The sequence below is a fragment of the Hordeum vulgare genome, chromosome 5H (genome assembly GCF_904849725.1).
Source record: "Hordeum vulgare subsp. vulgare chromosome 5H, MorexV3_pseudomolecules_assembly, whole genome shotgun sequence".
Classification (NCBI taxonomy): Eukaryota; Viridiplantae; Streptophyta; class Magnoliopsida; order Poales; family Poaceae; genus Hordeum; species Hordeum vulgare.
This window is the reverse complement of record NC_058522.1, coordinates 86,277,619-86,854,334: the sequence shown is the minus strand read 5'-3', so window position 1 is coordinate 86,854,334 and position 576,716 is coordinate 86,277,619. Positions and strand designations below refer to the sequence as shown.

At 44.4% G+C, this 576,716-nt stretch overlaps 1 protein-coding gene and 1 pseudogene across 6 annotated transcripts; both read right to left on the bottom strand.

Moving 5' to 3' along the window:
* Positions 1-220,045: 220,045 nt before the first annotated feature.
* LOC123395796 lies at positions 220,046-223,239 on the bottom strand (annotated as a pseudogene).
* Positions 223,240-472,015: 248,776 nt separating this feature from the next.
* Positions 472,016-480,719, bottom strand: LOC123396594. Of its 6 annotated transcripts, none has more exons than XM_045091488.1 (5): positions 480,512-480,719; positions 480,427-480,478; positions 479,331-479,522; positions 473,086-473,315; positions 472,016-472,752 (listed from the first exon to the last, which is right to left on the bottom strand). In XM_045091488.1, exons 1-5 carry the CDS (start codon positions 480,638-480,640, stop codon positions 472,162-472,164), a joined length of 1,194 nt encoding a protein of 397 aa, XP_044947423.1. In that variant the 5' UTR covers positions 480,641-480,719; the 3' UTR covers positions 472,016-472,161. The 6 variants fall into 6 exon arrangements, with proteins under 6 accessions (XP_044947423.1, XP_044947424.1, XP_044947421.1 ...); XM_045091489.1 differs by having other exon boundaries at positions 479,331-479,529; positions 480,512-480,717; XM_045091486.1 differs by having other exon boundaries at positions 480,427-480,719.
* Positions 480,720-576,716: the final 95,997 nt, after the last annotated feature.

The following is a 576,716-nucleotide window of genomic DNA, read 5'->3' as shown; positions in this document are numbered from 1 at the left end:
TGAAAGGTGGCAGGTGCATTACATAAGCCAAAAGGCATGCGTCTATAAGCAAAGGTACCGAAAGGGCAGGTGAAAGTGGTTTTTGGGAGAAACCAGAATAACCGTCTAGAAAGAAAAAGTGTGTGTGTTTAGACAGTCTTTCTAGCATTTGGTCAATAAAAGGCAAAGGGTAATGATCTTTCCTAGTGCCTTTATTCAATTTCCTAAAATCGATCACCATCCTATAGCCAGTAATAATCCTCTGTGGGATCAATTCATCCTTATCATTAGGGACAACGGTAATGCCTCCCTTCTTAGGGACATAATGCACCGGATTCACCCAATCACTATGAGCAACAAGATAAATAATACATGCTTCCTGGAGCTTTAGTATTTCTTTTCTTACTACCTCTTTCATCTTAGGATTTAATCTCCTTTGATGATCAGCAACTGGTTTGGAATCAGGATCAGTTTTAATCTTGTGCTGGCATAGAGTGGGACTAATGCCCTTGAGATCATCAAGAGCATATCCAATAGCAGCACGGTGCTTCCTCGGAGTTTTTAGTAACTTCTTTTCTTCATGCTCTGAGAGGCTAGCACTAATGATAACGGGATATATCTCTTTTTCATCAAGATAAGCATACTTAAGAGTATCAGACAACTGTTTAAGCTCGAACACGGGATCACCCTTTGGTGGGTGTGGATCCCCAAGCAGTTCAATAGGCAAGTTATTCTTAAGGATATGATATTGTTCTAAGACAACTCTATCTATCTCATCCCTTTCATCCATATGCATATCATTTTCATGCTCAAGCAAGTATTGCTCTAAGGGATCAATAGGAGGCACGTCAATAGAAGCTAAGGCAATAGTTTCATCCTTACTAGGCAGCTCTTTTTCATGAGGTTGTCTACCAAACTTGGAGAAATTGAACTCATGTGACACACCTTCAAAGCCAACAGTGACAATTTGCTTCTCACAGTAAATATGAGCATCGACGGTATTGAGAAAAGGTATGCCAAATATGATGGGGCAAAAGCTATCTTGTGCGGTAGCAAGAACGAGGAAATCAGCAGGATATTTCGTTTTACCACACAAGACTTCAACATCCCTAACAATTCCCACAAGGCAGATAGTATCTCTATTGGCAAGCTGAATAGTGACATCAATAGGCTCTATCTCAACAAGTGCAATCTCGTCTTTGATTTCATCATATAAGGATTGAGGTATTGCACTAACACTAGCACCCACGTCACATAAACCATGATAACAATGATCTCCTATCTTAACAGAAACAACAGGCGTGCCAACAACATGCCTATGTTTGTCTCTAGCGTGAGGTTGGCAATTCTAGTAGCATCTTCATAGAAGTGAATATTATGTCCCTCAACATCGTCAGACAGAAGATCTTTGATAATAGCAATGCTAGGTTCAACTCTAATTTGCTCAAGGGGTGTAGGTGTTCTAATGTAGCCTCTACATATCACAGTTGAAGCTTTAGAATGATCCTTTATCCTAACAGGGAAAGGTGGTTTCTCAATGTAAGCACTGGGAACAATAGGATCATTATAGGCAATGACTTTGTCTTCAACTGGATTGGGTTTAACTACATTGACTTCTAAAGGAGGATGATATTTAAACCACTTCTCTTTGGGGAGATCAATATGAGCAGCAAAAGATTCACACAATGAAGCTATTATCTCAGAGTCAAGTCCATACTTAGCACTAAAATCACTAAAGGTATTTGTTTCAACAAAGGATTTAACGCAATCAAACTTGAAATTCATACCTGACTCCTTACCTTCTTCAAGCTCCCAACCTTCAGAGTTGCGTCTAATTCTCTCCAATAAATTCCATCTGAAGCCAATATCTCTCTTCATAAAAGAACCGGTGCAAGAAGTGTCAAGCATGGTGCGATCATCATGAGAAAGCCGAGCATAGAAGTTCTGAATGATAATTTCTCTCGAGAGCTCATGGTTGGGGCATGAATATAACATTGATTTAAGCCTCCCCCAAGCTTGATCGATGCTTTCTTTGTCACGAGGCCAAAAATTATAAATATAATTCCTATCACGATGTACTAAATGCATAGGATAAAACTTTTGATGAAATTCCAATTTCAACCGATTGTAGTTCCATGATCGAGTATCATCACATAGCCTATACCATGTCAATGCCTTATCCTTCAAAGATAAATGAAAGACCTTCTTCTTGACCTCATCCTCGGGCAAACCTGCAAGCTTAAATAAACCACAAACTTCATCTACATAGATTAGATGCAAGTCTGGATGTGATGTTCCATCTCCTGTAAAAGGATTAGCCAGCAGTTTCTCAAGCATACCCGAAGGGAATTCAAAGAAAATATTTTCAGTAGGTGCATCAGGTTGAGGAGCAAATATTTGTGCTTCCGTTCGAGGTGAAGATACCCCGAACAAGCCCCTCAAAGGATTAGTATCCATAGTGACAAGTGACAATAAATTTCAGCACACTATATGAATGTTCCCTTACCAATTTCCACTTACCAAAGGCGCTTCACTCCCCGGCAACGGCGCCAGAAAAGAGTCTTGATGACCCACAAGTATAGGGGATCAATCATAGTACTTTCAATAAGTAAGAGTGTCGAACCCAATGAGGAGCTGAAGGATCTGACAAGTGGTTTTCAGCAAGGTAAAATCTGCAAGCACTGAAATTATCGGTAACAAGTGATTGTGTGGTGCGATGATCCGTAGCAAGCAACAAGTAACAAAAGTAGCAACGGTGCTGAAAAGTGGCCCAATCCCTTTTGTAGCAAGGGACAAGCCTGGAGAAAGTCTTATAGGAGGAAAAACGCTCCCGAGGACACACGGGAATTTCTGTCATGCTAGTTTTCATCATGTTCATATGATTCGCGTTGGTTACTTTGATAGTTTGATATGTGGGTGGACCGGTGCTTGGGTACTGCCCTTACTTGGACAAGAATCCCACTTATGATTAACCCCTCTCTCAAGAATCCGCAACTACGAAAGAAGAATTAAGACAAAGTCTAACCATAGCATTAAACTAGTGGATCCAAATCAGCCCCTTACGAAGCAACGCATAAACTAGGGTTTAAGCTTGTGTCACTCAAGCAACCCATCATCTACCTACTACTTCCCAATGACTTCCTATAGGCACAAATAATGGTGAAGTGTTATGTAGTCAACGTTCACATAACACCACTAGAGGAAAAATAACATACAACACATCAAAATATCGAACGAATACCAAATTCACATGACTACTATTAGGATGACTCATCCCATGTCCTCAGGAACAAAAGTAACTACTCACAAAGCATAATCATATTCATGGCTAGAGAGGTAATCAGTAGCATCAAGGATCTGAACATAAACTCTTCCACCAAATAATCCAACTAGCATCAACTACAAAGAGTAATTAACACTACTAGCAACCTGCTACCTCAAAAGGATCCCCGGCAATGGCGCTGAAAATACTTATGATTGTTGTGTTGTGTATCCCTTGCAATGGCGCCGGGAAGTAGTTGTGTCGACGGCACCAGGAATCCTTCAGCTACGGCTACGCCTTAAGGGACTTCCTAGGCAAGTATGCAAAGGATTTCCCCCGTGGCCTTGGAGCCTTGCGTTGGTGTTCCCTCGAAGCGGAAAGGGTGATGTAGCACAGCGACGGTAAGTATTTCCCTCAGTTTGAGAACCAAGGTATCAATCCGGCGGAAGAGTATCTCAAGATCCTGCACAAACACAAAATCTTGCACCCAACACTATGAAGGGGTTGTCAATCCCTTATAGATTGTTTGCCAAGTGAGAACTGAAAGCAACAAAGTAACAAAGCAAAGTAAAAGCGGAGATGTAAATGATGGATGTGAATAAACCCAGGGGCCGTAGTGTTTACTAGTGGCTTCTCTCATGAAAGCAAGTAGACGGTGGGTGAACAAATTACTGTCGAGCAATTGATAGAACTGTGCAGAGTCGTGATGATATCTATGCAATGATTATTTCTATAGGCACCATGTCCGAAACAAGTAGACCGATACTTTCTGCATCTACTACTATTACTCCACACGTCGACCGCTATCCAGCATGCATCTAGTGTATTAAGTCCATAAGAACAGAGTAACGCCTTAAGCAAGATGACATGATGTAGAGGGATAATCTCAAACCAATGATAAAACCCCCATCTTTTTACCCTTGATGGCAACTGCTTGATGTGTCCCTTGCTGCCCCTACTGTCACTGGGAAAGGTCACCACATGGCAGAACCCAAAACCAAGCATTTCTCCCATTGCAAGAATCATAGATCTAGTTGGCCAAACAAAACCCAAGACTCGGAGAGACTTACAAGGATATCAAATCATGCATATAAGAAATCAGCAAAGACTCAAATATATATCATAGATAATCTGATCACAAGTCCACAATTCATCGGATCTCGACAAACACACCGCCAAAGAAGATTACATCGGATAGATCTCCATGAAGATCATGGAGAACTTTGTATTGAAGATCCAAGAGAGAGAAGAAGCCATCTAGCTACTAACTACGGACCCGTAGGTCTGAAGTGAACTACTCACGAGTCATTGGAGGGGCGATGATGATGATGAAGAAGCCCTCCAGCTCCAAAGTCCCCTCCGGCAGGGTGCCGTGAAGGGTATCCAGATGAGATATCGCGGAAACGGAAGCTTGCGGTGGCAGAAAAGTATTTTCGAGGCTCCCCTGATTTTTTGCAGAATATTTGGGAATATATAGGCGCAAGATCTAGGTCAGAGGGCGGCCAGGGTGGCCATAAGCTTGCCCACCGTCGCCTCCCCCCTGGTAGCGTGGTGGGAGCTTGTGGGCTCCCTAGGGCCCACCTGGCTTGGCCCAAAGGCTCCCTCGTCTTCTTTCGTTTGGAAAAAATCATTTTGGGGTTTTTATTCCGTTTGGACTCGGTTCCAAAATCAGATCCGAAAAGAGTCAAAAACACGGAAAAAACAGGAACTGGCACTTGGCACTGAATTAATAAGTTAGTCCCAAAAAGATATAAAAAGGTACATAAAACGTACAAAGAAAGCAAGATAACAGCGTGAAACCATAAAAAATTATAGATACGTTTGGGATGTATCAAGCATCCCCAAGCTTAACTCCTGCTCGTCCTCGAGTAGGGAAGTGATAAGAATGAATTTTTGATGCTTTCATGATACCTAGCATAGGTGTCCTTTGTAATTCCTCTTATGTGACGTGAATGTTCAGATCCATTAGATTCAAAACAATAGTTTGCTATTGACGTGGAAATAATAATAATTCAAGCAAACTAGCAAGGTAATCATGAACTTTCAAAATAACAAGGCCAAAAGAAAGTTATCCCTACAAAAGCATATAGTCTGGCTATGCTCTATCATAATTGCACAACGAATTTAAATCATGCGCAACCCCGGTATTGGCCAAGTAATTGTTTCACACCTTTACTTTCTCAAACATTTTCAACTCTCACGCAATACATGAGCGTGAGCCATGGTTATAGCACTATAGATGGTGTGGAATGTGGTGGAGGTTGCAAGACAAAAAGGAGAAGATAGTCACATTAACTAGGCATATCAATGAGCTGTGGAGATGCTCATCAATAAATATCGATGTGAATGAGTAGGATTGCCATACAAATGATGCACTAGAGCTACAAGTATGTGAAAGCTCTTAAAGGAAACTAGTGGGTGTGCATCCAACTTGCTCGCTCACGAAGACCTAAGGCAATTTTGAGGAAGCCTATCATTGGAATATACAAGCGAAGTTATATAATGAGAATTCCCACTAGCTATATGGTGGTGACAAAACGAGAGACTCTCAATCATGAAGATCATGGTGCTCAATATGCACAAGTGTGGAAAAAGTGGTAGCATTGTCCCTTCTCTCTTTTTCTCTCATTTTTTTAATTTTGGTGGGCTCTTTGGCCTCTTTTTTATGGGCTTCTTTGGCCTCTTTTATTTCCTCACATGGGACAATGCTCCAATAATGATGATCATCACACTTTCAACTCAAAACTTAGAGCAACTATGACTCTGTATGGAATGCCTTTGGTAGTGTACCGTGGCAATGATCTAGCATGGCATAGACATCAATGGAAACATCATGCTAGCTATCTTATGATCATGCAAAGGCAATGTAGACGTGGTGGCACATATCATGGTGGTATTTGCATGGCAATATATCTCGGAATGACTTTGCAAAAGCCATAGTAGGTAGGTATGGTGGCTGTTTTGAGGAAGGCTAATGGTGGGTTTTGTGCACCGACGAAAGTTGCACAACACTAAGAAGATAGTGATGGTGGAAGGTGAAAGTGCATCTAAACCATGGACTCAACATTAGTCATGAAGAACTCATATACTTGTTGCAAAAGTTTTATTAGTAATCGAACAAAGCATTCAACACATACTCCTAGGGGAAGGGTTGGTAGGTATAAACCGTCGCGCGATCCCGACCGCCACGCAAAGGATGACAATCAATATACTAATCATGCTTAGATTTCATCACATAGCGGTTCACCATACGTGCATGCTACGGGAATCACTAACTTCAACACAAGTATTTCTAGATCCACAACACCTTACTAGCATGACTTCAATATTACCATAACCACAACTCAAAACTTATTGAGACGAATCAAACTTCTCTAACTATTCAATGCACATGAAGGTGGAAGTTTTCGTATCCCTTTGGATAACGACCCCTTTTGAGACTACTTTCAAAGCATACGTCAACTACCAAGCCACGCACTGCTGCGCTCTAAAAGATATAAGTGAAGCACATAGAGCAAAAGTATCTAGCTCAAAAGATATAAGTGAAGCACATGTGAGCTGAATTGTCTACCAAAAGATATAAATGAAGCTCGACAAAATCACGGTGTGTGCATATCTCTCTCTATAGGTGTGCAGCAAGGATGACTGTGACACAACAAAAATAAAATACTCCTACGATACAAGACGCTCCAAGCAAAAACACATAACATGTGGTGAATAAAAATATAGCCCCTAGTAACGTTACCGATGGATTGAAGACGAGAGAGGGGATGCCTTCTCGGGGCATCCCCAACATTAGGCTTTTACGACATCCTTGAATCTCTTGGGGTGCCTTGGGCATCCCCAAGCTTGAGCCCTTGCCACTCTTTATCTTTTCGTCCATAAGAACTTCACCCAAAACTTGAAAACTTCACAACACGAAACTTAAACAGAAACTCGTGATAACATTAGTACAAGAAAGCAAATCACCACTTCCTTAGGTACTGTAGCAAACTTAAATTCTACTTGTGCTGATGTTGGGTTATTGTACTTTCAATCTTCCATGGCTAATATCCCCCGATACTATCCATAGTTTCATCAAAATAAGCAACCAACACAACAAAAATAGAATCTGTCAACAGCAGACTAGTCTGTAGCAATCTGTATGGTTCGTATACCTCTGCTACTTAAAAAATTCTAAAAAATTACGGTAGTCTGAAGAATTTGCGTAGCAATCAGAAGCAAAAAGAATCAACTCAAAAGCTCTTACAGAAAAAATGAAAATTCTTTTCGTGAGCAGAAAGTTTCTGTCTTTCCCAGCATGACCAAACGATCATCCTCAAGACTAATCATAATGGTTTTGCTTGGCACAAACGCAAAAAGAAACACAAAAAACACAATCATAATGAAAGTGTGGAAAACTCAAAACAGAAAGAAAATGGATAGATTCGTTGGGTTGCCTCCCAACAAGCGCTTTTGTTTAACGCCCTTAGCTAGGCGAAAGTGATGGAATCACGTATAGTCATCTTTGGCGCTCAAACCATAGGCAGCCCTCATCATAGATTCATAAGGCAATCTTATTTTATTTCTAGGAAAGTGCTCCATGCCCTTCTTTAAGGGAAATTGAAATCTAATATTCCCTTCCTTCATATCGATGATAGCACCAATAGTCCTTAGGAAAGGTCTACCAAGAATAATGGGACATGAAGGATTGCAATCTATCTCAAGTACAATGAAATCCACGGGTACATAGTTCTTATTTGCAACAATAAGAACATCATCGATCCTCCCCATGGGCTTCTTGATGGTAGAATCCGCAAGATGCAAATTAAGAGAACACTCTTCAATCTCATGAAAAAAGAATATCACATAAAGACTTTGGAATCGCGGAAACACTAGCACACAAATCACACAAAGCATTTCACTCATAGTTTTTGATCTGGATTTTGATAGTAGGTTCCCACTCATCATGAAGTTTTCTAGGTGTCGAGACCTCTAGTTCGAGCTTCTCTTCAAGAGATTTCATCATAGCATCTACGATATGCGCGATAAAGGCTTTGCTTTGGCTATAAGCATGTGGAGAGTTTGCAATGGATTGCATCAAAGAAATGCATTCAAACAAGGAGCAATTATCATAATTGAATTCCTTGAAATCCAAAGTGGGAGTTTCATTACTACCCAAAATTTTGACTTCTTCTACTCCACTCTCCACACCTTTATCATCAAGATAGGTGGACTCCGAATCATTGGGGCGTTTTTAAACCAAAGTGGATTCATATCTAGCCCCTCCATAAGTAGGTTTGACATGCGAAAACAAAGATTCAAGAGGAGACACACCAAGCACTTTAAGATCTTCGTGATTTGCATCACTAGAACGCACCCTTTTAAACCATTCATGTCTAGCGCGAATTTGGGCGGTTCTTTCTTTGTTCTCATTCATGGAGATACGCATAGCTTTCAAAGTTTCATCCAAGTTGATCTTGGGAGGAGCGCATCGAACTTTCAAAGCATCAATATCACAAGACATCCTATCAACGCTCTTAGCCAAATCGTCTATTTTGAGTAGTTTTTCCTCTATGGACGCATTGAAAATCTTTTGAGAGTTGATGAACTCCTTGATATTACTCTCTAGATTAGAGGGTAATTTGTTATGATTTCCATAAGTGTTGCCGTAGGAATTGCCATAATTGTTAGAGGAGTTACTAGGAAAAGGCCTAGGAACATAGTTTCCTCAGCATTATTGTTGCCAAAATTGTTCCTACCAACAAAATTCACGTCCAAACTAGCGTTGCTACTCTCAATCAAAGAAGATAATGGCATGTCATTAGGATCTACGGTAGCGTTTCTACTAGCAACCAAATTCATCAACTCGTCCATCTTAGTACTAAGCGAGTTAATTTCTTCTATAGCGTGCACCTTTTTGCTAGCAGGCGACCTTTCAGTGTGCCACTGAGAGTAGTTGGTCATGATATTGTCTAGGAGTTTTGTAGCGTCTCCTAACGTGATTTCCATGAACGTTCCACCTGAGGCGGAGTCCAAGATATTGCGAGAAGCGAAATTCAAGCCAACGTAAAAGATTTGTATAATCATCCACAAACTCAAGCCATGAGCGGGACAATTTCTAATCATAAGCTTCATCCTCTCCCAAGATTGTGCAATGTGTTCATGATCAAGTTGCTTGAAATTCATGATATCGTTACGTAAGGAGATGATCTTAGCCGGCGGAAAATACTTGGATATGTAAGCATCTTTGCACCTATCCCAAGAATCGATACTATTTTTAGGCAAAGAAGAAAACTAAATTTTTACGCGATCTCGCAACGAGAAAGGAAAAAGTTTCAACTTAATCACGTCATTATCCACATCTCTTTTCTTTTGCATATCACAAAGCTCAATGAAGGTATTGAGATGGGATGCGACATCTTCACTAGGAAGGCTAGAGAATTGCTCTTTCATAACAAGATTCAGCAAAGCTGCGTTGATTTCATACAATTCCGCACTAGTGGCGGGAGCAATCGGAGTACTAATAAAATCATTATTATTAGTGCTCGAGAAATCGCAAAGTTTGGTGTTTTCAGACATGATGTCTTCAACAAACAAACAAGCACACAAGCAAGCAAGAAACCGACAAAGGAAAACGACAAGGGCAAAAGAAAACGGCGAAGGAGAAAGGCGAATGAAAACGGCAAATGTGAAGTGGGGGAGAGGAAAACGAGAGGCAACTGGCAACAAAAGTAAATGCAAGAGAAGAGTTTGTGAGACCTACTTGGATAGATCTTGATTTCTCCTCCCCGGCAACGGCGCCAGAAATAGGCACATTGTCGGGAAATTATCTTGATGTGCTCCTCCCCGGCAACGGCGCCAGAAATACTTCTGCTACCTCAAAAGGATCCCCGGCAATGGCGCCGGAAATAATTCTGATTGTTCTTCTGTGTATCCCTTGCATCGGCGCCAGGAAGTAGTTGTGTCGACGGCACCAGGAATCCTTCAGCTACGTCTACGCCTTAAGGGACTTCCTAGGCAAGTATGCAAAGGATTTCCCCCGTTGCCTTGGAGCCTTGCGTTGGTGTTCCCTCGAAGCGGAAAGGGTGATGTAGCACAGCGACGGTAAGTATTTCCCTCAGTTTGAGAACCAAGGTATCAATCCGGCGGAAGAGTATCTCAAGATCCTGCACAAACACAAAATCTTGCACCCAACACTATGAAGGGGTTGTCAATCCCTTATAGATTGTTTGCCAAGTGAGAACTGAAAGCAACAAAGTAACAAAGCAAAGTAAAAGCGGAGATGTAAATGATGGATGTGAATAAACCCAGGGGCCGTAGTGTTTACTAGTGGCTTCTCTCATGAAAGCAAGTAGACGGTGGGTGAACAAATTACTGTCGAGCAATTGATAGAACTGTGCAGAGTCGTGATGATATCTATGCAATGATTATTTCTATAGGCACCATGTCCGAAACAAGTAGACCGATACTTTCTGCATCTACTACTATTACTCCACACGTCGACCGCTATCCAGCATGCATCTAGTGTATTAAGTCCATAAGAACAGAGTAACGCCTTAAGCAAGATGACATGATGTAGAGGGATAATCTCAAACCAATGATAAAACCCCCATCTTTTTACCCTTGATGGCAACTGCTTGATGTGTGCCTTGCTGCCCCTACTGTCACTGGGAAAGGTCACCACATGGCAGAACCCAAAACCAAGCATTTCTCCCATTGCAAGAATCATAGATCTAGTTGGCCAAACAAAACCCAAGACTCGGAGAGACTTACAAGGATATCAAATCATGCATATAAGAAATCAGCAAAGACTCAAATATATATCATAGATAATCTGATCACAAGTCCACAAGTCATCGGATCTCGACAAACACACCGCCAAAGAAGATTACATCGGATAGATCTCCATGAAGATCATGGAGAACTTTGTATTGAAGATCCAAGAGAGAGAAGAAGCCATCTAGCTACTAACTACGTTCCCGTAGGTCTGAAGTGAACTACTCACGAGTCATTGGAGGGGCGATGATGATGATGAAGAAGCCCTCCAGCTCCAAAGTCCCCTCCGGCAGGGTGCCGGGAAGGGTCTCCAGATGAGATCTCGTGGAAACGGAAGCTTGCAGCGGCGGAAAAGTATTTTCGAGGCTCCCCTGATTTTTTGCAGAATATTTGGGAATATATAGGCGCAAGATCTAGGTCAGTGGGCGGCCAGGGTGGCCACAAGCTTTCCCACCGCCGCCTCCCCCTGGTGGCGTGGTGGGAGCTTGTGGGATCCCTGGGGCCAACCTGGCTTGGCCCAAAGGCTCCGTGGTCTTCTTTCGTTCGGGAAAAAATCATTTCGGGGTTTTTATTCCGTTTGGACTCCGTTCCAAAATCAGTTCTGAAAGAGTCAAAAACACGGAAAAAACAGGAACTAGCACTTGGCACTGAATTAATAAGTTAGTCCCAAAAAGATATAAAAAGGTACATAAAACATACAAAGAAGGCAAGATAACAGCGTGAAACCATAAAAAATTATAGATACGTTTGAGACGTATCACAACCTTACAAGTACCAATCGGAGTCGCGAGACGAAGATTGGTTACAAGTGATGAACTAGCGTTTGGAGATGAGATGGTGCTGATGAAGATGTTGATGGTGATGAGTCCCCTCCGATGAGAGGAGTGTTGGTGATGACGATGGCGACAATTTCCCCCTCCAGGAGGGAAGTTTCCTCGGCAGGATCGTCCTGTCGGAGCTCTAGATTGGTTTTGCTCAAGTTCCGCCTCGTGGCGGCGGCGAATCCTCGAAAAAGCCTCCCCTTGATTTTTTCCCGGACGAAACCCTTCATATAGCAGAAGAGGGGGGTCAGAGGGTGATGACCCACAAGTATAGGGGATCAATTGTAGTCCATTCGATAAGTAAGAGTGTCGAACCCAACGAGGAGCAGAAGGATCTGACAAGTCGTTTTCAGCATGGAAATATCTGCAAGCAGTGAAATTATCGGTGACAAGTGATTGTGTGGTGAGATGATTCATAGCGAGCAACAAGTAACAAAAGTAGCAACGATGCAGCAAAGTGTCCCAATCCCTTTTGTAGCAAGGGACAAGCCTGGACAAAGTCTTATAGGAGGAAAAACGCTCCCGAGGACACATGGGAATTTCTTTCATGCTAGTTTTCATGATGTTCATATGATTCACGTTCGTTACTTTGATATGTGGGTGGACCGGCGCTTGGGTACTGCCCTTACTTGGACAAGCATCCCACTTATGATTAACCCCTCTCGCAAGCATCCGCAACTACAAAAGAAGAATTAAGACAAAGTCTAACCATAACATTAAACTAGTGGATCCAAATCAGCTCCTTACGAAGCAACGCATAAACTAGGGTTTAAGCTTCTGTCACTCTAGTAACCCATCATCTACTTACTACTTCCCAATGCCTTCCCCTAGGCCCAAATAATGGTGAAGTGTTATGTAGTCGACGTTCACATAACACCACTAGACGAAAAACAACGTACAACACATCAAAATATCGAACGAATACCAAATTCACATGATTACTATTAGCATGACTTATCCCATGTCCTCAGGAACAAAAGTAACTACTCACAAAGCATAATCATATTCATGAACAGAGAGGCAATGAGTAGCATCAAGGATCTGAACATAAATTCTTCCACCAAATAATCCAACTAGTATCAACTACAAAGAGTAATCAACACTACTAGCAACCTTACAAGTACCAATCGGAGTCGCGAGACGGAGATTGGTTACAAGTGATGAACTAGGGTTTGGAGATGAGATGGTGCTTATGAAGATGTTGATGGTGACGAGTCCCCTCCGATGAGAGGAGTGTTCGTGATGACGATGGCGACGATTCCCCCCCCCCAGAGGGAAGTTTCCCCGGCAGGATCGTCCTGCTGGAGCTCTAGATTGGTTCTTCTCAAGTTCCGCCTCGTGGCGGCGGCAAATCCACGAAAAAGCTCCTCTTTGATTTTTTTTTCCGGACGAAACCCTTCATATAGCAGAAGAGGGGGGGGGGGCAGTGGGCCAGCAGGCTGCCCACAAGCCCCCTAGGCGCGAGCAGGGGGTGGCCGCGCCTAGCAGGCTTGTGGCCACCTGCTGGCGCCCCTCTAGCGCTTCTTCGGCCCAGTATTTTTTATAAATCCAGAAAAAAATCCTCGTTGATTTTTACGGTGTTTGGAGTTGCGCAGAATAGATATCTCAAACTTGCTCCACTTTCAGGCCAGAATTCCAGCTGCCGGGATTCTCCCTCTTCATGTAAACCTTGCAATATAAGAGAGAAAAGGCATAAGTATTGTACCGTGAAGTGAAATAACAGCCCAAAAAGCGATAAATATCAACATGAAAGCATGATGCAAAATGGACGTATCAACTCCCCCAGGCTTAGACCTCGCTTGTCCTCAAGCGAAAGCCGAGCTCAATAAATGTGTCCACATATTTAGGGAGAGAGGTGTCGACAAAACAGAATACGAACATGCATGCATCATGATCATGATCAGAATAGCAATGCCAACATATAATCTCTCATGCTAAAGTGATAATTCCTTCACAAAGTAAAGCATGGATCACGAACTTTACCGAGAGTAACAACCGATAGCCTGTAATCATTGAAGCAATTGCAATTTATCACAACATCAGAAAGAGTCAAATAAGAGCTTGTAAAGGAAATCAACATACTCAATAATCTTTTCATTCTCTACAATTCCTACAACTCACGTGGTACTCATGAGATCAAAGTTTCAGCTGGACATAGAGAAAGATAGGGGCTTATAGTTTTGCCTCCCAACTGCTTACCTCAAGGGTAATGACAACAATAATAATTCATGAATACTTACCTCCAAGTTGACATATGAATATAGATCTTTCCCAAGCATATGACGGTAGCCAAGATAAAGGCGAAATAGGGAATTGGTGAAGATCACCATGACTCTTTCAAGGGAAAAAAGTAAAGGTACAAGATAGGCCCTTCGCAGAGGGAAGCGGAGGTTGTCATGCGCTTTTGCGGTTTGGATGCGTGTCCTCTTAGTGCGGAGGAACGTCACTTTATATTGCCTCCTGTGATAAAGAACTTTATTATGCAGTCGGTCGCTTTTATGTCTTCCTCATCACAGGTTCGTATAAAGCTTATTTTCCACACACTAATAGATCATACATATTAGAGAGCAATTTTTATTGCTTGCACCGATGACAACTTACTTGAGGGATCTTATTCAATCCATAGGTAGGTATGGTGGACTCTCATGGCAAAACTGGGTTGAAGGTTTGTGGATGCACAAGTAGTATCTCTACATGGTACGGGAGTTTTGGCTAATAAGAGGTGGAAGCAATCGTCACATGTTAAGGGATATCTAGTCATATAACATTGTTCGGAACCAAGCAAACACAATTCATTATGTTGTCTTCCTTGTCCAACATCTACTCCTAGGCATGCAATAGTTTAGTGAGTGTTCACAATCATAGATGGTGTTAAAGATGATATATTTATATGTGAACCTCTCCTTCTTTATCACTTCCTATTAATTGCAACAATGACCAAGGTCTACGTTTGTCTACCCTCAACAAGTTTCAATCATCATCCCTTTTATATGTGAAGCCATCGCTTCCCATAAGATCATTACATGATCTTTCATGCTTTTGTTCTTTTCTCACTCTTTTGATCATGGCAAGAGGCAAAGCCCTTCAACTAAGACACTCTTTATTATATGGCTCACGAGCTTGAATACATCGGGGGTGACACAAAGCAAAACTCAAGACTAGAACACTAAGACTTTTAAACTACTAGAGAAAAAGAAAACTGAAAAGGAACAAACTAAAAGAAAGATAAAGGAAAAAGATGTGATGGTGATACGATACCGGGGCAACTCCTCCAAGCTTGGCACAAGCCAAGGGGATTGCCCATACCCATCCTTAGTTGTCTTCCTTTGGTGGCGATGGTGGTGGAGTTGTTGCAACATGGGTTTGATCCTCTGTCTTCCAAGGCATAGGTGCTCCATCATGGAAAGATGAACGAGTCTCTGGAATCCTCAAATCTGCAGCCAACCTTATTGATTTAAATCTATACTCATACTCACAGTTTTGATTCTGCAGGTCATAGATCTGGGCTTGGAGTTGATCAATCCTGTCATAGAGCCGGCAGAGGTGCTTCCCAATGTCATTGGCATCAATCCTGTGCTTGTTGGTGAACTCTGTGATCATCATGTGGTTGGCGTTGAGTCCACGCTCCACCATCCCTTGGCACTTGAAGACTTGTTGCTCCATTGCTTCGAGCCTCGTCTCCATGCTTCCGGTCTTCTTGGCCCCCTCAACATCATGGACGTGCAACATTCCCTCACGCATCTCGATAGATTGAGGGTGTTGCAGCACTCTCGTGAGGTAGGGGTTGATGACCTTCTTGAAGATCTTGTCCTTCGGAGCTTTTGGGGAAGTCATAGCGATCTAGATCTGCAACACAAACAGGCTTGAAACGAAAAACAGAGAATATATATTGATTTTTCCAGACCAGAAGGAGTACTCCGCACAAAAACGGAGTCCGGGAGGCGCACGAGGTGGCCACAAGCCCCCCAGGCGCGGCTAGGGGGTGGGCCCGTGCCTGGCAGGCTTGTCGCCTTCTCGCGCACTTTCCGGACTACTTCCAATTTTTGTATTTTTTCAAATATTCCAAAACCGAGAAAAAATCCTACTGGAAAAGTTTTGGAATCTGTTTTCTTACCGAATCACATACCTCTTTGTTTTCGGAGTCTGAAACAGGCTGATAAAAATCCCTTAGGTATTCCTCCGGAGTTATGGTATTGATGATATTGCTTTCAACATTTATGGGAGTACCTGAGATATAATGCTTGATTCTCTGCCCATTTACAACTCTCGGACAATTACCTTCCGTGTTGTTTCTCTTGATAGCACCGAAACGATATACTTCCTTAACAATATAGGGACCTTCCACTTTAGAGAGAAGCTTGCTGATACGCCTCCGCCGTATCTACTTTTCCGAACTCTTTTGCCCTTGTTTTGGACTCTAATTTGCATGATTTGAATGGAACTAACCCGTACTAACGCTGTTTTCAGAAGAATTGCCATGATGTTGTTTTTGTGCAGAAATAGAAGTTCTCGGAATGACCTGAAAATTTACGAAGATTTTTTCTGGAATTAATGAAAAATACCTGCGCAAAGATCCACCGGAGGGGGTGAGCCAGTGGGCCACAAGCCCAGGAGGCGCGACCACACCCCTGGCCGTGCCTGGCAGGCTTGTGGGGCCCACGTGGCTCCACCGCCTCCAAACTCAGCTCTATTTATTCCGTTTCGCCCGAAAAAAATCAAGGAGAAGGATTCATCATGTTTTACGATACGGAGGCACCACCACCTCCTGTTCTTCATCTGGAGGGCAGATCTGGAGTCCCTTCTGGGCTCCGGAGAGGGGAGATCATCGCCATTGTCATCACCAACCTTCCTTCATCGCCAATTCCATGATGCTCTTCACCGTTCGTGAGTAATCTCATCGTAGGCTTGTTGGACGATGATGGGTTGGATGAGATCTATCATGTAATCGAGTTAGTTTTGACGGGGATTGATCCCTAGTATCCACTATGTTCTGAGATTGATGTTGCTACTACTTTGCCATGTTTAATGCTCGTCACTAGGGCCCGAGTGCCATGATTTCAGATCTGAACCTATTATGTTGTCACCAATATATGTGTGTTTTAGATCCTATCTTGCAAGTTGTAGTCACCTACTATGTGTTATGATCCGGCAACCCCGGAGTGACAATAGCCGGAACTACTCCCGGAGATGACCATAGTATGAGGAGTTCATGTATTCAACAAGTGTTAATGCGTTGGTCCGGTTCTTTATTAAAAGGAGAACCTTAATATCCCGTAGTTTCCATTAGGATCCCGCTGCCACGGGAGGGATGGACAATAGATGTCATGCAAGTTCTTTTCCCTAAGCACGTATGACTACATACAGAATACATGCCTACATTAGATTGATGAACGGGAGCTAGTTACATATCTCTCCGTGTTATAGCTGTTACATGATGAATCACATCCGGCATAATCATCCATCACCGATCCAATGCCTACGAGTGTTTTACTACTGTTGTTGCTGCTGCTGTTACTCTGTTGCTACTGTTGTTACTCTGTTGCTACTGGTTATTATTGCTACTGCTACTATCATACTACCTTGCTGCTGATGCTTTGCTGCAGACATTAAATCTTTCAGGTGTGGTTGAATTGACAACTCAACTGCTAATAGCTGAGAATATTCTTTCACTTCCCCTTGAGTCGAATCAATAAATTTGGGTTGAATACTCTACCCTTGAAAACTGTTGCGATCCCCTATACTTGTGGGTTATCAAGACTATTTTCTGGCGCCGTTGCCGGGGAGGCACAGCTATATTCTCTGAGTCACTTGGGATTGACGTCTGCTGGTCACTATGAGGAATCCGATAGATCCAAGAACTAAAGTCTTGCCTTCCACTACGAGGACAGGTAAGGAACTGCCATCTAGCTCTACACTTGATCCACCTTCAGTTATGAGTAAGTTTGCGACATCACTTCCTGCTAGAAATCTTGATATGTCGCGTGTGCTTGATGATGCTACTTCTGCTGCCCATGATGCTTATGATGATGCTATGCTTGATACTATGCCTGATGATGCTATGCTTGATACTATGCCTGATGATGCTATGCTTGATACTATGCCTGATGATGCTATGCTTGATACTGCTTTGCCACTAGGTGCATTCCTTGATGCACAAATTGCTAGAGTTGCTGCTAGATGTGATGATACTTCTGAAACTGCTGATACTATTGAAGTAGAACCTGCTATTATGCCTTTATTGCCTGCTATGCCTGAGCGTTATGTTATGGAGGGAGAGATAGCTGAGGATTTTCTTGCATGTAAGGAAAGCTATGATGTTGAGAAATTACTGCGCAAGTGGAAAGAAAAATCTCTGAATGCTAGGATGAAATATGACCCGAAGTTTGCTACTTCGCCTATCTTTGTGACCGATAAGGATTATGAATTCTCTATCGACCCTGAGTTAATCAGTCTGGTCGAATCTGATCCTTTTCACGGTTATGAGTCTGAAACGGTTGTAGCCCATCTTACCAAACTGCACGATATAGCCACCCTATTCACGAGTGAGGAAAAGATCCGCCACTACTATATCCTCAAGTTGTTTCCTTTCTTGATAAAGGATGATGCTAAGACCTGGTTCACTTCTCTTGCTCCTGGTTGTGTGCGTAGCCCCCAGGATATGGTCTACTACTTCTCTGAAAAATATTTCCCTGGCCATAAGAAGCAAGCTGCCTTGCAGGAAATATACAACTTTGCTCAAGCTGAAGAAGAGAGTCTCCCACAAGCTTGGGGGAGGCTTATCCAGCTGCTGAATGCTTTGCCTCATCACCCTCTTGAGAAGAATGAAATACTTGATATCTTCTATAATGGACATACTGATGCTTCCAAAGACCACCTAGATAGTTGTGTGACTCCGTAACAGCAGACCTTCCCTTGCAACGACACCAGAAGAATGCTGCTAGCACTCTCTGGCAATCCAAACTAGAAGAATGTTGTTGACGGCCCACCAGCGCGTGGGATCGTAGCAGTTTTCGAGGGTAGAGTATTCGACCCAAATTTGTTGATCGCCAAACAGGAGGTGAGAGAATACTCTCGAGTATTAGCAGCTGAATGTGTCAGATTCAACCACACCTGAAAGATTGGTATCTGCAAGCAAAGTAGTAACAACAAAGTAGTATGATAACAACGGTGTCAGAAATGATCTGTTGATGGCAGACTATTCCTAACAATTTTATCAATGGTGCCAAGTTACCTCATTGACGGAAATTGTCAGTTCCCATCAACGACCAGCGAACCAAAATTGTAGCTGGTAGCAGCAGTGTAACGAGTAATAGCAGCGGCAAGGAACAGCAGTAGTGACATCAGTAGCAAGTAGCAACAGAGCAAGCGACAGTAGTAGCAACAGTAGCAGCAGAGCAAGATAAGTAACAGCGGCAGTAGGACAAACTCGTAGGCAATGGTCGGTGATTTGTTCGGATGGTATTCATCTTGCAACGGTTATAACACGTTGAGATATGTGGCTAGCTCCCGTTCGTCAATGTGATGTAGGCATGCATTCCGTGTGTCGTCATACGTGCTTAGGGAAAAGAACTTGCATGACATCTATTGTCCATCCCTCCCGTGGCAGCGGGGTCCAAAAGGAAACTACGGGATATTAAGGTTCTCCTATTAATAAAGAACCAGACCAACGCATTAGCACTTGGTGAACACATGAACTTCTCAAACTATGGTCATCACCGGGAGTGGTTCCGGTTATTGTCACTCCGGGGTTGCCGGATCATAACACATAGTAGGTAACTACAACTTGCAAGATCGGATCTAAAACACACATATATTGGTGACAACATAATAATTTCAGATCTGAAATCATGGCACTCGGGACCTAGTGACAAGCATTAAGCAAGGCAAAGTAGTAGCAACATCAATCTCAGAACATAGTGGATACTAGGGATCAATCCCCATCAAAACTAACTCGATTACATGATAGATCTCATCCTACTCATCACCGCCCAGCGAACCTATGAATAGATTACTCACGAACGGCGAAGAGCTTCATGGAATTGGAGAGGGAAGAAGGTTGATGATGACGATGGCGACGATTTCCCATCTCCGGAGCCCAAGACGGACTCCAGATCTGCCCTCCAGATGAAGATCAGGTTGTGGCGGCGCCTCCGTATCGCAAACGCGACGAAATCTTCTTTTTTTTCTGGGACAAAAGGGAACTTATAGACGTGAGATTGGGGGTGGCAGAGCTGTGTGGGCCCCACAAGCTTGCCCACCGCCACCAGGGGGGGGGGTGGCGGAGGCAGGGCTTGTGGCCCACTGGCCCACCCCCTCAGGTGGAACTTGGTGCAAGTATTTTTCATATTTTCCAAAAATGCTCCCCGTAAGTTTTCAAGACGTTTGGAGAACTTTGATTTCTGCACAAAAATAACACCAAGGCAATTCTGCTGAAAACACCGTCAGTCCAGGTTAGTTCCATTCAAATCATGCAAATTAGAGTCCAAAACAAGGGCAAAAGAGTTTGGAAAAGTAGATACAATGGAGACGTATCAACTCCCCCAAGCTTAAAACCTTGCTTGTCCTCAAGCAACTCAGTTGACAAACTGAAAGAGAAAGAAAAACTTTGACAAACTCTGTTTGATCTTGTTGTTGCAACTATGTCTAACTCATAACCAGAATTTCAGCAGGATCACAAGTTAACCATATAAGAAAATGACACAAAGGTCTCACAGTAAACTAATATCGATGGCAAAATCAGCTAACGAGCAAATAATAATGAGTTTCAAATACCAACACTTCAATTAAAACAAGCATGAAGCAATATGAATAGGTGGTATCTCACTAGCTCTTTCTGAGACCGCAAAAATTTAAATGCAGAGCACTTTCAAAGATCAAGGGCTGACTAAACATTGTAATTCATAGCAACGAAGATCCATGCATAGTCATACTCAATATCAATCAAAAGCAAAGCATAAAAACGACAGAGGTGCTCTCTAATTGGTGCTTATATAAGAGGAGGATGACTAGACAGGAAAATAAATAGATAGGCCCTTCACAAAGGGAAGCATTGATTTGCAGAGGTGCCAGAGCTCAAGCTTTGAAAACAGAGATAATAATTTTGGGTGGCATGCTTTCATTGTCAACGCAATGACCAAGAGTTCTCAATATCTTCCATGCTACTCATGCTATAGGAGGTTCCCAAACACAAAAGTAAAGTTTTAACTCCCCCACCACCAATCAATCACACTCCACGGCTAGCCGAATCCTCGGGTACCGTCCATACTAACATCAATCCGGGGGAGTCTTGTTTTACAGTTATGTTTTCGATTTAAGCGTGGAACTGGGCATTCCAATTACCGGCCCCTTTCTCGTGAATGACAGTGAATAAACACATGTTGAGGATAACACTCCTAGCATGGAAGATACCAATAGCCCCCTGTCACCACATGAGCGGTTCGGGCATGCAAAACAGATTATTTCTTGAAGGTTTAGAGAGTGGCACATGCAAATTTACTTGGAACGGCAGGTAGATACCGCAAATAGGTAGGTATGGTGGACTCTCATGGATAAACTTTTGGGTTTATGGAAGTGGATGCACAAGCAGTATTCCGCTTAGTACAAGTGAAGGCTAGCAAAAGACTGGGAAGCGACCAACTAGAGAGCGACAACAGTCATCAAGATGCAATGAGTTTGACTAACATGGAGTGCAAGCATGAACATGATATAAATCACCATGAACACGAACATCATAGAGGCTATGTTGATTTTGTTTCAACTACATGCATGAACATGCGCAAAGTCAAGCCACTTGAAACATTCAAAGGAGAATACCATCCTATCATACTACATCATAGTCATCTAAAAATCTATGTTGGCATTGAAGACAAACCATTATAAACTCTCAGCTAAATAAGCATGGCATCAGAAATTATGATCTCTAAGTTGTCATTGCAAACATGGTTCTCTCACAACAAAGTTGAATCTGGGTCGACAAGCTAGTCATATTTACAAAAACAAAATAGATAGAGTTCATACCAGCTTTTCAGTCTCAGTCACTTCATCATATATCATCATTATTGCCTTTCACTTGCACGACCGAACGTTGTGAACAAGAATAAGAGTGCTCGTGCATTGGACTAAGCTAAATCTGCAGGCAAACACAAAGGAGAAGACAAAGTAATATGGCTCTTTAAAAGCTAAACAGGTAAGCATGCAAGAACCACTAAACATTGAAACCAACATCTTCTACCTTGACCCAAAGAAAAAGAAAACTATTTACACGGAAAAGCTCCCAACAAGCAAAAGAAGAAAGAAAAATCTTTTTGGTTTTTCTCAAAAGGACACAAAACAAGAAAACAAGAAAATGAAAATAAACTAGCATGATAATACAGTGGCAAAGTGTAAACACCGGCTAACAAAGTGAAAGCATAAGCATGAATGTAAAGTCGGTGAGAACACGTACTCCCCCAAGCTTAGGCTCTTGGCTTAGCTTGGTCTACTCCCATGGTGGAAAATCACCAGCTCCAGGATACTCCAGAGCAGACTATGGATGCCACTGCTGTGTGAGCTCCTCTGGCTCCCACTAATAAACTGGCGTCTGGTACTCGACTGGCGGCTCGGGCACGGGCGCTTGTGGTTGGGCCAATCCCCAATATGCGTAGATGTCCGAGGGCATAATAGTGTACCTGCCTGCATGAAGATCGAACAAAGAAGGAGCAGGCAAAGTAATAGTCTCTCGAGTACCCTGACTAAATACTAGGTTATAAATCATCCGTCTACTAGCATCTCTATCCAGAAAATCATGGCGAACCATGCTGTCATAATCCAGATATTTCTCAGGGAGAAGCATCTCTCCTTCCTCTCCCAGTCTAATGGGTATCTCAAAGTGTCTGGCAAGACAGGTAGCGTAGATACCTCCATAGACGACACCCTTGGAACGGTTGATGTTCAACCGCTAGGCTACTATAGCTCCTAGGTTGTAAGTCTTATCGTTATAAAGGCCTTCGTGCAAAACCGCAAGGTCTCGAGAACTAAGTGATCCAGCCTCCCCATGGCCAATCAAACATTTTCCCACAAATAGTGAGAAGTACCGAAGCACAGGAAAATTTATGCTAGCAATTCTAGCGCGAGACACTCCTCTCTCCTCTCCAACAACAATAGTACCAATGAAATCCTCCAAGTCCCGTGGACGAGGGTCACGGATATCCCCAACATAAGGTAATTTGCATACATTATAAAAATCCTGTAGTGTCATGCACTGGGGAACATCGTATATCATGAACTCAACCATGGGAGGATTCTTCCTCGGATAAAAGTTGAAGCTTTGAACGAAAATATTGGTGAGGAGGAGGTATTGTGAGCACTTATCTGCAATGAACGCAGTAAGACCCGCGTTCTCCACCAAGTAATAAAAGTCTTCATAAAGTCCGGCGACGCGCAAAAATTCATCACTTGGCCACTCGCACGCTCGAACTTCTGTGACTCGAGGGACTACGTACTTGGGGTGGTTCTTCTCATCCTCCTTGGGGTTATGGCTTGAAGAGCCTCTCAAGAACCTCCACATCTTTTCCTTTTTCTAGCTCTGAAAAATTCTGAAATTTTTAGAGACGTCGAAAGAAAAGTGAATAAAGATCAACCCAACTTGTAGCAACTACTCCTACTAGTGCCTAGAGACCGTATCACGCGCTAAAACTATTGGGACCAGCTAAAATCAACCTTTCTAGCTCAAGAACAAGGTCACCAAGGTAGCAAGAATACACGAAGGATAAAGCACTAGAGCAAAAACTAATTGGACCAATGGAGGAGTCACTTACCAAGGAGTAATTTTCCCAAAAAGGTTCGGAGAATGGTGCTTTGAGCAAGGAGATCGAAAATCCCAGCCAAATGAGAAAGAACACGGGTTTGAGCTGCGAAACAATTTTTTCTGGAGGTGGAAAAAGAGGCTGGGAGCTGGAATGAGTGGAGGGGTCCCTGTGGGCCCCTCAAGCTTGCCCTCCGCCACTAGGGGGGGTGGCGGTGGCAGGGCTTGTGGCCCACTAGTCTGGCCCCCAGGCCAGCTCTCAGGCCCAGTAATTTTCAAAAATCCAGAAAAAAATAATACTAAATTTTCAGGACCATCGGAGAACTTTTATTTTCGAGGTATTTTTCTCGAGGACGCTAAAACAGAAAACATGAAAAACTAAACTAATTCTATCATTTTTCTTCTAAGCAACAAAAAATGAAAGCTCAAAACAGAGGTATGTGACTCTTTGATTCATCCATTTCATGGTCATCGAAAGAAATCCGTCAATGGGGTTGATCAAGTCCTCATGACAAAACCTTCTCGAATCGCAAGAGAGAACGAAGAATTTTCGAATAGCCACTAAGTCACCTCAATGGGGATATGTATCTCCCCAACAAGCAAATCATACTTCATCTTGACACGAGGAATAGGGCATTCAAAGCTCCCAATAAAAATCGATGAAGTCTTTTCGATAGCATTGATGCAATGTACTTGATATTGTTTCTTCGGAAAGTGCACTGTGTGCTCATTACCGTTGACTTGGAAGGTGACATTGCCTTTGTTGCAATCTATAACAGCCCCTGCAGTGTTTAAAAAGGGTCTTCCGAGGATGACAACCATGGCATCCTCCTTGGGAATATCCAAGATAACAAAGTCTGTTAAGATAGTGGTGTTAGCAACCACAACAGGCACATCCTCGCAAATGCCGATAGGGAAAGCAGTTGATTTGTCGGCCATTTGCAGAGAAATTTCAGTGGGTGTCAACTTATCCAATTCAAGTCTACGATAAAGAGAGAGCGACATAACACTAGCACCGGCTCCAAGGTCACATAAGGCAGTTCTTACGTAGTTTCCTTTAATAGAGCAAGGTATAGTGGGCACTCCGGGATCACCAAGTTTCTTAGGAGTTCCACCTTTGAAAGTGTAGTTGGCAAGCATGGTGGAGATCTCAAGATCCGGTATCTTCCGTTTATTAGTCACGATATCTTTCATGTACTTGGCATACGGAGACATCTTGAGCATATCAGTTAACCACATCTGCAGAAAGATGGGTCTTATCATCTCAACAAAGCGCTCAAAATCCTCATCATCCTTTTTCTTGGATGGCTTAGGAGGAAAGGGCATAGATCTCTGAACCCATGGCTCCCTTTCTTTACCATGCTTCCTAGCAGTGAAGTCATTCTTATCGTATTTCTTAGGTTGTGGGTTATCAGGATTAACCATAGGTTCAATCTCCACATCCTCATCATTGCTAGGTTGAGCATTATTATGAACATCATTGTCCATATTGTCACCAGGTTCATGTTCATCACCAGATTGTGTTTCTGCATCAGACGCAGAAATATCATTAGGTTCTTCAGGTGTGACAGTATTTGGTGAACTGGCGTGTAGGTTTCTATCATCCTTCTTCTTCTCCTTAGGATGACTGGGTGTATCAGCATTGATTCCTTGAGAATCTTGATCAATTCTCTTAGGATGACCTTCAGGATACAAAGGTTCCTGAGTCATTTTGCCTCCTCTTGTAATGACTCTGACAGAGTTGTCATTTAATTCATTGAGCAGGTCATTCTGAGCTTTAAGTACTTGTTCTACCTGAGTAGTAATCATAGATGCATGTTTACTCAGAAGTTTCAGATCCTTGACATTTCTGTCTACACAAGCACTTAAATGGCTAAGCATACGAGTACTTTGTTCCAAATGTCTGCTTGCATAATCATTGAAACTCTGTTGTTTGGCAACAAAGTTGTCAAATTCATCAAAACATAGGTTAGCAGGTTTGTCAAAAGGAATATCACTCTCATCAAACCTACGCAGAGAATTCACTTCCACTACCTGTATCGGGTTATCGAGACCATGGATCTCTTCGATAGGTGGTAGATTTTTGACATCTTCAGATCTAATGCCTTTCTCTTGCATAGATTTCTTGGCTTCTTTTATATCTTCGGGACTGAGGAATAGAATACCTCTTTTCTTCGGAGTTGGCTTAGGAGGTGGTTCGGGAATAGTCCAAGCATTATCGTTGATCAGGATGTTATTCAGTAGGGTCTCAGCTTGTTCTACAATTCGATCCCTAAAAACACAACTGACACAACTATCTAGGTGGTCTCTAGAGGCATCGGTAAGTCCGTTATAGAGGATATCAAGTATCTCGTTCTTCTTAAGAGGGTGATCAGGCAAAGCATTCTGTAGCTAGACGAGCCTCCCCCAAGCTTGTGGTAGACTCTCTTGTTGGAGTTGAGAAAAGTTGTATATTTCCTGCAAGGCAGCTTGCTTCTTATGGGCAGGGAAATATTTCTCACAGAAGTAGTAGACCATATCCTGGGGACCACTCACACATCCAGGAGCAAGAGAGGTGAACCAGGCTTTAGCGTCATCCTTTAGAGAGAAAGGAAACAACTTAAGGATATAGTAGTGGTGGATCTTCTCCTCATTAGTGAAAAGGGTGGCTATATCATGTAGTTTGGCAAGATGGGCTACGACCGTCTCAGACTCATAACCGTGAAAAGGATTAGATTTGACTAGAGAGATTATCTCAAGATCGACAGAGAATTCATAATCCTTATCGGTGATAAAGATAGGTGATGTGGCAAACTTCGGGTCGTATTTCATCCTAGCTTTCAGAGATTTTTCCTTCCACTTGACAAGTAAATTCTCAGCGTCATAGGCATCCTTACACGCAAGAAAATCCTTAGCTATCTCTCCCTCCATAACGTAACGCTCAGGTATATCAGGCAATTCATATCTAGGAGATCTAGATGTAGCAGGAGCAAAAGCAGGTCCTATCTCAATAGTATCGGCAGTTTCAGAAGCATCATGAGCATTGACAGTAACTCTAGCAATATGAGCATCAAGGAATACCCCTAGTGGAACATCAAGCAAAGTAGTATCTCTAGCAGTATCAAGCATAGCATCATCGGGCAAAATGACATCTCTAGCAGTATCAAGCATAGCATCTCTAGCAATATCAGGCATAGTATCTCTAGCAGTATCAAGCATAGCATCTCTAGCAGTATCAAGCATAGCATCATCGGGAATAGTATCAAGCGTAGCATCTCTAGCAGTAGCATCATAAGCATCATCAAGCACATGCGACATATCAAGATTTCTAGCAGGAGGTGATATCGCAAACTTACTCATAACTGAAGGTGAATCAAGTGTAGAGCTAGATGGAAATTCCTTACCTCTCCTCGTAGTTGAGGGAAAGACTTTGGTTTTTGGATCCTTCAGATTCTTCATAGTGATCAGCAGATATAAATCCCAAGTGACTCAGAGAATATAGCAATACCTCCCCGGCAACGGTGCCAGAAAAATGCTGACTTCGTAACAGCAGACCTTCCCTTGCAACGACACCAGAAGAATGCTGCTAGCACTCTCCGGCAATCGAAACTAGAAGAATGTTGTTGACGGCCCACCAGCGCGTGGGATCGTAGCAGTTTTTGAGGGTAGAGTATTCGACCCAAATTTGTTGATCGCCAAACAGGAGGTGAGAGAATTCTCTCGAGTATTAGCAGCTGAATGTGTCAGATTCAACCACACCTGAAAGATTAGTATCTGCAAGCAAAGTAGTAACAACAAAGTAGTATGATAACAACGGTGTCAGAAATGATCTGTTGACGACAGACTATTCCTAACGATTGTATCAATGGCGCCAAGTTGCCTCGTTGACGGAAATTGTCAGTTCCCGTCAACGACCAGCGAACCAAAATTGTAGCAGGTAGCAGCAGCGTAATGAGTAATAGCAGCGGCAAGGAACAACAGTAGTGATAGCAGTAGCAAGTAGCAATAGAGCAAGCGACAGTAGTAGCAACAGTAGCAGCAGAGCAAGACAAGTAACAGCAGCAGTAGGACAAACTCGTAGGCAATGGGTCGGTGATTTGTTTGGATGATATTAATCATGCAACCGTTATAACACGTAGAGATATGTGGCTCGCTCCCGTTCGTCAATGTGATGTAGGCATGCATTCCGTGTGTCGTCATACATGCTTAGGGAAAAGAACTTGCATGACATCTATTGTCCATCCCTCCCGTGGCAGCAGGGTCCAAAAGGAAACTACGGGATATTAAGGTTCTCCTTTTAATAAAGAACCGGACCAACGCATTAGCACTTGGTGAACACATGAACTCCTCAAACTATGGTCATCACCGGGAGTGGTTCCGGTTATAGTCACTCCGGGGTTGCTGGATCATAACACATAGTAGGTAACTACAACTTGCAAGATCGGATCTAAAACACACATATATTGGTGACAACATAATAATTTCAGATCTGAAATCATGGCACTCGGGCCCTAGTGACAAGCATTAAGCATGGCAAAGTAGTAGCAACATCAATCTCAGAACATAGTGGATACTAGGGATCAATCCCCATCAAAACTAACTCGATTACATGATAGATCTCATCCTACTCATCACCGCCCAACGAGCCTACGAATAGATTACTCACGATCAACGAAGAGCTTCATGGAATTGGAGAGGGAAGAAGGTTGATGATGACGATGGCGATGATTTCCCCTCTCCGGAGCCCAAGACGGACTCCAGATCTGCCCTCCAGATGAAGAACAAGTTGTGGCGGTACCTCCGTATCGCAAACGCGATGAAATCTTCTCTTTTTGTTTTTTGTGGGACGAAAGGGAACTTATAGACCTGAGGTTGGGGGCGGCAGAGCTGTGTGGGCCCCACAAGCTTGCCCACCGCCAACAAGGGGGGGGGGGGTGGCGGAGGCAGGGCTTGTGGCCCACTTGCCCACCCCTCAGGTGGAACTTGGTACAGGTATTTTTCATATTTTCCAAAAATGCTCCCCGTAATTTTTCAGAACGTTTGGAGAACTATGATTTCTGCACAAAAATAACACCAAGGCAATTCTGCTGAAAACAGCGCCAGTCCAAGTTAGTTCCATTCAAATCATGCAAATTAGAGTCCAAAACAAGGGCAAAAGAGTTTGGAAAAGTAGATACGATGGAGACGTATCATTGGGTCGGTTGTGTTTTTAGGGAACGAACCGTAGAACAAGCTGAGATCCTATTGAATAACATCTTGTGCAATGAGAATGCTTGGACTATTCCCAAACCACCTCCTAAGCCAACTCCAAAGAAAAGAGGTATTCTATTCCTTGGTCCTGAAGATATGCAAGAAGCCAAGAAATCTATGCGAGAGAAAGGTATTAAATCTGAAGATGTCAAAAATCTACCACCTATCGAAGAGATCCATGGTCTTGATAACCCGATACAGGTAGTAGAAGTAAATTCTCTGCGTAGGTTTGATGAGAGTGATATTCCTTTTGATAAACCTCCTAGCTTATGCTTGGATGAATTTGATAACTTTGTTGCCAAACAACAGAGTTTCAATGATTATATTAGCAGACAATTGGAACAGAATGCTCGTATTCTTAGTCATTTAAGTGCTTGTGTGGACAGAAAAGTCAACGATCTTAAGCTTCTGAGTAAACATGCCTCTATGGTTACTACTCAGGTAGAACAAGTACTTAAAGCTCAGAATGACTTGCTCAATGAGTTGAATGACAATTCCATTAGAGTCGTCACTAGAGGCGGTAGAATGACCCAGGAACCTTTGTATCCTGAGGGTCATCCGAAGAGAATTGAACAAGATTCTCAAGGAGTTAGCACTAATGCACCTAGTCATCCTAGAAAGATGAAGAAAGATGATAGGAACCTGCACGCTAGCAACCCTGTTGCTGCTACACCTGAGAGTCCAAACGATGTCTCTGTCTCTGATGCTGAAACACAATCTGGTGATGAACATGAGCCTAATGATAATATTAATAGTGATGTTCATGATGATGCTCAACCTAGCAATGAAAAGGATGTGGAGATTGAACCTGTTGATCTGGATAACCCATAGCCTAAGGATAGAAGATAGATAAGAATGACTTCGCTGCTAGGAAGCACGGTAAAGAAAGGGAACCATGGGTTCAGAAACCCGTGCCCTTTCCTCCCAAACCATCCAAGAAAAAGGATGATGAGGATTTTGAGCGATTCGTTGAAATGATCAGACCTGTCTTTCTGCAAATGCGTTTGACGGATATGCTCAAGATGTCTCCGTACGCTAAGTACATGAAAGATATTGTGACTAATAAGAGGAGGATACCTGAGGTTGATATTTTCACCATGCTTGCTAACTATACCTTCAAGGGTGGTACTCCCAAGAAACTAGGTGATCCCGGTGTGCCCACTATACCTTGCTCCATTAAAGGCAACTACGTTAGAACTGCGTTATGCGACCTTGGAGCCGGTGTTAGTGTTATGCCTCTCTCTCTTTATCGTAGGCTTGAACTGGATAAGTTGACACCCACTAAAATCTCTCTGCAAATGGCCGACAAATCAACTGTTTCGTTATCGACATTTGTGAGGATGTGCCTGTTGTGGTTGCTAATGTCACTATCTTAACAGACTTTGTTATCTTGGATATTCCCGAGGACGATGCCATGGCTATCATCCTCGGAAGACCCTTTTTAAACACTGCAAGGGCTGTTATAGATTGCAACAAAGGCAATGTCACTTTCCATGTCAATGGTAATGAGCATACGGTGCACTTTCCGAAGAAACAATATCGAGTACATTGCATCAATGCTATCAAAAAGACGTCATCGATTCTTATTGGGAGCTTTGAATGCCCTATTCCTTCTGTTAAGATGAAGTATGATTTGCTTGTTGGGGAGATACACATCCCCATTGAGGTAACCTAGTGACTATTCAAAAATTCTTCGTCTTCTTTTGCGATTCTAAAAGGTTTGCCGAGGAGACTTGATCAACCTCATTGACGGATTTGCTTCGATGACCATGAGATGGATGAATCGAGAAGCCACAAACCTCTGTTCCAAGCTTTCACCTTCGGTTGCTTAGAAGAAAAAATGATAGACTTAGTTTAGTTTTCCCTGTTTTCTGTTTTAGCGTCCCTTGGAAAAGTACCCCGAAAATAAATGTTCTCCGAACGTCCTGGAAATCAAGTATGATTTTTTCTGGATTTTTTGAAAATACTGAGACGAAGAGCTTGTCTGGGGGCTGCACCAGTGGGCCACAAGCCCTGGAGGCGCGGGCACCCCTGGCCGCGCCACCCAGGCTTGTGGGGCCCACAGGCACCCCTCCACTCATTCTTGCTCTCATCTGGTTCTCCTACCTCCAGAAAAAATAGTTTCGCAGCTCAAAACCGTGTTCTTGCTCCTCTTGCTAGGATTTTTGATCTCTTTGCTCAAAGCACCATTCTCCGAACTGTTCTGGGGAAATTACTCCTTGGTAAGTGACTGCTCCATTGGTCCAATTAGTTTTTGCTCTAGTGCCTTATACTTCGCGTATTTTTGCTGCCTTGGTGACCATGTTCTTGAGCTTTGCATGCTAATTTTAGCTGGTCCCAAGTAGTTTTGATGCGTAATATGGCCTCTAGGCACTTGTGGGAGTAGTTGCTATCAGTTTTGTTGAGCCTTGTTCACTTTTCCTTAGAGTCACTAAAAATTTCAGAAATTTTTGGAGATAGAAAAGGGAAAAGATGAGGAGGTTCTTAAGAGGCTCTTGAAGCCGTGACCCCAAGGATGATGGAAGTGAGAAGAAGCCCAAGTATCTGGTCCCTCGAGTCGCAGAAGTTCGAGCGTGCGAGTGGCCAGTGACGTGTTCTTACGCGCGGCTGGAATTTATGAGGACTTTTATCACTTGGTGGAGAACGCAGGCCTTACCGCCTTCGTTGAAGATAAGTGTCTGCAATACCTCCTCCTCACTAATATCTTCATACAAAGCTTTAACTTCTATCCGAGGAAGAATCCTCCTACGGTTGAGCTCAAACTTTATGATATCCCCCAGCGCATGTCACTCCAAGATTTTTGCAATGTTTGCAAATTGCCTTTTGTTGGGGATATTCATGAACCTCGTCCACGGGTCTTGGAGTCTTTCATCGATACAATTGCTGTAGGAGAGGAGAGAGGAGTGTCTTGCGCTAGAGCTGCTAGCTTTCAGTTTCCCATGCTTTGGTACTTCTCATTATTTGTGGGAAAATGTTTGATTGGCCATTAGCTAGGTCACTTAGTTCCCCAGATCTTGCGGTCTTGCGCAAAGCCCTTTATAACGATAAAACTTATAGCTTGGGCGCTATAGTAGCTCAACGGTTGAACACGAACCGTTCTAAGGGCATTGTCTATGGAGGTATCTATGCTAATCTTGCTAGACACTTTGAGATACCTATGAGACTGGACGAGGAAGAAGAGATTCTTCTTCCCGAGAGATATCTATGATAGCATGGTTCACCATGACTTTCTTGATAGAGATATAAATAGAAGGATGATTTATAACCTGGTATTTAGTCAGGGTACTCGTGAGACTATTACAGGCATGTACATTATTATGCCCTCAGACATCTACGCATATTGGGGCTTGGCCCAACCACAGGTGCCCGTGCCCGAGCCACCAGTCGAGTACCAGACGCCAGTTTATCAGTGGGAGCCAGAGGAGCTCACACTACAGTGGCATCCTCAGTCCACTCCGGAGTACCCCGGAGTTGGTTATTTCCCTCCTTGGGAGTAGACCAACTTAGGCCAAAAGCCTAAGCTTGGGGGAGTACGTGTTTCTCACCGACTTTACATTCTTGCTTATGCTTTCACTTTGTTCGTCGGTGTTCGCACTTTGCCACTGTATCATCCATGCTAGTTTATTTTCTTTTTCTCATTTTCTTTTCGTGTGTCTGTCTAGTTTGAGAAAAACCAAAAAGATTTTCTTTTCTTCTTTTGCTTGTTGGGAGCTTTCCCGTGTAAATAGTTTTCTTTTTCTTTGGGTCAAGGTAGAAGCCCATGTTTACAATGTTTAGTGGCTCTTGCATGCATACCTGTTTAGCTGTCATAGAGCCATATTACTTTATCTTCTCCTTTGTGTTTGCCTGCAGATTCCAGCTTTAGTCCAATGCACGAGCACTCTTATTATTGTTCACATCGTTCGGTTGTGCAAGTGAAAGGCAATAATGACGATATATGATGAAGTGACTGAGCCTGGAAAAGCTGGTATGAACTCGATCTATTTTGTTTTTGTAAATATGACTAACTCATGTTTCCTAGTTCATCTTTATTGTGAGAGAAACATGTTTGCAATGACAACTTAGAGATCATAGTTGCTGATGCCATGCTTATTTAGCTAGGAGCTTATAATGGTTTGCCTTGGTTGCCAACATGATTGTTGAGATGACTATGATGTAGTATGATAGGATGGTATCCTCCTTTGAATGATTCAAGTGGCTTGACTTGGCGCATGTTCACACATGTACTTGAAACAAAATCAACATAGCCTCTATGATATTCATGTTCATGGTGATTTATGTCCTACTCATGCTTGCACTCAATGTTAGTTAATCTCAATGCATTTTAATGACTGTTGTCGCTCTCTAGTTGGTCGCTTCCCAGTCTTTGCTAGCCTTCACTTGTACTAAGCGGGAATACTGCTTGTGCATCCACTTCCATAAACCCAAAGTTGTTCCATATGAGTCCACTATACCTACCTATGTGCGGTATCTACGTCCCGTTCCAAGTAAATATGCATGTGCCACTCTCTAAATCTTCAAGAAATAATCTGTTTTGCATGCCCGAACCGCTCATGTGGTGAGAGGGGGCTATTAGTATCTTCCATGCTAGGCGTGTTATCCTCGATATGTGTTTATTCACTATCACTCACGAGAAAGGGGCCGGTAATTGGAATTCCCAGTTCCATGCTCAAATCGAAAAGATAGCTGCAAACAAAACTCCCCTAGGATTGATGTTGGTATGGACGGTACCCGAGGATTCGGCTAGCCGTCGAGTGTGATTGATTGGTGGTGGGGGAGTCAAAACTTTACTTTTCTATTTGGGAACCGCCTATAGCATGTGTAGCGTGGAAGATGTTGAGAACTCTTAGTCATTGCGTTGACAATGAAAGCATGCCACCCAAAATTATTATCTCTGTTTTCAAAGCTTCACCTCTGGCACCTCTGCAAATCAATGCTTCCCTCTGCGAAGGACCTGTCTATTTATGTTCCTGTTGAGTCATCGTCCTCTTACAGAAGCACCAATTAGAGAGCACATCTGTCATTTTTATGCTTTCCTTTTAACTGTGTTGAGTATGACTGTGACTGGATCTTCATTGCCATGAATTACAATGTTTAGTCAGCCCTTGGTCTTTGAAGGTGCTCTGCATTTATGTTTTGCGGTCTCAGAAAGAGCTAGCGAGATACCATCTATTCGTACTGCTTCATGATTGTTTTAATTGAAGTGTTGACGTTTGAGACTTATTATTATTTGCTCGCTAGTTGATTATGCCATTGATATGAGTTTTACCATGAGACCTAGATGTAACTTTCTTGTGTGGTTTGCTTGTGATCTTGCTGAAATTCTGGTTATGAGTTAGACATAGTTGCAACAACAAGATCAAACAGAGTTCGTCAAAGTTTTTCTTTTGTCTCTTTCAGTTTGTCAACTGAATTACTTGAGGACAAGCAAGGCTTTAAGCTTGGGGGAGTTCATACGCCTCCGTCGTATCTACTTTTCCGAACTCTTTTGCCCTTGTTTTGGACTCTAATTTGCATGATTTGAATGGAACTAACCGGACTAACGCTGTTTTCAGCAGATTTGCCATGGTGTTGTTTTTGTGAAGAAATAAAAGTTCTCGGAATGACCTGAAAATTTATGGAGAATTTTTCTGGAATTAATGAAAAATACCTGCGCAAAGATCCACCGGAGGGGGTGAGCCAGTGGGTGATATGTCTCCATCGTATCTACTTTTCCAAACTCTTTTGCCCTTGTTTTGGACTCTAATTTGCATGATTTGAATGGAACTAACCTGGACTGACGATGTCTTCAGCAGAATTGCCTTGGTGTTATTTTTGTGCAGAAATCAAAGTTCTCCAAACGTCCTGAAAATTTACGGGGAGCAGTTTTGGAAAATAAGAAAAATATCTGCGCCAAGTTCCACCTCAGGGGGTGGGCCAGTGGGCCACAAGCCCTGGCTCCGCCACCCCCGGTGGCGGTGGGCAGGCTTGTGGGGCCCACACGGCTCTGCCGCCCCCAATCTCAGGTCTATAAGATCCCTTTCGTCCCAGAAAAAATAAAAAAGAGAAGTTTTTGTCGCATTTTCGATACGGAGGCGCCGCCACCACCTGTTCTTCATCTGGAGGGCCGATCTGGAGTCCGTCTTGGGCTCCGGAGAGGGGAAATCATCGCCATCGTCATCATCAACCTTCTTTCCTCTCCAATTCCATGAAGCTCTTCGTCGTTCGTGAGTAATCTATTCGTAGGCTCGCTGGGCGGTGATGAGTAGGATGAGATCTATCATGTAATCGAGTTAGTTTTGATGGGGATTGATCCCTAGTATCCACTATGTTCTGAGATTGATGTTGCTACTACTTTGCCATGCTTAATGCTTGTCACTAGGGCCCGAGTGCCATGATTTCAGATCTGAAATTATTACGTTGTCACCAATATATGTGTGTTTAAATCCGATCTTGCAAGTTGTAGTTACCTACTATGTGTTATGATCCGGCAACCCTGGAGTGACAATAACCGGAACCACTCCCGGTGATGACCATAGTTTGAGGAGTTCATGTGTTCACCAAGTGCTAATGCGTTGGTCCGGTTCTTTATTAAAAGGAGAACCTTAATATCCCGTAGTTTCCTTTTGGACCCCGCTGCCACGGGAGGGATGGACAATAGATGTCATGCAAGTTCTTTTCCCTAAGCACGTATGACGACACACGGAATGCATGCCTACATCACATTGACGAACGGGAGCTAGCCACATATCTCTCCGTGTTATAGCTGTTGCATGATGAATATCATCCAAACAAATCACCGAACCATTGCCTACGAGTTTGTCCTACTTCTGCTGCTACTAGTGTTGCTACTGCTGTTACTTGTCTTGCTTTGTTGCTGTTACTACTGTTGCTACTGCTGTTACTTGTCTTGCTGTGCTGCTGCTGGTACTACTGTTGCTACTACTCTTACTTGTCTTGCTCTGCTGCTACTGTTGCTACTACTGTCGCTTGCTACTGTTGCTACTTGCTACTGCTGTCACTACTGCTTTTCCTTGCCGCTGCTACTGTTCGTTACACCGCCGTTACTCGTTACTTTGGTGTTACTACTTTGTTGTTACTACTGTTCTTGCACATACTAATCTTACACGTGTGGTTGAATCTGACAAATTCAGCTGCTAATACTCGAGAGTATTCTCTCACCTCCTGTCTGGCGTACCAACAAATTTGGGTTGAATACTCTACCCTCGAAAACTTCTGCGAACCCACGCGCTGGTGGGCCATCAACAACAATCTTCTAGTTTCATTGCAGGTGAGTGCTAGCAGCATTCTTCTGGTGCCGTTGCAGGTGAAGTTTTGTTGTCATCAACATTTGTCTAGCCATCGCCAGAGATTGCAATCATCATTTTTCTGGCGCCGTTGCCGGGGAGGTATTGCTATATTCTCTGAGTCACTTGGGATTTATATCTGCTGATCACTATGAAGAATCTGAAGGATCCGAAAACCAAAGTCTTGCCCTCAACTACGAGGGGAGGTAAGGAATTGCCATCTAGCTCTGCACTTGATTCACCTTCAGTTATGAGTAAGTTTGCGACATCACCTCCTGCTAGAAATCTTGATATGTCGCCTGTGCTTGATGATGCTTGTGATACTACTTCTAGAGATGCTATGCTTGATACTATGCCTGATGATACTATGCTTGATACTATGCCTGATACTGCTAGAGATGCTATGCTTGATACTGCTTTGTCTGATGATGCTAGAGATGCTATTTTGCCTGATGATGCTATGCTTGATACTGCTAGAGATACTCTTTTGCCTGATGTTCCACTAGGAGTGTTCCTTGATGCTCATATTGCTAGAGTTACCGCCAATGCTCGTGATGCTTCTGAAACTGCCGATACTATTGAGATCGAACCTGCTTTTGCTCCTGTTAGATCTAGCTGTCCTAGATATGAATTGCCTGATATACCTGAGGGTTACGTTATGGAGGGAGAAATAGCTGAGGATTTTCTTGCGTGTAAGGATGCCTATGACTTTGAGAAATTACTTCCCAAGTGGAAGGAAAAATCTCGGGAAGCTAGGATGAAAAATGACCCGAAGTTTGCCACTTTGCCTATCTTTATCACCGATAAGGATTATGAATTCTCTGCCGACCCTGAGATAATCTCTCTAGTTGAATCTGATCCTTTTCGCGGTTATGAGTCTGAGACGGTCATAGCCCATCTTGCCAAACTATCCGAAATAGCCAACCTTTTCACTAATGAGGAGAGGATCCGCCACTACTATATCCTTAAGCTGTTTCCTTTCTCTCTAAAGGATGACGCTAAAGTCTGGTTCACCTCTCTTACTCCTAGATGTGTGCGTAGTCCCCAGGAGATGGTCTATTACTTCTGTGAGAAATATTTCCCTGCCCATAAGAAGGAAGCTTGGGGGAGGCTCGTCCAGCTACAGAATGCTTTGCCTGATCACCCTCTTAAGAAGAACGAGATACTTGATATCCTCTATAACGGACTTACCGATGCCTCTAGAGACCACCTAGATAGTTGTGCCGGTTGTGTTTTTAGGGAACAAACTGTAGAACAAGCTGAGACCCTACTGAATAACCTCTTGATCAACAATAATGCTTGGACTATTACTGAACCACCTGCTAAGCCAACTCCTAAGTAAAGAGGTATTCTATTCCTCAGTCCCGAAGATATGCAAGAAGCCAAGAAATCTATGCAAGAGAAAGGCATTAGATCTGAAGATGTCAAAAATCTACCACCTATCGAAGATATCCATGATCTCGATAACCCGATACAGGTAGTGGAAGTGAATTCTCTGCGTAGGTTTGATGAGAGTGATATTACTTTTGATAAACCTGCTAGCCTATGCTTTGATGAGTTTGACAACTTTGTTGCCAAACAACAGAGTTTCAATGATCATGTTAGCAGACATTTGGAACAAAGTGCTCGTATGCTTAGCCATTTAAGTGCTTGTGTAGACAGAAATGTCAATGATATGAAGCTTCTGAGTAAACATGCCTCTATGATTACTACTCAGGTAGAAGAAGTACTTAAAGCTCAGAATGACCTGCTCAATGAATTAAATGACAACTCTGTCAGAGTCATTACTAGAGGAGGCAAAATGACTCAGGAACCTTTGTATCCTGAAGGTCATCCTAAGAGAATTGATCAAGATTCTCAAGGAATCAATGCTGATACACCCAGTCATCCTAGGGAGAAGAAGAAGGATGATAGAAACCTGCACGCCAGTTCACCAAAGACTATCACACCTGAAGAACCTAATGATATTTCTGCGTCTGATGCAGAAACACAATCAGGTGATGAACATGAACCTGGTGACAATATGGTCCGTGATGTTCATAATAATGCTCAACCTAGCAATGATGAGGATGTGGAGATTGAACCTAAGGTTAATCCTGATAATCCACAACCTAAGAGATACGACAAGAATGACTTCATTGCTAGGAAGCATGGTAAAGAAAGAGAGCCATGGGTCTAGAGACCTATGCCCTTTCCTCCTAAGCCATCCAAGAAAAAGGATGATGAGGATTTTGAGCGCTTCGTTGAGATGATAAGACCCGTCTTTCTGCAGATGCGGTTAACTGATATGCTCTAGATGTCTCCGTATGCCACGTACATGAAAGATATCGTGACTAATAAACGGAAGATACCAGATCTTGAGATCTCCACCATGCTTGCCAACTACACTTTTAAATGTGGAACTCCTAAGAAACTTTGTGATCTCGGAGTGCCCACTATACCTTGCTCCATTAAAGGAAACTACGTAAGAACTGCCTTATGTGACCTTAGAGCCGGTGTTAGTGTTATGCCGCTCTCTCTTTATCGTAGACTTGAGTTGGATAAGTTGACACCCACTAAAATTTCTCTGCAAATGGCCGACAAATCGACTGCTTTCCCTATCGGCATTTGCGAGATGTGGCTGTTGTGGTTGCTAATACCACTATCTTAACAAACTTTATTATCTTGGATATTCCCGAGGACGATGCCATGGCTATCATCCTCGGAAGACCCTTTCTAAACACTGCAGGGGCTATTATAGATTGCAACAAAGGCAATGTCACTTTCCATGTCAACGGTAATGAGCACACAGTGTACTTTCCGAAGAAACGATACCCAGTACATTGCATAAATGCTATCGAAAAGACTTCATCGATTCTCATTGGGAGCTTTGAATGCCCTATTCCTCGTGTCAAGATGAAGTATGATTTGCTTGTTGGGGAGATACATATCCCCATTGAGGTGACTTAGTGGCTATTTGAAAATTCTCCGTTCTCTCTTGCGATTCGAGAAGGTTTTGTCATAAGGACTTGATCAATCCCATTGACGGATTTCTTTCGATGACCATGAAACGGATGAATCAAGTAGTCACATACCTATGTTTTAAGTTTTCCTTTTTCTTTTTCTTAGAAGAAAAATGAGAGAATTAGTTTAGTTTTTCCTATTTTCTGTTTTAGCGTCCCGGAGAAAAATACCTCGAAAATAAAAGTTCTCCGATGGTCCTGAAAATTTAGTATGATTTTTTCTGGAATTTTTGAAAATTTCTGGGCCTGAGAGCTGGCCTGGGGGCCAGACCAGTGGGCCACAAGCCTTGCCACCGCCACCTACCCCCTGGTGCCGGGGTGCAAGCTTGTGGGGCCCACAGGCACCCCCTCCACTCATTCCAGCTCCCAGCCTCTTCTTCCACCTCCAGAAAAAATTGTTTCGCAGCTCAAACCCGTGTTCTTGCTCATTTGGCTGTGATTTTCGATCTCCTTGCTGAAAGCACCATTCTCTGTACCGTTTTGGGGAAATTACTCCTTGGTAAGTGACTCCTCCATTGGTCCAATTAGTTTTTGATCTAGTGCTTTATCCTTCGCGTATTCTTGCTACCTTGGTGACCCTGTTCTTGAGCTAGAAAGGTTGATTTTAGCCGGTCCCAAGTAGTTTTAGTGCATGATACGGTCTCTAGGCACTAGTAGGAGTAGTTGCTACAAGTTGGGTTAATCCTTATTCGCTTTTCTTTCGAAGTCTCTACTAATTTCAGAATTTTTTAGAGCTAGAAAAAGGAAAAGATGAGGAGGTTCTTGAGAGGCTCTTCAAGCTGTAACCCCAAGGAGGATGAGAAGAATCACCCCAAGTACGGAGTCCCTCGAGTCATAGAAGTTCGAGCGTGCGAGTGGCCAAGTGATGAATTTTTGCGCGTCGCCGGACTTTATGAAGACTTTTATTACTTGGTGGAGAACGCAGGTATTACTGCGTTCGTTGAAGATAAGTGCCCACAATACCTCCTCCTCACCAATATTTTCGTTCAAAGCTTCAACTTTTATCCGAGGAAGAATCCTCCCATGGTTGAGTTCATGATATACGATGTCCCCCAGTGCATGACGCTGTAGGATTTTTGCAATGTATGCAAATTACCTTATGTTGGGGATATCCGTGACCCTCGTCCACGGGACTTGGAGGATTTCATTGGTTCTATTGCTGTTGGAGAGGAGAGAGGAGTGTCTCACGCTAGAATTGGTAGCATACATTTTCCCGTGCTTCGGTACTTCTTACTATTTGTGGGAAAATGTTTGATTGGCCGTGGGGAGGCTGGATCACTTAGTTCTCCAGACCTTGCGGTTTTGCGTGAAGGCCTTTATAATGATAAGACTTATAGCTTGGGTGCTATAGTAGCTCAACGGTTGAACCTGAACCGTTCTAAAGGTGTTGTCTATGGAGGTATCTATGCTACCCGTCTTGCCAGACACTTTGAGATACCGATTAGAATGGGAGAGGAAGGAGAGATGCTTCTCCCTGAGAGATATCTGGATTATGACAACATGGTTCGCCATGACTTTCTGGATAGAGATGCTAGTAGACGGATGATTTACAACCTGGTGTTTAGTCAGGGTACTCGAGAGACTATTACTTTGCGTGCTCCTTCTTTGTTTGATCTTCATGCAGGCAGGTACATTATTATGCCCGCGGACATCTACGCATATTGGGGCTTGGCCCAACCACAGGCGCCCGTGCCCGAGCCGCCAGTCGAGTACCAGGCGCCAGTTTATCACTGGGAGCCAGAGGAGCTCACACAGTAGTGGTATCCACAGTCTGCTCCGGAGTATCCTGGAGCTGCTTATTTCCCACCATGGGAGTAGACCAAGCTAGGCCAAAAGCCTAAGCTTGGGGGAGTACGTGTTCTCACCGACTTTACATTCATGCTTATGCTTTCACTTTGTTAGCCGGTGTTTACACTTTCCACTGTATTATCCATGCTAGTTTCTTTTCATTTTCTTGTTTTCTTGTTTTGTGTCCTTTTGAGAAAACCCAAAAAGATTTTTCTTTCTTCTTTTGCTTGTTGGGAGCTTTCCAGTGTAAATAGTTTTCTTTTTCTTTGTGTCAAGGTAGAAGATATTGGTTACAACGTTTAGTGGTTCTTACAGGCTTACCTGTTTAGCTTTCAAAGAGCCATATTATTTTGTCTTCTCCTTTGTGTTTGCCTGCAGATTCAGCTTAGTCCAATGCGCTTATTGTTGTTCACATCGTTCGATCGTGCAAATGAAAGGCAACAATGACGATATATGATGAAGTGACTGAGACTGAAAAGCTGGTATGAACTCTATCTATTTTGTTTTTGTAAATATGACTAGCTTATCGACCCAGATTTAGCTTTGTTGTGAGAGAACCATGTTTGCAATGAAAACTTAGAGATCATAGTTTCTGATGCCATGCTTATTTAGCTGAGAGCTTATAATGGTTTGTGTTGATTGCCAACATAGATTCTGAGATGACTATGATGTAGTATGATAGGATGGTATTCTCCTTTGAATGTATCAAGTGGCTTGACTTGGCGCATGTTCATGCATGTAGTTGAAACAAAATCAACATAGCCTCTATGATGTTCGTGTTCATGGGGATTTATATCATGTTCATGCTTGCATTCAATGTTAGTCAAACTCATTGCATCTTGATGACCGTTGCCGCTCTCTAGTTGGTCGCTTCCCAGTCTTTTACTAGCCTTCACTTGTACTAAGCGTAATACTGCTTGTGCATCCACTTCCATAAACCCAAAAGTTTTTCCATGAGATTCCACCATACCTACCTATTTGCGGTATCTACCTGCCGTTCCAAGTAAATTTGCATGTGCCATTCTCTAAACCTTCAAGAAATAATCTGTTTTGCATGCCCGAACCGCTCATGTGGTGACAGAGGGCTATTGATATCTTCCATGCTAGGAGTGTTATCCTCGACATGTGTTTATTCACAGTCATTCACGAGAAAGGGGCCGGTCATTGGAATGCCCAGTTCCACACTTAAGTCGAAAACATAACTGTAAAACAAGACTCCCCCCTGATTGATGTTAGTATGGACGGTACCCGAGGATTCGGCTAGCCGTGGAGTGTGATTGATTGGTGGTGGGGGAGTTAAAACTTTACTTTTCTGTTTGGGAACTGCCTATAGCGTGAGTAGCATGGAAGATATTGAGAACTCTTGGTTATTGCGTTGACAATGAAAGCATGTCACCCAAAATTATTATCTCTGTTTTCAAAGCTTGAGCTCTGTCACCTCTGCAAATCAATGCTTCCCTCTCCGAAGGGCCTGTCTATTTATTTTCCTGTTGAGTCATCCTCCTCTTATATAAGCACCAATTAGAGAGCACCTCTGTCATTTTTATGCTTTGCTTTTGATTGATATTGAGTATGACTATGACTGGATGTTGGTTGCTATGAATTACAATGTTTAGTCAGCCCTTGATCTTTGAAAGTGCTCTGCATTTATGTTTTGATTGAAGTGTTGGTATTTGAAACTCATTATTATTTGCTTGTTAGCTGATTATGCCATTGATATTAGTTTACCGTGAGACCTTTGTGTCATTTGCTTATGTGGTTAAGTTGTGCTCTTGCTAAAATTCTGGTTATGAGTTAGACATAGTTGCAACAACAAGATCAAACAGAGTTTGTCAAAGTTTTTATTTCTCTCAGTTTGTCAACTGAGTTGCTTGGGGACAAGCAAGGTTTTAAGCTTGGGGGAGTTGATACGTCTCCATCGTATCTACTTTTCCAAACTATTTTGCCCTTGTTTTGGACTTTAATTTGCATGATTTGAATGGAACTAACCTGGACTGACGCTGTTTTCAGCAGAATTGCCTTGGTGTTATTTTTGTGCAGAAATCAAAGTTCTCCAAACGTCCTAAAAATTTACGGGGAGCAGTTTTGGAAAATAAGAAAAATATTTGCGCCAAGTTCCACCTCAGGGAGTGGGCCAGTGGGCCACAAGCCCTGGCTCCACCACCACCCCCGTGGTGGCGGTGGACAGGCTTGTGGGGCCCACACGGCTCTGCCGCCCCCAATCTCAGGTCTATAAGATCCCTTTCGTCCCAGAAAAAATAAAAAAGAGAAGTTTTCGTCGCGTTTTCGATACGGAGGCGCCGCCACCACCTGTTCTTCAATGGGCCACAAGCCCAGGAGGCGCGGCCACCCCCCCGACCGCGCCTGCAGGCTTGTGGGGCCCACGTGGCTCCACCGCCTCCAAACTCAGCTCTATTTATTTCGTTTCGCTCGGAAATAAATCAAGGAGAAGGATTCATCGCGTTTTACAATACGGAGGCGCCGCCACCTCCTGTTCTTCATCTGGAGGGCAGATCCGGAGTCCGTTCTGGGCTCCGGAGAGGGGAAATCGTCGCCATCGTCATGATCAACCATCCTTCATCGCCAATTCCATGATGCTCTTCACCGTTCGTGAGTAATCTCATCGTGGGCTTGCTGGACAGTGATGAGTTGGATGAGATCTATCATGTAATCGAGTTAGTTTTGACGGGGATTGATCCCTAGTATCCACTATGTTCTAAGATTGATGTTGCTACTACTTTGCCATGCTTAATGCTTGTCACTAGGGCCCGAGTGCCATGATTTCAGATCTGAAATTATTATGTTGTCACCAATATATGTGTGTTTTAGATCCGATCTTGCAAGTTGTAGTCACCTACTATGTGTTATGATCCAGCAACCCCGGAGTGACTATAACCGGAACCACTCCCGGTGATGACCATAGTTTGAGGAGTTCATGTGTTCACCAAGTGCTAATGCGTTGGTCTGGTTCTTTATTAAAAGGAGAACCTTAATATCCCGTAGTTTCCTTTTGGACCCCGCTGCCACGGGAGGGATGGACAATAGATGTCATGCAAGTTCTTTTCCCTAAGCACGTATGACGACACACGGAATGCATGCCTACATTAGATTGATGAACGGGAGCTAGTTACATATCTCTCCGTGTTATAGCTGTTACATGATGAATCACATCCGGTATAATCATCCATCACTACTATTGCTGCTGCTACTGTTTCTCTGTTGCTACTACTTTTAATCTGTTGCTACTGGTTATTGTTGCTACTACTGCTATCATACTACCTTGCTACTGATACTTTGCTGCACACATTAAATCTTTCAGGTGTGGTTGAATTGACAACTGAACTGTTAATACTTGAGAATATTCTTTCGCTTCCCCTTGAGTCGAATCAATAAATTTGGGTTGAATACTCTACCCTCAAAAACTGTTGCGATCCCCTATACTTGTGGGTTATGAAGACTATTTTCTAGCACCGTTGCCGGGGAGGCACAACTATATTCTCTGAGTCACTTGGGATTGATGTCTGCTGGTCACTATGAGGAATCCGATAGATCCAAGAACTAAAGTCTTGCCTTCCACTACCAGGACAGGTAAGGAACTGTCATCTAGCTCTGCACTTGATTCACCTTCAGTTATGAGTAAGTTTGCGACATCACCTCCTGCTAGAAATCTTGATATGTCGCCTGTGCTTGATGATGCTACTTCTGCTGCCCATGATGCTTATGATGATGCTATGCTTGATACTATGCCTGATGATGCTATGCTTGATACTATGCCTGATGATGCTATGCTTGATACTATGCCTGATGATGCTATGCTTGATACTGCTTTGCCACTAGGTGCATTCCTTGATGCACAAATTGCTAGAGTTGCTGCTAGATGTGATGATACTTCTGAAACTGCTGATACTATTGAAGTAGAACCTGCTATTATGCCTGAATTGCCTGTTATGCCTGAGCGTTATGTTATGGAGGGAGAGATAGCCGAGGATTTTCTTGCGTGTAAGGAAAGCTATCATCCATCACTGATCCAATGCCTACGAGTCTTTTACTACTGTTGCTGCTGCTTCTGTTACTCTGTTGCTACTGCTTTTACTCTGCTGCTACTGGTTACTGTTTCTACTGCTGCTATCATACTACCTTGCTACTGATACTTTGCTGCAGACATTAAATCTTTCAGGTGTGGTTGAATTGACAACTCAACTGGTAATACTTGAGAATATTCTTTCGCTTCCCCTTGAGTCGAATCAATAAATTTGGGTTGAATACTTTCTGCTGGCTACACCTATAGGGATTTCCTTGGAAAATATGCAAAGGATTCCCCCGCGGCCTTGGAGCCTTGCGTTGGTGTTCCCTTGAAGAGGAAAGGGTGATGTAGCACAACGGCGGTAAGTATTTCCCTTAGTTTGAGAACCAAGGTATCAATCCAGTAGGAGGATCGCGTCAAGTCACAAGTACCTGCACAAACACAAAGAGCTTGCACCCAACGCTATGAAGGGGTTGTCAATCCCTTATAGATTGTTTGCAAAGTGAGAACTAAAAGCAAAAAGTAAACAAAGCGAAGTAAAAGTAAAAGCGGAGATGATAGTTGTGAATAGACCCCGGGGCCGTAGTGTTCATTAGTGGCTTCTCTCATGAAAGCAAGTAGACGGTGGGTGAACGAATTACTGTCGAGCAATTGATAGAACCGCGCAAAGTCATGACGTTTTCTATGGCAATGATCATACATATAGGCATCACGTCCAAAACAAGTAGACCGATACTTTCTCCATCTACTACTATTACTCCACACGTCGACCGCTATCCAGCATGCATCTAGTGTATTGAGTTCATAAGAACAGAGTAACGCCTTAAGCAAGATGACATGATGTAGATGGACAATCTCAAATCTATGATGAAAGCCCATCTTGTTACCCTTGATGGCAACAACATGATGCGGGCCTTGCTGCCCCTTTTATCACTGGGAAAGGTCACCCCATGGTATGTACCCAAAACCAAGCACTTCTCCCATTGCAAGAATCATAGATCTAGTTGGCCAAACAAAACCAAAGACTCGGAGAGACTTACAAGGATATCAAATCATGCATATAAGAAATCAGCAAAGACTCAAATATAATTCATAGATAATCTGATCACAAATCCACAATTCATCAGATCTCGACAAACACACCACCAAAGAGGATTACATCGGATAGATTTCCATGAAGATCATGGAGAACTTTGTATTGAAGATACAAGAGAGAGAAGAAGCCATCTAGCTACTAACTACGGACCCGTAGGTCTGAAGTAGACTACTCACGAGTCATTGGAGAGGCAATGATGTTGATGTAGAAGCCCTCCAGCTCCAAAGTCCCCTCCGGCAGGGCACCGGGAAGGGTCTCCAGATGAGATCTTGCGAAAACGGAAGCTTGCGGCGGCGGAAAAGTGGTTGCCCGGACGCCCCTATTTTTTCTGGGATTTTAGGGAATATATAGGCGAAAGAGCTAGGGCAGGGGAGCTCCAGGGGGGCCACAAGCTTGGTAACCGCGGGCCCCCTAGCCGCGGCTACAGGGCTTGTGGGCCCCCTGTGGGCCTCCTGCCTTGGCCCTCAAGTCCCCCGATCTTCTTCTGTTCTGAAAAAATTCATTTCGGGGATTTTATTCCGTTTGGACTCTGTTCCAAAATCAGATCTGAAACGAGTCAAAAACACAGAAAAAATAGGAACTCACACTTGGCACTGAATTAATAAGTTAGTCCCAAAAAAGATATAAAAGGTATATAAAACATCCAAAGTTGACAAGATAACAACATGAAACCATCAAAAATTATAGATACGTTTGAGATGTATCAAGCATCCCCAAGCTTAACTCCTGCTCGTCCTCGAGTAGGGAAGTGATAAAGAATGAATTTTTGATGCTTTCATGCTACCTAGCATAGATGTCCTTTGTAACTCCTCTTATGTGACATGAATGTTCAGATCCGTTAGGTTCAAAGCAATAGTTTGCTATTGACGTGGAGACAATAATACTTCAAGCAAACTAGCAAGGTAATCATGAACTTTCAAAATAACAAGGCCAAAAGAAAGTTATCCCTACACAATCATATAGTCTGGCTATGCTCTATCATCCTTGCACAACGAATTTAAATCATGCACAACCTCGGTATTGGCCAATTAATTGTTTTCACACCTTTACTTTCTCAAACTTTTTCAACTCTCACGCAATACATGAGCGTGAGCCATGGTTTTAGCACTATAAGTGGAATGGAGTGTGGTGGAGGTTGCAAGGCAAACAAGGAGAAGATGGTCACATTGACTAGGCATATCAATGAGCTATGGAGGTGATCATCAATAGATATCAATGTGAATGAGTACGGATTGCCATACAAATGATGCACTAGAGCTAAGATATGTGAAAGCTCTTAAAGAAAACTAGTGGGTGTGCATCCAACTTGCTTGCTCACGAAGACCTAAGGCAATTTTGAGGAAGCCCATCATTGGAATATACAAGCCAAGTTATATAATGAAAATTTCCCACTAGCTATATGGTGGTGACAAAACGAGAGACTCTCAATCATGAAGATCATGGTGCTTGATATGAAGCACAAGTGTGGAAAGGAGATAGTAGCATTGTCCCTTCTCTCTTTTTCTCTCATTTTTTTGGTGGGCTCTTTGGCCTCTTATGTATATATATATATTTTAATATTTTGGTGGGCATCTTTGGCCTCTTTTTGTAAATGGGCTTCGCTGGCCTCTTTTATTTCCTCACGTGGGACAATGCTCCATCAATGATGATAATCACACTTACAACTCAAAACTTAGAGCAATGATGACTCTATATGGAATGCCTTCGGTAGTGTACCGTGACAATGATCTAGCATGGCATAGACATCAATGGGAACATCATGCTAGCGATCTTATGATCATGCAATGGCAATGAAGAAGTGGTGGCACATGTCATGGTGGTAGTTGCATGGCAATATATCTCGGAATGGCTTTGAAAAAACCATAGTAGGTAGGTATGGTGGCTGTTTTGAGGGAGGCTAATGGTGAGTTTTATGCACCGACGAAAGTTGCATGACACTAAAGAATATAGTGATGGTGGAAGGTGAAAGTGCATATAAACCATGGACTCAACATTAGTCATGAAGAACTCATATACTTGTTGCAAAAGTTTTAGTAGTAATCGAAACAAAGCATTCAACGCATACTCCTAGGGGAAGGGTTGGTAGGTATAAACCATCGCATGATCCCGACCGCTACACAAAGGATGACAATCAATAAACTAATCATGCTCAGACTTCATCACATAGCAGTTCACCATATGTGCATGCTACGGGAATCACTAACTTCAACACAAGTATTTCTAGACCCACAACACCTTACTTGTATAACTTCAATATTACCACAACCACAACTCCAAACTAATTGAGATGAATCAAACTTCTCTAACTACTCAATGCACATGAAGGTGGAATTTTTTCATATCCCTTTGGATAACTACCCCTTTTCATACTACTTTCATAGCATAGATCAACTACCACGCCACGCACTGCCATGCTCCAAAAGATAGAAGTGAAGCACATAGAGCAAAATCACCTAGCTCAAAAGATATAAGTGAAACACATGTGAGCTGAATTGCCTAACCAAAGGATATAAGTGAAGCTCGACCAAATCACGGTGAGTGCATGTCTCTCTCTCTAGGTGTGCAGCAAGGAAGATTGTGACACAAGAAAAATAAAAGACTCCTACGATACAAGACGCTCCAAGCAAAACACATAACATGTGGTGAATAAAAATATAGTCCCAAGTAACGTTATCGATGGATGGGTGACGAAAGAGGGGATGCCTTCCCGGGGCATCCCCAAGCTTAGGCTTTTTCGGCATCCTTGAATCAACTTGCGGTGCCTTGGGCATCCCCAAGCTTGAGCTCTTGCCACTCTTTATCTCTTTGTCCATAAGAACTTCACCCAAAACTTGAAAACTTCACAACACGAAACTTCAACAGAAACTCGTGATATCATTAGTATAAGAAAGCAAATTACCACTTCCTTAGGTACTGTAGCAAACTTTAATTCTGCTTATGTTGATGTTGGTTTACTATATTTTCAATCTTCTATGGATAATACCCCCCGATACTATCCATAGTTTCATCAAAATAAGCAACCAACTAAAAAAAAACAGAATCTGTTAACAACAGACCAGTCTGTAACAATCTGTATACTTCGTATACTTCTGGTACTTGAAAACTTCTGAACAATTACGATAGTCTGAAGAATTTGCGTATCAATCAGCACCAAAAAGAATCAACTCAAAATCTCTCACATAAAAAATATGAAAATTCTTTTCGTGAGAAGAAAGTTTCTGTCTTTTCCAGCATGATCAAACAATCATCCCCAAGGCTAATCATAACGGTTTCACTTGGCACAAACGTAGAAGAAACACAAAAAACACAATCATAACAGAATTATGAAATTGTGGAAAACACAAAACAGAAATAAAAAGGATAGATTCGTTGGGTTGCCTCCCAACAAGCACTATTGTTTAACGCCATTAGCTAGGCATAAGGTGATGTAATCACATATAGTCATCTTTTGTGCTAAAACCATAAGTAGCCCTCATTAGAGATTCATAAGGCAATCTTATTTTCTTTCTAGGAAAGTGCTCCATGCCCTTCTTTAGAGGAAATTGAAATCTAATATTCCCTTCCTTCATATCGATGATAGCACCAATAGTCCTTAGGAAAGGTCTACCAAGAATAATGGGACATGAAGGATTGCAATCTATGTCAAGTACAATGAAATCCACGGGTACATAGTTCTTATTTGCAACAATAAGAACATCATTGATCCTTCCCATGGGTTTCTTGACAGTAGAATCGGCAAGATGCAAATTAAGAGAACACTCTTCAATCTCATGAAAACCAAGAATATCACATAAAGACTTTGGAATCGCGGAAACACTAGCACCCAAATCACACAAAGCATTGAATTCATAGTTTTTGATTTTGATTTTGATAGTAGGTTCCCACTCAACATGAAGTTTTCTAGGTATAGAACCTTCTAATTCGAGTTTCTCTTCAAGATATTTCATCATAGCATCTACGATATGTGCGGTAAAGGCTTTGCTTTGGCTATAAGCATGTGGAGAGTTTGCAATGGATTACATCAAGGAAATGCATTCAAACAAGGAGCAACTATCATAATTGAATTCCTTGAAATCCAAAGTGGGAGTTTCATTACTACCCAATATTTTGATTTCTGCTACTCCACTCTCCACACCTTTATCATCAAGATAGGTGGACTCCGAATCATTGGGGAGTTTTTCAACCAAAGTGCATTCATATCCAGCCCCTTCATCAATAGGTTTGACACGCGAAAACAAAGATTCAAGAGGAGTCACACCAAGCACTTTAAGATCTTCGTGATTTGCATCACAAATTTCAGGTTTAGCTGCCATCTTATTGACTAAGGTAGCCTGCTTGTCAGAAATTTGGCCCACCAATTTTTCAAGGTGAGCAAGCTGAGAATTTAGTGCAAGGAATTCTTTGGCCATATAATTAACTTCTTTATTTGTAACATCCCAAATTTGGGAATGTTAATATAATTATTAGATTGATTGTTTGTTGGTTGCTTGAGTAATTGAAACTTGTGTGAAATTTGAAACTTTTCGAAACTTTTGAATGAGAGGGAATAAAATGACTTCCCCTTCTCCGGTGAATTCAAATTCAATCTTTTAAAAGCAAAGAGAGAAGATGACATGACTTCTTCAACTATAAAGATTTTGAACGGAGATATTTGCATTGAATTCTTTTGCATTTCCATTCGTTTTCTTCCTGCAAGAAATGCAGGGAAATACTTTCTGTCAAACAGAAAAGAGAGGAGGAACATGACCCTCAAACCCACGGGCATTTTGAAAGTTATTTGAACCCTCAAACTTAGAGGGTCATTTGAAAATTATTTACAAAAGAAAATAAATCTTTTAGGCAATTTTGTGAAAATAATTTTTTCTGAAGTTTTTATTTTTGCCGTGGAAAAATGCCCATCATTTATATTTTATTTTTCTGATAATTTTAGTATATAAAAACTCTTTATTCCGAATTGATTTGATTTCCTTTTTATCGTTTTAGGTTCCTAGTGTTAAAAATAGGAAAGGAATCGTTTTTATTAGGAAAAACCTGCTGGCCCATTAAGCACTTTCCTATTCTAGCCCAACAAGAGATCATCTTCTTCCTGTGTTACCTCTCACGTCACAGGAAGTTTCCTTCCATGGAGAGGAGATCCCCACCTCCGGGATTCGCGAAGCACATTCCTTCCCAGCGCCTCCCGTCGCCTCAATAAGAACCCCCTGCGCCTCCTCGTTCCATTCCCGTTGAAACCATCCCCTCTCCTCGCCTCTAGCTCGCGCACCCCTCACCGGAGTCGACACCAGAGAAACTCGCCAGGAACACCTCCACCTCGCTGCACTACTCCTCCTCGCTGCACCCTTTCCCCCTGCCGAACCCACCCCACCCTGCCACCACCCCTCCACCACTTCGGTTCCCCCCTACACCTCCACCTCGCCCCCCCCAGGAAACTCCACCAGCGACCAGGAGTTTTTTCTCCAGTAACTCCACCTCGCCACCAGCAACTCCTCCCCTCGCCTCCACCTGCAGGCCCCCCCTCCACCTCGCCACCATCCCCTCCCTGGAGCCCCTCCACCCTTCGCCCCCCCTCCACCACTCCTCCGCCGGCCCCTTCCCCACCCTCGCCGGAGCCCCACCCATCGGCCACCACTCCAGCCATGGGAGCAACTCCCCAGCCACGGTAAGGCCTTCTTCCTTTTCTTTTTTTCTTGTTTTTTTAGTTTACCCTTAGATCTATTTTTAACGGTATAGATTAGAGTGACTTACCCCTTCGGTTTTCTAAAAAGAACCGGCGGTTGTTTTATTTAGCCAAACAGTTTTCTTCTATGGTGCGGACGATTGTTAGTTTAGCACCGCAGCGCACACCCCCTAGCCAACCAGAGATCACCACGTGGCCCGTTCATTAGTTAGCTTTTATTCAGTTTTTTCTCTGTTTAGTTCAAAAAAAGCAAAGTTCCAATCTTGTTTAGCCTCTAACGTTTGATCCCGAAGTCCAATGATAGTGATTCTTTTTCCAGTAGCTCAAAAATTTCCTGTAGTTTGTAAAAACATATAATTTGTCTATGTTTGAATTTTTGAAATATAAGTTAGATCAGATTTAGTTTAAACCTTGTTTTGCCTATTCCAGGAGTTTAAAAATAGCTTTTAATTTGATTCCTTTTGGTACTGATCACTAGTGATCTTATTTATCAGTGGTAAAAATTTCAGATTTGTTTGAGTATGTTAGCTCACTGTTTCTTGTGAAACAATTTCTGTTTCACCTCTTTTTAGGATTGTGACTAATTTACTTTCTTTAGTTACTTTTAAATTATTTTCTTTATTATTTCAGAAACATTATTGTTTTGTTTCTGTTAGATAAACAGTAGTTTTGAAACAAGTTTTTATTTTATTTTTATTTGTTTTCATGAAATCAATTCTAGTTCCTTGGTAACTTGCAATTGGTTTCCTCGTGTTTCAAATCCCGTTTGGGAATACTTTCAAAAAGTTTTGTGAAAAATAATTTATTTTATCTTAGTTAGATTTATATCTTAGTTCCTTGTTATTATTTTCTGTTAGACAAAAACTATTTAGTGTTTGACGTAGTAGAAGAATCCCTAGTCTTATTTGAAGTTTTCTTTCGGTTTCTTATTCACTCTCTCTCTTTTGTTTTGATTGCTAGAATGATTGCTAGTATGAGTGCTTATGTGAATGATATGTTTGCTATATAGATTTCATCGGTGAGTGAAGAGTAGTCTATCAAGTTATTTTCTCGAGGAATTCTTCTTCGTCAACATCACAGGCAAGTCACTTTGATCATACTATCACCTATGTTTTATGCATCGTAGTTCTACCATCCTATGCCCAATTGCATGCTGAGTAGGTACTTGGAAATTTTAGTATAGATTGTAGTATCATGTGGTAGGCACACAACAACCCCGATACTTGGCCCCGGGAAGAGAAATTTCATATTGCTATGCTAGAGTAGACGGGATTTCGGTTGAGTGCTTAACACGAGTGATGCAAGGTTGATTAAATAATCAAGACCGGTTAAGACAAGATTTTCAAGACCTCGGACGCAATGCAACACTGGGTGAAGGATCGTTGATCGGCTCCCTGGAGAACCCAGTGGATGCCCGGGATGCTAGGGACGGCCATGACATCCTGCGGAAAGCTTCATCCAGGCTCAAAGAGACGGAGGGATATTTTCAAGACCCAAGGCTTACTTGCACAGCCACAAGTCATTATGGGCTCTGGCTTGGTTGGAGAACGCGGCGACTCTGGACAGGCGGTGCTAGCAGATGTAGACGAACGGTAGGAATGGATGGGCACCGACAGGGATTCAGAGGGACCCGTTGAAAGACCATGTTTTGATCATCCGGTCTTCAAACACCCTGAAGTGCGAGGACATACTCGGAGGCGATCAAATCTTGTGGGGAACGTGTGCACAACTCTGCAGAGTACTCAAACCTAATCGATTAGCCGTGTCCACGGTCATGGACAACTTGAGCCAAAGGAACTGAAGTTATCTGGATTTCTGAACACCATTAAATATATTTGATGAGGGTTATTATTGACAACATGGGTACGAGAATTGGTTGGTGGAACCATCTCGTTAACAACCAACAATGTAGTAACATTTTGCTTTTAGCCCTCTCTTGATGTAGGAGAAAACTTGCTTTTCGCTAAAAACTTATAGCCCCACCTACCATATATGCATATTGTATAGATGATTACTTTTCACCCCTCTCTTATGTGACTTGCCGGCATATTCAATATGCTGACCTACACGGCTGCAACGTCTTATGTTGCAGATATTTTTCTTCGACGAGTAAGAGTACGATTCAGGGTTACGGTCTACACTCAACTTGCCGTTGGTGTTTATTGGGACTCCACTCCCTTGACTGCTTCCGCTGAAATAATTAAGGTATATATCAGTTTTACGCTATTTACATGTGATTGCACTTTGATATATACATTGATGTACTGTGTGTGCCAGCATACTGATCCAGGGATGGCACAGAAACACAGAGGCTTGACTCGTCTTGAGTCGGGTCGCTACATTATTCAAACAGGCCATAAAAGAACTTTGCTCTTTTAATTCCCTACGGATGTAACTATTTTGGTCAAACTAAGAAGACATGAAACCTTTGACACCAGTTTCAATCTCTTCCAACCTTCTGAAATAATTTGGTTTGGCCATGAGGAAAGGTCTCTCACGAACAAGCCCAAGAGCAAGCGAGAAAAAAGGGCGGAAAAAGAAGGAAAAAGAAAAAAGAAAATGGCAAAGGAGAAAGGCAAATGAAAACGACAAATGTGAAGTGGGGGAGAGGAAAACGAGAGGCAACTCGCAAAAAAGGTAAATGCAAGAGATGAGTTTGTGACACTTACTTGGATAGATCTTGACTTGATCTCTCCCCGGCAGCGGCGCCAGAAATCCTTCTGCTGCTGGCTACACCTATAGGGATTTCCTTGGCAAATATGCAAATGATTCCCCCGCGGCCTTGGAGCCTTGTGTTGGTGTTCCCTTGAAGAGGAAAGGGTGATGTAGCACAACGGCGGTAAGTATTTCACTCAGTTTGAGAACCAAGGTATCAATCCAGTAGGAGGATCGCGTCAAGTCACAAGTACCTGCACAAACACAAAGAGCTTGCACCCAACGCTATGAAGGGGTTGTCAATCCCTTATAGATTGTTTGCAAAGTGAGAACTGAAAGCAAAAAGTAAACAAAGTGAAGTAAAAGTAAAAGCGGAGATGATAGTTGTGAATAGACCCGGGGGCCGTAGTGTTCACTAGTGGCTTCTCTCATGAAAGCAAGTAGATGGTGGGTGAACGAATTACTGTCGAGCAATTGATAGAACCGCGCAAAGTCATGACGTTATCTATGGCAATGATCATACATATAGGCATCACATCCAAAACAAGTAGACCGATACTTTCTGCATCTACTACTATTACTCCACATGTCAACCGCTATCCAGCATGCATCTAGTGTATTGAGTTCATAAGAACAGAGTAACGCCTTAAGCAAGATGACATGATGTAGATGGACAATCTCAAATGTATGATGAAAGCCCATCTTGTTACCCTTGATGGCAACAACACGATGCGTGCCTTGCTGCCCCTTCTGTCACTGGGAAAGGTCACCGCACGGTATGAACCCAAAACCTAGCACTTCTCCCATTGCAAGAATCATAGATCTAGTAGGCCAAACAAAACCCAAGACTCGGAGAGACTGTAACATCCCAAATTTTGGAATTTTCAAATAATTATTAGATTGTTTGTTTGTTTGCTTGAGTGATTGAAACTTGTGTGAAATTTGAAACTTTTCAAAAACTTTTGAATGAGAGGGAATAAAATGACTTTCCCCATCTCCGAAGAATTGAAATTCAATCTTTTAAAAGAGAAGAGAGAAGATGACATGACTTCTTCAACTATAAAGAATTTGAACGGAGTTTGCATTTGAATCCTTTCAAAATATTTGCCCTTGCTTCTATATTTTTGGTCCCCGAGAAAATGCCCCGACAAAATTCTTGCACGCAAGAAAGAGCGGAGGAAAATGACCCTCCAAAAACCAGGGCCATTCATTGAAATACTTTGAGCCAAGAAAAAACCAAAATTTAATTTGAGAAAATAATTGCAAAAAGAAATAATGCTTTTAGGGATTTTTTGGGAAAACATTTTTTTAAGTTTTTATTTTGGCTGTGGAAAAATGCCCATCATTTAGATTTTATTTTTCTGATAATTTTAGTGTATAGAAACTCTATATTACGAATTGATTTGATTTCCCTTTTATCGTTTAGTTTTCTAATTTTGAAAAAAGGAAAGAAATCGCGTTTAATAGGAAATAAAGAGCTGGCCCATTAAGGAGTTTCTAAATCTGGCCCGTTTAGTATCTTCTCCTTCCTCTAGTCATTCACGTTACCAAGAACTTCCATGGCAGGAACCAAGAGATCCTCCCCTTCCGGCATTCGCGAATCTCCTTCCCTCCCAGCACCTCCTCGCCACCTATAAAGGATCCCCTCGTCCTCCTCGTTCCATTCCCCTCGAGAAACGCCCCGTTCCCATGCTCGTAGCCACGGCGCCACCATCCTCATCTTCCTGTCAGGAATGGAGTACAGTAGGTCTCGTGGCGCTTCCCCATCACCCCTGCCGAGCCTCTCCAGCGCCCCACCCCCTGCCTTGCTACTCCTCCGCCGATTCCCCACCCCGCCGGCGACCTCCCCACCTCGCCGGAGCAGCTACCTCGCCGGAGTTCTTCCTCTCTGTCACCCATGGTGAGATTCACGAAATCCGGTATTGCAGTTTTTTCAGAAAATTGCAATCTTAGAAAATTCATATCTATTAGTGTATAACTCCGAATTAGGTGATTCTTTTTACGTTGGATCACAAATTGTATGTAGTTTATGTAGATCTATAATTTCTCTATGTTTTGATTTATAAAAATTGAGTTATATCAGAATTGAATTAAAGCTTGTTTTGCTTATTCCGGGAGTTTAAAAATAGCTTGCCGTTGGTGTAAGAGTACGATTCCGGGTTACAGTCTACACTCAACTTGCCGTTGGTGTTTATTGGGACTCCACTCCCTTGACTGCTTCCGCTGAGATACTTAAGGTATATATATCAGTTTTACGCTATTTTACATGTGATTGCACTTTGATATATACATTGATGTACTGTGTGTGCCAGCATACTGATCCTGGGATGGCACAAAAACACAGAGGCTTGACTCGTCTTGAGTCAGGTCGCTACAGAGACTTACAAGGATATCAAATCATGCATATAAGAAATCAGCAAAGACTCAAATATAATTCATAGATAATCTGATCACAAATCCACAATTCATCGGATCTCGACAAACACACCGGCAAAGAGGATTACATTGGATAGATCTCCATGAAGATCATGGAGAACTTTGTATTGAAGATCCAAGAGAGAGAAGAAGCCATCTAGCTACTAACTACGGACCCTTAGGTGTGAAGTAGACTACTCACGAGTCATTGGAGAGGCAATGATGTTGATGTGGAAGCCCTCCAGCTCCAAAGTCCCCTCCGAGAGGGCACCGGGTAGAGTCTCCAGATGAGATCTCACGGAAACGGAAGCTTGGCCCTATTTTTTCTGGGATTTTAGGGAATATATAGGCGAAAGAGCTAGGGCAGGGGAGCTCGAGGGGGGCCACAAGCTTGGTAGCCGCGGGCCCCCCTGGCCGCGGCTATAGGGCTTGTGGGCCCCTGTGGGCCTCCTGCCTTGGCCCTCAAGTCCCCCGATCTTCTTCTGTCCTGGAAAAATTCATTTCGGAGATTTTATTCCTTTTGGACTCCTTTCCAAAATCAGATCTGAAACGAGTCAAAAACACAGAAAAAACAGGAACTGGCACTTGGCACTGAATTAATAAGTTAGTCCCAAAAAATATATAACAGGTATATAAAACATCCAAAGTTGACAAGATAACAACATGAAACCATAGAAAATTATAGATACGTTTGAGACGTATCAATACTCTACCCTCGAAAACTGTTGCGATCCCCTATACTTGTGGGTTATCACTTGCGTGCAAAGAATCTTAAACGAGAGTTATATAGCAAGACATAATCACCTACATTGACTCACGCTTTTGTATCCTCTTATCATAGCACCTCTTAACCTTCTCTTTGAACAACTTGGCATTCTCATACGCCTGAGTTCTCCATTCATCAAGCGAGCTAATGTCAAATAGCCTCTTCTCACCAGCAAGTTTGAAATCAAAGTTGAGCTCTTTGATTGCCCAATAAGCTTTATGCTCTAGCTCAAGAGGTAAATGACATGCTTTACCATACACCATTTTGTACGGACACATGCCCATGGGATTCTTATAGGCAGTTCAATAAGCCAACAGTGCATCATCGAGCTTCTTAGACCAATTCTTTCTAGACCTATTGACAGTCTTTTGCAGAATTAGTTTAATCTCTCTATTGCTTAGCTCTACTTGACCAGTGGACTGAGGTTGATAAGGAGACGCAATTATATGGTTGACATCGTACTTAGCAAGAGTTTTACGGAAAGCACCATCAATGAAATGTGAACCACCGTTGGTCATAAGATATCTAGGGACTCCAAATCTAGGGAAGATAACTTCTTTAAGCATCCTGATTGAAGTGTTGTGATCAACACTACTAGTGGGGATAGCTTCTACCCACTTAGTGACGTAATCAACAACAACTAAGATGTGAGTATACCCATTGGATTTTGGAAAAGGTCCCATATAATCAAAGCCCCAAACATCAAATGGTTCAATGACAAGTGAATAGTTCATATGCATTTCCTGATGTTTACCGATATTACCTATTCTTTGACATTCGTCACAAGACAAGACAAACTTACGGGCATCCTTCAAGAGAGTGGGCCAATAGAAACCTGATTGCAATACCTTGTGTGCAGTTCTATCTCCCGCATGGTGTCCACCGTAGGCCTCGGAGTGACACTTCTATAGGATCTGTCCCTGTTCATGTTCAGGTACACAACGTCTAATAACACCATCTACTCCTTCCTTATAAAGGTGAGGATCATCCCAGAAGTAATGTCTCAACTCAAAGAAGAATTTCTTCTTTTGCTCGTATGTGAAACTAGGTGGTATATATTTGGCAACGATATAGTTTGCATGATCAGCATACCACGATGCACTACGTGAAGCATTGATGACATTCAATTTCTCATTAGGAAAGCTATCATCAATAGGTTGTGGTTCATCAAGAACGTTCTCCAACCTAGACAAGTTATCTGCTACAGGGTTATCAGCACCCTTTCTGTCGAAAACGTGCAAATCAAACTCTTGTAGCAAGAGAACCCATTTGATAAGACTAGGTTTAGCGTCCTTCTTCTCCATGAGGTACTTATTAGCAGCGTGATCAGTGTGAATAGTGACTTTGGAATCAACTATGTAAGACCTGAACTTTTCACATGCAAACACGACTGCTAAAAATTCCTTTTCCGTAGTGGCATAGTTTCTTTGGGCATTGTCTAGAGTTTTACTAGCATAGTGAATAACATTCAACTTCTTATCAACTCTTTGCCCTAGGACAACACCAACAGCATAATCGCTAGCATCACACATGATTTCAAAAGGTAAGTTCCAATCAGGTGGTTGAACAATAGGTGCAGTTATCAAAGCCCTCTTAAGTATTTCGGAGGCTTCCTCACAATCACCGTCAAAGACAAAAGGAATATCCTTTTGCAAGAGATTGGTAAGAGGCCTAGAAATCTTAGAGAAGTCTTTATTGAACCTTCTATAGAAACCAGCATGACAAAGGAAGCTTCTTATACCTTTGATATTTGTGTGGTATGGTATTTTCTCAATCACACCAACCTTAGCCTTATCGACTTCAATACCTCTTTCAGAAATTTTAAGTCCTAAGACGATGCCTTCATTAACCATAAAGTGACACTTCTCCCAATTCAAGACAAGGTTGGTGTCTTTACATCTCTACAAGACTCGATCAAGGTTGCTGAGGCAATCATCAAAGGAAGACACGTAAACGGAGAAGTCATCCATGAAAACCTCAACAATCTTTTCCCAAAAGTCAGAGAATATAGCCATCATACATCTTTGAAAGGTGGCAGGTGCATTACATAAGCCAAAAGGCATACGTCTATAAGCAATGGTACCGAAAGGGCAGGAGAAAGTGGTTTTCTCCTGATTAGATTGTGCAACTGGTATTTGGGAGAAACAAGAATAACCGTGTAGAAAGCAAAAGTGTGTGTGTTTAGACAGTCTTTCTAGCATTTGGTCGATAAAAGGCAAAGGGTAATGATCTTTCCTAGTGGCTTTATTCAATTTCCTAAAATCGATCACCATCCTATAGCCAGTAATAATCCTCTATGGGATCAATTCATCCTTATCATTAGGGACAACGGTAATGCCTCCCTTCTTAGGGACGCAATGGACCAGACTCACCCAATCACTATGAGCAACATGATAGATGATACCTGCTTCGAGGAGCTTTAGTATTTCTTTTCTTACTACTTCTTTCATCTTAGGATTTAATCTCCTTTGATGATGAGCAACTGGTCTGAAATCAGGATCATTTTTAATCTTGTGCTGGCATAGAGTAGGAATAATGCCCTTAAGATCATCAAGAGTATATCCAATAGCAGCACGGTGCTTCCTCAGAGTTTTTAGTAACTTCTTTTCTTCATGCTCTTAGAGGCTAGCACTAATAATAACAGGATATATCTCTTTTTCATCAAGATAAGAATACTTAAGAGTATCAGGCAACTGTTTAAGCTCGAACACATGATCACCCTTTGGTGGGGGTGGATCCCCAAGCAGTTCAACAGGCAAGTTATTCTTAAGGATATGATACTGTTCTAAGACAACTCTATCTATCTCATCCCTTTCATCCATATGCATATCATTTTCATGCTCAAGCAAGTATTGCTCTAAGGGTTCAGTAGGAGGCACGGCAATAGAAGCTAAGGCAATAGTTTCATCCTTACTGGGCAACTCTTTTTCATGAGGTTGTCTACCAAACTTGGAGAAATTGAACTCGTGTGACACACCTTCAAAGCCAACCGTGACAGTTTGCGTCTCACAGTCAATATGAGCATTGACGGTATTGAGAAAAGGTCTACCAAATATGATGGGACAAAAGCTATCTTGTGCGGTAGCAAGAACGAGGAAATCAACAGGATACTTCGTTTTACCACACAAGACTTCAACATCCCTAACAATTCCCACATGGCAGATAGTATCTCTATTGGCAAGCTGAACAGTGACATCAATAGGCTCTATCTCAACAGGTGCAATCTCGTCCTTAATTTCATCATATACGGATTGAGGTATTGCACTAACACTAGCACCCATGTCACATAAGCCATGATAACAATGATCTCCTATCTTAACAGAAACAACATGCATGCCAACAACAGGCCTATGTTTGTCTCTAGCGTGAGGTTTAGCAATTCTAGCAGCATCACAGAAGTGAATATTATGTCCCTCAACATCGTCGGACAAAATATCTTTGATAATAGAAATGCTAGGTTCAATTCTAATTTTCTCAGGGGGTGTAGTTGTTCTAATGTAGCCTCTACGTATCACAGTTGAAGCTTTAGAATGATCCTTTATCCTAACAGGGAAAGGTGGTTTCTCAATGTAAGCACTTGGAACAACAGGATCATTATAGGCAATGAATTTATCTTAAACTGGATTGGGTTTAACTACATTGACTTCTAAAGGAGGATGATATTTAAACCACTTCTCTTTGGGGAGATCAATATGAGCAGCAAATGATTCACACAGTGAAGCTACTATCTGAGAGTCAAGTCCATACTTAGCGCTAAAATCACTAAAGGTATTTGTTTCAACAAAGGATTTAACGCAATCAAACTTGAAATTCATACCTGACTCCTTACCTTCTTCAAGCTCCCAATCTTCAGAGTTGCGTTTAATTCTCTCCAATAAATTCCATCTGAAGTCAATATCTCTCTTCATAAAAGAACCGACACAAGAAGTGTCAAGCATGGTGCGATCATCATGAGAAAGCCGAGCATAGAAGTTCTGAATGATAATTTCTCTCGAGAGCTCATGATTGGGGCATGAATATAGCATTGATTTAAGCCTCCCCCAAGCTTGAGCGATGCTTTCTCTGTTACGAGGCCAAAAATTATAAATATAATTCCGATCACGATGTACTAAATGCATAGGATAAAACTTTTGATGAAATTCCAATTTCAACCGATTGTAGTCCCATGATCCAGTATCATCACATAGCCTATACCATGTCAACGCCTTATCCTTCAAAGATAAAGGAAAGACCTTCTTCTTGACCTCATCCTCGGGAAAACCTGCAAGCTTAAATAAACCACAAACTTCATCTACATAGATTAGATGCAAGTCTGGATGTGATGTTCCATCTCGTGTAAAAGGATTAGATAGCAGTTTCTCAAGAATACTCGAAGGAAATTCAAAGAAAATATTTTCAGTAGGTGCAGAAGGTTGAGTACCAACTATTTGTGCTTCCGTTCGAGGTGAAGATACCCCGAACAAGCCCCTCAAAGGATTAGTATCCATAGTGACAAGTGACAATAAATTTCAGCACACTATATGAATGTTTCCTTACCAAGTTCCACTGACCAATGGCGCTTCACTCCCCGGCAACGGCACCAGAAAAGAGTCTTGATGACCCACAAGTATAGGGGATCAATCGTAGTCCTTTCGATAAGTAAGAGTGTCGAATCCAACGAGGAGCAGAAGGATCTGACAAGTGGTTTTCAGCAAGGAAATATCTGCAAGCACTGAAATTATCGGTAACAAGTGATTGTGTGGTGAGATGATTCGTAGCGAGCAACAAGTAACAAAAGTAGAAACGGTGCAGCAAAGTGGCCCAATCCATTTTGTAGCAAGGGACAAGCCTGGACAAAGTCTAATAGTAGGAAAAAAGCTCCCGAGGACACACGGGAATTTCTGTCATGCTAGTTTTCATCATGTTCATATGATTCGCGTTCGTTACATTGATAGTTTGATATGTGGGTGGACCGGCACTTGGGGTACTTACCTTACTTGGACAATCATCCCACTTATGATTAACCCCTCTCGCAAGCATCCGCAACTACGAAAGAAGAATTAAGACAAAGTCTAACCATAGCATTAAACTAGTGGATCCAAATCAGCCCCTTACAAAGCAACACATAAACTAGGGTTTAAGCTTCTGTCACTCTAGCAACCCATCATCTACTTACTACTTCCCAATGCCTTCCTTTAGGCCCAAATAACGGTGAAGTGTTATTTTGTTGACGTTCACATAACACCACTAGAGGAAAAACAACATACAACACATCAAAATATTGAACGAATACCAAATTCACATGACTACTATTAGCATGACTTATCCCATGTACTCAGGAACAAAAGTAACTACTCACAAAGCATAATCATATTCATGAACAGAGAGGTAATGAGTAGCATCAAGGATCTGAACATAAACTCTTCCACAAAATAATCCAACTAGCATCAACTACAAAGAGTAATCAACACTACTAGCAACCTTACAAGTACCAATCGGAGTCGGGAGACGGAGATTGGTTACAAGTGATGAACTAGGGTTTGGAGACGAGATGGTGCTGATGAAGATGTTGATGGTGACGAGAGCCCTCTGATGAGTGGAGTGTAGGTGATGACGATGGCGACGATTTCCCCCTCCGGGAGGGAAGTTTCCCCGGTAGGATCGTCCACTTTCAAGCCAGAATCCCAGCTGCCGACATTCTCCCTCTTCGTGTAAACCTTGCAAAATAAGAGAGAAAAGGCATAAGTATTGTACCGTGAAGTGAAATAACAGCCCAAAAAGCGATAAATATCAACACGAACGCATGATGCAAAATGGACGTATCAGAGGGCCAGCTGGGTGCCCACAAGCCCCCTAGGCGCGGCCAGGGGGGTGGCCGCGCCTAGCAGGCTTGTGGCCTACTGCTGGTGCCCCTTTGGCGCTTCTTCGGCCTAGTATTTTTTATAAATCTGGAAAAAAAATCCTCGTTGATTTTTACGGTGTTTGGAGTTGCGCAGAATAGGTGTCTCAAACTTGCTCCAATTTCAGGCCAGAATTCCAGCTGCCGGCATTCTCCCTCTTCAAGTAAACCTTGCAAAATAAGAGAGAAAAGGCATAAATATTGTATCGTGAAGTGAAATAACAGCCCAAGAAGCGATAAATATCAACATGAAAGCATGATGCAAAACAGATGTATCACACCCCTCTCTCTCCTCCAGCTCCGGTCGAGTCCGTCGCGGCCGCTATGTGCACGGGGCTGCATCCGCCGTCATCTTCACCAGGGCATCATCCTCCTACGTGGCTCTGCCTTGTGCGCATCTCCTCCCCAACAGAGCCTTTTCTCCCTCTGTGCAGGCCGTGGGCGCGCCAGCGTGGTGAAGACATAACTACCTTTGATATTATCACAATCATTGCATATGCGTATTTATTTAAGGTGATTTCTGATAAAACTCATGCAATAATTTATTTATGTTATTCGGAACAAAAATACTTCACCTATTTTTATTTTATGCCTAAATGCAGAATGGCCGAACACTTGTATGAATCACGTGTGATGACAAGGGAAGAGGAAATGGTTGGATGTTATTCAAGAGTTCCTCTCATGTCAAAGGAAATAACTAGTTGTTGTTCAAAAAGTTCTCTCACATCACTTTTAGCCCAAGAGAAGATAGTGTCCAAGTCTTTCACGTTGTGGACTCAGATTCGGACTGCACAGACATACCTGTACCAAAACGCCTTCAACTTTTTCATCTAGACTCCGAATTGCGTGATTCTTTTTGGGCTGCAAAGTAGATTTTACTGGATTTCAGGCTCAATTGGAATAACCTTCAAATTAGTCCAGAGAGTGGAGATATAGACCAAACAAAATTACGTTGCACTAGAATGCGAGTCAAACAACAAGTCCAAAGGTGTTGCACCACCTCCACTTGGGCCCATAGGCCTTGTACGACCTAGGGTTAGTTTTAGGCTGCCTTGGGATGTCCTCCCTCCTCCTTGGCCGCCACCCCTTGTTCTTATATAAGTAGATCAACCTAGAAGCTTTTTGGTTGGGATTTGTTTAGTTAAAAGTTAGCCATTGCAACTTCGTGTACTTTGTTTGTGTCCAACGACCAGACTAAGACCGCTTTCGGATCCCGACCCTTATCAATACTTCATATATATTCACAATATTCAGATTGAAATATAATATTCTTGCTTGTTCTTCGATTGCTTGCAGGAATAGACCTTCGGGGTCAGATTGATCGTGCTCCGGCATGGTCAATAACCTCTTGGAGATTGGTTTAGTGATTGCTAAGGCGCAACGTCGTGCACATTTGTAGTCAGATCGTCAAAGTCGTCTCCACCAAATCGATAGTTATCATCTCATCGAAAGATCGGGACATCCTCATCTATATCACGTGGTTTGAGTCCCCCGAATCACCCGGCGTCGGTGCGAAGGATGCTGCAAAGAGGAGGACGACCGGGGGGTGGCCATGGAACGTTTGCGGATCTGGAGCATTGCGCCATGGTGGCTGACGGCGGCAATGAGCATATTGATAGATCCGTGGATCCTCTAGAGTAGATGACTCACGGTAGTATCCTTGTTTTACCTTGTCCCGAACTCGATGAGCTTCCGCCGGCGTCCATCGTGAGGTGGTGACGACGGTGGGGAAGGAGAGATGGGTGTGGCGTGGGCGGTGCCTCCCGTGAGCACCGCGCTAACTGATACGTCCATTTTGCATCATGCTTTCATGTTGATATTTATTGCTTTTTGGGCTGTTATATTACTTGTGGTACCATATTTATACATTTTCTCTCCTATTTTGCAAGGTTTATTTGAAGAGGGAGAATTCAGGCAGCTGGAATTCTGGACTGGAAAAGGAGCAAATCCTAGTCCACTATTCTGCACATCTCCAAATGCCCTGAAAAGTTACGTGGATTTTTTGGGATTATATAAAAAATACTGGGCTAAAGAACTACCAGAGGGGGGCTGCCAGTGCGCCACAAGCCCTGACACCGCCACCCCTGGTGGCGGAGTGGGGGCTTGTGGGCTCCCTGACGGCCCACTAGCCCCCTCTTTTGCTATATGAAGCGTCTTGGTCCAGAAAAAAAAAATCAGACGGGAGCTTTATCATGGTTTCGCCGCCGCCACGAGGCGAAACTTGAGCAGATCCAATCTAGAGCTCCGGCAGGACGATCCTGACGGGGAAACTTCCCTCCCGGAGGGGGAAATCGTCACCATCATCATCACCAACACTCCTCTCGTCGGAGGGGAGACATCTTCATCAACATCTTCATCAGCACCATCTCTTCTCCAATACCTAGTTCATCTCTTGGAATCAATCTCCGTCTCACGACTCCGATTGGTACTTGTAAGGTTGCTAGTAATGTTGATTACTCTTTGTAGTTGATGCTAGTTGGATTACTTGGTGGAAGAGTTTATGCTCAGATCCTTGATGCTATTCATTACTCCTCTGATCATGATTATGATTATGTTTTGTGATTAGTTACTTTTGTTCCTGAGGACATGGGATAAGTCATGTTAATAATAGTCATGTGAATTTGATATTCGTTCGGTATTTTGATATGCTGTATGTTGTCTTTTCCTCTAGTGGTGTTATGTGAACGTCGACTACATAAAACTTCACCATATTTGGGCCTAGAGGAAGGCATTGGGGAGTAGTAAGTAGATGATGGGTTGCTGGAGTGACAGAAGCTTAAACCCCAGTCTATGCGTTGCTTCGTGAGGGGCTGATTTGGATCCACTAGTTTAATGCTATGGTTAGACTTTGTCTTAATTCTTCTTTTGTAGTTGCGGATGCTTGCGAGAGAGGTTAATCATAAGTGGGATGCTTGTCCAAGTAAGGGCAGTACCCAAGCGCCGGTCCACCCACATATCAAACTATCAAAGTAACGAACGCGAATCATATGAACATGATGAAACTAGCATGACAGAAATTCCCATGTGTCCTCGGGGGCGTTTTTCCTCCTATAATACTTTGTTCAGGCTTGTCCCTTGCTACAAAAGGGATTGGGCCACTTGCTGCACCGTTGCTACTACTTGTTACTTGTAATTTTTGCTTGCTATGTTTCACCTCGCTACACAATCACTTGTTACCGGTACTTTCAGTGCTTGCAGTTATTACCTTGCTGAAATCCGTTTATCAGAGCCTTCTGCTCCTCGTTGGGTTCGACACTCTTACTTATCGAAAGGACTACGATTGATCCCCTATAATTGTTGGTCATCAAGACTCTTTTCTCGCGCCGTTGCCGGGGAGTGAAGCACCTTTGGTAAGTGGAAATTGGTATGGAAACATTTATATACTGTGCTGAAACTTATTGTCACTTGTCACTATGGAGACTGTTCCTTTGAGGAGTTTGTTCGGGGTATCTTCACCACGAACGGAAGCACGAGGAGTTGTTCCTCAACCTGAGGTACCTACTGACAATATCTTTTATGAAATTCCTTCAGGTATGCTTGAGAAACTGCTGGCTAATCCTTTCACAGGAGATGGATCTTCACATCCAGACTTGCATCTGATCTACGTAGATGAAGTTTGTGGTTTATTTAAGCTTGCAGGTTTGCCCGAGGATGAGGTAAATAAGAATGTCTTTCCTTTATCTTTGAAGGATAAGGCGTTGACATGGTATAGGCTATGTGATGATACTGGATCATGGGGCTACAACCGGTTGAAACTGGAATTTCATCAAAAGTTCTATCCTATGCATTTAGTACATCGTGATCGGAACTTTATTTATAAATTTTGGGCTCGTGACAGGGAAAGCATAGCTCAAGATTGGGGGAGGCTTAAATCAATGCTATATTCATGCCCCAATCATGAGCTCTCGAGAGAAATCATCACTCAAAACTTTTATGCTCGGCTTTCTCATGAAGATCGTACCATGCTTGACACTTCTTGTACCGGTTCTTTTATGAAGAAGGATATTGATCACAAGTGGAATTTATTGGAGAGAATCAAACGCAACTCTGAAGATTGGGAGCTGGAGAAAGGTAAGGAGTCAGGTATGAATTTCCAGTTTGATTGCGTTAAATCTTTTGTTGAGACAAACACTTCTAGAGATTTTAGCGCTAAGTATGGACTTGACTCTGAGATAGTAGCTTCTCTGTGTGAATCTTTTGCTGTTCATGTTGATCTTCCCAAAGAGAAGTGGTTTAAATATCATCCTCCTGTAGAAAGCAACATAGCCAAAACCAATCTAGTTGAGGAGAAAGTCATTGCTTTTAGTGATCCTGCCGTTCCTTGTGCTTACACTAAGAAACCACCACACCCTGCTAGGATAAGGGATTATTCTAAAGCTCCAACTGTGATACGTAGGGGTTACATTAGACCACTTGCACCCCCTGGGTAGATTAGAGTTGAACCTAATGTTGCTATTATCAAAGATCTCTTAGCCGAAGACATAGATGGGCATGTTATCAAATTCTGTGAGGACTCCGCTAGAATTGCTAAACCTCACGCGGAAGACAAACACGGACCTATAGTTGGCCTGCCCGTTGTTTCTGTTAAGATAGGAGATCACTGTTACCATGGTTTATGTGATATGGGAGCTAGTGTTACTGCAATACCCCGTTCTCTATATGATGAAATCAAAGATGAGATTGCACCTGCTGAGTTAGAACCCATTGATGTCACTATTACGCTAGCTAATAGAGAGACTATCTGCCCTCTGGGAATTGTGAGAGACGTAGAAGTCTTGTGTGGTAAGACGAAGTACCCTACTGATTTCCTTGTCCTTGGTACTTCACAAGATAGCTTTTGTCCCATCATATTTGGTAGACCCTTTCTCAACACTATCAATGCTCACATTGATTGCATTAAGTAGACTGTCATAGTAAGTTTCGAGGGTGTGTCTCATGAATTTAACTTCTCCAAGTTTGGAAGACAACCCCATGAAAGAGAGTCGTCTGGTAGAGATGAAATTATTGCTCTTGCCTCTATTGCCGTACCTCCTACGGATCCTTTAGAGCAATATGTGCTTGAGCATGAAAATGATATGCATATGGAGGAGTGAGATGAGATAGATAAAATTGTCTTAGAACAATATCCTATTCTCAAGAATAATCTGCCTGTTGAACTGCTTGGGGATCCTCCCCCACCAAAGGTGATCCTGTGTTCGAGCTTAAACAGTTGCCTGATACTCTTAAGTATGCCTATCTTGATGAGAAGGAGATATATCCTGTCATTATTAGTGCTCTCCGCTCAGAGCACGAAGAGAAGAAGTTACTAAGGACTCTGAGGAAGCACCGCGCTGCTATTGGATATACTCTTGATGATCTTAAGGGTATTAGTCCTACTCTATGTCAGCACAAGATTAAAACCGATCCTGACTTTAAACCAGTTGCTGATCATCAAAGGAGATTAAATCCTAAGATTAAAGAGGTCGTTAGAAAAGAAATATTAAAGCTTCTGGAAGCAGGAATCATTTATCCTGTTGCTCATAGTGATTGGGTAAGTCCAGTACATTGCGTACCTAAGAAGGGAGGTATCACCATCATTCCTAATGATAAGGATGAACTAATCCCACAAAGGATTATTACCCGCTATAGAATGGTGATAGATTTCCGGAAACTAAACAAGGCAACTAGGAAAGATCATTATCCTTTGCCGTTTATCGACCAAATGCTAGAAAGGCTATCAAAACACACACACTTCTACTTTCTAGACGGTTATTCAGGTTTCTCTTAAATACCTGTTGCACAATCTAATCAAGAGAAAACCACTTTCACCTGCCCTTTTGGTACCTTTGCCTATAGACGTATGCCTTTTGGCTTATGTAACGCACCTGCCACCTTTCAAAGATGTATGATGGCTATATTCTATGACTTTTGTGAAAATATTGTCGAGGTTTTCATGGATGACTTCTCCGCTTACGGGTCTTCCTTTGATGATTGCCTCAGCAACCTTGATCGAGTCTTACAGAGATGCGAAGAAACCAACCTCGTCTTGAATTGGGAGAAGTGCCACTTTATGGTTAATGAAGGTATCGTCTTAGGACACAAAATCTCTGAAAGAGGCATTGAAGTTGATAATGCTAAGGTTGATGCAATTGAGAAAATGCCTTGCCCCACAGATATCAGAGGTAATAGAAGTTTCCTAGGTCATGCTGGTTTCTATAGAAGGTTCATTAAAGACTTCTCTAAGATTTCTAGGCCTCTTACCAACCTCTTGCAGAAGGATGTTCCTTTTGTTTTTGATGAGGATTGTGAGGAAGCATTTGAAATACTAAGAAGGCTTTGATAACCGCACCTATTGTTCAACCACCTGACTGGAACTTGCCCTTTGAAATCATGTGCGACGCTAGTGATTATGCTGTTGGTGCTGTTCTAGGACAAAGAGTTGACAAGAAGTTGAATGTCATTCACTATGCTAGTAAAACTCTAGACAGTGCCCAAAGAAACTATGCCACTACGGAAAAGGAATTTTTAGCAGTCGTGTTTTCATGTGAAAAGTTCAGATCTTATATAGTTGACTCCAAAGTCACTATTCACTTTGATCATGCTGCTATTAAGTACCTTATGGAGAAGAAGGACACTAAGCCTAGGCTGATCAGATGGGTTCTCCTGCTAGAGGAATTTGATTTGCACGTCGTTGACCAAAAGGGTGCTGATAACCCTATAGCAGATAACTTGTCTAGGCTAGAGAATATCCTTGATGACCCACTACCTATTGATGACAACTTTCCTCATGAGCAATGAAATGTCATTCGCACTTCAGATAGTGCACCGTGGTATGCAGATTATGCAAACTATATCGTAGCCAAATACATACCACCCAGTTTCACCTATCAGCAAAAGAAGAAATTCTTCTTTGATTTGAGACACTACTTTTGGGATGATCCTCACCTTTATAAGGAAGGAGTAGATGGTGTTATTAGACGTTGTGTGCCTGAACATGAACAGGGACAGATCCTGCAGAAGTGTCACTCTGAGGCCTACGGAGGACACCATGCTGGAGATAGAACTGCTCATAAGGTATTGAAATCAGGTTTCTATTGGCTCACTCTCTTCAAGGATGCCCGTAAGTTTGTCTTGTCTTGTGACGAATGCCAAAGAATAGGGAACGTCAGTAAGCGTCAGGAAATGCCTATGAACTATTCACTTGTCATTGAACCATTTGATGTCCGGGGCTTTGATTATATGGGACCCTTCCCGAGTTCCAATGGGTACACTCACATCTTAGTTGCTGTGGATTACGTTACTAAGTGGGTAGATGCTATCCCCACTAAAAATGCTGATCATCACACCTCTATTAAGATGCTTAAAGAAGTCATATTCCCAAGATTTGGAGTCCCTAGATACTTGATGACTGATGGCGGTTCACACTTCATTCATGGTGTTTTCCGCAAGATGCTAGCTAAGTATGATGTCAACCATAGAGTTGCATCTCCTTATCATCCTCAGTCTAGTGGTCAAGTGGAGTTGATAATAGGGAGATCAAGTTGATCCTACAAAAGACCGTCAATAGATCTCGAAAGAACTGGTCTAGCAAACTTGACGATGCACTATGGGCTTATAGGACTGCTTATAAGAATCCCATGGGCATGTCACCGTATAAAATGGTTTACGGTAAAGCCTGTCATTTACCTCTTGAGCTGGAACACAAAGCTTATTGGGCAATCAAAGAGCTCAACTTTGATTTCAAACTTGCCGGTGAGAAGCGGTTGTTTGATATCAGCTCGTTAGATGAATGGAGAACCCAGGCATACGAGAATGCCAGGTTGTTCAAGGAAAAGGTCAAGAGATGGCACGACAAACGAATACAGAAACGAGAGTTCAACGTAGGTGATTATGTCCTGCTATTCAACTCTCATTTGAGATTCTTTGGAGGCAAGCTTCTCTCTAAATGGGAAGGTCCCTATGTTATCGAGGAAGTATATCGTTCCGGTGCCATCAAAATCAATAACACGGAAGGAAATTTTCCTAGAGTGGTAAATGGGCAAAGAATCAAGCATTACATCTCTGGTACTCCCATAAATGTTGAGACCAATATCATCAATGTCATAACTCCAGAGGAGTACATAAGGTATGTTTATCAGCCTGTTTCAGACCTTGAAAACGAAGATGTATCTGTTTCGGTAAGAAACTGGACTCCGATGCTTTTCCAATAGGAAATTTCCTCCGTTTTGGAATTTTTGGAAAATTAGAAAAATAAAAAGCAGTCCGGAGAGCGAACGAGGCGGCTACAAGCCCTGCCACCGCCCCTACCCCCTGGTGGCAGAGGGCAAGCTTGTGGGCACCTCGTGTGCCTCCCGGACTCTGTTTTCTTGCGGAGGACTCCTTCTGGCCCAGAAAAAATAATATATACTCACCCGAAGGTTTTGATCTCCGTATCGCACAGGTTTCCTTTGTTTTCGTTTCGAGCTTGTTGTCTGCCGCAGATTTAGGTCAAGATGTCTTCTCAAGATTCAGAAGAAGAGATCTATGTGGCCAATGACCGTGCTAACTCTAAGATTAATGGGGACTTGGAACCATATGGCTGTACCACTGATGAGGAAGAAGACTATGAGCCCAAGGGGAAGGAACAAACGAGTTCCGATGAAGAGGAGGCTCCTTTACCTCAACCTGCAAACACCCATGTGGAGTTCAAGAAGTCAAGCCTCCCCAACTCCAGGAAGAAGCCTAAGACCATATTTATACCCTCTCGTTTCTTGGAGGAGAGTAAGTAGGAGCTTTTCCATAGAATGTTGAAACTTGACGAGGAAAATGACGATCTAAGGGAGCATAACTTTTTGCTCAAGTGGAAATTAGACAAGCTCAAGACTGCTCCAACAACACCACCATGACCACCGAAGGAAGGCAACTAAGCATTGGTATGGGCAATCCCCTTGGCTTTTGCCAAGCTTGGGGGAGTTGCCCTGGTATCGTATCACCTTTATATGTTTTGCTTTTACCTTTGTTTTAGTTCTTTCCTTTTCAGTTTTTATTTCTTCTCTTAGAGAAATAAGTCTTTAGTTTTTAGTTTGAGTCTTTTGCTTTTGTCTCTCCCCCGATCTATTCGAGCTTACGAGCTATATAATAAAGAGTGTCTTAGTCAAGGGCTTTGCTTTGTGCCATGATCAAAAGTATGAAAAGAACGATAGCATGAAAGATCATGAGATGATCTTATGGAAAGTGATAACTTCACGTATGACACGAATGATGATTGAAACTTGTTGAGAATAAATCAACATAGACCTCAGTCATTGTTGCAATTAATAAGAAGTAATAAGGAAAGAGAGGTTCACATATAAATATATCATCTTAGACACTTTTTACAATTGTGAGCACTCACCAAACTATTACATGCCTAGGAGTAGATGTTGGACAAGGAAGGCAACATAATGAATTGTGTTTGCTTGGTTCCAAACAATGTTATATGATTAGAGATCCCTTAGCATGTGACGATTGCTTCCACCTTATATTAGCCAAAACTCCCGCACCAAGTAGAGATACTACTTGTGCATCCATAAACCTCCAACTAGTTTTGCCATGAGAGTCCACCATACCTACCTATGGATTGAATAAGATCCTTCAAGTAAGTTGTCATCGGTGCAAGCAATAAAAATTTCTCTCTAATAAGTATGATCTATTAGTGTGTGGAAAATAAACTTTGTACGAACCTGTGATGAGGAAGACATAAAAGCGACAAACTGCATAATAAAGTTCTTTATCACAAGAGGCAATATAAAGTGACGTTCCTCCACACTAAGAGGACACGCATTCAAACCTCAAAAGCGCATGACAACCTCTGCTTCCCGCTACGAAGGGCCCATCTTGTACCATTACTTTTTGCCCTTGTAAGAGTCATGGTGATCTTCACCAATTCCCTATTTTTGCCTTTGTCTTGGCGACCGTCACATGGTTGGGAAAGATCTATATTCATATATCAACTTGGAGTTGAGTACTTATGCTTTATTGTTGTTGACTTTACCTTTGATTTAAATGGTTGGGAGGCAAAACTATAAGCCCCTATCTTCCTCTGTGTCCAGCTGAAACTGTGACACCATGAGTACCACGTGAGATGTAACAATTGTGGAAAACAAAAGAGATCATTGAGTATGTGGGTTTGCCTTACAAGCTCTTATTTGACTCTTTCTGATGATGTGATAAATTGCAATTGCTTCAATGACTATGGACTATCGTTGGTTACTTCTCGGTAAGGTTTTTGCTTCATGCTTTGCTTTGTGAAGGAATTGTTACTTTCCATAAGAATCTTTATGATGTATTGCTGTCCTATGTGTGATCATGATGCCCTCATGTCCGCATTATGTTTTATCGACACCTTCGTCCCCAAACATGTGGACATGTTTGTGGAACTTGGTTTTCGCTTGAGGACAAGCGAGGTCTAAGCTTGGGGGAGTTGATACGTCCATTTTGCATCATGCTTTCGTGTTGATATTTATTGCTTTTTGGGCTGTTATATTACTTGTGGTACCATATTTATGCCTTTTCTCTCTTATTTTGCAAGGTTTATTTGAAGAGGGAGAATTCACGCAGCTGGAATTCTGGACTGGAAAAGGAGCAAATCCTAGTCCAATATTCTGCACATCTCCAAATGCCCTGAAAAGTTACGTGGATTTTTTTGGGATTATATAAAAAATACTGGGCGAAAGAACTACCATAGGGGGGCTGCTAGAGCGCCACAAGCCCTCACACCGCCACCCCCTGGTGGCGGAGTGGGGGCTTTAGGGCTCCCTGACGGCCCATTAGCCCCGCTCTTTTTCTATATGAAGCGTGTTGGTCCAGAAAAAATCAGACGAGAGCTTTTTCGTGGTTTTGCCGCCGCCACGAGGCGAAACTTGAGCAGATCCAATCTAGAGCTTCGGCAGGACGATCCTGCCGGGGAAACTCGCCATCGTCATCACCAACACTCCTCTTGTCGGAGGGGAGGCATCTTCATCAACATCTTCATCAGCACCATCTCCTCTCCAATCCCTAGTTCATCTATTGTAATCAATCTCCATCTCACGACTCCGATTGGTACCTGTATGGTTGCTAGTAGTGTTGATTACTCTTTGTAGTTGATGCTAGTTGGATTACTTGGTGGAAGAGTTTATGTTCAGATCCTTGATGCTATTCATTACACCTCTGATCATGATTATGATTATGTTTTGTGAGTAGTTACTTTTGTTCCTCAGGACATGGGATAAGTCATGTTAGTAATAGTCATGTGAATTTGATATTCGTTCGGTATTTTGATATGCTGTATGTTGTCTTTTCCTCTAGTGGTGTTATGTGAACGTCGAGTACATAACACTTCACCATATTCGGGCCTAGAGGAAGGCATTGGGGAGTAGTAAGTAGATGATGGGTTGCTGGAGTGACAGAAGCTTAAACCCCAGTCTATGCATTGCTTCGTGAGGGGCTGATTTGGATCCAATAGTTTAATGCTATGGTTAGAATTTGTCTTAATTCTTCTTTTGTAGTTGTGGATGCTTGCGAGAAAGGTTAATCATAAGTGGGATGCTTGTCCAAGTAAGGGCAGTACCCAAGCGCCGGTCCACCCACATATCAAACTATCAAAGTAACGAACGCGAATCATATGAACATGATGAAACTAGCATGACAGAAATTCCCGTGCGTCCTTGGGAGCGTTTTTCCTCCTATAAGACTTTGTTCAGGCTTGTCCCTTGCTACAAAAGGGATTCGGCCACTTGCTACACCGTTGCTACTACTTGTTACTTGTTACTTTTTGCTTGCTACGTTTCACCTAGCTACACAATCACTTGTTACCGCTACTTCCAGTGCTTGCAGTTATTACATTGCTGAAATATGTTTATCAGAGCCTTCTACTCCTCGTTGGGTTCGACACTCTTACTTATCGAAAGGACTACGATTGATCCCCTATACTTGTGGGTCATCACTAACCCTAGATCGGATGGGTTTGTAGGTGGGGAGTATGGCGGCGGCGAACCTTGTAAGTCGTGCCCCGACACCCCACCTTCCTTTATATAACACAGGTCACAGGGGCCCACCAACCATAACGGGTTGGGCGCCCCCGATCAGGGCGCATAGATCAGGGTCCGGTGGGCCGCTCGGCCCATCGGGAGGACATCAACCTAACATTATACCCCCTTGATCTCAATTTTATTTCTGACTTTATACTTTCTAGTTTATTTGTTCCATCACATATAGGCATGTAGAGCATGTCTCATCGTCATAGCTTAATTTCCGATAGAATCATACAGCTACAACACACGTTTTGTTTTCAAACACATTCATTTACCTTTGGGCCTCTTATGATCCAGGAATCATAGGCTTTCCACCAAACCCATGCCGACTAAGTGTTCCTTGAACACACTGGGTGGTAAGCCTTTCGTTAGCGGATCCGCAAGCATATTCTTCATACTTATATGCTCGAGACTTATAGTTTGATCGTGGATTTTATCTTTCACAACAAAATACTTTAGATCTATTGTCTTGGAAGCATTACTCAACTTGTTGTTGTGAGCATAAAATACTGCGGGCTGGTTGTCACAGTATATCTTTAGTGGCTTGTGAATACAATCTACCACTTTCAAGTCGGGTATAAATTTATTTAACCATATCTCCTGCCCGATGGCTTAAAAACATGCTATAAACTCTGCTTGCATCGTGGACGATGCAACTATGGTATGTTTGGAGCTTTTCCATGAAATAGCTCCTCCAGCGAGAGTGAACACGTATCCAGACGTGGATTTTCTATCATCTCTATCTCCCGCAAAAGCTGCGTCTGAATACCCTTTTATCTCTAGGGAATCAAATCTTCTTGATGTTAGCATGATTTCCTTCGTGCCTTGTGCATAACGCAATGCTTTCTTTGCCATCTTCCAGTGCTCTTGGCCTGGATTTGCTTGATATTTACCGAGTACCCCCGTGATAAAGGCTAAGTCAGGGCGTGTGCACACTTGTGCATACTGTAAACTTCCAATAGCCGAAGTATATGGCACTGTTTTCATTTCATCGAGCTCATACTGATTCTTGGGACATTGGTAATTCCCAAAACTATCACCCTTGACTGTGACAGTCCTAATGGTAATTCACTTATGCATATGCATATTATTCCTAATGGTAATAAGGTGTGGCTTTACACTTATGCATATTATAGTTTTTGAGAACTTTCTCTAAATATGCTTTCTGCGACAGTCCTAAGACTCCATTTTTCCTGCCTCGGTGAATTTCAATGCCCAAAACATATGAAGCATCACCAAGTTCTTTCATATCAAAGTTTCAGGATAAAAACTTCTTTGTTTCTTGTAGTAGACTAATATCATTGCTTGCAAGAAAGATATCATCCACATACAAGATTAGGAAAATGCATTTCCCACTATTAAACTTTGCATAAATGCAGTTATCCTCAACATTTTCTTGAAATCCAAACCTTTTAATAGTATCGTTAAACTTTAGATACCACTGTCTAGAGGCTTGCCTTAGTCCATAAATGGATTTCTTTAGGCGGCATCCCATGTCTTCCTTGCCTTCCATGATAAAACCCTTGGGTTGTTTCATGTAGACATCTTCTTCTAAATCTCCGTTTAGAAATGTTGTCTTTACATCCATTTGATGCAACTCTAAATCAAAATGAGCAACTAGTGCCATTATGATTCTGAAGAAATTCTTACAAGAGACTGGAGAAAAGTCTCATTGTAGTCTATCCCTTCTCTTTGTGTAAATCCTTTTGCCACAAGTCGGGTTTTATACTTTTCTATATTACCATTAGAGTCATACTTTGTTTTGTAGACCCATTTACAGCCTACTGTCTTTGCTCCTTTAGGAATATTTTCTAAGTCCCAAATATCGTTGGAACTCATCGATTTCATCTCATCTTCCATTGCCTCTAGCCATTTTGATGAGTTAGGGCTTTTAATGGCTTCTTCATATGTGGTGGGATCACCTTCCATATGTACCATTTCTGTGTTATAGACTTTATAATCAGTAGAAATAGCTGGTCTTTTTGTTCTATTAGACCTTCTAAGTGCCTCATTTTCTGGCACACTTTCTACTATTTCTTGCTGCACTTCCCTTTCATGATCAACAACAGGTTCAGTCGGCTCCTGAAGGACAGGTTCCGGGTCTTCTCCCATAGTTGTCATCGTTGGAGTCACAGCGGGTAGTGAGAAAAATGGTTCTTGAATCATCGGAATAGGTGCATGCACCCTCTTCTCCTCAAGATCAATTTTCCGAGCTACCAAGCTCCCCCTCATCATTTCATCCTCTAAGAAGACCGCATGTCTCGTTTCTACAAACTTTGTGTATCTTTCCGGACAGTAGAAACGAAAACCTTTTGATCTATCAGGGTAGCCAATGAAATGGCAACTCACTGTTTTTGGATCTAACTTTCCAATGTTTGGATTAAACATTTTGGCCTCAGTTGGACATCCCCACACCCTGAAGTGTTGCAGGGATGGGACTCTTCCTGTCCACAGCTCGTGCGGTGTTTTGGGCACCGACTTGCTTGGTACTCTGTTGAGAATGTGAATGGCGGTTTTAAGCGCCTCCATCCACAATCCCAATGGCAGGTCAGAGTAACTCATCATGTTGTGCACCATATCCAAAAGGGTACGATTGCGCCTTTCAGCTACCCCATTTTACTGAGGCTCACCCGACATTGAGTACTGGGCAACTATGCCAGTCTCCTGCAAGAACTTTGCAAAAGGTCCAGGGACTTGGCCATATGGAGTGTGTCGACCGTAGTACTCCCCCCACGGTCAGACCTCACTATCTTTATCTTTTTGTCAAGCTAATTTTCAACTTCAGCTTTGAATATTTTGAATTTATCCAATGCTTCATTTCTTTCTTTGATTGGATAAATGTAAGCGAAGCGGGAGTAATCATCTGTGAATGTTATGAACGAATCATAACCATCCACACTTTTCACCGGAAATGGTCCACAAATATCAGTGTGAATAATTTCCAGTGTTCCCGTGCTTCGGTTTGCACCCTTCTATATCTGTTTTACATACTTTCCTTTAATGCAATCTATGCATTGTTCTAAGACCGAGAACTCCAAGTGAGGAATAATTTCACTTTTGACTAATCTTCCTATTCTCCCCTGGAAATATGGCCCAAGCGACAGTGCCATAATTTCGAGGAGTCGTGAGTTCTCTTTCTTTTCTTTTGTTCTTTGTTCGACGAGGAACTATGCTCATTCACATTATTTGCATAATGCACTTTTTCACAAAGTGATAACATATAAAGCTCATTATGGAGGAAGACATCGCCTACATAATCATTATTATACCAAATGGCACATTTGCCATGTCCAAAAAAGCAGTCATAATTGTCTTTATCCAAGCATGAGACACTTATTAAATTTCTATTACATGAAGGCATGAATAGTACATCTCTAAGCAAAAGCTTGAATCCTTCGGCTAGCTCCAAGGAGACGTCACCTACAGCTTCAACTTCTGCTTGGACACCATTAGCGACTTCAATGTTGCTTTCTTTTCTCCGCATGGTCCTCGTCGAACTGAATCCGTGTAAAGAGTTTGCAACATGAACAGTTGCTCTTGATTCAACCCACCAAGTAGATTTCAAAAACTTTAAATACATAGATTCATTTACAAAGGAAACACTATCGTTACCTCTCTTTAGCATGAAGGCCTTTAGCCAGGCAGGGAAATCCTTCTTGTAGTGCCCTGGCTGCTTGGAGTAGAGACAAGTGTCCTTGTCCACTGGAATAGGCCTTTGCTGATAATGAGTGGGAGCTTTGCCAAGTGGCTTTGAGGGAGAACCTTTGTTGGGTTGGAAAACCTTTTTCTTTTCCTTCACATAGTTCAGGGAGCCACCATGTGAAGCTTTGATTCTCTCATCTTCCTGTGAACACATGGCTATGACCTTTTCTATGTCCCATGTTTCAGGCTGCATCTTGTAGTTCACAACAAAGGTCTCAAATTCCTTTGGCAGCGAAGCCATGACCAGGTGGACGAGGAGAGCTGGTTTGATCTCCAGATCTGCATCCATGGGCTTGAGCTTGGCTGCCGTATTGCTCATCCGAAGTATGTGCTCTCTAATGCCATGGCCACCTCCACTGTAGCTCTGTGTGACCAGTTGTTTTATCAACTGGGTGGCATATGTCTTTGAAGAGCTAGTGAACTGACTCTTTATCTTGGTTAGCATCTCCCTTGCGGAAGAGCACTCTGCAATTGAGCCCACAATGGTGGTGTCAATTGTGTTCTTTATAAATGCCGAACATTTTTTGTTGGCATTTACCCACTTTCTGTTGTTTATGGAGTATGACATCTCCACATTGGCACTATCCCACTTCTTTTTCTCCCAAGCTTCATCATCATCATTAGCATCTCTGACTGGGTCTGGAGGTGCAACCGGCTGTGGCTCCTCCAGAACCCAGTCCACGTCAGCAATGACAAGAGCCATGTCAACTTTCTTCCTCCACTCAGAGTAATTATCACCTCTTAGTGTAGGAACGTCCTTGAGGCAACTCATTAGGTGGAAACCTCCTGAAATCACAATTTAAGCGAGATCAGTACGACAATTATATGCATTAATTAACGTTGGTCAAAATAAACATACAATTGCCTATGCAAATAGCTCTACGTTGGGCAAATGATAGAAATAAATGCATCTTTTATGCCACTAATGCAACATGATTATGTTATTAACAACGTTGGTCAGAAAAATAACATAACCATATTTCGTATATCACTTAGCAGCAGAAACGTGAATTTAAAAAATGCATGTACTTTTCTACTTATAGAAAAAAAAATTCTGTTATAATTAAAAAATTCATGAACTTTATAATCCCTTTTATAAAAGGGATTTTTATTTCTGTGCCCCTCGTTCGTTAATTCTACTCATTCATCCCCACGCTCTTAACTTTTGCTCACTTTTCCCCACTCCCTTGCCCGAAACCCTCAGAACTGGTCACAGCGGACGTTGCCGTCGGGTCAATGGCTTGACCGTTAACTCTAACTAGTGGGGCCGCATAGGACGGAGTACACATTTTGACTGTTACGTGGTAACCAGTGGGGCCGCGAAACTAACACTCACCTGAATCAGATCCAGTCGCTTCCGCGCCGCCCCCTCCGTTGCCGTCGTGCCGCCTCCACCGCACTCTTTCCGCCTCCGCCATAGTCGTGCCGCCTCCGCCGCATCTACCCTCTCTCCCCATCTAGGATTAGGAAGCGATGTCGGGGGGGGGGGGGGTACCCCATCCGACCCATCGATCGTGGAGATGATTGGGTTGAATCACAGGTTGATAATTCATGGATTCCACCTGGGTAAGCATCATTTTCCTCTCAAATTGATTAGGAGATCCGTAAATTAGGTTGTATTTGACCACCGTTGGCGTGAATCGGCGCAATTTATCTGAAAATTATAGGCCTAACTGCGCAATTTATCTTATTTAAAACGAATAGGGTTGATCCTGCACTTGCTTTTCGGTTGGCGGTTAGAATTGAAACTAGCGAGCTCCGTGGAAGTAAACCATATGCGGATTCTGGATTTTTCTATCCTAAAGTGGTAGAAACCACCGTTTTGTTCAGAGATTTCCGCGAGGCACTCGATTGTGAGTATCGTGGAGCCTTGTGATACGTCTCCAACGTATCTATAATTTTTGATCGTTCCATGCTATTATATTATCAACTTTGGATGTTTTATATGCATGAATATGCTATTCTATATTATTTTTGGGACTAACCTATTGACCTAGAGCCCAGTGCCAGTTCTTGTTTTTCCTTGTTTTGACCTTTTTCACATAGGAATATCAAACGGAGTCCAAACGGAATAAAACTTTCGCCGTGATTTTTTATGGAAAATATCAAAAATACCAGAAGAAAAAGATACCGGAGAGGAGTCCCGAGGAAGCCACGAGCCAGGGAGGCGCGCCCACCCCCCTGGGCACGCCTGGGGGGCTTGTGACTCCCTCGTGGGCCCCCTGACTTGTTCTTGATGCCAGCTGCTCTTATAAATACAGAAACCTCCAGAAATAAACCTTTATCGGGAGTTCCGCCGCCTGCTACTGCAACAAAAGACCTTCCAATGGCGCCAGAAACAAGCGTGTTGACGGGAGACTGTTCTTGACTTGATACTCCTCAGCAACGGCGCGAGGAATCCTTCTGCTACGGCTACGCCTTTAGGGACTTCCTTGGAAAATATGCAAAGGATTCCCCCGTGGCCTTGAAGCCTTGCGTTGGTGTTCCCTCGAAGCGGAAAGGGTGATGTAGCACAACGGCGGCAAGTATTTCCCTCAGTTTTGAGAACCAAGGTATTGATCCAGAGAAAGGATTGCGTCAAGCCACAAGTACCTGCACAAACACAAAGAGCTTGCACCCAACGCTATGAAGGGGTTGTCAATCCCTTATAGATTGTTTGCAAAGTGAGAAATGAAAGAAACAAAGCAAAGTAAAAAGTGAAAGTGGAGACGATAGTTGTGAATAGACCCGGGGCCGTAGTGTTCACTAGTGGATTCTCTCATGAAAGCAAGTAGACGGTGGGTGAACGAATTACTGTCGAGCAATTGATAGAACCGCGCAAAGTCGTGACGTTATCTAAGGCAATGATTATATCTATAGGCATCACGTCCAAGACAAGTAGACCGATACTTTCTGCATCTACTACTATTACTCCATACGTCGACCGCTATCCAGCATGCATCTAGTGTATTAAGTCCAAAATAACAGAGTAACGCCTTAAGCAAGATGATATGATGTAGATGGACAATCTCATATCTACGATAAAAGCCCATCTTGTTACCCTTGATGGCAACAACATGATGTGTGCCTTGCCGCCGCTTCTGTCACTGGGAAAGGTCACCACATGGTATGAACCCAAAACCAAGCACTTCTCCCATTGCAAGAATCATAGATCTAGTTGGCCAAACAAAACCCAAGACTCGGAGAGACTTACAAGGATATCAAATCTTGCATATAAGAAATCAACAAAGACTCAAATATAAATCATATATAATCTGATCACAAATCCACAATTCATTGGATCTCGACAAACACACTGCCAAAGAGGATTACATCGGATAGATCTCCATGAAGATCATGGAGAACTTTGTATTGAAGATCCAAGAGAGAGAAGAAGCCATCTAGCTACTAACTACGGACCCGTAGGTATGAAGTGGACTACTCACGAGTCATTGGAGAGGCGCTGATGATGATGTAGAAGCCCTCCAACTCCGAAGTCCCCTCGGACACGGCACTGGGAAGGGTCTCCAGATGAGATCTCGCGGAAACGGAAGCTTGAGGCGGCGAAAAAGTGTTTTCGTGGATGCCCTGATTTTTTTGGATTTTAGGGAATTTATAGGCCAAAGAGCTAGGGCAGGGGAGCGCCAGGGAGGCCACAAGCCTGGTTGCCGCGGGCCCCCTGGCCGCGGCAGCACGGCTTGCGGGCTCCCAGAGAGCCCCCTGCCTTGGCCCTCAAGCCTCCCGATCTTCTTCCGTTCTGGAAAAAAATTATTTTGGGGATTTTATTCTGTTTGGACTCCGTTCCAAAATCAGATCTGAAAAGAGTCAAAAACACAGGAAAAATAGGAACTCGCACTTGGCACTGAATTAATAAGTTAGTCCCAAAAAAGGTATAAAAGGTAAACAAAACATCCAAAGTTGACAAGATAACATCGTGAAACCATCAAAGATTATAGATATGTTTGAGACGTATCACCGCCGCAAGCCTCTATAGCCACCAAAAGCTAATCGGGAGCCAGTTCTGGCACCCTGCCGGAGGGGGAATCCATCTCGGGTGGCCATCTTCATCATCCCGACGATCTCCATGACGAGGAGGGAGTAGTTCTCCCTCGGGGCTGAGGGTATGTACCAGTAGCTGTGTGTTTGATCTCTCTCTCGTGTTCTTGAGATGTCACGATCTCGATGTACCGCGGGCTTTGCTACTATAGTTGGATCCTATGATGTTCTTCCCCCTCTCCCTTCTTGTAATGAATTGAGTTTCCCCTTTGAAGTTATCTTATCGGATTGAGTCTTTAAGAACACTTGATGTATGTCTTGCATGTGTCTATCTGTTGTGACAATGGGATATTCATGTGAGTACTTGATGTATGTTTTGGTGATCAACTTGCGGGTTTCGTGACATCGGGAACATATGCATATGGGTTGGCACACGGTTTGACTCTCTAGTAGAAACTTTGAGGCACTCTTTGAAGTTTTATGTGTTGGTTGAATAGATGATTCTGAGATTGTGTGATGCATATCGTATAGTCATGCCCACGGATACTTGAGGTGACAATGGAGTATCTAGGTGACATTAGGGTCTTGGTTGATGTGTGTCTTAAGGTGTTATTCTAGTACGAACTCTAGGATAGATTGGACAGAAAGAATAACTTTGTGGTGGTTTCGTACCCGACAATAATCTCTTCGTTTGTTCTCCGCTATTAGTGACTTTGGGAGTGACTCTTTGTTGCATGTTGAGGGCTAGTTATATGATCCAAGTATGTTATCATTGTTGAGAGAACTTCACTAGTGAAAGTATGAACCCTAGGCCTTGTTTCCACGCATTGCAATACCGTTCGTGCTCACTTTTATTATTAATTACCTTGCTATTTTTATATTTCGGATTACAAAAACCTATATCTACTATCCATATTGCACTTGTATCACCATCTCTTCGCCGAACTAGTGCACCTATACAATTTACCATTGTATTGGGTGTGTTGGGGACACAAGAGACTCTTTTTTATTTGGTTGCAGGGTTGCTTGAGAGAGACCATCTTCATACTATGCCTCCCATGGATTGATAAACCTTAGGTCACCCACTTGAGGGAAAATTTCTACTGTCCTACAAACCTCTGCACTTGGAGGCCCAACAACATCTACAAGGAGAAGGTTGCGTAGTAGACATCAAGGTATTTTCTGGCGCCGTTGCCGGGGAGGTTAGCGCTTGAAGGTATATCTTTAGATCTTGCAATCGAATCTTTTAGTTTCTTCTTTTATCACTAGTTTAGTTTATTAAAAGAAAACTACAAAATAAAAAAATGGAATTAAGGTTGCCTCATATGCTTCATCTTTTTAATGTCTTTCGTGAAAATGATGGAAATGAAAATTGTGCTCAAGTGCTAAAAGAAGAATTACATAGAATGCTTGGCATAAAATATGTGAATGATGAGCATGATTGAAATGTTGTTATTATGAATTCTTTGAATACCCATGATTCTAATGATATGCAAAGCCACAAGCTTGGGGATGCTATGTTTGGTGAAGATGATCTTTTTAGTTCCCCCACTTTGAATGATCAAAATTATTATGATGAAAGCGTGCCCCCTATATATGATGATTATTGTGATGATACTTATGCTATAAAGAAGAATGATAATAAAACTTGTCACAATTATGAGTACCTTCTTACTGAACATTACTCTTTTAATGTGGAAACAAATCGTAGTGTTCAAGTCTTTTACGATACTCCCACTACTATTGATGAGAATAAATTTCCTTATGTGGAGAATAGTAAAAATTCTATGCTTGTAGATCATGAAAATAATGCTTTAGGTGCTGGTTATATTTTTGAATTCATTCATGATGCTACTGAAAATTATTATCATAGAGGATCATATGCTTCTACATATTGCAATAATATCAAGCTTCCTCTCCATGTGTTGAAACTTTTGAGGTCATGCCTGTTTTATATTCTTATGCTAGTTGATTTTTGCTCCAATAAATTGTTTGATCACAAAATCCCTATGCATAGGAAGTGGGTTAGACTTAAATGTGCTAGTCATATGCCCCATGATGCTTCCATTATGTTTCAATCCTTATCTTTTATGTGAGCATCATTGAAATCATCATGCCTAGCTTGAAAGGCATTAAAGAAAAGTGCTTGTTGGGAGACAACCCAATATGTATCCTTACTGTTTTCATGTGTTCACATGATTAATCTACTGTATTAATCATGTTTTATTTCCTTAGTTTCAATAAAGTGCCAAGTAAAGCCTTTATGATTAGTTTGGGTGATAGTTGTTTGATCATGCTGAAAAAGACAGAAACTTTGCACTCGCGAAATCATCTCTAATTTCTATCCAGAGAGCCCTTTTAGGTTTATTATTTTTTATTCTGATTTATATACAAATTCCCTTAATTTCATATATTTTTCAGAATTTTTGGAAGTGCAGAAGTATGGTTATCATTCAGATCATTACAGACTGTTCTGTTTTTAACAGATTCTGTTTTCAATGCATGGTTTGCTTGTTTTGGTGTTTCCATAGATTATATTGAGTAATATAAATTGTGGAAATAGTAAGATACAGTATTAATTGTGTGAAAATAATTATAAGTCTTGTTTTTACAGTACCCAAGTGATTGATTTGCTTGTTATCATACTAACCCATCTCACGAAGTTTTGTTAAGTTTTCTGTTGAGAAGTTTTCAAGTTTTGGGTAGAGTTTCGATGGACTATGGAACAAGGTGTTGGAATTATGCCCTAGAGGCAATAATAAATATAGTTATTATTATAATTCCTGTATCAAGATAATCGTTTATTATCCATGCTATAATTGTATTGAATGAAGACTCATTTACATGTGTGGATACATAGACAAAACACTGTCCCTTGCAAGCCTCTAGTTGGCTAGCCAGTTGATCAAAGATAGTCAGTGTCTTCTGATTATGAACAAGGTGTTGTTGCTTGATAAATGGATCACGTCATTAGGAGAATCACGTGATGGACTAGACCCAAACTAATAGACGTAGCATGTTGATCGTGTCATTTTGTTGCTACTGTTTTCTGCGTGTCAAGTATTTATTCCTATGTCCATGAGATCATATAACTCACTGACACCGGAGGAATGCTTTGTGTGTATCAAACGTCGCAACGTAACTGGGTGACTATAAAGATGCTCTACAGGTATCTCCGAAGGTGTTAGTTGAGTTAGTATGGATCAAGACTGGGATTTGTCACTCCGTGTGACGGAGAGGTATCTCGGGGCCCACTCGGTAATACAACATCACACACAAGCCTTGCAAGCAATGTAACTTAGTGTAAGTTGCGGGATCTTGTATTACAGAACGAGTAAAGAGACTTGCCGGTAAACAAGATTGAAATAGGTATACGGATACTGACGATCGAATCTCGGGCAAGTAACATACCGAAGGACAAAGGGAATGACATACGGGATTATATGAATCCTTGGCACTAAGGTTCAAACGATAATATCTTCGTAGAATATGTAGGATCCAATATGGGCATCCAGGTCCCGCTATTGGATATTGACCGAGGAGTCTCTCGGGTCATGTCTACATAGTTCTCGAACCCGCAGGGTCTGCACACTTTAGGTTCGACGTTGTTTTATGCGTATTTGAGTTATATGGTTGGTTACCGAATGTTGTTCGGAGTCTCGGATGAGATCACGGACGTCACGAGGGTTTCCGGAATAGTCCGGAAACGAAGATTGATATATAGGATGACCTCATTTGATTACCGGAAGGTTTTCGGAGTTACCGGGAATGACGAATGGGTTCCGGGAGTTCACCGGGGGGGGGGGGGGGCAACCCACCCCGGGGAAGCCCATAGGCCATAAGGGTGGCGCACCAGCCCTTAGTGGGCTGGTGGGACATCCCAAAAGGGCTCTATGCGCCATACAAAGAAAAATCAAAGAGAAAGAAAAAAAAGGGAGGTGGGAAGGAAGGGAAGGACTCCCACCCACCAAACCAAGTCCAACTCGGTTTGGGGGGGGGAGCCTTCCCCCCTTGGACTCGGCCGACCCCCTTGGGGCTCCTTGAGCCCCAAGGCAAGGTCCCCTCCCTCCCACCTATATATACGGAGGTATTGGGGCTGATTTGAGACGACTTTTCCACGGCAGCCCGACCACATACCTCCACGGTTTTTCCTCTAGATCGCGTTTCTGCGGAGCTCGGGCGGAGCCCTGCTGAGACAAAGTCATCACCAACCTCCGGAGCGTCGTCACGCTGCCAGAGAACTCTTCTACCTCTCCGTCTCTCTTGCTGGATCAAGAAGGCCGAGATCATCGTCGAGCTGTACGTGTGCTGAACGTGGAGGTGCCGTCCGTTCGGTACTAGATCGTGGGACTGATCGCGGGATTGTTCGCGGGGCGTATCGAGGGACGTGAGGACGTTCCACTACATCAACCGCGTTCACTAACGCTTCTGCTGTACGATCTACAAGGGTACGTAGATCACTCATCCCCTCTCGTAGATGGACATCACCATGATAGGTCTTCGTGCGCGTAGGACAATTTTTGTTTCCCATGCGACGTTCCCGAACAGTGGCATCATGAGCTAGGTTCATGCGTAGATGTCTTCTCGAGTAGAACACAAAAGTTTTTGTGGGCGGTGATGTGCGTTTTGCTGCCCTCCTTAGTCTTTTCTTGATTCCGCGGTATTGTTGGATTGAAGCGGCTTGGACCGACATTACTCGTACGCTTACGAGAGACTGGTTTCATCGTTACGAGTAACCCCGTTGCTCAAAGATGACTGTCAAGTGTCGGTTTCTCCAACTTTAGTTGAATCGTGATGATGGCCATATCATGTCACTTATGAATTGTATGTGATGTTAATCCTTTTATGCACCTTATTTTGCTTAGAACGACGATAGCATTATGAGGTGATCTCTCACTAAAATTTCAAGACGAAATTGTGTTCTCCCCGACTGTGCACCGTTGCTACAGTTCGTCGTTTCGAGACACCACGAGATGATCGGGTGTGATAGACTCAACGTTCACATACAACGGGTGCAAAACAGTTGCGCACGCGGAACACTCGGGTTAAGCTTGACGAGCCTAGCATGTGCACACATGGCCTCGGAACACATGAGACCGAAAGGTCGATCATGAATCATATAGATGATATGATTAGCATAGGGATGCTTACCGCTGAAACTATACTCAACTCACGTGATGATCGGACTTGAGCTAGTGTAAGTGGATCATGAACCACTCAAATGACTAGAGAGATGTACTTTTTGAGTGGGAGTTTAGCGAATAATTTGATTAAGTTAAACTCTAATTATCTTGAACATAGTCTAAGTCCACTTTGAATATATTTGTGTTGTAGATCATGGCTCACGCGACAGTCATCCTGAATTTTAATACGTTCCTAGAGAAAGCTAAGTTGAAAGATGATGGAAGCAACTTTGTAGACTGGGCTCGTAATCTTAAGCTAATCTTACAAGCTGGGAAGAAGGATTATGTCCTTAATGCTGCGTTAGGAGATGAACCACCCGCTACGGCTGATCAGGATGTTAAGAACGTTTGGTTAGCACGTAAGGAGGACTACTCAATAGTTCAATGTGCAGTCTTGTATGGCTTAGAACCGGGACTTCAACGTCGCTTTGAGCGTCATGGAGCATTTGAGATGTTCCAGGAGTTGAAGTTTATCTTTCAGAAGAACGCCCAGATCGAGAGGTATGAGACCTCCGATAAATTCTATGCTTGCAAGATGGAGGAAAACTCATGTGCCAGTGAACATGTGCTCAAAATGTCTGGGTACTCAAACCGTCTAGCGGAGCTGGGGATTGAACTCCCGCAAGAAGCTATCACTGACAGAATCCTTCAATCACTGCCGCCAAGCTATAAAGGCTTTGTGTTGAACTACAACATGCAAGGGATGAACAAGTCTCCCGGCGAGTTGTTTGCGATGCTGAAAGTCGCAGAGTCTGAACTCCGTAAAGAGCATCAAGTGTTGATGGTGAATAAGACCACTAGTTTCAAGAGAAACGGCAAAGGCAAGAAGGGCAATTCGAAGAAGAGCGGCAAGCCTGTTGCCAATCCGACGAAGAAACCCAAAGCTGGACCTAAGCCTAAAACGGAGTGTTACTATTGCAAGGGTATGGGTCACTTGAAGCGCAATTGCCCCAAGTATCTGGCAGATAAGAAGGCGGCCAAAGAAAAATCTGGTATATTTGATATACATGTTATTGATGTGTACTTAACCGGCTCTCGTAGTAGTGCCTGGGTATTCGATACCAGTTCTGTTGCTCATATTTGCAACTCGAAACAGGAACTGCGGAATAGACGAAGGCTGGCGAAAGATGAAGTGACGATGCGCGTAGGAAATGGTTCCAAGGTTGATGCAATCGCCGTCGGCACAGTGTCACTTCAGTTACCGTCAGGATTAGTGATGAACTTAAATCATTGTTATTTAGTGCCTGCGTTAGGCATGAACATTATATCTGGATCTTGTTTATTGCGAGACGGTTACTCTTTTAAGTCAGAGAATAATGGTTGTTCTATTTCTATGAGTAACATCTTTTATGGTCATGCACCGAATGTGAGAGGATTGTTCATATTGAATCTTGATAGCGATACACATATACATAACATTGAGACCAAAAGAGTTAGAGTTAACAATGATAGCGCCATATTTTTGTGGCACTGCCGCTTAGGTCATATTGGTGTAAAGCGCATGAAGAAACTCCATGCTGATGGACTTTTGGAGTCACTTGACTTTGATTCACTTGACACGTGCGAACCATGCCTCATGGGCAAGATGACTAAGACTCCGTTCTCAGGAACAATGGAGCATGCAAGTGACTTGTTGGAAATCATACATACCGATGTGTGTGGTCCGATGAGCGTGGAGGCACGCGGCGGATATCGTTATTTTCTCACCTTCACTAATGATTTAAGTAGATATGGTTATGTCTACTTGATGAAGCACAAGTCTGAATCATTTGAAAAGTTCAAGCAATTTCAGAGTGAAGTGGAAAATCATCGTAACAAGAAGATCAAGTTCCTACGGTCTGATCGTGGGGGTGAATATCTGAGTTTCGAGTTTGGTACTCACTTAAGACAATGTGGAATTGTTTCACAGTTAACACCGCCTGGAACACCACAGCGTAATGGTGTGTCCGAACGTCGTAATCGTACTCTATTAGAGATGGTGCGATCTATGATGTCTCTTACTGATTTGCCGTTATCATTTTGGGGTTATGCATTAGAAACAACTGCATTCACTTTAAATAGTGCACCATCAAAATCCGTTGAAACGACACCATACGAACTGTGGTATGGCAAAAGGCCAAAGTTGTCGTTTCTTAAAGTTTGGGGATGTGATGCTTATGTCAAAAAGCTTCAGCCTGAAAAGCTGGAACCCAAAGCGGAAAAGTGCGTCTTCATAGGTTACCCAAAAGAGACAGTTGGGTACACCTTCTATCTCAAATCCGAGGGCAAAGTGTTTGTTGCTAAAAACGGAGCTTTTCTCGAGAAGGAGTTTCTCTCGAGAGAATTGAGTGGGAGGAAGATAGAACTTGACGAGGTTGTCGAACCTCTCATCCCTCTGGATGGTGGCGCAGGGCAAGGGGAAACCTCTATCATTGCGACACCGGTTGAGGAGGAAGTTAATGATGATGATCATGAAACTCCAGTTCAAGTTTCTGTCGAACCACGCAGGTCGACGAGACCACGTGCTGCTACAGAGTGGTACGGTAATCCCGTCTTATCAATCATGTTGTTAGACAACAATGAACCTGCAAATTATGAAGAAGCAATGGTGGGCCCAGATTCCAACAAATGGCTAGAGGCCATGAAATCCGAGATAGGATCCATGTATGAGAACAAAGTGTGGACTTTGGAGGTACTACCTGAGGGCCGCAAGGCCATTCAGAACAAATGGATCTTTAAGAGGAAGACGGACGCTGACGGCAATGTGACCGTTTATAAAGCTCGACTTGTGGCAAAGGGTTTTTCACAAGTTCAAGGAGTTGTCTACGATGAGACTTTCTCACCCGTAGCAATGCTTAAGTCCGTCAGAATCATGTTAGCAATAGCTGCATTTTTCGATTATGAAATCTGGCAAATGGATGTCAAAACGGCGTTCCTTAACGGTTTCCTTAAGGAAGAGTTGTATATGATACAACCCGAAGGTTTTGTCGATCCTAAGAATGCTAACAAGGTGTGCAAGCTCCAGCGATCCATTTATGGACTGGTGCAAGCATCTCGGAGTTGGAACAAACGCTTTGATGAGGTGATCAAAGCATTTGGGTTTATACAAGTGGTTGGAGAATCTTGTATTTACAAGAAAGTGAGTGGGAGCTCTGTGGCGTTTCTAATATTATATGTGGATGACATATTACTGATTGGAAACAACGTAGAGTTTTTGGAGAGCATAAAAGGTTACTTGAATAAAAGTTTCTCTATGAAGGACCTAGGAGAAGCTGCTTACATTCTAGGCATTAAGATCTATAGGGATAGATCAAAACGCCTGATAGGACTTTCACAAAGCACATACCTTGATAAAGTTTTGAAGAGGTTCAAAATGGAACAGTCCAAGAAAGGGTTCTTGCCAGTTCTACAAGGTACGAGATTGAGTAAGACTCAGTGCCCAGCAACTGATGAAGATAGAGAGCATATGCGCTCCGTCCCCTATGCTTCAGCCATAAGGTTCTATCGTGTATGCGATGCTGTGCACTAGACCGGATGTTAGCCTGGCCATAAGTATGGCAGGTAGGTTCCAGAGTAATCCAGGAGTGGATCACTGGACAGCGGTCAAGAATATCCTGAAGTACCTGAAAAGGACTAAGGAGATGTTTCTCGTGTATGGAGGTGACGAAGAGCTCGCCGTAAAAGGTTACGTCGATGCAAGCTTTGACACAGATCCGGACGACTCTAAGTCGCAAACCGGATACGTATTTATTCTTAATGGGGGTGCGGTAAGCTGGGGCAGTTCCAAGCAAAGCGTCGTAGCAGATTCTACATGTGAAGCGGAGTACATGGCTGCCTCGGAGGCGGCTAAGGAGGGTGTCTGGATGAAACAGTTCATGACGGATCTTCGAGTGGTGCCAAGCGCACTGAATCCAATAACCTTGTTCTGTGATAACACGGGTGCCATTGCCTTAGCAAAGGAACCACGGTTTCACAAGAAGACAAAACACATCAAACGACGCTTCAACCTCATCCGCGACTACGTCGAGGGAGAGGACGTAAATATATGCAAAGTGCACACGGATCTGAATGTAGCAGACCCGCTGACTAAACCTCTTCCACGGCCAAAGCATGATCAACACCAGAACTGTATGGGTGTTAGATTTATTACAATGTAATTCACATGATGATGTGAGGGCTAGATTATTGACTCTAGTGCAAGTGGGAGACTGTTGGAATTATGCCCTAGAGGCAATAATAAATATAGTTATTATTATAATTCCTGTATCAAGATAATCGTTTATTATCCATGCTATAATTGTATTGAATGAAGACTCATTTACATGTGTGGATACATAGACAAAACACTGTCCCTAGCAAGCCTCTAGTTGGCTAGCCAGTTGATCAAAGATAGTCAGTGTCTTCTGATTATGAACAAGGTGTTGTTGCTTGATAACTGGATCACGTCATTAGGAGAATCACGTGATGGACTAGACCGAAACTAATAGACGTAGCATGTTGATCGTGTCATTTTGTTGCTACTGTTTTCTGCGTGTCAAGTATTTATTCCTATGACCATCAGATCATATAACTCACTGACACCGGAGGAATGCTTTGTGTGTATCAAACGTCGCAACGTAACTGGGTGACTATAAAGATGCTCTACAGGTATCTCCGAAGGTGTTAGTTGAGTTAGTATGGATCAAGACTGGGATTTGTCACTCCGTGTGACGGAGAGGTATCTCGGGGCCCACTCGGTAATACAACATCACACACAAGCCTTGCAAGCAATGTAACTTAGTGTAAGTTGCGGGATCTTGTATTACGGAACGAGTAAAGAGACTTGCCGGTAAACGAGATTGAAATAGGTATACGGATACTGACGATCGAATCTCGGACAAGTAACATGCCGAAGGACAAAGGGAATGACATACGGGATTATATGAATCCTTGGCACTGAGGTTCAAACGATAAGATCTTCGTAGAATATGTAGGATCCAATATGGGCATCCAGGTCCCGCTATTGGATATTGACCGAGGAGTCTCTCGGGTCATGTCTACATAGTTCTCGAACCCGCAGGGTCTGCACACTTAAGGTTCGACGTTGTTTTATGCGTATTTGAGTTATATGGTTGGTTACCGAATGTTGTTCGGAGTCTCGGATGAGATCACGGACGTCACGAGGGTTTCCGAAATAGTCCGGAAACGAAGATTGATATATAGGATGACCTCATTTGATTACCGGAAGGTTTTCGGAGTTACCGGGAATGTACCGGGAATGACGAAAGGTCGATCATGAATCATATAGATGATATGATTAGCATAAGGATGCTTACCACTGAAACTATACTCAACTCACGTGATGATCGGACTTGAGCTAGTGTAAGTGAATCATGAACCACTCAAATGACTAGAGAGATGTACTTTTTGAGTGGGAGTTTAGCGAATAATTTGATTAAGTTAAACTCTAATTATCTTGAACATAGTCTAAGTCCACTTTGAATATATTTGTGTTGTAGATCATGGCTCACGCGACAGTCATCCTGAATTTTAATACGTTCCTAGAGAAAGCTAAGTTGAAAGATGATGGAAGCAACTTTGTAGACTGGGCTCGTAATCTTAAGCTAATCTTACAAGCTGGGAAGAAGGATTATGTCCTTAATGCTACGTTAGGAGATGAACCACCCGCTACGGCTGATCAGGATGTTAAGAACGTTTGGTTAGCACGTAAGGAGGACTACTCAATAGTTCAATGTGCAGTCTTGTATGGCTTAGAACCGGGACTTCAACGTCGCTTTGAGCGTCATGGAGCATTTGAGATGTTCCAGGAGTTGAAGTTTATCTTTCAGAAGAACGCCCGGATCGAGAGGTATGAGACCTCCGATAAATTCTATGCTTGCAAGATGGAGGAAAACTCATGTGTCAGTGAACATGTGCTCAAAATGTCTGGGTACTCAAACCGTCTAGCTGAGCTGGGGATTGAACTCCCGCAAGAAGCTATCACTGACAGAATCCTTCAATCACTGCCGCCAAGCTATAAAGGCTTTGTGTTGAACTACAACATGCAAGGGATGAACAAGTCTCCCGGCGAGTTGTTTGCGATGCTGAAAGTCGCAGAGTCTGAACTCCGTAAAGAGCATCAAGTGTTGATGGTGAATAAGACCACTAGTTTCAAGAGAAACGGCAAAGGCAAGAAGGGCAATTCGAAGAAGAGTGGCAAGAGCCTAAGCTTGGGGATTCACAAGGCACCCTAAAGCCATATTCAAGGACACCAAAGCGCCTAAGCTTGGGGATGCCCCGGGAAGGCATCCCCTCTTTCGTCTTCAATCCATTAGTAACTTTACTTGGGGCTATATTTTTATTCACCACATGATATGTGTTTTGCTTGGAGCGTCATTTTCTTTTATTATTACTTGCTTGCTGTTATTTATATTAATGGTTTGCATCATTTAGTTCAATAAAAATGTCAAGGATAGCCTTTACCATGCTTAATTTGCAAGTTTAGGAGTTGCTGTTCCAAAACAGAAAGTTTGCTTGTAGTGCAAAAATTCCCTAGAATTTTATGTATGTTAGAATAACTTGAAATTTGGACACAGTATGATTTTATAAATTCTACACAGCTTGGCATTTTTTCAGATTTTGTGGAGTTAATTAAGTATGGATCTTGCTGCATTCTTCACAGACTGTTCTGTTTAGGCAGATTGCTGTTATGTTTGCATTGTTCGCATATGTTTTCTTGTTTAATGATTCCATTTGAGGATGGGAGTTTTAAATATGAAGAGGCATTTAGTTTGAAATGTCAAATAATGATTTTATTGATTTGCTACAGTAGAGGATGATAAATGTTTGCATTGATTTATACTAACCTATCTCACGAGTTCTTGATTGAGTTTTGTGTGGATGAAGTTTTTAAGATTTCGGAAACCGTCATATGAGAGGAATTAAGGAGACACAAAAATATCAAGCTTGGGGATGAACAAGTCATCCCCAATCCATATTTCAAGAAGTCTCAAGCGTCTAAGCTTTGGGATGCCCCGGTTGGCATCCCACCTTTCGTCTACAACAATTATCGGTTAGTATCGGTTGAACCTAAGTTTTTGCTTCTTCACATGTTTCGTGCTATACTTGAAGTTTTTTTATTTTGTTTGAATAAGGTACTTAGGATCTCAATTATTAGATGGGAGAGTCTTCACATAGCCAAATAATTATTCAACTACTCATTGAGCTTCACTTATATCTTGTGGAGTAGTTTGTCTTTTGCTCTAGTGCTTCACTTATATCTTTGTAGAGCATTGAAATGGTTTTATTTTATAGAAATAGTTGAACTCTCATGGTTCACTTATATTATTTTGAGAGTCTTAAACAGCATGGTAATTTTCTTAGGTTATGAATCTAGCCCTAATATGATGGGTATCCAAGAGGGATATAATAAAAACTTTCATATAGAGTGCATCGAATACTATGAGAAGTTTGATTCTTTGCATATAGTTTTGAGATATAAAGATGGTGATATTAGAGTCATGCTAGTGAGTAATTATGGATTGGTATAATTGCTTGTGTTAGAGTTTGTGATTCCTGTAGCATGAACGTATGGTGAACCACTATGCTTGGAAGTCGGAGCATGATGTTTTTATTGATTGTCATCCTTTGTGTGGCGGTCGGGATCGCGCGATGGTTAACTCCTACCAACCCTTCCCCTAGGAGCACGCGTCTAGCACTTTGTTTTGATTACTAATAAAACTTTCGCAACAAGTATGTGAGTTCTCTCTGACTAATGTGAGTCCATGGTATATACACACTCTCACCCTTCCACCATTGCTAGCCTCTCTAGTGCCGCACAATTTTTGCCGGTGCATAAACCCACCATATACGTTCCTCAAAACAGCCACCATACCTACCCATCATGGCATTTCCATAGCCATTCCGAGATATATTGCCATGCAACTTCCACCGTTCCGTTTATTATGACACGCACCATCATTGTCATATTGCTTTGCATGATCATGTAATTGACATCGTATTTGTGGCAAAGCCACCGTTACCTTTCATGCATGTCACTCATAAGTCATTGCACATCCCGGTACACTACCGGAGGCATTCATGTAGAGTCATATCTTTGTTCTAAGTATAGAGTTGTAAGTAAATAAAAGTGTGATGATCATCATTATTAGAGCATTGTCCCATGTGAGGAAAGTACGGAAGCTATGATTCCCTCACAAGTTGGGATGAGACCCCGGACTTAAAATAAAAAGAAAATAAACGAGGCCAAAGAGCCCACCAAAAAAATGAATGAAAAAAGAGGCCAAAGAGCCCAAACAAAAAAAGAGAGAAAAAGAGAGAAGGGACAATGCTACTATCCTTTACCACACTTGTGCTTCAAAGTAGCACCATGATCTTCATGATAGAGAGTCTCATATATTTTCACTTTCATATACTAGTGGGAATTTTTTTTATAGAACTTGGCTTGTATATTCCAATGATGGGCATTCTCAATTGCCCTAGGTCTTCGTGAGCAAGCGAGTTGGATGCACACCCACTTAGTTTCTTTTTGAGCTTTCATAAACTTATAGCTCTTGTTCATCTCTTGCATGGCAATCCCTACTCACTCACATTGATATCTATTGATGGGCATCTCCATAGCCCGTTGATACGCCTAGTTGATGTGACCATCTCCTCCTTTTTGCCTCACAACCACCACCATATTCTATTCCACCTATAGTGCTATGTCTATGGCTCACCCTCATGTATTGCATGAGAGTTGAAAAGGTTTGATAAAGTAAAAGTGTGAAAACAATTGCTTGACTAATACCGGGGTTGTGCATGATTTAAATACGTTGTGTGGGGAAGATGGAGCATAGCCAGACTATATGATATTGTAGGGATAACTCTCTTTGGCCATGCTATTTTGAGAAGACATGATTGCTTTGTTAGTATGCTTGAAGTATTATTGTTCTTATGTCAACATTAAACTTTTTGTCTTGAATCATATGGATCTGAATATTCATGCCACAATATATGTTAGGGAGCATTCCACATCAAAAATTCTGTTTTTATCATTTACCTACTCGAGGACGAGAAGGAATTAAACTTGGGGATGCTTGATACGTCTCCAACGTATCTATAATTTTTTATCGTTCCATGCTATTATATTATCAACTTTGGATGTTTTATATGCATGAATATGCTATTTAATATTATTTTGGGGACTAACCTATTGACCTAGAGCCCAGTGCCAGTTCATGTTTTTCCTTGTTTTTGACCTTTTTTAGATAGGAATATCAAACGGAGTCCAAACGGAATAAAACTTTTGCCGTGATTTTTTATGGAAAATATCAAAAATACCAGAAGAAAAAGATACCGGAGAGGAGTCCCGAGGAAACCACGAGCGAGGGAGGCGCGCCCACCCCCCTGGGCGCGCCTAGGGGCTCGTGACTCCCTCGTGGGTCCTCCTGACTTGTTCTAGATGCCATCTGGTCTTATAAATACAGAAACCTCCAGAAATAAACCTAGATCGGGAGTTCCACCGCCGCAAGCCTCTGTAGCCACCAAAACCAATTGGGAGCCCGTTCTGGCACCGTGCCGGAGGGGGAATCCATCTCCAGTGGCCATCTTCATCATCCCGACGATCTCCATGACGAGGAGGGAGTAGTTATCCCTCAACGCTGAGGGTATGTACCAGTAGCTATGTGTTTGATCTCTCTCTCGTGTTCTTGAGATGTTATGATCTCAATGTACCGTGGGCTTTGCTACTATAGTTGGATCCTATGATGTTCTTCCCCCTCTCCCTTCTTGTAATGAATTGAGTTTCCCCTTTGAAGTTACCTTATCGGATTGAGTCTTTAAGAACACTTGATGTATGTCTTGCACGTGTCTATCTGTGGTGACAATGGGATATTCATGTGAGTACTTGATGTATGTTTTGGTGATCAACTTGCGAGTTTCGTGACATCGGGAACCTATGCATATGGGTTGGCACACGTTTTGACTCTCCGGTAGAAACTTCGGGTCACTCTTTGAAGTTCTATGTGTTGGTTGAATAGATGATTCTGAGATCGTGTGATGCATATTGTATAATCATGCCCACGGATACTTGAGGTGACAATGGAGTATCTAGGTGACATTAGGGTCTTGGTTGATGTGTGTCTTAAGGTGTTATTCTAGTACGAACTCTAGGATAGATTGATCAGAAAGAGTAACTTTGTGGTGGTTTCGTACCCGACAATAATCTCTACGTTTGTTCTGTGCTATTAGTGTCTTTGGGAGTGACTCTTTGTTGCATGTTGAGGGCTAGTTATATGATCCAATTATGTTATCATTGTTGAGGGAACTTCACTAGTGAAAGTATGAATCCTATGCCTTGTTTCCACGCATTGCAATACCGTTCGTGCTCACTTTTATTATTAATTACCTTTCTGTTTTTATAATTTCAGATTACAAAAACCTATATCTACTAGCTGTATTGCACTTGTATCACCATCTCTTCGCCGAACTAGTGCACCTATACAATTTACCATTGTATTGGGTGTGTTGGGGACACAAGAGACTCTTTGTTATTTGGTTGCAGGGTTGCTTGAGAGAGACCATCTTCATCCTACGCCTCCCACGGATTGATAAACCTTAGGTCACCCACTTGAGGGAAAATTGCTACTGTCCTACAAACCTCTGCACTTGGAGGGCCAACAACGTCTACAAGGAGAAGGTTGTGTAGTATACATCACCCTGCCGATGCTGTTGAACTGAGATATTTTGACAGTACCGAGCAAAGATTTCTCCCATTAACTTGTGATGATCATATGTGATTGCTATTTAGGTTGAATGCTGACAGCCGTTTCGGTAAAATCCATATCGGTGTGCTTCAGGCACGCAAACAACGTATCACGAAGGGTGTTCAGATATCATGTGTCTCTGCTAATAGCGAGCGTCCTCGCACTCTTTGTAGGTCGAGACCAAGTAAACCTAGTGGTTCTGAAAGCCACAACATGTCGGCTGCCGCTAATTTTGCCACTTCTCCTCTTCCTTCTGCACCTGATGTAGAAGTAGATGCGGAGCCTGACGAGGAAGTGCCTCGACATGATGATGAGGATGAGATTCTATTCCCTAAACTGGTAGATAGAGTTAGTCAACAGGCAGTGGAAGATGAATATGCAGACGAGCCTAGCAACCATGCTAGATTTGATGACACTGATGATGAAGAGAGGGAGGTTAACATCGACTCCATAGTTTTAAAATAATATGATGGTGAGGACATGCCAACAATTGAGTGGAACAGGGAGAACCCTGACCTTACTCCAGGAACCGTATTCGAATCGATGGTGGACTATCGTAATGCAGTGACTACATATTGCATTGTCACTGAAAACTCTTATGATGTTGATAGGAGTGAGTCAGGAAGATTCACTGTTCATTGCCCTTATGATAGGTGTAGGTGGAGGTTGCATGCATCCACTATGGAAAGAGCAAATTGATTCAGGTATTACACCTGAATATTAATTGTACTGTTTCTTAATTGTATTTGACATCATTTTTCATTTTGTTTCAGATAAAAAGCAACCCACACGGGCACACTTGCCCACCTGGAGGGGGAGGGGGAAAGGACAAATCTAAGCTTGCAAAGACTAGGTGGGTGGCAGATGCAATCTTGGATTGGGTGAGGGAAACACCAACAATTGGTCCAACAACACTCCATGGGAAGCTATTCGAGAAGTACAAGATTAATGTACAATACATGAAGATTTTCTATGCTAAGGAAAGGGCTCTTGATAGGATTAATGGTCCATGGAATGAGAGTTTTCAGTTGCTTTACACCTTCAAAGCTGAAGTGGAGACAGCTAGTCCAAGTAGTGTTGTAGAGATTGACAAGCATACAGTTAAGTACAAATTAAAAACAAAGACAATCGAGAATGAGTGCTTCAGGAGGGCTTTTTTTTTGTTTCAAGGCTTGCTGGAAGGGGTTTCTGAATGGTTGTAGGCCCTATTTGGCTGTCGATGCGACTTCTTTGAATGGAAGATGGAGAGGCCAGCTAGCAACAACTTCTATAGTTGATGGACACAAATGGATGTTCCCAGTTGCATTTGGTGTGTTGGAGGTAGAGAGTGAGGAGAGTTGGCTCTGGTTTCTACATCAGTTGCACAACATTATAGGTACACCCTCAGGTTTAGTTATACACACAGATGCTTGCAAGGGTTTAGAAACTGCAATAGAAATTGTATTCCCCGGAGTGGAACATAGGGAATGTATGCGACACCTAGTGCAGAATTTTAAAAAGAAATTCAAAGGCAAAGTTTATGATGAGAATCTATGGCTAGCATTATACACATGCAGCTTGAGGAAGCATGAGCACCATTTGAGAGTGTTGTATGCTCATAATATTTTGGTGAAGGAGTACATGGATGAACATTATCGAAAGCTGTGGTCAAGAAGCAAATTCAATGAAATCTGCAAAGTAGACTATGTGACCAATAACCTTGCTGAGTGTTTCAATGCAAAGTTCAAGTCAGTGAAAGGGCTTTTGTTGTGGCAAGCATTTGATAAGATCAGGCAGATGATCATGATAAAGATGGCTCTTCATAAAAGAATTGTAGAAACACAATATGTTGGCCATCTTATGCTCCCATCTCTGATTAAGGCATTGCATGCCAAGGCAAGAGGACTAAGAATGAAATGCATTCGACCGTCGACATACGAGGCTCAGGTGACATACACTGACAGTAAAAATAGGGAATGGAGATATCCAGTGAACCTTGCAACCAATGAATGCAGCTGTAGGCAGTGGCAGATCCGAGGGAAGCCGTGCATACATGCCCTACATCTCATGACTGTTATTCGAGGTGAAGATGGTGAAGTTGATCAATATTGCTCTGAATATTTCGCTGTTGCCAAATTTAGGACTACTTATGCTGAAAATGTGCCTGCACTCTTGGGAAAAGACCAATGGAACATAGTAGACCGAGGGTTCAAACTCCATTCTCCTGTACTGAGTAGACCACCAGGAAGACCAAGGAAAAACATGATAAGAGCTGGTGAAGAGGGTCGTGTAAAAAACAGTGTAAGTGCAAAGATGTGGTATCTTAGGGCATATTGCTAGGCTTGTACCAATCCAGTTGATGCATCATTTGGAGAAGAAGAACAATGGGCAGCAGCAAATATAGAGGAGCATGCAGCAGCAGAGGAGAATGCATTAAGTTTAGAGGATAATGCAACAGAAGAGGAGAATGTAGCATGTTTAGAGAATGAAGAAACTGAAGTAGCTATAAGAGAGGAGGCAATTATTTTGTCTATAAGAGAGAAAATACCTGGAGAGGAAGAAACTTCGGTTGAACCATCATCTGATGCGGAATTTGAAACCATGGCTTATGAAGGTTTTGAAGCTATAAGAGAGGAGGAAGTTATTTTGTCTGAAGTTCCTTTAAAGATTAGTTAGCCCACAGATGACCGTCAACTGGTCATCACGTGCTCGATCAGTCAAAGCTCAACAAAACCGCCACCACCAGAAGTGAAGATCAGAAGCAACAAGACAAAGCTTTCAAAAGCACAAAATATCCCAGCCAGGGAAACCAGAAGCAAGACGGTTAACCCATCCCGGAACACAAGGAGCAAGGCAAAGATTTGAATTTGAACTTAAATGCAAGTCATAAACTTTGAATAATTTGTAATAAGTATTCTGTCGTCAATTTGAAGTACTGTGAAAACTTGTAAGGTGTAATAATTCTATATGTAAACTTTGAATTTGAACTAGTGAGGCAAACTTTGAATTTTAGGCAAACTTTGAATTTGAACCAACACTTCAATCCATTCCCCTGTGGTGTGAGTTGCATAATTTGCTAAACTATTATAAACGTTAGGTGATCAATCCGATCTCTTTTGCGTCTACAAAACTTGTAGTCATGAGAAATGTGCTCCAAATGAGCTCTCAATTTGAAATCAAGCTTTGGTGATTTTTTTGGTTTTTTTTAAAATTTTCAAAAACCGAAGGGAAACCCTACCTCCTCTCCTTGGTTTCTATGAAACGTTGTACATGATAGCTCATATGTGTGAAGGTTTTTTCATGAAAATGTCCATAGACAAAGTTTATGATTTTTGGTTGGGAACATGTCACACAAGACAACATTGTGCGTAGGTTTCATATATTTTTTATTTTTTTAAATTAATGGTGCTAATTTTACCTCGATCGTGCTAGTTAGGGTTTTTTCATGAAAATGACCATAGACCAAGTTTAGTGTTTTTCCTTGTTAGTGTGTCTTATAAAAAAACGAAGGACGAAGGTTTCATATTTTTTTGATTTTTTTGAAATTAGTTATGCTCAGATAAAACTTTCATAACCCCGTTGACAAGCTCAAAACCCCTCTAAACCCCGCGGGGTTTCGCCTAACCCTAGCTCCCAACATCAGCCGTCCGATCATACCCTAGCGCCAAGCGACATCCCTCAGATGTGGTCTTCTAGAAGTAATTCCGAGGGCAGGCTGCAAGCATGCTCCGCGCCATTGGATCACATGGACGGCTCCGCATAGTTGGATCGTGGGGCGATCCACGAGACTTGTTGGTTGTGCCTCCCCTTTCTTCGGGTACCCCCTCCTCTGCTTCTTCTTCTTCGGTGATGAGAGGAACCACTCCTCTGCTTCTTCCTCTCCGGCGACTTTGGGCGATATGTCGAGCTCCACTTCAGCCACCCACTCCTCGTGGACCCAGTATGGTCCACTTCCCTTGGAGCGATGTCCTGACTACCCACACATCACGCCACTGATACGGTTGACTCCGAAGGAGGTCAAGAATGACAACTATGGTCACGAGTTCGTGAAATGCGAGAGCAAGCCAGAGGGGCAGGTTAGATCTCATGATTTTTCTCTGATTTCTTTTGCTATTTGCTTTTAATTCTTTTTCGATCTGGGATTTAGGGTTCATATTTTTGTTTCATATCGTAAAGAAATGCACACATTTTGAATGGCTGGATGACTACGTTAAGCGGATTCAATTCAATGGGGGCCCAACCCGGGAGCTCAATCTGCCGACAGCAACAACGAATTTGGTCTCTCAAGGTGTTGCTCTCACAGTTGGGGATGCAGATCTGAAGGGGGAAATAAAGAAGATGAACAAGAACTTGAAACAAATGATTTAATTAAACAAGCAGGCGAATCTGATAGCTTTAGGATTTTATCCCTTTTATTTTTATGTAGTTGCTCTTGGATTTGCTTACTTGCTGGTCATCACTCATTAGAGATGTTATTAGTGTGGTTTCATGTGCTGTATGCTCTGTGTTGCTTAATTTGTGGATCATGTCAGTTTCGGGTACCCGTCAGTTTTTTCACTTTTGTACACTTTCAGTTTCTTCAGTTTCATTGCGTTGAGTGTCATTGCGTCTGGTTGGACCGTCTCATTGCATTCAAACTAAGCTCTGGTTGGGCCGTCCCATTTCGTTGAGTGTCGAAGGCCCACGCGTTGGCTCTGTTTTTTCCCTTGATTATTACCATGGTAAATCCATTTGTTGCCATGCCGAACAAAAATAGTGCATGATGGTAAATCAATTTATTGTTGGACTTGCACATGTCAAATTTATTTGTACTCCACATATCATGGCAATTTCCTTCTGTATATTGCCTACGGCACAACACTTTCATTTTTTGATTGCGGGTATTATAAACAAGTTTTTGTTGCAAGAAAAATATTGTATACACAATTTTTTGTTTTTGTTTTTAATTAAGAACATGTCAGACTTAATTATGTAGATCATGATATCCATCTGAAACCACATCTAAAATAAAGTCCGGTGGCACCATTAGCCAGCATATCAATCTAGAGTGCATGTCTAGGCTCGGCTATGGCACCATATCCATCTAGAGAGCTTGTCTACGGCTCGGCTACAGCACCATATCCATCGACCGATATCTCACGTACTCCATAACATAAAAAGTAGCAACCATAGCATACTTATTACATAAAACATAGGGTACCCTAAACCATACCATAGTCCACAAACTATTCAAAAATTAGCTTGTTTTTTTTCATACAATATATGGAATAGGGCCACCAACAATTCAAAAAAAAATAGCTTTTCTTCTTCTTCTTTTCAACATCAACATGGCTCATTTTTCTAGCTTTAGTTTCCTTTTTGACACTTCAACTACTCCATTATCCGCGCGTTCGAAAACTTGACCCTACTCTTAATGGGCGAAAACTTGTTAGTTTCATTGAGGAATGCACAAGGGCTCGTGTGAGGCACCATATCCATCTAGCGATTTATCTCACGTCAAATAAGATAGAAATAGCAAGTAAAAACACTGATAACCAACGACATATCAAATAGGGATAGAAATATATATCAAGCATAACCAAGTTCATGGTACAACCAACGACATAATTAAGTTAAAAATATATAAAATATAAAAAGCCCTAACACCCTAGGGCAAGACCGGGACCGGGACTTCACCACCATCTTCACTGCGCCTTCTCTTCACTGCTCCCTCACCATGCCGTCCAGGCCGATGTAATAGGGGAGGTTGTGCATACCATCGCGGGTGGGGAAGATGCAGTCGAAGTTTGTGTAGATGTTGTGGGTTGTGAATGCGATGAATTCGCATCCACACCAAAACACCTTGCCGAGGAGGTAAGACGCGTCAAAACTGTTGGTGCAGGTGACGGTGAGCCCTATCGGCGGAGTCCTGGAGTTTGGACCCACATCGTCCAGTCGAAACAATACCGGCGAGCCCGCTGGGAGGTGGGCGAAGCCCGCACGGAGGAACCACTCGACAAACCCCCTTGAACCCCTCCAGCATGAGAATGACCACACGTGGAGCGTCCTCTCCATGACGACGCCAGGCGAATACAGTCTCTCCGGCACGGTCGATGGGAGCTCGAAGGTGGGGCCGTTGTACTGTATCCTCGCCTCGCTTTGAGAGTGCTCTGGGTTTGGGGGGCGGCGCAAATGGATGTGTGGAGAATAGGTGGAGGGTTGGTGGTTTAAATAGGGAAAGGGGAAGGGAAGGGGAGTGGCACCGGCCGCGCTTTGGATTTGCTACGTTAAAACGAGCCGCGTCGATCGATATGCCACTTTAATTGCCAACAGGTTTTAATTGCCACGTTGAATAGATGCGAGTGGATCGAAAAGTGTGAAACAATGCTCTACATCGAGGAGACACGCGTGGGAGATGATATGAACCAGCGGCAGCAACCGTCCTTGCGTCCGTGGCGGCTCACGTGAAAAAGAGGCCGGTCAGCGTCCGTGGCGGCTCGCGTGAAAAAGAGGCCGGTCAGCGCATTGTGGCGTCGGGCGGCGACACATGCAGGTAGGCTAGCTACGTGCATGCATGCAGGCTAGCTAGACATGTCGTGCATGCATGCAGGCTAGCTAGACATGTCGTGCATGCATAACAAGCTTCTGTCATTGCGGCACTCGCACGACCCAATTCTAACCATGGCCCAACAGGCTAACCGCGGCACCATCCGTCGCGACCCTACTCATCAGGTCCAACGGGCGACACAGTCAGCGCGGCCCCACTCGTCAGAGTCAACGGTGAAAGCACTGACCCGACGGCATTCATCGTTTGTGACCAGTTTTGAGGGTTTCGGCCAAGGGAGTGGGGAAAAGTGAGCAAAAGTTAAGAGTGTGGGGATGAATGAGTATGGCTAAGGAACCAGGGGCAGAGAAATAAATATCTCTTTATAAAATCCATGAACTTTTCTTTTTTCTGAAAATTTGCTTTTATTTTCAGAACCTTTTATTTTTCTTTTCAGAAAAAATAACATTACTTTTCTGTCTATTTTTACACAAACTTTCAAGTTTTTCTTTTATGTTTTCTAAACAATATTTTCGTTGGAAAATATTGCATAGAAAACAGAAAAGATCAAACTTCCTTCTCTTTTTAAAGTAAAAGTGTAAATAACAGGAAAAAAACGCTGTGGCTAATCTGGCCCAATAATTTCCTCGCCTATGGCCTCGGCCTGGGCTGGCCTAGATCCTGCTGGCCTGTCGCCTCGGCATGCCAGCCGGCCTTGGCCTGGGGGCTTCTCTACTTTCGGCCCGACAGCAACTCCCGCTGGCATGGGAGCCTCGCTGCGCCTGGGCTGGTCTATACTCGGCCTGGGCCCCTGTCTGTCCTCGGCCTAGGCCGGCTATGCTCCCTGGCCCGTGGCTTGGCGCGGCGCTCCTCCCGCCAGCCTGAGGCCTCGCCTCGGCCTGCCAGCCTCTAGCCCCGGCCCGAGTGGCCCGACCGCCTCCACTTTGGCCCAAAAGCCCGTGCCACTCTAGGGTTTTGTCCGCTGCCGTCGGATGAGATCTGACGGTCAGGCGTGACTGTCGGGGCAACAAAAATGGGCCAACGCCACCCTCACCGAAAAACCCTAAGCCATTTGCCCCCATCGCGCCACTCTTCTCTCTCTTGAGCAGTGCTCTCTGGCTCCCGCAGCCCTCGCGGTAACAGCAACAACGGTGGGGAGGAGGCACGCCGGCCACCATGCCGTGCGTGTCCTTCTTCTCCCTCCCCTTCCCGTCGGCCGAGGCAGCAGTGGCTGGCCGGTTAGCACAGCCGAGCCACCACGACAGCGACGAGGGGTCCCTGTTGGGGAACGTTGCATGGGAAGCAAAAAAATTCCTACGCACACGAAGACCTATCATGGTGATGTCCATCTATGAGAGGAGATTTGGATCTGCATACCCTTGTAGATCACATAGCAGGAAGCGTTAAGAAACGCGGTTGATGTAGTGGAGCATCTTCACGTCCCTCGAACAGCCCCACGAACCATCCCACGAACCGTCCCGTGATCCGTCCCACGACCCGTTCCGATCTAGTGCCGAACGGACGACACCTCCGTGTTCAGCACACGTACAGCTCGACGATGATCTCGGCCTTCTTGGTCCAGCAAGCAAGACGGAGAAGTAGATGAGTTCTCCGACAGCGTGACGGTGCTCCGGTGGTGGTGATGATCTACTCCTGCAGGGCTCCGCCCGAGCTCTGCAGAAAGACGATCTAGAGGCAAAACTATGGTGTCTAGATCTGAGTTGCACGTGGCAAAAGTTGTCTCAAATCAGCCCTAAATCACCACTATATATAGGAGGGACGGGGAGGAGGCTTGCCTTGAGGGCCAAGCCCTCAAGGGTGCGCTGTCCAGGGAGGAGAGGAGGAATCCTACTCCTATTAGGATTGGAAAGTGGAGTCCTTCTCTTCCTTCCCACCTCCCTTTTTTTTCTTTCTCTTTGGTTTTATTTTCCTTGGCGCCAAGGCCCTCTTGGGCTGTCCCACCAGCCCACTAAGGGCTGGTGCACCACCCCTAAGGCCATTGGGCTTCCCCCGGGTGGGTTGCCCCCCTCCCGGTGAACTTCCGGAACCCATTCGTCACTCCTGGTACAACGCCGGTAATGCCCGAAAACCTTCCGGTAACCAAATGAAACCAGAATATATATCAATCCTCGTTTCCGGACCATTCCGGAAACCCTCGTGACGTCCGTGATCTCATCCTGGACTCCGAACAACATTCGGTGCCTGTTGGGGATATTACCTGGTGTAACCCGCCCTAACTAGGCCGGGTCACTAAAGGGGCGACTAATCCTTTGGTAATGAAAGCCTTGGCCCAGGGGACCAGGAGCCGGATCGCGGTTCAGGAGAGATTGTAATGCCCTAGAGTGTAACTTGCCATATTTGGAACCTTCTTGTATGTGGGTCCATTTTGTCATTGCCATGTGAGATCTATGCATGTGTTATTTCATGTGATGTTACCTTGCCTACCCTTGCAGTCATGCATCCATTCATCCATGCCTTCATTTTTTGTTGTTGTTGTTGTTGCATGGATGTGCTATGTGGTGTGAGGTGCTATGTGAAGTGATGTGGAGTGGGGTTTGCAATTAGGTTGCAAATTTGCTAGATTTCAAATAGGTTTCAAAGCCCTCCCCCTCCATTTTTCTCAGAGCTCAAGTTTCACTTGCTCCATCCCTGATTCAAAAATGTTCATATTTTAGAGTGAATTGTGGTGGATGCGATGCTAGGTTTAAAGTGTTTTGAAACTTTGTTTGAGTGGGGTAAATATTCACAAAATAGGTTATTCAAATTCTGTTTTGTAAATATTTACATGCTCTAAAAATTCCTTTTTCATTTTATTTAAATAGGTCATAATTCCCTTATGACCAGGGCATTTTTGTTTTATTTTAGATTCAACAGTGTGGCCTTTGTGTTTTACTTTATCTCTGTTTTGTTTTGAATAGAAAAAACCCCACAGGGTTTTTCTCTTTCTTTCCTGGCGCCTCAGGTGGGCTTCCTCCCCCTTGGCTGGCCCAACTAGCCCCTCCTCGCGCGCAGCCTGTTCCTTTCCCTCTCCTGTAGATGGCGTCTCCCTCCTCTCGCCTTTTCCGTCAGTTTCGTCAGAGAGTGCGAGCAGAGAGGTTGTCAGAGGCCTCCCCGCCCCTCTATTTAATCCTTGGCGTCCGTGCAGTGGCCGAGGGTTCCTCCAAGCCGCCGCCACTCCTTTCCTCTTCCCCCTCCCTCTCCCCAGATCGACAGCAGCGGAACGAGTTCCTCCTCCGCCGTGGCCGATCCATGAGGAGCTCATCGCCGTCGTTGCCGTGCGTCCCCGTCCTCTCCGAGCAGCCCAGGAGCACGCGGGACCTCAAGGGGATCTGTTCCCGCAGCTAGCCATCGACGATCACCCTTGCTTCCCCGATTTCGGCGACAACCTTCTTCCTCTCCGACGACCTCCTCCGCCATGGCTACTTCCCCTGCTTCCTCTCTGGCACGCGCGCCTTCCTAGTCCAGTGTGTGAGCACGAGCAACCTTCTCCTTCCCCCGTAGCTAGATCTCACGTATAGGCTGTATCATCGCCGCCATGCATCTCTCTGACGCCGGCGCTGCCGCGTGACGTGGAGCAGTAGATGTAGGGCTCTTCCCATCGAGCTTAGTGTAGAAATGGAACCGTGGGAGGTCCTTCTCCCTTCCAGCAACGAGCCCGTGCTCAATTCTGTGTGGATCCCCGGCGGTGTGCTTCCCCTATTCCGGCCACCGTCGAGTTGTGTTGGATCCGTAGGGGTTGCTCAAACGAGGAGAGCCCCCATCTCTCTTAACACTCGATAGCACAGCGTAGTGGTAGGTGGTGTTTTGCGCAGCGTTTGGTCGTGGGTTCGAGACCCGGTGGCGCTCCTTTTTGTTTTGTGGATTTGTGGCACAATAGCACAGGGAGGATAGCATATCCTGTATTACCCATCTGTTCTGTCGAGCCAAGGTTGCTAGCCTAGTGGTCCTAGTGCTGGTGGTGTACCAGGGGCACCTGAGTTCGATTCCCCCAGAGCCCTTTTATTTTTTGCCTATTCCTTTTGCTGTTTTTCAATTGTTTGCTAGATTAGTTGCTGTGGTATTCTTGGACAACATGTGTGGTAATTTTTGCCTCACATCCAGTAGGTTTTTCCCCTTGTTAGTTGTGTGCATGTGGGATTGGTGTGGGGTGCTTGTGAGCAGGAGCTCATGTTCCCTAGTGATGTATGGTGTATGTGTGGTTTGCATCCTTGTTTTGCTAGCATGTGTAGCTGCTATACCTCACATCCAGTAGGTATCCTTTGTTTATTTTGCTAGTAGGTTTGGGTAGTTGATCTATGTGCATGTGTGCTGTGTGGTGCAAGCACCCAAGAGCATGTGTGTATGTGTGTGTGTGTGCTTGTGCATATGTGCAGTAGTGCATGTGCATGAGATGTGCTTATGAGTGTGCAAGCACCCATGGGCTTGTGTGTGTGTAGGTGATCATGTGGTGCAACTAACATGTGGTGTGTGCATGTGTGTGTGTGTGTGCTAGTGGTAGTTGATGTGAGTGTAAGTAAGTGAGTGTGTTTTAGAATAGCATGTATAGGTGCTAGTTTATGTAAGCTTGATGTATGTGAGTGTGTGGTGGTGCTAAGGCACATGAACATGAGGTCTACCCCTCATGTGCATCATTGGAGTGATGAGTGTGTGCAAGTGCATGTGAAGGTGATGATCTAGTGAGAAACACATGTGATATGGCACTATTTGAGACTATGTGATTCCATGTAGTTTTTCCTTTCAAGTTTGTGCCTATTTGTTCTATGCAAGTGCCTAGGTATTATATATGTTTTTGGGGTAGAATCATCCCACGAATCCATTGGTGGAATCAGATTTCCCTTTGGAACACTTTCTGGGAAATTCATTTTTCTGTTTTGAACTTTGTTTAGAGCTTGGTTCCATGTGATGTGATGAGCCTAAGAGGGTGTTTTCTTGATGTGGCAGTAGAGGGTGAACCCCTCTATAGCATGGTGATTTTGCTTTATGCTTAGGAGTTTGTATGTGCAAGTTGTGCTTTGTCAAAGTAGGCATGTGGCTGAAATTGTCATTTGGTGAAAATCTGAGAAAGTGCTGTTATTTTCTTCCCTTGTAGTTGTGGTTGCATAAGTGCATGTGTTGAGAATCAGCCCTTGCAATCAACTAGAGAGTTTTATCTTTTGTGTTTGTCTAGCTCTCTGTCAATTTTCATTGCATTTCACTTCCTGTAGATATAGTTTTGGGTGCTGTCAAAATGCTTCAGAGCATAAACAGCTGGTGAGAATCTGAGATTTTCACTAAGTCCCTGAAATCTGTTGTTTTTGGCCAAGTTAGCAGCTGTAGATCTTTTTGTGTGTAACTCCTTTGTATTATCTTTTTTATGATGCTTGTAGAGATTTTGAATAGCTTTTGCCACATATCTTATTTGGCACATTTGGGTGGCTGTAGGTGCTTTGCATGTTGCTCTCAAACTGCTATGATGCTGTTTAGGACAGATTGTATAGTTTGTTGTTTTTGATGCTTGTGATAGTATTGTTGGTGGTGTGGTGAGTTTCTTTGCACCACCCCACCTATACTTGTTTGTTTGGTCATGTGGCAACCTGGAAATACCAGAAGTATGCCATTGGAGAGTGCTTGTGCTAGATTTGACCCGTAGAACTCCATATGTTGTTTCATAGTTTCCGGTTGATCCGTAGCTCCGTTATCAACGTTCTTTATATGTTTTTGCATCATTTTCACATGATGCACCTGTTCATGTCATCTTCATGCATGTCAAGATAGCTTATAGTGAAGTTCTGTCCAGAATTTTGTGTTTTCTTCTCATGCATAAGCAAGTGACTAGAATAGAGATGCATGCTACATTCTGATATCATGCATCATGTGTTTGTTGCATTATGTGGTGTTGTTGTTAATTGGATGTGCTACGGTAACAAAAGTCCTTCCTTGGTGCTAGGAATTCTTCTTGCTACTTCTCTTGTTCACGTCGGTTTTTCCCTTGAAGAGGAAAGGGTGATGCAGCACAGGAGCAGTAACTATTTCCCTCAGTTTTGAGAACCAAGGTATCGATCCAGAAGGAGGGCCTCGTCAAGTCTAGAGTACCTGCGCAAACACAAACAAGCTTGCACCCAACCGCTTCAAAGGGGTTGTCAATCCCTTCAAGATCGTTTCCAAAAGTGAGATCTGAAGGCCGAAAGTGCAACGAAGTAAAAATTGTAAGGCTGGAAATATGGTGTGGAGTAGACCCTGGGGCCCATAGTGTTCACTAGAGGCTTCTCTCAAAATAGCGAATATCACGGTGGGTGAACAAATTACTGTTGAGCAATTGATAGAAACGCGCAAAGTCATGATGATATCTAAGGCAATGATCATACATATTGGCATCACGTCCGAGGCAAGTAGACCGATACTTTCTGCATCTACTACTATTAGTCAACACATCGACCGCTATCCAGCATGCATCTAGTGTATTGAGTTCATGACGAACAGAGTAACGCCTTAAGCAAGATGACATGATGTAGAGGGATAATCTCAAACCAATGATGAAAACCCCATCTTTTTACCCTTGATGGCAACAACATGATGTGTGCCTCGCTACCCGTTCTGTCACTAGGTGAGGTCACCGCACGGTCTGAACCCAAAACCAAGCACTTCTCCCATTGCAAGAATCATAGATCTAGTTGGCCAGACAAAACCCACAACTCGAAGAGAATTACAAGGATATGAAATCATGCATAAGAGAGATTAGAAGAAACTCAAATAAGATTCATAGATAATGTGATCATAAATCCACACTTCATCGGATCTCGACAAACACACCGCAAAAGAAGATTACATCGGATAGATCTCTATGAAGATCATGGAGAACATTGTATTGAAGATCCAAGAGAGAGAAGAAGCCATCTAGTTACTAGCTATGGACCCGTAGGTCTACGGTGAACTACTCACGCATCATCGGAGAGGTCATGGTGTTGATGAAGAAGCCCTTCGTATCCGAATCTCCCCTCCGGTAGGGCACCAGAATGTGCCCCAGATGGGATCTTTCGGAGACAGAAGCTTGCAACGGCGGAAAAGTAATTTCGATGATCTCTTGATTTTTTGGGATTTTAGAGAATTTATAGGTGCAACCCCTAGGTCAGGGGGCGCTCAGGGGGCGCACAAGCCTGTGGGCCGCGACCTACCCCCCTGGCCGCGGGGTGGGGGCTTGTGGGGCCCCTGAGGCTCCCCTGCCTTGGCTCTCAAGCTTCCCAATCTTCTTCCGTTACGAAAAAAAATCTTTTCGGGATTTTCTTCCGTTTTTACTCTGTTACAAAATCTCCTGTGAAAGGGGTCAAAAACATGGAAAAAACAGGAACTGGCACTTGGCACTGAGTTAATAAGTTAGTTCCAAAAAATATATAAAAGGCATGCAAAACATCCAAAGTTTGACAAGGTAATAGCATGAAACCATCAAAAATTATAGATACGTTGGAGACGTATCAAGCATCCCCAAGCTTAACTCCTGCTCGTTCTCGAGTAGGGAAGTGATAAAGAATGAATTTTTGATGTGGAATGCTATCTAGCATAGTTGTCATTTGCAACTTCTTTCACGTGACATGAATGTTCAGATCCGTAAGATTCGAAACAATAGTTTGCTATTGACATGAAAACAGTTATACTGCAAGCAAACTAGCAAAGTAATCATGAACTTTCAAAATAACAAGGCCAATGAAAGTTATCCCTACAAAATCATATACTGTGGCTATGCTCCATCATCCTCACACAACTAATGTAAATCATGCACAACCCCGATATTGGCCAAGTAATTTTTTTCGCACTCTTACTTTCTCATACTTTTTATAACTATCATGCAATACATGAGCGTGAGCCATGGATATAGCACTATAGGTGGAATAGAGTGTGGTGGTGGTTGTGAGACAGAAAGGGAGGAGATAGTCACATTGACTCGGCGTAGCAATAGGCTATGGAGATGCCCACTAATAGATATCAATGTGAATGAGTAGGGATTGCCATACAAGAGATGCACTAGAGCTATAAGTATGTGAAAGCTCAAAAGGAGAACTAGTGGGTGTGCATCCAACTTGCTTGCTCACGAAGACCTAGGGCAATTTTGAGGAAGCCCATCATTGGATAATACAAGCCAAGTTATATAATGAAGATTCCCACTAGCATATGGTAGTGACAAAGCAAGAAGCTTCCAATCATGAAGAACATGGTGCTATTATGAAGCACAAGTGTGGAAAAAGATAGTAGCATTGTCCCTTCTCTCTTTTTCTAGGGGCTCTTAGGCCTCTCTTTTTTTTTTTTTTTTGGGCTCTTTGGCTTCTTTTTTTTATTTCCTCACATGGTACAATGCTCTAATAATGATGATCATCACACTTCTATTTACTCACAGTTCAAAGATCACAATGATGATGACTCCATAGGAAATGCCTCCGGCAGTGTACCGAGATGTGCAACGATCTAGTATGGCGTATGACGTTGAAACATCTCGCTAGCTATATTACGATCGTGGAATGGCAATATGAGAGTGACGGCACAAGTCATGAGACAGAACGATGGGAGTTAAATGTCAATATATCTCGGAATGGCTATGAAAATGCCATAGTAGGTAGGTATGGTGGCTGTTTTGATGAAAGAATTTGGTGGGTTTGTGGACCGGCGAGAATTGTGCGGCAGTAGAGAGGCTAGCAATGGTTGAAGGTGAAAGTGCATCTATACCATGGACTCACATTAGTCATGAAGAACTCACATACTTGTTGCAAAAGTTTTTATTAGTAATCGAAACAAAGTGCTAAACGCATACTCCGAGGGGAAGGGTTGGTAGGTATAAACCATCGTGGGATCCCGACCTCAACACAAAGGATGACAATCAATAGATCAATTATGCTCCGACTTCCTAACACAGCGGTTCACCATATGTGCATGCTACAGGAATCACTAACTTCAACACAAGTATTCTAGATTCACAACACCCTACTAACATAGCTCTTAATATTACCAAATCCACGTCTCAAAACTATTTGAGAGGAATCAAACTTCTCTTTCTATTTAATGCACATGAAGATGGAGGTTTTTGCATCCTCTTTGGGTATCTATCACCTTTGGGACTACTTTCATAGCATAAGCCAACTACCAAATCACGCACCGCCGTGCTCTAAAATATATAAGTGAAGCACTAGAGCAAAAGTATCTAGCTCAAAAGATATAAGTGAAACACTATGAGCATTCTAGCAAAATCATGATGAGTGCATGTCTCTCTCTCTCTCTCAAAAAGGTGTGCAGCAAGGTTGATTGTGACACAACAAAAAGAAAAGACTCCTAACATACAATACGCTCCAAGCAAAACACATATCATGTGGTGAATAAAAATATAGCTCCAAGTAATGTTACCGATGGATTGAAGAAGAAAGAGGGGATGCCTTCCCGGGGCATCCCCAAGATTAGGGTTTTTGGTGTCCTTGAATTTGGCTTGGGATGCCTTGGGCATCCCCAAGCTTGAGCTCTTTCCACTCCTTATCTCATCGTCCATGAGAACATCACCCAAAACTTGAAAACTTCACAACACAAAACTTAAACAGAAACTCGTGATAACATTAGCACAAGAAAACAAACTACCACTTCTTTTGGTACTGTAGAAAACTTGAATTCTATATATATTGATGATGGGCTACTGTATTTTCACTTTTCCATGGCTAGTACCCCCGATACTAACCATAGTTTCATTAAAACAAGCAACCAACTCAAAAAAATAGAATCTGTCAAAAAAAGACCAGTCTGTAGCAAACTGTATACTTCGTATACTTCTGGCACCTCAAATATCTGAACAATTACGACGGCCTGGGAAAAAAGCATATCTACCATCATAAAAAAGAATCAACTCAAAAGCTCTTTCTGAATAAAAATGAAAAATCATCTCGTGAGCGAAACGTTTCTGTCTTTTTCCAGCACGATCAAACAACCATTACCAAAACTAGTCATAAAGGTTTTGCTTGGATCAAACACAAAAAGAAAGACAAAAAAATACAATAACAACAGAATTGTGAAAGTGTGGACGCAACAAAACAGAAAGAAAAAGATAAATTCATTGGGTTGCCTCCCAACAAGCGCTATTGTTTAACACCCTTAGCTAGGCATAAAAGCGATAGAATCACGTATCGTCGTCTTTGGTGCTCAAACCATAAGTGTCCCTCATCATGGATTCATAAGGCAATCTTATTTTATTTCTAGGAAAGTTTTCCATGCCCTTACTTAAAGGAAATTGAAATCTAATATTCCCTTCCTTCATATCGATGATAGCACCGATAGTCCTTAGGAAAGGTCTACCAAGAATAATAGGGCATGTAGGATTGCAATCAATGTCAAGCACAATGAATTCCAGGGGTACATAGTTCCTATTTGAAATAATAAGAACATCATTGATCCTTACCATGGGTTTCTTGACAGTAGAATCAGCAAGATGCAAATTAAGAGAACACTCTTCAATCTCATTGAAACCCAGAACATCACATAAAGACTTTGGAATCGCAGAAACACTAGCACCCAAATCACACAAAGAATTGCACTCATAGTTTTTGATTTTGATTTTGATGGTAGGTTCCCACTCATCATGAAGCTTTCTAGGGATAGAGACTTCGAATTCAAGTTTCTCTTCAAGATATTTTATCATAGCTTCGACGATATGATCGGTAAAGGCCTTGTTTTGGCTATAAGCGTGTGGAGAGTTCAACATGGATTGCATCAAAGTAATGCATTCAATTAAGGAGCAACTATCATAATTTAATTCCTTGAAATCCACGGTAGTAATTTCATTACTACTCAAAGTTTTAACATCTTCTACTCCACTTTTAATGCTTTTAGCATCAAGATAGATGGACTCTGAATCGTTGGGGCACTTTTCAACCAAAGTGGATTCATATCCAGCCCCATAATCATTAGGTTTGACACAAGAAACAAAGATTCAATGGGAGTCACACCAAGCACTTTAAGATATTCTTGATTCTCATCACGAGAACACGCCTTTTTAAGCCATTCATGTCTAGCACGAATTTCGGCGGTTCTTTCTTGGCTCTCAATCATGGAAACACGCATAGCTTTCAAAGTTTCGTCCATATTGATTTTGGGAGGAGCACATCTAACTTTCAAAGCATCAACATCACTAGACATTCTATCAACGCTCTGAGCCAAATCTTCAATTTTGAGTAGCTTTTCCTCTATGGACGCATTGAAAATCTTTTGAGAGTTGATGAACTCTTTGATATTACTCTCTAGATGAGAGGGTAATCTATTGTAATTTCCATGAGTATTGTTGTAGGAGTTGCCAAAGTTATTAGAGGAGTTACTAGGAAAAGGCCTAGGAACATAGTATTCTCTAAAAGCATTGTTGTTGGCAAAGTTATTCCTACCAACAAAATTAACGTCCAAGCTAGCGTTGCTACTCTCAATCAAAGAAGACAAGGGCATATCATTAGGATCCAAAGGATCACTTCTACTAGCAACCAAGTTCATTAACTCGTCCATCTTAGCACTTACCGAGTTAATTTCTTCTATAGCGTGTACCTTTTTACTAGTAGGTGACCTTTCAGTGTGCCACTGAGAGTAGTTTGTCATGATGTTGTCTAAGAGCTTTGTGGCTTCCCCTAACGTGATTTCCATGAACGTTCCACCTGAGGCGGAGTCCAAGATATTTCTAGAAGCAAAATTCAAACCAGCGTAAAAGATTTGAATAATCATCCAAAGACTCAAGCCATGAGCGGGACAATTTCTAATCATTAATTTCATTCTCTCCCAAGATTGTGCAACATGTTCATGATCAAGTTTCTTGAAATTCATGATATCATTACGGAGAGAGATGATCTTAGCCGGCGGAAAATACTAGGATATATAAGCATCTTTGCACTGATCCCCAGAATCGATACTATGTTTGGGCAAAGAAGAAAACCAAGTTTTTGCGAGATCTCACAACGAGAAAGGAAAAAAGCTTCAATTTAATCACGTCATTATCCACATCTTTTTTCTTTTGCATATCGCAAAGCTCAATGAAGGTATTGAGATGGGATGCGGCATCTTCACTGGGAAGGCCAGGGAATTGCTCTTTCATAAAAAGATTCAGCAAAGCGGCATTGATTTCGTATGACTCTGCACTAGTGGCGGGAGCAATCGGAGTACTAATAAAATCATTATTATTAGTATTCGAGAAGTCACAAAGTTTGGTGTTTTCATTCAGGGTGACTTCAGCAAGCAAGCAAGCACACAAGCAAACAAAGAGCAGGCGAGAAAAAGGGCGAACGAAAAGGCGAACGAAAAAGGCAAACAAAAAAGGCAAATTGGTGAAGTGGGGGAGAGGAAAACGAGAGGCAACTAGCAAACAAAGTAAATGCAAGAGATGAGTTTGTGATACCTAATTGGATGAGTCCTTGACTTGATCTTCCTTCCCGGCAACGGAGCCAGAAATTCTTCTGCTACGGTAACAAAAGTCCTTCCTTGGAGCTAGGAATTCTTCTTGCTACTTCTCTTGTTCGCGTCGGTTTTTCCCTTGAAGAGGAAAGGGTGGTCCAGCATAGGAGCAGTAAGTATTTCCCTCAGTTTTAGAACCAAGGTATCAATCCAGAAGGAGGGCGTCGTCAAGTCCAGAGTACCTGCACAAACGCAAACAAGCTTGCACCCAACGCTTCAAAGGGGTTGTCAATCCCTTCAAGATTGTTTCCAAAAGTGAGATCTGAAGGCGGAAACTGCAACGAAGTAAAAAGTGTAAGGCTGAAAATATGGTGTGGAGTAGACCCTGGGGGCCATAGTGTTCACTAGAGACTTCTCCCAAAATAGCAAATATCACGGTGGGTGAACAAATTACTGTCGAGCAATTGATAGAACCACGCAAGGTCATGACGATATCTAAGGCAATGATCATACATATAGGCATCACGTTCGAGACAAGTAGACCGATACTTTCTGCATCTACTACTATTACTCCACACATCGACCGCTATCCAGCATGCATCTAGTGTATTGAGTTCATGACGAACAGAGTAACGCCTTAAGCAAGATGACATGATGTAGAGGGATAATCTCAAACCAATGATGAAAACCCCATCTTTTTACCCTTGATGAAAACAACACGATGCGTGCCTTGCTACCCTTCTGTCACTGGGTGAGGTCACCGCACGGTATGAACCCAAAACCGAGCACTTCTCCCATTGCAAGAATCATAGATCTACTTGGCCAGACAAAACCCACAACTCGAAGAGAATTGCAAGGATATGAAATCATGCATAAGAGAGATCAGAAGAAACTCAAATAAGATTCATAGATAATCTGATCATAAATCCACAATTCATCGGATCTCGACAAACACACCGCAAAAGAAGAGTACATCGGATAGATCTCCATGAAGGTCATGGAGAACTTTGTATTGAAGATCCAAGAGAGAGAAGAAGCGATCTAGTTACTAGCTATGGACCCGTAGGTCTATGGTGAACTACTCACGCATCATCGGAGAGGTCATGGTGTTGATGAAGAAGCCCTCCGTATCCGAATCTCCCCTCCAGCAGGGCACCAGAACGTGCCCCAGATGGGATCTTGCAGAGACAGAAGCTTGTGGCGGCGGAAATGTAATTTCGATGATCTCTTGATTTTTTTGGGATTTTTAGGGAATTTATAGGCGCAACCCCTAGGTCAGGGGGGGCTCAGGGGGGCCATAAGCCTGTGGGCCGCGGCCTACCCCCCTGGACGCGGGGTGGGGGCTTGTGTGGCCCCTGAGGCTCCCCTGCCTTGGCTCTCAAGCTTCCCAATCTTCTTCCATTACGAAAAAAATCTTTTCGGGGATTTTCTTCCGTTGGGACTCCGTTTCGAAATATCCTCTGAAAGGGGTCAAAAACATGGAAAAACAGGAACTGGCACTTGGCACCGAGTTAATAAGTTAGTCCCAAAAAATATATAAAAGGCATGCAAAACATCCAAAGTTTGACAAGATAATAGCATGAAACCATCAAAAATTATAGATACGTTGGAGACGTATGAGGATGCTATTTTTATGTTGGGTAGCAGCGGGATCGGAGAGCGATTACATGGATTCGGGAGAGTACGTGCAGGACAAACAAGAGCAGTTCCAAGCTGAAGACATCACAGGCAAGATGACCATGACCTTGATACCGTCTCTAGCTTTGTTATGCCTAGATTCACGTTTCCTTCGTCATTATGCTCGCTGCCTACCACTAAAATAATTGCCTCCTGATATTGCCATGAAACCCAAACACTTTCCCCTCCCAGCTAATATTGAATGGCTAAGTAGACTTGCTCAGCTTCTAATGTTAGCATTGTTAGTTGCAGGTGCAATTGTATCATGTCATAACATGAGTTTTCATATCATTATATTAAATCTGTTATTTAATTAATGCACCTATATACTTGGTAATGACGGGAGGCCTAGCCTTTTGCCGGGTGTTTTCTTCTGTTATTGCCGCCATAGTCTTCGGCTACCGGTGTTTGATTCCATAACTGATCGCTCCTAACACGTTCGGAGTTGTTATGGTGCCCCCCTTGATAAATCGTGTAATGTTAAGTCTTGTTCGGCAGGACCCAACATTGGTTTTAATCTGCTAATCACTTAATAATAATCTGCATAGGGAATAGCTACCCCAAGGAATTAATCAACAACCCGGGCCAGTGCTCCTCATGAGTGTTGGCCCAACTAGAGTCGTGTGCGGGGCCAACCCGGGGCAACTCGGGAGATGTCTATCAGGCCACTGTACGCTGTGCTCATCCGTCGTGTCCTGAGACTGAGATACGCGGCTCTTATCGGGGTCGTTGACATGATGGGAGGTCCTGCTAATCTTGTCTTACCTTAGCAATATATCTTGCGTATAGAAATCCCGGTGAAGCTTTGGTTCTCCCCAGAGTTGAGGTTTTCCTCTAAGGAATCCGACAAGATCACGAGATTCGTGATAGAGGATTACTTTGCGGCCCGTGACCGTTTGTGATGGACTAGTTGGAGCACCCCTGTAGGGTTTAATCTTTTGGAAAGCCGTGCTCGCGGTTATGTGGCAACTTGGAATATTTGTTAACATCCGATTATAGACAACTTGAACTTAATCTAATAAAACTGCCAACCGTGTGCGTAACCGTGACTGTCCCCTTCGAATACCTCTCTTCGATCGGGAACACGGTGGGGTTATGTTTGACGTAGGTAGGTGTTCAGGATCACTTAGTGATCACCTAGTCTTCGACCGCTCGCGTAGACCACCACATCTATATCTTGTTCATCGTAAGTTAGCCACCATAAATGCTTAGGATGCTGCAACCTAAACACTGAACCTTCCTCACCCAATAACTTGACTAGTTTCGGTACCGAGGTCATAGATTGCTGAGTCCATGTGGCTCACAGATTACTTCAACACCCCGAGAGGTACATGTACGCCCGACACAGGTGATCCCGATGGCACGCAGCTGGCGTGGCAGTACGATGAGGAGAACGACCGCCTGTACGTGAACTATCTAGAAGACTATGGCATGGTCGTGATCGTGGGCAAGCATGCGGGATTGCATAGCCTTTTCTCATGTTATGTAGTTCGTAGTGGAACTACCTTGTTTGAATAAATGTGTGATGTAAACTCTTATATTATCTATGGAGATGGCAAACGATTCCCAATTTGTCATTCTTATATTATGTATATGCTGTGTTTATCTTGCTTGTGAAACGCTTAGATGCGCTTCTTTCCATTTTGGGGCCTCGTTCCCTAAATCGGAAAGGACTGCATCTTAGTCGTTACAAGTTGGTAATAAGAGCCTTACGACCATAGGAGCCTTTGTGTGATCGTACTTGGCCGATTCGAGTCTAGTAAAATGTTTTGAGTCTTAGTTATATCAGAGAGTAGGATTCTTTTTTCTCCTCTTCCATGCTCTGGTGAGGTTCCCAACTTAGGAAATCTTAATTCTACTCCTCTTCTCGCTCAAATTTTTTTTAGGATCACGCGGGTATTTTGAAATCTATATGATATCGATTTGACGGAGTTCTGTCTTGGTGCCTCCTGTCTGCCTTGATTTCTTCTGGGGAGTTGAGCTCCAGGGGATTCTTGTACACATCGCCATCATTCAGATTTCTGAGTATCTCAGAACGAAGGATGTTCATAATTTCCTCAATACTAGTAGTGGCGAGATAACCCCGATGTCCCCAGTACTGGTGCAGATTGTTCGGGAGTACTGCCATACTTTGTATCGTTGTGATCACGAGGGTCTGTAGTAGATGAAGGTCCGAGATTCTGGTTATGTGTTGACGGATGTGATACAGTGGATGGGTTAGTATAGGAGTTGTGTGAATATTACTCCTTGTATCCGTGTACCAGATTGCATGACCAGATATTTCGGGAATTCATAGGTGGGATATCAAGTAGTGACTTATAGGACAATCTTCCTATAGATGCATGATATGAGGTTGGGATTCGACATTCAGTGGGTATGTTTGTTCACGGTCGTCTTACATCGGTTCTCGTTGTGTCTTAAAGAGTCCTTGTAGCATGCTACGACTCGGGGATACTTTGTAAGTCGTGTGCACTACCTTGCACAGGATGGCTACTGTAAATTCGAGCCCGTGCGATCTTATCCACAAAGATATCGGATGAAATCTCGATCATACGTTTGTTCTGGGCAGTTCTAGCTCATACTTGTTTGCAAGTGGTCTTAATCAGAATTTTGTCGACAGTCACTTTGAGGAAGCATTCTTACTTTTTGTTCGAGTGCAATTGCTAATATTCCTGTTCAGATATTCCTGCCTTTTTGATTCAGCTTTACCCTTCAATTTATTCTCTGGGCTAATGTGTTGTCCGTCTTTAGGATGGCTCCACCAACTCGTCAAAATCCAGGTCGTGAGGGTGCTGAGATGCCGCCACCACCTCCTCCTCCGGAGAATCCTCCTCCGCCGCCGCCTCCTCCAGCAGAGGCTTGGCAAGCGGTGATGGCTGCTAGAAATGCAAACACTCATATGCTGATACAGTTGTTGCAAGAGAGGACTAATCAGCAGCAAGGCAACTTCAATCATGGGGGCAATCAATTTGCTAATCTGAGTCAGTTCCGGTCAATTCAGCCAAAGACCTTCACGTTGTGTGAACAACCGTTTGATGCTGAGGATTGGATCCACGACATGAACAAGCACTTTGAATGCAGCAATGTTCGTCCAGAGGATTCTGTCAAGTTTTCAACATTCCAGTTGAAGGGGCAAGCATCTATCTGGTGGCAGTAGTTGAAGGATTCCACGGGTGCCAGAGTGATCTCTTGGGATGAGTTCTGCAGAGACTTCAGATCCCACTACATCCCATCCAGCTTTGTGGAGGAAATGTGTGAGAAGTTCAGGCGCTTGAAGCAAGGTGGTAACTCCGTGTACAAGTACAACATCGAGTTCCACGAGCTAGCCCGATATGCCTTGCAGGATATTCCGGATCAGAAGAGCAAGATTTACCAGTTCAGAGGTGGTTTGAAAGAAGATTTGCAGCTAGCTCTCGCTTTGCACGATTCTGAGGACTTCGATAAGTTCTACAACTTAGCTCTCAAGGCTGAGGCAGCTTTGCTCAAGGTGGAGAATTCTAAGAAGCGCTTCAGAGATTCCAGCTCGTCTTCCTAAACTCAGGTGGTTCAGAAGCAACAGAAATATTGGGTGTCTCCTCCTCCTCCTCGGCACACACATCAGTTCAAGCATTTAGGTGGCCGTGGTTCTTCCCACCCACCCAACCCAGCTTTCCAGCAGAGATTCCAGCAGCAGAAGCAAGGGCCTCCTCAGACACAGTACCATCAGCCGGCAGATGTTACTTGTCACAAGTGTGGGTAGAAGGGTCACTATGCCAACAAGTGCACTTCTCAGCTCCGTCTTCCGCCTCCTCCTCCAGGCAAACCTCCAAGCAATGCTATCATCAAGTTCAACCCCAGGTCTGCTTGAGTCAACATGGTGAATGCGGCGGAAGCAGAAAACTCGTCAGATGTGATTATGGGTAACCTCCTCGTTAATGATATTCCTGCTAAGGTTTTGTTTGATTCTGGTGCATCGCATTGCTTCATGTCCCGTCCATTCTTTGCAAAGCATGAGTTTGTTTGTCAAGATTTGCTTAAGACGGTCTCAGTAGTTTCTCCTGGGAGATTGATGAATTCCAATTGTTTGGTTCCGGATGTTTCTATCAAGATGGGTAGTTATTCTTTTCTCGCGTCTCCTATTGTCTTGGGAAATTCCGACATTGATTTGATCCTTGGTATGGACTGGCTGGCCATGAACAAGGCACCGATTGATTGTGAAGCTAACTCACTCTTCGGAGGACGTGATTATCTTCGCGGCGCGCGATGACACAATCCGTCTGTTCTCTTTGAATGAAAAGGGTGAGATTAATCCTATTTTGCAAGTCCGAGTGGTCTGCGAGTATGAAGATGTGTTTCCAGAAGAACTGCGAGGAATGCCTCCGCACCGAGAAGTTGAATTTGTTATTGAGCTTGAACCGGGTACTAAGCATGTGTGCAAACGGCCGTACAAATTGGGTCCAGAAGAGCTGAAGGAACTTAAGAGGCAACTTGATGAGCAGGAGCGTTTGGGTCTGATCAGACCAAGCTCGTCTCCTTGGGGCTATGGAGTGTTGTTTGTCAAGAAGAAGGATGGCACGGACCGATTGTGTGTCGATTACCGTCCATTGAACAAGAAGACAATCAGAAACAAGTATCCACTTCCTAACATAAATGAGTTGTTCGAGTAGTTGAAAGGGGCTAAGGTCTTCTCCAAGCTCGATCTCAGAATGGGCTATCATCAAATTCGCATTCGCGAAGAGGTTATTCCAAAGACTGCTTTCAGGATAAGTTTTGGCTCGTATGAGTATACGGTCATGTCTTTTGGTCTGGCAAATGCTCCACCGACATTTTGTCGAATGATGAACTACATATTCTCTTCGTTCAAGAATGAGTTCGTCTTGCTGTATCTCGATGATATTCTGGTCTTTTCGGAAACTGAGGAAGAACATGAAGAACATCTCAGGCTGGTGCTTGATAAGCTGAGAGAGCATAAATTATATGCCAAGTTTTCCAAGTGTGTGTTCTGGTTGAAAGAAGTCCTCTATCTTGGGCACATCATCTCTGCCGAGGGCATCAAAGTTGATCCGTCGAAGGTGCAGGCCATTGTTGAGTGGGAGCCTCCGCAAAATGTGAAGCAGCTTCGAAGCTTTCTCAGGCTTGCAAGCTATTGTAGAAGGTTCGTTGAGAACTTCTCCAAGATTGCTAAGCCTCTCTCAAGTCTTCTTCAGAAGGGTGTGAAGTATGCCTGGTCTCAAGTCTTGGTTCCTCCTGATGACCTTCGATACACTCAAAGAGAAGCTCACCTCTACTCCAGTCTTGGTTCCTCCTGATGACTCCAAACCTTACCAAGTGTTCTGCGACGCCTCTCTTCAAGGTCTTGGTGCAGTTCTGATGCAAGAGAAGAAAGTGGTTGCTTATACCTCGAGGCAGTTGAAGCCAAGTGAGAAGAATTATCCTGTGCATGATCTTGAGCTGGCAGTTGTGGTACATGATGATAACCCACAAGTATAGAAGATCGCAACAGTTTTTGAGGGTAGAGTATTCAACCCAAATTTATTGATTCGACTCAAGGGGAAGCGAAAGAATATTCTCAAGTATTAGCAGTTGAGTTGTCAATTCAACCACACCTCAAAGATTTAGTGTCTGCAGCAAAGTATCAGTAGCAAGGTAGTATGATAGCAGCAGTAGCAACAGAGTAACAGCAGCATCAGTGACAACAGTAGCGGCAAAGTAACGTAGCAAGGAACAGTAGGAAGAACTCGTAGGCATTGGATCGGTGATGGATGATTATGCCGGATGTGATTCATCATGTAACAACTATAACACGGAGAGATAAGTAACTAGCTCCCGTTCATCAATCTAATGTAGGCATGTATTCCGTTTGTAGTTATACGTGCTTAGGGAAAAGAACTTGCATGGCATCTATTGTCCATCCCTCCCGTGGCAGCGGAGTCCTAATGGAAACTACAGGATATTAAGGTTCTCCTTTTAATAAAGAATCGGACCAATGCATTATCACTTGGTGAATACATGAACTCCTCATACTATGGTCATCTCCGGGAGTGGTTCCGGCTATTTTTACTCCGGGGTTGCCGGGTCATAACACATATTAGGTGACTACAACTTGCAAGATAGGATCTAAAACACACATATATTGGCGACAACATAATAGGTTCAGATATGAAATCATGGCACTCGGGCCCTAGTGACAAGCATTAAGCATGGCAAAGTAGTAGCAACATCAATCTTAGAACATAGTGGATACTAGGGAGCCCCGTCAAAACTAACTCGATTACATGATAGATCTCATCCAACTCATCACCGTCCAGCAAGCCTATGATGAGATTACTCACGAACGGTGAAGAGCATCATGGAATTGGCGATGAAGGAAGGTTGATGATGACGATGGCGACGATCTCCCCTCTTAGGATCCCAGAACGGACTCCAGATCTGCCCTCCAGAGGAAGAACAGGAGGTGGCGGCGCCTCCGTATCGTAAAACGCGATGAATTCTTCTCCTTGATTTTTTTCCGTATGAAAGAGGTTATATAGAGCTGGAATTGGGGGTGGCGGAGCTCCAAGGAGCTCACAAGCCTGCCAGCCCCGGCCAGGGGGGGGGGTGGCCGGGCCTGATGGGCTTCTGGGCTCCTGGGTCCGTCCCTCGAGTTGATTCTTGTGCTAGTATGTTTTATATATTCCAGAAAAATTCCTTGTAGATTTCCAGGTCATTCCGAGAACTTTTATTTCCGCGCAAAAACAACACCATGGCAATTCTCCTAAAAACAGCGTCAGTCCGGGTTAGTTCCATTCAAATCATGCAAATTAGAGTCGAAAACAAGGGCAAAAGAGTTCGGAAAAGTAGATACGATGGAGACGTATCAACTCCCCCAAGCTTAAAGCCTTGCTTGTCCTCAAGCAATTCAGTTGACAAACTGAAAGGGACAAAAGAAAAACTTTGACGAACTCTGTTTGATCTTGTTGTTGCAACTATGTCTAACTCATATCCAGAGTATCAACAAGATCACAAGCTAAACACATACGCAAACGACATCTAGGTCTCACGGTAAACTCATATCAGTGGCCTAATCAACTAGCAAGAAAATAATAATAAGTCTCAAACGTCAACACTTCAATCAAAACAATCATGAAGCAGTAAGAACAAATGGTATCTCGCTAGCTCTTTCTAAGACCGCAAAACATAAATGCAGAGCACCTTCAAAGACCAAGGGCTGAATAAACATTGTAATTCATGGCAATGAAGATCCAGTCACAGTCATACTTGATGACCCACAAGTATAGGGGATCAATCGTAGTCCTTTCGATAAGTAAGAGTGTCGAACCCAACGAGGAGGAGAAGGCTCTGATAAACGGTTTTTAGCAAGGTAATAACTGCAAGCACTAAAATAGCGGTAACAAGTGATGGTGTAGGGAGGTGAAACGTAGCAAGCGAAAAGTAACAAGTAAAAAGTAGTAGCAACGGTGCAGCAAGTGGCCCAATCCCTTTTGTAGCAAGGGACAAGCCTGAACAAAGTCTTATAAGAGGAAACACGCTCCCGAGGACACACGGGAATTTCTATCATGCTGGTTTCATCATGTTCATATGATTCACGTTCGTTACTTTGATAGTTTGATATGTGGGTGGACCGGCGCTTGGGTACTGCCCTTACTTGGACAAGCATCCCACTTATGATTAACCCCTCTCGCAAGCATCCGGAACTACGAAAGAAGAATTAAGACAACGTCTAACCATAGCATTAAACTAGTGGATCCAAATCAGCCCCTTACGAAGCAACGCACAGACTGGGGTTTAAGCCTCTGTCACTCTAGCAACCCATCATCTACTTACTACTCCCCAATACCTTCCTCTAGGCCCAAATAACAATCCGTAAAGAGATAAATATCAACATGAAAGCATGATGCAAAATGGATGTATCAACTCCCCCAAGCTTAGACCTCGCTTGTCCTCAAGCGAAAACCAAGACCAAAAACATGTCCACATGTTTAGGGATGAAGGTGTCGATAAAACATAATACGGACATGAGGGCATCATGATCACACATAGGACAACAATACATCATAGAGATTCTTATGGGAAAGTAACAATTCCTTCACAAAGCAAAGTATGAAACAAAAACCTTACCGAGAAGTAGCCAACAACAGTCCATAGTTATTCAAGCAATTGCAATTTATCATATTATCAGAAAGAGTCAAATAAGAGCTTGCAAAGCAAATCCACATACTCAAGCATCTCTTTTGTTTTCCACAATTGTTACAACTCACGTGGTACTCATGATATCAAAGTTTCAGTTGGACACACAGAAAGACAGGGGCTTATAATTTTGCCTCTCAACCATTTACCTCAAGGGTAAAGTCAACAATAATAAAGCATAAGTACTCAGCTCCAAGTTGATATATGAATATAGATCTTTCCCAAGAATATGACGTTCACCAAGAAAAAGGCTAAATAAGGAATTGGTGAAGATCACCATGACTCTTACAAAGGTAAAAAGTAAAGGTACAAGATATGCCCTTCGCAGAGGGAAGCAGAGGTTGTCATGCGCTTTTGAGGTTTGGATGCGTGTCCTCTTAGTGCGAAGGAACGTCACTTTATATTGCCTCCTGTGATAAAGAACTTTATTATGCAGTATGTCGCTTTTATGTCTTCCTCATCACAGGTTCGTACAAAGCTTATTTTCCACACACTAATAGATCATACATATTAAAGAGCCATTTTTATTGCTTGCACCGATGACAACTTACTTGAGGGATCTTATTCAATCCGTAGGTAGGTATGGTGGACACTCATGGAAAAACTGGGTTGAAGGTTTATGGATGCACAAGTAGTATCTCTACTTGGTGCGGGAGTTTTGGCTAATATGAGGTGGAAGCAATCGTCACATGCTAAGGGATCTCTAATCATATAACATTGTTTGGAACCAAGCAAACACAATTCATTATGTTGTCTTCCTTGTCCAACATCTACTTCTAAGCATGTAATAGTTTGGTGAGTGCTCATAATTATAGAAATTGTCTAAGATGATATATTTATATGTGTACCTCTCTTTCCTTATTACTTCTTATTAATTGCAACAATGACTGAGGTCTATGTTAGTCTATTCTCAACAAGTTTCAATCATCATACTTGTTATATGTGAAGCTATCACTTTCCATAAGATCATCTCATGATCTTTCATGCTATCGTTCTTTTCATACTTTTGATCACGGCACAAAGCAAAGCCCTTGACTAAGATACTCTTTATTATATAGCTCGCAAGCTCGAATACATCGGGGGAGACACAAGGCAAAAGACTCAAACTAAAAAAAACTAAAGACTTATTACACTAAGAGAAGACAGTTAAAACTGAAAAAGAAAGAACTAAAGAAAAGGTAAAAGCAAAAGATATAAAGGTGATACGATACCAGGGCAACTCCCCCAAGCTTGGCATAAGCCAAGGGAGTTGCCCATACCAATGCTTAGTTGTCTTCCTCTGGTCGTGAAGGTGGTGGAGTTGCATCATGAGTTTGATCCTCCGTCTTCCAAGGCATAGGTGCTCCATCATGGCAGGATGAACGAGTCGCCGGAATCCTCAAATCTGCAGCCAACCGTATTGATTTAAATCTATACTCATACTCACAATTTTAGTTCTGCAGGTCATAGATCTGGCCCTGGAGTTGATCAACCCTGTCATAGAGCCTGGAGAGGTGCTTCCCAATGTCAATGTAATCCATCTTGTGATTGTTGGTGAAATCCGTGATCATCATGCGGTTCGCGTTGAGTCCACGCTCCACCATCCCTTGGCACTTGAAGACTTGTTGCTCCATTACCTCGAGCCTCGTCTCCATGCTTCCGGTCCTCTCAGGCCCCTCAACATCACGGGTGTACAACATCCCCTCGCTCATCTTGATAGATTGAGGGTGCTGCAATACCTCCGTGAGGTAGGGATTGATGACCCTCTCGAAGATCTTGTCCTTAGGAGCTTTTGGGGAAGTCATGATGATCTAGAGCTGCAACAGAAATAGGCTCGGAACGAAAACAGAGGAAAACTGCGCGATACAGAGATCAAAACCCTTGGGCGTATATATAATGATTTTTTCTGGACGAGAAGGAGTTCTCCGCAACAAAACGGAGTCCGGGAGGCACACGAGGTGCCCACAAGCGCTGTTGCCGCGGCCAGGGGGAGGCCGCGTCAACCAAGCTTGTGGCCGCCTCGTGCGCTCTCCGGACTGCTTTTTATTTTGTAATTTTCCATAAATTCCAACACGGAGAAAATTTCCTATTGGAAAAGTTTCGGAGTCCAATTACTTACCGAAACAGATAGCTCTTTGTTTTCAGGGTCTGAAACAGGCTGATAAACATCCCTTATGTACTCCTTTGGAGTTATGATATTGATGATATTGGTCTCAACGTTTATGGGAGTACCAGAGATATAATGATTGATTCTTTTCCCATTTACCACTCTAGGAAAATTACCTTCCGTGTTATTGATTTTGATGGCACCGGAACGATATACTTCCTCGACAACGTAATGACCTTCCCATTTAGAGAGAAGCTTGCTTGCGAAGAATCTTAAGCGAGAATTGTATAGAAAGACATAATCACCTACATTGAACTCTCGTTTTTGTATTCTTTTATCGTGCCATCTCTTAACCTTTTCCTTGAACAACTTGGCATTCTCATATGCCTGGGCCCTCCATTCATCTAATGAGCTGATATCAAGCAACCGCTTCTCACCGGCAAGTTTGAAATCGAAGTTGAGTTCTTTGATTGCCCAATAAGCTTTGTGTTCCAACTCAAGAGGTAAATGACAGGCTTCACCGTAAACCATTTTATACGGCGACATGCCCATGGGATTCTTATAAGCAGTCCTATAAGCCCATAGTGCATCGTCAAGTTTGGTAGACCAATTCTTTCGAGATCTATTGACGATCTTTTGTAAGATCAATTTGATCTCCCTATTACTCAACTCCACTTGACCACTAGACTGAGGATGACAAGGAGATGCAACTCTATGGTTGACATCATACTTAGCGAGCATCTTGCGGAAAACACCATGAATGAAGTGTGAACCGCCATCAATCATCAGATATCTAGGGACTCCAAATCTTGTGAAAATGACTTCTTTAAGCATCATAATAGAAGTGTGGTGATCAGCATTTTTAGTGGGGATAGCTTCTACCCACTTAGTGACGTAATCCACGGCAACTTTATGTGAGTGTACCCATTGGAACTCGGGAATGGTCCCATATAATCAAAGCCCGAGACATCAAATGGTTCAATGACAAGTGAATAGTTCATAGGCATTTCCTGACATTTGCTAATGTTCCCTATTCTTTGACATTCGTCACAAGACAAGACAAACTTACGGGCATCCTTGAAGAGAGTGAGCCAATAGAAACCTGATTTCAATACCTTATGAGCAGTTCTATCTCCAGCATGGTGTCCTCCGTAGGCCTCAGAGTGACACTTCTGCAGGATCTGTCCCTGTTCATGTTCAGGCACACAACGTCTAATAACACCATCTACTCCTTCCTTATAAAGGTGAGGATCATCCCAAAAGTAGTGTCTCAAATCAAAGAAAAAATTCTTCTTTTGTTGGTAGGTGAAACTGGGTGGTATGTATTTGGCTACGATATAGTTTGCGTAATCAGCATACCACGATGCACTATGTGAAGTGCGGATGACATTCCGTTGCTCACCAGGAAAGCTGTCATCAATAGGTCGTGGGTCATCAAGGACATTCTCTAGCCTAGACAAGTTATCTGCTACAGGGTTATCAACACCTTTCGGTCAACAACGTGCAAATAAAATTCATGTAGCAGGAGAACCCATCTGATTAGCCTAGGCTTAGCATCCTTCTTCTCCATAAGATACCTAATAGCAGCATGATCAGAGTGAATAGTGACTTTGGAGTCAACTATAAGATCTGAACTTTTCACATGCAAACACGACTCCTAAAAACTCCTTCTCTATACTGGCATAGTTTCTTTGAGCACTGTCTAGAGTTTTACTAGCGTAGTGAATGACATTCAACTTCTTGTCAACTCTTTGTCCGAGAACAGCACCAACAACATAATCACTAGCATCGCACATGACCTCAAAGGGCAAGTTCCAATCAGGTGGTTGAACAATAGGTGCGGTTATCAAGGCCTTCTTAAGTATTTCGAAAGCTTCCTCACAATCCTCATCAAAAACAAAAGGAACATCCTTCAGCAAGAGGTTGGTAAGAGGCCTAGAAATCTTAGAGAAGTCTTTAATGAACCTTCTATAGAAACCAACATGACCTAGGAAACTTCGTATACCTCTGATATCTGTGGGACAAGGAATTTTCTCAATTGCATCAACCTTAGCCTTATCAACTTCAATGCCTCTCTCAGAGATTTTGTGACCTAAGACGATGCCTTCATTAACCATGAAGTGGCACTTCTCCCAGTTCAAGACGAGGTTGGTATCTTTGCATCTCTGTAAGACTCGATCAAGGTTGCTGATGCAATCGTCAAAGGAAGAACTGTAAACGGAGAAATCATCCATGAAAACCTCAACAATCTTTTCACAAAAGTCAGAGAATATAGCCATCATACATCTTTGAAAGGTGGCAGGTGCATTGCACAAACCAAAAGGCATACGTCTATAAGCAAAGGTACCGAAGGGGCAGGTGAAAGTGGTTTTCTCCTGATCAGATTGTGCAACAGGTATTTGCGAGAAACCTGAATAACCATCTAGAAAGCAGAAGTGTGTGTGTTTAGATATCCTTTCTAGGATTTGGTCGAAAAACAACAAAGGATAATGGTCTTTCCTAGTTGCCTTGTTCAGTTTCCGGAAGTCTATCTCCATCCTATAGCCAGTAATGATCCTGTGTGGGATTAGTTCATTCTTATCATTAGGAACGACGGTGATACCTCCCTTCTTAGGTACGCAATGTACTAGACTTACCCAATCACTATGAGCAACCGGATAAATGATTCCTGCTTCCAGAAGCTTTAATATTTCTTTCCTCACGACTTCTTTCATCCTCGGATTTAATCTCCGTTGATGATCAGCAACTGGCTTAGAATCAGGATCAGTTTTAATCTTGTGCTGACATAGAGTGGGACTAATACCCTTAAGATCATCAAGAGTATATCCAATAGCAGCATAGTGCTTCCTCAAAGTTTTTAATAACTTCTTCTCTTCATGATTCAAGAGGTGAGCACTAATAATAACAGGATATATCTCCTTCTCATCAAGATAAGCATACTTAAGAGTATCTGGTAACTGTTTTAGCTCAAACACAGGATCACCCTTTGGTGGGGGAGGATCCCCAAGCAGTTCAACAGGCAGATTATTTTTGAGAATAGGATATTGTTCTAAAACTATTTTATATATCTCATCTCTTTCATCCATATGCATATCATTTTCATGCTCAAGCAGATATTGCTCTAAAGGATCCGTAGGAGGTATGGCAATAGAGGCAAGAGCAATGATTTCATCCCATACCAGACGACTCTTTTTCATGAGGTTGTTTTCCAAACTTGGAGAAGTTAAATTCATGAGACACACCCTCGAAACTAAAAGTGACAGTCTGTTTAATGCAATCAATGTGAGCATTGACAGTGTTGAGAAAGGGTCACCAAATATGATGGGAAAAAGCTATCTTGTGTAGTAGCAAGGACGAGGAAATCAGTAGGATACTTCGTCTTATCACACAGGACTTCTACGTCTCTCACAATTTCCAGGGGACAGATAGTGTCTCTATTAGCTAGCGTAATAGTGACATCAATGGGTTCTAACTTAGCAGGTGCAATCTCATCTTTGATTTCATCATATAGGGACCAGAGTATTGCACTAACACTAGCACCCATATCACATAAACCATGATAACAGTGATCTCCTATCTTGACAGAAACAACGGGCAGGCCAACTACAGGTCCGTATTTGTCTTTCGCGTGAGGTTTAGCTATTCTAGCGGAGTCCTCACAGAATTTGATAACATGCCCATCCATGTCTTCGGCTAAGAGATCTTTGATAATATCAACACTAGGTTCAACTCTAATTTCCTCAGGGGGTGCAAGTGGTCTAATGTAACCCCTATGTATCACAGTTGGAGCTTTAGAATAATCCTTTTTCCTAGCAGGGTAAGGTGGTTTCTCAGTGTACGCACAAGGAACAATAGGATCACTAAAAGCAATGACTTTCTCCTCAACTAGATTGGGTTTAACTATGTTGATTTCTACAGGGGGATGATACTTACCACTTCTCTTTGGGAAGATCAACATGAGAAGCAAAAGATTCACATAGAGAAGCTACTATCTCAAAGTCAAGTCCATACTTAGCGCTAAAATCTCTAGAAGTGTTTGTTTCAACAAAAGATTTAACGCAATCAAACTGGAAATTCATACCTGACTCCTTACCTTCTTCAAGCTCCCAATCTTCAGAGTTACGCTTGATTCTTTCCAATAAATTCCACTTGTGGTCAATATCCTTCTTCATAAAAGAACTGGTACAAGAAGTGTCAAGCATGGTACGATCTTCATGGGAAAGCCGAGCATAAAAGTTTTGAGTGATAATTTCTCTCGAGAGCTCATGATTGGGGCATGAATATAGCATTGATTTAAGCCTCCCCCAAGCTTGAGCTATGCTTTCCCTGTCACGGGGCCAAAACTTATAAATATAATTTCGATCACGATGTACTAAATGCATAGGATAGAACTTTTGATGAAATTCCAATTTCAACCGATTGTAGTCCCATGATCTAGTATCATCACATAGCCTATACCATGTCAACGCCTTATCCTTCAAAGATAAAGGAAAGACTTTCTTCTTTACCTCATCCTCGGGCAAACCTGCAAGCTTAAATATACCACAAACTTCATCTACATAGATTAGATGCAAGTCTCGATGTGAAGATCCGTCTCCTGTAAAAGGATTAGCCAGCAATTTCTCAAGCATACCCGAAGGAATTTCATAAAAGATATTTTCAGTAGGTACCTCAGGTTGAGGAACAACTCCTCGTTCTTCCGTTCGTGGTGAAGATACCCCGAACAAAGCCCTCAAAGGAATAGTTTCCATAGTGACAAGTGACAATAAATTTCAGCACAATATATAAATGTTTCCTTACCAAATTCCACTTACCAAGGTGCTTCATCCCCGGCAACGGCGCCAGAAAAGAGTCTTGATGACCCACAAGTATAGGGGATCAATCGTAGTGCTTTTGATAAGTAAGAGTGTCGAACCCAACGAGGAGGAGAAGGCTCTGATAAATGGTTTAAAGCAAGGTAATAACTGCAAGCACTAAAAGTAGCGGTAACAAGTGATGGTGTAGTGAGGTGAAACGTAACAAGCGAAAAGTAACAAGTAACAAGTAGTAGCAACGGTGCAGCAAGTGGCCCAATCCCTTTTGTAGCAAGGGACAAGCCTGAACAAAGTCTTATAAGAGGAAAAACGCTCCCGAGGACACACGGGAATTTCTGTCATGCTAGTTTCATCATGTTCATATGATTCGCGTTCGTTACTTTAATAGTTTGATATGTGGGTAGACCGGCGCTTGGGTACTGCCCTTACTTGGACAAGCATCCCACTTATGATTAACCCGTCTCGCAAGTATCCGCAACTATGAAATAAGAATTAAGACAACGTCTAACCATAACATTAAACTAGTGGATCCAAATCAGCCCCTTACGAAGCGACGCATAGACTGGGGTTTAAGCTTCTGTCACTCTAGCAACCCATGATCTACTTACTACTCCCCAATGCCTTCCTCTAGGCCCAAATATGGTGACGTTTTATGTAGTCGACGTTCACATAACAGCATTAGAGGAAAAGACAACATACAACATATCAAAATACCGAATGAATACCAAATTCACATGACTATTATTAGCATGACTTATACCATGTCCTCAGGAACAATAGTAACTCCTCACAAAGCATAATCATAATCATGATGAGAGGTGTAATGAGTAGCATCAAGGATCTGAACATAAACTCTTCCACCAAGTAATCCAACTAGCATCAACTACAAAGAGTAATCAACACTACTAGCAACCTTACAAGTGCCAATCGGAGTCGCGAGACGGAGATTGGTTACAAGAGATGAACTAGGGATTGGAGAGGAGATGGTGCTGATGAAGATGTTTATGGAGATGACTCCCCTCCGACGAGAGGAGTGTTGGTGATGACGATGGTGACGATTTCCCCCTCCGGGGGGGAGTTTCCTCGGCAGGATCGTCCTGCCGGAGCCCTAGATTGGATCTGCTCAAGTTCCGCCTCGTGGCGGCGGCGAATCCACAAAAAAGCTCCACCCTGATTTTTTTTCTCGGACGAAACCCTTCATATAGCAAAAGAGAGGGGCGAGTGGGCCACCAGGATGCCCACAAGCCCTGTTGCCGCGGCCAGGGGGGTAGGTCGCAACAACCAGGTTTGTGGGCCCCTGGCTGCTCCCCTGTGACACTTCTTTCGCCCAGTATTTTTTATATATTCCCAAAAATATCCACGTTGATTTTCAAGGCATTTGGAGTTGCGCAGAATAGAGGACTCAGACTTGCTCATTTTCCAGTCTAGAATTCCAGCTGCCGGTATTCTCCCTCTTCAAATAAACCTTGCAAAATAGGAGAGAAAAGGCATAAGTATGGTTCCACAAAGTATAATAAGAGTCCATAAAGCGTTAAATATCAACATGAAAGCATGATGCAAAATGGACGTATCAATACTCAACACAATTAAAAGCAAAGCATAAAAATGACAGAGGCGCTCTCTAATTGGTGCTTTTATAAGAGGAGGATGACTCAACAGGAAAATAAATAGACATGCCCTTCACAGAGGGAAGCACTGATTTGCAGAGGTGCCAGAGCTCAAGCTTTGAAGACAGAGATAATAATTTTGGGTGGCATGCTTTCATTGTCAACGCAATGACTAAGAGTTCTCACCATCTTCCACGCTACACATGCTATAGGCGGTTCCCAAACAGAAAAGTAAAGTTCTGACTCTCCCACAACCAATCAATCACACTCAATGACTAGCCGAATACTCGGGTGCCGTCCATACCAACATCAATCCAGGGGGAGTTTTGTTTGCAATTATCTTTTCGATTTGAGCATGGAACTGGGAATTCCAATTACCGGCCCCTTTCTCGTGAATGATAGTGAATAAACACATATCGAGGATAACACGCCTAGCATGGAAGATACTGATATCCCCCTATCACCACATGAGCGGTTCGGGCATGCAAAATAGATTATTTCTTGAAGGTTTAGAGAGTGGCACATGCAAATTTACTTGGAATGGAAGGTAGATACCGCATATTGGTAGGTATGGTGGACTCATATGGAACAACTTTGGGTTTATGGGAGTGGATGCACAAGCAGTATTCCCGCTTAGTACAAGTGAAGGCTAGCAAAAGACTGGGAAGCGACCAACTAGAGAGCGACAACAGTCATCAAAATGCATTGAGATTAACTAACATTGGGTGCAAGCATGAGTAGGACATAAATCACCATGAACATGAATATCATAGAGGCTATGTTGATTTGTTTCAACTACATGCGTGAACATGCGCCAAGTCAAGCCACTTGAATCATTCAAAGGAGGATACATCCTATCATACTACATCACAGTCATCTCAACATTCATGTGGGCATCCAAGACAAACCATTATAAGCTCCTAGCTAAGTAAGCATGGCATAAGCAACTATGATCTCTAAGTTGTCATTGCAAAAAAAATTCTCTCACAACAAAGATGAATCAGGAACGATGAGCTAGTCATATTTACAAAAATAAAATAGATCGAGTTCACACCAGCTTTTCTAGGCTCAGTCACTTCATCATATATCGTCATTATTTCCTTTCACTTGCACGACCGAATGATGTGAACAATAACAAGAGTGCTCGTGCATTGGACTAAAGCTGGAATCTGCAGGCAAACACAAAGGAGAAGACAAAGTAATAGGGCTCTTTAACAGATAAGCAGATATGCATGCGAGAGCCACTAAACATTGTAACCATGGTCTTCTACCTTGACCCAAAGAAAAAGAAAACTATTTACACGGGAAAGCTCCCAACAAGCAAAAGAAGAACAAGAAAATCTTTTTGGGTTTTCTCAATCTAGACAGACACACGAAAAGAAAACGAGAAAAAGAAATAAACTAGCATGGATGATACAGTGGCAAAGTGTGAACATCGACGAACAAAGTGAAAGCATAAGCAAGAATGTAAAAGTCGGGGAGAAACACGTACTCCCCCAAGCTTAGGCTTTTGGCCTAAGTTGGTCTACTACCATGGATGGTCTGGGCAATATCCGAAATCATAATTGGGGTTGTACGGGAGTGCTGCAACCACTTCCTGATTAGCTGCCTCTCGGAGACGAGCAGCCTTTGTCTTCCTCTCATACTCCTCTGCCTCTCCTCTGGTTATGTAATATCTCCGTTTTACCTGAAAGTCAAAAAAGGCAGGAGCAGGAAGGGTAATATGGAAAACACGCTGCCGGTTAAATATTAAACGGTATAGGAGGGATTCATCATCCCTCTCAAGGAACTGGTAGCGTGTCAAAGCGAAGCGGTCAAGGAAAGTTGTATGGAGCGGGGGATCTCCTTCGCGGATGGGTACTCCAAGGAAATTCGATATGCGAGTGGCATAGATCCCACCAAAGAAATCCCCTTCATTAGCATTATTATTCAGTCTCGTTGCTATTATAGCTCCCATGTTGAAACTTTTATCACCCGTTACTGCGCTCTTAAGAATACTAAGGTCTGATGCGCATAGATGACAATGATCAATCTTGCCACTAATGCATCTGCCTATGAAAAGGGCAAAGTAATGCAAGGCAGGAAAATGAATGCTCCCCATGGTAGCCTGCGAAATATCTCTAGTTTCTCCCACAGTTATACTAGAGAAAAAAATCTATAACCAAAGATTTAGGAGGATCATTGAGAGTACCCCAAATAGCTATCTTGCAAATTCTATTGAAATCCTCTAAATCCATGATATACGATTTGTAATAGAGATCAAACAGTACAGATGTATTACGGCCAACTAAAAATTTGAATCTACGAACAAAAGAGGCAGTGAGCGTAACATATTGTTCACATTTATCGGATATGAATTCTTCTAGTCCGACGTTGTGAACAAGTGTATCAAACTCGTCTTTGAAACCTGCCTCAATCATAAATTCATCAGAAGGCCATTCACATGGTTGTACCGGTGCGTTCCTCGGTTGGTAAGGATCGGGCTCCCGAATCGCAAGATGGGGACCTCTCTTGCTTGGTGAACCACCATGATAGTTTCTCCTGAACATCTTCCTTTTTTGAAATTTTCAGTGACCCAAAGGAAAAGTGAACAAGGCTCAACTAAACTCGTAGCAACTACTCTCACAAGTACCCAGAGGCCATATTACGCATCAAAACTACTTGGGACCAGCTAAAATTAGCATGCAAAGCTCAAGAACACGGTCACCAATGCAGCAAAAATACACGGAGTATAAGGCACTAGATCAAAACCTAATTGGACCAATGGAGGAGTCACTTACCAAGGAGTAATTTCCCCAAAACAGTTCGGAGAATGGTGCTTTAAGCAACGAGATCGAAAATCCCAGCAAGAGGAGCAAGAACACGGGTTTGAGCTGCGAAAAGATTTTTTCTGGAGGTAGGAGAAGTGTATGAGAGCTAGAATGAGTGGAGGGGGTGCCTGTGGGCCCCACAAGCCTGCTAGCCCCGGCCAGGGGGGGTGGCCGGGCCTGGTGGGCTTGTGACCCACTGGCGCATCTCCCAGACTAGCTATTCGTCTCAGTATTTTTCAAAAATTCCAGAAAAAATCAGAGTTGATTTTCAGGACGTTCGGAGAACTTTTATTTTCAGGGTACTTTTCTACGGGACGCTAAAACAGAAAACAGGGAAAACTGAACTAAATCTATCATTTTGATTCTAAGCAACCGAAAGTAAAAGCTTGGAATAGAGGTTTGTGACTCCTCGATTCATCCTTCTCATGGTCATCGAAAGAAATCCGTCAATTAGGTTGATCAAGTCTCCTCGACAAACCTTTTCGAATCGCAAAAGAGAATGGTGAATTTTCGAATAGTCACTAGGTTACCTCAATGGGGATGTGTATCTCCCCAACAAGCAAATCATACTTCACCTTAACAGGAGGTATAGGGCATTCAAAGCTCCCAATAAGAATCGATGAAGTTTTTTCGATAGCATTGATGCAATGTACTCGATATTATTTCTTCAGAAAGTGCACCGTATGCTCATTACCGTTGACATGGAAAGTGATATTGCCTTTGTTGCAATCTATAACAGCCCCTGCAGTGTTTAAAAAGGGTCTTCCGAGGATGACTGCCATGGCATCGTCCTCGGGAATATCCAAGATAACAAAGTCTGTTAAGATAGTGACATTGGCAACCATGACAGGCACATCCTCGCAAATGCCGATAGGGAAAGCAGTTGATTTGTCGGCCATTTGCAGAGAGATTTCAATGGGTGTTAACTTATCCAGTTCAAGCCTACGATAAAGAGAGAGAGGCATAACACTAACACCGGCTCCAAGGTTGCATAAAGCAGTTCTAACGTAGTTGCCTTTAATGGAGCAAGGTATAGTGGGCACACCGGGATCACCTAGTTTCTTAGGAGTTCCACCCTTGAAGGTATAGTTAGCAAGCATGGTAGAAATCTCAACCTCAGGTATCCTCCTCTTATTAGTCACAATATCCTTCATGTACTTAGCATACAGAGACATTTTGAGCATATCTATCAAACACATTTGCAGAAAGACAGGTCTAATCATTTCAACAAATCGCTCAAAATCCTCATCATCCTTTTTCTTGGATGGTTTGGGAGGAAAGGGCATAGGTTTCTAAACCCATGGTTCCCTTTCTTTACCATGCTTCCTAGTAGCAAAGTCATTCTTATCGTATCTTCTATTCTTAGGCTGTGGGTTATCAAGATCAACACGTTCAATCTCCACGTCCTTATCACTGCTAGGTTGAGCATCAACATGAACATCACTATTGATATCATCATTAGGGTCATGTTGATCACCAGATTGTGTCTCAGCATCAGAAATAGAGACATCGTTTGGCTTCTCAGGTGTAGTAGCAACAGGGTTGCTAGCATGCAGGTTCCTATCATCTTTCTTCTTCTTTCTAGGATGACTAGGTGCATCAGTGCTAACTCCTTGAGAATCTTGTTCAATTCTCTTTGGATGACCCTCAGGATACAAAGGTTCCTGGGTCATTCTACCGCCTCTAGTAACGACTCTGACAGAATTGTCATTCAACTCATTGAGCAAGTCATTCTGAGCTTTAAGTACTTGTTCTACTTGAGTAGTAACCGTAGAGGCATGTTTACTCAGAAGCTTAAGATCATTGACATTTGTGTCTACACAAGCAATTAAATGACTAAGCATACGAGCATTCTGTTCCAATTGTCTACTAACATAATCATTGAAACTCTGTTGTTTGGCAACAAAGTTATCAAATTCATCGAGGCATATGCTAGCAGGTTTATCAAAAGGAATATCACTCTCATCAAACCTACGCAGAGAATTTACTTCTACTACCTGTATCGGGTTATCGAGACCATGGATCTCTTCGATAGGTGGTAGATTTTTGACATCTTCAGACTTAATGCCTTTCTCTTTCATAGACTTCTTAGCTTCTTGCATATCTTCGGGACTGAGGAATAGAATACCTCTTTTCTTCGGAGTTGGCTTAGGAGGTGGTTCGGGAATAGTCCAAGCATTCTCATTGCACAAGATGTTATTCAACAGGATCTCAGCTTGTTCTACAGTTCGTTCCCTAAAAACACAACCAACACAACTATCTAGGTGGTCTTTAGAAGCATCGGTAAGTCCATTATAGAAGATATTAAGTATTTCATTCTTCTCAAGAGGGTGATCAGGCAAAGCATTCAGTAGCTGGATGAGCATCCCCAAGCTTGTGGGAGTCTCTCTTCTTCAGCTTGAGCAAAGTTGTATATTTCCTGCAAGGCAGCTTGCTTCTTATGGGCAGGGAAATATTTTTCAGAGAAGTAGTAGACCATGTCCTAGGGGCTACGCACACAACCAGGAGCAAGATAAGTGAACCAAGTCTTAGCATCATCCTTTAGCGAGAAAGGAAATAGCTTGAGGATATAGTAGTGGCGGATCTTTTCCTCACTAGTGAATAGGGTGGCTATATCGTGCAGTTTGGTAAGATGGGCTACAACCGTTTCAGACTCATAACCGTGAAAAGGATCAGATTCGACCAGAGTGATTAACTCAGGGTCGACAAAGAATTCATAATCCTTATCGGTCACAAAGATAGGCGAAGTAGAAAACTTCGGGTCATATTTCATCCTAGCATTCAGAGATTTTTCTTTCCACTTGAGCAATAGTTTCTCAACATCATAGCTATCCTTACACACAAGAAAGTCCTCAGCTATCTCTCCCTCCATAACATAATGTTCAGGCATATCAGGCAATTCAGGCATAGGAGAGCTAGTTCTAGCACGCAAATAGTAGGTTCTACTTCAATAGTACCAGCAGTTTCAGAAGTATCATCACATCTAGCAGAACCTCTAGCAATTTGTGCATCAAGGAATGCACCTAGTGGCAAAGCAGTATCAGGCATAGCATCATCAGGCAAAGCAGTATTAGGCATAGCATCATCAGGCAAAGCAGTATATGGCATAGCATCATCATAAGCATCATGGGCACCAGAAGTAGCATCATCAAGCATATGCGACATATCAAGATTTCTAGCAGGAGGTGATGTCGCAAACTTACTCATAACTGAAGGTGAATCAAGTGCAGAGCTAGATGGCAGTTCCTTACCTGTCCTCGTAGTGGAGGGCAAGACTTAAGTTTTTGGATCTATCGTATTCCTCATAGTGACCAGCACACGTAAATCCCAAGTGACTCAGAGAATATAGCTGTGCTTCCCCGGCAACGGCGCCAGAAAAAGGTCTTGATAACCCACAAATATAGGGGATCGCAACAGTTTTCGAGGGAGAGTATTCAACCCAAATTTATTGATTCGACTCAAGGGGAAGCGAAAGAATATTCTCAAGTATTAGCAGTTGAGTTGTCAATTCAACCACACCTGAAAGATTTAGTGTCTGCAGCAAAGTATCAGTAGCAAGGTAGTATGATAGCAGCAATAGCAACAGAGTAACAGCAGCAGGAGTGACAACAGTAGTGGCAAAGTAACGTAGCAAGGACCAGTAGGAAAAAACTCGTAGGCATTGGATCGGTGATGGATGATTATGCTGGATGTGATTCGTCATGTAACAGCTATAACACGGAGAGATAAGTAACTAGCTCCCGTTCGTCAATCTAATGTGGGCATGTATTCCGTATGTAGTCATACGTGCTTAGGGAAAAGAACTTGCATGACATCTATTGTCCATCCCTCCCGTGGCAGCAGGGTCCTAATGGAAACTACGGGATATTAAGGTTCTCCTTTTAATAAAGAATCGGACCAACACATTAACACTTGGTGAATACATGAACTCCTCATACTTGGTTCCGGCTATTGTCACTCCGGGGTTGCCGGGTCATAACACATAGTAGGTGACTACAACTTGCAAGATAGGATCTAAAACACACATATATTGGCGACAACATAATAGGTTCAGATCTGAAATCATGGCACTCGGGCCCTAGTGACAAGCATTAAGCATGGCAAACTAGTAGCAACATCAATCTCAGAACATAGTGGATACTAGGGATCAATCCCCGTCAAGCCTAACTCGATTACATGATAGATCTCATCCAACTCATCACCGTCCAGCAAGCCTACGATGAGATTACTCACAAACGGTGAAGAGCATCATGGAATTGGCGATGAAGGAAGGTTGATGATGACGATGACGACGATCTCCCCTCTCAGGAGCCCAGAACAGACTCCGGATCTGCCCTCCAGAGGAAGAACAGGAGGTGGCGGCGCCTCCGTATCGTAAAACGCGATGAACTCTTCTCCTTGATTTTTTTCCGGACGAAAGAGGTTATATAGAGGTGGAATTGGGGGCGGCGTTGCTCCGAGGAGCTCACAAACCTGCCAGCCCCGGCTAGGGGGGGTGGTTGGGCCTGGTGGGCTTGTGGGCTCCTGGCTCCGTCCCTCCAGTTGATTCTTGCGCCAGTATTTTTTATATATTCCAGAAAAATTCCTTGTAGATTTCCACGTCATTTGAAGAACTTCTATTTCTGTGCAAAAACAACACCATGGCAATTCTGCTGAAAACAACGTCAGTCCGGGTTAGTTCCATTCAAATCATGCAAATTAGAGTCCAAAACAAGGGCAAAAGAGTTCGGAAAAGTAGGTACGATGGAGACGTATCACATGCTCTGATGACTTGGAGACACCTCTTGTTGGAACGAAAGGTTGAAGTGTTCACCGATCACAAGAGTCTCAAGTACATCTTCACCCAGCCTAACCTGAATCTTCGTCAAACTCATTGGGTGGAAATGCTCCAAGATTTTAATCCGAGCGTTGAGTATACTCTAGGCAAAGCTAATGTCGTGGCAGATGCTTTGAGCAGGAAGGCTTACTGCAACAGTCTCATTCTGAAGCCTCTCCAGCCTGACCTTTGTGAATCTTTCAGAAAGCTCAACCTTCAGTTAGTACCTCGGGGATTTCTTGCAAATCTTCAGATCTCTCCTACCTTGGAAGATCAGGTCCGAGCAGCACAACTTCTTGATGCAATGGTGAAGAAAGTTAAGATTGGCTTGGCAAAGGGAGTTCCCAAATATAAGTGCTTCAGTGTTGATGCTAGAGACACATTGTTGTTTGAGAATCGTCTTGTCGTTCCGAAAGGTGATCTCGAAAAGGTAATGATGGAAGAAGCTCATAACTTTCTGCTCTCAATACATCCACGAAGCTCCAAGATGTACCAGGACTTGAAACAGACCTTCTGGTGGACTCGCATGAAGCGTGAGATTGCTCAGTTCGTAAACGAATGTGATGTATGTCGAAGGGTGAAAGCAGAGCATTAACGTCCAGCGGGTCTTTTGCATCCATTGCCCATTCCCAAGTGGAAGTTCGACCATATTGAGATGGATTTCGTCACCGGGTTTCCGAAGTCCAAGAAGGGTAACGATGCCATCTTCGTCGTCATCGACAAGTTGAGTAAAATGGCTCATTTTCTTCCAGTCAATGAATCCATTTCGGCAGCTCAGCTTGCAAAGCTGTACACTTCGATGATAATATCTTTGCACAACGTGCCTATGTTGATTTCTTCGGATCACGGAAGTATCTTCACTTCCAAGTTCTGGGACTCTTTTCAGTCTGCGATGGGTACGAAGATACAATTCAACACAACTTTTCATCCTCAGACTAGTGGGCAAGTGGAGAGAGTTAATCAGGTCCTTGAGGATATGCAGAGAGCCTCTGTTATCTCTTTTGGCATGAAGTGGGAAGATTGCCTGCCTTTCACTGAGTTCTCGTACAACAACAGTTATCAAGCTAGTTCAGACAAACCTCCGTTTGAGATTCTCTATGGCCGGAAGTGTCGTACCCCGCTCAACAGGTCCGAGACCGGCGAGCGTCAGATTCTTGGGAATGACTTGATAGAAGAAGCTGAAGATATGTGTCGGGTCATTCAGGATAATCTCAGAGCAGCGCAGTCCCATTATAAGAGCTATTATGATAGAAAGCATCATGACATGTCTTATGAGCTCGATGACTTCGTCTATCTCAAGGTGTCTCCTATGAAGGGTACAGAGTGTTTTGGCATCAAATGCAAGATTGCGCCTCGTTTAGTTGGTCCTTTCAGAGTTGTTGGGAAGAGAGGCGACCTTGCGTACCAGCTTGAGCTCCCTTCAAACTTTGCAAATGTGCATCACGTGTTCCATGTCTCTCAGCTCCGGAGATGCTTCAAGACTCCCGAGCGCACAGTTCATCTTCAAGACATCGACCTTCAACCCGACCTATCCTATCGTGAGCATCCAGTTGCGGTTCTCGAGGCGATTGAGCGCAAGACCTGCAACAAGTCTATCAAATTTCTCAAGGTGCAGTGGTCACATCATTCCGATAAAGAGGCCACTTGCGAACGTGAGGATCACCTCCATTCTGAATTCTGAGAGTTCTTTCAGTCCTAGATCTCGGGGCGAGATCTTTTTGTAGTGTGGGAGAGTTTGTAATGCCCCAGAGTGTAACTTGCCATATTTGGAACCTTCTTGTATGTGGGTCCATTTTGTCATTGCCATGTGAGATCTATGCATGTGTTATTTCATGTGATGTTATCTTGCCTACCCTTGCAGTCATGCATCCATTCATCCATGCCTTCATTATTTTGTTGTTGTTGTTGTTCCATGGATGTGCTATGTGGTGTGAGGTGCTATGTGAAGTAATGTGGAGTGGGGTTTGTAATTGGGTTGCAAATTTGCTAGGTTTCAAATAGGTTTTAAAACCCCCCCTCTCCATTTTTCTCAGAGCCCAAGTTTCACTTGCTCCATCCCTGATTCAAAAATGTTCAAATTTTAGAGTGAATTGTGGTGGATGTGATGCTAGGTTTAAAGTGTTTTGAAACTTTTTTGAGTGGGGTAAATATTCACAAAACCAGTTATTCAAATTCTGTTTTGTAAATATTTACATGCTCCCAAAATTCCTTTTTCATTTTATTTAAATAGGTCATAATTCCCTTATGACCAGGGGCATTGTTGTTTTATTTTAGATTCAACAGTGTGGCCTGTGTGTTTTATTTTATCTCTGTTTTGTTTTAAATAGAAAAAACCCTAGAGGGTTTTTCTTTTGCTTTCCTTGCGCCTTAGGTGGGCTTCCTCCCCCTGGCTGGCCCAACTAGCCCCTCCTCGCGCGCAGCCCGTTCCTTTCCCTCTCCTTTAGACGGCGTCTCCCTCCTCTCGCCATTTCCGTCAGTTTCGTCACAGAGCGCGAGCAGAGAGGTCGACGCCGTTGCTCACGGACGTCGAGGTGGCCTCCCCGCCCCTCTATTTAATCCTTGGCGTCCGTGCAGTGGCCTAGGGTTCCTCCAAGCCGCCGCCACTCCTTTCCTCTTCCTCCTCCCTCTCCCCAGATCGACAGCAGCGGGACGAGTTCCTCCACCGCCATGGCCGATCCATGAGGAGCTCGTCGCCGTCGTTGATGTGCGTCCCCGTCCTCTCCGAGCAGCCGAGGAGCACGCAGGACCTCAAGGGGATCCGTTCCCGCAGCTAGCCGTCGACGATCGCCCCTGCTTCCCCGACTTCGACGACGGCCTTCTTCCTCTCCGACGACCTCCTCCGCCACGGCTACTTCCTAGTCCAGTGGGTGAGCACGAGCGACCTTCCCCTTCCCCCGTAGCTAGATCTTGCGTATAGGCCATATCATTGCAGCTGTGCATCTCTCTGTCGTCGGTGCCGCCGCGTGACATGGAGCTGTAGATGTAGGGCTCCTCTCGTCGAGCTTAGTGTAGAAATGGAACCATGGGAGGTCCTTCTCCCTTCCAGAAACGAGCCCGTGCTCAATTCGGTGTGGATCGCCGGCGGTGTGCTTCCCCTGTTTTGGCCACCGTCGGGTTGTGTTGGATCTAGAGGGGTTTCTCAAAAGAGCAGATCCCCCCTCTTTGTTAACACTCGATAACACATCGTAGTGGTAGTGGTGTTTTGCGCAGCGTTTGGTCGTGGGTTCGAGACCCAGTGGTGCTCCTTTTTGTTTTGTGGATTTGTGGCACAGTAGCACAGGGAGGATAGCATATCCTGTATTACCCCTGTGTTCTGTCAAGCCAAGGCTGCTAGCCCAGTGGTGCTAGTGCTGGTGGTGTACCAGGTGCGCCTGAGTTCGATTGCCCCCAAGCCCTTTTCTTTTTTTGCCTATTCCTTTTGCTTATTTTCAATTGTTTGCTAGACTAGTTGTTGTGGTATGCTTGGACAGCATGTGTGGTAATTTTTGCCTCACATCCAGTAGGTTTTTCCCCTTGTTAGTTGTGTGCATGTGGGAATGGTGTGGGGTGCTTGTGAGCATAAGCTCATGTGCCCTAGTGATTTATGGTGTATGTGTGGTTTGCATCCTTGTTTTGCTAGCATGTGTAGCTGCTATACTTCACATCCAGTAGGTCTCCTTTGTTTATTTTGCTAGTAGGTTTGGGTAGTTGATCTATGTGCATGTGTGCTTGTGTGGTGCAAGCACCCAAGAGCATGTGTGTTTGTGTGTGTGTGTGTGCTTGTGCATATGTGCACTAGTGCATGTGCATGAGGTGTGCTTATGAGTGTGCAAGCACCCATGGGCTTGTGTGTGTGTGTAGGTGATCATGTGGTGCAACTAACATGTGGTGTGTGTGCTAGTGGTAGTTGATGTGAGTGTAAGTAAGTGAGTGTGTTTTAGAATAGCATGTATAGGTGCAAGTTTATGTAAGCTTGATGTATGTGAGTGTGTGGTGGTGCTAAGGCACATGAACATGAGGTATACCCCTCATGTGCATCATTGGAGTGATGAGTGTGTGCAAGTGCATGTGAAGCTGATGACCTAGTGAGAAACACATGTGATATTACACTATTTGAGACTATGTGATTCCATGTAGTTTTTCCTTTCAAGTTTGTGCCTATTTGTTATATGCAAGTGCCTAGGTATTATATATGTTTTTGGGGTAGAATCATCCCAGGACTACATTGGTGGAATCAGATTTCCATTTGGAACACTTTCTGGGAAAGTCATTTTTCTGTTTTGAACTTTGTTTAGAGCTTGGTTCCATGTGATGTGATGAGCCTAAGAGGGTGTTTCTTTGATGTGGTAGTAGAGGGTGAACCCCTCTATAGCATGGTGGTTTTATTTTATGCTTAGGAGTTTGTATGTGCAAGTTGTGCTTTGTCAAAGTAGGCATGTGGCTGAAATTGTCAGTTTGGTGAAAATCTGAGATTTTCACTAAGTTTGAGAAAGTGTTGTTATTTTCTTCCCTTGTAGTTGTGGTTGCATAAGTGCATGTGTTGAGAATCAGTCCTTGCAATGAACTAGAGAGTTTTAGCTTTTGTGTTTGTCTAGCTCTCTGTCAATTTTCATTCCATTTCACTTCCTATAGATATAGTTTTCGGTGCTGTCAAAATGCTTGAGAGCATAAACAGCTGGTGAGAATCTGAGATTTTCACTAAGTCCCTGAAATCTGTTATTTTTGGCCAAGTTAGCAGTTGTAGATCTTTCTGTGTGTAACTCCTTTGTATTATCTTTTTGCTGATGCTTGTAGAGCTTTTGAATAGCTTTTGCCACATATCTTATTTGGTACATTTGGGTGGTTGTAGGTGCTTTGCATGTTGCTCTCAAACTGCTATGATGTTGTTTAGGACAGATTGTATAGTTTTGTTGTTTTGATGCTTGTGATAGTATTGTTGGTGGTGTGGTGAGTTTCTTTGCACCACCCCACCTATACTTGTTTGTTTGGTCATCTTGCAACCAGGGAATACCAGAAGTATGCCATTGGAGAGTGCTTGTGGTAGATTTGACCCGTAGAACTCCATATGTTGTTTCGTAGTTTCCGGTTGATCTGTAGCTCCGTTATCAACGTTCTTTATATGTTTTTTGCATCGTTTTTGCGTGATGCACCTGTTCATGTCATCTTCATGCATATCACGGTAGCTTAGAGTGAAGTTCTGTCCAGAAGTTTGTCTTTTCTTTTCATGCATAAGCAAGTGACTAGAATAGAGATGCATGCTACATTCTCATCTCATGCATCATGTGTTTGTTGCATCATGTGGTGTTGTTGTTCATTGGATGCTATTTTTATGTTGGGTAGCACCAGGATCGGAGAGTGATTACATGGATTTGGGAGAGTACGTGCAGGACGAACAAGAGCAGTTCCAAGCTGAAGACATCACAGGCAAGATGACCATGACCTTGATACCGTCCCTACCTTTGTTATGCCTAGATTCACGTTTCCTTCGTCATTATGCTCGCTGCCTACCACTGAAATAATTGCCTCCTAATATTGCCATGAAACCCAAACACTTTCCCCTCCCAGCTAATGTTGAATGGCTAAGTAGGCTTGCTCAGCTTTAATGTTAGCGTTGCTAGTTGCAGGTGCAATTGTCTCATGTTATAACATGAGTTTTGATATCATTATGTTAAATCTGTTATTTAATTAATGCACCTATATACTTGGTAACGACGGGAGGCCTAGCCTTTTGCCGGGTGTTTTGTTTCTTATTGCCGCCATAGTTTCCGGCTACCGATGTTTGATTCCATAACTGATCGCTCCTAACACGTTCGGGGTTGTTATGGGGACCCCCTTGATAAATCGTGTAATGTTAAGACTTGCCCGGCAGGACCCAACATTGGTTTTAATCTGCTAATCACTTAATAATAATATGCATAGGGAATAGCTACCCCGAAGAATTAATCAACAACCCGGGCCAGTGCTCCTCATGAGTGTTGGCCCAAACTAGAGTCGTGTGTGGGTCCAACCCGGGGCAACTCGGGAGATGTCTATCAGGCCACTGTACGCTGTGCTCATCCGTCTTGTCCTGAGACTGAGATAAGCGGCTCTTATTGGGGTCGTCGACACGACGAGAGGTCCTGCTAGTCTTGTCTTACCTTTGAGATATATCTTGCGTATAGGAATCCCGTTGAAGCTTTGGTTCTCCCCAGAGTTGAGGTTTTCCTCCAAGGAATCCTACGAGATCACGAGGTTCGTGATAGAGGATTACTTTGCGGCCGTGACCATTTGTGATGGACTAGTTGGAGCACCCTTGCAGGGTTTAATCTTTCAGAAAGCCATGCCCGCGGTTATGTGGCAACTTGGAATATTTGTTAATATCCGGTTCTAGATAACTTGAACTTAATCTAATAAAACTACCAACCGTGTGCGTAACCGTGACAGTCCCCTTCAAAGACCTCTCTTTGATCGGGAACATGGTGGGGTTATGTTTGAGGTAGGTCGGTGTTCAGGATCACTTAGTGATCACCTAGTCTTCGACTGCTCGCGTAGACCACCACATCTATATCTTGTTCATCGTAAGTTAGCCACCATAAATGCTTAGGATGCTGCAACCTAAACACTGAACCTTCCTCACCCAATAACTTGAGTAGTTTCGGTACCGAGGTCATAGATTGTTGAGTCCCTGTGGCTCACAGATTACTTCAACACCCCAACAGGTACAGGTACGCCCGACACAGGTGATCCTGATGGCATGCAGCTGGCGTGGCAGTACGATGAGGAGAACGACCGCCTGTACATGAACTATCCAGAAGACTGAGGCATGGTCGTGATCGTGGGCAAGCATGCGGGATAGCATAGACTTTTCTCATGTCATGTAGTCCATAGCAGAACTACTTGTTTGAATAAATGTGTGATGTAAACTCTGATATTATCTATGGAGATGGAAACGATTCCCTATTTGTCATTCTGATATTATGTATGTGCTATGTTTATCTTTCTTGCGAAACGCTTAGATGCGCTTCTTTCCATTTTGGGGCCTCGTTCCTTAAATCGGAAAGGACCGCATCTTAGTCGTTACAGAGATGCAGAGGATAGACCGCCAAGGAGGTTTCCAGTCTTGGAAAGCACGACGACTTAGAGATAAGGGAAACCACGATCTGTAGCGTGGCTATGACTCTTGTAAATCCTAGGGCCTCGACCTCTATATAAAGGCGAGTCCCTAGGGAAGATAGGGCAGGTTAGAAATCATTGAGAGCTAGGTCAGGCGAGTTTCGCCTTCCTTGTAACCAAAACCATCATCAATCTACATAAAGTAGGACGTAGGATTTTACCTCCACATGAGGGGCCGAATCTGGGTATATCTGAGTCTCGCTCTCGCTCACCCCCTTTGAGTCGCCACCAAGGTGCGATGGCTCCTTCATTAAGTCCTTTCACGAGGACATCTGCCATGACAAAACCATGACATGTGGCGCCCACCGTGGGGCTAGCGCACGGTGGAGTTAAGTTCTCAAAGGGAGCCCTACCTGGGTCAGAAAGCTATGCGGTCGGCATCATGACGAAGAGCCGCCGCGGAAGGTACTAATCGATAACTCGCTGTGTGGGCCTGAAGCCGATTCAATCGAATCTAGTTACAGGGTCCCCTTTGGCAAGGTCAACATCTTCATCGACATGATTGGAACTCCTGTGCCTGAGCCGGACACCTCCACCGACATCGTCGAGCCAGCCAGGTAGGCCCTCCCCATCAGACGTCAGGACAGGAGACGCCATGTTTTCATCAGTTTTATGCAGGGAGCCAGTGTACAGGACGAACCGGCAGTCCAGGAGATCACCCCCATCAACTCTGATGACGTATCATCCATGGGGGACACAGATTCAATTTGCCCTCTTTACGAAGGACAACTCGGAGAGTTGCCACTGGCGATGGACCCCGAGGTCTTCGAAAGATCCCATCGACAAATCGCCATCTACAAGGTGGGGGCGACACAACCTCAGCCAAACCCGGCCGACAACAACGAAATTGGCGAGTCGTCGAATACTCTGGCTCAAGCCATGGCAGACTTGACGGCGGAGATCACCAGACTCATGACAACCGTTGTGACGGCAGCGAACGAGGAAGCGATCAATGCCGAACTGGCGAAGCTGCGGGAGGAGATGGCCAAAACCCAGCGGGACGTGGAAGCGGAAGCCGCCAGGATGGCGGCATAGCAGGCCCGGATCACTGCGGAGACGGAACAGCAGAACACCGAAGGCTGGCGGCTCAAGAGACAACAGTGCGCTTCCGATGCTATTCATTAGAGGAGGCATCACTAGCGCCTCCCGACCGATCTATATCCAACTTGCCTCTTCGACACCCCACGCACTCCTGGGATGGGACCCGATCGGCCTTTGCAGGCCGCTCCAGGGGAAGGTCCGGTTCAACCGCCTAACCCGCCACCACCTCAACCAACGGATGCCCACACACCTCGCTTCCTGAGGCCACGAGGCCACATCTCAAATCCCATGGATAACGTGCTGGCGGCAACCCACCACTTGGAGTCCCTCCTGATCTACGGAAACTCCCCGGCCGAGGTGGAGGCGAGAAATGCCATCGAGATGCTAAAGACAGCAGTGGTCCAACATGCGCAATACTCACACAGCCTTGACCGGTTACACTCCACACCCCAGGAGAGTCACACCAGGAGTCGCCATGAGGACCAACCCGCGGTGACCACTGGGCAACGGCGTTTGCCTTAGACCAACCCGCCCGAGGTGCATGATACTCGAGCCCAAGACAATTTAGATGCAGTGTGTGCCGCGCGCCTGATGGAGACAGCGGCCGCGGCGGGTCAGGGCTATCCGGCTTATACCCAGACACCTCCCGCACCGCTCGAAGCCAGCGGCAGGCACGTTGGGGTGCCATGTCTCATGCCCACTTTGCAAATGTTGAAGGATTTCACAGGACCGAGGAAGGTACCCAATTACACACCAGATCTCGAGCCAGGTCATGGATCTAGAGTTACGAACTTGCGATGAACATGCTCGACGTGAACGAGGCGGTTTGGGCCAAGTATTTCACTATGATGCTTGAAGGAACGATGCATACGTGGTTGCAAAACCTGCCACCTAATTCCATCAACACTTGGGCAGAGTTAAAGGAGCGCTTCATCAAAAATTTCCGAGGGACTTGCAAACGCTCGATGACCATCGTCGACTTACAACACTACGTTCAGCGACCGGATGAGTTGGCCCATCATTGGACACGGCGAGTTGCAGAGGTCATTCATTCGTTGGATGGCATCTCGGCGGCTCAGGCAGTGCTGATTATGGAGAAAAATTGACATTACGATCCTTAGGTGCTGAAGCTTGGGCGACTCAAGCGTAAGGTGCAGGACATGGGCGGGTTGATGGACACCCTGACCAGGTATGCCGAGTCCGACGACACTAAGGATCCTTGGGAGGATGATGATAAGGTTAGCACCGCCAGGAGAGGCGAGTCATCAAAAGGCAACTCCTAGTTTCAGGGGCGGGGTAACCACAACCATGGCGGGCAAGGTAAGAGGAGACACCACGAAAGTCCCATAGACTTCGTCGCCAATACAAATGCCGGCAACCGGAACCAACGCCAGAAGAAGCGGGGCTTTAGCGGGAAGAAGCCGCGCGACTATCATGAGATGCTGAAAGGCCGCTCCCCACAACACGCCACTACTGAAGGACCGTCTACCCACTCCTGGGAGGATTTCTATGTGATGCAGGAGTTCCGAGCTGAGGCGCTCAAAAAAGGCCAAGGAGGTGATCAAAGCGGGCGACATGAATAGTTCAGCGCGCCGGGGTCACGCAAAAACCCGTTCGGTGGTTTTCCTAACCTGGCCCCGCAGGGCGGGTCACAGCCTAATAGTGGACAATACCAAGTTCATAATCAACAACGGTATAACCCACAGGGCGTGTTTTAGCAACCGGCCCCGCAAGGAGATCCCCAGCGGCAGGATGACAATAGCGGCTTTCAGAAAAACCCTAAGCAGCTGAACGGTGGACAGTATCATGTGTTCACCACCAGCACTTGAAAACGGGACTAGAAGGTGAAACATAGACCTTCCAGCGTGGCTGAGCCGATGCTTCCTAGGTATCTCCATTGGTCCGAGCAGCCCATCACCTGGAGTAGGGAAGATCACCCGCCCCGAGTTGACAACCCTGGTGACTTGGCTTTGGTCGTGGGTCCCCAAGTCGGAGGATACACACTTTCCAAAGTCCTTATGGATGGTGGCAGCAACATAAACATCTTATACTTCGATACCTTTCGAAGGATGAACTTTTCAGAAAAAGACTTGATGCCATCATCCGCGGTTTTCCATGGCATCGTTCCGGGTAAGTCGGCGTATCCAATTGAGCGGATTAAACTTAACGTGGCTTTTGGCACAGAGTCCAATTACAGGAGCGAGTCACTCATGTTTGAGGTGGTCAAAATCAAGAGCCCTTACCACGCATTGTTTGGAAGGCCGGCTTACGCTCGATTCATGGCTCGCCCATGTTATGTTTATCTCAAGCTCAAAATGCTTGGTCCCAGGGGGACTATCACTATCAATGGAGATAGGCAAATAGCCCAAGAGTGCGAGGAAGGAGATGCAGCTTATGCCGAGACGGCTTGCACGGCCGAGGAGCTCAAATTTCACCAAGCCAATGTTGACATGGCGGATATGACGCCGCTCAAGAGGCCAACAATTGACTCTGAGCCGCCGCTCAAGCTTAAACCAATGGATGACACCAAGGTGATAGACTTCACGCCTGGCGACTCAACCAAGCAGTTCACTATTGGGACGGGTCTGGATCCCAAATAGGAAAGCGCGCTCATTGAATTCATCCGTGAGAATCGGGACATCTTCGCGTGAATACCTTCTGACATACCATGTGTAACAAGAGAATTCGCTGAGCACCATCTTAATACTGACCCCAAAGTAAAGCCAGTTCGGCAGTATCTTCGCAGGTTTAACGAGGAACGACGTAAGGCAATTGGAGAGAAAGTCGCCTGACTTTTGGCCGCCGGATTCATCATCGAGGTTTTTCATCCTAAATGGTTGGCTAACCCAGTCTTGGTGCTAAAAAATAATGGCACTTTCCCCATGTGCATCGACTACACCGACCTCAACACAGCCTGTCCAAAGAATCCCTTCGCCCGTCCCCGCATTGATCAAATCATTGACTCGACGACGGGTCATGAGCGTTTGTGTTTTTGGGATGCTTACTCAGGATACCACCAGATCAAGATGGTTGTGGAAGACGAGGAGAAAACGTCCTTCATAACCCCCTTCGAAGCCTTCTGTTACGTGTCTATGCTGTTCGGGCTCAAGAGTGCGGGGGCGACTTATCAGCGCTGCATCCAGAATTGTTTGCATAACCAGATCGGACGTAATGTCCACGCTTATGTTGACGACATCGTAGTCAGATCTCAGAAGAAAGAGTCGCTCTTGGAGGATCTCAAGGAGACTTTTGACAATTTGTGCGTATACCAGATGAGGCTTAACCCCACCAAGTGTGTGTTTGGTGTTCCCGAAGGAAAGTTATTGGGTTTTCTGGTGTCATAACGCGGCATTGAAGCTAACCCGGACAAAATTGAAGCAATCACTTCGTTAGGAAAGCCGGCCAATATCAATCAAGTCCAACGCATGGCAGGTCGTATCGCAGCTCTAAGTCGCTTTATAAGTCGCCTTGGGGAGAAAGCCATCCCTCTTTATCAGTTGCTAAAGAAAACTGATCATTTTGTTTGGACGGATGAAGCCAACAAAGCGTTTGAAGCCTTGAAGAAACAACTGGCTAAGCCGCCGGTATTGGCCGCTCTGACGGACAAAGAGCCTATGCTCTTGTATATCGCAGCTAATGCTAAGGCAGTGAGCGTGGCAGTAGTCATCGAGCGGAAGGAAGAAGGTAAGGAACATCCGGTTCAGCGACTAGTATATTTTATCAGTAAATTCCTGAACCTCTCCAAACAACGCTACCCGCATTGGCAGAAGCTGGTCTTTGCGGTGTTTATGGCGAGTCAGAAGCTGAAGCACTACTTCCAAGAGCATCCCATCACGGTGGTCAGTTCTGCCCCCTTGGTGACATTATACAAAATCGAGAAGCGACTGGACGAATTGCTAAGTGGGCCATCGAGTTAGGACCTCATCACGTGCGATATACTCCCCGTACGGCCATGAAGTCTCAAGCACTGGTGGATTTCATCAACGACTAGACCGAGTTGCAGATTCCAGAAGATAGGTCCGATCACACATACTAGACCATCAATTTCGATGGATCTAGGCAGTTGGAAGGCTCGGGGGCTGGTGTGGTGTTAACTTCGCCCCAGGGTGACAAGGTTTGCTATGTCCTCCGACTCATGTTTCCATGTACCAACAATGCATCAGAGTATGAAGCTCTGCTCGATGGGCCGTGACTCGCCAAAGAGATGAACGTCACCTGAGTCAGATGTTTGGGCGATTCAGATCTAGTGGCACAGCAGGTTTCCGGCACTTGGGATTCCAAAGATCCCTTGATGGCGGCTTACAGGCGAGCTGTGTCGGACGTGGCGGGTCATTTTCATGGTTATCAAGTAGATCACATCGATCGGCGACTAAACGAAGCAACAGATGCTCTTTCACGCCTCGGTTCACAGCGTAAGCCGGTTCCCCCCAATATCTTTTTGGATGTGTTACATAACCCCTCGGTAAGGCTACCTTCAGAGGAAGATTTGGCGGTGCCGGGCCCTGAGTCTCAACTTGTGGCGGCTCTTCGTGCTACCCCGGATTGGGCGATTCCCTACATGTCGTATCTCACGCGAGGCGAGTTACCCACGGATGAGTAATTGGCCTGCCAAATCATCCGTCGATGCAAACCTATGGTCATACATAACGGCGATATGCATAAGCGAAGTACTTCAGGGGTATTTCAAAGGTGTGTCTCTTCCGAGGAAGGATGTATGATTCTCAATGAAATTCATGCAGGCGACTGTGGTCATCATGTCGGGTCACGCTCCCTGGTTTCCAAAGCCTTTAGGCATGGGTTTTATTGGTTGACGGCTCATGCAGATGCTGAAGATATAGTTCGCCGATGTGATGGTTGCCAGAAATTTGGACGCCAGATGCACGTGCCGGCTCAGGAATTACGGATGATGCTAATTACTTGGTTGTTTGGGGTATGGGGCTGGACATGGTTGGTCCTTTCAAAATGTCGTCCAATAAAAAGACTCACCTATTGGTGGCGGTTGACAAGTTCGCTAAGTGGGTTGAAGTGGAACCCGTTAGTAGCTGTGATGCAAACACGGCTGTCAAATTCTTGAAAAAGTTGATCTTCCGGTTTGGATACCCTCATAGTATCATTACTGACAATGGTACTAATTTGTCAAAGGGCGCAATGCAAGAGTTTTGCGGACGAGAGCATATCCGGCTTGACGTTTCTGCAGTCGCACACCCCCAGTCTAATGGACACGCAGAAAGGGAGAATCAGGAAATATTGCGAGGAATCAAGCCCCGGCTTATGGTGCCTCTGGAGCGTACTCCAGGATGTTGGGTTGAAGAGTTTCCCTTAGTGTTATGGAGTATCAGAACCACCCCAAATCGCTCCATGGGTTTTACTCCCTTCTTTCTGGTCTACGGGGCAGAGGCAGTTTTGCCAAGTGACATCAGACATGATTCACCGCGAGTCGCCGCCTATGTGGAAGAGAACAACGAGTTGGCACGACAAGATTCGTTGGATGCTTTAGAGGAAGAGCGATACTTGGCTGCATCATGATCGGTGATCTATCAACAGGACTTGCGACGCTATCACAACCGCCGCGTCAAGAGCCAGACTTTTCAAGAGGGCGACTTAGTGCTCCGGTTGATTCAAGACCACACTGGTATGCATAAGTTATCACCTCTATGGGAAGGACCGTTTGTCATCAGCAAGAATCTTCAGAACGGTTCATACTACTTGGTGGATCTTTGCCCTGATCGGCCAACTACAGAGGTTGAGACTACTCGCCCGTGGAATATAGCCCGCTTGCGGTCTTACTACACCTAGAGCCACGGTCTCCTTTCCTTTCTGCAAAGCTCAGACCTTGTAATCTTTTATTTATAAAGCAATAAAGCCGGCACCCACGAAACTTGGGGTCCTTTGCCGTTTCAGCTTCTTGAAAGCATGTGTCTTTATTGTTCTATGAGTCGTCCAAGGATGGACGCTATCAGTACCAAAGATCATAAGTCGCCACGCTGCACTTGTTTCAAAACTGGGTACTGGTAAGCCAAAAAGGACCAAAGTTGCCACAATTGCACGGTTCAAACATGGGCGACTTATATGGTTTTGAGAATTAAGCCGGCTTACTTGGGGGCTACTAGTTCCCAAGTCGTTTTGCAGTAAGAGCGTAAACGCTTCTGCAATCCTATGTCCGACTTTTCCCTAATCATAGGTCACTTGGGGGCTTCCACTCATTGAGTTCAGCCTGAATACCCTCTTGGCTAGCAAAAAATTACCACATTACAAATGGGTATACTAGACTATGTGTTGGACGAGTCGTCCTATGGACCCATGTACTCTTGGCGAGTCAATCCGCTTTTTGGACCCTGAACTCGCCTTGGTTAAAAAATGAAAGGTATCGGCCAGAGCCACCCATGGAAAATAGAGAAACCATTGGTTCACTGAACATGCTTCACTGAAGCCTGACTCGCACTTGATCAGCCGGTCTAAAAAACTTGGGCTGTTGCACAAGCCTTCTTAGGGTAGCACTAGAGTTTTGCAGACTCGTCCTATCCTGTCGTAGCTCATCGAGCCGACAAATTTTACGACTATCTTCATCACACTGCCACAAGATTTTGTAAACCTTTTTATGACTCGCCGCGACTCACTGAGCCGGCTCCTTGCTTATAACTCGCCATAACTCACTGGGCTGGTTCATCTCTTGCCATAACTCATTGAGTCGGCCTATGGTGTTTTTTCCCTAACAAACAGGCTGAAGAAGTTTTTTTCTTGTCAAAATATGACACTTCCTAAACTATCAAGCATCAGGATTAGTAAAGACGATTCATGATTCACAAAAAGGATAAATAGTTCAGAAGTGTCAAGCAAAAGGCATGAATGGAAGATTGTTTCCCTGAGACCTAGCAACTATTACATGGCTCACTCGGCCATACCGGGTGTCATCTCCCGGTCAAGAAGAGTTCAAATTGTTTTTGATGAAGTGATTACATGCTGGGTAAACTTAAGCCGCCTCCGAGTCATCTGGCCTTGAGCTCTCTCCATCTTCAATTTGTAAGTCGCCCAGCTTCCAGTTGCACTTGGACAAGGTGATGAATTCATCTTCATCGTTCAGAAAGAGAGATAGGTCCACTTCAAAGTCGAAGGGATTCTTGCGCCGGCGAGGAGTCAGGATGGTAGTTTTGAACAAAGGAGGAGTCACCTTTTTATTCATGGCATCATACACAGCCTGGTATTTGTTCAAGTCCAAACCGGCCGCCAGCTGAGTCGCCGCGGCACGAGACTCTTTCACAACCTGGTGGTAATCATCTTCGGTGAACTCCGACTCCTTGTCTTTTGGATCAGGATAACCAACAGCTACCTCCTATGGCTTGAGTTCAGGGGCATAGGCCAGTCACCGACTTAAGGTGGTTAGAACTCCTTTGCGGGCAACTCACCTCTTCAGTTCATCTATTTGCGATGGCAGCGTTGACAGGCAACCCAACATATTCTTGATGGATTTAATTGGCTCCTTGTTGCCCATCACCGCCTTCATCGTCATCATGCTCCCCGTATACAGCTGCTCTGTAAAGGTGTAAATCGCCTTAGGCTTCAGGATGCAGTCGTTTTGGAGATTGGCGGATCGCGCACCTATAAAGGATAAATTGTGACAATTAGTATTTGCAAACTAAATTGTGGCTTTTCTTTTCGAACAAGGGAAATGCTTCTTACCAAAGATGGTTGGGTCATGTTGGAGACATGCTTTTTTTAACCCGGAGAGCTCCTCTAGGGCGGCTTCTAGCTTTGCCTCGGCTTGTTCCGCCCGCTTCAGGATGGTGGCTTGATCAACATTGGCTTTCTTCTCAAATTTTTGGTGGTCGGCTTTCATTTTCTCTATATCATCCAGGGCCAATAGATATTTTTCTTCAGATGCAGTCCGAGCATTCTGCTGTTCGGCTATGTTTTTCTTCAAGTCAGTAAGCGGTGACTCGGCCCGGGTCATAATCCTGCACACAAATTTTGGGGAGACAAGTTTCAGAACTGTTGCAAGCAACATCCCTGACACTTGGGGGCTAATGTATGATTCTTTTCGAAGTCATACAAAATTCAAGACCCGGCTCATCTTTCAAAAGATGACTCGGCCCTTGGGGGCTACAAATTGAAGTTTTTATCTAATTCAAGACCCGGCTCATCTTTCAAAAGATGACCCGGCCCTTGGGGGCTACAGGTTGAAGTTTTTATCTAATTCAAGACCCGACTCATCTTTCAAAAGATGACCCGGCCCTTTGGGGCTACAGGTTGAAGTTTTTTACTAATTCAAGACCCGACTCATCTTTCAAAAGATGACCCAACCCTTGGGGTCTACAGGTTGAAGTTTTTATCCAATTCAAGACCCGGCTCATCTTTCAAAAGATGACCCATCCCTTGGGTGCTACATGTTCAAGTTTTTGTCTAATTCAAGCCCCCGCTCATCTTTCAAAAGATGACCCGGCCCTTGGGGGCTACAGGTTGAAGTTTTTCTCTAAATCCAAGACCCGGCTCATCCTTCAAAAGATGACCCCGTCCTTGGGGGCTATGGACAGATGTGGGTCTACCAGATATTGCAACAAACATAATTCATCAAGCAAGAATAGTCTCCTGGAAGGATAATGGGTGGAACAACACATAATAAAGGACGTACCTCATGTTTAACTCTCATCATGTTGATCAAGCTCTTCTCCATTTCATAACTCGTCTCCAGGCGACTTACGAAGCCAGAGCAGAATTGCTCAAATTCAAGCTTCTCGTAATGGGGAAGCTTCAGCTTAGTAATATCTTGTTCCGCGAAAGGATGGGACTCTTTTGATGCATGTTTGGATAACACCATTGTTGCAGGCTTGGAGTAGCTAGTACCAGTAACACTTACGGTATCTGGATCTTTAGTCATATTGGAAGACCTCGGCGGGTTAACATTTTCAGTGGTTTCCTTTAGAGGGCCCGGAGAGTTGATCCGGACGTCAGGAATGTCATCCACAGGATCATCACGAGCCTCCGCTTGGTCTTCATCATGCTCTAGGGCAGAGGTGCTCATACCTAACGCTTCAGTCGTCTTAGGAGCAGAGGACAAGTCGCCAGTTTTTCTCTTCTTTGCTTGTGCTCTCAGATGAAGACATCAAAGTTAGAACAAATATCATCATTGGGAAGGAAAAAGGTTAATAAAAGAACTTACCCCTGTACACGAATCATTGGTGGAAGAGCTGACATCACTGAGTCGCCAGATGAAGGAGGAGAGACATGAAAGAATAAAAGTTCAAGGAGTGAACGAGTTGTGAATAAACATTTTCTACAAGAAGAAGAGTGTGTTAACACGAGTATACCTCACTTGGGCGTTTCCGACCGGTTGTCTTTTCAGGTAAACCGGAAACTAAGTCGCCAGAACGGCTTCGGGATTTACGTTTGGGAGCATACCTCGCCTTCTTCAAAAGTAAATCAGGATCTAGACAAGTATTTGGGTGATACATGGGAACTTTTCCAGAAATCCGCCTGGCCGGCCTAGGTGAAGAGGAAGTTGAGTCGGAAGAAATAGAAATTACCTCAACCACGTCATCTTGGCTCTCATAGCCATCGTCCTACGCACAAAGGTAACACAACATAAGCATAAGTCGGAACATAATGACGATAAACAAAAGAGTAAATTTTTACCTTTGACTGTTCTTCGTCGGCTCGGGACTCGCCGATGACGGACGACTCCTTGACGGCGGCTTTGCCCTTCTTCTTCTTCTTCTTCTTCTTCTTCTTCTTTGGTGGTGGCTTAGTTGTTTTCTGGACAATCACCTTTGGTCTTCGAGACCAAAATGCATCACCTTTCTGGTGTATAGAATCAAATTTCAAACCTGGAACATTGGCACATATGTTGAAAAAGATAAAAGGAGGCAACTTAGATTGTTACCGATGGAGCCGGGTTGGAGAGGCAGAAAGGCTTGAGCCCGACTTTGGCATAGTTTTCCAAGGATTCGTTAGTTAACTTCTTGATTATGTCAACAATGTCTTGCTCGGGGAGTCTTCTACAAAAATAACATTGGGGATGGTTCTCGCTGCCATCGTACTCACACATTAGACCATCCCGGCGACTCAGGGGACGAATTCTCCACTCCACTCAACAACGGAATAGGTCAACCCTGGTGAGCCCGTTATTGGTCAAAGAACTTAGCTCGGAGAAGATGGGGATGAATTCTGATTATTCTTCTTCGGTAAGTTTCTCTGGCAGCTTGAAGTCCATGGGTAAGCGATCTTCTCTATAACCCGGAAGTGGGTTCTCACCGAGAGGAGAAGTGTCACGACAATAAAACCAAGACTTGGCCCAGCCTTTGGGATGGCTGGGCAGGAGGATGGACGGAAACCCACGTTCGCGACGCCGCTGAATGTTGACCCCCCCCCCCCGATTTCCAAGTTGGGCCCGTTGGTAAATTTAGTATGGCGGTTCAGATGGAAGAAGTTCCAAAATAATGGAACTGTGGGCTCTGTCTGCAGACAGACCTCGCAAAATACTTGGAATTGACAAAGGTTACTGCTACCTCTTGAGCTTGTGTTGGTTTTTCCCTTGAAGAGGAAAGGGTGATGCGACACAGTAGCAGTAAGTATTTCCCTCAGTTTGAGAACCAAGGTATCAATCCAGTAGGAGTATCAAGCCAAGTCTCCAAAGTACCTGCGCAAAAACAGCAAACTTGCACCCAACGCTACAAAGGGGTTGTCAATCCCTTCACGATTGATTGCAAGGTGAGATCTGAAGGCGGAAAGTGCAACAAAGTAAAAGTGTAGGGCTGAAAATATGATGTGAAGTAGACCCCGGGGCCATAGTGTTCACTAGAGGCTTCTCTCAAGATAGCAAATATGACGGTGGGTGAACGAATTACTGTCGAGCAATTGATAGAACCGCGCAAAGTCATGACGATATCTAAGGCAATGATCATACATATATGCATCACATCCGAGACAAGTAGACCGATACTTTCTACATCTCCTACTATTACTCCACACATCAACCGCTATCCAGCATGCATCTAGTGTATTGAGTTCATGACAAACAGAATAACGCCTTAAGCAAGATGACATGATGTAGTGGGATAAATTCATGCAATAGATATAAACCCCATATTTTTACCCTTGCTGGAAACAACGTGATGCGTGCCTTGCTACCCCTTCTGTCACTGGGTGAGGTCACTGCATGGAATGAACCCAAAACCAAGCACTTCTCCCATTGCAAGAATTATAGATCAAGTTGGCCAAACGAAACCAACAACTCGAAGAGAATTACAAGGATATGAAATCATGCATAAAAGAGATCAAAAGAAACTCAAATAAGATTCATAGATAATCTGATCAAAAATCCACAATTCATCGGATCTCGACAACCACAACGCAACAGAGGATTACATCGGATAGATCTCCATGAAGATCATGGAGAACTTTGTATGGAAGATCCGAGAGAGAGAAGAAGCCATCTAGCTACTAGCTATAGACCCGAAGGTCTATGGTGAACTACTCACGCATCATCGGAGAGGCAATGGTGTTGATGAAGAAGCCCTCCGTGTCCAAATCCCCCCTCCACAGGGCACCAGAACGTGCCCCAGATGGGAGTTTGCAGAGACAGAAGCTTGCGGCGGCGGAAAAGTATTTTCGTGGCTCTCTCTCGTGGTTTCAGATTTTTCGGGGATTTATAGGCGGAAGAAGTAGTGCAGAGGAGCCATAGGGGGCCCACAAGCCTGCTAGGCGCCCCCCAGGCCGCGGCTAGGGGGCTTGTGGCCTCCCGTGGTGCCCTCTGGCTTGGTTCTCAAGCTCCCTGCATATCTTCTGTTCCGGAAAAGATCTTTTCAGAGGTTTTATTTCGTTTGGACTCCGTTTAATATTCTCCTCTGAAAAAGGTCAAAAACACGGAAAAACAGGAACTGGCACTTGGCACTGAGTTAATAAGTTAGTCCCAAAAAAAGATCAAAAAAAGGCATACAAAACATCCAAAGTTTGACAAGATAATAACAAGGAACCATAAAAAATTATAGATACGTTGGAGACGTATCAAGCATCCCCAAGCTTAACTCCTGCTCGTCCTCGAGTAGGGAAGTGATAAAGACTGAATTTTTGATGTGGAATACTGCCTAGCATATTTGTCCTTTGTAACTTCTTTCGTGTGACATGAATGTTCAGATCGGTAAGATCCAAAACAATAGTTTTCTATTGACATGGAAACAATAATACTTCGAGCAAACTAGCAAGGTAATCATGAACTTTCGAAACTACAAGGCCAAATAAAGTTATCCCTACAAAATCATATAGTCTGGCTATGCTCCATCATCCCCACACAACGAATTTAAATCATGCACAACCCCGGTATTGGCCAAGTAATTGTTTTCGCACTCTTACTTTCTCAAACCTTTTTCAACTATCACGCAATACATGAGCGTGAGCCATGGATATAGCACTATAGGTGGAATAGAGTGTGGTGGAGGTTGCGAGGCAGAAAGGAGGAAATGGTCACATTGACTCGGCATATCAAAGGGCTATGGAGATGCCCATCAATAGATATCGATGTGAAAGAGTAGGGATTACCATGCAACGGATGCACTTAGAGCTATAAGTGTCTGAAAGCTCAAAAGGAGAACTAGTGAGTGTGCATCAACTTGCTTGCTCACGAAGACCTAGGGCAATTTTGAGGAAGCCCATCATTGGAATATACAAGCCAAGTTACGTAATGAAGATTCCCACTAGTTTATGGTGGTGACAAAACAAGAGACTCTCAATCATGAAGAACATGGTGCTATTATGAAGCACAAGTGTGGAAAAAGATAGTAGCATTGTCGCTTCTCTCTTTTTCTCTCTTTTTTTTGTTTGGGCTCTTTGGCCTCTTTCCACATCTCTCTCTCTCTTTTTTTGTGGACAACTTTGGCCTCTTTTTTATTTATTTCCTCACATGGGACAATGCTCTAATAATGATGACCATCACACTTTCATTTACTCACAGCTCAATGCTTAGAACGATGATGACTCTATAGGAAATGCCTTCGGCAGTGTACCGGGATGTGCAACGATCTAGCTTGGCGTATGACGTTGAAACATCTCGCTAGCTATTTTACGATCATGCAATGGCAATATGTAGGTGACGGCACAAGTCATGAGACGGAACGGTGGGAGTTGCATGGCAATATATCTCGGAGTGGCTACGAAAAAGCCATGATAGGTAGGTATGGTGGTTGTTTCGAGGAAGGTATATGGTGGTTTTGTGCACCGGCGAAAGTTGCGTGGCACTAGAGAGGCTAATAATGGTGGAAGGTGAAAGTGCATCTATACCATGGACTCACATTAGTCATGAAGAACTCACATACTTATTGTGAAACTTTTTATTAGTAATCGAAACAAAGTGCTAAACGCTTACTCCTAGGGGAAGGGTTGGTAGGTGTTAACCATCGCACGATCCCGACCACAATACAAAGGATGACAATCACTAAATCAATTATGCTCCGACTTCCTAACATAGCGGTTCACCATACGTGCATGTTACGGGAATCACTAACTTCAACACAAGTATTTCTAGATTCACAACACCCTACTAACATGACTCTTAATATTACCAAATCCATGTCTCAAAAATAATTGAGAGGAATCAAAATTCTTTTTCTAATCAATGCACAAGAATATGGAAGTTTTATTGTATCCTCTTTGGATGCCTATCATCTTTGGGACTACTTTCATAGCACAAGCCAACTACCAAGTTACTTAGAGAGAGCACTCTCAAAAAGATATAAGTGAAGATCGGGAGTTCTTATTTATCCAAAATATGACACCACCATGCTCTAAAAGTTCTAAGTGAAGCACTTAGAACAAAGTTATCTAGCTCAAAAGATATAAGTGAAGCACATGCGAGCTAAATTGCCTAACTCAAAAGATATAAGCGAAGCTCAATGAGTATTCTAGCAAATTCACGATGAGTGCATGTCTCTCTCAAAAGGTGTGCAGCAAGGATGATTGTGACACAACAAAAAGAAAAGACTCCTATAATACACGACGTTCCAAGCAAAACACATATGATGTGGTGAATAAAAATATAGCTCCAAGTAATGTTACCGATGGATTCAAGACGAAAGAGGGGATGCCTTCCCGGGGCATCCCCAAGCTTAGGCTTTTTGGTGTCCTTGAATTTGGCTTGGGATGCCTTGGTCATCCCCAAGCTTGACCTCTTTCCACTCTTTATCTCATTGTCCATGAGAACTATTTCCAAAACATGAAAACTTCACAACACAAAACTTAAGCACAAGAAAACAAACTACAACCTCTTTAGGTACTGTAGCAAACTTGATTTCTATTTATATTGGTGTTAGTTTACTGTATTCTCACTTTTCCATGGCTAGTACCCCCTGATACTATCCATAGTTTCATCAAAATAAGCAATCAACACAACAAAAACAAAATCTGTCAAAAACAGACCAGTTTGTAGCAATCTGTATACTTCGTATACTTCTGGTATCTCAAAAATCTGAAAAATTACGAAAAATTGGGAAATTGGCATATCAACCAACAGCAAAAAGAATCAACTCAAAAGCTCTTTCTGGATAAAAATGAAAAATAATTTCGTAAGCGCAAAGTTTTTGTCTTTTTCAGCAAGATCAAACAACCATCACCAAAACTAGTCATAAAGGTTTTACTTGGCACAAACACAAAAAGATACACAAAGAACATGTCGGTGAATACTCTCTACATATGCCATAGGTAGGCTAAAGTCGGTGAGAACCGAAGGGACAAAGGTGGGCGCTGGGAACAAGGTTGGCACACGCATGGGACGCACGATGTACCGAGGTTCAGGGCTCTCCGTAGAGATAATACCCCTAATCCTGCCGGAGTGTTTGATGTATATGAACAGAGTACAATGTGGCTCGTGGAGCTGTGTTGAGAGAAGGAAGAGGAGAGCACCCGGCTCGTCTCTACCTCTCTCTCTGTGGTTGGTGAATGTGTTGTGTTGAATGACTGGTGAAGGATCGGCCCCCTGCATGGAGGGTGACCGGGGGGTTTTATAGACGAACCCGCCGGCCTACAATATGGATAAAGGGTACAGGTGTGGGACCCAGCTGGCAGCCTCGCCGGCTGGCCAGGGGCCCACAAGAGTCTTGTCTTGTCGCTGGGGGCCCGCCAGCTGCATGGTCTCGATTGCCTGTGGGACCCGCCGGCTGGCCAATGAGGCTCTCGCGTAAGGTTGATGCCGAGCACGCGCTGTACGTCAAACGTCGCTCCGCGAGATTCTTCATGGGAAGGTAGTACGGCCGCCTCCACTGTTCCCCATGCCGAGTGCATTAATGGAGTGGGAGTGTGACGGTCCGACACTATGCTAGGTGATGGATCAGAGCCGGGGTAGGTCAGCGGCGTGGCCGCCGACGCTCGTACCTGCCGGGCGCCCCGATCCAGTACCTTTGCTGACGCGTAGCTACCTTTAATCGTGAGGTCTTATCCTGACCAACAATTTGATGTGACCTGTGATCCTCGACCGGCTCTGCTTGGCTAGCCGGCTTAAGTGCCGCCGCCTCCTCCCCAGTCCGGCTGGCGGGACCTGGCCAGCTCAGAAGAGGAGGCCGCCTTGACTCTAGCCGGCAAGGGTTGCTTGGCCGGCTAGAAAGATGGCCACCTTGTCATTTAGCCGGCAGGTGATGCCTAGCCGGCCAGAAGACTTGGGCCTTGGGAATCTGCATACGTTCATGTCCATTGGACCGGAAATGAGCCTACCCCGGGGTTATCCCCCCGACAGTAGTCCCCGAAGCTGGCGAGGTCTGCCGCCTGCGGGCGGGCGGCCTCACCGGCTTGTTGATTTGTCTTGATATTTTGGCCGCTATTCGCGACGAAGGACGCCGGCTTCGAAACCGGGTGGCTTCGGAGCGACGCCTCGGTCTAGTCGTAACTCGCTTGGAGAACGCCACGTGCCAGGCCCCGCTTGGCGTAATGATGGCGATTACTGCTGACGGGACTGGGCCTGGGCCCGGGGTCCCGTCACGACACCCCCTCGGCCTCCGTGCGGGAGATCCTCTACGGATTTACTCCGCGGCGGTTGGGCTTAGGGAAGCGTTACCGCCCGTAATACACGGGGTTAATGGGGCCCGGTGCGCACCGGATCCCCTCCCCACGATGCTTCGTGGGGGTTTAAATGGGACGCGAGGGTTCCGAGCAAGCCATTCGCCCCCTCTTCTTGCCCTGCATCCGTGCTCTCTTCCTCCCTGTGCTCTGAGAAGAAGAGCTCACACCCTTCGTTTTCTTCATCTTCGCCGTCACGACATCGCCGACTACATCGAGCCCTCGTCTCCCGCAGCCATGGCCGGCGGTTCTTCCTCGAAGAAGCCCTCGGCGCAAAAGGCGTCCTTGCAGGGAGCCTGGTTGGGCAGCGACGTCGACGAGGGGCACATCGAGGCGCTTCGTCACCATCGACTGCTGCCCCCAGCTTCCCAAGTATTGGTACACCTCCCCAGCGCCGAGACCGCTCCTGCACCCGTCACGGGAGAGGTCGTGGTCTTCGTCGAGCACTTCTACTGGGGCTTCGGGCTCCCGGCTAGCTCTTTCTTTGCCGAATGGCTTCGTTTCTTTGGCCTGCAGCCACATCATCTGGCGTCGAATGCCATACTGCAGCTGGCCGCCTTCGTGGTCCTGTGTGAGGGCTACGTGGGGATCGAGCCTCGCGTCGATCTGTGGTGCAGCCTGTTCTTCTTTAAGCAGCAATCCATCACCATGGAGAAATCCGATGTGGAGAAGCTCACGGGGCCGCGTTGGTGCATCACCGCTCGAAGTCCGGCTTCCCCCAGAGGCCTCTGCAAGAATCCATCAAGCATTGGCAGAAGGGCTTCTTCTACGTGAAGTGCGCCGACCCGGCCCAGGACGCCCTCAACATGCCCCCGTTCGACATCTCTCCGCCGACGCGGCGAAACTGGGATGCGAAGACTCCCAAGCCGCATCCTGAGGTGGCGCTTATCTGTGCCCACCTCGACATTTTGGAGAAGAGCGGCCTCCTCGGCCGCGACCTTCTCACCACCATGGTGGTCCGCCAGATTCTGCGCCTGCAAAGGCGACCACATGTGGTTTGCCAGATGGCCGGCCGACATGATCCATGCCGGCTATCCACCAAGAGGTTCACCCCGGGCGCTGTGGCGCGAAGGGTGAACCTGGTCTCCATCGCCTGCATGAATGAGAGCGGGGAATGGACGTGGGGGATGTCCCCGTTCAACAGGGATCATCCACCTCCGGTGGTAGGTGGCTTCTTTCTTCTATGTTGTTTTGTCTTGAAGCCGGTTGCGTTGCTGAGCCTTTAGTTGAACTCTTTTCCGTAGCTGTTCGAGACCCTGCAGGGTCCCTCCGTCCGCCCGCTCCCGATGTGGGGTGTCCGATGCCTCGGAGGTTGAGGACGAGGGCGTGATGGAATCCCGCTCAGAGACTCCTCCGCCGGCTCAGAGGATCCCCTGGAGTCGGAAGGTACCGAGCCGTCTGGTGAGTACGCACGGCCCGCCGTTGCAGATTGGACGGACGACGACGAGATAGCCTCATTCTGTTCTGGTGCAGCCTTCGAGGAGGACTCTGATGAGGTGGAGGAGGTCACCAGCTCACCACCGACGCGCGGCCGGTGTCAAAGAGGCGGAGCGACCGGTGCTGATGAGATAGCCGGGAAGAAGGGCAAGGGTGCCACATCTTCCCGGTCGGATTCTAAGCGGCTGGCACCGGGTCCTCCAGCCGGACAGCGAGCAGGCAGCGTAAAGAGACGCCGCGGTGCTGGCCGGAGGCAGGTCCCTGTGGTAGCGGGGTAAAATTTCCTCTTCTTTTCCTTTGTTCATCTTGTGATGAGCTTTGTTCCTTAGGATTTTTGCTTGACGGGGAGGCGGAGGGTGCGGATGAAGACACCGCCTTCGCAGCCGAGCGGGCTGGCTGGGCAGCGGCTGATGCTGCCCAGAGGGAGCTTGAGACGGAGTCTAAGCGCCGGTGGGACACGGCTGTGGGGAAGGCCGCCGTGGGTCAGCCTCGCCCCAGCCGGGTCGACAGGCCGACGGAGAAGCGTCCGAAGGCTAGACATGACCCCTCCGCACATGCTCGTGCGAAGGAGCCAGCTAGCGAGGCCGCCTCCAGGCCAGCCTCAAGGACCGAGGGGGGCCACCCATCAGAGCCGGACGCCTCGGCGCACGTGGACCTGGAGGCGATCCCTGATTCTCCCAGGGCCGAGGCGACACCCGACGCGTCGGAGCTGGACTTGGCTGCGCCGGACACGGCCCCTATCGCCCCAAGGGCGACCATGGATGCGCCGGACGCGGCCCATCCCCCTCCTGCGGAGGAGGTAGCGCCAGCCGGGATGGCGCCCGAGCCGGCTGTCGAGCCGGCACCAGGAGCCGGCGCCATCGTCGTTCCTCAGCACGGCCCTGTTGTGCCAGGAGCCGAGGGCCGGACTGGGAGCTGGCCCATGAGGACATGGCGGGCGGCGAACCTGGCCCGCCTGCGACTGCCTGCCGGCACCGTGCTTTCCGGCGTACCAGAGCTGGTGACGATGTTTTCCAGCAGCCGGTCCAAGGTGGAGCAGTCGGCCCGCATGGTATGCAGCGACATGGAGCGCCTAGAGGCCCGCACCCAGGTAGGTGTTGCCTTTTTGGTGTTTTGCACTTTTTCTCTTCTCCTTGCGTTAGTGGGTGCCCGATAGTGCACCCACTGGGTGTTGCCCCCGAGAATCGGGCTGGTTAGGTCTTAACCAGGTCGAATCTTAATCATGTTCCCTTTTTTTGCTCTTTTGGCGGGCGCTTTATGATGCTCAGGTACACGCATACAACGAGCTACGGACCCAGCACCTGGGGGCCGATAGCCGGATTGCCGAGCTTGAAGCCCGGCTTGGCGAGGCCGCCACGGAGCGTGACTCCCTGCGTATCGCCGGCGGCCGGCTCCAGGAGCAGCTGGACCTTCTTCAGGCGGAGAAGAAGGAGCTCGAGGCAGCCGGCCGGGTCGAGCTGGAGCGGCTACGGGCCACGTTGCAGGAGAAGGAGGCCTCCTACTCTGCCGACGTGGACCGCCTCGCGTCGCTTCACCTCAAGGAGGTGGACCTCAAGGACGCCGCCTTGAGGGAGAAGGATGAGGCCCTTGTCCAGAAGCAGACGCAGCTGGCCAAGGCTTTGGAGTCTGCGGCGACTCTCCACGAGGAAGTTGCCTGCCTTACTCATGCGAGTAAGGTGCGGGAGCGCGAGGTCCTCGAAGTCTCCCACGAGACCGACGGCGCCCTCGATCGTGAGTCTCTCTTGTCTTGTGTTTTGTCTTTTTGGCCGTCTCCTCCTTTTGTTATGCTCTTACGTCCTGGCTGCCATCTCTCCAGGTCTCTTCCCCGAAACCCAGATCGCGGCCGACACCGCCGTCGAGGTGCGCCATGAGGAGCGCCGTGAGGAGCGCCGCGCGGCCGGGCAGGAGGTAGACACTACCTCCGGCTGGAGTGTGGAGGAGATCGGGGTGGGCCTTCGGGCCCGCCTACACGCCCTGGGCGAGTCTGTGGCTCAACTCCAGGTCGTAGGCTCGTCGATGGTGGCGGCCTTGTGGCCGGAAGGCGTGGAGCCGGCGTTCATGAGTCGGCTCGCCCGCTGGCTTGAAGTGGGTGGAGAGCGCCTAGATGCCTGGCATGCCTCTGCTGCGTGGGCTGGGTCTTACATGGCCCTACGCTTGGCCAAGTCCTGGTATCGAAGCCTGAACTTGGGCAAGCTGGCCGCTCAGCGCGACAGCTCGGAGGCGGAGCTGCAAGGCAAGGAGGAGGAGCTTCGTGTGAGGGCTAGCGCCGTCGCCGAGTACGCAGCCTGGGAGGACTTTGTTTTGGAGCGGGGTGAAGATGGCGGTGTGATCGCTGAAGATCTGCATGGCCTTCAGCCCTATGACGCCGACGACAGCTCCGAAGAAGTGGTCCGGGCTATGGAGTCTGTTGCCGCCTCCAGCGGTGCAGCGTACGCCGACTCCGGTGTGGATGGAGCTGGGAGCCCTCGCGAGGAAGACGGTGCAACCGCCTCGGGATCAGCCGGAGATGGTGATGCTACCACATCAGGAACAACGGCCGGGGTGACCGATGAGGCCGCAGCCCCATAGCCGGTGTCCTTTTGTGTTTTGTTCTACCCCCGGAGGGATGTAATGAACGTGGGCCGTGGGCCAATGCTTTTGTGAATGTATATATTCAGCATTATATTCGTATGCCAAGCGTGTTGTCTTATGACCTTGTCTTTTGATTCCTCGTTGACTCCTTTTTTCGAAGCCATCAAGACTTAAAGAAGAAGACATAAGCCAATCAGAGGCCGACTTGAATGATATCGTATATATGATCGAGCCAGCCCGAGCCGGCGACCCTTTGTAGCCGAACTTTGCATGTATCCGACCTGACGTGGCGTCACCTCGCAAACCAGGCGGCCGGAGCCAGCCCGCAGGCTCGTATGAGGTGACCAGGGATCAGCCGGTTACACTATGTGTTCATTTACAATAGGGAAGGCGTCCGAGCGGCTAGCGAGCCCCTGAGCTTGTTAAAGCCAGCAAGGGGCGTGCGATGTGTAGCCTCCGAGCTTGATTAAGCCAGCAAGAGGTGTACCGAGTGTAGCCCCCGAGCTTAATGAAGCGTGTCAGAGGGCATACACTGAGTGAAAACTCTCAATAAAAAGAAACATGAAGCATGCTCTTTTTATCGCATTTGTTGTTCCCTGAAGAGGGAGAAAGATACACGTGCATGCTCTTTTCTTTGCTTGACTTCTGCATTTTAGCAATAGAACGGGCGAAGCAACGCCGCGTTCCATGGATGTTCCATTTCTTGGCCGGAGTCGTCCCTCTTGCGCTTTCTTGGCTTCTGGGCGTCAATCAGGTAGTAAGCGTTGTTGTGTAGCGTCCTACTGATGATGAAGGGTCCCTCCCATGGGGATGAGAGCTTGTGCTGGCCGGCAGTGCGCTGGATTCTTCTGAGGACCAAGTCTCCCTCCCTGAAAGTGAGAGGCTTGATCTTTTTGATGTGGTAGTATCTCAGCTTCTGTTGATAGATGGCTGTCCGGCTCAAGGCCAAGTCCCTTGCTTCTTCGAGGAGATCCACACCGTCTTCTCTGGCCTCCTTCGCCTCTGTTTCTGTGTATAGGGTGACCCGAGGCGAGTCGAACTCGACATCCGTGGGAATAATAGCCTCAGACCCATATACCAGAAAGAATGGAGTGAAGCCGGTCGACCGGTTGGGCGTGGTGCAGAGGCTACATAGCACAACCGACAGTTCTTCAATCTAGCAGTCGGCTGACCTGATCAGTGGTGCCACCATCCTTGGCTTGATGCCGGCTAGAATTAGGCCGTTGGCCCTCTCTGCTTGGCCGTTCGACTGAGGGTGTGCCACTTAAGCCAAGTCGAGCCGGATGCCTACCTTAGAACAGTAGAGCGCTAGGGCGCCCTTGGCGAAGTTGGTGCCATTGTCGGTGATGATGCTGTGGGGAACGCCGTATCGGACAGAGATGTCTGTGATGAACCTGACAGCCGTGGGGCCTTCAAGTTTTTTGATATGTCTGGCTTCGATCCACTTGGTGAATTTGTCAACGGCCACCAAAAGATGTGTCATCCCTCCGCGAGCCATCTTAAAGGGTCCTACCAGGTCTAGTCCCCAAACGGCGAATGGCCATGACAGGGGAATGGTTTTGAGGGACGAAGGCGACATGTGGCTCTGCGCGCTGAAGCGCAGGCAGCCTTCGCACTTGTCAACCAGATCCACGGCCTCCTCGAGGGCCGTGGGCTAGTAGAATCCATGACGGAATGCTTTGTCCACCAGGGTTCTCGAGGCGGCGTGATGCCCACACTGCCCCTGGTGGATGTCTCTGAGGATCTCCTGCCCTTTTTCTGATTCGACGCAGCGTTGGAACACGCCGGTCACGCTGCGTCGTACCAGTTCGCGGTTGATGATGGCGTAGGCGGCGGATCTGTGCTGGATCTGTCTCGCCTCCGCCTCGTTCTGAGGAAGTTCGCCGTGAAGAAGGAAGGCCAGAATAGCTTGAGCCCATGATGGAGCCAACACAAGGGTCGCCTTCGCTTCGTCTTGACTGTTGGGGGCTTCTGCAGCCCCCGAGCTTGATTGTGTCTCTGGTGTTGTCGCTGCAGCCGGCTAATCGTCTACCTCGCTGACGTCCACCCACTGGGAGGATTCGAGCCCGGGCAGAGCCGGGGTTGTTATTGTAGCCGGCGCCGCCATTGAGTCGGTGGGACCAATGGAGCTGGTATAGGCACCACAGCCGGTGTAGTTGGTGGAGCCGAAGGCGCTTGCACCGTGGATTCAGTCGGTGCTGCATTTGGAGTCGGTGCCGCCAGCGCAGCCGGCATGGGGTCCACAGCCGGCATAAGTGACGGAGCCGACGACGCTTGCATCATAGAGTCGGCCGGTACAAAGATCGATGCTGACTCGGGAGATGGCTTGATAGACGGCTTATGGAGTTGCTTGAGGGAGACACCGGCTGGAATGGCCTATCTTGTGGAGCCGATCTTCGCGAGTGTATCGGCCGCCTCATTTTCCGCCCTGGGAACGTGGTGAAACTCACATCCCCTGAAAGGACCGCTGAGCTGCTGACTGAGGAAGCGGTAGCTCGCCATGTTGGCATCCCTGGCATCCCATTCGCGAGTGACCTGCTGCACCACTAAGTCTGAATCGCCGAAGCATATGAGCTGCCGGATGCCGATCTCCTTGGCAAGCCGGAGGCCATGAGCCAGTGCTTCGTACTCGGCGACGTTGTTGGAGGCGGCGAAATGGATCTGGAGAGCATACTTGTGGTGGTCCCCTTTCGGAGACGTCAAGATGATGCCGGCTCCCAGCCCTGTCCGCATCTTCGAGCCATCGAAGTGCATTCACCAATGCGTAGAGTCTGGAGGCGGTGGCTCAAACTGGGTCTCGGCCCAGTCGACTAAGAAGTCAGCCACCACCTGCAATTTGATGGTGGTGCGAGGCTCGTACCGAATATCATGATCCGCCATGGCGATGGAACATTTGGCAATTATGCCCGTGGCATCACGGTTGCCCATGATCTCTGAAAGCAGAGCAGTGCTCACCAGAGTGATGGCATGCTCTTGGAAGTATTGCTTCAATTTCTTTGCAGCAAGGTAAACACCATAACACATTTTTTGGTAATGTGGATAGTTCTGCTTAGAGGCGGACAAGACCTTGCTAAGGTAGTAGACAGGGCGTTGCACTGGCAGGGCCTTGCCTTCCTCTTTACGCTGAACTACCAACACTACACTAACCACGCGAGTGGTCGCTGCGATGTATATGAGTATGGGTTCCCTTTCAGACGGGGCTGCCAAGATCGGCATGCTCGAGATTACCCGCTTGAGGTCGCGGAAGGCTTCGTCCGCCTGGTCGTTCCACTCGAACTTTGTCGTCTTCTTCATGAGCTGGTAGAGTGGAAGGGCCTTCTCGCCAAGCCGGCTGATGAACTGGCTGAGGGACGCCAAGCAGCCGGCGAACTTTTGGACGTCGAGGATCCGAGCCTGCCGTACCATCCGCTCGATGGTGCTGATCTTCTCAGGGTTCGCTTTGATGCCGCGGGCGGATACGAAGAACCCCAAGAGTTTGCCGCCTGGGACCCCGAAGACGCACTTCCCAGGGTTGAGCCGGATCTTGTACTCGCGCAGATTGGCGAACATCTCCCGCAGGTCATCGAGGAGGCTGAAGTGCTGCTTCGTCTTGACGACGACATCATCCACATAGACGTGGATGTTTCTGCCAATCTATGGCAGTAGGCACTGCTGCATGCAGCGTTGGAATGTCGCACCTGCGTTCTTCAGACCGAACGTCATGGTGGTGTAGCTGTAGGCCCCGAAGGGCGTGATGAAGGAGGTCTTCAGGCGATCAGCTGGATCCAGCTTGATTTGATGGTAGCCTGAATAAGCATCCAGAAACGACAGCAGTTCGCAGCCTTCAGTGGAGTCGATCACTTGATCTATCCTAGGCAACGCGAAAGGGCCTTTTGGACTGGCCTTATTCAGGCTAGTGTAGTCGATACACATTCGCCACGTGTTGTTCTTCTTCAGCACCAGGACTGGGTTAGCCAGCCAGTCCGAGTGGAAAACCTCCATGATGAAGCCGGCTGCAAGGAGCCGGGTGATTTCTTCTCCGATTGTGCGCCGCTTCCCCTCGGCGAAGCGGCGCAGGGGTTGTTTCACCGGCTTCGCATCCGGTCGCACGTGAAGTTTGTGCTCGGCATACTCCTCTGAACACCCGGCATGTCCTTGGGGGACCATGCAAAGATGTCCCGATTCTCACGGAGGAAGTCGACGAGCTCGCCTTCCTATTTGGGGCTGAGGCCAGCCCCGATGGTGACGCACTGCTTCGGGTTGGCAGGGTCGAGTGGGACCTGTTTGGTCTCTTTAGCCGGCTTGAAAGAGGCCTCGCCGGCCGATTGGGTCGGAGGAGAAGGAATCGCCGGCTGCTCGGTAGCCTGGGCCACAAACCGGTTGATCTGTCGCTTCTCCTCACCAATCACCAAGGCGTCGGCGAGGCGGCTGCTATCTTGGGCGCACTCAAGAGACTTCTTGTAGTCGCCAACAACAGTGATGATGCCCTTGGGACCCGGCATCTTCATCTTTATGTAGGCGTAATACGGAATAGCCATAAACTTGGCCAGAGCGGGTCTTCCCAGCATCGCGTGATACGGGCTACTGAGATCCACTACCTCGAACCATATGGACTCTCGGCGGAAGTGGGCTTTGTCGCCGAAGAGGACGTCCGGCTGGATCTTGCCGATGGGCGAGCAGGACTGCCCATGCACGATGCCATGGAAGACAGTATTGGTTGGTAGGACGTCCGTCTCCTTGAGCCCGAGTTTGAGGAGAGTGTCAAGGAAGAGGATGTTGATGCTGTTGCCGCCGTAGACCAGCACCCACGAGAATCGGCAGGTGAGCCTCTTGGAGGCGAAGGTGGGGTCGAGGACGAGTGCGTATGATCTCGGGTTGGGCATCACCGCAGGATGGTCCACCCGGCTCCATGTGATTGGTTTGTCAGGCCAATGCATGTACTGGGGAACCGGGGGAACTGTGGCGTTTACTTCGCACCGCCTCTGGCGCAGGTTGTGCTTGTCGTCGCCTTCGCTGGTGAAGACGACGAACGCTCTGTCTTGATGAGGGTAGTCTTCTTGGTGGTGACCATCGTCGCGAGGCGGCGGTGGCGGAGCCGGAGTGTGGTTGGGAGCCGGCGCACGAGGGGCCGCCTGTGCACCTGGAGGAGCCGGCAAGCCATCTCCTTGTGACAGCCGCCGTGCAAAGCTGCACTGTCGAAGGGTGTGGGTAGACGGGTGCGCCCCAGAATGTATCTTGCAGGGGGCGTCGAGCAGCTGCTCGAAGAAATGCTTGGCAGCTAGTTGGTGTTGCTCCGGTTGGGACGCTTTCGTGGAGGGCCGGCTTCAGGAGCCGACGCTTCGCCCTCCACATTGGCCACCAACTTGCTGTTGGAGCGGGGATCCATCTGATCCGCCTTGCGCTTGTAGTTGTTCTGGCCGCCTCGGTTGTCCCCAGCAGGCTTGGGAGTAGCCAGCATAGGCACAACCTTGTCCGAGGCGGTCACCTTGAGGCGCATTGCAGAGTCGGACGTGGCGTATTTGTCCGCCTTGGCCAGGAGCACCGCCAGAGAGGTGGGCTCGGTGCACATGAGCTTGTGCTTGAGGAGGGTGTCGTCTCGGCAACCGTCGATGAAGTACTGGATGGCTTGTACCTCATGCACCCCCTCGCAAGAATTGCGGAGCTCAGTCCACCGGGTGACGTAGTCGCGAAGGGGTTCGTCGGCCTTCTGGACGCACATGGCCAGCTCGCGGGGCCGACCAGGGCGCTTGTAGGTGCCGGTGAAGTTGCGGACGAATGCCTCCTCGAAGTCTACCCAGGAGTTGAGACTGCCGGCCGAGAGGCTATTAAGCCAAGTCCGGGCCGAGCCGGTCAACATGAGTGGTACGTAGCAGACTGCTACGCGCTTGTTGCCCCTGGCGTTGCCGACAGCCGTGGTGTATTCAATCAGCCAATCCTCTGGCTTGGCCGTGCCGTTGTACTTTGGCGTGTCCCGAGGTAGGGTGAAACCTCTGGGGAACTGCTCCCCTCGGATCCGGGGGCCGAAGCATGCCGGACCGACGGGTCCGTCTTCCTCTAGGAGGGCTGACTGGGCCAGGACGATGAGACGCCGACGGGTGTCCCGCTCATCCTAGGTGGCGTGAGCGCTAGCCCTGGTGGCAAGAGGGGAAGCGCCTCGTGAGCCAGAGATGTGAGTTCTTCGCGGGGGAAGAATATCACACTCCGAATCACCCTCGTCACCTCCGCGACGCAAGCCCGAAGTGTGCTCGCTCTGGCACTGAGAGCGCCCATCGGGGCTTCCCTCGCCCCTCCGGCCAGAAGGGCGATGCGAGGAAGATCCTTCTGCATGATCCTGGCCGCTAGGGTTGCGGCTTGCCCCGGAGTTGGGTCCGGGGGACTCCGATTGAGCCTGACTGGGGTCAAGCTGGGCGTGTTGCTGGTTGGCGGCGTCAAGGAGGTCCTTGAACCGCTTCTCCTGGAAAGTGCGCTCTTCGCCTTCCAGACTTGCCATCTCCTCCATGGCTGCATGCGCCGCTCGCATGTTAGCCGCAGGAGTCTTGTAGGTGGGCAGATCACCGCCTAGAACCTCGGCGATAAACCGGCCGCGGCTGCGGACCGATCCGAGCCGGCTAGGGGCCTCGGAAATCGGAGTGAGGCCGTATGCGGAGTTATACTCGCGCTGCGTAGCCTCCAACCAACGTTTCGCCGAAGCTACGGCAATGCCCTCCTCCAAGATACGCTTGCGAGCCTCCTCCAGCGAGGCCCGAGCGTCAGCAGGCTTTGCGGAAGTGGTGATGGGTGTCTTCAGGCCGGCGATGGCATCCCGAAGAGTATCAGTGGCGGCAGCAGCGGGCTCGCCAGCGTGTGCGGAGGCCTTGCCCGGAGCCGTGCTGGTGCCGGCGCCGATAACCATCACCTCCACGGTGTTGGAGACGGCGGCAACGTGGTATGGGGTGAAGAACCCCACCGACAGCGGAGGGCCGTCGAAGATGAGGACATTACTGGGATATACGTCGTGGGCAGGCATCTCAGCGATAGAGAGCATGCTGAAGCTAGCGCAGAGTGCCTCAACGTCGAAGTCCTCGCCGAAGTAGCGCGCACTGTCGTTGAAACAAAGGTCGCTTAAGAGAACACAGAGGTTCTCCATAGCAGTGACGACGACGCTCGGGAGCGCCTTGTCATCAGAATCTTCGTCCGAATCCGCATGGCGGACGGGGATGTCGATCATCATGGGTGTCGCCTTGTCGAAAGCGGGCTCCACGGGCATGCAAACTGATCCAGACGCGATGCATCCGGTGTTGTAGGTGCGGGGCCCCGCCCAGCGCGTAAAGCCAGCCGATGCCGTGATCGGCCCCATGGTGGGCGCCAAATGTCGTTGAATACTCACAACATATGCCATAGGTAGGCTAAAGTCGGTGAGAACCGAAGGGACAAAGGTGGGCGCTGAGAACGTGGTTGGCACACGCATGGGACGCACGATGTACCCAGGTTCAGGGCTCTCCGTAGAGATAATACCCCTAATCCTGCCGGAGTGTTTGATGTATATGAACAGAGTACAATGTCGCTCCTGGAGCTGTGTTGGGAGGAGGAAGAGGAGAGCAGCCGGCTCGTCTCTACCTCTCTCTCTGTTGTTGGTGAATGTGTTGTGTTGAATGACTGGTGAATGATCGGCCCTCCTGCATGGAGGGTGACCGGGGGGTTTTATAGACGAACCCGCCGGCCTACAATATGGATAAAGGGTACAAGTGTGGGACCCGACTGGCTGCCTCGCCGGCTGGCCAGGGGCCCACAAGAGTCTTGTCTTGTCGCTGGGGGGCCTGCCGGCTGCATGGTCTCGATTGCCTGTGGGACACGCCGGCTGGCCAATGAGGCTCTCACATAAGGTTGACGTCGAGCACACGCTGTACGTCAAGCGTCGCCCCGCAAGATTCTTCATGGGCAAGTAGTACGGCCGCATCCACTGTTCCCCACGCCGAGTGCAGTAATGGAGTGGGAGTGTGACGGTCCGACACTATGCTAGGTGATGGATCAGAGCCGGGGTAGGTCAGCGGCGTGGCCGCCGACGCTCGTACCTGCCGGGCACCCCGATCTAGTACCTTTGCTGACGCGTAGCTACCTTTAATCGTGAGGTCTTATCCTGACCTACGACCTGATGTGACATGTGATCCTCGGCCGGCTAGCCTACTTGGCTTGCCGGCTTAAGTGCGACCGTCTCCTCCCCAGTCCGGCTGGCGGGACCTGGCCGGCTCAGAAGAGGAGGCCGCCTTGACTCTAGCTGGCAAGGGTTGCTTGGCCGGCTAGAAAGATGGCAGCCTTGTCCTCTAGCCGGTAGGTGATGCCTAGCCGGCCAGAAGACTTGGGCCTTGGGAATCTGCATACGTTCATGTCCATTGGGCCGGAAATGAAGGAATAGGCTTGATGAGCCTACCCCGGGGTTATCCCCCCGACAGAACACAATCATAACAGAATTATGATGGTGTGGACACAACAAAACAGAAAGCAAAAAAGCAAAGATAAATTCATTGGGTTGCCTCCCAACAAGCGCTATTGTTTAACGCCCTTAGCTAGGAATTGATAATTCAATGATGCTCACACAAAAGACAAGAATTGAAGCAGAATGAGAGCATCATAAAGCATGTGAAAATCACATATAAGTCTAGCATACTTCCTATCCATAGGCATTTTATAGGAAAACATATTGTCAAGACAACCAATAGTTACCATATGCAAGGAAGAAGAAAGAGACAATATCAATCTCAACATAATGAGAGGTAAATTAGTGATATGAAAGTTTCTACCACAATATTTTCCTCTCTCATAACAATTACATGTGGGATCATAATCAAATTCAACAATATAGCTACCACATAGGATATTCTTTTCATGATCCACATGCATGCAAAGTTGACACTCTTCAAAAATAGTGGGATTATCATCAACTAAAGTCATGACTTCATCAAACCCACTTTCAATATTAATGCAAATATCATAATCATCATGAGGCTTAAACAAAATTTCAAGATCATAAGAAAAATTGTCACCCCAATCATGATCATTGCAACAAGTAGTGGACAAAGCAAAACTAGCATCCCCAAGCTTAGGGTTTTGCATATTTTTAGCATGATTGTCATTAATAGAATTTATAATTAAACCATTGCAATCATGCTTTTCATCCAAGGAGCCCTCGTGAATCACTTCATTAATTTCTTCATCACGATTTTCAGATTTACGCATCTCAAGAAAAACTCCATAAAGATAGTCAAGTGCACTCAACTCACTAGCAATTGGTTCAACATAATTTGATCTCTTAAAGAGATTAGCAAGTGGGTGAGGATCCATATCAATAGACTTTAAGCAAGCGAAGATGCAAGCATATTTAAGGCACATAACACACAAGCAAAGGGAAGGCAAACAAAAAGGCAAATATTTTTGTAATTTTTTGTTTTTCAGAAGTGGGGGAGAGGAAAATGAGAGGCCAAAAAAGTAAATGCAAGAGATGAGTTTGCGACGGTTACTTGGATAAGCTTCACTTAGAATAATCCCCGGTGCCAGAGATTGCCAGAGTTTGCGACGGTTTGCGACTATTCTTGACTTGATGCTCCCCGGCAACGGCGCCAGAAATTCTTCTTGCTACCTCTTGAGCTTGCATTGGTTTTTCCCTTGAAGGGGAAAGGGTGATGCAGCACAGTAGCAGTAAGTATTTCCCTCAGTTTGAGAACCAAGGTATCAATCCAATATGAGTATCAAGCCAAGTCTCCAAAGTACCTGCGCAAAAACAGCAAACTTGCACCCAGCGCTACAAAGGGGTTGTCAATCCCTTCACGATTGATTGCAAGGTGAGATCTGAAGGCGGAAAGTGCAACAAAGTAAAAGTTTAGGGCTGAAAATATGATGTGAAGTAGACGCGGGGTCCATAGTGTTCACTAGAGTCTTCTCTCAAGATAGCAAATATGAAGGTGGGTGAACGAATTACTGTCGAGCAATTGATAGAACCGCGCAAGGTCATGACGATATCTAAGGCAATGATCATACATATAGGCATCACATCCGAGACAAGTAGATCGCGCATCTACTACTATTACTCCACACATCGACCGCTATCCAGCATGCATCTAGTGTATTGAGTTCATGACAAACAGAGTAACGCCTAAATCAAGATGACATGATGTAGAGGGATAAATTCATGCAATAGATATAAACCCCATCTTTTTACCCTTGATGGCAACAACACGATGCATACCTCGCTACCCCTTCTGTCATTGGGTGAGGTCAACGCATGGTATGAACCCAAAACCAAGCACTTCTCCCATTGCAAGAATTATAGATCAAGTTGGCCAAAAGAAACCCACAACTCGAAGAGAATTACAAGGATATGATATCATGCATAAAAGAGATGAGAAGAAACTCCAATAAGATTCATAGATAATCTGATCATAAATACACAATTCGTCGGATCTCGACAAACACACCGCAAAAGAGAATTACATCGTATAGATCTCCATGAAGATCATGGAGAACTTTGCATTGAAGATCCAAGAGAGAGAAGAAGACATCTACCTACTAGATATGGACCCAAAGGTCTATGGTGAACTACTCACGCATCATCGGGGAGGCAATGGTGTTGATGAACAAGCCCTCCGTCCGAATCCCCCCTCCGGCAGGGCACCAGAACGTGCCCCAGATGGGATCTTGCGGAGACAGAAGCTTGCGGCGGCGGAAAAGTAATTTCGTGGCTCTCTCTCGTGGTTTCAGATTTTTCGGGGATTTATAGGCGGAATAAGTAGGGCAAAGGAGCCACAAGGGGCCCACAAGCCTGCTAGGCGCCCCCAGGCCGCGGCTAGGGGGCTTGTGGCCTCCCCTGGTGCCCTCTGCCTTGGTTCTCAAGCTCCCTCCATATCTTCTGTTCCGGAAAAAATCTTTTTGGAGGTTTTATTCCGTTTGGACTCCGTTTAATAGTCTCCTCTGAAAAAGGTCAAAAACACAGAAAAAACAGGAATTGGCACTTGGCACTGAGTTAATAAGTTAGTCCCAAAAAAATATAAAAAAAGGCATACAAAACATCCAAAGTTTGACAAGATAATAGCATGGAACCATAAAAAATTATAGATACGTTGGAGACGTACCAGTTACTGATAGAGTTGGGCCCAAGATCCTGAGGGTGAACATTGAGAAAGTGTAGAGCATCTCTAAAAAACTTTGACCCGGGAGGCTTGAAGCCTCGTTCAAGATGATCAATAAAAACAACTACTTCACCCTCGGCAGGATTGGGAGTCACCTCGCCTGGGGCGGTCCGCCAACCAACAACTTCCTTACGATCAAGATAACCCGCCTTAACATATTTCTCGACAAAGGCGTCATTAATCTTGGTTGGTAGCCAGTTGCATTTCGAGATGCTCACCATGACTACAAAAAAGAAGGAACAAGGCGGCTCATTAAAGACCATAAAACGTGGTAACTCGCTAGTTGGAGATCTTCAATATGTCTGTAGGGACATTATGACTCGCCGTTTGGTGACCAAAGGTCTGGATATGAGAATATTCTAACTCACCAGTTGAGCGATTTACGGTATGTCTATAAAGGCGTTATGACTCTCCATTAGGCAATCAAAGGCGTAGCTATGGTAATGTTCTAACTCGCTGTGGTGGAAGAAGGTGAGTGGCGACTCAGAAAGGATTTTTTTCCTTAGGGATATTCCCGGGAGCAGGATAAACAAGTTTCTAAAGAGCGAGGAATAAAATACGGATCTACGGGTGGATCAAATTAAAGAGGTAATGCTTGACGAAACTACAGAGACTACGAACGTGAGAATGCGACGGGGATGTCGTATGAATGTATGAAGTAAAAGCATCCAAATGGCCAGGGGATGCGGCGAAACTACCATGACATACCGCCGCGAAGGATCTACAATGAAGAAGTTTACGGATCTAAAAAGGGGGGACATGTTCATCGCATTGCTAAAGGTGACCTAGAAGAACATGTCGGCGAGGTCTAACCCTAATAAGGGGAAGGTGCTCACCTGAGAGAGAAGGACAATCCCCGGAGGCGGATGCGGGAGATCTGCGGCAGATGAGGCGACCGGTCCACGATGGCTGGCGACGGAGCTTCGGGGACGGCGAAGAAAACAGAGGCGCATGCGCGAGGAGGATGAAGCTGACGGGGAAGACGAAGTGGGGGTAGGTGACGGTGCCCCCACTCCCCCCTGCGGTTATTTAAAGGCTGGGCGCTGGAAACGATGTGCCAGGCGCGGGAATAGAGGCGATAGACTGAAGATTTGCAGTGATGGCGCCTGAATTTTTGGGATAACTAAATGGCAGTGAGAAAGATCTGTTGGGTGGTTGCATCATTAAGTCCCGAAATTGGAGGGAAAAGGTGATGTCATCAGAAATAACTTGGCGGCTCAAACAATTCATGATGGATGGCGGCTTGTCATTCGTCAAAAGATGGGAGTGATACAAGTCGCCCCAAAATGAGTGGAAGTTCATTGGAATGAATAAATTCAAGTCAATCTGGGGCCTAATGTTGGGGATATTACCTGCGGTGTAACCCGCCCTAACTGGGCGGGGTCACTAAAGGAGCGACTCATCCTTTGGTAATGCAAGCCTTGGCCCAGGGGCCCAGGAGCCGGGTGGCGGTTCAGGAGAGATGCAGAGGATAGACCGCCAAGGACGTTTCCAATCTTGGAAAGCACAACGACTTAGAGATAAGGGAAACCACGATCTATAGCGTGGCTAGGACTCTTGTAAAACCTAGGGCCTCGATCTGTATATAAAGGCGAGTCCCTGGGAAAGATATGGCAGGTTAGAAATCATCGAGAGCTAGGTCAGGCGAGTTACGCCTTCCTTCTAACCAACACCATCATCAATCTACACAAAGCAGGACGTAGGCTTTTACGTCCACACGAGGTGCCGAACCTTGTTAAATCTGAGTCTCGCTTTCGCTCACCCCCTTTGAGTCGCCACCAAGGTGCGATGGCTCCTTCATTAAGTCCTTTCACGAGGAGATCTGCCCTGACAAAACCACGACAGTAACCACACATATAACTCAACTATACTAAAAAACATCATCGAACCTTAAGTGTGCACACCCTGCGGGTTCGAGAACTATGTAGACATGCCCCGAGGCACTCCTCGGTCAATATCCAATAGCGGGACCTAGATGCCCATATTGGTTCCTACATATTCTCCGAAGATCTTATCGGTTGAACCTCAGTGTCAAGGATTCATATAATCCCGTATGTAATTCCCTTTGTCCTTCGGTATGTTACTTGCCCGAGATTCGATCGTCGGTATCCGCATACCTATTTCAATCTCGTTACCGGCAAGTCTCTTTACTCATTCTGTAATACAAGATCCCATGACTTACACTTAGTCACATTGCTTGCAAGGCTTGTGTGTGATGTTGTCTTACCGAGTGGGCCCCGAGATACCTCTCCGTCACACGGAGTGACAAATCCCAGTCTTGATCCATACTAACTCAACGGACACCTTCGAAGATACCTGTAGAGCACCTTTATAGTCACCCAGTTACGTTGTGACGTTTGATGCACACAAGGTATTCCTCCGGTGCCAGTGAGTTATATGATCTCATGGTCATAGGAATAAATACTTGACACGCAGAAAACAATAGCAATAAAATGACACGATCAATATGCTACGTATATAATTTGGGTCTTGTCCATCACATGATTCTCCTAATGATGTGATCCCGTTAACAAGTGACAACACTTGCCTATGGCGAGGAAACCTTGACCATCTTTGATCAACGAGCTAGTCAACTAGAGGCTCATTAGGGACAGTGTGTTGTCTATGTATCCACACATGTACTTGAGTTTCCAATCAATACAATTCTAGCATGGATAATAAACGATTATTATGAACAAGGAAATATAATAATAACTAATTTATTATTGCCTCTAGGGCATATTTCTAACAGTCTCCTACTTGCACTAGAGTCAATAATCTAGTTCACTTCACCATGTGATTTTAACGGATCCTACACCCATATAGTTCTGGGGTCTGATCAGGTCTTGCTCGTGAGAGAGGTTTTAGTCAACGGTTCTAAATCTTTCAGATCCGTGTGTTCTTTACAAATCTTTATGTCATCTTATAGATGCTGCTACTACGTGCTATTCAGAAATACTCCAAATATCTACTCTACTATACGAATCCGTTTTACTACTCATAGTTATTCGGATTAGTGTCAAAGCTTGCATCAATGTAACCCTTTACGAAGAACTCTTTAATCACCTCCATAATCGAGAAAAAATCCTTAGTACTTTATTTACTAAGGATAACTTTGATCGTTGTTCACTGATTCAATCCTGGATCACTCTCTATACCTCTTAACAGACTTGTGGCAAGGCACACATCAGGTACGGTACACAGCATGGCATACTGTAGAGTCTATGGCTAACGCATAGGGGACGACCTTCGTATTTTCTCTTTCTTCTGCCGTGGTCGGGCTTTTGATTCTTACTCAAATTCACACCTTACAACACAGCCAAGAACTCCTTCTTTGCTGATCTATTTTGAACTCCTTCAAAAACTTGTCAAGGCATGCATTTCATTTGAAAGTTCTGTTTAGCATTTTGATCTATCTCCATAGATCTTGATGCTAAATGTTCAAGTAGCTCTATCCAGGTCTTCCTTTGAAAAAACCCTTTCAAACAACCTTTATGCTTTACAGAAATTCTACATTACTTTCGATCAACAATATGTCAACCATATATACTTATCAGAAATTCTATAGTGCTCCCACTCACTTCTTTGGAAATACAAGTTTCTCATAAACCTTGTACAAACCCAAAAGCTTTGATCATCTCATCAAAGCGTATATTCCAACTCTGAGATGCTTGCGCCAGTCCATGAAAGGATCACTGGAGTTTGCATACTTGTTAGCATATTTAGGATCGACAAAACCTTCTGGTTGTATCACACACAACCTTTCCTCAAGTAAACCGTCGAGGAAACAATGTTTTGACATCCTTGGTGCAATATTTCATAAATAATGCAACAACTGCTATAATAATTCCAACAGACTTTTAGCATCGCTACGAGTGAGAAAGTCTCATCATAGTCAACTCTTTGAACTTGTCGGAAACATCTTTGCGATAAGTCAAGCTTTTCTTAATGGTGAATAGTCACCATCATCGTCTGTTTTCCTTTCAAAGATCCATCTTTACTCAATAGTCCTACGACCATCAAGTAGTTCTTCCAAAGTCTATACTTTGTTTTCATACATGGATCGTCTCTCGGATTTCATGGCCTCCAGCCATTTGTCAGAATCCGGGCCCACCATCGCTTCTCCATAGCTCGTAGGTTCATTGTTGTTCAACTACATGTCCTCCAACACAGGGTTACCGTACCACTCTGTAGTAGTAAGCGACCTTTGTCGACATACGAGGTTTGTAGTAACTTGATCTGAAGCTCTAATGATCACCATCATCAGCTTCCACTTCAATTGGTGTAGGCGCCACAAGAACATCTTCCTGCGCCCTGCTACACACTCGTTGAAGTGACGGTTCACTAACCTCATCAAGTTCCACCACCCTCCCACTCAATTCTTTCTAGAGAAACCTTTCCTCGAGAAAGGACCCGTTTCTAGAAACAAACACTTTACTTTCGGATCTTGAGATAGGAGATGTATCCAACTGTTTTGAATATCCTATGAAGATGCATTTATCCACTTTGGGTTCGAGCTTATCAGACTGAAACTTTTTCACATAAGCATCGCAACCCCAAACTTTCAAGAAACGACAGCTTAGGTTTCTCAAAACCATAGTCTATACTATGTCATCTCAACGGAAATTCGCGATGCTAGATGACCCACAAGTGTAGGGGATCTATCGTAGTCCTTTTGATAAGTAAGAGTGTCGAACCCAACGAGGAGCAAAAGGATCTAACAAGTGGTTTTCAGCAAGGTATTCTCTGCAAGCACTGGAATTATCGGTAACATATAGTTGTGTGGTAAGATGATTCGTAGCAAGTAGCAAGTCACAATAGTAACAAAGGTGCAGCAAGATGGCCCAATCCCTTTTGTAGCAAGGGACAAGCCTGGACAAACTCTTATAGGAGGTAAAGCGCTCCCGAGGACACATGGGAATTTCTGTCAAGCTAGTTTTCATCATGTTCATATGATTTGCGTACGCTACTTTGATAGTTTGATATGTGGGTGGACCGGTGCTTGGGTACTGCCCTTACTTGGACAAACATCCCACTTATGATTAACCCCTCTCGCAAGCATCCGCAACTATGAAAGAAGAATTAAGACAAAGTCTAACCATAGCATTAAACTAGTGGATCCAAATCAGCCCCTTACGAAGCAACGCATAAACTAGGGTTTAAGCTTCTGTCACTCTAACAACCCATCATCTACTTACTACTTCCCAATGCCTTCCTCTAGGCCCAAATAATGGTGAAGTGTTATGTAGTCGATGTTCACATAACACCACTAGAGGAAAAACAACATACAATGCACAAAATATCGAACGAATACCAAATTCACATGACTACTTATAGCATGACTTATCCCATGTCCTCAGGAACAAAAGTAACTATTCACAAAGCATAATTATATTCATGACCAGAGAGGTATTGAATAGCATCAAGGATCTGAACATATAATCTTCCACGAAGTAATCCAACTAGCATCAACTACAAAGAGTAATTAACACTACTAGCAACCTTACAAGTACCAATCAGAGTCGCGAGACGGAGATTGGTTACAAGAGATGAACTAGGGTTTGGAGATGAGATGGTGCTGATGAAGATGTTGATGGTGATGAGTCCCCTCCGATGAGAGGAGTGTTGGTGATGACGATGGCGACGATTTCCCCCTCCGGGAGGGAAGTTTCCCCGGCAGGACGGCCCTGCCGGAGCTCTAGATTGGTTCTTCTCAAGTTCCCCCTCGTGGCGGCGGCGATTCCTCCCGCAAGCCTCCTCCTGATTTTTTCTGGAAGAAACCCTCCTTATAGCAAAATAGGGGAGCCAGAGGGCCAACTGGGAGCCCACAAGTCCCCTAGGCGCGGCCAGGGGGTAGGCCGGGCCTAGCAGGCTTGTGGCCTCCTGGTGGCTCCCCTGTGGTACTTCTTCCGCCCAGTATTTTTTATAAATTTCAAAATAATTCCTTGTTGATTTTCACGGCTTTTGGAGTTGCGCAGAATAGGTATCTCAAACTTGCTCCCTTTTCAGGCCAGAATTCCAGCTGCCGGCATTCTCCCTCTTCATGTAAACCTTGCAAAATAAGAGAGAAAAGGCATAAGTATTGTACCGTGAAGTGTAATAACAACCCATAAAGCGATAAATATCAATATAAAAGCATGATGCAAAATGGACGTATCAACTCCCCCAAGCTTTAGACTTCGCTTGTCCTCAAGCGGAAACCGAGATCAATAAATATGCCCACATGTTTAGAGATAGAGGTGTCGACAAAACAAGATACAGGCATGCAAGCATCATGATCATAGTTAGAACATCAATATGATCATATCATCTCTTATGCTAAAGTGATAATTCCTTCACAAAGTAAAGTATGGATCAAGAACCTTATTAAGAATTAACAACCAATAGCCTATAGTCATTGAAGCAATTGCAATTTATCATAACATCAGAAAGAGTCAAATAAGAGCTTGTAAAGAAAATCCACATACTCAATCGTCCTTTTGTCTTCTACAATTGCTACAACTCACGTGGTACTCTTGAGATCAAAGTTTCAGTCGGACATAGAGAAAGATAGGGGCTTATAGTTTCGCCTCCCAGCCATTTAACTCAAGGGTAATGTCAACAATAATAGTTCATGAATACTTACTTCCAAGCTGACATATGAATATAGATCTTTCCCTAGCATATGACGTTAGCCAAGGTAAAGGCAAAATAAGGAATTGATGTCGATCACCATGACTCTTTCAAGGGCAAAAATTAAAGGTACAAGATAGGCCCTTCGCAGAGGGAAGCAGAGGTTGTCATGCGCTTTTGGGGTTTGGATGTGTGTCCTCTTAGTGTGAAGGAACGTCACTTTATATTACCTCCTGTGATAAAGAACTTTACTATGCAATCTGTTGCTTTTATGTTGTCACACCCTGTTTTTGACCTCCCTGACTAATTAACTTATTTCAAAATTTAGGACCAATTAAAAATTTTGTGAATGCTTGTGATGCTTGGAGTGACTATTGTTTGCCTTGCTTGTTTGCATGATTGTGTTTGATACCTAATAGATCCTGTCACTCTCCTAACCACCTCCTCACTCCATGATCTCCTGCCTAATGATCATACCATGTGTTTAGGACAAATATCTATTTCTACCAAATATTATTTTCACCAAAAAGCTTTTCTTTGAATTAAACTTTCAAACCCCTGCAATGAGGTTTGTACTACAAGTCCTAAAATTAGGGAGTTTCTTTTGCGCCAATTGTTTTATTTAAAACCATTATCAAAATGACTTTCAAAAACCACCATATTATTATTTTAAAAGTTATTTTATTATTTTATTTAAACGCCCTTCTGTGAGGCCAGAAATGGTCTCCTATGAAGGAAAGTTATTTTTATTGCCTTCAAAATATTTCAGAAAATTTAGGGAAACTCAGTGGATATATTTATTCCATATTTATGATTTTCAACACATGGTCATGTTCAAAATATTGGGCAAACCCCTCCAAAACCATTCCTGCCTATTTCAAGCTTTTGGAATATTTCTATAAGAAATATTCTCAATAAATTCCAGTAAAATTCTAGCATGTCATCTACGATATTCTTGAGGATCTTGCCAAGTTTCATTTTAATCCAAGTTTATTTGGCTCCCCTAATCACTCTAAAACCCTATTTGTCCAGAATCAAATTTGAGCAACTCTACATTGTGAAGTGTCTCCAATTGTTCTCAAATTTGGCGGACATGTTCCAGTACTCCAATGAGGCATCCACACCAGGTGGTACCCCAAGGAGAACAGAGGAACTTGTCCTAAGACCCTCAAAACCCTCTCTGTTGATTTCTGACTTTGACAAACTTTACATTATAAAGTTTGTCCAATTGATCTCAAACTTTTTGTGCATGCCTTAATGCTCAAATAATGCCCCTACACCAAATATTGCATTTGTGGGAATTTATTTGAATAGGGTTCTAAGCAGAAACCCATTTCTGCCCCTTTCTATGGTTTTTCAAGTCTACATTGGAAAACTTCTCCAGCAAATCCCAAATTTGGTGTGCAAGCCTATTTTCATCTATTATTTGAACCTGTTAAGTTTCATGGCCATTGGAATCCATCTGGTAGCCTAACCACAGATCAAACACCTTATGTGCACTCACTAATGAGGCTTCTTTTGCCCCTTCCACTTTATTCCTTGAGCTCAACTTTGTACCACAGCCTCACATAGTTACATTTCACCTCCAGTAACTTTCCCATGGCCACTGTTCAATTATTGGAGAAAGTTCCTTTGTAAGTTTCTCTCATTTTCACCCTTGTAAGCACTGTTTTACCTCTCTTCTCATACTTCTACATAGGCAATCACTCCCAACTCTTTCCAGAGCATCTATCCCATGCCAAAGCATCATTTGGAACCAAGAAATGGCATCCTCATGTGGAGGAAGTGAGCAACACATCTACATGTTCATTTATGGCTGAAATGTGGCTTTGTACAGCAAGTACTAGCTACACTGGTTTTCTTGAGCTGAAACTTTGCAGTATTAAAGTCCTTCCACTCCTAACACTGCTAGACATGTCTTTTCCCCATTATCTCTCATGTATGTGCCCTCATTAGTAGCCCTAAGTTTGTTGCTACAAACTTAACAGCAGTCAAAACCCCACCTAGACAGCTCCAACTTGGTCCAAACTTCACCAGTACATCATGGCAAGAATGCCTTGCATGTTTGACACCTTGGCCTGGCCAAGGTGTGGCGCAGGACACCAGGTGGGGTGGTGACCACCTCCCTGGCATGCTGAAACGGTGCTCTGCACCATTGGACTCTAGCTGCAGCTTGGGTCCAGCGAGGGGAGCGTGTCCCTGAGCGTCGCAGAGCATCCTTGACCCCCTCCACGACGCTAGCTAGCCTCCAAGACCCCTCAGGCATGCGTGGCGACCATGCACCGAGAGCTCCAGAGAGCTCTCGAGCTCTCTCGGCCCTTCCCTCTCCTATCTCCTTACCCCTGAGCCCTCACTTTCTCTCCCTCATTCTCCCTCTCTCCCTGGATCCCCTCGAGCTCCCCTTTCCTCTCCTAAGCCTTCCTCTTCCTCCCTCCATGGCCATGGCGCCACCTCGGCCCCCCTTGCACCCGAGCCAACCAGCTTCCCTCCGGCCGTAGCTCTTCCCTCCAACGAGTCCCCGCGGCCTCCCCGTCCTCCTAGACACCTCGGAGGCCCCTCCCCGAGGTCGTGCCTCGCCCTCCACAGCGGCCAGAGCCGTCAGCCGCCTCCCATGGCGGGGCGCTCACTCCGGCCACTCCTTGCGGCCGCCAAGACATCCCCCGGGCTCTGCAGGGAGCCGAGCAACCGCCCGCACCCTCGGCTCGGCAGCTGAGCCGGCAGGCGTGGGAAGCCGCAACAGCCAGCCCCCCATCTACCCCTGTCGCGAGGTAGAAGAAGGGCAGGGGAGAGAGAAGGCGTCGGGCGGGCCCGAGCTATCGGCGACCTGCGAGCCGGGCCCGACAATAAGTGGAAGCGCACTAGCGCTTTGTGCCTTCGCCCCTCCAAAGGCATATTTCAAGGAGAACGCCTCCTACGTAGCCTTCGCTGGTGGCCCGAGCCAGTGGGCTGGCCCAAAGGCTTATCTGGCACTTGTGGCGCAAGATAGCCTTTCCCAGAGGCTGAGCTCTTTTCCTTTTATCTTTCTCTTTAACTTATAAAATCCATTACAAATTCATTCTGACTCCTATTTCATTGATTCAAATTTCTACAGGTTCCTAAATTCAATCTCTATCCACCTATGTGCCTTGCACATTTTTCCAAGATATGTTTCTTTAGTGTTTTAGTTGAAATCCCAATCTGGATATAAAATATCCCACCTTTCAGAATTCCTTGCAGATTCAAATCAACTCCAAATGGAGTGATTCAAACTCCCAGAGCCTTCTAAAATCCTTCTCTATTTTTAGAACCCTGGTCAACATTTTTGTGTGACTTACTTTTGTTGCAATAAATAAATAGCTCCTATTTCTATTTATTCCTCATTGTAAAATCTCTAGCATATTCATACCATCTCCAAATCCAGTGAAACCACTTCCTAAAAATTTCTAAAATCAATCTCTGTTAAATAGGTGCCTCCACTCATTTTTAACAGAATGATTTCTGTTGGCTTCTTCAATGATTACCTATTGCTATTTCCATCCATTCAAAAATCCTTGATGACCCAAATATCCTATATCAAGCTTCAGGTATTTTTCTTATGACCAGAGAGGTCCAAGAAAAATAAAACTTCTATTTATAGAACACTTTTATTTCTGCTTGATGTGTGGCTTACTATGGTTATTTCCGACGATAGTTGACGGTAGACGGAGTATTCGGGGACGGAGCGGAAGACCTCGAAGACCCCGAGGACTTACGTGAGCAAGGCAAGCAGCCCTTTGACCATGACTTGAGCACAAACATTGTTGCATGCTAGTATAGTTGGTATTCTCCCGTTGCATGTGATCACGATGCCGGTTCATCATTGTGGTGATGGTACCGAAGGCTTCTTCGAAGGACTTGCATGATAGTAATGTTATTCATATGACTCCTCAGAGCACAAGCATGATGAGCTTGACCCTACCACTTATGAGGATCATGCTACTGTCATGTTGACTAGTAGAGTTAGATCATTGCATTGAGCTTGACCCTACCCCTTGAGGGTCATGCTAATACCATGTTGACAAGTAAAGATAGAAGCATATTATCACAAGCATAATGATGAGTTAAATAAAGAGTTTATAAAAACCCCGTCAGGTGCCACTAATGCCCGAGGGTGATGATCAGTTGGTGATTACTTTTGGTGAAGTGATACACTGGTGTTTTGTGTGAGTATGGTTTCGGAAATGGGATTAGGTTTACGATGTGTCGACCGTCCCAACCTTACCAGTACGACCACGATACCCCCTTATGGGACGGGGCTTTGTTGATTACTCTAGTCGGTACTAGCAAAAAGCCATATTACTAGTGGCGGGAGTGATCGGTGTCACTCTCGTGATGGGGTCGTGCCAGGTAGGACGACTATGCCATTATTATGAGTTCCAGGCACACCGTTGGTCCCTGCATGGTTGATACAGTCCAGACTCGGTGCTCGTAAGATGTACAACATGTGGGCTGGGTACCAATCGAGTGGACCTCTTTGTCTAGTATCGTTAGGGGAAAGATGATGATCGGGTACTTACCTCGGGTATATATGATATACCGCGAGTCGTGGATGACACGGAAGTTTCTTGTTTCTCGTGGGTCCAGCGTACTACCTCTGCAGAGTGTAAACTATTCGAATAGCCGTGTCCACGGTCAAGGACATTTGGGTGGTGCTGCTTAAACTACGTCCAGCGTTTCCGCATAAACCAAAAGAGTGTGTGTGTGAGTGTGTGTGTGTGAGTTCGGTGAATGGTGTTAATAACAGGAGTTACTTGAGGAGTTGATATGACCAAGTTCGGTGACTTGGCATATAGGGTGAACCCGGTGTGTTCAACCCTTCTCAGATATGTCGATATCTGTAACCTGTTCTTCAAGAGTAATTCTTTGACTTGTTCCATATACCTGATCATTCCACCCAGATGAGTTAGACAAGAGATGCATGATATTGTTATCCTTCGCTTTCATTGTTCGTATCATCGGCTGTTTGCGAGTACATTCAAAGTACTCATTGGCTTGCCACTGGTTATTTCATTGACCAAGTGTGAAAGACAGGATATGGTGAAGATTAACTCGGTGACGTTCTTGCGAGCTAGGATGCTTTCCAGTCAGAATGCCTGTAGGTTAAGGCTGATGGCATGGGTTCACGCTTTCAACCAATAATTCCGCTATTGGTCTAGTTTGGTGCTTTGGCCTTTAAGGCCCTATGTATGTAAGACTCGACCGAAGTGGTCATTTATTGTATCAAACGGTATGTATGGATGTAAGACTCTATTATTCAGTATCTGTGTTAGTGAGCATTGATCCTTCGGATCACTCGGCACGGCGATCTTGACTTACCAGTCGGGGTCCCCACAGAGCTGGTATCAGAGCCATCCTGACTGTAGGAAGCCCTTAGTTAGCACGGACGTTAGTTAGGATAAAACTGCTTTCCACACCCTTCAAAATACTTACAAAACTTATATATTTTCTCAGCTCTCCTGAAACTTCAAAGAAATTGAAGGTTATGCTCTAGCCTTCCACTCTTATTTTCTTGACACTCCTCGTCCACTTTTTCAAAACTTTCTAATGGTCGCTAGAACCTTATGCCCTTCTGACCACAGAATAAATTGAAATCCTCGTGGGCAGCCCGGAAGGAAGTAACCTTTCCAGGCAAACACCTGTGCTAAAGGACAGAGAAGACCACTCCGTGACGAGACGACACCAACAGAAGTACTTCCATGAGGAACGAGGACATCGAAGCTTAGAAGATGGTGAAACCCTGGGCAGTGTTCCAGAGTGATGCCACTTCCGCCTACGATAATATGGACATAGTATATGCAAACCTTGATCTGCATCACTAATAGAGCGACCCTGTCAGTTATAAGAATTGTGTTGACCACCACCGGTGGATGAGAACCTTGCCATTTGGTCCGCCTCACCTTCGCGAGGAGGAAAACGGTTCTCTTCATCTCCCGCTCTAGGTTTCGATATCGCAATTAGAATGATTGAAAGATCATAACTCTATCATGTTATGCGAATATCGGTGCATGAAGATGTCCACTTGAGACTCTCGAAGCCTCGGAAGACAAGAAGACGGTGACAAGATCACGAAGACAAGGAAGACCCTGTCAGTGACAGCTATGAAGAGCCACCTTCGTCAGCAACTTCCCAGACGAGAAGACAACCAGAGTTCCTTACAACTCAAGCGAATTGGTTTAGCAAGCGACAACAAGAGGCGTGACAACACCCTGAGAAGGTCCAGAAGACGTAGCGGAATCCTCTCCGGAGCAAGAAGCAAGCACCACTGTCGAGTCCCTGAACCTAGGATAGGATGAGTCATGAATCCCCTATGCGAAGTCGAGTCCGTGAAATGGTTCGGATGGACCATGTTGTGTGCCATTTGTGCTTTGATATGAGTCGCGCTTTTGCTTAGGCAACAAGCATGTGGTTATATCACTTGCCTTATTTTGATGTTCAAAATAATTTTTGCACTTGTTTGAGTTCATTTTTCAACGCTTGTTTGATTGCACTAAGACCCTTAGACATTCCCCTTGGTACTCTCTCTCTTTCTCTCACCTCTCTCGACAACTGAAGACAGCAAGGCAGATGCGCCAAGGATCCGCTTCGAAGGACGGGTGACGTTGAAGACACTGACTGTGCTACGCTTAACCACACGCAACCCATAGGAGTGTGTTTTTCCCTCAAGATTGGAAAACCACACTAGACCAGACTAACCTCCACAAGCCTTTCCGGCTCAAATTTTCTCGTCACGTGTCTAGTACATGGACTTGCCAGAACTCGTGTAGGTCCCCGATAAACCCCGCTAAGCACCGGGTTCTCAATGGAACAAGTGATCACCGTGAACAAGTATCCTTCCATCTCAAGGTAGCACTATAACCTTGATGCCATAAGAGGACCGATCTCCGATATGAGAGCATTAGACTAAGATTGTTGTGATGATAATAGATGTCTTGAGGATATAGCTAGACTATTTTGGTGGAACAAGTTGGTATTAGCATAATCTTCATAATCTGGAGTAAGATTGGATTTAGTAGGATGATTATGATCGCGAACATTATTCTTGGTGGTCTACATGACTTTAGCAAGTAGTTGGCATGGTTTGGAGATAATTACCATAATGACTTGGAGTATCAAGTAGACTTCTTATTGGATTGAGTCTTGGATTTAAATAGGTAATCTTAATAGAGTATTGAGGATGACAAAGACCACATGGTTCGGAGTAAATTGGATTTAGCTCGTTAATCTCGATCATGATACCATGTTTCTCGGTGGATATAGAGTACGTATACTTGGAGTTGTCAACTTGATTCACAACCTATGTAGTTGGCCTTGGAGATTAGATGGCCTTGTTTATTGAAGTTGGTGGATATACTATGACGTAATTCTTGCAGTAATATGTGAAGTATGAGGACTCTAAGAGATTATGTGGAATCCCATCCGTGTTGGATTTGTAAGAGTGATAGGTCTAGTAATGATTGATCAGATTGATGGATTGCTTGATCGGATTCATAGGAAGGAAACAAAATATTGGATTGGTCTATTACGTGTTTCCTTAATATAGTAGTGTAGTACCCTGTCGATTGGATGACTTAGGTGGACAATTGGATTTGTTGTGCCTCAGATTCAATCGTGGTAGCTGTATGTCTCCCCAAGGTCCTTGCATAGTAATGCATGCACAGTTGGGGCTACGCCATACTTGTAGTGTTTGGGTTTAGTTCTTCCTTCAACCCGGAGTTGACTAGCATGAGCGGTGTGGAGTTGACCCACGTAGGATGATAGCCTTGATGAGATGAGGTGATGTTGTCTCAAGTTAGCGGTCGAACTATTGGCATCTAAGGAATGTGCTTAGAGATAAGATGATAACTGTTCGCCCACATCCTAATTTCCTTAAGGCCCTAAAGCTCCGCCGAGCCACAATATGGATGGACTACGACCATAGAAGACGACTCTAAGTCGTTAAAATTTGGCCAGTACCCACCCATAGCAAGTCCCCGTTCTCCTCGCCTAACCCATGAGCACTATGCTTATGTCGTGTTTGGGGAAGGTATGATGTCATCCTCACTAATGACATACTTACTCACCCAGTAAGAGGAAGAACACCTTAGTCATGTTTGGACGAACCCAGGTACGCCGATTGTTATGCCTCTCGAGGGTACCGTGATATCTCAAGAAGATGGACTTCTTGAAGCAATTCCAAGACGACGGAAGTCTATCCTACTCAAGTCAAGACGAAGAACCGCCGTGACGAGGAAGCCCGACAACGACAAAGAAGCAACAAGAAGTCAACCACCGACCACGCACCGACCACATCAACGACGTCAAGAAACCTCGACGATTCAAGATGACGAAACCCTTGGACAAGCGAAAGGATCAGACGACCTCTCCTTGGTCCATATTAAGGACGCAAGTACTAGTAGGTCGTGATGGAAACCTGTTAAAGGTGATTTCAGCTTGCCGAGTCGCAGACCTTGGGAATGGATGACTGGTCTAAACTCTTGGGTAGCCAGCTCGTCCAGAAACCCTCGCAAACTCCCAAGATGGCAGGACCTGTTCTGGACTCTGAGCCTCCGAGCTTAGACTCGTAGCTGAGACCCAACCCGGACCCTTTCACGAGAAGCCTACGAAGACTATTTGCGACCATAGCTTAACTGCCGAAAGAAAGTCAAGGACTTCCCCGTAAGCAAGAAGCTATACGTAGACTTGGGCAGTGCGTTCTAACGCGAGACATCTTGATGTCACTAACTGGCATGCGAAGCCCCAGGACCAGATCCCACACACACCATCTTGCCACGTATTCTGACTTTGGAATACACTCACACGCCAGAACCTTGCACAGACATTAGGTCACCAAACCTTGACCTCAGTCAAGCATAACTTATTGCCAGATCCCGCTCACGATCAGTTAAGGACGTGTGAACGTTCGAAGTTGTACCATCAAGCACCTCAAGACCACGATAACAACATGGGGACATGAAGACTACCTCCAACTCAAGATTCTGTATCTCACCAACCCCTAGCCCAGAAATCTCGGGGACGAGATTTTCTTAAGAGGGTAAGGTCTGTCACACCCTGTTTTTGACTTCCCTGACTAATTAACTTATTTCAAAATTTAGGACCAATTAAAAATTTTGTGAATACTTGTGATGCTTGGAGTGACTATTGTTTGCCTTGCTTGTTTGCATGATTGTGTTTGATACCTAATAGATCCTGTCACTCTCCTAACCACCTCCTCACTCCATGATCTCCTGCCTAATGATCATACCATATGTTTAGGACAAATAACTATTTTTACCAAATATTATTTTTACCAAAAAGCTTTTCTTTGAATTAAACTTTCAAACCCCTGAGATGAGGTTTGTACTACAAGTCCTCAAATTAGGGAGTTTCTTTTGCACCAATTGTTTTATTTAAAACCATTATGAAAATGAATTTCAAAAACCACCATATTATGAATTTAAAAGATATTTTATTATTTTATTTAAAAGCCCTTCCGTGAGGCCAGAAATGGTCTCCTATGAAGGAAAGTTATTTTTATTGCCTTCAAAATATTTTAGAAAATTTAGGGAAACTCAGTGGATATATTTATTCCATATTTATGAGTTTCAACACATGGTCATGTTCAAAATATTGGGAAACCACTCCAAAACTATTCCTGCCTATTTCAAGCTTTTGGAATATTTCTATAAGAAATATTCTCAATAAATTCCAGTAAAATTCTAGCATGTCTTCTATGATATTCTTGAGGATCTTGCCAAGTTTCATTTTAATCCAAGTTTATTTGGCTCCCCTAATCACTCTAAAACACTATTTGTCCAGAATCAAATTTGAGCAACTCTACATTCTGAAGTGTCTCCAATTGTGCTCAAATTTGGTGGACATGTTCCACTACTCCAATGAGGCATCCACACCAGGTGGTACCCCAAGGAGAATGGAGGAACTTGTCCTAAGACCCTCAAAACCCTCTCTGTTGATTTATCACTTTGACAAACTTTACATTATAAAGTTTGTCCAATTGACCTCAAACTTTTTGTGCATGCCTTAATGCTCAAATAATACCCCTACACCAAATATTGGATTTGTGGGAATTTATTTGAATAGAGTTCTAAGAAGAAACCCATTTCTGCCCCTTTCTATGGTTTTTCAAGTCTACATTGGAAAACTTCTCCAGCAAATCCCAAATTTGGTGTGCAAGCCTATTTTCATCTATTAATTGAACCTGTTAAGTTTCATGGCCATTGGAATCAATCTGGTAGCCTAATCATAGATCAAACACCTTATGTGCACTCAGTAATGAGGCTTCTTTTGCCCCTTCCACTTTATTCCTTGAGCTCAACTTTGTACCACAGCCTCACATAGTTACATTTCACCTCCAGTAACTTTCCCATGGCCATTGTTCAATTATTGGAGAAAGTTCCTTTGTAAGTTTCTCTCATTTTCACCCTTGTAAGCACTGTTTTACCTCTCTTCTCATACTTATACTTAGGCTATCACTCCCAACTCTTTCCAGAGCATCTATCCCATGCCAAAGCATCATTTGGAACCAAGCAATGGCATCCTCATGTGGAGGAAGTGAGCAGCACATCTACATGTTTATTTTTGGCTGAAATGTGGCTTTGTACAGCAAGTACTAGCTACACTGGTTTTCTTGAGCTAAAACTTTGCAGTATTAAAGTCCTTCCACTCCTAACACTGCTAGACATGTTTTTTGCCCATTATCTCTCATGTATGTGCCCTCATTAGTAGCCCTAAGTTTGCTGCTGCAGACTTAACAGCAGTCAAAACCCCACCTAGACAGCTCCAACTTGGTCCAAACTTCACCCGTACATCGTGGCAAGCATGCCTTGCATGTTTGACACCTTGGCCTGGCCAAGGTGTGGCAAAGGACACCAGGTGGGATGGTGACCACCTCCCTGGCATGCTGAAACGGTGCTCTGCACCATTGGACTCTAGCTGCAGCTTGGGTCCAGTGAAGGGAGCGTGTCCCAGAGCGCCGTAGAGCATCGTTGACCCCCTCCACGACGCTAGCTAGCCTCCAAGACCCCTCAGGCATGCGTGGCGACCTTGCACCGAGAGCTCCAGAGAGCTCTCGAGCTCTCTCGACCCTTCCCTCTCCTATCTCCTTACCCCTGAGCCCTCACTTTCTCTCCCTCATTCTCCCTCTCTCCCTAGAGCCCCTCGAGCTCCCCTTTCCTCTCCTAAGCCCTCCTCTTCCTCCCTCCATGGCCATGGCGCCACCTCGGCCCCCCTTGCACCCGAGCCAACTAGCTTCCCTCCGGCCCTAGCTCTTCCCTCCAGCGAGTCCCCGCGGCCTCCCCGTCCTCCTAGACACCTCGAAGGCCCCTCCCCGAGGTCGTGCCTCGCCCTCCACAGCGGCCAGAGCCGTTAGCCGCCTCCCATGGCGGGGCGCTCACTCCGGCCACAACCCGCGGCCGCCAAGACATCCCCCGGGCTCAGTAGGGAGCCGGGCAACCGCCTGCACCCTCGGCTCGGCAGCTGAGCCGGCAGGCGTCGGAAGCCGCGACAGCCAGCCCCCCCCCCATCTACCTCTGTCACGAGGTAGAAGAAGGGCAGGGGAGAGAGAAGGCGTCGGGCGGGCCCCAGCTGTCGGCAACCTGCGAGCCGGGCCCAGCAATAACTGGAAGCGCACTAGCGCTTTGCGCCTTCGCCCCTCCAAAGGCGTATTCCAAGGAGTACGCCTCCTGCGTAGCCTTCGCTGGTGGCCCGAGCCAGTGGGCCGGCCCAAAGGCTTATCTGGCACTGGTGGCGCAAGATAGCCTTTCCCAGAGGCTGAGCTCTTTTCCTTCTATCTTTCTCTTTAACTTATAAAATCCATTACAAATTCATTCTGACTCCTATTTCATTGATTCAAATTTCTGCAGGTTCCTAAATTCAATCTCTATCCACCTATGTGCCTTGCACATTTTTCCAAGATATGTTTTTGTAGTGTTTTAGTTGAAATCCCAATCTGGATATAAAATATCCCACCTTTCAAAATTCCTAGCAGATTCAAATCAACTCCAAATGGAGTGATTCAAACTCCCAGAGCCTTCTAAAATCCTTCTCTATTTTTAGAACCCTGGTCACCATTTTTGTGTGACTTACTTCTGTTGCAATAAATAAATAGCTCCTATTGCTATTTATTCCTCATTGTAAAATCTCTAGAATATTCATACCATCTCCAAATCCAGTGAAACCACTTCCTAAAAATTTCTAAAATCATTCTCTGTTAAATAGGTGCCTCCAGTCATTTTTGACAGAATGATTTCTGTTGGCTTCTTCAATGATTACCTATTGCTCTTTCCATCCATTCAAAAATCCTTGATGACCCAAATATCCTATATCAAGCTTCAGGTATTTTTCTTATGACCAGAGAGGTCCAAGAAAAATAAAACTTCTATTTATAGAACACTTTTATTTCTACTTGATGTGTGGCTTACTATGTTTATTTCCGACGATAGTTGACGGTAGACGGAGTATTCGGGGACGGAGCGGAAGACCTCGAAGACCCCGAGGACTTACGTGAGCAAGGCAAGGAGCCCTTTGACCATGACTTGAGAACAAACATTGTTGCATGCTAGTATAGTTGGTATTTTCCCGTTGCATGTGATCACGATGCCGGTTCATCATTGTGGTGAAGGCTTCTCCGAAGCACTTGCGTGATAGAAATGTTATTCATATGACTCCTCGGAGCACAAGCATGATGAGCTTGACCCTACCACTTATGAGGATCATGCTACTGTCATGTTGACTAGTAGAGTTAGATCATTGCATTGAGCTTGACCCTACCCCTTGAGGGTCATGCTAATACCATGTTGACAAGTAAAGATAGAAGCATATTATCACAAGCATGATGATGAGTTAAATAAAGAGTTTATAAAAAACCCGTCGGGTGCCACTAATGCCCGAGGGTGATGATCAGTTGGTGATCACTTTTGGTGAAGTGATGCACAGGTGTTTTGTGTGAGTATTGTTTAGGAAATGGGATTTGATTTATGATGTGTCGACCGTCCCAACCTTACCAGTACAACCACGATACCCCTTTATGGGACGGGGCTTTGTTGATTACTCTGGTCGGTACTAGCAAAGAGCCACATTACTAGTGGCGGGAGTGACCGGTGTCACTCTCGTCATGGGGTCGTGCCAGGTAGGACGACTATGCCATTATTATGAGTTCCAGGCACACCGTTGGTCCCTGCATGGTTGATACAGTCCAGACTCGGTGCTCGTAAGACGTACAACATGTGGGCTGGGTACCAATCGAGTGGACCTCTTTGTCTAGTATCGTTAGGGGAAAGATGATGATCGGGTACTTACCTCGGGTATATATGATATACCGTGAGTCGTGGATGACACAGAAGTTTCCCGTTTCTCGTGGGTCCAGCGTACTACCTCTGTAGAGTGTAAACTATTCGAATAGCCGTGTCCACGATCAAGGATAGTTGGGTGGTGCTGCTTAAACTACGTCCAGCGTTTCCGCATAAACCAAAAGAGTGTGTGTGTGTGTGTGTGAGTTCGGTGAATGGTGTTAATAACAGGAGTTACTTGAGGAGTTGATATGACCAAGTTTGGTGACTTGGCATATAGGGTGAACCCAGTGTGTTCAACCCTTGTCAGATATGTCGATATCTGTAACCTGTTCTTCAAGAGTAATTCTTTAACTTGTTGCATATACCTGATCATTCCACCCAGATGAGTTAGACAAGAGATGCATGATATTGTTATCCTTCGCTTTCATTGTTCGTATCATCGGCTGTTTGCGAGTACATTCAAAGTACTCATTGGCTTGCCACTGGTTATTTCATTGACCAGGTGTGAAAGACAGGATATGGTGAAAATTAACTCGGTGACGTTCTTGCGAGCTAGGATGCTTCCCAGTCAGAATGCCTGTAGGTTAAGGCTGATGGCATGGGTTCACGCTTTCAACCAATAATTCCGCTATTGGTCTAGTTTGGTGCTTTGGCCTTTAAGGCCCTATGTATGTAAGACTCGACCGAAGTGGTCATTTATTGTATCAAACGATATGTATGGATGTAAGACTCTATTATTCAGTATATGTGTTCAGTGAGCATTGATCCTTGTGATCACTAGGCACGGCGATCTCGACTTACCAGTCGGGGTCCCCACATATGTCTTCCTCATCACAGGTTCATACAAAGCTTATTTTCCACACACTAATAGATCATACATATTTAGGGAGCAATTTTTATTGCTTGCACTGATGACAACTTACTTGAGGGATCTTATTCAATCCATAGGTAGGTATGGTGGACTCTCATGGAAAAACTGGGATTGAAGGTTTGTGGATGCACAAGTAGTATCTCTACTTGTTGCGGGAGTTTTGGCTGATATGGGGTGGAAGCAATAGTCACATACTAAGGGTTCTCTAGTTATATAATCATTGTTCAGAACCAAGCAAACATAATTCATTATGTTGTCTTCCTTGTCCAACATCTACTCCTAAGCATGCAATAGTTTAGTGAGTGTTCAAAATCATAGATGGTGCCCAAGATGATATATTTATATGTGAACCTCTCCTTCTTTATTACTTCCTATTAATTGCAACAATGACCAAGGTCTACGTTTGTCCACCCACAACAAGTTTCAATCAACATTCTTTTTATATGTGGAGTCATCACTTCCCATAAGATCATTACATGATCTTTCATGCTTTTGTTCTTTTATCATTCTTTTCCTTAGATCATGGCATGAAGCAAGGCCCTTAACTAGAACACTCTTTATTATATGACTCATGAACTCGAATACATCGGGGGTGACACAAAGCAAAAGTCAAGCCTAAAACACTAAGAACTTTATTCTACTAGAGAAAGATAAAACCAAAAAGGATCGAACTAAGAAAAGGTAAAGGCAAAAGATGTGATGGTGATATGATACCGAGGCAACTCCCCCAAGCTTGGCACAAGCCAAGGGGATTGCCATACCCGTGCTTAGTTGTCTTCCTTTGGAGGTGATGGTGGTGGAGTTGTTGCAACCTGGGTTTGATCCTCCGTCTTCCAAGGCATAGGAGCTCCATCATGGAAAGATGATCGAGTCTCCGGAATCCTCAAATCTGCAGCCAGCCGTATTGATTTAAATCTATACTCATACTCACAGTTTTGGTTCTGCAAGTCATAGATCTGGGCTTGGAGGTGATCAATTCTGTCATAGAGCCTGGAGAGGTGTTTCCCGATGTCATTGGCATCGATATTGTGCTTGTTGGTGAACTCAGTGATCATCATGTGGTTGGCGTTGAGTCCGCGTTCCACCATCCCTTGGCACTTGAAGACTTGTTGCTCCATTGCTTCAAGTCTCACCTCCATCCTTCCGGTCTTCTTGGGCCCCTCAACATCACGGATGTGCAACACCCCCTCACGCATCTCAATAGATTGAGCGTGTTGCAGCACTCCCGCGAGGTAGGGATTGATGACCTTCTCGAAGATCTTGTCCTCCGGAGCTTTTGGGGACGCCATAGCGATCTAGATCTGTCTGCACAACAACTCGAAACAAAAACAGAGGAAGTTTGCATGATACGAGGGTCGGACCTTTCGGGAGAATATATAATGAATTTTTTCCGACCAGAAGGAGTACTCCGCAAGAAAACAGAGTCCGGGAGGCACACGAGGTGGTCACAAGCCCCCCAGGTGCGGCCACGGGGGTGGCCCACGCCTGGCAGGCTTGTCGCCTCCTCGTGCGCTTTCCAGACTACTTTAATTTTTTATATTTTTCTAAAAAATCCAAAACGGAGAAAAATTCCTGCTGGAAAAGTTTTGGAGTCGGTTTACTTACCAAATCACATACCTCTTCGTTTTCGGAGTCTGAAACAGGCTGATAAATATCCCTTATGTACTCCTTCGGAGTTATGGTATTGATAATATTGCTTTCAACATTTATGGGAGTACCTGAGATATAATGCTTGATTCTTTGCCCATTTACCACTCTTGGAAAATTACCTTCCGTGTTGTTGATCTTGATGGCATCGGAACGATATACTTCCTCAACAATGTAAGGACCTTCCCATTTAGAGAGAAGCTTGCGTGCAAAAAATCCTAAACGATAATTATATAGCAAGACATAATCACCTACATTGAACTCACGTTTTTGTATCCTTTTATCATGCCACCTCTTAACCTTTTCTTGGAACAACTTGGCATTTTCATATGCATGATCTCTCCATTCATCAAGGGAGCTAATATCAAATAACCTCTTCTCACCAGCAAGCTTGAAATCAAAGTTGAGATCTTTGATTGCCCAATAAGCCTTATGATCTAGCTCAAGAGGTAAATGACATGCTTTACCGTAAACCATTTTGTACGGAGACATGCCCATGGGATTCTTATAAGCAGTTCTATAAGCCCACCGTGCATCATCGAGCTTCTTAGACCAATTCTTTCTAGACCGATTGACAGTCTTTTGCAGAATTAGTTTAATCTCTCTATTACTTAGCTCTACTTGACCACTAGACTGAGGGTGATAGGGAGATGAAACTCTATGGTTGACATCATACTTAGCAAGCGTTTTACGAAAAGCACCATGAATAAAATGTGAACCACCATCAGTCATTAGATATCTAGGGACTCCAAATCTGGGGAAAATAACTTCTTTAAGCATCCTGAGGTGTTGTGATCAGCACTACTAGTTGGTATAACTTCTACCCACTTAGTGACGTAATCAATAGCAACTAGGATATGAGTATACCCGTTGGATTTTGGAAAAGGTCCCATATAATCAAAACCCCAAACATCAAATGGTTCAATGGCAAGTGAATAATTCATAGGCACTTCCTGACGTTTACTGATATTACCTATTCTTTGACATTCGTCACAAGACAAGACAAATTTACGGGCATCCTTAAAGATAGTGGGCCAATAGAAACCTGATTGCAATACCTTGTGTGCAGTTCTATCTCCCGCATGGTGTCCTCCGTAAGCCTTGGAGTGACACTTCTATAGGATTTGTCCATATTCGTGTTCAGGTACACAATGTATAATAACACCATCTACTCCTTCCTTATAAAGGTGAGGATCATCCCAAAAGTAATGTCTCAACTCAAAGAAGAATTTCTTCTTTTGTTGGTATGTGAAACTAGGTGGTATATATTGGGCAACGATATAATTTGCATAATCAGCATACCACGGTGTACTACGTGAAGTATTGATGACATTAAATTGCTCATCAGGAAAGCTATCATCAATAGGTTGTGGGTCATCAAGAACATTCTCCAACCTAGACAAGTTATCTGCTACGGGGTTCTCGCACCCTTCCTATCAACAACATGCAAATCAAATTCTTGTAGCAAGAGAATCCATCTGATAAGTCTAGGTTTAGCGTCTTTCTTTTCCATGAGGTACTTAATAGCAGCATGATCAGTGTGAATAGTAACCTTGGAATCTACAATGTAAGATCTGAACTTTTCACATGCAAACACGACTGCTAAAAATTCCTTTTTCGTAGTAGCATAGTTTCTTTGGGCACTGTCTAGAGTTTTACTAGCATAGTGAATAACATTCAACTTCTTATCAACTCTTTTTCCTAGGACAGCACCAATAGCATAATCACTAGCATCACACATGATTTCAAAAGGTAAGTTCCAATCAGGTGGTTGAACAATAGGCGCAATTATCAAGGCCTTTTTAAGTATTTCGAAGGCTTCCTCACAATCATCGTAAAAAACAAAAGGAATATCCTTCTGCAAGAGATTGGTAAGAGGCCCAGAAATCTTAGAAAAGTCCTTAAAGAACCTTCTATAGATACCAGCATGACCAAGGAAACTTCTTACACGTTTGACATCTGTAGGGCATGGCATTTTCTCGATCGCATCAACCTTAGACTTATCGACTTCAATACCTCTTTCAGAAATTTTATGTCCTAAGACGATGCCTTCATTAACCATAAAGTGGCACTTCTCCCAATTCAAGACAAGGTTGGTGTCTTTACATCTCTGCAAAACTCGATCAAGGTTGCTGAGGCAATCATCAAAAGTCATCCATGCAAACCTCAACAATCTTTTCACAAAGTCAGAGAATATAGCCATCATACATCTTTGAAAGGTAGCAGGTGCATTACATAAGCCAAAAGGCATACGTCTGTAAGAAAAGGTACCGAAAGGGCAGGTGAAAGTGGTTTTCTCCTGATCAGATTGTGCAACAGGTATTTGGGGGAAACCAGAATAACCATCTAGAAAGCAGAAGTGTGTGTGTTTAGACAGTATTTCTTGCATTTGGTCAATAGAAGGCAAAGGGTAATGATCTTTCCTAGTGGCTTGATTCAATTTCCTAAAATCGATCACCATCCTATAGCCAGTAATAATCCTCTGTGGGATCAATTCATCCTTATCATTAGGGACAACGGTAATACCTCCCTTCTTCGGGACACAATGCACCGGACTCACCCAATCACTATGAGCAACAGGATAGATAATACTTGCTTCCAGGAGCTTTAGTATTTCTTTTCTTACTACCTCTTTCATCTTAGGATTCAATTTCCTTTGATGATCAGCAGGTGGTTCGGAATCAGGATCGGTTTTAATTTTGTGCTGGCATAGAGTGGGACTAATGCCCTTAAGATCATCAAGAGTATATCCAATAGCAGCACAGTGCTTCCTCAGAGTTTTTAGTAACTTCTTTTCTTCATGCTCTGAGAGGCTAGCACTAATGATAACAGGATATATCTCTTTTTCATCAAGATAAGAATACTTAGAGTATCATGCAACTATTTAAGCTCGAACACAGGATCACCCTTTGGTGGGGGTGGATCTCCAAGCAGTTCAACATGCAAATTATTCTTAAGGATAGGATGTTGTTCAAAGATAATTCTATCTATCTCATTCCTTTTATCCATATGCATATCATTTTCATGCTCAAGCAAGTATTGCTCTAAAGGATCAGTAGGAGGCACAACAATAGAAGCTAGGGCAATAATTTCATCCTTACTAGGCAACTCTTTTTCATGAGGTTGTCTACCAAACTTGGAGAAATTGAACTCATGTGACACACCTTCAAAGCCAAGAGTGAGAGTTTGCTTCTCACAGTCAATATGAGCATTGAAAGTATTGAGGAAGGGTCTGCCAAATATGATAGGACAAAAGCTATCTTGTGTGGTAGCAAGAACGTGACAATTAGCAGGATACTTCATTTTACCACACAAGACTTCATTTTATCACACAAGCTATTGGCAAGCTGAATAGTGACATCAATAGGTTCCATCTCAACAGGTGCAATCTCGTCTTTAATTTCATCATATAAAGATTGAGGTATTGCACTAACACTAGCACCCACGTCACATAAACCATGATAACAATGATCTCCTATCTTAACAGAAACAACAGGCGTGCCAACAACAGGCCTATGTTTGTCTCTAGCATGTGGTTTAGCAATTCTAGCAACATCTTCACAGAAGTGAATATCATGGCCATAAACATTGTCGGACAGGAGATCTTTGATAATAGCAATGCTAGGTTCAACTCTAATTTGCTCAGGGGGTGTAGGTGTTCTAATGTAGCCCCTACGTATCACAGTTGAAACTTTAGAATGATCCTTTATCCTAACAGGGAAAGGTGGTTTCTCAATGTAAGCACTAGGAACAATAGGATCATTATAAGCGATGACTTTCTCTTCAACTAGATTGGGTTTAACTACATTGACTTCTAAGGGAGGATGATATTTAAACCACTTCTCTTTATCTATATCAATATGAGCAGCAAGTGATTCACACAATGAGGCTACTATCTCATAGTCAAGTCCATACTTAACGCTAAAATCACAAAAAGTATTTGTTTCAACAAAGGATTTAACGCAATTAAACTTGAGATTCATACCTGACTCCTTACCTTCATCGAACTCCCAATCTTCAGAGTTGCGTTTAAATCTTTCAAATAAATTCCATTTGAAGTCAATATCTCTCTTCATAAAAGAATCGGTAGAAGAAGTGTCAAGCATGGTGCGATTATCATGAGAAAGTCAAGCATAGAAGTTCTGAATGATAATTTCTCTCGAGAGCTCAAGGTTGGGGCATGAATATAACATTGATTTAAGCCTCCCCCAAGCTTGAGCTATACTTTCTCTGTCACGAGGCCAAAAATTATAAATATAATTCCGATCACGATGTACTAGATGCATAGGATAAAACTTTTGATGAAATTCCAATTTCAATCGGTTGTAGCTTCCTGATCCAGTATCATCACATAGCCTGTACCATTTCAATGATTTATCCCTCAAAGATATGGGAAAGACCTTCTTCTTGACCTCATCCTCGGGAAAACCTGCAAGCTTAAATCAACCACAAACTTCATCTACATAGATTAGATGCAAGTCGGGATGTGATGTTCCATCTCCTGTAAAAGGATTAGCCAACAGTTTCTCAAGAATACCCGAAGGAAATTCATAGCAAATATTTTGAGTAGGTGCAGCAGGTTGAGGAGCAACTCCTTGTGCTTCCGTTCGAGGTGAAGATACCCCGATCAAGCTCCTCAAAGGATTAGTTTCCATAGTGACAAGTGACAATAAATTTCAGCACACTATGTAAATGTTTCCTTACCAAATTCCACTTACCAAAGGCGCTTCACTCCCCGGCAACGGCGCCAGAAAAGAGTCTTGATGACCAACAAGTGTAGGGGATCTACCGTAATCCTTTCAATAAGTAAGAGTGTCGAACCCAACGAGGAGCAGAAGGATCTGACAAGTGGTTTTCAGCAAGGTATTCTCTGCAAGCATTGAAATTATCGGTAACAGATAGTTGTGTGGTAAGATGATTCATAGCAAGTAGCAAGTAACAATTGTAACAAAGGTGCAGCAAGATGGCCCAATCCCTTTTGTATCAAGGGACAAGCCTGGAAAAACTCTTATAGGAGGTAAAGCGCTCCCGAGGACACATGGGAATTTCTGTCAAGCTAGTTTTCATCATGTTCATATGATTCGTGTTCGCTACTTTGATAGTTTTATATGTGGGTGGACCGGTGCTTGGGTACTGCCCTTACTTGGACAAACATCCCACTTATGATTAACCCCTCTCGCAAGCATCCGCAACTACGAAAGAAGAATTAAGACAAAGTCTAACCATAGCATTAAACTAGTGGATCCAAATCAGCCCCTTACGAAGCAACGCATAAACTAGGGTTTAAGCTTCTGTCACTCTAGCAACCCATCATCTACTTTCTACTTCCCAATGCCTTCCTCTAGGCCCAAATAATGGTGAAGTGTTATGTAGTCGACGTTCACATAACACCACTAGAGGAAAAACAACATACAACACATCAAAATATCGAACGAATACCAAATTCACATGACTACTTATAGCATGAATTATCCCATGTCCTCAGGAACAAAAGTGACTACTCACAAAGCATAATTATAATCATGACCAGAGAGGTATTGAATAGCATCAAGGATCTGAACATATAATATTCCACGGAGTAATCCAACTAGCATAAACTACAAAGAGTAATTAACACATGGTTACAAGAGATGAACTAGGGTTTGGAGATGAGATGGTGCTGATGAAGATGTTGATGGTGATGAGTCCCCTTCGATGAGAGGAGTGTTGGTGATGACGATGGCGACGATTTCCCCCTCCAGGAGGGAAGTTTACCCGGCAGGACGGCCCTGCCGGAGCTCTAGATTGGTTCTGTTCAAGTTCCGCCTCGTGGCGGCGACAATTCCTCCCGAAAGCCTTCTCTTGATTTTTTTGGAATGAAACCCTCCTTATAGCAAAAGAGGGGAGCCAGAGGGCCAACTGGGAGCCCACAAGCCCCCTAGGCGCGACCAAGGGGGTAGGCCGCGCCTAGCAGGCTTGTGGCCTCCTGGTGGCTCCCCTCTGGTACTTCTTCCGCCCAGTATTTTTATAAATTCCAAAATAATTCCTCGTTGATTTTCATGGCTTTTGGAGTTGCACAGAATAGGTATCTCAAACTTGCTCCTTTTTCAGGCCAGAATTCTAGCTACCGGCATTCTCCCTCTTCATGTAAACCTTGCAAAATAAGAGAGAAAAGGCATAAGTATTGTACCATGAAGTGTAATAACAACCCATAAAGCGATAAATATCAACATAAAAGCATGATGCAAAATGGACGAATCAGTGCCCTATTTAAAGTGAATGCGGTTGTCTCTAATGCATAACCCATAAACAATAGTGGTAATTCGATAAGAGACATCATAGTATGCACCATATCAAAATAGGGCGTGGTTATGACGTTCGGACACACCATGACACTATGGTGTTCTAGGTGGCATGAATTGCAAAACAATTTCCACAATGTCTTAACTGTGCACCAAAACTCGCAACTCAGATATTCATCTCTATGATCATATCGTAGACAGTTTATCCTTTTGTCACGACGATCTTCACTCAGAAATAGCATTGAACTTTTCAATATTTCATACTTTTGATTCATCAAGTAAATACTCCTGTATCTACTCAAATCGTTAGTGAAGTAAGAATCATAACAATATCCACTGCGTGCCTCAACACTCATTGGACTGCACACATCAAAAATGTATTACTCCCAACAAGTTACTCTCTTGTTTCATCTGGCATGATTTTCATGTCTCAAGTGATTCAAAATCAAGTGAGTCCAGACGATCCATCTCTATGGAGCTTCTTCATGCATTTATACCAACATGTATGGTTTGCATGTCTCAAACGTTTCAAAAATGAGTGATTACAAAGATCCATCAGCATGGAGCTTCTTCATGCATTTTACACCAACATGACTCAAGTGGCAGTGCCACAACTAAGTGGTACTATCATTATTACTTTGTATCTTTTGGCACCAATATTATGAACATGTGTAACACTACGATCGAGATTCAATAAACCATTGAGGGTAATTTATTCAAGCAAATAGAATAACTATTATTCTCTTTAAATGAATAATCGTATTGCAATAAACACGATCCAACCATGTCCATGCTTAACGCAAACACCAAATAACAATTATTTAGGTTTTACCACCAACCCGATGATAGAGGGAGCGTGCGATGTTTAATCACATCAACCTTGGAAACACTTCCAACACGTATCGTCACCTTGCCTTTAGCTAGTCTCCGTTTATACTTTAGCTTTCATTTCGAGTTACTAATCACTTAGGAACCAAACCGGTATCCAATACCCTCGTGCTACTCAGAGTACTAGTAAAGTACACATCAATATCATGTATATCAAATATACTTCTGTTGTCTTTGCCATCCTTCTTATCTACCAAGTATCTAGGGTAGCTCCGCCTCAGTGACCATTCCCCTCATAACAGAAGCACTTACTCTCAGGTTTGGGTTTAATCTTGGGTTTCTTCATTGGAGTAGCAACTGGTTTGCCATTTTTATGAAGTATCCCTTCTAGCCCTTGCCCTTCTTGAAACTAGTGGTTTTACTAACCATCAACAATTGATGCTCCTTCTTGATTTCTACTTTCGCAGTGTCAAACATTGCGAATCGCTCAAGGATCATCATATATATCCTTGATATGGTTATAGTTCATCACGAATCTCTAGCAGCTTAGTGGCAGTGACTTTGGAGAACCATCACTATCTCATCTGGAAGATTAACTCCCACTTGATTCAAGCTATTGTTGCACTCAGACGATCTGAGCACACGCTCAATGATTTGAGCTTCTTTACTTTGTAGACAAAGAATCTTGTCGGAGGTCACTTACCTCTCAACAAGGGCACGAGCATGAAATCTCAATTTCATCTCCTAGAACATATCTTATGTTCCGTGACGTTCCAAAACATCTTCGGCGCCTTGCTTATAAGTCATTAAGTATCACGCACTGAACTATCACGTAGTCATCAAAAACGTGTATGTAGGATGTTCGCAACATCCACAGAAGACGCTCGAGGTGCAGCACACCGAGTGGTGCATTAAGGACATAAGCCTTCTGCGCAGCAATGAGGACAATCCTCAGTTTTACGGACTCAGTCCGCAAAGTTGCTACTATCATCTTTCAACTAAATTTTCTCTAGGAACATATAAAAACAGTAGAGCTATAGTGCAAGCTACATCATAATTCGCAAAGACCATTATACTATGTTCATGATAATTAGTTCAATTAATCATATTACTTAAGAACTCCAACTCAAAAAGTACATCTCTCTAGTCATTTGAGTGGTACATGATCCAAATCCACTAACTCAAGTCCGATCATCACGTGAGTTGAGAATAGTTTCAGTGGTAAGCATATCTATGCTAATCATATAAAATATACGATTCATGCTCGACCTTTCGGTCTCCTGTGTTCCGAGGCCATGTCTGCACATGCTAGGCTCGTCAAGATTAACCCGAGTGTTCCGCGTGTGCAACTGTTTTGCACCCGTTGTATGTGAATGTTGAGTCTATCACACCCGATCATCACGTGGTGTCTCGAAACGGCGAACTGTCGCAATGGTGCACAGTCGGAAGAACACAATTTCATCTTGAAATTTTAGTGAGAGATCACCTCATAATGCTACCGTCGTTCTAAGAAAAATAAGGTGCATAAAAGGATTAACATCACATGCAATTCATAAGTGACATTGATATGGCCATCATCTTGTGCTTCTTGGTCTCCATCACTCAAGCACCGGCATGATCTTCTTGTCACCGGTGCCACACCATGATCTCCATCATCATGATCTCCATCAACGTGTCGCCATCGAGGTTGTCGTGCTACTTATGCTATTACTACTAAAGCTACGTCCAAGCAATATAGTAAACGCATCTGCAAACACAAACGTTAGTTTAAAGACAACCCTATGGCTCCTGCCGGTTGCCGTGCATCGACGTACAAGTCGATATTAACTATTACAACATGATCATCTCATACATCCAATATATCACATCACATCATTGGCCATATCATATCACAAGCATACCCTGCAAAAACAAGTTAGACGTCCTCTAATTTGTTGTTGCATGTTTTACGTGGCTGCTATGGGTATCTAGTATGATCGCATCTTACTTACGCAAAAACCACAACGGAGATGTGCAAATTGCTATTTAACCTCTCCAAGGACCGCCCCGGTAAAAACCAATTCAACTAAAGTTGAAGAAAATGACACCCGCCAGTCATATTTATGCAACGAGGTTGCATGTCAATCCATGAAACCAGTCTTTCGTAAGCATACAAATAATGTCAGTCCGGGCCACTTCAATCCAACAATACCGCCGAATAGAGAAAAGACTAAGGAGGGCAGAAAATCGAACATCACCGTCCACAAAATGCTTTGTGTTCTACTCAAGATAACATCTACGCATGAACCTAGCTCATGATGCCACTGTTGGGGAACGTTGCATGGAAAAAAAAATCCTACGCACACGAAGACCTATCATGGCGATGTGCATCTACGAGAGGAGCTTTGGATCTACGTACCCTTGTAGATCACAGCAGGAAGCGTTAAGAAACGCGGTTGATGTAGTGTAACGTCTTCACGTCCCTCAAACAGGCCCACGAACCGTCCCACAAACCATCCCGCGATCCGTCCCACGATCCGTTCTGATCTAGTGCCGAACGGACGGCACCTCCACGTTCAGCACACGTACCTTGAGTATGATCTCGGCCTTCTTGATCCAGCAAGCAAGACGGAGAATTAGATGAGTTCTCCGACAGTGTGACGGCGCTCCGGTGGTGGTGATGATCTACTCCTGCAGGGCTCCGCCCGAGCTCCGCAGAAATACAATCTAGAGGCAAAACTATGGTGTCTAGATCTGAGTTGCACGTGGCAAAAGTTGTCTCAAATCAGCCCTAAATCACCACTATATATAGGAGGGAGGGGGAGGAGGCTTGCCTTGAGGGCCAAGCCCTCAAGGATGCGCCGGCCAGGGACGAGAGGAGGAATCCTACTCCAATTAGGATTGGAAAGTGGAGCCCTTCTCTTCCTTCCCACCTCCTTTTTTTTCTTTCTCTTTGGTTTTCTTTTCCTTGGCGCCAAGGCCCTCTTGGTCTGTCCCACCATCCCACTAAGGGCTGGTGCGCCACCCCTAAGGCCATTGGGCTTCCCCTGGGTGGGTTGCCCCCCTCCCGGTGAACTTCCGGAACCCATTCGTCACTCCCGATACAATGTCGGTAATGCCCGAAAACCTTATGGTAACCAAATGAAACCATCCTATATATCAATCTTCGTTTCCGTACCATTCCGGAAACCCTCGTGACATTCATGATCTCATCCGGGACTCTGAACAACATTCGGTAACCACACATATAACTCAACTATACAAAAACATCATTGAACCTTAAGTGTGCAGACAATGCGAGTTCGAGAACTATGTAGACATGCCCCGAGGCACTCCTCGGTCAATATCCAATAGCGGGACCTGGATGCCCATATTGGATCCTACATATTCTTCGAAGATCTTATCGGTTGAACCTCAGTGTCAGGGATTCATATAATCCTGTATGCCATTCCCTTTGTCCTTTGGTATGTTACTTTCCCGAGATTCGAGCGTCGATATCCACATACCTATTTCAATCTCATTACCGGCAAGTCTCTTTACTCGTTCCGTAATACAAGATCCCATGACTTACACTTAGTCACATTGCTTGCAAGGCTTGTGTGTGATGTTGTATTACCGAGTGGGCCACGAGATACCTCTCTGTCACACGGAGTGACAAATCCCAGTCTTGATCCATACTAACTCAACGGACACCTTCGGAGATACCTGTAGAGCACCTTTATAGTCACCCAATTACATTGTGACGTTTGATGCACACAATGTATTCCTACGGGGCCAGTGAGTTTTGTGATCTCATGGTCATAGGAATAAATACTTGACACGCAGAAAACAATAGCAATAAAATGACACGATCAATATGCTACGTATATAATTTGGATCTTGTCCATCACATGATTCTCCTAATGATGTGATCCCGTTATCAAGTGACAACACTTGCCTATGGCGAGGAAACCTTGACCATATTTGATCAACGAACTAGTCAACTAGAGGCTCACTAGGGATAGTGTGTTGTGTCTGTATCCACACATGTATTTGAGTTTCCAATCAATACAATTCTAGCATGGATAATAAACGATTATTATGAACAAGGAAATATAGTAATAACTAATTTATTATTGCCTCTAGGGCATATTTCCAACAGTCCCTGCCCCTGCGCCTCTTTTCCTCCCCTCGGAGCCGTGGCCTTCCCCTCACCGGCTGCGCACACGCCTTGTTGTGGGTGCGCCGCCGTCGAGCGGTCGGCTGCGGTGCCACTTCTTCCTTTTCGTTTTGCCGTCCACCACCATGACCAGAGAAACCCCCAGCTGCGTGACATGACGGTGCCGTCTCCGTCCCCTTTGCCGGCGTGCGCGAGCACCTCTAGGGTGAACGCGCCACCGTCAATTGGCTCGGTGGTGGCGCCCTTTGCCCCTGTGGGGTTAACTTTCATTGCATGTTCCCCCTTTTCTTTGCATTTTTTTGTTTGCCTTTTTCGGATCCAATCCGATTTGTTCTTTGCCTCCGAAGAGGTAGGTTCTTCTTGCCCACACTTCGGCTTGCCGTTGCGTGTGGGGATCGAGAGGAACAGGCACGGCCTTGCAGCGGCACTCTTTGCCGACGAGGCCCGAGGCCATCTTCGGTGCTTTTGGGGAGGGGAATCCTTTGCTTTCGTTTTCGTCTTTCAACCGGAACACATCTAGTGCCTAGCGGCTCTGATACCATTGATAGATCCATGGATCCTCTAGGGGTAGATGAGTCACGGTAGTATCCTTGTTTTACCTTGTCCCGAACTCGATGAGCTCCCGCTGGCATCCATCGTGAGGTGGTGACGACGGTGGGGAAGGAGAGATGGGTGTGGCATGGGTGGTGCTTCCCGTGAACACCGCGCTAACCCTAGAACGGATGGTTTTGTACGTGGGGAGTGTGGCAGCGGCGAACCTTGTAAGTCGTGCCCCGTCACCCCACCTTCCTTTATATAGCGCGGGTCATAGGGGGCCACCAACCATAATGGGTTGGGCGCCCCCGATCAGGGCGCATAGATCAGGGTCCGATGGGGCGCTGGGCCCACTCAGGAGGAGATCAATCTAACACATATCAACTGTTTTCTAACCAAAGCTGTTATGTTCCATGTTCCACCCCCTTTGTCGCATCACTAGAAATTGCCTCGGTAAGCAAATCGTGCATGGTTAGCCCCCCTCCTCTCTTCTGCGAGTGGTCATGATCAAAGCCATTATCCCAATGGTATTACATCACTGAAATATGCATCTTTCTTGAGCTTTTGTACTAATACGGTCTAGAAATTGGGTCCCTATGAAGTGTTCGATTCTTGTTTTGGTAGCATTGTCGTTCTGTAGTACGTACTCCCTCCGTAAACTAATATAAAAGCGCTTAGATCACTAAAATTGTAAACTAAACACTCTTAGTTTAGTTTACAAAGGGAGTACTAATAATGGGTATGGTTTAACTAGGATCCATGACCACTGACGTATATATATGTATATATGACAGATGCAAGTGATAGCTTTAATTTGGTTCACCTTTAATTCATTGCAGATCCATAACCTTTGGCTACAAAACTGAAATAAGGTTGCACAATTCCAAATTGATGAAGAGAGTGCAAAGAGAAGCGAGCTAACGGTGGTGTTGGCCGTGGAAGAGGTAGGTTGAGGGCTGATCCTAAGGCTAGGCACGAGGACATCTTTCTTGGGACGAGGATAAATAGGTAACATCAAGGACGGGCCATGGAGGTGGTAGTGGTGAGGAGGATGCAGCGGTGGGCTTCAATAGCAGCAAAGTTAATGTCGACCATAAGGAGCGCTTTATTTACGTATGCTTGTATTAATATTCTTGCATAATAGATTTCAAACCTCTACTTTTTAGTTTGGACTGAATAACTCAAGTTATTGTTAACAGCAAGGATGGAAAACTCCTGATGTTTCTATCTACAAAACGTGTAGTAGAAGTGGAGGCTGGAGCACATAATACCATAGATTCAACTAGCCTCCTCAATCAACTGTGCCTTTTGTTTATGGCATATTGTAGACGGGAGGCAAACTGTAGTTTTTATTTATTTGGAAAGCTCGGTGATGGACAGCCTGATCAGAGTTGTGTGGCACTGCAAATGGCGAGGAAGGTAGTACAATAAAAGATTTTTGTGCCAGTAAAATCTGGCATCAAATTTTGTTTTAACGCAGTCTGGTATCAACTACTCCCTCCGTTCCTAAATATAAGACCTTTTGGAGATTTCACTATGAACTACCTACGGATGTATATAGACACATTTTAAAGTATTGATTCACTCATTTTGCTCCGTATGTAGTCCATAGTGAAATATCTAAAAAGGTCTTATATTTAGGAACGGAGGTAGTACTAAGGAAAGAAGAACAATAAGCAATTTTGGCTTGCATCGATTCTTCTTGTTACTATTCCTTTTTTCAAAGGATAGACTAATTGTAAAGTTAATTTAATTTTCCCGAGTTGACATTTTCATGTTCTGTCGTGTACTGACATAAGCTTGCCTTGCCTTTTTTCCTTTCTGGATATTTTTTATTCTATGCACACATTTTTGGAAGTGTGAACGTATGTTCATGGAACTGGTCAATTTTTAACTTTTTATGTAAGAAAATGGATCCTATACCGCACATGTTTATCATAGGCAGCTGGATGTTCCTGTAACTTGTGCAAAGATTTCTTATTGCACTCATTACTAAACATATAAATAATTCATCTAATAGGCATTGCAATCCTTTGCTTTTGATCTTCCTTTTTCTCTACCAGACAAATCCTAGGAGCAATGGGTTGAGAAGTGAGGTTGAGAAAGTGAGACAACTCCACAACCAGAGGAGAACGGAGAAACAGAAATGAGAAGAAATACATAGAGGCATATTGGTCTGTTTTTAGTTTAGACGGGAAAATCAGAGGGCATTGCCGTTATTGTTTTCGTATTATACTTGTATTTGCAAATTGTTCAACAGCAAAAATGGAAGCATAGTCACACAGATCATCTATAGCATACTAGGGTATAATTAGTTTTTTTTATTTGCATACAATGTCGAAGTATAGTTTTTCTTGGAACACATCTGAATCCGAAGTGGTATATTATTGTTTCGGAATAGTATACATGCAAAATTTTTATGTGATACAAGTCATAATCATAATCTACATTATTTTTCATGAATTGTGATGATGTTTTAATCAATGGTTGGATGCACAAGTTTGTTATCCGTGGCAACACATGGGCAGTCAGCTAGTCATATGTATTTTCGTTTCAGTTTTTATATTATTAATCTAAGTATTCATGTTCTATACAACTAAATCTGACCGAAATATTCTTCACCCAATTTCAACATCAATGACGGTACAGCCTGTAGGTCCTCATCTAGTTGTTTCAAAACATCAGATACATAACTCTAGTTCAGGAACAAAGTGGAGTGCTCATAACATCAAGACGGCGAATAATCCAACTTCAAGCTACATATATTAGAGTAATTTGTATAGGAAGCTGCGGGTGAATCCAAGGTTCTCCGCGCAATTTTCACCAAAATCGTGGTAAATTCGTCAAGATTCACAACTTTATCGACTATTCCATGATAGCAAGTGTCGAATCTGTCTTCCCATGCACCACAGGGGAGCAGCTTCTGAGAAAGCCCGTCATCTTTGGGGGTCCCTTCGATACGAAGATACACGCAGCTGCGTATCACCACGGCTACAACTGAACTTATTTTGCAGCCAGCTTCCGCAACTCCCTGGTAGAGACAAATCACGTCGTCGTATCCACTGGTCTTGGCATAGGATTCAGATTAAGGCCACAATCAGGAGCACGGAGTATCTCAACATCAACGAATGCCTGGACTGCATTAACCAGCGCTGCAAACTTGACATCCAGTGAACACTTGTCCCCATAAAGACGCCGATTTTGAATGGATGATTTTGTTTCATACATATTGTTGAATTCAATACATCCTTCAATAAGAAGGTCGCCTTTCGGCCCATCTTCAGGTGGGTCTTCAGTACATATACAAAGTTTGAATTCAAACAACACACAGCTCCTTATGCCAATACCTCGAGCAGGGCTAGTCAGTGATAAACATGCCATACCCTACAATTTGGATCAACAGGCATGACATCATGTACTTTAATTAGTGATTACTACAGTAGACCGCCTGCAATCACTACAAGTGTCTGGTCTGGATATAATTAAGTGTCACGTCTAATAGTGAATTAGTACCTTTAAACTGCATATTATTGAAATATTGTAGCGCACACTCAGGTGAGTATCTCGGACTTTCAGAATAAAGCCTAAATATAGCAATTTCTTCGATACAGTGCTTGTATCTCAGGAACGTGTAGTGTAAGTATGATTAAAGAAGTAGGCCAGTAGAACGTCTTTGGCTTCACAGTTACAGCTTCATAATTTTCAATTTCACGCCTATAGACATAATTGCGCAAAGGTTCGACCCGATCCCGTGTGGCAAAAAAACCAAATATTTTGGCACATCCAGGCTGGGCATGTTGATAGACAGCGATTTTGAGATCAATGAACTGCACCAAGTCCATCGGCATGCAATGACCCTTATGTGAGCAATCAGCGGTCCCAACATTGTTGAAACTGACTGCAAAATTAGCAAACAGAGCATGAGGTATTATCAGAGATCTATAATCATGAACAAATGATGAGAGAAAAACTGGTTTGTTCCATCAAGAGTGGTTCAGTTCTGGAAAATATAATACCAAATGTTGTTAGTTCATTGTTATCACAAAGGATGGACTAAGAACTGAGAAGTGAACAAACTATGTGAGAAGACGAGGGATCTGGAAAGTAGTTTGGATTTAGGGGTGGAAGGGGAAATGCTCAAGTTTCTATCACTTGATGCCAATCTGAATAGACGAACAACATAACACTGAAAATTGACAGCAGGTAAATCTAACCACCCGGGTTCAAGTCCTAAAATCGACAGGTAATGCACAAGGGTTTTCCATCATTTATTGAGGATCAAGTTTGGTGTATGGTGGAACCACTCGTCAAGATATCTTGGTACTCTTAACAAAAATTCTTCCCCAGCTGAGAAACTTTGGACTTCTCTCTAGATGATAATTTGTTGCAGGGCATCTCTGTGACAGATTTTTAATTAAGAAAATACTTACTTTCAGATTCATCGGCAAGTCGATAGTCTATATCACATGAATGTCGGCTTTCTGGCTTAAATGCTGGAAATCTCATAATCGGCCTTGGGCCTCGGATAGAAATCTCTGGATTCAAATACACCGCAACTCTCTGCTCATCATCATCACTGCTGACCCGTGCGAAATCGTCAACTGTAAAAGGGTGATACGTCCCTATAGCGAAATAATGCGTTAACCAAATCAACAAAAACCAAAAAGATTGAGCACCATCTATCATTGATTTAGAAGCCGAAATTAAATGGTTCACAATTTCTAGATGGATCACTTGAGAAATATTCCTCGAAAAAGTATATATCACTTGAGAAAGCTTAGCTGCCAAATCAACTGCATACTACAAGGCTGTATACATGCATAGAAATATATGCTCTTTTGAAGTGGAAATTAGTATTAATACCAAGTGTGTTTGTGTGTGTGTGTGTGTGTGTGTGATTATTACAAACATGTTCGCAGCTTGGAAGATCAGGTAGGATCTTCACTATGGCTAGATTCCATAAACTTAGACCCAATTACAGGAGGATAACAACCTGAAATAGAATAAGGTAGTATGAGCTCCAATTGAACAGCCAGCTAAATTTTAAGTTACTTCCAATGTTTTCCAGGAAACTGTGCCTATAAAATGATTTGTGATACTTATAATTTATTAGTTTAAGATCAAATGAGTGTGTAACCAAATACTACTGCTTATTGTTTTCCCCAAAAGGCAGTATTGTGTTACTGAAATGTCAACATACCTAAAACTTATTAGCTGGCATAGGTTTACCCAAAGAAAATATCAACAGACAGTGATTCAACTACTGAACGAGGTCTCAATTTCGCACAAACAGTTAGCAAAGCAATGTATTCGGGTGAAATTCAAACAGTGCCGGTGTTGGTGCAGTTAAGTCGGCAAAAAGATACGCATAGATTTAATATTGCAGGATAAATCTTTTTGATGAAGTTTCTTAGATCAAGAAGCACTGGTTTCCAATTCAGAGAGCCAACTGCATCAGGATACACATAGATCTAAACGAAGTATAGAACAGAAGCGTCGCATCATTACCGAGGAAACAGTGCCTTACCGTGGTATTCATCCTCCTCTTCGTCATCGCTGAGCGCCCAGGGGTTGTCGTCCTCGTCGCTGGTGCTGGACTTGGGCGAGTCCGCAACATCGTTCGGAGGAATTGAGGGGGAAAGCGGCCGCTTCTTGCCGCAAGCGGGGCGAGGGGACACAGCCAATACATCTCCGTTTCCGTCTACCTCCATAATCCCCCTGGAGGTAGACGGCAGCGCCATGGAGGTAGACGGAAACAGAGATGTATTGGCGGTGGGGGGATTAGATGATTTGCCACACTTTATCAGGGGTTTGATGATTTGCCCTAGGATTGTGTGAATGGCAAGTGGAACCAACCCCACCCGTCAATCTCAGGGGGAGGGGCAAATGATCAAAGTGAAAAATAAAGTGTGGGTTAAGATCTAATTTCTCAGCCTACCCCGCAAACCGGACGGCCCGCTAAAATAACCGCTGGTTTACACATCCATCCCCTCTACCCGGCTCGAATAGATTTCGTAAATCGAGCCGTTTCGGGATTTTTTCCATGGGATCCCGCACCCGCGAGCCGTTTCGCGCGAAGCTTTTCTGCCGGCTTCCATTTCCCACTTGCACATCCCGCCGTCACCGCTGCCGCACATCCCCGTCGCTAGGTTCTGCTTCCATCTGCCTCGGGCAGCTAGAAAGCTCCGCGCCCACCGCCGCACCCATTTCGCCTGATTTCGGCGACGGGGGTGACCATTGATAACCCATAAGTATAGGGGCTCGTAACAATTTTCGAGGGTAGAGTATTCAACCCAAATTTATTGATTCGACTCAAGGGGAATCGAAAGAATATTCTCAAGTATTAGCAGCTGAGTTGTCAATTCAACCACACCTAAAAGACTTAGTGTCTGCAGCAAAGTATCTGTAGCAAGGTAGTATGATAGCAACAGTAGCAACAGTAACCAGTAGCAGCAAATTAACAGCAGTAGCGACAGAGTAACAGTAGCAGCAAAGTAACATAGCAAGGACCAGTAGTGAAAGACTCGTAGGCATTGGATCGGTGATGGATGATTATGCCGGATGTGATTCATCATGTAACAGCTATAACACGGAGAGATAAGTAACTAGGTCCCATTCATCAATCTAATGTAGTCATGTATTCCGTATGTAGTCATACATGCTCAGGAAAAATAACTTGCATGACATCTATTGTCCATCCCTCCCGTGGCAACGGGGTCCTAATGAAAACTACGTGATATTAAGGTTCTCCTTTTAATAAAGAACCGGACCAACACATTAACACTTGGTGAATACATGAACTCCTCATACTATGGTCATCTCCGGGAGTGGTTCTGGCTATTGTCACTCCGGGGTTGCCGGGTCATAACACATAGTAGGTGACTACAACTTGCAAGATAGGATCTAAAACACACATATATTAGCGACAACATAATAGGTTCAGATCTGAAATCATGGCACTCGGGCCTTGGTGACAAGCATTAAGCATGGCAAAGTAGTAGCAACATCAATCTCAGAACATAGTGGATACTAGGGATCAATCCCCGTCAAAACTAAATCAATTACATGATAGATCTCATCCAACTCATCACCGTCCAGCAAGCCTACGATGAGATTACTCACAAACGGTGAAGAGCATCATGGAATTGGCGATCAAGGAAGGTTGATGATGACGATGGCGACGATTTCCCGTCCCCGGAGCCCAAAACGGACTCCATATCTGCCCTCCAGATGAAGAACAGGAGGTGGCGGCGCCTCCGTTTCGTAAAACGCGATGAACTCTTCTTCTTGATTTTTTCCGGGTGAGACGGACTAAATAGAGCTGAGTTTGGAGGCGGTGGAGCTCTATGGGCTCCACAAGCCTGGTGGGTGCGGCCTGGGGGTTGGCCGCACCTCTTGGGCTTGTGGCCCACTGGCTCACCTCCTCCGATGGATCTTTGCACAGGTATTTTTCATGAATTCCAGAAAAATTCTCCATAAATTTTCAGGTCATTCCGACAACTTTTATTTCTGCACAAAAACAACACCATGGCAATTCTGCTAAAAACAACGTTAGTCTGGGTTAGTTCCATTGAAATCATGCAAATTAGAGTCCAAAACAAGGGCAAAAGAGTTCGGAAAAGTAGATACGACGGAGGCGTATCAACTCGCCCAATCTTAAAGCCTTGCTTGTCCTCAAGCAATTCAGTTGACAAGCTGCAAGAGACAAAAGAAAAACTTTGACGAACTCTATTTGATCTTGTTGTTGCAACCATGTCTAACTCATATCCAGAGTTTCAGCAAGATCACAAGGAAACCACATAAGCAAATGACATCTAGGTCTCACGGTAAACTCATATCAATGGCATAATCAACTAGCAAGCAAATAATAATAAGTCTCAATCGTCAACACTTCAATCAAAACAATCATGAAGTAGTACAAACAGATGGTATCTCGCTAGCTCTTTCTGAGACCGCAAAACATAAATGCAGAGCACCTTCAAAGACCAAGGGCTGACTAAACATTGTAGTTCATGGCAAAGAAGATCCAGTCACAGTCATACTCAACACAGTTAAAAGCAAAGCATAAAAATGACAGAGGTGCTCTCTAATTGGTGCTTTTGTAAGAGGAGGATGACTCAACAGGAACATAAATAGACATGCCCTTCGCAGAGGGATGCATTGATTTGCAGAGGTGCCAGAGCTCAAGCTTTGAAAACAGAAATAACAATTTTGGGTGGCATGCTTTCATTGTCAACGCAATGACTAAGAGTTCTCAACATCTTCCACGCTACACATGCTATAGGCGGTTACCAAACAGAAAAGTAAAGTTTTGACCCCCACCACCAATAAATCACACTCCACGGCTAGCCGAATCCTCGGGTACTGTCCATACCAACATCAATCCAGGGGGAGTTTTGTTTGCAATTATTTTTTCGATTTGAGCATGGAACTGGGAATTCCAATTACCGGCCGCTTTCTCGTGAATGATAGTGAATAAACACATATCAAGGATAACACGCCTAGCATGGAAGATACTAATAGCCCCTTGTCACCACATGAGCGGTTCGGGCATGAAAAACAGATTATTTCTTGAAGGTTTAGAGAGTGGCACATGCAAATTTACTTAGAATGGCAGGTAGATACCGCACATAGGTACGTATGGTGGACTCATATGGAACAACTTTGGGTTTATGGAAGTGGATGCACAAGCAGTATTCTCGCTTAGTACAAGTGAAGGCTAGCAAAAGACTGGGAAGCGACCAACTAGAGAGCGACAACAGTCATCAAAATGCATTGAGATTAACTAACATTGAGTGCAAGCATGAGTAGGATATAAATCACCATGAACATGAATATCATAGAGGCTATGTTGATTTTGTTTCAACTACATCCGTGAACATGCGCCAAGTCAAGCCACTTGAATCATTGAAAGGAGGATACCATCCTATCATACTACATCATAGTCATCTCAACATCCATGTGGGCAACCAAGACAAACCATTATAAGCTCCTAGCTAATTAAGCATGGCATCAACAACTATGATCTCTAAGTTTTCATTGCAAACATGTTTCTCTCACAACAAAGCTGAACTAGGAACAGTGAGCTAGTCATATTTACAAAAACAAAATAGGTCTAGTTCATACCAGCTTTTCCAGGCTCAGTCACTTCATCATATATCGTCATTATTGCCTTTCACTTGCATGACCGAACGATGTGAACAATAATAAGAGTGGTTGTGCATTGGACTAAAGCTGGAATCTGCAGGCAAACACAAAGGAGAAGACAAAGTAATATGGCTCTATGACAGCTAAACAGGTATGCATGCAAGAGCCACTAAACAGTGTAACCATGGTCTTCTACCTTGACCCAAAGAAAAAGAAAACAATTTACACGGGAAAGCTCCCAACAAGCAAAAGAAGAAAAAGAAAATATTTTTGGGTTTTCTCAAACTAGACAGACACACGAAAAGAAAACGAGAAAAAGAAAATAAACTAGCATGGATGATACAGTGGCAAAGTGTGAACACCGACGAACAAAGTGAAAGCATAAGCAAGAATGTAAAGTCGGTGAGAACACGTACTCCCCCAAGCTTAGGCTATTGGCCTAAGTTGGTCTACTCCCAAGGAGGGAAATAACCAGCTCCGGGGTACTCCGGAGTGGACTGAGGATGCCAGTCCTGTGTGAGCTCCTCTGGCTCCCACTGATAAACTGGCGTTTGGTACTCGACTGGTGGCTCGGGCACGGACACCTGTGGTTGGGACAAGCCCCAATATGCGTAGATGTCCGAGGGCATAATAATGTACCTGCCTGCATGAAGATTTAACAAAGAAGGAGCAGGCAAAGTAATAGTCTCACGAGTACCCTGACTGAATACCAGGTTATAAATCATCCTTCTATTTATATCTCTATCAAGAAAGTCATGGAAAACCATGCTATCATAATCTAGATATCTCTCGGGAAGAAGAATCTCTTGTTCCTCATCAAGTCTAATAGGTATCTCAAAGTGTCTAGCAAGACGAGTAGCATAGATACCTCCATAGACAACACCTTTAGAACGGTTCATGTTCAACCGTTGAGCTACTATAGATTCTAAGCTATAAGTTTTATCATTATAAAGGGCTTCGCGCAAGACCGGAAGATCTGGGGAGCTAAGGGACCCAGCTTTCCCACGGCCAATCAAACATTTTCCCACAAATAGTAAGAAGTACCGAAGCACGGGAAAATGAATGCTAGCAGCTCTAGCGCAAGACACTCCTCTCTCCTCTCCTACAGGAATTGTATCGATGAAAGTTTCCAAGTCCCGTGGACGAGGTTCATGAATATCCCCAACGTAAGGTAATTTGCAAACATTGCAAATATCCTGGAGTGACATGCGCTGGGGGATATCATAAAGTTTGAACTCAACCATAGGAGGATTCTTCCTCGGATAGAAGTTAAAGCTTTGTACGAAGATATTAGTGAGGAGGAGGTATTGCGGACACTTATCTTCAAGGAAGGCGGTAAGGCCTGCGTTCTCAACCAAGTGGTAAAAGTCCTCATAAATTCCGGCGTCGCGTAAGAACACATTGCTTGGCCACTCGCACGCTCGAACTTCTGCGACTCGAGGGACCGGATACTTGGGCTTCTTCTCACTTCCATCATCCTTGGGGTCACGGCTTGAACAGCCTCTTAAGAACCTCCTCAGCTTTTCCCTTTTCTATCTCTGAAAATTTGTGAAATTTTTAGTGATTCTAAGGAAAAGTGAACAAGGCTCAACAAAACTCATAGCAACTACTCCCACAAGTGCCTAGAGGCCATATTACGCATCAAAACCACTTGGGACCAGCTAAAATTAGCATGCAAAGCTCAAGAACAGGGTCACCAAGGCAGCAAAAATAGGTGATGTATAAGGCACTAGAGCAAAAACTAATTGGACCAATGGAGGATTCACTTACCAAGGAGTAATTTCCCCAAAACAGTTCGGAGAATGGTGCTTTGAGCAAAGAGATCGAAAATCCCAGCAAGCGGAGCAAGAACACGGGTTTGAGCTGCGAAACGATTTTTTCTGGAGGTAGGAGAAGTGGATGAGAGCTAGAATGAGTGGAGGGGATGCATGTGGGCCCCACAAGCCAGGTAGGTGCGACCAGGGGGTGCCCGCGCCTCGAGGGCTTGTGGCTCACTGGTGCAGCTCCCAAAGTAGCTCTTCGTCCGAGTATTTTTCAAAAAATCCAGAAAAAATCATACTTGATTTTCAGGACGTTCGGAGAACTTTTATTTTCGGGGTACTTTTCCACGGGACGCTAAAACAGAAAACATAGAAAACTAAACTAAATCTATCATTTTTCTTCTAAGCAACCGAAGGTGAAAGCTTGGAACAGAGGTTTGTGACTCCTTGATTCATCCATCTCATGGTCATCGAAAGAAATCCATCAATGAGGTTGATCAAGTCTCCTCGACAAACCTTTTGAATCGCAAAAGAAGACGGAGAATTTTTGAATAGTCACTAGGTTACCTCAATGGGGATGTGTATCTCCCCAACAAGAAATCATACTTCATCTTAACAGGAGGAATAGGGCATTCAAAGCTCCCAATAGGAATCGATGAAGTTTTTTCGATAGCATTGATGCAATGTACTCAATATTGTTTCTTCGGAAAGTGCAGCGTATGCTCATTACCGTTAACATGGAAAGTGACATTGCCTTTGTTGCAATCTATAACAGCCCTCCCAGTGTTTAGAAAGGGTCTTCCGAGGATGACCGCCATGGCATCGTCCTCAGGAATATCCAGAATAACAAAGTTTTTTAAATTAGTGATGTTGGCAACCACAACGGGCACATCCTCGCAAATGCCGATAGGGAAAGCAGTTGATTTGTCGGCCATTTTAGAGAGATTTTAGTGGGTGTCAACTTATCCAGTTCAAGTCTACGATAAAAAGAGAGAGGCATAACACTAACACTGGCTCCAAGGTCGCATAAAGCAGTTCTAATGTAGTTACCTTTAATGGAGCAAGGTATAGTGGGCATACCGGGATCACCTACTTTGTTAGGAGTTCCACCCTTGACGGTATAGTTAGCAAGCATGGTGGAAATCTCAACCTTAGGTATCCTCCGTTTATTAGTCACAATATCCTTCATGTACTTAGCATACGCAGACATGTTGAGCATATCTGTCAAACGCATTTCCAGAAAGACATGTCTAATTATTTCAACGAATCGCTCAAAATCTTCATCATCCTTTTTCTTGGAGGGTTTGGGAGGAAAGGGCATCGGTTTCTGAACCCATGGTTCCCTTTCTTTGCCATGCTTCCTAGCAGCAAAGTCATTCTTATCGTATCTTCTATTCTTAGGTTGTGGGTTATCAAGATCAACAGGTTCAATCCCCACATCCTTTTCATTGCTAGGTTGAGCATCTTCATGAACATCACTATTGATATCATCATTAGGCTCATGTTCATCACGAGATTGTGTTTCAGCATCAGAGACAGAGGCATCGTTTGGACTCTCAGGTGTAGCACCAATAGGGTTGCTAGCGTGCAGGTTCCTACCATCTTTCTTCTTCTTTCTAGGATGACTAGGTGCATCAGTGCTAACTCCTTGAGAATCTTGTTCAATTCTCTTCGGATGACCCTCAGGATAAAAAGGTTCCTCGGTCATTCTACCGCCTCTAGTGACGACTCTAAAGGAATTTTCATTCAACTCATTGAGTAAGTCATTTTGAGCTTTAAGTACTTGTACTACCTGAGTAGTAACCATAGAGGCATGTTTACTCAGAAGCTTAAGATAATTCACATTTCTGTCCACACAAGCACTTATATGACTAAGCATACGAGCATTTTGTTCCAATTGTCTGCTAACATAATCATCGAAACTTTGTTGTTTGGCAACGAAGTTATCAAATTCATCCATGCATAAGCTAGCAGGTTTATCAAAAGGAATATCACTCTCATCAAACCTAGGTAGAGAATTTCCTTCTACTACCTGTATCAGGTTATCAAGACCATGGATCTCTTCGATAGGTGGTAGATTTTTGACATCTTCAGATTTAATGCCTTTCTCTCGCATAGATTTCTTAGCTTCTTGCATATCTTCAGGACTGCGGAATAGAATACCTCTTTTATTCGGAGTTGGCTTAGGAGGTGGTTCAGGGATAGTCCAAGCATTCTCATTGCACAAGATGTTATTCAATAGAATCTCAGCTTGTTCTACGGTTCATTCCCTAAAAACACAACCAGCACAACTATCTAGATGGTCTTTGGAAGCATCGGTAAGTCCATTATAGAAGATATCAAGTATTTAATTCTTCTCAAGAGGGTGATCAGGCAAAGCATTCAGTAGCTGGACAAGCCTCCCCCAAGCTTGTGGGAGACTCTCTTCTTCAGCTTGAGCAAAGTTGTGTATTTCCTGCAAGGTAGCTTGCTTCTTATGGGCAGGGAAGTATTTTTCAGAGAAGTGGTAGACCATATCTTGGGGGCTACGCACACAACCAGGAGCAAGAGAAGTGAACCAAGTCTTAGCATCATCCTTTAGCGAGAAAGGAAATAGCTTCAGGATATAGTAGTGGCGGATATTTTCCTCACTAGTGAATAGGGTGGCTATATCGTGCAGTTTGGTAAGATGGGCTACAACCGTTTCAGACTCATAACCGTGAAAAGGATCAGATTCGGCCAGAGTGATTAACTGAGGGTCACAGTGAATTCATAATCCTTATCGCTCACAAAGATAGGCGAAGTAGCAAACTTCGGGTCGTATTTCATCCTAGAGTTCAGAGATTTTTCTTTCCACTTGAGGAGTAATTTCTCAACATCATAGCTATCCTTACACTCAAGAAAATCCTCAGCTATCTCTCCCTCCATAACATAACGCTCAGGCATAACAGGCAATTCACGCATAATAGCAGGTTCTACTTCAACAGTATCAGCAGTTTCAAAAGTATCATCACATCTAGCAACAACTCTAGCAATTTGTGCATCAAGGGCACCTAGTGGCAAAGCAGTATCAAGCATAGCATCATCAGGCAAAGAAGTATCAAGCATAGCATCATCATAAGCATCATGGGCAGCAGAAGTAGCATCATCTATCATAGGCGACATATCAAGATTTCTAGCAGGAGGTGATGTCGCAAACTTACTCATAACTGAAGGTGAATCAAGTGCAGAGCTAGATGTCAGTTCCTTACCTGTCCTCGTAGTTGAGGGCAACACTTTAGTTCTTGGATCTATCGGATTCCTCATAGTGACCAGCAGACGTAAATCCCAAGTGACTCAGAGAATATAGCTATGCTTCCCTGGCAACGACGCCAGAAAAATGTCTTGATAACCCACAAGTATAGGGGATCGTAACAGTTTTCGAGGGTAGAGTATTCAACCCAAATTTATTGATTCGACTCAAGGGGAAGCAAAAGAATATTCTCAAGTATTAGCAGCTGAGTTGTCAATTCAACCACACCTGAAAGATTTAGTGTCTGCAGCAAAGTATCAGTAGCAAGGTAGTATGATAACAGCAGTAGCAACAGTAACCAGTAGCAGCAAAGTAACAGCAGTAGCGACAGAGTAACTGTAACAGCAGTGACAGCAGTAGCAGCAAAGTAACATAGCAAGGACCAGTATTGAAAGACTCGTAGGCGTTGGATCGGTGATGGATGATTATGCCGAATGTGATTCATCATGTAACAGCTATAACACGGAGAGATAAGTAACTAGCTCCCGTTCGTCAATCTAATGTAGGCATGTATTCTGTATGTAGTCATACGTGCTTAGGGAAAAAAACTTGCATGACTTCTATTGTCCATCCCTCCCGTGGCAGCAGGGTCCTAATGGAAACTATGGGATATTAAGGTTCTCCTTTTAATAAAGAACTGGACCAACGCATTAACACTTGGTGAATACATGAACTCCTCATACTATGGTCATCTCCGGGAGTGGTTCTGGCTATTGTCACTCCGGGGTTGCCGGGTCATAACACATAGTAGGTGACTACAACTTGCAAGATAGGATCTAAAACACATATATATTGGCGACAACATAATAGGTTCTGATCTAAAGTCATGGCACTCGGGCCTTGGTGACAAGCATTAAGCATGGCAAAGTAGTAGCAACATCAATCTCAGAACATAGTGGATACTAGGGATCAATCCCCGTCAAAACTAAATCGATTACATGATAGATCTCATCCAACTCATCACCGTCCAGCAAGCCTACGATGAGATTACTCACGAACGGTGAAGAGCATCATGGGATTGGCGACGAAGGAAGGTTGATGATGACGATGACGACGATTTCCCCTCCCCGGAGCCCAAAACGGACTCCAGATTTGCCCTCCAGATGAAGAACAGGAGGTGGCGGCGCCTCTGTATTGTAAAACGCGATGAACTCTTCTTCTTGATTTTTTTCCGGGCGAGACGGACTAAATAGAGCTGAGTTTGGAGGCGGTGGAGCTCTGTGGGCCCCACAAGCCTTGTAGGTGCAGCCTAGGGGGGGTGGCCGGGCCTCCTGGGCTTGTGGCCCACTGGCTCACCTCCTTCGGTGGATCTTTGCGCAGGTATTTGTCGTTAATTCCAGAAAAATTCTCCGTAAATTTTTAGGTCATTCCGACAACTTTTATTTCTGCACAAAAACAACACCATGGCAATTCTGCTTAAAACAATGTTAGTCCGGGTTTGTTCCATTCAAATCATGCAAATTAGAGTCCAAAACGAGGGCAAAAGAGTTCGGAAAAGTAGATACGACAGAGGCGTATCAACCATTTGCGTCCGCGGCTCGCGTCCGTCGTCGCCGCCATAGATCCCCCTGGGAGCTTGGCCCGTGGGCTCCTAGCTTCCAGATCCGGTCGGTTCCGGCGATTGTGAGTGTGGGAAGAGCACGGCGCAGGCTGCTTCGGTAACGGGGCGACGTGTGGGGCTACGTCCGGGGTAGAGAAGAAAGGGGCGGACCAGCTCAGCTTCGGTCGGTGTGCAAGATATGTTCGGCTGAATTTGTCGCGGATTCAAGCTTGATTTTTCCACTGAGTAAGTTTAGGTCAAACTCATGCCGGGTTTTATACATTTGGTAGATGGATTGGAGCTCGTCCTCGTCGTCTTCGTCCGATGATTTGGACAGAGAAGACATCATTTTCGATGACGATGATGAGAATCTAGTGTTGTTGCATCTTGTCGACGAATTTGAGACGGACCAAGCAAAAAGCTGTGCGGATCGAAAGTCGACCAACTATGCATTCCCCACAACTGAGATTTGGGCAACAAGATGCTCATGAAGAATTACTTCGCCGATGTAATCCTTTAGAAAGATATGGGAGTCTAATTTTTTTGATGTAATCCTTTGAAAGATATGGGACTTTAAAAACTCCATGACCTTCCACACCATACGTCACCCTGTACATATAACCGTCCAAAATATTATAAACGATTTCACCCTTTGAATTGTTAGATTTAGGTGCTCCAAACATAAGGTAGGAGCCATGTCATGGCGTCAATACCTCTGCTCTCGCGGCTCTAGTACTTTGTAAACTCGCCTCATGGCTCTTTGAGTAATGCATCTAGGTGTGGAGACTCTTGCCCCAGGTGATTGTTCAAAGAAAAACTTCGCCGATGTACTGGCTTATTCGGCTCACCTCCTTCATAGGCGATATTGAATGCGTAGGTCACTTTTTGTCCCCATCGTGGAGGCTTGCGAGCAAAATTGTTGTTTCTTCACACGGCATAGGAATGCCGCCGGGTTGAGAGATTTTAGTGCATATCAAGAAAAAATTGACGACGATGAGGGTGATTGCATATGATGTTCTCGTCCACTACGTCGATCAGTATCTTCACATTGGACAAAGATACCACCATCAAAAGTGTTTGTGTTAATAATCCGGGTTTTCTGATCGGAGTATCTTCGAGCTCCAAATGAAGAAGATGTAAAGAAGCTCATGGCAATGAACGAAACAAGGGTAAGACCGGGCATGCTAGATAGTATTGATTGCATGTATTGGAGGTGGAATAATTGCCCCGTTGCTTGGGCAGAGCAATACACCGGGCACAAATGTAAACCCGCCATCGTGCTTGAAGTCGAGGCTTCACATGATCTATGGATTTTGTTGGAAATATGCCCAAGAGGCAATAATAAATTATTTATTATTATATTTCCTTCTTCATAATAATCTTTTATCATCCATGCTAGAATTGTATTGATTGGAAACTCAAATACATGTGTGGATACATAGACAACACACCGTCCCTAGTGAGCCTCTAGTTGACTAGTTCGTTGATCAAAGATGGTCAAGGTTTCCTGACCGTAGGCAAGTGTTGTCACTTCATGACGGGATCACATCATTAGGAGAATCATGTGATGGACAAGACCCAAACTATGAACATAGCATATTGATTGTGTCGTTTTATTGCTATTGTTTTCTACGTGTCAAGTATTTGTTCCTATGACCATGAGATCATATAACTCAGTGGCACCGGAGGAATACCTTGTGTGCATCAAACGTCACAACGTAACAGGGTGACTATAAAGGTGTTCTACAGGTATCTCCGAAGGTGTCCGTTGAGTTAGTATGGATCAAGACTAGGATTTGTCACTTTGTGTGACGGAGAGGTATCTCGGGGCCCACTCGGTAATACAACATCACACACGAGCCTTGCAAGCAATGTGACTAAGTGTAAGTCACGGGATCTTGTATTATGGAACGAGAAAAGAGACTTGCTGGTAACGAGATTGAAATAGGTATGCGGATACCGACGATCAAATCTCGGGCAAGTAACATACTGAAGGACAATGGGAATGACATACGGGATTATATGAATCCTTTGACACTGAGGTTGAACCGGTAAGATCTTCGGAGAATATGTAGGATCCAATATGGGCATCCAGGTCCCGCTATTAGATATTGACCGAGGAGTGTCTCGGGTCATGTCTACATAGTTCTCGAACCCGCAGGGTCTGCACACTTAAGGTTCGATGACGTTTCGGTAAAATTGAGTTATAGGTGTTGGTAACCGACAGTTGTTCGGAGTCCCAGATGAGATCGAGGATATCACGAGGAGCTCCCGATTGGTCCGAAGGTAAAGATTGATATATAAGAAGTCTTGTTTTGGTCACTGGAAAAGTTTCAGGCTCATCGGTAGTGTACCCGGAGTGCCGGGAGGGGTGCCGGGGACCATCGGGAGGGGTGTCACGCCCCAAGGGGTCTTATGGGCTAAGGGAAGAGATAAATGAGCCCCTAGTGGGCTGGAATAAGTACCCACTAAGGCCCATAAGGTTTGAGAAGGAAAAAAAGACAAGGTGGAAAGAGTTTCCAAGTGGGAAGGTGGAATCCTAGTCCAAGTAGGATTGGAGTAGGACTCCTCCACCTCCAATTTCGGCCAAACCTTGAGGGTTTGAGGCAGCCTCCTCTCCTCCCTCCCTCCTATATATACTAGAGGTATTGAGGGTTTTTGAGACACAACTTTGCCACATGCTACTCGAGCCTATACCACGCAGTTCTTCCTCTAGATCTTATTTCTGCGGTGCTTAGGCGAAGCCCTGCCGGAGTAGATCATCACCACCACCGGCGCGTCATCACGCTGCCGGAGAACTCTTCTACCTCTCCGCCCCTCTTGCTGGATCAAGAAGGTGGAGATCGTCATTGAGCTGTACGTGTGCTGAACGCGGAGGTGTCGTCCGTTCGACACTAGATCGGGAAGGATCGTGATGAAGTTTGCGGGACGGATTGTAATGAAATAGTACGACTACGGCGATCTGAATCGCGGAAACGTTCCACTACATCAACCGTGTTATATACGCTTCCTCTTAGCAATCTACAAGGGTATGCAGATCCAATCTCCCTCTCATAGATGATCATCACCATGATAGGTCTTTGTGCGCGTAGGAATTTTTTTGTTTCCCATGCGACGTTCCCCAACAATGGCATCATGAGCTAGGTTCATGCGTAGATGTTATCTCGAGTAGAACACAAAGGGTTTTGTGGACGGTGATGTTCAATTTTCTGCCCTCCTTAGTATTTTCTCGATTCGGCAGTATTGTTGTATTGAAGCGGCCTGGACCGACATTATTCGTACGCTTACGGAAGACTGGTTTCATCGATTGACATGCAACCTCATTGCATAAAGATGACTGGCGGGCGTCGGTTTCTTCAACTTTAGTTGAATTGGTTTTGACCGAGGTGGTCCTTGGAGAGGTTAAATAGCAATTTGCACATCTCCGTTGTGGTTTTTGCATAAGTAAGATGCGATCATACTAGATACCCATAACAGCCACGTAAAACATGCAACAACAAATTAGAGGACGTCTAACTTGTTTTCGCAGGGTATGCTTGTGATATGATATGGCCAATGACGTGATGTGATATATTGGATGTATGAGATGATCATGTTGTAATAGTTAATATCGACTTGTACGTCGATGCACGGAAACCGGCAGGAGCCATAGGGTTGTCTTTAAACTAACGTTTGTGTTTGCAGATGCGTTTACTATATTGCTAGGACGTAGCTTTAGTAGTAATAGCATAAGTAGCACGACAACCTCGATGGCGACACGTTGATGGATCATGATGATGGAGATCATGGTGTGGCGCCGGTGACAAGAAGATCATGCCGGTGCTTGAGTGATGGAGATCAAGAAGCACAAGATGATGGCCATATCATGTCACTTATGAATTGCATGTGATGTTAATCCTTTTATGCACCTTATTTTTCTTAGAACGATGGTAGCATTATGAGGTGATCTCTCACTAAAATTTCAAGACAAAATTGTGTTCTCCCGACTGTGCACCATTGCGACAGTTCGCTGTTTCGAGACACCACGTGATGATCGGGTGTGATAGACTCAACGTTCACATACAATGGGTGCAAAACAGTTGCACACGCGGAACACTTAGGTTAATCTTGACGAGCCTAGCATGCGCAGACATGGCCTCGGAACACATGAGACCGAAAGGTCGAGCATGAATCGTATATTTTATATGATTAGCATAGAGATGCTTACCACTGAAACTATTCTCAACTCACGTGATGATCGGACTTGAGTTAGTGGATTTGGATTATGTACCACTCAAATGACTAGAGAGATGTACTTTTTGAGTTGGAGTTCTTAAGTAATATGATTAATTGAACTAATTATCATGAACATAGTATAATGGTCTTTGCGAATTATGATGTAGCTTGCGCTATAGCTCTACTGTTTTTATATGTTCCTAGAGAAAATTTAGTTGAAAGATGATAGTAGCAACTTTGCGGACTGAGTCCGTAAAACTGAGGATTGTCCTCATTGCTGCGCAAAAGGCTTATGTCCTTAATGCACCACTCGGTGTGCTGCACCTCGAGCGTCTTCTGTGGATGTTGCGAACATCCTACATACACGTTTTTGATGAATACGTGATAGTTCAGTGCGTGATACTTAATGACTTATAAGCAAGGTGCCGAAGATGCTTTGGAACGTCACGGAACATAAGATATGTTCTAAGAGATGAAATTGAGATTTCATGCTCGTGCCCTTGTTGAGAGGTAAGAGACCTCCGACAAGATTCTTTGTCTACAAAGTGAAGGAGAAAAGCTCAAATCATTGAGCATGTTCTCAGATTGTATGAGTACAACAATCGCTTGAATCAAGTGGGAGTTAATGTTCCAGTTGAGATAGTGACGGTTCTCCAAAGTCACTGCCACTAAGCTGCTAGAGCTTCGTGATGAAGTATAACACATCAAGGATTGATATGATGATCCTTGAGTAATTCGCAATGTTTGACACTGCGAAAGTAGAAATCAAGAAGGAGCACCAATTGTTGATGGTTAGTAAAACCACTAGTTTCAAGAAGGGCAAGGGCTAGAAGGGATACTTCATGGAATGGAAAACCAGTTGATACTCTAATGAAGAAACCCAAGATTGAATCCGAACCCGAGACTAAGTGCTTTTGTTATGAGGGGAACGGTCACTGAGGCGGAGCTACCCTAGATACTTGGTAGATAAGAAGGCTGGCAAAGTCGACAGAAGTATATTTGGTATACATGATATTGATATGTGCTTTACTGGTACTCCTAGTAGCACGAGGGTATTGGATACCGGTTCGGTTGCTAAGTGACTAGTAACTCGAAATGAAAGCTACGGTATAAACGGAGACTAGCTAAAGGCCAGGTGACGATATGTGTTGGAAGTGTTTCCAAGGTTGATGTGATCAAACATCGCACGCTCCCTCTATCATCGGGATTGGTGGTAAAACCTAAATAATTGTTATTTGGTGTTTGTGTTGAGCATGAACATTATTGGATCGTGTTTATTGCAATAAAATTATTCATTTAAAGAGAATAATAGTTATTCTATTTGCTTGAATAAATTACCCTCAATGGTTTATTGAATCTCGATCATAGTGTTACACATGTTCATAATATTGGTGCCAAAAGATACAAAGTAATAATGATAGTACCATTTAGCTGTGGCACCGCCACTTGAGTCATGTTAGTGTAAAGTGCATGAAGAAGCTCCATGCTAATGGATCTTTGTACTCACTCATTTTTGAAACGTTTGAGACATGCAAACCTTACCTGTTGGTATAAACACTTGAAGAAACTCCATGCGGATGGATCGGTTGGATTCACTTGATTTTGAATCACTTGAGACATGCAAATCATGCCACATGAAACAAGAGAGTAACTTGTTGGGAGTAATACATTTTTGATGTGTGCAGTCAAATAAGTGCTCAGGCACGCAGTGGATATCGTTATGTTCTTACTCCACTGACGATTTGAGTAGATACAGGAGTATTTACTTAATGAATCACAAGTCTGAAATATTGAAAAGTTCAAAGCTATTTCAGAGTGAAGATCGTCGTGGCAAGAGGATAAGCTGTCTACGATATGATCATAGAGATGAATATCTGAGTTACGAGTTTTTGGTACGCAGTTAGGACAATGTGAAAATTGTTTTGCAGTTCATGCCACCTGGAACACCATAGTGTGATGATGTGTCTGAACGTCATAGCCACGCCCTATTTGATATGGTGCATACTATGATGTCTCTTATCGAATTACCACTATCGTTTATGGGTTATGCATTAGAGACAACCGCATTCACTTTAAATAGGGCACCGCGTATATCCGTTAAGATGACACATTATAGACTATGGTTTGGAGAAACCTAAGTTGTCGTTTCTTTAAAGTTTGGGGCTGCGATGCTTATGTGAAAAAGTTTTAGTCTGATAAGCTCGAACCCAAAGTGGATAAATGCATCTTCATAGGATGTCCAAAACAGTTGGATACATCTCCTATCTCAGATCCGGAAGCAAAGTGTTTGTTTCTCGAAATGGGTCCTTTCTCGAGGAAAGGTTTCTCTCGAAAGAATTGAGTGGGAGGGTGGTGGAACTTGATGAGGTTAGTGAACCGTCACTTCAACCAGTGTGTAGCAGGGCGCAGGAGGATGTTCCCGTGGCGCCTACACCAATTGAAGTGGAAACTGATGATGGTGATCATTGATCTTCAGATCAAGTTACTACAAACCTCGTAGGTCGACAAGGTCGCGTACTGCTGCAGAGTGGTACGGTAAACCTGTCTTGGAGGTCATGTTGTTGAACAACAATGAACCTACGAGCTATGGAGAAGCGATGGTGGGCCTGGATTCGGACAAATGGCTGGAGGCCATGAAATCAAAGAGAGGATCCATGTATAAAAACAAAGTGTAGACTTTGGAAGAACTACTTGATGGTGGTAGGACTATTGAGTAAAGATGGTCTTTAAAAGGAAGACAGACGATGATGATGATAAGTCACTATTAAGAAAAGCTCGACTTGTCGCGAAGATGTTTCCGACAAGATCAAATAGTTGACTATGGTGAGACTTTCTCACTCGTAGCGATGCTAAAAGTCTGTTAGAATTATGTTAGTAGTTGCTGCATTATTTATGAAATATTGCACATAGGATGTCAAAACATTGTTTCCTCGACGGTTTCCTTGAGGAAAGATTGTATGTGATACAACCAGAAGGTTTTGTCGATCCTAAAGATACTAACAAGTATGCAAGCTCCAGCGATCCTTTTATGGACGGGTGCAAGCATCTCGGAGTTGGAATATACGCTTTGATGAGATGATCAAATCTTTTGGGTTTGTACAAGGTTTATGAGAAAACTTGTATTTCCAAAGAAGTGAGTGGGAGCACTATAGTATTTTTGATAAAGTATATGTGGTTGACATATTGTTGATCGGAAGTAATGTAGAATTTCTGTGAAGCATAAAGGTTGTTTGAAAGGGGTTTTTCGAAGGAAGACCTGGATGGAGCTACTTGAACATTGAGCATCAAGGTCTATGAAAATAGATCAAAATGCTAAACAATACTTTCAAATAGAAGGCATGCCTTGACAAGTTTTTGAAGGAGTTCAAAATAGATCAACAAAGAAGGAGTGCTTGGCTGTGTTGTAAGGTGTGAATTTGAGTGAGACTCAAAAGCCCGACCACGGCAGAAGAAAGAGAAAGGGCGAAGGTCGTCCCCTATGCCTTAGCCGTAGACTCTATAGTATGCCATGCTGTGTACCACACCTGATGTGTGCCTTGCCACAAGTCTATTAAGAGGTACAGAGAGTGATCCAGGATTGAATCACTAAACAACGGTCAAAGTTATCCTTAGTAACTAATGGACTAAGAAATTTTTCTCGATTATGGAGGTGGTTTAAGAGTTTGTCGTAAAGGGTTATGTCGATGCAAGGTTTGGCACTAATCAGGATAACTATGAGTAGTAAAACAGATTCGCATAGTAGAGTAGATATTTGGAGTATTTCCGAATAACATGTAGTAGCAGCATCTATAAGATGACATAAAGATTTGTAAAGCACACACGGATCTAAAAGTTTCGGAACCGTTGACTAAAACCTCTCTCACGAGAAAGACGTGGTCAGACCCCAGAACTATATGGGTGTTGGATTCGTTAAAATCCAATGGTGATGTGAACTAGATTATTGACTCTAGTGCAAGTGGGAGACTGTTGGAAATATGCCCTAGAGGCAATAATAAATTAGTTATTATTATATTTCCTTGTTCATAATAATTGTTTATTATCCATGATAGAATTTTATTGATTGGAAACTCAAATACATGTGTGAATACATAGACAACACACTGTCCCTAGTGAGCCTCTAGTTGACTAGTTCGTTGATCAAAGATGGTCAAGGTTTCCTCACCATAGGCAAGTGTTGTCACTTGATGACGGGATCACATCATTAGGATAATCATGTGATGGACAAGACCCAAACTATGAACGTAGCATATTGATCGTGTCGTTTTATTGCTATTGTTTTATGCGTGTCAAGTATTTGTTCCTATGACCATGAGATCATATAACTCAATGGCACCGGAGGAATACCTTGTGTGCATCAAACGTCACAATGTAACAGGGTAACTATAAAGGTGTTCTACAAGTATCTCCGAAGGTTTCCGTTGAGTGAGTATGAATCAAGATTGGGATATGTCACTCCGTGTGACGGAGAGGTATCTCGGGGCCCACTCGGTAATACAACATCACACATGAGCCTTGCAAGCAATGTGACTAAGTGTAAGTCACGGGATCTTGTATTACGGAACGAGTAAAGAGACTTGTCGGTAATGAGATTGAAATAGGTATGCGGATACCGACGATCAAATCTCGGGCAAGTAACATACCAAGGACAAAGGGAATGACATACGGGATTATATGAATCCTTGACACTGAGGTTCAACCGATAAGATCTTCGGAGAATATGTAGGATCCAATATGCGCATCCAGGTACCTCTATTGGATATTGACCGAGGAGTGTCTCGGGTCATGTCTACATAGTTCTCGAATCCGCAGGGTCTGCACACTTAAGGTTCGGTGACATTTCGGTATAGTTGAGTTATAGGTGTTGGTAACCGAAAGTTGTTCGGAGTCCCAGATGAGATCCAGGATGTCACGAGGAGCTCCCGATTGGTCTGGAGGTAAAGATTGAATATAGGAAGTCTTGTTTTGGTCACAGGAAAAGTTTCGGGCTCATCGGTAGTGTACCGGGAGTGCCGGGAGGGGTGCCGAGGACCATCGGGAGGGGTGTCACGCCCCAAGGGGTCTCATGGGCTATGGGAAGAGATAAACCAGCCCCTAGTGGGCTGGAAGAAGTTCCCACTAAGGCCCATAAGGTTTGAGAAGGAAAAAACACAAGGTGGAAAGAGTTTCCAAGTGGGAAGGTGGAATCCTAGTCCAAGTAGGATTGGAGTAGGACTCCTCCACCTCCAATCTCGGCCAAACCTTGAGGGTTTGAGGCTGCCTCCTCCCCTCCCCCTCCTATATATACTAGAGGTATTGAGGGTTTTTGAGACACAACTTTGCCACGTGCTCCTCAACCCTATACCACGCAGTTTTTCCTCTAGATCGTATTTCTGCGGAGCTTAGGCGAAGCCCTGCCGGAGTAGATCATCGATAACCCACAAGTATAGGGGATCGCAACAGTTTTCGAGGGTAGATTATTCAACCCAAATTTATTGATTCGACTCAAGGGGAAGCGAAAGAATATTCTCAAGTATTAGTAGTTGAGTTGTCAATTCAACCACACCTGAAAGATTTAGTGTCTGCAACAAAGTATCAGTAGCAAGGTAGTATGATAGCAGCAGTGGCAACAGTAACCAGTGGCAGCAAAGAAACAACAGAAGCAACAGAGTAACAACAACAACAGTGATAGCAGTAGCGGCAAAGTAACGTAGCAAGGACGAGTAGGAAAAACTCGAAGGCACTGGATCGGTGATGGATGATTATGCCGGATGTGATTCATCATGTTACAACTATAACACGGAGAGATAAGTAACTAGCTCCCGTTCGTCAATCTAATGTAGGCATGTATTCCGTATGTAGTCATACGTGCTTAGGGAAAAGAACTTGCATGACATCTATTGTCCACCCCTCCCGTGGCAGCGGGGTCCTAATGGAAACTATGGGATATTAAGGTTCTCCTTTTAATAAAGAACCGGACCAACGCATTAACACTTGGTGGATACATGAACTCCTCATACTATGGTCATCTCCGGGAGTGGTTCCGGCTATTGTCACTCTGGGGTTGCCGGGTCATAACACATAGTAGGTGACTACAATTTGCAAGATAGGATCTAAAACACACATATATTGGCGACAACATAATAGGTTCAGATCTGAAATCATGGCACTCGGGCCCTAGTAACAAGCATTAAGCATGGCAAAGTAGTAGCAACATCAATCTCAGAACATAGTGGATACTAGGGATCAATCCCCGTCAAAACTAACTCGATTACATGATAGATCTCATCCAACTCAGCACCGTCCAGCATGCCTACGATGAGATTACTCACAAACGGTGAAAAGCATCATGGGACTGGCGATGAAGGAAGGTTGATGATGACAATGGCAACGATCTCCCCTCTCCGGAGCCCATAACGGACTCCAGATCTGCCCTCGAGAGGAAGATTAGGAGGTGGCAGCGCCTCCGTATCGTAAAATGCGATGACCTATTCTCCCTGATTTTTTTCCAGACGAAAGAGGTTATATAGAGCTCTAATTGGGGGCGGCGGAGCTCCGAGGAGCTCACAAGCCTCCTAGCCCCGACCACGGGGGGTGGCTGGGCCTGGTGATCTTGTGGGCTCCTCGCTCCGTCCCTCCAGTTGATTCTTGCGCCAGTATTTTTATATATTCCAAAAAAATTCCTCGTAGATTTCCAGGTCATTCCGAGAACTTCTATTTCTGTGCAAAAACAACACCATGGCAATTCTGCTGAAAACAACGTTAGTCCGGGTTAGTTCCAATCAAATCATGCAAACCAGAGTCCAAAACAAGGGCAAAAGAGTTCGGAAAAGTAGATACGACGGAGACATATCAACTCCCCCAAGCTTAAAGCCTTGCTTGTCCTCAAGAAATTCAGTTGACAAACTGAAAGAGACAAAAGAAAAACTTTGACGAACTCTGTTTCATCTTGTTGTTGCAACTATGTCTAACTCATATCCAGAATTTCAGCAAGATCACAAGTAAACCACATAAGGAAATGACATCTAGGTCTCACGGTAAACTCATATCAATGGCATAATCAACTAGCGAGCAAATAATAATAAGTATCAAACGTCAACACTTCAATCAAAACAATCAAGAAGCAGTACGAATAGATGGTATCTCGCTAGCTCTTTCTGAGACCGCAAAACATAAATGCAGAGCACCTTCAAAGACCAAGGGCTGCATAAACATTGTAATTCATGGCAATGAAAATCCAGTCACAGTCATACTCAACACAGTTAAAAGAAAAGCATAAAAATGACAGAGGTGCTCTCTAATTGGTGCTTTTTCAAGAGGAGGATGACTCAACAGGAAAATAAATAGACATGCCCTTCGCAGAGGGAAGCATTGATTTGTAGAGGTGCCAGAGCTCAAGCTTTGAAAACAGAGATAACAATTTTGGGTGTCATGCTTTCATTGTCAACACAATGACTAAGAGTTCTCACCATCTTCCACGCTACACATGCTATAGGCGGTTCCCAAACAGAAAAGTAAAGTTTTGACTCCCCCACCACCAATCAATCACACTCCACGGCTAGACGAATCCTCGGGTACCGTTCATACCAACATCAATCCAGGGGGAGTTTTGTTTGCAATTATCTTTTCGATTTGAGCATGGAATTGGGCATTCCAATTACCGGCCCCTTTCTCGTGAATGATAGTGAATAAACACATATCGAGGATAACACGCCTAGCATGGAAGAAACTGATACGTCCATTTTGCATCATGTTTTCATGTTGATATTTATCGCTTCTTCGGTTGTTATTTCACTTCACGGTACAATTCTTATGCCTTTTCTCTCTTATTTTGCAAGGTTTACATGAAGAGGGAGAGTGCCTGCAGGTGGAATTCTGGCCTGAAAGTGGAGCAAGTTTGAGATACCTATTCTGCGCAACTCCAAACGCCATGAAAATCAACGAGGATTTTTTTCGTGATTTATAAAAAATACTGGTCCGAAGAAGTGCCAGAGGGGGGCGTGCAGGTGGCCACAAGCCTGCACGGCGAGGCCACCCCCTGGCCGCGCCATGAGGGCTTGTGGGCACCCTGCAGGCCCACTTTCCCCCCTCATTTTCTATATGAAGGGTTTCGTCCAGAAATAAATCATGGAGGAGCTTTTTCAGGGATTCGCCGCCGCCGTGAGGCGGAACTTGAGGAGGACCAATCTAGAGCTCCGGGAGGATGATCCTGCCGGGGAAACTTCCCTCCCGGAGGGGGAAATCGTCGCCATCGTCCTCACCAACACTCCTCTCATCGGAGGGGACTCGTCACCATCAACATCTTCATCAGCACCATCTCATCTCCAAACCCTAGTTCATCACTTGTAACCAATCTCCGTCTCGCGACTCCGATTGGTACTCGTAAGGTTGCTAGTAGTGTTGATTACTCTTTGTAGTTGATGCTAGTTGGATTACTTGGTGGAAGAGTTTATGTTCAGATCCTTGATGTTACTCATTACCTCTCTGGTCATGAATATGATTTTGCTTTGTGAGTAGTTACTTTTGTTCCTGAGGACATGGGATAAGTCATGCTAATAGTAGTCATGTGAATTTGGTATTCGTTCGGTAATTTGATATGTTGTATGTTGTTTTTCCTCTAGTGGTGTTATGTGAACATTGACTACATAACACTTCACCATTATTTGGGCCTAGAGGAAGGAATTGGGAAGTAGTAAGTAGATGACGGGTTGCTAGAGTGACAGAAGCTTAAACCCTAGTTTATGCGTTGCTTCGTAAGGGGCTGATTTGGATCCACTAGTTTAATGCTATGGTTAGACTTTGTCTTAGTTCTTCTTTCGTAGTTGCGGATGCTTGCGAGAGGGGTTAATCATAAGTGGGATGCTTGTCCAAGTAAGGGCAGTACCCAGGCGCCGGTCCACCCACATATCAAACTATCAAAGTAACGAACGCGAAACATATGAACTTGATGAAAACTAGCATGACAGAAATTCCCGTGTGTCCTCAGGAGCGTTTTTCCTCCTATAAGACTTTGTTCAGGCTTGTCCCTTGCTACAAAAGGGATTGGGCCACTTTACTGCATCGTTGCTACTATTGTTACTTGTTGCTTGCTATGAATCATCTCACCACACAATCACTTGTTACCGACAATTTCAGTGCCTACAGATTTTACCTTGTTGAAAACCACTTGCCAGATCCTTCTGCTCCTCGTTGGGTTCGACACTCTTACTTATCGAAAGGACTAAGATTGATCCCCTATACTTGTGGGTCATCAAGACTCTTTTCTGGTGCTGTTACCGGGGAGTGAAGCGCCTTTGGTAAGTGGAACTTGGTATGGAAACATTCATATAGTGTGCTGAAATTTTTTGTCACTTGTCACTATGGATACTAATCCTTTGAGGGGCTTGTTCGGGGTATATTCACCTCGAACGGAAGCACAAAGTGTTGCTCCTCAACCTGCTGCACCTACTGAAAATATTTGCTTTGAATTTCCTTTGGGTATGCTTGAGAAACTGCTCGCTAATCCTTTTACAGGAGATGGAACATCACATCCAGACTTGCATCTAATCTATGTAGATGAAGTTTGTGGTTTATTTAAGCTTGCAAGTTTGCCCAAGGATGAGGTCAAGAAGAGGGTCTTTCCTTTATCTTTGAAGGATAAGGCGTTGACATGGTATAGGCTATGTGATGATACTGGATCATGGGACTACAATCAGTTGAAATGGGAATTTCATCAAAAGTTTTATCCTATGCATTTAGTACATCGTGATCAGAATTATATTTACAATTTTTGGCCACGTGACAGAGAAAGCATCGCTCAAGGTTGTGGGAGGCTTAAATCAATGCTATATTCATGCCCCAATCATGAGCTCTCGAGAGAAGTTATCATTCAGAACTTCTATGCTCGGCTTTCTCATGATGATCGCACCATGCTTGACACTTCTCGTACCGGTTCTTTTATGAAGAGAGATATTGACTTCCAATGGAATTTATTGGAGAGAATTAAACGTAACTCTGAAGATTGGGAGCTTGAAGAAGGTAAGGATTCAGGTATGAATTTCACATTTAATTGCGTTAAATCCTTTGTTGAGACAAATACCTTTAGTGATTTTAGCGCTAAGTATGGACTTGACTCTGAGATAGTAGCTTCATTGTGTGAATCTTTTGCTGCTCATATTGATCTCCCTAAAGAGAAGTGGTTTAAATATCATCCTGCTTTAGAAGTCAATGTAGTTAAACCCACTCCAGTTGAAGAGAAATTCATTGCCTATAATGATCCTGTTGTTCCCAGTGCTTACATTGAGAAACCACCTTCCCTGTTAGGATAAAGGATCATTCTAAACTTCGACTGTGATACATAGATTCTATATTAGAACACCTGCACCCCCTGAGAAAATTAGAGTTGAACCTAGCATTGCAATTATCAAAGATCTTCTGTCCGACGATGTTGAGGGACATAATATTCAGTTCTATGAAGATGCTGCTAGAATTGCTAAACCTCACGTTAGAGACAAACATAGGCATGTTGTTGGCATGCCTGTGGTTTCTGTTAAGATAGGAGATCATTGTTATCATGGCTTATGTGACGTGGGTGCTAGTGTTAGTGTAATACCTCAATCCTTATACGATGAAATCAAAGATGAGATTGCACCTGTTGAGGTAGAACCTATCGATGTCACTATTCAGCTTGCCAATAGAGATACTATCTGCCCAGTGGGAATTGTTAGGGATGTTGAAGTCTTGTGTGGTAAAACGAAGTATCCTGCTGATCTCCTTGTTCTTGCTACTCCACAAGATAGCTTTTGTCCCATCATATTTGGCAGACCTTTTCTCAATACCGTCAATGCTCATATTGATTGTGAGAAGCAAACTGTCACTGTTGGCTTTGAAGGTGTGTCACACGAGTTCAATTTCTCTAAGGTTGGTAGACAACCTCATGAAAAGGAGTTGCCTAGTAGGGATCAAAGTATTGCCTTAGCCTCTATTGTCGTGCCTCCTACTGATCCCTTAGAGCAATACTTGCTTGAGCATGAAAATGATATGCATATGGATGAAAGGGATGAGATAGATAGAGTTGTCTTAGAACAATATCCTATCCTTAAGAATAACTTGCCTGTTGAACTGCTTGGGGATCCACCCCACCAAAGAGTGATCCTGTGTTCGAGCTTAAACAGTTGCCTAATACTCTTAAGTATGCCTATCTTGATGAAAAATAGATATATCATGTTATAATTAGTTATCGAAAACTCTGAGGAAGCACTGTGCTGCTATTGGATATACTCTTGATGATCTTAAGGGCATTAGTCCCACTCTATGCCAGTACAAGATTAAAATTGATCCTGATTTCAAACCAGTTGCTGATCATCAAAGGAGATTGAATGCTAAGATGAAAGAAGTAGTAAGAAAAGAAATACTCAAGCTCCTGGAAGCAGGTATCATCTATCCTGTCGCTCATAGTGATTGGGTGAGTCCGGTGCATTGCGTCCCTAAGAAGGGAGGCATTACCGTTGTCCCTAATGATAAGGATGAATTGATCCCATAGAGGATTATTACTGGCTATAGGATGGTGATCGATTTTAGGAAATTGAATAACGCCACTAGGAAAGATCATTACCCTTTGCCTTTTATCGACCAAATGCTAGAAAGGCTGTCCAAACACACACACTTTTGCTTTCTAGACGGTTATTCTGGTTTCTCCCAAATACGAGTTGCACAATCTGATCAGGAGAAAACCACTTTCACCTACCCTTTCGGTACCTTTGCTTATAGACCTATGCCTTTTGGATTATGTAATGCACCTGCCACCTTTCAAAGATGTATGATGGCTATATTCTCTGACTTTTGTGAAAAGATTGTCGAGGTTTTCATGGATGACTTCTCCGTTTACGGGTCTTCCTTTGATGATTGCCCCGACAACCTTGATCGAGTCTTGCAGAGATGTAAAGACACCAATCTTGTCTTGAATTGGGAGAAGTGCCACATTATGGTTAATGAAGGCATCGTCTTAGGACATAAAATATCTGAAAGAGGTATTGAAGTCGATAAGGCTAAGGTCGATGCAATCGAGAAAATGTCATACCCCACAGATATCAAAGGTATAAGAAGTTTCCTTGGTCATGCTGGTTTCTATAGAAGGTTCATTAAAGACTTTTCTAAGATTTCTAGGCCTCTTACCAATCTCTTGCAAAAGGATATTCCTTTTGTTTTTGATGATGATTGTGAGGAAGCCTTCGAAATACTTAATAGGGCTTTGATAACCGCACCTATTGTTCAACCACCTGACTGGGACTTACCTTTTGAGATCATGTGTGATGCTAGTGATTCTGCTGTTGGTGCTGTTCTAGGGCAAAGAGTTGATAGGAAGTTGAATGTTATTCACTATGCTAGTAAAACTCTAGACAGTGCCTAGAGAAACTATGCTACTACGGAGAAGGAATTTTTAGCAGTCGTGTTTGCATGTGAAAAGTTCAGGTCTTACATAGTTGATTCCAAAGTCACTATTCACACTGATCATGCTGCTATTAAGTACCTCATGGAGAAAAAGGACACTAAACCTAGACTTATCAGATGGGTTCTCTTGCTACAAGAATTTGATTTGCACGTTGTCGACAAAAATGGTGCTCATAACCCAGTAGCAGATAACTTGTCTAGGTTGGAGAACGTTCTTGATGACCCACAACCTATTGATGATAGCTTTCCCGATGAGCAACTGAATGTCATCAATGCTTCACGTAGTGCACCGTGGTATGCTGATTATGCGAACTATATCGTTGCCAAATATATACCACCTAGTTTCACGTACCAGCAAAAGAATAAATTCTTCTTTGACTTGAGACATTACTTTTGGGATGATCCTCACCTTTATAAGGAAGGAGTAGATGGTGTTATTAGACGTTGTGTACCTGAACATGAACAGGGACAGATCCTACAGAAGTGTCACTCCGAGGCCTACGGAGGACACCATGCGGGAGATAGAACTACACACAAGGTATTGCAATCAGGTTTCTATTGGCCCACTCTCTTCAAGGATGCCCGTAAGTTTGTCTTGTCTTGTGACGAATGTCAAAGAATAGGCAATATTAGCAAATGTCAGGAAATGCCTATGAACTATTCACTTGTCATTGAACCATTTGATGTCTGGGGCTTTGATTATATGGGACCTTTTCCAAAATCCAATGGGTATACTCACATCCTAGTTGTTGTTGATTACGTCACTAAGTGGGTAGAAGCTATCCCCACTAGTAGTGCTGATCACAACACCTCTATCAAGATGCTGAAAGAAGTTATATTCCCTAGATTTGGAGTACCTAGATATCTAATGACCAACGGTGGTTCACACTTCATTCATGGTGCTTTCCGTAAAATGCTTGCTAACTACGATGTCAACATAGAATTGCGTCTCCCTATCACCCTCAGTCCAGTGGTCAAGTAGAGCTAAGCAATAGAGAGATTAAACTAGTTCTGCAAAATATTGTCAACAGGTCTAGAAATAATTGGTCTAAGAAGCTCGATGATGTACTGTGGGCTTATAGAACTGCCTATAAGAATCCCATGGGCATGTCTCCGTACAAAGTGGTGTATGGTAAAGCATGTCATTTACCTCTTGAGCTAGAGCATAAAGCTTATTGGGCAATCAAAGAGCTCAACTTTGATTTCAAACTTGCCGGTGACAAGAGGTTATTTGATATTAGCTCGCTTGATGAGTGGAGAACTCAGGCATATGAGAATGCCAAGCTGTTCAAATAGAAGGTTAAGAGGTGGCATGATAAGAGGATACAAAAGCGCGAGTTCAATGTAGGTGATTATGTCTTGCTATATAACTCTCGTTTAAGATTCTTTGCAGGCAAGCTTCTCTCTAAATGGGAAGGTTGTTGGAAATATGCCCTAGAGGCAATAATAAAATGGTTATTATCATATTTCCTTGTTCATGATAATCGTCTATTGTTCATGGTATAATTGTATTAACAGGAAACAATAATACATGTGTGAATAAATAGATCACAATGTGTCCCTAGCAAGCCTCTAGTTGGCTAGCTCGTTAGTCAATAGATGATCATGGTTTCCTGGTCATGGGAATTTGATTTCATTGATAACGGGATCACATCATTGAGAGAATGATGTGATGGACAAGATCCAATCCTAAGCATAGCAGTAGATCGTATTGTTCGTATGCTAAAGCTTTTCTAATGTCAAGTGTCTTTTCCTTCGACCGTGAGATTGTGCAACTCCCGGATACCGTAGGAGTGCTTTGGGTGTATCAAAGGTCACAACGTAACTGGGTGACTATAAAGGTGCATTACGGGTACCTCTGAAAGTGTGTGTTGGGTTGGTACGAATCGAGATCGGGATTTGTCACTCCGCGTGACGGAGAGGTATCTCTGGGCCCACTCGGTAGAATATCATCATGAGCTCAATGTGACTAAGGAGTTAGTCACACGATGACGTGCTACGGAACGAGTAAAGAGACTTACCGGTAACGAGATTGAACAAGGTATAGGTATACCGATGATCGAATCTCGGGCAAGTTCTATACCGACAGACATAGGGAATTGTATATGGGATTGATTGAATCCTTGACATCGTGGTTCATCCGATGAGAACATCGTGGAGCAAGTGGGTGCCACCATGGGTATCCAGACCCCGCTAATGGTTATTGGCTGGAGAGGTGTCTCGGTCATGTCTGTCTGTCTCCCGAACCCGTAGGGTCTACACACCTAAGGTTCGATGACGGTAGGGTTATAGGAATTGTTATACGAGGTTACGGAAAGTTGTTCAGAGTCCCGGATGAGAACCCAGACATCACGAGGAGCTCCGGAATGGTCCGGAGGTAAAGATTGATATATAGGATGGATGGTTTTGGACACCGGAAATGTTTCGGGCGTCACCGGTAACGTACTGGGACCACCGAGACCACCAAAAATGGTCCCGGGGGTCCTCCGGGAGGGGCCACCAGCCCCAAGAAGTAGCATGGGCCAAAAGAGGGAGGGCAACCAACCAAAAGTGGGCTGGTGCCCCTCCCAGAAGGAGGCCCAAGGCACAGGAGGTGGAGAGGGGGGGGGGAACCCTAGGCGCTGGTGGGCCTAAGGCCCACCTAGGGGTGCGCCACCCCTCCCCCTGCCCTGGCCGCCGCACCTCCCATCTGGGGTGGCTGCCGCACCACCTAGGGTGGGAACCCTAGGGGTGGCACCCCCTCCCATCCTCCTATATATAGTGGGGGGTTTTGGGGCTATTTGACACACAATTTTCCATCTCCCTCGGCGCAGCCCTGCCCCTCTTCTTCCTCCTCTCCCACGGTGCTTGGCGAAGCCCTGCCGGGAGACCTCGTCTCTCCATTGACACCACGCCGTCGTGCTGCCGGAGATCTTCCCCAACCTCTCCCTCCTCCTTGCTGGATCAAGGTGCGGGAGACGTCACCGGGCTGCACGTGTGTTGAACGCGGAGGTGTCGTGGTTCGGCACTAGACCGGAATCACACCGCGATCTGAATCGCCGCGAGTACGACTCCATCAACCGCGTTCTAGAAACGCTTCCGCTTAGCGATCTTCAAAGGTATGAAGATGCTCTCACCCCTCTCTCATTTCTGGTCTCTCCATAGGAAGATCTAAATATGCGTAGGAATTTTTTTTAATTTATGCTACGTTACCCAACAGTGGCATCCGAGCCAGGTTTTCTATGCGTAGATTCTATGCACGAGTAGAACACAAAAGGTTGTGAGCGATAATTTGTCAATTGCTTGTCGCTAGTAGTCTTATTCTTTTCTGGCGGTATTGTGGGATGAAGCGGCCTGGACCGACATTACACGTACGCTTACGTGAGACTGGTTCCACCGACAGACATGCACACCGTGCATAAAGGTGGCTAGCGGGTGTCTGTCTCTCCCACTCTAGTCGGATTGGATTTGATGAAAAGGGTCCTTATGAAGGGTAAATAGATTTGGCATATCATCGTTGTGGCTGTCACGTAGGTAAGAAAGCGTTCTTGCTAGAAACCCAAATCAGCCACGTAAAACTTGCAACAACAATTAGAGGACGTCTAACTTGGTTTTGCAGGGTTTGACATGTGATGTGATATGGCCAAAGTTGTGATGTTGCGTGTATGATGTATGAGATGATCATGTTATTGTAATAGGTTTCACGACTTGCATGTTGATGAGTATGACAACCGGCAGGAGCCATAGGAGTTGTCTTAATTTATTGTATTAGATGCAACGCCATGTGCTTACTACTTTTACTTCATTGCTAACGGTTAGCTATAGTAGTAGTGATAGTATTAGTTGGCGTGATGACTTCACGGAGACACGATGATGGAGACCATGATGATGGAGATCATGGTGTCACGCCGGTGACAATGATGATCATGCGATGCCTGAAGATGGAGATCGAAAGAGCAAAGATGATAATGGCCATATCATGTCACTATATGATTGCATTGTGATGTTTATCATGTTTTTCATCTTATTGCTTAGAACGATGGTAGCATAATAAGATGATCCCTCTTAAAATTTCGAGAATGTATTCCCCTAAGTGTGCACCGTTGTGAAGGATCATTGTCTCGAAGCACCACGTGATGATTGGGTGTGATAGATTCTAGCGTTCGCATACAACGGGTGTAAGCCAGATTTGCATGTACAGACATGAGCTTGAATACAAGAGACCGAAAGGTCGAACATGAGTCGTATGGTTGAATACGATCAGCATGAAGTTGCTCACCATGATGACTAGTCCGTCTCACGTGATGATCGGACACGGGTTAGTCAACATGGATCATGTATCACTTAGATGACTGGAGGGATGTCGATTTAAGTGGGAGTTCATACTTAATTTGATTAAATGAACTTAATTGTCATGAACTTAGTCTAAAAGTTGTCTTTATAAATATTGTAGATGGCCAACGTCAACCTCAATTTCCATGCATTCCTAGAGAAAAACAAGCTGAAAGATGATGGTAGCAACTATGCGGACTAGGTTCGCAACTTGAAGCTCATCCTTGAAGCAGCTAAAAAGGCTTATGTCCTTGATGCGCCGCTAGGTGACCCTCCCGCTCCCGCAGTAGCCCAGGTCATTCTGAACGTCAGGCAAACGCGGAGTGATGACTACTCTCTGGTTAGGTGTGGCATGTTATACAGTTTGGAAACGGGGCTCCGAAGGCGTTTTGAGCAACACGGTGCATATGAGTTGTTCCAAGAGCTGAAACTAGTTTTTCAAGCTCATGCCCGTGTCGAGAGATATGAAGTCTTTGACAAGTTCTTTAGCTGTAAGATGGAGGAGAATAGTTCTATCAGTCAGGACATACTCAAAATGTCTGGGTTACATGGTCGTCTGACTTCACTTGGAGTCGAACTTCCGGATGATGCTATAATTGACAGAATCCTCCAGTCTCTCCCACCAAGCAACAAAGGTTTTGTGCTGAACTACAACATGCAAGGGATGGAGAAGACCATTTCCGAGTTGTACTCGATGCTCAAGTCTGCAGAAGTAGAAATCAAGAAAGAGCATCAAGTGTTGATGGTCAACAAGACCACTAGTTTCAAGAAGGGCAAGGTTAAGAATAACTTCAAGAAAGATGACAAAGCCGTTGCAGCGCCCGATAAGCCACGTGGCGGGAAGAAGAAAAAGAATGGACCCAAGCCTGAGACTGAGTGCTTCTATTGCAAGGGAAAAGGTCACTGGAAGCGGAACTGCCCCAAATACTTAGCGGACAAGAAGGACGGCAACGTTAAAGGTATATGTGATATACATGTTATTGATGTGTACCTTACCAGCGCTTGTAGTAGCTCCTGGGTATTTGATACCAGTGTTGTTGCTCACATTTGCAACTCAAAGCAGGAACTGCATAATAAGCGGAGACTGGCCAAGGACGAGGTGACGATGCGCGTCGGGAATGGCTCCAAGGTCGATGTGATCGCCGTCGGCACGCTACCTCTACATCTACCATCAGGATTAGTTTTAAACCTTAATAATTGTTATTTAGTACCAGCTTTGAGCATGAATATTGTATCAGGGTCTTGCTTAATGCGAGACGGCTACTCATTTAAGTCAGAGAATAATGGTTGTTCTATTTATATGAGTGATATGTTTTATGGTCATGCCCCGCTGGTGAATGGTTTATTCTTGATGAATGTCGATCGTGATGTTACGCATATTCATAGTGTGAGTACCAAAAGATGTAAAGTTGATAACGATAGTCCCACATACTTGTGGCACTGCTGCCTTGGTCATATCGGTGTTAAGCGCATGAAGAAGCTCCATACTAATGGACTATTAGAGTCTCTTGACTTTGAATCATTTGACACATGCGAACCATGCCTCATGGGCAAGATGACTAAGACTCCATTCTCAGGAATAATGGAGAGAGCAACCAACTTATTGGAAATAATACATACTGATGTGTGTGGTCCAATGAATGTTGAAGCTCGCGGTGGCTATCGTTATGTTCTCACTCTCACCGATGATTTGAGTAGGTATGGGTATATCTACTTGATGAAGCACAAATCTGAGACGTTTGAAAAGTTCAAGGAATTTCAGAGTGAGGTCGAGAACCAACGTGACAGAAAAAATTAAGTGTCTATGATCTGATCGTGGAGGAGAATATTTGAGTCACGAGTTTGGCACACACCTAAGGAAGTGTGGAATCATTTCACAACTGACGCCGCCTAGCACACCGCAATGCAACGGAGTGTCTGAACATCGTAATCACACTTTATTAGATATGGTACGATCTATGATGTCTCTTACGGACTTACCGCTATCATTTTGGGGATACGCATTAGAAACTGCATCATTCACTTTAAATAGGGCACCGTCTAAATCCGTTGAGACGACACCGTATGAACTATGGTTTGGCAAGAAACCTAAGTTGTTGTTTCTTAAAGTTTGGGGTTGCGATGCTTATGTGAAGAAACTTCAACCAGAAAAGCTCGAACCCAAAGCGGAGAAATGCGTATGCATAGGATACCCTAAGGAAACTATTGGGTATACCTTCTATCTTTGATTCGAAGGTAAAACCTTTGTTGCCAAGAAAGGATCCTTTCTAGAGAAAGAGTTTCTCTCGAAAGAAGTAAGTGGGAGGAAAGTAGAACTTGATGAGGTAATTACACCCCCTCTCGAACAGGAAAGTAGCGCAACGCGGGAAATTGTTCCTGTGGCGCCTGCACCAACTGAAGAGGAAGTTAATGATAATGATCATGAAGCTTCGGATCAAGTTACTATTGAACCGCGAAGGTCCACAAGGGTACGCTCCGCACCAGAGTGGTACGACAACCCTGTGACGGAAATCATGTTGTTGGACAACGGTGAACCTTCGAACTATGAAGAAGCAATGGCGGGCCCGGATTCCAACAAATGGCTTGAAGCTATGAAATCCGAGATAGGATCCATGTATGAGAACAAAGTATGGACTTTCGTGGACTTGCCCGATGACCGGCGAGCCATAGAAAATAAATGGATCTTCAAGAAGAAGACTGATGCGAACGGTAATGCAACCGTTTGTAAAGCTCGACTTGTCGCAAGGGGTTTTCGACAAATTCAAGGAATTGACTACGAAGAGACTTTATCTCCCGTAGCGAAGCTGAAATCAGTCTGAATCATGTTAGCAATTGCCGCCTTTTATGATTATGAAATTTGGCAAATGGACGTCAAAACAGGGTTCCTTAACGGGAACCTTAAGGAAGAGTTGTATATGATGCAACCAGAAGGTTTTGTCGACCCTAAGGGTGCTAACAAAGTGTGCCAGCTCCAGCGCTCCATCTATGGGCTAGTGCAAGCATCTCAGAGTTGGAACATTCGTTTTAATGAGGTGATTAAAGTGTTTGGGTTCATACAGGTTTATGGAGAAGCCTGTCTGTACAAGAAAGTGAGTGGGAGCTCTGTAGCTTTCCTCATACTGTATGTGGATGACATATTATTGATGGGGAATAATATAGAGATGTTGGAGAGCATAAAGGCCTATTTGAACTAGAGTTTTTCGATGAAGGACCTTGGAGAAGCTGCATACATATTAGGCATCAAGATCTATAGAGATAGATCGAGACGCCTCATAGGTCTTTCGCAAAGTACATACCTTGACAAGATATTGAAGAAGTTCAATATGGAAAACTCAAAGAAAGGGTTCTTGCCACTTTTGCAAGGTATGAGATTGAGTAGACTCAGTCACCGACCACGGCAGCAGATAGAGAGAAGATGAATACTGTCCCCTACGCTTCAGTCGTAGGCTCTCTAATGTATGCCATGCTGTGTACCAGACCTGATATAAACCTTGCCATAAGTTTGGTAGGGAGGTACCAAAGTGATCCCGGTACGGAACACTGGACAGCGGTCAAGAATATCCTTAAGTACCTGAAGAGGACTAAGGAAATGTTTCTCATTTATGGAGGTGACGAAGAGGTCGTCGTAAAGGTTACGTCGACGCTAGCTTCGACACAGATCCGTATGGCTCTAAGTCACACACCGGATACGTATATGTTTTGAATGGTGGGGCAGTGAGCTGGTGCAGCAGCAAGCAAGAAGTCGTGCCAGCATCTACATGTGAAGCGGAGAACATAGCTGCTTCAGAAGCAGCTCATGAAGGAATTTGGATGAAGGAGCTCATCACCGACCTTGGAGTGGTTCCAAGCGCGTCAGGTCCAATGACACTCTTCTGTGTTAACACTGGGGCCATAGCCATAGCCAAGGAGCCCAGGTTTCACCGGAAGACAAAGCACATCAAACGCCGCTACAACTCCATCCAAGACCATGTCCAGAGTGGAGTAATAGAGATTTGTAAAGTACATACGGATCTGAATGTTGCAGACCCATTGACTAAACCTCTTCCACGAGCAAAACATGATCAACACCATAATGCTATGGGTGTTCGATACATCACAATGTAACTAGATTATTGACTCTAGTGCAAGTGGGAGACTGTTGGAAATATGCCCTAGAGGCAATAATAAAATGGTTATTATCATATTTCCTTGTTCATGATTATTGTCTATTGTTCATGCTATAATTGTATTAACAGGAAATAGTAATACATGTGTGAATAACTAGATCACAATGTGTCCCTAGCAAGCCTCTAGTTGTCTAGCTCGTTAGTCAATAGATGATCATGGTTTCCTGGTCATGGGCTTTAGATGTCATTGATAACGGGATCACATCATTGAGAGAATGATGTGATGGACAAGATCCAATCCTAAGCATAGCACTAGATCATACTGTTCGTATGCTAAAGCTTTTCTAATGTCAAGTGTCTTTTCCTTCGACCGTGAGATTGTGCAACTCCCGGATACCGTAGGAGTGCTTTGGGTGTATCAAACGTCACAACGTAACTGGGTGACTATAAAGGTGCACTACGGGTACCTCTGAAAGTGTCTATTGGGTTGGTACGAATCGAGATCGGGATTTGTCACTCCGCGTGACAGAGAGGTATCTCTGGGCCCACTCGGTAGAACATCATCATGAGCTCAATGTGACTAAGGAGTTAGTCACACAATGACGTGCTACAGAACGAGTAAAGAGACTTACCGGTAGCGAGACTGAACAAGGTATAGGTATACCAACGATCGAATCTCGGGCAAGTTCTATACCAACAGACAAAGGGAATTGTATACGGGATTGATATATAGGATGGATGGTTTTGGACACCGGAAATGTTTTGGGTATCACCGGTAACGTACCTGGACCACCAGGACCACCGGAAATGGTCCCGGGGGTCCTTCGGGAGGGCCCACCAGCCCCAAGAGGTAGCATGGGCCAAAAGAGGGAGGGCAACCAACCCAATGTGGGTTGGTGCGCCTCCCACAAGGAGGCCCAAGGCGCAGGAGGTGGAGAGGGGGGAAACCCTAGGAGCTGGTGGGCCTAAGGCCCACCTAGGGGTGCGCCACCCCCTCCCCCTGCCCTGGCCGCCGCACCACCTAGCGTGGGAAGCCTAGGGGTGGCACCCCCCTCCTCCTATATATAGTGGGGGTTTTGAGGCTTTTGACACACAGTTTTCCATCTCCCTCGGTGCAGCCCTGCACCTCTTCTTCCTCCTCTCCCACGGTGCTTGGCGAAGCCCTGCCGGGAGACCTCGTCTCTCCATCGACACCACGCCGTCGTGCTGCCGGAGATCTTCCCCAACCTCTCCCTCCTCCTTGCTGGATCAAGGTGCGGGAGACGTCATCGGGCTGCACGTGTGTTGAACGCGGAGGTGCCGTGGTTCGGCACTAGATCGGAATCAAACCGCGATCTGAATCGCCGTGAGTACGACTCCATCAACCGCGTTCTAGCAACGCTTCCGCTTAGCGATCTTCAAAGGTATGAATATGCTCTCACCCCTCTCTCCTTGCCGGTCTCTCCATAGGAAGATCTGAATGTGCGTAGGAATTTTTTTTAATTTATGCTACGTTACCCAACAAAGGTCCCTTGTTGTTGAGGAAGTATATCGTTCCGGTGCTATCAAGATCAACAACACGGAAGGTAATTGTCCGAGAGTGGTAAGTTGGCAGAGAATCAAGCATTATATCTCAGGTACTCCCATAAATTTTGAAAGCAATATCATCAATACCATAACTCCCGATGAATACCTAAGGGACATTTATCAGCCTGTTTCAGACTCCGAAAACGAAGAGGTATGTGATTCGGTAAGAAAACAGAGTCCAAAACTTTTCCAGTAGGAATTTTTCTCCGTTTTGGAATATTTGAAAAAATACAAAAATTGGAAGTAGTCCGGAAAGTGCCCGAGGAGGCGACAATCCTGCACGGTGCGGGCCCACCCCATGGCCGCGCCGTGAGGGCTTGTGGCCACCTCGTGTGCCTCCCGGACACCGTTTTCGTGCAGGGTACTCCTTCTGGTCTTGAAAAAATCATTATATATACTTTCGTTTGGTCTGACCCCTGCATCACGTAGATTTCTTGTGTTTTTCGTTTCGAGCCTGTTTTCTGCCGCAGATCTAGGTCAAGATGTCTTCTCGGGATTCAGAGGGGGAGAACTATGTGGTTGATTACCTTGCTAACCCCAAGGTCTATGGGGACTTGGATCCTTATGGCTGGATGTTACGTCTCCATCGTATCTACTTTTCCAAACTCTTTTGCCCTTGTTTTGCAATCTAATTTGCATGATTTGAATGGAACTAACCTGGACTAACGCTGTTTTCAGTAGAATTTCCTTGGTGTTATTTTTGTGCAGAAATCAAAGTTCTCCAAACGTCCTGAAAATCTATGGGGAGCAGTTTTGGAAAATATAAAAAATATCTGCGCCAAGTTCCACTTGAGGGGGTGGGCCAGTGGGCCACAAGCCCTGGCTCCGCCACCACCCCCTTGGTGGCGGTGGGCAGGCTTGTGGGGCCCACACGGCTCTGCCGCCCCCAACCTCAGGTCTATAAGTCCCCTTTCATCCCAAAAAAATAAAAAGAGAAGTTTTAGCTGCGTTTGCGATACGCAGCCGCCGCCACCACCTGTTCTTCATCTCGAGGGCAGATATGCAGTCCGTCTTGGGCTCCGGAGAGGGAAAATCATCGCCTTCGTCATCATCAACCTTCTTCCCTCTCCAATTCCATGCAGCTCTTCGTCGTTCGTGAGTAATCTATTCATAGGCTCGCTGGGCGGTGATGAGTAGGATGAGATCTATCATGTAATTGTGTTAGGTTTGATGGGGATTGATGTCTAGTATCCACTATGTTCTGAGATTAATGTTGCCACTACTTTGCCATGCTTAATGCTTGTCACTAGGGCCCGAGTGCCATGATTTCAGATCTGAAATTATTATGTTGTCACCAATATATGTGTGTTTTAGATCCGATCTTGCAAGTTGTAGTTACCTACTATGTGTTATGATCCGGCAACCCCGGAGTGACAATAACCGGAACCACTCCCGGTGATGACCATAGTTTGAGGAGTTCATGTGTTCACCAAGTGCTAATGCGTTGGTCCGGTTCTTTATTAAAAGGAGAACCTTAATATCCCATAGTTTCCTTTTGGACCCCGCTGCCACAGGAGGGATGGACAATAGATGTCATGCAAGTTCTTTTCCCTAAGCACGTATGACGACACACGGAATGCATGCCTACATCACATTGACAAACGGGAACTAGCCACATATCTCTCCGTGTTATAACTGTTGCATGATGAATATCATCCAAACAAATCACCGATCCATTGCCTACGAGTTTGTCCTACTGCTGCTGTTACTACTGTTGCTGCTGCTGTTACTTGTCTTGCTCTGCTGCTGTTACTACTATTGCTGCTGCTGTTACTTGTCTTGCTCTGCTGCTGCTACTACTGTTGATGCCACTGTTACTTGTCTTGCTCTGCTGCTGTTACTACTATTGCTACTACTGTCACTTGCTACTGCTGTTCCTTGCCGCTGCTATTACTCGTTACACTGTGCTACCTGCTACAATCTTGATTCGCTGGACGTTGACGGGAACTGACAACTTCCGTCAATGAGCCAACTTGGCGCCATTGATACAATCGTTAGAAATAGTCTGCCGTGTCAATAGATCGTTTCTGATACCGTTGTTATCATACTACTTTGCTGTTACTACTTTGCTTGCAGATACTAATCTTTCAGGTGCGGTTGAATCAGACAAATTCAGCTGCTAATACTCGAGAGTATACTCTCACCTCCTATCTGGCGTACCAACAAATTTGGGTCGAATACTCTACCCTCGAAAACTACTGCGAACCCATGCGCTGGTGGGCTGCCAACAATAATCTTCTAGTTTCATTGCTGGGGAGTGCTAGTAGCATTCTTCTGGTGCCGTTGCAAGGGAAGGTTTGTTGTCACAAAATCAGCATTCGTCTAGCTATTGCCAGAGAGTGCTAGTCAGCATTTTTCTAGCGCCATTGCCGGGGAGGTATTGCTATATTCTCTGAGTCACTTGGGATTTATATCTGCTGATCACTATGAAGAATCTGAAGGATCCAAAAACCAAAGTCTTGCCCTCAACTACGAGGGGAGGAAAGGAATTGACATCTAGCTCTGCACTTGATTCACCTTCAGTTATGAGTAAGTTTGTGATATCACCTCCTGCTAGAAATCTTGATATGTCGCCTGTGCTTGATGATGCTTATGATGCTACTGCTAGAGATGTTATGCTTGATACTATGCCTGATGATGCTATGCTTGATACTATGCCTGATGATGCTATGCTTGATACTGCTAGAGATGCTATGCTTGATACTGCTTTGCCTGATGATGCTAGAGATGCTATTTTGCCTGATGATGCTATGCTTCATACGGCTAGAGATACTACCTTGCCTGATGTTCCACTAGGAGTGTTCCTTGATGCTCATATTTCTAGAGTTACTGCCAATGCTCGTGATGCTACTGATACTGCCGATACTATTGAGATAGAACCTGCTTTTGCCCCTGCTAGATCTAGCTCTCCTAGATATGAATTGCATGATATACCTGAGGGTTACGTTATGGAGGGAGAGATAGCTGAGGATTTTCTTGCGTGTAAGGATGCCCATGACGCTGAGAAATTACTTCTCAAGTGGAAGGAAATATCTCGGGAAGCTAAGATGAAATACGACCCGAAGTTTGCCACTTCACCTATCTTTATCACCGATAAGGATTATGAATTCTCTGTCGACCCTGAGATAATCTCTCTAGTCGAATATGATCCTTTTCACGGTTATGAGTCTGAGACGGTCGTAGCCCATCTTGCCAAACTACACGATATAGCCACCCTTTTCACTAACGAGGCGAAGATCCACCACTACTATATCCTTAAGCTGTTTCCTTTCTCTCTAAAGGATGATGCTAAAGCCTGGTTCACCTCTCTTGCTCCTGGATGTGTGAGTAGTCCCCAGGAGATGGTCTATTACTTCTGAGAAAAATATTTCCCTCCCCATAAGAAGCAAGCTGCCTTGCAGGAAATATACAACTTTGCTCAACTCCAAAAAGAGAGTCTTCCACAAGCTTGGGGGAGGCTCGTCCACCTACAGAATGCTTTGCCTGATCACCCTCTTAACAAGAATGAGATACTTGATGTCCTCTATAACGAACTTACCGATGCCTCTAGAGACCACCTAGAAAGTGTGCCGCTTGTGTTTTTAGGGAACGGACTATAGAACAAGCTGAGACCCTACTGAATAACATCTTGATCAACGATAATGCTTGGACTATTCCCGAACCACCTCCTAAGCCATCTGCGAAGAAAAGAGGTATTCTATTCCTCAGTCCCGAAGATATGCAAGAAGCCAAGAAATCTATGCAAGAGAAAGGCATTAGATCTGAAGATGTCAAAAATCTACCACCTATCGAAGAGATCCATGGTCTCGATAACCCGATATAGGTAGTAGAAGTGAATTCCCTGTGTAGGTTTGATGAGAGTGATATTCCTTTTGATAAACCTGCTAGCCTATGCTTTCATGAATTTGACAACTTTGTTGCCAAACAAGAGAGTTTCAATGATTATGTTAACAGACATTTGGAACAAAGTACTTGTATGCTTAGCCATTCAAGTGCTTGCGTAGACAGAAATGTCAATGATCTGAAGCTTCTGAGTAAACATGCCTCTATGATTACTACTCAGGTAGAACAAGTACTTAATGCTCAGAATGACTTGCTCAATGAATTAAATGACAACTCTGTCAGAGTCATTACTAGAGGAGGCAAAATGACTCAGGAACCTTTTTATCCTGAAGGTTATCCTAAGAGAATTGATCAAGATTCTCAAGGAATCAATGCTGATACACCTAGTCATCCTAAGGAGAAGAAGAAGGAAGATAGAAACCTGCACGCCAGTTCACCAAATACTGTCACACCGGAAGAACCTAATGATATTTCTGCGTCTGATGCAGAAACACAATCTGGTGATGAACATGAAATGGTGACAATATGGACAGTGATGTTCATAATAATGCTCAACCTAGCAATGATGAGGATGTGGAGATTGAACCTACGGTTAATCCTGATAACCCACAACCTAAGAAATACGACAAGAATGACTTCACTGCTAGGAAGCATGGTAAAGAAAGGGAGCCATGCGTTCAGAGACCTATGACCTTCCCTCCTAAGCCATCCAAGAAAAGGGATGATGAGGATTTTGAGCGCTTCGTTGAGATGATAAGACCCATCTTTCTGCACATGCGGTTAACTGATATGCTCAAGATGTCTCCGTATGCCAAGTACATGAAAGATATCGTGACTAATAAACAGAAGATACCCGATCTTAAGATCTCCACCATGCTTGCCAATTATACTTTCAAAGGTGGAACTCCTAAGAAACTTGGTGATCCCGGAGTGCGCACTATACCTTGCTCCATTAAAGGAAACTACGTAAGAACTGCCTTACATGACCTTGGAGCCGGTGTTAGTGTTATGCCGCTCTCTCTTTATCGTAGACTTGAGTTGGATAAGTTGACACCCACTGAAATTTCTCTGCAAATGGCCGACAAATCAACTGCTTTACCTATCGGCATTTGCGAGGATGTGCCTGTTGTGGTTGCTAATATCACTATCTTAACAGACTTTGTTATCTTGGATATTCCTGAGGACGATGCCATGGCTGTCATCCTCGCAAGACCCTGTTTAAACAGTGCATGGGTTGTTATAGATTGCAACAAAGGCAATGTCACTTTCCATGTCAACGGTAATGAGCACACGGTGCACTTTCTGAAGAAACGATATCAAGTATATTGCATCAATGCTATTGAAAAGACTTCATGATTCTCATTGGGAGCTTTGAGTGCCCTATTCCTCGTGTCAAGATGAAGTATGATTTGCTTGTTCGGGAGATACATATCCCCATTGAGGTGACTTAGTGGCTATTCTAAAATTCTCCGTTCTCTCTTGCGATTCGAGAAGGTTTTGTCATGAAGACTTGATCAACCCCATTGACAGATTTCTTTCGATGATCGTGAAACGGATGAATCAAAGAGTCACATACCTTTGTTTTAAGCTTTCATTTTATTTTGCTTAGAAGAAAAATGATAGAATTAGTTTAGCTTTTTCTATTTTCTGTTTTAGCGTCCCGGAGAAAAATACCTCGAAAATAAAAGTTCTCCGATGGTCCTGAAAATTTAGTATGATTTTTTCTGGAATTTTTGAAAATTTCTGTGCCTGAGAGCTGGCCTGGGGGCCAGACCAGTGGGCCACAAGCCCTGCCACCGCCACCTACCCCCTGGTGGCGGAGTGCAAGCTTGTGGGGGCCCACAGGCACCCCCTCCACTCATTCCAGCTCCCAGCCTCTTCTTCCACCTCCAGAAAAATTGTTTCGCATCTCAAACCCGTGTTCTTGCTCATTTGGCTGTGATTTTCATTCTCCTTGCTCAAAGCACCATTCTCCGAACCGTTTTGGGGAAATTACTCCTTGGTATGTGACTCCTCCATTGGTCCAATAAGTTTTTGCTCTAGTGCTTTATCCTTCACGTATTCTTGCTACCTTGGTGACCCTGTTCTTGAGCTAGAAATGTTGATTTTAGCTGGTCCCAAGTAGTTTTAGCATGTGATATGGTCTCTAGGCACTAGTAGGAGTAGTTGCTACAAGGTGTGGTGGGTCTTCATTCACTTTTCTCTTGAACTTCAAAAATTTCAGCAAAAGGAAATTATGTTCAGGAGGAAGTTTCATGGTGGTTCCTCAAGTAAGAAGGGTCCTCGTCTTTCTTTTCGGGAGCCCGAACCTTTTCAACTAAGGGACGCACCGGTGCAACCATGTGAATGGCCTTCCGATGAGTTCATGATCGAAGCAGGGTTCAAGGATGAGTTTGATACACTTGTCCGCAATGCCGGGTTAGAAGAATTCCTCTTGGATAAATGTGAACAGTATGCTATTCTCACTGCCTCTTTCGTGCGTAGATTTAAATTTTCAGTTGGCCGTGACTCATCCATTCTGTTTGATCTGTACGATAAATCATATACCGTGGATTTGGAGGATTTCAATAGGATTTGCAAGATACCCGATGGGGGTAGTATTAATGATCCTTCTAAGTCTTCGGTCAGAGACTTTGTCTCCAGTATAACTATTGGAGAAACCAGAGATATCACGCAAGCCACCATAGGGAGCATCCATTTCCCTGCCTTGCACTAGCTTGCCCTCTTTATTAACGGTAAGGGTGCACATTGTCACCTATGCGCTTTCGACCTTAGTATCCTTAAGAGCGCAGTAACAGGTGACATGAGCTTCAATATGGGAGCTATAATAGCAAGGAGGCTGAATAAAAATGCCAGTGAGGGGGATTTCTTTGGTGGAGTTTATGCTACACGCTTAGCAAATTTTATTGGAGTATCCATCCGTCCAGAAGACCCTCCTCTCTGTACAGCCTACCTTGATCGTGTCGCTCTAACACGCTACCAGTTCCTTGAGAGAGATCATGGATCCCTGCTATACCACTTGATATTTAACCGACATCGTGTTTTCCATATTACCCTTCCTGCTCCTGCTTTCTTTGACTTTCAGGTAAAACGAAGATACTACATAACCATAGGAGAGGCAGAGGAGTATGAGAGGGAGGTGACTGATGCTCGACTTTGTGAGGCAGCTATTCAGGCAGTGGCTGCACCACTCCCGTATAACACCCATTATGACTTTGGGTTTCACCAGGACCATCCTTGGGAGTAGGCCAAGCTAGGCCAAAAGCCTAAGCTTGGGGGAGTACGTGTTCTCATCGACTTTACATTCATGCTTATGCTTTCACTCTGTTAGACGGAGTTTACACTTTGCCATTGTATTATCCATGCTAGTTTATTTTCGTTTTCTTGTTTTCTTGTTTTGTGTCCTTTTGAGAAAACCCAAAAAGATTTTTCTTTCTTATTTTGCTTGTTGGGAGCTTTCCCGTGTAAATACTTTTCTTTTTCTCTCTGTCAAGGAATAGGATATTGGTTACAATGCTTAGTGGTTCTTGCATGGTTACCTGTTTAGCTTTCAAAAGAGCCATATTACTTTGTCTTCTCCTTTGTGTTTGCCTGCAGATTCAGCTTAGTCCAATGCATGAGCACTCTTATTATCGTTTACATCGTTCGATCGTGCAAATGAAAGGCAACAATGATGATATATGATGAAGTGACTCAGACTGAAAAGCTGGTATGAACTCTATCTATTTTGTTTTTGTAAATATAACTAGCTTGTCGACCCAGACTTAGCTTTGTTGTGAGAGAACCATGTTTGCAATGACAACTTAGAGATCATAGTTTCTGATGCCATGCTTATTTAGCTCAGAGCTTATAATGGTTTGTCTTGAATGCCAACATAGATTTTGAAATGACTATGATGTAGTATGATAGGATGGTATTCTCCTTTGAATGTTTCAATTGGCTTGACTTGGTGCATGTTCATGCATGTAGTTGAAACAAAATCAACATAGCCTCTATGATGTTCGTGTTCATGGTGATTTATATCCTATTCATGCTTGCATTTAATGTTAGTCAAATTCATTGCTTCTTGATGACTGTTGTCGCTCTCTAGTTGGTCGCTTCCGAGTCTTTTGCTAGCCTTCACCTGTACTAAGCGGAATACTGCTTGTGCATCCACTTCCATAAACCCAAAAGTTTTTCCATGAGAGTCCACCATACTTACTTATTTGCGGTATTTACCTGCCATTCCAAGTAAATTTGCATGTGCCACTCTCTAAAGCTTCAAGAAATAATCTGTTTTGCATGCCCGAACCGCTCATGTGGTGATAGGGGGCTATTGGTATCTTCCATGCTAGGAGTGTTATCCTCGACATGTGTTTATTCACTGTCATTCACGAGAAAGGGGCCGGTAATTAGAATGCCCTGTTCCACGCTTAAATCGAAAACATAACTGTAAAACAAGACTCCCCCCGGATTTATTTTAGTATGGACGGTACCCGAGGATTCGGCTGGCCATGGAGTGTGATTGATTGGTGGTGGGGGAGTTAAAACTTTACTTTTTTGTTTGGGAACCGCCTATAGCATGAGTAGCATGGAAGGTATTGAGAACTCTTGGTCATTGCGTTGACAATGGAAACATGCCACCCAAAATTATTATCTTTGTTTTCAAAGCATGAGCTCTGGCACCTATGCAAATCAATGCTTCCCTCTGCAAAGGGCCTGTCTATTTATTTTCCCGTCGAGTCATCCTCCTCTTATATAAGCACCAATTAGAGAGCACCTCTGTCATTTTTATGCTTTACTTTTGATTGATATTGAGTATGACTATGACTGGATCTTCGTTGCTATGAATTACAATGTTTAGTCAGCCCTTGATCTTTGAAAGTGCTCTCCATTTATGTTTTGCGGTCTCAGAAAGAGCTAGCGAGATACCACCTATTCATATTACTTCATGCTTGTTTTGATTGAAGTGTTGGTATTTGAAACTCATTATTATTCGCTCGTTAGCTGATTATGCCATTGATATTAGTTTACCGTGAGACCTTTGTGTCATTTGCTTATGTGGTTAACTTGTGATCTTGCTGAAATTCTGGTTATGAGTTAGACATAGTTGCAACAACAAGATCAAACAAAGTTTGTCAAAGTTTTTCTTTCTCTCTCAGTTTGGCAACTGAGTTGCTTGAGGACAAGCAAGGTTTTAAGCTTGGGGGAGTTGATACGTCTCCATCGTATCTACTTTTCCAAACTCTTTTGCCCTTGTTTTGGACTCTAATTTGCATGATTTGAATGGAACTAACCTGGACTGATGCTGTTTTCAGCAGAATTGCCTTGGTGTTATTTTTGTGCAGAAATCAAAGTCCTCCAAACGTCCTGAAAATCTACGGGGAGCACTTTTGGAAAATATAAAAAATATATGCGCCAAGTTCCACCTGAGGGGGTGGGCTAGTGGGCCACAAGCCCTAGCTCTGCCACCACCCCCCCTGGTGGCGGTGGGCAGGCTCGTGGGGCCCACACGGCTCTGCCGCCCCCAACCTCCGGTCTATAAGTCCCCTTTCGTCCCGGAAAAAATAAAAAGAGAAGTTTTCGCCTCATTTGCGATATGGAACCGCCGCCACCACCTGTTCTTTATCTGGAGGGTAGATCTGGAGTCCGTCTTGGGCTCCGGAGAGGGGAAATCGTCGCCATCGTCATCATCAACCTTCTTCCCTCTCCAATTCCATGAAGCTCTTCGTCGTTCGTGAGTAATCTATTCATGGGCTCGCTGGGCGGTGATGAGTAGGATGAGATCTATCATGTAATCGAGATAGTTTTGATGGGGATTGATCCCTAGTATCCACTATGTTCTGAGATTGATGTTGCTACTACTTTGTCATGCTTGCCATGATTTCAAATCTGAAATTATTATGTTGTCACCAATATATGTGTGTTTTAGATCCGATCTTGCAAGTTGTAGCAACATCAATCTAGAACATAGTGGATACTAGGGATCAATCCCCGTCAAGAACTAACTCAATTACATGATAGATCTCATCCAACTCATCACCGTCCAGCAAGCCTACGATGAGATTACTCACAAACGATGAAGAGCATCATGGAATTGTCAATGGAGGAAGGTTGATGATGACGATGGCGACGATTTCCCCTCTCCGGAGCCCCAAACGGACTCCAGATCTGCCCTCTAGATGAAGAACAGGATGTGGCGGCGCCTCCGTATCGCAAAACGCGATGAAACCTTCTCTCTGATTTTTTTCCAAGCGAAACGGAAGATATAGAGCTGAGATTGGGGGCGGTGGTGCCACGTGGGCCCCACAAGCCCTCACGGCGCGGCCATAGGGGGTGGCCGCGGTCTGTGGGCTTGTGGCCCACTGGCACGCCCCCTCTGGTGGATCTTTGCGTAGGTATTTTTCTTTTATTCCATGAAAAATCTCCGTAAATTTTCAGGACGTTCCGAGAACTTTCATTTCTGCACAAAAACAACACCATGCTAATTCTGCTGAAAACAGCGTCAGTCCGGGTTAGTTCCGTTCAAATCATGCAAATTAGAGTCCAAAACATGGGCAAAAGTGTTCGGAAAAGTAGATACGACGGAGACGTATCAACTCCCCCAAGCTTAAAGCCTTGCTTGTCCTCAAGCAATTCAGTTGACAAAGTGAGAGAGACAAAAGAAAAACTTTGACGAACTCTGTTTGATCTTGTTGTTGCAACTATGTCTAACTCACAACCAGAATTTCAGCAACATCACAAGCAAACCACATAAGCAAATGACATCTAGGTCGCACGGTAAACTCATATCAATGGCATAATCAACTAGCGAGCAAATAATAATAAGTCTCAAACGTCAACAGTTCAATCAAAACAACATGAAGCAGTACGAATAGATGGTATCTCGCTAGCTCTTTCTGAGACCGCAAAACATAAATGCAGAGCACCTTAAAAGACCAATGGCTGACTAAACATTGTAATTCATAGCAACGAAGATCCAGTCATAGTCATACTCATTATCAATCAAAAGCAAAGCATAAAAATGACAGAGGTGCTCTCTAATTGGTGCTTATATAGGAGGAGAATGACTCGACATGAACATAAATAGATAGGCCCTTCACAGAGGGAAGCATTGATTTGCAGAGGTGCCAGAGCTCAAGCTTTGAAAACAGAGATAATAATTTTGGGTGGCATGCTTTCATTGTCAACACAATGACTAAGAGTTCTCAACATCTTCCACGCTACACATGCTATAGGTGGTTCCCAAACAGAAAAGTAAAGTTTTGACTCCCCCACCACCAATCAATCACACTCCACGGCTAGCCAAATCCTCGGGTACCGTCCATACCAACATCAATCCTGGGGGAGTTTTGTTTGCAATTATCTTTTTGATTTGAGCATGGAACTGGGAATTTCAATTACCAGCCCCTTTCTCGTGAATGATAGTGAATAAAAACATATCGAGGATAACACACTTAGCATGGAAGATACCAATAGCCCCCTGTCACCAGATGAGCGGTTCGGGCAAGCAAAACATATTATTTCTTGAAGATTTAGAGAGTGGCACATGCAAATTTACTTGGAACGACAGGTAGCTACCGAACATAGGTAGGTATGGTGGAATCATATGGCACAGCTTTGGGTTTATGGAGGTGGATGCACAAGAAGTATTCCCGCTTAGTACAAGTGAAGGCTAGCAAAAGACAGGGAAGCGACCAACTAGAGAGCGACAACAGTCATCAAAATGCATTGAGATTAACTAACATTGAATGCAAGCATGAGTAGGAGATAAATCACCATGAACATGAACATCATAGAGGCTATGTTGATTTTGTTTCAACTACATGCGTGAACATGCGCCAAGTCAAGCCACTTGAAACATTCAAAGGAGGATACCATCCTATCATACTACATCATAGTCATCTCAACGTTCATGTTGGCAACCAATGCAAACCATTATAAGCTCATAGCTAAATAAGCATGGCATACGCAACTATGATCTCTAAGTTGTCATTGCAAACATATTTCTCTCACAATAAAGCTGAATCAGGCATGATCAGCTAGTCATATTTACAAAAACAAAATAGATCGAGTTCATACCAGCTTTTCCAGGCTCAACACTTCATCATATATCGTCATTATTGCCTTTCACTTGCACGACCGAACAATGTGAACAATAATAAGTGTGCTCGTGTATTCGACTAAAGCTAGAATCTGCAGGCAAACACAAAGGACAAGACAAAGTAATATGGCTCTTTGAAAGCTAAACAGGTATGCATGCAAGAGCCACTAAACATTGGAACCATGGTCTTCTACCTTGACCCAAAGAAAAAGAAAACTATTTACACGGGAAAGGTCCCAACAAGAAAAAGAATAAAAAGAAAATATTTTTGGGTTTTCTCAAACTAGACAGACACACAAAAAGAAAACGAGAAAAAGAAAATAAAACTAGCATGGATGATAAAGTGGCAAAGTGTGAACACCGGCTAACAAAGTGAAAGCATAAGCAAGAATGTAAAGTCGGTGAGAACACGTACTCCCCCAAGCTTAGGCTTTTGGCCTAACTTGTTCTACTCGCAAGGACGGTCCTGGCGAAAACCAAAAACATAGTCGGGGTTATACGGGAGCGCTGCAGCCACTGCTTGAATAGCTGCCTCACGGAGACGAGCAGCCGTCGCCTCCCTCTCATACTCCTCTGCCTCTCCTCGGGTTATGTAATATCTCTGTTTTACCTGAAAATCAGAGAGAGGAGGAGCAGGAAGGGTAATATGGAAAACACGCTGCCGGTTAAATATCAATCGGTATAGGAGGGATTCATCATCCCTCTCAAGGAACTGGTAGCGTGTCATAGCGACGCGGTCAAGGAAAGTTGTATGGAGCGGGGGATCTCTTGCGCGGATGGGTACTCCAAGAAAATTTTCTATGCGGGTGGCATAGATCCGACCAAAGAAATCCCCATCAATAGCATTCTTATTCAGCGTCCTTGCTATAATAGCTCCCATGTTGAAGCTTTTGTCACCTGTCACTGCACTCTTAAGGATACTAAGGTCGGGAGCGAAGAGGTGACAATGCTCAATCTTGCCGTTAATGCATCTGCCTATGAAGAGGGCAAAATAATGCAAGGCAGGAAAATGAATACACCCCATGGTAGCTTGCGTAATGTCTCTAGTTTCCCCAACCGTAATACCAGCGCAAAAATCTCTAACCGAGGATTTAGGAGGATCATTGAGGTTACCCCAAATAGGTATTTTGCAAATTCTACTGAAATCCTCTAAATCCATGGTATACGATTTATCATAGAGATCAAACAGTACCGATGGCTCACGGCCAGCTGAAAATTTGAATCTACGAACAAAAGAAGTAGTGAGAGCAACATACTGCTCACATTTATCGGAGATGAATTCTTCGAGCCTGACGTTGCGAACAAATGCCACAAACTCATCTTTGAAACCAGCCTCAATCATAAATTCATCAGAAGGCCATTCACATGGTTGTACCTGCGCGTCCGTAGGTTGGTAAGGATCAGGCTCCCGAATCGCAAGATGGGGACCTCTCTTGCTTGAGGAACCACCATGAAAGTTTCTCCTGAACATCTTCCTTCTCTGAAATTTAAGTGACCGAAAGGAAAGGTGAACAAGGTACAACTAAACTTGTAGCAACTACTCCCACAAGTTCCTAGAGACCATATTACTCATCAAAACTACTTGGGACCAGGTAGACTCAGCATACAAAGCTCAAGAGCATGGTCACCAAGGCAGCAAAAATACGCGGAGTATAAGGCACCACAGAAAAAACTAATTGGACCAATGGAGGAGTCACTTACCAAGGAGTAATTTCCCCAAAACAGTTCAGAGAACGGTGATTTGATCAAAGAGATCGAAAATCCCAGCAAGAGGAGAAAGAACACGGGTTTGAGCTACGAAACGATTTTTTCTGTAGGTAGGAGAAGGAGATGGGAGCAAGAATGAGTGGAGGGGGTGCCTGTGGGCCCCACAAGCCTGGGTAGCGCGACCAAGCGGGTGCCCGCTCCCCTAGGGCTTGTGGCCCACTGGTGTGGCCCCTAGACAGACTCTTTGTCCCATTATTTTTCAAATATTCTAGAAAAAATCGTACTAGATTTTCACAGCGTTCGGAGAACTTTTATTTTCGTATTTTTCCACCGGACGCTAAGACATAAAACAGGGAAAACTAAACTAAATCTATCAACTTTCTTCTAAGAAACCAAAAGTGAAAGCTTGGAACAGAGGTTTGTGACTCCTCGATTCATCCATGTGATGGTCATCGAAAGAAATCCGTCAATGGGGTTGATCAAATCCCCTCGACAAACTTTCTCGAATCGCAAAAGAGAACGGAGAATTTTAGAATAGTCACTAGGTCACCTCAATGGGGATGTGTATCTCCCCAACAAGCATATCATACTTCATCTTGACACGAGGAATAGGGCATTCAAAGCTCCCGATAAGAATCGATGAAGTTTTTTCGATAGCATTGATGCAATGTACTCGATATTGTTTCTTCGGAAAGTGCACCGTATGCTCATTACCGTTGACATGGAAAGTGACATTGCCTTTGTTGCAATTTATAACAGCCCCTGCAGTGTTTAAAAAGGTTCTTCCGAGGATGACAGCCATGGCATCGTCCTCGGGAATATCCAAGATAACAAAGTCTGTTAAGATAGTGGTGTTAGCAACCACAACAGGCACATCCTTTCAAATGCCGATAGGGAAAGCAGTTGATTTGTCGGCCATTTGCAGAGAGATTTTAGTGGGTGTCAACTTATCCAGTTCAAGTCTACGATAAAGAGAGACAGGCACAACACTAACACCGGCTCCAAGGTCGCGTAACGCAGTTCTAACGTAGTTGCCTTTAATGGAGCAAGGTATAGTGGGCACACCGGGATCACCTAGTTTCTTAGGAGTTCCACCCTTGAAAGTGTAATTAGCAAGCATGGCGGAGATCTCAAGATCAGGTATCCTCCTCTTATTAGTCACAATATCTTTCATGTACTTAGCATACGTAGACATTTTGAGTATATTCGTCAAACGCATTTGCAGAAAGACAGGTCTGATCATCTCAACGAATCGCTCAAAATCCTCATCGTCCTTTTTCTTGGATGGTTTGGGAGGAAAGGGCATAGGTTTCTGAACCCATGGTTCCCTTTCTTTACCGTGCTTCCTAGCAGTGAAGTCATTCTTATCGTATCTTCGATTCTTAGGCTGTGGGTTATCAAGATCATCACTAGGTTCAATCTCCACATCCTTTTCATTGCTAGGCTGAGCATCTTCATGAACATCACTACTGATATTATCATTAATCTCATGTTCATCACGAGATTGTGTTTCAGCATCAGAGATAGAGGCATCGTTTGGACTCTGAGGGGTAGCAGCAACAGGGTTGCTAGCGTGCAGGTTCCTATCATCTTTCTTCTTATTTCTAGGATGACTAGGTGCATCAGTGCTAACTTCTTGGGAATCTTGTTCAACTCTCTTAGGATGACCCTCAGGGTACAGAGGTTCCTGGTTCATTCTACCGCCTCTAGTAACGACTCTGACGGCATTGTCATTCAACTCATTGAGCAAGTCATTCTGAGCTTTAAGTACTTGTTCTACTTGAGTAGTAACCATAGAGGCATGTTTACTCAGAAGCTTAAGATCATTGACATTTCTATCCACACAAGCACTTAAATGACTAAGCATACGAGCATTATTTTCTAATTGTGTGCTAACATAATCATTGAAACTTTGTTGTTTGGCGACGAAGTTATCAAATTCATCCATGCATAAGCTAGCAGGTTTATCAAAAGGAATATCACTCTCATCAAACCTACGCAGAGAATTTACTTCTACTACCTGTATCGGGTTATCGAGACCATGGATCTCTTCGATAGGTGGTAGATTTTTGACATCTTCAGATTTAATGCCTTTCTCTCGCATAGATTTCTTGGCTTCTTGCATATCTTCAGGACTGAGGAATAGAATACCTCTTTTCTTCGGAGTTGGCTTAGGAGGTGGTTCGGGAATAGTCCAAGCATTCTCATTGCACAAGATGTTATTCAATAGGATCTCAACTTGTTCTATGGTTCATTCCCTAAAAACACAACCAGCGCAACTATCTAGGTGGTCTTTAGAAGCATCGGTAAGTCCATTATAGAAGATATCAAGTATTTTGTTCTTCTCAGGAGGGTGATTAGGCAAAGCATTCAGTAGCTGGATGAGCCTCCCCTAAGCTTGTGGGAGACTCTCTTCTTGAGCTTGAGCAAAGTTGTATATTTTCTGCAAGGCAGCTTGCTTCTTATGGGTAGGGAAATATTTTTCAGAGAAGTAGTAGACCATGTCCTGGGGCCTACGCACACATCCAGGAGCAAGAGAAGTGAACCAAGTCTTAGCATCATCCTTTAGCGAGAAAGGAAACAACTTGAGGATATGGTAGTGGCAGATCTTTTCCTCACTAGTGAATAGGGCGTCTATATCGTGCAGTTTGGTAAGATGGGGTACAACCGTTTCAGACTCATAACCATGAAAAGGATCAGATTCGACCAGAGTGATTAACTCAGGGTCGACACGGAATTCATAATCCTTATCGGTCACAAAGATAGGTGAAGTAGCAAACTTCGGGTCGTATTTCATCCTAGCGTTCATAGATTTTTCTTTCCACTTGCATGGAAGTTTCTCAACATCATAGCTATCCTTACACGCAAGAAAGTCCTCAGCTATCTCTCCCTCCATAACATAGCACGTATCAGGCATAACAGGCATTTCAGGCATAGTAGCAGGTTCTACTTCAATAGTATCAGCAGTTTCAGAACCATCATCACATCTAGCAGCAACTCTAGCAATATGTGCATCAAGGAATGCACCAAGTGGAAAAGCAGTATCAGGCATAGCAGGCATAGTATCAAGCATAGCATTAGCAGACATAGTATCAAGCATCGCATCATCAGGCATAGTATCAAGCATAGCATCATCAGGCATAGTATCAAGCATAGCATCATGAGCAGCAGAAGTAGCATCATCAAGCACAGGCGACATATCAAGATTTTTAGCAGGAGGCGAAGTCCCAAACTTACTCAAAACTGAAGGTGAATCAAGTGCAGAGCTAGATTGCAGTTCCTTACCTCTCCTCGTAGTGGAAGGTAAGATTTTAGTTCTTGGATCTTTCGGATTCCTCATAGTGATCAACAGACGTAAATCCCAAGTGACTCAGGGAATATAGTTGTGCCTCCCCGGCAACAGCGCCAGAAAAAGCCTTGATGTCCCACAAGCGCATGGGATCGCAGCAGTTTTCGAGGGTAGAGTATTCAACCCAAATTTATTGATTCGACTCAAGGGGAAGCGAAAGAATATTCTCAAGTATTAGCAGTTGAGTTTTCAATTCAACCACACCTGAAAGATTAGTGTCTGCAAGCAAAGTATCAGTAGCAAGGTAGTATGATAGCAACGGTGCGAGAAAAAGCCTTGGTTGACGGGATTGTTAGTACCGCTTACCTAGCCTCGACAACGGCGCCAACAAAGTCTTGCAACATGTAACAGCAGGGTAGCAAGGAACAGTAATAGCAGAAGCAGCAAAGTAACAAGTAACAGCAATAGTAACAACAGCAAAGTAACAACAGTAGTGACAACAGCAAAGTGGCCCAATCCCTCTTGTAGCAAGGGACAAGCCTAGCCAAAGTAACGTAGCGAGGACTAGTAGTAAAAGACTCGTAGGCAGTGGATCGGTGATGGATGAGTGTGACGGATGTGATTCATCATGTAACAGTTATAACACGGAGAGATATGTGGCTAGCTCCCGTTCATCAATCTAATGTAGGCATGTATTCCATATGTAGTCATACGTGCTTAGGGAAAAGAACTTGCATGACATCTATTGTCCATCCCTCCCATGGCAGCGGGGTCCTTATGGAAACTACGGGATATTAAGGTTCTCCTTTTAATAAAGAAGCGGACCAACGCATTAACACGCGGTGAATACATGAACTCCTCATACTAGGGTCATCTCCGGAAGTGGTTCCGGCTATTGTGACTCCGGGGTTGCCGGGTCATAACACATAGTAGGTGACTACAAGTTGCAAGATAGGATCTAAAACACACATATATTGGCGACAATATAATAGGTTCAGATCTGAAATCATGGCAGTCGGGCCGTAGTGACAAGCATTAAGCATAGCCAAGTAGTAGCAACATCAGTCTAGAACATAGTGGATACTAGGGATCAATCCCCGTCAAGAACTAACTCGATTACATGATAGATCTCATCCAACTCATCACCGTCCAACAAGCCTACAATGAGATTACTCACGAACGATGAAGAGCATCATGGAATTTTCGATGGAGGAAGGTTGATGATGATGATGGCGACGATTTCCCCTCTCCGGAGCCCGAAATGGACTCCAGATCTGCCCTCCAGATGAAGAACAGGATGTGGCGGCGCCTCCGTATCGCAAAACGCGATGAAACCTTTTCTCTGATTTTTTTCCAGGCGAAAAGGAAGATATATAGATGAGATTGCGGGCGGTGGTGCCACGTGGGCCCCACAAGCCCTCATGGCACGACCATAGGGGGTGGCCCTGGCTTGTGGGCTTGTGGCCCACTGGCACGCCCCCTCTGGTGGAACTTTGCATAGGTATTTTCTTTTATTCCAGCAAAAAATCTACGTAAATTTTCAGGACGTTCCGAGAACTTTCATTTCTGCACAAAAACAACACCATGGCAATTCTGCTGAAAACAGCGTCAGTCCGGGTTAGTTCCATTCAAATCATGCAAATTAGAGTCCAAAACAAGGGCAAAAGAGTTCACAGAAGTAGATATGACGGAGACGTATCAATCACTTGTAACCAATCTCCATCCCGCGACTCCGATTGGTACTTGTAAGGTTGCTAGTAGTGTTGATTACTCTTTGTAGTTGATTCTACTTGGATTACTTGGTGGAAGAGTTTATGTTCAGATCCTTGATGCTACTTATTACCTCTCTGGTCATGAATATGATTATGCTTTGTGAGTACTTACTTTTGTTCCTGAGGACATGGGATAAGTCATGCTAATAGTAGTCATGTGAATTTGGTATTCGTTCGGTAATTTGATATGTTGCATGTTGTTTTTCCTCTAGTGGTGTTATGTGAACGTCGACTACATAACACTTCACCATTATTTGGGCCTAGAGGAAGGCATTGGGAAGTAGTAAGTAGATGATGGGTTACTAGAGTGACAGAAGCTTAAACCCTAGTTTATGCATTGCTTCGTAAGGGGCTGATTTGGATCCACTAGTTTAATACTATGGTTAGACTTTCTCTTAATTCTTCTTTCGTAGTTGCGGATGCTTGCGAGAGGGGTTAATCATAAGTGGGATGCTTGTCCAAGTAAAGGTAGTACCCAAGCGCCGGTCCACCCACATATCAAACTATCAAAGTAACGAACGCGAATCATATGAACTTGATGAAAACTAGCATGATAAAAATTCCTGTGTGTCCTCGGGAGCGTTTTTCCTCCTATAAGACTTTGTCCAGGCTTGTCCCTTGCTACAAAAGGGATTGGGCCACTCTGCTGCACCGTTGCTCCTTTTGTTACTTGTTGCTTGCTACGAATCATCTCACCACACAATCACTTGTTCCCGACAATTTCAGTGCCTGCAGATTTTACCTTGCTGAAAACCACTTGCCAGATCCTTCTGCTCCTCGTTGGGTTCGACACTCTTACTTATCGAAAGGATTACGATTGATCCCCTATACTGTCATCACATACTAATAGCCCCCTATCACCACATGAGCGGTTCGGGCATGCAAAACAGATTATTTCTTGAAGGTTTAGAGAGTGGCACATGCAAATTTACTTGGAACGGCAGGTAGATACCGCATATAGGTAGCTATGGTGGACTCATATGGAACAACTTTGGGTTTATGAGAGTGGATGCACAAGCAGTATTCCCGCTTAGTACAAGTGAAGGCTAGCAAAAGACTGGGAAGCGACAAACTAGAGAGCGACAACAGTCATCAAAATGCATTGAGATTAACTAACATTGAGTGCAAGCATGAGTAGGACATAAATCACCATGAACATGAATATCATAGAGGCTATGTTGATTTGTTTCAACTACATGCGTGAACATGCGCCAAGTCAAACCACTTAAATCATTCAAAGCAGGATACCATCCTATCATACTACATCACAGTCACTCAACATTCATGTGGGCATCCAAGACAAACCATTATAAGCTCCTAGCTGAGTAAGCATGGCATAAGAAACTATGATCTCTAAGTTGTCATTGCAAACATGTTTCTCTCACAACAAAGCTGAATCAAGAACGATGAGATAGTCGTATTTACAAAAACAAAATAGATCGAGTTCATACCAACTTTTCCAGGCTCAGTCACTTCATCATATATCGTCATTATTGCCTTTCACTTGCACGACCGAATGATGTGAACAATAATAAGAGTGCTCGTTCATTGGACTAAAGCTGGAATCTGCAGGCAAACACAAAGGAGAAGACAAAGTATTAGGGCTCTTTAATAGATAAGCAGATATGCATGCGAGAGCCACTAAACATTGTAACCATGGTCTTCTACCTTGACCCAAAGAAAGGGAAAATTATTTACACGGGAAATATCCCAACAAGCAAAAGAAGAACAAGAAAATATTTTTGGGTTTTCTCAAACTAGACAGACACACGAAAAGAAAACGAGAAAAAGAAATAAACTAGCATGAATGATACAGTGGCAAAGTGTGAACACCGATGAACAAAGTGAAAGCACAAGCAAGAATGTGAAGTCAGTGAGAAACACGTACTCCCCCAAGCTTAGGATTTTGGCCTAAGTTGGTCTACTCCCATGGATGGTCCGGGCGATATCCGAAATCATAATGGGGGTTGTACGGGAGCGCTGCAACCACTGCCTAATTAGCTGCCTCTCGGAGACGAGCAGCCTTTGTCTCCCTCTCATACTCCTCTGCCTCTCCTCTGGTTATGTAATATCTCTGTTTTTCCTGAAAGTCAAAGAAGGCAGGAGCAGGAAGGGTAATATGGAAAACATGATGCCGGTTAAATATTAAACGGTATAGGAGGGATTCATCATCCCTCTCAAGGAACTGGTAGCGTGTCAAAGCGACGCGGTCAAGGAAAGCTGTATGGAGCGGGGGATCTCCTTTGTGGATGGGTACTCCAAGGAAATTCTCTATGCGATCGACATAGATCCCACCAAAGAAATCCCCTTCATTAGCATTATTATTCAGCCTCCTTGCTATTATAGCTCCCATGTTGAAACTTTTATCACCCGTTACTGCGCTCTTAAGAATACTAAGGTCTGATGCGCAGAGATGACAATGATCAATCTTGCCATTAATGCATGTGCCTATGAAAAGGGCAAAGTAATGCAAGGCAGGAAAATGAATGCTTCCCATGGTAGCCTTCGAAATATCTCTAGTTTCTCCCACAGTTATACTAGAGAAAAAAATCTCTAACCGAAGATTTAGGAGGATCATTGACACTACCCCAAATAGGTATCTTGCAAATTCTATTGAAATCCTCTCAATCCATGGTATACGATTTGTCATAGAGATCAAACAGTACAACTGTATTATGGCCAACTAAAAATTTGAATCTACGAACAAAAGAGGCAGTGAGCGTAGCATACAATTCACATTTATCGGAGATGAATTCTTCTAGTCCGACGTTGTGAACAAGTGTATCAAACTCGTCTTTGAAACCTGCCTCAATCATAAATTCATCAGAAGGCCATTTACATGGTTGTACCGGTGCGTTCCTTGGTTGCTAAGGATCGGGCTCCCGAATCGCAAGACGGGGACCTCTCTTGCTTGGTGAACCACCATGATAGTTTCTCCTGAACATCTTCCTTTTCTAAAAAATTTAGTGACCCGAAGGAAAAGTGAACAAGGCTCAACAAAAATCGTAGCTACTACTCCCACAAGTGCCTAGAGGCCATATTATGCATCAAAACTACTTGGGGCCAGCTAAAATTAGCATGCAAAGCTCAAGAACATGGTCACCAATGCAGCAAAAATATGCGAAGTATAAGGCACTAGAGCAAAAACTAATTGGACCAATGGAGGAGTCACTTACCAAGGAGTAATTTCCCCAAAACAGTTTGGAGAATGGTGCTTTGAGCAAGGAGATCGAAAATCCCAGCAAGAGGAGCAAGAACACAGGTTTGAGCTGCGAAAAGATTTTTTTCTGGAGGTAGGAGAAGTGGAATGAGTGGAGGGGGTGCCTGTGGGCCCCACAAGCTTGCCAGCCCTGGCCAAGGGGGTGGCCGGGCCTGGTGGGCTTGTGACCCACTGGCGCATCTCCCAGACTAGCTATTCGTCTCCGTATTTTTCAAAAATTCCAGAAAAAAATCATACTTGATTTTCCGGACGTTCGGAGAACTTTTATTTTTGGGGTACTTTTCTACAGGACGCTAAAACAGAAAACTGGGAAAACTAAACTAAATCTATCATTTTTCTTCTAAGCAACCGAAAGTGAAAGCTTGGAACAGAGGTTTGTGACTCCTTGATTCATCCTTCTCATGGTCATCAAAAGAAATCCGTTAGTGAGGTTGATCAAGTCTCCCTGAAACTTATTCGAATCACAAAAGAGAATGGAGAATTTTCGAATAGTCACTAGGTTACCTCAATGGGGATGTGTATCTCCCCAACAAGCAAACCATACTTCATCTTAACAGGAGGAATAGGGCATTCAAAGCTCCAAATAAGAATCGATCAAGTTTTTTCGATAGCATTGATGCAATGTACTCGACATTGTTTCTTTGGAAAGTGCACCGTATGCTCATTACCGTTGACATGGAAAGTGACATTGCCTTTGTTGCAATCTATAACAGCCCCTACAGTGTTTAGAAAGGGTCTTCCGAGGATGACCGCCATGGCATCGTCCTCGGGAATATCCAGAATAACAAAGTCTGTTAAGCTAGTGACATTGGCAACCACAACAGGCACATCCTCGCAAATGCCGATAGGGAAAGCAATTGATTTGTCGGCCATTTGCAGAGAGATTTCAGTGGGTGTCAACTTATCCAGTTCAAGTCTACGATAAAGAGAGAGAGGCATAACACTAACACCGGCTCCAAGGTTGCATAACGCAGTTCTAACGTAGTTGCCTTTAATGGAGCAAGGTATAGTGGGCACACGGGGATCACCTAGTTTCTTAGGAGTTCCACCCTTGAAGGTATAATTAGCAAGCATGGTGGAAATCTCAACCTCAGGTATCCTCCTTTTATTAGTCACAATATCCTTCATGTACTTAGCATACAGAGACATTTTGATCATATCTGTCAAACGCATTTGCAGAAAGACAGGTCTAATTATTTCAACAAATCGCTCAAAATCCTAATCATCCTTTTTCTTGGATGGTTTGGGAGGAAAGGGCATAGGTTTCTGAACCCATGGTTCCCTTTCTTTACCATGCTTCCTAGCAGCGAAGTCATTCTTACCGTATCTTCTATTCTTAGGCTGTGGGTTATCAAGATCAACAGGTTGCATCTCCACATCCTTATCATTGCTAGGTTGAGCATCAACATGAACATCACTATTGATATTATCATTAGGCTCATGTTCATCAGCAGACTGTGTTTCAGCATCAGAGACACAGGCATCATTTGGACTCTCAGGTGTAGCAGCAACAGGGTTGCTAACGTGCAAGTTCCTATCATCTTTCTTCTTCTTTCTAGGATGACTAGGTGCATCAATGCTAACTCCTTGAGAATCTTGTTCAATTCTCTTTGGATGACCCTCAGGATACAAAGGTTCCTAGGTCATTCTACCGCCTCTAGTGACGACTCTGACAGAATTGTCATTCAACTCATTGAGCAAGGTATTCCGACCTTTAAGTACTTGTTCTACCTGAGTAGTAACCATAGAGGCATGTTTACTCAAGAGCTTAAGATCATTGATGTTTCTGTGCACACAAGCACTTAAATGACTAAGCATACGAGCATTCTGTTCCAATTTTCTGCTAACATAATCATTGAAACTCTGTTGTTTGGCAACAAAGTTATCAAATTCATCCAGGCATAGGCTAGCAGGTTTATCAAAAGGAATATTACCCTCATCAAACCTACGCAGAGAATTTACTTCTACTACCTGTATCGGGTTATCGAGACCATGGATCTCTTCGATAGGTGGTAGATTTTTTATATCTTCAGACTTAATGCCTTTCTCTCGCATAGATTTCTTAGCTTCTTGCATATCTTCAAGACTGAGGAATAGAATACCTCTTTTCTTCGGAGTTGGCTTAGGAGGTGGTTCGGGAATAGTCCAAGCATTCTCATTGCACAAGATGTTATTCAATAGGATCTCAACTTGTTCTATGGTTCATTCCCTAAAAACACAACCAGCGCAACTATCTAGGTGGTCTTTAGAAGCATCGGTAAGTCCATTATAGAAGATATCAAGTATTTTGTTCTTCTCAGGAGGGTGATCAGGCAAAGCATTCAGTAGCTGGATGAGCCTCCCCTAAGCTTGTGGGAGACTCTCTTCTTGAGCTTGAGCAAAGTTGTATATTTTCTGCAAGGCAGCTTGCTTCTTATGGGCAGGGAAATATTTTTCAGAGAAGTAGTAGACCATGTCCTGGGGCCTACGCACACATCCAGGAGCAAGAGAAGTGAACCAAGTCTTAGCATCATCCTTTAGCGAGAAAGGAAACAGCTTGAGGATATAGTAGTGGCGAATCTTTTCCTCATTCGTTAATAGGGTGGCTATATCGCGTAGTTTGGTAAGATGGGCTACAACCGTTTCAGACTCATAACCGTGAAAAGGATCAGATTCGACCAGAGTGATTAACTCAGGGTCGACAGAGAATTCATAATCCGTATCGGTCACAAAGATAGGCGAAGTAGCAAACTTTGGGTCATATTTCATCCTAGCATTCAGAGATTTTTCTTTCCATTTGAGAAATAGTTTCTCAACATCATAACTATCCCTACACGCAAGAAAGTCCTCAGCTATCTATCCCTCCATAACATAACGTTCAGGCATATCAGGCAAATCAAGAATAGGAGAGCTAGTTCTAGCAGGCAAAATAGCAGGTTCTACCTCAATAGTATCAATAGTTTCAGAAGTATCATCACATCTAGTAGCAACTCTAGCAATTTGTGCATGAAGGAATGCACCTTGTGGCAAAGTAGTATCAGGCATAGCATCATCAGGCAAAGCAGTATCAAGCATAGCATCATCATAAGAATCATGGCAGCAGAAGTAGCATCATCAAGCACAGGCGCCATATCAAGATTTCTAGCAGGAGGTGGTGTCGCAAACTTACTCATAACTGAAGGTGAATCAAGTGCAGAGCTAGATGGTAGTTCCTTATCTATCCTCGTAGTGGAGTGCAAGACTTTAGTTCTTGGATCTATCGGATTCCTCATAGTGACTAGCAGACGTAAATCCCAAGTGACTCAGAGAATATAGCCGTGCTTCCCCGGCAACGGCGCCAGAAAAAGGTCTTGTTAACCCACAAGTATAGGGGGTCGCAACAGTTTTCAAGGGTAGAGTATTCAACCCAAATTTATTGATTCGACTCAAGGGGAAGAGAAAGAATATTCTCAATTATTAGCAGTTGAGTTGTCAATTCAACCACACCTGAAAGATTTAGTGTCTATAGCAAAGTATCAGTAGCAAGGTAGTATGATAGCAGCAGTAGCAACAGTAACCAGTAGCAGCAAAGTAACAGCAGAAGCAACAGAGTAACAGCAGCAATAGTAAAAGCAGTAGCGGCAAAGTAACGTAGCAAGGACCAGTAGGAAAAACTCATAGGCATTGGATCGATGATGGATGATTATGCCGGATGTGATTCATCATGTAACAGCTATAACACGGAGAGATAACTAACTAGCTCCCGTTCGCCAATCTAATGTATGCATGTATTACGTATGTAGCCATACGTGCTTAGGGAAAAGAACTTGCATGACATCTATTGTCCATCTGTCCCATGGCAGTGGGGTCCTAATGGAAACTACGGGATATTAAGGTTCTCCTTTTAATAAAGAGCGGACCAACGCATTAACACTTGGTGAATACATGAACTCCTCATACTATGGTCATCTCCGGGAGTGGTTCCTGCTATTGTCACTCCGGGGTTGCCTTGTCATAACTCATAGTAGGTGACTACAACTTGCAAGATAGGATCTAACACACACATATATTAGCGACAACATAATAGGTTCAGATCTGAAATCATGGCACTCGGGCCCTAGTGACAAGCATTAAGCATGGCAACGTAGTAGCAACATCAATCTCAGAACATAGTGGATACTAGGGATCAATCCCCGTCAAAACTAACTCGATTACATGATAGATCTCATCCAACTCATCACCGTCCAGCAAGCCTACGATGAGATTACTCACGAATGGTGAAGAGCATCATGGGATTGGCGATGAAGGTTAATGATGACGATGGCGATGATCTCCTCTCTCTAGAGCCCAGAACGGACTCCAGATCTGCCCTCGAGAGGAAGAACAGGAGGTGGCGGCGCCTCCGTATCGTAAAGCGCGATGAACTCTTCTCCTTGATTTTTTTCCGGACGAAAGAGGTTATATAGAGCTGGAATTGGGGGTGGCGGAGCTCCGAGGAGCTCACAAGCCTACCAGCCTCGGCCAGGGGGGTGGCCGGGCCTGGTGGGCTTGTGGGCTCCTGGCTCCGTCCCTCCAGTTGATTCTTGCGCCAGTATTTTTTATATATTCCTGAAAAATTCCTCGTAGATTTCCAGGTCATTCCGAGAACTTTTATTTTTGCGCAAAAACAACACCATGGCAATTCTGCTGAAAACAGCGTCAGTTCGGGTTAGTTCCAATCAAATCATGCAAATTAGAGTCCAAAACAAGGGCAAAAGAGTTCGGAAAAGTAGATACGACGGAGACGTATCAATCATCACCACCACCGGCGCGCCGTCACGCTGCCGGAGAACTCTTCTAGATCTCCGCCCCCTCTTGCTGGATCAAGAAGGTGGAGATCGTCATCGAGCTGTACGTGCGCTGAACGTGGAGGTGCCATCCGTTCGGCACTAGATCGGGAAGGATCGTGATGAAGTTTGCGGGACGCATCATGATGAAGTTTGTGGGACGCATCGTGATGAAGTTCGCGGGACGGATCGTGATGAGTTTCGCGGGACGGATCATGATGAAACAGTACGACTACGGCGATCTGAATCTCGGAAATGTGCCACTACATCAACCGCGTTATATACGCTTCCGCTTAGCGATCTACAAGGGTATGTAGATCCAATCTCCCTCTCGTAGATGATCATCACCATGATAGGTCTTCGTGCGCGTAGGAATTTTATTTTTCCCATGCGACGTTCCCCAACAGATTTGGCGTTGCTTCTTTGGTTTGTCGGGGTCTCTCAATATGTGACGCCTCCAATTTGATCATACGCTAATCATACACGCAAATGTGTACGATCAAGATTAGGGACTCACAGACACGAATAAAAATCATACAAGCTTCATATTACAAGCCAGGAACCTCGAGGGCTCGAATACATAAGCTCGGGAACACACGGGTCAGTGGAAGCAAATAATATATGAGTACATACATAGCAAGTTTTGCCTTAGACAAGGCTAGCACAAAAGAACATCGAACAAAAGAGGCGAGGCGCAAAGTTGACATATATTTCCATGGAAACATTGACGGACTCCAGCTCTTAAGCTATGTCACGGAGCGAGTCATCAACATCGAGAGGCTGAGTTGAGCTGCGGTAAATTGCAAGGTTGAGACGACAGAAGTCTTGCAGTGTCATGCCTTGCTGCTGGTTCATGTTCGGCCTTGGGAATTGATCCATGAGCCCTTGCATAAACTGGTGGTTTAGTTTAAACTGTTGGATATATTCAGGGGTGGGGGTGGTGGATTGTTGGCGGCACCACTTGCAAGGACATGGATGTCGCCTAGAGGGGGTGAATAGGCGCTTCAAAATAATTACGGTTTAGGCTTGAACAAATGCGGAATAAAACTAACGTTTAATTTGTCAAGCACAAAACCTAAAACAACTAGGCTCACCTATGTGCACCAACAACTTATGCTAAGCAATATAAACAACTAAGTGATAGCAAGATATATGACAAGGAACAATATGGCTATCACAAAGTAAAGTGCGGGTTCGGGTAAGAGATAACCGAGGCACGCAGAGATGACGATGTATCCCGAAGTTCACACCCTTGCGGATGCTAATCTACGTTTGGAGTGGTGTGGAGGCACAATGCTCCCCAAGATGCCACTAAGGCCACCGTAATCTCCTCATGCCCTCGCACAATGCAATACGCCCAACGACAAACCCGTACAGACAAGGTTGGGGCAATCTCCACAACTTAATTGGAGTCTCCCAACGACACCGCGAAGCTTCAACACAATGGCATATGGCTTCGAGGTGACCACAAATGCTCGGGGCAATATCCACAACTTAATTGGAGACCCCGAGGCTTGCCCGGAGCTTTACACCACATTGATTGAGCTTTGAGGCACCACCAAGCTTCTAGGGGTACCAAATACCCAAGGGTAATAAGCTTCTCAACTTCTCACTTCCACGTATCACTTTGGAGAACTCAAACCGATGCAACTAATGCAATGGCAAGAACACATGAAGTGGGCAAGTCCATTACAATCAAATCTCTCCACAACAACAAAAGCTATGGAGAAATATGAGAGGAAGAACAAGGAGCTCACAAAGAACTCCAAGATCAAGATCCAAGGGGTTCCCCTCACATAGAGGAGAAAGTGATTGGTGGAGATGTGGATATAGATCTCATCTCTCTTTTCCCTCAAGAACTAGCAAGAATCATTGGAGGGATTGAGAGTTAGCAAGCTCTACAAAGGTCAACAATGGGGGAAGAACACGAGCTCAACGGATAGATAAGGTCCAATGGGGAAGAAGACCTCCTTTATATAGTGGGCGAACGAATCCAACAGTTACCCCCACTCACAGCCCGACTGGAGCGGTACTACCGCTCCCAGAACGTCCGAGGGAGCAGTACTACCGTCCGGGAGCGGTAGTAAAAAATTACTACCGCTCCGGGGGCGGTACAACCGCTCTAGGAGCGGTACTACCGCTAGCAGCAGGAGCGGTACTACCGCTGGATACTGAAACTGCTCTAACTTTCGCATACGAACTCCGAATCGAGCAAACTCAAGCTTGTTGAATTCACAACGACAAGAGCTATCCAACATCGACATAAAATATTAAGAACATGCAGTTAGAAAATGCCAATGACATAGAGAAGTGAGACCTGTATGAATGAAGAACCGACAAAAACTTTCGACATCAAAAACATCATAGAAGATGCATATGGACTCCATTTTCGATGAACTCGAGCTTGTAATGAAGATGACCATAAGCTCTGAAACTCACAAAGAGAAACACCTAACAAGAACCAATAAATATGATGCAAGGGTGCAAATGGTTAGAGCTCTGAACGAACGATACGATCAAGCTACTCACTTGAGAGCCCCCTTGACAGTACGACAATCTATCCTAAAATAGAAAACCTATCAAGGGCAAACCTATACCTTGCACCTAGTCCTCTTGAGCTAGATGATGATGATCTTGGACTCCTCAAGATGGACCACCTTTCTTGATTACCTTGGTTTGACGAAGACTAGTTGATTGCTCCCCCATACTCACTATGGGTGAGCCACTCTTTAGCACATCTTCACAAGTCCATTGCCACCACAATGAACGACAACCTTCAAGCATGATATCTTCATGATGCTCCACTTGAACTTGCACACCGCAATCTTGATGACGATCACCACTTGATGTCATCCTTCATAGGTTGAATGAGATCTTCCTCTTGACGCAAATCCATGGAGACACACCTAATCCCACATAGAACTCTCACAAGGACCATGGGTTAGTACACAAAAGCGTTATGGACAATGCTTACCATACCATGGGATCACTTGATCCCTCTCGGTACATCTTGTACACTTTGTGTATTGATCATCTTGATTTACTCTTTGCTTAGTCTTGATCAACCTTGTGTTTTCATGATCAATCTTTGGATAATACCTTGAATACCACCTTGGTCATCATATAAACTCCTTGACACCAACAGATGGACTTCAAGAAGTGCCCATGGACAAATCCTTCGAATATAACTTAAGGCAACCATTAGTCCATAGGGATTGTCATCAATTACCAAAACAACATATGGAGAAATATGCTCTAACAATCTCCCCCATTTTGGTAATTGATGACAATCAGTAAAAGAGAGTTTATATAAGGAAATAAGCATAACCAAGCGCACAGATACAAAGCTATAATGCATGCGTACAAGATGTAAATGCTTAAGCCATAAAGGCAAAACCCTCTATGCATCACCAAACTAGACTCTCTAAACTTCTCCCCCGTTGGCATCGATTGCCAAAATGGACAGAAAGTTTAGAAAGCCAATATAGTAGGTGGTCCTCCAAAAAGTGTGTACTTCTGAACAATAGTGCAAAGGAATACACAAATACAATGATAAACGTTGGAGGAAAACGAACTATATCGAAGACCCAAAGATTGCAAGAAGGATCGTATGTCACAAAGACATACAAACGAGAGAAGCACACAATAAAAAGATACTAATAGGAACAAGCAATCATATGGTCCTTCAAGCCACATGAATAAAAGATATTATGATAAGGGCAAAAGTTTGTTTTATCAAAACTAGAGAAGCTCCCCATGATTTGTGCACTAACAAGTTTTTTTTGTATTTGATACAAGTGCACAAAATAGGATCGTTGCTCCCCCAAAATTAATAAATTTACACAACAAGTGCAAGAAAATAGATGAGACAATAAGTATATCACTTGCACAAAACATATGGTTGAGCAACATGTAAAAGAGGCAACTTAAGAGTAGGCTCAACCAATGATGTGTGTGAGTCATGGCAAGGCACTTGAGAAGACTAAGGTGAGGATGATCATTACTCATCAATATAGTCTTGAAGAAATAAGAACAAAGTGCAAGACATATCCTTCCCACACACACACTACTAGAAAATAGGTTCACAAGCTTATTAATAAACAAATGGAGAACCAACGCTTGTGACAACCCATGATGAAGAAAGGAAATAATAACCTTGTCAAGAGAAGGTATGAGGAAAAATAATCTTCACCACCAACGAGTGCATCAAGATGCAAGAATAAAAGATCCGCACTCAAGACAAATCCTTTCACGAAGCCACCAAAAATGAAAAAGGAAATGCAACAGTGGACATGAAAGAAAATAGGATATCAACTGGACATGTAACTTCTCTCATGTGTAAAAGATTCTAGGTAGAAGAAAATCATGATGATATATATCCACAAAGAAAGATGTACAAACAAAATGGTTACAAGAAGGAACAAACAAGATATCCAAAAGGAAGTCATAAATATACCAATAAGATTTTTGCTTGAAAGCATGACACATGGTCTAATATTTTCTTATTGTACAATATGAGCTTCCAACTAATGAACATCAAAGACATCCCAACTAGCAATAAGACATCATCGTTCGGAAGCTTTGAGGAAGGAAACAAGTACCACAAGAACGAATCAAGAAATTCATGCCATGATGCAACCTACAAAAGGTTAAATGCAAGTAATGTATGCATAAAGTAGATACTTGTTACCGAGATAGCACTAGATTGATGTAGTAGATTGTTGTTCGTTGATCATCCTAACTTGGCTCCAATAAGCACATGGTGTTAACACCTTCCTTGTAGGTGAGCCGAGTATCCAATGCCTCTCCAATTGTTTGTAGAACAACAAAACAAACAAAATGGTGCCCATACTCATTGGGACCAAAGAGTTAGAAAACCAACAATACATAGGACAAACTCCACATAAATATGCGCATATAGATATGAAATTTATTTTCATGCACACTTTAGCCATTTAATGACAAGGTGGAGTTTCCCCTATATATCGGGTCAAGGAAAGAAAGCATGCAAAAGAAACTATATGAATATAGTAAATATGCATGCTCAAGGCATTCAAAAATAAAATCAACACATAGTTGATAAGACACCAAAAGAAAAGGTATCAAGTGAAAATAAAATACCAAACAAAAAATTATCACTTGAAGGATACCAATTAAAAGATACATCAAAGAATGATATCCATTGACACATGCCAGACAAAAGGAAACAAGATACCAATTGAAGGAGAACAAACACAATGTATCTAGTTTCCAAAATAGCTAGATTCCAAACAAACCAAACCCTCTACAAATTTTCATGATGTCACAAAGCATCATAAAGAGCAAGATTTGCCTCCCATCACAACACACTTGATGGGGATCAATAGTTTTTATGATAGACGTACAAAGAGCATGTTCCAAAGAAAATATGATAGCTCCCCCAAGGGATGTGCATTATATAGAATTTCCATTTGAATACAAACTGCACAAGATGGTATCATCACTTTTTCTATATCTGTAGAAACACAAGACATGTTCAAACCAATCCACAAGAGGCAAGGAAGACAAACGATACATAAAATCCAATGTAAAGATGATTAGAAATTTCTACCACATGAAGGGAATACCAATTGTCAAAGGACAATAAGTATTTGTAAACAATTTCCATTGGTAGATTGCAAACATATCGAACATCATCTTTACTCCTAAAACGCAAGCAAATGACACGTGTAGAGCTAACATGCCACCTAGGAACAAGATAATTTACAATATAAACACTAACTCGCAATACCTCAAATATACACATTTTCTAGGCTTGTAATATGCACATAGCATATTACTCCCCCACAATGTGATAACCCAAAATTTATTAGCAAGTGGCAAATGAAAACCAACAAGAGATAATTAACGGACCATTTAGAATTTGAATTTCTCATGAGTAGGACATACCACATAGAGACTAGATAAACTTGTAATATAAATACTAAGTGGTATTACTCATGTATACACATCTATAGGATTGTGAGGTGCGCAGAGCACATCATTTCCCCACAATGGGATAATCCATTAATCCCTCAAAAGAGCCAACAAAGATACAAAGAGGATGCAAAAAGGCTCAACACAAGACTCACATATACATGATGTGCAAACCAATATACACATACTTGATTACTCAAGATAAGCAAGTTGGAAGCACAACATATACAAACACATGCACGATACAAAACCACAACATGCAAAGGGGCAAGCAACTAACAATGTAAACGGTTTAAGTACAAGTTACCGTAAGGAGGCACATTGGATATAAGATAGAAACACGATAATATAAATGACTTGGCTTGAGAAATGAATGATGAAGACCCCTTAATTCTTAATTATGTATCCAAGTCTCCAATGTCCTCCAATATCACCTATTGATCAAGTTTGAGCTTGTTGGTCGCCAACCATGTTGGGTCCTAAGAGGTTAGTCATAATAGGCTTGTCTACCCAAATGGTTCTTTTCTTGACACCAGTTTGAGTGCCAACAAACTTGGCAAACACATTGCCAACCTTATCCTTCCCAAGAGAATAGCTATCATCAATAATGATTGGTTTGGATAAATTACCTCTCGTGCAAGAAGAGGCGAAGTGACCCTTCTCACGACATAAGTAGCAACATCTACCCTTTACTCTCTTGCCAATTGACTTCTCAACTTGAGGAGTGTTGGCTTGAGTATTCTTGGGGAGAGGCCTTTCTTCAACTTGTGGTTGAGTATGTGTTTGAACTTGTGGCCGCTTCCCTTGTTGCTTGTGAGTTTGGGGCTTCTTCTTTAATGGGCAAGATCTAACATGGTGCCCTTCAATTTTGCATTTTAAGCAAACGATCTTGGCTGAATTCTTGACTTTTTCTTGGCCCTTCTTATTTAAGCTTTTGGACTTCTTCTTCTTGTTGGAATTGAATCCAAGTCCACCTTTGTCATTTGCGCATTTGTGCCCACACAAGGTATTGTTGAGTGTATACATCCCTTCATGGCTCATTTCCAAGTCTTTCTTTAAGGAAGTGACTTGGACCTTGAGCTCTTTGATTTCCTCTACATGGTTAGTATCAACACAAGTACTAGAGGAAGTATAAGCATCATTATTGGAGCAACAAAGCAAGGAAAGTAATTCATCACAAGATGTAGTAATAGTATGAGTAGATGAATTACGGGGACTAGCACATGGCAATATAGCATTTTGACTAGAAGTAGTGCTAATGTCCACATGAGGCTCACTTGATGTTACCTTGGTAGTAATATAGCCTCATGAGATAATTTTAGCACATTATGGGATACTAGAAGATCCTCATGAGAGCTTGTGAGCATTACATGACTTCCTTGCAATTTCCCATAATTGCTAGATAGCAACTCAAGTGTAGCCCTTAGCTCAACATTCTCCTTTAATATGGATGCTTCACAAGAAAGAGAGTTAGTATCATAAGCATCATCATTAACGTCAAGTGGAGAAGGCAACTCGGCAAGCTCTTTAGCATAAGAAGCTTCAAGTTGGGCATGAGACTCGGTGAGTTCGATGAGCGAGCTCTTAATAGCCCTTGAGCGATTTTCAAGGTGCTCATAGTCCTCAAGGAGTTTGGCATGAGCAACTTCAAGCTTATCATTTTTCGTTCTAATATCATTAGCCACCTCGAGGGCTCTATCATGGGATTCCTTTAATCTAGATAATTCTAGAGCAAAGGTATCCTCAAGAGATTCCTTGGTGGTTTGTTCATTTTCAAGAGCTTGGGATAGCTCCGCTATCTCATCAGTGTAATCATGATCATGACCTTCCATTGTCTCAATGGTGGCCTCATACTCATCGAGATGAGCTTCCAACTCGTCAATGTATTTCTTGCCCTCAGTGGCAATAGACATGATTGTTGGGGATCGTAGTAATTTCAAAAAAAAAATCCTACGTTATGCAAGGATCTATCTATGGATAAACCAACAACGAGAGAGGTTGTAGAGCATTTTCATACCTTTGAAGATTGCTAAGAGGAAGCGTTACTACGAACGAAGTTGATGGAGTCGTACTCTCTATCACACCCTGTTTTTGCTATCACTTATCTATATTGTGAAAATCTAAGCTTGTTAAAACTTTTTCAAAAATAATGTTCTGAGTGCCATGATTAACATTGTATGCTTGTGTGCTTGATCATGTGAGGATAAAACCCTATTTCATAACATTGATTTCCAAAAGCCTTTACTTATTTCTGATCAAGGTAAAACCCTACCATGAGTTGCACTACATGCCCTTGGTAGGAAGCAGTGCTTCCACTCAAAGTTTGTCATCTGATTTCAACCTATCTTTATATTTCAAAACCACAAAGATAATTATTTTTGTAATTATTTTCCTAATTAAATAACATGTCCATTTCTGAGGCCAGAATTGGTATTCCTACATGGAAAAATACTTTTCTGCCTTAGAAAAATCTGATTAAATTTGGAGATGATCAGAAGGACATATATTTTCCATACATAGGATTTTAAACCCCATATTATATTATATTTTTGTATAAAACCCCTGAGAGCTATTTATGTCTGTTTTGGCATTTTGAAATATTTCCAAAGGAAATATTCTCAAAAAATTCCTAGAAAATTCCAGTGATATCCCTAAGCCCTATTTGGTGTCCACATAAAGTTTCACCTTGATAAAAGGTGAATAAGGACCCCAAATAATCCAAAAACCCCTTGTGTCCAGAATCAAGTTAGACCAACTCTACATAGCAAGGTTTGTCCAATGATGCTGGAACTTGGCAGGAGTGCCTAATACCTCAAATGAGGGTTCCACACCAAAAATGGGATTTGTGGGACTTAGTTTGCCCACACTCCCTTTGGAAGGGACAAATCTGGTCATATTGGAGTAATTTCAAGTGTACAAAGCTAAACTTGTTCATTGGAGCTCAAATTTGGTGAAACCCCATGGTTTACCACCAAACCCAAACATGCTAAGTTGCAGCACCAGTGGTGGGGTACAACCCCCTTAACCCACTGTCGAACACCTTCTCACAGATAGGAAAAGCCACCTTAGCCACAGCTAAACCAAACCCCTTTGCTTCAAACTCATAGATTAAGTGGCCAGCATCTGTGTCTAACCCCAGTCAACTGCCCCCTCACTGGTTCAAAGTGGAAAGGACAAAAACCCCAATTTAGATTTCAGTTCAAGGCTGACAGCACCAGTATTTCTTGTCTCCCTTGACCAGCCGAAGCTCCCACAAGACCCAAACGGCTAACTACACTCCCAGGCAGCGCCAGGACATGCTAGACACGTCCAAAGTGCCTCAGAGCGCGCCAGCATGCCCTGGCATGCCAAAACTGCACTCTGGGCGTGTTACAGGAAGCCACCGAGGTGGGGGCAATGTTCTCGGCCAGTTCCAGCCTCCCCCGAGATGTCCAACCTCTTCCCCGACAACCCTTATGCATCGAGCAAGCCTCAGGGCCCCTCCTATTCCACGCTAGAGCTCGTCGACGCGTGCCCGCGCACACCAGAACCGGCCAAGGTTGCGCGGCCACGGATGCTCGACTTCTCTCTCTCCCTCTGCTGCAGATGGTTCGGGAAGTCCAAAACCACGTCCTGAGATCGTGGTTTCGACCCAAGCCTCTCTCTACACCCCCATGCGCGCCACGGTGAGTCACCGACGCTCCCGAATCGGCTCACTGTCGCGGGCCTATAAATAGCCCTCCCCCTCGCTCTAGCACCCCTCAGATAGCTTCACCACGATCACTAGTACCTCCCTAGCCACCCCGGCAATCCAGCAGAGCCCCGGTGCTCGAGATCGACCAAGGTCCCTCCACCTCGGAGCTTTGGTCGATCTCCGGCTACATGATGGCTCCTGCGCCCCTTGACCCACCAAACTAATCCTCTCAACCCTAGGAAGCTTTCCCCCATCTCGCCCGAGCATTTCTGTGTCTGTAGCCACCTCCTCGACCACCTCCCGAAACTCCTCCGCCACGGCCTCCTCGTCGCCGACGAACCCCTGCCTCCCCATCGTTGTTCCGACCACCAGCAGGTAGGCGACAGTAAGGCGAACCCATTCCAGTCCTCGTTGGGGCTTGAGAGCGTCGGCAACCTCGTCGGCATCCTCCTCCTCCTCTCTGGCGAGAGGTAGGAGACGACCCGACAGGTGTGCCCCACCTGTCGGTGGCCCAACCTCCTCCCTCGCGCTGTCCTCAGCCACTGACCGCAAGGCCCCGCACGTCAGGTTCAAACCTGACGGCGCGCGCGCCTGGGCAGGCTGTCGGCTGGCCATGGGCCAGCCCAGCTCCGGGCCGAGCCAGGCCGGGAGTTTAGCCGATTTTATTTTATTTTTTAAACCCTGGTTGCTAAGATTTTTATAAAAACATTTAACTAGTGTAAAAATATAAATTTTCCACTGGTATTCTTCTAAAAATATGTAGTATTTAATAATATGCTTGGATGAATTTTTTCAACAACTATTCTATTTTACATTAATAGAAAAGACTAAATTGAAATAGTTTTGCTTATGTTTGGTTGATTTCAAAAATATTCCTTCAAGGAAAATTTAGGCAAATATTTTTCAAAATGATACCTTAGATTTATCACTAATAAATAAATAAAAATTAAATGACTTTGTGATTTGTTTCTGTGTGAGCTATTTCTTATTTATTGTTTTATCGATGATAGAAAATCCGTGTGACGAGGGAATCGGAGCGGAAGACCTCGAAGACCCCGGATACTTAGCTAACCAAGGCAAGCAACCCTTTGACCATGACTGAGCATATGTTAATTTGCATGTTAAAATAGAAAGTATTCCCATTGCATATGATCATAAGTGTCGGTAATCATTGATATGATTTTACCGAAGGCTCCCCCAGAGCACATGCATTGAGCTTGACCCTACCCCTTGAGGGTCATGCTAATACCATGTTGACAAGTAAAGATAGAAGTAGTATTATCATGAGCATGTTGTTGACATAAGCAAGAGTTTATGAAAACCCCGTCGGGTGCCACTAATGCCCGAGGGTGAGGATGAGTTAGGTGGTCACTTTTGGTGAAGTGATGCATGATACGTCTCCAACGTATCTATAATTTTTGATGGTTTCATGTTATTATCTTGTCAAACTTTGGATGTTTTGCATGACTTTTATTTATTTTCTGGGACTAACTTATTAACTCAGTGGCAAGTGCGAGTTCCTGTTTTTCCATGTTTTTGACCCCTTTCAGAGGAGATTTTGAAATGGAGTCCAAACGGAAGAAAATCCCCGAAAAGATTTTTTTTGGAACGGAAGAAGATCGGAGAACTTGGGAGCCAAGCCAGAAGAGCCCAGGGGCCCCACAAGCACCCACCCCGCGGCCAGGGGGCGCGCCATCCAAGCTTGGGGCCCCCTGGAGGTCCCCTGACCTAGATCATGCGCCTATAAATTCCCAAATATTCCCCAAAAAATCAAGAGACGACCGCAATTACTTTTCCACTCCCGCAAGCTTCTGTCTCCGTAAGATCCTATCTGGGGCATGTCCTGGTGCCCTGTCGGAGGGGAGATTCGGACACGGAGGGCTTCTTCATCAACACCATGACCTCTCCGATGATGCGTGAGTAGTTCACCATAGAACTACGGGTCCATAGCTAGTAACTAGATGACTTTTTCTCTCTCTCTCCTGGATCTTCAATACAAAGTTCTCCATGATCTTCATGGAGATCTATCCGACGTAATCTTCTTTTGCGGTGCGTTTGTCGAGATCCGATGAATTGTGGATTTATGATCAGATTATCTATGAATCTTATTTGAGTTTCTTCTGATCTCTCTTATGCATGATTTCATATCCTTGTAATTCTCTTCGAGTTGTGGGTTTTGTTTGGCCAACTAGATCTATGATTCATGCAATGGGAGAAGTGCTTGGTTTTGGGTTCATATCGTGCGGTGACCTCACCCAGTGACAGAAGGGGTAGCGAGGCACGTATCGTGTTGTTGCCATCAAGGGTAAAAAGATGGGGTTTTCATCATTGGTTTGAGATTATCCCTCTACATCATGTCATCTTGCTTAAAGCGTTAGTCTGTTCTTCATGAACTCAATACACTAGATGCATGCTGGATAGCGGTCGATATGTGGAGTAATAGTAGTAGATGCAGAAAGTATCGGTCTACTTGTCTCGGACGTGATGCCTATATGCTAGATCATTGCCTTAGATATCGTCATGACTTTGCGCGGTTCTATCAATTGCTCGACAGTAATTTGTTCACCCACCGTGATATTTGATATTATGAGAGAAGCCTCAAGTGAACACTATGGCCCCCAGGGTCTAGTCCACACCATATTTTCAGCCTTACACTTTTTACTTCGTTGCACTTTCCGCCTTTAGATCTCACTTTGCAAACAATCTTGAAGGGATTGACAACCCCTTTGAAGCCTTGGGTGCAAGCTTGTTTGTGTTTGCGCAGGTACTTTGGACTTGACGAGGCCCTCCTTCTAGATCGATACCTTGGTTCTCAAACTGAGTGAAATACTTACTGCTCCTGTGCTGCATCACCCTTTCCTCTTCAAGGGAAAAACCGACGCAAACCAGAGAAGTAACAAGAAGAATTCCTACGCGCCAGGGAAGGACTTTTGTTGCCGCAACACAAGAATTTCTGGCGTCGTTGCCGGGGAGGAAGATCAAGTCAAGAACTCAGCGAAGTAGGTGTCGCAAACTCATCTCTTGCATTTACTTTGTTTGCCAGTTGCCTCTCGTTTTCCTTTCCCCCACTTCACCAATTTGCCTTTTTCGTTCGCCCTTTTTCTCGCCCGCTTTTTGTTTGCTCGTGTGCTTGCTTGATTGCTGAAGTCACCATGAAAAAAAACACCAAGCTTTGTGACTTCTCGAATACTAATAATAATGATTTTATTAGTACTCCGATTTCTCCCGCCACTAGTGCGGAGTCATACGAAATCAATGTCGCTTTGCTGAATCTTGTTATGAAAGAGCAATTGTCTGGCCTTCCTAGTGAAGATGCCACATCTCATCTCAATACCTTCATTGAGCTTTGCGATATGCAAAAGAAAAAAGATGTGGATAATGACGTGATTAAATTGAAGTTTTTTTCCTTTCTCGTTGCGAGATCGCGCAAAAACTTGGCTTTCTTCTTTGCCCAAAAATAGTATCGATTCTTGGGATAAGTGCAAAGATGCTTATATATCCAAGTATTTTCCGCCGGCTAAGATCATCTCTCTCCGTGATGATATCATGAATTTCAAGCAACTTGATCATGAACATGTTGCACAAGCTTGGGAGAGAATGAAATTAATGATTAGAAATTGTCCCGCTCATGGCTTGAGTCTTTGGATGATTATTCAAATCTTTTACGTTGGCCTGAATTTCGCTTCTAGAAATATCTTGGACTCCGCCTTAGGTGGAACGTTCATGGAAATCACGTTAGGAGAAGCCACAAAGCTCTTAGACAACATCATGGCGAACTACTCTCAGTGGCACACTGAAAGGTCACCTACTAGTAAGAAGCTACACGCTATAGAAGAAATTAACTTGTTGAGTGCTAAGATGGATGAGTTAATGAATTTGGTTGCTAGTAGGAGTGCTCCTTTGGATCCTATTGATATACCTTTGTCTTCTTTGATTGAGAGTAGCAACCCTAGCTCGGACGTTAATTTTTTTGATAGGAATAACTTTGGCAACAACAACGCTTTTAGAGGAAACTATGTTCCTAGGCCTTTCCCTAGTAACTCCTCTAATAACTTTGGCAACTCCTACAACAATACCCATGGAAATTACAATAGATTACCCTCTGATCTAGACAGTAATATCAAAGAGTTCATCAACTCTCAAAAGATTTTCAATGCGTCCATAGAGGAAAAACTACTCCAAATTGACGATTTGGCTAAGAGCGTTGATAGGATTTCTTGTGATGTTGATGCTTTGAAAGTTAGATGTGCTCCTACCAAAATCAACATCGATGAAACTTTGAAAGCTATGCGTGTTTCCATGATTGAGAGACAAGAAAGAACCGTCCAAATTCGTGCTAGACATGAATGGCTTAAAAAGGCGTGTTCTCGTGATGAGAATCACAAAGATCTTAAAGTGCTTGGTGTGACTCCCATTGAATCTTTGTTTTCTTGTGTCAAACCTAATAATTACTGGGCTGGATATGAATCCACTTTGGTTGGAACGCGCCCCAAGGATTCTGAGTCTACCTATATTGATGCTAAAAGCATTAAAAGTGGAGTAGAAGACGTTAAAACTTTGAGTAGTAATGAAATTACTACCGTGGATTTCAAGGAATTCAATTATGATAGTTGCTACTTGATTGAATGCATTTCTTCGATGAAATCCATGTTGAACTCTCCACACGCTTATAGCCAAAACAAAGCCTTTACCGATCATATCGTCGAAGCTATGATAAAAGCTCTTGAAGAGAAACTTGAATTGGAAGTCTCTATCCCTAGAAAGCTTCATGATTAGTGGGAACCTACCATCAAAATCAAAATCAAAAACTATGAGTGCAATGCTTTGTGTGATTTGGGTGCTAGTGTTTCTGCGATTCCAAAGTCTTTATGTGATATTCTGGGTTTTAATGAGATTGAAGAGTGTTCTCTTAATTTGCATCTTGTTGATTCTACTATCAAGAACCGATGGGAAGGATCAATGATGTTCTTATTATTGCAAATAGGAACTATGTACCCATGGATTTCATTGTGCTTGACATTGATTGCAATCCTACATGCCCTATTATTCTTGGTAAACCTTTCCTAAGGACTATCGGCGCTATCATCGATATGAAGGAAGGGAATATTAGATTTACATTTCCTTGAAGGAAGGGCATGGAACACTTTCCTAGAAAGAAAATAAGATTGCCTTATGAATCCATGATGAGGGCTACTTATGGTTTGAGCACCAAAGACGACGATACGTGATTCTATCGCTACTATGCCTAGCTAAGGGCGTTGAACAATAGCGCTTGTTGGGAGGCAACCCAATGAATTTATCTTTTTATTTCTGTTTTGTTGCATCCACACTTTCATAATTCTGTTGTGATTGTGTTTTTTTGTTTCTTTTTGTGTTTGTGCCAAGCAAAACCTTTATGACTAGTCTTGGTAATGGTTGTTTGATCCTGCTGGAAAAAGACAGAAACTTTTCGCTCACGAGATGATTTTTAGTTTTTATTCAGAAAGAGATTTTGAGTTGATTCTTTTTTATGCTGATTGATATGCTTTTTTCCCAGACTGTCGTAAATTTTCAGATTTTTTGAGGTACCAGAAGTATACAAAGTATACAGATAGCTACAGACTGCTCTATTTTTGACAGATTCTGTTTTTGTTGAGTTGGTTGCTTGTTTTGATGAAACTAAGGTTAGTATCGGGGGGTACTATCCATGGAAAAGTGATAATTCAGTAGCCCATCATCAATATAGATGGAATTAAAGTTTTCTACAGTACCAAAAGAAGTGGTAGTTTGTTTTCTTGTACTAATGTTATCACAAGTTTCTGTTGAAGTTTTGTGTTGTGAAGTTTTCAAGTTTTGGGTGACGTTCTCATTGACAAAGAGATAAGGAGTGGAAAGAGCTCAAGCTTGGGGATGCCAAAGGCCCCCCAAGCCAAATTCAAGGACACCAAAAAATCCCAAGCTTGGGGATGCCCCGGGAAGGCATCCCCTCTTTCGTCCTGAATTCATCGGTAACATTACTTGGAGCTATATTTTTATTCACCACATGATATGTGTTTTGCTTGGAGCATCTTGTATCTTAGGAGTCTTTTCTTTTTGTTGTGTCACAATCATCCTTGTTGCACACCTTTTTGGGAGAGAGAGACATGCACTCATCGTGATTTTGCTAGAATGCTCATAGTGCTTCACTTATATCTTTTGAGCTAGATACTTTTTCTCTATTACTTCACATATATATCTTTTGAGCTAGATACTTTTGCTCTTGTGCTTCACTTATATGTTTAGAGAACGGTGGTGCGAGATTTGGTAGTTGTCTTATGCTATGGAAGTAGTCCCAAATGTGTTAGGTACCCAAAGAGGATGCAAAAACCTCCATCTTCATGTGCATTGAATAGAAAGAGAAGTTTTGATTTCTCTCAATTAGTTTTGAGACGTGGATTCGGTAATATTGAGGGTTATGTTAGTAGGGTGTTTTGATACTAGAGATACTTGTGTTGGAGTTATTGATTCCCGTAGCATGCACGTATGGTGAACCGCTATGTTAGGAAGTCGAAGCATAATTGATCTATTGATTGTCATCCTTAGTGTTGAGGTTGGGATCGTGCGATGGTTAACACATACCAACCCTTCCCCCCGGAGTATGCGTTTAGCACTTTCTTTCGATTACTAATAAAAACTTTCGCAATAAGTATATGAGTCCTTCATGACTAATGTGAGCCCATGGTATAGATGCACTTCCACCTTCCATCATTGCTAGTGATGGGGTCATAGTCCTAGGGTAGGGTCATAGGCCTGCCATACAGGTCCTACCCAAGGACTACCCCACGCAAAGGACAGGGCCCTAAGTCTGTCCCGACTGAATTAAGGAGTCCCCATCATCCAGTCGGTAACAGGTTCTCAATCATCCAGTCGGAGACTAGCATTCGGAGGACATCAAGCTAACCGACTGGATACACTCGGTACATCGCAACCTCTCTGGAGGGAAACTGTCGTACGTTTCCGGGTGCATTTATTAGCATTTAGGGCATACGTTACCTGTAATGTACGCATTCAACCCCCGTTACTCCACCCCTGTACCGGAACCGTTGCGGAGGGCAGCGGACTCTATATAAGCCGCCCTCCCCCACTGGTAGAGGGGTTAGCAAGTCATTGTATTCCATATTACACTCGACAACAAGCTCCGAGAACACTGAGACGTAGGGCTGTTACCTCCACCGCAGAGGGGCCTAAACTCATACAACCTTGCCGTAGCTAGGACTCTGCCCATCTCATTCGTACCCTACACATCTATTGTCAGGCTTATACCCACGACAGCTAGCCTGTCTAGTACCGCGCAATTCTCACCGGTACACTAACCCACCAAATTCCTTCCTCAAAACAGCCACCATACCTACCTACTATGGCATTTCATAGCCATTCCGAGATATATTGCCATGCAACTCCCACCGTTTTGTCTCATGACTTGTGCCGTCACTCTCATATTGCCATTGCATGATCGTACTAGATCGTTGCACATCTCGGTACACTGCCGGAGGCATTTCCTATGGAGTCATCATCATTGTGATCTTTGAGCTTTGAGTAACTAAAAAGTGTGATGATCATCATTATTAGAGCATTGTCCCATGTGAGAAAATAAAAAAAAGTTCAAAGAGCCCAAAAAGAACAAAAAAGAGAGAAAAGAAAAAAAAGAGGCCTAAGAGCCCAAATAAAAAAAAGAAATGACAGAAAAAGAGAGAAGGGACAATGCTACTATCTTTTTCCACACTTGTGCTTCATGTTAGCACCATGTTCTTCATGATTGAGAGCTTCTTGTTTTGTCACTACCATATGCTAGTGGGAATCTTCGTTTTATAACTTGGCTTGTATATTCCAATGATGGGCTTCCTCACAACTGCCCTAGGTCTTCGTGAGCAAGTAAGTTGGATGCACACCCACTAGTTTTCCTCTTGAGCTTTCACATACTTATAGCTCTAGTGCATCTCTTGTATGGCAATCCCTACTCATTCACATTGATATCTATTAATGGGAATCTCCATAGCCTATTGATACACCGAGTCAGTGTGACCATCTCCTACTTATTGTCTCACAACCACCACCACACTCTATTCCACCTATAGTGCTATATCCATGGCTCGCGCTCATGTATTGCGTGATAGTTATAAAAAGTTTGAGAAAGTAAGAGTGCGAAAACAATTACTTGTCCAATTCCAGGGTTGTGCATGATTTACATTAGTTGTGTTAGGACGATGGAGCATAGCCAGACTATATGATTTTGTAGGGATAACTTTCTTTGGCCTTGTTATTTTGAAAGTTCATGATTACTTTGCTAGTTTGCTAGAAGTATTATTGTTTTCATGTCAATAGCAAACTATTGGTTTGAATCTTACGGATCTGAACATTCATGCCACGTGAAAGAAGTTCCAAAGGACAACTATGCTAGGTATCATTCCACATCAAAAATTCATTCTTTATCACTTCCCTACTTGAGGACGAGCAGGAGTTATGTTTGGGGATGCTTGATACGTCTCCAACGTATCTATAATATTTTATGGTTTCATGCTATTATCTTGTCAAACTTTGGATGTTTTGCATGCCTTTTATTTATTTTCTGGGACTAACTTATTAACTCAGTGCCAAGTGCCAGTTCCTGTTTCTTCCATGTTTTTGACCCCTTTCAGAGGAGATTTTGAAACAGAGTCCAAACGGAAGAAAATCCCCGAAAAGGTTTTTTCTGAAACGGAAGAAGATCGGAGGACTTGGGAGCCAAGCCATAAGAGCCCCAGGGGCCCCACAAGCCCCCACCCCGCGGCCAGGGGGGCGCATCATCCAGGCTTGTGGGCCCCCTGGAGGTCCCCTGACCTAGATCTTGCGCCTATAAATTCCAAATATTCCCAAAAAAATCAAGAGACGATCGCAATTACTTTTTCGCCGCCGCAAGCTTCTGTCTCCGCAAGATCCCATATGGGGCACGTCCTGGTGCCTGCCGGAGGGGAGATTCGGACACGGAGGGCTTCTTCATCAACACCATGACCTCTCCGATGATGCGTGAGTAGTTCACCATAGAACTATGGGTCCATAGCTAGTAACTAGATGGCTTCTTCTCTCTCTCTCTCTTGGATCTTCACTACAAAGTTCTCCATTCTTCATGGAGATCTATCCGACGTAATCTTCTTCTGCGGTGTGTTTGTCGAGATCCGTTGAATTGTGGATTTATGATCAGATTATCTATGAATCTTATTTGAGTTTCTTCTGATCTCTCTTATGCATGATTTCATATCCTTGTAATTCTCTTCGAGTTGTGGGTTTTGTTTGGCCAACTAGATCTATGATTCATGCAATGGGAGAAGTGCTTGGTTTTGGGTTCATATCGTGCGGTGACCTCACCCAGTGACAGAAGGGGTAGCGAGGCACGTATCGTGTTGTTGCCATCAAGGGTAAAAAGATGGGGTTTTCATCATTGGTTTGAGATTATCCCTCTACTTCATGTCATCTTGCTTAAAGCGTTAGTCTGTTCTGCATGAACTCAATACACTAGATGCATGCTGGATAGCGGTCGATGTGTGGAGTAATAGTAGTAGATGCAGAAAGTATCGGTCTACTTGTCTCGGACGTCATGCCTATATGCTAGATCATTGCCTTAGATATCGTCATGACTTTGCGCGGTTCTATCAATTGCTCGACAGTAATTGGTTCACCCACCGTGATATTTGCTATTATGAGAGAAGCCTAAAGTGAACACTATGCCCCCAGGGTCTACTCCACACCATATTTTCAGCCTTACACTTTTTACTTCGTTGCACTTTCCGCCTTCAGATCTCACTTTGCAAACAATCTTGAAGGGATTGACAACCCCTTTGAAGCGTTGGGTGCAAGCTTGTTTGTGTTTGCGCAGGTACTTTGGACTTGACGAGGCCCTCCTTCTGGATCGATACCTTGGTTCTCAAACTGAGGGAAATACTTACTGCTCCTGTGCTGCATCACCCTTTCATCTTCAAGGGAAAAACCGACGCAAACCAGAGAAGTAACAAGAAGAATTCCTACGCACCAGGGAAGGACTTTTGTTGCCGCAGCAATGCACCCGGTATTTATGTGAGTATGGTTTCGGAAATGGGATTAGATTTATGATGTGTCGACCGTCCCAACGTTACTAGTACGACCACGTTACCTTTTATGGGACGAGGCTATGTTTATTACTCTGGTCGGTGCTAGCAAAGAGCCACATTACTAGTGGCGGGAGTGATGTGTGGTGACTCTCGTGATGGGGTCGTGCCAGGTAGGGCGACTATGCCATTTTTATGAGTTCCAGTCACACCGTTGGTCCCCGCATGGTGGGTATTGTCCAGAGTTGGTGCTCGTAAGACGTACCACATGTGGGCTGGGTACCAATCGAGTGGACCTCTTTGTCTAGTGTCGTCAGGGGAAAGACATTGATCGGGTACTTACCTAGGGTATGTTATATACCGCGAGTCGTGGATGACACAGAAGTTTCTCGGATCTCGTGGGTCCAGCGTACTACCTCTGCAGAGTGTAAACTATTCGAATAGCCATGTCCACGGTCAAGGACAGTTGGGTAATCCTGCTTAAACTACATCCAGTTATTTCCACATAAACCAAGTGTGTGTGAGTGTGTGTGGTGTTGAAAAAAAGGTGTTGTTATGACCGAATGATATGACCAAGTTCGGTGACTTGGCATATAGGGTGAACCCGGATGGTTCAGCCCTCGACAGATATATTGATATATGTAACCTATTCTTCAAAAGTAATTCTTTAACTTGATGCATATTCATGATCATTCCACCAAGATGAGTTACACCAAATATGCATGATATTGTTATCCTTCACTTTCAATGTTCATATCATGGGATGTTTGCGAGTACATTCAAAGTACTCATTGGCTTGCCACTGGTTATGTTATTGACCAGACATGGAAGGACTGGAGTTTGGAGATGAGTATGTCTTCGGAGACGCCCCTGCGAACTAGGACGCTTCCGAGTCAGAATACCTGTCGGTGTAGGCTTGATGGCATGGGCACCCGCTTAGCCCCTATGTTTTCCGCTACTAGTGTATCTGAGTGATTTGGCCTTAGGCCCTGCCTTGTGAACTTGACCCTTCGGCCATGTGTTGTAATAATCGGTACTTGGATGTAAGACTCTTTTATTTCGGTATCTGTGTTCGGTGAGCATTGATCTCTGGGATCACTGAGCACGACGATATCGACTCGTAAGTCGGGGTCCCCATAGAGCTGGTATCAGAGCCATCCTGACTATAGGATGCCTTAGGTAGCATGGACGATAGCCGAAACGGTTAGTGCACATAAGATTTAACCCGAGAACCTGCACCCACCAAAACTTTCTAACCCTCTCCTCTACACCTTGTTGATGGCCGCCGTACCTGAGATGCTTCTGGAGACGGGCTTTCCTCTGCTCTTGAGAGATAGCCTCGAGAAGTGTAAAGTACGCGCACACCCATCTTCCTCTACCACGAGCACTGGGTCAACGCCGACACCAAGGAGTATCACGTGGACGTGATAGTGAAGGCTAACGACTCCCCAACTAGCTGGTTCTTTGAGGGACCACAAATGGAGGATCTGATGTTGGCCGTGGATATTGCGACACGAGAGGCACTCGTGCGACTCCGTGACATCCTTCCTGAGATGGCTGACGAGCCAGCTACTCGTCACCTACCTTTTGTTAAAGATAAGGTAGACGGGAGTTGGACACTCAACCCATCTTTCGAGGACGGGACGCCACTAAGGTTTCAGACCTACTTCGGTCTCTCCTCAGACACCTTGACGCATCTTTTGATCAAGGAGTCGACTAAGATCCTCTAAGAGCTGCACCAAGTCAAGGCCCTACTTCGCACGGAGAAGACGAAGAATCGCAAGGTGAAGAAAGAAGGAGCACCCATAGGACCACATGGTTTTGCTTTCCGAGGAGGAATACCATCGCTTCAGGCCATTCCTCTTCAGAGTCGTCGCTTGACCGCAGAAGAGAAAACCGAACTCTTCGCTACCTCGCCAACCAAGAGACGTCGTGATGGTCCGCTTCCTTCCCCTACTCCTTCAAGGAAGGGAAGCACTGATGAAGATGAAGATAGATATGAAGACGAAGACGAAGATCCCACGGAACCGGCTTATGAGACTGCGCAATCGATCGCTTAACAACGTAGGCAACTAGGATGTACCGAGCGTATGAGTTCTTGTATCAGGATTGTATGACCCCGGATGTTGTGTAAGCCTATTGGATGCAAGTCGCATTCTGCCTTAGGCAGCTTGTGAGCGACTACATCACTTGTTTTCAAATTTAATACGGTAGTTCTTTCCAAAACCATTGCCTTAAAAATCTCGCACACAGGCACGACACCAGACCCCCTCTTTACTAGAACATCATCCCTTTCGAATGCAGCCAGTTCGGCAAAATTGACCTGTCTACTCCCCTGACATGATGGTGAATGCAACTCGCAACAGCACCTTCGGCAACCCCGGCTCTGCCTCTTTAGGACAGCAGCAGGGAACTGGAGGGGAAGCTCGAGATGGAGATCACCACGAGCAGCAAGACGATGTTCCACCGCCACAGCCTCCTCCTGAAAGTTTGACCATGGCTCAGTTCCTTCAAGCTCTTCGAGAGGAGCGTCAAGCCAACAACGCCGCTATCCAGCAGCTGGCTCAAACCTTGGTGAACCACCCACCATGGAATGGGATCGTAACGGTCGCTCAACTCTCTCCGAGTTTATGCGAACTACGCCACCCATATTCACGGAGATGACTGAACCCTTGGATGCCGATGATTGGATCCGCACTATAGGAGACCTTCTCGCGCTAGTCAAGTGCACTGTTGACCATGAGAAAATTCTCTATGCAACTCACTGTCTTAGAGGCACAACCAGAGCTTGGTGGGATGGATTTCAGATCATGCGAGGAGGGCAAGTCATCACTTGGGCTGTGTTTAAGGATGGATTTCGCGCTGCACACATTCCTCCGGGAATGATGACCATTAAGAAGCAAGAATTCCGAGCCTTAAGGCAAGGCAGTGGATCTGTCAAGGAGTATTTGTAGAAGTTGAACCTGCTATCAAGGTACGCACCTGAAGACGTCAGCACTGAGGCCGCCAAACTGGAACGCTTTATGGAAGGACTGCAGCAGCCACTCCAGTATCAGCTGGTTATTTGTGAATGCCGGACCTTCAGTGACCTGGTTAATAAGGCCCTTATGTTGGAAGGCAAGCGACGTGCAATGGACGACACCCGTAAGTGCAAGCTAATGGGTAGTGGAGGACCAAGTAGCTCGAAGCCACGACCATGGCAGTCAGCTCTAGCAAGACCCAACTATCAGCAGCAATAGTACAAGTACCCGACATTTCACCAGAATTACCAGCCTCAGCAGCATGTCAACGCCAAGCCAGCAAGCAATCCGCCAAACAACGGTGGGGTCAAGACCAATCTTCTAGCGCAAGTTACCTGTTTCGGATGTGGACAAACAGGGCACTATTCCAGGCAGTACCCCAACAAGAAACCCGATGCTCCGCGCCCCAATTCACCAAATCCAGGCCAAGGAGCACCAGGCAGGAATCTAGTTCCCCGCAATCAGCAGTATCACATCAAGGGGCGGATTAATCATATTTCCGCAGAAGAGGCACAGGAAGACCCGAACTGCATTCTGGGTACGTTCCTCAACAACTCTGCCCCAGCAACAGTATTGTTTGATTTTGGTGCTTCGCATTCTTTTGTTACACAAAAGTTTGTGGAAAAGTGTGGTTTAGAACCTACCTTGCCTCATGGGCATATGGAAATTCAAACCCCGGGAGCAGTTTTGAGGACCAACCTAGGATGTAGGAAGGTTGGGATAGTTATCAACGGGATGAGCTTCTCAGCAGATCTCATTGTGCTTAAGTCGCAAGGCCTAGAAGTAATTCTCGGCATGGATTGGTTGGCCAAGCATCAAAGCATCTTGGACTGTGCCAACAGGGCCATTACTATGACAAGTGACCAAGGGGTCAAAGTCAAGTATGTCTCTGAGCCAGTACCCGCTCGAGTACCACGGGTTAATAGCCTGTCAAAGGAAGGACTCGATCGAGTGCCAATAGTCTGTGAATACCCGGACGTCTTTCCTGATGAGCTACCAGGGATGCCTCCTGACCGAGACATCGAGTTCATCATCGAACTCATGTCCGGATCAAGGCCTATCTATAAGAAGCCTTACAGAATGGGATCCGAAGAGCTAGCGGAGTTGAAGTAGCAACTGGATGAGCAACTCAGGAAAGGGTTTATTCGTCCGAGTGCGTCACCCTGGGGATCCCCTGTTCTCTTCATGTCCAAGAAGGATGGGACAATCAGATTCTGCGTCTATTACCGTTCTCTCAATGAGGTCACGATCAAGAACAAGTACCCACTCCCCAAGATTGAAGACTTGTTCGATCAGCGAAATGTAGCTTAGGTATTCTCCAAGATCGACCTCCGATCTGGATATTACCAACTAAAGATCCAACCCGAAGACATACCGAAGACAACATTTGTGACCCGGTACGGTCTGTATGAATGCACTGTCATGTCTATTGGATTGACTAATGCCCCAGCTTACTTCATGTACCTCATGAATAAGGTCTTCATGGGATACCTAGACAAGTTTGTCGTCGTATTCATTGATGACTGCTATCCCTGGCAGCGGCGCCAGAAATTCTTTGGCTACGGCGACAGAAACCTTCTGTCATCTCTTGAGCTTGCGTTAGTTTTTCCCTTGAAGAGGAAAGGGCGATGCATCCCAGGAGCAGTAAGTATTTCCCTCAGTTTGAGAACCACGGTATCAATCCAGTAGGAGAATCTCGTCACGTCTAGAGTACCTGCGCAAACACAAAAGAGCTTGCACCCAACGCTATAAAGGGGTTGTCAATCCCTTCGAGATTGATTGCAAAATGAGATCTGAAGGCGGAAAGTGCAACGAAGTAAAAGTGTAAGGCTGAAAATATGGTGTGGAGTAGACCCAGGGGCCATAGTGTTCACTAGAGACTTCTCTCAAAATAGCAAGTATTACGGTGGGTGAACAAATTACTGTCGAGCAATTGATAGAACCGCTCAAAGTTATGACGATATCTAAGGCAATGATCATACATATAGGCATCACGTCCGAGACAAGTAGACCGATACTTCCTGCATCTACTACTATTACTCCACACATCGACCGCTATCCAGCATGCATCTAGTGTATTGAGTTCATGACGAACAGAGTAACGCATTAAGCAAGATTACATGATGTAGAGGGATAATCTCAAACCAATGATGAAAACCCCATCTTTTTACCCTTGATGGCAACAACATGATGTGTGCCTCGCTACCTCCTCTGTCACTGGGTGAGGTCACCGCACGGTATGAACCCAAAACCAAGCACTTCTCCCATTGCAAGAATCGTAGATCTAGTTGGCCAAACAAAACCCACAACTCGAAGAGAATTACAAGGATATGAAATCATGCATAAGAGAGATCAGAAGAAACTCAAATAAGATTCATAGATAATATGATCATAAATCCACAATTCATCGGATCTCGACAAACACACATCAAAAGAAGATTACATCAGATAGATCTCCATGAAGATCATGGACAACTTTGTATTGAAGATCCAAGAGAGAGAAGAAGCATCCAGCTACTAGCTATGGACCCGTAGGTCTATGGTGAACTACTCATGCATCATCGGAGAGGTCATGGTGTTGATGAAGAATCCCTCTGATACGTCTCAAACATATCTATAATTTTTGATGGTTTCATGATGTTATCTTGTCATCTTTGGATGTTTTATGTACCTTTTATATCTTTTTTGGGACTAACTTATTAATTCAGTGCCAAGTGCCAGTTCCTGTTTTTTCTGTGTTTTTGGCTCATTTCAGATCTGATTTTGGAACGGAGTCCAAACGGAATAAAATCCCCGAAATAAATTTTTCCCGAACAGAAGAAGATCAGGGGGCTTGTGGGCCAAGCCAGGAGAGCTACAGGGAGCCCACAAGCTCTGTAGCCGCCAACAGGGGGGCGGCGGCTAGCAAGCTTGTGGCCTCCCTGGCGCCCCCCTGACCTAGCTCCGTCTCCTATATATTCCCTAAAATACAGAAAATATCAGGGAGTCCACGAAAACACTTTTCCGCCGCCGCAAGCTTCCGTTTCCGCGAGATCTCATCTGGAGACCCTTCCCGGTGCCCTGCCGGACGGGACTTTGGAGTTGGAGGGCTTCTACATCAACATCATCTCCCCTCCAATGACTCGTGAGTAGTTCACTTCAGACCTACGGGTCCGTAGTTAGTAGCTAGATGGTTTCTTCTCTCTCTTGGATCTTCAATACAAAGTTCTCCATGATCTTCATGGAGATCTATCCGATGTAATCCTCTTTGGCGGTGTGTTTGTCGAGATCTGATGAATTGTGGATTTGTGATCAGATTATCTATGCTATATATTTGAGTCTTTGCTGATTTCTTATATGCATGATTTGATATCCTTGTAAGTCTCTCCGAGTCTTGGGTTTTGTTTGGCCAACTAGATCTATGATTCTTGCAATGGGAGAAGTGCTTGGTTTTGGGTTCTTACCGTGTGGTGACCTTTCCCAGTGATAGTAGGGGCAGCAAGGCACACATCATGTAGTTGCCATCAAGGGTAACAAGGTGGGTTTATCGTAGATATGAGATTGTCCATCTACATCATGTCATCTTGCTTAAGGCATTACTCTGTTCTTGTGGACTTAATACACTATATGCATGCTGGATAGCGGTCGACGTGTGGAGTAATAGTAGTAGATGCAGAAAGTATCGGTCTACTTGTTTTGGACGTGATGCCTATAGATATAATCATTGCCCTAGATGATGTCACGACTTTGCGCCGTTCTATCAATTGCTCGACAGTAATTTGTTGACCCACCGTCTACTTGCTTTCATGAGAGAAGCCACTAGTGAACACTACGGCCCCCGGGTCTATTCACACCTATCATTTCCACTTTTGCTTTTACTTTGCCTTGTTACTTTGTTTCTTTCAGTTCTCACTTGGCGAACAATCTATAAGGGATTGACAACCCCTTCATAGCGTTGGGAGAAAGCTTTTTGTGTTTGTGTAGGCACTTGAGATACTCCTTCACTGGATCGATACCTTGGTTCTCAAACTGAGGGAAATACTTACCACCGCTGCGCTACATCACCCTTTCAGTTTCGAGGGAACACCAACGCAAGGCTCCAAGGCCGCGGGGAAATACTTTGCATATTTGCCTAGGAAGTCCCTAAAGGCGTAGTCGTAGCAGAAGGATTCCTGGTGTCGTTGCTGAGTGATATGTCTCCATCGTATCTACTTTTCCAAACTCTTTTGCCCTTGTTTTGGACTCTAATTTGCATGATTTCAATGGAACTAACCTGGACTGACGTTGTTTTCAGCAGAATTGCCTTGGTGTTATTTTTGTGCAGAAATCAAAGTTCTCCAAACGTCCCGAAAATTTACGGGGAGCAGTTTTGGAAAATATCAAGAATATCTGCGCCAAGTTCCACCTCAGGGGGTGGGACAGTGGGCCACAAGCCCTGGCTCCGCCACCACCCCCCTGGTGGCGGTGGGCAGGCTTGTGGGGCCCACACGGCTCAGCCGCCCCCAATCTTAGGTCTATAAGATCCCTTTCGTCCCAGAAAAAATAAAAAGAGAAGTTTTCGTCGCGTTTTCGATACGGAGGTGCCGCCACCACCTGTTCTTCATCTCGAGGGCAGATTTGGAGTCCGTCTTGGGCTCCGGAGAGGGGAAATCATCGCCATCGTCATCATCAACCTTCTTCCCTCTCCAATTCCATGAAGCTCTTCGTCTTTCGTGAGTAATCTATTCATAGGCTTGCTGGGTGGTGATGAGTAGGATGAGATCTATCATGTAATCGAGTTAGTTTTGATGGGGACGTATCCCTAGTATCCACTATGTTCTGAGATTGATGTTGCTACTACTTTGTCATGCTTAATGCTTGTCACTAGGGCCCGAGTGCCATGATTTCAGATATGAAATTATTATGTTGTCACCAATATATGTGTGTTTTAGATCCGATCTTGCAAGTTGTAGTTACCTACTATGTGTTATGATCCGGCAACCCCAGAGTGACAATAACCGGAACCACTCCCGATGATGACCATAGTTTGAGGAGCTCATGTGTTCACCAAGTGCTAATGCGTTGGTCCGGTTCTTTATTAAAAGGAGAACCTTAATATCTCGTAGTTTCCTTTTGGACCTCGCTGCCACGGGAGGGATGGACAATAGATGTCATGCAAGTTCTTTTCCCTAAGCACGTATGACGACACACGGAATGCATGCCTACATCACATTGACGAACGGGAGCTAGCCACATATCTCTCCGTGTTATAGCTGTTGCATGATGAATATCATTCAAAAAATCACCGACCCATTGCCTACGAGTTTGTCCTACTGCTGCTGCTACTACTGTTGCTACTGCTGTTACTTGTCTTGCTCTGCTGCTGCTACTACTGTTGCTACTGTTGTTACTTGTCTTGCTCTGCTGCTACTGTTGCTACTACTGTCGCTTGCTACTGTTGCTACTTGCTACTGCTGTCACTACTGTTGTTCCTTGTCGTTGCTATTGCTCGTTACTTTGATGTTACTACTGTGCTTGCAGATACTAATCTTTCAGGTGTTGTTGAATCTGACAAATTCAGCTGCTAATACTCGAGAGTATTCTCTCAGCTCCTGTCTGGCGTACCAACAAATTTGGGTTGAATACTCTACCCTCGAAAACTACTGCGAACCCACACGCTGGTGGGCCATCAACAACAATCTTCTAGTTTCGTTGCCGGTGAGTGCTAGGAGCATTCTTCTGGTTCCGTTGCAGGTGAAGGTTTGTTGTCATCAGCATTCGTCTAGCCATCGCTAGTGATTGCAATCAGCATTTTTCTGGCGCCGTTGCTGGGGAGGTATTGCTATATTCTCTGAGTCACTTGGGATTTATATCTGTTGATCACTATGAAGAATTTGAAGGATCCGAAAACCAAAGTCTTGCCCTCAACTACGAGGGGAGGTAAGGAATTTCCATCTAGCTCTGCACTTGATTCACCTTCAGTTATGAGTAAGTTTGTGACATCACCTCCTGCTAGAAATCTTGATATGTCGCCTCTGCTTGATGATGCTTATGATACTACTACTAGAGATGCTATGCTTGATACTATGCTTGATACTGCTAGAGATGCTATGCTTGATACTGCTAGAGATGCTCTGCCTGATACTGCTTTGCCTAATAATGTTATGCTTGATACTGCTAGAGATACTCTTTTGCCTGATGTTCCACTAGGAGTGTTCCTTGATGCTCATATTGCTAGAGTTACTGCCAATGCTCGTGATGCTTCTGAAACTGCCGATACTATTGAGATAGAACCTGCTTTTGCTCCTGTTAGATCTAGCTCTCCTAGATATGAATTGCCTGATATACCTGAGGGTTACGTTATGGAGGGAGAGATACTTGAGGATTTTCTTGCGTGTAAGGATGCCTATGACACTGAGAAATTACTTCTCAAGTGAAGGAAAAAATCTCGGGAAGCTAGGATGAAAAATGACCCGAAGTTTGCCACTTCGCCTATCTTTGTCACCGATAAGGATTATGAATTCTATGTCGACCCTAAGATAATCTCTCTAGTCGAATCTGATCCTTTTCACGGTTATGAGTCTGAGACGGTCATAGCCCGTCTTGCTAAACTATCCGAAATAGACAACCTTTTCACTAATGAGGAGAAGATCCGCCACTACTATATCCTTAAGTTGTTTCCTTTCTCTGTAAAGGATGACGCTAAATCCTGGTTCACCTCTCTTGCTCCTGGATGTGTGCGTAGTCCCCAGGAGAATGTCTATTACTTCTATGAGAAATATTTCCCTGCCCATAAGAAGCAAGCTGCCTTGCAGGAAATATACAACTTTGCTCAACTCCAAGAAGAGAGTCTTCCACAAGCTTGGGGGAGGCTTGTCCAGCTACAAAATGCTTTGCCTGATCACCCTCTTAAGAAGAACGAGATACTTGATGTCCTCTATAACGGACTTACCGATGCCTCTAGAGACCACCTAGATAGTGGCGCCGGTTGTGTTTTTAGGGAACGAACTGTAGAACAAGCTAAGACCCTACTGAATAACCTCTTGATCAACGATAATGCTTGGACTATTCCCGAACCACCTCCTAAGCCAACTCCTAAGAAAATAGGTATTCTATTCCTCAGTCCCGAAGATATGCAAGAAGCCAAGAAATCTATGCAAGAGAAAGGCATTAGATCAGAAGATGTCAAAATCTACCACCTATCGAAGAGATCCGTGGTCTCGACAACCCGATACAGGTAGTGGAAGTGAATTCTGTGCGTAGGTTTGATGAGAGTGATATTCCTTTTGATAAACCTGCTAGGCTATGCTTTGATGAATTTGACAACTTTGTTGCCAAACAACAGAGTTTCAATGATTATGTTAGCAGCCATTTGGAACAAAGTGCTCGTATGCTTAGCCATTTAAGTGCTTGTGTAGACAGAAATGTCAATGATCTGATGCTTCTGAGTAAACATGCCTCTATGATTACTACTCAGGTAGAACAAGTCATTACTAGAGGAGGCAAAATGACTCAGGAACCTTTGTATCCTGAAGGTCATCCTAAGAGAATTGATCAAGATTCTCAAGGAATCAATGCTGATACACCAAGTCATCCTAAGGAGAAGAAGAATGATGATAGAAACCTGCACGCCAGTTCACCAAACACAGTCACATCTGAAGAACCTAATGATATTTCTCCGTCTGATGCAGAAACACAATCTGGTGATGAACATGACCCTCGTGACAATATGGAAGTGATGTTCATAATAATGCTCAACCTAGCAATGATGAGGATGTGGAGATTGAACCTACGGTTAATCCTGATAACCCACAACCTAAGAAATACGACAAGCATAACTTCACTGCTAGGAAGCATGGTAAAGAAAGAGAGCCAAGAAAAAGGATGATGAGGATTTTGAGCGCTCCGTTGAGATGATAAGACCCGTCTTTCTGCAGATGCGGTTAACTGATATGCTCAAGATGTCTCCGTATGCCAAGTACATGAAAGATATCGTGACTAATAAACGGAAGATACAAGATCTTGAGATCTCCACCATGCTTGCCAACTACACTTTTAAAGGTGGAACTCCTAAGAAACTTGGTGATCCCGGAGTGCCCACTATACCTTGCTCCATTAAAGGAAACTACGTAAGAACTGCCTTATGTGACCTTGGAGCCGGTTTTAGTGTTATGCCGCTGTGTCTTTATCGTAGACTTGAGTTGGATAAGTTGACACCCACTGAAATTTCTCTGCAAATGGCCGACAAATCAACTGCTTTCCCTATCGGCGTTTGCGAGGATGTGCCTGTTGTGGTTGCTAATACCACTATCTTAATAGACTTTGTTATCTTGGATATTCCCGAGGACGATGCCATGGCTATCATCCTCGGAAGAGCCTTTTTAAACACTGCAGGGGCTGTTATACATTGCAACAAAGGCAATGTCACTTTCCATGTCAACGGTAATGAGCACACCGTGCACTTTCCGAAGAAACGATATCTAGTACATTGCATCAATGCTATCGAAAAGACTTCATCGATTCTCATTGGGAGCTTTGATTGCCCTATTCCTCGTGTCAAGATGAAGTATGATTTGCTTGTTGGGGAGATACGTATCCCCATTGAGGTGACTTAGTGGCTATTCGAAAATTCTCCATTCTCTCTTGCGATTCGAGAAGGTTTTGTCATAAGGTCTTGATCAATCCCATTGACGGATTTCTTTCGATGACCATGAAACGGATGAATCAAAGAGTCACATACCTCTGTTTTGAGATTTCATTTTCTTTTGCTTAGAAGAAAAATGATAGAATTAGTTTAGCTTTTCCTGTTTTCTGTTTTAGCGTCCCGGAGAAAAATACGTCGAAAATAGAAGTTCTCCGATGGTCCTAAAAATTTAGTATGATTTTTTCTGGAATTTTTGAAAATTTCTGGGCCTGAGAGATGGCCTGGGGGCCAGACCAGTGGGCCACAAGCCCTGCCACCGCCACCTACCCCCTGGTGGCGGGGTGCAAGCTTGTGGGGCCCACAGGCACCCCCTCACTCATTCCAGCTCCCAGCCTCTTCTTCCACCTCCAGAAAAAGTTGTTTCGCAGCTCAAACCCGTGTTCTTGCTCATTTGGCTGTGATTTTCGATCTCCTTGCTCAAAGCACCATTCTCCGAACCGTTTTGGGGAAATTACTCCTTGCTAAGTGACTCCTCCATTGGTCCAATTAGTTTTTGTTCTAGTGCTTTATCCTTCGCGAATTCTTGCTACCTTGGTGACCCTGTTCTTGAGTTAGAAATGTTGATTTTACCTCGTCCCAAGTAGTTTTAGCACGTGATATGGTCTCTAGGAACTAGTAGGAGTAGTTGCTACAAGGTGTGGTGGGTCTTTATTCACTTTTCTCTTGAACTTAAAAAATTTCAGCATAAGCAAATTATGTTCAGGAGGAAGTTTCATGGTGGTTCCTCAAGTAAGAAGGGTCCTCGTATCTCCTTTCGGGAGCTCGAAACTTTTCAACTAAGGGACACACCGGTACAACCATGTGAATGGCCTTCCGATGAGTTCATGATCGAAGCAGGTTTCAAGGATGAGTTTCATGCACTTGTCCGCAATGCCGGGTTAGAAGAATTCCTCTAAGATAAATGTGAACAGTATGCTTTGCTCACTGCCTCTTTCGTGCGTAGATTTAAATTTTTAGCTGGCCGTGACTCATCCATACTGTTTGATCTGTACGATAAATCCTATACCGTGGATCTGGAGGATTTCAATAGGATTTGCAAGATACCCGATTGGGGTAGTGTTAATGATCCTCCTAAGTCTTCGGTCAGAGACTTTGTCTCCAGTATAACTGTTGGAGAAACCAGAGATATCACGCAAGCCACCATAGGAAGCATCCATTTCCCTGCCTTGCACTACCTTGCCCTCTTCATAGGTAGGTGCATTAACGGCAAGGGTGCACATTGTCACCTATGCGCTTCCGACCTTAGTAACCTTAAGAGCGCAGTAACAGGTGACAGGAGCTTCAATATGGGAGCTATTATAGCAAGGAGGCTGAATAAAAATGCCAGTGAGGGGGATTTCTTTTGTGGAGTTTATGCTAGATGCTTAGCAAATTTTCTTGGGGTATCCATCCATCCAGAAGACCCTCCTCTCCATACAGCCTACCTTCATCGTGTCGCTCTAACACGCTACCAATTCCTTGTGAGAGATCATGGATCCCACCTATACCGCTTGATATTTAACCCGCAGCGTGGTTTCCATATTACCCTTCCTGCTCCTGCTTTCTTTGACTTTCAGGTAAAATGAAGATACTACATAACCATAGGAGAGGCAAAGGAGTATGAGAGGGAGGCGACGGCTGCTCGACTTCGTGAGGCAGCTATTCAGGCAATGGTTGCAGCACTCCCGTATAACACCCATTATGACTTAGGGTTTCGCCAGGATCATCATTGGGAGTAGACCAAGCTAGGCCAAAACCCTACGCTTGGGGGAGTATGTGTTCTCACCGACTTTACATTCATGCTTATGCTTTCACTTTGTTAGCCGATGTTTACACTTTGCCACTATATTATCCATGCTAGTTTATTTTCCTTTTCTTGTTTTCTTGTTTTGTGTCCTTTTGAGAAACCCCAAAAAGATTTTTCTTTCTTCTTTTTCTTGTTGGGAGCTTTCCCGTGTAAATAGTTTTATTTTTCTTTGTGTCAAGCTAGAAGATATTGGTTACAATGTTTAGTGGTTCTTACATGCTTACTTGTTTAGCTTTCAAAGAGCCATATTATTTTGTCTTCTCCTTTGTGTTTGTCTGCAGATTCAGCTTGGTCCAATGCGCTTATTATTGTTCACATCATTCGATCATGCAAATGAAAGGCAACAATGATGATATATGATGAAGTGACTGAGACTGAAAAGCTGGTATGAACTCTATCTATTTTGTTTTTGTAAATATGACTAGCTTGTCGACCCAGATTTAGCTTTGTTGTGAGAGAACCATGTTTGCAATGACAACTTAAAGATCATAGTTTCTGATGCCATGCTTATTTAGTTGAGAGCTTATAATGGTTTGTCTTGAATGCCAACATAGATTTTGAGATGACTATGATGTAGTATGATAGGATGGTATTCTCCTTTGAATGTTTCCAGTGGCTTGACTTGGCGCATGTTCATGCATGTAGTTGAAACAAAATCAACATAGCCTCTATGATGTTCGTGTTCATGGTGATTTATATCATGTTCATGCTTGCATTCCATGTTAGTCAAACTCATTGCATCTTGATGACTGTTGTCGCTCTCTAGTTGGTCGCTTCCTAGTCTTTTGCTAGCCATCACTTGTACTAAGCGGAATACTGCTTGTGCATCCACTTCCATAAACCCAAAAGTTTTTCCATGAGAGTCCACCATACCTACCTATTTGCAGTATCTACCTGCCGTTCCAAGTAAATTTGCATGTGCCATTCTCTAAACCTTCAAGAAATAATCTGTTTTGCATGCCCGAACTGCTCATGTGGTGAAAGAGGGCTATTGGTATCTTCCATGCTAGGAGTGTTATCCTCGACATGTGTTTATTCACTGTCATTCACGAGAAAGGGGCCGGTAATTGGAATGCCCAGTTACATGCTTAAATCGAAAACATAAGTGTAAAACAAAACTCCCCCCGGATTGATGTTAGTATAGACGGTACCCGAGGATTCGGCTAGCCGTGGAGTGTGATTGATTGGTGGTGGGGGAGTTCAAACTTTACTTTTCTGTTTGGGAACCGCCTATAGAATGAGTAGCATGGAAGATATTGAGAACTCTTGGTCATTGCGTTGACAATGAAGGCATGCCACCCAAAATTATTATCTCTGTTTTAAAAGCTTGAGTTGTGGCACCTCTGCAAATCAATGCTTCCCTCTGCGAAGGGCATGTCTATTTATTTTCCTGTTGAGTCATCCTCCTCTTATATAAGCACCAATTAGAGAGCACCTCTGTCATTTTTATGCTTTGCTTTTGACTGATATTGAGTATGACTATGACTGGATCTTCGTTGCTATGAATTACAATGTTTAGTCAGCCCTTGATCTTTGAAAGTGCTCTGCATTTATGTTTTGCGGTCTCAGAAAGAGCTAGCGAGATACCACCTATTCATATTGCTTCATGCTTGTTTTGATTGAAGTTTTGGTATTTGAAACTCATTATTATTTGCTCGTTAGCTGATTGTGCCATTGATATTAGTTTACCGTGAGTCCTTTGTGTCATTTGCTTATGTGGTTAACTTGTGATCTTGCTGAAATTCTGGTTATGAGTTAGACATAGTTGCAACAATAAGATCAAACAGAGTTTGTCAAAGTTTTTCTTTCTCTCTCAGTTTGTCAACTGAGTTGCTTGAGGACAAGCAAGGTTTTGAGCTTGGGGGAGTTGATACGTCTCCATCGTATCTACTTTTCCAAACTCTTTTGCCCTTGTTTTGGACTCTAATTTGCATGATTTGAATGGTACTAACCTGGTCTGACGCTGTTTTCAACAGAATTGCCTTGGTGTTATTTTTGTGCAGAAATCAAAGTTCTCCAAACGTCCTGAAAATTTACGGGGAGCAGTTTTGGAAAATATCAAAAATATCTGCGCCAAGTTCCACCTTTGGGGGTGGGTCAGTGGGCCACAAGCCCTGGCTCCGCCACCACCCCCCTGGTGGCGGTGGGCAGGCTTGTGGGGCCCACACGGCTCTGCCGCCCCCAATCTCAGGTCTATAAGATTCCTTTCATCCCAGAAAAAATAAAAAGAGAAGTTTTCGTCGCGTTTTCGATACGGAGGCGCCGCCACCACCTGTTCTTCATCTGGAGGGCAGATCTGGAGTCCGTCTTGGGCTCCGGAGAGGGGAAATCGTCGCCATCGTCATCATCAACCTTCTTCCCTCTCCAATTCCATGAAGCTCTTCGTCGTTCGTGAGTAATCTATTCGTAGGCTCGCTGGGCGGTGATGAGTAGGATGAGATCTATCATGTAATCGAGTTAGTTTTGATGGGGATTGATCCCTAGTATCCACTATGTTCTGAGATTGATGTTTCTACTACTTTGCCATGCTTAATGCTTGTCACTAGGGCCTGAGTGCCATAATTTCAGATCTGAAAGTACTATGTTGTCACCAATATATGTGTGTTTTAGCTCCGATCTTGCAAGTTGTAGTTACCTACTATGTGCTATGATCCCGCAACCCCAGAGTGACAATAACCGGAACCACTCCCGGTGATGACAATAGTTTGAGGAGTTCATGTGTTCACCAAGTGCTAATGCGTTGGTCCGTTCTTTATTAAAAGGGAACCTTAATATCCCTGTGACAGCCCGGTGCCGACATTCCAGAAGATTCCCCCTTCCTTCTGTTTTCGTCGTGTGTCTATTTTATTTGTCGCATCATCATCGCATCATGCGCATCATGAGCATTGCATCGGCATCTCTGTTGCCGCCAGTTTTCAAAACTTGCATCCGTTGTTAGTTGCCGGTTCGCGTCGTCGTCCGTTCTGAGCCCGGCCGCACTAGCACGCGCCCGCGGCACCGTCGAAACCCTGTTTTAAAAGTGTGCGTTAAACTTTCTATGATCGGGTTGAAATTTGACGTGCGGAGTTATTTTAATACAGCTAGGCCGCCTCTCAAATTTCGTCGCGATCGGAGTCCGTCTGGTACCCGAACGGTCGACCGTAGCGGCACCGTAATCGGTCTACCGTCGGACGTTTTATTAGTGTTTTAAATTACGTTGCCGGGTGCCCGTTCTCCCTCTCGTCTCCGGACATCCCCTCTACACGGCCGCGTACCCATTCCCGCGTTCGGAATCGTCCGAATCCGACCCCGCGGTTGGATACGGAACGCGATTCCGGTTAACCGAGCCCCCCCCCCCCCGTTTGTCTATATATACCCCACCATCACATCTAGACAGCCATCCCTAACCTGCCTCGTTTTTCGTGCCCGAAACCCTAGCCTCCCACCTGCCCTCTCTCTCCTCCCCCGGCTGCCGCGGGCCCGCCGAGCCCAGATCGGGCCCGGCCAAGCCCATCTGGGCGCCGCCGCCGAGCAGCAGCAGCCCGAGCCGCCATCAGCGCCCGAGGTGCCCCGCTCCTCCCGTCGCCGCCCCTGTGCAGCAGCCCCGCCGTCGTGTACCATGCCTCGCCGCCGCCTCTCGCCGGCACCGGCAGCACCCCGCGCCACCTGCCCGGTGCCTCGCCGCCAGCGCCCGGCACCTCGCCTGCCCTGTGCCTCGCTGCCGGCCATCGCCCCGCCCCGTCGTCGTCTGTTTCCCTCGTCACAGCCCGCCGGCGGCCAAATCCGCGAGGCGCCGCCGCCCTCCGGCCACCCGTCGTCGTTGTGGTCCGCCCTGTAGTCGGAGCCGTCGCCGGGACCTCGCCGCCGCCGGGGGCTCCTGCGAAGGAGGATGACGGGGTCTGTTCCAGAGCCCCCGATGGCTCCCTGGCTTGTGCCTCTTCGTGGGCCGCCTCCCTGCTCCGCTCGTGGGCCGACCTCGCCTCCACCGACCCCGTGGCCCATCTCAGCGCCGCGCCAGGCCGGCCTCCGCTCGTGGGCCGCCTCCTCTAGCAGGCCTGCCTCAGCTCCACCGACCTCCGGCCCAGTGCCCTTTCCCAAGGTATTCCCCGCCCGTGGCGTTTTATTGCCAATGTTGTGCCTTTGTCTTTCGGCCTGTTAGTAGTTTCGGCCCGGTAGTATTTTTATTTTATTTTAGGGTTTCTTTTCGAATTAGCTAAATTCCAGAAAATAGGCATATCTTAGAACGTCCGTAGTTTTTAAACCGTAAGTCGGAACAACGCGTATTATATATGGTTTTGTGGTAGTTTCGCGTGTAGAATATGTTTTTGAAACATGCATATTTATTTGACGCCGTTTAGAGTGCCTAATGCCTCATTTTGCATGTTGTTTCACTAGGATCCGTTCCATAGTTATTTCTCGTGCGTGTCCGGACTACCCGTATCCCTTAGAGTAAATGTCCATGTTTTAGGGACTATTTTTCCGTGTATTTTTGAGCAGTCAATGGTATTTTTACGTGTAGGGATTTGCCGGTAGTTTATTTTCCCGTATATAGGTTATTTTCTCGCATTAATGTGTGGCATTATTTTGTGTTGCAAACCCCACATATTTTATATGTTTCCGGGGTAGAAAAATCCCATGGATTTTCTGTGCAATTAGTTTTAGATTTTGAGGAAGTTAGTTCGCGAGATATTTTTGCGATGTTGCCTTTTTGATTAATTCGTAGGATTTATTCCGTGCCTCGTTTGAATTAGTTGTCAACTAGTGAGTTGATCTTGGATGTTTTGTGTAGCCCCTGGTATTTTTAGTTGCAATAGAAATGCATGTTTAGGTATGTTTTGCTTGCTCTCAAATTGCTAGAAATAGTGCTGATTTGGAGGCGCTGAAATATTTCTAAGTCTGGAATCTGTGATATTTTGTTGCTGTCTTGTTTTGCTTGCATCTTGTGATCTGTAGCTCTTTTGAGGTTGGTCCAATGGAGATAGTTGTACCCCTTGTGTTTCTCTAGCATGCTGTGACGTTTCATGCCATTTGGAGACCTGTAGCTTAGGATTTTGCTGCTGTAAATATTTCTTCAGATCGAAAACTGCACATCGTGTAGTGTAATTTTCACTAAGTCTGAAATAGTGTGTGGGATGCCATTTTGTGTCTTCTTTTCCTAGTGCTCCTTGCTGCCATGCTAGTTGTTGTTAGTTGTTTGTGGTGGTGCTTCTTGCCCTCTTCCGTTCCATGCCTTGCTTGGGCATATCTGAGTTGGGTAGCCCAAGTTGTGAGGCGTAGTAAATGCTATGTGGCTGATTTTGGCAGATTGTAGTGTTTTCTTGTTTTGCTTGTAGATGTTGAACCGTAGCTCCGATTTGATCGTGTCCTATATGAAACTTTCTTAGAATCTCGTGTAGTTTCATTTTCTCTTGCTTTTTGTATGTGTTGAGGTGCTCGTAGCCGCCGTTGCACACATTTTTGCATTCATGCCATCATATCTTGCAGTGCTTGTATCTTTTGATCCATAGCTCCGTTGGAGATGTTCTTTATCTGTAGATTGCTTGAAATGACGCGTAGAATCATGTGAACCTATTTGTTTTGCTGTTTAACAACTAATTAAATGCATTAGTTCAGATCTGGACAGAATTGTAAACTAACATATGAGGTCGTCTCGGACGTGCTATATGTCATTTTCGACCTCATTTAAAATGCCTAGATGGGTAGTTTAATTGCGCTTCACCTCTTGCCTTGTTTAACCACATTTAATATTGTCGTGTAGATAACCGGGAATGAACTAAATAATTAACGTGGAGTTTCGTCAATATGCAACTCGTGCATATTGAGCTTCACTTAAGGTGTAGTGTTTGATTGTGTGATTTGTCATGCCGTGACTTGCATGTATTCAGTAGCTCATGCATCATTTGTGTTGTTGCACCGTGTGGTGAATATCGTGTGTTGATGCTTGTTCCGGCTTTCCCCGTCTCGATAGAGTTCTGCAAGCGTGTCGGATGTGAGGACCCGTTCGACTACATCGGTTCGACTGCTTCACGGAGTCATTCTACTTCCAAGCGGTATCTCAGGAAAGATGATCATTTCCCCAGATACCATTACTATCATTGCCATGCTAGTTAAATCGTATCTGTCGTTATGTCTCGTTGCCTACCACATGTTAAATATCAGCCTCTCAACAATGCCATGAAACCTTCAACCTGTTGGACCTAGCAAACCACTGAATGGCTATGTTACTGCTTGCTTACCCTGTGTTAGCGCTGCTAGTTGCAGGTGCAGATGCTTCCATGTGTTAACATGGGTTCCTTGTCTTATCACCATTTTAATGCTATCTAATTTAATGCACCTATATACTAGGTAAAAGGTGGAAGGCTCGGCCTTTTCCAGCCTGGTGTTTTGTTCCACCTTTGCCCCTCTTAGTTTCCGGCTACCGGTGTTATGTTCCATAAATGAGCGCTCCTAACACGATTGAGGTTGTTAGGGGGACCCCCTTGATAATTCGTTTTAGATTAAAGCTGGTTTGGCAAGGCCCAACTTTGGTACTACATTTGCCTAATAACCTAATAATAATGCATAGGGACCCGCCGGCACCCGCAGACTATTTAAATCAACCCCCGGGCCAGTGCTCCTCATGAGTGTTGGTCCCACTTGAGCGATGTCCGGCGCCCCTCTGGTCACCCGGAGGTTTAGCGATCCCGACGTCTAGCTCATCCGTCGTGTCCTGAGAACGAGGTACGCGACTCCTATCGGGATCATCGACACGTCGGGCGGCCTTGCTGGATTAGTTTTACCTTTGACGAGATATCTTGTGCATCGGGATTCCGGTGATGCTTTCGGTAATCTCAGAGTTGGGGTTTTCCACTAGGGAATCCGACGAGATCGCGAGCTTCGTGATTGAGGATTTCTATGCGGCTTGTGGTAATTTGTGATGGACTAGTTGGAGCACCCCTGCAGGGTTAAATCTTTTCGGAAAGCCGTGCCCGCGGTTATGTGGCAACGTGGAAACTTTGTTTAACACTGGTTCTAGATAACTTGAAGTAACTTAATTAAAAACATGCCAACTGTGTGCGTAACCGTGACTGTCTCTTTCGTGAGTTCCTTCTCCGATCGAGGACACGGTGGGGTTATGTCTGACGTAGGTAAGTGTTGAGGATCATTCATTTGATCATCCGTAGTTCACGTCCGCTATGCGTAGATCTTCCCCCTCTTATTCTTGTACTCGTAAGTTTAGCCACCAAATATATGCTTAGCCGTTGCTGCAACCTCACCACTTAACCTTGCCTCACCTATTAAGCTTTGCTAGTCTTGATACCTTTGGAAATGAGATTGATGAGTCCCCAGTGGCTCACAGGTTACTACAACACCAGTTGCAGGTACAGGTAAAGGGTACTTGACGCGAGCGCGTTGATTGTCCATTTGGAGTTGCTTCTTCTTTTGTCGTTTGTTTTCGTCCGTAGTCGGACCCTGCTCTTACTCTTGATGAATATGTAATGTACTGATGTGACTCTGATGTAGTTTGTGGCGAGTGTAAGCCAACTCTTTATATATCTCTTCTTTTCAGTACATGTACTTGTAACGATATCCATTCTTGCGACACGACGAGATGCGCTTCTATCCCTGACGAGGCCCTCGTGCCAAATTGAGGATAGGGTCGCATCTCGGGCGTGACAATCCCGTAGTTTCCTTTTGGACCCCGCTGCCACGGGAGGGATGGACAATAGATGTCATGCAAGTTCTTTTCCCTAAGCACGTACGATGACACACGGAATGCATGCCTACATCACATTGACGAATGGGAGCTAGCCACATATCTCTCCGGGTTATAGCTGTTGCATGATGAATATCATCCAAACAAATCACCGACCCATTGCCTACGAGTTTGTCCTACTGCTGGTGCTACTACTGTTGCTACTGCTGTTACTTGTCTTGCTCTGCTGCTGCTACTACTATTGCTACTATTGTTACTTGTCTTGCTCTGCTGCTACTGTTGCTACTTCTGTCGCTTGCTACTTTTGCTACTTTCTACTATTGTCACTACTGTTGTTCCTTGCCGCTGCTATTGCTCGTTACTTTGCTGTTACTACTGTGCCTGCAGATACTAATCTTTCAGGTGTGGTTGAATCTGACAAATTCAGCTGCTAATACTCGAGAGTATTCTCTCACCTCCTGTCAGGCGTACCAATAAATTTGGGTTGAATACTCTACCCTCGAAAGCTGCTGCGAACCCACGCGCTGGTGGCCATCAACAACAATCTTCTAGTTCCGTTGCCGATGAGTGCTAGCAACATTCTTCTGGTGCCGTTGCAGGTGAAGGTTTGTTGTCATCAGCATTCGTCTAGCCATCGCCAGAGATTGCAATTACAGAGGAGAATCAAGACAGGAATAGTCTCCCATCAGCATGTGTTTCTGGCACCGTTGGAAGGTCTTTTGTTGCAGTAGCACCCTCCATATCCAAATCCCCCCTCCGGTAGGGCACCAGAACGTGCCCGAGATGGGATCTTGCGGAGACAGAAGCTTGCGGCGGCGGAAAAGTACTTTCGATGATCTCCTGATTTTTTTTCTGGGATTTTAGGGGATATATAGGTGCAAAACCTAGGGCAGAGGACGTCCAGGGGGCCCACAATCCCGTGAGGCCCGGCCTCCCCCCTGGCTGGGAGGTATGGTGGCTGCGTCTCCAACGTAGCTATAATTTTTGATGGTTTCATGCTATTATCTTGTCAAACTTTGGATGCTTTGCATGCCTTTTATATATTTTTTGGGACGAACTTATTAACTCGGTGCCAAGAGCCAGTTCCTGTTTTTTTCATGTTTTTGACCCCTTTGAGAGGAGGATTTTGAACGGAGTCCAAACGGAATGAAACTGCCAAAAGATTTTTTCCGGAACAGAAAAAGATCGAGAAGCCGGAGAATCAGGGCAGGGGGCCACCAGGGACCCCACAAGCCCTCATGGCGTGGCCAGGGAGGCCCGTGCCCCTAGCTTGTGGGCTCCCTGAGGCTCCTTTGCCCTAGGTTTTGCGCCTATATATTCCCTAAAATTCCATAAAAATCAGGAGATCATCGAAAGTACTTTTCCGCCGCCGCAAGCTTGTGTCTCCGCAAGATCCCATCTGGGGCACGTTCTGGTGCCCTGCCGGAGGGGGGTTTTCGGACACAGAGGGCTTCTTCATCAACACCATGACCTCTCGGATGATGCGTGAGTAGTTCACCATAGACCTACGGGTCCATAGCTAGTACCTAGATTGCTTGTTCTCTCTCTTGGATCTTCAATACAAAGTTCTCCATGATCTTCATGGAGATCTATCCGATGTAATCTTATTTTCGGTGTGTTTGTCGAGATCCGATGAATTATGGATTTATTATCAGATTATCTATGAATCTTATTTGAGTTTCTTCTGATCTCTCTTATGCATGATTTCATATCCTTGTAATTCTCTTCGAGTTGTGGGTTTTGTTTGGCCAATTAGATCTATGATTCTTGCAATGGGAGAAGTGCTTGGTTTTGGGTTCATACCGTGCGGTGACCTCACCTAGTGACAGAAGGGGTAGCGAGGCACGCATCGTGTTGTTGCCATCAAGGGTAAAAAGATGGGGTTTTGATCATTGGTTTGAGTTTATCCCTCTACATCATGTCATCTTGCTTAAGGCATTACTCTGTTCGTCATGAACTCAATACACTAGATGCATCCTGGATAGCGGATGATGTGTGGAGTAATAGTAGTAGATGCAGAAAGTATCGGTCTACTTGTCTCGTACGTGATGCCTATATGTATGATCATTGCCTTAGATATCGTCATGACTTTGCGCGGTTCTATCAATTGATCAACAGTAATTTGTTCACCCACCGTGATATTTACGATTTTGAGAGAAGCCTATAGTGAACACTATGGCGCCCGGGTCTACTCCACACCATATTTTTAGCCTTACACTTTTTACTTCGTTGCACTTTCCGCCTTCAGATATCACTTTGCAAACAATCTTGAAGGGATTGAGAACCCCTTTATAGCGTTGGGTGCAAGCTCTTTGTGTTTGTGCAGGTACTCTGGACTTGACGAGATTCTCCTATTGGATTGATACCTTGGTTCTCAAACTGAGGAAAATACTTACTGCTCCTGTGCTGCATCACCCTTTCCTCTTCAAGGGAAAAACCAACGCAAGCTCAAGAGATGACAGAAGGATCTCTCGCACCACTGTCGGGGAAGGACTTTTGTTGACGTAGCAGAAGGATTTCTGGCACCGTTGCCGGGGACGATCAAGTCAAGAACTCATCCAAGTAAGTGTCGCAAACTCATCTCTTGCATTTACTTTGTTTGCCAGTTGCCTCTCGTTTTCCTCTCCCCCACTTCACAAATTTGCCCTTTTCTTCGTTTGCCTTTTTCGTTCGCCCTTTTCTTTCGCTTGCTTTCTGTTCGCTTGTGTGCTATGTGCCTTCAATATGCTTGCATCTTCGCTTGCTGAAAATCTAGTGATATGGATCCTCATCCGCTTGCTAATCTCTTTAAGAGATCCAATTATGTTGATCCAATTCCTAGTGAGTTGAGTGCACTTGACTTTCTCTATGGAGTTTTGCTTGAGATGCATGAATCTGAAAATCGTGATGAAGAAATTTGTGAAATGATTCACGAGGGCTCCTTGAATGAAAAGCATGATTGCAATGATTTCATTATAAATTCTATTAATGACAATCATGCTAAAAATATGCAAAACCCTAAGCTTGGGGATGCTAGTTTTGCTATGTCCACTACTTGTTGCAATGATATTTGAAATAATATTGAGAGTGGGTTTGGAGAAGTCATGACTTTAGTTGATGATAATCCCACTATTTTCGAAGAGTGTCAACCTTGCATGCATCTGGATCATGAAAAGAATATCCTTTGTGATATCTATTTTGTTGAATTTGATTATGATCCCACATGTAATTGCTATGAGAGAGGAAAATATTGTGGTAGAAACTTTCATGTTACCAAATTACCTCTCGTTATGTGGAGATTGCTATTGTCTCTTTCTTCTTCCTTGCATATGGAAACTATTGGTTGTCTTGACAATCTGTTTTCCTATAAAATGCCTATGCATAGGAAGTATGTTAGACTTAGATGTGATTGTCACATGCTTTAGGATGCTCTCGTTGTGCTTCAATTCTTGTCTTTTGTGTGAGCATCATTGAATTATCAATGCCTAGCTAAGGGCGTTAAACAATAGCACTTGTTGGGAGGCAACCCAATGAATTTATCTTTTTCTTTCTGTTTTGTTGTGTCCACACAATCATAATTCTGTTGTGATTGTGTCTTTTGTGTTTCTTTTTGCGTTAGAGACAAGCAAAACCTTTATGACTAGTCTTGGTGATGGTTGTTTAATCCTGCTGGAAAAAGACAGAAACTTGTTGCTCACGAGATGATTTTTAATTTTTTATCAGAAAGATCTTTTGAGTTGATTATTTTTGCTGCTGGTTGATATGCCTTTTTCCCAGGCAGTCGTAATTTTTCAGAATTTTTGAGGTACCACAAGTATATGAAGTATACATATTGCTACAAACTGGTCTGTTTTTGACAGATTCTGTTTTTGTTGAGTTGGTTGCTTGTTTTGATGAAACTATGGTTAGTATCGGGGGGTACTAGCCATAGAAAAGTGAAAATACAGTAGCCCAACACCAATATAGATAGAATTAAAGTTTGCTACAGTACCTAAAGTGGTGGTAGTTTCTTTTCTTGTGCTAATGTTATCACGAGTTTCTGTTTAAGTTTTGTGTTGTGAAGTTTTCAAGTTTTGGGTGATGCTCTCATGGACAAAGAGATAAGGAGTGGAAAGAGCTCAAGCTTGGAAATGCCCAAGGCATCCCTAGCCAAATTCAAGGACACCAAAAATCCTAAGCTTGGGGATGCCCCGGGAAGGCATCCCCTCTTTCGTCTACAATCCATCGGTAACATTACTTGGAGCTATATTTTTATTTACCACATGATATGTGTTTTGCTTGGAGCGTCTTGTATCATAGGAGTCTTTTTTGTTGTGTCACAATCATCCTTGCTGCACACCTTTTTGAGAGGGAGAGACATGCACTCATCGTGATTTTGCTAGAATGCTCATAGTGCTTCACTTATATCTTTTGAGCTAGATAATTTTGCTCTATGTGCTTCACTTATATCTTTTAGAGCACGGTTGTGCGTGACTTGGTAGTTGGCTTATTGAAAGTGCGTTATATCGACTAGAGGGGGGGTGAAAAGGAGATTTTTAGAATTTCATCACTTAGGAAATTCCTCACTGATGACTAACTTACAGCGGAAACAGTAAAGGATCAGAAGTGCAAAGTTTGACAACAACAGTTTTTCAGAGTGAGGAATGTGAAAACAGATTGCATAGTGAGCAGGCACGCAAAATACAGATGAGGATTAACCGGCGTGAAGAATTTGGGGTTGAGGAAATTCAGAGAAAGTCTTCAGCAAATTCTTCAAAGAGTAGCAGTGAAAGTCATCAACACATAATCTGAGGAAAGTAAGGAGTTGAGGAAATAGAACCCGTTTCTCAGTGAAGACAGTAGTTGATGACCGAGTTCCAATTGTTGTGACAGTCGTACATCTGGTTTGGAGCGGCTTGGTATTGAAACCAAAGGACACACAGTCCCGGGACACACAGTCCCTACCGTGTTCTCCTTGGGCTAAGAACACGCAGTCCTCGCCCAACACTCGTGGTAAGTCTTCAGGGCAGACTTCCAAACCCTCACAAACTTGGTCACCCGGCGATCCACAATTGACTGCTGGAAAGCTCTAGACCATGACGCCTAACCGTCTGGAGGATGCACAGTCCTCAAAGGTAAAAGGCTTCAGTCCCACACAGGAGCAACTTCTTCAGTGATGCTCAATCACTAGGTTTGGTTTGTGGTTTCGGTGTATGGGGTATTTCCTCACTGATGAATTACTCTCGAAGACTCTGAGGAATTTGGGTTGCTCTTATGATAAGTGTCAGTTCCTAACGGAGCATCCAACCAGCTAATGGTTGTGGGGGCGGCTATTTATAGCCTGGGAGCATCCCGACATGATTTGACACTAATGCCCTTAAATAATATGACCGTTGGTGTGGATAAGACCAATGACTTGGCGTGGCTATCGAAACGGTCAGAACCCTCAACTGTTAGTGTCCTCATGTCACTCGTATTCCTCACTTGAGGCTTTTGGTAGGATTAGGCTTGGGTTGAGCATCATGAGGAAATTCATTCCAAAGTGTAACTTCGACCCCCTTTAACAGTACGGTGTTCCTATTACTCAAGTGTGAAGAAAATAAAATAGAAAGAGTAAATCTTCATGCTTCAAAGTCTTCAAAATGATTTTCTTCACGACACACCGAATTCCTCAATTTCAGTATCTTCATGAGGAATATCAATTTCATCGCAGATTCCTCGCGATTCATTTCTTCAGCTTCAGACCAATTTCTTCAACCGAAGATATCCATTTTTAGGGGTCGATATTCATGAAATATCTCGAACTCCTCAATGACTTATACATCCTGTGTACACTCATAAACACATTAGATACTTAACCTATAAGTCTTCAAACCACCAAAATCACTAAGGGGCACTAGATGCACTTACAATCTCCCCCTTTTTGGTGGTTGATGACAATTAGGTTAAGTCTTCAACAGGGATCAAAAATATGAAGTGTTAATACTCATTTGAGGAATTTGAAATCAAGACTCAGAGAGACTCCCCCTGAAGATGTGCATATCTTGAGGATTTTTATTTTCACACCAAATGCACATTGATGATTTATATCATGGAGATCTCCCCCTGAGTCTTGTAAATCATGCATACATGTAACATATCGTATGAAGAAAATGAAGATGAATGATGACAAATGGTATCTGACGAATTCCAGCATGCGTGCATTAAAACTTGAGGAATAAGCATGCGAAGAAAAATGTTCAAAAGCGTCAGAGTACCATCGGGCTTAAGTTACAACTCATTACATAAAAACTTCAGAAGAGCCAAGAGTTTGTAACTTAAATATAGTTCATAAGCCCCAAAATATCTCGTTTGAAGACTAACTCTCAAGTTTATCCCCCTTTGTCATCAAGTGAAAAAAAGGGACAAACTGAGGACTAACGCCCGTGAAGACTTCACTTTTTGGCGGTTGATGAAGAGCCGTGATGCTTCTTGGGAGTAGTCTTCTTCCTTGGACCGGTAGCAGTGTCGAGCTGTTCTTCATCAGTTTCAACAGTGCGGAATGAAGAAAAGGAGATGTCTTCAAGGTCTGTAACTGGAATGGGCCTGAACTTCTTCTTGGGAGGCCACGACCAATCAAACTCTCGCTCAAAGTCCATTTCTTCAAGCTCTGTCTGAGTCTTCAGATGTGCAAGTGTAGCCCAGCTGCGATCAAAAACCTCATGCAAATAGTGATGGTTAAGCTTCACAGAGTTCTGTGTTTCAGTGAGGGTTTTCACAATGGCGCCAAACTGGCGTTTGACCCACTTGTCATTGCGATCCACCTTCTAGTGAAGACTGAGGAGGAGCTCTCTTGTATTCATCACGCGAGGAGGAACGGGGCTTGCCGGACGAGTCTTAATATCATCCCACGAAGAATAAGCTTCTGGCTCTCTAAATTGGCCATCAAGGGGCCTACTGCCTTCTCCAATCACTGATTTGCCTTTTCCTTCAATGGGCTCGAAAGTCTTCTTGTTGACCCGGATAGCAGGCATATAACCAACATGGTTTTGGCAATCAGCGTGGAAGTTGATGCGTGTCCTTGTCCTGATGAATCTCATGATCCATGGGGCATATATCTTGTGATCAAATGGACACATAGCATTGTCGGCCAAAGTCCTCAAGAAGAAATCATGGATGTTGATAGGAATACCATGGATGATGTTGAAGAGGATATTCTTCATGACGCCTACGACATCTTCTTCATCATCATGGCCTTTGATCGGTGCGAGCACACTGCAGAGGATTCTATAGACAGACCTTGGTGTATATTTGAGCTCATTAACGAGGAATGTTTTTCTTGGTGATTTTCCTTCAGCCAAAGGCTTCATGAGGACTTCCATCATCCCGTTGGGCAGCTCACACTCACCATAAAGCTTCACAGCCTCCTCTGAGGGAATTGGTACAGGCAGTTCACGGAGGAGCTCACTAGCAGGAGCCTTGTAGTGAGTGTTTTGTGTCACCCAGTCAAACACCCAAGTGTTAATGTTTTCAGGGTTGCCAGAGATGTGAAGATAGGGATAGAACTGAAGACTGAGCTCACTATTCCAGTCAGAGATGTTGGAGCACATTGGCAGAAAACCAGCGTCATGAAGTACATTGAGGACTGGCTCGAGGCACGGTATTGCTTCAAGTTCAACGTGAGGAATATGCCTGTGCTGGAATATCTTGTTTCTGCCACACAGCACAGAAGCATAGTAATTCAGCTGTGTCCTAGTCCAAAACTTCAGATGCCTCATTTGAGGCTTATCATAGGGATTCTCTCCAATGAAGTACATGCGCTCTTCAAAGAAATTCTCCTTTTGAAACTGTGGTCGCTTGGAGAATGGCTTACGCTGAACTGGCTGAAGATTTTGCTGAGGAACTGGAGGGGAGACAACAATTGCAGTCTCGGGGTTGAGCACGACGAAGGCATTGTCTTGATCAGGTGCATTTTCCTCAGCATTGTCCTCAGGGTGAGGAATTTCATCAGCTGGGGCTTCAGGCTGAGGAGATGGCTCTGGCTAGGCGTCAGGCTGAGGTGCTTGCTCTGGCTGTGCATCAGGCTGAGGAATAGGTTCATCTTGCTCAAGTGGAGGAGTTGTGTCAGCATGTTCCTCATCTTGAGGATTTTTCTCAGAGCTTTGAATTTCATCAGCTTGAGGAATTTTAGTTTGTTCTTCCTCAGTTGGCTTGGTGACAAAGGCAGTTTCATCAGCTGTTGCAGCTGATCCTTGAGCAGTATCTTTCTGAGGAATGAAGGGCTGAGGACTGTCGTCAATGCAAATTTCTTCGTCAGTGTGTTCCTCAGAGGCGGCATCCTTCATTTCCTCATCTGTCCCTTTCGCTTGGTCATCAAGGATGACCATTTCATAAGATGGAGCGACATTTAGGGGCACAGGGTCTAGTGGAGCAGTATCTTCAAGCGCTTTGAGGCACTTGGCCTCTGTTTCTTCTTTTGCTGAGGAGGCCTTTCTCTTTTTGGCTTCCTTCTCAACAGCCCTGGTTTTCTTCACGTCTGATGCAGACGGAGTCATCTTCTTCACCTTTGAAGCTTTTGGTGAAGGGGTTCTCTCGACAGATTCTTCAGCTGGCTTTGAGGAACCAGCTGGAGCAGAGTCATCAGCTTGCTTTGATAAAGTAGTTCGGTCAGGGGCAGTCTCATCATCTGCAGCAGGTTCATCAGCTGGAGCTTCCATGGTGACTTCTTCAATGGTCGGTACATCCACACGGCTTTCTTGGTGTATTTCCTCAGCTTGAGGAGTTTCCTCAGCTTGAGGAGATTCATCTGCTGGCTCTTCAATAAAAGGGCTGGGGAGTTGGTGCTGGAGGTGCAGCCTTCTTGTTTTAGTCATCAACAGCTTTAGTGGCCAGCTTGATGAAATTGCTCTTGAGCCTCTGACGATCTGACAGCTTGGAGTATTTATCAGCCAAATTCTTCAACTCGGCCTGTGTTGACACAAGTGCATCAGGCGTCAAGCTGAGGAGATTCTGCTTGAGGAATTTCTCCTTTTTAAGCTTCGCAACCTTGGCCTGCTTGGCATGCTGTTCTTTCCACTTGGCTTCATTGATGAAAGTGGCCACCATGTGGCTGATGCCAGGGGGAAGTTTCAAATCATCAAGTGGAGTGTTTGGGTCCTCATACCAGATGTTGATGTAGTCTAGGAGGACCTTGGGGTCCATGGCCAGAGGAATGGCGCTGCCTGATGCTTGAGCTACCCTTTCCTCCTTGTTTCTGATTATCGCTTGCAGGGTTTGATCATCATATTCATCACTGCCCTATGATGCAGACGGGATGGTGATGATTTTGCTGGGGCTGGGCAGAGTTGCTCTTTCAGCAGACACCTGAGTCTTCATAGGAGGTGGTGAAGACTTTGTCTCCGAGCTGGTTGCAGCCGGGAATGAGGAGCTGGAGGTGGCGGTCATTGGCTTCAGGACCGGCTTCTGTACTGGTGTCTCTTGAGGCTTTGGTGGTGGTGCTGAGGATTTTGGAGCTGAGGGTTTTGGCGCTGAGGGTTTTGTAACTGATGCCTGATCAGACTTCTCTTGAGGCTTTGGAGCCCTTGGCTTTGACGGCACAGACTGTGGTTGACGAATTGCTGAACCAGAGGTCTCAGCGGCACAGGAAGTAGTTGCAGCTGAGGCAGCAGCTGAGGATTCATTGAATTTCCTCACTGCAGCATCTGCCTGCTTGTTGAGCTTAGCCAGATGCTTTTCCTTCTCATCTCGATAGTCATCAAGGGTCTTGAGGCTTGAGGGATTTGCTACTTGATGAGCCTCGAGTGGGGTCCGTTTGCCAAGAGGCTTCAGGGCGAATTTCTTCGCATATTTGGCAGTTACAAACCTGTATTCCTTCCATTCCTTAGCCCATCGGCGTTCTATCTTCTGCAGCCGAATCTTTCTCTTGGCCATTGTTTCATTTTCATCAGGTGTACAATAGTCCAAGTAAATATCCTCAGGGATATCCAAAGCTGTGTTCTGTTCAAGTTTCTTTCCTCCCTTCTGCTTTCTGTCATCCTCCATTTTCTTCAGGTGAGGATTCTGCTGATGAGATTGAACTCTTGAGGATTCTGATGAGACTTGAAGATTTTCTTCAAGAAACGCTGCAAATGAGTTAATGTGATGAGAACCGAGATATTCATCAGCTGACATGTGTGTACGTGTGAACAGAGTATAGTTGCAAGGAATTTGGAGAGGTCATATGCGTTCTCAGATTTGAAGAAAATGAAAAAGTTTGACAGGTGAGGAATTTAACCAGTGGTTGAGGAATTTTCCTAAGCATACTGTTCTTGGGTTACAGAGTTGTACAGATCCGAAAATTCGCACAATTGAGGAATCTTGTGAAAATCTTAGATGCTTAGTGAAGTTCATCAATGGTGTGGTGATAGGCAGTGTTTGAGTGCATATCGACTCTTGAGGAAAAACATATTTCACATAGGAGATGTAAAATAGTAGATCTAACTTGCAGTAAATATGGGATTTTATTTACCTGGAAGGTGCGCACGAAGAACACAGAAAAGGTGTGCAGAGAAGCTCTTCGGTCGCGTGTCCAATGCGCCCTAACCCGGTGACAGAGGACGTCTACGGCGGCGGCGGACGAAGCTGGTCCGACTCCGCGTTGTTTCGGCGACGGAGAAGTCGAGGCAGTGAAGCTCTTCCTCACCGGCGACGAGACTTCCAGCGGTGGCACTAGGGTTCAGTGCTTTTTGCTGTAGCAAGAGAGCGATGGGGCGAAGAAGAGTTTGCCGAGGGGGATAAGGACATATTTATAGCCAGGCAGTTACTGTTGGCGCGAAGATTTCAAACCAAACAGCCCCTGCCTCTACGTCTCCGTAGGACACGTGTAGTTCCCGAACAAGGCGGTGGAGATAGTGGAGATCGTGGTTATCCGAACACGGGAAGTGGGGTTCAGTAACTGTGCATTAAAGAAACAATTTTTGAAGATTTGAGGATTTTCGTTACAAAATCATCAACTGACAAGGACGCAGTGAGGATTTTGAACAAAGTTTCAAGTATAACGCATATGAAGAATCGAATAGACTGGATGAGAATAGCATAGAGGGAAAGTAGGGTCCGAGCACATTCACTTAGAAGAAATATCAACATGAAGAAATAGCTATAAGTGAATGTTGTTGAGGACTTGAAATCACAGTCTATCTAGTCAAACGAAAGTCATCAAGTGTTTTTGAAGATTTTGTGATAAATTGTCACAATGAAGAACAACTGTTTTGAAGAAAAACACATTTTGAGGAAATGGAACATTTGAAGAAAATCAACTTGAGGAAATTCATGTTGGGCGGTGGCGTGACCCACCATATAAGAATGTTGATTACAGACGCCGCGTACAATTGTCGTAGGGCCCTGAGAATCAATTTCTTCGTTGATTTCTTCACATTCAGAGTGATATTCTTCATCAGTTGAAGAAAATCGATTCATCATGTGTTGCACATCTAAGTCATCAATTTTGCATAAGTGTTAGGATGTGTGCATGTTTTTTACAAAACATTTGAAGATTCTAAGATATTAAGCTCACACCGCAACTTGCAAAACCTTTTCTCATCCAAGGGCTTACTGAAGATATATGCCAGTTGATCATCAGTGTTCACATGGTCGATGAGGATATTGCCCTTGAGGACATGGTCCCGAAGAAAATGATGACGAATCTGGATGTGCTTGGTCTTCGAGTGTTGTACTGGGTTGTATGCAATCTTGATTGCACTCTCATTGTCGCAGTAGAGGGGCACATTCTTCATGTTGATGCCGTAGTCCTTGAGGGTTTGCTTCATCCATAGTAATTGAGCACAGCATGAACCAGCAGCAATGTACTCAGCTTCAGCAGTGGAGAGTGATACGCAGTTCTGCTTCTTTGAGGACCAGCAAACTAGTGATCTTACGAGGAAATGGCATGTGCCAGAAGTTGATTTGCGATCCACCCGGTCACGAGCATAGTCAGAATTAGAATACCCTACCAAATGAAGATTTGAGCCCTTGGGATACCATAATCCTAGTATTGGTGTGTGAGCTAAGTATCGAAGAATATGCTTCACAGCCTTATGGTGTGATTCCTTCGGTTTTCCTTGAAAACGTGCACACATGCAAACACTAAGCATTATATCTGGCCTAGATGGACATAGATACAATAAAGAGCCAATCATAGAGCGATATACCTGCTGATCGAAATCTTTACCATTTTCATCAGTGCCGAGGTGGCCGTTGGTAGGCATTGGAGTCTTGGCACCTTTGCATTCATGCATGTCGAATTTCCTCAGAACATCCTTGAGGTATTTCTCCTGTGATATGAAGATTCCATTGCGTTGTTGACGAATTTGAAGACCTAAGAAGAATTTCAGCTCCCCCATCATAGACATCTGATATTCTTCACGCATCATGTAAGCAAATTCATCATTGTATCGTTTGTCACTACAGCCAAATATGATATCATCGACATATATTTGACACACAAATAGCTCATTATCATAGGATTTAGTGAAAAGGGTTGGATCGAGTGAACCAGGTTTGAAGCCTTTCTTCATGAGGAATTCCTTCAATGTATCATACCATGCCCGAGGTGCTTGCTTGAGACCATACAGAGCCTTTTTGAGTCTGAAGACTTTGTCTGGATTCTTTGGATCCTCAAAACCTGGGGGCTGAGCAACATATACTTCTTCCTCAAGCTTACCATTGAGGTGCAAATTTTGAGCTATGGTGAGGATCTCTAATCTAGCATTTTGCACCGAAGACTTTGAAATAACTTACATTGGGTTTCTTGTCAGTGAGGAGTTCATATGAGGTTTTCTTGAGGAATTTGTGAAGATATACCCTGTTGATGATATGGCATGCAGTGTTGATTGCTTCAGGCCAAAAGTGACGAGGAGTCTGATATTCTTCAAGCATAGTTCTTGCCATTTCAACCAGAGTCCTATTCTTCCTTTCGACGACACCATTCTGCTGAGGAGTATAAGGAGCAGATAATTCGTGAGTAATACCAAGTTCATCAAGATAATCATCAAGACCAGTGTTTTTGAACTCTGTTCCATTATCACTCCTGATATGTTTGATCTTGATGCCAAAGTTCGTCGCGGCCCTTGAAGAATATCGTTTGAAGATTTCCTGCACTTTAGTTTTATACACTATCATATGCACCCATGTATATTTGGAATAATCATCAACTATGACGAAGCCATATAAAGATGCTGCATTGGTTAGTGTGGCATAGTGAGTAGGTCCAAATAGATCCATATGAAGCAATTCGAATGGACGTGTAGTGGTCATGATAGTCTTCGAGGGATGCTTGGATCTGGTCATTTTCCCAGATTCACAAGCACCGTAGAGATGATCCTAGAGGAATTTGACTGATTCGATGCCGATGACATGCTTCTTCTTCGCGAGCGTGTGCAAATTCCTCATGCCTGCATGACCTAGTCTTCGGTGCCACAGCCATCCTTCTGAGTTTTTTGCTAGTAAGAAAGTGGCTGGTTGAGGACCTGTAGAGAAAATCAACAATGTACAAATCCCCTCTTCTTACACCTTCGAAGACTTTGGATCTGTCAGATTCCATGATGACTACACATCTATATCTACCAAAGATAACAATCATATCAAGATCACAAAGCATCAAGACTAACATGAGGTTAAAACCAAGGGATTCAACAAGCATTACTTTGTCCACATGCCTATCCTTGGAAATAGCCACTTTGCCAAGTCACAATACCTTGCTTTTACCTTTGTCAGCATATGTGATTTGCTTCAGAGGTGATGGAGTTAGTGGCATATTCATCAGCAAGCTTTTATCACCAGTCATGTGATGTGTGCAACCACTATCAAGAACCCACTCGGTATTCTTCGGTTTGTCATCCTGCAGATGAATTAGTACAGCTTACCATCTCATATGCTTCAGATTTGAAGAATATGATATCAATTTCATCAGATAAAAATTTCATCACAACAGAATTATAAGGACGTGTGAAATATTTCTATTTCATCAACATTAGCTTGCGTCCTATCAAGCATTTCCTTAGGTCTCCAGCAAATTCTTCAGATGATGATTTTCATCTCGAGACCTGACCTGCAGAAGTGATTAGTTCGATTTCTTCACCACCCACATCTGAAGGGGTGGCAAAGCATTCATCATCCTGCGAGCACCATATGAGAAAGGTGGCATTGAAGCTAATGCACTTCTCTTAACAGTAGGGGGGTTAAAGTACTCATATGAATATGCAGAGAACTGGTTTGAGGATTTATGAACATAATGATTTGAAGAATAATGCTCATATTCATATTCCTTGTAGTTTCCCTGCATGTTAGACGCATTAGCACGGGTACGACCATAATTTCGACCAGTTGATGATTTTGATCCTCTTGAAGACTTTGGTCCTCCTGAGGAATTTGATCTGGGGTTCAGATTCTTCAGTGCTGGTGTCATGAGGACATTCACCTGAAGATTTTCAAGACAGCTTTTGGGAACCCAGATTTTCCTCAAGGGAGGGCCATTCCTGCAGTTAGTTCCAACATATTGAGCAAATACTTCACCAGATTGATTTTTGAACAGTTTATAGTTGGAGTCAAATGACTCATCTGAGGAATAGGATAATTCACATGAAAAGCCAGTTAGATTAGATGGATCAAAAGGAGGCCCAGTAGCAGCAACCCATGAGGTTTTGGGATACTGCTCAGGTTTCCAAAAAGATCCATCAGCATTTAATTTCCTCTCAAAGGCAATTCCTTCTTTCCTCGGGTTCATGTTCAAGATCTGCTTTTTGAGCACATCACAAAGGGTTCGACGTCCTTTGAGGCTTTTGTATATGCCTGTCACATACAATTCCTTCAATACTGCATTTTCATCAGTAACATTTGTGTTTTCCTCAAGTGAGGAAATAGACATTACAGGTGCAGTTGAAGAATTTGTAGCAATAGAAGCATTTGATGATTCTGGTGAAGAATTAGCAGTTTCGCGTTCAATGCATTTAAGACATGGAGGAATGAATTCAACTTGACCAGCGCTGATCTGTTGAGCTAGTAATGAATCATTTTCCATACGAAGTTCATCATGAGACATCCTCAGCTTCTCTAGATCAAGCTTACTTTGAAGAAATTCATAGGAAAGCTTCTCATGATCAGCGAGGAGTGTATCATAACGATCCTCAAGATTATCAAATCTAGACTGAACACTTTTCACATCTTCAGTGAGGATTTGGCTAAGGTTCATTTCATCATTCAACAGATCATCACTTTTATCTAGCAGTTTCTGAAGCTTTTCCAGGGTTGTTTGTTGTTTAGTGGCAATGATAGCAAGTTTACTGTAACTGGGTTTTTTATAATCATCAGGTTCACAGTCACTTGAATCAGAGGAGGAGGCATTATTTGGTACCTTTGAACCTTTTGCCATGAAGCAATAGGTTGGAGCGAAGTCATCAGCATAGTCATCAGTGTGGATGGTGCAATTATTTTCTTCAAGATTGAAGATTGACTTGCTGACGAAAGTGGTTGCCAGTGCAAGACTAGCCTGTCCGGATTCTGAGTCTTCATCAGAACCCTCTTCTTCATCACATTCCTCTGATTTTGCCTCGGAGTCCATTTCCTTGCCAATAAGTGCCCGAGCCTTTTTGAAACTAGTCTTATTTTGCGATGAGGGCTTTGAAGATGAGGATTTTGAAGATTTCTTCTTCTTCTTCGAGTCATCAGAACTGTCATCTTTGTATTTATTCTTCTTTGATACCTTTTGAAACTGCGTTATATCGACTAGAGGGGGTGAATAGGAGATTTTTAGAATTTCATCACTGAGGAAATTCCTTTTGAGGAAATTCCTCACCGATGACTAACTTACAGCGGAAACAGTAAAGGATCAGAAGTGCAAAGTTTCACAACAGCAGTTTTTCAGAGTGAAGAATGTGAAAATAGATTGCACAGTGAGCAGGCACGCAGAATACAGATGAGAAATGACTAATGTGAAGAATTTGGGGTTGAGGAAGTTCGGAGAAAGTCTTCAGCAAATTCTTCAAAGTCACAGTGAAAGTCATCAACACATAATACGGGAAAGTAAAGAGTTCAGGAATTAGAACCCGTTTCTCAGTGAAGACAGTCGTTGATGACCCAGTTCCAACTGCTGTGACAATCGTACATCTGGTTTGGAGCGGCTTGGTATTGAAACCAAAGGACACCCAGTCCCGGGACACACAGTCCCTACCGTATTCTCCTTGAGCTAAGGACACACAGTCCTCGCCCAACACTCGTGGTAAGTCTTCAGGGCAGACTTCCAAACCCTCACACACTTGGTCACCCAGCGATCCACAATTGACTGCTGGAAAGCTCTAGACCATGACGCCTAACCGTCTGGAGGATGCACAGTCCTCAAAGGTAAAAGGCTTCAGTCCCACACAGGAACAACTTCTTCAGTGATGCTCAATCACTAGGTTTGGTTTGTGGTTTCGGTGGGTGGTGTATTTCCTCACTGATGATTTACTCTCGAAGGCTCTGAGGAATTTGGGTTGCTCTTATGACAAGTGTCAGTTTCTAACGGAGCAGCCAACCAGCTAGTGGTTGTGGGGGGTGGCTATTTATAGCCTGGGAGCATCCCGACATGATTTGACACTAATGCCCTTAAATAATATGACCGTTGGAGTGGATAAGACCAATGACTTGGCTTGGTTATCAAAACGGTTGGAACCCTCAACTGTGAGAGTCCTCATGTCACTCATATTCCTCACTTGAGGCTTTTGGTAGGATTAGGCTTGGGTTCAGCATCATGAGGAAATTCATTCCATAGTGTAACTTCGACCCCCTTTAATAGTACGGTGTTCCTATTACTCAAATGCGAAGAAAGTAAAACAGAAAGTGTAAATCTTCATGCTTCAAATTCTTCAGAATGATTTTCTTCACGAACCACCGGACTTCTCAATATCAGTATCTTCATGAGGAATGTCAATTTCATCGCAGATTCCTCGCGATTCATTTCTTCAGCTTCAGACCAATTTCTTCAACTAAAGACATATATTTTTAGGGGTCGATATTCTTCAAATATCTCAAACTCCTCAAAGACTTATAGATCCTGTGTACACTCACAAACACATTAGATACTTAACCTATAAGTCTTCAAACCACCAAAATCACTAAGGGGCACTAGATGCACTTACAATCTCCCCCTTTTTGGTGGTTGATGACAATTAGGTTAAGTCTTCAACAGGGATTAAAAATATGAAGTGTAAATACTCATTTGAGGAATTTGAAAACAAGATTCAGAGAGACTCCCCCTGAAGATGTGCATATCTTGAGGATTTTGCTTTTCACAGCAAATGCACATTGATGATTTATATCATGGAGATCTCCCCCTGAGTCTTGTAAATCATGCATACATATAACATATCATATGAAGAAAATGAAGATGCATGATGGAAAATGGTATCTGACGAATTCCAGCATGCGTGCATTAAAACTTGAGGTATAAGCATGCGAAGAAAAACGTTCAAAAGCATCAGAGTACCATCGGGCTTAAGTTACAACTCATTACATAAAAACTTCAGAAGAGCCAAGAGTTTGTAACTTAAATATAGTTTATAAGCCTCAAAAATATCTCGCTTGGAGACTAACTCTCGAGTTTCTTCCCCTTTGTCATCAAGTGACAAAAAGGGACAAACTGAGGACTAAGGCCCGTGAAGACTTCATTTCTTGGTGGTTGAGGAAGAGTCGTGATGCATCTTGGGAGTAGTCTTCTTCCTTGGGCCGGTTGCAGTGTCGAGCTATTCTTCATCAGATTCAGCAGTGTAGAATGAAGAAAAGGAGCTGTCTTCAAGGTCTGGCACTGGAATAGGCCTGAACTTCTTCTTGGGAGGCCACGACCAGTCAAAGTCTCGCTCAAAGTTCATTTTGTCAAGCTCAGTCTGAGTCTTCAGATGTGCAAGTGTAGCCCAGGTGCGATCAAAAACCTCATGTAGATAGTGATGGTTGAGCTTCACAGTGTTCTGTGTTTCAGTGAGGGTTTTCACAATGGCACCAAACTGGCGTTTGACCCATTTGTGGTTGCGATCCACCTTCTGGTGAAGACTGAGGAGGAGCTCTCTAGTATTCAGCACGCGAGGAGGAACGGGGCTTGCTGGACGAGTCTCAGTATTGTCCCATGAAGAGTAAGCTTCTGGCTCTCTGAACTCGCCATCAAGGGGCCTACTGCCTTCTTCAATCACAGATTTTCCTTTTCCTTCAATGGGCTCGAAAGTCTTCTTGTTGACTCGGATAGGAGGCATATAACCAACATGGTTTTGACAATCAGCGTGAAAGTTGATGCCTGTCCTTGTCCTGATGAATCTCATGATCCACGGGGCATATATCTTGTGATCAAAGGGGCACATGGCATTGTCGGCCAAAGTCCCCAAGAAGAAATCATGGATATTGATAGGAATACCGTGAATGATGTTGAAGAGGATATTCTTCATGAGGCCTACAACATCTTCTTCATCGTCATGGCCTTTGATCGGTGCGAGCACACTGCAGAGGATTTTGTAGACACACCGGGGTGTGTACTTCAGCTCGTGGACGAGGAAGGTTGTTCTTGAAGATTTGCCTGCAGCCAAAGGCTTCATGAGGACTTCCATCATTCCATTTGGCAGCTCACGCTCACCATAAAGCTTCACTGCCCCATCTGAGGAAATAGCCTTGTAGTGAGTGTTTTGTGACATCCAGTCAAACACCCAAGTGTTGATGTCTTCAGGGTTGCCAGATATGTGAACAGTGGCATAGAACTGAAGAATAAGCTTGTTGTTCCAGTCTGATATGTCTGAGCACATTGGGATTAAACCTTCATCATGGAGAACACTGAGGACTGGCTCCAGGCAAGGTATTGCTTCAAGCTCAACATGAGGAATATGCCTGTGCTGGAATATCTTGTTTTGTCCACACAGCACAGAGGCATAGTAGTTCATCTGAGTCCTTGTCCAAAACTTCAGATGCCTCATTTTAGGCTTGTCATAAGGGTTCTCTCCGATGAAGTACATGCGTTCTTCAAAGAATTTTTCTTTCTGAAACTTTGGACGCTTGGAGAATGGCTGACGCTGAACTGGCTGAAGATTTTGCTGAGGAATAGGGGGGAGACAACCATAGCAGTCTCTGGGTTAAGCACAATGAATGCATTGTCTTGGGGGGTGCATTTTCTTCAGCATTTTCCTCAGGGTGAGGAATTTCAGCAGCTGGTACTTCATGGTGAGGAGATGATGCTTGCTCTGGCTGAGCTTCAGGCTGAGGAATTTCTGCTTCTTTCTCAGTTGGAGGAGTTGGGTCAGCCTGTTCCTGTATGTGCATCTAGTGCCCCTTAGTGATTTTGGTGGTTTGAAGACTTATAGGTTAAGTATCTAATGTGTTTACAAGTGTACACAGGATCTATAAGTCATTGAGGAGTTTAAGATATTTGAGGAATATCGACCCCTAAAAATATATGTCTTCAGTTGAAGAATTTGGTCTGAAGCTGAAGAAATGAATCGCGAGGAATCTGCGATGAAATTGATATTCCTCATGAAGATATTGATATTAAGAAGATCGGTGGTTCCTGAAGAAAATCGTTCTGAAGAAATTGAAGCGTGAAGATTTACGTTTTCTGTTTTACTTTCTTCGCATTTGATGAATAGGAACACCGTACTGTTAAAGGGGGTCAAAGTAACACTATGGAATGGATTTCCTCATGATGCTCAACCCAAGCCAAATCCTACCAAAAGCCTCAAGTGAGGAATATGAGTGACATGAGGACTCTCACAGTTGAGGGTCCCGACCGTTTCGATAACCACGCCAAGTCATTGGTCTTATCCACTCCAACGGTCATATTATTTAAGGGCATTAGTGTCAAATCATGTCGGGATGCTCCCAGGCTATAAATAGCCACCCCCCACAACCACTAGTTGGTTGGCTGCTCCGTTAGAAACTGACACTTTTCATAAGAGCAACCCAAATTCCTGAGAGCCTTCGAGAGTAAATCATCAGTGAGGAAATACACCACCCACCGAAACCACAAACCAAACCTAGTGATTGAGCATCACTGAAGAAGTTGTTCATGTGTGGGACTGAAGCCTTTTACCTTTGAGGATTGTGCATCCTCCAGACGGTTAGGCGTCATGGTCTAGAGCAATCCAGCAGTCAATTGTGGATCGTCGGGTGACCGAGTTTGTGAGGGTTTGGAAGTCTGCCCTGAAGACTTACCACAAGTGTTGGGCGAGGACTGTGTGTCCTTAGCTCAAGGAGAATACGTTAGGGACTGTGTGTCCCGGGACTGGGTGTCCTTTGATTTCAATACCAAGCCGCTCCAAACCATATGTACAACTGTCACAGCAGTTGGAACTGGGTCATCAACAACAGTCTTCACCAAGAATCGGGTTCTAATTCCTCAACTCTTTACTTTCTCTGTATTATGTGTTGATGACTTTCACAGTGACTGTTTGAAGAATTTCCTGAAGACTTTCTCCGAATTTCCTCAACCCCAAATTCTTCACAATAGTTAATCATCATCTGTATTCTGCGTGCCTGCTTACTGTGTAATCTGTTTTCACAATCTTCACTCTGTAATACTGCTGTTGTGAACGTTTGCACGTCTGATCCTTAACTGTTTCCGCTGTAAGTTAGTCATCAGTGAGGAATTTCCTCAAAAGGAATTTCCTCAGTGATGAAATTCTAAAAATCTCCTATTCACCCCCCCTCTAGTCGATATAACACACTTTCAATTGCTATAAGAGCAAGGTACTCCCTTGTTCTGTGTGATTTTGGTTTAACCACCTGGAGTTTTAGTTATGTCGACTGCAGGCATGTTTAAGGTGACTGCAGCATGTCCTACCTATGAAGGAAAGAACTTTCCCTTCTGGAAGAACAAAATGCAAATGCATTTACAAGCTATTGATAATGATCTCTGGTATATTGTGGAAAACGGAGTCCCCATCATCTCTGCCAGTGTCACTGCAGCTGATGTGAAGAAATTCAAGCAACTCGATTCTCAAGCGAAGAACATCATCTGTGGTCATCTGAGCCCTAGCCAGTTTGGAAGAGTAAGTGCCTTGGGCTCTGCAACACTGATATGGGAGAGACTGTGCAAGGTAAATGATGGAGTATCAACCCAACGTGACTCTCGTGTTGATATTCTTCGCAATCTCTTCAATCGCTTCAAGAGACATGACAATGAAAGCTGCCAAGACACCTTTGATCGCCTCACTGACATATCAAATGAACTGCAAGCACTGGGAGCTCGAGACATCACTGATCACGAAGTTGTGAAGAAACTGCTGAGATCCTTAGATTCTTCATTTGACACTCTAGTTCTGATGATTCAAGAAAGACCAGACTACAAGATGCTAGATCCAGCTGAAATCCTCGAAAGGCTAAATACTCATGAATTCCAGCTAGAAGAAAAGAGAGATCTATATGGACAAAGCTATTCCAGACCACGTGCACTAAAGGCAAGAGCAATTTCCTCATCTGAAGAAGAAGACACAGATGACAGCAGTTGTGACCCTGAAGAATTTGGTCGGGAGCTTGCAATGCTTGTGAGGAAATTCCAGAGATTTACACGACGAGGCCAGTTCGGTAAATCATCAAGAAGAGACATGAGGAAATCAGAATCTGCATCTGAGGACTACAAGAAACGGACCTGTCACAAGTGCAAGAAATCAAGTCATTACATTGCTGATTGTCCCCGCTGGGGAAAGGAATCAAAGAAGAAGAAATACAAGGATGACAGTTCTGATGACTCGAAGAAGAAGAAGAAATCTTCAAAATCCTCATCTTCAAAGTCCTCTTCACACAAGAAGACTAGCTTTAGAAAGGCTCGGGCACTTATTGGCAAGGAAATGGATTCTGAGGCAGAATCAGAGGAATGTGATGAAGAAGAAGGCTCTGGAGAAGACTCAGAATCCGGACAGGCTAGTCTTGCACTAGCTACCACTTTCGTCAGCAAGTCAATCTTCAATCTTGAAGAAAATGAGTGCACCATCCAAACTGATGACTATGCTGATGACATCGCTCCAACCTATTGCTTCATGGCAAAAGGTTCAAAGGCATCAAATAATGCCTCCACCTCTGATTCAAGTGACTGTGAACATAATGATTATAAGAAACCCAGTTAAAGTAAACTTGCTATCATTGCCACTAAACAACAAACTGCTCTGGAAAAGCTTCAGAAACTGCTAGACAAGAGTGATGATCTTTTGAATGATGAAATGAACCTTACCCAAATCCTCACTGATGACATGAAAAGTCTTCAGTTTAGATTTGATAATCTTCGGGATCGTTATGATACACTCCTCACTGATCATGAGAAACTTTCCTATGAATTTCTTCAAAGGAAGCTTGATCTTGAGAAGCTGAGGATGTCTCATGATGATCTTCGTATGGAAAATGATTCATTACTAGCTCAACAGATCAGCTCTAGTCAAGTTGAATTTATTCCTCCATGTCTTAAATGCATTGAACGCAAAACTGCTAATTCCTCACCAGAATCATCAAATGCTACCATTGCTACAAATTCTTCAACTGCACCTGTTGTGTCTATTTCCTCACTTGAGGAAAACACAAATGTTACTGATGAAAATGCAGGGTTGAAGGAATTGTATGTGACAGGCATGTACAAAAGCCTCAAAGGACATCAAACCCTTTGTGATGTGCTCAAAAAGCAGATCTTGAACAGGAACCCGAGGAAGGAAGGAATTGCCTTTGAGAGGAAATTAAATGCTGATGGATCTTATTGGAAACCTGAGCAGTATCCCAAAACCTCATCGGTTGCTGCTACTGGGCCTCCTTTTGATCCATCTAATCTAACTGGCTTTGCATGTGAATTACCCTATTCCTCGGATGAGTCATTTGATTCCAACTATAAACTGTTCAAAAATCAATCTGGTGAAGTATTTGCTCGATATGTTGGAACTAACTGCAGGAATGGCCCTCCTCTGAGGAAAATCTGGGTTCCCAAAAGTTGTCTTGAAAATCTTCAGGTGAATGTCCTCATAATACCACCACTGAAGAATCTGAACCCCAGATCAAATTCCTCAGGAGGACCAAAGTCTTCAAGAGGATCAAAGTCCTCAACTGGTCAAAACTATGCTCGTACCCGTGCTTATGTGTCTAACATGCAGGGAAACTATAAGGAATATGAATATGAGCGTTATTCCTCAAATCATTATGTTCATAAATCCTCAAACCAGTTCTCTCCATATTCATATGAGTACTTTAATCCCCCTACTGTTAAGAGAAGCGCATTAGCTTCAATGCCACCTTTCTCATATGGTGCTCGCATGATGATGAACGCTTTGCCACCCCTTCAGATGTGGGTGGTGAAGAAATCAAACTAATCACTTCTGCAGGTCAGGTCTCCAGATGAAAATCATCATCTGAAGAATTTGCTGGAGACCTGAAGAAATGCTTGATAGGACGCAAGCTAATGATTGATGAAATAGAAATATTTCACACGTCCTTACATTTCTGTTATGATGAAATTACTGATCTGATGAAATTAGTATCATATTCTTCAAATCTGAAGTATATGAGATGGTAAGCTGTACTAATTCATCTGCAGGATGACAAACCCAAAAATACTGAGTGGGTTCTCGATAGTGGCTGCACACATCACATGACTGGTGATGAAAGCTTACTGATGAATATGCCAGTAACTCCATCACCTCTGAAGCAAATCACATATGCTGGTAAAGGTAAAAGCAAGGTATTGGGACTTGGCAAAGTGGCTATTTCCAAGGATGGGCATATGGACAAAGTGATGCTTGTTGAATCCCTTCGTTTTAACCTTATGTCAGTCTCAATGCTTTGTGATCTTGATATGATTGTTATCTTTGGTAGATATAGATGTGTAGTCATCATGGAATCTGATAGATCCAAAGTCTTCGAAGGTGTAAGAAGAGGGGATTTGTACATTGTTGATTTCTCTACAGGTCCTCAACCAGCCACTTGCTTACTAGCAAAAACCTCAGAAGGATGGTTGTGGCACCGAAGACTAGGTCATGCAGGCATGAGGAATTTGCACACGCTCGCTAAGAAGAAGCATGTCATCGGCATCAAGTCAGTCAAATTCCTCAAGGATCATCTTTGCGGTGCTTGTGAATCTGGGAAAATGACCAGATCCAAGCATCCCTCCAAAACCATCATGACCACTACACGTCCATTCGAATTGCTTCATATGGATTTATTTGGACCTACTCACTATGCCACACTAACCAATGCAGCATCTCTATATGGCTTTGTCATAGTAGATGATTATTCCAGATACACTTGGGTGCATATTATAGTGTATAAAACTGAAGTGTAGGAAATATTCAAACGATTTTCTTCAAGGGCCTCGACGAACTTCGGCATCAAGATCAAACATATCAGGAGTGATAATGGAACCGAGTTCAAAAACACTGGTCTTGATGATTATCTTGATGAACTTGGTATTACTCACGAATTGTCTGCTCCTTATACTCATCAGCAGAATGGTGTCGTCGAAAGAAAGAACAAGACTCTGGTTGAAATGGCAAGAACTATGCTTGAAGAATATCAGACTCCTCGTCGCTTCTGGCCTGAAGCAATCAACACTGCATGCCATATCATCAACAGGGTATATCTTCACAAATTCCTCAAGAAAACCTCATATGAACTCCTCACTGACAAGAAACCCAATGTAAGTTATTTCAAAGTCTTCGGTGCAAATGTTGGATTAGAGATCCTCATCATAGCTCAAAATTTGCACCTATGGCACATGAAGGTTTTATGCTCGGTTATGGGAAGGACTCGCACACCTACAGAGTCTTCAACAACTATCACAACAAAGTTGTTGAAACTGTAGATGTGCGGTTCGATGAAACTAATGGCTCGCAAAGAGAGCAATTGCCTTCTGATCCAGATAAGTTGTCTCCTGAGGAAGCAATAAAGCTTAATCCTACTGAAGACATTATCCCCACTGAGGAAATTGATTAAGAAACGATCCCCATCGCTAATAAAAACCAAGAAGATGCTCCTCGAGAAATTGCAACAGCACCACTTCCTCAGCCCAGACGAAATCCTCAACCAGCTCATGCGAGGATTGCAAACGAAGTTGAACTTGACAAAATCCTCAACGATATCAACGCGCCAGGTCCTCTCACTCGCTCAAAAGCTTCACACTTAGTTAACTTTTGTGGGCATTTTTCCTTTGTGTCCATCACAGAACCCTCAAAAGTAGCTGAGGCTTTTCTGGAACCGGAGTGGATCCAAGCCATGCGAGACGAACTTCTTCAATTCATGCTGAATGACGTATGGGAGCTCGTCAAACGACCAGATCCTCGCAAGCATAACATCATCGGCACCAAGTGGATTTTCCGAAACAAGCAAGATGAGGACGGTCAAGTGGTGAGGAATAAGGCACGACTAGTAGCCCAAGGCTACACCCTGGTTGAAGGAATAGATTTCGATGAAACTTTTGCACCTGTTGCTAGACTTGAAGCTATTCGAATACTACTTGCTTATGCTAATCATCATAACTTCACCTTATATCAAATGGATGTGAAAAGTGCATTCCTCAATGGTAAGCTTGAGGAAGAAGTATATGTTGCTCAGCCCCCAGGTTTTGAGGATCCAAAGAATCCAGACAAAGGCTTCAGACTCAAAAAGGCTCTGTATGGCCTCAAGCAAGCCCCTCGGGCATGGTATGATACATTGAAGGAATTCCTCATGAAGAAAGGCTTCAAACCTGGTTCTCTGGATCCAACTCTTTTCACAAAATCTTATGATAATGAGCTGTTTGTATGTCAAATATATGTTGATGATATCATATTTGGCTGTACTGACAAAAGATACAGTGATGAATTTGCCTACATGATGAGTGAACAATATCAGATGTCCATGATGGGGGAGCTGAAATTATTCTTAGGTCTTCAAATTCGTCAACAAAGCAATGGAATCTTTATATCACAGGAGAAATACCTCAAGGATGTTCTGAGGAAATTCGACATGCACGAATGCAAAGGTGCCAAGACTCCGATGCCTACCAAAGGCCACCTCGGCACTGATGCAAATGGTAAAGATTTCGATCAGCAGGTATACCGTTCTATGATTGGCTCTTTATTGTATCTATGTGCATCTAGGCCAGATATAATGCTTAGTGTTTGCATGTGTGCACGTTTTCAAGCAAAACCGAAGGAATCACACCATAAGGCTGTGAAACATATTCTTCGATACTTAGTTCACACACCAACACTAGGATTATGGTATCCCAAGGGCTCCAATCTTCATCTGGTAGGGTATTCTGATTCAGACTATGCTGGTGACCGTGTGGATCGCAAGTCAACATCTAGCACATGCCATTTCCTCGGAAGATCACTAGTTTGCTGGTCCTCAAAGAAGCAGAACTGTGTATCACTCTCCATTGTCGAAGCTGAGTACATTGCTGCTGGTTCTTGCTGTGCTCAATTGCTATGGATGAAGAAAACCCTCAAGGATTACGGCATCAACATGAAGAATGTGCCTCTCTACTGTGACAATGAGAGTGCTATCAAGATTGCATAAAACCCAGTACAGCACTCGAAGACCAAGCACATCCAGATTCGTCATCATTTTCTTCGGGACCATGTCCTCAAGGGCAATATCCTCATCGACCATGTGAAGACTGATGATCAACTGGCTGATATCTTCACTAAGCCCTTGGATGAGAAAAGGTTTTGCAAGTTGCAGTGTGAGCTAAATATCTTAGAGTCTTCAAATGTTTTGTAAAAACATGCACACATCCTAACACTTATGCAAAGTTGATGACTTAGATGTGCAACACATGATGAAACAATTTTCTTCAACCGATGAAGAAAGTCACTCTGAATGTGAAGAAATTAACGAAGAAATTGATTCTCAGGGCCCTACGACAATTGTACGCGGCGTCTGTAATCAACATTCTTATATGGTGGGTAACGCCACCGCCCAATGTGAAATTCCTCAAGTTGATTTTCTTCAAATGATCAATTTCCTCACAATGTATTTTCTTCAAAACAGTTATTCTTCTTTGTGTTGATCTATCACAAAATCTTCAAAAACACTTGATGACTTTCATTTGCCTAGGTAGACTATGATTTCTAGTCCTCAACAGCATTCACATATTGCTATTTCTTCAAGTTGATGTTTCTGCTAAGTGAATGTGATCGGACCCTACTTTCCCTCTATGCTATACTTATCCAGTCTATTCAATTCTTCATATGCGTTCTACTTGAAACTTTGTTCAAAATCCTCACTGCATCCTTGTTAGCTGATGATTTTGTAACGAAAATCCTCAAATCTTCAAAAATTGTTTTCTTCAAAGGAACAGTAACTGAACCCCCACTTCCCACGCTCGGATAACCGTGATCTCCACTGTCTCCACCACATCGTAAGGGAGCTACACGTGTCCTGCGGAGACATAGAGGCAAGGGCTATTCGGTCCGAAAGTTTCATGCCAAACAGTAACTTTCGGGCTATAAATAGATCCTTATCCCCCTCGGTATCCTCTTCTTCGCCTCATCGCTCTCCTGCCACAGCACACTCCACCGAACCCTAGCGCCACCGCTGGTAGTCTTGTCACCGGTGACGAAGAGCTTCACTGCCTCGACCTTTTCGTCGCCAGGATCACGCCGGAGTCGGAACATCTACGTCCGCCGCCGCTGTAGACGTCCTCTGCCACCAAGTTAGGGTGCATTGGACACTCGACCGAAGAGCCTCTCCAACACTACTTTCTGTGTTCTTCGTTCGCACCTTCCAGGGTAAATATATCCCATTTTTACAGCAGATTAGATCTGAAATTTTACCCCTTCTATGAGAAATCTGTTTTTCCTCAAGATACGATGTGCACGTGATTCCTCAAACACTATCTATCACCACAATCATTGATGAACTAGCTAAGCATCTAAGATTTTCACAAGATTCCTCAATTGTGCAAATTTTCGGATCTGTACAACTCTGGAACCCAAGAACAGTATGCTTAGGCAAATTCCTCAACCAGTGGTTATATTCCTCAAACTGTCAAACTTTTTCATTTTCTTCAAATCTGAGAACGCATATGACCTCTCCAAATTCCTCGCAACTATACTCTGTTCACAGGTACACAAATGCGAGCTGATGAATCTCTCGGTTCTCATCACATTAACTCATTTGCAGCATTTCTGGAAGAAACTCTTCAAGGCTCATCAGAATCCTCAAGATTTCAAAATCATCAGCAAATTCCTCGTCTGAAGAAAATGGAGGAAGAAAGGAAATAGAAGGGAGGAAAGAAACTGGAGCAGAACACAGCTGCTAATATTCCTGAGGACATATTCTTGGACTATTGTACGCCTAATGAAGAACCTGGGACAATGGCCAAGAGAAAGATTAGGCTGCAGAAGATTGAACGCGGATGGGCGAAGGAATGGAAGGAGTACAGGTTCGTGACTCCAAAATATGCGATGAAATTCGCTTTGAAGCCTCCTGGCAGAAGGGCCCACTTGAGGATCATCAAGTAGCACATCCCTCAAGTCTTATGACAATTGATGACTACCCAGATGAGAAAGAAAGGCATCTGGCCAAGCTCAAGAAGCAAGCTGAAGCTGCAGTGAAGAAATTTAATGAATCCTCAGCTGCTACCTCTGGTGCTGCAAATTCCTCAGCGGCAGAAACTTCAGGCTCAGAGATTCCTCACACGCAGTCTGTGCCAACAAAGCCAAAGGCTCCAAAGCCTCAAGAGAAGTCTGCACAGGCTTCTGTCACAAAACCCTCAGCTCCAAAACCCTCAGTACCAAAACCTTCAACTCCAAAACCATCAGCGCCAAAACCCTCAGCACCAATCTCTTCTGCACCAAAATCCTCAGCTCCACCTCCAAAGCCAGTACAAAAGCATGTCGTGAAGCATACGACCGCCAGCTCCAGCTCCTCCCTCCCTGCTGCAACTAGCTCGGAGACAAAGTTTTCAACACCACTTATGAAGACTTTAACAACTGTTCAACCTGCACCTCTGCCCAGCCCCAGCAAAATCATCGCAGTCCCGTCTGCATCAGAAGGAAGTGATGATTATGATGATGAAACCCTGCAAGCCATCATCAGGAACAAGCAAGAACGGGTAGCACAAGAATCACGCAGTGCTATTCCTCTGGCCATGGACCCCAAGGTCCTCCTCGACTTCATCAATGTATGGTATGAAGACCCAAACACACCCATTGATGATTTGAAACTTCCTCCTGGCATCAGCCACATGGTGGCCACCTTCATAAACGAAGCCAAGTGGAAGGAACAGAAGGCCAAGCAGGCAAAGATTGCAAAGGCCAAAAAGGAGAAATTCCTCAGGCAAAATCTCCTCAAGCTGACTCCTGAAGCACTGGTGTCAACCCAGGCAGAGCTGCAAGTCTTGACTGACAAGTGTGACAAACTGTCAGACCGCAAAAGCACCAAGCGCAATTTCATCAAGCTAGCCACTAGTGTTGTTAATGACTACAACAAACGACACCCACAACCAGCACCAACTCCTCAGCCCCTGGTTGAGCAGCCAGAAGATGCATCTCCTGATGAGGAGGAAATTCCTCAACCTGAGGAACAACACCAAGAGCGTCGTGCTGATGAGTCGGCCATTGAAGAACTCATCACCGAGACCGCTACTGATGAAATTGCAACCCCTGATGCAACTGCTCCTGATCCAGCTGCTTCATCAAAGCAGGCTGATGACTCTGTTCCAGCTGGTTCCTCACTACCAGCTGAAGAATCTGCAGAAAGAACACCTTCACCAAAAGCTTCAAAGGTGAAGAAGATAATCCCGTCTGCATCAGACGCGAAGAAGACAAGAGCTGCTGAGAAGGAAGCAAAGAAGAGAAAAGCTTCTTCAACAGAAGAAAAGATAGAGGCAAAGCGCCTCAAGGAAATTGAAGAATCTGCCCCTCTAGACCCGGTGCCTCTAAATGTTGCACCTTCATATGAAATGGTCGTCATTGGTGACCAAACTACAAGGGCAGATGAGAAAATGAAGGATGTCGCCTCTGAGGAACATACTGATGAGGAAATCCAGATTGATGATAGTCCTCAACCTCATGTTCCTCAGACAGAGACTACTCAAGCTTCAACTGCAGCAGCTGATGAAAATGCCTCTGCCACAAAGCGAGCTAAAGAAAAACAAGCTGACGAAAATGTCCATCCTGAGCAGGCTCCTCACTCTGAACAGGCTGACCAAACTCCTCAAGCTGAGAAGGAAGCAGAAATTCCTCAGCCTGCAGCTCAGCCAGAGCAAGAAGTTCCAGCTGATGAAATTCCTCAACCTGAGGAAAATGCTGAAGAAAATGTTCCCGCCCCTGACAATGACTTCATTGTACTCAACCCAGAGACTGCCCTGGTTGTTTCCCCTCCCATTCCTCAGCACAATATCAAGCCAGTTCAGCACGAGCCCTTCTCCAAGCGTCCAAAGTTTCAGAAAGAAAATTTCTTTGAGGAACGCATGTATTTCATCAGAGAGAACCCATATGACAAGCCTCAAATGAGGCATCTGAAGTTTTGGACAAGGACTCAGATGAACTACTACGCCTCTGTGCTCTGTGGACGCAACAAGATATTCCAGCACCGCCACATTCCTCATATTGAGCTTGAAGCAATACCTTGCTTGGAACCAGTCCTCAGTGTACTCCACGATGCAGGTTTGCTTCCTCTGTGCTCCGACATATCAGACTGGAACAGTGAGCTCATTCTTCAGTTCTATGCAACTCTGCACATCTCTGGCAATGCTGATGACATCAACACTTGGGTGTTTGATTGGATGACCCAAAACACTCACTACAAGGCTCCTGCTTCTGAACTCCTCAGAGAACTGCCCGTACCAATTCCTTCAAATGGGGCAGTGAAGCTTTATGGTGAGCATGAGCCGCCAAATGGAATGATGGAAGTCCTCATGAAGCCTTTGGCTGCAGGAAAACCCTCAAGAACCACATTCCTCGTCCATGAGCTCAAGTACACACCCCGGTCTGTATACCGCATTCTTTGCAGTGTGCTCGCGCCAATCAAAGGCCATGACGATGAAGAAGATGTTGTCGGCCTCATGAAGAATATCCTCTTCAACATCATTCACGGTATTCCTATGAATATCCATGATTTCTTCTTGAGGACTTTGGCCGACAATGCCATGTGCCCCTTTGATCACAAAATTTATGCCCCATGGATCATGAGATTCATCAGGACAAGGACATGCATCAACTTCCACGCTGATTTCCAAAACCATGTTGGTTATATGCCTCCTATCCAGGTCAACAAGAAGACTTTCAAGCCCATTGAGGGAAAAGGAAAGTCTGTGATTGACGAAGGCAGCAGGCCCCTTGATGGTCAGTTCAAAGAGTCAGACGCATATTCTTCATGGGACGATACTGAGACTTGTCCACCAAGCCCTGTTCCTCCTCGAGTGCTAACCACCATAGAGCTTCTCCTCAGTCTTCATCAGAAAGTGGATCACAATCGCAAATGGGTCAAACGCCAGTTTGGTGCCATTTTGAAAACCCTCACTGAAACCCAGAACTCTGTGAAGATTAATCATCACTATCTGCATGAGGTTTTTGATCGCACCTGGGCTACCCTTGCACATCTGAAGACCCAGACTGAGCTTGAATAAATGAACTTTGGGCGGGACTTTGACTGGTCGTGGCCTCCCAAGAAGAAGTTCAGGCCCATTCCAGTGCCAGATCTTGAAGACAGCTCCTTCTCTTCATTCCGCACCGCCAAATCTGATGAGGAACAACTCGACACAGCAACCGGCCCAAAGAAGAAGACTACACCCAAGAAGCGTCAATGATCTTCATCAACCGCCAAGAAATGAAGTGTTCACCGGCGTTAGTCCTCAGTTTGTCCCTTTTTGTCACTTGATGACAAAGGGGGAGAGACTTGAGAGTTAGTCTTCAAACGGGATTTATTTTTGGGGCCTATGAACTATATTTAAGTTACAAACTCTTGGCTCTTCTGAAGTTTTTAAGTAATGAGTTGGAACTTAAGCCCGATGGTACTCTGACGCTTTTGAACGTTTTTCTTCGCATGCTTATTCCTCAAGTTTTAATGCACGCATGCTGGAATTCGTCAGATACCATTTGTCATCATGCATCTTCATATTCTTCATATGATATGTTATATGTATGCATGATTTACAAGATTCAGGGGGAGATCTCCATGATATAAATCATCAATGTGCATCTGCTATAACAGCAAAATCCTCAAGGTATGCACATCTTCAGGGGGAGTCTCTGTGAATCTTGTCTTCAAATTCCTCAAATGAGTATTTACACTTCATATTTTTTGATCCCTGTTGAAGACTTAACCCAATTGTCATCAACCACCAAAAAGGGGGAGATTGTAAGTTCATCTAGTGCCCCTTAGTGATTTTGGTGGTTTGAAGACTTATAGGTTAAGTATCTAATGTGTTTATAAGTGTACACAGGATCTATAAGTCATTGAGGAGTTTGAGATATTTGAGGAATATCGACCCCTAAAAATATATGTCTTTAGTTGAAGAATTTGGTCTGAAGCTGAAGAAATGAATCGCGAGGAATCTGCGATGAAATTGATATTCCTCATGAAGATATTGATGTTAAGAAGATCGGTGGTTCCTGAAGAAAATCGTTCTGAAGAAATTGAAGCGTGAAGATTTACGTTTTCTGTTTTACTTTCTTCGCATTTGATGAATAGGAACACCGTACTGTTAAAGGGGGTCAAAGTAACACTATGGAATGGATTTCCTCATGATGCTCAGCCCAAGCCAAATCCTACCAAAATCCTCAAGTGAGGAATATGAGTGACATGAGGACTCTCACAGTTGAGGGTCCCGACCGTTTCGATAACCACGCCAAGTCATTGGTCTTATCCACTCCAACGGTCATATTATTTAAGGGCATTAGTGTCAAATCATGTCGGGATGCTCCCTGGCTATAAATAGCCACCCCCACAACCACTAGCTGGTTGGCTGCTCCATTAGAAACTGACACTTGTCATAAGAGCAACCCAAATTCCTCAGAGCCTTCGAAAGTAAATCATCAGTGAGGAAATACACCACCCACCGAAACCACAAACCAAACCTAGTGATTAGGCATCACTGAAGAAGTTGTTCCTGTGTGGGACTGAAGCCTTTTACCTTTGAGGATTGTGCATCCTCCACACGGTTAGGCGTCATGGTCTAGAGCAATCCAGCAGTCAATTGTGGATCGCCGGGTGACCGAGTTTGTGAGGGTTTGGAAGTCTGCCCTGAAGACTTACCACGAGTGTTGGGCGAGGACTGTGTGTCCTTAGCTCAAGGAGAATACGGTAGGGATTGTGTGTCCTGGGACTGGGTGTCCTTTGGTTTCAATACCAAGCCGCTCCAAACCAGATGTACAACTATCACAGCTGTTGGAACTGGGTCATCAACAACAGTCTTCACCAAGAATCGGGTTCTAATTCCTCAACTCTTTACTTTCTCTGTATTATGTGTTGATGACTTTCACAGTGACTGTTTGAAGAATTTGCTGAAGACTTTCTCTGAATTTCCTCAACCCCAAATTCTTCACAATAGTTAATCATCATCTGTATTCTGCGTGCCTGCTTATTGTGCAACCTGTTTTCACAATCTTCACTCTGTAATACTGTTGTTGTGAACGTTTGCACGTCTGATCCTTAACTGTTTCCGCTGTAAGTTAGTCATCAATGAGGAATTTCCTCAAAAGGAATTTCCTCAGTGATGAAATTCTAAAAATCTCCTATTCACCCCCCCTCTAGTCGATATAATGCACTTTCAGTTCCTCATATTGAGGAGTCTTCTCAGAATGTTGAATTTCGTCAGCATGAGGATTTTTAGCTTGTTTTTCCTTAGCTGGATTTGTGGCAGAAGCAGTTTCATCAGCTGGTGCAGCTGATGCTTGAGCAGTTTCTGTCTGAGGAATAAGAGGTTGAGGACTGTCATCAATCTGAATTTCCTCATCAGTGTGTTCCTCAGGGGCGACATCCTTCATTTCCTCATATGCCTTCGTAGCTGGGTCATCAATGACGACCATCTCATAGGAAGGGGCGACATTGAGAGGCACTGGGTCCAGAGGGGCAGTTTCTTCAATTTCTTTGAGGCGCTTTGCCTCTGTCTCTTCTACTGCCGAGGAGGCTTTTCTCTTCTTGGCTTCCTTTTCAGCAGCCCTTGTTTTCTTCACGTCTGATGCAGACGGAATTATCTTCTTCACCTTTGAAGCTTTTGGTGAAGGTATTCTCTCTTCAGTTTCTTCAGCTGGTAGTGAGGAACCAGTTGGAACAGAGTCATCAGCGTGCTTTGATGAAGCAGCTGGATCAGGAGCAGTCTCATGAGCGACAACAATTTCATCAGTTGGAGTTTTTGTGATGATTTCTTCAATGGCCGGTTCATCAACACGGTGCTCTTGGTGTACTTCCTCAGCTTGAGGAGTTTCCTCTCATGAGGAGATGCATCTGCTGGCTCCTTAACCAAGGGCTGAGGAGTTGGTGCTCGGGGTGCGGTTCTCTTGTTGTAGTCATCAACAACACTAGTGGCCAGCTTGATGAAATTGCTCTTGATGCTTTTGCGATCTGACAGCTTGGCGTACTTGTCAGTCAATTTCTACAGCTCTGCATGTGTTGTCACCAGTGCATCAGGAGTCAGTTTGAGGAGATTCTGCATGAGGAATTTCTCCTTTTTGATCTTTGCAACCTTTGCCTGCCTGGCCTGCTGTTCTTTCCACTTGGCTTCATTTATGAAACTGGCCACCATGTGGCTGATGCCAGGGGGAAGTTTTAAATCATCAATAGGAGTGTTTGGGTCCTCATACCAGATATTGGTGTAGTCAAGGAGGACCTTGGGGTCCATGGCCAGAGGAATAGCATTGCCTGATGCTTGAGCTACTCTTTCTTGTTTGTTTCTGATGATGGCTTGCAGGGTTTCGTCATCATATTCATCACTTCCCTCTGATGCAGACGGGACTGCGATGATTTTGGTGGGGCTGGGCAGAGGTGCACGTTCAAGAGTTGCCAAAGTCTTCACAGGAGGTGTTGAAGACTTTGTCTCCGAGCTATTTGCAGCTGGGAGTGAGGAGCTGGAGCTGGCGGTCGTAGGCTTCACGACTTGCTTCTGTACTGGTTTCTCTTGAGGCTTTGGATGTGGAGCTAAGGTTTTTGATGCTGAGGAGATTGGTACTGAGGGTTTTGGCGCTGATGGTTTTGGTGTTGAAGGTTTTGGTAATGAGGGTTTTGGTGCTGAGGGTTTTGTGACAGAAGCCTGAGCAGACTTCTCGTGAGGCTTTGGAGCCCTTGGCTTTGACGGCACAGACTGCATTTGAGGAATTTCTGCGCCTGAGGTTTCTGCAGCTGAGGAATTAGCAGCACCAGAGGCAGCAGCTGAGGATTCATTAAATTTCCTCACTGCAGCTTCTGCCTTCCTCTTGAGCTTGGCCAGATGCTTTTCCTTTTCATCTGGATAGTCATCAATGGTCTTGAGGCTTGAGGGATGTGCTACTTGATAATCCTCAAGTGGGGCCCTTCTGCCAGGAGGCTTCAAAGTGAATTTCTTCGCATATTTGGGAGTCACAAACATGTACTCCTTCCATTCCTTCGCCCATCGGCGTTCAATCTTCTGCAGCCGTATCTTTCTCTTGGCCATTGTCTCATTTTCATCAGGTGTACAATAGTCCAAGTAAGTGTCCTCAGGGATATCAGCAGCTGTGTTTTGCTCAAGTTTCTTTCCTCCCTTCTGTTTTCTGTCTTCCTCCATTTTCCTCAGTTGAGGATTTTGCTGATGATTTTGAACTCTTGAGGATTCTGATGAGCCTTGAAGAGTTTCTTCCAGAAAAGCTGCAAATGAGTTAATGTGATGAGAACCGAGAGATTCATCAGCTGACATGTGTGTACCTATGAACAGAGTATGGTTGCGAGGAATTTGGAGAGGTCATATGCGTTCTTAGATTTGAAGAAAATGGAAAAGTTTGACAGTTCAAGGAATATAACCAGTGGTTGAGGAATTTGCCTAAGCTTACTGTTCTTGGGTTCCAAAGTTGTACAGATCCGAAAATTCGCACAATTGAGGAATGTCGTGATAATCTTAGATGCTTAGTATAGTTCATCAATGATTGTGGTGATAGGTAGTGTTTGAGAAATCAAGTGCGCATCGTATCTTGAGGAGAAACAGATTTCACATAGAGGATGTAAAATTTTAGATCTAACTTGCTGTAAAAATGGGATATATTTACCCTGGAAGGTGCGCATGAAGAACACAAAAAGTTGTGTGTGGAAAGGCTCTTCGTTCGAGTGTCCAATGCACCCTAACTCGGCGACAGAGGACATCTACGGTGGCGGCGGACGAAGATGGTCCGACTCCGGCGTGGTTCTGGCGACGAAGAAGTCGAGGCAGTGAAGCTCTTCCTCACCGGCGATGAGACTACCAGCGGTGGTGCTAGGGTTCGGTGGAGTGTGCTGTGGCAGGAGAGTGATGAGGCGAAGAAGAGGATGACGAGGGGGATAAGGACATATTTATAGCCAAAAGTTACTGTTGGCGCGAAAATGTCGGACCAAATAGCCCCTGCCTCTACGTCTCCGCGGGACACGTGTAGCTCCCGTACGATGCGGTGGAGATAGTGGAGATCGTGGTTATCCGATCGTGGGAAGTGGGGGTTCAGTTACTGTACCTTTAAAGAAAACAATTTTTGAAGATTTGAGGATTTTCGTTAGAAAATCATCAGCTGACAAGGATGCAGTGAGGATTTTGAACAAAGTTTCAAATAGAACGCATATGAAGAATTGAATAGACTGGATAAGTATAGCATAGAGGGAAAGTAGGGTCCGATCACATTCACTTAGCAAAAACATCAACTTGAAGAAATAGCAATAAGTGAATGCTGTTGAGGACTAGAAATCACAGTCTATCTAGTCAAATGAAAGTCATCAAGTGTCTTTGAAGATTTTCGTAATAAATCGTCACAATGAAGAACATGTGTTTTGAAGAAAAATGCATTGTGAGAAAATTGATCATTTGAAGAAAATCAACTTGAGGAATTTCACATTCGGCGGTGGCGTTACCCACCATATAAGAATGTTGATTATAGACGCCGCGTACAATTGTCGTAGGGCCCTGAGAATCAATTTCTTCGTTAATTTCTTCACATTCAGAGTGACATTCTTCATCAGTTGAAGAAAATCGATTCATCACGTGTTGCACATCTAAGCATCAACTTTTCATAAGTGTTAGGATGTGTGCATGTTTTTACAAAATGTTTGAAGATTCTAAGATATTTATCTCACACCGCAACTTGCAAAACCTTTTCTCATCCAAGGGCTTAGTGAAGATATCTGCCAGTTGATCATCAGTCTTCACATGGTCAATGAGGATATTGCCCTTGAGGACATGCTCTCGAAGAAAATGATGACGAATCTGGATGTGCTTGGTCTTCGAGTGTTGTACTGGGTTGTATGCAATCTTGATAGCACTCTCATTGTCACAGTAGAGAGGCACATTCTTCATGTTGATGTCGTAGTCTTTGAGGGTTTGCTTCATCCATAGCAATTGAGCACAGCAAGAACCAGCAGCAATGTACCCAGCTTCAGAAGTGGAGAGTGATACGCAGTTCTGCTTCTTTGAGGACCAACAAACTAGTGATCTTCCGAGGAAATGGCATGTGCCAGAAGTTGACTTGCGATCCACACGGTCACCAGCATAGTCTGAATCAGAATACCCTACCAGATGAAGATTGGAGCCCTTGGGATAGCATAATCCTAGTGTTGGTGTGTGAGCTAAGTATCGAAGAATATGTTTCACAGCCTTATGGTGTGATTCCTTTGGTTTTGCTTGAAAACATGCACACATGCAAACACTAAGCATTATATCTAGCCTAGATGCACATAGATACAATAAAGAGCCAATCATAGAACGATATACCTGCTGATCGAAATCTTTACCATTTTCATCAGTGCCGAGGTGACCGTTGGTAGGCATCGGAGTCTTGGCACCTTTGCATTCGTGCATGTCGAATTTCCTCAGAACATCCTTGAGGTATTTCTCCTGTGATATGAATATTCCATTGCTTTGTTGACGAATTTGAAGACCTAAGAAGAATTTCAGCTCCCCCATCATGGACATCTGATATTCTTCACTCATCATGTAGGCAAATTCATCACTTTATCTTTTGTCAGTACAGCCAAATATGATATTATCGACATATATTTGACATACAAACAGCTCATTATCATAGGATTTTGTGAAAAGAGTTGGATCGAGTGAACTAGGTTTGAAGCCTTTCTTCATGAGGAATTCCATCAATGTATCATACCATGCCCGAGGGGCTTGCTTGAGGCCATACAGAGCCTTTTTGAGTCTGAAGACTTTCTCTGGATTCTTTGGATCCTCAAAACCTGGAGGCTGAGCAACATATACTTCTTCCTCAAGCTTACCATTGAGGAATGCACTTTTCACATCCATTTGATATAAGGTGATGTTATGATGATTATCATAAGCAAGTAATATTCGAATAATTTCAAGTCTAGCAACAGGTGCAAAAGTTTCATCGAAATCTATTCCTTCAACCTGGGTGTAGCCTTGGGCTACAAGTCGTGCCTCGTTCCTCACCACTTGACCGTCCTCATCTTGCTTGTTTCGAAAAATCCACTTAGTGCCGATGATGTTGTGCTTGCGAGGATCTGGTCGTTTGACGATCTCCCATACGTCATTCAGCTTGAATTGAAGAAGTTCGTCTTGCATAACTTGGATCCACTCCGGTTCCAGAAAAGCCTCAGCAACTTTTGAGGGTTCTGTGATGGATACAAAGGAAAAGTGCCCACAAAAGTTAACTAAGTGTGAAGCTTTTGAGCGAGTGAGAGGACCTGGCGCGTTGATGTCGTTGAGGATTTTGTCAAGTTCTACTTCGTTCGCAATCCTCGGATGAGCTGGTTGAGGATTTTGTCTGGGCTGAGGAATTGGTGATGGTGCAATTTCCTCAGGAGCATCTTCTTGGTTTTTATCAGCGATGGGGATCGTTTCTTCACCAATTTCCTCAGTGGGAACAATGTCTTCACTAGGCTTAAGCTTTATTGCTTCCTCAGGAGATAGCTTATCCGGATCAGAAGGCAATTGCTCTCTTTGCGGGCCATTAGTTTCATCGAACCGCACATCTAGAGTCTCAACAACTTTGTTGTGATAGTTGTTGAAGACTCTGTAAGTGTGCGAGTCCTTTCCATAACCGAGCATAAAACCTTCATGTGCCTTAGGTGCAAATTTTGAGCTATGGTGAGGATCTCTAATCCAGCATTTTGCACCGAAGACTTTGAAATAACTTACATTGGGTTTCTTGTCAGTGAGGAGTTCATATGAGGTTTTCTTGAGGAATTTGTGAAGATATACCCTGTTGATGATATGGCATGCAGTGTTGATTGCTTCAGGCCAAAAGCGACGAGGAGTCTGATATTCTTCAAGCAAAGTTCTTGCCATTTCAACCAGAGTCCTGTTCTTCCTTTCGACGACACCATTCTGCTGAGGAGTATAAGGAGCAGACAATTCATGAGTAATACCAAGTTCATCAAGATAATCATCAAGACCACTGTTTTTGAACTCGGTTCCATTATCACTCCTGATATGTTTGATCTTGATGCCAAAGTTCGTCGAGGCCCTTGAAGAAAATCGTTTGAAGATTTCCTGCACTTCAGTTTTATACACTATGAGATGCACCCAAGTATATCTGGAATAATCATCAACTATGACGAAGCCATATAAAGATGTTGCATTGGTTAGTGTGGCATAGTGAGTAGGTCCAAATAAATCCATATGAAGCAATTCGAATGGACGTGTAGTGGTCATGATGGTTTTAGAGGGATGCTTGGATCTGGTCATTTTCCCAGATTCACAAGCACCGCAGAGATGATCCTTGAGGAATTTTACTGATTCGATGCCGATGACATGCTTCTTCTTCGCGAGCGTGTGCAAATTCCTCATGCCTGCATGACCTAGTCTTCGGTGCCACAGCCATCCTTCTGAGGTTTTTGCTAGTAAGCAAGTGGCTGGTTGAGGACGTGTAGAAAAATCAACAATGTACAAATCCCCTCTTCTTACACCTTCGAAGACTTTGGATCTGTCAGATTCCATGATGACTACACATCTATATCTACCAAAGATGACAATCATATCAAGATCACAAAGCATTGAGACTGACATGTGGTTAAAACCAAGGGATTCAACAAGCATCACTTTGTCCATGTGCCTATCCTTGGAAATAGCCACTTTGCCAAGTCCCAATACCTTGCTTTTACCTTTGTCAGCATATGTGATTTGCTTCAGAGGTGATGGAGTTAGTGGCATATTCATCAGTAAGCTTTTATCACCAGTCATGTGATGTGTGCAGCCACTATCAAGAACCCACTCAGTATTCTTGGGTTTGTCATCCTGCAGATGAATTAGTACAACTTACCATCTCATATGCTTCATATTTGAAGAATATGATACTAATTTCATCAGATCAGTAATTTCATCATAACAGAAATGTAAGGACGTGTGAAATGTTTCTATTTCATCAATCATTAGCTTACGTCCTATCAAGCATTTCTTCAGGTCTCCAGCAAATTCTTTAGATGATGATTTTATTCTAGAGACCTGACCTGCAGAGGTGATTAGTTTGATTTCTTCACCACCAACATCTGAAGGTGTGGCAAAGCGTTCATCATCCTGTGAGCACCATATGAGAAAGGTGGCATTGAAGCTAATGCACTTCTCTTAACAGTAGGGGATTAAAGTACTCATATGAATATGCAGAGAACTGGTTTGAGGATTTATGAACATAATGATTTGAGGAGTAACGCTCATATTCATATTCCTTGAAGTTTCCCTGCATGTTAGAAGCATAAGCACGGGTACGAGCATAGTTTTGACCAGTTGAGGATTTTGATCCTCTTGAAGACTTTGGTCCTCCTGAGGAATTTGATCTGGGGTTCAGATTCTTCAGTGGTGGTGCCATGAGGACATTCACCTGAAGATTTTCAAGACAGCTTTTGGGAACCCAGATTTTCCTCAGAGGAGGGCCATTCCAGCAGTTAGTTCCAACATATCGAGCAAATACTTCACCAGATTGATTTTTGAACAGTTTATAGTTGGAATCAAATGACTCATCCGAGGAATAGGATAATTCACATGAAAAGCCAGTTAGATTAGATGGATCAAAAGGAGGCCCAGTAGCAGCAACCCATGGGGTTTTGGGATACTGCTCAGGTTTCCAATAAGATCCATCAGCATTTAATTTCCTCTCAAAGGAAATTCCTTCTTTCCTCGGGTTCCTGTTCAAGATCTGCTTTTTGAGCACATCACAAAGGGTTTGATGTCCTTTGAGGCTTTTGTACATGCCTGTCACATACAATTCCTTCAACCATGCATTCTCATCAGTAACATTTGTGTTTTACTCATGTGAGGAAATAGACACAATAGGTGCAGTTGAATAATTTGTAGAAATGGTAGCATTTGATGATTCTGGTGAGGAATTAGTAGTTTCGCATTCAATGCATTTAAGACATGGAGGAATAAATTCACCTGGACTAGCGCTGATCTTTTGAGCTAGTAATGAATCATTTTCCATACGAAGATCATCATGAGACATCCTCAGCTTCTCAAGATCAAGCTTCCTTTGAAGAAATTCATAGGAAAGCTTCTCATGATCAGTGAGGAGTGTATCATAACGATACTGAAGATTATCAAATCTAGACTGAAGACTTTTCATGTCATCAGTGAGGATTTGGGTAAGGTTCATTTCGTCATTCCACAGATCATCACTTTTGTCTAGCAGTTTCTGAAGCTTTTCAAGAGCAGTTTGCTGTTTAGTGGCAATGATAGCAAGTTTACTGTAACTGAGTTTCTTATAATCATTAGATTCACAGTCACTTGAATCAGAGGAGGAGGCATTATTTGATACCTTTCAACCCTTTGCCATGAAGAATTAGGTTGGAGCGAAGTCATCAGCATAGTCATCAGTATGGATGGTGCAATCATTTTCTTCAAGATTGAAGATTGACTTGCTGACGAAAGTGGTTGCTAGTGCAAGACTAGCATGTCCAGATTCTGAGTCTTCTTCAGAACCTTCTTCTTCATCACCTTCCTCTGATTCTGCCTCGGAGTCCATTTCCTTGCCAATAAGTGCTCGAGCCTTTCCGAAACTAGTCTTCTTGTGTGATGAGGGCTTTGAAGATGAGGATTTTGAAGATTTCTTCTTCTTCTTCGAGTCATCAGAACTGTCATCCTTGTATTTCTTATTCTTTGATTCCTTTCCCCATCGGGGACAATCAGCAATGTAATGACCTGATTTCTTGCACTTGTGACAAGTTCGTTTCTTGTAGTCCTCAGATGAAGATTCTGATTTCCTCATGTCTCTTCTTGAAGATTTATCGAACTGGACACGTCGTGTAAATCTCTGGAATTTCCTCACGAGCATTTCAAGCTCCTGTCCAAATTCTTCAGGGTCACAAATGCTGTCATCTGTGTCTTCTTCTTCAGATGAGGAAATTGCTCTAGCCTTCAGTGCACGTGGTCTGGAATAACTTGGTCCATATAGATCTCTCTTTTCTTCTAGCTGGAATTCATGAGTATTTAGTATTTCTAGTATATCAGCTGGATCAAGCATCTTGTAATCTGGTCTTTCTTGAATCATCATAACTAAAGTATCAAATGAAGAATCCAAAGATCTCAGCAGTTTCTTCACAACTTCGTGATTAGTGATGTCTCGAGCTCCCAGTGCTTGCAGTTCATTTGATATGTCAGTGAGGCGATCAAAGGTGTCTTGGCAGCTTTCATTGTCATCTCTCTTGAAGCGATTGAAGAGATTGCGAAGAATATCAACACGAGAGTCACGCTGGGTTGATACTTCTTCATTTACCTTGCATAGTCTCTCCCAGATCAGTGTTGCAGAGCCCAAAGCACTTACTCTTCCAAACTGGCTGGGCTCAGATGGCCACAGATCATGTTCTTCCCTTGAGAATCGAGTTGCTTGAATTTCTTCACATCAGCCGCAGTGACACTGGCAGAGATGATGGGGACACCATTTTCCACAATATACTAGAGATCATTATCAATAGCTTGTACATGCATTTGCATTTTGTTCTTCCAGAAGGGAAAGTTCTTTCCTTCGTAGGTCGGACATGCTGCAGTCACCTTAAACATGCCTGCTGTCGACATAACTAAAACTCCAGGTGGTTAAACCAAAATCACACAGAACAAGGGAGTACCTTGCTCTGATACCAATTGAAAGTGCGTTATATCGACTAGAGGGGGGTGAATAGGAGATTTTTAGAATTTCATCACTGAGGAAATTCCTTTTGAGGAAATTCCTCACTGATGACTAACTTACAGTGGAAACAGTAAAGGATCAGAAGTGCAAAGTTTCACAACAGCAGTTTTTCAGAGTGAAGAATGTGAAAACAGATTGCACAGTGAGCAGGCACGCAGAATACAGATGGGAAATGACTAACGTGAAGAATTTGGGGTTGAGGAAATTCGGAGAAAGTCTTCAGCAAATTCTTCAAACAGTCACAGTGAAAGTCATCAACACATAATACGGGAAAGTAAAGAGTTGAGGAATTAGAACCCTTTTCTCAGTGAAGACAGTCGTTGATGACCCAGTTCCAACTGCTGTGACAGTCGTACATCTGGGTTGGAGCGGCTTGGTATTGAAACCAAAGGACACCCAGTCCCGGGACACACAGTCCCTACCGTATTCTCCTTGAGCTAAGGACACACAGTCCTCGCCCAACACTCGTGGTAAGTCTTCAGGGCAGACTTCCAAACCCTCACAAACTTGGTCACCCAGCGATCCACAATTGACTGCTGGAAATCTCTAGACCATGACGCCTAACCGTCTGGAGAATGCACAGTCCTCAAAGGTAAAAGGCTTCAGTCCCACACACGAACAACTTCTTCAGTGATGCTCAATCACTAGGTTTTGTTTGTGGTTTCGGTGGGTGGTGTATTTCCTCACTGATGATTTACTCTCGAAGGCTCTAAGGAATTTGGGTTGCTCTTATGACAAGTGTCAGTTTCTAACGGAGCAGCCAACCAGCTAGTGGTTGTGGGGGGTGGCTATTTATAGCCTGGGAGGATCCCGACATGATTTGACACTAATGCCCTTAAATAATATGACTGTTGGAGTGGATAAGACCAATGACTTGGCGTGGTTATCAAAACGGTCAGAACCCTCAACTGTGAGAGTCCTCATGTCACTCATATTCCTCACTTGAGGCTTTTGGTAGGATTAGGCTTGGGTTGAGCATCATGAGGAAATTCATTCCATAGTGTAACTTCGACCCCCTTTAACAGTACGGTGTTCCTATTACTCAAATGCGAAGAAAGTAAAACAGAAAGTGTAAATCTTCATGCTTCAAATTCTTCAGAATGATTTTCTTCTGGACACACCGAATTCCTCAATTTCAGTATCTTCATGAGGAATATCAATTTCATCGCAGATTCCTCGCGATTCATTTCTTCAGCTTCAGACCAATTTCTTCAACCGAAGATATACATTTTTAGGGGTCGATATTCATCAAATATCTCAAACTCCTCAATGACTTATAGATCATGTGTACACTCATAAACACATTAGATACTTAACCTATAAGTCTTCAAACCACCAAAATCACTAAGGGGCACTAGATGCACTTACACTTATGCTATGAAAGTAGTCCCAATGGTGATAGGTACCCAAAGAGGATACAAAAACCTCCATCTTCATGTGCATTGAGTAGAAAGAGAAGTCTTGATTCCTCTCAATTAGTTTTGAGACGTTGATTCGGTAATATTAAGAGCTATGTTAGTAGGGTATTGTGAATCTAGAGATACTTGTGTTGAAGTTAGTGATTCCCGTAGCATGCACGTATGGTTAACCGCTATGTTAGGAAGTCGGAGCATAATTGATTTATTGATTTTCATCTTTTGTGTTGAGGTCGGGATCGCGCGATGGTTAACACCTACCAACCCTTCCCCTAGGAGTATGCGTTTAGCACTTTGTTTCGATTACTAATAAAAAAAATCGCAACAAGTATGTGAGTTCTTCATGACTAATGTGAGTCCATGGTATAGATGCACTTTCACCTTCCACCATTGCTAGCCTCTCTAGTGCCGCGCAATTCTTGCAGGTACACACACCCTCCATATGCCTTCCTCAATACAACCACCATACCTACCTACTATGGCATTTTCATAGCCATTCCGAGATATATTGCCATGCAACTCCCACCGTTCCGTCTCATGACTTGTGCCGTCACTCTCATATTGCCATTTCATGATCGTAAGATAGCTAGCGAGATGTTTCAATGTCATACGCCAAGCTAGATCGTTGCACATCTCGGTACACTGCCGGAGGCATTTCCTATAGAGTCATCATCGTTCTAAGCTTTGAGCTGTGAGAAAATAAATGTGTGATGATCATCATTATTTGAGAATTGTCCCTTGTGAGGAATAAAAAAAGAGGCCAAAGAGCCCCAAAAAAAATAAGAGAAAAGAAAAAAAGAGGCCTAAGAGCCCAAATAAAAAAAGAGAGAGAAAAAGAGAGAAGGGACAATGCTACTATCTTTTTCCACACTTGTGCTTCATAATAGCACCATGTTCTTCATGATTGAGAGCTTCTTGCTTTGTCACTACCATATGCTAGTGGGAATCTTCATTATATAACTTGGCTTGTATATTCCAATGATGGGCTTCCTCAAATTGCCCTAGGTCTTCGTGAGCAAGCAAGTTGGATGCACACCCACTAGTTTTCCTTTTGAGCTTTCACATACTTATAGCTCTAGTGCATCCCTTGTATGGCAATCCCTACTCATTCACATTGATATCTATTATTGGCCATCTCCATAGCCCTTTGATACGCCGAGTCAATGTGACCATCTTCTCCTTTTTGTCTCACAACCACCACCACACTCTATTCCACCTATAGTGTTATATCCATTGCTCACGCTCATGTATTGTGTGACAGTTATAAAAGGTTTGAGAAAGTAAGAGTGTGAAAACAATTACTTGGCCAATACTGGGGTTGTGCATGATTTACATTAGTTGTGTGAGGATGATGGAGCATAGCCAGACTATATGATTTTGTAGGGATAACTTTCCTTGGCCTTGTTATTTTTAAAGTTCTTGACTACCTTGCTAGTTTGCTCGAAGTATTATTGTTTTCATGTAAATAGCAAACTATTGTTTCAAATCTTACGGATCTGAACATTCATGTCACGTGAAAGAAGTTGCAAAGGAAAACTATGCTAGGAAGCATTCCACATCAAAAATTCAGTCTTTATCACTTCCCTACTCGAGGACGAGCAGGAGTTAAGCTTGGGGATGCTTGATACGTCTCCAACTTATATATAATTTTGTATGGTTTCATGCTATTATCTTGTCAAACTTTGGATGTTTCGCATGCCTTTTATATATTTTTTGGGACTAACTTATTAACTCGGTGCCAAGAGCCAGTTCCTGTTTTTCCATGTTTTTGACCCCTTTCAGAGGAGGATTTGAACGGAGTCCAAACGGAATGAAACTGCCAAAAAGGTTTTTTTGGGAACAGAAAAAGATCGGGAAGATGGAGAATCAGGGCACGGGGCCACCAGGGACCCCACAAGCCCTCATGGCGCGGCCAGGGGGCCCGCGCCCCTGGCTTGTGGGCTCCCTGAGGCTCCTTTGCCCTAGGTTTTGCGCCTATATATTCCCTAAAATTCCATAAAAAATCACGAGATCATCGAAAGTTCTTTTCCGCCCGGCAAGCTTCTGTCTCCGCAAGATCCCATCCGAGGCGTGTTCTACTGCCCTGTCAGAGGGGGGATTCACACACGGAGGGCTTCTTGATCAACACCATGACCTCTCCAATGATGCATGAGTAGTTCACCATAGACCTACGGGTCCATAGCTAGTAACTAGATGGCTTCTTCTCTCTCTTGGATCTTCAATACAAAGTTCTCCATGATCTTCATGGAGATCTATCCGATGTAATCTTCTTTTGCGGTGTGTTTGTTGAGATCCGATGAATTGTGGATTTATGATCAGATTATCTATGAATCTTATTTGAGTTTCTTCTGATCTGTCTTATGCATGATTTCATATCCTTGTAATTATCTTCGAGTTGTGGGTTTTGTTTGGCCAACTACATCTATGATTCTTGAAATGGGAGAAGTGCTTGGTTTTGGGTTCATATCGTGCGGTGACCCCACCCAGTGACAGAAGGGGTAGCGAGGCACGCATCATGTTGTTGCCATCAAGGGTATAAAGATGGGGCTTTCGTCATTGGTTTGAGTTTATACCTCTACATCATGTCATCTTGCTTAAGGCGTTACTCTGTTCGTCATGAACTCAATACACTAGATGCATGCTGGATAGCAGTCGATGTGTGGACTAATAGTAGTAGATGCCGAAAGTATCGGTCTACTTGTCTCAGACGTGATGCCTATATGTATGATCATTGCCTTAGATATCGTCATGACTTTGCGCGGTTCTATCAATTGCTCGACAGTAATTTGTTCACCCACCGTGATATTTACTATTTTTAGAGAAGCCTCTAGTAAACACTATGGCCCCCGGGTCTACTCCACACAATATTTTCAGCCTTACACTTTTTACTTCGTTGAACTTTTCGCCTTCAGATCTCACTTTGCAAACAATCTTGAAGAGATTGACAACCCCTTTATAGCGTTGGGTACAAGCTCTTTGTGTTTGTGCAGGTACTCTGGACTTGACGAGATTCTCCTATTGCATTGATACCTTGGTTCTCAAACTAAGGGAAATTCTTACTGCTCCTGTGCTGCATCACCCTTTCCTCTTCAAGGGAAAAACCAACACAAGCTCAAGAGACGACAGAAGGATCTCTGGCACCACTGCCGGGGAAGGACTTTTGTTGATGTAGCAGCCCTCCGAATACGAATCCCCCCTCCGGCATGGCACCAGAACGAGCCCGAGTTGGGATCTTGCGGAGATAGAAGCTTGCGGTGGCGGAAAAGTACTTTCGATGATCTCCTGATTTTTTCTGGGATTTTAGCGAATATATAGGCGCAAAACCTAGGGCAGAGAAGGTCCAGGGGGCCCACAATCCGGTGAGGCCCAGCCTCCCCCCTTGTCGGGGCTGGGGGGCTTGTAGGGTCCCTGGGGACCCCCTGCCTTGGTTCTCAATTCTCCCGATCTTCTTCTGTTTCGGAAAAAATCTTTTCGGGGATTTTACTCCGTTTGGACTCCGTTTCAAATATTCCTCTGAAAAGGGTCAAAAACACAGAAAAAACAGGAACTAGCACTTGGCACAGAGTTAATAAGTTAGTCCTAAAAAAGATATAAAAGGCATACGAAATATCCAAAGTTTGACAAGATAATAGCATGAAACCATAAAAAATTATAGATACGTTGGAGATGTATCAATGACATATTAATCTTTTGCATGTCTGAAGAAGAGCATGAGCAACACTTGAGGTTAGTATTGGATAAGCTTCGAGAGCACTAACTGTATGCCAAGTTCAGCAAATGCCAGTTTTGGCTGAATGAAGTTGGATTCTTGGGTCATACGATGACAGCAACTGGATTGGCAGTTGATCCCTCTAAGATTACCATGGTAACCAACTGGGAATCGCCAATCAACGTGAAGGAAGTCATGAGCTTCCTCGGACTCGCCAGATATTACCGCAAGTTCGTAGAAGGATTCTCCCGCATCGTGTGACCTATGACTCGGCTCTTGAAGAAAAGCAAGAAGTTCGAATGGACGCCGGAATGCGAAGCAAGCTTCCAAGAGTTGAAGAAGAGACTAACCACCGCCCAGGTAATGGCCACTCCAGATATCAGCAAGGAGTTCGTGATATATTGCGATGCCTCAAGGACCGGACTAGGTGGGGTTCTAATGCAGGATGGCAGAGTCGTGGCATACTTGTCACGGCAACTGCGCCCGCATGAGGAGAACTATGCCACCCATGATCTCGAATTGGCAGCAGTAGTGCATGCTCTAAAGACATGGCGACATTACCTTCTGGGGAAGCGATGTGAAATATACACTGACCACAAGAGTCTGAAGTATATCTTCACCCAAAGCGAATTGAACATGAGGCAACGAAGATGGTTAGAGTTAATCAAGGACTACGACCTCAGCATTCAATATCACCCCGGTAAGGCTAATGTAGTGGATGATGCCTTGAGCCAGAAGACCAGCACCCTGAACGTCATGCTTAAGGAAAGGCAGCCCGCCTTATATGAAAAATTGGAGAACTTTGGGTTGGAACTAGTGGAATCTGGATTCCTAGATAACCTCAAAGTCAAACCAACGCTAGTAGACGACATCAAGGAGGCCCAGAGGGGTCACAAGAGCATTGAAGGTATCAAGAAGAAGATTCAAGAAGGCAAGGTCCCAGGATTCTTGGAGGATGAACAAGGAGTGGTGTGGTTTGGGAAGCGTTTATGCGTACCCAACAAGGCTGAACTCAAGGATTTAATCCTACGGGAAGCACATGATACACCCTACTCCATTCACCCCGGTAGTACCAAGATGTATCAAGATCTCCGAGGAAGATTCTGGTGTCACGGCATGAAGAGGGAAATAGCGTCTTATGTGGCCAAGTGCGACGTGTGCCAGCAAGTCAAGGCCGAGCATCAGCGACCCGCGGGACTGCTACAACCTCTTAAGGTGCCGGAATGGAAGTGGGACAAGGTGGGCATGGACTTTGTTACCGGCTTACCAAGGTCTAGCAGGGGCCATAACTCGATATGGGTTGTTGTCGACCATTTGACCAAAGTGGCCCATTTCATCCGTGTCAACACCACTTATGATGGGAACAAGTGGCTAGTCTCTATATTGAGCGTATTGTAAGCCTTCATGGAGTTCCCAAGGAGATTGTATCTGACCGAGGCACGCAATTCACCTCAAGGTTTTGGATGAAATTTCAAGAGGCCCTCGGAACCAAGCTCTCTTTTAGCACCACTTTCCACCCGCAAACAGGAGGACAAACGGAAAGGGTGAATCAGATACTTGAAGATATGCTCCGCGCATGCGCCCTCGCGCATGGAGCCAAATGGGAAGACTGACTGCCATTCGCTGAGTTTTCATACAACAACAGCTACCAGTCCAGTCTCCATGTGACCCCGTTCGAAGTATTGTACGGACGGAAGTGCCGCACCCCGCTCAACTGGTCTGAAACCAGTGATGGGCTGATTTTCAGACCGGAAGTCTTGCAAAAGGCAGAAGAGAAGGTGCAACTAGTCCGAGAAAATCTGAAAGCAGCCAAGTCACGACAAAAGAGTTATGTGGACTCTCGCCGCTGGAATGTGGAGTTCATTCCCGGAGATCTCGTGTACCTCCGTGTCACACCTCTCAAGGGAACCAAGCGTTTCCACGTTAAGGGGAAACTCGCTCCAAGGTTCATTGGACCTTTTAAGATCACGACAAGGCGTGGAGAAGTTGCTTATCAGTTGGAACTACCTCCGGAACTTTCGGGTGTGCACAAAGTCTTCCACGTGTCGCAACTTCGGAAGTGTCTTCAAGCGCCAAGTCGTCCCGATCTTTACAAGGACATTGACCACCAGGCCATTGACCTTCAGCCTAACCTCACCTACCGCGAGTGGCTGATCCGCATTCTGGATGAAACATAGCGTTGCACCAGGAGCCGCACTATCAAGTATTTCAAGGTTCAATGGAGCAACCACACCGAAGCCGAAGCTACATGGGAGCGTGAAGACTATCTCCGATTTGAGTTTCCAGATCTTTTTAGCACCTAGCTTAGGAATCTCACGGACGATATTCTTGTAAGGGGGATAGGTGTGTCACACCATGTTTTTGCTATCACTTATCTGTATTGTGAAAATCTGAGCTTGTTAAAACTTTTTCAAAATTAATGTTGTGAGTGCCATGATTGACATTGTATGCTTGTGTGCTTGATCATGTGAGGATAAAACCCTATTTCATAACATTGATTTCCAAAAACCTTTACTTATTTCTGATCAAGGTAAAACCCTACCTTGAGTTGCACTACATGCCCTTGGTAGGAAGCAGTGCTTCTACTCAAAGTTGGTGATATGATTTCAACCTATCTTTATATTTCAAAACCACAAAGATAATTATTTTTGTAATTATTTTCCTAATTAAATAACATGTCCATTTCTGAGGCTAGAATTGGTATTCCTACATGGAAAAATACTTTTCTGCCTTAGAAAAATTTGATTAAATTTGGAGATGATCAGAAGGACATATATTTCCCATACATAGGATTGTAAACCCCATTTTATATTATATTTTTGTATAAAAACCCTGAGAGCTATATCTGTCTGTTTTTGCATTTTGAAATATTTCCAAAGGAAATATTCTCAATAAATTCCTAAAAAATTCCAGTGATATCCCTAAGCCCTATTTGGTGTCCACATAAAGTTTAACCTTGACCAAAGGTGAATAAGGATCCCAAATAACCCAAAAACCCCTTCTGTCCAGAATCAAGTTAGAGCAACTCTGCATAGCAAGGTTTGTCCAATGATGCTGGAACATGGCACGAGTGCCTAATACCTCAAATGAGGGTTCCACACCAAAAATGGGATTTGTGGGACTTCGTTTGCCCACACTCCCTTTGGAAGGGACAGATCTGGTCATATTGGAGTAATTTCAAGTTTACAAAGCTAAACTTGTCCATTGGAGCTCAAATTTGGTGAAACCCCATGGTTTACCACCAAACCCAAACATGTTAAGTTGCAGCACCAGTGGTGGGGTGCAACCCCCTTAACCCACTGTCGAACACCTTCTGACAGATAGGAAAAAGCCACCTTAGCCACAGCTAAACCAAACCCCTTTGCTTCAAACTCATAGATTAAGTGGCCAGCATCTGTGTCTAACCCTAGTCAACTAGCCCCTCACTGGTTCAAAGTGTAAAGGCCAAAAACCCCAATTTAGATTTCAGTTCAAGGCTGACAGCACCAGTATTTCTTGTCTCCCTTGACCAGTCGAAGCTCCCACAAGACCCAAACGGCTAACTACACTCCCAGCCAGTGTGAGGACATGCTAGACACGTCCAAAGTGCCTCAGAGCGCGCCAACATGCCGTGGCATGCCAAAACTGCGCTTTGGGCGTGCTATAGGAAGTCACCGAGGTGGGGGCGATGTTCTCGGCCAGTTCCAGCCTCCCCCGAGATGTCCAACCTCTTCCCCGATAACCCTTCTTCATCGAGCAAGCCTTAGGGCCCCTCCTCTCCCACGCCAGAGCTCGTGCGACGCGTGCCCGCGCACACCAGAACCGGCCAAGGTTGCGTAGCCACGAATGCTCGACTTCTCTCTCTCTCTCCATGTGCTGCAGATGGTTCGGGCAGTCAAAAACCATGTCCTGAGACCGTGGTTTCGACCCCAGCCTCTCTCTGCACCCCCCATGCACGCCACGATGAGTCACCGGCGCTCCCGAATCGGCTCACCGTCGCGGGCCTATAAATAGCCCTCCCCCTCGCTCCAGCACCCTTCAGATAGCTTCACCACGATCACTAGTACCTCCCAAGCCACCCCAGCAGAGTCCCGGTGCTCGAGATCGACCGAGGCCCCTCCGCCTCGGAGCTTCGGTCGATCTCCAACTACACGATGGCTCCTGCGCCCCTTGACCCACCAAACTAACCCTCTCAACCCCAGGAAGCTTTCCCCCAACTCGCCTGAGCATTTCCATGTCTCTAGCCACCTCCTCGACCACCTCCCGAAACTCCTCCGCCACGGCCTCCTCGTCGCCGGCAAACCCCTACCTCCCCATCGTCGTTCCTACCACCAGCAGGTAGGCGACAGTAAGGCGAACCCATTCCAGTCCTCGTTGGGGCTTGAGAGCGTCGGCAACCTCACCGGCGTCCTCCTCCTCCTCTCTGGCCAGAGGTAGGAGACGACCCCGACAGGTGTGCCCCACATGTCGATGGCCCAACCTGCTCCCCCGTGCTGTCCTCAGCCACTGACCGCAGGGCCCCACACGTCAGGTTCGAACCTACCGGCGCGCGCGCCTGGGCAGGCTGTCGGCTGGCCATGGGCCAGCCCAGCTCCGGGCCGAGCCAGGCCGGGAGTTTAGCCGATTTTCTTTTATTTTTTAAACCCTGGTTTCTAAGATTTTTATAAAAACATTTAACCTGTGTAAACATATAATTTTTCACTCGTATTCTTCTAAAAATATGTAGTATTTAATAATATGCTTGGATGAATTTTTTTCAACAACTATTCTATTTTACATTAATAGAGAAGACTAAATTGAAATAGTTTTGCTTCTGTTTGGTTGATTTCAAAAATATTCCTTCAAGGAAAATTTAGGCCGATATTTTTCAAAATGATACCCTAGATTTATCAGTAATAAAGAAAAAATTAAAATGACTTTGTGATCTGTTTCTGTGTGAGCTATTTCTTATTTATTGTTTTATCGACGATAGAAAATCCGTGTGACGAGGGAATCGGAGCGGAAGACCTCGAAGACCCCGGATGCTTAGCTGACCAAGGCAAGCAGCCCTTTGACCATGACTGAGCGTATGTTAATTTGCATGTTAAAATGGCAAGTATTCCCGTTGCATATTATCATAAGTGCTGGTAATCATTGATATGATTTTACCGAAGGCTCCCCCGGAGCACATGCATTGAGATTGACCCTACCCTTTGAGGGTCATGCTAGTACCATGTTGACAAGTAAAGATAGAAGTAGTATTATCATGAGCATGTTGTTGACATAAGCAAGATTTTATGAAAACCCCGTCGGGTGCCACTAATGCCCGAGGGTGAGGATGAGTTAGGTGGTCACTTTTGGTGAAGTGATGCACCCGGTATTTGTGTGAGTATGGTTTCGGAAATGGGATTAGATTTATGATGTGTCGACCGTCCCAACCTTACCAGTACGACCACATTACCCCTTATGGGATGGGGCTATGTTAATTACTCTGGTCGGTGCTAGCAAAGAGCCACATTACTAGTGGCGGGAGTGATGTGTGGTCACTCTCGTGATGGGGTCATGCCAGGTAGGGCGACTATGCCATTTTTATGAGTTCCAGTCACACCGTTGGTCCCCGCATGGTGGGTATTGTCCAGAGTTGTTTCTCGTAAGACGTACCACATGTGGGCTGGGTACCAATCGAGTGGACCTCTTTGTCTAGTATCGTCGGGGAAAAGACATTGATCACGTACTTACCTCGGGTATGTTATATACCGCGAGTCGTGGATGACACGGAAGTTTCCCGGATCTCGTGGGTCCAGCGTACTACCTCTGCAGAGTGTAAACTATTCGAATAGTCATGTCCACGGTCAAGGACAGTTGGGTAATCCTACTTAAACTACGTCCAGTTATTTCCGCATAAACCAAGTGTGTGTGAGTGTGTGTGGTGTTGAAAAAAAAGGTGTTGTTATGACCGAATGATATGACCAAGTTCGGTGACTTGGCATATAGGGTGAACCCGGATGGTTCAGCCCTCGACAAATATATTGATATCTGTAACCTGTTCTTCGAAAGTAATTCTTTAACTTGATGCATATTCATGATCATTCCACCAAGATGAGTTATACCAAAGATGCATGATATTGTTATCCTTCACTTTCAATGTTCATATCATGGGTTGTTTGCGAGTACATTAAAAGTACTCATTGGCTTGCCACTGGTTATGTTATTGACCAGACATGGAAGGACCGGAGTTTGGAGATGAGTACGTCTTCGGAGACGCCCCTGCGAACTAGGACGCTTCCGAGTCAGAATGCATGTCGGTGTAGGCTTGATGGCATGGGCACCCGCTTAGCCCCTATATTTTCCGCTACTAGTGTATGTGAGTGATTTGGCCTTAGGCCCTGCCTTGTGAACTTGATCCTTCGGTCATGTGTTGTAATAATCGGTACTTGGATGTAAGACTCTTTTATTTCGGTATCTGTGTTCGGTGAGCATTGATCTCTGGGATCACTGAGCATGGCGATCTCGACTCGTAAGTTGGGGTCCCCACACTCGCAGCGATTCAGATCGCGGTGGGTTCCGATCTATGTGCCGAATCACGACACCTCCGTGTTCAACACAAGTACAGCATGGTGACATCTCCTCCTTCTTGATCCGGCAAGGAGGGAGGAGAAGTTGAGGGAGAGCTCCGGCAGCACGACGACATGGTGGCGGTGGAGCTATGTGGTTCTTCGGCAGGGCTTCGCCAAGCGCTGCACAGGACGAGGACGAGGAGGAGTAAGGATGCGCCGTGGAGAGATGCATTGTGTGTCTCCGAAAGTCCAAAACCCTCCACTGTATATAGGAGGAGGGAGAGGGAGGCTTCCTTGGCCCCTCCTCCAAGGAGGACGAGCTTCGGCCGAAGCTAGGGAGGTGTCCACCTCCCACAAGGGAGGTGGACTACCTTGGTAGGACTCTTCCACCTTTTTCTTTTTAGGCCTTTTGCCTTATCTCCTATATCCCTATGCGCATAGGCCTTTACAGAAGGCCTTGTCCAGCACAATAAGGGCTGATCCACCTCCTCTAACAGCCCATGCACCCTTTTGATCGTCACACCCCTCCTGGGGGTCCTCCGGCATCCTCTCGGTACTCCCGGTACACTACTGATGAGCCCAAAACTTTTCCCGTGACCAAAACAGGACTTCCTATATATCAATCTTTACCTCTGGACCATTTCGGAGCTCCTAGTGATGTCCGGGATCTCACCCAGGACTTCGAACAACCTTTGGTAACCACATACACTAATTCCCTATAACCCTAGCGTCATCGAACCTTAAGTGTGTAGACCCTACGGGTTCGATAGACATGCAAACATGACCGAGACATCTCTCCGGTCAATAACCAACAGAGGGGTCTGGATATCCATGTTGGTTCCCACATGTTCCACGATCATCTCATCTGATGAACCATGATGTCAAGGATTCAATCAATCCCGTATGAAATTCCCTTTGTCTACCGGTATGATACTTGCCAGAGATTCGATCGTCGGTATCCCTATACCTTGTTCAATCTCTTTACCGGAAAGTCTCTTTACTCGTTCCGTAACACATCATCACGTGGCTAACCCCGTAGTCACACTGAGCTCAATGTGATGATGGATTACCGAGTGGGCCAGAGATACCTCTCTGTCACATGGAGTGAGAAATCCTAGTCTCGATTCGTACAACCCAACAGACACTTTTGGAGATACCTGTAGTGCACCTTTATAATCACCCATTTATGTTATGAAGTTTGATACACCCAAAGCACCCCTACGATATCCGGGAGTTACACAATCTCATGGTCTAAGGAAATAATACTTGACATTAGAAAAGCATTAGCAGACGAACAACACGATCTAGTGCTATGCTTAGGATTGGGTCTTGTCCATCACATCATTCCCAAATGATGTGATCTCGTTATCAATGACATCCAATGTCCATGATCAGGAAACCATGACCATCTATTGATCAACGAACTAGCCAACTAAAGGCTCACTAGGGACACATTGTGATCTATATATTCACACATGTATTACGGTTTCTGGTTAATACAATTATAGCATGAATAACAGACAATTATCATGAACTGGAAATATAATAATAAAAACTTTATTATTGCCTCTAGGGCATATTCCCAACAGTCTCCCACTTGCACTAGAGTCAATAATCTAGTTACATTGTGATGAATCGAACACCCATAGAGTTCTGGTGCTGATCATGTTTTGCCCATGGAAGAGGTTTAGTCAACGGTCCTGCGACATTCAGATCTGTATGTACTTTACAAATATCTATATCTCCATCCTGGATGTATCCACGTATGGAGTTGAAGCGACACTTGATGCGCTTGGTCTTCTTGTGAAACCTGGCCTCTTTTGCAATAGCAATAGCTCCAGTGTTGTAACAGAGTCATCGGGCCTGACGCACTTGGAATCACTCCTACGTCGGTGATGAACTCCTTCATCCAGACTCCTTCATGTGCTGCTTCTGAAGTAGCTATGTACTCCGCTTCACATGTAGATGCCGCCATGACGCTTTGCTTGCAACTGCACCAGCTAACTGCCCCATTATTCAAAATGTACACGTATTCGGTTTGTGACTTGGAGTCATCCGTATCTGTGCCGAAGCTAGCATCGACGTAACCCTTTACGACGAGCTCTTCGGCACCTCCATAGACGAGAAACATATCTTTAGTCCTTTTCAGGTACTTTAGGATATTCTTAACCACTGTCCAGTGATCCACTCCTGGATCACTCTGGTACCTCCCTACCAAACTTATGGCAAGGTTCACATAAGGTCTGGTACACAGCATGGCATACATGATAGAGCCTATGGCTGAAGCATAGGGGACGGTACTCATCTTTTCTCTATCTTCCGCCGTTGTCGGTCCTTGAGTCGCACTGAACCTCACACTTGCAATACATGCAAGAACCCCTTCTTAGCCTTCTCCATATTGAACTTCTTCAATATCTTGTCAAGGTATGTGCTTTGTGAAAGACCTATGAGGCATCTCGATCTTTCTCTATAGATCTTGACGCCTAATATGTAAGTAGCTTCTCCAAGGTCCTTCATTGAAAAACTATTATTCAAATAGGCCTTGATGCTTTCCAATAGTTCTATAACATTTCCCATCAACAATATGTCATCCACATATAATATGAGAAATGCTACAGAGCTCCCACTCACTTTCTTGTAAATACATGCTTCTCCATAACTCTGTATAAACCCAAATGCTTTGATCACCTCATCAAAGCGAATGTTCCAACTCCGAGATGCTTGCACCAGTCCATAGATGGAGCGCTGGAGCTTGCATACCTTGTCAGCATTGCTAGGATCGACAAAACCTTCCGACTGTATCATATACAATTCTTCTTTAAGAAAGCCGTTCAATAATGTTGTTTTGACGTCCATTTGCCAGATTTCATAATCATAAAATGCGGCAATTGCTAACATGATTCGGACCGACTTCAGCATCACTACGGGTGAGAAGGTCTCATCATAGTCAATCCCTTGAACTTGTCGATAACCCTTAGCGACAAGTTGAGCCTTATAGTTGGTCACATTACCATCCACGTCAGTCTTGTTCTTGAAGATCCATTTATTTTCTATAGCTCGCCGATCATCGGGAAAGTCCACCAAAGTCCATACTTTGTTCTCATACATGGATCCTATCTCGGATTTGATGGCCTCAAGCCATTTTTTGGAATCCGGGCCCGCCATCACTTCTTCATAGTTCGATGGTTCACTGTTGTCCAACAACATGATTTCCATGACAGGGTTGTCGTACCATTTTGGTGCGGAACGTAACCTTGTTGACCTTCGAGGTTCAATAGCAACTTGATCTGAAGTGTCATGATCATCATCATTAACTTCATCTCTGGCTGGTGCAGATGCCTCAGAAACATTTTCTTGCGTTGCGCTCCTCTCCGGTTCGAGAGGAGGTACAATTACCTCATCAAGTTCTATTTTCCTCCCACTTACTTCTTTCGAGAGAAACTCTTTCTCTAGAAAGGATCCGTTCTTAGCAACGAAGATCTTGCCTTCGGATCTAAGATAGAAGGTGTACCCAATAGTTTCCTTAGGGTATCCTACGAAGACGCATTTTTCCGCTTTGGGTTCGAGCTTCTCTGGTTGAAGTTTCTTCACATAAGCATCGCAGCCCCAAACTTTAAGAAACGACGGATTAGGTTTCTTGCCAAACCATAATTCATACGGTGTTGTCTCAACAGATTTAGACGGTGCCCTATTTAAACTGAATTCAGCAATTTCCAATGCATATCCCCAAAATGATAGCGGTAAATCGGTAAGAGACATCATAGATCGCACCATATCGAATAAAGTGCGATTACGACGTTCAGACACACCGTTGCACTGCGGTGTGCCAGGCGGCGTGAGTTGTGAAACAATTCCACATTTCCTTAAGTGTGTACCAAACTCATGACTCAAATATTCTCCTCCACAATCAGATCGTAGAAACTTTATTTTGTTGTCGCGTTGATTCTCCACCTCACTCTGAAATTCCTTGAACTTTTCAAAGCTTTCACACTTGTGCTTCATTAAGTAGACATACCCATATCTACATATATCATAATTGAGGGTGAGAACATTGCGATAGCCACCGCGAGCTTCAACGCTCATTGGACCGCATACATCGGTATGTATTATTTCCAACAAGTTAGTTTCTCACTCCATGATGTCTATGCCCGCTTCTATTCTTGTAGACTATGTTGGGCCTCCAAGCGCAGAGGTTTGTAGGACAGCAGCAATTTCCCTCAAGTGGATGACCTAAGGTTTATCGAACTCAGGGAAGTAGAGGTTGAAGATGGTCTCTCTCAAGCAACCCTGCAATTAGGATACAAGAAGTCTCTTGTGTCCCCAACACACCTAATAAGATTGTCAGTTGTATAGGTGCACTAGTTCGGCCAAGAGCTGTTAAAAGGCAAGTGATATGGATGGTAAAACAAGGTATTGTAAATCTGAAATAAAAAATGGAAGCAAGCAAACATGAAACAAAACTGAAAGTAAACGGTGTTCAATGGTGGAAAACAAGGCCTAGGCTTCATACTTTCACTAGTCGCAACTCCGACCAGCATTAACATAGTCTAATCACGTGATATTTCCACTAAAACATGGAACGGAGACGTACTCGGAGGTCATTCCTTTATGATCAAGAGAGAACGAGAATTATGTAGGGCTACAAAAGCACACCTCCAATTTCGTAGTTCTCATCTATCGATTTCCCAATGTCACCGCGGCCATCCAAAGAGAGTACCACAATCACCATGACATATCTCAAGGATAGTCAAAGACAAGCACCAAGAGACTCTCAATCTTCAATCAGTTCACAAAAGAGGAAATCACTCATGAAAATATTCTTCTAATCCATGCCCAATACACCATTGTCACCATGGTCTCGGGGATTATACTAGATAAGATCAAGTGAGTACATCAATCCAATACATAGAAGAAGGGGAAACATCATGGGATCACCCTAGATTAACATAGCCCATGATCACAATCAATATCACATCAAGGGAGGGAGAATTAACCACATAGCTACTGTAGAAGACCTTAGCCCCGAGGAGGAATTACTCCCGCTTCATGGAGGGAGGAAGCAACGTCGATGGAGATGAATTTGGGGGCACTTACCCGTCCTGACAGGGTGCCGACACAGGAATTCTAGTCCACCGAAACTTGTTGGCGATGGCGGCAGAGATTGGAATTGCTTGTGGAGAAAAGGGTTTCGGAATCAGGGTTTCCTCCACGGGGGTAAAAATAGGAGCCAAGGTAGGGCACTTGAGGGGGTGGGCCGCACCCATGCGGCCTCCCTACGCAGCCACGGGGCAGGTCGCGCCACCAGGGCGCCTAGGGGCCTAGTGACCCCCCTGTGGCCCTCCTTCGGTCGTCTGGAGTCTTGTGGAACGCTGATTTTTTATATATTTTTGTGGAATTTTTCAGCCACTATAAATACGGGTATAAACCTCCAATTCACACACATTAGCAGACATAAACTGGCAGTGGGTGCACTGAGTTAGTAGGTTAGTCCAAATATGTTGAAAACTTATGGAAGTGTACAAAACACATAGCAATATCACCCAAAACTTGCATGGAGCAAGCAGAAATTATAGATACGTTTGGGACGTATAAACATCCCCAAGCTTAATTCTTGCTCATCCTCGAGTAGGTAAATGATAACAAGCATAATTTCTGTGGTGACTAGCTAACACACATATAATAACTTCAAAGTAAAGCAAGTAAGATATGTAATTCAAGTCAAGACAATAACAAGCAAGAGTCTATATCTAGTATTGAAACTAGCAAAGTAAGAACATAAAGGTGCAAGAGCTCTCGTTGTCCATGACTCAAATGTCTCCAAATGGTGTTTGCGTGCAAGAAGTAGGAGATGGGTTTAGAGCATAAAAATAATATATTTTTTAATTGAGAACTCAATCTACTAAAACTTCACAATTGGTCTCCTTCAGAATCTTATTTTGACTCATCCCAGACCACTAGTCAGGCACAAGTCAAAATGATCCTCTCCCTTTCGACTTTGAGCATTCATGCAATGGATGAGCGCGAGCAAGATATGTTGGCACTTAGGATGGCAAAGAGAATAATGATAGGGAAGGAACACAAAAAAGGTGTGAAAGGATCACATCAATGAGGACAATCATAGGGGAGGGAAAACCAAACGATAGATATGATGTGAGAAGTAGGGATTGCCATGCAACGGATGCACAGATGAGCTAAGGTAAACTCTCCAATGGAACTAGTGGGGTGCATCCAACTTGCTTGCTCATGAAGACCTAGAGTTCATATGAGGAGGCTCATCATTGGAATATACAAGCCAAGTTCTATAGTGTAAGGGTCCCCACATAGTTATGCATGAATGATAATCTCTATGGAGTACAAATATAACAATGGAGTACGAGTGTGGATCTTTCAAAAGGAATAGTAGTGTTGCCCCCTTCTCGCTTTTTATTTCTCTTTTTTTCTTTATTTTTTCTTTTTTTGTGTCCTCTTTGGCTCTTTCTATTTATCTCTCATTTGTCCTCTTTGGGATATTTTCATGTTTCCTCTTTTGGGATCTTTTAATTTGTCCTCTTTGGGATCTTTTCCTGAGTTAAGGGCAACACTCTATATTTTACAAGAATAAAAAGAAGATCTTCAGACTTTATAAGAAGTACTCAACATAAAGATAAATGAAAACTATCATGATGTATGCAAACGTATGCCTGTGTGAGTGTAGTAGGATATGAAATGATACTAGCACGTCATGTAGCAATAACAAGGGCAAAGCCTAACTAGCATGCGGCTGCAAGATTGTGGATGCGAAAAAACTGATCACATTGCTCTTCCCAATCAAAATATGCATCCGGATCTTCCTTTCTCATGAACTTGGGAACCTGCAACTTTATTCTTGCAATATTATCATGATCATCTCGACCACGACTGTCATGAGGACGACCATCATCACCATATGCAGCAGCACGACGATACAGAATACCGTCATAGTCATCAAACTCATCACCATAGAATCTTAAGAATATGCAGTTAGAAAATGCCAATGATATAGAGAAGTGAGACCTCTATGAATGAAGAACCGACAAAACTTCCAACATCGAAAACATCATAGAAGATGCATATGGACTCCGTTTTCGATGAACTCGAGCTTGTCATGAAGATGACCATAAGCTCTAAAACTCACAAAGAGAAACACCAAACAAGAACCAAGAAATACGATGCAAGGATGCAAATGGTTTGAGCTCTCAACGAACGATACGATCAAGCTACTCACGTGAGAGCCCCCCTAGACAGTACGGGAATCTATCCTAAAATAGAAAACCTATCAAGGGAAAACCTGTACCTTGCAACTAGTCCTCTTGAGCTATATGATGATGATCTTGGCTTGCTCAAGATGGACCACCTTTCTTGATTGCCTTGGTTTGACAAAGACTAGTTGATTTCTCCCCTACTCACTATGGGTGAGCCACTCTTGAGCACATCTTCACAAGTCCATTGCCACCACCATGAACGGCAAGCTTCAAGCATGATATCTTCGTGATGCTCCACTTGAACTTGCACAGCGCAATCTTGATGACGATCACCACTTGATGCCATCCTTCATAGGTTGAATGAGATCTTCCTCTTGACGGAAATCCATGGACACACACCTAACCCCACATAGAACTCTCACAAGGACCATGGGTTAGTACACAAAAGTGTTATGGACAATGCTTACCATACCATGGAATCACTTGATCCCTCTTGGTACATCTTGTACATTTTGTGTGTTGATCATCTTGATTTACTCTTTGATTAGTCTTGATCAACCTTGTGTCTTTATGACCAATCTTTGGATAATACCTTGAATACCACCTTGGTCATCATATAAACTCCTTGACACCAACAGATGGACTTCAAGAAGTGCCTATGGACAAATCCTTCGAATATAACTTAAGGAAACCATTAGTCCATAGGGATTGTCATCAATTACCAAAACCACATATGGAGAAATATGCTCTAACACCACTCAAGCGGCCAATTGGTCTAACCATCCTGCTAAAATTTAACATGAGTAATTTAGCATAGCGTAATTACAAGTGAGGGAGTCCTGAATTAAGGGGTCCTCGGGGCGCCAGCCCATGGACCGGATCATCAGAGTCCGGATAGTTGATGAGTTCGTATGAAGGAAGGAAGGCACCAAGGATTTGCGTGTACTACAAGCTTCGAAAGACTAGGTCGGCTCATATATTCCCAAATATAGTCGATATCTTGTAAACCCTGGGGTCCCTGGTGTCTACATAAACCATAGACCCATATCCGTGTAGAGGAGGCTGAATCATCTAGGGTTTAGCATATACGATGTCGAGGTATATCTACTTTGTAATCATCTTCATCAATACAATCAAGCAGGACGTAGGGTATTACCTACATAGAAGGGCCTGAACCTGGGTAAACCGCTCTCTCCCCCCCCCCTCTTCCTGCAACCCATCGATCCAAGGTCCACAGTTTTGGACCGCCTACCCGAGATCTGCCGGTTTTGACACCGACATTGGTGCTTTCATTGAGAGTTCCACTGCAGGATCGTCAAAAAGGTTTGATGGCACATATGGTGATCAACGAGGAGGTCCGTAATAGGTATTTTTTGTCCCAGACAAATCTTCGCGTTCGGAAACATCGTTCTGCACGTCGATCCGGCCGGCCACTTCGGTCAGAGCGGAAACTTCCCCCTGTCAGGAAGTCAGGTTCGAGAGCCTAGAGTTCACCGCCGACCCCCGGGGAGACCTTGTATTAACAGGGCTTTCCACTCCATTGAAGGAGTGCATGTACCTCGATGTTTTGCCCTTCGAGGCCGCGAATCCAATCATCAAGACAAAACGCATCCCTGATCCGGCCTTAAAGCCTGCCAGGTTCGGGGCATCCGAACCCGCTTCAGCCGAGCTCTCCCCAAAGGCGATCTCATGTACCACCGAGGGATTAGGGATACCAATAGTGATGAGTACATCCCAACCAAGAACACTACACCAACCATCGATGGACCTATAACAAGAAGTCGTGCCAAACTTATATGTGACCAGGTGAACCCTAACTTAAGTTTATCTTATAAACTTGATGAAATGGTTGTGCCTTCATCTTCATTGTTGTTGGTTGAACTTAGGTACACAATGACGGAATCCAACAACATCTGAGCTCATGAAGAAACAAGTTGAAGAAATAAAATTGAAGAAAACAAGTTTCAAGTGAATCTGTTTTCTACAGATTTTTTGCCTGTGAACTTTGGTTGTGCCCCACCGATATGGAACAGACACGGGGCCTTTGGGCTATACCAACAGAAGCTCCTTGAAGTTTACTTTCAAGCCCAAAAAATCTTACATCATTTTCAGTTGTGTAGCTCAAGATATTCAAGTTTTGGTGGAAGGTGTTCAAGCTGATAAATGCTTCACGAATTTTCGAGGAGCTCTCCAATAACTCACCAAGTTGACTATTCTTCACCCAAAGGAGGCATACGAATTCTGCACCATTTTGAACCCTTTTCACACCTAGCTAAGAGGGATTGTCCCTGCTATAAAAACCAGCTCCCACATCTTGTTAGGGGCCTTTTGTCAAACTAAAAACAGCTATAAGGTTTGGAGCCAAGCCTGCTTCAGATCCGAGAGATTTTGCTACCTTTGCTCTTGTGAGTTCATTCGGATTCGCGAGAAGGAGCCTTTGGTCCCCGTACCTCGTCCTCTACAGTTCCGACTGTTTTGTGTGGGTTAGTCCTGGTTTGTGGTTCTGCGATTGTTCGGACAGTGGGTTGGAATTCTTGTAGCTTTGGTCAGCCATCCCCAACGTACGGGTCGCATCCAACGTTGGCAGGTATAAAGCTAGTTAACCCCGCTGCTTGCAGCTAGTTACCCTCCCCGATTGGATCCTACGCCGTGAAGATTAGGCCACCCTTGGGTGTGAATCCTTTAACGGGTGTGTGCTAATCGTCTTGGTATCAAAGCTTTCGTTTACACGATAGGATTTTTTATCATAGTTCATCTCATTATCATCCCTTTAGATCGGTAGGTTATGTTGCAATTTTTTCTGTCCTATAGTCCAAAGCCTCACCAAAAATGAATTCCAAAACCTTGTTGGTGGTGAGATCTTATTGTTCATTCCTTGCATATTTTCATCATTTAGATCTGCACCAAGTTCATCGTTGTAGTAGTTTTCAGATTTGTTTTGTTGCTTAGAAAAGAGGTGCAAAAAAGAGAGAGAGAAAGAAAGTGTTGAGCAAGTTCCAAAAGTTTCAGTTCGGTAGAAAATTTAAGAAAGTTTTGTGTGAGCTGTTTGTTTTTCAATCTTGGTGCAAGGTATCATATTTCCATCAAAAATCTTGGTTTGCATCAACTTGATTTCAGCAGAAGCCCTCTTTGTTTACCCCACCTAGAGCTCCACCAAAAACCAAAGCTAGTGCTTTGATCCGTGTCTTTCAATCGCTTTAACACATCCGGGAGAACTATGGTCTATTTTGAACTCAGAATAACTTTGGTGAGTAAGATGTGAGGTTGTGTGATTCCACAAAAAAATCCTATCCCACGTTTTTTAGCCCTACCAACATGGCAGGATCTGGTTTGAGTATTCATGGAAAAAATCAAGGAGGAGATGAGGTTCTGATCTCACGTGCAGAGTTTCAACAGGTGCAGAACGGCATCCTTCAACTTCAACAAGCCATGGAGAGGATGCTCAATGAGCGTCCTCTCGCACGGGGCAATGGGGTTCCATGCCGACAAGACCTCATTGACCCGCACAGCGAACCTAGCGGTGAAAACTCCATGGGAGGTGCTACCCCCAGAGGACATGAAGATGAATACATCAACTATGGCGGAGATAATTGGGAAGTTGAAGACGCAGGTGCTGCTGCTCGAGGTCGTGGTGCTGCTTCTCGTGGAGTGCCGCAAGGAGGACATGATAAAGGGCGAGGCCGTGGTCCTTGTGGACGCTACTTTGACCCACATGAGCGTGCTGCTCGTGGTCATGGTGATGAGTTTGATGACTATGACGGTATTCTGTATCGTCGTGCTGCTGCATATGGTGATGATGGTCGTCCTCATGACCGTCGTGGTCGAGATGATCATGATAATATTGCAAGAATAAAGTTGCAGGTTCCCAAGTTCACGAGAAAGGAAGATCCGGATGCATATTTTGATTGGGAAGAGCAATGTGATTAGATTTCTCGCGCCCACAATCTTGTTGATCCAGAAAGGGTAAGCCTTGCTTGTGTTGAGTTTTCAGGTTATGCACTTACTTGGTGGAACCAACTACAATAAAAGCAACTGGTATTGGGTCGTGAACACATTGGTACATGGGAAGAAATGAAGCAAGAAATGAGGAGGAGGTTTGTTCCTTCACAATATCAAAGAGATAACACTCTACAAGATATTTTGGATCAAGCAAAGCGCACAGAGAGGAAGGTGCAGCAGAGTGGCCATTGACGTTCATCTCTGAACTGCACCACCACACCATGGCATAGATAGCATCCAAGTTCCTCTCATGGCAATTCTCAGTTTCAGCAAACTCCTAGTGCCACCCGGCGACCAGCAACATCTTCGGCATCATCACCGACTCCTCGCAATGGTGACAAACGTGTTGTTCTTGCTGCTGCAAGTACCAATAATTCCACAACTGTACCATCAACTCACAGCTGAGATATTGAGTGTTGGAAGTGCAAAGGGCGTAGTCAAATCTATTCCGAGTGTCCGAACCAAAAAGTCCTATTGATTAATGAACAAGGTGAATGGGAATCTGAGATTGAACATGAAGATGATGGAACACAAACTGAGCATGAAGTTGGAGAAGGAGAGACACGTTCTTGTGATATTTAGCCCGACATGGGGGATTGCTTTGTTTCCCATCGTGTGCTTAGTGTTAATGCATCTAGAGAAGAAAAAAGGCAGCGACATAATATTTTTCACACCCGTGACACCATCAAGAAAAAGGTTTGTAGCATTATTGTTGACAATGGAAGCTGCAATAACATTGCAAGTTCAGATTTGGTGGAGAGGTTGGGACTAAAACAAAGAAGACACCCAAGTCCCTACAAAATGCAATGGCTTAATGATTGTGGGTCGTTGCGAGTAAGTAACATGGTCACCGTTCAGTTTTCCATTGGGAAGTGAAAGTGCGTTATATCGATTAGAGGGGGGGTGAATAGGAGATTTTTAGAATAGCTTTGTCTGGAATAGCCTTGTCTTCAGTGCACGTGGATTGGAATAGCTTTGTCCATATAGATCTCTCTTTTCTTCTAGCTGGAATTCATGAGTATTTAGCCTTTCGAGGATATCAGCAGGATCTAACATCTTGTAGTCTGGTCTTTCTTGAATCATTAGAACTAAAGTGTCAAATGAAGAATCCAAAGATCTTAGCATTTTCTTCACAACTTCGTGATCAGTGATGTCTCGAGCTCCCAGAGCTTGCAGTTCATTTGATATGTCAGTGAGGCGATCAAAGGTGTCTTGGAAGCTTTCATTGTCATGTCTCTTCAAGCGATTGAAGAGATTGCGAAGAATATCAACACGAGAGTCACGTTGGGTTGATACTCCTTCATTTACCTTGCACAGTCTCTCCCAGATCAGTGTTGCAGAGCCTAAGGCACTTACTCTTCCAAACTGGCCAGGGCTCAGATGACCACAGATGATGTTCTTCGCTTGAGAATCAAGTTGCTTGAATTTCTTCACATTAGCTGCAGTGACACTAGCAGAAATGATGGGGACACCATTTTCCACAATATACCAGAGATCATTGTCTATAGCTTGTAGATGCATTTGCATTTTGTTCTTCCAGAAGGGAAAGTTCTTTCCCTCGTAGGTAGGACATGTTGAAGTCACCTTAAACATGCCTGCAGTCGACATAACTAAAACTCCAGGTGGTTAAACCAAAATCACACAGAACAAGGGAGTACCTTGCTCTGATACCAATTGAAAGTGCATTATATCGACTAGAGGGGGGTGAATAGGAGATTTTTAGAATTTCATCACTGAGGAAATTCCTTTTGAGGAAATTCCTCACTTATGACTAACTTACAGCGGAAGCAGTTAAGGATCAGTTGTGCAATCGTTCAAGACAGCAGTATTACAGAGTGAAGATTATGAAAACAGATTGTACAATAAGCAGGCACGCAGAATACAGATGATGATTAACTCAAGTGAAGAATTTGGGGTTGAGGAAATTCAGAGAAAGTCTTCAGCAAATTCTTCAAACAGTCACAGTGAATGTCATCAACACATAATATAGAGAATGTAAAGAGTTGAGGAATTAGAACCCGATTCTTGGTGAAGACTGTTGTTGGTGACCCAGTTCCAACTGTTGTGACAGTTGTACATATGGTTTGGAGCGGCTTGGTATTTAAACCAAAGGACACACAGTCCCGGGACACGCAGTCCCTACCGTATTCTCCTTGAGCTAAGGACACACAGTCCTCGCCCAACACTCGTGGTAAGTCTTCAGGGCAGACTTCCAAACCCTCACAAACTCGGTCACCCGGCGATCCATAATTGACTGCTGGTTTGCTCTAGACCATGACGCCTAACCGTCTGGAGGATGCACAGTCCTCAAAGGTAAAAGGCTTCAGTCCCACACAGGAACAACTTCTTCAATGATGCTCAATCACTAGGTTTGGTTTGTGGTTTCGGTGGGTGGTGTATTTCCTCACTGATGATTTACTCTCGAAAGCCCTGAGTAATTTGGGTTGCTCTTATGACAAGTGTCATTTTCTAACGGAGCAGCCAACCAGCTAGTGGTTGTGGGGGCGGCTATTTATAGCCTGGGAGCAACCCGACATGATTTGACATTAATGCCCTTAAATAATATGACCGTTGGAGTGGATAAGACCAGTGACTTGGCGTGGCTATCGAAACGGTCGGGACCCTCAACTGTGAGAGTCCTCATGTCACTCATATTCCTCACTTGAGGCTTTTGGTAGGATTTGGCTTGGGTTGAGCATCATGAGGAAATCCATTCCATAGTGTTACTTTGACCCCCTTTAACAGTACAGTGTTCCTATTCATCAAATGCGAAGAAAGTAAAACAGAAAACGTAAATCTTCATGCTTCAATTTCTTCAGAACGATTTTCTTCAGGAACCACCGATCTTGTCAATATCAATATCTTCATGAGGAATATCAATTTCATTGCAAATTCTTCGCGATTCGTTTCTTCAGCTTCAGACCAATTTCTTCAACTGAACACATATATTTTTAGGGGTCGATATTCTTCAAATATCTCAAACTCCTCAATGACTTATAGATCCTGTATACACTTATAAACACATTAGATACTTAACCTATAAGTCTTCAAACCACCAAAATCACTAAGGGGCACTAGATGCACTTACAGGAAGTATCAAGATCAAGTCGAATGTGATGTGGTGCCAATGCAAGCATGTCAATTGTTGCTGGGAAGACCTTGGTTGTTTGATCATGATGTGCAAATCAGCAGCCGTGCTAATCGTCTCTCGTTCCAATACAAGGGAGAACGCATATCCTTGCTCCCTTTGACACCCAAAGAAATATTTATGGATGATATGAAAAGGAAAGAGAGAGTAAGTGAGAAATACTTGAGTGAGATCCACCAACATAGTGAGTGAGAGAATCCAAAGCCAAATAAAACCCTGCAGCTTAAATTGACCAAGACATGGGAAAAACAGGGGTTACTTATGATGGCTAGGAAAAGGGACATGAGGGAGTTGAGAGAACCCAATTCCGTTTTCTTTGTACTTTTGTACAAGGAAACTTTTCTTTGTACTAATGACTTGCCCTCTACCACTCCTAGTGTTGTTGCTGAAATTTTGCAGGGGTATGAAGATTTTTTCCCCAATGAGTTAGAACCAGGGCTGCCACCAAAAAGAGGCATCGAACACCAAATTGATTTGGTCCCCGGTGCTCCTTTGCCAAACCGTCCACCATACCGCACAAACCCAGAGGAAACCAAGGAGATTTAGCGACAAGTTAAAGATCTCCTAAGCAAGGGTCATGTAAGGGAAAGTCTCTCTCCTTGTGTTGTATTGGTTCTTTTAGTGCTTAAGAAAGATGGAGCTTCTCGAATGTGTATGGATTGTAGACCTATTAACAACATAACTGCGAGGTATAGGCATCCCATACCTAGACTTGATGATTTTCTTGATGGACTTAGTAGCTCCACTATCTTTTCTAAAATTGACTTGCGAAGTGGCTACCACCAAATTAGAATGAGAGAGGGTGATGAGTGGAAAACTGCTTTCAAAACAAAATCTGGTTTGTATGAGTGGTTAGTCATGCCATTTGGATTGACAAATGCACCTAGTACATTCATGAGATTGATGAATCATGTGCTTAGAACCTTCATTGGCAAGTTTTTGGTTGTTTACTTTGATGCCATCCACATTTATAGCAAAACTTTTGAAGAACATGTTGAACATATCCGTTGTGTGCTTGTTGTCCTAAGGGAGGAGAAATTATATGCTAACAAGGAAAAGTGCACATTTTAGACAGACAAAGTTGTGTTTCTTGGCTTTGTTGTTTCAGGTCAAGGTGTGGAGGTAGATGAGGAGAAGGTTACAGCCATCCATGAGTGGATGCCTCCACAAAATGTGAGCCAAGCACGAAGCTTTCTTGGCCTTGCTAGTTTCTACCATCGATTTGTGAATGCTTTCAGCAACATTGCTGCCCCAATGAATGAGCTCAGAAAGAAAGAAGTACCCTTCAAGTGGGGTCTTGCACAAGATAAGGCCTTTCAAGAGATGAAAGATAAGTTGACAACCGCACCATTGCTTGATCTACCCGACTTTGGTAATACTTTTGAAATTGAATGTGATGCGAGTGGTGGTTGTATTGGAGGAGTGCTAATGCAAGAAGGTAGGCCTATTGCATATTTCAATGAGAAGCTAAGTGGTACAACTCTCAATTATTATGTTTATGACAAAGAATTATATGCAGTTGTAAGATCTTAAGAGACATTGCAACATTATTTGTGGCCTAAAGAATTTCTGATACATTTCAACCATGAATCTTTGAAGCATCTTAGAGGTCAACTAAAACTGAACTGTAGGCATGCGAAATGGAGTGAATTCATAGAATCTTTTCCCTATATTGTCAAGTACAAGAAAGGAAAAGATAATGTTCTTGCTGATGCCTTGTCTAGACGTCATATCTTACTTGCCCAACTAGATGATAAAATTCTTGGATTGCAAAGTATAAAGGAATTATATGCTCAAGATACATTTTGCTGAACCATATTCCAAATGCAATGTGGGAAAAGGATGGGAAAAGTTTCATATGCATGATGGTTTCTTGTTTCGACCTAACAAATTGTGCATTCCAGATTGCTCTATTCGTTTCCTATTATTACAGAAAGCACATGCTGGTGGTCTAACGGGACATTTTGGTACCAAGAAAACTGAGAGTGTGCTGATTGACCATTTCTTTATGCCAAAGATGAGACGTGATGTCGAACGCTATGTGTTGCGTTGTGAAATCTGCTGCAAAGCTAAGTCCCGTTTGAACCCTCATGGACTTTATACTCCTTTATCTATCCCTAGTGTACCATGGGCAGATATTTCAAAGGATTTTGATCTTGGTTTACCACGTACTAAGAGAGGGAGTCATTCAGTTTTTGTGGTGGTTGATAGGTTTAGTAAGATGGCTCATTTTATCCCATGCCACAAGAGAGATGATGCTTCACACATTGTTAATTTGTTTCCCAGGGAAGTGGTGCGGCTACATGGTGTACCTCAAACCATTGTTTTAGATCGTGACACCAAGATTTTGAGCTATTTTTGGAAAACGTTGTGGGCAAAGCTGGGAAGAAAGCTCATGTTTGCAACCACATGTCACCCACAAATGGATGGACAAACTGAAGTTGTCAACCGCACACTATCCATGATGCCGAGAGCAGTTTTGAAGAAGAATCTGAAGATGTGGGAAGAATGTCTCCCCCACGTGGAGTTTGCGTACAATAGGGCGGTACATTCGACCACAAAATTTTGCCCTTTTGAACTTGTTTATGGTTTCAAACCTGCTGCTCCCACGGACCTTTTACCTTTGCCATTGGAGGACCGAACCAATCTTGATGCAAGTAAGCGTGCTGAATTTGTGAAGAAAATTCATGAGAAGACCAAAGAAAACATTGAGAAGATGACCGAGCAGTACGCAAAGAGAGCAAACAAAGGAAGAAAGAAGATGTTGTTTGAATAAGGTAACTTTTTGTTGATACACCTAAGCAAGGATCGTTTCCTGAATCGGCACAAATGCAAGTTGTAGCCTCGTGGAGATGGCCCTTTCAAGGTTCTTGCGAAGATAAATGACAATGCCTACAAGATTGATCTTCCAATTGATTATGGCGTTAGTCCAACTTTCAGTGTGTCGGACCTCTCCCCATACTTTGGACCATCGGATTCGAGGATGACTCCTTTTCAAGAGGGGGGATGATGAGGACATCCCAACCAAGAACACTACCCCAACCATCGATGGACGTATAACAAGAAGTCATGCCAAACTTATATGTGACCAGGTGTGATAACCTGGCTTATTAGGGATGATAGACTACTCATATCAATAAGGAATTCCTTATTTTCCGGGAGCCCATTCGAACAGAACTCCGAGGTTAAGTGTGCTTGGCTTGGAGTAATTCTAGGATGGGTGACCGACCGGGAAGTTGATGGGGCCAGTCTAGATCCTGCCAAAGGTAACAACCGGCGGCGGGTGTGTTCGGGGCATTACGCCAGGTGAACCCTAACTTAATTTTATCTTATAAACTTCAGGAAATGGTTGTGCCTTCATCTCCATTATAGTTGGTTGAACTTAGGTACACAATGAAGGAATCAAACAACATATGAGCTCATGAAGAAACAAGTTGAAGAAATAAAATTGAAGAAAACAAGTTTCAAGTGAATATGTTTTCTGTAGATTTTTTGCCTCTGATCTTTGGCTGTGCCCCACCCATATGGAACAGAGACGGGCCTTTGGGATATACCAATAGAAGCTCCTTGAAGTTTACTATCCAACCCAAAAATCCTTACATCATTTAAAGTTGTGTAGCTCAAGATATTCAAGTTTTGGTGGAAGGTGTTTCGGCTAATAAATGCTTCGCGAATTTCCGAGGAGCTCTCCAATAACTCACCAAGTTGACTACTCTTCACCCAAGGGAGGCATACGAATTGTGCACCATTTTGAACCCTTTTCACAGCTAGCTAAGGGGGGGTTATCCCTGCTATAAAATCCCATCTCCCCCATCTTGTTAGGGGCCTTTTGTCAAACCAAAAACAACTATAAGCTTTGCAACCAAGACTGCTTGATATCCAAGAGATCTTGCTACCTTTGCTCTTGTGAGTTCATTCGAATTTGCAAGAAGGAGCCTCTGGTTCCCCTACCTCGTGCTCTACGGTTCCGTCCGTTTTGTGTGGGTTAGTCCCGATTTGTGGTTTTGTGATTGTTCGGACAACGGATTGGAGTTCTTGTAACTTCGGTCAGCCATCCCAACGTATGGGTCCCATCCAACCTTGGCAGGTATAAAGCTAGTTATCCCCGCTGCTTGCAGCTAGTTACCCTCCCCGATTGGATCCAACACCGTGAAGATCGGGCCACCCTCGGGCGTGAATCCTTCAACGGGTTTGTGCCTATCAAACATCCCCCGAGCATACATGCGGCACAACCGCCGTTGAAACCTCAACACTACACAGACTCCTCGACTAGATCCAAGTCTTGGGCATGACTAACGATCACGGCGATCTATGATCGGATCGGGATTAGACCCGACGACAGGGAAATCCACATCCCGCCCATCATGCATCTGGTCAGTACTATCGAACGTCCAGTCGACAACTCCTCATACCGATCATCGGAACTAAGAACGGTACTTGTCCCAGTCGTCGATCACCCGGACAAACTCGACAACCGGAGCTTCCATCCAGCTCCGGGAACAACTCAAGGCCGGTGGCTGGTTCGGAACGCAGCCCCGTCTAGGACGTGGTGAATGAACTGTTGGAAATATATCCTAGAGGAAATAATAAATTGATTATTATTATATTTCCTTGTTCATGATAACAGTTTATTATCCATGCTAGAATTGAATTGATTGGAAACTCAAATACATGTGTGGATACATAGACAACACATTGTCCCTAGTGAGTCTCTAGTTGACTAGCTCGTTGATCAAAGATGCTCAAGGTTTCCTAGCCAAAGACAAGTGTTCTCACTTGATAACGGGATCACATCATTAGGATAATGATGTGATGGACAATACCCAAACTATGAACGTAGCATATGATTGTGTCAGTTTATTGCTACTATTTTATGCATGTCAATGTATCTATTCCTATGACCATGAGATCATCAACTCCCGAACACCGGAGGAATACCTTGTGTGTATCAAACGTTGCAATGTAAGTAAGTGACTATAAAGGTGTTCTACAGGTATCTCCGAAGGTGTCTGTTGGGTTGGCGTGAATCGAGACTGGGATTTGTCACTCCATATGACGGAGAGGTATCTCGGGGCCCACTCGGTAATAAAACATCATAATAAGCCTTGCAAGCAATGTGACTAAGGAGTTAGTCACGGGATCTTGTATTACGGAACGATTAAAGAGACTTGCCGGTAATGAGATTGCACTAGGTATGGAGATACCGACGATCGAATCTCGGGCAAGTAACATACCGAAGGACAAAGGGAATGTTATACGGGATTAACTGCATCCCTGACATAGAGGTTCAATCGATAAAGATTTTCTTAGAATATGTAGGATCCAATATGGGCATCCAAGTCCCGCTATTGTATATTGACTGGAGAGCGTCTCGGTCATGTCTACATAGTTCTCGAACCCGCAGGGTCTATACACTTAAGGTTTAATGACGTTTCTGTATAGTTGAATTATTGATGTTGGTAACCGAAGGCTTTTCGGAGTCCCAAATGAGATCCCGAACGTCATGAGGGTTTCCGGAATGGTCCGGAGACAAAGATTGATATATAGGAAGTATCCATTTGGCTTCTGGATGGTTTTCGGACATTACCGCTAAAGTACCGGGAGTGATGAATGGTTCTCGGGTTCTACCAGGAGGGGCCACCCACCCGGGAGAGAACCAAAGAGGCCCAAGGGTGGCACACCAGCCCTTAGTGGGCTGGTGGCCAGCCCAAGGAGGCCTATTTTGGCCAAGGGAAAAAAAGAAAGGAGGGTGGGCCAAAACCGAATTAGGGAAGGAGGACTCCTCCTTCCAAGTTGTATTGGAGGAGGACTCCTCCTCCTCTTCTTGGTTCGGCCAAAATGCCCTAGGGTGCCACCCCTCCCCTCCCTCCTTTATATAGTGGAGGTGAGAGAGGCTTTTGGCACCTCAAGACATAGCGCAACCCTCTCTCCCTCCACCACTTTGTGACACCTCATAGCTAGTACGGTACGGTACGACGAAGCCCTGCTGGAGTAACTCCACCACCATCGCCACCACGCCGTTGTGATGCCGGAGAATTCAGCTACCTTTTCGTCTCTTTTTCTCGATCAAGCAGGTGGATATCATCATAGATCTGCACGTGTACTAAATGCAGAGGTGTCGTCTGTTCGGCGCTAGATCGGGACGGAGTTTGTGGGACGACTTGCGATTTGGGTCACGGAGACGTTCGACTACATCAACCGCGTTTCTTAACGCTTCCCGCTTAGAGATCTAGAAGGGTATGTGGATCCGATCTCCCCTCTCGTAGATGATCATCACCATGGATAGGTATTGCATGTGCGTAGGAATTATTTTGATTCCCATGCATTGTTCCCCAATAGTGGCATCATGAGCTAGGTCTATGCGTAGATGACATCTCGAGTAGAACACAAAGGAGTTTGTGGGTGTTGATATTTAGATTACTTCCCTCCTTGGTCTTTTCTTGATTCGGTGGTATTGTTGGATGAAACGGGCCGGACCAACATTACTCGTACGCTTACGAGAGACCGGTTTAATCGACGAACATGCAACTTGTTGCATAAAGATGACTGGCGGGTGTTTGTTTCTTGAACTTTAGTTGAATCGGATTTGACCGAGGCGGTCCTTGGAGAAGGTTAAATAGCAATTTGCATATCACTGTTGTGGCTTTGCATAAGTAAGATGCAATCATACCGGATACCCATAGCAGCCACGTAAAATTTGCAACAACAAATTAGGGGACGTCTAACTTGTTTTTGGAGGGTATGATGTGATATGATATGGCCAAAATACATGATATGATATATTGGATGTATGAGATGATCATGTTGTAAGACTTGCACGTCGATGCTATGGCAACCGGCAGGAGCCATAGGGGTTTCTTTATTTATTTTGTGCTTGGAGATGCTTTGCTTTATCGCTAGTCAGTAGCTTTAGTAGTAATAACATAGTTAGCGCGACAACCTCGATGGCAGCACAATGATGGAGATCAAGATGATGGAGATAATGGTGTGGTGTCGATGACGACAAAGATCATGCTGATGCTTTGGTGATGGAGATCAAGAACCACAAGTTCATGGCCATATCATGTCACTTATGATTTGCATGTGATGTTAATCCTTTTATGCGCCTTATTTTGTTTAGCACGACAGTAGCATTATAAGGTGATCCCTTACTAAAATTTCAAGATAAAATTGTGTTCTCCCCAAGTGTTCAACGTTGCGACAGTTCTTCGTTTCGAGACACCACGTGATGATCACGTGTGATAAACTCTATGTTCACATACAACGGGTGCAAAACAGTTGCACACGCGGAACACTCGGGTTAAACTTGACGAGCCTAGCATGTACAGACATGGCCTCGGAACACAAGAGACCAAAAGGTCGAACATGAGTCATATAGTAGATATGATCAACATAGAGATGTTCACCATTGAAGCTAACCCAACTCACGTGATGATCGGACTTGAGTTAGTCAATTCGGATCATGTGTCACTCGAATGACTAGAGGGATGTCAATTTGAGTGGGAGTTCTTACGTAATATGATTAATTGAACTCATTATCATGAACATAGTAAAAATGTCTTTGCAAATTATGTTGTAGCTTGCGTTGTAGCTCTATTGTTTTTTGATATGTTCCTAGAGAAAACTTAGTTGAAAGATGATGGTAGCAATTATGCGGATTGGGTCCATAAATTGAGGATTGTCCTCATTGCTGCACAGAAGGCTTATGTCCTTAATGCACTGCTCGGTGTGCTAAACCCCGAGCGTCGTCTATAGATGTTGCGAACATTTGACATACACGACATGATAGTTCAGTGCATAATGCTTAAACGGCTTAGAATTGAGGCGCCGAAGATGTTTTGAATGTCACGACACATATGAGATGTTCTGAGAGCTGAAATTAGGATTTCAAGCTCGCGCTTGTGTTGAGAGGTGTGAGACCTCTGACAAAATTCTTTGCCTACAAAGTAAGGGTGAAATGCTCAATCGTTGAGCATGTGCTCAGATTGTCTCGGTGCTACAATCACTTGAATTGAATGGGAGTTGATCTTCCAGATAAGATAGTGATTGAATAGTTCTCCAAAGTAATTGTCACCAAGATACATAGCTTCGTGGTGAACTATAACATATAAGGGATATAGTTGATGATCCTTGGGCTATTTGTGATGTTTGACACCGCGAAGGTAGAAATCAAGTATGAGCATCAAGTGTTGATGGTTAGTAAAACCACTAGTTTCGAGAAGGGCAAGGGTTAAAAGGAATGCTTAATGAAATGGAAAACCAGTTGCCACTCCAGTAAAGAAACCCAAGGTTGAACCCAAACCCGAGACTAAGTGTTTCTATTAGATGGGAACAATCATAGAAGCGGAACTACCCTAGTTACTTGGTAGATGAGAAGGCTGGCAAAGTCAACAAAAGTATATTGGATATACATTATAATCATGTGTACTTTACTAGTACTCCTAGTAGCACTAGGGCATTAGATACCGGTTCGATTGTTAAGTGTTAGTAACTCAAAATAAAAGCTACAGAATAAATGGAGACTAGCTAAAGGCGAGGCGATGATGTGTGTTGGAAGTGTATCCAAGGTTGATGTGATCACAATCGCACGCTCCCTCTACTTTTGAGATTAGTGTTGAATCTAAATGTTCTTTGGTGTTTGCGTTGAGCATGAACATGATTGGATTGTGTTTATTGCAATACAGTTATTCATTTGAAGAGAATAATGGTTATTTTGTTTACTTGAATAATACCTTCAACGGTCATACACGTAATATGAATGGTTTATTGAATCTTCATTGTAGTGATACACATGTTCATAATATTGATGCCAAAATATACAAAGAAGTAATGATCGTACCACTTACTTGTTTTTGAATCGTTTGAGACATGCGAACCATGCCTATTGGTGTAAACGCATGAAGAAAGCCCATGGAGAAGGATCGTTTGGACTCACTTGATTTTGAATCCCTTGAGACATGCAAATCATGCCACATGGGCAAGATGATTGAAGGCCTCGTTTTGAGTGAGATGAAACGAGTAAGTGACTTGTTGGAAATAATACATTTTGATGTATGCAGTCCAATGAATGTCGAGGCACGCAGTGGATATCGTTATGTTATTACTTCACTGATGATTTGAGTAGACACCATCGTATTTTCTTGATGAATTACACGTCTGAAATATTGAAAAGTTCAAGCTATTTTAGAGTGAAGTTGAAGTTCATCATGACAAGAGGATAATATGTCTATGATGTGATCGTGGAGGTAAATATATATCTGAGTTGCGAGTTTGGTAAACATTTAAGACACTGAAAATTGTTTCACAACTCATACCACCTAGAACACCATAGTGTGATGGTGTGTCGGAACGTCATAGCCGCACCCTATTGGATATGGTGCATGCTATGATGTCTGTTATCGAATTATCACTATCATTTTTGGGATAGGCATTAGAGACAACCAGACTCACTTTAAATAGGGCACCACATAATTCTGTTGAGATGACATCGTATGAACTATGGTTTGGAGAAACCTAAGCTGTCGTTTCTTAAAGGTTTCGGGCTGTGACGCTTATGTGAAAAAGTTTTAGCCTGATAATCTTGAACCCAAAGCGGATAAATGCATCCTCATAGGATACCCAAAACTGTTGGGAATACCTCCTATCTCAGATCCAAAAGCAAAGTGTTTCTTTCCAGAAAAGGGTCCTTTCTCGAGAAAAGGTTTCTCTCGAAATAATTGAGTGGGAGGACCATGGAAACTTGATGAGGTTATTGAACTGTCACTTCGACCAATGAGTAGCAGGGTGCATGAAATTGTTCCTATGGCTCCTACACCAGTTGTAGTGGAAGTTGATGATGTTGATCATAAAGCTTCAGATCAAGTTACTACCAAACCTCGTAGGTCGACAAGGACGTGTACTGCTCTAGAGTGGTACGGTAATCCTGTCGTGGAGGTCATGTTGCTGGACAACAATGAACCTATGAGCTATGGAGAAGAGATGGTGGGCTCGGATTCTGACGAATGGCCGAAGGTCATGAAATCCGAGATAGGGTCCATGTATAAAAACAAAGTGTAGAAATTGAAAGAACTACTTGATCGTCATAAGGCTGTTAGGTACAAATGGATTTTTAAAAGGAAGACGGACGATGATGGTAAATTTCACCATTAAGAAAGCTTGACTTGTCGCAAAGATGTTTCTGACAAGTTCAAGGAGTTGCCTATGATGAGACTTTCTCACTCGTAGCGATGCTAAAGTCTGTTGGAATTATGTTAGCAGTTGCTACATTATTTATGATGAAATCTTGCAGATAGGATGTCAAAACATTGTTTCCTCGACGGTTTTCTTGAGGAAATGTTGTACGTGATACAACCAGAAGGTTTTATCGATCCTAAGGATGCTAACAAGTATGCAAGCTCCAGCGATCCTTCTATGGAATGAGGCAAGCATCTCGGAGTAGGAATATACGCTTTGATGAGATGATCAAAGTTTTTGGGTTTATACAAGGTTTATGAGAAACTTTTATTTCCAACAAAGTGAGTGGGAGCACTATAAAATCTCTGATAAGTATATGTGGTTGACATATTGTTGATAAAAAATGATGTAGGATTTCTCTAAAGCATATAGGGTTGTTTGAAAGGTGTTTTTCAAAGGAAAAGTTGAATTAAGCCTACTTGAACATTGAGCATCAAGATCTATAGAGATAGATCAAAACGCTTAATAGAACTTTCAAATAAATACATGTCGTGGCAAGATTTTGAAGGAGTTCAAAATAGGTTAGTCGAAGAAAGAGTTCTTGGTTGTGTTATAAGATGTGAGTATTGAGTAAGACTCAAAACCCGACCACGACAGAAGAAACGGAAAGGACGAAGGTCGTCGCTTATGGATTAGCCGTAGGTTCTATAGTATGCTATGTTGTGCACCGCACCTGATGTGTGCCTTGCCATGAATATGTCAAGGGGTACAAAAGTGATCCAGGAATGGATTACTGGATAGTGGTCAAAATTTATTCTTAGTAACTAGTGGACTAAGGATTTTTTTTTCCTCGATTATGGAGGTGATAAAAGAGTTCGTTGTAAAGGGTTACATTGATGCAATCTTTGACACTAATCCGGATAACTCTGAGTAGTAAGCCAGATTCGTATAGTCGAGCAGTCATTTGGAATAGTTCCAAATGGCGCATAGTAGCACATCTATAGGATGACATAGAGATTTGTAAAGCTCACATGGATCTGAAAGATTCAGACCCGTTGACTAAAAACCTCTCTCACAAGCAAGATATGATCAAACACCATGGGTGTTAGGTTCATTACAATCACATAGTAATGTGAACTAGATTATTGACTCTAGTGCAAGTGGGAGACTGTTGGAAATATGCCCTAGAGGCAATAATAAATTGATTATAATTATATTTCCTTGTTCATGATAATCGTTTATTATCCATGCTAGAATTATATTGATTGGAAACTCAAATACATGTGTGGATACATAGACAACACACCGTCCCTAGTGAGATTCTAGTTGACTAGCTTGTTGATCAAAGATGCCCAAGGTTTCTTGGCCATAGACAAGTGTTGTCACTTGATAACGGGATCACATCATTAGGAGAATGATGTGATGGACAAGACCCAAACTATGAACGTAGCATATGATCGTGTTAGTTTATTGCTACTGTTTTCTGCATGTCAATGTATCTGTTCCTATGACCATGAGATCATGCAACTCCCGGACACCAGGGAAATTCCTTGTGTGTATCAAACATCGCAATGTAACTGGGTGACTATAAAGGTGCTCTACAGGTATCTCTGAAGGTTTCTGTTGGATTGGCGTGAATCGAGACTAGGATTTTTCACTCCGTATGATGGAGAGGTATCTCGGGGCCCACTCGGTAATACAACATCACAATAAGCCTTGCAAGCAAAGTGACTAAGGAGTTAGTCACGAGGTCTTGTATTATAGAACGAGTAAAGAGATTTGTCGGTAACAAAATTGAACTAGGTATGGAGATATCAACGATCGAACCTCAGGCAAGTAACATATCGAAGGACAAAGGGAATGTTATATGGGATTAATTGAATCCTTGACATAGAGGTTCAACCGATAAAGATGGGCATCCAGGTCCCGCTATTGGATATTGACCGGAGAGCGTTTCAGTCATGTCTACATAGTTGTCAAACCCGCAAGGTCTGCTCACTTAAGGTCTAGTGACGTTTCGGTATAGTTGAATTATTGATGTTGGTAACCGAAGGTTGTTTGGAGTCCCGGATGAGATCCCAGACATCTCGAGGGTTTCCGAAATAGTCTGGAGACGAAGATTGATATATAGGAAGTATCCATTTGGCTTCCGGAAGGTTTTCGGGTATTGTCGGTAAAGTACCTGGAGTGACGAATGGGTTCCGGAGTTCTAGAAAGAGGGGCCACCGACCCAGGAGAGAACAAAAGAGGCATAAGGGTGGCGCACCAGCCCTTAGTGGGCTGGTGGCCATCCCAAGGAGGCCTATTTCGACCAAGGTATAAAAAGGAAAGGAGGGTGGGCCATAACCGAATTGGGGAAGGAGGACTCCTCCTTCCAAGTTGTATTGGAGGAGGACTCCTCCTCCTCCTCTTGGTTCGGCCGAACCCTAGGGCCTTGCCCTAGGGCGCCACCCCTCCCCTCCCTCCTATATATAGTGGAGGTGAGAGAGGCTTTTGGCACCTCAAGCCATAGCGCAGCCCTTTCTCCCTCCACCACTTCGTGACACCTTGTAGCTAGTTCGGTATGACGAAGCCATGTCGGAGTAACTCCACCACCATCGCCGCCACGCCGTCGTGCTGCCGGAGAATTCAGCTACCTCTTCGTCTCTCTTGCTAGATCAAGAAGGTGGAGATCGTCATCGAGTTGCACGTGTGCTGAACGCGGAGCTGTCGTCCGCCCGATGCTAGATCGGGACGGAGTTCGTGGGACGACTTGTGATTTGGATCGCGGAGACGTTCAACTACATCAACCGCGTTTCTTAATGCTTCCCTCTTAGCGATCTACAATGGTATGTGGATCCGATCTCCCCTCTCATAGATGATCATCACCATGGATAGGTCTTGTGTGTCCGTAGGAATTTTTTTGTTTCCCATGCAACGTTCCCCAACACGAACCCTCAAGGGCACAGTCAACGGGAATCCAAAATTTAAGCCCACCCGCCACCCAACCTCAACATCCCTCAAAAGCAGGGTCCGGATTCAACCCGTACACGGTCACTCAAAGACTGGGCAAGTCGGTGCACCACTTTTGGGCGAGGTGCCTCCTCCTTCAAAAGAAGGAAGGAAGCCGCGACCATGAGATAATAAGTGCCTTCCGGACACATTGTCGGGATGAGGGCATTCTCAACGCCCTAGCCTGTCGCCGGGTTCAAACCTTTGTGGTACTATCAAACCTGGTACTCAAATATTATGCCACGGAGAGCACTTGCAAATGCAAAATATGTGCATCAAGCCCAATTACACCGAGCATGGTAAGCGAACTTGGAGGAGGCAGGCACCTCCGTTTACGGGATAAGCTACCTCCGAGCATGCGGAAAAGAGAAATAAGTCAAAATCAAGGGACAGATCGATCCTCGACACACTACTAGACAAGCCATGCCCCATACACTTTGTCCCGCCGGACACACTTTCCACACACAACCTTCGAGCTTGTTGGCTTGTCTGGCAAGTCAGGAAAAGTGGGGAAGTAATCCTCTAGACATAAAGACACAAAGAGCCTGGGGCACTACCGAGCAACAGTGTGGAGATCCTAACGATCTACGAAACACTCTCCTCGGCAAATCAGCGAAAGAGAGACTTTTGAGAGCTCAATCAAATCAACCATGTAGTGGAGACAAACCCCTAGTCAAACATATCTATCACCTTCGACAAAGATGCCGAGCCGGTAATGAACACTGGTCGGGCACCCGCCGTCCTAGTTCTGAACCCCATCGTAGACGGCTTCAGATTGAGCAAAGTACTCATGGACGGGGGCAGTGGCCTTAACCTCATTTATGAGGACACGATGGGTAAAATGCAGTTTGACCGATCTCGGATCAGGGAAAGTTCAACCACCTTCCGAGGCATAGTCCCTCGCAAAGAAGCACGCTGCATATGATGCATTACACTCGATGTCGTATTTGGTACCCCTAATAACTACCGACCCGAGGAGCTCCTGTTCCATATCGTGCCATTCCACAGTGGATACCATGCCCTGTTGGGATGGGAGGCCTTTACAACACTCTAGGCCATACCACACTATGGGCATATGAAGCTAAAAATGCCAGGGCCAAATGGTATAATCATGATAGGAAGTGATCCTCACAGGACGCTCCGGGCCGAAAATAAGACGACATCCCTAGCCTTGGAGGTATTGGCCGAAACCCTGGCTGTAGAACAACTAACAGCCCTATGGGCCGTGGTGAACAAAAATGACGTAATCCTCGATAAGCACCCGGAATCTACGTCTTTCAAGCTGGCGGACAAAACTATCAAATTCCAGGTACATCCAACAGACACCAATAAAACCACATCCATTGGAGCCCACCTGGAACCCGTAGTAGACAAAGCACTACGGTTTGAAGATGAACAAATAGTAGACTCAACAAATATAAGTGACGAAAATCCATCCTTATACCATGTTTACTTAGTAAGAATCAAAGAGAATTGCTCCCATTTTATGCTACTTAGACTAGAGAGGGAGAGGCCAGTGAAGAGTGTCGGATTTAGGGCTCCGCAAAACCCTAAGGATTTGAACACTTGGGCGTGTACGAAGATCTCCCCTGCTTCGCCTCGCCTAACTCACTACTCGATGGAAACGATGAAGGACTCACTCGACGGCGAAGGGACACAGAACGCAAAAGTTTACCCAGGTTTAGGCCGCTGCGAAGCGTAAAACCCTACTCCTGCTTTTGGTGGATTGCCTCTCACCGAGGTGATGGATGAGTTAGTACAGTGTTCATGGGCCTCCAGAGGCTGCGTGACTAATTGTGATGTTCTACTGCCCGAATGAACCCCTCCTCCTCTCAAGTATCCTACCCTCTCTATTTATAGCGGAGGCCCAGGTCCTCTTCCCTCATAGCTTCGGCGGGAAAAGATCACACAACGGCCAATTTTGAAGGGGAACACGGGAACATCCTCCCCTGCCCAAAGATGGTCTTCGCCTACAAAGTAATTGTCCGCCCTGCAGAGACGGGACTGTGGATGACGTTTTCCCTAATGGTGGGAGACTGCGGCTTGTTGTACCAGAAGGGAAACCTTTGGGAGGTGCCTTTGGGAAACCTATACGCCCCCACCTGCTTTGCAGCAAAGGGGGAACTGTCCAACCCTGCCACCTGCTGCTCGCCTGTCCTTTCCTGGCGTCACCCTTGACTCCTGACGCCCGGCCTTGCCTCGGAATATCCGCCGCTCCGAAGGGGTCCTGAGGAGGCCCCCTGTGGGTCTTGACGTTGCTCCCTCTCGTGAGGCTTGGCCCCTCACAAGGGCCTTGTTCGAGGTGGTTTTGCTCCTTGCCGATCTTGTGTTGACGAAATGGGCCAGCCTTGGGCCGCAGGTAGGCAGGTCTGGGTACCCCCGTTCCTAGAACGCCGACAGTAGCCCCCGGGCCCAAGGCGGGCTTGGGTTGGCTTCTAGGAGAAGCCTTGGAGGCGGCCCGAAATGTCGAGGGCCCCATTTTCCTATGGACCAAGCCTTCAAAACGGAGAGCCGAGTCCATATCCACTGTATGTCCTGATCTGAATCTGTTGCCCGTCTCCTCCCCTATCCATTCCTCTGCTGGTCCTTCCTCCTGTTCCACGCGCGCCGCGCCGCCCTTGCCTTGTCCTCTTTGTCATGCCTCAGAAGGGAGGAGCTAACGGGGGCCCACGGGACTCACTTGTCCTGGCGACGCCCCGGCCCGCGTTGGAGCGGTGTGCGGTGGTAAGCCTCGAGGGGTTGGAGAAGGTACGGCTAGTAGTTGCGGCCACCTCCAATTAGTGAGGGGCCACTAAGATTCGGCTGGGCTCATGGCCTCGGGGTGAGAAGGCGTCTGTTGCAATTCCTCTCCATTTCCATGCCCTCCTTTCAGTTGTGCTGTCACCATTCTCGGGCTTCCTCGATGCGGTGCTTTCGCATTACCAGATCCACGCGCATCATCTGGACCCCTGCTCTTTGATCCTCCTCTCTGCCTTCGCGTTCTTGTGTGAGGCCTTTGTCAGCGTCACTCCCTTCGTGACATTACTCTGCCACTTCTTCTCCCTTGAGTTGGCCTCCAAGATGAAGTGCTCTCGGTGTGCGTCCTTGAAAATTGATAACATGTCTGCCCCCGGGATCCCGGGTGTCGAGCTCCTCCCCAAGGCGGAAGGGTTCCGGTGGCAGTGGGTGCTGGTTGAAGCTGTCGGGGCAGGAGCTCTATTCCACCCTCCTTCGTCCCCGGCGACGCCGAAACGGGGGTGGGAGCGCGAGGAGCTCAGCGATCCTCGGCATGCGCCGGTCTTGACCCGGCTGGGACAACTAAGGCGCGTGGGGGGGGGGGGGTCAATGGCGATGGTGGTGCGCGAGTTCATCTGTCGGCGGATTGCTCCCCTTCAACACCACTCCCGCCCAATGTGGGCTTATGCTGGGCCCGGCGAGTCGATGAGGACTCAAGCCGCCTCCTTTTCCTGTGATGTTCTGCATAAGTTGCTTCGTCGGTTAACCGACGACAATCCTGTCGAGCTTCCCCCGAACGGCCAGCCGTTGTACTGCCTCAAAGCCCTGAAGGATCTCACCGTGGAGATGCCGCTCTTCGACGAATGGGGGCTCCTCCCTGAGGGGAGGGAACATTCACAGGGGTCGTGCCTCCTGGGGTTCAGCCCCGCGAGGACCCTGATCGTGCAGCTGCCTCCGAGATCATGGGGGGCGATGCACCGGCGTCTGTCCCTCCAGTTCTGGTTCCACGCGGGGCTGGGGTTGGTGATGATGATTGGTCGACAACGGAGAGCGCCGCCTTCGCCACCGAGCCTTACTTGAGGGCTGTCGAGCCTCTCTGTCGAGGCGCTCCCATCAGCCGGAAGAGGAAGTCGTCCGAGGGTGGTCGGCCCCTGGCGCGCGGGGCTCTGGCGCGAAAGAGGTGGATGGCCATTGATGAGTAAGCACCCGCCCCCCTTTTCATCTTCATTTGTGCGCCCGTCTTCTAAGCTTCAGCTCTCTAGGTCTCCACTCGACAGCCAGGGGGCAGTTTCACGCTACCTGCTCCGGAGGCCGCTAGGCATCCCGCGGCTTCTTCCTTCGCTCTCTGCGTAGCATGGCGCTCAGAGCTTCCTACGCGCAAGCCCCCCCCCCCCCCCCCCCCCGTAGTCTTCTTCATTAGAGGACTTCGGTTCTTCAAGGGGGTGCCTTTCCCCTCGCCCGTGGTAGCTCCCGTGACCATGACGCGTCCTACCCCTGGGCCCCTCTAGAATGGTGATGAGGGGCCTCATGGGGCGCCTGACGTCGAAGGAACGGGCCCAGGGGAGCCCCCAGCCCCCTTGCGCGCTTCTTCTGTTCGTGTTCGGGGCATGAGGACACCCGCCTGCCTCTGGAGCGTGTCACGAATTCGCCCGCCTCACCCTAGGGCCTGCTTCGCACCACTGCGGATGCGCTTCAACGTCTGGGGGCGGGGCTTGCCAGTCACGAGGCCCGCCGGGAAGGTGAACGCCAGTACCTTGCGTCGGGGTGGTGCCAGCTTGAAGTCGCCATGAACCTCGGCCGTCTGCAGCGGGAGCGCGCCTGCGCAGAGGCAGAGGCATCCCTTGTTGTTGCGGTAGAAATCCACGATCGCGCCCTTGCTGAGGCTCATGAGGCTGATTCTCTCGCAGGGCCTCCGAGGACCGCCACAAGGAGCTATGCGCCCTCATCGCCCGTCTTGAGGCGCAAGCTCCACCGATGGCTCCCCTTGGGGGGCCACCGACGGAATCCTTCCTTGTCGGTCCTGGGGCTTCCGCAGACTCGCTGGTGCTTGAAGGGGTGGAGCAGTGCTTGGAGCAGGAGCGGTTAGAGATGCGGGAGCTCCTGTTGTTGCTTGCCAAGGAGTCCCTCACCTCTCGTGAGGAGAAGCTTGAGGATGAGGTAGACAAGAGGGTGGCAGAGGCCCGCCGTTCCCTTCTCCTTGATTATCGCGCAAAGTTGAAGCTCCAGGAATCCCGCTTCCTTAGGTGTTGAGACTGTCTGCAAAATGAGGTCAACGCCCTCCGGAGGAGGTTAGATCAGGAAATGGAAAGCCGACACGCCATGCTGGATGCGCAGGCCATTGCCGAAGGTAAGCTGTCGAACATCTACAAACATATGAAAGGCGCGTTTTCCCTGGTTGAAGAGGCTTCCGAAGAGGCCACCCGCGCTCGCTGCCTCCAACTTGAACGCTCCAAGATGTTCCAGTCCCTTGAGCGAAGGGCTTCTATCGCCCTCGGCGACATCTGCGGGGAAGGCGTTTCTGGTCCCCTGATTCCCGATGACTCCGGGTACTTGGGCTTTTTCTGCCGCGTCCTGGACCGCCTTGAGTCAAGCGTCGGGGAGGCCCTTGCGCTGGCGGAGGAGGAGAGCCAAGACCTGTTAGGTCAGGCTGCCTCAGACGTCTTTAGTCACATTCTTCCCCTTGATCCTGATTTCGACTTTGCTTCGGTGATGGATTTGGTGACAAAGACGATCCGCGCCGCCCTGGTTGAGTGGGTCGAGGTTCATGTGGAATACATGGTGGCAAGGCTTGCTCCGGAGGGCCGCGACATGGACCCCGATGAAGACGTGCCCTCATGATTCTCAACCATGTCCTCCTGATAGGTTCCTGTGTTGAGTTTAACATCAGCTAGGTCGTATTTGGTGGGTACCTTTTGACATGTTTCCTGGTGTCGATGTACACGTGGCGCTTTGATACGTCCCAAACGTATCTATAATTTCTGCTTGTTCCATGATCTTTTGGGTGACATTGTTATATGTTTCGCTACACTTTTATATCATTTTACACATATTTGGACTAACCTACTAACTCAGTGCACCCAATGCCAGTTTCTGTCTGCTGATGTCTATTTTGTAGGGGCTTTTACCCAATTTTCCGAAGCCCAAAAAATTCCAGGAAAATATTAAAAAAATTGCGAAACAGAAGCTTTCGGATCACCGAAGGAGGGCAAGAGGGGGCCAGGGGCCTCCCGGGCGGCCTGCTAGCGCGGCCAGGCCCTAGGCCGCGCCAGGAGGTTGCCTGGGTGGGTCCCACCTCCTCTGGTGCCCTCCTTTGGCCTATATTTAGAGTCCCGAGAGGAAACCCTCGCAGACTTTCTGGAATCGCGAATTTCTCCGTCGTTCCGCCACCGCAACGCTTCCGAGATCGGGAGCGTCAGGAGACCTCTTCCCGGCACCCTGCCGGAGGGAGGATTGACCTCCGGGAGCTTCTCCACCGCCATGGACGCTTCCCGGACATGTCGTGAGTAGTCCTCCTTGGACCATGAGTCCATGACCAGTAGCTATGTGATGTCTTCTCTCCAATCTTGTGCTTATGGTTAGTCCTTGTGAGCTGCCTACATGATCAAGTCATCTATGTAATTCTCTTTCTATTGCTATGCTCGGTTTGTTGGGATCCGATGGATTATGAGATTATGTTCAGATTTTTATGAGTTATATATTTGATTATCCTTTTATATTATGTTCCTTAGTGATTCATGCATGTTCTCCATTGCTTTTATTGCTTTGGCCAAGTTGTAGATCGTAACACCAAGAGGGAGCGTTATGCATGATTGTGGGTTAGAGCCCCTCGATGTCTAGCTTGAGTGATAGAAACATGAGACTAGGGGATGTGCTTGTTGCCACTAGGGAGAAAACAGTGGTGCTTGTGACCACGGTTGCAGGGATTGTTTACTTTACACATAGTTCGTTAATGCAGTTGTCCGTTGCTTTGAGTTTACACTTTGGGTGGGGCTCGCAACTTAATATCGGAGAGATGTTATGGATAGATATCTCAAGGTGGATGATTAGTAAGTAGATGCTGATGAATAAACGGTCTAGTTATCTTGGCGTACTTCCCATTACTATTGAAGCTCTAACTATCAAGGAGCATAATTAGCATTGCGGTGCGATCATAATTCTGTCAATTTCCCAACTGTGATTTGTTTACCCAAGTGATACGTCTCCAACGTATCTATAATTTTTGATGGTTCCATGCTATTATGTTCTCAACTTTGGATGGTTTGTATGCATGAATATGCTATTTTATATCTTTTTGGGACTAACCTATTAACTCAGTGCCAAGTGCCAGTTTCTGTTTTTTCCGTGTTTTTGACCTTTTTCAGAGGAGAATATTAAACGGAGTCCAAACGGAATAAAACCTGCGGAAAGATTTTTTCCATAACAGAAGATCCACACGGGACTTGAGAACCAAGACAAAGGACCCTAGGGGAGGTCACAAGCCCCCTAGCCGTGGCCTGGGGGGTCGCGCCTAGCAGGCTTGTGGGCCCCCCGTGGCTCCTTTGCCCTACTTCTTCCACCTAAAAATTCTCTAAAATTCAAAACTGCCACAGAGAGCCACGAAAATACTTTTCCGCCGCCGCAAGCTTCTGTCTCTGCAAGATCCCATCTGGGGACCATTCTGGTGCCCTGCTGGAGGGGGGATTCGGACACGGAGGGCTTCTTCATCAACACCATTGCATCTCCGATAATGCGTGAGTAGTTCACCACAGACCTTCGGGTCCATAGCTAGTAGCTAGATGGCTTCTTCTCTCTCTTGCATCTTCAATATAAAGTTCTCCATGATCTTCATGGAGATCTATCCGATGTAATCTTCTTTTACGGTGTGTTTGTCGAGATCTTATGAATTGTGGATTTATGATCAGATTATCTATGAATATTATTTGAGTCTCCTCTGATCTCTTATATGCATGATTGCATATCCTTGTAATTCTCTTTGAGTTGTGGGTTTCGTTTGGCCAACTTGATATATAATTCTTGCAATGGGAGAAGTGCTTGGTTTCGGGTTCATACCGTGCGGTGTCCTCACCCAGTGACAAAAGGGGTAGCGAGGCACGCATCATGTTGTTGCCATCAAGGGTAAAAAGATGGAGTTTATATCTATTGCATGAATTTATCCCTCTACACCATGTCATCTTCCTTAAGGCGTTACTCTGTTTGTTATGAACTCAATACACTAGATGCATGCTGGATAGCGGTCGATGTGTGGAGTAATAGTAGTAGATGCAGACAGTATCGGTCTACTTGTCTCGGACGTGATGCCTATATGTATGATCATTGCCTTAGATATCATCATGACTTTGCGCGGTTCTATCAATTGCTCGACAGTAATTCGTTCACCCACCGTAATACTTGCTATCATGAGAGAAGCCTCTAGTGAACACTATGGCCCCCGGGTCTACTTCACATCATATTTTCAGCTCTACACTTTTACTTTGTTGCACTTTCCACCTTCAGATCCCACCTTGCAATTAATCTTGAAGGGATTGACAACCCCTTTATAGCGTTGCGTGCGAGTTTCTTTTTTTTGCGCAGGTACATTGGTGTCTTGTCTTGATACTCCTACTGGATTGATCCCTTGGTTCTCAAACTGAGGGAAATACTTACTGCTACTATGCTACATCACCCTTTCCTCTTCAAGGGAAAAACCAATGCAAGCTCAAGAGGTAACACCAAGCATATTTGTTTATCGTCTTTTGGGAGAGAGACATCACTAGTGAACATCATGTGACTCCGGCCCATATCACCATCATTGTTTACACCTTCATCATTTACCGCTTTCATTTACTTTTCCGATGCAATCACTATTACCTTCCCGCTTGTGTTTTGATCCTTTGCAAACTACAAGGCCGAAGAGATTGACAACGTCTTCTGCTAGCGCCAGGGTGGAAGACACCTACTTGTTGAGCCTAGGAGTCCTCCTGGTTCGATAAACCTTACAGTCTCCGTGTAAGGGAAATTTGTTGCTGACTACATCTCCACCTTCCACTTGGGGTAACCAACGAGGGGCGAGAAGTATATCCATCAACTCGTCATCAAGAAAATTTCTGGCACCGTTGCCGGGGACTCGAGTCTTCAAGATAGGGGAGTTGCACACTATCCTTTACCTTTGCTTTTTAGTCTTGTTAGTTTGCTATTTTAGTTTTTGTTTTAGAGTCTCGTACCAAAAATCACAAACAAAAATAGTTGCTTTGTTCTTGCTTGTTGTTGCTGCTATGGGTTCCACTGAAAACACCAAGTTGTGTGAGTTCACTAGTCACAACAACAATGACTTTATGTGCACTCCTATTGTTGATCCCGCCACTGGAGCCACGTCCTATGAGATTGAACCTGCTTTACTGAACCTTGTTATGAAAGATCAATTCTCCAGTGCTGGAGATGATTTTGCCTTGCACTTGAACAATTTTGTTGAGATCTGTGATAGGCACCAATATAAAGAACTAGATGGTGATATTGTTAAACTTAAGCCTTTTCCTTTCTCCTTGAGAGGAGGAGCTAAAGTGCGGCTTCAGTCTTTGCTTTGGAATAGCATAGATTCTTGGGATAAGTGCAAAGATGCTTTTATTGGGAAGTATTACTCGCCTGCTAAGATTATCCAGTTGAGGAGTAACATTATGAATTTGAGGCAATTGGATAATGAACATGTTTCTCAAACTTGGGAACGTGTGAAATCTCTTGCTAAGAATTGCCCTACTCATGGTTTGACTACTTGGATGGTTATCCAAACTTTCTATGCACGATTGAAATTTACCTCGCGGAATCTATTAGACTCGTCCGCAGGAGGAACCTTTATGTCAACTAAACTTGGTGCAGCCACAAAACTATTGGATGAGATGATGACAAATTATTCTCAATGGCACACCGAGAGAGCTCCAATAGGTAGGAAGGTAAACTCTGTTGAGGAGATCTCCTCCCTTAATGATAAGGTTGACATGATCATGACTCTACTCACTAAGCAAGCTCCTGTTGATGCTCATGATGTTCCTCTAAATTCTTTGTTTGCTCAAGAAAGAGAGGAAGTGGATGTTAATTTTATTTCTAGGAACAACTTCAACAACAATGCTTATAGGAGTAATTTTGGTAGCAATCCTAGACCGCTCCCATCCAACAACTATGGGAACAATAACAATTATCATAGCACCAAAAACTCCACTTCTGAATTAGAGAGCATGCTTAAGGATTTTATCACTTCTCAAAAAGCCTTCAACAAGAGTGTAGAAGAGAAACTACAAAAATTAGATAGTCTCTCTTTGAAGGTGGACAACATAGCTCATGATGTAGAGATGCTTAAAATTAGAACTTCCCCACTTGAGTAAAGGAACACCACACCCATGAATGCTATCCAAGTCCAAATTAATGAGAACATAAGAATGCTAGCCAAACTTAAAGAGAGATGGGCTAGAGAAAAGGTAGAGGAAGATAGAATTAAGAGCCTTCCTACACACACTACCATTGCTACTATACAAGTTGTTGAGGATCTCAAAACTTTTAGCACCCATCGCACTCCTAGTCCCAATGGACCTATTAGTGGTGATGCTAATACCTCAACTATAGGACAAGAAGGTCTTATGAACTTAGAGACTACTAAAAGAATGAGCTTAGATGATATTACTGTTGGAAATATACCCTAGAGACAATGATAAATAGTTATTATTATATTTCATGTTACAAAGATAATCGTTTAGTATCCATGCTATAATTGTATTGAATGAAAACATATATACATGTGTGGATACATAGACAAAACAATGTCCCTAGCAAGCCTTTAGTTGGCTAGCCAGTTGATCAAGGATAGTCAAGGTTCTCTGACTATGTGCAAGTGTTGTCGCTTGATAATTGGATCACATCATTAGAAGAATCATGTGATGGACTAGACCCAAACTATGAATGTAGCATATTGATCGTGTCGTTTTATTGCTATTGTTTTCTGCGTGTCAAGTATTTATTCCTATGACCATGAGATCATATAACTCACTGGCACCTGAGTAATACCTTGTGTGCATCAAATGTCACAACGTAACTGGGTAACTATAAAGGTGCTCTACAGGTATCTCTGAAAGTGTCCGTTGAGTTAGTATCGATCAAGACTGGGATTTGTCACTCCGTGTGACGGAGAGGTATCTCGGGGCCCACTCGGTAATACAACATCACACACAAGCCTTGCAAGCAATGTGACTAAGTGTAAGTCACAGGATCTTGTATTACAGAACGAGTAAAGAGACTTGCCGGTAACGAGATTGAAATAGGTATGCGGATACCGACGATCGAATCTCGGGCAAGTAACATACCGAAGGGTAAAGGGAATGACATACGGGATTATATGACTCCTTGACACTGAGGTTCAACCGATAAGATCTTTGTAGCATATGTAGGATCCAATATGGGCATCCAGGTCCCACTATTGGATGTTGACCGAGGAGTGTCTCGGGTCATGTCTACATAGCTCTCGAACCCGCAGGGTCTGCACACTTAAGGTTCGATGATGTTTTAGTATAGTTGAGTTATATGTGTGGTTACCAAATGTTGTTCGGAGTCCCGGATGAGATCATGGACATCACGAGGGTTTCCAGAATGGTCCGGAAACGAAGATTGATATATAGGATGGTTTCATTTGGTCACCGGGAAGTTTCGGGCAATTTCGACAGTGTACCGGGAGTGACGAATGGGTTTCGGGTGTTCACCGGGAGGGGCCCACCCACCCGGGAGTGAGCCCAAGGCCCTACGGTGGCGCCACAAGTCCTTATTGGGATGGTGGAGTCAGCCCAAGAGGGCTATGGCGCCACATAAGAAAATACCAAAAGAAAAAGAAAAAGAAAAAGGAAAGAGGGAGGTGGGAAGGAAGGGGAGGACTCCTCCTTCCCAAACCGAATTGGAGGAGGAGTCCTCCTCCTCCTGGCTGCCGGCGCACCTTGAGGCCCTGTGCCTCAAGGCTAGCCCCTCCCCCTTCCTCCTATATATAGTGGTGGTTTAGGGCTTTTTGAGACACAACTTTGACACGTGCATCTCTAGCCTATTCCACATAGTTTTACCTCTAGATCGGATTTTTGCGGAGCTCGGGCGGAGCCCTGCAGTAGTAGATCACCACCCCCACCGGAGCGTCATCACGCTACCGGAGAACTCATCTACTGCTCCGTCTTGCTTGCTGGATCAAGAAGGCCGAGATCATCATCGAGTTGTACGTGTGCTGAATGCGGAGGTGCCGTCCGTTCGGCGCTAGATCGGAACGGATTGTGGGACGGATAGCGGGACGGTTCATGGGATGGTTCGAGGTACGTGAAGACGTTCCACTACATCAACCACATTTCTTAACGCTTCCCGTTGTGCGATCTACAAGGGTACGTAGATCTAATCTCCACTCATAGATGGAAATCACCATGATAGGTCTCTGTGTGCGTAGGAAAATATTTGTTTCCCATGCAACGTTACCCAACAATGGCATCATGAGCTAGGTTCATGCGTAGATGTTATCTCGAGTAGAACACAAAAGGTTTTTTGGACGGTGATGTTCGATTTTATGCCCTCCTTATTCTTTTCTCGACTCGGCGGTATTGTTGGATTGAAGCGGCCCGGACCGACATAACTCGTACGCTTACGAGAGACTGGTTTCATCGATTGACATGCAACCTCGTTGCATAAAGATGACGAGCGGGTGCTTGTTTCTTCAACTTTAGTTGAATTGGTTTTGACCGAGGCGGTCCTTGGAGAGGTTAAATAGCAATTTGCACATCTCCGTTGTGTTTTTTGCATAAGTAAGATGCGATCATACTAGATACCCATAGCAGCCACGTAAAACATGCAACAACAAATTAGAGGACGTCTAACTTGTTTTTGCAGGGTATGCTTGTGATATGATATGTCCAATGACGTGATGTGATATATTGGCTGTATGAGATGATTATGTTGTAATATTTAATATCGACTTGCACGTCGATGCTACGGCAACCGACAGGAGCCATAGGGTTGTCTTTAAACTAACGTTTGTTTTTCAGATGCGTTTACTATATTGCTAGGTCGTAGCTTTAGTAGTAATAGCATAGGTAGCATGACAATCTCGATGGCGACATGTTGATGGAGATCATGATGATGGAGATCATGGTGTGGCGCCGGTGACAAGAAGATGATGTCGGTACTTTGGTGATAGAGATCAAGAAGCACAAGATGATGGCCATATCATGTCACTTATGAATTGCATGTGATGTTAATCGTTTTATGCACCTTATTTTGCTTAGAACGACGGTAGCATTATGAGGTGATCTCTCACTAAAATTTCAAGACGAAATTGAGTTCTCCCTGACTGTGCACCGTTGCGACAGTTCGTCGTTTCGAGACACCACGTGATGATCGGGTGTGATAGACTCAACGTTCACATACAACGGGTGCAAAACAGTTGCACATGCGGAACACTCAGGTTAAACTTGACGAGCCTAGCATGTGCAGACATGGCCTCGGAACACATGAGACCGAATGGTCGAGGATGAATCGTATAGTTGATATGATTAGCATAGAGATGCTTACCACTGAAACTATTCTCAACTCACGTGATGATCGGACTTGAGTTAGTGAATTTGGATCATGTACCACTCAAATGACTAGAGAGATGTACTTTTTGAGTGGGAGCTTATCAGTAATTTGATTAGTTAAACTCTAGTTATCTTAAACATAGTCTAAGTCCACTTTGCAAAAATTTGTGTTGTAGATCAATGGCTCACGCGACAGTCGCCCTGAATTTTAATATGTTCCTAGAGAAAGCTAAGTTGAAAGATGATGGAATCAACTTTGTAGACTGGGCTCGTAATCTTAAGTTGCTCCTGCAAGCTGGGAAGAAGGATTATGTCCTTAATGCTGCGCTAGGAGATGAACCACCTGCTACGGTTGACCAAGATGTTAAGAACACCTAGTTAACACGCAAGGAGGACTACTCAATAGTTCAATGTGCAGTCTTGTATGGCTTAGAGCCGGGACTTCAACGTCGCTTTGAGCGTCATGGAGCATATGATATGTTCCAGGAGTTGAAGTTTATCTTTCAGAAGAACGCCCGGATTGAGAGGTATGAGACCTCCGATAAATTCTATGCTTGCAAGATGGAGGAGAATTCGTCTGTCAGTGAACATGTGCTCAAAATGTCTGGGTACTCAAACCATCTAGCTGGGCTGGGGATTGAACTCCCGCAAGAGGCTATCACTGACAAAATTCTTCAATCACTGCCACCAAGCTACAAGAGCTTTGTGTTGAACTATAACATGCAAGGGATGAACAAGTCACCCGGCGAGTTATTCGTGATGCTGAAAGTCGCAGAGTCGGAACTCCGGAAAGAGCATCAAGTGTTGATGGTCAATTTTTCAAGAGAAACGACAAAGGCAAGAAGGGTAACTCCAAGAAGAGCGGCAAACCTATTGCCAATCCGACGAAGAAACCCAAGGCTGGGCCTAAGCCTGAAACAGAGTGTTATTATTGCAAGGGATTGGGTCATTGGAAGCGCAACTACCCCAAGTATTTGGCTGATAAGAAGGCGGCCAGGGAAAAATCAGGTATGTTCGATATACATGTTATTGATGTGTACTTAACCAACTCTCATAGTAGTGCCTGGGTATTTGATACCGGTTCTGTTGCTCATATTTGCAACTCGAAACGGGAACTGTGGAATAAACGAAGGCTGGCGAAGGATGAAGAGACGATGCGCATGGGAAATGGTTCCAAAGTTGATGCAGTCGTCGTCGGCACAGTTTCACTTCAGTTACCATCAGGATTAGTTATGAACTTAAAAAATTGTTATTTAGTGCCTGCGTTAAGCATGAACATTATATCTGGATCTTGTTTATTGTGAGACGGTTACTCGTTTAAGTAAGAGAATAATGGTTGTTCTATTTCTATGAGTAATATCTTTTATGGTCATGCACCCAATGTGAGAGGATTGTTCATATTGAATCTTGATAGCGATGATACACATATACATAACATTGATACCAAAAGAGTTAGAGTTAACAATGATAGCGCCATGTTTTTGTGGCACTGCCGCTTAGGTCATATTGGTGTAAAGCGCATGAAGAAACTCCATTCTGATGGATTTTGGAGTCACTTGACTTTGATTGACTTGACACGTGGAAACCATGCCTCATCGGCAAGATGACTAAGATTCCATTCTCCGGAACAATGGAGCGTGCAAGTGACTTGTTGGAAATCATACATACCGATGTGTGCGGTCCAATGAGTGTGGAGGCGCGCGGCGGATATCGTTATTTTCTCACCTTCACTCACGATTTGAGTAGGTATGGGTATATCTACTTGATGAAGCACAAGTCTGAAATGTTTGATAAGTTCAAGCAATTTCAGAGTGAAGTTGAAAATCATCATAACAAGAAGATCAAGTTCCTACGGTCTGATCGTGGGGTTGAATATCTGAGTTTCGAGTTTGGTGCTCACTTAAGGCAATGTGGAATTGTTTCATAGTTGACACCGCCTGGAACACCACAGAGAAAAAGAGAGAAGGGACAATGCTACTATCTTTTTCCACACTTGTGCTTCATAATAGCACCATGTTCTTCATGATTGAGAGCTTCTTGCTTTGTCACTACCATATGCTAGTGGGAATGTTCATTATATAACTTGGCTTGTATATTCCAATGATGGGCTTCCTCAAATTGCCCTAGGTCTTCGTGAGCAAGCAAGTTGGATGCACACCCACTAGTTTTCCTTTTGAGCTTTCACATACTTATAGCTCTAGTGCATCCCTTGTATGGCAATCCCTACTCATTCATATTGATATCTATTATTGGGCATCTCCATAGCCCTTTGATACGTCGAGTCAATGTGACCATCTCCTCCTTTTTGTCTCACAACCACCACCACACTCTATTCCACCTATAGTGTTATATCCATGGCTCACGCTCATGTATTGCGTGATAGTTATAAAAAGTTTGAGAAAGTAAGAGTGCGAAAACAATTACTTGGCCAATACCGGGGTTGTGCATGATTTACATTAGTTGTGTGAGGATGATGGAGCATAGCCAGACTATATGATTTTGTAGGGATAACTTTCCTTGGCCTTGTTATTTTGAAAGTTCTTGATCACCTTGCTAGTTTGCTTGAAGTATTATTGTTTTGATGTCAATAGCAAACTATTGTTTCGAATCTTACGGATCTGAACATTCATGTCACGTGAAAGAAGTTGCAAAGGACAACTATGCTAGGTAGCATTCCACATCAAAAATTCAGTATTTATCACTTCCCTACTCGAGGACGAGCAGGAGTTAAGCTTGGGGATGCTTGATACGTCTCCAACGTATCTATAATATTTGATGGTTTCATGTTATTATCTTGTCAAACTTTGGATGTTTTGCATGCCTTTTAGATATTTTTTGGGACTAACTTATTAACTCAGTGCCAAGAGCCAGTTCCTGTTTTTTCCATGTTTTTGACCCCTTTCAGATGAGGATTTTGAACGGAGTCCAAACGGAATGAACTGCCAAAAAGATTTTTTCCGGAACAGAAAAAGATCGGGAAGCCAGAGAATCAGGGCAGGGGGCCACCAGGGACCCCCACAAGCCCTCATGGTGCGGCCAGGGGGCCCGTGCCCCCGTGGCTTGTGGGCTCCCTGAGGCTCCTTTGCCCTAGGTTTTGCGCCTATATATTCCCTAAAATTCGAATAAAATCAGGAGATCATCGAAAGTACGTTTCAGCCGCCGCAAGCTTCTGTCTCCGCAAGATCCCATTTGGGGCACGTTCTGGTGCCCTGCCGGAAGGGGGGATTCGGACACGGAGGGCTTCTTCATCAACACCATGACCTCTCTAATGATGCGTGAGTAGTTCACCATAGACCTACGGGTCCATAGCTAGTAACTAGATGGCTTCTTCTCTCTCTTGGGTCTTCAATACAAAGTTCTCCATGATCTTCATGGAGATCTATCTGATGTAATCTTCTTTTGTGGTGTGCTTGTCGAGATCCGATGAATTGTGGATTTATCATCAGATTATCTATGAATCTCATTTGAGTTTCTTCTGATCTCTCTTATGCATGATTTCATATCCTTGTAATTCTCTTCGAGTTGTGGGTTTTGTCTGGCCAACTAGATCTATGATTTTTGCAATGGGAGAAGTGCTTGGTTTTGGGTTCATACCATGCGGTGACCTCACCCTGTGACATAAGGGGTAGCGAAGCACGTATCGTGTTGTTGCCATCAAGGGTAAAAATATGGGGTTTCCATCATTGGTTTGAGATTATCCCTCTACGTCATGTCATCTTGCTTAAGGCGTTACTCTGTTCGTCATGAACTCAATACACTAGATGCATGCATGCTGGATAGCGGTCGATGTGTGAAGTAATAGAAGTAGATGCAGAAAGTATCGGTCTACTTGTCTCGGACGTGATGCCTATATGCATGATCATTGCCTTAGATATCGTCATGACTTTGCGCGGTTCTGTCAATTGCTCGACAGTAATTTGTTCACCCATCGTGATATTTACTATTTTGAGAGAAGCCTCTAGTGAACACTATGGCCCTCGGGTCTACTCCACACCATATTTTCAGCCTTACACTTTTTACTTCGTTGCACTTTCCGCCTTCAGATGTCACTTTGCAAACAATCTTGAAGGGATTGACAACCCCTTTATAGTGTTGGGTGCAAGCTCTTTGTGTTTGTGCAGGTACTCTGGACTTGACGAGATTCTCCTACTGGATTGATACCTTGGTTCTCAAACTGAGGGAAATACTTACTGCTCATGTGCTGCATCACCCTTTCCTCTTCAAGGGAAAAACCAACGCAAGCTCAAGAGACGACAGAAGGATCTGTGGCACCACTGCTGGGGAAGGACTTTTGTTGACGTAGCAGACACCAAAAAGCCTAAGATTGGGATGCCGCAGGAAGGCATCCCCTCTTTCGTCTTCCATCCATCGGTAACATTACTTGGAGCTATATTTTTATTCACCACATGATATGTGTTTTGCTTGGAGCGTCACGTATTATAGGAGTCTTTTCTTTTTGATGTGTCACAATCATCCTTGCTGCAAACCTTTTTGAGAGAGACACACACGCATTGTGAATTTGCTAGAATACTCATTGAGCTTCGCTTATATCTTTTGAGTTAGGCAATTTAGCTCGCATGTGCTTCACTTATATCTTTTCAGCTAGATAACTTTGCTCTAGTGCTTCACTTAGATCTTTTTAGAGCACGGTGGTGTCATATTTTGGAGAAATAAGAACTCTCAATCTTCACTTATATCTTTTTGAGAGTGCTCTTTTGTGTAACTTGATAGTTGGCTTGTGCTATGAAGGTAGTCCTAAAGTTGATAGGCATACAAAGAGGATACAATAAAAACTTCCATATTCATGTGCATTGATTAGAAAGAGAAGTTTGATTCCTCTCAATTAGTTTTGAGACATGGATTTGGTAATATTAACAATCATGTTAGTACGGTGTTGTGAATCTAGAAATACTTGTGTTGAAGTTAGTGATTCCCGTAACATGCACGTATGGTGAACCGCTATGTTAGGAAGTCGGGGCATAATTGATTTATTTATTGTCATCCTTTGTGTTGCGGTCGGGATCGCGCGATGGTTAACACCTACCAACCCTTCCCCTAGGAGTATGCCTTTAGCACTTTGTTTCGATTACTAATAAAAACTTTCGCAATAAGTATATGAGTTCTTCATGACTAATGAGAGTCCATGGTATAGATGCACTTTCACCTTTCACCGTTGCTAGCCTCTCTAGTACCGCGCAACTTTCGCCGGTGCACAAAATCACCATATACCTTCCTCAAAACAGCCACCATACCTACCTATCATGGCCTTTCCATATCCATTCCGAGATATATTGCCATGCAACTCCCACCGTTTCGTCTCATGACTTGTGCCGTCACTTACATATTGCAATTGCATGATCGTAAGATAGCTAGTGAGATGTTTCAACGTCATACGCCAAGCTAGATCGTTGCACATCCCGGTACATTGCCGGAGGCATTTCCTATAGAGTCATCATTGCTCTAAATGTTGAGTTGTGAGTAAATAAAAGTATGATGATCATCATTATTAGAGCATTGTCCCATGTGAGTAAAAATGAAAAGAGGCCAAAGATGCCCACCAAAAAAATGAAAAGAGGTCGAAGAGCCCAAACAAAAAAAAAGAGAAGCGACAACGTTACTATCTTTTTCCATACTTGTGCCTTATAATAGCACCGTGTTCTTCATGATTGAGAGTCTCTTGTTTTGTCACCACCATATACTAGTGGGAATTTTCATTATATAACTTGGCTTGTATATTCCAATGATGGGCTTCCTCAAAATTGCCCTAGGTCTTCGTGAGCAAGCAAGTTGGATGCACACCCACTAGTTCTCCTTTTGAGCTTTCACACACTTATAGCTCTAAGTGCATCCGTTGCATGGTAATGCCTACTCATTCACATTGATATCTATTGATGGGCATCTCCATAGCCCATTGATACGCCGATTCGATGTGACCATCTCCTCCTTTTTGCCTCACAACCTCCACCACACTCTATTCCACCTATAGTGCTATATCCATGGCTCATGCTCATGTATTGCGTGAGAGTTGAAAAAGGTTTGAGAAAGTAAGAGTGCGAAAACAATTACTTGGCCAATACCGGGGTTGTGCATGATTCAAATTCGTTGTCTGGGGATGATGGAGCATAGCCACACTATATGATTTTGGAGGGATAACTTTCTTGGGCCTTGTTATTTTGAAAGTTCATGATTACCTTACAAGTTTTCTTGAAGTATTATTGTTTTCATGTCAATAGCAAACTATTGTTTTGAATCTTACAGATCTGAACATTCATGTCACATGAAATAAGTTGCAAAGGACAAATGTGTTAGGTAGCATTCCACATCAAAAATTCAGTCTTTATCACTTCCCTACTCGAGGACGAGCAGGAGTTAAGCTTGGGGATGCTTGATACGTCTCCAACGTATCTATAATTTTTTTATGGTTCCATGCTATTATCTTGTCAACTTTGGATGTTTTGTATGCATTTTATATCTTTTTTGGGACTAACTTATTAACTCAGTGCCAAGTGCCAGTTCCTGTTTTTCCATGTTTTTGACCTTTTTCAGAGGAGAATATCAAACAGTGTCCAAACGGAATAAAACCTCTGAAAAGATTTTTTCCGGAATAGAAGATACGCAGGAAGCTTGAGAACCAAGGCAAAGGGTCCCGAGGGAGGCCACAAGCCCCCTAGCCACGGCCTGGGGGCGCCTAGCAGGCTTGTGGGCCCCCCGTGGCTCCTTTGCCCTACTTCTTCCGCCTATAAATCCCCGAAGAATCTGAAACCACGGGAGAGAGCCACGAAAATACTTTTCCGCCGCCGCAAGCTTCTGTCACCGCAAGATCCCATCTAGGGCACGTGCTGGTGCCCTGTCGGATGGGGGATTCAGACACGGAGGGCTTCTTCATCAACACCATTGCCTCTCTGATGATGCGTGAGTAGTTCACCACAGACCTTCGGGTCCATAGCTAGTAGCTAGATGGCTTCTTATCTCTCTTGGATCTTCAATACAAAGTTCTCCATGATCTTCATGGAGATCTATCCGATGTAATCATCTTTTGCAGTGTGTTTGTCGAGTTCCGATGAATTGTGGATTTATGATCAGATTATCTATGAATCTTATTTCAGTTTCTTCTGATCTCTCTTATGCATGGTTTCATATCCTTGTAATTCTCTTCGAGTTGTGGGTTTTGTTTGGCCAACTTGATCTATGATTCTTGCAATGGGAGAAGTGCTTAGTTTTGGGTTCATACCATGTGGTGTCCTCACCCAGTGACGGAAGGGGTAGCGAGGCATGCATCATGTTGTTGCCATCAAGGGTAAGAAGATGGGGTTTATATCTATTGCATGAATTTATCCCTCTACATCATGTCATCTTGCTTAAGGCGTTACTCTATTTGTCATGAACTTAATACACTAGATGCATGTTGGACAGCGATCGATGTGTGGAGTAATAGTAGTAGATGCAGACAGTATCGGTCTACTTGTCTCGGACGTGATGCCTATATGTATGATCATTGCCTTATATATCATCATGACTTTGTGCGGTTCTATCAATTGCTCGACAGTAATTTGTTCACCCACCGTAATACTTGCTATCTTGATAAAAGCCTCTAGTGAACACTATGGCCCCCGGGTCTACTTCACATCATATTTTCAGCTCTACACTTCACTTTGTTGCACTTTCCGCCTTCAGATCTCACCTTGCAGTTAACCGTGAAGGGATTGACAACCCCTTTGTAGCGTTGGTTGCAAGTTTGATTTTTTTGCGCTGGTACTTTGGAGTCTTGCCTTGATACTCCTACTGGATTGATACCTTGGTTCTCAAACTGAGGGAAATACTTACTGCTACTGTGCTGCATCACCCTTTCCTCTTCAAGGGAAAAACCAATGCAAGCTCAAGAGGTAGCAATTACCAATGCTCTTATCAAAGCTAGGGAGGAGAAGATCAAGCTAGAGACTTCTATTCCTAGGAAGCTAGAAGATGGTTGGGATCCTATGGACAAAATAAAATTGAATAATATCTCTTGCTTTGCTTTGTGTGATGTTGGAGCTAGTGCCTCTGTTATGCCTAAAAGAATGTATGATATGCTTGATTGGAAACCTTTTGATCCATGTTCTTTTGGTGTTCGTCTCGTTGATTCTTCCATAAAGAAACCTTTAGGGATAATTGATTATGTTCTTATTATTGTCGATGATAATTATGTGCTTGTTGATTTTCTTATTATGGACATTGAATGTGATCCTTCATGTCCAATTATTTTGGGACGTCCTTTTCTCCGCACCGTTGGTGCTATCATTGACATGAAAGAGGGAATTATTAAATTCAAATTTCCTCTTAAAAAGGGAAATGGAACACTTTCCTAGAAAGAAGATTAAGTTACCTTATGAGTCTGTTACACGGGCAAGCTATTCTTTTGGAGTTGATAACACTTGATCTTCTTGCATTATGCCTAGCTCAAAGGCATAAAAGAAAGCGCTTGTTGGGAGGCAACCCAATTTGTTTTTACTTTATGTTTTAGTCGTCTTGATGTGTGTTACTACTGTATCAACATCATTGTATCTTTATTTTTAAGTTTTGTGCCAAGTTATAGCCTCCGATTGCAAGAAAGTTCAAAAATTGTGACATGTTGTCCAGAAACAGATTATGTCTGCTTGACGAAAAAATTCTCCCAAAATCACCAGATCATATTTTTTATCTGAATTTTTTTACAGCATGCTCTATATAATTGTCTTTCTGGAATATGTTTTGAGTTTTTTGATTTGAGTTGCAGAAGTGCCCTGAATAAATTATTTACTACTTGTTGTTCTGTTTTTCACAAATTCTGCCATGTTTTGCGTTTTCATTGTTTTGCAAATCCTAAGATTAATTTTTATTTGCAAAAAACTTTTGGCATTCATAATAAGCAGTATATTTTCATGAAAATATTTATTTCCAGCAGGTAATGAATTATTTTATTAAGGGAACTAACCACTCTAATCAGCTTATGATGAGTTTCATATGAAGGGGGTTTTAAAGTATGCAATGGGAGAGATGATTAAAGAAGATACAGGAGTGTCAAGCACTCAATCTTGGGGATGCCCCCATGCACCCAAAGAAATATTCAAGGAGACTCAAGCATCTAAGCTTGGGATGCCCCCATGCATCCCCTTCTCTATCAACAATCATTAGTTCGTCCATCTCCATGCTATATTTTTATCACTTCATATGATATATGCTATGCTTGGAGTGTCCCGCTATTTGCTTTTTAGTTTGTTTTAGTTTTGCTTGTTGTTCATAACAAGTCGGAACCTAGCCTACCTTGTTTGGGAGAGATACACGCTCCATTCTACTCTAGAACACAACATAGGTTTTCATGCTTATCTTTTTCGTGTGTTCTTCATCTTTTCGTAGCTACTGTCATGCTTAGCTCTTAGTTTTCATGCTTATCTTTTTAAGAGATTTTATTTAGGTTGCTTCTCGAACTCTCTTGAATTATCATGCTTACCTTGTTTAGCGAGTTGGCTCGTTGCACTGAGTTGTGTGTCTTGCATGAGTAGGTAATTGAGGATGTTATTTAAGTATAGCACTAACTTGCAATAGTTTTGAGGTATTGATTTGAGTAATGTTTGGACTATTGGTGCCAAGAGCTTGAGCATATTAGTGATAGGTGTCATATTTTGGGAAATCTGTTTGTTTTTCAAAAACAAAAATTAGTTGAGAACTCTAGCTACTAAATTGATCACTAACCTCTGGAGGGGTTGGAATATATAGAGTACCCTCACGTTACCATGAGTCGAGGATGCGCAAGGATAACCAAACCCCCAAACACTCCTCCTCGGGGTACTTGTCTCTTTGTGAATTTCTGAACTAGATAGAGAGTTACCGATAGTAAGTGTATGAGTTCTTCGGACTAATGTGAGTATTCGATTGTTGGCACTTCCACCATCCATATTTTTCTAGCCTCTTCGGTACTGTGCATTGCCCTCTCTCACATTGAGAGTTGGTGCAAACTCCGCCAGTGCATCCAAACCCATGACATGATACGCTCTCTCATACATAAGCCTCATCATATCTTTCCTCAAAACAGCCACCATACCTACCTATTAAGGCATTTCCATAGCCTTTCTGAGATACATTGCCATGCAACATCCACCATCTCATGACTTGATATTCATGTCATACATGCTTTTGCTTGACCGTAGAGCCGCATGATAGTTGGGCATTGCCCAAATTACTGCTACATGACGCGCTAGTATCATTGCATATCCTGTTACACTGGTAGAGGCATACATTTGCATACATCATGATAGTTTTCATTTGTCTTTATGTTGAGTACTTCTTATAAAGTGTGATGATTTTTCTTTTTATTCATGTAAAACATAGAGTGTTGCCCTTAAGTGAGGAAAAGATCCCAAAGAGGACAAACAAAAGATCCCAAAGAGGACAGATGAGAGATAAAAAGAAAGAGCCAAAGTGGCCACAAAAAAATAAAAATAAAGAGAAAAAGAAATAAAGAAATAAAAAGAGAGAAGTGGGAAACACTACTATTCCTTTTGAAAGATCCACACTCATACTCCATTACTATATTGGTACTACATAGAGATTGTCATTCATGCATGACTATGTGGGGACCCTTACACTATAGAACTTGGTTTTCATATTCCAATGATGAGCCTCCTCAAATGAGCTCTAGGTCTTCATGAGCAAACAAGTGTGCTTAATCGAAAGGGAGAGGATCATTTTGATTTGTGCCTGACTAGTGGTTTGGGGATGAGTCAAAATAAGATTCCGAAGGAGACCAAGTGTGAAATTTTAGTAGATTGAGTTCTCAATTAAAAATATTTTATGATCTCAACCCATCTCCCACTTCTTGCACACAAACACCATTTGGAGACATCCGAGTCACGGACAACGAGAGCTCTTGCACCTTTAGGTTCTTACTTTGCTAAATTCAATACTAGATATAAACTCTTGCTTGCTATTGTCTTGACTTGAATTGCATATCTCACTTGCTTTACTTTGAAGTTCTTATATGTGTGTTAGCATGTCACCACAGAAATTATTGTGTTATCATTTATCTACTCAAGGACGAGCAGAAATTAAGCTTGGGGATGTTGATACGTCCCAAACATATCTATAATTTCTGCTTGTTCCATGATCTTTTGGGTGACATTGTTAGATCTTTTGCTACACTTTTATATCATTTTACACATATTTGGACTAACCTACTAACTCACTGCACCCAGTGCCAGTTTCTGTCTACTGATGACTATTTTGCAGGGGCTTTTACCCAATTTTCCGAAGCCCGAAAAAATCCAGAAAAAATATATAAAAAATCAGCGAAACAGAAGCTTATGGATCACCGAAGGACGGCCAGAGGGGGCCCAGGGGCCTCCCAAGCGGCCTGCTGGCGCGGCCAGGCCCTAGGCCGCGCCAGGAGGTCGCATGGGTGGGTCCCACCTCCTCCGGTGCCCTCCTTTGTCCTATATTTAGAGTCCCGAGAGGAAACCCTCGCAGACTTTCTGGAATCGTGAATTTCTCCACCGTTCCGCCGCCGCAGTGCTTCCAAGATCGGGAGCATCAGGAGACATCTTCCTGGCACCCTCCCGGAGGAAGGATTGACCTCCGGGAGCTTCTCCACCACCATTGACGCTTCCCGTACATGCCGTGAGTAGTCCTCATTGGACCATGAGTCCATGACCAGTAGCTATGTGATGTCTTCTCTCCAATCTTGTGCTTAAATGGTTAGTGCTTGTGAGCTGCCCTACATGATCAAGGCATCTATGTAACTCTCTTGCTATTGCTATGCTCGGTTTGTTGGAATCCGATGGATTATGAGATTATGTTCAGATTGTTATGAGTTATATATTTGATTATCCTTTTATATTATGTTCCTTAGTGATTCATGCATGTTCTCTGTTGCTTTTTATTGCTTTGGCCAAGTAGTAGATCGTAACTCCAAGAGGGAGCGTTATGCATGATTGTGGGTTCGGGCCCCTCGATGTCTAGCTTGAGTGGCAGAAACATGAGACTAGGGGATGTGCTTGTTGCCACCAGGGAGAAAACAACGATGCTTGTGACCACAGTTGCAAGAATTGTTTACCTCATGCATAGTTCGTTAATGGAGTTGTCCGTTGCTTTCAGTTTACACATTGGGTGGGGCTCGCAACTTAATACCGGAGATATGTTCTGGATAGATATCTCAAGGTGGATGTTTAGTAAGTAGATGTTGATGAATAAACGGTCTAGTTGTCTTGGCGTACTTCCCATTACTATTGAACCTCTAACGATCAAGGAGCATAATTAGCATTGTGGTGCGATCATAATTCTATCAATTGCCCAAGTGTGATTTGTTTACCCCAAGCATAGTTGTTTATCGTATTTTGGAAGAGAGACATCACTAGTGAACATCTTGTGACTCCGGTCCATATCACCATCATTGTTTACACCTCCATCATTTAGCGCTTTCATTTACTTTTCCGTTGCAATCACTATTACCTTCCCGCTTGTGTTTTGATCCTTTGCAAACTACAAGTCCGGAGAGATTTACAACCTCTTTGTACTCGTTGGGAGCAAAGTTATTTGTTGTGTGTGCAGGTCCACGTCTTCTGCTAGCGCCAGCGTGGAAGACACCTACTTGTTGAGCCTAGGAGTCCTCCTGGTTTGATAAAACTTACAGTCTGTGTGTAAGGGAAATTTGCTGTTGACTACATCTCCACCTTCCACTTGGGGTAACCAACAAGGGGCGAGAAGTATATCCATCAACTCGTCATCACGCTTCTATTCTGGCCGCGGTCGTCGCCAACCTGAGATGTTGAAATGCTAATGTTTTGTCCTGCGAGCGTGGGCTCGTTCGCATGTCTCGTTCCTGCTTTTGGGATAGTTTGATGACCCTTTCAACACTCTGTGTCTGCAGGTCCCGGTCCCGTACATCTCCCTGCCACCGTGCGGTGCAACCCGTTACCAAGGCTACTCCTCACGGGGCCAAGCCCCGAAGCCCTGGGGGGCGGGTGGCATTGTGACCGGTGATGCCTCTGAGGCGCGCTGCTCAGGAGCCCCCTTTTGACACCCAAGCCGCTGTGCATCATCAGGTCCCAGTCCTACACATATCCCTGCCACCGCAAAGCTCACGCTTTTCTAGGCGGGGCCTCGCCGCTCCCGGCATTGACCGAGTCTTCGCCGACAGCAGGGAGCGGCATTATGACCGGTAAGGCTCCTAAGATGGGACCCGGGAGCCTCCTTTCTGGCGCTCGAGCGATTCCGCATTCCATCCCTTTTGCGATTGCCCTGGGAGGACCGAAGATCCCCATGGTTCTCGTGAAACATCAATCAGAGCAAATGGGAAAAGGGAAAATGAGTCCGACAAGACGCGAGAACACAAAGACGAAATCCCCTCCCTCCTTTTCTTTTCAAAACGTCAAACTGGGAAACTTGCAAGCCCTTGACAGCTCAGGATACAATGGAAAGGAAAGACCTTAGAGGGCCTCAATTTAAAACACAAATGAAGGAACGAAAAGAAGCCGCGTCCGGCATCCTAGCTATTCAGCGCCTTTGTCTCCACCCAGCGCGGAGCAAAGGTCTTCCACTAGGCGTGGGGTGGACCCCTTCCGCGTCCTCGGGGGGCCTGGGCATATACAGCCTCGGCTTGTTAGTACGTGAGAGTGCCATGGTGGGGTGTATCTGGGAGGTCGCAAAGACGCTTTGGCCTCGCGAGTGTCCCTACCCCCGAGGCATTAGTGTTAGATCATATATCTCCATATGTGGTTTTGGTAATTGATGACAATTCCTATGGACTAATGGTTGCCTTAAGTTATATTTATAGGATTTGTCCATAGGCACTTCTTGAAGTCCATCTGTTGGGTTCAAGGAGTTTATATGATGACCAAGATGGTATTCAAGGTATTATCCAAAGAATGGTCATAGAGACACTAGGTTGATCAAGATCTCACACAAAGAGTAAATCAAGATGATCAACACACAAAGCGTATAAGATGTACCGAGAGGGATCAAGTGATCCCATGGTATGGTAAGCATTGTCCATTACGTGTTTGTGTACTAACCCATGGTCTTTGTGAGAGTCCTATGTGGGGGTTAGGTGCGCTTCTATTGGGCCTTACGTCAAAAGGAAGATCTCATACAACCCATGAAGGATGACGTCAAGTGGTGATCGTCATCAAGATTGTGGTGTGCAAGTTCAAGTGGAACAGCACGAATATATCATTGAAACTATTGTCAATGATCATGTGTTGATAAGGACAAGCTCATGTGCTAACAAGGACAAGATCAAGATAAGCATTCCTGAGCACTACATGCTTGATTCTTGTGGATGTTCACATGGTGGACAAATGAAGATGAATACATAAGCTAGGCTCTCCACATTGTGTATGGGAGAGCTACTTGAAGACTTCATCATGTCTTGCTTTCAACTTGAGCCAAGAAGGAACAACAACATCAAGCTCAAGTGAAAGGGCTAACTCAAAGGTATCGGTTCCTTTGACGTCAGTTGTGCGGACTGATGATCAGCGAATAAAAGTATACACTCAAGTATGGATCATCAGTACCCCTTTTATGATTCTTGAGTCTTTAGGGATCCCGCACTATTAAGAGGGGATCACAGGTTTTGCGATGAACTTGCTCAAACTACATCTCCACTGTTCTGCTCAGACCACATCTCCACTGCTCTGCTTTATCTGAAAACAGAACCAGTGCCTCGGACATCCGGCTTCCTCCCGACGTCCGAGGGCCGGACGACCGACTGCTTCGGAAATCCGGAATCCTATACCAGAGAAATCAGAGCCATATAACTCGGACTTCCGGCTCCCTCCGGACGTCCGAGGCCCGGATATCCGACCAGCTACGGAATTCCGGAACTATGCACCAGAGAAACTTGAGCCATATAACCCGGACTTCCGGCTCCCTCCGGACGTCCGAGGGCCTGTCAAGGGTCGGACGACCGACAGGCTTCGGAAATCCGGAGCCCTGCACCGGAAGAACTTGAGCCCTATAACTCGGATTTCCGGCTCCCTCCGGACGTCCGAGGGCCGGACTTCCGTCCCCTTCGGAAATCCGGAACCTCCCACCAGTAGAAGTTGAGTTGAATAACTCGGATTCCGGCCTTCTCCGGACGTTCGGTCGCTGTTCAAATCACAGTATTTTCAGTGATATCTACAGGCCTCGGACGACCGACCCCTGTCGGACGTCCGACCCCTCGCGGACGCCCAGACTTCCGGAAACTGTCGGACGTCCGGACCCTGTGTGACTTAAAGTGTCCCCAACGGTTGTTTTTCTCTCCCCACTATAAATACCCCCCCCTCCCAATTCGTGAGAGGGCTGCCCAACACAGCCTTATCCTCATAAGAACACACTTCTACCTCACACACATTTGCTCACACCAAATCTTAGATCCCAAGAGCATTTGTGAGCCCCTTTGAGAGTTGTTCCAATCAAAAGATAGATCGTCTCCCTCTCCTCCTCTCAACCCAAGCTATTTGAGATTTGAGCAAGTTTTCAGCATTCCCCGTGATCTTGTTACTCTTGTAGGTTGGAGACTCCTAGGCGGTAGGAGTTCTTCGGAGAGGAATCAATCCGTGTGATTACCCCCCGGAAAAGTTTGTGAAGGTTTGGAAGCCACCTCAAAGGCTTACCACTGGTGGTTGAGAAACGCCTTCGTGGTGTTATTTCAAAGGGAGAATAGGGTGAGCCTTCGTGGCGTTGGTGTGCCTTCGTGGTAACATCCACCTCTCTAACGGTGACTAGCTTCCCTCCAAGGAAGTGAACATCGGGATACATCTTCGTCTCGGTGACCTTGGTTATCCTTAACCCTAACTCCTTACTTGTGGTTTACTTGTGTTACTTGAGCATACATACATTGCATATTGTTTGTGCTCATTATATTGTGTTGACTATTTCTTGTACAAGATTAATCATTCACGCATACCCTCTATATCCACACGCTCATACTTGCAGCCTTTGATATATCGTGTGATATAGTGTGATCTAGTATCTTGTGTTGTTTCACCTACTTGTCGTGTGATATAGCTCAAGTAAGTTTGTGTAACTTACTTGTGCTTGTTAGTAACTGTATTGTGTCCATCTTGGTAGATCATGTTGTTGATACACGTTGCAGTGCCTAGTGCATTTAGGATTTGTGCTTGACAAGTACCCTCTTAGTTTATTTCCGCATTAGTTTCAAGCCAAATCCGAAGAAGTTTTTAAATAGCCTATTCACCCCCCCCCTCTAGCCGTCATCGAGGTCTTTTCAATTGGTATCAGAGCTAGGTGTCTCTTTAATTAGGTTTCACGACCTAGAGAGTATCGATGTCGACTATTGGATTGGTGCACAATGGCATCTTTGAGTTTGATGGCACAAATTATACCCTATGGAGAATTCGTATGCTTCATCACTTTCGGGCCATGGGCCCAAATACTTTACGAATTGTTCTTGTAGGGATTGCCGACAAAAAGGATGATGCATCTTCATCTACTAATGAAATGTATCTTGATTGTGAGGCTTTTCTTGCCATTCATCGAACCATAAGTCCTGAAGTGTTTAAGTCTATCTCGACTTGCAAGTCAGCTCATGAAGTTTGGACTAAACTTGAAGATATATATGGTGGGTCCAATCTTGATGAAGACGGTATTATGATGAAGGAGTTGGTGCATGAGCTCTTCACTCTTTTCGATCTTAAAGAGTCCACCACTACTTCCATATCCGATTGCTTGCACACCTCAGCATCTTCAATCTCACAAGGTAATGACATGGTGAGTGAAGAAATATATGTTGATGAAAATGCCATAGCCTCTATGGACACGAGAATATCTAGCACCACACATAGTGTAAATGATTGTGTTGATAGGTCATGCATTTCACCTAAACATCCATCGACAAATGTATGTGGTGATATGTCTGCTTCCTCGTGTCCTCTTGCTCAAAATATCTTGTTTCTCCCTAGTTGCTCTATGACTAATCATTTAGGGGAAATCAAGAAATATGAAGTACTTTTGACTAATGAAGAATCTGATTCACCAAAAGAATCATCATCAACTCCTCCAGTTCACATGTGCCTCATGGCAAGAGGTAATAATGAGGTATCATCTTCCCTGTGCAATAACGATGATATTTGCGATGAGGATGATGATGATGACTTGACTGAAAATATCTATGTGATCAGTAAAATTCTTCATAAAGCTAAAAATAACGCTCTTCAAAGGTTCCAAGATGTTCTTGCTTACTTTGAAAATTGTAATGATTCACTTAATCATGAACAAGCTAAAAGTGAACAACTTGAACATGAACTTGAGAAGAGTCATCAAGCATGTAGAGACTTAAGATCTTCAAAAGGAGAGATTGAAGTTGCTCATGATAAACTTAAAAGGGATTTTGAGGTCCTTCTCCTTGAATGCAAGAATGTCAAGGGAGAGCTCGTCAAAACCTCTAAGATATTTGAGGAGCTTCAATCTACTCATGAGAAGTCTCTAATCGCTACTTACTCCTCTCATATTGTTGATGATACTTGTACATCTAACCCTATCTCTTTTGAAGTATCAACATTAAAGGAGAATGTTGAGCTACGTGCTCAACTTGATTTACTAACTAGCAATTATGGGAAGTTGGAAGAAAACCATGTAATGCTCACAAGCTCTCATGCCGACCTTCTAACATCCCATAATGTGCAAAAGTTAGCTCATGAGGCTATCATCACCAAGGTAACATCAAGTGAGCCTCATGTGGACAATGGCACTACTTCTAGTCAAAGTACTATATTTCCATGTGCTAGTCCTCGTAATTCGTCTACTCATAATGTTGCTACCTCGTGTGATGAATTACTTTCCTTGCCTTGTTGCTCTAACATTGAAGCTTACACTTCCTCTAGTACTTGCATCGATACTAACCATGCAGAGGAAATCGAAGAGCTCAAGGCCCAAGTCACTTCTTTGAAGAAAGACTTGGAACAGTGTCATGAAGGGATGTCCACACTCAACAACGTCCTGTGTGAGCAAACATCTCCGAATGACAAAAATGATGTTGGAGTAAACTCAAACAAGAACAAGAGGGGCCTAGAACAAGTCAAGAATTAGGCCAAAATCATTTGGTTGAAGTGCAAAGTTAAAGGGCACCATGTTAGATCTTGCCCTCTGAAGACGAAGTCTCAAAGTCACAAGCAACAAGGGAAGCGGCCACAAACTCAATCACATATTCAACTACAAGTTGAAGGGAGGCCTCTTCCCAATAAGACCCAAGCCAACACTCCCCAAGGTGAGAAATCAACTGGGAAGAAAACAAAGGGTAGATGTTGCTACTTATGTCATGAGAAGGGTCACGTCGCTTCGTCTTGCACGAGAGGTAACTTATCCAACCCAATCACTATTGATGATACCTATTCCCTTGGGAAGGATAAGGTTGGCAATGTGTTTGCCAAGTTTGTTGGTACTCAAAATGGTGTCAAGAAAAGAACCATTTGGGTTTCCAAGCCTATTGTGATTAACCTCTTAGGACCCAACGTAGTTGGGGACCAACAAGCTCAAACTTGATCAATAGGTGACTATGGAGGACATTAGAGACTTGGATACATAATGAAGAATTAAGGGGTCTCCATCATTCATATTATCTCAAGCCAAGTCATTTGGATTATCGAGTTTCTATCTTATATCCAATGTGCCTCCTTACGGCTCTTGTGAGATATTAATGGATTATCCCATTGTGGGGGAGTGATGTGCTTTGCACACCTCACAATCCTATAAATGTGTATACATGGGGAATACCACTTAGTTTTGATATTTCAAGATTATCTAGTTTCTATGTGGTATGTCTTACTCATGAGAAATTCAAATTCTATATGGTCCATTAATTATCTCTTGTTGGTTTCAATTTGCCACTTGTTAATATCGTTGGTTTATCACATTATGGGGGAGTAATATGCTATGTGCATATTACAAACCTAGAAAATGTGTACATTTGAGGTGTTGCCACTTAGTGTCGATATTGTAAATTATCTTGTTCCTAGGTGGCATGTTAGCTCTACAAGTGTCATTTGCTTGCGTTTTATGGGTAAAGATGATCTTGGATATATTTGTGATCTACCAATGAGTATCACTTCAAAAATACTTCTTGTCCTTGACAATTGGTATTCCCATCATGTGATAGGAATTGCTAATCATCTTTACATTGGATTTTGTGTTTCGTTTGTCTTCCTTTCCTCTTATGGATCTATTTTAACATGTCTAGTGTTTTTATAGATATAGAGAAAGTGATGATCCCATCGTGTGCGTTTTGTATCTAAATGCAAATTCTATATAATGCACGTCCCTTGGGGGAGCTATCCTATTTTCTTTAGAACACTCCCTTTATTCACCCATCATAAAATCTTTTGATCCCCATCAAGTGTGTGTTGATGGGAGGCAAGTCTTGCTCTTTATGATGCTTTGTGCCATGATGAAAATATGTCGAGGGCTTGGTTTGTTGGAACCTAGCTCTCTTTTGGAAACTAGATACCTCGTGTTTGTTTTCCTTCATTTGGTTTCTTGTTGCCTTCTATTTGGCATGTATTAATGGATATCTCATTCCTTGAGGTATCTTTTAATTGATATCCTTCAAGTGATAGTTCCTTTTGTTTTAGGATCTTATTATCACTTGATACCTTGTCTTTTGGTGACTTATCAACTTTGTGTTGAGTTGATTCTTGAGAGTCTTGAGCATGCGTATCTAGCTACTATATACAACCTCTTTTGCTCGCTTTCCTTATTTGACCCAATATATAGGGGAAACTCCACCTTGTCAGAAATTGGCTAAAAGTGTGCATGAAATTCAAATTCATATCTATATGCACATATGTATGTGGAGTTTGCCCTATGTATTGCTGGTTTTCTAACTCTTTGGTCCCAATGAGTTTGGGTACCATTTTGTTTGTTTTGTTGTTCCAGGAACAACTGGAGATGCATTGGATGCTCGGCTCACCTATAAGGAAGATGTTGAGACCATGTGATTATTGGAGCCAAGTTAGGATGATCAAAGAACAACTATCTACTACATCAATCCAATGTTGTCTCGGCAACAAGTATCCACTTCATGCATTCTTTTCTTGCAAAGGCCCCAACCTGTCTTTTCTTTTCCAGGTTGCATCATAGCATGAATCTCTTGATTCGTTCTTGTAGTGCTTGTTTGCTTTCTCAAAGCATCCGAACGATGATGTCTTACTACTAGTTGGGATGTCTTTGATGTTCGTATGTTGGAAGTTCATATTGTACAATAAGAAAATATTAGGCCATGTGCTATGCTTCCAAGCAAAATATCTCATTGATATATTTATGACTTCCTTTTGGATATCTAGTTTGTTCCTTCTTGTAACCATTTCGTGTGTACATCCTTCTTTGTGGTTATATATCATCATGATTTTCTTCTACTTAGAATCTTTTACACATGAGAGAAGTTACATCTCTAATTGATATCCTCTTTTCTTTCACGTCCATCATTGCATTTCCTTTTTCGGTTTTTGGTGGCGTCGTGAAAGGATTTGTTTTGAGTGCGTATCTTATTTTCCTACATCTTGATGCACTCTTTGGCCATGAAGATTATTTTTCCTCATGCTTGTCTTGATGAGGGTTTTTGCCAGTTTCAATTAGTATCCCTCCTCTTGACAAGGTTCTTACTTCCTATCTTCACAATGGGTTGTCACAAGCGTTGGTTCTTATGTTGTTTATTAGTAAGCTTGTGAACCCATTTTCTAGTATGTGTGTGTGGGAATGATATGTCCTGCACTTTGTATCTCATTTCATCAAGACTATGTTGATGAGTAATGCTCATCCTTATCTTAGTCTTCTCAAGTGCTTTGCCATGACTCACACACATTACTTTGTTTGAGCCTATTCTTTAAGTTGCTTCTATTACATGTTGCTCAACCATTTGTTTTGTGCAATTTATATGCTTATTGTCTCATCTATCTTCTTGCACTCGTTGTGTGTTTAAAAATTCTGGGGGAGCAGCGATCCTATTTTGTGCACCTGTGTCAAATACAAAAATCTCATATTAGTGCACAAATCATGGGGAGCTTCTCTAGATTTTGATAAAGCACTATGTTGCCTTTATCATAATATCTTTTATTCATGTGGTTCGAAGGACCATATGATTGTTTGTTCCATCTGGAATCTTTTGATTGCTTGCCTCTATCTTTGTATGTCTCTGTGGCATACGATCCTTTTATTTGCAATCTTTGGGTCCTCAATATAGTTTGTTTTCCTCCAACTACTTATCATTGTATTTGTGTATTTTTCTGCACTCATTTGCTGAGAAGTACACACTTTTTGGAGGACCACCTACTATATTGGCTTTCTAAACTTTTCGTCCATTTTGGCAATCGATGCCAATGGGGGAGAAGTTTAGAGAGTTTACTTTGGATATGTTTAGAGGGTTTTGCTTTTATTGCGTAAGCATTTACATCTTGCACACATGCATTATTACCTTGTATGTGTGCGCTTGGTTATGCTTATTTCCTTATATAAACTCTCTTGAAGTGGTTGTCTTCAATTACCAAAATGGGGGAGATTGTTAGAGCATATATCTCCATATGTGGTTTTGGTAATTGATGACAATTCCTATGGACTAATGGTTGCCTTAAGTTATATTTATAGGATTTGTCCATAGGCACTTCTTGAAGTCCATATGTTGGGTTCAAGGAGTTTATATGATGACCAAGATGGTATTCAAGGTATTATCCAAAGAATGGTCATAGAGACACTAGGTTGATCAAGATCTCAGACAAAGAGTAAATCAAGATGATCAACACACAAAGCGTATAAGAGGTATCGAGAGGGATCAAGTGATCCCATGGTATGGTAAGCATTGTCCATTACGTGTTTGTGTACTAACCCATGGTCTTTGTGAGAGTCCTATGTGGGGGTTAGGTGCGCTTCCATTGGGCCTTGCGTCAAAAGGAAGATCTCATACAACCCATGAAGGATGACGTCAAGTGGTGATCGTCATCAAGATTGTGGTGTGCAAGTTCAAGTGGAGCAGCACGAATATATCATTGAAACTATTGTCAATGATCATGTGTTGATAAGGACAAGCTCATGTGCTAACAAGGACAAGATCAAGATAAGCATTCCTGAGCACTACATGCTTGATTCTTGTGGATGTTCACATGGTGGACAAATGAAGATGAATACATAAGCTAGGCTCTCCACATTGTGTATGGGAGAGCTACTTGAAGACTTCATCATGTATTGCTTTCAACTTGAGCCAAGAAGGAACAACAGCATCAAGCTCAAGTCAAAGGGCTAACTCAAAGGTATCATTTCCTTTGACGTCAGTTGTGCGGAGTGATGATCAGCGAATAAAAGTATACACTCAAGTATGGATCATCAGTACCCATTTTATGATTCTTGAGTCTTTAGGGATCCCGCACAATTAAGAGGGGATCACAGGTTTTGCGATGAACTTGCTCAAACTACATCTCCACTGTTCTGCTCAGACCACATCTCCACTGCTCTGCTTTATCTGAAAACAGAACCAGTGCCTCGGACATCCGGCTTCCTCCGGACGTCCGAGGGCCGGACGACCGACTGCTTCGGAAATCCGGAATCCTATACCAGAGAAATCAGAGCCATATAACTCGGACTTCCGGCTCCCTCCGGACGTCCGAGGCCCGGATATCCGACCAACTTCAGAATTTCGGAACTATGCACCAGAGAAACTTGAGCCATATAACCCGGACTTCTGGCTCCCTCCGGACGTCCGAGGGCCTGTCAAGGGTCGGACTACCGACAGGCTTCGGAAATCCGGAGCCCTGCACCGGAAGAACTTGAGCCCTATAACTCGGATTTCTGGCTCCCTCCGGACGTCCGAGGGCCAGACGTCCGTCCCCTTCGGAAATCCGGAACCTCCCACCAGTAGAAGTTGAGTTGAATAACTTGGATTTCCGGCCTTCTCCGGACGTCCGGTCGCTGTTCAAATCACAGTATTTTCAGTGATATCTATAGGCCTCGGACGACCGACCCCTGTCAGACGTCCGACCCCTCGCGGACGCCCGGACTTCCGGAAACTGTCGGACGTCCGGACCCTGTGTGACTTAAAGTGTCCCCGACGGCTGTTTTTCTCTCCCCACTATAAATACCCCCCTCCCAATTCGTGAGAGGGCTGCCCAACACAGCCTTATCCTCATAAGAACACACTTCTACCTCACACACATTTGCTCACACCAAATCTTAGATCCCAAGAGCATTTGTGAGCCCCTTTGAGAGTTGTTCCAATCAAAAGATAGATCGTCTCCCTCTCCTCTCAACCCAAGCTATTTGAGATTTGAGCAAGTTTTGAGCATTCCCCGTGATCTTGTTACTCTTGGAGGTTGGAGACTCCTAGGCGGTAGGAGTTCTGCGGAGAGGAATCAATCCGTGTGATTACCCCCCGGAAAAGTTTGTGAGGGTTTGGAAGCCACCTCAAAGGCTTACCACTGGTGGTTGAGAAACGCCTTCATGGTGTTATCTCAAAGGGAGAATAGGGTGAGCCTTCGTGGCGTTGGTGTGCCTTCGTGGTAACATCCACCTCTCTAACGGTGACTAGTTTCCCTCCAAGGAAGTGAACATCGGGATACATCTTCGTCTCGGTGACCTTGGTTATCCTTAACCCTAACTCCTTACTTGTGGTTTACTTGTGTTACTTGAGCATACATACATTGCATATTGTTTGTGCTCATTATATTGTGTTGGCTATTTCTTGTACAAGATTAATCATTCACGCATACCCTCTATATCCACACGCTCATACTTGCAGCCTTTGATATATCGTGTGATATAGTGTGATCTAGTATCTTGTGTTGTTTCACCTACTTGTCGTGTAATATAGCTCAAGTAAGTTTGTGTAACTTACTTGTGCTTGTTAGTAACTGTATTGTGTCCATCTTGGTAGATCATGTTGTTGATACACGTTGCAGTGCCTAGTGCATTTAGGATTTTTGCTTGACACGTACCCTCTTAGTTTATTTCCGCATTAGTTTCAAGCCAAATCCGAAGAAGTTTTTAAATAGCCTATTCACCCCCCCCCCCTCTAGGCGTCATCGAGGTATTTTCAATTAGGCGCCTGATTCCGGAAGTCATTGGAGGACTGTGTTGATTTCCTTTGTCTTCCCCACCAGCGCGGGATGGGCCCCTTCCGCATCCTCGGGGGGGTGCTATGGCAACAAAAGTTCTTCCCCGGCAGTGGTGCCAGAGATCCTTCTGTCGTCTCTTGGGCTTGCGTTGGTTCTTCCCTTGAAGAGGAAAGGGTGATGCAGCACAGGAGCAGTAAGTATTTCCCTCAGTTTGAGAACCAAGGTATCAATCTAGTAGGAGAATCTCCTCAAGTCCAGAGTACCTGCGCAAACACAAAAGAGCTTGCACCCAACGCTATAAAGGGGTTGTCAATCCCTTCAAGATTGTTTGCAAAGTGAGATCTGAAGGCGGAAAGTGCAACGAAGTAAAAGTGTAAGGCTGAAAATATGGTGTGGAGTAGACCCCGGGGGCCATAGTGTTCACTAGAGGCTTCTCTCAAAATAGCAAGTATTACGGTGGGTGAACAAATTACTGTCGAGCAATTGATAGAACCGCGCAAAGTCATGATGATATCTAAGGCAATGATCATACATATAGGCATCACGTCCGAGACAAGTAGACCGATACTTTCTTCATCTACTACTATTACTCCACACATCAACCGCTATCCAGCATGCATCTAGTTTATTGAGTTCATGACGAACAAAGTAACGCCATAAGCAAGATGACATGATGTAGAGGGATAATCTCAAACCAATGATGAAAACCCCATCTTTTTACCCTTGACGGCAACAACACGATGCGTGCCTCGCTACCCCTTCTGTCACTGGGTGAGGTCACTGCACGGTATGAACCCAAAACCAAGCACTTCTCCCATTGCAAGAATCATAGATCTAGTTGGCCAGACAAAACCCACAACTCGAAGAGAATTACAAGGATATGAAATCACGCATAAGAGAGATCAGAAGAAACTCAAATAAGATTCATAGATAATCTGATCATAAATCCACAATTCATCGGATCTCGACAAATACACCGCAAAAAAGATTACATCGGATAGATCTCCATGAAGATCATGGAGAACTTTGTATTGAAGATCCAAGAGAGAGAAGAAGCCATCTAGTTACTAGCTATGGACCCGTAGGTCTATGGTGAACTACTCATGCATCATCGTAGAGGTCATGGTGTTGATGAAGAAGCCCTCCGTATCCGAATACCCCCTCCGGCAGGGCACCAGAACGTGCCCCGGATGGGATCTTGCGGAGACAGAAGTTTGCGGCGGCGGAAAAGTACTTTCGATGATCTCTTGATTTTTTTTTTGAGATTTTAAGGGAATATATAGGCGCAAAACCTAGGGCAAAGGTGGCCCAGGGAGCCCACAAGCCTGGACGGCGCGGGGGCCCCCTAGTCGCGCCATGAGGGCTTGTGGGGTCCCTGAGGACCCCCTGCCTTGGTTCTCAAGTCTCCCGATCTTCTTCCATTCCGGAAAAAAATCTTTTCGGAAGTTTTATTCCGATTGGACTCCATTCAAAATCCTCCTCTGAAAGGGGTCAAAAACATGGAAAAACAGGAACTGACACTTGGCACTGAGTTAATAAGTTAGTCCCAAAAAATATATAAAATGCATAAAAACATCCAAAGTTTGACAAGATAATGGCATGAAACATCAAAAATTATAGATACGTTGGAGACGTATCAAGCATCCCCGAACTTAACTCTTGCTCGTCCTCGAGTAGGGAAGTGATAAAGAATGAATTTTTGATGTGGAATGCTACCTAGCATAGTTGTCCTTTGCAACTTCTTTCACGTGACATGAATGTTCAGATTCGTAAGATTCAAAACAATTGTTTGATATTGACATGAAAACAATAATACTTCAAGCAAACTAGCAGAGTAATCATGAACTTTCAAAATAACAAGGCCAAGGAAAGTTATCCCTACAAAATCATATAGTCTGGCTATGCTCCATCATCCTCACACAACTAATGTAAATCATGCACAACCCCGATATTGGCCAAGTAATTGTTTTCGCACTCTTACTTTCTCAAACTTTTTATAACTATCACGCAATACATGAGCGCGAGCCATGGATAAAGCACTATAGGTGGAATAGAGTGTGGTGGTGGTTGTGAGACAAAAAGGAGGAGATGGTCACATTGACTCGGCCTATCAAAAAGGCTATGGAGATGCCCATTAATAGATATCAATGAGAATGAGTAGGGATTGCCATACAAAGGATGCACTAGAGCTATAAGTATGTGAAAGCTCAAAAGGAGAACTAGTGGGTGTGCATCCAACTTGCTTGCTCATGAAGACCTAGGGCAATTTTGAGGAAGGCCATCATTGGAATATACAAGCCAAGTTGTATAATGAAAATTCCAACTAGCATATGGTAGTGACAAAGCAAGAAGCTCTCAATCATGAAGGACATGGTGCTATTATGAAGCACAAGTGTGGAAAAAGATAGTAGCATTGTCCCTTCTCTCTTTTTCTCTTTTTTTTTTATTTCGGCTCTTAGGCCTCTCTTTTTTCTTTTTTTTCTCCTTTTTTTATTATTTTTGGGCTCTTTTGCCTCTTTTTTTTATTTCCTCACATGGGACAATGCTCTAATAATGATGATCATCACACTTTTATTTACTCACATCTCAAAGCTTAGAACGATGATGACTCTATAGGAAATGCTTCCGGCAGTGTACCGGGATGTGCAACGATCTAGCATGGCGTATGACGTTGAAACATCTTGCTGGCTATCTTATGATCAGGCAATGGCAATATAAGAGTGACGAAACAAGTCATGAGACGGAACGGTGGGAGTTGCATGGCAATATATCTCGGAATGGCTATGAAAATGCCATAGTAGATAGGTATGGTGGCTATTTTGAGGAAGGCATATGATGGGTTTGTGCACCGGCGAGAATTGCGCGGCACTAGAGAGGCTAGCAATGGTGGAAGGTGAAAGTGCATCTATACCATGGACTCACATTAGTCATGAAGAACTCACATAATTGATGCAAAAGTTTTTATTAGTGATCGAAACAAAGTGCTAAATGCATACTCCTAGGGGAAGGGTTGGTAGGTGTTAACCATCGCGCGATCCCGACCTCAACACAAAGGATGACAATCAATAGATCAATTATGCTCCGACTTCCTAACATAGCGGTTCACCATACGTGCATGCTACGGGAATCACTAACTTCAACACAAGTATTTCTAGATTCACAACACCCTACTAACATAACTCTTAATATTACCGAATCCACTTCTCAAAACTAATTGAGAGGAATCAAGACTTCTCTTTCTACTCAATGCACATGAAGATGGAGGTTTTTGTATCCTCTTTGGGTACCTATCACATTTGGGACTACTTTCATAGCATAAGCCAACTACCAAGTCACGCACCGCCGTGCTCTAAAAGATATAAGTGAAGCACATAGAGCAAAAGTATCTAGCTCAAAAGATATAAGTGAAGCACTATGAGCATTCTAGCAAAAATCACGATGAGTGCATGTCTCTCTCTCTCTCAAAAATGTGTGCAGCAAGGATGATTGTGACATAACAAAAAAAAGACTCCTACGATACAAGACGCTCCAAGCAAAACACATATCATGTGGTGAATAAAAATATAGCTCCAAGTAATGTTACCGATGGATTGAAGACGAAAGAGGGGATGCCTTCCCGGGGCATCCCCAAGCTTAGGCTTTTTGGTGTCCTTGAATTTGGCTTGGAATTCCTTGGTCATCCCCAAGCTTGATCTCTTTCCACTCTTTATCTCTTTGTCCATGAGAACATCACCCAAAACTTGAAAACTTCACAATACAAAACTTAAACAGAAACTCGTGATAACATTAGCACTAGAAAACAAACTACCACTTCTTTTGGTGCTGTAGCAAACTTGAATTCTATCTATATTGGTGTTTGGCTACTGTATTCTCACTTTTCCATGGCTAGTACCCCCCGATACTAACCATAGTTTCATCAAAACAAGCAACCAACTCAACAAAAACAGAATCTGTCAAAAAAGACCAGTCTGTATCAATCTGTATACTTCGTATACTTCTGATACCTCAAAAAATTGACAAATTACGACTGCATGGGAAAAATTCATATCAACCAGCAGCAAAAAGAATCAACTCAAAATCTCTTTCCGAATAAAAATGAAAAATCATCTCGTGAGAGAAAAGTTTTATCTTTTTCTAGCAGGATCAAACAACCATTACCAAGACTAGTCATAAAGGTTTTGCTTGGCTCAAACACAAAAAACACAATCACAACAGAATTATGATGGTGTGGACGCAACAAAACAGAAAGAAAAGAGATAAATTCATTGGGTTGCCTCCCAAGAAGCGCTATTGTTTAACGCCCTTAGCTAGGCATTGATAATTCAATGATGCTCACACAAAAGACACGAATTGAAGCACAACGAGAGCATCGTAAAGCATGTGATAATCACATCTAAGTCTAACATACTTCCTATGCATAGGCATTTTATAGGAGAACAAATTGACAAGACAACCAATAGTTACCAAATGCAAGGAAGAAGAAAGAGACAATAGCAATCTCAACATAACGAGAGGTAATTTGGTAACATGAAAGTTTCTACCACAATATTTTCCTCTCTCATAGCAATTACATGTGGGATCATAATCAAATTCAACAATATAGCTATCACAAAGGATATTCTTTTCATGATCCACATGCATGCAAAGTTGACGCTCTTCAAAAATAGTGGGATTATCATCAACTAAAGCCATGACTTCTCCAAACCCACTTTCAATAATATTACAAATATCATAATCATCATGAGGCTTAAACAAATTTTCAAGATCATAAGAAAAATCATTACCCCAATCACGATTATTGCAACAAGTAGTGGACACACGAAAACTAGCATCCCCAAGCTTAGGGTTTTGCATATTTTTAGCATGATTGTCACGAATAGAATTTATAGTGAAACCATTGCAATCATACTTTTCATTCAAGGAGCCCTCGTGAATCACTTCATGAATTTCTTCATCACGATTTTCAGATTCACACATCTCAAGCAAAACTCCATAGAGAAAGTCAAGTGCACTCAAGACACTAGCAATTGGATCAACATAATTGGATCTCTTAAAGAGATTAGCAAGTGGGTGACGATCCATATCACTAGATTTTCAGCAAGCAAACATGCAAGCATATTGAAGGCACATAGCACACAAGCAACAGAAAGAAAGCGAAAGAAAAAGGGCGAACGAAAAAGGCAAACGAAAAAGGAAAATTGTGAAGTGGGGGAGAGGAAAACGAGAGGCAACTGGCAAACAAAGTAAATGCAAGAGATGAGTTTGCGACACCTACTTGGATGAGTTCTTGACTTGATCCTCCCCGGCAACGGTGCGAGAAATTCTTCTGCTACGGCAACAAAAGTTCTTCCCCGACAGTGGTGCCAGAGATCCTTCTGTCGTCTCTTGGGCTTGCGTTGGTTCTTCCCTTGAAGAGGAAAGGGTGATGCAGCACAGGAGCAGTAAGTATTTCCCTCAGTTTGAGAACCAAGGTATCAATCTAGTAGGAGAATCTCGTCAAGTCCAGAGTACCTGCGCAAACACAAAAGAGCTTGCACCCAACGCTATAAAGGGGTTGTCAATCCCTTCAAGATTGTTTGCAAAGTGAGATCTGAAGGCAGAAAGTGCAACGAAGTAAAAGTGTAAGGTGAAAATATGGTGTGGAGTAGACCCCGGGGGCCATAGTGTTCACTAGAGGCTTCTCTCAAAATAGCAAGTATTACGGTGGGTGAACAAATTACTGTCGAGCAATTGATAGAACCGCGCAAAGTCATGATGATATCTAAGGCAATGATCATACATATAGGCATCACGTCCGAGACAAGTAGACCGATACTTTCTGCATCTACTACTATTACTCCACACATCGACCACTATCCATCATGCATCTAGTGTATTGAGTTCATGACGAACAGAGTAACGCCTTAAGAAAGATGACATGATGTAGAGGGATAATCTCAACCCAATGATGAAAACCCCATCTTTTTACCCTTGATGGCAACAACATGATGCGTGCCTCGCTACCCCTTCTGTCAGTGGGTGAGGTCACCGCATGGTACGAACCCAAAACCAAGCACTTCTCCCATTGCAAGAATCATAGATCTAGTTGGCCAAACAAAACCCACAACTCGAAGAGAATTACAAGGATATGAAATCATGCATAAGAGAGATCAGAAGAAACTCAAATAAGATTCATAGATAATCTGATCATAAATCCACAATTCATCGGATCTCGACAAACATACCGCAAAAGAAGATTACATCGGATAGACCTCCATGAAGATCATGGAGAACTTTGTATTGAAGATGCAAGAGAGAGAAGAAGCCATCTAGTTACTAGCTATGGACCCGTAGGTCTATGGTGAACTGCTCACACATCATCGGAGATGTCATGGTGTTGATGAAGAAGCCCTCCGTATCTGAATCCCCCCTCCGGCATGACACCAGAACGTTCCCCAGATGGGATCTTGCGGAGACAGAAGCTTGCGGCGGCGGAAAAGTACTTTCGATGATCTCTTAATTTTTTTGGGATTTTTAGGGAATATATAGGCGCAAAACCTAGGGCAAAGGTGGCCCAGGGAGCCCACAAGCCTGGACGGCGCCCCCCTGGCCGCACCATGAGGGCTTGTGGGGTCCCTGAGGACCCCCTGCCTTGGTTCTCAAGTCTCCCAATCTTCTTCCATTCCGGAAATAATCTTTTCGGAAGTTTTATTCCGTTTGGACTCCGTTCAAAATCCTCCTCTGAAAGGGGTCAAAAACATGGAAAAAACAGGAACTCGCACTTGGCACTGAGTTAATAAGTTAGTCCCAATAAATATATAAAATGCATACAAAACATCGAATGTTTGACAAGATAATATCATGAAACCATCAAAAATTATAGATACGTTGGAGACGTATCAGTGGAGGGGCTGGGAATGTACCGCCTCGACTCGTTATTACGTGAGAGTGTCACGGGATGAAGTAGGTTCTGGAAGGATTGAAGGATGATGGAGAGTCGATGCGGTGGTGGCGCTGTTGCGCTGTGGAGCTGCGCCGAGGTGCTACGGGTTGATGCGAGATCCTGGGATGCTTTGAGGGCTCCACGCCTCATGAGCGTGCTCCCCGCTCGCGATCCCCAGGCCGGTGGCGTGACCCACCCTGAGCGAGCCCCCGAGCATGGGGGGAGCCCCTCGCGCCCTCCGACCGGAAGACTCGCCCTGGCGATGGGTGGGCGATCCCCTGGGCGATGCCCCAGCGCGCCTCGCTGGAGCCCCGAGGGTTCCCTGGCCGATACCCTGGGCCGCACCCCCAGGCCGGTCTGACCCAGCCTAAGGGCAGTGACGGGTACCCAAACACCTGCTGGTAATCGAACGAAGCATGCACCGGTGACATGGGCGCGTGTTCCACCCTCTGTCGCCAAGTGAGCGTCACGCGTCCTGGGGGCGGGAGCGGGTATAGCACCCCGACCCCCTGGTTGGGTTCGTCTGGCCCGGGAACATGGGCGTATGTTCCACCCTCCGTCCCTAGGCTGGGGCCCGTCGACCTCGACACAGAGTGCGTCCACCCTATCCAAGGCGAGAGGTCCCCGGTCCCCAGACCCACACGTCTGTGTGAAGCAATTCCCAACCAGCAGGTGTGCCCCACGAGCGTACCCGCGTTGGGCACCCTCGCGGAGCCACCCCCTTGGATCACCCCCATGACGTTGTTCATACCTATTCATGTGGGAGCGGTCCGTAGGGTCGCGCTCGTGCCTCCTATTGTAGTGATGGCCCGTGGGGTCTCCTTCATGGCACGTAGACGGGCTGGTGTGGTTGTCGTCGGCTCGCGTGAGCCCTCGAGGGTTGTTGTAGTCGGGCCTTTGATGCTCTGTCCCTGCTTCGGGAAGCACGCCGGGGAACGCTGGATGACGCCCCCAAGCAGAGCCGAGTCTTGCACCCCCATCAGCTCTCGCCGGATCCTCCACGGGGAGCGAGCCCTGATGGAGGTTTGAGGCACGCTCGTGGGCGCGCTCGCGTGGTCCTTTAGTTGCAGGTCCAGGCGGCGCGGGCTGGTGGGCACGGCTCACGTGGGGACGACGTCGGGCTTCTTCGGTGGCGGAGAGCCCTAGGTGGCGCGCGTGACCTCTGACGCGGCGATCACGTGCGGTACGCTCGCGCCAGAGCTCGTATGCCACCAGTAGCGCGGCATGCCAGTGCGTCGGGTCTTGGCAATCTCGGACAAGGGGAGGTGCCAGCGTAACGCACGGAGGAGCCTGGGCGACGTGTGGATGTCACACGGTTGGCGACGACAGTAGACCCCGGCGCTCGTTTGAAGTCTGTTCAGCATGGCCGTCGGGCGCCGAGCGGACAGGGGCAGCTGGGCGTCGTGTCCTGCCCACGCCGTCCGCCACGTGGGCGACACGTCTCTCCGTGCGGACTCGCCGTTCCCTCGCCATGTACGCGATCAGCCGCGGCGAGATGAACTTTAGCGAGGGACCTCGACACGCCCCTACCAGGCGTGCCAAATCTCGTATTTTGGGCTCCGCAAAACCCTAAGGATTCGAACACTGGGGCGTGTACGAATATCTCCCCTGCTTCGCCTCGCCTAACTCACTACTCGATGGAAGCGATGAAGGACTCACTCGATGGCGAGGGGAACATAGAACGCAACAGTTTACCCAGGTTCGGGCCGCTGCGAAGCGTAAAACCATACTCCCGCTTTTGGTGGATTGCCTCTCACGGAGGTGATGGATGAGTTAGTACTGTTGGGGAACGTTGCATGGGAAACAAAAAATTTCCTACGCACACGAAGACCTATCATGGTGGTGTTCATCTACGAGAGGAGATTAGATCCACATACCCTTGTAGATCGCTAAGCGGGAAGCGTTAAGAAACGCGGTTGATGTAGTGGTACAGCTTCGTGATTCAAATCACCGTCGTCCCATGATCCGTTCCGATCTAGCGCCGAACGGACGGCACCTCGCGTTCAGCACACGTACAGCTCGATGACGATCTCGGCCTTCTTGATCCAGCGAGAGATACGAAGAAGTAGATGAGTTATCTGGCAGCGTGACGGCGCTCTGGTGATGGTGATGATCTACTCCTGCAGGGCTCCGCCCGAGCTCCGCAGAAATCCGATCTAGAGGAAGAACTACGTGGTATAGGTTTGAGTTGCACGTGTCAAAGTTGTGTCTCAAAAAGCCCTAAACCACCAATATATATAGGAGGAGGGGAGGGGCTAGACTTGGGGCTCAAGGGAGCCCCAAGGGCGCCGGTCGAGTGGGAGGAGGTGGACTCCCACCCAAATTCGGTTTGGGCGAAGGAGTCCCCTCCTTCCTTCCCACCTCCCTCTTTCCTTGTTTTTTCTTTTCTTTTGGTATTTTCCACTTGTGGCGCCATGGACCTATTGGGCTGGCCTCACCAGAGCACTAAGGGCTGGTGTGCCACCCTAGGGTCACTGGGCTCACTCCCGGGTGGGTGGGCCCCTCCCGGTGAATAACCGGAACCCATTCGTCACTCCCGGTACACTACCGGTAATGCCCGAAACTTTCCGGTGACCAAATGAAACCATCCTATATATCAATCTTCGTTTCCGGACCATTCCGGAAACCCTCGTGATGTCTGTGATCTCATCCGGAACTCCGAACAACCTTCGATAACCACACATATAACTCAACTATACGAAAACATCATCGAACATTAAGTGTGCAGACCCTGCGGGTTCGAGAACTATGTAGACATGACCCGAGACACTCCTCGGTCAATATAGTAGGACCTGGATGTCCATATTGGATCCTACATATTCTACAAAGATCTTATCGGTTGAACCTCTGTGCTAAGGATTCATTTAATCCCGTATGTCATTCCCTTTGTCCTTCGGTATGTTACTTGCCCGAGATTCGATCGTCGGTATCCGTATACCTATTTCAATCTCGTTACCGGCAAGTCTCTTTACTCGTTCTGTAATACAAGATCCCGTGACTTACACTTGAGTCACATTACTTGCAAGTCTTGTTTGTGATGTTGTATTACCGAGTGGGCCCCGAGATACCTCTCCGTCACACGGAGTGACAAATCCCAGTCTTTGTTCATACTAACTCAACGGACACCTTCGGAGATACCTGTAGAGCACCTTTATAGTCACCCAGTTACGTTGTGACGTTTGATACACACAAGGTATTCCTCCGGTGTTAGTGAGTTATATGATCTCATGATCCTAGGAATGAATACTTGACACGCAGAAAACAATAGCAATAAAATGACACAGTCACATGCTATGTTCATAGTTTGGGTCTAGTCCATCACATGATTCTCCTAATGATGTGATCCAGTTATCAAGTGAAAACACTTGTGTATGATCAGAAAACCTTAACCATCCTTGATCAACGGGCTAGCCAACTAGAGGCTTGCTAGGGACATTGTTTTGTCTATATATCCACACATGTATCTATGCTTTCATTCAATACAATTATAGCATGGATAATAAACGATTATATTGAAACAGGAAATATAATAATAACTATTTTATCATTGCCTCTAGGGCATATTTCCAACAAGTACAGTGTTCTTGGGCCTCCGGAGGCTGGGTGACTAATTGTAATGTTCTACTGTCTGAATGAACCCCTTCTCCTCTCAAGTATCCTACCCTCTCTATTTATAGCGGAGGCCCGGGTCCTCTTCCCTCATAGCTTCGGTGGGAAGGGATCCCACAATAGCCAATTATGAAGGGGGACAAGAGAACATGCTCCCCTGCCCAAAGATGGTCTTCCCTGCAAAGTAACTGTCCGCCCCGCACAGACGGGCCCTTGGATGACGTTTGCCCTACTAGCAGGAGACTGCGGCTTGTTGCACTAGAAGGGAAACCTTTGGGAGGTGCCTTTGGGAAACATGTACGCCCCCACCTCCTTTGCACCAAAGGGGGAACTGTCCAGCCCTGCGACCTGCTGCTCGTCTGTCCTTTCCTGGCGTCACCCTTGGCTCCTGAGGCCCGGCCTTGCCTCGGAATATCCGCCGCCCCGGAGGGGTCCCGAGGAGGCCCCCTGCGGGTCTTGACGCTGCTCCCTCTCGTGAGGCTTGGCCCCTCACGAGGGCCTTGTTTGAGGTGGTGTTGCTCCTTGCCGATCTTGTTTCGACGAAATGGGCCAGCCCTGGGCCGCAGGTAGGCAAGTCTGGGTACCCCCATTCCCAGAACGCTGATAAATAGAGACTGATATGTCCACGGACGACAAGTGGAAGCTATCCAAGAAAGGCAGCCGGAGGTCGGCGATAGCGGCATCGGCACCGCCCACTGGCAGCCCGGTGGGCGTAAGGACCGGACTTTGAGGGGCTCGGGCAGGTTGGTGCTGGGGCGGCTGACGAGCCTAGCCAAAGAGCAGAGGGCTAGGTTCTACATCATGGAATTTTCTATTTGGCGCCACAGACACTAGTTAACGTGCATATTTGTTAACTGACATGTGTGGCATTGAAAGTGCGTTATATCGACTAGAGGGGGTGAATAGGGGATTTTTACAATTTCATCACCGAGGAAATTCCTAGTGAGCAAAGTCCTCGGTCATGAACTGAGTGAAGTGGAAATAATATGAAGTCAGAAGTGCAAAAACGTCTACAGCAAAGTACTCAACGTGATTTCAGAGATTCGGTTTGCACAGGTCACAAGTACAGGATAAGCAGGTGAAGATTAACTCAGTTGAAGAATTTGAGGTGAGGAATTTAGAGAAAGTCTTCAGTCAAATTCTTCAAACGGTACAGATGAAAGTCTTCAACATGCAATTGATGAAATGCAGATATTTGAGGAAATAGAACCAGTAGCTCGATGAAGACAGTTGTTGATGACCCAGTTTCAACTGTTGTGACGGTTGTACGTCTGGTTTGGAGCGGCTTGGTATTGAAACCAAAGGACACACACTCCCTACCGTATTCTCCTTGAGCTAAGGGCACACAATCCTCGCCCAATACTCGTGGTAAGTCTTCAGGTCAGACTTCCAAACACTCACAAACTCGATCATCCGGCGATCCACAATTGACTGTTGGATGCTCTAGACCATGATGCCTAGCCGTCTGGAGAATGCACAGTCCTCAAAGGTAACAAGCGCCGGTTCCACACAGGAATAACTTCTTCAGTGATGCTCAATCCCTTGGGTTTTGGTTTGGGTTTGGGTGTTTGGGGTGTTTCCTCTCTTGATGATTTTCATTCGAAGGCTCTGAAAAATTTGGGTTGCTCTAAATGACCAGTGTCAGTTTCTCTCGGAGCAGCCAACCCGCTAGTGGTTGTGGGGGTACCTATTTATAGCCTGGGAGCATTCTGACATGATTTGACATAAATGCCCTTTAATAATATGATCGTTGGGTGTATAAGATCTGGCACAGTTGGCGCGTGGCGTGGCAATGGTTGGAACTTTCAACTTTGAAAGTCTTCATGTCTCTCATATTCCTCACTTTGAGGATTTGGTAAATGTAGGTTTGGGTTGAACATCATGAGGAAATTCGTTCCATAGTTTTATCTCGACCCCTTTAACATTATGATGTTTCTGTGACTCAAGTATAAAGAAAATGAAACAGAAAGAGTAAATCTTCAAACTTCAAATTCTTGAATGTATTTTTTTCAAGACACACCGAATTCCTCATCTTCAATATCTTCATGAGGAATATCAAATTTTTAGCAATTTCTTCGTGATCAAAGTCTTCAAGGAATGACCAAAGTTTCTCCCCGAGACATTCATTTTTAGGGGTCAATATTCATCGAATAACTCAAACTCCTCAGCGACTTATATAGCATGTGTACACTTATAAACATATTAGTCTCTTAATCTATAAGTCTTCAAACCATCAAAATCACTAAGGACACTAGATGCACTTACACGCCTTCGAACTGGACCGATCCATCTAGGCGCTTGTGACATTTTTTTTTGAAAATTCTATGAATTTATTTGAATATTGATGATCTTTTTTTAAATTTCAACGAATACTTTTTAAGATTAATATTTTTTTTAAATGATCAACGTGCTTTTGAAAATATGTGAACTTTTGAAGATTTATATTTTTTTCAGTTCAATGAACTTTTAAAAAAATACATGATTTGTTTTGAATTTCTATGAATTTTTAGAAACTTTAATGAACTTTTCCTAAATTGGATGAACTTTTTCCATTTTCAATGATTTTTTAAAATTTCTTAACTTTTTTCAAAATTGGTGAACCTTTTTTAGAGATATGATCTTTTTTTCAAATCGATGAACCTTTTTGCTTTAAATCTGTAAATCTTTTTTGAAAAAGAAAATCGTAACACAAAAATCAAAAAATAAAATAAAAACTGGACAGCAATCTACTGGGAAGAGCTGCAGGCGCCAGAGGCATGCGGAGCTCCTAGTCAGCGCTACAGGCACTGGTTAACGATCCGGCGCCTGCGGGCCATTTTCCTAGGCCGGCCCACTAGCATGCTAACTAGCTTCCCAGTTTTTCTTTTTTTGTTGATACAGTAGGGAAAAACCATCCATAATTTTTATTTGTTACGAAAATAAAAATATAAAAAAGATTTGCAGATTTAATTAAAAAGTTTCGTCAATTTTGAGAAAATTTTATTAATTTTAAAAATTCATGGAAATTGAAAAATAAGTTCATACAATTTGGAAAAAATTCATTAAATTTATAAAAGTTCATTAAATTTGAAAACGTTCATAGATATTCAAAACAACTTCATGTATTTTTATAAAAGTTCATTGAACTGATTTTTTTTTGTATTTTCAAAAAAAGTTCATTGAACTGAAAAAAAGTTTATCTATTCTTTAAAAAGTTCACTGAACTGAAAAAAGTTCATAAACCTGTAAAAAGTTCATTAATTTTTAAAAACTATCATCCATTTTCAAAAATATGTTAACAATTTTCAAAAAAGTTCAATTATATTCAACAAAGTTCATAGAATTTAAAGGTTCATCGATTTTCATAGAAAAGTTCATCAATTTGAGAAAATGTTCGTCAAAATTTAAAAATAGTTCATTAATATTCAAAAAAGATTGTGAAATTTTCCAGAAAAAGTTCATCACCCACCGTCTAGATGGGCTGGTCCTTATAAGAAAGTTGCAGGCGCGAGTTAACAAAATGCACGTTAACTGGCGCCTGCAGCGACGAATAAGAAATGCCTACATCATTCGCCTGTGCGTTAGCAGGCTTGTATGCTGGCGGGACTAGCCATCCCAGGCCCGTGTGCTTGCATTGGGCTGATCCATCCCCTTTCTGCTTTCCCTCCCTCCGCCGCACCCGGCCTGCTTTCAAAGTGCGAGAGCGGGAGTGGAGCGCGCTGGCGGCGAAGGCAATGGCGGACCAAGCGGCAGCCATGAGGCGGTGGGCCGCGCTGGCGCTGGCGGCGGCGCTCGGGGCAGTCTACCTGCTCCTCCTCCTCGTCGCCCTCTCCGGCGGCGCCTACTTGGCGGGCATCTCCGTCGGCACGCCCAGGTAATTTCGCCTCCCTCCGCCTGCTCCGTTCCCTGTGCCGCAACGCAATGCGGGTGCGCGGCAAAGCTCTTCCCCCCGCACGGCGCCGCTCGACTTGGGCTTCTCGCGCTCCGAAGATCCCCGAAGAGGGTTCGCGGTGGCCGTCAGGCTCTCCTGCGCTACCTTTACTTTCGTTTCGTTTCTCCACGGATTTCTTCTTGCTTGGGCGCCTCCTCCGTTCCATGGCCTGATTCCTGGCCCCTCCTTTGTTTACCTTTTTTTGCAGGTCCGACGGCACGGCCGCGTCGACGGCCAAGGTGGTGGTGACCGCGGCGGCGAGCGACGCGAGGCGGTGGCTCCGTGACTCCACGCCACGGCTCGCGGCGACGGCGAGGTGAGCTGCGCGTGCCCCTCCCCTGCCAGCCCACCCCCAAAATCGCGTTCCGTTTCGAACGCCCGACGCATCAGCACCATCCACTTTTCCACCTGCCCCCCCCCCCCCCCCCCCCCCTCAGTTTTGTTTCTTTTTTCTGTTACTTTTTCCTTTTCAATTTATTTTCTTTTTTTGGTTTGTTTTTTCTTTCCTTTTTCCTTCTCTTTTTTTATTTGAAGAAAAAATATTTTTCAAATTTTAATAACAATCTCGAAAAATCTTGAACAAATTTGGAAGCATGAATTTTTTTTTAAAGCACAAACATTTTCTAAATCTTGAGAACAAAAATATGAAAAGGAGAACAATTTTGAAAAACTTGAACAAATTTGAAAGCGCGAACAATATTTTTAAGCACGAACATTTTTTGATTTTTCAGAACAAATTTGGAAACCGAGAACAATTTTTAAAAAACGTGACCATATTTGGAGGCGTGAACAGTTTTTTAAAGCACGAACATTTTTTGAATCTTGACAACAAAATTTGGAAAAGGCAAACAATTTTGAAAAAATGAAAAAAAAATTAAAGTGTGAACAAAATTTTAAAGCACAAACATTTTTGGAATTTTGAGAACAAACTATGAAACCGAGTGCAACTTAAAATAATGTGAACAAATTTAAAAGTGCGAACAATATTTTAAAGTACGAACATTTTTTGAATCTTGAATTTTTTCTTGAAAAGGAGAACAATTTTGAAAAACCTCGAACAAATTTGGAAGCGCGGACAAATTTTTAAAGCATGAACATTTTTTTCATTTTGAGGAGAAATTTTGAAAGTGAGAACAATATAAAAAAAATGTGAACACATTTGGAAACACGAACAATTTTTTAAATACATGAACATTTCTTGAATCTTAAAAAGTTAATTTTGAAATGGAGAACAACTTTGAAAAACTCCAAACAAATTTGAAAGAGCGAACAATTTTTTAAAGCTTGAACATTTTTTGAATTTTGAGAACAAATTTTGACACCGAGAACAATTTTAAAAAAACATGAACTAATACGGAAGCGCGAAAAATTATTTTAATACACAATTTTTTAGGAAAACATAGCTAATTTCTTACTCTATAAACAAATTTGAAAACAGGAGCATTTTACAAACATAGAACAATGTTTTTGTAAGAAAGAATATTTTCCGAAATTTGTAAACAATTTTGGAAAAGGGAACATTTTTTGAACTTATGTACACTTTTTAAAACAGGAACATTTTTTGTACTAATGTACATTTTTTAAACGGCAAATTTTTTTTGGAAAATGAAGAATATTTTTTAAACTTCCCAAACATTTTAAAATCATGAAAAAATTTATAACTGGCTAAGAAAGTTTGAAAATATTTTCAATTTGTGAACGAATTTTCAGAAAATAGAAACATTTTTCGTAAAACAGGAACACATTTTATAAAAATGTGAAAAGAAGAACATTTCTTTAAAATTTGTGAAAATTTATGAAAAAAAGGAACATTTTTTGAATACGAAAACAGTTTTTGAAACACGAACATTTTTTAAAATATAAACTGTGAATACGCGAACATTTTTTGAAATTCAGAACAAAAAATATAAAATGTCAAACAGAAAAATAGGAAAAGGAAACAAGGAACAAAAGTGAAGGGAAAAAATGAAAAGGAAATAATAACAATTTTTCAAAAGAAATGAACATTTGTTGAAAATGTCGGACATTTTTCTAAAATCCCGAACATTTTTTGAAGCTATGAATGTTTTTTTAAAACGGCAAATATTTGAAATTAAGAACATTTTCTGAATTTCACGAAAAAAATTAAAACATGAACTTAGGTTTAAAATTAACCACAGAAAAAGAACGAAAAAAAGGAAAAAAGAAACAGAAAAGGGACAAAAAATGAAGGGAAAAAGGAACTCGCTGCAAAGGGAAATGGGCCGGCACAGCTGGTGGCGCCCTTGTGTGTTTGCCCGACTATTGGACGCTAGAGCGTCAGCATGCTTGTGTGCTGGCGGGACTAGCCAACCCAGGCCCGTGGGCTTGCATTGGTCTGATCGATCAGGTGCCGCGCAGAAGTCTCAGCCTGCCCAGCAACACTAATTCTTCTTTTGTGTTTGAAGAAAATGAGATTCTTGATTCAATGATGACAGGGATTTGCCATTTTATACAACGGGAGGAGACGCGATCATCCAAAGGGATGTGTCGTTGCGGGAGGAACCGCTTAACGGTTGGGCAAGGGGAGATTTCCCCTAATTACACAATTAGTTTTAACACTCCCCCTAATCTATACTTGACCATGTGGAGTTATCTTCATGATTGTCCGGGAAGTTTTATCATCTCAAAAACTCTTCTTCAAAAGTTCTTCATAAAGACTTTGATGAGAACCTGAAATGTAAACTCACAAAGAGATAGCATAATGTGATGTTATTTGAACAAGGATATCTCAAGAAGAAACTCCCCCTGTTGTCTGCAAGTCTCTAAGTCGTTGCATACCAATTCCGTGAACATATTTCTGGAATGTTGAGTTTGGTAGAGACTTAGTAAACAAATCAGCAAGGTTGTCACATGATTTGACTTGCAGAATGCTTATTTCCCCGCTTTTCTGAAGATTGTGGGGGAAAACCATTTAGGAGAAATATGCTTAGTGATATTGCTCTTGATATATCCTGTCTGCATCTGTGCAACACATGCCGCATTATCCTCATAGATAATGGTGGGTGATTCAATAGAACCAATTCCACATGACTGTTGTATGTGGTTTATCATTCTGCGAAGCCATACACATTCACATGATGCTTCAAATAATGAAATTATTTCAGAATGATTGGTAGATGTAGCCACTAGAGTCTGTTTGGAAGACTTCCATGATATAGTTGTACCACCATGTAGGAACACAAAATCGGTCTGACATCTGGCATTATGGGGATGAGACAAATAACCGGCATCTACATACCCAATCATATCAAAGTCCAGATTTTGCTGGAACTGAAAAAATAGGCCAAGATCCTTTGTGCCTTGGAGATATCGAAAGATATTCTTTACTCCAGACCAATGTCGTTTGGTGGGAGCTGCGCTGTGTCTAGCAAGTAGATTCACTGCAAATGCAATATCAGGTCTTGTGCAATTTGCAAGATACATAAGCGCTCCAACTGCACCGAGATATGGAACTTTAGGTCCCAACACCTCTTCTCCATCATCCCTCGGTCTGAACGGGTCTTTCTCTACGTCTAGAGATCGAACCACCATAGGAGTTTTAGATGGATAGGATTTGTCCATGTTGAATTTCTCCAATATTTTCTGGATATAGGCAGCTTGGTGTACCATGATTCCTGAGGGAAGGTGCTCAAGTTGAATACCTAAGCAAAATTTGGTTTTACCCAAATCCTTCATCTCAAATTCCATCTTTAGGTGATTGCGTGCTTCATCAATGTCTGGTGCACTGCCAATGATGTTGAGATCATCAACATACACAGAAGTGATGCAAAATCCTGTAGAGGACTTCTTGATGAAGACACATGGGCAATCATCACTATTGGAGTAACCTTTCTGAAGAAGGAACTCACTTAGTCGGTTGTACCACATCCGTCCCGACTGTTTTAAGCCATACAATGACTTATTCAGCTTTACACAATACATGTTGCGTTTTGCACTGTTATTCGGGACGGAGATTCCGTCAGGAACCTTCATATATATGTCCGAATCTAGTGACCCGTAAAGATATGCGGTCACGACGTCCATCAACTGCATGGATAGACGATTTTGCACTGCCATAGATATAAGATATCGGAAAGTGGTTCCACTCATTACTGGAGAGTATGTTTCATTGAAATCAAGGGTTTCTGCGTAAAACCTTGTGCTACGAGCCTTGCTTTATATCTCACCACCTCATTGTTCTCATTCCGTTTCCGGAGGAAAACCCATTTGAATCCCACGGGGAAAACATTGGGAGGTGTAGGTATTGCTTCAGTGAATACCTTCCTTTTGTTAAGCGAGGCAATTTCTGCTTGGATTGCATCCTTCCATTTAGGCCAGTCGGAGCGCCTTTGGCACTCGACGATAGACCTTGGATCATGATCAGTGATAAGGGTATCTGCAATCTTTTCAGCAAAATATATGTCGACAGTCGTAGTCTTGCGATCAAATGATTCTCCAGAATCAACATAGTTGATGGAAATTTCCTGCACCCCTAGAGACTCTTCGTGATTTCCCAATACGGTTGAGTCTGGGTGTTCCGATGTTCCAGCGAGTTTGTGCACACTGGAGCTGGGTTGTGGAGGTTGCCCTTCCACTGGGTGTGAACTACCCATCAGGTGTTTGTTGATGTTGAGTTGACTTGCATTTACTGACTCCGAGGATTTTCTCCTCGATTTCCTTTGCTGCTTACTAAAAGCTAGCTCCAGGTCAGATGCCATACTACTCCCCCTCTTTTTAGGAACAGGGAGTTGAGTGGTTTTTATTGGTACCTCCACTCTTTCTGGCGCGTTTCTGGCCGGATTTAAGGATTTTGTAACACCTTTTAGATCACTAAATGAATCTGGCATATTATTTGCAAGATGTTGCAAATTAATGATCTTCCGAACTTGAAGTTCGGTCTCATAGGTACGTGGATCAGATGATGAAATGGTATGAGCATTCCAATCAATTTCCGGGCATTCTTTCTGGTACTTGAAATCTCCCCCTAATGCCGGAAAATGTTCCTCATTAAATATGCAATCAGCATGACGGGGCTGTGAACAGATCCCCAGTTAGGGGTTCCAGGTACTTGATAATCGACGGTGATTTGTACCCCACATAGATCCCCAACTTTCTGTGTGGGCCCATAGATGTCCAATGTGGTGGTGAGATCGGGATGTATGCAGCACATCCGAACTTACGCAGATGGGAAATGCTAGGAGGATTTCCACGTACCAATTCCAGAGGGGAAGAACTGTGATATGCAGTTCGCCTCAATTGTATCAAGTCAGCAGCGTGTAAAACTGCATGACCCCAACAAGAGGTTGGTAAGTTGCAATTCATCAACAAAGGTCTCGCAATGAGTTTAATCCTCTTAATCAATGCTTCATCCAAACCATTTTGTGTATGGACATATGGAACGGAGTGCTGAACTTCAATCCCCAAAGCCATGCAATAATCATTGAAGGCACGTGAGGGGAATTCTGCAGCGTTGTCCATTCGAATTGTCTTAATTCGACTTTCAGGATAATGGGCTTGCAACTTAATGACTTGCCTCATTATCTTGGCAAATGCATGGTTTCGTGTGGATAGAAGGCACACATGTGACCATCGTGTAGATGCGTCAATCAGAACCATGAAATACTGAAAAGGTCCAGATAATGGCTGAATGGGACCACAAATGTCTCCTTGAATACGTTCAAGGAATTGAAGTGGTTCAACTTGTATTTTGAGGTGCGAGGGCCTCAAAATTAGCTTTCCCGTGACACAAGATGTGCACACAAAATCAGAAGATTGAGGAAATTTTGACTCAAGCAAATTATGACCAATGGAATTGCTAGTAATTTTTCTCATCATCCCGATTCCGGGATGGTCCAGGCGATCATGCCAGGTTTGGAATGCGTCAACATTCTGAAAAATTACTTTGTATGCAACATGTTCCACGGGTTTGATGTACGTATAGTACAAACTAGACGATAGAGAAGGAATTTTCTCATGTACCTTTTTGCCATATCCGTGATCTTTAGTAAAGAGTAAATACTCCTCTTTGTTGTCTTCATGGGTTTCAATATGAAAACCATTCTTACGGATATCTCGATAACTGATCAGGGTACGTGATGAGTCAGGATACAATAAAGCATCCTCTATCGTCACTTGTGTACCACTTGGGAGTGTGAATAAGGCACGTCCAGTACCAACAATCACTGTATCGCGTCCAGCGATAGTTAGAATATCTCCATTCATTTTTTTCAGAGTTTGGAAATATTTTATCTCCCTCGGTATGGAGTTTGTGGTACCACTGTCCACAAGGCATAATTCCTCTTCCATCGGATTGTCCCCGTAGAAAAACTATATAAAAACAAAAGAATTTTCAATAAGAAAACCTTATGTTAATACATAGAATACAATCTTTATTATATCAAATGTGCTGATACAATACAATATAAAGACAACAACAAACTTATGTTCTTATTACAATCATCACAAATGGACATAGTTAAATAGATCACTAAGGAGGTCGAGGGACTAGTCAAAGTCACCAAACACATCGTTTGAGGTGTACTCAAGTAACATGGCCTCCGTTTCAGCAGGGTCCTCAAGTGGATAAGGAATCTTGGCGTTGCTTGGTCCAGGAGGAATATCCTGTGAATCGCCAGCTCCATTTGCGCTATGCGGATGTAGGTTGAAGTTAGCTTCAAGCCTTTTCCCTTGAGGTGCTTTGCGTCCCTGAGATTGCTGGTACAACATGACCAGATGCTTGGGCATGGAGCACTTTTCAGTAGAATGCGAGTAGCATCCACACTTGTTGCAAAGCTTAGATTTATCGAACTTTGGCTTTGCAGTGCCTTTTCCCTTGCCCGTGTTTCTGAATTTTCTGTTCCCATTGCGCTTGTGCTTGTGCTCAGAATTGGAATGTTTACCTCGAAAGGTACCATTAAACTTCTGTCTATTCGCGACATTCAGATGGACTTCAGGTAAAGGTTGTGCCCTAACTGGGCGCTGAGAGCCATTCTTAGCGAGTAGCTCATCATGCTTTTCAGCCTGAAGTAACATGTGATTAAGCTCGGAATAGACAGTGTAGTTGCGAGCACGGTATTGCTGTTGGAGGATCCTATCAGAAGGGAGCATAGTAGATAAAGTTTTCTCTATCATCTCCCCCTGAGTAGGTTCCTTCTCACAAAAACGCAGTTTGGAACATATCTTATGAACAACATGATTGTACTCACCAATGGACTTGAAATCCTGAAGGCGGAGATGAGTCCAATCATGGAGTGCTTCAGGCAGGACCACTGCCTTCTGCTGTTCATACCTCGTTTTGAGGGCCAGAAACAGAGTACTAGGAGATTCCTCCTGTAAATACTCAGACTTGAGATCTGGATGAATATGGTGCCTTATGATGAATAAAGCAGCATAATTCTGATGTTCTGTCAGCGGTGTGGCTCCAGCCGGGAGAGGAGTCTCCGGGGGCTGGATTGCACGCGCAATCCCACGGGACGCAAGACTGATCTTGATGTCCATGGCCCATGTAGGATAGTTGTGGCCATTGAGGGCAAGCTCCTCAAACTCTTTGGCAGTCATCTTGGCCTACATGGGGAACCAGAGATAATTAATTTACGGGCGGTAAATTAAAAACCATCATGGTTGTGTAATAAGAATGCAAAAATTTGATAGTCAAGTGTAAAACTTGAAAAATTCTCAACCTCAATTGTGTGAACATAACACATTGAAGATCACTTAGATCTCACAGTAATAGGCTGCATGTCCATTACCTTGTGTATGCTACAATTTAGATATAAGGAATACACGTTGAAGGTAATCGCATGTCAAGATTGACAAAGCGTAGACCTTACAGTAAGAGGGGATAGTCTGCAAATGAGCAGTAGATCCCAACTCATCACCTTGTGATTTCAAATATAATAAGGGAGAAAATATAATTTTTTTTTGCAAGTTTGATATGCGAGAGAAGATGATTTCAATCGCAAGCACATGTTCAAGCGAACTGAATATGTGGTAAACACATAGAACATGTCATTCTTCCCAGATGAAATCCGGTACTTTATTTATATGCAATCCATTACACAATATAAACACACCTACTAATAATTACACAAGTCCTAACATAGAATAAATCTAAAACAGGACTAAAATGTAAGTAGTTGTCAAACTAAGTACTAAACAGTACTAAACATAGTCTAAAATTGCACAAATACAATAATTAGTACTAATGTTAAGAAAACAGAAAAAAAAACAGTTTGGCCGGCCCATGGAGCCGCTGCACCGCACAGAGGAGTTGGCAGCCGCCTCGGGCGCCTGGGCCTAGGCCTGTCCGGCCATTGGCCGGCCCACTCGCCACCGCATAAGGGACAGGGGGAGAGGGTGGATCGGATAAGGGGCAGAAAATCTGACCCCCCCCCCCCCCCCCCGCACCACCTCTGCTCGACCCCCACAGCCACACAACGACGCCGGCGGGGAGGAGTGGCCGCCGCATCCCCTTGCGACTCCGGTGGTCACCGGCGCAGCCCCGCCGAGCTCTCATCGTCCGAAGAAGATCCGATGAAGACGGCGTCCGGGCGCGCAACCTCTGGCGCGGCGCTGGCGAATCCGAGGCTCGCCGGGGTCCACGAGCCGGCGCGGCGGCCGGGACGGCGGTCGATGGCGGCGACGGCGCGCCCGAAGAGTCGGCCGAAACGCCTCTCCGCGCGGCTGCTCGAGCCCGTGGTCGTTCCCAGCGGTGGCGCGGCCTCCTCATCCACCAAGACCCGCATCGGGACGGGCGCATAGCCAGGGGGGCACTGCTCGGGCCAACTCCTTCGCCGGCAGGAGTTGGCGTCGAGGGCGCAACCCACGCGACCGGTGGAGGAGGGGGTGGAGGAGGGGACCCGGGAGGGGGTGCTGCAGCGGCGTCGTGCACCATGGGGGCGCTCGGGCCTGCCACAAGCCATGGGTCAAGCCCCCCGTTCACCGACGGCGCACGTGAAGCGGCGCTGAAACCATGTCCGTGGGCGCGGCGAGCACCAGGAGCGGCGCATCCGTCGACGCCGTGGCCGCGTCCAGCGGCGCGGTGACCACCACGGGCGAAGCCGTGGGCGCGGCGAGCACCAGGAGCAGCGTATCCGTCGACGCCGTGGCCGCGTCCAGCGGCGCGGTGACCACCACGGGCGAAGTGGCGGACGGCCTGCATCCTGCGATGGAAGCGCCGGAGTCCGGCAACACCATGACCGCGACGACGGTAGCGACGGCCATCCGCGCGAATCAGGCGGAGAAAGAAGGAAACAAGGCCAGGCATCTCACCGGCAAGTTTCGATCTCTTCTTCTCTCTGTGTTCTTCCGCTCTTGGGTTGAGTTCTACGTGCTGAAAACGTGTTTGAAGAAAATGAGATTCTTGATTCAATGATGACAGGGATCTGCCATTTTATACAACGGGAGGAGACGCGATCATCCAAAGGGATGTGACGGTTCCAGGAGAGAAAAAGAGAGAGAACCGTCGTTGCGGGAGGAACCGCTTGACGGTTGGGCAAGGGGAGATTTTCCCCTAATTACATAATTAGTTTTAACATTTTGTTAAGCAGGGGTGCGCTCTGTTCATTTTTACCCACTTTATAATTAAGGTCGTGCTTGGATGCGGTGTAAATCAATACAGATGTATTTTACTTACAGGTGTAACTTACCGACCTAGAGCTGTTTCCAGACGGAAATGAAAACGACGACGGAAAGCATGTATCTTTTACAGGTGTATTTGGAATGGAAACGAGAATCCAAGCAGGGCCTAAGAGAAACTAGAGATGTGCTTTTTTGTAGTGATAGACACTAGAGAGTGGTGTGTCACAGCATCAGTACAGAAGGCTAGAAGAGTAGCTTTCCTATTGGAGAAAGAGCAAAAAGTTCCTTCTCTGAATGAAATGTAAAATAGAAGTGTTGCTATTATCTGTTTTGCTTACCCGTGGTGTCAATGTTTCTGCTACTTTTCCGCCAAAAAAATTAAAAATTATTGATTTTACTTCTGAGCTCAGTTGGATTAGAGTCGTCTTTCCAATATCTCAAACTTGGTGATATTTTCTCATGAAATTTTAAAAGTTCTTATTTCTGACTTAGGAGCACACCACTTCAATTTCTAAGATCTTGGAAAGATGGTGAAATGTTGGGAATAAGAGGCAAGTTCGTTGAGACAGTTTTGGCCGTCCCATATTTCTTCGAAGATACAAATATCTCACTTCCGAAGATGCAAACATGCACGAGAATGCACGAGAAAACACTGAAGCCGTTTCCATTTTATTATGCTACTTATATTAAAGAAAAAAACATCCTTCTAATCATGTAATAATCGATGCTGTTATGCTACTTATATTTTAGAAAAAAACCCTTATATTTATACAGTAATCGAATTTAATAAAGCTCATTCTGGTGCAAATATGAAAACTTAGGCTATGAACCATCCAGTCCCAAATGAACAGTTGAGAAACAAGCTGAGATGCGTCCAACAACATTATACTTCTGACTTGGAATTCTAATACGACCAAGAACAAAAGATCAAAACTATATAATAATCACGACAAATCATATGTATTCTAGTTTCAGTTTTTATATTATTAATCTAAGTATTCATGTTCTATACAATTAAATCTCACCGAAATATTCTTCAGCCAATTTCAACATCAATGACGGTACAGCCTGTATGGCCTCATCTAGTTGTTTCAAAACATCAGATAAAATAAATGTTTGCAGATACATAACTCTAGTTCAGGAACAAAGTGGAGTGCTCATAACATCAAGGCAGCGAATAATCCAAGTTCAAGCTACATATTAGAGTAATTTGTATAGGAAGCTGCGTGTCAATCCAAGGTTCTCCAGGTGATTTTCACCAAAATCGTGGTAAATTCGTCAAGATTCACCACTTTATCTACTATTCCATGATAGCAAGTGTCGAAGCTGTCTTCCCATGCACCACAGGGGAGCAGTTTCTGAGAAAGTCCGTCATCCTTGGGGGTCCCTTCGATACGAAGATACACGCAGCTGCGTATCACCACGGCTACAACTGAACTTATTTTGCAGCCAGCTTCCGCAACACCCTGGTAGAGACAAATCACATCGTTGTAACCACTGGTCTTGGCATAGAGATTCAGATTAAGGCCACAATCAGGAGCACGGAGTATCTCAACATCAACGAATGCCTGGACTGCATTAACCAGGGCTGCAAACTTGACATCCAGTGAACACTTGTCCCCATAAAGACGCCGATTTTGAATGGATGATTTTGTTGTGTACATGGTGCTGATTTCAGTACATCCTTCAATAAGAAGGTCGCCTTTGGGCCCATCTTCAGGTGGATCTTCAGTACATATACAGAGTTTGAATTCAAACAGCACACGGCTCCTTATGCCAATACCTCGAGCAGGGCTAGTCAGTGATAATCGTGCCATACCCTAAAATTTGGATCAACAGGCATGGCATCATATACTTTAATTAGTGATTACTACAGTAGATCACCTGCAATCACTACAACTGTCTGGTCTGGATATAATTAAGTGTTACGTCTAATAGTGAAATAGTGAGATTGCTTGACTCGGTATGATACCTTTAAACTGGATATTACTGAAATACTGCAGTATGCACTCAGGTGAGTATCTCGAACTTTGAGAATAATGCCTAAATATAATAATTTTTTCGATATAGTACTTGCATCTCATGCATGTGTATTGTAAGTATGATTAAAGAAGCAGGCCAGTAGAAAGTTGCAAGATTGATAGTCAGATTACCATCTTTGGCTTCACAGTTACAGCTTCATGATTCTCAATTTCACGCCTGTAGACATAATTGCGCAAAGGTTCGACCCGATCCCGCGCCGCGAAAAACCCGAATATTTTGGCACATCCAGGCTGGGCATGCTGATAGCCAGCGATTTTGAGATCAATAAACTGCACCATGTCCATTGATCTGCAATGACCCTTATGCGAGCAATCAACAGTCCCAACATTGCTGAAACTGACTGCAAAATTAACAAAAACAGCATGCGGTATTATCAGAGATCTATAGTCATGAACAGACGATGAGAGAAAATCTTCTTTGTTTCATCAAGAGTGGTTCAGTTCTGGAAAATATACTACCAAATGCTGTTTGTTCATTGTTATCACAAAGGATTGACAAAGGAAGAGCTGAGAAGTGAATAAACTGTGTGAGCAGAGGAGGGATCTGGAATGTAGTTTGGATTTGGGGTGGAAGGGGAAATGCTCAAATTTGTTTCACTTGATGCAAATCGGAATAGACGAACAGCATAACAGTTGACAATTGACACCGGGTAAAGCTAGCTAACCACCTGGGTTCAATTCCTAGAATTGACAGGTGATGCACAAGGGTTTTCCCCCATTTATTGAGGATCAAGCTTGGTGCGTGATGGGACCACTCATCAAGATATCTTTGTACTCATGAAAAGATTCTAGTAGACACCTCTTTGCATGGCACTGGTTGCCATCTAGTGGAGTGGCTGGTCACTCCGGTGGTATCCTTGTAGGTGTGAAGGATACCACCTTTGAAGTTGGCTCCATGGCTCGGGGAGAGTTCTATGTGAGCATGGAGGTTTGGGAGCATGCTGCTAACTTAAGTGGGAGGTGATCGTCGTTTATGGCCCGGCTGATCATCGACGATGGCATGCCTTCTTGGAGGAGCTGCACACCAAAATTGATGGCGCCCAACTCCCCGTGGTCGTAGGTGGGGACTTTAACCTACTTCGCCCGACACAGGACAAGAATAATGCCCGAGTGGACCTCTCAAGCATGCAACGCTTCAATGACTAGGTTGCGGATCTTGGTCTTCGTGAGATTGATTGGGTGGGGCGAGATACACCTAGACTAATAGACAGGTGTCCCCCACCTTGAGTGTCCTCGACCGGGTATTCATGTCCCCAGATTGGGAACTCCGTTTCCCCCTAGCATCCCTCCAGGCGATCACTAGGATCGGCTCGAACCATGTTCCGCTGCTTCTATCATCGCAAGATGAGCGGCCTCGCCCCCGCCTCGTTTCAGATTTGAGACCTTTTGGCTCCGCCAGCCAAGCTTCATTGGTGCTATTAAGGAGCATTGGGTGATGGCCAGAGTTGAACCACATAGAGCGATGTCCGTAATGGACGAGTGGCACCACCTTGCCAAAAGGTCTAGACAATTCATGAAGGGTTCGGGTGCGAATGTGGATCGCGACTTGAGGGTCCTAAAGAGCTTATTGCTAGCACAAATCCAGACCCTTGATCTCCAGGCCGACGTGTTGAAAATATACCCTAAAGGCAATAATAAATTAGTTATTATTATATTTCTTTGTTCATGATAATCGTTTATTATCCATGCTATAATTGTATTGATTGGAAACACAAATACATGTGTGGATACATAGACAAAACACTGTCCCTAGTAAGCCTCTAGTTGACTAGCTCATTGATCAAAGATGGTCAAGGTTTTCTGACCATAGACAAGTGTTGTCGCTTGATAACGGGATCACATCATTAGGAGAATCATGTGATGGACTAGACCCAAACTATGTACGTAGCATATTGATCGTGTCATTTTATTGCTATTGTTTTCTGCGTGTCAAGTATTTATTCCTATGACCATGAGATCATATAACTTACTGTCACCGGAGGAATACCTTGTGTGTATCAAATGTCACAATGTAACTGGGTGACTATAAAAGTATTCTACAGGTATCTCCGAAGGTGTCCGTTGAGTTAGTATGAATCAAGACTGGGATTTGTCACTCCGTGTGACGGAGAGGTATCTCGAGGACCACTCGGTAATACAACATCACACACAAGCCTTGCAAGCAATGTGACTAAGTGTAAGTCACAGGATCTTGTATTACAGAACGAGTAAAGAGACTTGCCGGTAACGAGATTGAAATAGGTATGCGGATACCAACGATCGAATCTCGGACAAGTAACATGCCGAAGGACAAAGGGAATGACATACGGGATTATATGAATCCTTGGCACTGAGGTTCAACCGATAAGATCTTCGAAAAATACGTAGGATCCAATATGGGCATCCAGGTCCCGCTATTGGATATTGACCGAGGAGTGTCCCGGGTCATGTCTACATAGTTCTCAAACCCGCAGGGTCTGCACACTTAAGGTTCGATGATGTTTTAGTATAGTTGAGTTATATGTGTGGTTACCAAATGTTGTTTGGAGTCCCGGATGAGACCACGGACATCACGAGGGTTTCCGAAATGGTCCAGAAACGAAGATTGATATATAGGATGGTTTCATTTGGTCACCGGAAAGTTTCAGGCATTACCGACAGTGTACCGGGAGTGACGAATGGGTTCCGGGTGTTTACCGGGAGGTGCCCACCCAACCGGGAGTGAGCCCAAGGCCCTAGGGTGGCGCCACAAGTCCTTATTGGGCTGGTGGAGTCAGCCCAAGAGGGCTATGGCGCCACATAAGAAAATACCAAAAGAAAAGAAAAAGGAAAAGGAAAGAGGGAGGTGGGAAGGAAGAGGACTCCTCCTCCTTCCCAAACCGAATTGGAGGAGTCCTCCTCCTCCTGGAGGCCGGCGCACCTTGAGGGCCTTGTCCCTCAAGGCTAGCCCCTCCCCCTCCCTCCTATATATAGTGGTGATTTAGGGCTTTTTGAGGCACAACTTTGACACGTGCAACTTTAGCCTATTCCACACAGTTTTACCTCTAGATCGGATTTCTGCAGAGCTCAGGCGGAGCCCTGCAGGAGTAGATCATCACCACCACCAGAGCGCCGTCACGCTGCCGGAGAACTCATCTACTTCTCCGTCTTGCTTGCTGGATCAAGAAGGCCGAGATCGTCATTGAGCTGTACGTGTGCTGAACGCGGAGGTGCCGTCCGTTCGGCACTAGATCAGAACGGGTCGTGGGACGGATCGCGAGACGGTTCGTGGGACGGATCGTGGGACAGATCGAGGGACGTGAAGACGTTCCACTACATCAACCGCGTTTCTTAACGCTTCCCGTTGAGCGATCTACAAGGGTACGTAGATCTAATCTCCTCTCGTAGATGGACATCACCATGATAGATCTTCGTGTGCGTAGGAATTTTTTTGTTTCCCATGCAACGTTCTTCAACACGACGGTCCCGGCCTATCCTCTAATGACTGGGCTCTGCAATACAGCCTCAAAGACTCCTTGATGGACATCTATTCTAAGGAGGAAGAATATTGGTGGCGCAGGGGATCCCTGAAGTGGGTCCTATTTGGCGATGCCAATACTGCTTACTTTCACGCCATCGCCAGGGACGGCGTAGGCAATGCACCATCCCCATTCTTTGGGATGGGGTGAGGATGATTCAAGACCCGTACGAGTTGCGCAACCATGTGGATGGCTTTTATAAAGATTTGTTCGCCGGCCGGTGCGGGACGGCATTTCTCTGGCAGACTCTATCTGGTCTGTGGAGCAGCAGGTGTCTACGGCTGAGAACGATGCCTTGGTGGCTCCATTTGAGGAGGCGGAAGTGGAGGCCGTTATTAAATGTATGAACCCGGATTCGGCCCCGGGTCCCGGTGGCTTGCCGGTGCGCTTCTTCCAGGTGTTTTGGCAAACTATCAAGGGGGATGTCCTAGCGTTGTTCCAAGAGTTCTATCGAGGAACGTTGGACATCTCCCGCCTAAATTATGGGAACATCTCCCTTATTCCGAAGGTGCAGGGGGCGGTGGACATTAGGCAGTTCTGGACGATCACAGTGAACGTGGTGTTTCGGATATTGGCCAAGGGGTACGCCACTAGGGTAGCCCTGGTTGCTTCCCGACTTCATCACCCTAACCAGATTGCGTTCACTAAAGGACGGTTAATCCTGGATGGGATTCTCGTCCTCCACGAGATGCTCCATGAAATGAAGAGGAGACATCTTAAGGTGGTGTTTTTCAAGATTGACTTCCATAAGGCATATGATACGGTTCATTGGTCCTTTATTAGGGAAGTCCTGTGGAGGCGTGGCTTCAACCACCATTGGATTGCGCGTGTCATGCAACTCGCGTCGAGTGGGCACACCGCAGTCAACATTAATGGGGTGGTAGGCCCGTTCTTCCCGACGGAGCAGGGGGTTCGGCAGGGGGACCCCTTGTTCCCATTTCTCTTTAACCTGGTAGTAGACGCCCTTGCGGCGATCTTGGACCTCGCCAAGAGGACGAGTCATATTAGGGGTATCTACCCCCACCTCATCCCTGAGGGTGGCCGACGACACGATCTTGATGGTGGAGGGCTCAAACGAGGATATTGCTCACCTGAAGTTCCTCCTCCTCTGCTTTCAGGAGATGTGTGGATTGACGATTAACTTCGCAAAGAGTGAAGTTATGGTGTTGGGTTATTTCGAAGAGGATTCCCACCGTATTGCTAATCGCCTAAATTGTCGATTAGGGTCCTTCCCGACAACTTATCTTGGCATGCCGATCAGTTACTCACGGCTGCAAGAGAAGGAGTTGCACCCCTCGATGGCCAAGGTCCAACATAGGGTAGAACCCTGGCAAGGGCGTTGGCTCTCCAAAGCGACTAGAGTGGTGCTTATTAATTCCTCCATGACTAGCCTGTTGATGTACCTGCTCGGATTCTGCAGTTTGCATGAATCCCTTCATCAGGATATTGCGAAGTACCAATCCCGATTCTTCTGGGCGGAAAAGGGTTACAAGCAGAAATACCATATGGTCAAATGGTCCGTTATTTGCAAACCTAAGGACGAGGGTGGCCTCGGAGTTATCTCGTCGAAGCTATGAACATAGCCCTACTGTCCAAGTGGCTATGGCGGATCGAGACTGGGGATGAGGGAATGTGGCTTGACATTATACATGCCAAGTATTTGCGGGGTCAGCCTCTTGCATTTGCCCCCAGGACTGGAGGCTCCCAGTTCTAGCAGTCGATAATCCAGCTTCTGTCGATTCTCCGGATTGGTTCATCCATTAGGGTTGGCTCAGGCGCTAGCACCCTCTTCTGGCTTGACCGATGGTCAGGCAGTAGACCATTTGCGGAGTGATTCTACGCGTTGTTCTGTATTTGTACTCGGCTGCAGCTTACGGTTGAAGCGGCCTTCACGGATCTTGGATTAGTGGCGTTCTGACGTACCTTTGGCCCGTTGGAACGCGGTCAATGGGAGGAGTTGCTGGAGTGCATTGCCCTGAACTCCCCCTCCTTGGAGCCGGATGCCACTTATTGGCATCTTGAACCGACTGGCTCCTTCTCCACTAAGTCCCTCTATAAGACCATTTTGGCCACTCCGGGACTGCGGGAGCTTAACCTCCTTTGGGAACTTAAGTTGCCCCTAAAGATTATAATTTTTCTCTAGCAGTGGGTGTGTGGGCGGCTACCTTCAGGGACCGAAGTTCTGAAGTGCAACGGCCCTAGTGATGGGTTGTGTCCCCTGTGCGAGGTGGCGGAGCACACCAACCACATCTTCCTGCGGTGCCCGGCCGCAACCTTTCTGTGGGGATGCCTCCGGGATGTTGTGGGTGGTAACTAGTCCCATGATAACCTCCCAGACCTATTTAGTGAGGTCCTGGCATCCCCCCATGAGTCGCCCCCCGCCCTGTGGGTTGCTGTTGGGGCATTGGCATGGACTCTTTGGAATGTGTGAAACAAGCTTGTGATAGAACATGTGATTCCACACCGCTCGACCGATGCCAAATATAAATTGTGTGGCTTGGCGGCCGCTTAGCAAGCGACGGCAGCAGGGGTTCATCGACATCATCAGCACCGGTCTCCGCTCCCGCGCGTCCTTCTTCACCCCACCGCCTCCCCCGCCTCCATCGGAGCCTGACTAGATGCTAGCTTTTGTTTCTTTGGGGTGTGTTGTGTTTTGCCCCCAGCTAAACTTATTATCGCTCTTGACTTCTTTTGTATGACGTTTGGATGCTTGTGGTGGTTGCTTTATAATATAAAGCGGGGGGGGGGCCCTTTTTCGTCAAAGATTCTTCCTAAGCTGAGAAACTTTGGACATTCCTCTAGATGATAATTTGATCCAGGGCATCTCTGTGACAGAACTTTAATTAAGAAAACACTTACTTTCAGATTCATCGGCAAGTCGATACTCCAGATCACATGAATGCCGACTTTCTGGCTTAAATGCTGGAAATCTCCTAAGCGGTCTTGGGCCTCGGATCGAAATCTCTGGATTCATATACACGGCGACTGTCTGCTCATCATCATCACTGCTAACCCTTGGAAAATTGTCAACTGTAAAAGGGCAGTACTTCCCTACACGCTAAATCATTAACCAATCAACAACAAAAAAAAATATTGAGCACCATCTATCATTGATTTTTCCACAAAGATCTATCATTGATTTAGAAGCCAAAATTAAATGGTTCAAAATCTCTAGATGGATCACTTGAGAAATATTCCTCGAAAAAGTATATATCACTTGAGAAAGCTTAGCTATCAAATCAATTGCAGTCTACAAGGCTGTATTCATGCGTAGAAATTACTATTAATACCAAGTGTGCGTGCGTGTGTGTGTGTGTGTGTTATTATTACAAATATGTTCGCAGCTTGGAAGATCAGGTAGGATCTTCACTATGGCTAGGTTCAGTAAAATTAGACCCAATTAGGGGAGAATAACAATCTCCAATTAAATACGGTAGCAGAGCTCCAGTGGAACAGCCAGCTAAGTTTTAAGTTACTTGTAACCTTTTCCTGGAAACTCTACTTATAAAATGATTTGTGATATTCATAATTTATTAGTTTAAGATCAAGAGTGTGTAACCATTTAAATATTATTCTCCCCAAAAGGCAGTATTGTGTTACAGAAATGCTAACAACATACCTAAATCTGAGTAGCTGGCAGGTTACCCAAAGAAAAGATCAACAGTTTTTCCAGCGGTGATTCAACTATTGAACGAGGTCTCAATTTCGTAGAAATAGTTAGCAAAGCAATTATTCGGTTGAAATTCAAACACTGACGGTGTTGGTGCAACTAATTCAGCAAGATATTCTTTCGTATTGCAGGAAAATCTTGTTGATAAAAGGCTCTTACATCAAGGAGCAATGATTTCTAATTCAGAGAGCCAACTGTATCAGGAATTCAGGATACACATAGATCGAAACTAATCAAGTACAGAACATAAACGTCGAATCAATTACGGAGGAAGCAGTGACTTACCTTGGTATTCATCCTCCTCTTCGTCGTCGCTGAGCGCCCATGGGTTGTCGTCCTCTTCGTCGCTGAGCGCCCATGGGTTGTCGTCCTCTTCGTCGCTGGTGGTGGACTTGGACGAGTCCGCAACGTCGTTCGGAGGAGTTGAGGGGGAAAGCGGCCGCTTCTTGCCGCAAGCGGGGCGAGGAGACGCCGCCAATACATCTCCGTCTACCTCCATGGCGGCGCCGCCGCCTTTTATCGATGCAAATTGGATTTGGAGTAATATTTTAGATAGGAGAAATGTTTCTTCCACCTGTCCCAGATCATGTAAAAAAAAAATCCAGCGCCCGATCCTATTTGACGCCTTAAGCAGCAATTTCGCTAACTGGCGCACACCCAGGGGCGGACCCAGCCCAAGAATTTAGTGGAGGCCGAACTGACTGGGGGCCCAAATATTTGATTAACTGGGGGCCCAATTAATAAAATATTAGGCATTATAATAGTAAAAATAGAGATTGACTGAGGCCCGGGGCCCCACTCGGATCAACATAGGTCCGCCGCTGCGCACACCCCTTACAAATGGGCCGGCCGATGTAGTTTTTTTATGGGAAAAGATTACATTCTATCGACTGATCACGCGCGCCCGTCTGCCGGCTCCATGGTTGTTCGATCATGTGTTGATCAGACAGTCGACGTCGAAGTCGCTTTCGTTTTTCTGCAACTCACCTATTGTTTCAGTACAGTTTCCTGCAACTCACTTGTTGTTTCATGATAGTTTGCCGAAGCCGCTTTTGTTTTTCCTGCAACTCACCTATTGTTTCAGGACAGTTTCCTGCAACTCACGTGTTGTTTCAGGATAGTTTGCCGAAGCCGCTTTCGTTTTTCCTGCAGCTCACCTATTGTTTCAGGATAGTTTCCTGCAACTCACCTGTTGTTTCAGGATAATTTACCGAAGCCGCTTCCGTTTTTCCTACAGCTCATCTATTGTTTCAGGACAGTTTCCTGCAACTCTCCTAGCCCTGTCGTCGTTTCCCTCTCCTAGCACCGTTCGCCGCCAAGCCCGAGCTCCGGCCATGGCCATGGCCGCTGAGCTCCCATTTCCCGAGCTCCTCCGCTTGTCGCAGTAGCCTCATCGCATTCGTCGCACTTCCCTGAGCCCGTAGCTGCCTCCAGCTCCTCCCCTCGTTGCCCCTAGCGACGGGCCCGACCTGGCCGAGCTCCGGCCGCCGCCTCCGGTGTCGTTGTCGCCGTCTCCGGCCATCCCTCAGCCCCCGAGGACCCCCATCCGATGCGGCTGAGTAGGGGCTACGCCCCAGTGGTCTCAGGTGCCGCCCCCGTGCCCGGCAGCGCGGTCTCCATTGCGACCATAGACGTTGTTTTAGAAATTGTTTTCGCAACGCATCCATTGTTTCTGCAACTAGACCATTGCTCCAGGAATTAATTGATCGGGGAAACGACTGAGCCGTGTGCTAGCAGGTGGATCGGAGGGCTACGAGCGCGTACATCGAGCGGTCATTCGGGTGACGGATGTTTAGTACGGATCCGTCGGTGGACGCCTAGCTGTTTCCTTTTTTATGGGCATTGCTACGCGTCCTCCAGTAGATGTTTAGTAAATGTCCGCCACCATAATAGCCATCGGATATTCGTACGCAGAGTCGTCCACGACTGTCCGATCTCACTAGTGGCACAGGCTTAGTCGCTTCCTGAAACAATAAGACAATTGTAAAAACAACTGTCCGATCTTTCTTCCCGTGCGCGTGCCAAATCATTTTTTCTTTTAAACAAGATTTATGTTTCTGAAACAAGAACGTTGTTGCAGAAATGGTAGCCGTAGGATCGCGAGCTCGACAACCGTCCGATCTTCTTCACGTACGTGTGCCAAACCGTTTTTTCTTTGAAACAAGACCTATGTTTCTGAAACAAGAACGTTGTTGCAAGAAAACATATTCTACAATCGTGCGGCAGAGTGGCGTCTTTCAGCACCGCAATAAAGTTGTTGTTGTAGAAAATATTTTGCAACCTAGGTCTTGTTGCGGAAATCTTTGCAACACATCTCTTGTTGCAGAAATTCGGCTTGAAATCCTCGTCGTCATTGTCCTCCCAGCCGCATGAGTCTTCGCCGCTGCAAAATCTCTTTTTCTGAAACAAATGCTCAGTTGCAGAAAAACATGGACATAAAATTGCTCACTACCGTACAATCAAAAGCCAATCCAACGGACGTGGAGGTGACGGATGTCCGCAGGCGATCGGCCGGCTAAAGGTAAGAGTTTTCCTAGAAATAATGCACGGAATACCGTGGAATAAAAAAAGGGGGCTGCTACACGTCTTCCGGCGGATGTTTAGTAAACATCAACCACCTGGACGATCGTTCAATATACACGCGCAGCCGTCCGATCCGCGCGCTGGGCTCCGACCGGGCGCCGAGTATTCCTGAAACGACGATCGAGTTGCAGAAACAATCGCTTTGTTGCAAAAAAAAAAAACTTTGGACCCAGTAATTCCTGAAACGACGGTCGAGTTCCAGAAACAAGCGCTTTGTTGCAGAATTTTTTTCCTTCGTCTTTCTGCAACATAGGTAGTGTTGCGGAAGAAAATTTTACAACAAATGTCATGTTCTAGAAAACTTTTGCAACACAGGTTAGGTTGTAGAAATTTGTTTTGTCTTCGTCTTTATGCAACATAGGTACTGTTGTGTCGTATTCCTACAACAGGACATTCGTTGCAAAAAATTCTTGCAACACAGATGATGTTGCAGAAAAAAATTACAGTAAAAATGAGAAATACCGCCGTCGTTGCCGACAACATCACCATGTATGGCATGGACGGATCTCGCGCCACACCGCAGACCCGGACACGGAGGTGGTGTCGCTCTCGCCGCCGACGCTGCTGGAGTTGAGGAAGCGGGAGGCCAGCAAGGCGACGCCACCACCCCTTGCGTGCCCTTAACGGCGCCAGCGCCGTTAAGCTCCACTACCGCCGCTGCTCCAGAGCCTACGTCGTCCGTGGCGACTACAAGGCCCACCTCAAGATCTGCGGTTGTGACCCATGGCCTGGTTGGGGAAGGAAGGAAGAAAAGATGTAGACAGGAGTAAGAGTAGTTGAGAAGATAATGCAGTTGACTCGGACACCTGTCGATCGTGAAAGGTGATGAAAGCGGTAGAAAAATCAGCCGGTTGAAGGAGATCATTTTCCTTTTTTTTAATTTGTGAATATTTTTATTTTATTTTTAAGTTATGAACTTTCTAGGTGAGCTTTTTCAAACTTTTTCTTCAAGTTTTATGATTTGTTTTTTATTTTCTGTTAACATTTTCAAAAATATCAATGGTCAACTGTTCATAGTCGGCAAGGTGAATGCACTGATTGATTCTAGATGTTGGATGGTGGAAGATGGTGGCGGTCGGTTCTAGAACGTGTGCATGTGATGCGCACAGAGGGGCTGCTAGACCGATTGGTGCTCTCGGCTTGCCATCGGCAGCTTGATGAGGCCACCGCCATGAATCGACCGTCACCATGCACACGTTCTAGAACCGGCATGGGAACATATTTTTCATTCAATTATTTTGGTTATATTCAATAAATATTGTTACAACCCATACACAATCAATTATAATAAGTCATATGTTGTTTAAATTTTGGTTCAAATGTTATCAACCCAAATTTTCAACAACCAATTTGAGCAGCAGCGCACGGAGTACCATCTTGTTGTTACTAACAATAGACGCATATATGAGGTTGACGACATGGCAACCTCAAAGTGTTAGTTATCGACTAGAGGGGGGGGGGTGAATAGGTGATTTTTGTGAAAAGCTTCAAAACAATAAATGTATCCAAAGTCGAGCAGAAGTGATACAGGATCAAGTAGGGATAAGTATCAAGGATCTAAGTAAAGCATGCAATACTACGAAGACATCCAATCATGCAGAGCATATATATCATGCACACTAAGATATAACACACATAAAATTAGGTAGTGTGAAAATAAACAACAGTTGGGAATGTCTTCGGGAATGTCTTCGGGTGAGATGATCAAGCAATGGCTTCACAATACAGTAAGTGAAGAGAGGAAAGGATAGAACAAGTAGCTTGACGAAGACACGGAATTTGTTGTACCAATTCCAGGTGTTGTGACAACTATATGTCTGGTTGGGTAGGCTTAGACCTCGTCTTCACCTTGATCCCCTTGAGCCGAAGTCTCTTAGACAACGCCCAATTACTCAGGTAAGTCTCCAGGGGAGACTTCTGAAACCCGTACAAACTTGATCACCCGTCAATCCACAATGACTCTTGGATTGATCTAGACCATGGTCACCCGGCAATCCACAATGACTCTTGGATGCATTAGACCACAACACCTAACCGTTTGGAAGATCACAGTCTTCAAGTGTAACAAGTCTTTAGTTTTCTCTGAACAGAATGACTTCGTTAATGCTCAGACACTCTGGCTCTAGGTGTTTGGATTTATCCTCGCAAGATAGTTCTCTGTCTCAGTTTCTTCAAGGTGAGTTGCTACAAAACGACAACACCCGTATCAACTCTAAGCAGCCGCCAACGTATGGTGGAGGGGGTGGGCTATTTATAGCCAACATGCAACCCTACTTGATATGACCGAAATGGCCCTGGGTCAATGGCCAATCGACACGTATACCAGCGGTCGGATTTCAAAGACACACACGGGAACATTACCTGCGCTGCAAGTAATGCTGACTCAACCAGCTTTGGAAGAGATTTCCTCTCAATGTCTTTGCTCGAAGACATAGGTATATGTGGATTGAGCATTACGCCAACACTTGTTTGATCACATCGACCCCGCTTAACAGTACGATGGTTCCTATGACTCGGGAAAGAAGAAACAAAACAACAAAAGACTTCGCCTTTGAGTTTTATTATCTTCAAGCGATTATCTTCGCGCATCACCAATGGTTTCGTCCATCATCAATGTCTTCGGACAGTTTTGGGGGTCGTTCAACGGTTAAACTGAATCTCCACGGACTTCTGTATGTGTTATCGTGTGAAGTCTCACAAACACATTAGTATCTCAACCACGTTTATCTTCAATACTCCAAAACCAACAAAGTGTGGCACTAGATGCACTTACAATCTCCCCCTTTTTGATAATTGATGACAAACGGGTTGAAGTTTTCAACGGGGATAAAAATATGTGAAGGTAAAGACTTGGAGATTATGATTGCAAGATATAGAGAGGTCCCCCTAAAGATGTGCTTATGAAGATTTTGCTTTGAATGCAAAAGCACATGACATGTTGTAGTTGGTGGAGATCTCCCCCTATATCTTGGAATCCAATCACCATGCATTTAGATAATCATGAAGATGATGAAATGCCTAATGAAAAATGGGCATCTGCAGAATATCTTCGAACGCATATGATATGAAGTGAAATAGCGCCAAAGTTACGATAAGTAAGGAATGTGCAGACATCCATCAAGGCTTAAGTTTTACAACCCAAAAGCACAAATGTTTGGAACAAGAGTTGTAAACTTAACAAAAATAGCAACACCCAACCCATATAGACCCGTTTGAATGCTATCAACCAATGCTTATCCCCCTTTGTCATCGAATGACCAAAAAGGACGAAGACATTGGGAACTACTCATCCCCACAACGCGAAGAAGTTGGTTGGTGCAGTGACGATGTGATTTGCTGGTGTAGGAGGGGAAGTGACGTCTTCAGCTTCATCATGGGCAAGATTTGTATGAACTAATTATGCCGATGAAGAGAAGTCATTGTCTTCGAGTGATGGTGTCTTGCACCATTTCTCCGCACGAGGAGGACGAGCACCAAATTTGAATATTTCAGTGAAGCCATCTTCTCGAAGATCATCCACTGGAGCCATGAGAGACAATGTCTTCCAAGAACGCGTGCAATTTTCATGTGCAACAAAGGAGTTCTTGGTGGGGAGATTGTGGATATGATTGATGTCGGTTACCAGTGCATGCATTTGTCTCCGAGTTCATTCTTGATGGCGGTCTTGCTTCTGAATTAGAGATACAAGAAGTTCTCGATCATCCATGGCATGCTCTCTTCGGGGTTGTGGTAGTACACATGTAGTGGCTTTAATGTAAGTCACACTTGGCTGAGGGCGTCTAAAGGAGCCAATGAACTTCGCTCTGGCTGGATCAGATGGAATGTGTAGCCCTTCAACATCAGCCGTGCCACTTGTATCTTCAACAATGGGATTCTTTGCCTTGTATGGGTAGATGTTTTCGTGAATGACTTCAACATCAGGAATATATATTCCATGATTGCAAGCAGAAGGCATAACCTTGTATTTGTGTGACGCTTAATGAAGTGCATGATCCATGGTGCAAAGATCTTGAGTTCAAACAAGTTGATGCTATTGGCAGCCAGGTTTCTCATGAATAGATCTTGAAGATTTAAACCTGATGCCATAGATAGTGTTATAGACCAATGTCTTCAACGCACCTTGGAGCTTGTGTGAAGACGAATTCCCTTTGATTGGCCATATAGTATGACACAGAATGTGACAGATAGTTTTGGGCAGGTACTGAAGATCATTGACGAACAAGCTTGTAGGGAGATCAACATCTGGGGCCAAAGGTTGCATAAAGGTGAGCATAACAGTCATATTTGGCTCCGGTGACTGAAATTTTCCGCGAGTGGCTTTAGTATAAGCTGTTGATCGCGGATCCAAGTCTTCACCATATGCGGTAAGTGGTGTGGTGGCAAAGAAGTCCATGGCAGGAGCTTGGACATGTTCATCGTGAATCATGAAGTCCATCTTCCATGTGCTCAGGTCTGTTCCGAAGCCAGAGATGTGGAGGGTTACATAAAATTGAAGAATCATTTCTTCATTCCAATATTTAGGGTCAGTGACAAAAGACAACAATCCAGCATCCTGAAGACAATCGAGGGCTTGATCAAAGCATGGAAGGCCATTGCTTCAAAGCTGAGATATTTATGAGGGAAGATCTGATTCTGGCCATAGAGCACTGCTGAATAGTACTCGCGCTGAGGCATGTTCCAGAAACTATCAGATTGGATCTTTGGCTTCGTGTATGGATTTTTGTGTGAATCCCAAAAGGTGTTGTTCATTTTGAAATGCTGAATACTAAAGTGAATGGGACGACCTGGTCCTTTGTGACGAATGCTTGGTTGCCTCGGCATAGGCTTCATAACTTTGGGGCACTGAAAGATCTTGAATTCATACCACGGGCCCATTCTTGCAGGAGCTTCAAGCCTTGGCCATCTGGTTGGGACCATTTCTCCCTCCCTGTTGTGATCCATCACAATGTTTTCTGCATTGTCATTAGTGGATGGTGTAGCAGGTACAGGGGGTTCATCAGGTGCAACATCATCATCTTTAGCAATATCTTCAGTTGGATTGACTTTAACGTTAGGCTAAACACGAGGAATATCTTCGAGCCTGAGTACTTCATCTTCTAATGCAATTGGAGTCACACACACTTCATTCTCTGGAATACTTTGCATTGTAGGAGGGGCTTGCCTTGGTCCTTTGCGAAGCCTTTTGAGAGGCGATTCAGGTGCGGGGGCTTCATCCTACATTGGTGAGAATGGTGATTCTAGAAGTCTTGCCACAATGGATGGAAAGGGACTTAGCGGAGAGTCAGGAGCAGTTTGTGGCACATCTGGCCTTGATGGGGTGCCAATATCCACATACTCACTGTCTTCACGCATCGGCGATGTTACCACTGGTGCATCCAGTTGATGTACTGGTGCAGACTCTCTTTGAACATTGTCTTGAGGTGAAGCAACGTCTTTAGCTGTTGTGGGGTCAGCAGCTGGTGCATCATCAGTTGTCTGAGCCTCTGTGGTAGCAGACTCATGTAGAACAACTTGGCTCTCAACATTCTGTGAGGCAGGAGGAGCCATTGAGATAGGCGTCACAAAGAGGGGCTCCTCACAAGCGGGTGGTGTGGCAAATGGATCTTGAGGGGGATTGGGCACTTATGCCGAACCCGAAGACTTTGTCTTCTTGGTCTTTAGTCGCTTGACTGGTTGGGCATTAGAAGCAAGAGCAGACTTGAGTTTCCTGGCTTCGGCTCCAACTCTCTTGGTCTTCTTGCTGGTTACAACAGACGAAGGAGGGGGTGTTCTTGTCCCAAAGAAGCGAGTGGGGAAGACAATGTTAGGCATGTCTTCCTGTGTTGTTCTAGGCTCGCTCGAAGACAATGAACCTTGCCTTGACCTTTCAATGATTCTGGGGTCAAGATCAGGCTAACCAAGAGATTTGTGCTTCAGCATCTCGTTGTGAGCCTTAACCATGTGCACAGATTTGTTATTGAGACGCACAAAGGCGCCTTTGACAACAACACAATGTTTATCAAATTCAGCCTTCAGATCTTTCATGATCAGATGATATCCCTAAATCTAACTTGTTGTGAGCTTGTGCATGTTCTTCTTAAATACATCCTTTTCATGGCGAATCTTTTTGAGCTGCTGCACAACCTTTCGTGCAACTATGTATTCTTTGCTCACATGCCCCTGAAAAGTGACCCTCGTCCCTATTGGGAGTTGTAGGGCATCGATGGAGAGTGTGGGATTAGTAAACCATTCATCAATGAATTGGTTTGTGATCTTAGCATCGATAGAGGTAAGTCTTCGAGATGCCTTTCCTCTTCTTCTTTTTGCTGAATCAGCCTTGCCAGGGCTTCATCATCATATTCATCGTCACACAGCTCAATCATATTTGCAACATCCATCAAGGAGAGGGATGGTTTTGACCCATGGGCGGCAACGTGCTTGTGCTTCAGCCTGCGAGCAATGCATGAGTCTTCGTCCATGTCACCTAGTGTAACTGGTCTGGATATGGAGGCTTGAGGTGAAGCTCTGGGCCCTAAAGCCATTACAGGCTTAGGATTTGAAGCCTTTGCAGTCTCAGGCCTGAAAGCCTTTGGAGTGTCTGGCTTTGAAGCCTTTTCTTTCTCCTTTGGCTTCGGTCGAGCAACTTGAGGCCGATCTTCCTCATCAGATGTTTCCTCTACCACAGAGCGACCAAGGATGCTGGATGGATCCGGTTGCTCAGGCAGTGGGGCCCGGACCATGCATGTGTAGAAACCAAGTTGTATGGCTTCGGCCTTTGTATTTGGATGGAGATTCTTGTACACGATATGTGCCCAACACTACTGCATGATGGTCCAAACGCGACACTACTACCAAAGATCCTTCAATGAAACTATATGCGGTGCATTAATCGCAAACAATGCTGTAAAAACGTCAAAAAAGATGCAAAACATTTGCGATGACAGAGACATCAAACATGATTCATATTAGAGTTGCATGTGCAATGTGTGGCATACGGTTCACTCCAATAAAGTATTTGCGATGAGGTAGAACAACAGAAGCAGGCATCAGATGAAGGTGTGTGCGATATACGACATACAGTTCACTTGTATGAATTGTTTGTGATTAGGCAATCAAAGGTGTGTGTGATATACGGCATACAGTTCACTCGGTTAAACTGTTTATGTTGAGCCAAGAGAACAAAAACGGTTCAACTTAACAAGATGTACTAATAAGTAAATGATTGCACAACCAAATTAAACATCCAATTACATAGGTGGCTAGTACACACATGACATTTGCACACACCAAAATAAACTATTACATGCATAATTAACTAGGATAAATGATCATATGATCATCATCTACTTCTTCTTGTGATGTTTGCCGCCACTCCTCTACTAGGATAAACGGAAAAATATTCTTTACTATGAATAGTGTGCTCTGTTGGTGGGCACACCAGTATATGGATCATAGTCTTGGGCGAGCAATGTGCCTGCACGCGTCGTGCTAGCTCGATGTTCCTTCTATGCTAAGTTTCCATTAATTGATGGCGCTTTATGAACATGTCACTGTTTCCCTCCATTTTATCACCGGTTTCCTGACTCCACCCAATGATATTTGCACATAAACCTAGGTGGCGCGCGACGCACCGAGGAAACAAGCGCAACCTGTAGCACATCCACCTTTGCATGCCAACCCACAGAAGCACCACCTCTGCCATCAACCTCCTCGACGAGTAAAACGCGAAGGGGCCATGGCCCGTCGAGGCCAAGGCGCTCCCTGGCAATGCGATGGACGATGCCATGCCGCGTATCATCACCAAAGTTGAGTAGACCCTTTCCGCACGATGATTCAGCGTCGTTGATCAAGATAGGCATGTCAGCACCGAGAGGCTACATCTCATCGCACAACATGATCGATGGTGCACCGCAGAGCAAGCTACATGCGTCCGCGCCAATAGGCTGTGGCTCGTCACATAACGAGAATGTTGGAGCGCCGCAGAGCGAGAGGCGTGGCACGTCGCACAGAAAGAGCGGATCCATTGGTGCTTGCCTGTTGTCGACAGGGTGTCGCAACTAGGTACACGTCTCGTCAGTACCCGCATTCCTCTCAAGGAGTGGGTAGAGGCCGTACGTGCCATACTTGCACCAAAGGTTGGCCACGCCATACTTGCACCGGAGGCCCGCGACACCGTTCACATGGGTCACATCGTTCGCCTTGTTCGCGGCCCACTTGATGCCAACGCACTGGTCGCTAGGCTCGACCGCCTCCTTGGCCCAGGTGTCCACCTGGGCGTAGTAGAGGAACATGGCCATCGCATCCTTGAGCTGGTGATCTCCGATGAAATAGCCAACTTGAAGCTCGAGATTGCGCTCTAGATGTATCACTGGTGTGTCGACCGCTTGGACGAATGCGTGCACGAGTTGAGGAAGAGCCAAGAGCTACTGTTGGGAAGGCCTGCTGGTCATGGACATGTTTTATTTTGTTGATCCGTTTCGATGTGGGTCGCTATTATTCACAACAATCATAATATTGCTCTATTTATTGATCTGTTTCAATGTGTGCACTGTGTTTTGCATTCTTATATGTTCTATTTCAATGTGTGTGTATATGCTTTCCATTCTGTATATGTGGATGATAATAGCTAGATACAAATTAGTATACGAAAACAGATAGACAAATGAAATTCATAATATATTAATTATTCATTAGTTCATCACATAATATATATAATACCTTCACTTATACGTGATGATACTTAACTACTATATACAATGCATAAAATTGAAAACGAACAAAACTAATAATCTCTCATCGGGGTAGTATTCCGACAGCCACTCGCCAGTAGCTCCCTGGTGCACAGCGTCTTCCTAGCGCGGAGGCAATAATCTGCCTCCTTCGCCTCGCAGCGCTTGACGTACCGATCTGCCTCTTGCTGCCGGACGAGCGCAAACGATCTTGCCATTTGGTTGGACGCCCAGAGAAGATCCTTGTCGGTGGCACGCTGGAGCTTATCGGCCCACTTCCATGCATCGATGAGGCGCCTAGCGCCTTTCACCCTCCTCGCGAAGTACCCATCTGCGTACACCTCCTCCACAAGGCGATCACCCACCCCCAAAGCTCCACCGCTTCCTTTTCCAAACGGCCTCACGGGCTTCACAGACCGACCGGTACCTGGCTTTCTCCTCCGCCATCTCCTTTTTGAACGCCACATGTCTGGCTTTCTTAGTCGGCGGCAGCGACTTCCACAGACAAAGATCGTACTAGCCCCAAAACCACTCCAAAGTTGGGGAGTCCGGCACAACCTTGTTAGGCGGCCCGTAGGGGTCCTCCTCATCGCCGCTCTTCGATTGAACGTCCTCGGGGGGGGGGGGCTTGCTCGTCGGCGTGTTGGCAGATTGACGGCGCCATGGCAGATATTTGCGAGAGAGAGAGAGGCCAAGCGAGGGGAGGATGTAGATGAGAATGCAGGTGGGACGACATGAGCAAGGTAGTACTTATTGGCAGTCGGAATCTAGATCGACGGGAACATTACACATGTCGGTCACCGGAATTTACGAGTACTGTACTTAATAGTTGACGATTTCCAATATAGTACCGCGTTTGATTAATAATCCGCGCCACTTACCTTCAAAACCTCAAGGCACGAAATAGAGTGTCAATCATGAGGGGCCCAGTTGTCTTGCCACATATTTACATTTTCTTTCCTCATATAAGGCACAAATGCTTATTTTGTGTTACCATGGCACTCCATGCATGTGTCCAAGCCATGACACCAATATGTTTGAAAATCCTTCCAATTTACTGCACATGGAATTAACTCGCACACAAGTACACATATATGATTTTTCAAACAGTTATGGTTAACTGTTGCATGTACATGTAATTCAAATTTGAATTAATGTCATTAAATGACTAGAAAATCACTTAAATGTATTTAAAAGGTCAAATGCCCCCTGAAATTTTCCAATTTTTGACATGACAGTTGTATTAGTGCACGTTAACTATATAATTTTTTTGAAGGCCATACGATCAAGCTATCGTCGATTCGTCATCAAACATGCATTGTTTCCTCTCGAAACCACAAGCCTTCTAGTGAGTTGCTTCGGTTCGTGAGGGGTGTGTGTCCAAACTTTTGTCAAACATGCCAATTTTTTACCACATTATCTTGGTGGCATGCCATCACGACAAGCAAGGTTTCATGTATTTCTGATCATTTTTAATTTTTTGGAATTTAAATGCGATGGGACTCAATGTGTCAAAGTCTTGACACCAATATGTTTGAAAATCCTTCCAATTTACTGCAAATAGAATTAACTCGCACACAAGTACACAAATATGATTTTTCAAACCATTATGGTTAGCTGTTACATGTACATGTAGTTCAAATTTGAATTACTGTCATGAAATGGCTAGAAAATCACTTAAATGTCTTAAAAAGGTGAGATGATGTAATGACTAAGATGCGCTCCTTTCCGATTTAGGTAACGAGGTCCCAAAATGGAAAGAAGCGCATCTAAGAGTTTCGCAAGCAAGATAACATAGCACATACATAATATAAGAATGACAAATAGGGAATCGTTTGCCATCTCCATAGAAGAATATCAGAGTTTACATCACACATTGATTCAGACAAGGTAGTTCCGCTACGGACTACATAACATAAGAAAAGGCTATGCTATCCCGCATGCTTGCCCACAATCACGACCACGCCTCAATCTTCTGGATAGTTCACGTACAGGCGGTCGTTCTCCTCATCGTACTGCCACGCCAAACATAAGTTATTAGCTGATCACTAAGTGATCCTGAACACCTACTTACGTCAAACATAACCCCACCGTGTTCCCGATCGAAGAGAGGTCTTCGAAGGGGACAGTCACGGTTAAGCACACGGTTGGCAATTTTATTAGATTAAGTTCAAGTTATCTATAACCGGATGTTAACATATATTCCAAGTTGCCACATAACCGAGGGCACGACTTTCCAAAAGATTAAACCATGCACGGGTGCTCCAACTAGTCCATCACAAACGGTCACGGGCCGCAAAGTAATCCTCTATCACGAATCTCGTGATCTCGTTGGATTCCTTAGAGGAAAACCTCAACTCTGGGGAGAATCAAAGCTTCACCGGGATTCCTATACGCAAGATATATCGCTAAGGTAAGACAAGACTAGCAGGACCTCCCGACGTGTCGACAACCCCGATAAGAGCCGGTATCTCAGTCTCAGGACATGCCGGATAAGCGAAGCTTACGATGGCGAGAGAAATCTCCCGAGTTGCCCCGGGATGGCCCCGCACGGTGCTCTAGTTTGGACCAACACTCATGAGGAGCACTGGCCCGGGTTGTTGATTAATTCCTCGGGGTAGCTATTCCCTATGCAAAATTATTATTAAGTGATTAGCAAATTAACACCAATGTTGGGTCCTGCCAGACAAGTCTTAACACAACACGATTTATCAAGGGGGTCCCCATAACAACCCCGAACGTGTTAGGAGCGATCAGTTATGGAATCAAACACGGGTAGCCGGAAACTATGGCGGCAATAACGGAACAAAACACCCGGCAAGAGGCTAGGCCTTCCGTCATTTACCAAGTATATAGGTGCATTAATTAAATAACAGGTTAACATAATGATACCAAACTCATGTTATCACATGAGACTATTGCACCTGCAACTATCAACGCTAACATTAGAAGCTGAGTAAGCCTACTTAGCCATTCAATATTAGCTAGGAGGGGAAAGTGTATGGGTTTCATGGCAATATCAGGAGGCAATTATTTCAGTGGTAGGCAGTGAGCATAATGACGAAGTAAATGTGAATCTAGTCATAACAAAGCTAGAGACGGTATCAAGGTCATGGTCATCTTGCCTGTGATGTCTTCAGCTTGGAACTGCTCTTGTTCATCCTGCACGTACTCTCCCGAATCCACGTAATCGCTCTCCGATCCCGGTGCTACCCACCATAAAAATAGCATCCAATGAACAACACCACCACATGATGCAACAAACACATGATGCATGAGATGAGAATGTAGCATGCATCTCTATTCTAATCACTTGATTATGCATGAGAAGAAAATACAAACTTCTGGACAGAACTGCACTCTAAGCTAACTTGACATGCATGAAGTTGGCATGAACAGGTGCATCACGAGAAAACGATGCAAAAAGATATAAAGAACGTTACGAACGGAGCTACGGATCAACCGGAAACTACGAAACAAGAACTGGAGTCCTACGGATCAAATCTACCACAAGCACTCTCAAATGGCATACTTCTGGTATTCCTAGGTTGCCAAATGATCAAACAAACAAACATAGATGGGGTGGTGTAAATAAACTCACCTCACCATCAACTATGCACTCACAAGCATCAAAACAACAAAACTATGCAATCTGTCCTAAACAACAACATAGCAGTTTAAGAGCAACATGCAAGGCACCTACAACCACCCAAATGTGCCAAATAAGATATGTGGAAAAAGCTATTCAAAATATCTACAAGCATGAGCAAAAATATAATACAAAGGAGTTACTCACATAAAGATCTACAACTGCTAACTTGGCCAAAAATAACAGATTTCAGGTACTTAGTGAAAATCTCAGAATCTCACCAGCTGTTTATGTTGTGAAGCAATTTGACAGCCCCCAAAACACTATCTACAGGGAGTCAAATGGAATGAAAATTGACAGAGAGCTAGACAAACACAAAATCTAAAACTCTCTAGTTGATTGCAAGGGCTGATTCCCAACACATGAACTTTTGCAACCACAACTACAAGGGAAGAAAATATCAGCAGTTTCTCAGACTTAGTGAAAATCTCAGATTTCACCAAACTGACAATTTCAGCCACATGCCTACTTTGACAAAGCACAACTTGCACATACAAACTCCTAAGCATAAAACAAAACCACCATGCTGTAGAGGGGTTCACCCACTACGTCCACAACAAGGAATCATCCTCTTGGGCTCATCACATACATGGCACCAAGCTCTAAACATAGTTCAAAACAGAAAAATGACATTCCCAGAAAGTGTTCCAAAGGGAAATCTGATTCCACCATTGGATTCCTGGGATGATTCTGCCCCAAAAACATATATAATTACTAGGTACTTGTATAGAACAAATAGGCACAAACTTGAAAGGAAAAACTACATGGAATAACAAAGATGCAAATAGTGCTATATCACATGTGTTGTCACTAGTTCATCACCTACACATGCACTTGCACACTCTCATCACTCCAATGGTGCACATGAGGGGTAAACCTCATGTTCATGTGCCTAGCACACCACCACACCACACACACACACATACATCAAGCATACATAAATTAGCACCTACACATGATATTTAAAACACACACACTTACTTACACTCACATAATGCATACCTACACGTACACATACAAGCTTGCACCAAGTGCTCACTAAGTCAAACCATGCCTTGGGCATGTGGGTGTCACACACACATGCACACACACACACACAATCTCATACATGCTTACATCTACACCAACACAAGGACATCTCCTACACATACACTAGTGCATATCACCACAAGCACACAATCACAACACTTGGGTGCTTTCACCACACAAGCACACACCTCAACATCACCTACACAACATGTGGGTGCTTGCACCACACATATACTAGCAAACACCATATGCACAAACTTCACCTAGTGCACACACACATACTAACACACACACATATAAGCTTGCTCACACATATACATGGAACACTAATCCCTACACAACATGTAACTAGAACAAGGTGAAAAACCTACTGGTATAGAAATATTAGGCCACATACTAGTGCTGCCCAAGCAAGCTGCAACAACAATACCATGAACAACGAGAAGAAAACACACAAAAAATAAATAAAAGGGGCTGAGGGGATTCGAACCCATGCCCTTCTGAACTCCACACACAAGCATCTCCATTGCGCTACTGCTCCTTACTCGACAGAATAGAGGAGCCATACAGGGTGAGCTTTCCCTGTCGAGCCACTGTGCCCAAAAACCAACAAAACAAAAGGGCGCCGCTGGGTTTCGAACCCAGGATCAAACGCTGCGCAAAACACCACCTACCAGTGCACTGCTGCTAACGATCTTAACAGAGAGGGGGACTCTGCTCTTTTGAGCAACCCCCTCTGGATCTACTCTGCCCGACGGTGGCTGGAACAGGGGAGGCTCACCGCCGGCGATCTAATTCAAATCGAGCACGGGCTCGTCGCTGAGAGGAAGAGGGAACATCCCTGGTTCCATTTCTGCACTAAGTACGGCGCGAGAAGCCCTGCCACTACTGCTGCAACGAGCACGGCGGCGCCGGCGATAGAGAGAAGAACGGCGGCGCGACTACGGGTTCTACGCTGGATCTGTCGACAGGGGAAGGGAAGGGGGGTGATGCTACTCACCCACTGGTCGAGGAAGACCACGAGTGTCGGAGAGGAAGCATGGAAGTCGAGGAAGTAGCCGTGGCGGAGAAGGTCGTTGGAGCGAAAGGGGGCGACGAGGAAGTAGTGGATGCAGGGTAGATCGACGCGGCTAGCTGCGGGAACGGGCTCCTTCGAGGTCCCGCGTACTCTTGGGCTGCTCGGGGAGGACGGAGACGCGCGGCAACGACGGCGACGAGCTCCTCATGGATCGGCCATGGCGGAGGAGGAACTCGTTCCGCTTGCTGTCGATCTGGGGAGAAGGAGGAGGAAGGGGAAAGGAGTGGCGGCGCTTGGAGGAACCCTAGCCCACTGCACGGATGCCAAGGAGGTTAAATAGAGGGCGAGGGACGCGCGGCCTCGACGTCCGTGAGCACGACGTCGCTCTTTGTCGCGCTGTCTCTGAAGAATCTGACGGAAAGGCGAGAGGAGGGAGACGCCGTCTACACGAGAGGGAAGGAGGTGGGCTGCACGCGAGGAGGGGGTTACTGGGCCAGCTAGGGGAGAAAGCCCGCTCGATGGCGCCAGGTAGGAAAAAGAAAACCCACTGGGGTTTTCTATTTTAAAACAAACAGAGACAAAAACAATTACACAGGCAACACTGTTGACCCTAAAAATAAAACAAAAATGTCCGTGGTCATAAGGAATTATGACCTATTTAAATAAAATGAAAAAGGAGTTTTTGGAGCAATTGAATATTTACAAAACATAATTTAAATAACTGTTTTCTGAATATTTACCCCAGTGAAACAAAGTTCAAGAACACAATAACCCTAGCACCACATCCACTAGAAAATACTCTAATTGAACTACATTTTTGAATCAGGGATAGGGCAAGTAAAACTAGAGCTTGAGATAAATAGAGGGGGGGGGGAGTTTTGAAACCTATTTGAAAACTTACAAGTTGCACCTCACTTTTAAAACCCCACTCCACATCACATCACATATCATCACACATGATCACCACACCATGGAATCACAATAACAACAAACACAAAGAAGGCATGGAATGAAATGGATGCATGCATGCAAAGGGAAACAAGTCATGAGCACATGAGATACCACATGAAATATAACTCTCATATCAATGACAAGATGGACCCACATACAGAAGGTTCCAAATATGGCAAGTTACACTCTGGGGCATTACAGATGACCCCTGAAATTTTCCATTTTTTGACATGATAGTTGTATTAGTGCACGTTAAATGTAGAATTTTTTTAAGGTCATAAGAGCAAGCTATCGTTGGTTCGTCATCAAACATGCATTGTTCCATCTTGGAATCACGAGCCTTCTAGTGAGTTGCTCCGGTTTGCGAAGGGCGTGTGTCCAAAATTTTGTCAAACATGCCAATTTTTTTACCACATCATCTTGGTGGCATGCCATTACAACAAGCAAGGTTTCATGTATTTCTAATCATTTTTTATTTTTTCAGAATTTAAATGCCATGGCACTCGATGTGTCCAAGGCACGACACATGAAATTAACTATCACACAAGTATACAAATATGTTTTTTCAAACCATTATGGTTAGTTGTTGCTTGTACATGTTGTTCAAATTTGAATTACTGTCATTAAATGGCTAGAAAATCATTTAAATGTCTTAAAAAGGTCAAATGACCCCTGCAATTTTCCACTTTTTGACATGAGAGTTGTATTAGTAATTCAAATTTTCTCTCACATTTAAAAACACCACCCATTGCCACTGTACTCCAAATCCGCCTTTCACACCTAATACACAGTTTGTTGTAGGAACCGTTTTCGATTAAAATTCGTGGGTCTATTTATGTCTTCTTCCATAAGCTTCGCCGGTTTCATCTTCTCTGGTGCGAGTCACCCCCGAATCCACAAATCCCCGAGCCCCATTCCCGCAACCCCTTGTTGCAAAGAGTAACGCTATGGAAACACTTCGTGAGGGCTCGTACGGTGGCCGTGTCCTCCCCGAGTGATGCCGCCTGCGTTGAGAGCACGACCGCCTATGCCGAGAGCGTGCCCGCATCCGCATTGAGTGCGGCCGCATGTGCCGAGACGACGTTTGCAGCAGCCGACGGGGCAGCTGCAGAAGCCGAGACGACTGCAGCACCTGCTGCGATGGCGGCTGCAAACGCCGAGAGTGCTCGAGTTGCCTTTCGTGCCGCCGATGTTGCCCTGGCCCGGGTCAAGGCCATCCATGCCAATATCGAGGACGCACACACCAAGATATTCCAGGGCATCTTGGGATCCAGCATGCAACCCACGTCCGAAAAGGCGGCAGAGGCCATGAAGCACATGGTTCCTCCTAAGATCGCCGAGAGGGAGCTGGAGATGCAGGAGGCGGCGAAGATCGAGGAGCACCGGGAGGAGGAGTTGTGCGGGGCTAAGGACGAGGTAGAAGAGCTTGTCCATCGAGGAATCGATAGTGGAGTACCAACCCGAGCTCTGGCATTGCCGCTACTATGAGTACTACAACCTTGAGGGCAGCGCCGAGGACGAGGACGATGACGCGATCGACTACAGCTGGGGGGACGCACGGTCCACCAACGGCGGCTTGTCTCTAGGTGTAGGATCGAAAGTATGACTAGAGGGGGGGTGATTAGGCTACTTGACAAGATAATTTTTTTGCCTTTTCCCAATTTTAATTGAGAGGCAGCTTTGGCAGTTATAGCAAGTAAAGTACACCCTACACATGCAGTTCTAAGAGTGTAGTAGCGGAAAGAAAAACATGCAAGTGTAAAGTAAAGGAGTAAGGTAGGGATATCAAATGCATGAGGTTGACACGGCGATTTGTGGCATGGTTCCAATAGGTGGCACTATCGTACGTCCATGTTAGTGGAGACTTCAACCCATAGAGGGTAACGACTGCGAGAGTCCACGGAGGGCTCCACCCACGAAGGCTCCACAAAGAAGCGGCCTTGTCTATCCCACCACGGCTTCCGTCCACGGAGGACTAGCCTTACTCACGGTAGATCTTCATGAAGTAGGTGATCTCCTTGACCTTACAAACATCTCACTTCAACTCCACAACACGAAATAGGAGGCTGATACGTCTCCGTCGTATCTATATTTTCGAACTCTTTTGCCCTTGTTTTGGACTCTAATTTGCATGATTTGAATGGAACTAACCCGGACTGACGTTGTTTTCAGCAGAATTGCCATGGTGTTGTTTTTGTGCAGAAATAAAAGTTCTCGGAATGTCCTGAAAATTTACGGAGATTTTTTCTGGAATAAAAGAAAAATACCTGCGCAAAGATCCACCGGAGGGGGCGTGCCAGTGGGCCACAAGACCACAGGTCACGGCCACACCCCTAGGCCGCGCCGTGCAGGCTTGTGGGGCCCACGTGGCACCACCGCCCCCAATCTCAGCTCTATATAGTCCGTTTCGCCTGGAAAAAAGTCAGAGAGAAGGTGTCATTGCGTTTTGCGATACAGAGGCACCGCCACATCCTGTTCTTCATCTGGAGGGCAGATCTGGAGTCTGTTTCAGGCTCCAGAGACGGGAAATCGTCGCCAACGTCATCATCAACCTTTATCCATCAACAATTCCATGATGCTCTTCATCGTTCGTGAGTAATCTCATCGTAGGCTTGCTGGTCGGTGATGAGTTGGATGAGATCTATCATGTAATCGAGTTAGTTCTTGACGGGGATTGGTCCCTAGTATCCACTATGTTCTAGATTGATGTTGCTACTACTTGGCTATGCTTAATGCTTGTCACTAGGGCCTGAGTGCCATGATTTCAGATCTGAACCAATTATGTTGTTGCCAATATATGTGTGTTTGAGATCCTATCTTGCAAGTTGTAGTCACCTACTATGTGTTATGACCCGGCAACCGCGGAGTGACAATAGCCGGAACCACTCCCGGAGATGACAATAGTATGAGGAGTTCATGTATTCACCGCGTGTTAATGCGTTGGTCCGGTTCTTTATTAAAAGGAGAACCTTAATATCCCGTAGTTTCCATTAGGACCCCGCTGCCACGGGAGGGATGGACAATAGATGTCATGCAAGTTCTTTTCCCTAAGCACGTATGACTACATACGGAATACATGCCTACATTAGATTGACGAACGTGAGCTAGTTACATATCTCTCCGTGTTATAGTTGTTACATGATGAATCACATCCATCAAACTCATCCATCACCGATCCACTGCCTACGAGTCTTTTACTACTGGTTCTCGCTACGGTACTTTGCCTAGGCTTGTCCCTCGCTACAAAAGGGATTGGGCCACTTTGCTGCTGTTGTCACTACTGCTGTTACTTGTTACTTTGCTGCTGCTGCTGCTACTGTTCCTTACTACTCTGCTGTTACTTGTTGCAAGACTTTGTTGGTGCCGTTGCCGAGGCTAGGTAAGCGGCACTAACATCCCGTCAACAAGGCTTTTTCTGGCACCGTTTCTATCGTACTACCTTGCTACTGATACTTTGCTTGCAGACACTAATTTTTCAGGTGTGGTTGAATTGACAACTCAGCTCTAATACTTGAGAATATTCTTTCGCTTCCCCTTGAGTTAAATCGATAAATTTGGGTTGAATACTCTATCCTCGAAAACTGTTGCGATCCCATACGCTTGTGGGACATCAAGGCTTTTTCTGGCGCCGTTGCCGGGGAGGCACATCTATATTCTCTGAGTCACTTGGTATTGACGTCTGCTGGTCACTATGAGGAATCTGAAAGATCCAAGAACTAAAATCTTGCCTTCCACTATGAGGAGAGGTAAGGAATTGCCATCTAGCTCTGCACTTGATTCACTTTCAGTTTTGAGTAAGTTTGCGACTTCACCTCGTGCTAGAAATCTTGATATGTCGCCTGTGCTTGATGATGCTACTTCTGCTGTCCATGATGCTTATGATGCTATGCGTGATACTATGCCTGGTGATGCTATGCCTGCTATGCCTGATACTGCTTTGCCACTTGGTGCATTCCTTGATGCACATATTGCTAGAGTTGCTGCTAGATGTGATGATACTTCTGAAACTGCTGATACTATTGAAGTAGAACCTGCTACTATGCCTGTTATGCCTGATACGCGCTATGTTATGGAGGGAGAGATAGCTCTGGATTTTCTTGCGTGTAAGGATAGCTATGATGTTGAGAAACTTCTGCGCAAGTGGAAAGGAAAATCTCTGAACGCTAGGATGAAATATGACCCGAAGTTTGCCACTTCACCTATCTTTGTGACCGATAAGGATTATGAATTCTCTGTCGACCCTGAGTTAATCACTCTTGTCGAATCTGATCCTTTTCACGGTTATGAGTCTGAAACGGTTGTAGCCCATCTTACCAAACTGCATGATACAACCACCCTATTCACTAGTTAGGAAAAGATTCGCCACTACTATATGCTCAAGTTGTTTCCTTTCTTGCTAAAGGATGATGCTAAGACCTGGTTTACTTCTCTTGCTCCTGGATGTGTGCGTAGCCCCCAGGATATGGTTTACTACTTCTCTGAAAAATATTTCCCTGCCCATAAGAAGCAAGCTGCCTTGGAGGAAATATACAACTTTGCTCAAGCTGAGGAAGAGAGTCTCCCACAAGCTTGGGGGAGGCTTATCCAGCTACTGAATGCTTTGCCTGATCACCCTCTTGAGAAGAATGAGATACTTGATATCTTCTATAATGGACTTACCGATGCTTCCAAAGACCATCTAGATAGTTGTGCCGGTAGTGTTTTTAGGGAACGAACTGTAGAACAAGTTGAGATTCTACTGAATAACATCTTGTGCAATGAGAATGCTTGGACTATTCCCGAACCACCTCCTAAGCCAACTCCGAAGAAAAGAGGTATTCTATTCCTCAGTCCTAAAGATATGCAAGAAGCCAAGAAATCTATGCGAGAGAAAGGCATTAAATCTGAAGATGTCAAAAATCTACCACCTATCGAAGAGATCCATGGTCTCGATAACCCGATACAGGTAGTAGAAGTAAATTCTCTGCGTAGGTTTGATGAGAGTGATATTCCTTTTGATAAACCTGCTAGCTTATGCATGGATGAATTTGATAACTTCGTTGCCAAACAACAGAGTTTCAATGATTATGTTAGCAGACAATTGGAAAAGAATGCTCGTATGCTTAGTCATTTAAGTGCTTGTTTGGACAGAAATGTCAATGATCTTAAGCTTCTGAGTAAGCATGCATCTATGGTTACTACTCAGGTAGAACAAGTACTTAAAGCTCAAAATGACTTGCTCAATGAGTTGAATGACAATTCTGTCAGAGTCGTTACTTGAGGCGGTAGAATGAGCCATGAACCTTTGTATCCTGAGGGTCATCCGAAGAGAGTTGAACAAGATTCTCAAGGAGTTAGCACTGATGCACCTAGTCATCCTAGAAAGAAGAAGAAAGATGATAGGAACTTGCACGCTAGCAACCCTGTTGCTGCTACACCTGAGAGTCCAAACGATGTCTCCGTCTCTGATGCTGAAACACAATATGGTGATGAACATGAGCCTACTGATAATATCAATAGTGATGTTCATGAAGATGCTCAACCTAGCAATGATAAGGATGTGGAGATTGAACCTGTTGATCTTGATAACCCACAGCCTAAGACAAAGAGATACGATAAGAATGACTTCACTACTAGGAAGCATGGTAAAGAAAGGGAACCATGGGTTTAGAAACCTATGCCCTTTCCTCCCAAACCATCCAAGAAAAAGGATGATGAGGATTTTGAGCGATTCGTTGAGATGATCAGACCTGTCTTTCTGCAAATGCCTTTGACGGATATGCTCAAAATGTCTCCGTATGCTAAGTACATGAAAGATATTGTGACTAATAAGAGGAGGATACATGAGGTTGAGATTTCCACCATGCTTGCTAATTATACCTTCAAGGGTGGAACTCCTAAGAAACTAGGTGATCCTAGTGTGCCCACTATACCTTGCTCCATTAAAGGCAACTACGTTAGAACTGCGTTATGTGACCTTGGAGCCGGTGTTAGTGTTATGCCTCTCTCTCTTTATCGTAGACTTGAATTGGATAAGTTGACACCCACTGAAATCTCTCTGCAAATGGCCGACAAATCAACTGCTTTCCTTATCGGCATTTGGGAGGATGTGCCTGTTGTGGTTGCTAACACCACTATCTTAACAGACTTTGTTATCTTGGATATTCCTGAGGACAATGCCATGGATGTCATCCTCGGAAGACCCTTTTTAAACACTGCAGGGGCTTTTATAGATTGCAACAAAGGCAATGTCACTTTCCATGTCAATGCTAATGAGCATACAGTGCACTTTCCGAAGAAACAATATCGAGTACATTGCATCAATGCTACCGAAAAAACTTCACCGATTCTTATTGGGAGCTTTGAATGCCCTATTCCTCGTGTCAAGAAGAAGTATGATTTGCTTGTTGGGGAGATACACATCCCCATTGAGGTGACCTAGTGACTATTCAAAAATTCTCCGTTCTCTTCTGTGATTCGAGAAAGTTTTGTCGAGGGGATTTGATCAACCCCATTGACGGATTTCTTTCGATGACCATGAGATGGATGAATCGAGGAGTCACAAACTTCTGTTCCAAGGTTCCGCTTTAGGTTGCTTAGAAGAAAAATGATAGGTTTACTTTAGTTTTCCCTGTTTTCTGTTTTAGTGTCCGGTGGAAAAGTACCTCGAAAATAAAAGTTCTCCGAATGCTGTGAAAATCTAGTATGCTTTTTTCTAGAATATTTGAAAAATACTGGGACAAAGAGTCTGTCTGGGGGCCACACTAGTGGGCCACAAGCCCTAGGGGCGCGGGCACCCCCTGGCCGTGCCACCCAGGCTTGTGGAGCCCACAGGCACCCCCTCCACTCATTCTTGCTCTCATCCGCTTCTCCTACCTCTAGAAAAAATCGTTTCGCAGCTCAAACCCGTGTTCTTGCTCCTCTTGCTGGGATTTTCTATCTCTTTGCTCAAATCACCGTTCTCCAAACTGTTTTGGGGAAATTACTCCTTGGTAAGTGACTCCTCCATTGGTCCAATTAGTTTTTGCTCTAGTGCCTTATACTCCGCGTATTTTTGCTGCCTTGGTGACCATGTTCTTGAGCTTTGCATGCTGATTCTAGCTGGTTCCAAGTAGTTTTGATGTGTAACATGGTCTCTAGGCACTTGTGGGAGTAGTTGCTATGAGTTTCGTTGAGCCTTATTCACTTTTCTTTAGAGTCACTAAAAATTTCAGAAATTTTCATAGATAGAAAAGGGAAAAGATGAGGAGGTTCTTAAGATGCTCTTCAAGCCGTGACCCCAAGGATGATGGGAGTGAGAAGAAGCCCAAGTATCAGGTCCCTCGAGTCACAGAAGTTCGAGCGTGCGAGTGGCCAAGCGGCGTGTTCTTATGCGCCGCTGGAATTTTTGAGGACTTTTATCACTTGGTAGAGAACGCAGGCCTTACCGCCTTCGTTGAAGATAAGTGTTCGCAATACCTCCTCCTCACTAATATCTTTGTACAAAGCTTTAACTTCTATCCGAGGAAGAATCCTCCTTGGTTGAGTTTAAACTTTATGATGTCCCCCAGCGCATGTCTCTCCATGATTTTTGCAATGTTTGCAAATTACCTTACGTAGGGGATATTCATGAACCTCGTCCACGAGACTTGGAAGCTTTTATCGGTACAATTGCTGTAGGAGAGGAGAGAGGAGTGTCTTGTGCTAGAGCTGCTAGCATTCATTTTCCCGTGCTTCGGTACTTCTCACTATTTGTGGGAAAATGTTTGATTGGCCGTGGGAAAGTTGGGTCACTTAGTTCCCCAGATCTTGCGGTCTTGCGCGAAGCCCTTTATAATGATAGAACTTATAGCTTGGGTGCTATAGTAGCTCAATGGTTGAACCTGAACTGTTCGAAAGGTGTAGTCTATGGAGGTATCTACGCTACTCGTCTTGCTAGACACTTTGAGATACCCATTAGACTAGAGGAAGAAGAAGAGATTCTTCTTCCCGAGAGATATCTAGATTACGATAGCATGGTTCGCCATGACTTTCTTGATAGAGATATAAGTAGAAGGATGATTTATAACCTGGTATTTAGTCAGGGTACTCGTGAGACTATTACTTTGCCTGCTCCTTCTTTGTTCAATCTCCATGCAGGCAGGTACACTATTATGCCCTTGGACATGTACGCATATTGGGGCTTGGCCCAACCACAGGTGCCCGTGCCCGAGCCACCACTCGAGTACCACGCCGGTTTATCAGTGGGAGCCGGAGGAGCTCACACAACAGTGGCATCCTCAGTCCACTCCGGAGTACCCCGGAGCTGGTTATTTTCCTCCTTGGGAGTAGACCAAGTTAGGCCAAAAGCCTAAGCTTGGGGGAGTACGTGTTCTCACCGACTTTACATTCTTGCTTATGCTTTCACTTTGTTAGCCGATGTTCACACTTTGCCACTGTATCATCCATGCTAGTTTATTTTATTTTTTTCCTCGTTTTCTTTTCGTGTGTCTGTCTAGTTTGAGAAAAACCAAAAAGATTTTCTTTTCTTCTTTTGCTTGTTGGGAGATTTCCTGTGTAGATAGTTTTCTTTTTCTTTGGGTCAAGGTAGAAGATATTGGTCACAACATTTAGTGGCTCTTGCATGCATACCTGTTTAGCTTTCAAAGAGCCATATTACTTTGTCTTCTCCTTTGTGTTTGCCTGCAGATTCTAGCGTAGTCCAATGCATGAGCACGCTTATTATTGTTCACATCATTCGGTCGTGCAAGTGAAAGGCAATAATGATGATATATGATGAAGTGAGTGAGCCTGGGAAAGCTGGTATGAACTCGATCTATTTTGTTTTTATAAATATGACTAGCTCATCATTCCTGATTCAGCTTTGTTGTGAGAGAAACATGTTTGCAATGACAACTTAGAGATCATAGTTGCTTATGCCATGCTTACTTAGCTAGGAGCTTATAATGGTTTGTCTTGGATGCCCACATGAATGTTGAGATGACTATGATGTAGTATGATAGGATGGTATCCTCCTTTGAATGTTTCAAGTGGATTGACTTGGCACATGTTCACGCATGTAGTTGAAACAAAATCAACATAGCCTCTATGATGTTCATGTTCATGGTGATTTATGTCCTACTCTTGCTTGCACTCAATGCTAGTTAATCTCAATGCATTTTGATGACCGTTGTCGCTCTCTAGTTGGTCGCTTCCCAGTCTTTTGCTAGGCTTCACCTGTACTAAGCGGGAATACTGCTTGTGCATCCACTCCCATAAACCCAAAGTTGTGCCATATGAGTCCACCATACCTACCTATGTGCGGTATCTACGTGCCGTTCCAAGTAAATTTGCATGTGCCACTCTCTAAACCTTCAAGAAATAATCTGTTTTGCATGCTCGAACCGCTCATGTGGTGACAGGGGGCTATTGGTATCTTCCATGCTAGGCGTGTTATCCTCGATATGTGTTTATTCACTATCATTCACAAGAAAGGGGCCGGTAATTGGAATTCCTAGTTCCATGCTCAAATCGAAAAGATAATTGCAAATAAAACTCCCCCATGATTGATGTTGGTATGGACGGTACCCGAGGATTCGGCTAGCCGTGGATTGTGATTGATTGGTGGTGGGGGAGTCAAAACTTTAGTTTTTTGTTTGGGAACCGCCTATAGCATGTGTAGCATGGAAGATGTTGAGAACTCTTAGTCATTGCGTTGACAATGAAAGCATGCCACCCAAAATTATTATCTCTGTTTTCAAAGCTTGAGCTCTGGCACCTCTGCAAATCAATGCTTCCCTCTGCGAAGGGCCTGTCTATTTATGTTCCTGTTGAGTCATCCTCCTCTTACGAAAGCACCAATTAGAGAGCACCTGTGTCATTTTTATGCTTTGCTTTTAACTGTGTTGAGTGTGACTATGACTGGATCTTCATTGTCTTGAATTACAATGTTTAGTCAGCCCTTGGTCTTTTAAGGTGCTCTGCATTTATGTTTTGCGGTCTCAGAAAGAGCTAGCAAGATACCATCTATTCGTACTGCTTCATGTTGTTTTGATTGAAGTGTTGACGTTTGAGGCTTATTATTATTTGCTCGCTAGTTGATTATGCCATTGATATGAGTTTACCGTGAGACTTAGATGTCATTTGCTTTTGTGGTTTGCTTGTGATCTTGCTGAAATTCTAGTTATGAGTTAGACATAGTTGCAACAACAAGATCAAACAAAGTTCGTCAAAGTTTTTCTTTTGTCTCTCTCAGTTTGTCAACTAAATTGCTTGAGGACAAGCAAGGCTTTAAGCTTGGGGGAGTCGATACGTCTCCGTCGTATCTACTTTTCCGAACTCTTTTGCCCTTGTTTTGGACTTTAATTTGCATGATTTGAATGGAACTAACCCGGACTAACGCAGTTTTCAGCAGAATTGCCATGGTGTTGTTTTTGTGCAGAAATAAAAGTTCTCGGAATGTCTTGAAAATTTACCGAGATTTTTTCTGGAATAAAAGAAAAATACCTGCGCAAAGATCCACCAGAGGGGGCGTGCCAGTGGGCCACAAGCCCATAGGCCGCGCCATGCAGGCTTGTGGGGCCCACGTGGCACCACCGCCCCCAATCTCAGCTCTATATCGTCCGTTTCGCCTGGAAAAAAAATCAGAGAGAAGGTTTCATCGCGTTTTGCGATACGGAGGCACCGCCACATCCTGTTCTTCATCTGGAGGGCAGATCTGGAGTCCGTTTCGGGCTCCGGAGACGGGAAATCGTCGCCATCGTCATCATCAACCTTTCTCCATCGACAATTCCATGATGGTCTTCATTGTTCGTGAGTAATCTCATCATAGGCTTGCTAGACGGTGATGAGTTGTATGAGATCTAACATGTAATCGAGTTAGTTCTTGACGGGGATTGGTCCCTAGTATCCACTATGTTCTAGATTGATGTTGCTACTACTTGGCTATGCTTAATGCTTGTCACTAGGGCCCGAGTGCCATGATTTCAGATCTGACCCTATTATGTTGTCGCCAATACATGTGTGTTTTAGATCCTAACTTGCAAGTTGTAGTCACCTACTATGTGTTATGACCCGGCAACCCCGTAGTGACAATAGCCGGAACCACTCCCGGAGATGACCATAGTATGAGGAGTTCATGTATTCACCGCGTGTTAATGCGTTGGTCCGGTTCTTTATTAAAAGGAGAACCTTAATATCCCGTAGTTCCATTAGGACCCCGCTGCCACGGGAGGGATGGACAATAGATGTCATGCAAGTTCTTTTCCCTAAGCACGTATGACTACATACGGAATACATGCCTACATTAGATGACGAACGAGATCTAGTTACATATCTCTCCATGTTATAGCTGTTACATGATGAATCACATCCGTCAAACTCATCCATCACCGATCCACTGCCTACGAGTCTTTTACTACTGGTTCTCGCTATGTTACTTTGCCTAGGCTTGTCCCTTGCTACAAAAGGGATTGGGCCACTTTGCTGCTGCTGTCACTACTGCTGTTACTTGTTACTTGTTGCAAAACTTTGTTGGCGCAGTTGCCGAGGCTAGGTAAGCGGCACTAACATCCCATCAACAAGGCTTTTTCTGGCACCGTTGCTATCGTACTACCTTGCTACTGATACTTTTCTTGCAGACACTAATCTTTAGGTGTGGTTGAATTGACAACTCAGCTGCTAATACTTGAGAATATTCTTTCGCTTCCCATTGAGTCGAATCAATAAATTTGGGTTGAATACTCTACCCTCGAAAACTGTTGCGATCCCATACGCTTGTAGGACATCAGAGGTTCCCAAGCGACACCTAACCAATCTAGGAGGCACCACCCTCCAAAAGGTAATAGATGGGGTAGAACTATGAACTCCTTGCTCTTGTGCTTCTAAATATAGTCTCCTCAACACAAAATCACTCTCTCGCAGAATATCCATTGGTGGGTGTCGGGACCCCGATCCTAAGTCATAAGAACCCAACCTGTAACACAACACATCACTTTGCAGCCTCACACACGGTTAACCCCACGTCTGCCACCTTACCTATGCCGGGACCGTTTGTGTCTTTTGGCTCACGTATGTGTATATGTCACAAGCATTTGAACGACAGAGAATCCAGGTCGACATGACTAGTTATAAACCCAAGTGGCACATCCAACTGCTTTGACCTAATCCAAGAAATGGATGAGGTACTCGAGTTTGCTTCTCCCAGTCATTTTGAATTAGAATGGCTCGACAGACCACAAGAATAATAGGCATCGATGACACGAGTGCACAACTAATCTTGACTATCCTGTGATAGATGAAGGTCAGAATACAATTAGAGAGGGGCAACCCAAGAGCACATGAATTTTTTGAGTTGTAGATGCATAAATTAGCATGTCGTACGAGTTCAACATAATTCTTCCAGATAACCCATGTAGAAAGGTTGGATTGGCAGAGTCACAACTATGGAATGGAGAACTCATCACGAGCACTCTTGTTGTGATCTTTAGTCCATGAATAAATTTTGCCATGATGGTTCATGGTAGTGGAAGAATGATATACCACGAACCTTGAAAACTATAACAAGGTTACTAACCATCCTAAAGGAACGAGCAAACACTATCAGCATGAGTGAGCAGAAGGAATCATGGATTCAAGAACCCAGAAATAGAATACCTACTGAGTAAATAACATCACGGGATGTTTTCGATAATGAGGGCCAGAATTATCACACTGGAAACACAAAATACAACTAGACTATTGGGTGGTTTTCTGAGGTAACATGGTTTCCTAATACTTCAACAATACGTTGAGGTAATAAAGTACCTCAAAACAATAATTGGTGTGCTTTGTCTGGCCAAAAAGACATCGGGAATAGGAGGAAGGAACTTGCAATTGCATCAGATTTTATAACCCTTGGATAACTCGTACATCGTAACGGCTGTACGAGCATGAAATATGAGGCAACCTGCATGAAAATTGACAACAAAACACGAAATTCTTATGAAGACATTGATCCAGAAAGACAACAACTTTCCTATAGGTCTTCAGCATAGTAACTCGTCATCTTGATAGATATATGAGAAATCCTAGTTTCTTAGTTCCCGTAGAATAAAGAAGAGGGTGACTCAGAATTAGAATGACACAAGGAAAGGATAAAAAAGAGACTTACGTTCCCTTTCACAAGCAATTCCCTTATATAACTAAAGAGGTGCTAGACTCAAGATCGACCAGTTTGGCTTGGTTATCCTAGAGGCAGTCAAACTCTGATACCAACGCTGTCGGGACCTTGATCCTAATTCATAAGAACCAAGCCAGTAACACAACACATCATTTTGCAGCCTCATGCATGGTTAACCCCACGGCTGCCACCTTACCTGTGCTGGGACTGTTTGCATCTTTTGGCTCACGTATGTGTATATGTCATGAGCATTTGAACCACAGAGAACCCAGGTCGACATGACTAGTTATAAACCCAAGTGGCACATCCATACATGGACAGGCATACATAACCCAGCATAGCAGGTGTCGGTCAACAATGAGTGTAGACAAGTCTTAGCAAGCTACATGGACTCCATTACACCGCGTGACATTTCCCCGAAGGGACAGACACAATAGCAAACAAGGATACATGCCGGTCAACCAAGGTGTCCGGAGCAATAGCAAGCTACCAAGGCTCAGTAGAAGCACAAAGGGGCATTTCCCTGTAAAGAGTACTACTAGAGGCACACAACTAGGTGCCGAATCCCACACATACAATGCATTTCAAAACATACGCACAATATCCATGATATGTGTAGATACAACATGGCATTACAACACAACCCTACGACTCAAGCATTTATTAGAGACTCCTAAGAGTCAACATAGAGTGATATTACAAACACGGTGACATGACCCAACACTCAGTTCATACAAGCATCAAGAGGAAGCATAACATGTCTGGGTGCAAACATCTACTAAAAGCGGCTGAAAGAGCGTGGAAGGCTACAATGACCCTACCAAAGGAGCTAGACCTCTGTCTGGGATTCCCAAGCTATTACAGTCAATGTGAAACTGTTGGAAATATGCCCTAGAGGCAATAATAAAGTTGTTATTATTATATTTCCAGTTCATGATAATTGTCTATTATTCATGCTATAATTGAATTAGCCGGAAACCGTAATGCATGTGTGAATATATAAATCATAATGTGTCCCTAGTGAACCTCTAGTTGGCTAGCTCGTTGATCAATAGATGATCATGGTTTCCTGACCATGGACATTGGATGTCATTAATAACGGGATCACTTCATTGGGGAATGATGTGATGGACAAGACCCAATCCTAAGCATAGCAATAGATCGTGTTGTTCGTCTACTAAAGCTTTTCTAATGTCTAGTATCATTTCCTTAGACCATGAGATTGTGCAACTCCCAGATACCGTAGGAGTGCTTTGGGTGTATGAAACATCACAATGTAACTGGGTGATTATAAAGGTGCACTACAGGTATCTCCGAAAGTGTCTGTTGGGTTGTACGAATCGATACTGGGATTTGTCACTCCGTGTGACGGAGAGGTATCTCTGGGCCCACTCGGTAATCCATCATCATATTGAGCTCAATGTGACTAAGGAGTTAACGATAGGATGATGTGTTACAGAACGAGTAAAGAGACTTTCCAGCAACGAGATTGAACAAGGTATAGGGCTATCGATGATCGAATCTCGGGCACGTATCATACCGATAGAGAAAGGGAATCGCATACCGGATTGATTGAATCCCCGACATCGTGGTTCATATGATGAGATCATTGTGGAACATATGGGAACCAACATGGATATCCAGACCCCACTTTTGGTTATTGACTGGAGAGGTGTCTCGGTCATGTCTGCATGTGTCCCGAACCCGTAGGGTCTACACACTTAAGGTTCGATGAGGCTAGGGTTATAGGGAAATAGTTTACGTGGTTTCCGAAGGTAGTTCGGAGTCCCGGATGAGATCTTGGACATCACAAGGAGTTCCGAAATGGTCCGGAGGTAAAGATTGATATATAGGAAGTGAGGATTTGGTCACCGGAATTGTTTCGGGCGACACCGGTAATGGACCGGGACCCCCGGAAGGGTTCCGGGGTCCACCGGGAAGGGCCTACAGCCACGAAAGGTTATTTGGGCCAAAAGGTGGATGGGAACCAGCCCAAAGTGGGCTGGTGCGCCACCACCACCCAACCCAAGGCGCAAGGGAGCAAGGTGGGCCAAAACCCTAGGGCGTGGGGGCTTGCCTTGGGTGGCAAGCCACCCCTAGGGCTGTCGCACCCTTGCCCTGGCCGTCGCCCCTTGCCCCCCATCTGAGGGGCTGCCGCACCACCTAGGGGAAACACTAGGGTGGCCGGCCCCTCTCCCTCCCTCCTATATATACCCAAGAGTTTTGGGAGGGCTGCACACAACTTTTCCGTGCAGCTCTACCCTTCCTCCTCCCCGCCCTCCGCATAGCTTAGCGAAGCTCTGTCGGAGTACCACGTAGCTCCACTGTCACCACGCCGTCGTGCTGCCGGAGCTCTCCCTCAACTTCTCCTCCCTCCTTGCTGGATCAAGGTGTTGGAGACGTCACCGGGCTGCACGTGTGTTGAACGAGGATGTTGGAAATATACCCTAGATGCAATAATAGATTGGTTATTATTATATTTCCTTGTTCATGATAATCTTTTATTATCCATGCTCAAATTTTATTGATTGGAAACTCAAATACATGTGTGGATACATAGACAACACACTGTCCCTAGTGAGCCTCTAATTGACTAGCTCATTGATCAAAGATGGTCAAAGTTTCCCGGCCATAGACAAGTGTTGTCACTTGATAACGGGATCACATCATTAGGAGAATGATGTGATGGACAAGACCCAAACTATAAACGTATCATATGATCGTGTCAGTTTATTGCTACTGTTTTCTACATGTCAATGTATCTGTTCCTATGACCATGAGATCATGCAACTCCCGGACACGGGAGGAATACCTTATGTGTATCAAACGTCGCAACATAACTCGGTGACTATAAAGGTGCTCTACAGGTATCACTGAAGGTGTCTGTTGGGTTGGCATGGATCAAGACTGGGATTTGTCACTCCGTGTGACGGAGAGGTATCTCGGGGCCCACTCGGTAATACAACATCAAAATAAGCCTGGCAAGCAATGTGACTAAGAAGTTAGTCATGGGATCTTGTATTACAGAACGAGTAAAGATACTTGCTCGTAACGGGATTGAACTAGGTATGGAGATACCGACGATCGAATCTCAGGCAAGTAACATACCGAAGGACAAAGGGAACAACATACAAGATTAATTAAATACTTGACATAGAGGTTCAACCAATAGAGATCTTTGTAGAATATGCAGGAGCCAATATGGACATCCAGGTCCCGCTATTGGTTATTGACCGGGGAATGTCTCAGGTCATGTCTGCATAGTTCTCGAACCCGCAGGGTCTGCACACTTAAGGTTCGATGACATTTCGGTATAGTTGAGATATAGGTGCTGGTGATCGAAGTTTTGTTCGGAGTCCCGGATGAGATCCCGGACATCACGAGTAGTTCCGAAATGGTCCGGAAACGAATATTAATATATAGGAAGTTGATATTTGGATCCCGGAAGAATTTTGGGCATTGCTGGCAGTGTATCGGGAGTGACAAATGGGTACCAGGGCCCACCAGGTGGGCCCATCACTCCCCAAGAGGGCCACGTGGACTTGATGGTGGCGCAATAGCTCTTAGTTGGCTGTCTAGTCAACCAAAGAAAGCCCATGTGGAAAAAGATGGAAAATCCAAAAGAGGTGGACAATTTGGGAAGGAGTCCTAATCCAAGTAGGATTGGAGGAGGACTCCTCCCTCCTTTGGTTCGGCCGACGCCAAGGGGTTTCCCTTGGTGGGCAAGGATGCCTCATCCGTCCTCCTATATATACTAGAGGTTTTAGGGTTTTTGAGACACAATTTCAGCCACGTGCAACCCTCTCCTCTAGTTCGTAGTTCTTCCTCTAGATCAGATTTCTGCGGTGCTTAAGCGAAGCCCTACAGGAATATATCATCACTGACTGGCACTCTCTGGCAATAGCTAGACGAATGCTGATTCTGTGACAACGAACCTTCCCTGGCAACGGCGCCAGAAGAATGCTGCTAGCACTCCCCGGCAACGAAACTAGAAGAATGTTGTTGATGGCCCACCAGAGCGTGGGTTCGCAGCAGTTTTCGAGGGTAGAATATTCGACCCAAATTTGTTGATCACCTATAGGAGGTGAGAGGATACTCTCAAGTATTAGCAGCTGAATGTGTCAGATTCAACCACACCTGAAAGATTAGTATCTGCAAGCAAAGTAGTAACAGCAAAGTAGTGTGATAACAACGGTGTCAGAAACGATCTGTTGACACGGCAGACTATTTCTGACGATTGTATCAATGGCGCCAAGTTGCCTCGTTGACTGAAATTGTCTGTTCCCGTCAACTACCAGCGAATCAAAATTGTAGCAGGTAGCAGCAGTGTAACGCGTAATAGCAGTGGCAAGGAACGACAGTAGTGACAGCAGTAGCAAGTAGCAACAGAGCAAGCGACAGTGGTAGCAACAGTAGCAGCAGAGCAAGACAAGTAAGAGCAGCAGGGCAAGACAAGTAACAGCAGTAGTAGGACAAACTCGTAGACAATGGGTCGGTGATTTGTTTGTATGATATTCATCATGCAACAGTTATAACACGGAGAGATATGTGGCTAGCTCTCGTTCGTCAATGTGATGTAGGCATGCATTCCGTGTGTCGTCATACGTGCTTAGGGAAAAGAACTTGCATGACATCTATTGTCCATCCCTCCCGTGGCAGTGGGGTCCAAAAGGAAACTACGGGATATTAAGGTTCTCCTTTTAATAAATAACCGGACCAACGCATTAGCACTTGGTGAACACCTGAACTCCTCAAACTATGGTCATCGCCCGGAGTGGTTCCGATTATTGTCACTCCGGGGTTGACGGATCATAACACATAGTAGGTAACTACAACTTGCAAGATCGGATCTAAAACACACATATATTGGTGAAAACATAATAATTTCACATCTGAAATCGTGGCACTCGGGCCCTAGTGACAAGCATTAAGCATGGCAAAGTAGTAGCAACATCAATCTCACAACATAGTGGATACTAGGGATCAATCCCCATCAAAACTAACTCGATTACATGATAGATCTCATCCTACTCATCACCGCCCAGCGAGCCTACAAATAGATTACTCACGAACGACGAAGAGCTTCATGGAATTGGAGAGGGAAGAAGGTTGATGATGACGATGGCAAAGATTTCCCCTCTCCGGAGCCCAAAACGGACTCCAGATCTGCCCTCCAGATGAAGAACAGGTTGTGGCGGTGCCTCCGTATCGCAAACGCGACGAAATCTTCTCTTTTTCTTTTTTCTAGGACGAAAGTGAACTTATAGAGCTGAGATTGGGGGCGGCAGAGCCGTGTGGCCCCCACAAGCTTGCCCACGGCCACCGGGGGGGGTGGCGGTGGTAGGGCTTGTGGCCCACTGGCCCACCCCCTGAGGTGGATCTTTGCGCAGGTATTTTTCATATTTTCCAAAAATGTTCCCCGTAAATTTTCAGGATGTTCTAAGAACTTTGATTTCTGCACAAAAATAACACCAAGGCAATTCTGCTAAAAACAGCGTCAGTCCAGGTTAGTTCCATTCAAATCATGCAAATTAGAGTCCAAAACAAGGGCAAAAGAGTTTGGAAAAGTAGATACGATGGAGACGTATCAACTCCCCCAAGCTTAAAACCTTGCTTGTCCTCAAGCAACTCAGTTGACAAACTGAGAGAGAATGAAAAACTTTGACAAACTCTGTTTGATATTGTTGTTGCAACTATGTCTAACTCATAACCAGAATTTCAGCAAGATCACAAGTTAACCACATAAGCAAGTGACACAAAGATCTCACATTAAACTAATATCATTGGCATAATCAGCTAACGAGCAAATAATAATGAGTTTCAAATACCAAAACTTCAATCAAAACGAACATGAAGCAATATGAATAGGTGGTATCTCGCTAGCTCTTTCTGAGACCGCAAAACATAAATGCAGAGCACTTTCAAAGATCAATGGCTGACTAAACATTGTAATTCATAGCAACGAAGATCCAGTCATAGTCAGACTCAATATCAATCAAAAGCAAAGCATAAAAATGATAGAGGTGCTCTCCAATTGGTGCTTATATAAGAAGAGGATGACTCGACAGGAAAATAAATAGACAGGCCCTTCGCAGAGGGAAGCATTGATTTGCAGAGGTGCCAGAGCTCAAGCTTTGAAAACAGAGATAATAATTTTGGGTGGCATGCTTCCATTGTCAACGCAATGACCAAGAGTTCTCAATATCTTCCATGCTACTCATGCTATAGGCGGTTCCCAAACAGAAAAGTAAAGTTTTAACTCCCCCACCACCAATCAATCACACTCCATGGCTAAACGAATCCTCGGGTACCGTCCATACTAACATCAATCCGCGGGGAGTCTTGTTTTACAGTTATGTTTTCGATTTAAGCGTGGAACTGGGCATTCCAATTACCGGCCCCTTTCTCGGGAATGACAGTGAATAAACACATGTCGAGGATAACACTCCTAGCATGGAAGATACCAATAGCCCTCTGTCACCACATGAGCGGTTCGGGCATGCAAAACAGATTATTTCTTGAAGGTTTAGAGAATGGCACATGCAACTTTACTTGGAACGGTAGGTAGATACCACAAATAGGTAGTTATGGTGGACTCTCATGGAAAAACTTTTGGGTTTATGGAAGTGGATGCACAAGCAGTATTCCGCTTAGTACAAGTGAAGGCTAGCAAAAGACTGGGAAGCGACCAACTAGAGAGCGACAACAATCATCAAGATGCAATGAGTTTGACTAACATTGAATGCAAGCATGAACATGATATAAATCACCATGAACACGAACATCATAGAGGCTATGTTGATTTTGTTTCAACTACATGCATGAACATGCGCCAAGTCAAGCCACTTGAAACATTCAAAGGAGAATAACATCCTATCATACTACATCATAGTCATCTCAAAATATATGTTGGCATTCAAGACAAACCATTTTAAACTCTCAGCTAAATAAGCATGGCATCAGAAACTATGATCTCTAAGTTGTCATTGCAAACATGGTTCTCTCACAACAAAGCTGAATCTGGGTCGACAAGCTAGTCATATTTACAAAAACAAAATAGATAGAGTTCACCAGCTTTTCAGTCTCAGTCACTTCATCATATATCATCATTATTGCCTTTCATTTGCACGACCGAACGATGTGAACAATAATAAGAGTGCTCGTGCATTGGACTAAGATGAATCTGCAGGCAAACACAAAGGAGAAGACAAAGTAATATGGCTCTTTGAAAGCTAAACAGGTATGCATGCAAGAGCTACTAAACATTGTAACCAATATCTTCTAACTTGACCCAAAGAAAAAGAAAACTATTTACACGGGAAAGCTCCCAACAAGCAAAAGAAGAAAGAAAAATCTTTTTGGGTTTTCTCAAAAGGACACAAAAAAGAAAACAAGAAAACAAAAATAAACTAGCATGGATAATACAGTGGCAAAGTGTAAACTCTGACTAGCAAAGTGAAAGCATAAGCATGAATGTAAAGTCGGTGAGAACATGTACTCCCCCAAGCTTAGGATTTTGGCCTAGCTTGGTCTACTCCCAAGGTGGGAAATAACCAGCTCCAGGATCCTCCAGAGCAGACTGTGGATGCCACTGCTGTGTGAGATCCTCTGGCTCCCACTGATAAACTGGCGTCTGGTACTCGACTCGCGGCTCGGGCACGGGCGCCTGTGGTTGGGCCAAGCCCCAATATGCGTAGATGTCCGAGGGCATAATAGTGTACCTGCCTGCATGAAGATCAAACAAAGAAGGAGCAGGCAAAGTAATAGTCTCTCGAGTACCCTGACTAAATACCAGGTTATAAATCATCCGTCTACTAGCATCTCTATCCAGAAAATCATGGCGAACCATGCTGTCATAATCCAGATATTTCTCGGGGAGAAGCATCTATCCTTCCTCTCCCAGTCTAATGCGTATCTCAAAGTGTCTGGCAAGACGGGTAGCATCGATACCTCCATAGACAACACCCTTGGAACGGTTGGTGTTCAACAGCTGGGCTACTATAGCACCTAGGCTATAAGTCTTATCGTTATAAAGGCCTTCGCGCAAAACCGCAAGGTCTGGAGAACTAAGTGATCCAGCCTCCCCACGGCCAATCAAACATTTTCCCACAAATAATGAGAAGTACCGAAGCACAGGAAAATGTATGCTAGCAATTCTAGCGCGAGACACTCCTCTCTCCTCTCCAACAACAATAGAACCAATGAAATCCTCCAAGTCCCGTTGACGAGGGTCACGGATATCCCCAGCATAAGGTAATTTGCATACATTGCAAAAATCCTGTAGTGTCATGCACTGGGGGATGTCGTATATCATGAACTCAACCATGGGAGGATTCTTCCTCGGATAAAAGTTGAAGGTTTGAACGAAAATATTGGTGAGGAGGAGGTATTGTGAGCACTTATCCGCAACGAACGCAGTAAGACCTGCGTTCTCCAGCAAGTAATAAAAGTCTTCATAAAGCCCAGCGGCGCGCAAAAATTCATCACTTGGCCACTCGCATGCTCGAACTGCTGTGACTCGAGGGACTACATACTTGGGGTGGTTCTTCTCATCCTCCTTGGGGTTACGTCTTGAAGAGCCTCTCAAGAACCTCCTCATCTTTTCCTTTTTCTAGCTCTAAAAAATTCTGAAATTTTTGGAGACTTCGAAAGAAAAGTGAATAAAGATTAACCCAACTTGTATCAACTACTCCTACTAGTGCCTAGAGACCGTATCACGCGCTAAAACTACTTGGGACCAGCTAAAATCAACCTTTCTAGCTCAAGAACAGGGTCACCAAGGTAGCAAGAATACGTGAAAGATAAAGCACTAGAGCAAAAACTAATTGTACCTATGGAGGAGTCACTTACCAAGGAGTAATTTCCCCAAAATGGTTTGGAGAATGGTACTTTGAGCAAGGAGATCGAAAATCACAGCCAAATGAGCAAGAACACAGGTTTGAGCTGCAAAACAATTTTTTCTAGAGGTGGAAGAAGAGGCTGGGAGCTAGAATGAGTGGAGGGGGTCCCTGTGGGCACCACAAGCTTGCTCTCCGCCACCAGGGGGGTGGCGGTGGCAGGGCTTGTGGCCCACTGGTCTGGCCCCCAGGCCAGCTCTCAAGCCCAGTAATTTTCAAAAATTCCAGAAAAAATCATACTAAATTTTCAGGACCATCGGAGAACTTTTATTTTCGAGGTATTTTTCTCCGGGACGCTAAAACAGAAAACAGGAAAAACTAAACTAATTCCATCATTTTTCTTCTAGGCAACAGAAAATGAAAGCTCAAAACAGAGGTATGTGACTCTTTGATTCATCCATTTCATGGTCATCGGAAGAAATCCGTCAATGGGGTTGATCAAGTCCTCATGACAAAACCTTCTCGAATTGCAAGAGAGAACGGAGAATTTTCGAATAGCCACTAAGTCACCTCAATGGGGATATGTATCTCCCCAACAAGCAAATCATACTTCATCTTGATACGAGGAATAGGGCATTCAAAGTTCCCAATAAGTACCGATGAAGACTTTTCGATAGCATTGATGCAATGTACTTGATATCGTTTCTTCAGAAAGTGCACTTTGTGCTCATTACCGTTGACATGGAAAGTGACATTGCATTTGTTGCAATCTATAACAACCCCTGTAGTGTTTAAAAAGGGTCTTCCGAGGATGACAGCCATGGCATCGTCCTCAGGAATATCCAAGATAACAAAGTTTGTTAAGATAGTGGTGTTAGCAACCACAACAGGCACATCCTCACAAATGCCGATAGGGAAAGAAGTTGATTTGTCGGCCATTTGCAGAGAAATTTCAGTGGGTGTCAACTGATCCAATTCAAGTCTACGATAAAGATAGAGCGGCATAACACTAACACCGGCTCCGGCTCCAAGGTCACATAAGGCAGTTCTTGCGTAGTTTCCTTTAATATAACAAGGTATAGTGGGCACTCCGGGATCACCAAGTTTCTTAGGAGTTCGACCTTTGAAAATGTAATTGGCAAGCATGGTGGAGATCTCAAGATCTGGTATCTTCCGTTTATTAGTCACGATATCTTTCATGTACTTGGCATACAGAGACAGTTTGAGCATATCAGTTAACCGCATCTGCAGAAACATGGGTCTTATCATCTCAACGAAGCGCTCAAAATCCTCATTATCCTTTTTCTTGGATGGCTTAGGAGGAAAGGGCATAGATCTCTAAACCCATGGCTCCCTTTCTTTACCGTGCTTCCTAGCAGTAAAGTCACTCTTATCGTATCTCTTAGGTTGTGGGTTATCAGGATTAACCGTAGGTTCAATCTCCACATCCTCATCATTTCTAGGTTGAGCATCATTATGAACATCACTGTCCATTTTGTCACCAGGTTCATGTTCATCACCAGATTGTGTTTCTGCATCAGACGCAGAAATATCATTAGCTTCTTCAGGTGTGACAGTATTTTGTGAACTGGCATGTAGGTTTCTATCATCCTTCTTCTTCTCCTTAGGATGACTGGGTGTATCAGCATTGATTCCTTGAGAATCTTGATCAATTCTCTTAGGATGACCTTCAAGATAGAAAGGTTCCCTAGTCATTTTGCCTCCTCTAGTATTGACTCTGACACAGTTGTCATTTAATTCATTGAGTAGGTCATTCTGAGCTTTAAGTACTTGTTCTACCTGAGTAGTAATCATAGAGGCATGTTTACTCAAAAGCTTCAGATCATTGACATTTCTGTCTACACAAGCACTTAAATGGCTAAGCATACGAGTACTTTGTTCCAAATGTCTGCTAACATAATCATAGAAACTCTATTGTTTGGCAACAAAGTTGTCAAATTCATCAAAGCATAGGCTAGCAGGTTTGTCAAAAGGAATATCACTCTCATCAAACCTACGCAGAGAATTCACTTCTACTACTTGTATCAGGTTATCGAGACCATGGATCTCTTCGATAGGTGGTAGATTTTTGACATCTTCAGATCTAATGCCTTTCTCTTGCATAGATTTCTTGGCTTCTTGCATATCTTCGGGACTGAGGAATAGAATACCTCTTTTCTTAGGAGTTGGCTTAGGAGGTGGTTTGGGAATAGTCCAAGCATTATCGTTGATCAAGATGTTATTCAGTAGGGTCTCAGCTTGTTCTATAGTTCGTTCCCTAAAAACACAACTGGCACAACTATCTAGGTGGTCTCTAGAGGCATCGGTAAGTCCGTTATAGAGGATATCAAGTATCTCGTTCTTCTTAAGAGGGTGATCAGGCAAAGCATTCTGTAGCTGGATGAGCCTCCCCCAAGCTTGTGGAAGACTCTCTTCTTGGAGTTGAGCAAAGTTGTATATTTCCTGCAAGGCAGCTTGCTTCTTATGGGCAGGGAAATATTTCTCACGGAAGTAATAGACCATATCCTGGGGACTACTCACACATCCAGGAGCAAGAGAGGTGAACCAGGCTTTAGCGTCATCCTTTAGAGAGAAAGGAAACAACTTAAGGATATAGTAGTGGCGGATCTTCTCCTCATTAGTGAAAAGGGTGGCTATATCGTGTAGTTTGGCAAGATGGGCTACGACCGTCTCAGACTCATAACTGTGGAAAGGATCAGATTCGACTAGAGAGATTATCTTAGGATCGACAGAGAATTCATAATCCTTATCGGTGATAAATATAGGTGAAGTGGCAAACTTTGGGTCGTATTTCATCCTAGCTTTCAGAGATTTTTCCTTCCACTTGAGAAGTAATTTCTCAGCGTTATAGGCATCCTTACACGCAAGAAAATCCTCAGCTATCTCTCCCTCCATAACGTAACCCTCAGGTCTATCAGACAATTCATATCTAGGAGAGCTAGATCTAACGGGAGAAAAAGCAGATTCTATCTCAATAGTATCGGCAGTTTCAGAAGCATCACGAGCGTTGGCAGTAACTCTAGCAATATGAGCATCAAGGAATACCCCTAGTGGAACATCAGGCAAAGCAGTATCAGGCATAGCATCTCTAGCATCATCAGGCATAGCATTTCTAGCAATATCAGGCAAATCAGTATCAGGCATAGTATCAAGCATAGCATCATCAGGCAAAATAGCATCTCTAGCATCATCAGGCAAAGCAGTATCAGGCATAGCATCTCTAGCATCATCAGGCATAGCATCTCTAGCAATATCAGGCAAAGCAGTATCAAGCATAGCATCTCTAGCAGTAGCATCATAAGCATCATCAAGCACAGGCGACATATCAAGATTTCTAGCAGGAGGTGATGTCGCAAACTTACTCATAACTAAAGGTGAATCAAGTGTAGAGCTAGATGGCAATTCCTTACCTCCCCTCGTTGTTGAGGGCAAGACTTTGGTTTTCTGATCCTTCAGATTCTTCATAGTGATCAACAGATATAAATCCCAAGTGACTCAGAGAATATAGCAATACCTCCCCGGCAACGGCGCCAGAAAAATGCTGACTGGCACTCTCTGGCAATAGCTAGACGAATGATGATTCTGTGACAACGAACCTTCCCCAGCAACGGCGCCAGAAGAATGCTGCTAGCACTCCCCGGCAACGAAACTAGAAGAATGTTTTTGATGGCCCAGCAGCGCGTGGGTTCGCAACAGTTTTCGAGGGTAGAGTATTTGACCCAAATTTGTTGATCGCCTATAGGAGGTGAGAGGATACACTCAAGTATTAGCAGCTGAATGTGTCAGATTCAACCACACCTGAAAGATTAGTATCTGCAAGCAAAGTAGTAACGACAAAGTAGTGTGATAACTACGGTGTCAGAAACGATCTGTTGACACGGCAGACTATTTCTAACGATTATATCAATGGCACCAAGTTGCCTCGTTGACGGAAATTGTCTGTTCCCGTCAACGACCAGCGAATCAAAATTGTAGCAGGTAGCAGCAGTGTAACGAGTAATATCAGTGGCAAGGAACGACATTAGTGACAACAGTAGCAAGTAGCAACATAGCAAGCGACAGTAGTAGCAATAGTAGCAGCAGAGCAAGACAAGTAACAGTAGCAGGGCAGGACAAGTAACAACAGCAGTAGGAAAAACTCGTAGGCAATGGGTCGGTGATTTGTTTGCATGATATTCATCATGCAACAGTTATAACACGGAGAGATATGTGGCTAGCTCCCGTTCGTCAATGTGATGTAGGCATGCATTCCATGTGTCGTCATACGTGCTTAGGGAAAAGAACTTGCATGACATCTATTGTCCATCCCTCCTTTGGCAGCGGGGTCCAAAAGGAAACTACGGGATATTAAGGTTCTCCTTTTAATAAAGAACCGGACCAACACATTAGCACTTGGTGAACACATGAACTCCTCAAACTATGGTCATCACCGGGAGTGGTTCTGATTACTGTCACTCCGGGGTTGACGGATCATAACACATAGTAGGTAACTACAACTTGCAAGATCGGATCTAAAACACACATATATTGGTGACAACATAATAATTTCAGATCTGAAATCATGGCACTCGGGCCCTAGTGACAAGCATTAAGCATGACAAAGTGGTAGCAACATCAATCTCAGAACATAGTGGATACTTGGGATCAATCCCCATCAAAACTAACTCGATTACATGATAGATCTCATCCTACTCATTACCGCACATCGAGCCTACGAATAGATTACTCACGAACGACGAAGAGCTACATGGAATTGGAGAGGGAAGAAGGTTGATGATGACGATGGCGACGATTTCCCCTCTCCGGAGCCCAAAACGGACTCCAGATCTGCCCTCGAGATGAAGAACAGGATGTGGCGGCGCCTCCGTATCGCAAACGCGATGAAATCTTCTCTTTTTATTTTTTCTGGGACGAAAGTGAACTTATAGAGCTGAGATTGGGGGCGGCAGAGCCGTGTGGGCCCCACAAGCTTGCCCACCGTCACTAGGGGGGGTGGCGGTGGCAGGGCTTGTGGCCCACTGGCCCACCCCTCAGGTGGATCTTTGCGCAGGTATTTTTCATATTTTCCAAAAATGTTCCCCGTAAATTTTCAGGACGTTCTGAGAACTTTGATTTCTGCACAAAAATAACACCAAGGCAATTCTGCTGAAAACAGCGTCAGTCCATGTTAGTTCCATTCAAATCATGTAAATTAGAGTCCAAAACAAGGGCACAAGAGTTTGGAAAAGTAGATACGATGGAGACATATCAACCACCACCGCCGGTGTGCCGTCACGTTGCCGAAGAACTCATCTACTTCCTCGTCTCTCTTGCTGGATCAAGAAGGCGGAGGTCGTCATCGAGCTATACTTGTGCTGAACGCGGAGGTGCCGTTCGTTCAGCACTAGATCGAGATGGATCGTGATGGGATCGCGGGACGGATCATGATGAGATCGCGGGACGGGCTTGATACGTCTCCAACGTATCTACAATTTTTGATGGTTTCATGCTATTATCTTGTCAAACTTTGGATGTTTTGCATGCCTTATATATATATTTTGGGACTAACTTATTAACTCAATGCTAAGAGCCAGTTCCTATTTTTTCCATGTTTTTGACCCCTTTAAGAGGAGGATTTTGAACGGAGTCCAAACGGAATGAAACTGCCAAAATGATTTTTTCCGGAACAGAAAAAGATCGGGAAGCCGGAAAATCAGGGCAGGGGGACACCAGGGACCCCACAAGCCCTCATGGCGCGGCCAAGGGGGGCCCGCGCCCCCTGGCTTGTGGGATCCCTGAGGCCCCTTTGCCCTAGGTTTTGCGCCTATATATTCCCTAAAGTTCCATAAAAAATCAGCAGATCATCAAAAGTACTTTTCTGCCGCCGCAAGCTTCTGTCTCCGCAAGATCCCATCTGGGGCACGTTCTGGTGCCCTGCTGAAGGGGGGATTCGGACATGGAGGGCTTCTTCATCAACACCATGACCTCTTCGATGATGCGTGAGTAGTTCACCATAGACCTATGGGTCCATAGCTAGTAACTAGATGGCTTCTTCTCTCTCTTGGATCTTCAATACAAAGTTCTCCATGATCTTCATGGAGATCTATCCGATGTAATCTTCTTTTGCGATGTGTTTGTCGAGATCCGATGAATTGTGGATTTATGATCAGATTATCTATGAATCTTATTTGAGTTTCTTCTGATCTCTCTTATGCATGGTTTCATATCCTTGTAATTCTCTTCGAGTTGTGGGTTTTGTTTGGCCAACTAGATCTATGATTCTTGCAATGGGAGAAGTGCTTGGTTTTGGGTTCATACCGTGTGGTGACCTCACCCAGTGACAGAATGGGTAGCGAGGCACGCATCATGTTGTTGCCATCAATGGTAAAAAGATGGGGTTTTCATCATTGGTTTGAGTTTATCCCTCTACATCATGTCATCTTGCTTAAGGCGTTACTCTGTTCGTCATGAACTCAATACACGAGATGCATGCTGGATAGCGGTCGATGTGTGGAGTAATAGTAGTAGATGCAGAAAGTATCGGTCGACTTGTCTCGGACGTGATGCCTATATGTATGATCATTGCCTTAGATATTGTCATGACTTTGCGCGGTTCTATCAATTGCTCGACAGTAATTTGTTCACCCACTGTGATATTTACTATTTTGAGAGAAGCCTCTAGTGAACACTATGGCCCCCGGGTCTACTCCAGACCATATTTTCAGCCTTACACTTTTTACTTTGTTGCGCTTTCCGCCTTCAGATCTCGCTTTGCAAACAATCTTGAAGGGATTGACAACCCCTTTATAGCGTTGGGTGCAAGCTCTTTGTGTTTGTGCAGGTACTATTGACTTGACGAGATTCTCCTACTGGATTGATACCTTGGTTCTCAAACTGAGGGAAATACTTACTACTCCTGTGCTGCTTCACCCTTTCCTCTTCAAGGGAAAAACCAAAGCAAGCTCAAGAGACGACAGAAGGATCTCTGGCACCACTGCCGAGGAAGGACTTCTGTTGAGTAGCAGAAGGATTTCTGGCGCCGTTCCCGGGGAGGATCAAGTCAAGAACTCATCCAAATAAGTGTCGCAAACTCATCTCTTGCTTTTACTTTGTTTGTGAGTTGCCTCTCGTTTTCCTCTCCCCCACTTCACTATTTGCCTTTTTCGTTCGCCCTTTTCTTTCCCTTGCTTTTTGTTCGCTTGTGTGCTATGTGCCTTCAATATGCTTGCACCTTCTCTTGCTGAAAATCTAGTAATATGGATATTCATCCACTTGCTAATCTCTTTAAGAGATGCAATTATGTTGATCCAATTGCTAGTGAGTTGAGTGCACTTGACTTTCTCTATGGAGTTTTGCTTGAGATGCGTGAATCTGAAAATTGTGATGAAGAAATTTATGAAGTGATTCACGAGGGCTCCTTCAATGAAAAGGATGATTGCAATGGTTTCACTATAAATTTTATTAGTGACAATCATGCTAAAAATATGCAAAACCCTAAGCTTGGGGATGCTAGTTTTGCTATTTCCACTACTTGTTGCAATGATCGTGATTGGGGTGACAATTTTTCTTATGATCTTGAAAATTTGTTTCAGCCTCATGATGATTATGATGTTTGCAATAATATTGAAAGTGGGTTTGGAGAAGTCATGACTTTAGTTGATGATAATCCCACTATTTTTGAAGAGCGTCAACTTTGCATGCATGTGGATCATGAAAAGAATATCCTATGTGATAGTTACATTGTTGAATTCGAATATGATCTCACATGCAATTATTATGAGAGAGGAAAATATGGTGGTAGAAACTTTCATACCACTAAATCACCTCTCGTTATGTTGAGATTGCTTTTGTCTCTTTCTTCTTCCTTGCATATGGTAACTATTGGTTGTCTTGACAATCTGTTTTCCTATAAAATGCCTATGAATAGGAAGTATGTTAGACTTAGATGTGATTTTCACATGCTGGATGATGCTCTCGTTGTGCTTCAATTCTTGTTTTTTGTGTGAGCATCATTTAATTATCAATGCCTAGCTAAGGGCGTTAAACAATAGCGCTTGTTGGGAGGCAACCCAATGAATTTATCTTTTTATTTCTGTTTTGTTGCGTCCACACCATCGTAATTCTATTGTGATTGTGTTTTTGTGTTTCTTCTTGTGTTTGAGCCAAGCAAAATCCTTTTGACTATTCTTGGTGATGGTTGTTTGATCCTGCTCGAAAAAGACAGAAACTTTTCGCTCACGAGATTCTTTTTCATTTTTATTCAGAAAGAGCTTTTGAGTTGATTCTTTTTTCTTCTGGTTTATATGCCTTTTTCCGACGCAGTCGTAAGTTTTCAGAATTTTTTAGGTACCATAAGTATACGAAGTATACAGATTGCTACAGACTAGTCTGTTTTTGACAGATTCTGTTTTTGTTGAGTTGGTTGCTTGTTTTGATGAAACTATGGTTAGTATCGGGGGGTACTAGCCATGGAAAAGTGAAAATACAGTAGCCCAACACCAATATAGATAGAATTAAAATTTGCTACAATACCAAAAGAGGTGGTAGTTTGTTTTCTTGTGCTAATGTTATCACGAGTTTTTGTTTAAGTTTTGTGTTGTGAAGTTTTCAAGTTTTGGGTGATGTTCTCATGGACAAAGAGATAAGGAGTGGAAAGAGCTCAAGCTTGGGGATGCCCAAGGAATCCGAAGCCAAATTCAAGGACACAAAAAAGCCTAAGCTTGGGGATGCCCCAGGAAGGCATCCCCTCTTTCGTCTTCAATCCATCGGTAACATTACTTGGAGCTATATTTTTATTCACCACATGATATGTGTTTTGCTTGGAGCGTCTTGTATCTTAGGAGTCTTTTCTTTTTGTTGTGTCACAATCATCCTTGCTGCACATCTTTTTGAGAGAGATAGACATGCACTCATCGTGATTTTGCTAGAGTGCTCACAGTGCTTCATTTATATCTTTTGAGCTAGATAATTTTGCTCTATGTGCTGCACTTATATCTTTTAGAGCACGGCGGTGCGTGATTTGGTAGTTGGCTTATGCTATGAAAGTAGTCCCAAAGATTATAGGTACCTAAAGAGGATACAAAAACCTCCATCTTCATGTGCATTGAGTAGAAAGAGAAGTCTTGATTCCTCTCAATTAGTCTTGAGATGTGGATTCTGTAATATTAAGAGCTATGTTAGTAGGGTATTATGAATCTAGAGATACTTGTGTTGAAGTTAGCGATTCCCGTAGAATGCACGTATGGTGAACCACTATGTTAGGAAGTCGGAGCATAATTGATCTATTGATTGTCATCCTTTGTGTTGAGGTCGGGATCGCGCGATGGTTAACACCTACCAACCCTTCCCCTAGGAGTATCACTACAGGAATTAGCTTCTTTGCCGTCTGCCATCACAGACGGCAAAGAGTAATCCACCGACGGCAAAGAGTAATACACAGACGGCAAAGAAAACTCCTGTCGGCAAAAATTCTGCGTCAGCCTACGACGGCATTGTAGCTTCTTTGCCGTCAGCCTCACCGAAGCGGACGGCAAAGAGCTTTGCCGTCAGCTTTTCATAAGAGCAGTCGGCAAAGAGGTCGAGACGGCAGCCGACAGGCGTTGCCTCCGTTAGGGGCTAACGTAGGCTTTGTCATCTGCCTCGCCCTCTTCTTTGCCATCTGCCTCCACCTCCTCCCCCCTCCACTCTTTGCCGTCTGACTCCACCTCCTCCCCCCCTCCACTCTTTGTCGTCTGCCTCCACCTCCCCCCTCCACTCTTTTCCATCTTCCTACCCCTCCTCCCCCCTCCTCTGTGCCCTCTTCTTTGCCGTCTGCCCCCCAGGAATCAGATGACAAAGATACTATATGGACACCTAGGGAGCACAGCTGGGTGCCATGTATAACTTTGTCGCCGGTTACCTGATGGCAAAAGCCTTTGCCATCAGCTGGCAGACGGCAAAGAGCCCATATTGTCACAATTTTTTTTTTATTTCACGACACATATACATATACATAGCACATATATAGGTCACAACACATATATATATACATAGCACATATAATTCATAGCACATATATAGGTCACAACACATATTCATAGCACAAAGTTTCATCCATATATATACATATACATATAGTTCCACATATACTGTTCATCCATATATACATATACATATAATTCCACATTGTTCATCAACTCAAATGAAAACTAGAACTAAAGCACTCCATCAATGCCAGCTTCCATGCATGTAGTACATCCAATCTGCAAAATGGGAATAAGAAAGTCAGAAAAAGAACAACAACAACATATATATGACAAATAAGCTAAATTGAAGAAGAAAGAGAAGAAGCAAGAAGAGAACAAGGAGAATAAAAACAAGAAGGAGGAGGAGGAGGAGGAGAGGAGAAGAAGGAGGAGAGAAGAAGAAGGAGAAGAAGGAGGGCTCCTTCTCCTTCTTCTTCTCTTCTTCTCCTCCTCCTCCTTCTTCTTCTCCTTCTCCTTCTCTTCTTCTTCACTTCTTCTTCTTCTTACTTCTTTTCATTTCTCCTCTTCTCCTCTTCTTGGAGCTAAATTAGCTAACTATGTCTTTTTGGAGCTAAATGGGCTAATTATGTCATTATAGAGGAAAACAAGCTAAGTATATAATATTAATGAGCTAACCAAGGTTCTTATGCCATTTTGAGCTTATAATGTCTTTTTGGAGCTAAATGGGCTAATTATGACATTGTTGGGGAAATTAAAGCAAGGAGAATATGAAAGAGGAGAAGAAAGAGGAGGAGGAGGAGAAGAAGAAGAAATAAAGAAGAAGGATGAGAAGGAGGAGGAGGAGGAGAAGGACTAGAAGGTCCTTGGCCTTCTCCTCCTTCTCCTCCTCCTCCTTCTCCTTCTCCTTCTCTTCTCTTTCTCTTCTTCTTTTTGTTCTTCCTTCTCATTTCTCCTCTTCTCCTCTTCTTGGATCTAAATTAGCTAACTATGTCCTTTTGGAGCTAAATGGGCTAATTATGTCATTCTAGAGGAAAACAAGCTAAGTATATAATATTAATGAGCTAACCAAGGTTCTTATGCCATTTTGAGCTTATAATGTGTTTTTGGAGCTAAATGGGCTAATTATGTCATTGTTGGGGAAATTAAGGCAAGGAGAATATGAAAGAGGAGAAGAAAGAGGAGGAGGAGGAGAAGAAGAAGAAATAAAGAAGAAGGATGAGAAGGAGGAGGAGGAGGAGAAGGACTAGAAGGTCCTTGGCATTCTCCTCCTTCTCCTCCTCCTCCTTCTTCTCCTTCTCCTTCTCTTCTCTTTCTCTTCTTCTTTTTGTTCTTCCTTTTCATTTCTCCTCTTCTCCTCTTCTTGGAGATAAATTAGCTAACTATGCCTTTTTGGAGCTAAATGGGCTAATTATGTCATTATAGAGGAAAACAAGCTAAGTATATAATATTAATGAGCTAACCAAGGTTCTTATGCCATTTTGAGCTTATAATGTCTTCCTGGAGCTAAATGGGCTAATTATGTCATTGTTGGGGAAATTAAGGCAAGGAGAATATGAAAGAGGAGAAGAAAGAGGAGGAGGAGGAGAAGAAGAGGAAATAAAGAAGAAGGAGGAGAAGGAGGAGGAGGAGGAGAAGGACTAGAAGGTCCTTGGCCTTCTCCTACTTCACCTCCTCCTCCTCCTTCTCCTTCTTCTTCTCCTCCTCCTTCTTCTCCTTCTCCTTCTCTTCTCTTTCTGTTCTTCTTTTTGTTCTTCCTTTTCATTTCTCCTCTTCTCCTCTTCTTGGAATCAATTAGCTAACTATGTCTTTTTGGAGCTAAATGGGCTAATTATCCCATTTTATAGGAAAACAAGCTAAGTATATAATATTAATGAGCTAACCAAGGTTCTTATGCCATTTTGAGCTTATAATGTCTTTTTGGAGCTAAATGGGCTAGTTATGTCATTTTTGGGGAAATTAAGTCAAGGATAATATGAAAGAGGAGAAGAAAGAGGAGGAGGAGGAGGAGAAGAAGGAGAAATAAAGAAGAAGGAGGAGAAGGAGGAGGAGGAGGAGAAGGACTAGAAGGTCCTTGGCCTTCTCCTCCTTCTCCTCCTCCACCTCCTCCTCCTTCTCCTTCTTCTCTTCTTCTTCTCCTCCTCCTTCTTCTCCTTCTCCTTCTCTTCTCTTTCTCTTCTTCTTTTTGTTCTTCCTTTTCATTTCTCCTCTTCTCCTCTTCTTGGAGCTCAATTAGCTAACTATGTCTTTTTGGAGCTAAATGGGCCAATTATCCCATTTTAGAGGAAAACAAGCTAAGTATATAATAGTAATGAGCTAACCATGGTTCTTATGCCATTCTGAGGTTATTATGGCATTTTGGAGCTAAATGGGCTAATTATGTCATTGTTGGGGAAATTAAGGCAAGGAGAATATGAAAGAGGAGAAGAAAGAGGAGGAGGAGGAGAAGAAGAAGAAATCAAGAAGAAGGAGGAGAAGGAGGAGGAGGAGGAGAAGGACTAGAAGGTCCTTGGACTTCTCGTCCTCGTCCTCCTCCTTCTCCTTCTTCTCTTCTTCTTCTTCTTCTTCTTCTTCTTTCTTTTCATTTCTCCTATTTCTTCTCCTCTTCTCCTCTTCTTGGAGCTCAATTAGCTAACTATGTCTTTTTGGAGCTATATGGGCTAATTATCCCATTTTAGAGGAAAACAAGCTAAGTATATAATATTAATGAGCTAACCAAGGTTCTTATGCCATTTTGAGGTTATTATGGCATTTTGGAGCTAAATGGGCTAATTATGTCATTGTTGGAAAAATTAAGGCAAGGAGAATATGAAAGACGAGAAGAGAAACTTACCGTAGTGGTCATCAAGGAGGAGAAACACCTAGAGAAGGGTTGTGCGATGACGCTTGGGAGTTATTCTGCAGAAAAGATATTTTGCAATGTCTCAGTTAGCATGATGACACTCTATTATTAATACTAGTTTGTAATGAAACTCACCGTGCCAATCCAAGAGAAGACGGGCATCGGTGGAGGGACTTGACCGCTCTTCTCGCACAGACCCTGAAGAGTGGGTCGTATTAGTTAGTAATGAAACAGACATTACACACATGATTTGGCTAATGTGAAAAAAACTTACCACAAAAAGCTCGTACATGGCCCGTTGACCCGCCTCATTCCGGGCCCTGTCCTCCTCAATCAATCGTGCCGTGGTCTGGTCCCTCTCATCAAGAGCAGCCTGAAGAGCAGCCTGGCTTGCCAATCTCTCTTTCTCAAGAGCATCCTGGTTTGCCGCTCTCTCTTTCTGAAGAGCAGCCTGAAACACCATTCCTCGTTACCACAATAATGATCTATGGTGACACACATAATGAAATGGATGATAGTTTTCTTAGTCCGTACAACTAACCTCGATGGCAAGATCGACTGGCCGTGGACGACGCATTATCTCAGGACAGCTGCTCGACTGGCGCGCCTTGATCTCCGGGAGAGTGAGTGGACAACGTATTATCCCATCTCCAATGGCTATCGAGCCATGGGGCCTCCCGCCACCAGATATCATCACCAGCTCTGGATCCAAAGGTTCCTAGCTCGGGTTAAAGTCATCTCCTTTGAAAGTGCGTTATATCGACTAGAGGGGGGGGGGGGTGAATAGGAGATTTTTAGAATTTCATCACTCAGGAAATTCCTTTTGAGGAAATTCCTCACCGATGACTAACTTAGAACGGAAACAGTAAAGGATCAGAAGTGCAAAGTTTCACAACAGCAGTTTTTCAGAGTGAGGAATGTGAAAACAGATTGCACTGTGAGCAGGCACGCAGAATACAGATGAGGATTAACTGACGTGAAGAATTTGGGGTTGAGGAAATTCAGAGAAAGTCTTCAGAAAATTCTTCAAACAGTAGCAGTGAAAGTCAGCAACACATAATGCGAGGAAAGTAAGGAGTTGAGGAATTAGAACCCGTTTCTCAGTGAAGATAGTCGTTGATGACCCAGTTCCAACTGCTGTGACAGTCGTACATCTGGTTTGGAGCGGCTTGGTATTGAAACCAAAGGACACACAGTCCCTACCGTGTTCTCCTTGAGCTAAGAACACACAGTCCTCGCCCAACACTCGTGGTAAGTCTTCAGGGCAGACTTCCGAACCCTCACAAACTTGGTCACCCGGCGATCCACAATTGACTGCTGGAAAGCTCTAGACCATGACGCCTAACCGTCTGGAGGATGCACAGTCCTCAAAGGTAAAAGGCTTCAGTCCCACACAGGAGCAACTTCTTCAGTGATGCTCAATCACTAGGTTTGGTTTGTGGTTTCGGTGTATGGGGTATTTCCTCACTGATGAATTACTCTCGAAGACTCTGAGGAATTGGGTTGCTCTTATGACAAGTGTCAGTTTCTAACGGAGCAGCCGACCAGCTAATGGTTGTGGGGGGTGGCTATCTATAGCTTGGGAGCATCCCGACATGATTTGACACTAATGCCCTTAAATAATATGACCGTTGGAGTGGATAAGACCAATGACTTGGCGTGGCTATCGAAACGGTCGGAACACTCAACTGTGTGAGTCCTCATGTCACTCGTATTCCTCACTTTAGGCTTTTGGTCGGATTAGGCTTGGGTTGAGCATCATGAGGAAATTCATTCCAAAGTGTAACTTCGACCCCCTTTAACAATATGGTGTTCCTATTACTCAAATGCGAAGAAAATAAAACAGAAAGAGTAAATCTTCATGCTTCAAAGTCTTCAAAACGATTTTCTTCAGGACACACCGAATTCCTCGATTTCAGTATCTTCATGAGGAATATCAATTTCATCGCAGATTCCTCGCGATTCATTTCTTTAGCTTCAGACCAATTTCTTCAACCGAAGATATATATTTTTAGGGGTCGATATTCTTCAAATATCTCAAACTCCTCAATGACTTATAGATCCTGTGTACACTCATAAACACATTAGATACTTAACCTATAAGTCTTCAAACCACCAAAATCACTAAGGGGCACTAGATGCACTTACAATCTCGCCCTTTTTGGTGGTTGATGACAATTAGGTTAAGTCTTCAACAGGGATCAAAAATATGAAGTGTAAATACTCATTTGAGGAATTTGAAATCAAGATTCAGAGAGACTCTCCCTAAAGATGTGCATATTGTGAGGACTTTGCTTTTCACAGCAAATGCACATTGATGATTTATATCATGGAGATCTCCCCGTGAGTCTTGTAAATCATGCATACATGTAACATATCATATGAAGAAAATGAAAATGCATGATGACAAATGGTATCTGACGAATTCCAGCATGCATGCATTAATACTTGAGGAATAAGCATGCGAAGAAAAATGTTCAAAAGCGTCAGAGTACCATCGGGCTTAAGTTACAACTCATTACATAAAAACTTCAAAAGAGCCAAGTGATGGGGTTATAGTCCCAGGGTAGGGTCATAGGTCTGCCCTATAGGTCCTACCCAAGGACTACCCTTCATAGGGGACAAGGCCCTTAGACAGTTCCAACTGAACTAAGGACGCCCCCATCATCGAGTCGGCGATGATCCACTCGGAGCATATCTAACGTACCGACTGGAATCCACTCTGTACATTGTAACCTCCCAGGAGGGCAACGGTCATACGTTTTCATACACCATAACTAGCATTTAAGGCTTATGTTACCAGCAACGCCAGCGTTTACTAGCCACTACTCCACCCCTGTCCACCGGACCATTATGAAGGGCAGGGCACTCTATATAAGCCGCCCTTCACCACTGGTACAGGGGTTGGCACTTGCTGTAATCCCTTAATACACTCGACACAAATCTCCCAAGAGCACTGAGACGTAGGTATTTTACCTCCATCGTAGAGGGGCCTGAACTCATACATCCTCGCTGTAGCTAAGGCTCTGCCCATATACTTTCGTACCCCGTACTTCTACTGTCAGACTTATACCCACGACTTCCTGTGGCGTTCTTCTTCTCCAGCCATCGACCACGGTGTCGATCTTCACCCCTGTCACGCGCCGCAACGAGCGATCCGGTCGTTCGTGGCTCCAGTGTTGGGTGGGACACGCCCTAGCGCGACGAAACATGTCCTCTCAAGTGGCGGTGCTCGAATCGGTTGTGGTCCCGCGGTCATCCCAGTGCGTGGAGTCAGTTCTGACTGAACTACCTTTCGAGTATCAAGGTCACGGGCCTGCAGCCGAAGTACTCATGGCCGATTCCCACGAAAGTCCCTCCGGGACTGGTCGGAACAAGCGTGATACCGGAGAATCATCCGGCGCTCGTCGTCAGCACCCTCGTTCTTCCCGTCGACGCGCTCGCCAGAGCAACATCGAGGTGTTCCACACACCCATCCTTAACTTGGCTGCAGCCGCCAGGATCGCTGATTCTCTCCAGCCGACTGATTCGGAGGCTGGTAGAGGAATCGAGCAGATCCGTGCCTTGTTACATACGGCGCAACAGCAAAATCGGCGGTCTCCGAGTCGCACAACAAGATCCACAACAGTTCCATTCAAGCGAACGATCGTTCCAGGGACCAGAGTCGGAATCCGCTTTCCATTCGATCTCATCCCGAAGATCGTCGCCGTTCCCGTACTCCTGCGTGGAGTGGGCCTTACGGACCCCGACATTACGATGATCATCGTTCGGGCGGTGACGCGCATGATCAAAGGCTTGATGCAAGAGGGTATATCACTCAGAAGAAGGTTGATAGAAGCCGAGCCCACCGTGATGGTCACGATAGAGATCATCCGAGTGGAAGCAGGACCATTGTTTCTGGTCCCGAGTGTTTCAGTCGGGCCATTCGCTCGGCTGACATCCCTCCCAACTTCTGATTGGCGACGGGAATCAGCAAATTCACAGGAGAGTCCAAACTAGAAACTTGGTTAGTCGACTACAGGGTGGCGGTCCAAATCGGTGGCGGAGATGACCATGTCGCCATGAAACGCTTGAGCTTGACTAAACCAGTTAGCTCCATCAAGCATTTGCAGTTGGGCAGATCTGTCCCGAGTCTTCATCAGGACCATCGAGGGTACGTGCAAATGCCCTGCTGGTCTCACAGAGCTTCAGCACTGTGTCCAGAAGCAAAACGAGCCCTTGCGCGATTTCATCCTGCGCTGGACAACCCTCTACCACACGGTGGAGAATGTTACAGAACACCAAGCAGTCTGGGCCTTCAAGGCAGGCGTTCGCTACAGAGATCAATACCTGAAGTTTGGTCGGACATGCGACATCTCCATGAGCAAGATGATGGAGATAGCCACGCGCTATGCGAATGGCAAAGAGGAGGACCGCATACGTAGCGGCAAGCATAAGTCAGTCGCTGACGGAGATGGGAGCAGCAGTCGGAAGCAGAAACAGAAAGCCCAATCCACTCCGCAAGCAGAGGTGGCAGTCGTTACAAACGCTAAGTCCAAAGGCAAGGGGAAACCACAGTACACCCCCAAGAAGAAACAGTCAGGAAATTCCATCCTAGATCAACCGTGTCCAATCCACACGAAGACGGATGAAGAAGGCAATGTCATATTGCCGAAACATACCACTCGGCAGTGTCGCCTCCTGATCCAAGGATTCGGTGAAGGACAGCCGAGTGAGAAAGACACCGAGCAAGATGATGATGACAAGGGGGATCCGTTCCCTCAAGTCCATGCAATGTTAATGATTTTTGCTGATGTAGAAAGCAAAAGTCGACTGAAGCTGGTCAACATTGAGGTAAACATGGCAACCCATCCACTCCCACGTTCCTCAAGTGGTCACAGACTGCAATAACTTTTGATCAGTCAGACCACCCAGCACACGTACCCACCCCAGGGAGGCAAGCTCTGGTCGTCGACCCGGTGGTGGAAGGAGTTAGGCTGCGCAAAGTCCTCATGGACGGCGGCAGCGACTTGAATATCATGTACGCCGATACTCTCAAGGGAATGGGCATTCCGATGTCCAGACTTAGCGAGAGCAGTATGCAATTCCATGGAGTCGTCCCAGGAAGAAAGGCCAAATCACTCGGCCAGATTGCGTTGGATGTCATTTTCGGCTCTGACAAGAACTTCCGGAAAGAGAAGTTAACATTCGAGGTGGTAGACTTCCAGAGTGCATACCATGCCATTCTGGGCCGTCCGGCATACGTACGTTTCATGGCCCGTCCATGTTACGTATATTTGAAGCTGAAGATGCCTGGTCCCAAAGGCGTGATTACTGTCACAGGCAATCGGCAGCGGGCCGAGGAGTGTCTGTAGCAGGGGTCGAGAATTGCAGACCATCAGATGGTTGTACTCGAGTTGGATGAGTACAAGAAGATTGCTGACCCCGCCGACCTGATGCGTTCAAAGAAGCCAGCTTCCGAGTCCGCATTCCAGTCGGCGGGAGACACAAAGAAAGTAAGCATCCACCCGACGGATGCCCATGCCGCCCCAACAAACATCTCCACCACCCTTGATCCAAAATAGGAAGCCGAGCTCACCCAATTCCTCCGTGAGAACTGGGACATTTTTGCATGGAAGCCTGCTGACATGCCAGGTGTACCCAGGGAGTTGGCTGAGCACCGACTGCATGTGGATCCTGCCACTCGGCCCGTCCGAGAACGCCTGCATCGGTCCGCCACGCACAAGAGAAAAGCAATCGGAGAGGAGGTAGCTAAACTTCTGGCAGCCAACTTCATTCGCGAGGTACACCACTCCGAGTGACTCACTAATGTTGTCATGGTGCCGAAGAAGGACAAGTCCCTCCGTATGTGCATCGATTTCAAGCACCTTAATAATGTCTGTCCGAAATACCACTTCCCGCTCCCCCGCGTTGATCAAATCGTTGATTCGACTGCGGGTTGCGAGCGCTTATCCTTCCTTGATGCCTATTCGGGCTATCATCAGATCCGTCTGTATGGTCCAGATGAATTAAAAACATCTTTCATCACCCTATTCGGGTGCTTCTGTTACATCACTATGCCATTCGGTTTGAAAAATGCAGGAGCAACTTTTATGCAAATGATCCAAAAATGCCTCCTAGACCAGATTGGTCGAAATGTGGAGGCATATATGGACGATATCGTAGTCAAGTCACGCAAAGGTTCCGACCTGCTGACTGACTTGGCAGAAACATTCACCAACCTACGTAGGTACGATATCAAGCTCAACCCAGCCAAGTGTTCATTCGACGTTCCCAGCGGGAAGTTACTCGGTTTCTTCATTTCCGAACGAGGGATCGATGTCAACCCCGAAAAGATCGGGACCATTGTTCGAATGGAGCGGCCGGTAAGAGTACATGACGTACAAAAGCTCACAGGTTGCCTAGCGGCTTTGAGCAGGTTTATCGCTCGACTCGGCGAGAAGGTGTTACCTCTGTACTGACTCATGAAGAAGTCGGATAACTTCGAGTGGACAGACGAAGCCCAAACCGCATTCGACGACCTCAAAGCCCTGATTTCCACCCAGCCGGTTCTTACTGCCCCGCTCAGTAAAGAACCCCTTCTTCTGTACATCGCGGCTACAAATCAAGTCGTCATCACCGTTTTGACAGTCGAAACGAAGAAGAAGGCAAAGCGTACAAGGTTCAGCGGCCAGTATATTATGTTTCCGAAGTCCTGACTCCTTCCAAGCAGAGGTATCCCCATTATCAGAAGCTTATTTATGGGATCTACATGACTGCAAAGAAGGTGGCTCATTATTTCCAAGACCACTCGGTATCTGTCATATCTGATGCTCCGTTGTCGGAAAATCTCCACAATCGGGACGCATCAGGCCGAGTGGCAAAGTGGGCAATGGAGATGCTATACTGCGACATGAAGTTCGAAGCCAAGAAAGCTATAAAGTCTCAAGCTCTTGCTGACTTCATAGCAGAATGGGTAGAACAACAGCAACAGACTCACATCTACTCGGCTCATTGGACCATGTTCTTCGATGGGTCCAAGGTGTTGAATGGCTCCGTCGCCGGCGTAGTGCTCATATCCCCGAAAGGTGATAAACTCGAGTACGTGTTGCAGATCCATTTTGATTCTTCCAACAATGAAGCAGAGTATGAAGTTCTCCTTTACGGGTTGCGCATGGCCATCACACTCGGCGTTTGTCGCCTGATGGTCTATGGCGACTCAGATCTAGTGGTTAATCAAGTAATGAAGGAGTGGGATGTAAGGAACCCCACCATGATTGCATACTGCAACACAATAAGAAAGCTTGAAAAGAAGTTCGAAGGTCTGGAACTTCACCATGTTCCCCGACTGAAAAACCAAGCAGCAGATGAATTGGCAAAACTTGGATCCACACGGAGACCTGTCCCGAGTGATGTCTGCCTCGAGCACCTACACCTCCCCTCGGTAAAAGAAGATTCTTTTACAGAGGAACCTGTGCAACCAAAGAGCTCAACAGATCAGACTGAAGTCGAGGTTCCCGCTGTGGTTGACCTGGTCATGGAGATTCTAGCTGTCATTCCCGAATGGACTGTGCCATTCATTGCGTACATCCTGAGGCAAGAGTTACCGGAAGACGAGGTCCAAGCTAGGCAGATCGTTCGCAGGTCGAAGTCCTTCACCGTCGTTGATGACCAGTTATTCAGAGAAAGTGTTTCAGGCGTCCTTCAATGGTGTATCTCTCCTGAGGAGGGTCAGTTAATTTTGGAAGAAATTCACTCAGGAACCTGTGGCCATCATGCCTCCTCAAGGGCAATCGTCGCCAAAGCATTCAGAGCTGGTTTCTTCTGGTTGCAGGCGAATGAAATGGCAAAAGATATAGTCGACCATTGCGAAGGTTGTCAGTTCTATTCAAACAAGTCCCACAAGCCAACGTCCGCGCTGAAGACAATTCCCCTTTCTTGGCCATTCGCCGTGTGGGGATTAGATACAGTCGGACCATTCAGAACAGGCCAAGGAGGATTCACCCATCTGCTGGTAGCAGTCGACAAGTTTACCAAGTGGATTGAAGCCAAGCCAATCAAGAAGCTTGACGCCCTTACGACCATCAAATTTATCAGAGACATCATTGCCAGATACGGGGTTCCACACAACATAATCACCGACAATGGCACAAACTTTGACTCGGACGAGTTCAAAGGTTTTTGCGCAGGCCAAGGTACCCGAGTGGATTTTGCATCCGTTGCGCACCCCCAAACAAATGGACAAGCGGAGCGGGCGAATGGACTCATTCTTCAAGGGTTGAAGCCTCGACTCCTGCGGGAAGTTGGACATCCCGCCGATGCATGGGTCACCGAGCTGCCTTCGGTGCTGTGGGGCCTCCGAACAACTCCGAATAGATCGACAGGACGATCCCCGTTTTTCCTCGTTTATGGAGCAGAGGCAGTCCTTCTGAGTGACTTGCTTCACAACTCTCCACGAGTCGAAGTCTTCTTCGAAGCCGAAGCAGAGCAAGCCAGGCAAGCCGGAGTAGACCTTTTAGAAGAGGAGCGCGAGATGGCATTGATCCGTTCAACAATTTATCAGCAAGATCTGCGGCGATTTCATGCGCGGCACGTCAGGAGCCGCACGTTCCAAGCAGGCGACCTGGTGCTCCGAGTGGATTAACAGAGACCACACAAGTTGGCTCCCGCCTGGGAAGGACCGTTCATCATTTCTAAGGTGCTGAACAACGGAGCGTATCGACTCTACAACCTCGACAGGGAGACGGACGAGCCGCGAGCATGGAATGGAGATCTACTGAAGCGCTTCTACACATAACCGCCGACAGAGACAATGTAAAGAACAAATGTCATCAAAGTAATACAAAGCGGATTAATTTCTTGCCGATTCAAAATTCTTCCGCGTTTGCAAACTCCGGTCTAAAAAAACTAACTCCGAGTGTGCACCAAAAGTCACACTCGGGGACTTAGCTGCGACCCAGAGTCGCCTAAGTAAACAACTCGCTCCGAGTGTGCACCAAAAGTCACACTCGGAGACTTAGCTGCGACCCAGAGTCGATTAAGTAAACAACTTGCTCCGAGTGTGCACCAAAAGTCACACTCGGGGACTTAGCTGTGACCCAGAGTCGCATAAGTAAACAACTTGCTCCGAGTGTGCACCAAAAGTCACACTCGGGGACTTAGCTGCGATCCAGAATCGCCTAAGTAAACAACTCGCTCCGAGTGTGCGCCAAAAGTCACACTCGGGGACTTAGCTGTGACCCAGAGTCGCCTAAGTAAACAACTTGCTCTGAGTGTGCACTAAAAGTCACACTCGGGGACTTAGCTGCGACCCAGAGTCGCCTAAGTAAACAACTCGCTCCGAGTGTGCACCAAAACTCACACTCGGGGACTTAGCTGCGATCCAGAGTCGCCTAAGTAAACAACTTGCTCCGAGTGTGCACCAAAAGTCACACTCGGCGACTTAGCTGCGACCCAGAGTCGCCTAAGTAAACAACTTGCTCCGAGTGTGCACCAAAAGTCACACTCGGCGACTTAGCTGCGACCCAGAGTCACCTAAGTAAACAACTTGCTCCGAGTGTGCACCAAAAGTCACACTCGAGGACTTAGCTGCGACTCACAGTCGCCTAAGTAAACAACTTGCTCCGAGTGTGCACCAAAAGTCACTCTCGGGGACTTAGCTCCGACCCAGAGTCGCCTAAGTAAACAACTTGCTCCGAGTGTGCACCAAAATTCACACTCGGGGACTTAGCTGCGACCCAAAGTCGCCTAAGTAAACAACTTGCTCCGAGTGTGCACCAAAAGTCACACTCGGGGACTTAGCTGCGACCCAGAGTCGCCTAAGTAAACAACTTGCTCCGAGTGTGCACCAAAAGTCACACTCGGGGACTTAGCTGCGACCCAGAGTCGCCTAAGTAAACAACTTGCTTCGAGTGTGCATTTAAAGTCACACTCGGGGACTTAGCTGCGACCCAGCGTCGCCTAAGCAAACAACTTGCTCCGAGTGTGCATTTCAAGTCACACTCGAGGACTTAGCTGCGAACCAGAATTGCCTAAGTAAAGAGCTTCATCCAAGTGGGCACACAAGTTACACTCGGAGGCTTAGCTGAGTCGCCTAAACAAAAACCACGAGCCAAAATCATGTCAAAAAAAACTCAGTGAAAGAAGAGCAAAAGATCCTGTTCGAATTCAAATTGGGTTCAACGATCAGTCGGCTCGGTGTGAATCAAGTTCATCCACACTGAGCCACGAATGTACCGGCCAACAGCAGTGGCCAAAGTTTAATACAAACTCCACTCGGCATACCGAGGTAAATGCGCGTTCAGCATAAAGTCAATCAAGCATCGCCGGGGCTGGCAGGTTCCACGAAGGTGTCGAGGTCGATTCCATCTGCAATCCGAGTGGCCGTGTTGAGGAAGGTCTCCATGAAATCTTCAAATCGAAGCTTCTTGGTGTTGGCGACCTGCAACGTCTTCAGCTTGTCTTCACGGGCTTCCTTACAATGCACTCGGACCAGAGACAGCGCCACGTTCGCGCCACACCGAGCGGCAGACTTCTTCCATGCCTGCACTCTGCTTGGAACATCCTCCAGTCGAGTCATCAACCCCTCTATCTCATTCCGGGAGTCATCTTCATGCCACAGCTCTTTGTCAATTCGGCCGGCAACTTCTCTCAGGCGACCAACGAAAGGACCCGCCTTGTTAAGGCGGGAATTCAGTCGGAACATGTCCCGGTTAGCTTCATCACCGAGTGGAACATTCTGTTGCCCAAGCGCCGGTTCAATTTCGGCGGTCTCGGCTTCAACGTCCCGACAGAAATCTGCAAAGAAAAGACAGGGAGAAAATAAGCGCAGAGTGAACTCCAAAGTCAAAGAGCACTCGGCAAGCAACTTACCACCAAGCAGTGAGACCATCTTCTTCGCCCAGTCGCCGACGTATTTCTCCTGCGCTTTGCACTGAGCGTTCATTGACTTCAGCTGGACCACCCATTCAGATCTCTCCTTCTTCATATTTTCTAACTCGGCTAACAGTGCCTTGTTAGTCTCCCGAGATTCCTCCAAAGATATTTCTCGTTCAGCGAGAGCCTTCTTCATGCCAGCCATATCATTCGCAGCTACCTCCAAGTCGGCAGCAAGTTGAGTCTTCTCAGCCATCAGAGCAGTATAGGCCGATCCCACTTCACAAGTCTTCTGTCAAAGAGACACAAAGGGAGGATCAGCCAGATTCAACAAGGAAAAAGTCTCGACAGATATGACAAAACAATCAAAACTCAAGATTCTTCAGACCCCTGCAGATGCAAGCAATCGACAGCGGTCTCGGGGACTACACCCAGTGGGTTCACTGAGAGTGACCCCACTGGTATGAAGCTCGAACAGGTCGGTCCCATTGAGCTCCATAGCAAACCAACTACACTATGAGACTACTATTACTCGACCCGAGCAACACTACTCTCGGGGACTACACCTAGTGGGTGCACTCGGCGTGCCCCCACTGGTACCATGCAGGCAGATCAGCTCTGATCTGTAGAGATTATGGAAAATACATATAAAGACAACTGCCGGTGCAAACATTCGGCAGAAGTCTCGGGGACTACACCCACTGGGTTCACTCGGAGTGAACCCACTGGAAAATTAGCCTACTGTATCCGAGTATCTCGCCGAAACCCCAGTGGGCACCAAGAGGAATGTAAACACTTACTAGCGCACTTACTCGGATATCATCCCGAAGCTCCAAGCTCTTCTTGTACAGGGACGCAACGGAGTCATATGCTCCCTTGGCTTCGCCCACCATCAGCTCCACTTGTACCATGGCATCCTTGGCGGCTCCTACTTGATCTTCCGGGAGGCGTCGGGCATCATAGTGAACAGTCGATGGACCCGACGTGGCAGAAGGCGCCCTAGGCATCCCGAGCTCAGATCCAGTCGGTTCCGCCGTGAAGGCCATCGTCTCAGTCGGCGACACGCTCATGGTGGGGTTGGCAGCAGGTTGGATAACCCTAGGGACAGGCGCCAAAGCTGGTTCCGACCCCCTTTGGTCGTCGTCGTCCAGATGGATCACCTCCGAAGGAAGCCTGACTGAACAAAATAAAAATATAGAAAAAGATCAAGATCAAAGACAGCACTCGCGAAACGGTAATACAGCTCTTGGAGTCGTGACAACGTACCTTGCTGGGACGTGGCGGCGTCATCAGTGTCCATGGGATCGTCACCCTGACGCGGCAGAGAGGTGCGGAGGTAGTAGCTCTGTTGAGTGAAATCCATTCGACGGGTAAACATGAATTCCCAAAAGAAGAGTCCAATCGGATACTGAAGGAAGATGGAATAGCAAAGATACTTACGCTGAGGCGACCGGAACAGCGATCCTCATCCGGGGCAAAGCTTTCTGAGGTTTAGACCCGCTGGGTTTAGCCACCTTGGACGGCTGATCCATGGGCTCGGCAGAAGAACCCCTGGTTCTCTTCACACTCCGAGCACTCGGGGCCACGGGAGGAGCCGGCAGAACAGCGGGGTGATGACAGTGCTTGGTTCGGTGTTCTGGTGGTGAGGGTGACGAGCTCTGCTCTTCACTCTCCTCCTCTTCTGTTTCCTCCTCCGTCTCCCTACCGTCAGAGACGTACACGGCACTACCCGCGCTACCCTCCATGCTGCATTCTTCTTCCTCGACCGGATCCCCACCTGAGACTGCAGAATGCCAGTTCGTCCACTCCTGCATAAAACACAGTCGGCGACGTTAGTCGGCGAGACAAGAAAAGCAATAAAACTGAGAAGGTTAAAAGCACTCGACAACATGTACTCACCTCATTCGGAGGAGGATTTTGGGCACGAAAGGCCTTCACCCGCCGAGCTCCCACGGGGTTATCACATGTGCCCGTGATGCTGCGGACCCACTCACCCACGGTCTCCTCGCTCACGTCTTCAGGATGGGACTGAGTGGTATCCGAAGGCCTCGTGTAATGCCACATTGCGTGGTCTCGGGCCTGGAGCGGCTGGATGCGTTGACCCAGAAAAGTCTCCAACAGGTCCATGACGGTGACTCCCTTCCGGACGACGGTTATCAGCGCGTCGATCAAAGGCTGGATCTGGGCTTTTTCTCCCTTAGAGAGTGCTAGCTTCCTGGGAGGGCCCAGACGGTCTAAACTAAAGGGTGGTAACCCACTCGGAGCATTCGGGCACGCAATGTCCTCGTAATAGAACCAGGACAATTGCCAGTTCCTAACCGACTCAGATAGCTGAAGGGAGGGATAACTACTTTTCGTTTTCTTCTGAAATCCTAAACCCCCGCAGAGCTGGAGGATGTGTGTCTTATCATCAGACTGGCTAAGTTTCTTAACCGTTTGAGATTTAGCAGAGAAAACATATTTGAAGAGCCCCCAGTGGGGAGGACATCCTATGAAACACTCGCAGAGGGTGATGAATGCGGAAAGATGAGCTACCGCATTCGACGGAAAGTGATGGAGCTGCGCCCCGAAGTAGTTCATAATACCTTGGAAGAAAGGATGGGGAGGCAGGGAGAAACCTCTGGCCACATGGCTGAGAAGTAGGACGCGCTCCCCCTCCCTCGGCGCCGGCTCCATCTCGCCTTCCGACAGCCTCCAAGACTTATCGACGACCATGCCGTGCTCCACCAGCTCCAGCACGTCGGTCTCCCTCACCGTGGAGGGGAGGAAGTCCCCCTGGATCCAGCCCGCCGGCAACGCCCACTTCCGCCGCTGAGTGGAGGCCGCCCCCTTCTTCTTTTTCTTCGCCTCAAGATTGCCGGTCTACCCCTTAGTCATGGCGAGGGCGACGGATCCGCAGGGGAGGAGGGGAAGGAGGTGGCTAGAGGTGTGTAGGGAGTTGCGGGGAGGCGAGATCAATGGGAGGAAGACAAGCAGCACAACAGGAAGGTTCGCCGGGAAGGCTTCAAAAGGCCTCCGACTGAGTCACCTACAGGCGGGACCAAGATCTTATCCTCCCAACTGGCTGCTGCAAGATTAGTGGAGAAGATCACGTCGCGGTAATCAAGGAGGCGAAATCTACTCGATGGCGATGACGTCATCCCCGCTGAGCGTGCGGCAACCGAAATTTGAGTATCCCGGAAAATCCGGCACTGTCAGTATGACCGGTCACGTCGAAAGATTCCGCGGAAGCAATCGGTCCCTCGCGGTTCGTTTCGCTTGCATATTCACTCGGATCACTAGCCGCAAAGATAAAATGGATCGAGGCAGACAACGCTAAGATCACCTCAATACCAGTCGGCTCCAAACACCGGACATCAGTTCATCGTTCCAGCCCCGATCCATTCGGGGACTAATGATGGGGTTATAGTCCCAGGGTAGGGTCATAGGTCTGCCCTATAGGTCCTACCCAAGGACTACCCTTCATAGGGGACAAGGCCCTTAGACAGTTCCGACTGAACTAAGGACGCCCCCATCATCCAGTCGGCGACGATCCACTCGGAGCATATCTAACGTACCGACTGGAATCCACTCTGTACATCGTAACCTCCCAGGAGGGCAACGGTCATACGTTTTCATACACCATAACTAGCATTTAAGGCTTATGTTACCAGTAACGCCAGCGTTTACTCGCCACTACTCCACCCCTGTCCACCGGACCATTATGAAGGGCAGCGCACTCTATATAAGCCGCCCTTCACCACTGGTACAGGGGTTGGCACTTGCTGTAATCCCTTAATACACTCGACACAAAGCTCCCAAGAGCACTGAGACGTAGGGCTTTTACCTCCACCGTAGAGGGGCCTGAACTCATACATCCTCGCCGTAGCTAAGGCTCTGCCCATATACTTTCGTACCCCGTACTTCTACTATCAGACTTATACCCACGACACCAAGAGTTTGTAACTTAAATATAGTTCATAAGCCCCAAAAATATCCTGTTTGAAGACTAACTCTCAGGTTTCTCCCCCTTTGTCATCAAGTGGCAAAAAGGGACAAACTGAGGAGTAACGCTCGCGAAGACTTCACTTCTTGGCGGTTGAGGAAGAGCCGTGACGCTTCTTGGGAGTAGTCTTCTTCCTTGGACCGGTAACAGTGTCGAGCTGTTCTTCATCAGTTTTAGCAGTGCGGAATGAAGAAAAGGAGCTGTCTTCAAGGTCTGGAACTGGAATGGGCCTGAACTTCTTCTTGGGAGGCCACGACCAGTCAAAGTCTCGCTCAAAGTCCATTTCTTCAAGCTTAGTTTGAGTCTTCAGATGTGCAAGTGTAGCCCAGGTGCGATCTAAAACCTCATGCAGATAGTGATGGTTGAGCTTCACGTAGTTCTGTGTTTCAGTGAGGGTTTTCACAATGGCGCCAAACTGGCGTTTGACCCACTTGTGATTGCGATCCACCTTCTGGTGAAGACTGAGGAGGAGCTCTCTTGTATTCATCACTCGAGGAGGAACGGGGCTTGCCGGACGAGTCTCAGTATCATCCCATGAAGAATAAGCTTTTGGCTCTCGGAACTGGCCATCTAGGGGCCTACTGCCTTCTTCAATCACTGATTTGCCTTTTCCTTCAATGGGCTCGAAAGTCTTCTTGTTGACCCGAATATGAGGCATATAACCAACATGGTTTTGGCACTCAGCGAGAAAGTTGATGCGTGTCCTTGTCCTGATGAATCTCATGATCCATGGGGCATATATCTTGTGATCAAAAGGACACATAGCATTGTCGGCCAAAGTCCTCAAGAAGAAATCATGGATGTTGATAGGAATACCATGAATGATGTTGAAGAGGATATTCTTCATGAGGCCTATGACATCTTCTTCATCATCATGGCCTTTGATCGGCTCGAGCACACCGCAGAGGATTCTGTAGACAGACCTGGGTGTATACTTGAGCTCGTGGACGAGGAATGTTTTTCTCGGTGATTTTCCTTCAGCCAAAGGCTTCATGAGGACTTTCATCATCCCATTGGGCAGCTCACGCTCACCATAAAGCTTCACATCCTATTCTGAGGGAATTGGTACAGGCAGTTCACGGAGGAGCTCAGTAGCAGGAGCCTTGTAGTGAGTGTTTTGAGTCATCCAGTCAAACACCCAAGTGTTAATGTCTTCAGGGTTGCCAGAGATGTGAAGAGTGGCATAGAACTAAAGAATGAACTCGCTATTCCAGTCAGAGATGTCGGAGCACATTGGCAGTAAACCATCATCATGGAGTACATTGAGGACTCGCTCTAGGCACGGTATAGCTTCAAGTTCAACGTGAGGAATATGCCTGTGCTGGAATATCTTGTTTCTTCCACACAACACAGAGGCATAGTAATTCATCCGTGTCCTAGTCCAAAACTTCAGATGCCTCATTTGAGGCTTGTCATAGGGGTTCTCTCCAATGAAGTACATGCGTTCTTCAAAGAAATTCTCCTTTTGAAACTTTGGACGCTTGGAGAAGGGCTGACGCTGAACTGGCTGAAGATTTTGCTGAGGAACAGGAGGGGAGACAACAATTGCAGTCTCGGGGTTGAGCACGACGAATGCATTGTCTTGGTCACGTGCATTTTCCTCAGGGTGAGGAATTTCAGCAGCTGGGACTTCAGGCTGAGGAGATGGCTCTGGCTGGGCGTCAGGCTGAGGGGCTTCCTCTGGCTGTGCATCAGGCTGAGGAATAGTTTCATCTTGCTCAGGTGGAGTAGTTGGGTCAGCCTGTTCCTCATCTTGAAGATTTTGCTCAAAGATTTGAATTTCATCAGCATGAGGATTTTCAGTTTGTTCTTCCTCAGCTGGCTTGGTGGCAGAGGCAGTTTCTTCAGCTGGTGCAGCTAATCCTTGAGCAGTGTCTTTCTGAGAAATGAAGGGCCGATGACTGTCGTGAATACGAATTTCTTTGTCAGTGTGTTCCTCAGAGGCGGCATCCTTCATTTCCTCATCTGCCCTTTTCGCTTGATCATCAAGAATGACCATTTCATAAGAAGGAGGGACATTTAGGGGCACAGGGTCCAGAGGAGCAGTCTCTTCAAGCGCTTTGAGGCGCTTGGCCTCTGTTTCTTCTTCTGCTGAGGATGCCTTTCTCTTTTTGGCTTCCTTCTCAGCAGCCCTGGTTTTCTTCATGTCTGACGCAGACGGAGTCATCTTCTTCACCTTTGAAGCTTTTGGTGAAGGGTTTCTCTCGACAGATTCTTCAGCTGGTTTTGAGGAACCAGCTGGAACAGAGTCATCAGCTTGCTTTGATGAAGCAGCTGGGTCAGGGGCAGTCTCATCAGCTGTAGCAGATTCATCAGCTGGAGCTTCCATGATGATTTCTTCAATAGCCGGTACATCTATACGGCTTTCTTGGTGTATTTCCTCAGCTTGAGGAGATTCATCTGCTAGCTCCTCAATCAAGGGCTGGGAAGTTGGTGCTGGAGGTGCAGCCTTCTTGTTGTAGTCATCAACAACTTTAGTGGCCAGCTTGATGAAATTGCTCTTGAGACTCTTACGATCTGGCAGCTTGGAGTACTTGTTAGTCAAATTCTTCAGCTCTGCCTGTGTTGACACCAGTGCATCAGGCGTCAAGCTGAGGAGATTCTGCTTGAGGAATTTCTCCTTTTTAAGCTTTGCAACCTTGGCCTGCTTGGCCTGCTGTTCTTTCCACTTGGCTTCATTGATGAAAGTGGCCACCATGTGGCTGATGCTAGGGGGAAGTTTCAAATCATCAAGGGGAGTGTTTGGGTCCTCATACCTGATGTTGGTGTAGTCAAGGAGGACCTTGGGGTCCATGGCCAGAGGAATGGCGCTGCCTGATGCTTGAGCTACTCTTTCCTGCTTGTTTCTGATGATAGCTTGCAGGGTTTGATCATCATATTCATCACTGCCCTCTGATGCAGATGGGACGGTGATGATTTCACTGGGGCTAGGTAGAGTCTTCACAGGAGGTGGCGAAGACTTTGTCTCTGAGCTGGTTGCAGCTGGGAGTGAGGAGCTGGAGCTGGCGGTCATAGGCTTCATGACTTTCTTCTGTACTGGTGTCTCTTGAGGCTTTGGTGGTGGTGGTGCTGAGGATTTTGGAGCTGAGGAGATTGGCGCTGAGGGTTTTGGCGCTGATGGTTTTGGTGCTGAGGGTTTTGGTGCTGAGGGTTTTGTAACCGATTCGTGAGCAGACTTCTCTTGAGGCTTTGGAGCCCTTGGCTTTGACGGCACAGACTGTGGTTGAGGTATTGCTGAACCTTTGTAATGCCCCAAGTGTGGAACCTTCCCTATTTGGAACCTGCTGCATGTGGGTCCACCCTGTCACAGATATGATGATGTCACTTGTGTCTATGATTTCCTGTTCCACCTTGTGTCCCTTGCATATCTTCCTTGCATGCATGCTTAGCATAACATATCATGTCATCTCCTTGTCCTTGTGATTTCATGTGCCTCTTATTTTTAGTTTCGCTTGCATGCATGCAAACCATGATGCTCCATGTCATGTCTTGTGTGCACATATCTTGCTAGGTGTGATTGTGTGATCTTGTGATTTCATGTGTGGTTGCATAAGTGAAGTAGTGGGGTGATTTAGTGGAGTGTGGTGTTTGGAATTGTTTTATTTTCAACCCCTTGTTAGTGTCCAACCTATCTCCTTTTAATTCCCAAGTTCAAAATCTATTTGCTCCTAGGCTGTTTTAAAAATGTTGCACCTTTAGAGCATTTTAGTTGGTATGTGGGGATGAAACAAAGGGGTTTTTAGACTTATTTGGTTTGGAGTTTTTCCTTTGTTTTCACATCATATTAATCTGTCTGTCAATAAATTTTAGTTGCAAAAATATCATTTGGGTATTTTATAAATTTGGGCATAAATCCCTTGTGCCCAGGGGTATTTTTTTTATTTTTTTAAGGCCTTAGTATTTCTTGGTGTATTATTTGCTGTGGTGGCATTTATATATATGAGAGGGCCAGGTTCCTTTTTATTTTTTTCTTCTCCTTGGCATTTGAGGCCCAGTTCCTCCCGGGCCCAAGTCCCTCGCGCCATCAGCCCGCTCGTCACACGTCGTCTTCCTCCCGACGTCACGCACGTACGACCTGCTGGCAGCCTCCCGATCAGCGAGCCCTTGATCCAGCGGTTCGAGCTCGTCCCCCGAGGCTCATAAAAACGCTCCTCTCCCTCCCAGACAGCTAGGGTTCCCTCTCCTCCTCCAGTGCGCCGCCACCTCCCTCCTTTTCTCTTCCCTCTCCCTCGTAAGCTCTCTGTAGAGTAGGAGGAGAGAGAGAGAGAGAACTCTCCGTCGTTGAACGCCGTCTTCCCGTCGTCTCTGGCACTGGTGGCCATGCCCAGGGGCTCGGGGTGGTTCCCCGCGCTCCATTCCTGCCATCGCTGAGGTCGAGGAGCGACCTCAACGACGGCCAGGACCTCGTCATCGCCTCGGTCCAGGGGCTCTTCTTCCTCTTCTTCGGTTCGACAGCAGCAGTCCGCCCCTCCCTCGCCGTCGTCTCGTCGCCGTGGGGTTCCCTCCTTCCTTCCCCAAGGTGAGGTGCCTTCCCCCCTTCCTTCTTCCTCCCTTCTCCCTCGTCGGCTCCGGCTAGCCGTGGTTGCTGCACTTCCGTGCCCGAGTTCGTGCGGTGCGTGCGTTATTGGATGGTGAGGCGAGTTCGTGCAGCAGTAGCAGGTCGTGGCTGGCACCACGCAGCAGCAGAGAGGTAGCGTCGGGGTAGACCTCCTGTGGCGCAGTAACAGCAGCAACACGATGAGTAGCCGGTGACCTCTCTGTCACCGTGCTACCTTGTCGAGCGGAGCAGCAACAGCAGCAGCAGCACCTCCGGTGTAGTCCGGGAAGCCAAGGGGGCACCTTTTCCCATGCTCAGAACGGGAATGGAACCCTTGGGTTCCCCGCGTCCCCCGCCGAGGGTCCCCCTGCCGTAGATGGCCGAGAGAAGCGCTGCCAGCTCTCCCTGGTTCGGTCGCCGGCGGGACACCTCCCTGCAGTAGAGAGGGCTCTTCTGTAGTCAACAACCCGATTCAACCAGACGTCGAACGTAGCGTGGTGGTAGTGATAGCGCGGGAAGCGCCGTGCCTGTAGGAGGGCGTGGGTTCGAGTCCCCTCCTCGGCACTTTCTTTTTCTAGGTGGTTTTGTTTGCGGTTCAGTGCACTGCAGGGAGTCCTTACCCTGCTTGTTCCACCTTCCTCGTCAACAGCCATAGCATCAGCGCAGTGGTGTTGGGAATGGGTGTGGAACCAGGGGCTCTGGGTTCGAATCCCAGAGAGCCCCAATTCCTTTTTCCTGTTGCTTTCTTGCTATTTTTTTGTTATTTCCCATTGCCTTGTGTGCTACTCCATGTCTAGTTCAATGGAATACTTATGCCCTATGTATTTCTTTCCTTCCCTGTTATTTGTTGGAGGAGTAAGAGTAGGCTTGTATGTAGGGTGGAGTGATGGTAGTAGTGGTGTGGATCTAGGTGCATGTGAGTTTGAGCTTGAGGTGGAATGTGTGTGCAAGTGTGTGTGTAACCCTACACACATGTTTGTGCAATTGCACAAGCCTTGAAGTTCAAGCTTTGGTGGAAGTAGCTTGTGATGTGTGTGTGTATTAGCTTGTGGTTGCACTAGTATAGATATGATGTGAGTGTGTGTTTTCCCTTATGCTTGGAGTTGGGTTCTTGCTCCAAGTGATGCTAATGTGTTTGATGTGTGTGAGAGCCTCACCCATGACAAGGCATGAAGTGCATTGATGTGCACATGAGTAAATAGTGTGAGATGGTGTTGGATTCATGATGGGAGTATAGCTATTGTATGTTCTAAATAGATTGAGTAGGGCTAGATTTATGTTATGCTAGATATGTGTGTGAGTGTGGACCTTCCCACCTTTGCAAGTGGTGCACCTCCTCATGTTTAATATGAGAGAGAGCATGTTGTGTGTGTGGGGTTGGCTTGCGATAAGCATTGGTGTTGTTGATGTGCATGACAGAAACATGGGGTTCAAACCCCCATGTCACTTTGTCATTGTGCACATGAACTCTACCTTGGTAGTAGTTGTCCTAGTAGGGTGTTTTATGGAGTTGCATATTCAGTTTTGTTACAAGATTGAGCCTTGATTCCATGGAATACGTGGAGCCCAAGGGCATGAGCTCTTGTGTGGTAGTAGTAGTAGGGGTTTTGCTCTACACCATAGTGGTGTCAATTATCTCTTGGTGTTATGTGTGTGCAAACTATGCCTAGACAAAGTGGGCATGTGGCTGAAAAATTCCAGATTAGTGAACTCTGAAATTTCACTAAGTCTGGGATTCTGGAAACATTTTCTTCCCCTATAGATGAGGATGTGCTGGTCATTCTGTTGAGAACTAGCCTTAGTTCACTGCTAGGATTGTGAACCTGGTATGTTTGTGAAGCTCCCTGTCAAATTTCAAGTCATTTGGAGTCCCGTAGGTTGTGTTTTGGTTGCTGTAAAAAAGCTTCAGAACAGAGACAGAAACTCAGGTGCAGGAATTTTCACCAAGTCCCTGAGATCTGATGGTTTTGGGAAAGTTTGGGGCCTTGTATCTTCTAGAGTTTAATTCCTTTTGCTGTGATTCTTGCTGGTGCTTGTAGTGTTCTTGGTTGGCAACAGCCACATATATAATTTGTCATGTTTGAAGACCTGTAGCTATGTTGCATGTAGCTCCCAAATATCTAAGATGCAGATTATGGCAGATCGAGTAGTTTTGTCATTTTGAGCAAAGTATGTGCTTAATTGATGCTGTGGTGTTCTACCTTGCCCCAATTCATTCATGTTGGGTTGTGACATGTCTTGGCAACCTGGGAATACCAGATTTGTGCCAATTGTGAGTGTGGTGTTGAATCTCCCACGTAGAGCTTCATATCTTGTTCCGTTGATTCCCGTTGATCCGTAGCTCCGTTTGCTATGTTCTTTATATGGGTTTGCACCGTTTTCACGAGCCGCATCTGTTCATGTCATTCTCATGCATGTCAGAATAGCTTAGTGTACAGTTCTGTCCAGAAACTTGCAGTAGGTTATGTTGCTTGTGCTTGTGATAGAAATAGTGGTGCATCCTCAAGTTTCATCTCATGCATCATGTGATTGTTGCATCTTGTGGTGCTGCTGTTCATTGGTTGTTATTCTTGTGTTGGGTAGCACCGGGATCGGAGAACGAATACGTGGAGTCAGGAGAGTACGTGCAGGACGATCCAGAACCATTCCAAGGTGAGGATATCACAAGCAAGATGATATGACCTTGATTCCATCTCTAGACTTGTTATGTTAGTTTCGTTTCCATGTCATATTGCTCGCTGCCTACCACTGAATTTAAATTTCCTCTTCATATGCCATGAGCCCAAACACCGTACTCCTTCCTAGCAAACTTGTCTGGCTAAGTAGGCTTGCTCAGCTACTAATGTTACCGTTACTAGTTGCATGTGTTTTTGACTCATGTGATAACATGAGGTTGATATCATTATATTAAATTATGTTATTTATTTAATGCACCTATATACTTGGTAAATAACGGGAGGCCTAGCCTTTTGCCGGGTGCTTTGTTCCGTTATTGCCGCCTTAGTTACCGGTTACCGGTGTTTGATTCCATAATGATCGCTCCTAACACGTTCGGGGTTGTTATGGGGACCCCCTTGATAAATCGCGTAGTGCTAAGGCTTGTCCGGCAAGACCCAACATTGGTACTAATTGCTAATCACCTAATAATAATAAACTGCATAGGGAATAGCTACCCCGAGGAATTTAATCAACAACCCGGGCCAGTGCTCCTCATGAGTGTTGGTCCCACCGAGCGATGTCCGGGGCCCCACTGGTCACCCAGAGGTTTAGCCATCCCGACGTCTAGCTCATCTGTCGTGTCCTGAGACTGAGATACGCGGCTCTTATCAGGGTCGTCGACACGACGGGAGGTCCTGCTAGCCTTGTCTTACCTTAGTGGTATATCTTGCGTATAGGAATCCCAGTGAAGCTTTTGGGTTCCCCCAGAGTTGAGGTTTTCCTCTAAGGAATCCGACGAGATCACGAGATTCGTGATAGAGGATGCCTTTGCGGCCTGTGTTCGTTTGTGATGGACTAGTTGGAGCACCCCTGCAGGGTTTAATCTTTCGGAAAGCCGTGCCCGCGGTTATGTGGCAACTTGGAATATTTTGATAACATCCGGTATTAGAGAACTTAAACATAAATTAATAAAAATGCCCACTGTGTGCGTAACCGTGACTGTCCCATCGAGGATCACTCTTTGATCGGGAACACGGTGGGGTTATGAATGCCGTAGGTAGGTGTTCAGGATCACTTAGTGATCAAGTAAATCCGACCGTTAGTGTATACCACCTTTACTTCTACTTTGCGTAAGTTAGCCACAAATCAAGCATAGGTTGTTGCAGCCGGATACACTTCATCCTTACCCTACCTAATAACATGACTAGTTCTAGAACCAAGGTCTTAGATTGCTGAGTCCCCGTGGCTCACGGATTCCTTCGAAACTCCCATCAGGTACAGGTACCCCAGAGACAGATGATCCCGACGTGACCCAGCTGGCGTGGCAGTACGACGAGGAGACAGACCGCCTCTACGTGAACTATCTAGAGGACTGAGGCGTGGTCGTGATCGTGGGCCTGCAGCAGGGTAGCATAGCATTTTCCATGTTTTGTAGTCCGTAGCGGAACTACCTTGATTGTATCTGTGTTGTACTCTGAGTTTAATAAGAAGACAGTTGAATCCCGAATTGTCTATTTTTATTATTATTTGTGCTATGTTACTTGCTTGCGAAATGCTTAGATGCGCTTCTTTCCTATTCGGGGCCCTCGACCCCCAGATCGGAAAGGACCGCATCTTGGTCGTTACAAGTTGGTATCAGAGCCTTACGACCATAGGAGCCTTTGTGTGATCGTATCTGGCCGAGTCGAGTCTAGAAAATGTTTTGAGTCGTAGTTATATCGGAGAGTAGGTTTCCTTTTCTCCTCTTCTATGCTCTGGTGAGGTTTCCGTCTTAGGATGTCTTTAACTCTACTCCTTTTCTCGCTCAAATTTTTTTTAGGATCACGCGGGTATTTGTGAAATCTATATGATTTCGATGTGACGGAATCATGTCCTGGTGCCTCCTATCTGCTCTAAGTATCAGGGGAGTTGAGCTCCAGGGATTATCGCGCACATCGCCATCATTCAGATTTCTGAGCATCTAAGAACGAAGGGTGTTCGTTATTGCTTCAATACGGGTGGTGGTGAGATAACCCCGATGTCCCCAGTACTGGTGTAGATTGTTGGGGGGTATTACCACACTTTGTATCGTTGTGATCACGAGGATCTGTTGTACATGAAGGTCCGAGATGCTGGTTGTGTGTTGAAGGATGTGATACAAGTGACGGGTTAGTTTAGGAGTTGTGTGAAATACTCCTTGTATCCGTGTACCTGATTGCATGACCAGTTATTTCGGGAATTCATAGGTGGGATATCTGGTAGTATCTTATAAGACTATCTTCCTACAGACGCTTGATTGACGTTTGGGAAATCTCGGTCTTATGTTTGTTCCGAGCAGTTCTAGCTCACACTTGTTTGCAGTGGCCCTTATCGGATTTTTTGTCGTCTGTTACTTGAGGATGCACTCTTGCTATGTTGTTCGAGTGCAATGCTAAATTCTATTCAGATATTCTGTCTTTTGATTCAGCAATATCTTCAATTATTCTGTGGACTAATATGCTGTCCGTCTTCAGGATGGCTCCACCGACTCGTCAGACCCCAGCGCGTGAGGTGTCAACGGCAGAGGAAGTAGCTGCAGCTGAGGCAACAACTGATGATTCATTGAATTTCATCACTGCAGCTTCTGCTTGCTTCTTCAGCTTAGCCAGATGCTTTTCCTTCTCATCTGGATAGTCATCAAGGGTCTTGAGGCTTGAGGGATGCGCTACTTGATGATCCTCAAGTGGGGCCCGTTTGCCAGGGGGCTTCAGAGCGAATTTCTTCGCATACTTGGCAGGTACAAACCTGTATTCCTTCCATTCCTTCGCCCATCGGCGTTCTATCTTCTGCAGCCGGATCTTTCTCTTGGCCATTGTCTCATTTTCATCAGGTGTGCAATAGTCCAAGTAAATATCCTCAGGGATATCTGCAGCTGTGTTTTGCTCTAGTTTCTTTCCTCCCTTCTGTTTTCTGTCATCTTCCATTTTCTTCAGCTGAGGATTTTGCTGATGAGATTGAACTCTTGAGGATTCTGATGAGACTTGAAGATTTTCTTCAAGAAACGCTGCAAATCAGTTAATGTGATGAGAACTGAGAGATTCATCAGCTGACATGTGTGTACCTATGAACAAAGTATAGTTGCGAGGAATTTGAAGAGGTCATATGCGTTCTCAGATTTGAAGAAAATTAAAAAGTTTGACAGTTGAGGAATTTAACCACTGGTTGAGGAATTTGCCTAAGCATACTGTTCTTGAGTTCCAGAGTTGTACAGATCCGAAAATTCGCACAATTGAGGAATCTCGTGAAAATCTTATATGCTTAGTGTAGTTCATCAATGATGTGGTGATAGGCAGTGTTTGAGGAATCAAGTGCTTATCGATTCTTGAGGAAAAACAGATTTCACATAGAAGATGTAAAATAGTAGATCTAACTTGCGGTAAAAATGGGATTTTATTTACCCTTGAAGGAGCACACGAAGAACACAGAGAAGTTGTGTAGAGAGGCTCTTCAGTCGCGTGTCCAACACGCCCTAACCCGGCGACAGAGGACGTCTAAGGCGGCGGCGGACGAAGATGGTCCGACTCCGGCATGGTTCCGGCGACGGAGAGGTCGAGGCAGTGAAGCTCTTCCTCACCGGCGACGAAACTTCCAGCGGTGGCGCTAGGGTTCGGTGCTTTTTGCTGTAGCAAGAGAGCGATGGGGCGAAGAAGAGTTTGCCGAAGGGGGAGAGGGACATATTTATAGCCAGACAGTTACTGTTGGCGCGAAGATTTCGGACCAAACAGCCCCTGCCTCTACGTCTCCGCAGGACACGTGTAGTTCCTGAACAAGGCGGTGGAGATAGTGGAGATCGTGGTTATCCGATCGTGGGAAGTGGGGTTCAGTTACTGTGCATTAAAGAAACAATTTTTGAAGATTTGAGGATTTCCGTTACAAAATCATCAGCTGGCAAGGACGCAGTGAGGATTTTGAACAAAGTTTCAAGTAGAACGCATATGAAGAATTGAATAGACTGGATGAGTATAGCATAGAGGGAAAGTAGGGTCCGATCACATTCACTTAGCAGAAATATCAACTTGAAGAAATAGCTATAAGTGAATGCTGTTGAGGACTTGAAATCACAGTCTATCTAGTCAAATGAAAGTCATCAAGTGTTTTTGAAGATTTTGTTGTAAATCGTCACAATGAAGAACAACTGTTTTGAAGAAAAACACATTTTGAGGAAATGGAACATTTGAAGAAAATCAACTTGAGGAATTTCACATTGGGCGGTGGCGTGACCCACCATATAAGAATGTTGATTGCAGACGCCGCATACAATTGTCGTAGGGTCGTGAGAATCAATTTCTTCGTTGATTTCTTCACATTCAGAGTGACATTCTTCATGAGTTGAAGAAAATCGATTCATCATGTGTTGCACATCTAAGTCATCAATTTTGCATAAGTGTTAGGATGTGTGCATGTTTTTACAGAACATTTGAAGATTCTAAGATATTTAGCTCACACCGCAAATTGCAAAACCTTTTCTCATCCAAGGACTGAAGATATCTGCGAGTTGATCATCAGTCTTCACATGGTTGATGAGGATATTGTCCTTGAGGACATGGTCCCGAAGAAAATGATGACGGATCTGGATGTGCTTGGTATTCGAGTGCTGTACTGGGTTGTATGCAATCTTGATTGCACTCTCATTGTCGCAGTAGAGAGGCACATTCTTCATGTTGATGTCGTAGTCCTCGAGGGTTTGCTTCATCCATAGTAATTGAGCACAGCATGAACCAGCAACAATGTACTCAGCTTCGGCAGTGGAGGGTGATACGCAGTTCTGCTTCTTTGAGGACCAGCAAACTAGTGATCTTCCGAGGAAATGGCATGTGCCAGAAGTTGACTTGCGATCCACACGTCACCAGCATAGTCAGAATGAGAATACCTTACCAGTTGAAGATTTGAGCCCTTGGGATACCATAATCCTAGTGTTGGTGTGTGAGCTAAGTATCGAAGAATATGCTTCACAGCCTTATGGTGTGATTCCTTCGGTTTTGCTTGAAAACGTGCACACATGCAAACACTAAGCATTATATCTGGCCTAGATGCACATAGATACAATAAAGAGCCAATCATAGAACGATATACCTGCTGACCGAAATCTTTACCATTTTCATCAGTGCCGAGGTGGCTGTTGGTAGGCATTGGAGTCTTGGCACCTTTGCATTCATGCATGTTGAATTTCCTCAGAACATCCTTGAGGTATTTCTCCTATGATATGAAGATTCCATTTCTTTGTTGACGAATTTGAAGACCTAAGAAGAATTTCAGCTCCCCCATCATGGACATCTGATATTCTTCACTCATCATGTAAGCAAATTCATCACTGTATCGTTTGTCAGTACAGCCAAATATGATATCATCGACATATATTTGACACACAAATAGCTCATTATCATAGGATTTAGTGAAAAGAGTTGGATCGAGTGAACCAGGTTTGAAGCCTTTCTTCATGAGGAATTCCTTCAATGTATCATACCATGCCCGAGGGGCATGCTTGAGACCATAGAGAGCCTTTTTGAGTCTGAAGACTTTGTCTGGATTCTTTGGATCCTCAAAACCTGGGGGCTAAGAAACATATACTTCTTCCTCAAGCTTACCATTAAGGAATGCACTTTTCACATCCATTTGATATAAGATGATGTTATGATGATTAGCACAAGCAAGTAGTATTCGAATAGCTTCAAGTCTAGCAACAGGTGCAAAAGTTTCATCGAAATCTATTCCTTCAACCTGGGTGTAGCCTTGGGCTACAAGTCGTGCCTTGTTCCTCACCACTTGACCGTCCTCATCTTGCTTGTTTCGGAAAATCCACTTGGTGTCGATGATGTTGTGCTTGCGAGGATCTGGTCGTTTGACGAGCTCCCATACGTCATTCAGCTTGAATTGAAGAAGTTCGTCTTGCATAGCTTGGATCCACTCCGGTTCCAGAAAAGTCTCAGCAACTTTTGAGGGTTCTGTGATGGATACAAAGGAAAAATGCCCACAAAAGTTAAATAAGTGTGAAGCTTTTGAGCGAGTGAGAGGACCTGGCGCGTTGATGTCATTGAGGATTTTTTCAAGTTCTACTTCATTTGCAATCCTCGGATGAGCTGGTTGAGGATTTCGTCTGGGCTGAGGAAGTGGTTCTGGCGCAATTTCCTCAGGAGCATCTTCTTGATTTTCATCAGTGATGGGGATCGTTTCTTCACCTATTTCCTCAGTGGGGACAATGTCTTCAGTAGGTTTGAGCTTTATTGCTTCCTCAGGAGACAACTTATCTGGATCAGAAGGCAATTGCTCTCTTTGCGAGCCATTAGTTTCATCGAACCGCACATCTGCAGTCCCAACAACTTTGTTGTGATAGTTGTTGAAGACTCTGTAGGTGTGCGAGTCCTTTCCATAACCGAGCATAAAACCTTCATGTGCCTTAGTTGCAAATTTTGAGCTATGGTGAGGATCTCTAATCCAACATTTTGCACCGAAGACTTTGAAATAACTTACATTGGGTTTCTTGTTAGTGAGGAGTTCATATGAGGTTCAAGCATAGTTCTTGCCATTTCAACCAGAGTCCTGTTCTTCCTTTCGACGACACCATTCTGCTGAGGAGTATAAGGAGCAGATAATTCGTGAGTAATACCATGTTCATCAAGATAATCATCAAGACCAGTGTTTTTGAACTCGGTACCATTATCACTTCTGATATGTTTGATCTTGATGCCAAAGTTCGTCGAGGCCCTTGAAGAAAATCGTTTGAAGATTCCCTGCACTTCAGTTTTATACACTATGATATGCACCCATGTACATCTGGAATAATCATCAACTATGACGAAGCCATATAAAGATGCTGCATTGGTTAGTGTGGCATAATGAGTAGGTCCAAATAGATCCACATGAAGCAATTCGAATGGACGTGTAGTGGTCATGATAGTCTTCGAGGGATGCTTGGATCTGGTCATTTTCCTAGATTCACAAGCACCGCAGAGATGATCCTTGAGGAATTTGACTTCGGTGCCGATGACATGCTTCTTCTTCGCGAGCGTGTGCAAATTCCTCATGCCTGCATGACCTAGTCTTCGGTGCCACAACCATCCTTCTGAGGTTTTTGCTAGTAAGCAAGTGGCTGGTTGAGGACCTGTAGAGAAATCAACAATGTACAAATCCCCTCTTCTTACACCTTCGAAGACTTTGGATCTGTCAGATTCCATGATGACTACACATCTATATCTACCAAAGATAACAATCATATCAAGATCACAAAGCATCGAGACAGACATGAGGTTAAAACCAAGGGATTCAACAAGCATTACTTTGTCCATATGCCTATCCTTGGAAATAGCCACTTTGCCAAGTCCCAATACCTTGCTTTTACCTTTGTCAACATATGTGATTTGCTTCAGAGGTGATGGAGTTAGTGGCATATTCATTAGTAAGCTTTTATCACCAGTCATGTGATGTGTGCAGCCACTATCAAGAACCCACTCAGTATTCTTGGGTTTGTCATCCTTTGAACCTTTTGCCGTGAAGCAATAGGTTGGAGCGAAGTCATCAGCATAGTCATCAGTGTGGATGGTGCAATTATTTTCTTCAAGATTGAAGATTGACTTGCTGACGAAAGTGGTTGCCAGTGCAAGACTAGCCTGTCCGGATTCCGAGTCTTCATCAGAACCCTCTTCTTCATCACCTTCCTCTGATTCTGCCTCTGTGTCCATTTCCTTGCCAATAAGTGCCCGAGCCTTTCTGAAACTAGTCTTCTTGTGCGATGAGGGCTTTGAAGATGAGGATTTTGAAGATTTCTTCTTCTTCTTCGAGTCATCAGAACTGTCATCCTTGTATTTCTTCTTCTTTGATTCCTTTCCCCAACGGGGACAATCAGCAATGTAATGACCTGATTTCTTGCACTTGTGGCAGGTTCGTTTCTTGTAGTCCTCAGATGAAGATTCTGATTTCCTCATGTCTCTTCTTGAAGATTTACCGAATTGGCCACGTCGTGTAAATCTCTGGAATTTCCTCACGAGCATTGCAAGCTCATGTCCAAATTCTTTAGGGTCACCAATGCTGTCATCTGTGTCTTCTTCTTCATATGAGGAAATTGCTCTAGCCTTCAGTGCACTTGGTGTGGAATAGCTTGGTCCATATAGATCTTTATTTTCTTCTAGCTGGAATTCATGAGTATTTAGCCTCTCGAGTATATCAGCTGGATCAAGCATCTTGTAGTCTGGTCTTTCTTGAATCATCAGAACTAAAGTATCAAATGAAGAATCCAAAGATCTCAGCAGTTTCTTCCCAACTTCGTGATCAGTGATGTCTCGAGCTCCCAGTGCTTGCAGTTCATTTGATATGTCAGTGAGGCGATCAAAGGTGTCTTGGCAGCTTTCATTGTCATGTCTCTTGAAGCAATTGAAGAGATTGCGAAGAGTATCAACACGAGAGTCACGCTGGGTTGATACTCCTTCATTTACTTTGCATAGTCTCTCCCAGATCAGTGTTGCAGAGCACAAAACACTTACTCTTCCATACTGGCCTGGGCTCAGATGGCCACAGATGATATTCTTCGCTTGAGAATTGAGTTGCTTGAATTTCTTCACATCAGCAGCAGAGACACTAGCAGAGATGATGGGGACGCCGTGTTCCACAATATACCAGAGATCATTATCAATAGCTTGTAGATGCATTTGCATTTTGTTCCTCCAGAAGGGAAAGTTCTTTCCTTCGAAGGTAGGACATGCTGCAGTCACCTTAAACATGCCTGCAGTCGACATAACTAAAACTCCAGGTGGTTAAACCAAAATCACACAGAACAAGGGAGTACCTTGCTCTGATACCAATTGAAAGTGCGTTACATCGACTAGAGGGGGGTGAATAGGAGATTTTTAGAATTTCATCACTGAGGAAATTCCTTTTGAGGAAATTCCTCACTGATGACTAACTTACAGCGGAAACAGTAAAGGATCAGAAGTGCAAAGTTTCACAACAACAGTTTTTCAGAGTGAGGAATGTGAAAACAGATTGCACTGTGAGCAGGCACGCAGAATACACATGAGGATTAACTGACGTGAAGAATTTGGGGTTGAGGAAATTCAGAGAAAGTCTTCAGCAAATTCTTCAAACAGTAGCAGTGAAAGTCATCAACACATAATGTGAGGAAAGTAAGGAGTTGAGGAATTAGAACCCGTTTCTCAGTGAAGATAGCCGTTGATGACCCAGTTCCAACTGCTGTTTGGTATTGACCCAGTTCCGTACATCTGGTTTGGAGCGGCTTGGTATTGAAACCAAAGGACACACAGTCCCGAGATACACAGTCCCTACCGTGTTCTCCTTGGGCTAAGAACACACAGTCCTCGCCCAACACTCGTGGTAAGTCTTCAGGGCAGACTTCCAAACCCTCACAAACTTGGTCACCCGATGATCCACAATTGACTGCTAGAAAGCTCTAGACCATGACGCCTAACCGTCTGGAGGATGCACAGTCCTCAAAGGTAAAAGGCTTCAGTCCCACACAGGAACAACTTCTTCAGTGATGCTCAATCACTAGGTTTGGTTTGTGGTTTCGGTGTATGGGGTATTTCCTCACTGATGAATCACTCTCGAAGACTCTGAGGAATTGGGTTGCTCTTATGACAAGTGTTAGTTTCTAACGGAGCAGCCGACCAGCTAATGGTTGTGGGGGGGTGGCTATTTATGGCCTGGGAGCATCCCGACATGATTTGACACTAATGCCCTTAAATAATATGACCGTTGGAGTGGATAAGACCAATAACTTGGCGTGGCTATCGAAACGGTCGGAACCCTCAACTGTGAGAGTCCTCATGTCACTCGTATTCCTCACTTGAGGCTTTTGGTCAGATTAGGCTTGGGTTGAGCATCATGAGGAAATTCATTCCAAAGTGTCACTTCGACCCCCTTTAACAGTACGGTGTTCCTATTACTCAAATGCGAAGAAAATAAAACAGAAAGAGTAAATCATCATGCTTCAAAGTCTTCAAAACGATTTTCTTCAGGACACACCGAATTCCTCGATTTTAGTATCTTCATGTGGAATATGAATTTCATCGCAGATTCCTCGCGATTCATTTCTTCAGCTTCAGACCAATTTCTTCAACCGAAGATATATATTTTTAGGGGTTGATATTCTTCAAATATCTCAAACTCCTCAATGACTTATAGATCCTGTGTACACTCATAAACACATTAGATACTTAACCTATAAGTCTTCAAACCACAAAAATCACTAAGGAGCACTAGATGCACTTACACCCTTTCATAGCCTTCCCCGTGTCCCTGTATGTCACGATCTTGTGGTGGGATGATATGTTGGTGAAGTTATTTGGATCATCCAGGTCAGACTCAGAGAACGCCTTCGCCTTCTTGTACGAGGCAGTATGGGCCATGCCATAAAAGTCGTACAAGTGTGGCATCTCCGTCTTATTGTGATGCGCCTAAAAGAGAGGAACAAAATATTAGCATGAAGAATGAATTGCATGAATCATGAAGCAAATCACATACCCAGTTTCATCCAAACTGAAGTAAGTTGGCGCTGCCTTGATGGTGTGGCACACCAACCATTTGGCTACGCCGATCCTTCGCATTCTCGTGGACGGCTCGCCAGCTGCCTGTGCACCACTCATCGACCAACGCCTCCCAACAATCCATCTTATCCGCACACAATCTCGGGGGCACCTGTAAGTTATTAGAAAGAATTTTGAGCGCTACGCCTATGAATGAAATCAAGAAAACTACGTAGAAGGACTTAAGAATAGGTAATTACCTTCATGTATTGCTCCTTCTTTAGAAACTTTCCGCGACAATCCTTCTTCTGCTTCTTAATACCACGCGTGGCGTAGTAGTCTCGAATAGCCCGCGTCCGAGCCTCATGGCGTAAGTTCTGTAGTAACCGCCTACACTCGGCCTCGAGAATCTTGGCCGCCTCCTCCTCATATCCGTCCTCACACCTATAGAAGGTCTGCAATCAAACGTGAAAACACCGATTAGTACAATAATTAGCTATATTGTTAATTTTAGATTGTGTAAAAGGATAATTTACCCAAAAGCTCTTGATCACCATCTCAGCCCTCGTGTGGCACAAGACACCATCTATAATCTCCTCCGGCGGGGCCTGTGCAGCCTGGTAGTGCTCCCAGGAAAATCCTAGTGTAGGAACCTGACCCTCACCAGGCAACGTGACAAACCCCGGGAAATTTGTCCGGCAAAGCACACCAAGGACGGAGTTCGGTTGCGGACTGCACGAGGGTGTGCCCATCCCCTGCAGTATGATAAGGTCAACGCATTAGATATTTGAACAAACTTGAAGGAAAAAGCTAAAAAAAGAGTAAATGTACTTACCTATCTCCTTCAGGTTTAATCACCGGCCTTTGCTCGCGGGTTGCCGGCACGACCGGGAGACTTGTACTACCACGCTTGTACACGGTGCCCCCGTCCACCTGCACATCGCCCTCACTATCCGTAAACTCATCCCCGCCATCCCCACCCCCTGAGCCACCCGGACCCTCGGTCCAATTCGGCAACTCGGTCCGACCCGGCTAGGCATCCCACCCGGGCCTCTCCACGTCGGGTGAAGCCTCCGGAACCGTAGTCTCGTGGGCCGAATGCACCTTGACCCGAGGCTGATCCTGGACCGGAGTCTCATGGGACGAATGCCCGTCAACACCAGGCTCCTGGACTGGAGTCCCCGTAGCCTCCTCCGCAAACGGGTCGACCATAGTAGTCCTATGCTCGGGTGAATGAGCTGGTGGTGGTGGCGAGGACGGGTCAACAGTCCTCCTAGATCTTCCGCGGCCACCACCTCTCCCTGTACCCTTCCTCTTCTTCCCTACCCGACCAGCACCTCTCCTAGTGGGCAAAGCCGCCGACGAAGAAGAACCCACGGGTGGTGTCGACAGACTGTCTGCCAAGGCTCTACGAAGAGATAGGAGTGGAAGGGAAGGGAAGTACCACCCCTCGTGCGGGGCGGCTGGGAAGAACCCGTCGAGCGCTCTGGACCAGCGCCCACCATCTTTCAACACCTGGTGACCTGCCATGATAAATATAAAAATAAATTAGTACAATAAAAAAAATTGAATAACTGACATGAATAATAATATGTACATGAATAATAAAGATTAAAATATATATAATTTAAGTTGTGAATCTTACAAACTAATAATCATCATCAATAAATGCATCATCATCATCACTATCACGCATGTCTTCATGAATGACGTGCTCATCGGGTTCAACGGCGTGAAGTTGTGAAATGCCTTTCTTTAATCGTTGAAGCATTGACAGGTCATCCGCATGAGTAACCTCTACGAGTTCCAGGTCTTCTGGTTCCGGCTCAGGGGTGGAGCCGGATTCATTTTCGTTGTCTACTTCCATGTTCTTGGGTGAAGCACGACGGTTCTTGAGACGTTTCTTGGAAGAATTCTCCATCATATGTGTCTGGGTCAATGTGAGGTTCATAATCCTGTTCATTTGGGAGAGGTGGTCTGACATGTGGCGGCACTTCATAAACAACATACCAACCTTCCAGATTTTTATCCGTTTGGCATGCCCACGGTAGATAGAAAACTTGGGTCCCCTGTTGAGCCGTAATATAGACATCGGGAACATCTAAATGGGTGTTTGGATTGATTTTGACTAGTCCTATATGTTCATGAGTCCTTCTAGTCTCCTTCGGCTGGAACCAATAACATTTGAAGACTACGACGTTCGGTGGGTTTTCACCATAGAATTGAAGTTCATAAATTGCTTCAACTCTTCCATAATACTCGATAACACCTTCGCCGATAGCAGAGACACCACAATTTGTAGATTTCCGGTCGGGCATAGATAGCTCTTTGCCAAAGGTACGAGAGAGATACCCGTTGATGTTGTATTTCTCAAATGAACGGACCTTATAGTCAAAACCATTAGCGACTTGTCTCAATTCGGCGTCCATAGACTCTGAATTAGCCTACAAGTTTAATACGAAATAATTGTTGCATTAGCCGCAAGTTAGACCAAGAAATGAAATGGTCCATTATTGATAATTACCGTTTGTTTGAACCAAGAGATGAAACCGGGATAGCCGCCTCCTGTCTTTGACAGAAGCTCATACTCTTCGACGGAATCATTTTCGATCACCGCTCCATCCGAGAATTTGGCGACGTTACGGCTGTTTGAAATATCCGGGAATAAGAGCAGTTCAAAGGAATTAGAAGTTACGGGAAAATGTACCGAGAACTCACTCGATGTACGGCCGCACTTCTGTTAGGTTGTTGAAGATATACAACGAAATGTTCCGCCATTCTTCGACATCCAACGTTATTGGTTTCGATGCACCAGCTGGTGCGAGCTTCCCTTTGAATAGGCTGAGGTTGGACCACCTTTTTTAGGGTCTGCATCATTGTGCCGAGGCTTCGGATTATGCAAGTGATGATTTTTGGCTTCGTAGTGTGCTGTCACAAAGTTTGCCACCTCCTCAGTAATGAATGCCTCACCATCGATGCTTCAATTCTACGCTTATTTTTACATTTAGCTCGAAGGGTCTTCTGCATCCTCTCAATTGATTAGCACCAATTATCTTGCACGTGCCCACTCAATCTTGCCTCGGTCGGTAGATGTAAAATCAAATGCTGCATTGGATTAAAGAAGCCCGATGGAAAGATCTTCTCTAACTTGCACAACAACTCCGGTGCAAACTCCTCCATGTCTTCTACCACGCCAGGCGACAATTCTTTTGCACAAAGAACACAGAAGAAATAGCTCAGCTCCACCAGTACTAGCCATTCATCCTCAGGAATAAAGCCACGTAACATCACCGGCATTACCCGCTCTAGCCATATGTGCCAATCATGACTCTTGAGACCAAAGATTTTTATTTTTTCAAGACTCGCTCCCCTCTTTAGATTCGCTGCATACCCATCAGGGAGCATCAAGTGCATTTTGACCCACAAGATAATTTCCCTCATAGCTGGCCTTCCAAGATTGAACCAGGCCTTTGGCTTCGACCACTTTTGCTTTCCTTTGCCTTCTCGCATGTTTTGTAACGGTCTATGACATAGTGTCTCTTGATCGACTCTAGCCTTAGTATTATCCTTTGTCTTCCCATCTATGTCGAACAATGTACCAAAAATAGCCTCTCCGATATTCTTTTCAGTGTGCATCATGTCGATATTGTGTGGAAGAAGCAGGTCTTTGAAGTAAGGCAGATCCCAGAAGCATGGCTTGTGAGTCCAGGCGTGTTTTGAATTATACCCCTTGAAATACCCTGGACGCTCTCGATCAGGCTCGAGGGCGTTTAACTGATCCAGGATCTGTTGGCCTGTCAATGCAGGTGGTGCCAAGTTTTTGACAACTTTACCTTTGGTAAAGTTCTTCTTGTCTTTTCTGAACTGATGGTCAGGATCCAGGAACTGTCTATGCAAGTCAAAGCAAGAATACTTCCGACCCTCCTGCAACCAACGAAACTGAAGAGCTGCCTTGCATTGGGGGAACGGGAACCTTCCATGCACACACCATCTAGAGAATAGTGCATACACCGACAAGTCATGCATAGAGTACATGTACCACACATGCATTTTGAAGTTTTGTTTTCTAGCGGCATCGTATGTCTTGACCCCATTATCCCAAGCTTCTTCCAATTCATCCTTAAGCGGCTGCAGGTACACATTCATATTCTTCCCCGGATAATTGGGCCCTGGAATTATCAACGTCAGAAATATGTTCTTTCTTTGCATAATCTGTCCGAGGGGGGGGGGAGATTGAGTGGAATGACAAATACAGGCCAACAACTATATTTGGTTGCCGTCATGCCGAAGGGATTAAAACCATCCGTGGCGCTGCAGACTTGAGGATTCCTTGGATCTGCCGCTTTATCCTGATGCAATCCATCGAAATGTTTCCACGCTTCCCCATCCGATGTGTGTACCACCATCTTATTCCCATCCGCATCTAGTTCGGTTCTTTTGCCCAATTTGTGCCATGTCATCTGTGTGGTTGTCTCTTCGACCATGAAAATACGTTGAAGTCTTGGTACGATTGTCATATACCGAAGAACACTAATTGCGATTTTGGTGTGCCTCTTCTCACCCATACCGTTGTCTACCACAAGATACCTGCAAGACTCGCAATTGGGACAATAGTCCAAGTGTGCATACTCCTTCCTAAATAAGACACATCCTTTCTCACATGCATCTATCTTCTCATAGGGCATCTTAAGTACACGAAGTATTTTGTCCGACTGGTACAGGTTTGCAGGCATGACATGGCCTTTGGGTAGGAAGCGTCCAAATAGTGTCATCATCGCGTCGTAGCATCCTCTTCCCAAGTTGAACTAAGCCTTCAAAGCCATTACTTGTGCAATTGCATCCAGCTGACAGAGCTCAGTGTGCTCATGGAGAGGACGTTTTTAAGACTCCAACATTTCATAAAAGGCCTTTGCAGATTCCTCCATCTCATCTTCCGAATCCCGAGCATCATCAAAGTCTTGCACCATGTCTTCGATCCCGGTACCATGCTCGTCGGTGCGACGACGGACCACCTCAGCTCCTGTGCGTTGTATAGACTCACCATGAAATGTCCACACCGTATAATTAGGCTTAAAACCCCTCCTCTGCAGGTGTTTAATCATTACAGCCTCTGTCGTCTTTTTATAGTTGTCGCATCCATGACAGGGGCAATAGTTTCTTTCCTGGCCATTTGCGAATGCGGCTTTCACAAATTCCTTTGTTTTTACAAACCATTCTTTCATCATCTCTTTCTGACTAGGGTGACCGGTATACATCCACGCACGATCACTCATCTTGCCTAGCTAATAAAGACAGAAGAAATATATTTATATATAATCTAGCATTTATATTCATCGGTTAATAAGGTTCGCCATTTTTATTACGTCCAGGCAACCTACACGTTAATAGGTAAAGATAGGTCCTAATCCCACCCGAGTATGTGTAGATTGGGTTCATTTTCCCATGCTCTGCTCCGGATCCAACGCAAAATTTCGGCAGCACCTCCCCGCTGTTCTCCTGATAGACGTCTCCGCAAAAAACAGAGAGGATGTGCATCCGGAGAACAATAGGGAGGCACTGACGAAATTCCGCATCGGATCCAGAGCACAGCATACGGGAAAACGAACCCAATCTACACATACTCGGGCTTTCCATGGATAATGTTGGACAATTCGAAAGGATGGCGGTTATAAATATGCAAAGACATGCATATTTATAGATGTCGTCCTTTCGAATGGGAGACGCATACTGGTCACGCATACTGATAAATTAATTTAATTACCTAAATCTAGAAAGTTTCATCCGAAAACCGAGCAACAGTAAATGAAGGGGCGAGGAGATGAAATTTGTACTGACCCACGAATGCAGGGGCGGAACTCATACAACGCACATGGAGGTCTTCGCACATCATACCTCACAGCGACGAGACAACTATCACATGTAAATCCACCCGATCAACAGAAATATGCTAATTATGTCATTTTAGAGGAAAACAAGTTAAGAATATAATATTCATGAGCTAACCAAGGTTTTTATGCCATTTTGTAGCTAAATGTGCTAATTATCTCATTGTTGGGGAAAATAAGGTAAGGAGAATAAGAAAGAGGAGAAGAAAGAGGAGTAGGAGAAGTAGAACAAGAAATCAAGAAGAAGGAGAAGGAGGAGGAGGAGAAGAAGGAGGATAAGAAGGGGAAGGAGGAGAAGGTATTCTTCTTCTCTTCTTCTTCTTCTTCTTCTTCTTGTTCTCTTCTTCTTTTCTTCTTCTTTTCTTCTTCTCCTTCTTATTTTTGTCTCCTCCTCCTCCTCTTCTTCTTCTTCTTCTTCTTCTTCTCCTCCTCCTCCTCTTCTCCTCTTCTCCTCCTCTTCCTCTTCTTCTTCTTCCTATTCTTTCTATTAAGCTAACTAACTAACTAACCTAACTAACCAAGCTAACTAAACCTATCGCTAAACCTATATAGCACTAAACAACAAAAAAATAAAAAAAACAGAATCTACCACTAAGTAACTAAAAAAGAATCTAGCTACCACTAATTAAGAAAACAAAATCTACCACTAAACTACCTACTAAATCTACTAATTAACTAACTAAATCTACCAACTAACTAAACTACCACTAAATCTACTAATTAACTAACCTACCAACTAAACTATATATGCCACTAAATTTGTTAATTAGCAAAAAAGTAGAAAAAAGGACTCAACGGAGGGGGGTGGCCAGGGAGGAGGAGGGCACGACGGTGGAGGAGAGGGCGGTGGTGGCGGAGGGGGTGGTGGTGGAGAAGGGGCGAGCTCCAACGACGGTGGTGGAGGAGGAGGTCCCGTGGAGGAGGAGGGGGCGTGGTGGAGGAGGGGGCGCAGGGAGAAGGAGGGCGCGGTGGTGGCGCAGGGAGGAGGAGGGCGCGGCGGTGCAGGGAGGAGGACGACGTGGCTGCACAGGGAGGCCGGAGGAGGGCGCGGCGGCGCATGGAGGCCGGAGGAGGAGGGGGCGGCGGCACAAGGAGGCCGGAGGAGGGCGCGGCGGCGCATGGAGGCCGAAGGAGGAGGGGGCAGCGGCTCAGGGAGGCCGGAGGAGGGCGTGGCTGCGCAGGGAGGCCGGAGGAGGAGGGGGCGGCGACGTAGGGAGGCTAGAGGAGGGCGCTGCGGCGGTGATGGTTTTCGGGGGTGAGAGAAAGGGCGCGACAACCGTTAGGGGAGATGAGAGGCGCGTGGGGGTGGGGCTAACGGCCGTTAGGGCGCACCCTCTTTGTCGCCCCCCTACCGACGACACAGAGGAGAAAAGCGGACGACAAAGAGAGAGGGCGTTAGGGGGGAGAGAGGGGGTGCAGGGTGGCCAGCCGAGCTCTTTGCCGTCCGCCTTAATGATGTTTGCCATGAGCCAGCTGACGGCAAAGAGCTCGCTGATGGCAAATAGTACCTTTGCCATCAGCCTTCTCTTTGCCGTCTAGTTTCTGGTAGCTGATGGCAAAGAGGGTCTTTGCCATCAGCCAGCAGACGGCAAAGAAACAACAGATGGCAAAATGTCTGATTCCAGTAGTGTATGCGTTTAGCACTTTGTTTTGATTACTAATAAAACCTTTTGCAACAAGTATGTAAGTTCTTCATGACTAATGTGAGTCCATGGTATAGATGCACTTTCACCTTCCACCATTGCTAGCCTCTCTAGTGTCGCGCAAGTCTCGCCGGTACACAAACCCACCATATGCCTTCCTCAAAACAGCCACCATACCTACATACTATGGCATTTTCAAAGCCATTCCGAGATATATTGCCATGCAACTCCCACCATTCCGTCTCATGACTTGTGCCGTCACTCTCATATTGCCATTGCATGATCGTAAGATAGCTAGCGAGATGTTTCAACGTCATACGCCATGCTAGATCGTTGCACATCCCGGTACACTGCCAGAGGCATTTCCTATAGAGTCATCATCATTTTGAGCTTTGAGCTGTGAGTACATAAAAGTGTGATGACCGCCATTATTAGAGCATTGTCCCATGTGAGGAAGTAAAAAAAAAGTAAAAGAGGCCCAAGAGCACAATTAAAAAAAGGAAAAAAGAGAGAGAAAAAGAGACAAGGGACAATGCTACTATCTTTTTCCACACTTGTGCTTCATAATAGCACCATGTTCTTCACGATTGAGAGCTTCTTGCTTTGTCACTACCATATGCTAGTGGGAATCTTCATTATATAACTTGTCTTCTATATTCCAATGATGGGCTTCCTCAAGTTGCCCTAGGTCTTCGTGAGCAAGCAAGTTGGATGCACACCCACTAGTTTTCCTTTTGAGCTTTCACATACTTATAGCTCTAGTGCATCCCTTGTATGGCAATCCCTACTCATTCACATTGATATCTATTATTGGGCATCTCCATAGCCCTTTGATACACCGAGTCAATGTGACCATCTCCTCCTTTTTGTCTCACAACCACCACCACACTCTATTCCACCTATAGTGCTATATCCATGGCTCACGCTCATGTATTGCATGATAGTTATAAAAGGTTTGAGAAAGTAAGAGTGCGAAAACAATTACTTGGCCAATACCGGGGTTGTGCATGATTTACATTAGTTGTGTGAGAATGATGGAGCATAGCCAGAATATATGATTTTGTAGGGATAACTTTCCTTGGCCTTGTTATTTTGAAAGTTCTTGATTACCTTGCTAGTTTGCTTGAAGTATTATTGTTTTCATGTCAATAGCAAACAATTGTTTCGAATCTTACGGATCTAAACATTCATGTCACGTGAAAGAAGTTGCAAAGGACGACTATGCTAGGTAGCATTCCACATCAAAAATTCAGTCTTTATCACTTCCCTACTCGAGGACGAGCAGGAGTTAAGCTTGGGGATGCTTGATTCATCTCCAACGTATCTATAATTTTTGATGGTTTCATGCTATTATCTTGTCAAACTTTGGATGTTTTGCATGCCTTTTATATATTTTTTGGGACTAACTTATTAACTCAGTGCCAAGAGCCAGTTCCTGTTTTCCCATGTTTTTGACCCCTTTCAGAGGAGGATTTTGAACGCAGTGCAAACGGAATGAAACTGCCAAAAAGATTTTTTCCGAAACAGAAAAAGACCGGGAAGGCGGAGAATCAGGGCAGGGGGCCACCAGGGACCCCACAAGCCCTCATGGCGCGGCCAAGGGGGGCACCCCTGGCTTGTGGGCTCCCTGAGGCCCCTTTGCCCTAGGTTTTGCGCCTATATATTCCCTAAAATTCCATAAAAAATCAGGAGATCATCGAAAGTACTTTTCCGCCGCCGCAAGCTTCTGTCTTCGCAAGATCCCATCTGGGGCACGTTCTGGTGCCTTTCCGGAGGGGGGATTCGTACACGGAGGGCTTCTTCATCAACACCATGACCTCTCCGATGATGCGTAAGTAGTTCACCATAGACCTACGGGTCCATAGCTAGTAACTAGATGGCTTCTTCTCTCTCTTGGATCTTCAATACAAAGTTCTCCATGATCTTCATGGAGATCTATCCGATGTAATCTTCTTTTGCGGTGTGTTTGTCGAGATCTGATGAATTGTGGATTTATGATCAGATTATCTATGAATCTTATTTGAGTTTCTTCTGATCTCTCTTATGCATGCTTTCATATCCTTGTAATTCTCTTCGAGTTGTGGGTTTTGTTTGGCCAACTAGATCTATGATTCTTGCAATGGGAGAAGTGCTTGGTTTTGGGTTCATACCGTGCGGTGACCTCACCCAGTGAGAGAAGGGGTAGCGAGGCATGCATCGTGTTGTTGCCATCAAGGCTAAAAAGATGGGGTTTTCATCATTGGTTTGAGTTTATCCCTCTACATCATGTCATCTTGCTTAAGGCGTTACTCTGTTCGTCATGAACTCAATACACTAGATGCATGCTGGATAGCGGTCGATGTGTGGAGTAATAGTAGTAGATGCAGAAAGTATCGGTCTACTTGTCTCGGACGTGATGCCTATATGTATGAACATTGCCTTAGATATCGTCATGACTTTGCGCGGTTCTATCAATTGCTCGACGGTAATTTGTTCACCCACCGTGATATTTACTATATTGAGATAATCCTCTAGTGAACACTATGGCCCCCGGGTCTACTCCACACCATATTTTCAGCATTACACTTTTTACTTCGTTGCACTTTCCACCTTCACATCTCACTTTGCAAACAATCTTGAAGGGATTGACAACCCCTTTATAGTGTTGGGTGCAAGCTCTTTGTGTTTGTGCAGGTACTCTGTACTTGACGAGATTCTCCTACTAGATTGATGCCTTGGTTCTCAAACTGAGGGAAATACTTACTGCTCCTATGCTGCATCACCCTTTCCTCTTCAAGGGAAAAACCATCGCAAGCTCAAGAGACGACAGAAGAATCTCTCGCACCACTGCCGGGGAAGGACTTTTGTTAACGTAGCAGGGCTGCAATTTGAATCGCGAAGATGTTCCACTAGATCAACCGCGTTATATACGCTTCCGCTTAGCGATCTACAAGGGTATGCAGTTTCACTCTCCCCTCTCGTAGATGATCATCACCATGGATAGGTATTGCGTGTGCGTAGGAACTTTTTTGTTTCCCATGCTACGTTCCCCATAGTGGCATCATGAGCTAGGTTCATGCATAGATGAAATCTCGAGTTGAACAAAAAAGTTTTTGTGGGTGTTGATGTTCGATTTGCTGCCCTCCTTAGTCTTTTCTCGATTCGGCGGTATTGTTGGATTGAAGCGGCCCGGACCAACCTTACGCGTACGCTTACGAGAGACCGGTTTCATCGACTAACATGCAACTTGTTGCATAAAGATGACTGGCGGGTGCCTGTTTCTTCAACTTTAGTTGAATCGGATTTGACCGAGGCGGTCCTTGGAGAAAGGTTAAATAGCAATCTACATATCACCGTTGTGGCTTTGCGTAAGTAAGATGCGATCATACTAGACCCATAGCAGCCACGTAAAACATGCAACAACAAATTAGAGGACGTCTAACTTGTTTTTGCAAGGTATGCTTGTGATGTGATATGGCCAAAGACATGATGTGACATATTGGATGTATGTGATGATCATGTTGTAATAGTTAAATACCGACTTGCACGTCGATGCTACGGCAACCGGCAGGAGCCATAGGGTTTTCTTTAAACTAACATTTGTGCTTGCAGATGCGTTTACTATATTGCTAGGTGGTAGCTTTAGTAGTGATAGCATAGATAGCATGACAACCTCGATGGTGGCACAATTATGGAGATCATGGGGTGGCGCCGGTGACGATGAAGATCATGCCGATGCTTTGGTTATGGAGATCAAGAAGCACAAGATCATGGCGATATCATGTCACTTATGAATTGCATGTGATGTTAATCCTTTTATGCACCTTATTTTGCTTAGAACGATGATAGCATTATAAGGTGATCCATCA

Excerpts from the sequence above, each read along its gene's own strand:
- LOC123396594 (XM_045091486.1), bottom strand. The coding sequence starts at position 480,640 with ATGGAGGTAGACGGAGATGTATTGGCGGCGTCTCCTCGCCCCGCTTGC. Across the intron at positions 479,523-480,426 it reads AGAGGAGGATGAATACCAAG|GGAAGTACTGCCCTTTTACA; the intron begins GTAAGTCACTGC and ends TTTAGCGTGTAG. Across the intron at positions 473,316-479,330 it reads ACTTGCCGATGAATCTGAAA|TCAGTTTCAGCAATGTTGGG; the intron begins GTAAGTGTTTTC and ends TTAATTTTGCAG.